This window comes from Nycticebus coucang, chromosome X, assembly GCF_027406575.1.
Source record: "Nycticebus coucang isolate mNycCou1 chromosome X, mNycCou1.pri, whole genome shotgun sequence".
Taxonomy (NCBI): domain Eukaryota; kingdom Metazoa; phylum Chordata; class Mammalia; order Primates; family Lorisidae; genus Nycticebus; species Nycticebus coucang.
This window is the reverse complement of record NC_069804.1, coordinates 88976779-89553494: the sequence shown is the minus strand read 5'-3', so window position 1 is coordinate 89553494 and position 576716 is coordinate 88976779. Positions and strand designations below refer to the sequence as shown.

The 576716-nt window shown below is 39.5% G+C and overlaps 6 protein-coding genes, 1 non-coding gene and 6 pseudogenes across 19 annotated transcripts in view; 8 read left to right on the top strand and 5 right to left on the bottom strand.

Annotated features, from left to right (window-relative positions):
* Nucleotides 1-164361: 164361 nt before the first annotated feature.
* On the bottom strand, nucleotides 164362-383769 carry ATP7A (ATPase copper transporting alpha). Of its 2 annotated transcripts, XM_053579634.1 has the most exons (24): nucleotides 383605-383769; nucleotides 358194-358331; nucleotides 267132-267272; nucleotides 221559-222048; nucleotides 220323-221048; nucleotides 212037-212243; nucleotides 208380-208543; nucleotides 206823-206984; nucleotides 205382-205458; nucleotides 204686-204911; nucleotides 202355-202588; nucleotides 200250-200341; nucleotides 199051-199178; nucleotides 197872-198026; nucleotides 197526-197660; nucleotides 196911-197105; nucleotides 195352-195534; nucleotides 186998-187214; nucleotides 181974-182120; nucleotides 179995-180137; nucleotides 172700-172903; nucleotides 172064-172181; nucleotides 168033-168135; nucleotides 164362-167630 (listed from the first exon to the last, which is right to left on the bottom strand). In XM_053579634.1, exons 2-24 carry the CDS (start codon nucleotides 358200-358202, stop codon nucleotides 167354-167356), a joined length of 4533 nt encoding a protein of 1510 aa, XP_053435609.1. In that variant the 5' UTR covers nucleotides 358203-358331; nucleotides 383605-383769; the 3' UTR covers nucleotides 164362-167353. The 2 variants fall into 2 exon arrangements, with proteins under 2 accessions (XP_053435609.1, XP_053435610.1); XM_053579635.1 differs by lacking the exon at nucleotides 358194-358331.
* LOC128578858 (small nucleolar RNA SNORA17) lies at nucleotides 187363-187474 on the bottom strand. Its single transcript, XR_008377959.1, has one exon. It is a non-coding gene; the product is annotated as a small nucleolar RNA SNORA17 (small nucleolar RNA).
* LOC128577938 (cytochrome c oxidase subunit 7A-related protein, mitochondrial-like) lies at nucleotides 273192-273574 on the top strand (annotated as a pseudogene).
* LOC128577935 (cytoskeleton-associated protein 2-like) lies at nucleotides 288321-290342 on the top strand (annotated as a pseudogene).
* On the bottom strand, nucleotides 296205-297393 carry LOC128577404 (proline-rich protein 13-like). The gene has a single exon (XM_053579636.1). It carries the CDS (start codon nucleotides 297237-297239, stop codon nucleotides 296811-296813), a length of 429 nt encoding a protein of 142 aa, XP_053435611.1. The 5' UTR covers nucleotides 297240-297393; the 3' UTR covers nucleotides 296205-296810.
* LOC128577405 (DNA repair and recombination protein RAD54B-like) lies at nucleotides 379259-379615 on the bottom strand (annotated as a pseudogene).
* Nucleotides 383770-389115: 5346 nt separating the features above from the next.
* Nucleotides 389116-396656, bottom strand: LOC128577406 (cytochrome c oxidase subunit 7B, mitochondrial). Its single transcript, XM_053579637.1, has 3 exons — nucleotides 396509-396656; nucleotides 392199-392323; nucleotides 389116-389314 (listed from the first exon to the last, which is right to left on the bottom strand). Exons 1-3 carry the CDS (start codon nucleotides 396546-396548, stop codon nucleotides 389237-389239), a joined length of 243 nt encoding a protein of 80 aa, XP_053435612.1. The 5' UTR covers nucleotides 396549-396656; the 3' UTR covers nucleotides 389116-389236.
* Nucleotides 396657-402223: 5567 nt separating this feature from the next.
* MAGT1 (magnesium transporter 1) lies at nucleotides 402224-515967 on the top strand. Its single transcript, XM_053579476.1, has 10 exons — nucleotides 402224-402508; nucleotides 435149-435318; nucleotides 441765-441882; nucleotides 466980-467120; nucleotides 468300-468440; nucleotides 471288-471377; nucleotides 494833-494896; nucleotides 507551-507625; nucleotides 511849-511941; nucleotides 514157-515967. The coding sequence occupies exons 1-10, from the start codon at nucleotides 402311-402313 to the stop codon at nucleotides 514162-514164; spliced, it is 1098 nt and encodes a 365-aa protein (XP_053435451.1). The 5' UTR covers nucleotides 402224-402310; the 3' UTR covers nucleotides 514165-515967.
* LOC128577302 (CCHC-type zinc finger nucleic acid binding protein-like) lies at nucleotides 421852-423399 on the top strand (annotated as a pseudogene). Its single transcript, XR_008377547.1, has 2 exons — nucleotides 421852-422051; nucleotides 422135-423399. The product of XR_008377547.1 is annotated as a CCHC-type zinc finger nucleic acid binding protein-like (transcript).
* Nucleotides 486677-487711, top strand: LOC128577301 (eukaryotic translation initiation factor 4E type 2-like; annotated as a pseudogene). Its single transcript, XR_008377546.1, has one exon. The product of XR_008377546.1 is annotated as a eukaryotic translation initiation factor 4E type 2-like (transcript).
* LOC128577299 (RNA-binding protein FXR1-like) lies at nucleotides 500983-505127 on the top strand (annotated as a pseudogene).
* A 4844-nt stretch (nucleotides 515968-520811) lies between the features above and the next one.
* LOC128577869 (39S ribosomal protein L48, mitochondrial-like) lies at nucleotides 520812-521454 on the top strand. Of its 2 annotated transcripts, XM_053580240.1 has the most exons (2): nucleotides 520812-521103; nucleotides 521356-521454. In XM_053580240.1, exons 1-2 carry the CDS (start codon nucleotides 520882-520884, stop codon nucleotides 521452-521454), a joined length of 321 nt encoding a protein of 106 aa, XP_053436215.1. In that variant the 5' UTR covers nucleotides 520812-520881. The 2 variants fall into 2 exon arrangements, with proteins under 2 accessions (XP_053436215.1, XP_053436214.1); XM_053580239.1 differs by having other exon boundaries at nucleotides 520812-521454.
* Nucleotides 521455-576066: 54612 nt separating this feature from the next.
* ATRX (ATRX chromatin remodeler) overlaps nucleotides 576067-576716 on the top strand; it is a 357519-nt gene continuing 356869 nt past the window's right edge. For 7 of the 9 annotated variants that reach the window (XM_053579356.1, XM_053579354.1, XM_053579355.1 and 4 more), the window contains exon 1: nucleotides 576080-576311. In XM_053579356.1, the coding sequence (XP_053435331.1) occupies nucleotides 576292-576311 (20 nt within the window). In that variant the 5' untranslated portion in view covers nucleotides 576080-576291. Of the gene's footprint in view, nucleotides 576312-576716 lie in introns of all 9 variants that reach the window. The other 2 variants (XM_053579351.1, XM_053579357.1) reach the window with 2 other exon arrangements.

Below are 576716 nucleotides of genomic sequence, written 5' to 3'. Positions count from 1 at the left end.
CTCCTTGGAGTTAATTCCAAATGAGTCTAAATTTGAGGCCTGGGTGTGCCACCTGGCCTTCCCATAATCAGGTCTGGGCACATTTAGCACTTATTTCATTCCAGCTAGATTATTGTGGGAGTAGGAAGCAATTATTTTTGGATAAGATATAATCATGAGAAAGAACATCAGCTGGGAAACAAAACAAGCTCACAATCTGACAGTCTGGATTTAACAATACTTTCCAATTATTGAACACTTAACTATTTGCCAGATACTGCTGAGGGCTGAACATACATGACTCATTCACTCCTCGCAATATCTTAGTGAAGTAGGTACGATTGTTAGCTCTTTTTGCAAATGAGGACATTGAAGTTCTTAAAGACCAGAAAGCTTTATCCACTACAGATCTGAATCAACTGCAAAAATGCCAAGATCAATGCCAATTGATTACATTAATGTACACAGCTATGATTTGATTAAAAAAAAATGCCAAGATCCTAAGGAGGGAAGATTGCTGGCACAACACAAAAAGTCCAGTGTTGCTAGAAAATAGATGTGGCAGAAGAGAGGTCTAAATTTTGTTGATGAGGCAGGATAACCAAGGACCAGATCTTTGGGACCTTACAACCATCTTAATTTTGTGATTTTTATCCTAAAAGCAATGGGAAGCCATCTATTGCAGTCACTCTTGCCTACCCAGTAACCACCACCTTCCTTGCTAATGGAAACCTGATTTGATTGAGTATTGAGCCAGTGACAAGTGCTTATCTCCCAGCTCCAAAGGATGAATCATTATTGGCATAAACATGGTAATCCCATTCTGCTTTGTCAAGGATTAGTCTGGGAATAGGCATTGGCATTGACCCAATTTGGGCCACTGAAATATAAGTGGAAGTCTGCTAACACATTCTAGGAAAGACTGTCCTCTGATAAAAGAGAAAGTAATTAGAGAAGCAATGCCTTTTTGTTCTTTTGCATCTCCCACCCATCTTCTTGCTTGGGATGCTGTCCTGTAGGAACATTATATTTAGAGGTTTTGGTAGTTTTAAATTATGTCTACAAATAACTTAATACAAAAGAGGGAGCTCAATTCTCCTCTTCCCCTTGAATGTGGTCTGTACTTAGTGACTTGCTTCTGTTGAATACAATGTGATGAAAGTTAATATGGATGACTTCCAAGACCAGACATTGAAACTTCCTCCTTATTCTCTCTCTTGGATTTGTCACTCTTGGGAAGCCCGCTGTCATATCATGGTGATACTCAAAGAGCCTTACAGAGAAGGCCACTTAGTGAGGAACTGAGGTCTCCTGTCAGTAGCCATCAAAGAACTGAGGCCTTCTGTGAGCAGCTATGTGAATGAGCTGTTTTTAAAGTAAATCTTCCAGTCCCAGTCAAGCTTTCAGACATCTGTAGCCCTGACTAACATATTAACTACAATTTCATGAGGGATCTTGAGCCAGAACCATGTAATAACAGCTGTTCCTAAATTCCTGACCTACCTACAGAAACTGTGAAATAATAAATGTTTGTTGTTTTAAGGTGCTAAATTTTGAGGTATTTTGTTACTCAGAAATAGATGATACAGGTGGTCCTCCATATCCACAGATTCTGCTTTCATGGATTTTACCAATCATGGATCAAAAATATTTGAAGAAAAGGAATAAAAAATATCAATACAACAATAAAAAAATGCAAATAAAATACAGCATAATAATTACATAGTGATTGCATTGTATTAAGTGGTTGAAGTAACTTAGAGATGATTGAGCGTATACAGGAGGATGTGTGTAGGTTATATGCAAATACTACACCATTTTGTATAAGGAAATTGAGTATCCATGGATTTTGATATCCAAAGAGGTCCTAGAACTAATCCCACCCAGATATGAGGAATGACTGTGTAGAGTTCCAGTAATGATTTTGCCACCATAAGGGTAAATACTCATCCAAATATTCAAGATGGCAGAGTGGAACTATAGAACAAACCTGAGCCCTGAGGACATCAGTGCCCTACTGAATTAAACCAATTTCTTGCCACGTGAGATTAACAAACCTGTAATTTACACCATATTTCATCAAGTTCACTGTTCTTTACAGCTGAAAATATCTTGCTACACTACTAAAGGGATTTAAGTGTGAGTGATATGATCAAGTTTACATTTCTTAGAAAATTTATTTTTGGAAGAATTCCACCTTTACTAATAAGAATTCCACCTTTACTAATAAGTCTTAAAATAGGTCACTGGGACTAATCTTCCTATTGAGAAATAGTAGAAAAGCTGGACAAATTTTAAAAAGCATCTGTTTTGAGTATTGGAGGGCTACCAAGGGCAATGAAGCATTAAGAAGCCAAGATTCAAGAGGAAAAGGAAACATAAAGAAGTAAGTCTATATTGGGGATTATTTTTCATGCCAACATATCTGCCAATTCCAGAAGCAACAGCCGAGAGGCTAAGAAAATCATCATAGCTTCAGTTAGATTCATGGGGTGAGAGAGTAAAAGGTGGATTTCAGGGACCACTAGGGAGAATGGGCTTTGATAAACATCACAAGCTTTCAGTTGCAAATAAGAAATTGATCACCCCTAGGACTGAAGCTCAGCCTCTTCTCAATCCATGATTGAATGTAGTGATGTAGAATTTCAAACATCCCTAACTTACTAACAAGGGTGGTCAGTTACCCAGAACGTGAGACTTAGCAATATTTCTGAAAGCCTGAAGTGAGGCCTAGTGAAGCAGAGGACTCAGAGGAGCCTCACTAAAGTTTTGGTCAAATGAAAATCTCTGTCAAGTTATCTACAGTTCTGTGTAGGCTCTACTGGGACTGGAGTATCCTCTTCCACAATGGTGCTAACAAGGCTCTTAGCTGAAAGTCTCAGTTTCTCACCACATAGGCCTCACTGTAAGACTGTTTGAGTATCCTCATGAGGTAGCAACTGGCTTTGCCCAGAATGAATGATCTGAAAGAGAGAACAAGGAGAAACAATGATACATTTTATGGCCTACTATCGCAAGTCATACACCATCATTTCAGCAATATTCTATTCATTAGTGGTTATTCACTAAGTCCAGCCCACACAAGGGAGGAGGGTAATAGGGTTACACCTCTGAAATGGAAAAGTATAAAGAAATTGGTGGACACATATTAAAACCACTCCACAGAGGCGGACCATGATGGCGGACTGGAAGGACATTTAGCTCAGCTTTCCTGGAACAACTAGCCCTCTCCTGGGCTAGATCATTCCTGGCATGGAATATTAGTGTAGAGTGGCAGTTCAAGGTGTGCAGTGAGGTGGCGGATTGCTGGACGTGGAGTATAATCTGGAGCTGTGGAGACTGCCAGAAAAAGGTTCTGCCCCATGGCTGCAGTGGCGGAGGGCAGCAGCAGTGGCAACCAACCCCACCATGGAGGATTGCAGTTCCCAGTTCGTGGGGAATCTAGGTAGTGTGTGGAAAGACTGGTGAAGTGTGGACTCCTGAGCAGAATTAGACGGCCAGAGTGGGGTGCCGTCTAGTGTGGCACCACCGCTGTTAGGTTGCAGGAGAGACACTCAGATGGGAAAGATACCGATAGCAAGAGGCCATTGTTTTGGAATTTGGGAGATAGTGGTTGCCGCAGGCACCTTTCCCAGCTGGCCAGGCGCAGCGATTTGAGTTTCACCTGCAGACAGTAGTCCTACACTCAGAACTGGCCCAGGACATCTCACACTTCACAGGAACTGTTGCAGGGAGAATTTGGGAAACCTGCCTGTGAAGATTTTTTGAGATGGGTGGAATCAGCAGTTCGGCAGGATCTAGGTGCCAAGCGGATAATCAGGCAAACACCAAGAACATTTAAGTCGGGAGATAGGTATACGCCTGGGAACAACTCAGAGTGTCACTGGTGTTCAGAAAGTATATTGCAACATAAAAATATTCCTACTAAAGTCAATCCCTATGGCATATATAGTCATATATATATAATTTTTTTACCTTTTTTTCTCTCCTCATTCTTTTTACTTTTTTTCCCTTTTTCTTTCTTGTAGGAGTTATTGTTAATTTTTTTAAATATTAGTATTTTTGTTTGATTTTCTCTGCTTCCTTTTCTTTTTTTTTTTTTTTGACAAAGTCTCAGTATGTCACCCTCGGTGGAGTGCTGTGGTGTCACAGCTCACAGCAACCTCTAACTTTCTTGAGCTGAGAGGTTCTCTTGCCTCAGCCTCCCAGGTGACTGAGGCTGCAGGTGCCTGCCACAGTACCCAGCTGTTTGGGGGGTTCTGGTTGTCATTGTTGATTGGCGGGCCCTGGGCTGGGTTTGAGCCCACCAGCTCTGGTGTGTGTGGCTGGTGCACTGGCTGCTGGGCTATGAGCACCAAACCATTCCCTTCCTCTTATGGTTGCTGAGAGTGCTTACATCAGGCTATTTGAGTTTTGTCTGTGTGTGTGTTTTTGTTTTTGAATGTTTGTGTGTCCGTTTCTGTTTGTGTGTCTGATTTTTTTTTTGTTTGTTTGTTCATTTTGTTTCAATGTGCCTTTTGTTCTACTAAAACCTCAGGTTGGCTATTTTCCCTAACTCCAATTTTTACATGCAACAAGAGCAAAGGGGAGTGGGAGATGATAGCCAACTGAGGCCAGCTTTCAACAGAAGCTCCTGTCCAGAGGGAGAGATAATGGCCAGAAAGGACCCAACAAAGCTGAAGGGTGGAAGCCGAGCTGAGAGAAGAGATTGATAATTGCACATTTATTCTGCTGAGGCAAGCTGCAACTCCAAGGAAACAAATTTCAATACATAACCCACCCCAAAGAGGACGCATGTCTGTCCCCTCCCCCAAGAGAGTTGCTTGCTTGCTTGCTGTGAGAGCTCTACTAGTGAGTGATGAACTGAGGTCCTCTTCTCTCACCCCATGGGAGCGAGTTGATGGAAGCTGGGACTCCTTCTCCAGAGAGTCCCTGCTGTCAGCCAGGGCATTCACTTGTATGGCATAAATATTGAACAAATATTATCCCAGCCACTTTAAACTCCAAGTCCACCCTTCCCCCTGGCCTGGAGGTCTAGAAGCCCAGCACCTGCAGAGATCAGAACATTCACAGTTCTTTGTTAAGAATGGGCATTGCATGGTCAGAGGTAGCACAGCTACACTGTAACTGTGAATCCAATAACAGTGCAGAAAGGCACAGGGAAGAAGGTGTCTGGCTTGGCTCTGAGAAAGAGCAACTCAGCAGTGGGCAGAGGCTTGGGTCTCCATACGATGGGGGGAGGCTCAGGAACTGCTGAGGCATGGAAACCTGAGTGGAGACACCTCCCACCCAGCAGTAGCATTAATAGAATGATCCCACCAGGTTCACATTTCAGAGAGACACCTCCCCAGTTCTGTGGACTGCATGAAAGCTAGATCTCGCATTTCATGGATACCAGAGAAGCAAAGCGGCAGGGGCAGAGGCATGGTCTGTGAGCATAAAAATCATTTGCTGCTTTGTTAACCTCTGGTTGGGAACAAGCTCAAGTGGAACTCTCCCCAGTTTCCATTGAGCAACTGAGGTAATCAGACTTCAACTCCCCCAGCCAGCTGGTGGCAGAGTGTGGTCGCTTGGCTAACAAGGCATTGCCTTCCCTCAGAATCTGGCAGGCACAAATCCCTAGTGCATTTGCTCATTGGAGGGGACTGGGCTACCAGTGCCTGGGTGTGACAGAGGTGCAAGATGGGGAAGGAGGCACAAGCCCCCCTCAACTATTTTGCTGGGTGGACCTTTCTGACTCCACAGAGCACTGGACTGAGTTGCACTTGAGCTGCCACTGGACCCCGACTGCCTAGATGCTAAAGACATTTTGAATTCTCCCACCAGATCGGTGTTTGTGTAGACCAGGACTATTGGTTTGGAACTCTTGACTTGGGTCAATCACCTTGGGACCCACCAAGGTTGTAACCTGGTTGTGTTGTTCTTGGAGTGAGGGATTCTCCTCTTCCAGTTGTCACCTGTAGGGGTGCAGGGTGTCTTAATTGCTTATACATCTCTACAGCTAAGATTTCAGCCCAAAGCCACTGATTCACTAGGATTGGACAGAGACTAGCCAAATATAGGTCAGAGCCATCTAGCACCACCACACCAAGCAGTTCCCCAGAGTTTCAGTCTGTAGTACTGAATGGGACTTTTGTAAAAGCCTCAATCACCAGTCCCAGTTCTGGTGAAGGACTGGTTAACTACAACTCCAGGAGCCCTAAATTCAATTTCACCTTACCAGCTTCTCTAACCAAACAGTGAAAAATAATCATGGGGCGGAATCAGCAGAAAAACTCTGCCAACATGAATAATCAGAGTAGATCAATTCCCCAAAGGAATGACAAAGGAGGCACAACAGAAGATCCCATTCATAATCAAATGGCTGAGATGTCAGAAATCTAATTCAGAATTTGGATTGCAAATAAGATTAACAGAATGGACGTGAAGATGGAATTAGAAATTCAAGGAACAATTCAAAACTTCTCTCAAGAATTCAATGACTTCAAAGACAAAATCACTAAAGATTTTGACACATTGAGGCAAGAACTTGCAGCCTGATGTAAGTCTCTCAAAGATCTGAGAAATACAGTAGAATCTCTCAGTAACAGAATGGAGCAGGCAGAAGAAAGGACATTGAAGACAAAGCTCTTCAACACTCCCAAACACTCAAAGATGCAGGAAAGTAGAGAGAAAAAAATGGATCATTCCCTGAGAAAGTTGTGGGACCACTCCAAAAGAGCAAACATTCACCTTATAGGAATTCCTGAAGGAGAAGAGAAATGTTCCTAAAGGCACAGATGCTCTTCTCCAAGATATAATAGAGAACTTCCAAAGAATGGCAAGATATACTGAAATTCAGATAGCAGACAGTTTCAGAACAACCCCAGCACAACTCAGTCCAAATAAAGCATCTCCTAGACACATTGCAATTAACTTTGCCAATGTTAACATGAAGGAGAAAACTCTGCAACCAGCCTGATGTAAGAAAATTATAACCTACAAGGGGAATGATATTACACTGACTACAGATGTCTCTTTCAAATCAGAAGATGATGGTAATTGATCATCAATATCCTAAAACAAAACAACTTTCAGCCCATGATCCTGTATCCAGCTAAATTGGCCTTCATTTATGAGAGAGAAATTAAACGCTTTAATGACATACACACGTTGAAGAAATTTGCCATAACCAAACCAGCTCTTCAGAATATTCTCAGACCCATCCTCCATAATCCAGCACAATGCTCTACCACCAAAGTAAACTCACATAGAAATTCTTGACCAAAACCCAATTTCCACAGTGGTGAAAAGATGTACAATGTCCACTAGCCTTTCAAAAAACTTGACACCCAAAATATTACCAGGCTTATTACTACTCTCAATTAATGTGAATGGCTTAAATTGTCCTCTTAAGAGGCACAGATGAGTTCACTGGATACAAACACTCAGGCCAGATATCTGCTGCATAGAAGAGTCTCATCTTACCTTAAAGGATAAATATAGACTCAGGGTGAAGGGATGGACATCATAATCCAGGCAAATGGAAACCAGAAAAAAAGCAGGTGTTGTGATTTTATTTGCATATACATTAGGCTTTAAACCAAAAAAAGTAAGGAAAGACAAGGATTGTCACTTCATATTTGTTAAGGGAAACACACAACATGATGAGAATATCAATTATTAAAATTTATGCACCCTCCTAGAATGCTCCTCAATTTATAAGGGAGACCCTAAAAAAGACATGAGCAATTTAATATCTTCCAGCACCATAATACTCGGAGATTTTAACATGCCTTTACCAGTGTTGGATAGATTCTCCAGTAAGAAACTAAGCAAAGAAATTTTGGACTTAAACTTCACGATACAACAATTGAATTTAATACACATCTAAAGAACATTTCATCATAACAAAACTGAATACACATTCTTCTCATCAACCTATGGAACATCCTCCAAAATTGATCACATCTTAGGTCACAAGGCTAACCTCAGCAAATTTAAAGTATAGAAATTATTCCTTGTATTTTCTCAAATCATCACACAATAAAAGTTGAACTCACAAATAACAGGTATCTGCATACTCAACAAAGTCATAGAAACTGAATAATCTTATGGTGAATGATTGCTGGGTCATAGATGAGATTGAGAAGGAAATTGCCAAATTTTTGGAACAAAACAATAATGAAGACACGAATTATCAGAACCTGAGGGATACTGCAAAGGCAGTCCTAAGAGTGTAATTTATAGCATTTTAAGCCTTCCTCAGGAGAACAGAAAGAGAGGAAGTAAATAATTTAATGGAACATCTTAAGCAACTGGAAAAGGAACCCCAAACCCAGGAGAAGAAACGAAATAACAAAAATTAGAGCAGAATTAAATGAAATCAAAAACAAAAGAATTATTCAAAAGATCAATGAATCAAAAAGTTTTTTTTGAAAAATTCATCAAAATTGATAAACCACTGGCCACCCTAACCAAAAATATAAAATTAAAGTCCCTAAAATCATCATTTAGAAATGACAAAGGTAAAATAACAACACACACCTCAGAAATTCAAAGAATCCTTAATGAATATGCAAAAAACTCTATTCTCAGAAATATGAAAATATGAAAGAAATTGAACAATACTTGGAAGCACGCCAACTTCCTAGATTTAATCAAAAAGAATTGAAAATGCTGAACAGATCTATATCAAGTACTGAAATAGAATCTACTATACAAAATCTCCCAAAAGTAAGAGTCCAGGACCAGATGGCTTCCCATCAGAATTCTACCAAACTTTTTTTTAATTATTCTTTTTTATTGGTGGGAATTCATTGAGGGTACAAGAAACCAGGTTACACTGATTGCATTTGTTAGGTAAAGTCCCTCTTACAATCCTGTCTGGCCCCCAAAAGGTGTGGCACACACAAAGGTCCCACCCTCCTCCCTTCTTCCCTCTCTCTGTTCTTCCTTTCCCCACTCCTCCCTCCTTCTTTCTCTATCTGCTCTCTGTCTCCTACTCCCACCATGTCCTTAATTGTTCTTATATCAGAATTGAGTACATAGGATTCGTGCTTCTCCATTCTTGTGATGCTTTACTAGGAATAATGTGTTCCACTTCCATCCAGGTTAGTACAAAGGATGCAAAGTCTCCATTTTTTTAATGGCTGGATAGTATTCCATGGTGTACACATACCACAGTTTGTTAATCCATTCCTGGGTTGGTGGGCATTTAGGCTGTTTCCACATTTTGGTGATCGTAAATTGAGCTGCAATAAACATTCTAGTGCAATTGTCCTTATGGTACAAGGATTTTTTTCCTTCTAGGTAGATGCCCAGTAATGGGATTGCAGGATCAAATGGGAGTTCTAGCTAGAGTTCTTTGAGGTTTTTCCATACTTCCTTCCAAAAAGGTTGTATTAGTTTGCAGTCCAACCAGCAGTGAAAAAGTGTTCCCTTCTCTCCACATTTTGGAGAATGTTCCATGGGGTGATGACGAGAATGTATATTCTTTATCTTTGGGATAGAGGGTTCTATATGTATCTATCAAGAACAGTTGTTCTAGGGTCTTATTTAGGTCCCTTATATCTTTGCTTAATTTCTGTTTAGAGGATATGGCCAGCTCCATAGAGGAGTGTTAAAGTTCCCTGTTATTATGGTACTATATGATATCATATTGCTCAGACTGAGTAAGGTCTGTTTCAAGAATCTGGGAGCATTTAAGTTGGGTGCATAAATATTTAGAACTGAAACATCTTCTTGTTGTATTTTTCCCTTGACTAATATGAAGTGACCATCTTTGTCTTTTTTGACTTTAGTTGCTTAAATACACGTGTATCTGAAAATAAGATTGCAACTCCTCTTTTCTTTTGCATTCCATTTGCCTGAAAAATTGTCTTCCAACCCTTCACTTGGAGTTTTAATTTGTCTTTTGAATCTAGGTGTGTTTCCTGCAGACAGCAAATGGATGGCTTGGGTTTTTTAATCCAGTCAGCCAATCTATGTCCCTTCAGTGGGGAATTCAAGCCATTAACATTTATTGAGATAATTGATAAGTATAGTAGTGTTCTATTTGTCTTATTTTGTGAGAGTCAATTGCTTACTTTTATCTTTTGCATCAGTGTGGAAGTTAGGTTCTGTACCTTAATTGCTGAGTTCTTACTTTGCTGTTGATCCATTATGATGGTCAGTGTCTAGAACAGATAAAACTATTTCCTCAGTGTTTGTATATCGGTAAATGATTTAATTTCTCCATCATTTTTAAAGCTTAGCTTAGTAGGATATAGAATTCTGGACTGAAAATTATTCTGTTTAAGTAGATTAAAGATAGATGACCATTGTCTTCTTGCTTGGAATGTTTTATTAGACAAGTCTGCAGTCACCCTAATGGATTTGCCCCTGTACATCAACTGGTGCTTACTCCTGGCAGCTTGAAGTATCTTTTCTTTTGTCTTGACTTTGGACAGGTTCATCACAATGTGTCTTAGAGAAGCTCTGTTAGGGTTGAGGTGACCTGGGGTCTGATATCATTCTGAAAGGAGTGTGTCATATTCTTTGGTGATATTTGGGAAATTTTCATTTATAATGTTCTCTAGTATGGCTTCCATTCCTCTGGGGCATTCTTCTTCCCCTTCTGGGATACCTATAACTCGTATGTTTGAACACTTCATAAAGTATCATAATTCTGTCAGTGAATGTTTTGTTTTCTCTCTCTTCTTTTCTACCTCTTTAACTATCTGAATTATCTCAAGAACTTTGCCCTCTACCTCTGATATTCTTTCTTCTGCATGATCTAATCTGCTGTTGATACTTCCTATTGCATCTTTAAGTTCTCTAATTGCTTTAGTTCCTTCAGCTCTGCTATATCCTTTCTATATTCTTCATATCATTCATCTCTTATTTGATTCTGTTTTGGATTTCCTTTTGGTTATTTTCACTTTATCAGCTGTTTCCTTCATTATTTCCATCATTTCCTTCATTATTTTTATCATCTTTATTCTAAATTCCCTTTCTGACATTTCTAACATTTCTTTATAGGTGGAATTCTCTGCAGTAGTTACCTCACAGTCACTTGGGGGGGGGGGGTTGCTCTGAACTGGTTTTCCATGTTGCCAGGATTTTTCTGCTGATTCTTTCTCATGAGTGATTTCTTTCATCTGTTTCCTTGCCCTAATTTTCCTTTCACTTTCTGTGCTCTTTAAGTTGCCGTGCCTCTGGACTAGGATTTCGATGAGTCCTTTTGGTAGAGGACCAGAAGAATGAGAAGGTTGAACAGCAAGAATGGAAGAAAGAAAGAAAGAAGAGAAAGGAAAGGGGGTGGGTAAAAGGGAATATTGACAAAAACAAGAGGATCACAGAAAGAGGGAGACAGAGAATATAGGTGTGCAGTAGGATACTTTGACCCAACCTTAAAACCCCCCAACCTCTCTGGATGCCTGGTTGAGTGGTTCCCTTGAGGTCAGCAGCTCTTTGCTAGCCTGTTTGGGCACAGTACCTTACCTCCATCAAGTAGAGAAGAAAGACAAAAATGCTATAAATCAAACCAAAACAAGCAAACAGAAAACTTTACAGGATAAAATTGGGGGGGGGACCAAATAATAGGAATAGAAACACTAGCAACAATGAACTTCTAATTGTTGAAAAGGGCAACAATGGGAAATTATATTTAAACTAGAAAAAATGAAGAAAAGAAAAAAAGAAAAGAAAAATCTATAGGGAAAATGTTGAAATTAAAAAATAAAAACAACAACAACCCTCCCCCGAAAAAAAAAACAAAAATCAAAAAAACAAAGCAGTATATATATCTTGCTGAATATTGTCTGGGCAACAGGTGATCTTCTGGGGAATGAGATGTTAATCACAATGCTGATATGCCTGTATGAGATGGAGAGTGGAGGCCTCTGCTGATTTCTCAAACCCCGCATGGTGGAGAACCTAAATCTCTCCTCAGCCTTCTTAAAAGGCACTTTAAACTGCTAAACTTGGCTAAGCAGAAGCTTTCCCAGGAAAGTACTTGTTGCTTGGATCACTCCTGAAGTGGCTATCCACTTAACCAGTGTGCCAAAACTGGTCTCACTTATGCTCCTGAGGGCTAACACTGCAAGACATCTCAGTCCTCACCTTTACGCTGCTCAGTCACTAGATTATTCGCTCCCACCTGATCCTTGCTCTGAAACCCTGAGGGCAGAACTTGCCGGGGCACTTCTCCCACAATGCCTCCGTGGCCCACAGCTGAACACTATTAACTCCGTCTGCCTCAGCACCTCAGTCTGGGGCCCTAGACAATGCTTAAAGTCCTCTGCACTCTTGCCCAAGTTCTCCCAAGGTAGTTCAACTGTGTGCCAAGTCCAAAAATAACAACGCAGCTCACAGGTAAGGCCTTTCCAGTTTGCAATCTCACTGCTGCTGTATTTACAGCTGCCAGCAGGATTAGACTGAATGAACACACACAACCACTTGCCAGTTTTCCACTGCTTTTGTCCTCCTCCTCAGGTCCAGAAGTCTCTAGCTGACTCCCTGTGTCTTCAAAGGGATGTTTATGGGCAGATCCCACCAGACAGAGATGCTTGGAGTCTTATCTCCCCAGACTCACCGTGCCCAGTTGCAAGGAAGCTGTTACTCAGCCACCATCTTGCTGAGTCTTTCTTCTACCAAACTTTTAAAGAGGAACTAGTACTTATATTACTTAACCTTTTCCAAAACATTGAAAAAGAAGTAATACTTCCCAACACATTGTATGAAACAAATATCACCCTGATCCCGAAACCAGGAAAAGACCCAAGCAGAAAAGAAAATTATAGACAAATATCTTTAATGAACTTGGATACAAAAATATTCAATAAGATCCTAGCAAACAGAATCCAGCAACACATCAAATGAATTAAACAACATGAAAAAGTGGGTTTAATCCCAGGGTATCAAGGTTGGTTCAATATATATAAATCTATACATATAATACATCACATAAAAAAAACTAAAAAACAGAAACCATGTGATTCTCTTAATCGATGCAGAAAAAGCTTCTGAAAATATCCAGCATCCTTTCATGCTCAGAACATTTAAGAAAATAGGTAAAGAAGGGACTTCTCTTTAACTGATAGAGGCCATCTATAGCAAACCCACAGCCAATATCATATTGAATAGAGTAAAATTGAAATCATTTCCACACTCAGATCAGGTACCAGGCAAGGTTGCCCATTGTCTTCACTGCTATTTAACATTGTAATGGAAGTCTTAGCCATTTCAATCAGGCAAGAGAAGGCAAACAAGGGTATACAAATAGGGTCAGAGGAGATCAAATTTTCACTCTTCGCAGATGATATGATTTTATACCTTTAAACTTCAAGGACTCAACTACAAAACTCTTAGAATTGATCAAGGAATACAGCAGTGTCTCAGGATACAAAATCAATACTCACAAATCAGTAGCTTTTATATATACCAATAATAGTAAAGCCAAAAAAACAGTTAAGAACTCTATTCTCTTTACAGTTGTGCCAAAGAAGATGAAATATTTGGGAATTTACCTAACAAAGGATGTGAAAGGTCTCTATAAAGATAATTATGAAGACAAGAAATAGCTGAAGACATTAACAAATGGAAAAGCGTATCATGCTCATGGCTGGGAAGAATCAACATTGTTAAAATGTCCGTATTACCCAAAGCAGTTTACAAATTTAATGCAATCCCTATCAAAGCACCACCATCATACTTTAAAGATCTGTGGAAAATAGTACTTCTCTTCCTATGAAACTAGAAAAACCCTTGAATAGCCAAAACATTACTCAGAAATAAAAACAAATCAGGAGGAATCATGCTACTTGACTTCAAACTATACTATAAATCTATAGTAATGAAAACAACATGGTATTGTAACAAAAATAGAGGGGTAGATGTATGGAACAGAATTGAGAACCAAGAGATGAACCCAGACACTTATCGTCATTATCTTTGATAAGCCCATCAAAAATATAAATTGGGGGAAACAAATGGTGCTGGGAGAATTGGCTGGCAACTTGTAGAAGACTGAAACTGGACTCCCACCTTTCACCATTAACAAAAATTGACTCTCACTGGATAAAAGATTTAAACTTAAGACATGAAACTGTAAAGATTCTTGGAGACAGTGTAGGAGAAACACTTGAAGAAATTGGCCTGGGAGAATACTTTATGAGGAGGACTCCCTGGACAATTGAAGCAACACCAAAAACACATTACTGGTATCTGATCAAACTAAAAAGCTTCTGCACAGCCAAGAACACAGTAAGTAAAGCAAGAAGACAGTCCTCAGAATGAGGGAGGATATTTTCAGGCTATGCTTCTGACAAAGGTTTAATAACCAGAATCCACAGAGAACTCAAATGTATTAACAATAATAATAATAAAAAAGTAATTCCATTTTATTGTGGGCAAGGGACTTGAACAGAAGCTTCTCTAAAGAAGATAGGCACATGGCCTACAGACACATGAAAAAATGCTCATCATCTTTAATCATCAGAGAAATGCAAATCAAAACCACTTTGAGATATCATCTAACTCCAGTAAGAGTGGGTCACATAACAAAATCCCAAAACTACATATGTTGGCATGGATGTGGAGAAAAGGGAACACTTCTGCACTGCTGGTGGGAGTGCAAGCTAATATGTCCCTTTTGGAAAGAAGCCTGGAGAATACTCAGGGATCTAAAAGTAGACCTGCCATTTGATCCTGCAATTCCTCTACTAGGTGTATATCCAAAAGACAAAAAATCACTTTATAACAAAGATATTTGCACCAGATTGCTCGTTGAAGCTCAGTTCACAATAGCCAAGTCATAGAAGATGCCCAAGTGCCCATCGATTAAAGAATGGATTAATAAATTGTGGTATATGTATACTATGGAATATTATGCAACCTTAAAAAGGATGAAGACTTTAACTCTTTTACATTTACATGGATGGAGCTGGAACATATCCTACTAAGTAAAGTAGCTGAAGAATAAAAGAAAAATATCCAGTGTACTCAGTACTATTATGAAACCAATTTACAATCACTCACACTTTCATATGAAGAGTAGATCACAAATATGGCCTAAGATGAAGGAGGGAGGAGGGGAATATGGGACAGGAGGAGGAAGGTCAGATCAAGGGAGGGCGAATGGAGGGAGCACACCTATGGTGCATAATGCAAGGGTACATGATGGGTCTATTAAGAATAGAGTATACATGTCTTAAAACAATAATTAAGTAAATGAGATGAGGTATATATTAACCAATGTGATGTAAACACGCCTAATTCTATATGAAATCAGCACATTGTACCCCACAAATGCATTAATGTATAAAAATAAATAAATAATGAAACCACCCCACTTAGCTTTTCTTGGTTCTTCCTTTGCTGAAGGCTAAACTTAATGATGTCCTACAGCACATATTCCTTAGTGCATGAAGACATGAATAAAACAACACTGAAAAGTATTAAAGACAACAGATTTCACAATTTTGGCCATTGCATACTCTGGTTTCTCTTCAAGTCATATAAATCTTTTACCTTTTACAATTGTGGCCATTGTCCAGACTTCTACCTGTGCCTCACCTATGTTAATATTTTCATGGAATTATAAAAAATTCCTAGTTGGTATCAATCTTAAATATTCCACAGGTCCTACCTTCTATACTATGGAAATGCCTTTGAAAGAATCTAGCTTCTATCTGAATGTTCAATAATGGATCACTTACTACCTTAAAGGGCATTTAATCAAATTATAAGATAGGCATAATTATTAGGAAGTCTTTATATTAAACTATGATCTAGGGTGCAATCAGGAAAATACCATATATCTACAGGATATATAATTTGGTTCTTTCAAAAAATACATTGCAAGAAAAGATAGGGGATGAAAGAACCTATAGATTTAAAGATATGAGACATATCAAACAAGTACAATGAATGGTCCTTATTAGGATCCTAGTTCAGAAAAACCAGCTATAAACACAGCCACACACATATTTATGAAATAATCTAGAAAAAAATAACATTTACTGTGTATTTGATAGTCTTAAAGTATTTGGAAAAATTCTAGGTATGGTAATGGTACATAGTAATGGTTTTTGGAAGAATCTTTACCTTAGATATATACTCTTAAATGTTTTTAACTTTCTGTTGGAAATATGTTCAAATTTTCAGAAGTTGCAAAAAAATAGTATGAAGAACTTCCATATACCAGTTGTATATTTTGATGCATTGTTTTATTATAATATATTCTCTTTCTCTCAGTATGTGTGTGTGTGTGTGTGTGTGTACCATACTCCTTTACCCATAAATACTTCAGTAAATATTTCCGAAGAACTAAGACAGTCACATAACCACAATACAATTATCAAAATCAGGAAATTTAACCTCAGTATAACATAGTCTCCCAAAAGCCACCACTAAAGTTGTACATAGGGAAAATAGGAAATCATACCTAACCTACCTTTATTTACAAAATATTCATTACAAAATTTTACAAAGGGGCAGCCAACATGTAGAGAATACTTTGTAAATGTTGTGTACTCAATGCAATTGTGTTAGGAGATATATGGTATTGATTGTAATCATGAATCATTCATTTGGTTAAGGTCACATCTAACAAGTTTAACTACCATAAGATTACTTCTTTTTTTAGAGATTGGGTCTCACTATGTTGCCAATGCTGGTCTCAAACTTCTTGGCTCAAGTGATCCTTCTGCCCCAGCCTCCCAAACAGTTGGGATTATAGGAGTGAGTCATCATGAGTAACTATAAGGTTACTCTTTTTCCATTACTATAATCAGTAAGAAATTTGTGTGGACACATTGTGAGTCTGTGTAAATACAGTGTCCTACTAGTTTCTGTATTTTAATTGTGTTTCAGGAAGACGAGGCCCAATGGAGAGAAAGAGCACCCAAACGCGATCATTAAAAGAGGAAAGGCTTTTGGCTTGGCGCCCATAGCTCAAGGGTTAGGGTGCCAGCCACATACACTGAGGCAGGTGGGTTCGAACCCAGCCTGGGCCTGCTAAACAACAATAACAACTGCAACAAAAAATCAAGGTGTTGTGACGGATGCCTGTAGTCCCACCTACTTGTGAAGGTGAGGCAAGAGAATTGCTTAAAGCCCAAGAGTTAGACGTTACTGTGAGAAGTGATGCCATGGCACTCTACTGAGAGCGACATAGTGAGACTCTGTCTTAAAAAAAAAAAAAAAGGAAAGGCTTTATTTCAGCTGTCAGAGCAATGGCACAGAAGAATTCAAACTGGTCACAGTCCCCGACTGGCTCAGTCTTCTCCTTTTCATCCCCAGTCAAAAAGTTCTGGCCCATGGTTACATCTCTCTTCAGTCAGTTTGAATCAAGCTGGAGAAGAAGGCTCCGGCTTTTACAGAACCATGGGCTTTCACAGGAGAAGCAAGCTTCCACCACCAGGTCCCAGTAAGTTAAGTTTACAAATTTGAAAGAGCTGTGTCACCAGGAGGAGGACCTCACAGGTATATGCTTGGAGTCTCCTTGAGAAGACCTCGGTGCTCTTAGATCATACTTTTTCCAGGTATCCTCTCTCATTAAGGGTTGCATGAATCTATACATTGTGTGTTAAAATTCACAAAACTATCTACCAACTGTCAATGAAAGGGAAGCCAAAATCTGTAAAATAATTTAAAGAGGTTTATTCTGAGCTAAATTTGAGGACCATGCCATGGAGCCACACCCAAGAAGTCTTGAGCAAGTTGACTTGCAGTGGTTAGGTTAGTTTTGATTTATACAATTCAGGAAGACTGGAGTTACCCATAAAGTCACAAATCAATACATAGAAGGTGTATATTAGTTTGACCCAAAAAGGTGGAAGATCAAACCAGGAGCTTACAGGACATAGGTGGATTTAAATATTCTTTGATTTGTAATTGGGTAAAGAAATTAAGCATTGTCTAAAGACTTGGAATTTGGGTTGTTTTGAGGTTTCCGAGCTGGGGGCATTGAACGTATTGGTGGCTACTGTGTCTTCGTCCCCTGCCCCCACAAGCTTTAGAAACGTAGGACTGGCAGAGAGGTCTCGCAGCAGCTCCGCCTGGAAGGTGGACCAGTGACCTCTAAGCTGAGAGTCTCGTACAGAAGGAGAGTTAAAGGACAGAACTGTAGCAAGTAACCTGACAGATTAGAGCTGCACCAAGAGAGAAGGTTGAAGAACACACATCAACCGTGCTGAGGCAAGCTGTGACCCCAAGGATACAAACAAAGGGTACAAAATCCATCACCAAGCAGATGGGAGTCCCCTCCCCCATGAGAATGGCTCGGAGTACCCCATAAACAAACAAGCAGAATTCAAAAGTCCTCCCATTAAACTTCACAGGAGAGATCCTCTAAAAACTGAACCTACTGCCCCTACTAGGGTGCCATAGTGCTCTCCTGCCAGGCATAAAACTGTGTAAAACTATATATTCTCTACCTGCAATTCTGAGCTCCCAGCACTCCCCTCCACTCTCACTCTGAGGTCTGGAGGCCTGTACCCCAGGAGTCCAGATTCTTGGGCTTTTTCTTGAGAGGTGTGGACAGGGCCTGGACTGCTGCTGGTCAGTGTTGATTCTGTGGGAGGGGAGTGAGGAGAGGATGGTTGGCTGACAGGGAACCACACAGGAGCGGCGGTGCCCTGAGGCACAGAGCAGCAGCTCTTTTTGGCAATAATAGGGCTCACCCCTGCATATTCCGGAGTCACATCCCCTGTCTCTCTGGGCAAACAAAGGAGCCGGGCATCACCTCGGCTGGCAGCCACTGGCAGAAAAGATCTGAGACGGAAATGCAGGACCCATGAGTAAAGGGTTTGCCTTGCCTGAGGCGGTACCGGCCTTAGTGGAGTGAGGGGCACTAGAAAATGCACGAGCAGTGCCAGCAGAATCCCAGGGTGTGTTTGACCCAGAGGACCGCTTTACTGAGCCTAAGACGCACCTGGCCCCAGGGGATCCTCAGCCTAGACAAAGAAAGGCAGGAAGCTAGAACTGACAGCTAACCTTGCTGCGAATACAAACTTGCAACAGCAAAGACAGGGCCTAAGGCACAGGTTCTGTGAACTCAAAACAGCTTCTCTTCTGCAAGGGAATTTAGCTGGGACAGAAATAAATTCCACAAAATTGTTCTCTTAGTAACATCAATCATGGGTGGGGCTGGAACTGAGTGAACAGCCCCAGCCTGCAATAAGCGTCCAAGGTTGTCAGGCCTCACCTTCCCCTGCCAGATAGTGGCAGAGAGCAGTGGACTGGCTGAGAAGACATAGATCTCCTTGTGATTGATGCAGGTGCAAACCCGTGGAGTATCTGCTCATTGGAGGCAACTGGGTCACAGCCCTGCAAGGTTATCAGTGACTGTGTGTGAGAGAGGTGCAAGGTGGGGAAGGAGGCATCGACCTTCCCAGAATAATCTATTTGCTGGGTGGGTCCTTCTAAACTCACGGAGCAGCAAAGCAAGTCATATTTGAGTTGTCAGCAGACCCCTGAGATCTAGTTCCCAGAGGCCTTTTAAACTCTTCCACCTGAGACAGGTGATGACTGAGACAATTGATTTGGACATTTTGAACTGAGCCAAACACCGGAGGACTATATAAGTGGTGCCTTGGGTGTGTGGTTGTAGGAAGGTTTGATTTTCCTTTTCCAATTGTTGCCTGTGGGGGGCAGGATGACTTAATTGCTGGTATTTCTACACAGCTGAGACTTCAACCCAAAGTAACTGTTTCACTAGTGTCAGAGAGAGACCAGCTGAAAACAAGACAGAGCCACTTAGCCCCAGCACACCAAGAAGTTCCCAAGTTTCTCAGGATGTAGCACCGTACGAGTCCTCCACAAAGCTCCAGGGGAAAAGGTAGAGACACCAGTCCCAGCTTTTGGGCAAAGGGCTGTTTAATAACTACTCCTGGATAACTGAACCCAACTTTTCATTATCCACTCATCCAGCCAAACAGTGTAAAATAATCATGGGGTGGAATCAGTGGGAAAACTCTGGTAACATAAATAATCAGAGTAGATCAATCCCCCCAAGGAAAGATATGGCAGATGTAACTGAAGATCCCATTCATAAGCAGATGGACAAGATGTCAGAAATCAAATTCAAAATTTGGATCGCAAACAAGATTAATAGAAGGGAGGAAAGGTTGGAATTAGAAATTCGAGGAGCAATTAAAACGTTGGAATTAGAAATTCGAGGAACAATTCAAAAGTGGTCTCAAGAATTCAACGAATTTAAAGACAAACCACCAAAGATTTTGACACATTGAAGCAAGAATTTCCAGCACTCAAAGATCAGAAAAACACAGTACAATCCTTCAGTAACACAGTGGAGCAAGCAGAAGAAAGGATTTCTGACATTGAAGACAAAGCTTTTGAACACTCCCAACCTCTCAAAGAGTAAGAGAAAAGGAGAGCAAAAACGGATCATTCCCTCAGGGAGCACTGGGATAATTCAAAGAAGGCTAATATCCCCCTCATTGGAATCCCTGAAAGAGATGAAGTGGCTTCGCAAGGAACAGAAGCTCTTCTCCATGAAATTATGAAAAGAATTTTCCAGACATGCCAAGAGATTCTGAAATTCAGATAACAGAAAGTTTCAGAACCCCAGCATGACTCAACCCAAGTAAGACATCCCCCAGGCACATCATAATTAACTTCACTAAAGTTAATATGACAAGAAAATTCTGAAAGCAGCCAGACATAAGAAAACCATAACCTACAAAGGGAAAAATATTAGAATGACTGCAGATCTCTCTGCTGAAACCTTTCAAGGCAAAGAGGGTGGTCATCAACTTTTAATCTCCTAAAACAAAATAACTTTCAACCCCGGATCCTGTATCCAACTAAACTGAGTTTCATTTATGATGGAGAAATTAAATATTTTAATGGCATTCACATGTTGAAGTAATATGCCATAACCAAACCAGCTCTATAGGATATTCTCAGAACTATCCTCCATAATGAACAGCACAATTCTCTACCACAAAAGTAAACTCTCTCAGAAACTTTAGATCAAACTTCAAATTCCACAGGGCCAAAAGTATTAAAATTGTCCACTGCACTTTCAGAAAACTCAATACCCAAAATTTTACCAGACTTATCAATATTCTCCATTAATGTGAATGGCTTAAACTGTCCTCTAAAGGGGCACAGGTGGGCTGACTGGATAAAAAAACTCAGGCCAGATATTTGTTGCATACAAAAATCTCATCTTACCTTAAAATATAAATATAGATTCAGGGTGAAAGGATGGTCGTCCATATTTCAGGCAAATGGAAATCAGAAAAAAGCAGGTGTTGCAATTCTATTTGCAGATACAATAGGCTTTAAACCAACAAAAGTAAGGAAAGAAAAGAATGGTCACTTCATATTTGTTAAGGGTAATACACAATATGATGAGATTTCAATTATTAATATTTATGCCCCCAACCAGAATGTGCCTCAATTTATAAGAGAAACTCTAACAGACATGGAGCAATTAAATTTCCTACAGATCCATAGTAGTCAGAGATTTTAACACTACTTTGGCAATGTTGGATAGATCCTCCAATAAGAAGCTGAACAAAGAAATTTTAGATTTAAACCTAACCATACAACATTTGGATTTAACAGACATCTACAGAGCATTTCATCTCAACAAAACTGAATACACATACTTCGCATAAGCCCATGGAACATACTCCAAAATCAATCACATCTTAGGTCACAAGTCTAACGTCAGTAAATTTAAAGGAATAGAAATTATTCCTTGCATCTTCTTGGACCACCATGGAATAAAAGTTGAACTCAGTAACAACAGGAATCTGCATACTCATACAAAAACGTGGAAGTTAAACAACCTTATGATGAATGATAGCTGAGTAATAGATGAGATTAAGAAGGAAATTGTCAAATTTTTGGAGCAAAATGACAATAAAGACATGCATTATCAGAACCTCTGGTATATAGCAAAGAGAATCAGAAAACAGAAATTTATTGCCCTGCAAACCTTCCTCAAGAAAACGGAAAGAGAGGAAATTAACAACTTAATGGGACATCTCAAGCAACAGGAAAAGGAAGAACATTCCAACCCCAAACCCACTAGAAATAACCAAAATTAGAGCAGAATTAAATGAAATTGAAAACAAGAATTATACAACAGATCAATAAATCAAAATTTTGGTTTTTTGAAAAGGTCAATGAAATAGAAAATCCTTTGACTAACCAAACCAGGAAAAAAAGAATAAATCTCTAATTTTATCAATCAGAAATGACAAAGACGAAATAACAACAGACTCCTCAGATATTAAAAAAATCCTTAATGAATATTACTAGAAAATTTATTCTGAGAAATATGAAAATCTGAAGGAAATTCACCAATACTTGAAATCACGTCACCTTCCAAGACTTAGCCAGAATCAAGTGGAAATGTTGAACAGGCCTATATCAAGTTCTGAAGTAGCATCAACCATACAAAATCTCCCTAAAAAGAAGAGCCCGGGACCAGATGGCTTCACGTGAGAATTCTACCAAACCTTTAAAGAGAAACTAGTACCTATATTACTCAACATGTTCCAAAATATAGTAAAAGAAGGAACACTACCCAACACATTCTATGAAGCAAACATCACCCTAATCCCCAAACCAGGAAAAGACACAAGAAAAGAAAATTATAGACCAATATCACTAATGAATATAGATGCGAAAGTATTCAACAAGATCCTAACAAACAGAACCAAGAAACACATCAAACAAATTATACATCATGATCAAGTCAGTTTTATCCCAGGGTCTCAAGCTGGTTCAATATATGTAAATCTACAAATATGATTCAGCATATAAACAAATGAAAAACAAAGACCATATGATTCTCTCAATTGATGCAGAAAAAGCTTTTGATAATACCAGCATACCTTCATCATCAGAAAACTTAAGAAAATTGGCATAGAACTATTTCTTAAACTGATAGAGGCCATCTACAGCAAACCCACAGCCAATATCGTATTGAATGGAATTAAACTGAACTAATTTCCACTCAGATCAGGAACCAGAAAAGGGTGCCCATGACTCCACTGCTCTTTAATATTGTAATGGAAGTTTTAGCCATTGCAATTAGGGAAGAAAAGGCGATCAAGGGAATCAATATAGGGTCAGAAGAGATCAAACTTTTGCTCTTCACAGATGATATGATCGTATATCTGGAAAACACCAGGTATTCTACTACAAAACTCTTAGAAGTGATCAAGGAATACAGCAGCATCTCAGGTTACAAAATCGATGTTCATAAATCGGTAGTATACATACCAACAATAGTCAAGCTGAAAAAACAGTTAAGGACTCTATTCCATTCACAGTAGTGCCAAAGAAGATGAAACATTTGGGAGTTTATCTAAGAACTGATGTGAAAGGTATCTATAAAGAGCACTATAAAACTCTAAGAAAACAAATAGTTTAAAATGTTAACAAATGGAAAAACATACCATGCTCACGGCTAAGAAGAATCAACATCGTTAAAATGTCCATGCTACACAAAGTAATATATAATTTTAGTGCTATCTCTATGAAAGCTCCACTGTCATACTTTAAAGATCTTGAAAAAATAATACTTCGTTTTACATGGAATCAGAAAAAAACCTCAAATAGCCACGACATTACTCAAAAATAAAAACAAAGCAGGAGGAATCACGCTACCAGACCTCAGACTATACAATAAATTGATAGTGATCAAAACAGCATGGTACTGGCAGAAAAACAGAGAGGTGGATGTATGGAACAGAATAGAGAACCAAGAGATGAACCCAGCTACTTACCGTTATTTGAACATTGACAAGCCAATTAAAAACATTCAGTGGGGAAAAGATTCCCTATTTAACAAATGGTGCTGGGTGAACTGGCTGGCAACCTGTAGAAGACTGAAACTGGACCCACACCTTTCACCATTAACTAAGATAGACTCTCACTGGATTAAAGATTTAAACTTAAGACATGAAACTATAAAAATACTAGAAGAAAGTGCAGTGAAAACTCTTGAAGAAAATGGTCTGGGCAAATATTTTATGAGGAGGACCCCACCAGCCAATTGAAGCAGCTTCAAAAATACACTACTGGGATCTGATCAAACTAAAAAGCTTCTGCACAGCCATGAACACAGTAAGTAAAGCAAGCAGACGGACCTCAAAAAGGGAGAAGATATTTGCAGACTATGTCTCCAACAACATTTTAATAACCAGAATCCACAGAGAGTTCAAACATATAAGTAAGAAAAGAACAAGTGATCCCATCGTAGGTTGGGCAAGGGACTTGAAGAGAAACTTCTCCGAAGAAGACAGCGCATGGCCTACAGACATATGAAAAAATGCTCATCATCCTTAATCATCAGAGCAATTCAAATCCAAACTACTTTGAGATATCATCTACTCCAGTAAGATTAGCAAATATCACAAAATCCCAAGACCAGAGATGTTGGCGTGGATATGGAAAAAATGAAAACTTCTACACTGCTGGTGGGGATGCAAATTAATACATTTCTTTTGGAAAGATGTTTGGAGAACACTTAGAGATCTAAACATAGACCTGCCATTCACTCCTATAATTCCTCTACTAGGTATATACCCAGAAGAGTATAAATCACATTATAACAAAGATATTTGTACCACAATGTTTATTGTAGCCCAATTCATAATTGCTAAGTCATGGAAAGAGCCCAAGTGCCCATCGATCCACGAATGGATTAATAAACTGTGGTTATGTACAGCATGGGATATTATACAGCCTTAAAAAAGATAGAGACTTTACCTCTTTCATGTTTACATGGAGCTGGAACATATTCTTCTTAGTAAAGTATCTGAAGAATGGAAGAAAAAGTATCCAATATACTCAGCCCTACTATGAAACTAATTTGTGGCTTTCATATGAAAGCTATAACCCAGTTATAACCTAAAAATATGGGGAAGGGGGTAGGGAGGGGGTAAGGATGGGCAGAGGGAGGGTGATTGGTGGGATAACACCTACGGTGCATCTTACAAGGGTACAAGTGAAACTTAGCAAATGTAGAATATAGACGTGTTAACACAATAACTAAGAAAATGCCAGGAAGGCTATGTTAACCAGTGTGATGAAAATATGTCTAATGGTATATAAAACCAGTGTATGGTGCCCTATGATTGCATTAATTGTACACAACTATGATTTAATAAAAAGAAAATAATAAAATAAAAACAAATAAAGATTTGGAATTCTCTTAAATTAAGGAAATCTGTTAATCAGAGAGAAGCTACCAGTCATATACAAAAGGTGCAAAAAATGTATTTGCATTTTATGAAAGGAAAAAAACTGTATTAAATTTGTAATACTCAAGTCACTTGTTGGTTGAATAAAGCTTAGTAGGATCTGGAGAGGAGAGCAAGATGGCTGCCAAGTAACAGCTTCCTTGCATCTGGGCACCATGAATCTGGGCAGATAGGACTCCAGGCATCTCTGGCTGGTGGGAACTGCTTATCATCATCCCTGTGAGGATACAGGGAGTCAGCGAGAGACTTCTGGACCCCAAGAGGAGGACTAAAACAGTGGAAAACCAGCAAGTGGTTGCGTGTGTTCAATTGGTCTAATCCCACCTGCAACTGTAACTTCAGCAGCAGCGAGACTGCAAACCAGAAAGGCCTTATCTGTGAACTGTTTTGCTGCCTTTGGACTTGGCACTCAGTTGAACTGCCTTGGGGAGAGCCTGAGTGGGAGTGCAGAGAACTTTGGCCATTGTCTAGGGACCCAGTCTGAACTGCTGAGCAAGACGGAGTTAATAGTGTTTGGCTGTGGGCCACAGGGAGCCACTGTGGAGTGATCTGCACCGGCAAGCTCCACCCTCAGGGTCACAGAGCTAGAATCAGGTGAGAGCTGGTAACTCAGCGACTGAGTAGCCTAAGGGTGGGGTCTGAGCCGCCTTGCAGCCCTAACCCACAGGGGCAGAGTGAGACCGGTTTTGGCACACTGGGTAAGTGGATAGCCACTTCAGCAGTGATTCCAGCGACAAGCACTTCCCTGGGAAAGCTTCTGCTCAGCAAGTTTACAAGTTCAAAGTGCCTTTTAAGTGGGCTGAAGAGAGATTTAAGGTGTCTACCTGCTGGGGTTTGAGAAATCAGCAGCCTCCAGTCGTATCAGAACTGCGATGAACATCTCATACCCCAGAAGATCACGTGTTGCCCAGACAATATTCAACAACATATACATACTGCTTTGTTCTTGGTTGTGTTTTTGTTTTTGTTTTTGTTTTGTCTTTTTTTTGGTTTGGCTGGGGGGGGTTTGTTTATTTTGATGTTGTTGATGTTGTTTTGTTTTTTAATTTCAAACTTCCCCGTACAGATCTTTTTTCTTTCCCAATTTTTTTAGTTTAATTATAATTTCCCATTGCTGCCTTTTTCAATAACTAGAACTTCATTTTTGCTAGTGTTTCTACTGCTATTATTTGGTTTTTCACCCAATTTTATCCCACAAAGTTTTCTGTTTGCTTGTTTTGGTTTGATTTATAGCATTTTTGTCTTTCCTCTCTACTTGGTGGAGGTGGGGTACTGTGTCTGATCAGGTTACCAAAGAGCTGTTGACCTCAAGGGAACCACTCAACTGGGCACCCCAAGAAGGTGGGGTTTTTTTAAGGTTGTGTCAAAGTACCCCACTGTGCACCTATATTGCTCTGTCTACCTCTTTCTGTGCCTCTCTCCTTTTTGTCAATATTCCTTTTACCCCCCTTCTCTATATATTTTTTTCTTTTCACTCTGTCCTCCTTTCTTTCATCCCTTTCTTGCTCTTCAACCTTCTCACCCTTCTGGTCCTGTACCCAAATGACTCATCGAACCCTTATTCCACGGGAATGAGAACTTAAAGAGCAAGAGGAAGTGAAAGTAAAATTAGGGCAAGGAAACATAAAAGAAATCACTCATGACGAAGAATCAGCAGAAAACTCCAGGCAACATGAAGAACCAGTCCAGAACAAACCCACCAAGGGACCAGGAGGTAGTTACTGCAGAGGATTCTTCCTATAAAGAAATGTTAGGAATGACAGAAAGGGAATTTAGAATACACATGATGAAAATAATGAAAGAAACGATGGAAACAATGAAGGAAACTGCTAATAAAGTGGACTATAACCAAAAGGAAATCAAAAAACAGAATCAAATAAGAGATGAACGATATGAAGAATATAGAAAGGATATAGCAGGGCTGAAGGAACTGAAACAGTCTATTAGGGAACTTAAAGATACAATGGAAAGTATCAGCAACAGGTTAGACCATGCAGAAGAAAGAATTTCAGAGGTAGAAGACAAAGTTCTTGAGATAACTCAGATAGTAAAAGAGGCAGAAAAGAAGAGAAAGAAAGCAGAACGTTCACTGTCAGAATTATGGGACTTTATGAAGCGTTCCAACATATGAGTTATAGGAATACCAGAAGGGGAAGAAGAATGCCCCAGAGGAATGGAAGCCATACTAGAGAATATTATGAAACAAAATTTCCCAAATATCACCAAAGATTCTGACACACTGCTTTCAGAGGGATATCGGACCCCACGTAGCCTCAACTCTAACCGAGCTTCTCCAAGACACATTGTGATGAACCTGTCCAAAGTCAAGACAAAAGAAAAGATTCTGCAAGCTGCCAGGAGTAAGCGCCAGTTGATCTACAGGGGCAAATCCATCAGAGTGACAGCAGACTTCTCTAATGAAACTTTCCAAGCAAGAAGACAATGGTCCTCTACCTTTAATCTACTTAAACAGAACAACTTCCAGCCCAGAATACTGTACCCTGCTAAGGTAAGCTTAAAAATTGACAGAGAAATCAAATCATTTACAGATATACAAACATTGAGGAACTTCGCCACAACAAGACCAGCTCTACAGGAAATACTTCAACATATTCTACACACTGACCACCACAATGGATCAGCAGCAAAGTAAGAAATCAGAAAATAAAGGACAGAACCTAACCTCCACACTGATGCAAAAGATAAAACTAAGCAATGGACTCTCACAAAATAAGATGAATAGAATACTACCACACATCGATTATCTCAATAAATGTTAATGGCTTGAATTCCCCAGTGAAGAGACATAGATTGGCTGACTGGATTAAAAAACACAAGCCATCCATTTGCTCCGAGTCAAGGTTTGGAAGACAAATTTTCAGGCAAATGGCATTCAGAAGAAAAGAGGAGTTGCAATCTTATTTTCAGATTCATATGGATTGAAAGCAACTAAAGTCAAAAAAGACAAAGATGGTCACTTTATATTGGTCAAGGAAAAAATAAAACAAGAAGATGTTCCAATTCTAAATATTTATGCACCCAATTTAAATGCTCCCATTTTCTTGAAACAGACCTTACTCAGTCTGAGCAATATGATATCTGATAATACCATAATAACAGGGGACTTTAACACTCCTCTTACACAGCTGACAGATCCTCTAAACAGAAATTAAACAAAGATATAAGAGATTTAAATGAGACCCTAGAACAACTGTGCTTGATAGATGCATAAAGAACACTCCACCCCAAAGATAAAGAATATACATTCTTCTCATCACCCCATGGAACATTCTCCAAAATTGATCATATCCTGGGACACAAAACAAATATCAACAGAATCAAAAGAATTGAAATTTTACCTTATATCTTCTCAGACCATAAGGCACTAAAGGTGGAACTCAACTCCAACAAAAACGCTCGAACCCACACAAAGGCATGGAAATTAAACAATCTTTTGTTGAGTAAAAGATGAGTGCAGGAAGAAATAAAACAGGAAATCATTAACTTCCTTGAGCATAACAACAATGCAGACACAAGCTACCAAAACCTGTGGGATACTGCAAAAGCAGTTTTGAGAGGAAAATTCATCGCTTTAGATGCCTACATTAGAAAAACAGAAAGAGAGCGCATCAACAATCTCACAAGCCATCTTATGGAATTGGAAAAAGGAGAACAATCGAAGCCTAAACTCAGTAGAAGAAAAGAAATATCCAAAATCAAATCAGAGATCAATGAAATTGAAAACAAAGAACCATTCAGAAAATTAATGAAAGAAGGAGTTGCTTTTTTGAAAAAATAAATAAAATAGATAAACCACTGGCCAGACTAACGAGAAATAGAAAAGTAAAATCTCTAGTAACCTAAGAAATGATAAAGGAGAAATAACAACTGATCCCACAGAGATACAAGAGATCATCTCTGAATACTACCAGAAACTCTATGCCCAGAAATTTGACAATGTAAAGGAAATGGATCAATATTTGGAATCACACCCTCTCCCTAGACTCAGCCAGGAAGAAATAGAGCTCCTGAACAGACCAATTTCAAGCACCGAGATCAAAGAAACAATAAAAAATCTTCCAACCAAAAAATGCCCTGGTCCAGATGGCTTCACTGCAGAATTCTATCAAACCTTCAAGGAAGAGCTTATTCCTGTACTGCAGAAATTATTCCAAAAAATTGAGGAAGAAGGAATCTTCCCCAACACATTCTATGAAGCAAATATCACCCTGATACCAAAACCAGGAAAAGACCCAAACAAAAAGGAGAATTTCAGACCAATCTCACTCATGAATACAGATGCAAAAATTCTCAACAAAATCCTAGCCAATAGATTACAGCTTATCATCAAAAAAGTCATTCATCATGATCAAGTAGGCTTCATCCCAGGGATGCAAGGCTGGTTTAACATACACAAGTCCATAAACGTTATCCACCATATTAACAGAGGCAAAAATAAAGATCACATGATCCTCTCAATAGATGCAGAAAAAGCATTTGATAAAATCCAGCATCCTTTTCTAATTAGAACACTGAAGAGTATAGGCATAGGTGGCACATTTCTAAAACTGAATGAAGCTATCTATGACAAACCCACAGCCAATACTTTACTGAATGGAGTAAAACTGAAAGCTTTTCCTCTTAGAACTGGAACTAGACAAGATTGTCCTCAGTCACCTTTACTATTCAACATAGTGCTGGAAGTTCTAGCCAATACAATTAGGCAAGATAAGGAAATAAAGGGAATCCAAATGGGAGCAGAGCAGGTCAAGCTCTCCCTCTTTGCTGATGACATAATCTTATACTTAGAGAACCCCAAGGACTCAACCACATGACTCCTAGAAGTCATCAAAAAATACAGTAATGTTTCAGGATATAAAATCAATGTCCACAAGTCCGTAGCCTTTGTATACGCCAATAACAGTGAAGGTGAGAAGCTAATTAAGGACACAACTCCCTTCACCATAGTTTCAAAGAAAATGAAATACCTAGGAATATACCTAACGAAGGAGGTGAAGGACCTCTATAAAGAAAACCACGAAATCCTCAGAAAGGAAATAGCAGAGGATATTAACAAATGGAAGAACATACCATGCTCATGGATGGGAAGAATCAATATTGTTAAAATGTCTATACTTCCCAAAGCAATCTACCTATTCAACGCCATTCCTATCAAAATACCAACATCGTACTTTCAAGATTTGGAAAAAATGATTCTGCGTTTTGTATGGAAATAGAAAATACCCGTATAGCTAAGGCAGTTCTTAGTAATAAAAATAAAGCTGTGGGCATCAGCATACCAGATTTTAGTCTGTACTACAAAGCAACAGTGGTCAAGACAGCATCGTACTGGCACAAAAACAGAGACATAGACAGTTGGAATCGAATTGAAAACCAAGAAATGAAACTAACATCTTACAACCACCTAATCTTTGATAAACCAAACAAGAATATACCCCGGGGGAAAGACTCCCTATTCAATAAATGGTGTTGAGAGAACTGGATGTCTACATGTAAAAGACTGAAACTGGACCCACACCTTTCCCCACTCACAAAAATTGATTCAAGATAGATAAAGGACTGAAATTTAAGCCATGAAAGAATAAAAATCCTCAAGGAAAGCATAGGAAAAACACTGGAAGATATTGGCCTGGGGAAAGACTTCATGAAGAAGACTGCCATGGCAATTACAACAACAAAAATAAACAAATGGGATTTCATTAAACTGAAAAGCTTTTGTCCACTTAAGGAAACAACAACCAAAGCAAAGAGACAACCTACACAATGGGAAAGGATATTTGCATATTTTCTTTTTTTTTTCTTTTTTTTTTTTTATTGTTGGGGATTCATTGAGGGTACAATAAGTCAGTTACACTGATTGCAATTGTTAGGTAAAGTCCCTCTTGCAATCATGTCTTGCCCCCATAAAGTGTGACACACACTAAGGCCCCACCCTCCTCCCTCCATCAATCTTTCTGCTTCCCCCCCCATAAACTTAATTGTCATTAATTGTCCTCATATCAAGATTGAGTACATAGGATTCATGCTTCTCCATTCTTGTGATGCTTTACTAAGAATAATGTCTTCCACTTCCATCCAAGTTAATACGAAGGATGTAAAGTCTCCATTTTTTTTAATAGCTGAATAGTATTCCATGGTATACATATACCACAGCTTGTTAATCCATTCCTGGGTTGGTGGGCATTTAGGCTGTTTCCACATTTTGGCAATGGTAAATTGAGCTGCCATAAACAGTCTAGTACAAGTGTCCTTATGATAAAAGGATTTTTTTCCTTCTGGGTAGATGCCCAGTAATGGGATTGCAGGATCGAATGGGAGGTCTAGGTTGAGTGCTTTGAGGTTTCTCCATACTTCCTTCCAGAAAGGTTGTACTAGTTTGCAGTCCCACCAGCAGTGTAAAAGTGTTCCCTTCTCTCCACATCCACGCCAGCATCTGCAGTTTTGAGATTTTGTGATGTGGGCCATTCTCACTGGGGTTAGATGATATCTCAGGGTTGTTTTGATTTGCATTTCTCTAATATATAGAGATGATGAACATTTTTTCATATGTTTGTTAGCCATTCGTCTGTCATCTTTAGAGAAAGTTCTATTCATGTCTCTTGCCCATTGATATAAGGGATTGTTGGCTTTTTTCATGTGGATTAATTTGAGTTCTCTATAGATCCTGGTTATCAAGCTTTTGTCTGATTGAAAATATGCAAATATCCTTTCCCATTGTGTAGGTTGTCTCTTTGCTTTGGTTATTGTGTCCTTAGCTGTACAGAAGCTTTTCAGTTTAATGAAGTCCCATTTGTTTATTTTTGATGTTGTTGCCATTGCCATGGCAGTCTTCTTCATGAAGTCTTCCCCCAGGCCAATATCTTCCAGTGTTTTTCCTATGCTTTCTTTGAGGATTTTTATTGTTTCATGCCTTAAATTTAAGTCCTTTATCCATCTTGAATCAATTTTTGTGAGTGGGGAAAGGTGTGGGTCCAGTTTCAGTCTTTTACATGTAGACATCCAGTTCTCCCAACACCATTTATTGAATAGGGAGTCTTTCCCCCAAGGTAAGTTCTTGTTTGGTTTATCAAAGATTAGGTGGTTGTAAGAGGTTAGTTTCATTTCTTGGTGTTCAATTCGATTCCAAGTGTCTATGTCTCTGTTTTTGTGCCAGTACCATGCTGTCTTGAGCACTATGGCTTTGTAGTACAGACTAAAATCTGGTATGCTGACGCCCCCAACTTTATTTTTGTTACTAAGAACTGCCTTAGCTATACGGGGTTTTTTCTGGTTCCATACAAAACGCAGAATCATTTTTTCCAAATCTTGAAAGTACGATGTAGGTACTTTGATAGGAATGGCATTGAATAGGTAGATAGCTTTGGGAAGTATAGACATTTTAACAATGTTGATTCTTCCCATCCATGAGCATGGTATGTTCTTCCATTTGTTAATATCCTCTGCTATTTCCTTTCTGAGGATTTCATAGTTTTCTTTATAGAGGTCCTTCACCTCCTTCGTTAGGTATATTCCTAGGTATTTCATTTTCTTTGAAACTATGGTGAAGGGAGTTGTGTCCTTAATTAGCTTCTCATCTTGACTGTTATTGGTGTATACAAAGGCTACTGACTTGTGGACATTGATTTTATATCCTGAAACATTACTGTATTTTTTGATGACTTCTAGGAGTCTTGTGGTTGAGTCTTTGGGGTTCTCTAAGTATAAGATCATGTCGTCAGCAAAGAGGGAGAGTTTTACCTCCTCTGCTCCCATTTGGATTCCCTTTATTTCCTTGTCTTGCCTAATTGTATTGGCTAGAACTTCCAGCACTACGTTGAATAGTAAAGGTGACAGAGGACAACCTTGTCTGGTTCCAGTTCTAAGAGGAAAAGCTTTCAGTTTTACTCCATTCAGTAAAATATTGGCTGTGGGTTTGTCATAGATAGCTTCAATCAGTTTTAGAAATGTGCCACCTATGGCACATCTAATTAGAACTCTTCAGAGTTCTAATTAGAAAAGGATGCTGGATTTTATCAAATGCTTTTTCTGCATCTATTAAGAGGATCATGTGATCTTTATTTTTGCCTCTGTTAATATGGTGGATAACGTTTATAGACTTGCGTATGTTAAACCAGCCTTGCATCCCTGGGATGAAGCCTACTTGATCATGATGAATGACTTTTTTGATGATAAGCTGTAATCTATTGGCTAGGATTTTGTTGAGAATTTTTGCGTCTATGTTCATGAGTGAGATTGGTCTGAAATTCTCCTTTTTGTTTGGGTCTTTTCCTGGTTTTGGTATCAGGGTGATGTTTGCTTCATAGAATGTGTTGGGGAAGATTCCTTCTTCCTCAGTTTTTTGGAATAATTTCTGCAGTGCAGGAATAAGCTCTTCCTTGAAGGTTTGATAGAATTCTGGAGTGAAGCCATCTGGACCAGGGCATTTTTTAGTTGGAAGCTTTTTTATTGTTTCTTTGATCTCAGTGCTTGAAATTGGTCTGTTCAGGAGGTCTATTTCTTCCTGGCTAAGTCTAGGGAGAGGGTGTGATTCCAAATATTGATCCATTTCCTTCACATTGTTAAATTTCTGGGCATAGAGTTTCTGGTAGTATTCAGAGATGATCTCTTGTATCTCTGTGGGATCAGTTGTTATTTCCCCTTTATCGTTTCTGATTGAGGTTATTAGAGATTTTACTTTTCTATTTCTAGTTAGTCTGGCCAATGGTTTATCTATTTTATTTATTTTTTCAAAAAACCAACTCCTTGTTTCATTAATTTTCTGAATGATTCTTTTGTTTTCAATTTCATTGATCTCTGATTTGATTTTGGATATTTCTTTTCTTCTACTGAGTTTAGGCTTAGATTGTTCTTCTTTTTCCAATTCCATAAGATCTCTTGTGAGATTGTTGATGTGCTCTCTTTCTGTTTTTCGAATGTAGGCATCTAAAGCGATGAATTTTCCTCTCAAAACTGCTTTTGCAGTATCCCACAGGTTTTGGTAGCTTGTGTCTTCATTGTTGTTATGCTCAAGGAAGTTAATGATTTCCTGTTTTATTTCTTCCTTCACCCATCTGTTATTCAACAGAAGATTGTTTAATTTCCATGCCTTTGGGTGGGCTTGAGCATTTTTGTTAGAGTTGAGTTCCACCTTTAGTGCCTTATGGTCTGAAAAGATACAAGGTAAAATTTCAATTCTTTTGATTCTGTTGATATTTGTTTTGTGTCCCAGGATATGATCAATTTTGGAGAATGTTCCATGGGGTGATGAGAAGAATGTATATTCTTTATCTTTGGGGTGGAGTGTTCTATATGCATCTATCAAGCATAGTTGTTCTAGGGTCTCATTTAAATCTCTTACATCTTTGTTTAATTTCTGTTTAGAGGATCTGTCCAGCTCTGTAAGAGGTGTGTTAAAGTCCCCTGTTATGATGGTATTATCAGATATCATATTGCTCAGACTGAGTAAGGTCTGCTTCAGGAATCTGGGAGCATTTAAATTGGGTGCATAAATATTTAGAATTGAAATGTCTTCTTGTTGTAGTTTTCCCTTGACCAATATAAAGTGACCATCTTTGTCTTTTTTGACTTTAGTTGCTTTAAATCCACATGTATCTGAAAATAAGATTGCAACTCCTCTTTTCTTCTGAATTCCGGTTGCCTGAAAAATTGTCTTCCAACCCTTGACTCGGAGCTTTAATTTGTCTTTTGAGGCCAGGTGTGTTTCTTGCAGACAGCAAATGGATGGCTTGTGTTTTTTAATCCAGTCAGCCAATCTATGTCTCTTCAGTGGGGAATTCAAGCCATTAACATTTATTGAGATAATTGATAAGTGTGGTAGTATTCTATTCGTCTTATTTTGTGAGAGTCCATTGCTTAGTTTTATCTTTTGCATCAGTGTGGAGGTTAGGTTTTGTCCTTTGATTTCTGAGTTCTTACTTTGCTGCTGATCCATTGTGGTGGTCGGTGTGCAGAACAGGTTGAAGTATTTCCTGTAGAGCTGGTCTTGTTGTGGCAAATTTCCTCAATGTTTGTATATCCGTAAATGATTTGATTTCTCCGTCAATTCTGAAGCTTAGCTTAGCAGGGTACAGAATTCTGGGCTGAAAATTGTTCTGTTTAAGTAGATTAAAGGTAGATGACCATTGTCTTCTTGCTTGGAAAGTTTCATTACAGAAGTCTGCGGTAACTCTGATGGATTTGCCCCTGTAGGTCAACTGGCGCTTACTCCTGGCAGCTTGCAGAATCTTTTCTTTTGTCTTGACTTTGGACAGGTTCATCACAATGTGTCTTGGAGAAGCTCGGTTAGAGTTGAGGCGACCTGGGGTCCGATATCCCTCTGAAAGCAGTGTGTCAGACTCTTTGGTGATGTTTGGGAAATTTTCTTTTATAATATTCTCTAGTATGGCTTCCATTCCTCTGGGGCATTCTTCTTCCCCTTCTGGAATTCCTATAACTCGTATGTTGGAACGCTTCATAAAGTCCCATAATTCTGACAGTGAACGTTCTGCTTTCTCTCTCTTCTTTTCTGCCTCTTTTACTGTCTGAGTTATCTCAAGAACTTTGTCTTCTACCTCTGAAATTCTTTCTTCTGCATGGTCTAACCTGTTGCTGATACTTTCCATTGTATCTTTAAGTTCCCTAATTGACTGTTTCAGTTCCTTCAGGTCTGCTATATCCTTTTTATATTCTTCATATCGTTCATCTCTTATTTGATTCTGTTTTTGGATTTCCTTTCGGTTATTTTCCACTTTATTAGCAATTTCCTTCATTGTTTCCATCATTTCTTTCATTGTTTTCAACATGTGTATTCTAAATTCCCTTTCTGTCATTCCTAACATTTCTATACTGGTGGAATCATCTGCAGTAGCTACCTCATGGTCCCTTGGTGGGGTTGTTCTAGACTGGTTCTTCATGTTGCCTGGAGTTTTCTGCTGATTCTTCCTCATGAGTGATTTCTTTTATCTGTTTCCTTGCCCTAATTTTCCTTTCACTTCCTCTTGCTCTTTAAGTTCTTATGCCTGTGGACTAAGGGTTATAGGACCAGAAGGGTGAGAAGGTTGAAGAGCAAAAAAAAGGGGATGAAAGAAAGGAGGACCCAGTGATAAGAAAAAAAGAAAGATAGAGAAAGGAGAGGGGGTGGGTATAAGGAATATTGACAAAAAGAAGAGAAGCACAGAAAGAGGGAGACAGGGCAATATAGGTGTACAGTAGGGTACTTTGACACAACCTTAAAAATCCCCACCTTCTGGGGGTGCCCAGTTGCGTGGTTCCCTTGAGGTCAGCAGCTCTTTGCTAACCTGATCAGACACAGTACCCCACCTCCACCAAGTAGAGAGGAAAGACTAAAATGCTATAAATCAAACCAAAAGAAGCAAACAGAAAACTTTACGGGGATAAAATTGGGTGAAAAACCAAATTATATCGGTAGAGACACTAGCAAAAATGAAGTTGAAGTTATTAAAAAAGGCAGCAATGGGAAGTTATAATTAAACTAGGAAAATTGAGAAAGAAAAAGGGATCTGTGTGGAAAAGATTGAAATTAAAAAAACAAAAGAACATCAGCAACGTCAAAATAAACAAACAAAAAAAACAACCAAACCAAAAAAAAAAAAGAAGAAAAAAATACACAACCAAAAACAAAGCAGTTTGTATATGTTATTGAATATTGTCTGGGCAACACGTGGTCTTCTGGGGTATGAGATGTTAGTCACAGTTCTGATACGACTGGAGGCTGCTGATTTCTCAAACCCCAGCAGGTAGACACCCTAAATCTCTCTTCAGCCTACTTAAAAGGCACTTTGAACTTGTAAACTTGCTGAGCAGAAGCTTTCCCAGCTTTCTCGCTGGAATCGCTGCTGAAGTGGCTATGCACTTACTCAGTGTGCCAAAACCGATCTCACTCTGCCCCTGAGGGTTAGGGCTGCAAGGCGGCTCAGACCCCACCCTTAGGCTACTTGGTTGCTGGGTTACCAGCTCCCACCCGTTTCTAGCTCTGCGACCCTGAGGGCAGAGCTTGCCGGGGCAGATCACTGACAATGGATCCGTGTGACCCACCGCCAAACACTATCAGCTCCGTCTGGCTCAGTGGCTCAGACTGGGGCCCTAGACAACGGCCAAAGTTCTCCGCACTCCCGCTCAGGCCTTCCCCAAGGCAGTTCAACTCAGTGCCAAGTCCAAGGACATCAAAACAGTTCACAGGTAAGGCCTTTCTGGTTTGCAGTCTCGCTGCTACTGAACTTAAAGTTGTGGGCGGGTTTAGACGGTTTGAACACACGCGACCACTTGCCGGCTTTCCACTGTTTTAGTCCTCCTCTTGGGGTCCAGAAGTCTCTCGCTGACTCCCTGTATTTTCATAGGAGTGATGATAGGCAGTTCCCACCAGCCAGAGATGCCTGGAGTCCTATCTCCCCAGACTCACGGTGCCCAGATGCAAGGAAGCTGTTACTCGGCTGCCATCTTGCTCCGCCTTGATATTTGCATATTTTCAATCAGACAAAAGCTTGGTAACTAGAATCTATAGAGAACTCAAATTAATCCACATGAAAAAAGCCAACAATCCCTTATATCAATGGGCAAGAGACATGAATAGAACCTTCTCTAAAGATGACAGACAAATGGCTAACAAACATATGAAAAAATGTTCATCATCTCTATATATTAGAGAAACACAAATCAAAACAACCCTGAGATATCATCTAACCCCAGTGAGAATGGCCCACATCACAAAATCTCAAAACTGCAGATGCTGGCGTGGATGTGGAGAGAAGGGAACACTTTTACACTGCTGGTGGGACTGCAAACTAGTACAACCTTTCTGGATGGAAGTATGGAGAAACCTCAAAGCACTCAAGCTAGACCTCCCATTTGATCCTGCAATCCCGTTACTGAGCATCTACCCAGAAGGAAAAAAATCCTTTTATCATAAGGACACTTGTACTAGACTGTTTCTTGCAGCTCAATTTACAATCGCCAAAATGTGGAAACAACCTAAATGCCCATCAACCCAGGAATGGATTAACAAGCTGTGGTATATGTATACCATGGAATACTATTCAGCTATTAAAAAAAATGGAGACTTTACATCCTTCGTATTAACCTGGATGGAAGTGGAAGACATTATTTTTATAAAGCATCACAGGAATGGATTAACATGAATCCTATGTACTCAATTTTGATATGAGGACAATTAATGACAATTAAGGTTATGGGGGGGAGGAAAAGCAGAAAGACAGGTGGAGGGGGTTTCGGCCTTGGTGTGTATCACACTTTCTGAGGGCAAGACATGATTGCAAGAGGGAATTTACCTAACAATTGCAATCAGTGTAACCTGGCTTATTGTACCCTCAATGACTCCCCAACAATAAAAAAAAAAAAAAAGCTTAGTAGGATCTCCATGCTGGGTGAGAAAAGACTTTCTCTATACAAAGATTAGGATAAAATGAAATTTATTTACTTTTTTCTGTACAAAAAGGCCAAGAAAATGTTGGCAGGAAAGGGGTGTGTGGGCCTAGAATGCAAGTATTCAGACTTGTCAGACTTTTATTTTGTGAATGAAAGAAAAACGGGATGAAACATGATTGATGGCTGTAGTTAAATTAACGAGGTGTGGTGAATTGTCATGTCCACTCCTTCTGTTCTTCTTGGCAGTAGGCAGATAACAGAATCACTAAGCTGTGTGAAACTGTTGTATTTGTTTCTTCTCTTCAGCAGAGAATACTGTTAGAGATTTCCTTTAATCTTGCTCTAAATATATATACAATATATATATATATATTTTTTTTTTTTTTTTTGCAAGAGTAAGGCTTTAACTCTATCTCCCTGTTGTACATCAGGGAGTGTTTCAGGAATCACTTAAGGCTGTCTGAACAAATTATAAAAGGCATATTTAGTACATAGGTCCAGCAATTTTGTAAAGAAAATTTACATTTCTTTTTGTTCTACTGTGTTCATTAATGGCTTGTGAAAAGAGAGATCCACAGGGTGCCCAGCAAGAGAATATATTTATTTATTTATTTATTTATTTATTTATTTATTTTATTATTTTTTTATTAAATCATAGCTGTGTACATTGATATGATCATGGGGCATCATACACTAGCTTCATAAACCGTTTGACACATTTTCATCACAATGGTTAACATAGACTTCCTGGTATTATCTCAGTTACTGTGCCAAGACATTTACATTCCACATTTACAAAGTTCGCATATACCCCTGTAAGATGCACTGCTGATGTAATCCCACCAATACCCCTCCCTCTACCCACCACCCCCCTCCCTCCCCTCCCTTTCCCCCTTTCCCCTATTCTTTGGTTGTGACTGGATTATAGCTTTCATGTGAAAGCCCCAAATTAGTTTCATAGTAGGGCTGAGTACATTGGGTACTTTTTCTTCCATTCTTGAGATACTTTACTAAGAAGAATATGTTCCAGCTCCATCCATGTAAACATGAAAGAGGTAAAGTCTCCATCTTTCTTTAAGGCTGCATAATATTCCATGGTGTACATATACCACAATTTATTAATCCATTCGTGGATCAATGGTCACTTGGGCTTTTTCCATGACTTAGCAATTATGAATAGGGCTGCAATAAACATTCTGGTACAAATATCTTTGTTATGATGTGATTTTTGGTCTTCTGGGTATATGCCCAGCAGAGGGATTACAGGATTGAATGGCGGATCTATTTTTAGATCTCTAAGTGTTCTCCATATATCTTTCCAAAAGGAATGAATTAATTTGCATTCCCACCAGTAGTGCAGAAGTGTTCCCTTTTCTCCACATCCACGCCAACATCTCTGGTCTTGAGATTGTGTGACATAGGCTAGTCTCACTGGAGTTAGATGATATCTCAAATTAGACGCAATCCCTATTAAAGCTCCACTGTCATACTTTAAAGATCTTGAAAAAACAATACTTCGTTTTATATGGAATCAGAAAAAACCTCGAATAGCCAAGACATTACTCAGAAATAAAAACAAAACAGGAGGAATCACGCTTCCAGACCTCAGACTTTACTACAAATCGATAGTGATCAAAACAGCATGGTATTGGCACAAAAACAGAGAATTAGATGTCTGGAACAGAATAGAGAACCAAGAGATAAATCCAGCTACTTACCATTATTTGATCTTTGACAAGCCAATTAAAAACATTCAGTGGGGAAAAGATTCCCTATTTAACAAATGGTGCTGGGTGAACTGGCTGGCAACCTGCAGAAGACTGAAATTGGACCCACACCTTTCACCATTAACTAAAATAGACTCTCATTGGATTAAAGATTTAAACTTAAGACATAAAACTATAAAAATACTAGAGGAGAGTGCAGGGAAAACCCTTGAAGAAATCAGTCTGGGCGAGTATTTTATGAGGAAGACCCCCAGGGCTATTGAAGCAGCTTCAAAAATACACTACTGGGACTTGATCAAACTAAAAAGTTTCTGCATAGCCAAGAACACAGTAAGTAAAGCAAGCAAACAGCCCTCAGAATGGGAGAAGATATTTGCAGGTTATGTCTCCGACAAAGGTTTAATAACCAGAATCCACAGAGAACTCAAACTCATTAGCAAGAAAAAAACAAGGGATCCCATCGCAGGGTGGGCAAGGGATTTGAAGAGAAACTTCTCTGAAGAAGACAAGTGCACTGCCGTCAGACATATGAAAAAATGCCAGCAAGAGAATTTATAAGATTAATATTTAATTTTTACTAGAAAATTGCAGAAGTAGGTATTTTCCTGTTATTTTTCTAATTTTTGCAAGGCCACCCCTTTCATTCCCTCCTGTGATTAAAATTAAATTTATGCTAATATTTAAAATGAGCTCATAAAACTGAGGATTATGGATAGACATCTCTTCTGAAACTGATTCCTGCAGATTATTGGCAGAGCATATCCCTGCCTGAAAAACTCACTTGGGTCATTAAATGGAAGAGGTAGGAGATGGATTTTGCTGGAGAGAAATAGCTAGGGCCTGAATTAGGTTTTGTAGGAATGTTATTAGGTAGTGAATAATCAGGATCTAAAAATGAAAACCAAAATTAGAAATACAAGTGAAATCACATGTACGGAGAGTAAGATAGAGTCAGGCAGGCTAGGGCAGACATGACATAGCTGGTCTGGTAGGTTTAGGTCCTGCCTGACCTTCACACCATCTCCCATTCTTAGTGTTTTATAAATTTAGTTCCTACCCTAAAAATGCCTATCTTGAGTAGTTTAGGTAGATTCATTTAGGAGATTAACTCTTGAATTGGAATGTTGTAATAGGTCACTGAGTTATAATGAGTATTGCTTAAAATAAGGGTTAATGTGGTCTTTGCTTTGAACTTTCGTATATAAAACTGTAATTTGGGAAATGGTGGAACAGAACAGTCTTGGAGAGGCTACTCTTACTGTTCTCCAGAATCCTGGCCTTCTGACAAATAAAGTTTTGTGGACCTATCCCCATCTCTGTATGTTGGCTGACAATAACAGGCAGCTGGACCCTCTTTGTCCAGCAATATGAGGCCCTATCAGAGGGGCTAACCAAGAGAACCAGGATGGCACATGGATTTTTTCTTGATACACAGTCTCACTCTGTTACCCAAGCTAGAATTCTATGGTGTCAACCTAGCTCACAGCAATCTCAGACTCTTGGATCCTCCTGCCTTAGCCTCCTAAGTAGCTGGGACTACGGGTTTCCACCACGATGTACAGCTATTTTTCTATTTTTAGTAGAGACAGGGTCTCACTCTTGCTCAGGCTGGTCTGAAATTCCTGAGCTCAAGGATCCTCCCACCTCAGCCTCCCAAAGTGCTAGGATTACACATGAACCACCATGCCTGGCCACACACATGGGTTTTAACTCCCACCAGTCAAATTCACTTTAAGTTCTCTGTTCATGAAGTGTATTAGACATCCTTAGGATGTATTTAATGTTAGTTTGTATTTTCTCTGGCTGACTGACAAATAAATAACAATTGTTTCCAAGCATGAGCAAAAGGGGGAATCAAATTGATGCAAGAGTTAGGTAGAAGTATAAGAAAGAGGACAAGAATAATACAATGTCTTTTATACCACAGCATATGAAAAAGCTCACAGTTTTTAAAGCTTCTGTCAAGTGAATCAGTCTGGTGTCCATAATGGGCTGGCAGGTATAAGCCAATGGACTCTCAGAGAGTTCTCTGTGGATGGGAGCAGGCTCTGGAAGATCTATAGGTTTGAGCTGAGAGATGTGAATACAAGAGGGAATTCCCAGAAGCTTAGCTACAGTGGGGGTATCAAGAATGACTTCAAATGGACTTTCCACAAGGGTAAGAGGCCTGTTTGTCCTGGAGAAATTAAGCAAAACCCAGACACCAAGCTGCAAAGGTTGCAGTTCCTTTAAATTGAAAGGTTGAGGCTGAGGTAGGTTGTATTTCCATACTCTAAGAAGTTGTCAATTAACTTTGCAGCTAGGAAATATGTAGCCCGAGGGTTGGGGGCATTAAGGTGAATGGTGACTGGAGTACTGAGTTCCCATACTTGAGTTCAAAGGGAATTAGAAACAAAGGTGCTCGAAGAAAAATAGAGTTAAAAGATAGAATAAGAGAAAAGATTTAGCCAACTCTGGTGTAACTGTAAGGAAAGTTTTGTAATCTGTTTTTTTAGAGTTGAATGAGCTTTTTGTCTTCCAAGTGGATTGGGATTGGCTGATTGGTGATAGGCTGAGTGTAATTTATAAGAGATATTCAGGGCTTCTGAGAACTGCGGAGTAATTTGAGATGTAAAAGGAGGGCTATTATCATTTTGAAGAGAAGTGGACAGCTTAAAGCAGGGAGTTATTTCCCAGAGAACTTCAGAGGTTCATTCTGTGTAGGTAGGGAAAGTTTCTAACCAATGTAACTGGGGTGACAGAACTGGGAGTCAAACACTAATATAGGTTAAAGTTATCCTTTATTACCAAGATTCAGAATCCCAGGAAGACAGGGAGATTGTTCTCAAGGCCTTCTTTTTTATAAGAAAACTTTACAGAGTTCTTAAACCCTTCTCCAAAGTTACTATATGTTAGCTACACATTATAATAACCCCTTTGTACCACATTGCAGGACACTAATTATACATCATTAAGTCCTTTGGGGTCAAGCATAGGGGACTAGGTATGCATCATTAGCCCTCTTATCTCAATAGCAAACAGAAAAGTAGAGTGCCTAACAACCGTTGCCACATTCCTAAGCCATATGGTGTTACCTTCAGCCCAGGGCCATGATGACTTTCACAGTGCTGGAGCCAGGGGAGGATGGAGCAAAATGATAACTGTCCCACATCTAGTTAGGTCATTGAGTAACTTTTATAGCTAATGGCAGGGAGGTCCAAACCGTTTTTCCCTCTCACACCAAACTGAAAATGCATCAGTGAGAGTTGAAATATATTTATACCCCTTGTGAGGAAGAATATGTTTAAAGTCTAACTGCCAAACTTTTCTGGGGAGATGATCTTGGAGTTAATGAGTAGGAAGGGAAGGAGGGGGTTTAAGGTGGGCCCTGAGGATTGAATTTTCTTTTTTTTTAATATGAGTTAATTTTTATTTCCAAGCACAAGGATAATGAAATATATTTTCCATAGAAAATATTATATGCATTAAATAACATACAGTGGTAACAATGCAGTGTAGGTTTCCTGGGAAGCAGACTCTGTGATAGAAATGTACATGCAGGAAGTATATTTATTAGGCAGTGCTATCTAGATGAGGACCAGTGAGAGTGGAAGAATGAAGCAGGATAAAGAGAGCAATAAGTTGAACTCTATCAAAGTCCCAACAAATGTCTCAGTGGACCCCTTGAGGAACCTCTGATATCGGGAAAACCCCTCAAAGATATCTTGAATTGAGGCAATGACCAATCTTTGGATATCTGCCACCCCACAAACATGAACCTTGAATGAGACTAGTCTCTTTAGCCAGGGGCAATTTCCATAGAAGAACTCAGCAGAGAGCAGCCAACTACCAATAGTAGCTGAGGGAAGGAGTCCTTCAGTCTCTAAAGGCTTGGGGGATTTGTGATAATCTGGGAAGCACATCATAGCATCGACTATGGATGATCAAAATGAACAATGCGTATTTCATAATTTACAGCCAAGTTCTGCCTCAGTCCCAGATACAAGTAAACTTGAGATGAAAAGGTAAAATTCTAGCAAGAAAACAAAGAAACCACATGAAATGCCAGCTACTGGAATTATGTAAACTTTTGATGATAAGAGAGAAAAAAAAAAAGAAAGAAAAGAAAAGGCCTCTAAACAGGGAGGAGACTTATTTCCAGGAATACTCATTTTTTTTTCAGAGTCTCAAATAACAGACAACTAATATTTATAAATAAAAGTAAAAAGTAATTTCAAAAAACAGATCTTGCCAAATCTTATAGACAATAGAAAAAGAAGAAATCCTTCAAATTCATTCTAATACTTCTGGATATACCTGATATCAAAATTGGAAAAATATATTATTATAAACGAAAACTACAGATATATTTCACTTATAAATGTAGATGCAATATCCTAAACAATATACTAAAAAGTTGATTTAAAAGTTATTGTTCAAATAATGTACTTTGGTCAAAATTATATCCAACTTATGTGAGAATTAGTCACTATTTTCTTTTTTTTCCTTTCCCCCGCCCCTCTCCCTCCCACTCTCTCTTTCTCTGCTCTCCTCTTCCCCCACCAGTCACCATGTTATTAATTGTCATTAATTGTCCTCATATCAAAATTGAATACATAGGATTCATGCTTCCCCATTCCTTTGATGCTTCACTACAAATAATGTGCTCCACCTCCATCCAGGTTAATGCAAATGCTGCAAAGTCTCCATATTTTTAATGGCTGAATAGTATTCCATGGTATACATATACCACAGTTTGCCAATCCATTCCCGGATTAGGGGGCATTTAGGCTGTTTCCACATTTTGGTGATTGTAAATTGAGCTGTGATAAATAGTCTAGTGCAAGTGTCCTTATAATAAAAGCTTTCTTTTTCCTTCTAGATAGATGCCCAGTAATGGGATTGCAGGATCAATCAGGAGGTCTATCTTGAGTTCTTTGAGGTTTCTCCATACTTACTTCCAAAAAGGTTGTATTGGTTTGCAGTCCAACCAGCAGTGTAAAAGTATTCCTTTCTCTCCACATCCATGCCAGCAGCTGCAGTTTTGAGATTTTGTGATGTGGCCCATTCTCGCTGGGGTTAGATGATATCTCAGGGTGGTTTTGATTTGCATTTCTCAAATAATTAGGGATGATGAGCATTTTTTCATATGTTTGTTAGCCATTCGTCTATCTTCTTGAGAGAAGGTTCTGTTCATCTCTCTTCCCCACTGATGTATGGGATTGTTGGCTTTTTTCATGTGGATTAATTTAAGTTCTCTATAGATCTTAGTTATTAAGCTTTTGTCTGATTCAAAATATGCAAATATCCTTTCCCATTGTGTACGTTGTTGATTTGTTTTGGTTGTTGTCTCCTTAGCTGTACAGAAGCTTTTCAGTTTAATTAAGTCCCATTTGTTTATTTTGGTTGTTATTGCAATTGCCATGGCAGTCTTCTTCATGAAGTCTTTCCCCAGGCCAATATCTTCCAGTGTTTTTCCTATGCTTTCTTTGAGGATTTTTATCATTTTATGCCTTAAATTTAAGTCCTTTATCTATCTTGAATCAATTTTTGTGAGTGGGGAGAGGTATGGGTCCAGTTTCAGTTTTTTGCATGTGGATATCCAGTTTTCCCAGCACCATTTTTTAAATAGGGAGCCTTTACCCCCACTGGAGTTCTTGTTTGGTTAAACAAAGATTAGGTAGTTGTAAGTTTCTGGTTTCATTTCCTGGTTTTCTATTCAATTCCAAATGTCTATGTTTCTATTTTTGTGCCAGTACCATGCTGTCTTGACCACTATGGCCTTGTAGTACAGCCTAAAATCTGGTATGGTGATGCCCCCAGCTTTGCTTTTATTACTAAGAACTGCCTTAGCTATACTTTTTTTTTTTTTCTGGTTTCATACAAAATGAAGAATCATCTTTTCCAAGCCTTGAAAGTATTATGTTGGTATTTTAATAGGGATGGCATTGAATTGGTAGATTTTAACAATGTTGATTCTTCCCAGCCATGAGCATGGTATGTTCTTCAATTTGTTAATATCCTCTGCTATTTCCTTTCTTAGGGTTTCATAGTTTTCTTTATAGAGGTCCTTCACCTCTTTTGTTAGGTATATTCCTAGGTATTTCATTATCTTTGGAGCTATGGTGAAGGGAGTTGTGTCCTTAATTAGCCTGTTATCTTGGCTGTTATTGGCGTATACAGTAACAAAGCTACTGATTTGTAGACATTGATTTTATATCCTGAGATATTGCTGTATTTTTGATGACTTCCAGGAATCTTATGATTGAGTCTTTTGGGTTCTCTAAGTATAAGATTATATCGTCAGCAAAGAGGGAGAGTTTGACCTCCTCTGCACCCATTTGGATTCCCTTTATTTCCTTGTCTTGCCTAATTCTATTGGCTAGAACTTCCAGCACTATGTTGAATAGTAATGGTGACAGAGGACAACCTTGTCTGGTTCCAGTTCTAAGTGGAAAAGCTTTCAGTTTAACCCCATTCAGTAAGATATTAGCTGTGGGTTTTGTCATAGATAGCTTCAATCAGTTTAAGAAATGTGCCACTTGTACTTAAATTTTTCAGTGCTCTAATTAGAAAAGGATCCTGGATTGTATCAAATGATTTTTCTGCATCTATTGAGAGGATCATATGGTCTTTGTTTTTGCTTATGTTGATATGGTAAATAACATTTATGGACTTGCGTATATTAAACCAGCCTTGCATCCCTGGAATGAAACCTACTTGATCATGATGTATGACATTTTTGATGATAAGCTGTAATCTATTGGCTAGGATTTTATTGAAAATTTTTGCATCTATCTTCATTAGTGAAATTGGTCTGAAGTTCTCCTTTTTAGTTGGGTCTTTTCCTGGTTTTGGTATCATGGTGATGTTTGCTTTGTAAAATGTGTTGGGGAAGATTCTTTCCTCCTCAATTTTTTGGATTAATTTCTGCATTATGGGAATAAGCTCTTCTTTGAAGGTTTGATAGGATTCTGGTGTGAAGCCATCTGGACTAAGGCAATTTTTTTGTTGTTGTTGTGAGTTTTTTTATTATTTCTTCGATCTCAGTGCTTGAAATCAATCTGTTCAGGAGATGTATTTTTTCCAGACTAAATATAAGGAGAGCATGTGATTCCAAATATTGATCCATTTCCTTCACATTGTCAAATTTCTGGTCATAGTGTTTCATGTAGTATTCAGAGATAATTTCTTTTATCTCTGTGGCATCTGTTATTTCCCCTTTATCATTTCTTGTCGAGATTACTAGAGATTTTACTTTTCTATTTCTAGTTAGTCTGGCCAAAGGTTTACCTATTTTACTTATTTTTTCAAAAAACCAATTCCTTGTTTTGTTTATTTTCTGAAAGATTTTATTGTTTTCTATTTCATTAATCTCTGATTTAATTTTGGATATTTATTTTCTTCTGCTGGGTTTAGACTTAGATTATTCTTCTTTTTCCAATTCTATAAGATGGCTTGTGAGTTTGTTGATGCAGTCTCTTTCTGTTTTTTTAATGTAGTCTTCTAAAGTGATAAACTTTCCTCCCAGGCCTGCTTTTGTTGTATCCCACAGGTTTTGGTAGTTTGTGTCTTCATTGTTGTTATGCTCAAGGAAATAAATTATTTCCTTTTTTATTTCTTCCTGCACCCAACTCTCATTCAGCATAAGGTTGTTTAATTTACATGCCTTAGTGTGAGGTTGAATGGTTTTGTTGCAGTTGAGTTCCACTTTTAATGCCTTGTGGTCTGAGAAAATGAAAGGTGAAATTTCAGTTCTTTTGATTCTGTTGAGGTTTGTTTTGTATCCTAGGATATGATAATTTTGGAGGATGTTCCATGGGGCTATGAGAAGAATGTATATTCTTTATCTTTGGGATGGAGTGTTCTATCTACGTCTATAAAGCACAGTTGTTCTAGGGTCTCATTTAAGTCTCTTATATCTTTGTTTAATTTTGTTTAGAGGAGTTGTCCAGCTCGGTAAGAGGAGTGTTAAAGTTCCCTGTTATCATGGTGTTATAGAATATCATATTGCTCAGACTAAGTAAGGTCTGTTTCAAGAATCTGGGAGCATTTAAATTGGGTGCATAAATATTTAGAATGAAATATCTTGCTGTATTTTTCCCTTGACCAATATGAAGTGAACATCTTTGTCTTTTTTGACTTTAGTTGCTTTAAATCCACATGTATCTGAAAATAAGATTGCACCCCTCTTTTCTTCTGAATTCACTTTGCCTAAAAAATTGACTTCCAACCCTTAATTCTGAGTTTTAATTTGCCTTTTAAGGCTAGGTGTGTTTCCTGCAAACAGCAAATGATGGCTTGTGTTTTTTAATCCAATCAACCAATCTATTCCTCTTCAGTGGGGAATTCAAGCCATTAGCCCTTAACATGATTGACAAGTTTGGTAGCATTCTATTCTTCTTATTTTGTGAAAGTCCATTGCTTAGTTTTGTCTTTTGCATCATTAAGGAATTAGGTTCTGTCCTTTAATTTCTGGATGTTTACTTACCTGATGGTCCATTGTGATGGTCAGTGTGTAGAACAGGTTGAAGTATTTCCAGTAGAACTGGTCTTGTTGTGGCAAATTTCCTCAAAGCTTTCATATCAGTAAATCATTTTATTTCTTCATCAATTTTAAAGCTCAGCTTAGCAGGATATAGCATTCTGGGCTGGAAATTGTTCTGTTTAAGTAGATTAAAGGTAGATGACCATTGTCTTCTGGTTTGAACAGTTTCATTAGAGAAGTCAGCAGTCACCCTGATAGATTTGTTCCTATAGGTCAATTGGTGCTTACTCCTGGAAGCTTGCAGAATATTTTCTTTTGTCTTAACTTTGGACAGGTTCATCACAATGTGTCTTGGAGAAGCTCTATTAGAGTTGAGGTGACCTGAGGTCCGATATCCCTCTGAAAGAAGTGTGTCAGAATCTTTGGTAATATTTGGGAAATTTTCATTTATAATATTCTCTAGTATGGCTTACATTCCTCTGAGGCATTGCTCTTCCCCTTCTGGGGGGATGCTGGCAAGATGGCAGCTAGTAACAGCTTCTGTGAAACCAGGCACAGTGAGATTGGGGTAAAGGACTCCAGGCATCTCTGGCTGGTGGGTTCTGCCAAGAAACACCCCTTTGAGGACACAGGGAGACAGCAAGAGACTTCTGGACCCCACGGGAGGGCAAAAGCAGTGGAGAACTGGCAAGTAGTAGGTGCATTTGTTTGGTGGGAGGCTGCCCACAGCTGTAACTATAGCAACAGTGAGACTGCAAACAGGAAATGCCTTTCCTGGGGGCTGTTTTGTTTTTTTGGACTTGGGCAGTCAATTGAACTGCCTTAGGAGATTTTGGGCAAGACTGCAAATGACTTTGGGCATTGTCTAGAGCCCCAGACTGAGCCACTAAGATGGAAAGGAGCTAATATTGTTCATCTGTGGGCCGCCCACAAAGCCACTGTGGGAGAGCTGCCCCTACGGCCTCTGCCCTCAGGGTCACAGCAAGGAGATCAGCCAGGAGACCTGGGGCTAGTAATCTAGTGACTGAGCAGCCTAAAGGCTGGGACTGAGATGCTGGGGTAGAGCAGAGATCTCAGTGTTTGACAGATTGTAGCCTTGGCCCTCAGGAGCATAGAGTGAGACCGGTTTTGGTGGACTGGATAAGTGGGCAGCCAAATCAGGAGAGATCCTAGCAATAAATGCTTTCCTGGGAAAGCTTCTTAACCAAGGTTCACAGTTTAAAGTGTCTTTTAAGCGGGCTGAGGAAACATTTAGTATCTCAAGCCTGCGGGGTCTGAGAAATCAGCAGAGGCCTCCAGTCTCCATCTCATACAGCTGTATCAGCATCGTGATTAAGGTCTCATACCTCAGAAGATTACCTGTTGCCCAGACAATATTCAGCAAGATATATATACTGTTTTCTTTTTTCATTTTGGTTTTTTTTTCTTAATTTCAACATTTTTCGTCTAGATTTTTCTTTTTTCTTTTTACTTTTTTTCCTTTTCTTTCTTCATTTTTCTAGTTTGAATACAATTTTCCATTGTAGCCTTCCATAACAATTAGAACTTCATTTTTGCTAGTGTTTCTGCTCCTATTATTTGTTTTTTCCCCCAATTTTATCCTGTAAGGGTTTGGGGGGATTTTTTTTGTTGTTGTTTGGTTTGATTTACAGTATGTCTTTCCTCTCTATTTGGTGGATGTGGGGTACTGTGTTTGAACAGGCTGGCAAAGAGCTGCTGACCTCCAGGGAACCACCCAACCCAGCACCCCAAGAGGTTGGAGGAGTTTAAGGTTGGGTCAAAGTACCCTACTATACACCTATATTACTCCTGTCTTCCTCTTTCTGTGCCTCTCTTCTTTTTGTCAATATTCTCTTTTATTCACCCCTCTCCTTTCTCTTTTGTATTTCTCTTTTAAATCTTTATTCCCTTCTTGCTCTTCAATATTCTCACCCTTCTGGTCCTGTACCAAATGGATTCATTGAAACCTTAGGCCAGAGGCACAATAACTTTAACAGCAAGAGGAAGTGAAAGGAAAATTATGGCAAGGATACAGATAAAATAAAACACTCATGAGGAAGTATCATCAGAAAAATCTTGGCAACATGAAATACCAGTCAAGAGCAACCCTTTCAAGGGACCATGAGGTAGCTACTGTAGAGGATTCCACCTATAAAGAAATGTTAGAAATGACAGAAGGGTAAATTAAAATACAGATGATGAAAACAATGAAGGAAATGAAAGAAACAATGAAGGATATTGGTGATAAAATGGAAAATAACCAAAAGGAAATCCAAAAGCAGAATCAAATAAGAGATGAATGATATGAAGGATATAGCAGAGCTGAAGGAACTGAAGCAGTCAATTAGGAAACTTAAAGATGCAATAGAAAGAATCAACAACAGGGAAGTGCCTGTGGCTCAGTGAATAGGGTTTCAGCCCCATATACCGAGAGTGGCAGGTTCAAACCTGGCCACAACCAAACTGCAACAACAACAACAAAAATAGCCAGACATTGTGGTGGGTGCCTGTGGTCCCAGCTACTTGGGAGACTGAGGCAAGAGAATCCCCTAAGCCCAAGATCTGGAGGCTTCTGTGAGCTGTGGTGCCATGGCACTCTACCCAGGGCAACAAAGTGAGACTCTGTCTCTATAAAAAAAATAAAATAAAAAGAAAGTATCAACAACAGATTAGACCATGCAGAAGAAGGAATCTCAGAGGTAGAGGACAAAGCTGTTGAGATAACTCAAATAGTTAAAGAGGCAGAAAAGAAAAGAGAAAAAACAGAACAGTCACTGACAGACTTATGGGACTTTATGAAGCTTTTAAACATATGAGTTAGAGGATTGAATTTTCAACAAATAGAATGGTCCTTAGTAATTTGTTTTAATTTTCCTTCTAAGTTCTGACAATGAAGAGGTGAGGACAGGAGGTTTTTGTTTTTAATTTCAGATTAATATGAAGGTACAAATGATTAGGTTACATTGTTTGTTAGGTAACATTTCCATTGTAGTTATCACCCTCACTCTGGAGGTGTGCCATGTATCATTATGTTCTGCTTATTAGGTGAGAGCATACCAATCACCCTCCCTCTCTAGTCTATCCCCTTTTTCATACCCCTTCCACCACCTTCAATTTAATTGAGTTTTTCTTTTAGGTAGACAAGTATTTGTTTCTCTACAGGCTTCATGTTAGTATTGAGCACATCATATACTTGCTTTTCCATTCCTATGTTACTTTACTAAGGAGAATTTTCTTCAACTACAGGAGGGTTTTTAAAGGCGACTCCATATGTGAACTGAGTTGTGAAGGTGATGTAAGATAGCCTTCTTGCTGGGTAGGTAAAACAAATTTGCCTATATAGGAAAGTCAGAGGCCATTCCAAACAGCACCTGCTTGTATACATTGGCTAGTTTTTTCCATGGAATAGTTCAGGGACAGCATTTGAAGGGAAGGGGCTTTACTACCTGGAGAAGGAAGCATAGCTACCTGTATAGTTTCCCTGTCTGCCTTGCTGTTTTTTAGGCCCTCAAGGGACTGAGAGGATTGACACACCTTGCAGTGAATAATAGCTATTTGCTTAGGTAATTGAGCTGCCTGTATGACTTGTATGATGACTTTGGCATGTTTGACAGAAGTGGATTGGGCAGTGAGATGTCCTTGTTATTTCCAGATAGCTGCATGTGAATGTATAATATGACAGGCATACTTAGAGTTGATGTAAATGTTAAGTATTTAATCTTTACCTAATTATAAAGCCCTAAACAGGGGAATTAGCTCTGTCTTTTGAGCTGATGTGTATCAGATGGTAAAGGAGCTGCTCTCTATAGTATGAGTGGTGGTAATGAGAGAGGATACTCAGAAAAAGTAAAGTCTAAGAGAACAAAGGTCTTCTCAAGGAGACTCCAAGGATATACCTGTGAGATCCTCCCTGTGGTGACTCAGCTCTTAGAAATTTGTAGAAACTTAACTTTTGGGGACCTGGAAACTAACACTTGCTTCCATTTCTGTAAAAGCCCATGGTTCTGTAAAAGCCAGAACCAGCTTCTCAGCTTGATTCAAACTGACCAATGAAAAAGGTACCCATGAGCCAGAACTTTTTGACTGGGCATAAAAAGAAGAAGACTGAGCCAGTCAGGGATTATGGCCATTTTGAATTCTTCTGTGCCACTAAACAGGCTGAAATAAAGTCCTTCATCTTTTAACATAGTATTTGGGTGTTTGTTCTCTCCATTGGGCCTCGTCTTCCTGCAGCAGTGATAATAGCACATCCTGTTTTGCAGTGGCCGTCTCAAATGTAGCTACTCCCATCATTATACCAAATATTATCTGGAGAAGGAAGTGGGAAGTCACAGAGATCTGGTCTAACTGAAGTGGATTCTTCCAGAATCTCTAGCAAAGAGTGCTCTAGGGGCTCAAGAAAATTGGAAGTGTGCTATCAGGGTTTAAGGCTGAACATGGGAGAAGGATGACAGAAGGGTTATTTATATAAGATTTGATACTGAGGAGGCGGAGCAAGATGGCAGCTGAGTAACAGCTTCCTTGCATCTGGGCACCGTAAGTCTGGGGATATAGGACTCCAGGCATCTCTGGCTGGTGGGAACTGCCTATCATCACTCCTATGAGGATACAGGGAGTCAGCGAGAGACTTCTGGACCCCAAGAGGAGGACTAAAACCGTGGAAAACCGGCAAGTGGTCGCGTGTGTTCAATCCGTCTAAACCCGCATACAACTGTAAGTTCAGTAGCAGCGAGACTGCAAACCAGAAAGGCCTTGCCTGTGAAATGTTTTGATGTCCTTAGACTTGGCACTGAGTTGAACTGCCTTGGGGAAGGCCTGAGTGGGAGTGCGGAGAACTTTGGCCGTTGCCTAGGGCCCCAGTCTGAGCTGCTGAGCCAGACGGAGCTGATAGTGTTTGGCGGTGGGTCACACGGATCCATTGTCAGTGATCTGCCCCGGCAAGCTCCGCCTTCAGGGTCGCAGAGCTAGAAACGGGTGGGAGCTGGTAACCCAGCAACCAAGTAGCCTAAGGGTGGGGTCTGAGCCGCCTTGCAGCCCTAACCCTCAGGGGCAGAGTGAGACCGGTTTTGGCACACTGAGTAAGTGCATAGCCACTTCAGCAGCGATTCCAGCGAGAAAGCTGGGAAAGCTTCAGCTCAGCAAGTTTACAAGTTCAAAGTGCCTTTTAAGTAGGCTGAAGAGAGATTTAGGGTGTCTACCTGCTGGGGTTTGAGAAATCAGCAGCCTCCAGTCGTATCAGAACTGTGACTAACATCTCATACCCCAGAAGACCACGTGTTGCCCAGACAATATTCAATAACATATACAAACTGCTTTGTTTTTGGTTGTGTATTTTTTTCTTTCCTTTTTTGTTTGGTTGTTTTTTTTGTTTGTTTATTTTGAAGTTGCTGATGTTCTTTTGTTTTTTTAATTTCAATCTTTTCCACACAGATCCCTTTTTCTTTCTCAATTTTCCTAGTTTAATTATAACTTCCCATTGCTGCCTTTTTTAATAACTTCAACTTCATTTTTGCTAGTGTTTCTACGGATATAATTTGGTTTTTCACCCAATTTTATCCCTGTAAAGTTTTCTGTTTGCTTGTTTTGGTTTGATTTATAGCATTTTTGTCTTTCCTCTCTACTTGGTGGAGGTGGGGTACTGTGTCTGATCAGGTTAGCAAAGAGCTGCTGACCTCAAGGGAACCACGCAACTGGGCACCCCCAGAAGGTGGGGTTTTTTAAGGTTGTGTCAAAGTACCCTACTGTACATCTATATTGCCCCGTCTCCCTCTTTCTGTGCCTCTCTTCTTTTTGTCAATATTCCTTATACCCACCCCCTCTCCTTTCTCTATCTTTCTTTTTTTCTTATCACTCAGTCCTCCTTTCTTTCATCCCCTTTTTTTTTGCTCTTCAACCTTCTCACCCTTCTGGTCCTGTAACCCTTAGTCCACAGGCACAAGAACTTAAAGAGCAAGAGGAAGTGAAAGGAAAATTAGGGCAAGGAAACAGGTAAAAGAAATCACTCATGAGGAAGAATCAGCAGAAAACACCAGGCAACATGAAGAACCAGTCTAGAACAACCCCACCAAGGGACCATGAGGTAGCTACTGCAGATGATTCCACCAGTATAGAAATGTTAGGAATGACAGAAAGGGAATTTAGAATACACATGTTGAAAACAATGAAAGAAATGATGGAAACAATGAAGGAAATTGCTAATAAAGTGGAAAATAACCGAAAGGAAATCCAAAAACAAAATCAAATAAGAGATGAACGATATGAAGAATATAAAAAGGATATAGCAGACCTGAAGGAACTGAAACAGTCAATGAGGGAACTTAAAGATGCAATGGAAAGTATCAGCAACAGGTTAGACCATGCAGAAGAAAGAATTTCAGAGGTAGAAGACAAAGTTCTTGAGATAACTCAGACAGTAAAAGAGGCAGAAAAGAAGAGAGAGAAAGCAGAACGTTCACTGTCAAAATTATGGGACTTTATGAAGCGTTCCAACATATGAGTTATAGGAATTCCAGAAGGGGAAGAAGAATGCCCCAGAGGAATGGAAGCCATACTAGAGAATATTATAAAAGAAAATTTCCCAAACATCACCAAAGATTCTGACACACTGCTTTCAGAGGGATATCGGACCCCGGGTCGCCTCAACTCTAACCGAGCTTCTCCAAGACACATTGTGATGAACCTGTCCAAAGTCAAGACAAAAGAAAAGATTCTGCAAGCTGCCAGGAGTAAGCGCCAGTTGACCTACAGGGGCAAATCCATCAGAGTGACCGCAGACTTCTCTAATGAAACTTTCCAAGCAAGAAGACAATGGTCATCTACCTTTACTCTACTTAAACAGAACAATTTTCAGCCCAGAATTCTGTACACTGCTAAGCTAAGATTCAAAATTGACGGAGAAATCAAATCATTTACGGATATACAAACATTGAGGAAATTCGCCACAACAAGACCAGCTCTACAGGAAATACTTCAACCTGTTCTGCACACTGACCACCACAATGGATCAGCAGCAAAGTAAGAACTCAGAAATCAAAGGACAAAACCTAACCTCCACACTGATGCAAAAGATAAAACTAAGCAATGGACTCTCACCAAATAAGATGAATAGAATACTACCACAATTATCAATTATCTCAATAAATGTTAATGGCTTGATTTCCCCACTGAAGAGACATAGATTGGCTGACTGGATTAAAAAACACAAGCCATCTATTTGCTGTCTGCAAGAAACACACCTGGCTTCAAAAGACAAATTAAAGCTCCGAGTCAAGGGATGGAAGACAATTTTTCAGGCAAATGGAATTCAGAAGAAAAGAGGAGTTGCAATCTTATTTTCAGATACATGTGGATTTAAAGCAACTAAATTCAAAAAAGACAAAGATGGTCACTTTTTATTGGTCAAGGGAAAACTACAACAAGAAGACATTTCAATTCTAAATATTTATGCACCCAATTTAAATGCTCCCAGATTCTTGAAGCAGACCTTACTCAGTCTGAGCAATATGATATCTGATAATACCATCATAACAGGGGACTTTAACACACCTCTTACAGAGCTGGACAGATCCTCTAAACAGAAATTAAACAAAGATGTAAGAGATTTAAATGAGAACCTAGAACAACTATGCTTGATAGACGTATATAGAACACTCCACCCCAAAGATAAAGAATATACATTCTTCTCATCACCCCATGGAACATTCTCCAAAATTGATCATATCCTGGGACACAAAACAAATATCAACAGAATCAAAAGAATTGAAATTTTACCTTGTATCTTCTCAGACCATAAGGCACTGAAGATGGAAATCAACTCTAACAAAAATGCTCAACCCCACCCAAAGGCATGGAAATTAAACAATCTTCTGTTGAATAACAGATGGGTGAAGGAAGAAATAAAACAGGAAATCATTAACTTCCTTGAGCATAACAACAATGAAGACACAAGCTACCAAAACCTGTGGGATACTGCAAAAGCAGTTTTGAGAGGAAAATTCATCGCTTTAGATGCCTACATTCGAAAAACAGAAAGAGAGCACATCAACAATCTCACAAGAGATCTTATGGAATTGGAAAAAGAAGAACAATCTAAGCCTAAACCCAGTAGAAGAAAAGAAATCTCCAAAATCAAATCACAGATCAATGAAATTGAAAACAAAAGAATCATTCAGAAAATTAATGAAACAAGGAGTTGGTTTTTTGAAAAAATAAATAAAATAGATAAACCATTGGCCAGACTAACTAGAAATAGAAAAGTAAAATCTCTAATAACCTCAATCAGAAACGATAAAGGGGAAATAACAACTGATCCCACAGAGATACAAGAGATCATCTCTGAATACTACCAGAAACTCTATGCCCAGAAATTTGACAATGTGAAGGAAATGGATCAATATTTGGAATCACACCCTCTCCCTAGACTTAGCCAGGAAGAAATAGACCTCCTGAACAGACCAATTTCAAGCACTGAGATCAAAGAAACAATAAAAAAGCTTCCAACCAAAAAATGCCCTGGTCCAGATGGCTTCACTCCAGAATTCTATCAAACCTTCAAGGAAGAGCTTATTCCTGTACTGCAGAAATTATTCCAAAAAATTGAGGAAGAAGGAATCTTCCCCAACACATTCTATGAAGCAAACATCACCCTGATACCAAAACCAGGAAAAGACCCAAGCAAAAAGGAGAATTTCAGACCAATCTCACTCATGAATATAGATGGAAAAATTCTCAACAAAATCCTAGCCAATAGATTACAGCTTATCATCAAAAAAGTCATTCATCATGATCAAGTAGGCTTCATCCCAGGGATGCAAGGCTGGTTTAACATACGCAAGTCCATAAACGTTATCCACCATATTAACAGAGGCAAAAATAAAGATCACATGATCCTCTCAATAGATGCAGAAAAAGCATTTGATAAAATCCAGCATCCTTTTCTAATTAGAACACTGAAGAGTATAGGCATAGGTGGCACATTTCTAAAACTGATTGAAGCTCTCTATGACAAACCTACAGCCAATATTTTACTGAATGGAGTAAAACTGAAAGCTTTTCCTCTTAGAACTGGAACCAGACAAGGTTGTCCTCTGTCACCTTTACTATTCAACATAGTGCTGGAAGTTCTAGCCAATACAATTAGGCAAGACAAGGAAATAAAGGGAATCCAAATGGGAGCAGAGGAGGTCAAACTCTCCCTCTTTGCTGACGACATGATCTTATACTTAGAGAACCCCAAAGACTCAACCACAAGACTCCTAGAAGTCATCAAAAAATACAGTAATGTTTCAGGATATAAAATCAATGTCGAGGGGGAGACAAGATGGCGGACTGAAGCCAGCTTTCAACAAAGGCTCCCGTCCAGAAGGAGAGTTAAGGGACAGGAATTTAGTAAGTATCCTGGTGGACTTGAGCCTCACCAAGAGAGAAGGCTGAAGAACTGCACATCAACACCGCTGAGGCAAGCTGTGATCACAAGTTCGCAAACAAAAGGTACAAAATCCACCACCGAGCGGACGGGAGTCCCCCTCCCCCATGAGACCGGCTCAAGAGCCCCAAAATTGAACAAGCGGGCAGAAATTAAAGGCCCTCCCACTACACTCCACGGGAGAGACCTTCTAAAAACTGGACCTACCTCCCCTACTGGGGTGCCGTGGCGTTCTCCTGCCGGACATAGTGCTAAATAAAACTTTGGGAATCCTTTGCCGGCAACCCTGAATCCCCGGCGCTCCCCTCCCGCCCACTGAGGTCTGGAGCCCTGTCCCCTAGGACTTCGGATCCTTGGGTGATTTCTCAAGGGGAGTGGACAGTCCCCGAGTTGCGACTGGTCAGCATTGACTCTGAGGAGCGCGAGTGAGGAGAGGGCACCGGGCTGAGGGGGAGTCACGCCTCGCGGCACTTCCCTGCGGTGCAGTGCACCAACCCTCCCCGGGCACAAGACTGAATAAGACTCTAGCCTCCCCGCTGAGAGCTGAGAGCCCCTACTCTCACTCGGGGTCTGAGGGACTATCCCCCAGGAGTTCGGCTCCTTGGGTGATTTCTCGAGGGGAGAGCACAGTGCCTGAGCTGCGTCAGGTCAGCGCTGACTCTGGGATACGTGAGCGAGGAGAGGGCACTCTGCTGAGGGGAAATCAAGCCTTGGTGGCACTTCCCTGCGGTGCAGTGCAGGAGCCCTCCCCGGACCGTAGTATTGCGTAAAACTGAAAGAAACTCTAGCTTCCCCCCGCCCCACTCCCAATCGGGGTCTGGGGGCCCATCCCCCAAGAGTTCTGATTCTTGGGGGATCTCTTAAGGGGTGTGAACCCAGCACAAACTGCGGCCGCTCAGTGCTGACTCTGGGGCGCGGGACAGAGGAGAAAAGGGTCGCCTGAGTGCCCACACCAGAGCAGCAGTTCCCTGGAGGTAGATCAACAGCCGTTTTTTCTTTAACGGCAGAACGCTCACTTCTGGATATTCTGAGGCCACACCCCCTGTCTCCCTGGGCAACCAGAGGAGGCCACCGGTGACACGGCTTACAAAACCAGGAAGCTTCCAGGCCGGGGCCAACCCAGAGAGGTGTTCGGATGCAATTCTCCAGCAGCAAAGACGTTTGAACTCAAAACAGCCCGTCTTCTGTAGGCGACGACAGGAACAGAGACAGAACCTCACAAAGTTGTCTGTTCTGTTCTGTTCTGTTAGCAGCATCCATCAGGGACGGGGCTAAGCCTGAGTGAACACCTCCTTCCCATCACCTGCATCAAACACTCAAAGATGTCAGGCCCCATCTCCTCCTGCTAGATAGCGGCAGTCTGCGGGGGCCTGGCAGACTTCCTTGCGATTCAGGCAGGTGCAAATCCCTGGAGTGTCTGTTCACTGCAGGCAACTGGGTTAGCCATCTGCAGAGATACCAGTGACTGGGTCCGACGGAGGGGCAAAGTGGGGAAGGAGACGTCAACCTTCCTAGACTGCTCTGTTTGCTGGGTGGCTCCACCTGACTCCACGCTGCACTGGGGCGAACTGTGTCAGAGGAGTCACCAGGCCCCTGTCATCCAGTTCCTAGAGACCTCTTGAACCCTTCCACCCGAGACAAGTGCCGATTGAGACAGTTGATTCGGACCTTTTGAACTGGGCTAATAGACTGAGGACTTTTCAGGCGGTGCCCTGGGTGTGCGATTGTAGGAAGGTTTGATTCTCCTTTTCCAACTGGGGCCAGAGGTGGGCAGGCGGGGTGACTTAATTGCTGATTTTTCCACACAGCTGAGACTTCAAGCCAGAGTAGAAGTTGCAATAGGATCGAACAGAAACCAGCTGAAAACAAGACAGAACCACTTTGCTCCACCACACCAGACAGGGCCCCAGTTTCTCAGGCCACAACACTGTACGGGCCCTCGATAAAACCCCAGGGGAAAAACCAAAGGGAGTAAACCATGGGGCGGAATCAGCGGAAAAACTCTGGTAACATGAATAACCAGAATAGATCAACCCCCCCAAGAAAAGATACGGCAGATGTGATTGAAGATCCCATTCATAAACAACTGGCTGAGATGTCAGAAGTCGAATTCAGAATTTGGTTTGCAGACAAGATCAATAAAATGGAATTAGGAATTCGAGGAGAAATTCAAAAATTGTCTCAAGAATTTAACGAATTTAAAGACAAAACCACCAAAGACTTAGACACACTGAAACAAGAACTTACAGCCCTCAAAGATATGAAAAATACAGTAGAATCCCTCAGTAACAGAATGGAGCAAGCAGAAGAAAGGATTTCTGACATTGAAGATAAAGTCTTCGAACGCTCCCAATCTCTCAAAGAGGAAGAGAAATGGAGAGCAAAAACTTATCACTCACTCAGAGAACTCTCAGATAATTTGAAAAAAAACAACGTAAGGGTTATAGGAATTCCGGAGAATGATGAAGTGGCTGCCAAGGGCACAGAGGCCCTTCTACATGAAATTATGAAAGAAAATTTTCCAGACATGCCCAGAGAATCTGAAATTCAGATAGCAGACAGCTTCAGAACCCCAGCACGATTCAACCCCAATAAGCCATCTCCCAGACATATAATTAGCTTCACTAAAGTTAACATGAAAGAGAAGATTCTCAAAGCAACCCGGCGAAAGAAAACTATAACGTACAAAGGTAAGAATATTAGAATAACTGCAGATCTCTCTCCTGAAACTTTTCAAGCAAGAAGAGGCTGGTCATCAACTTTTAATCTCCTAAAGCAAAAAAACTTTCACCACAGGATCTTGTATCCAGCTAAATTGAGTTTCATCTATGATGGAGAAATTAAATACTTCAATGACATTCATATGTTGAAAAAATTTGCCATAAGTAAACCAGCTCTTCAGGATGTTCTCAGACCTATCCTCCACAATGGCCAACCCAATCCTATACCACAAAAGTAAACTCACTCAGAAACTTCGGATCAAACTCCAACTTCCACACTGGCGAAAGGATTAAAAATGTCCACTGGACCTTTGAAAAACTCGACACCCAAAATTCCACCAGACTTATCAATACTCTCCATCAATGTGAATGGCTTAAACTGTCCTCTAAAGAGGCATAGGTTAGCTGACTGGATACAAAAACTCAAGCCAGATATTTGTTGCATACAAGAGTCACATCTCAACTTAAAAGACAAATACAGACTCAGGGTGAAAGGATGGTCATCCATATTTCAGGCAAATGGTAATCAGAAAAAAGCAGGTGTTGCAATTTTATTTGCAGATACAGTAGGCTTCAAACCATCAAAAGTAAGGAAGGACAAGAATGGTCACTTCATATTTGTTAAGGGTAATACTCAATATGACGAGATCTCAATTATTAATATCTATGCACCCAACCAGAATGCACCTCAATTTATAAGAGAAACTCTAACAGACATGAGTAACTTGATTTCCTCCAGCTCCATAATCATTGGAGATTTCAACACTCCCTTGGCAGTGTTGGATCGATCCTCCAAAAAGAAGCTGAGCAGAGAAATCTTAGATTTAAACCTAACCATCCAATATTTAGATTTAGCAGACATCTACAGAACATTTCATCCCAACAAAACTGAATACACATACTTCTCATCAGCCCACGGAACTTACTCCAAAATTGATCACATTTTAGGTCACAAGTCTAACCTCAGTAAATTTAAAGGAATAGAAATTATTCCATGCATCTTCTCAGACCATCATGGAATAAAACTTGAATTGAGTAACAACAGGAATCTGCATACCCATACAAAAACATGGAAGTTAAATAACCTTATGCTGAATGATAGCTGGGTCAGAGATGAGATTAAGAAAGAAATTGCCAATTTTTTGGAACAAAATGACAATGAAGACACAAACTATCAGAACCTCTGGGACACCGCTAAGGCAGTTCTAAGAGGGAAATTTATAGCACTGCAAGCCTTCCTCAAGAGAACGGAAAGAGAGGAAGTTAACAACTTAATGGGACATCTCACGCAACTGGAAAAGGAAGAACATTCCAACCCCAAACCCAGTAGAAGAAAAGAAATAACCAAAATTAGAGCAGAATTAAATGAAATTGAAAACAAAAGAATAATACAACAGATCAATAAATCAAAAAGCTGGTTTTTTGAAAAGGTCAATAAAATAGATAAACCTCTGGCCAACCTAATCAGGAAAAAAAGAGTAAAATCTCTAATATCATCAATCAGAAACAACAAAGACGAAATAACCACAGACTCATCAGAAATCAAAAAAATCCTTAATGAATATTACAAGAAACTTTATTCTCAGAAATATGAAAATCTGAAGGAAATAGACCGATACTTGGAAGCACGCCACCTTCCAAGACTTAACCAGAATCAAGTGGAAATGTTGAACAGACCCATATCAAGTTCAGAAATAGCATCAACTATACAAAACCTCCCTAAAAAGAAAAGCCCGGGACCAGATGGTTTCACGTCAGAATTCTACCAAACCTTTAAAGAGGCATTAGTACCTATATTACTCAACCTGTTCCAAAATGTAGAAAAAGAAGGAAGACTACCCAACACGTTCTATGAAGCAAACATCACCCTGATCCCCAAACCAGGAAAAGACCCAACAAGAAAAGAAAATTATAGACCAATATCACTAATGAATATAGATGCAAAAATATTCAACAAGATCCTAACAAACAGAATCCAGCAACACATCAAACAAATTATACATCATGACCAAGTTGGTTTTATCCCAGGGTCTCAAGGCTGGTTCAATATACGTAAATCTATAAATGTAATTCAGCACATAAACAAATTAAAAAACAAAGACCATATGATTCTCTCAATTGATGCAGAAAAAGCTTTTGATAATATCCAGCATCCCTTCATGATCAGAACACTCAAGAAAATTGGTCTAGAAGGGACTTTTCTTAAACTGATAGAGGCTATCTACAGCAAACCCACAGCCAATATCATATTGAATGGAGTTAAATTGGAATCATTTCCACTCAGATCAGGAACCAGACAAGGCTGCCCATTGTCTCCATTGCTTTTCAACATTGTAATGGAAGTTTTAGCCACCGCAATTAGGGAAGAAAAGGCGATCAAGGGTATCCATATAGGGTCAGAAGAGATCAAACTCTCGCTCTTCGCAGATGATATGATTGTGTATCTGGAAAACACTAGGGACTCTACTACAAAACTCCTAGAAGTGATCAAGGAATACAGCAGCGTCTCAGGTTACAAAATCAACATTCATAAATCGGTAGCCTTTATATACACCAACAACAGTCAAATTGAAAAAGCAGTTAAGGACTCTATCCCATTCACAGTAGCGCCAAAGAAGATGAAATATTTGGGAATTTATCTAACAAAAGACGTGAAAGATCTCTATAAAGAGAACTATGAAACTCTAAGAAAAGAAATAGCTGAAAATGTTAACAAATGGAAAAACATACCATGCTCATGGCTAGGAAGAATCAACATTATCAAAATGTCCATACTACCCAAAGCAATATATAATTTCAACGCACTCCCTATTAAAGCTCCACTGTCATATTTTAAAGATCTTGAAAAAACATTACTTCGTTTTATATGGAATCAGAAAAAACCTCGAATAGCCAAGACATTACTCAGAAATAAAAACAAAACAGGAGGAATCACACTACCAGACCTCAGACTTTACTACAAATCGATAGTGATCAAAACAGCCTGGTATTGGCACAAAAACAGAGAAGTAGATATCTGGAACAGAATAGAGAACCAACAGATGAATCCAGCTACTTACCGCTATTTGATTTTTGACAAGCCAATTAAAAACATTCAGTGGGGAAAAGATTCCCTATTTAACAAATGGTGCTGGGTGAACTGGCTGGCAACCTGCAGAAGACTGAAATTGGACCCACACCTTTCACCATTAACGAAGATAGACTCTCATTGGATTAAAGATTTAAACTTAAGACATGAAACTATAAAAATACTAGAGGAGAATGCAGGGAAAACCCTTGAAGAAATTGGTCTGGGTGAGTATTTCATGAGGAGAACCCCCCGGGCAATTGAAGCAGCTTCAAAAATACACTACTGGGACTTGATCAAACTAAAAAGCTTCTGCACAGCTAAGAACACAGTAAGCAGAGCAAGCAGACAGCCCTCAGAATGGGAGAAGATATTTGCAGGGTATATCTCTGACAAAGGTTTAATAACCAGAATCCACAGAGAACTCAAACGCATCAGCAAGAAAAAAACAAGGGATCCCATCGCAGGCTGGGCAAGGGATTTGAAGAGAAACTTCTCTGAAGAAGACAGGCGCACGGCCTTCAGACATATGAAAAAATGCTCATCATCTTTAATCATCAGAGAAATGCAAATCAAAACTACTTTGAGATATCATCTAACTCCAATGAGACTAGCCTATATCACAAAATCTCAAGACCAGAGATGTTGGCGTGGATGCGGAGAAAAGGGAACACTTCTGCGCTGCTGGTGGGAATGCAAATTAATTCATTCCTTTTGGAAAGATATATGGAGAACACTCAGAGATCTAAAAATAGATCTGCCATTCAATCCTGTAATTCCTCTGCTGGGCATATACCCAGAAGACCAAAAATCACAACATAACAAAGATATTTGTACCAGAATGTTTATTGCAGCCCAATTCATAATAGCTAAGTCATGGAAAAAGCCCAAGTGCCCATCGATCCACGAATGGATTAATAAATTGTGGTATATGTATACCATGGAATACTATGCAGCCTTAAAGAAAGATGGAGACTTTACCTCTTTCATGTTTACATGGATGGAGCTGGAACATATTCTTCTTAGTAAAGTATCCCAAGAATGGAAGAAAAAATACCCATGTACACAGCCCTACTATGAAACTAATTTGGGACTCTCACATGAAAGCTATAACCCAGCTACAACTTAACAATAGGGGGAAGTGGGAAAGGGGGGGGTGGGTAGAGGGAGGGGAATCGGTGGGATCACACCTGTGGTGCATATTACAGGGGTATTTGCGAAACTTGGTAAATGTAGAATGTAAATGTTTTGGCACAGTAACTGAGATAACGCCGGAAAGGCTATGTTAACCACTGTGATAAAAATGTGTCAAATGGTTTATGAAGTGAGTGTATGATGCCCCATAATCATATCATTGTATACAGTTATGATTTAATAAAAAATAAATAAATAAATAAATAAATAAAATCAATGTCCACAAGTCAGTAGCCTTTGTATACACCAATAACAGTCAAGATGAGAACCTAATTAAGGACACAACTCCCTTCACCATAGTTTCAAAGAAAATGAAATACCTAGGAATATACCTAACGAAGGAGGTGAAGGACCTCTATAAAGAAAACTATGAAATCCTCAGAAAGGAAATAGCAGAGGATATTAACAAATGGAAGAACATACCATGCTCATGGATGGGAAGAATTAACATTGTTAAAATGTCTATACTTCCCAAAGCAATCTACCTATTCAATGCCATTCCTATCAAAGTACCTACATCGTACTTTCAAGATTTGGAAAAAATGATTCTGTGTTTTGTATGGAACCGGAAAAAACCCCGTATAGCTAAGGCAGTTCTTAGTAACAAAAATAAAGCTGGGGGCATCAGCATACCAGATTTTAGTCTGTACTACAAAGCCATAGTGGTCAAGACAGCATGGTACTGGCACAAAAACAGAGACATAGACACTTGGAATCGAATTGAACACCAAGAAATGAAACTAACATCTTACAACCACCTAATCTTTGATAAACCAAACAAGAACTTACCTTGGGGGAAAGACTCCCTATTCAATAAATGGTGTTGGGAGAACTGGATGTCTACATGTAAAAGACTGAAACTGGACCCACACCTTTCCCCACTCACAAAAATTGATTCAAGATGGATAAAGGACTTAAATTTAAGGCATGAAACAATAAAAATCCTCAAAGAAAGCATAGGAAAAACACTGGAAGATATTGGCCTGGGGGAAGACTTCATGAAGAAGACTGCCATGACAATGGCAACAACAACAAAAATAAACAAATGGGACTTCATTAAACTGAAAAGCTTCTGTACAGCTAAGGACACAATAACCAAAGCAAAGAGACAACCTACACAATGGGAAAGGATATTTGCATATTTTCAATCAGACAAAAGCTTGATAACCAGGATCTATAGAGAACTCAAATTAATCCACATGAAAAAAGCCAACAATCCCTTATATCAATGGGCAAGAGACATGAATAGAACTTTCTCTAAAGATGACAGACGAATGGCTAACAAACATATGAAAAAATGTTCATCATCTCTATATATTAGAGAAATGCAAATCAAAACAACCCTGAGATATCATCTAACCCCAGTGAGAATGGCCCACATCACAAAATCTCAAAACTGCAGATGCTGGCGTGGATGTGGAGAGAAGGGAACACTTTTACACTGCTGGTGGGACTGCAAACTAGTACAACCTTTCTGGAAGGAAGTATGGAGAAACCTCAAAGCACTCAACCTAGACCTCCCATTCGATCCTGCAATCCCATTACTGGGCATCTACCCAGAAGGAAAAAAATCCTTTTATCATAAGGACACTTGTACTAGACTGTTTATTGCAGCTCAATTTACCGTTGCCAAAATGTGGAAACAGCCTAAATGCCCACCAACCCAGGAATGGATTAACAAGCTGTGGTATATGTATACCATGGAATGCTATTCAGCCATTAAAAAAAATGGAGACTTTACATCCTTCGTATTAACCTGGATGGACGTGGAAGACATTATTCTTAGTAAAGCATCACAAAAATGGAGAAGCATGAATCCTATGTACTCAATCTTGATATGAGGACAATTAATGACAATTAAGGTTATGGGGGGGGAAGCAGAAAGAGGGATGTAGGGAGGAGGGTGGGGCCTTAGTGTGTGTCACATTTTATGGGGGCAAGACATGATTGCAAGAGGGACTTTACCTAACAATTGCAATCAGTGTAACTGGCTTATTGTACCCTCAATGAATCCCCAACAATAAAAAAATAATAATAATAAAAAAAAGACATAGATATGCCAAGTATAGGCTCTAACAAACATGTTAATTTTAACAAATTAATATTAAACAATGAATATAAAGCATCAGAAGGACAGGGGTACAAAAATCTGTTTGGCCGAACATCTTTTACTAAAACTTATGGGATTATCTCAGTTACTGTGCCAAAACATTTACTTTCTACATTTACCAAGTTTCGCAAATACCCCTGTAAGATGCACCACTTATGATGAAAATGTGTCAAATGGTCTATGAAGCGAGTGTATGATGCCCCATGATCATATCAATGTATACAGTTATGATTTAATAAAAAAATAAAAAAAAAAAGATTTGATACTGAGTGATATTGTTGGAGGTTAGGAAGTGATGAGCTGCGTTGTTTAAGATGTCAAGAACCTGATGAGGAGTATAAACCTGAGTTGGCTGTCCATAAGTCAGTTTGTTAGCTTCTTGGACAAGGAGGGCTGTGGGTCCCAGAGCTTTCAGACAGCATCCCTGGGCAGTGTTATCCAAATTCTTAGAAAAATAAACAGAAGCCTTGAAATCAGATCCTGACTTTTGTCCTAATACTCCAAGAGCAACTTCCTCCCTGTTTGTGTACATACAAATAGACGTGTTTGTTAAGGTTAGGAAGGGCTAGAGTGGGAGCCTCCACCAATGCAGCTTTTAGGCTCTTAAAGTCTTGCAGAAGAGGGAACTTCCACTCTAAATGTTTATTTTCTGGACCCAAGAGGGCCTCATAAAAGGGCTTAGCTATGAGCCCATATTGAGGTATCCAAATATTAAAGTAACCCATTAACCCCAGAAAAGCTCTAAGATCCCTTTGTTTGTTGGGGTATCCGTAGAATAAATAAGTTATTTGTACTGGGTTGTAATGATACAGGACTCCCTTGTTCAGGGCTGGACAGGGACCTTTGTTCTCTAGGCTTGGAAAAACAGACTATTTTTTTTTCTCCAAACTGCACTCTCTGAATACAGGCAAGACAGGAGAAAAGTCGTTTTTCCAGTATTTCATGTAAGCCACGTCTCTTCTGGAGTGAACACCCTGCCACTTTTGCCTGGAGCTGGAAGCACACATTCATTCGTTAATATACTCATTCATTCTCTAAACAACATTGGAAAGATGTCTTTCTGTTTTTCAAGTCCTGGACAAATGTAATTCTCAAGACCTCCCTATTTATAAAACAGTAAATAACCCCTTAGGGAAAAGGCCCACATGGGACTTCTCACTTGGGTCTCCCCCTTCTGCCAGAGACTCTGGTGCCTTTCATTCCTTCCTCATTCCTTTCTATCTAATAAATCCTATCTTATCACTGATCTGTGTGGTCTGTGGGCTAATTCCCTGAATCCCCAAGACCAAAGACCTAACGCAGAGAACATTTTCATCAACATATTTTTGCAAACTCATCCAGGATTGAAGATCTGTGGTAAGCAATGGGACCACTTAAATCTGTACTATTTATCTATAATCATAATAATGGAGACTAATAATTTGGATGCCCATCAGCCCCTAAAAGTAAACAGTGCAGCTGCTGACTTCCAAATCATGGGCTAAATGCTGTTGGAGAGCAAACTTTCTGATTCCTCTTAGCTCCAAAAGAAAGGAGCCAAAGGGAATGTTAAAAAGCTTTTGAACCCATTCTGTATCCACTATTTTTTTCTGGTTGAGAACTGAAGATCAAACAGAAATGGCACTCAGAGGTTCTAGGTCCCCAAAAATGTTTGTGACCCCATGGCACTGAAAGCCTTCTTAAAATGTGCTCCTCCAGCTCTTTTACTATCCACTTTTGTATCCTGGGTCCTAAACCTCTTCTACTTACCTCTACAGACCTCTACTCTCTCCTTGTAGTTGGTACACGTTTGTCTGGTAATAACTACATGTCAGTAATATCTTTGTGTATTGAAGTTTATGCTGTGTGTTTAAAATGCTAGGGTTTTTAAAGGTCCTTTTTATTGCCTTTTCCTCCAAAATTAAATTTAATTGTGTTTCCACATGTTTGTGAAAGAGGCTGAAGTATATTAACAGTTAGAGACCAAGAAATCATCTCCAAAGACAAAAAGGCAAAATGACTCCCCTACACACCTTCTCTGGGCAACCAGGAGCCTGCCTGAGGTAGTCTGGGACAACTCCCTGAGGCAATAATGGCCCTAATCTCTAGACTACAGTTCAGTCTCTCTCTCTCTCTCTCTTTTTATTGTTAAATCATAGCTGTGTACATTAGTGCAATCAAGGGGTACAATGTGCTGGTTTCATATACAATCTGAAATATTCTCATCAAACTGTTCAACGTAGCCTTCATGGCATTTTCTTATTTATTGTATGTAGACATTTGTATTCTGCATTCAGTAAGTTTTGCCTGTACCCATTCTAAGATGCAACATAGGTGTGGCCCCACCCATTACCCTTCCTTTACCCTAACCTCTTTAAAAAAAAAACAAAACAGAAAATTGAAAAAATAAAACCCTTTAAAAATAAGGACAAAGAAAATGACCCTGAGTATTCTGATTTCTTTTGTCTATCAATATAAATAGAATATTTCAAAAGCATGCCAAGCTTTTCTAAGACTTCAGCTAGTTGTAACTAATTCTAATGTAAAAATTGTAAAATGTCTCTCAAACCCATTTTTCTCAACCCTGATTTTTTTACTGTTTGACTATTGCTACCTTGATAATATTTGGGGAAGAAAGGATAACAGAAAATATAGCCTTTAAGATCTACTCATGACCAAAAAAGTCTATTTTCCTTTGTAACTTGGAATTTGGAAAAAAATCCTGTAAAAATTGTCAATTAAGGGTGGCTCCTGTGGCTCAAGGAGTAGGGCGCCAGTCCCATATGCCAGAGGTGGCGGGTTCAAACTCAGCCCCGGCCAAAAATAAATAAATAAATAAATAATAAAAACAAACAAACATGTCATCCAGCATTTAAAAAAAAAATTGTCAATTAAAACTTAAATATTAGGGGGTGGAGCAGGATGGTGGACTAGAAACATCTACCTGCTAGCCACTCTTGGCAGAGCAGGGGAAAGAAAACTCCAAGCATCTATGGCTGGAGAACTTACCTGGGAACATCAATCTGGAGGCCCAGTGAAGTAGAGGTGGACTACAGGAGTTACCACGGAGGTCTGGAGCTCAGGAAAACCAGCACAGAAGGTGGGTGCATGGGAATGGACAGGGACCAGCCAGCCAACCTGCCCAGAGGACTGGTGACAGATGAGAGAAGTCCTGTGGTATGATTTTTGGCTAAACTGTTCATTAGAGTTTCCTGGGAAGGCTTGGGCAGGTGGGTCAACTCGAGCAACGTCCAGCTATCAGGTCTGAGTGCTGGGTGGGATGGATCTCCCATCTGCTTGGCTGTTGGTTAGGCCACCATTGTAGGAAGGCCTTGTGGGAGAAATAGTCCATAGGATCCCAATGCATGGCCAGCTCTGGCACACCTGATGAGTTTGGGCATCCACTCCTGGGGTGAGCTGAGTGGCTTCTGCACCCCTGGGAATTGTCAGAGGGCACTGTGAGATATGCCTCCTAAGGAATCTTACAAAAGCTTTAAGACCTCAACCCTGCCAGGACTGAATGCTGATGAAATACCTAGGCCCTGACTGAGGGCAACTAAGTCAGAAAAACAAGACCCAATCTCCACAGCAAATCCTGGATGAGCCCCCAAAATACGTTACCAGAATTTGTTTCTTCTATATGTCCTTGTTCTCAGGAATTTGAAGAATGAACCCACAGATCACAGATCAGTGGTAAGATAGGATTTATTAGACAGAAATGAATACAGAAGGAGTAAAAAGCACCAGAGCTTCTGGCAAAGGGAAAGACCCAAATTGGATATCTCTGCCTTAGTCTTTTGTGTAAGGGCTTATATAGTCTTAAGAATTACCTTTGACCAGGACTCAGTAGGTGGAAAAACACCTTTTCAAAGTTAACTTTCATATTAACAAATGAATGAATGCAGTCCCTCCAGCTTGGGGTAAAAGGTCAGGGTAATTCCTTTATGAAATTGTCCAGGCCTAGGAAAATGGGGTCCCTTATCTGGCTTTGAATAGGGGAACCCTGTATCAATTCTCCCTCTCTAAGTAGAAACTCTAACTGCTGTTAGGGTAAAGGACAAAGAATTGATCTAATGACTTCCTACTGAGTTGGGCGATTATACACGATGGCAGTTAGGGTTTCTCCAGAGAGATGGCAATCCAGGGATATTCAATAGAATCAGGTCTTGGACTGGAACCATTATTATTGTTTGTGGCCTGAGGACATCATCTCTGTAAAACATAAATCTGATTAGTTCATTAAAAGGCAAGGGTGGAAGAGTGAAAGGAGTGTTAATTAGAGTGTCTGTGCTGTCAGGTGGGAAATAACAAAGTCAGTGACTTCAAAAGAAAACTACATTATCACTTTCCTTGGTGGCTTCTAAATAATGGCTTCAAATTTTATTTAACCTTACAAGTGTAGGTGAACTGTGGTTGATTCTTTTCATGGTCCACTTCTGTAGGAGGTAGCGGGTCCCAGGATTTTACTTGTGAATGATGTACATATACAGGAATCCATTCCCATAACTTTAACAGCTGTAGGAGAAGACAAGATAACAGGAAAGGGACCCTCCCAAGTTGGGGTCAGGAGCTTTGATCATAACTAGATCAACAGGAAAGAAAACTCTTTTAGTGTTAAATGTGAAAATGTAGTTGGGAGGCTTTTAAGGATTTGTTGAATTTAGCTAAAGAAGTAAAATGTGTCAGTAACTTTGTAGTTTCTTGATCTAATAACAAATTGTTAGTTTAAAAGGGCCTTCCATATAGTAACTCAAATGGGCTACAATCGAGTTTATGAGGGAAATTTCTTATTCTTAGGAGAACAATGTAAAGTAATTTACTTCAAGGGAGATGAGTCTCTTGAGTTAGCTATTGTAACTGTCCTTTGATTTTATCATTTATTTTTTCCACCTTTCCAGAGGATTGGGGCCTCCAAGAACAGTGTGGATGACATTTTATGCCCAGGGCTTTACATGTCCCCTTTGTAATAGCTGCTTTGAAGGCAGGCCCATTATTACTTTGCAAACTCCCAGGGAGTCCAAACCTGGGTATAATCTCATGTACTAAAACCTTTATAATTTCCTGGGCCTTTTCTGTCCTGCAAAGGAAGACTGCAACCCAATGAGTAAAAGTATCCACAAATACCAGAAAATGTTGTGTACCATGTACCTTAGGGAAATGAGTAAAAGCTATTTGCCAATCTTCACCTGGATATTAGAAGGTGATTTGAAGGATTGTTTCTCTGACATACATCGAAAGTCCTTATTATCTGTTTTGTGGTTTTAAGTAAGTTTTTTTTTCCATTAAAGAGAGCTTTAGCTATTTGATAGGTATTTTATAAACAACTCAAGTCTTGGGCTAAGGCTTGTTCAAAAAAGTAAGGCTTACCCAAAATTCCTGAGGTAACATAGTCCATGTAAGCTGGATGTTGGAGTCAAAGGGGTCTTCAAAAGCAAAAAGGTTTGGGAATTCTTATGAAGAGGAATGCAGAAAGAGGCATCTTTGAAGTCTAGGAATGTGAAAAAGGAGGCTTTTTCTCTTTTTTTTAATTTTCTCTATACATGTACATGTGTTTATTTGGTTTCCACTTTTTGCCTTTACAAAATTAAAGAGGCTTAAAATTTAATAACAATAACAATGTTTAAGATAAGGAGTAGAAACAAAACCCTTGTAAAGAACGAACAAAGATAAATACAATTGGAAAAAAAATCAGATGATTGCTGCAATAAAATATTGAGCAATAATAATAATAATAATAATGCAAAAAAGTAACTTTCACATTGTCAAATAAAAGTATGTCTATCATAGAATCCTTTGACTCTGAGGTTCAGTATAGAGTCATCCCTTAACTTCTTTTTTCGTTTTGTTTTGTTTTTTCCCAAAGTCTCAAAAATAGAGAATATTTATTTTTATAAGCAAAAATAAAAGATAATTTCAAAAAACAGATCATGCCAAATCTTGTAGACAATAGAAAAAGAAGAAATACTTCAAAATCATTCTACTTCACCTGGATATACCTGATATTAAAATTGGAAAAATATATTATTATAATGGGAAATTACAAACATATTTCACTTATAAATGAGGATTCAATATCCTAAACAACATATTAACAAGTTGAATCAAAAATTATTGTTCAAATAATGTACTTTGGTCAAAATTATATCCAATTAATGTGAGGATTAGTCACTATTTTTTTTCTTTTTTTTCTTTCCCTCACCCCCACCCTCCTTCTCTCTCTGTCTGCTCTCCCCTTACCCTACCACCCACTGTGTCATTAATTGTCATTAATTGTCCTCATATCAAAGTTAAATACATAGGATTCATGCTTCTCCATTCCTCTGATGCTTCACTAAGAATAATGTTTCCAGAGGTGGAGCATAATGGCGGACAGGACGGACATGTAGCCCACCTCTCCCAAGCCATCAGGTGAGAGGAAAGGGGGTCTTGACCTTCCCCATATGTGGATTATTGGTGTGGACGGACAGCTGGAGACACTCAGCGAATTGGCGGATTGCTATATATGAGGGGTAATTTAAAACCACAGACTCTGTTGTAGAGATTCTTCCCTGCTTGGCCGTGCTGGCCAGCAGGCCCCTCCCTTACAGAGGACAGCAGCTTGCAAATGCTGACAAAACCCAATTGACAAATATTTATTCCTGAACTGAGGGAGGCATCTGAAAGGAGAGCCACTCAAAACCACGGGAAGATGGGCAACTTGATGGAAAATTGAAGGGAAGGGATACCGCCCAGGAAACAGACATTGTGAACTACCCAAAAGGGCAGGCACCTTCCCCCAGACCAGAAGTGATTGAATAGACTGGAGCATTCCTGGTGGAGAATGTTGGAGGGGGTTGGCAGTTCAGGCTGCACGGTGAACTGGTGGGTTCCAATCCAAAAGGGAAACTCTGAACCATAAAACTCAGAATAAGGTCCTGGAGCGCTCCAGCTGCGGGAATCGTCTATAGCCGTGGGACTCTTCAGTCGCGGGACCTTTCAGCAACCGCACGAAACCAGCAGCACCCTCCCCCACAGCTGATTGCAGTTGCTAGTATGCAGGAGAACCTGGGAGTAGAGTGGAAAGATTTGAGAAGCATGGACTCCTGCACTGAGTGGGAAGGTCGGTCGCGAGTGCTGTCTGGAGCAGAACAGCTGAGGTTACACAATACTTAGGTGACAAACTTTTACAGAAACTCCAAAATGGCAGTCGGCCATGGAAGATGGTTACCATGGTAACAGTATAAACTGTGAATCAGGTATAAGCCTGGAAACCACTCACAGCGACACCGGGTGTCCAGAAAGTATATTGCAGTATGAATATATTCCTATGAAAGTTGATCCCAACATCATACATATAGATGTATATTTCTACATATAAGAATAATATTTTTGTGGTTTGTGCCTCTTTTTCTTTTTACTTTTTTTGTTCTGTTTTTTCCTCACCATTTTCTTGGAGGAGCTTTTGTTAATTTTTGATTATTACTTTTTATATAGATATATATTTTATTTCTATATTTTCTATTTTTAATTTCTCCTTTCTTCTATTTTAACTTTTCTACGAACACCACTTTTTACTTTTTTCTTTTTTCATTATTTTACGATTACCACTATTTTGATTGCAGTTGTTTTTATGTTGCTGTTGTTGTGGGTGTTGTCTGTATGTCTATGTGTCTCCGTCTGTTTCTGTATCTATGGGCTCGTGTGTCTGGTAGCCTTTGTATCTGTTTATTTGCTCATTTGCTCTCAATGAACTTGGTGTTACGACCTGCAACTCTGAGCTGCCAGCACTCCCCTCCACTCTCACTCTGAGGTCTGGAGGCCTGCCCCCCAGGAGTCCAGATTCTTGGGTGATTTCTTGAGAGGAGTAGACAGGACCTGGACTACAGCTGGACAGTGCTGATTCTGCAGCACAGGAGTGAGGATATGATGGTCAGCTAAGAGGGAATCATGCCAGAGTGGCGGTGAGCCAAGGTGCAGAGCAGCAGCCGTCTTTAGCAATAACAAGGCCCACCCCCAGATATGCCATAGCCACTCCCCCTGTCTCCCTGGGCAACCAGATGAGGCCAGGCATCTTCTCAGATGGCAACCACCATGGAACAGACCTGGGAATGAAACACAGGCCCCGTGAGTAAAGGGTTTGCCTGAGGGGGTACTGGCCTGGGTGGAATGCGGGGACTAGAAAACACATGCGCAGAGCCGGGAAACTCCCAGGGTGAGGCTGATCCAGAGGACCGCTTTACTGAGCCTAAGATGCACCTGGCCTTCAGGGGATCATCAGCCTATAGACAAAGGAGGCCAAGAGGCTACAGCTGACAACTAATCATGCTGCAAATGCAAACCTGCAAGTGTAAAGACAGGGCCTGAGGCACAGGTTCTGGGAACTTAAATCAGGCTCCCCTCTGCAGAGGAATTTAGCAGGGTCAGAAACAAACTCCCACAGGGTTGTTCTGTTCAGCCAGTAACATAAACTAAGGGTGGGGCTGGAACTGAGTGAACACCCTCAGCCTCCATCAACTGCCTGAGGTTGACAGGCCTCACCACCCCCTGCTGGATAGAGGCAGAGAACAGCAGCCTGGACAAGCTAATACAGACTTCCCTGTGATTTAGGCAGGTGAAAAACTCTGGAGTATCTGCTCACTGCAGACAACTGAATGGGTCACAGCCCTGAAGGGCTAGCAGCGACTGGGTGTGACAGAGCTGCAAGGTGGGAAAGGAGGCATCAACCTTCCCAAACTGATCTATTTGCTGGGTGGCTCCTCCTGACTTCACGCAGCCATATCAGAGAATTCACCAGACCCCTGTGATCCAGTTCCCAGAGACCTCTTAAACTCTCCCAACAGAGACAGGGGCTTGACTGAGACAACTGATGAGCCAATCATCTGAGGACTATTCAGCTGCTACCCTGGATGTGTGGTTGTAGGAAGGATTGATTTTCCTTTTCCAATTGTTGCCTGTGGGGGGTGGGGTGATTTAATTGCTGGTATTTCTCCACAGCTGAGACTTCAACCCACAGTAACTGTTTCACTAGGATCAAACAGAAGCCAGCTGAAAACAAGACAGAACCACTTAGCCCCACCACACCAAACAGGGCCCCAGTTTCTCAGGCCACAGCACTGTACGGGTCCTCAACAAAGCTCCAGGGGGAAAATCAAAGAAAGTAAAACAATCATGGGGCAGAATAAGCAAAAAAACTCTGGTAACATGAAAAAATAGAATAGATCACTCCCTCCCAGGAAAAGATATGGCAGATGTAATTGAAAATCCCATTCACAAACAACTGGCTGAGATGTCAGAAATCGAATTCAGAATTTGGATTGCAAACAAGATTAATAAAATGGAACTAGGATTCAAGGAGAAATTCAAAAGTTGGCCCAAGAATTTAACGAATTTAAAGACAAAACCACCAGAGACTTTGACACACGGAAGTAAGAATTTGCAGCCCACAAAAATCTGAAACATATGGTAGAATCCCTCAGTAACAGAGTGCAGTAAGCAGAAGAAAGGATTTCTGACATTAAAGACAAAGCCTTTCAATGTTCCCAAACTCTCAAAGAGGAAGAGAAATGAAGAGCAAAAACAGATCATTCTCTCAGAGAGCTCTGGGATAATTCGAAGAAGGCTAATATCAGACTCATTGGAATCCCTCAAACCAATGAAGTGGCCTCACTAGGCACAGAGGCCCTTCTGCATGAAATTATGAAGGAGAATTCTCCAGACATGCCTAGAGATTCTGAAATTCAGATAGGAGAAAGCTTCAGAAACGCAGCACGACTCAACCCCACTAAGACATCCCCCAGGCATATCATAATTAACGTCACTAAAGTTAATATGAAGGAGAAGATTCTCAAAGCAGCAAGAATAAGAAAGCCATTACCTACAAAGGAAGAACATTAGAATGACTGCAGATCTCTCTGCTGAAACTTTTCAAGCCAAAAGAGGGTAGTCATCGAATTTTAATCTCCTAAAGCAAAACACCTTTCTATCCTGGATCCTGGATCCAGCTAAACTGACTTTCATTTATGATGGAGAAATTAAATACTTTAATGACATTCATATGTTGAAGAAATATGCCATAACCAAACCACCTCTTCAGGATATCCTCAGACCTATCCTCCATAATGACCAACCCAATCCTCTACCACAAAGGTAAACTCACTCAGAAACTTTTGATCAAACTACAGCTTCCACACTGGTGAAAGGATTAAAAATGTCCACTGGACTTCTGAAAAACTCGATACCCAAAATTTTACCAGACTTATCAATATTCTCCATTAATGTGAATGGCTTAAACTGTCCTCTAAAGAGGCATAGGTTAGCTGACTGGATACAAAAACTCAGCCCAGATATTTGTTGCATACAAGAATCACATCTTAACTTAAAAGACAAATATAGACTCAGGGTGAAAGGATGGTCATCCATATTTCAGGCAAATGGTAATCAGAAAAAAGCAGGTGTTGCAATTTTAGTTGCAGATACAATAGGCTTTAAACCAACAAAAGTAAGGAAAGATAAGAATGGTCACTTCATATTTGTTAAGGGTAATACTCAATATAATGAAATCTCAATTATTGATATCTATGCACCCAACCAGAATGCACCTGAATTTATAAGAGAAACTCTAACAGACATGAGCCACTTGATGTCCTCCAGCTCCATAATAGTCGGAGATTTCAACACTTCTTTGGCAGTGTTGGATCCATCCTCCAATAAGAAGCAGAACAAAGAAATTTTAGATTTAAACCTAACCATCCAACATTTGGATTTAGCAGACATCTGCAGAACATTTCATCCCAACAAAACTGAATACACATACTACTCATCAGCCCACGGAATGTACTCCAAAATTGATCACATCTTAGGTCACAAGTCTAACCTCAATAAATTTAAAGGAATAGAAATTGTTCCTTGCATCTTCTTGGACCACCATGGAATAAAAGTTCAGCTCAGTAACAATAGGAATCTGCATACTCATACAAAAACATGGAAGTTAAATAACCTTATGCTGAATGACAGCTGGGTCAGAGATGAGATCAAGAAGGAAATTGCCAAATTTTTGGAAGAAAATGACAATTAAGACACGAATTAACAGAACCTCTGCAATACCGCAAAGGCAGTCCCAAGAGGGAAATTTATGGCACTGGAAACCTTCCTCAATAGAACAGAAAGAGAAGAAGTTAATAACTTAATGGGGCATCTCAAGCAACTGGAAAAGGAAGAACATTCCTACCCCAAACCCAGTAGAAGAAAAGAAATAACCAAAATTAGAGCAGAATTAGATGAAATTGAAAACAAAAGAATTATACAACAGATCAATAAATCAAAAAGTTGGCTTTTTGAAAAGGTCAATAAAATAGATAAAGCTTTGGCCAACCTAATCAGGAAAACAAGAGTAAAATCTCTAATCACATCAATCAGAAACGACAAAGACAAAATAAGAACAGACTCATCAGAAATTCAAAAAATCCTTCATGAATATTACAAGAAACATTATTCTCAGAAATATGAAAATATGAAGGAAATTGACCCATACTTGGAAGCATGTCACCTTCCAAGACTTAGCCAGAATCAAGTGGAAATGCTGAACAGGCCCATATTAAGTTCTGAAATAGCATCAACCATACAAAACCTCCCTAAAAAGAAAAGCCCGGTACCAGATGGTTTCACGTCAGAATTCTACCAAACCTTTAAAGAGGAATTCGTACCTATATTACTCAACCTGGTCCAAAAGGTAGAAAAAGAAGGAAGACTGGAGGCAGAGCAAGATGGCGGCTGAGTAACAGCTTCCTTGCATCTGGGCACCATGAGTCTGGGGAGATAGGACTCCAGGCATCTCTGGCTGGTGGGATCTGCTTATCATCACCCCGTGAGGATACAGGAAGTTATCGAGAGACTTCTGGACCCCAAGAGGAGGACTAAAACAGTGGAAAAATGGCAAGTAGTCTCATGTGTTCAATCCGTCTAAACCCGCCCACAACTGTGAACTACAAAACAGAAAGGCCTTACCTGTGAACTGTTTTTGTGTCTTTGGACTAGGCACTCAGATGAACTGCCTTGGGGAGAGCCTGAGCAGGAGTGCAGAGACCTTTGGCTGTTGTCTAGGGCCCCTGTCTGAGATGCTGAGCCAGACGGAGCTAATAGTGTTTGGCTGTGGGTCACAGGGACCCATTGTGAGCAATCTGCCCCTGCAAGCTCCGACCTAAGGGTTGCAGAGCTAGAATCCGGTGGGAGCTGGTAACACAGTGACCAAGGAGCCTAAGGGTGGAGTCTGAGCCGCCTTGCAGCCCTAACCCTCAGGGGCACAGTGAGACCAGTTTTGGCACACTGGATAAGTGGATAGCCACTTCAGCAGTGATTCCAGCAACAAGCACTTTCCTGGGAAAGCTTCTGCTCAGCAAGTTTACAAGTTAAAAGTGTCTTTCAAGTGGGCTGAAGAGAGATTTAGGGTGTCTACCTGCTGGGGTTAGAGAAATCAGCAGCCTCCAGTCGTATCAGAACTGTGATTAACATCTCATACTCCAGAAGACCACGTGTTGATCAGAAAATATTCAATACCATATACATACTGCTTTGTTTTTCGTTTTTTTTTTTATTTTGATGTTGTTGATGTTGTTTTCTTTTTTAATTTCAACCTTTTCCATACAGACCCTTTTTCTTTCTCAATTTTTCTAGTTTAATTATACCTTCCCATTGCTGCATTTTTCAATAACTAGAACTTCAATTTTGCTAGTGTTTCTACTGCTATTATTTGGTTTTTCACCCAATTTTATCCCACAAAGTTTTCTGTTTGCTTGTTTTGGTTTGATTTATAGCATTTTGGTCTTTCCTCTCTACTTGGTGGAGGTGGGGTACTGTGTCTGATCCAGTTAGAAAAGAGCTGCTGACCTCAAGGGAACCACACAACTGGGAACCCCCAGAAGGTGGGGGTTTTTTAAGGTTGTGTCAAAGTCCCCTACTGTACACCTATATTGCTCTGTCTCCCTCTTTCTGTACCTCTCTTCTTTTTGTCAATATTCCTTTTACCCACCCCCTCTCCTTTCTCTATTTTTCTTTTTTTTCTTATCACTCGGTCCTCCTTTCTTTCATCCCTTTTTTGCTCTTCAACCTTCTCACCCTTCTGGTCCTGTAACCCTCAGTCCACAGGCACGAGAATTTAAACAGCAAGCGGAAGTGAAAGGAAAATTAGGGAAAGGAAACAGATAAAAGAAATCACTCATGAGGAAGAATCAGCAGAAAACTCCTGGCAACATGAAGAACCAGTCCAGAACAAGCCCGCCAAGGGACCGTGAGGTAGCTACTGCAAAGGATTCCACCTATAAACAAATGTTAGGAATGACAGAAAGGGAATTTAGAATACACATGTTGAAAACAATGAAATAAATGATGGAAACAATGAAGGAAACTGCTAATAAAGTGGAAAATAACGAAAAGGAAATCCAAAAACAGAATCAAATAAGAGATGAACGCTATGAAGAATATAAAAAGGATATAGCAGAGCTCAAGAAACTGAAACAGTCAATTAGGGAACTTAAAGATGCAATGGAAAGTATCAGCAACACGTTAGACCATGCAGAAGAAAGAATTTCAGAGGTAGAAGACAAAGTTCTTGAGATAACTCAGATAGTAAAGGAGGCAGAAAAGAAGAGAGAGAAAGCAGCACATTCACTGTCAGAATTATGGGACTTAATGAAGCGTTCCAACATACGAGTTATAGGAAGCCCAGAAGGGGAAGAAGAATGCCCCAGAGGAATGGAAGCCATACTAGAGAATATTATAAAAGAAAACTTCCCAAATATCACCAAAGATTCTGACACACTGCTTCCAGAGGGATATTGGACCCCAGGTCACCTCAACTCTAACCGAGCTTCTCCAAGACACATTGTGATGAAACTGTCCAAAGTCAAGACAAAAGAAAAGATTCTGCAAGCTGCCAGGAGTAAGCACCAGTTGATCTACAGGGGCAAATCCATCAGAGTGACCGCAGACTTCTCTAATGAAACTTTCCAAGCAAGAAGACAATGGTCATCTACCTTTAATCTATTTAAAAGAACAATTTCCAGTCCAGAATACTGTACCCTGCTAAGCTAAGCTTAAAAATTGATGGAGAAATCAAATCATTTATGGATATACAAACATTGAGGAAATTCGCCACAACAAGACCAGCTCTACAGGAAATACTTCAACCTGTTCTGCACACTGACCACCACAATGGATCAGCAGCAAAGTAAGAACTCAGAAATTAAAGGACAGAACGTAACCTCCACACTGATGCAAAAGATAAAACTAACCAATGGAGGCTCACAAAATAAGACGAATAGAATACTACCACACTTATCAATTATCTCAATAAATGTTAATGGCTTGAATTCCCCACTGAAGAGACATAGATTGGCTGTCTGGATTAAAAAGCACAAGCCATCCATTTGCTGTCTGCAAGAAACACACCTGGCTTCAAAAGACAAATTCCAGCTCCAAGTCAAGGGTTGGAAGACAAATTTTCAGGCAAATGGCATTCAGAAGAAAAGAGGAGTTGCAATCTTATTATCAGATACATGTGGATTTAAAGCAACTAAATCAAAAAAGACAAAGATGGTCACTTTATATTGGTCAGGGGAAAAATACAACAAGAAGACATTTCAATTCTAAATATATATGCACCCAATTTAAATGCTCCCAGATTCTTGAAACAGACCTTACTCAGTCTGAGCAATATGATATCTGATAATACCATAATAACAGGGGACTTTAACACACCTCTTACAGAGCTGGAAAGATCCTCTAAACGGAAATTAAACAAAGATATAAGAGATTTAAATGAGACCTTAGAACAACTGTGCTTGATAGACGCATATAGAACACTCCACCCCAAAGATAAAGAATATACATTCTTCTCATCACCCCATGGAACATTCTCCAAAATTTATCATATCCTGGGACACAAAACAAATATCAACAGAATCAAAAGAATTGAAATTTTACCTTGTATCTTCTCAGACCATAAGGCACTAAACGTGGAACTCAACTCTAACAAAAACGCTCGACCCCACACAACGGCATGGAAATTAAACAATCTTCTGTTGAATAACAGATGGCTGCAGGAAGAAATAAAACAGGAAATCATTAACTTCCTTGAGCATAACAACCATGAAGACACAAGCTAACAAAACCTGTGGGATACTGCAAAAGCAGTTTTGAGAGGAAAATTCATTGCGTTAGATGCCTACGTTCGAAAAACAGAAAGAGAGCACATCAACAATCTCACAAGGAATCTTATGGAATTGGAAAAATAAGAACAATCTAAAACTAAACTCAGTAGATGAAAAGAAATGTCCAAAATCAAATCAGAGCTCAATGAAATTGAAAACAAAAGAATAATTCAGAAAATTAATGAAACAAGGAGCTGGTTATTTGAAAAAAAAAAATAGATAAACCATTGGCCAGACTAACGAGGAATAGAAAAGTAAAATCTCTAGTAACCTCAATCATAAATGATAAAAGGGAAATAACAACTGATCCCACAGAGATACAAGAGATCATCTCTGAATACTACCAGAAACTCTATGCCCAGAAATTTGACAATGTAAAGGAAATGGATCAATATTTGGAATCACACCCTCTCCCTAGACTCAGCCAGGAAGAAATAGAGCTCCTGAACAGACCAATTTCAAGCACTGAGATCAAAGGAACAATGAAAAATCTTCCAACCAAAAAATGCCCTGGTCCAGATGGCTTCACTCCAGAATTCTATCAAACCATCAAGAGCTTATTCCTCTACTGCAGAAATTATTCCAAAAAATTGAGGAAGAAGGAATCTTCCCCAACACATTCTATGAAGCAAACATCAACCTGATACCCAAACCAGGAAAAGACCCAAACAAAAAGGAGAATTTCAGACCAATCTCACTCATGAATATAGATGGAAAAATTCTCAACAAAATACTAGCCAATAGATTACAGCTTATCATCAAAAAAGTCATTCATCATGATCAAGTAGGCTTCATCCCAGGGATGCAAGGCTGGTTTAACATACACAAGTCCATAAACGTTATACACCATATTAACAGAGGCAAAAATAAAGATCATATGATCCTCTCAATAGATGCAGAAAAAGCATTTGATAAAATCCAGCATCCTTTTGTAATTAGAACACTGAAGAGTATAGGCATAGGTGGCACATTTCTAAAACTGATTGAAGCTATCTATGACAAACCCACAGCCAATACTTTACTGAATGGAGTAAAACTGAAAGCTTTTCCTCTTAGAACTGGAACCAGACAAGGTTGTCCTCTGTCACCTTTACTATTCAACATAGTGCTGGAAGTTCTAGCCAATACAATTAGGCAAGATAAGAAATAAAGGGAATCCAAATGGGAGCAGAGGAGGTCAAACTCTCCCTCGTTGCTGACGACATGATCTTATACTTAGAGAACCCCAAAGACTCAACCACAAGACTCCTAGAAGTCATCAAAAAATACAGTAATGTTTCAGGATATAAAATCAATGTCCACAAGTCATTAGCCTTTGTATACACCAATAACAGTCAAGATGAGAACCTAATTAAGGACACAACTCCCTTCAACATAGTTTCAAAGAAAATTAAATAACTAGGACTATACCTAACGAAGGAGGTGAAGGACCTCTATAAAGAAAACTATGAAATCCTCAGAAAGGAAATAGCAGAGGATATTAACAAATGGAAGAACATACCATGCTCATGGATGGGAAGAATCAACATTGTTAAAATGTCTATACTTCCCAAAGCAATCTACCTATTCAATGCCATTCCTATCAAAATACCAACATGGTACTTTCAAGATTTGGAAAAAATGATTCTGCATTTTGTATGGAACCGGAAAAAACCCCGTATAGCTAAGGCAGTTCTCTGTAACAAAAATAAAGCTGGGGGCATCAGCATACCAGATTTTAGTCTGTACTACAAAGCCATAGTGCTCAAGACAGCATGGTACTGGCACAAAAACAGAGACATAGACACTTGGAATCAAATTGAAAACCAAGAAATGAAACTAACATCTTACAACCACCTAATCTTCAATAAACCGAACAAGAACATACCTTGGGGGAAAGACTCCCTATTCAATAAATGGTGTTGGGATAACTGGATGTCTACATGTAAAAGACTGAAACTGGACCCACACCTTTCCCCACTCACAAAAATTGATTCAAGATGGATAAAGGACTTAAATTTAAGGCATGAAACAATACAAATCCTCCAAGAAACATAGGAAAAACACTGGAAGATATTCGCCTGGGGAAAGACTTCATGAAGAAGACTGCCATGGCAATTGCAACAACAACAAAAGTAAACAAATGGGACTTCATTAAACTGAAAAGCTTCTGTACAGCTAAGGAGACAATAACCAAAGCAAAGAGACAACCTACAAAATGGGAAAGGATATTTGCATATTTTCAATCAGACAAAAGCTTGATAACTAGGATCTATAGAGAACTCAAATTAATCCACACGAAAAAAGCCAACAATACCATCTACAATGGACAAGAGACATGAATAGAACCTTCTCTAAAGATGACAGATGAATGGCTAACAAACACATGAAAAAATGCTCATCATCTCTATATATTAGAGAAATGCAAATCAAAACAACCCTGAGATATCATCTAACCCCAGTGAGAATGGCCCACATCACAAAATCTCAAAACTGCAGATGCTGGCGTGGATGTGGCCAGAAGGGAACACTTTTACACTGCTGGTGGGACTACAAACTAGTACAACCTTTCTGGAAGGATGTATGGAGAAACCTCAAAGCACTCAACCTAGACCTCCCATTTGATCCTGCAATCCCATTACTGGGCATCTACCCAGAAGGAAAAAAATCCTTTTATCATAAGGACACTTGTACTAGACTGTTTATTGCAGCTCAATTTACAATCACCAAAACGTGGAAACAGCCTAAATGCCCACCAACCCAGGAATGGATTAACAAGCTGTGGTATATGTATACCATGGAATACTATTCAGCTATTAAACAAAATGGAGACTTTACATCCTTCGTATTAACCTGGATGGACGTGGAAGACATTATTCTTAGTAAAGCATCACAAGTATGGAGAAGCATGAATCCTATGTACTCAATTTTGATATGAGGACAATTAATGACAATTAAGGTTGGGGTGGGAAAGCAGAAAGAGGGACGGAGGGGGGGGGGTGGGGCCTTGGTGTGTGTCACACTTTATTGGGGCAAGACATGATTGCAAGAGGGACTTTGCCTAACAATTGCAATCAGTGTAACCTGGCTTATTTTACCCTCAATAAATCCCCAACAATAAAAAAAAAGAAGGAAGACTACCCAACACGTTCTATGAAGCAAACATCACCCTGATCCCCAAATTAGAAAAAGACCCAACAAGAAAAGAAAATTATGCCAATATCACTAATGAATATAATTGCAAAAATATGCAACAGGATCCTAACAAACAGAATCCAGCAACACATCAAAAAAATTATACATCATGACCAAGTCGGTTTTATCCCAGGGTCTCAAGGCTGGTTCAATATACGTTAATCTATAAGTATAATTAAGCACATAAACAAATTAAAAAACAAAGACCATATTATTCTCTCAATAAATACAGAAAAAGCTTTTGATAATATCCAGCATCCCTTCATGATCAGAACACTTAAGAAAATTGGTATAGAAGGGACATTTCTTAAACTGATAGAGGCCATCTACAGGAAAACCACAGCCAATATCATATTGAGTGGAGTTAAATTGGAATCATTTCCACTCAGATCAGGAACCAGACAAGGCTGCCCATTGTCTCCGTTGCTCTTTGACATTGTAGTGGAAGTTTTTGCCACTGCAATTAGGGAAGAAAAGCCAATCAAGGGTATCTACATAGGGTCAGAAGAGATCAAACTTTCGCTCTTTGCAGATGATATGAATGTATATCTGGAAAACACTAGGGATTCTACTACAAAACTCTTAGAAGTGATCCAGGAATACAGCAACATCTCAGGTTACAAAATACACACCCATAAATCTGTAGCTTTTATATACACCAACAATAACCAAGCCACAAAAACAGTCAAGGACTCTATTCCTTTCACAGTAGTGCCAAAGAAGATGAAATATTTGGGAGCATACCTAACAAAAAATGGAGACTTTACATCCTTCATATTTCCCTGGATGGAAGTGGAAGACATTATTCTTAGTAAAGCATCACAAGAATGGAGAAGCATGAATCCTATGTACTCAATTTTGATATGAGGACAATTAATGACAATTAAGGTTATGGGGGGAAGCAGAAAGAGGGCTGGAGGGAGGGGAGTGGGGCCTTGGTGTGTGTCACACTTTATGGGGGCAAGACATGATTGCAAGAGGGACTTTGCCTAACAATTGCAATCAGTGTAACCTGGCTTATTGTACCCTCAATGAATCCCCAACAATAAAAAATGAAAAAAAAGAGTTTCTCTTATAAATTGAGGTGTGTTCTGGTTGGGTGCATAAATATTAATAATTGAAATCTCATCATGTTGAGTATTACCTTTAACAAATACGAAGTGTCCATCCTTATCCTTCCTTACTTCAGTTGGTTAAAAGCCTATTGCGTCTGCAAATAGGATTGCAATGCCTGATTTTTTCTGCTTTCCATTTGCCTGGAGTGTAGATTACAATCCCTTCACCTTGAGTTAAATGTCGATGACCATCCTCTTCTAGCTTGAAAGGTTTCAGCAGAGAGACCTGCAGTTATTCTAATATTTTTGCCCTTGTAGGTGATGGTTTTCTTTTGTCTGGCTGCTTTCAGAATTTTTTCCTTCACATTAACTTTAGTGAAATTGATTATGATGTGTCTGGGGGATGTCTTATTTGGGTTGAGTCATGCTGGAGTTCTGAAACTGTCTGCTATCTGAATTTCAGAATCTCTTGGCATGTCTGGAAAGTTCTCCTTCATAATCTCATGGATAAGAGACTCTGTGCCTTGTGAAGCCACTTTGTCACTTTCAGGGATCCCTATAAGACGAATATTGGTTTTCTGCGTATTATCCCAGAGCTCTCTGGAGAGTGATCTGTTTTTTCCCCTCCATTTCTCTTCCTCTTTGAGAGTTTGGGAGTGTTCGAAAGCTTTGTCTTCAATGTCAGAAATCCTTTCTTCTTCTTGCTCCATTTTGTTACTGAGGGATTCTACTGTGTTTCTCAGATCTTTGAGGGCTGCAACTTCTTGTCTCAATGTGTCAAAATCTTTGGTCATTTGGTCTTTGAATTTGTTGAATTCTTGAGATTACTTTTGGGTTACTGCTTGGAATTCTAATTCAATCTTATTTGCTATCCAGATTCTGAATTCGATTTCTGACATCTCAGCTATTTGTTTGTGCATGGGATCTTGTGCTATGTCTACCCCATTTATCCTTGGGGGTGTTGATCTACTCTGATTATTCATGTTGCCAGAGTTTTTCTGTTGATTTCACCTCATGATTGTTTTTCACCATTGCCTCTGGCCATCCTCAGAGTTAGGGAGGTGTCTCTCCAAGTTTAGACCCCAGCAGGATCACTCTATTGTTGCTGGATCTTTTTAGTGAGGGCTCTGTATAGTTCCTCTGGGGCTGCCCCAGCCAGGGAGTTCTGGTTGTGGAAGCAGCTCCGGAGTGTGACAACCCAGATCCAGCCACAGGCCTGGAGGTGGTGCGCATGGTTCTGGGAGTGCCTTGCACCCAGTGACTTTTGCACAGAGAGCCCAAGGCTCCAGCATTCTCTGGCCAGGGGGAGGGCTCTGTGTAGAGGCAGGGAGGGCTCCAGAGGGCACTTGGCGACTAGAGTCCCTGGCCAGATGAGCAGGCCGGTGTGGAGGCTGGGAGGGTGCAGGAGGGAGAACACGGGTTTGCATATCTCCCACAGTTCCTGGTCAGGGCATGCAGAGGCCCGGTGTGCGCAGGTCACAGGTCGGGGTTCGCAGCCCAGTTCTTATGGAGGTCTGGGTGGCACCAAGCCCAGGAGTTTGAGGTTTGTTATTATCTGTGATGCCACAGCACTCTATCCAGGGCAACAGCCCAAGGATCCAGTGTGCCATAACCAGTCTCACTCTGCCCCTGAGGGTTAAGGCTATAAAGCAGCTCAGTCCCCGCCTTTAGGCTGCTCAGTCACTAGGTTACTAGCTCTCACCCGATCCTTGCTCTGCGACCTTGAGGGCAAAGTTGCCAGGGCAGTTCTCTCACAATGGCTCCCTGTGGCCCACAGCCAAACACTATTAGCTCTATCCATCTCAGCAGCTCAGTCTGGGGCGCTAGACAATGCCCAAAGTTCTCTGCACTCCTGTTCATGCTCTCCTCAAGGCAGTTCAACTGAGTGCCTAGTCCAAAAACACCAAAACAGTTCACCAGTAAGGCCTTTCCAGTTTGCAGTCTCACTGCTATTTGTCCTTATGGTTGCTGGCGGGATTAGGTTGATCGAACACATGCAACCACTTGCCAGTTTTCCACTGTTTTTGTCCTCCTCTTGGGGTCCAGAAGTCCCTTGCTGACTCCTTGTATCCTCAAAGGGATGATTATAGGCAGATCCCACCAGCCAGAGATACCTGGAGTCTTATCTCCCCAGACTCACCATGCCCAGTTGCAGGGAAGCTGTTACTCAGCCGCCATCTTTCTCCACCCGCAGCCAAGTCAATTCTTAGTAATAAATACAGAGCCAGGGGTATCACCCTACCAGACTTTTGGCTATACTTTAATGCCATAGTGATCATAACAGCATGGTATTGGCACAAAAATAGAGACATTGACATTTGGATCCAAATAGAAAACCATGAGATGAAACTAACATCATACAGCCACTGAATCTTTGATAAATCAAAGAAGAACATACACTGGGGAAAGGAATCCCTATTCAATAAATGGTGTTGGGACAACTAAATAACCACAAGTAAAAGACTCAAACTGGACCTGCACCTCTCACCACTTACAAAAATTGATTCGAGATGTATAAAAGATGGAAATCTAAGGCATTAAACAATAAAAATCCTCAAAGAAAGTCTGAGGAAAACACTTGAAGATATCAGCCTGGGGAAAGATTTTAGAAAGAAGACTTCCATGGCAATTGCAACAACAACAAAAATAAACAAATGGACATAATTAAATTGAAATACTTCTCTACAGCTGAGGAAACAACCAAAGCAAACAAACAATCTTCAGAATGGGAAAATATATTTGCATGTTATTAATCAGATGTGATAACTAGGATCCATAGAGAACTCAAATTAATCACAAAAATGACCCAACAAGAGAGATGAATAGAACCTTCTCTAAAGAAGACAGACAAATGGCTAACAAATATATGAAAAAATGCTCATCATCCCTAATGATCAGAGAAATTAAAATCAAAACTATCTTGAGATATCACCTAACCCCAGTGAGAATGGCCCACATGACAAGACTCAAAGCTGTAGATGCTGGCATGGATGAGAAAAGAGAACACTTTTACACTGCTTGTGGGACTGCCAATTAATACAACCTCTTTGGAAAGAAATATGGAGAATCCTTAAGGAACTCAAATTTGACCTCCCATTTTATCCTGCGATCCAATTACTAGGCATCTACCCAGAAGAAAAAAATCATTTTATGATAAGAACATTTGCAATAGACTGTTTATCGCAGCTCAGTTTACAATCGCCAAAATGTGGACATGGCCTAAATGCCCACCAACCCAGGAATGGGTTAACAAACTGTGGTATATGTATACAATGGAAACTATTCAGCCATTTTTAAAAAGGAGATTTTGCAGCATTTGTATTAACCTGGATGGAGGTGGAACACATTATTCTTAGTGAAGCATCACAAGAATGGAGGAGCAAGAATCCAATGTACTCTATTCTAATGTGAAGGCAGTAGATTAGCTAATACAAGGGTGGAGGGGAATGAGCAAGTTGGGAAAGGTGAGGATGGAGGGGGATGGGAGTTCACACAGTATGGCATATCTCTTAGGGGAAGAATACAATTATAAGAGAGACTTTAACAAATGCAATAAGTGTAGCCTAACTCTTTGTACCTTCAATGAATCCCAAACAATTTTTAAAAAAGAAAAATAAAGAAATTAATTAATTAAAAATAATTTTTAAAATCCCACTATCTATCTCCCCCAAGTATACAAAGACAAGGTGAAGATCCAGGTAAAGACTGGCAAATGGCTTTCACTCATCTCCCTAACGAACATACTATACAATATTTGCTTGTATTTGTGGATACTTTTACTAATTGGGTGGAAACATTCCCTTGCATGACAGAAAAGACTCAGGAAGTCATAAAGGCTTTAGTACTTATAATTATCCCCAGGTATGGACTCTATTGGAGTTTAAAAAGTGATAATGGGCCTGCTTTCAAAGCAGCTGTTGCACTGGTAATATCTAGAGCCTTAGGCATAAAATATCATATACACTGTTCTTGGAGGCTCTAATCTTCTGGGAAGGTAGAAAAATAAGTGATAAAATCGAAGGACATTTATGAAAGTTAACTCAGTAGACTCATCTCCCTTTGATTTCTTTTTCTTTTTTTTTATTAAATCATTACTGTATATATTGATATGATCATGGGGCATCATACATTCGCTTCATAGACCATTTGACACTTTTGTTGTCCTTAGAATAAGAAACTTAGACACTTCATTGTAGCCCATTTAAATTATTATAGGGAAGGCCCTTCTTAACTAACGATTTATTATTAGATCAAGAAACTACAGAATTACTAAAACATACCACTTTTTTGGCTAAATTTCAACAAATCCTTAACCACCACCCCCACCTACATTTTCTCTGATGGTGGGATTTTTCTCTCCTGGAGATCGTTATGATCAAAGTTCTTCCCTCCAATTCACCTTCCTTAATTCCAAGTTGGGAGGGTCTTTTTTCTGTAATTTTGTCTTCCCCTACAGCTGTTAAAGTTGTGAAAATAGATTCCTGAATACATCATTCACAAGTAAAATCCTGGAACTCACCACTTCCTACCAAAGTATACCATTAAGATCAGCAACCACAGTCTATCTACACTTGTAAGTCTAAGAAATTTTTAAGTTATTATTTAGAATCCAGCAAAGAAAGCATTAATGTGGTTGTCTTTCAAAATCTCTGACCTTTTTATTTCCAAACCTACAACAATGACACTGTAATCAACCCCTCCTCTCACTCACTCTCCTACTCTTGCCTTTTAATGTGCTAATCAGATTTGTGTCTTTCAGAGATGATATCATCAGGCCCCAAATAGCAAAAATGGTTCGAGTCCAAGACCCAATTTTATTGAGAACTGCTAGATCACCCTCTTCTGAAGAACACCTAAATGCCCCCCATTTATTGTCACCTGATCCAGCAGGAAGCAGTTAAAATTGAATCAGCACACTTTTCCCTAACAGCAGTTAGACTTTTTACTTGGAAAGGGAGAATTAATACAGGGTTCCCCCATTGAGGGCTGGACAGGGACCTCTGTGTTCTAGGCCTGGGCAAACAGACTCTTTTTTCTCCAAACTGCACTCCCTGAATACAGGCAAGACAGGATAAAAGCAATTTTTCCAGTATTTCATGTAAGCCACGTCTCTTTTGGAGTGAACTCCCTGCCACTTTTGCCTGGAGCTGGAAGGAGACATTCGTTTGTTAATACACTCATTTATTCACTAATCAGCATTGGAAAGGTGTCTTCCTATCTGACAAGTTCTTGCCAAATGTAATTCTCAAGACCTTCCTATTTACAAAACAGTAAGTAACCCCTTAGACAAAAGACCTGCAATAGGGGCAAGATGGCAGACTAGAGACAGCTTCCATGGAAAATGCCACGAAAGCTATGTTAACTAGTGTGATGAAAATGTGTCAAATGGTCTATGAACCAAGTGTATGGTGCCCCACGATCATACTAATGTACACAGCTATGATTTAATAACTAAATAAATAAATAAATAAATAAAAAGAAATTGTGGATAAAAGACTCTAGGCACCTCCCAATTATGGGCTTTGTCCAGGAACTTCCTTTGGAAGGACAAGGAAGCAGCAGGAGATTTCAGGACCCTAAGAGGACAAAAGCAGTGGAAAAGTGGCAGAAGGGCAAGTACTTGCATACTGGAAGAGGCTGACCAGTGTGTTGGCAGTGGCCAGTAGCAACAGTTTACAGGAAGAGAATGCCTGCCCTGTGGGGGGGTTTGTTTATTTGTTTGTTTGTTTTGCTTGTTTGATTGTTTGTTTTGGACCTGGGCACTTGGTTGAGTTACCTTGGGAGAGATTGGGTGAGCAAGCAAGTGATTCTGAACAATTCCCAGGGACTGAGACTGAGCCACTAGCAGAGAGGAGTTTTCATTATTTGGCTGCCATCTGGGCACAGCCATTGTGGGAAACTTGCCTTGCAGGATCAGCCCTCAGAGTCCTAATGCAAGGCTGGTACTGGAGCATCTGATAAACTGGAAAGCCACTTGTGGAAAGATTTGAGCAACACACACTTTTCTGGGAAAGCTACATGGAGACAAGGGGCACAGTTTGGAAAGAACAAGGCATGTCTACTTAGGAGGTAGAGGAGAGGTTTAGGCTCCCAACCCCATGGGGACTGAAGACAAAGAAATCAATAAGATGGGACCAGGTCTCCTCGGCAAGACAGAGGCTTCAAGTCTCCATCTTATACAGCTGTATTAGCATTGTGATTATCATCTCATACCCCAGAAGATAACCTATTGCCAAGGCAATATACAGGAAGAGATAGATAGATAAATAGATAGATGCAAAATATATATATGCATATAACGCAAAATATATGTATTTTTTCATTTTTTTAAAAAAGTTCAACTTTTTCCCCCTAGATTTTTCTTTGCTTTCTTTTCTTCTTTTTTCTCTTATAATTATAATTTTTCACTGTTTCCTTCTTTAATAATAAGGGCTCCATTTTTGCTATATTTTCTACTCCTGTTATTCATTTTCCCCCCAATTTTATCCCTTAAGGTTTGTTGTTTGTTTTGTTTTGAGTTACGCTATTTTTGTTTTTTCTTCTCTATTTGGTGGAGGGGGATCATGTATCTGCTCAGGCTATCAAAGAACTCCTGACATTGAGGGACCAATGAAACCCAGCCCTTCCGGAGGTTAGGATTTGTGGGTGTGGGTCAAAGTACCCTGCTGTACACCACCATTATGCCTGTTTCTCTCTTTCTGTTCCTCTCTTCTTTTTGTCAAACTTCTCTTTTACTCCCTCCTTTCCTTTTCTTTGTCTCTCTTTTTTTTTATCTTTTATCACTTCTTGTTCTGCATTCTTCTGTTCTTTTGGGGTCTATACTAAAATGACACATCAACATTTTATATCAGAAGCATGGTATCTTAAGGAGGAGGAGGAAGTGAAAGGAAAAAGTATGGCAAGGAAACAAACAAAAAGAAAACACTCATGAAGAAGAAACAGTAAAAAAAAAAATCCTGGCAACATGAAAAACTAGAATAGAACAACCCCCCACCAAGGCATCATGAGGTAACTACTGCAGAAGATTCCACCTATAAAGAAATGTTAGAAATGACATGAAGGGCATTTAAAATATGCATGGAAAAAACAATGAAGGTAATTGCTGAGAAAGTGGAAAATCATCAAAAGGAAATCCAAAAATAGAATCAAATAAGATGAACAATATGAAGAATATACAAAGGATATAGCGTAGCTTAAGGAATTGAAGCAGTCATCAGGGAACTTAACAATGCAGTAGAAAGTATAAATAACAGATTAGACCACACAGAAGAAAGAATATCAGAGTTAGAGGATAAAGCTCTTGAGCTAACACAGCCAGTTAAAGAGACAGAAAGCAGGATGCTCACTGAGATAATTATGGAACTTTATGAAATGTTAAACATTTGAATTATAGGTATCCCAGAAAGGGAAGAAGAATGCCCCAGAGTAATGGAAGCTGTACTATAGGACATCATAAATATAAATTTACCAAGTATCATCAATGATTCTGACACACTTCTTTCAGAGAGATATTGAAATCCAGGTCATCTCAACTCAAATATAGCTTTTCCAAGACACATTGTCATAAACCTGTCCAAAGTGAAGATGAAATAGCACCCAGGACTAAAAACTAATTGACCTACAGGGGAAAATTCATCAGGGTGACCACAGACTTCTAAATGAAACTTTTGAAGTCAGAAAAGAATGGTCATCTACATTTAACCTACTTAAACAAAACAATTTTGAGCCAAGAATTCTATACCCTGCTAAACTAAACTTTAAAATTGATGGAGAAATCAAACCATTTAATGATAGGCAAACATTAAGGAAGTTTGCCAGAAGACTAGCTCTGCAGGAAATACTTAGACCTATTCTCCACACTGAACATCACAATGGAACACGACAAACTAAACACCCACAAACTAAAGGACAAAACCTAGCTTCCACAATAATGCAAAAGATAAAACAAAGCAATGGACTTTCACAAAATAAGATGAATAGAACTCTACCACACTTATCAATTCTCTCAATAAATATTAATGGCTTAAATTCTCCACTAAAGGGGCATAGGCTGGTAGATTGGATAAAAAAGCACAAGCCATCCATGTGCTGCCCGCAAGAAACACACCTAGCCTTGAAGGACAAAGTAAGACTCAGGGTGAAGGGATAGAAAACAGTATTTCAGGCAAATAGAAATCAAAAAAAGGAGAGAGATTGCAATCTCATTTTCAGATACAAGTGGATTTAAAGAAACTTAAAGTCAAAAAAGACAAAAGTGGTCACTTCATATTGGTCAAGGGTGAAATACAACAAGAAGACATTTGAATTCTAAATATTTGTACACCCAACTTAAATGCTCCAGGATTTATGAAATAGACCTTAATTTGTCTGAGCAATATGATATCCTATAACACCATTGTAGTAGAGGACCTTAACACTCCTCTTACCAAAGTGGACAAACTCTCTAAAGAAAAACTAAACAAAGATACAAGGGACTTAAATGTTACCCTCGAACAACTGTGCTTAATAGACATACACAGAACAACCCATCCCAAAGCTAAGGAATATACGTTCTTCTCATCAGCTGATGGAACATTCTCCAAAATAGAGCATATCCTAGGACACAAATCAAACCTCAACAAAATCAAAAGGATTGAAATTATACTTTGTATCTTCTCAGACCACAAGGTAATAAAGGTATAATTGTACTCAAAAATATTCATCCCCACAGAAAGGCATGGAAACTAAACAACATTATGATAAATGATAGATGGGTCAAAGTGAGACAAAAGAGGTAATAATTAAATTCTTTGACAATAACAACAATGGAGGCAAGGCACAGTGGCTCATGCCTGTAATCCTAGCACTCTCAGAAGCCAAGGTGGGTGGATTGCCTGAGCTCACAACTTCAAGACCAACCTGAGCCAGAGCAAGACCTCATCTTTAAAAACACCTGGGTGTTCTGGTCAGTGGCTATAGTCCCAGCTATTTGGAAGGCTGATACAAAAGAATGATGTGAGCCTAAGAGTTTGAGGTTTCTGTGACCTGTGACGCCATGGCGCTTTACAAAGGGCAACAAAGTGAGACTCTCTCTAAAAAATAAAAATAAAAAAGAAGACAGAAGAAAATAACCACAGTAAAGATACAAGCTACCAAATCCTGTGGGACACTGCAAAAGCAGTCCTAAAAGGGAATTTTATTACATTAGAATCCTACCTCAAACTAACAAAAAGAGAGTACATTAATGGTCTAATGAATCATCTTAAAGAAATTAAAAAAGAAGAGCAATCCAATCCTAAACCTAGCAGAAGAAAAGAAATAACCAAAATTAAATCAGAAATAAATAAAATCAAAAATAAAAGAATCATTCAGAAAATTAATCAAACACAAAGTTGGTTCTTCAAAAAGATAAATAAAATTGATAAACCATTGGCCAGATAAAGCAGAAATGGAAAAGTATAATTGTTAATTACCTCAATCAGAAACAAAAAGGGGGAAATAACAACTGATACCACAGAGATACAAGAAATTATTTCTGACCACCCAAAAAAACTCTATGCCCAGAATTTTGACAATGTGGAGAACTGGACCAATACTTGGAATCACACCATCTCCCTGGAATTAACCAGAAAGAAATGGATCTCTTGAATAGACAAATATCAAGCACTGAGATTGTGAAAAAAATGAAAAAGCTCCCCCCCCAAATAAACTCCCAGGACCACATGGCTTCACATCAGAATTGTGTTACACCTTCAAAGATGAGTTTGTACCTATACTGCAGAGTCTATTCCAAGTCTATTCCAAATAGAGAAGGAAGGAACCTTCCCCAACACATTCTATGAAGCAATCATCACCTTGATTCTAAAACCAGGAAAGGACCCAAATGAAAAAGAGAACCACAGAACAATTTAACTAATGAATACCAATGCAAAAATGTTCAACAAAATCTTAGCTAATAGATTGCAGTTACATGTTAAAAAAATTACACATCACAGGGTGGTGCCTGTGGCTCAAGGAGTAGGGCGCCGGTCCCATATGCCAGAGGTGGCAGGTTCAAACCCAGCCCCGGCCAAAAAAAAAAAAAAACAATTACACATCAAATCAAGTAGGCTTTATTCATGGGATGCAAGGCTGGTTTTACATGTGCAAATCCATAAATGTAATACACTATTTCAATAGAAGCAAAACAAAGACCATATGATCCTCTCAATAGATGCAGAAAAAGCATTTGACAAAATTAAGCATCCTTTTTTAATGTGAACACTTAAGAATATAGGCATAGGTGGCATTTTTTAAAGCTGATTGAAACCATCTAGGACAAACCTACAGCTATCATCATACTGAATGGGATAAAAATGGAATCTTTTCTACTTAGAACTGGAACCAGACAAGAATGTCCACTATCACCACTGTTATTCAACACTGTGCAGGAAATTCTAGCCAAAGCAATCAGGCACGAGAAGGATGTAAAAGGAAGCCATATGAGTGCAGAGAAGATCAAATTATCACCTTTTGCTGATGATATGATCTTAGAGAACCCCAGAGACTTAACTACAAAATTCCTGGAAGTGACCAGGAAATACAGTAATGTCTCAGGGTATAAAATCAATGTCCATAAATCAGTAGCCTTTGTTTATGCCAATAACAGCTAATTTGAGAAACTAACCAGAGACACAATTCCATTTATAGCAGCTTCAAAGAAAATGAAATGCCTAAGACTATACCTAACAAAAGGAGTGAATGACCTGTACAAAATGAATTAGGAAATTCTGAGAAAAGAAATAGCAGAAGACATTAACAAATTTTAGAGCACAACATGCTCCTGGAAAAAAAAAAAAAAACCCTCATGGTACTTCCCTCTTAGGTCTCCTCCCTCTTCCAGATGATCTCATGCCTTTCATTCCTCCTATATTCCTTTCTATCTAATTAATCCTATGTTATTACTGATCTGTGTGGTCCATGGGTTCATTCTTCAAATCTCCCAGACCAGGGGCCTACTTCAGAAAGAAATTCCATCAACAGTAATAGCTCACTTTCCTGGACATAACTGTAACCCCAAATAAGTGAATGTTGTTGATTAATCTGAGCCTTTCCTGATGAAAACCAGTATCCTTTATATGCTGTATGGATGAGGAGAGAGATTGTTATGAAGTGAAGTAGAATGGTCAGGACTTCAAAGAAGGAGATAATTAACATACTAGAGAAGTGAGCTTCCAGGAATAGGAAGTGCAGGCAGGTCCTGGGCTAAAATCTATCTTAAGAGGTGTGGGCTATCTCAGAACCCCTGGGACAGAAAAGTCCAGGTGAGCTGTTGAGAAGAATTCATATCAGGGTCAGTCCAAGTGAAACCAAAAAGGTCTTGGGAGTCAAGAGAAAGAAGTAGAGTGAAAAAGGCATCTTTGAGAAGTTGATGTCCGCTAGCCCAATCAACAACACAGAGGTATCACTACAGATGGAATGATTTATTTATTAAGGGAAGACTGGAGGCTTGCTCAGGCTGACAGAAATTGCCTAGTTTTATTCACAGTATTATATATCCAAACTCATCAGATAAGAATAACCAATAATAAAGAACAAAAGCACTAGTTGAGACTGTCATAAAAATTTCTCCTCAGCATAAATGTTACAAAGCATGTACATGTCATTTCTAAGTCTGGAGCATTTAACTTAAAGATAAACTACAAGGACACCAGGCTGTCTGTTCTGTTCACCCACCTCCCAAAAAGTTTAAATGAAACTTTTGTGTAATTTGAAGTTAGGGAATGAAGAACAACAATTCAGCCTCAGACAGGTGCTAAATCTCCAGCTACAACTTGTCAGGGAACTCAGGGAATTATTTTTCAAGGCCTTTTCAGCAAGCAAGGAGGAATTAACTCCTGAGTCTCACTTACGGCCAAGAATGGAATTTTCCCTTCTTAGGGCCTCCCATACCTCAAGGAGCACATATGATTCAAAGCCACTGTTCTGGGGTACTGAAAACTATGCCCCTTCATCGAGATCAAGAACAGTGAAAACATCAGGTGGTATAGTACTTAGCAGAATGTAAGGATGTGGAAAACTGGATGAAGGGAGCTAGCAGCTTTATTAATAATGTGCAGGTCCTGGTCTAGGCAATAGGAGCTGTCATATTTCTTCACCAGAAGGATGGGGGTGTTATAGGAAGAGTAGGTAAGGTTAAGGAGGCCAGACTGGAGAAATTTAGTGATGAGAGACTTCAGTCCCCTCAGGTCATCTAGCTTAAGAGGGTATTGAGTCCTGCAGGAGAAGTTTGTTGGGTTTTTGAGGAAGATAGAAATGAGGTGTATGTGTTGGGCTTTTCCTGGGGTGCTATGTCCCACACCTCAGGTGGCACTACTTAAGATACCTCAACAGGGACAGAAATGGGGAGACCCTGGTGAGGGTCTGATAATGCTTTGCCTAAAAATCCAAGGAAAGAGAACAAATAAGTCAAAAGGATTTGGGTACCTAATTTGACCGTAAGATCTCTTCACAACAGTGGTGTGGGACAATTGAGAAGAACCAGAAATGAGTGCAATAAAACCTTGATCTCCTAGGACACAAAGGAGGTGTGAACTATGGAGTAGATTTGTATTTAACCTTCTTCTCCAATGATGAAGATAGGATAGGGAAATAGGGATCCCAAAAACTCATGAAGAGCAGAATGAATGGCCCCTGTGTCCAGTAAAAATTCAATTGGCTTACCTGCTCCAGAGCAGGTTACCTTTGACTTGGCCATTTTGATATGGCGAAGTAGGGATAAACCCAAAGACAGAGCCTGTCAGTCAGATAGAAGCAGTCCCAGAGGGGGACAACACAGGGGTCGTTCAGTGGATTCAGAAGGCAAAATCCATCTCCTGTCTTAAGAAGAGGGCAATCACTCTTTCAGTGCCTTTCCTTTTTACACTTGGGGCACTCCTTACTCCAGTGCTTTCAGCTGCAGGTGAAACAGGTTGTAGTTCTCTGAGCAGGGTTATTCAGATACCTTCTTGTCTGAGCCTCCAGGGTGTTCCTGTCTCTGAAAAAAAAAAAAAACAAAACAAAACAGTGGTTGTCACCATTTGAAAAGCTTCTTTCTGCTTTAGGGCCCATTGTTGTTTCCTCCATTTCTTTTGCTCCCTCTTCTCTCCGTCTTCTCTTCCAGAACTTAAAAGCCAGTCCTAAGAGCTTTGGTGCTCCTTTTCAAGACTTAGGAGTTTGTGCCGAATATCTGGAGCTGACTTGAAGATTAAGTGCATGGCTAAGATAGCTTTTCCCTCACTGTCCCTCCCTGGTATCAGGATCTTGTTTAGTAAAGAGGTAGAATGCCTCAGATAATCATGAAAGAAAAAAAAAAAAGAAAAACCTGGGTTTTCTTTCTGGTTTTGAATAGTATCTTTAACCTTATCATAATTAACATGTTTAGCAGTTTCCATTTTAATCTCCTTTATGAGGCAGGAGAGCATATGATCTCACTTTGCTCTATAAAAAAACCCGTTGGTAATCTCACATGGGTACTGATCTAGGACACTGTGAAGGCAACCTAATAGGCATTGGGATTCCTTCAATTAAGGTCGTCTGTCTACTCCATAGCCTTAGATCAAATACTAGCCTTCTCCTCCAAGTCCTGTCCATAGTAGTAGTAGCAGCAGTAGTAAAAGTAGAGAAAATTACATGAATATATTTCCAGAACAGGTCATAGAAAAGAGTGAGATATTCAAATTCTTTAGAGAACTTTGAGGGATTAACAGCTGCCCAGTTTGGTTTCTATTTGAGAAAAAGAAAAAAAAAAAGAATAAAGGGGGAGTGAGAGCAAGATGGCGGCTGAGTAACAGCTTCCCTGCAACTGGGCACTGTGAGTCTGGGGAGATAAGACTCCAGACATCTCAGGCTGGTGGAATCTGCCTTTAATCACCCCTTTGAGGACACAGGGAGTCAGTGAGAGGCTTCTATACCCAAAGAGGAGGACAAAAACAGTGGAAAACTGGCAAGTGGTTGCATGTGTTTGATCAATCTAATCCCACCAGCAGCTGTAAGTACAGCAGCAGTGAGACTGCAAACTGGAAAGGACTTACCTGTGAACCGTTTTGGTGTTTTTGGACTTGGCACTCCGTTGAACTGCCTTGGGGAGAGCTTGGGAAGGAGTGCTGAGAACTTTGGGCGCTGTCTAGGGCCCCAGACTGAGCCGCTGTGCTGGACGGAGCTAATAGTGTTCGGCTGTGAGCCACAGGGAGCCATTGTGAGAGAATTGCCCAGCAAGCTCCGCCCTCTGGGTCACAGAACAAGGATCAGGTGGGAGCTAGTAATCTAGTGACTGAGCAGCCTAAAGGCGGGGACTGAGCCTTTAGGGGCAGAGTGAGACTGGTTTTGGCACACTGAGTAAGTGGATACCCACTTCAGCAGTGACTCCAGCAACAAGCACTTTCCTGGGAAAGCTTCTGCTTAGCCAAGTTTAGAAGTTTATAGTGCCTTTAAAGCGGGCTGAAGAGAGATATAGGGTCTTCACCCTGTGAGGTTTGAGAAATCAGTGTAGGCCTCCAGTTGTATCAGCATTGTGATTAACATCTCATACCCCAGAAGACCACCTGTTGCCCAGACAATATTCAACAAGATATATATACTCCTTTGTTTTTGGTTTTGTTAGTTTTTTCTTTGTTTTGTTTTGTTTTTTTGGGGGGGTTGTTGTTGTTGTTTTGTTTTTTAATTTTAACATTTTTCCCTACAGATTTTTTCTTTTTTCTTTCTTTTCTTTCACCATTTTTCTAGTTTGAACACAATTTCCCATTGCTGCCTTTTTCAATAATTAGAACTTCATTTTTACTAGGGTTTCTACCCCTATTATTTGTTTTTTCACCCAATCATCCCATAAAGTTTTCTGTTTGCTTCTTTTGCTTTGATTTATAGCATTTTTGTCTTTCCTCTCTACTCGGTGGAGGTGGGGTACTGTGTCAAATCAGGTTAACGAAGAGCTGATGACCTCAAGGGAACCACCCAACCGGGCATCCCCAGAGGTTGGGGTCTTTTTAAGGTTGTGTCAAAGTACCCTAATGTACACCTATATTGCTCTGTCTCTCTTCTTTGTCTCTCTTCTTTTTGTCAATATTCCCTTTTATCCACCCCCTCTCCTTTCTCTATTTTCTTTTCTTTCTTTCTTTCTTTTTCTTTCTTTTATCCCTTCTTGCTCTTCAACCTTCTCATCCTTCTGGTCCTGTACCAAAAGGACTCATTGAAAACCTAATCCACAGGCACAGAAACATAAAGAGCAACAGGAAGCGAAAGGAATATTAGGGCAAGGAAACAGATAAAGAAATCACTCATGAAGAAGAATCATCAGAAAATTCCTGGCAACATGAAGAACCAGTCCAGAGCAACCCCTCCCAGCTACCATGAGGTAGCTACTACAGAGGATTCCACCTATAAATAAACTTTAGGAATGACAGAAAGAGAATTTAGAATACACATGATAAAAACAATGAGTGAAATGATGGAAACAAACGAAACTGCTAATAAAGTGGAAAATAACCAAAAGGAAATACAAAAACACAATCAAATAAGAGATGAATGACATGAGAATATAGAAAAAATATTAGCAGAGCTGAAGTACCTGAAGCAGTCAATTAGGGAACTTAAAGATGCAATAGAAATTATCAGCAAAAGGTTAGACCAGGCAGAAGAAAGAATTTCGGAGGTAGAGCACAAAGTTCTTGAGATAACTCAGATAGTTAAAGAGGCAGAAAAGAAGAGAAAGAAAGCAGAATGTTCACTGACAGAATTATGGAACTTTATGAAGCATTCCAGCATACGAGTTATAGGAATCCCATAAAGGAAGAAGAATGCCCCAGAGGAATGGAAGCCATACTAGAGAATATCATAAATGAAAATTTCCCAAACATCACCAAAGATTCTGACACACTCAGAGAGATATTGGACCCCAGGTCACCTCAACTCTAACCAAGCTTCTCCAAGACACATTGTGATGAACCTGTCCAAAGTCAAGACAAAAGAAAAGATTCTGCAAGCTGCCAGGAGTAAGCACCAGTTGACTTACGGGGCAAATCCATCAGAGTGACTGCAGACTTCTCTAATGAAACATTCCAAGCAAGAAGACAATGGTCATCTACCTTTAATCTACTTAAACAGAACAATTTCCAGCCCAAAATTCTATATCCTGCTAAGCTAAGCTTTAAAATTGATGGAGAAATCAAATCATTTATGGATACACCAAAATTGAGGAAATTCGCACGACAAGACCAGCTCTACAGGAAATACTTCAACCTGTTCTACACGCTGAGCATCACAATGGATCAGCAGCAAAGAACTCATAAATTAATGGACGGAACCTAACTTCTACACTGACGCAAAAGATAAAACTAAGCAATGGACTCTCACAAAACAAGATGAATAGAATACTACTAAACTTATAAATTATCTCAATAAATGTTAATGGCTTGAATTCCCCACTGAAGAGACATAGATTGGTTGACTGGATTAAAAAACACAAGACATCCATTTGCTGTTGGCAGGAAAGACACCTGTCTTCAAAAGAAAAATTAAAACGTCGAGTCAAGGGTTGGAAGACAATTTTTCAGGCAAATGGAATTCAGAAAAAAAGAGGAGTTGCAATCTTATTTTCAGATACATGTGGATTTAAAGCAACTAAAGTCTAAAAAGACAAAGATGGTCACTTTATATTGGTCAAGGTAAAAATGCAACAAGAAGACGTTTCAATTCTAACTACTTATGCATCCAATTTAAATGCTCCCAGATTCTTGAAACAGACCTTACTCAGTCTGAGCAATATGATATCCAATAGTACCATAATAACAGGGGACTTTAACACTCCTCTTACACAGCTGGACAGATCCTCTAAACAGAAATTAAACAAAGATGTAAGAGATTTAAATGCGATCCCAGAACAACTGTGCTTGATAGATGCATATAGAACATTCCATCCCAAAGATAAAGAATATACATTCTTCTCATCACCCCATGGAACATTCTCCAAAATTGATTATATCCTGGGACACAAAACAATTATCAACAGAATAAAAAGAATTGAAATTTCACCCAATATCTTCTCAGACCATAAGGCACTAAAGGTGGAACTCAACTCTAACAAAAAAGTTTGACCCCACACAAAGGCATGAAAATAAAACAACCTTCTGTTGAATGACAGATGGGTGTAGGAAGAAATAAAACATGAAATTATTAACTTACTTGAGCATAACAACAATGATGACACAAGCTACCAAAACCTGTGGGATACTGCAAAAGCAGTTTTGAGAGGAAAATTTATCACTTTAGATTCCTACATTCAAAAAACAGAAAGAGAGCGCACCAACCAACTGACAAGGCATCTTATGGAATTGGAAAAAGAAGAACAATCTAAGCCTAAACTCAGTACAAGAAAAGAAATATCCAAAATCATATCAGAGATCAATGAAATTGAAAACAAAAGAATCATTCCAAAAATTAATGAAACAAGGATTGTTTTTTTGGAAAAAATAAATAAAATAGATAAACCATTGGTCAGACTAACTAGAAATAGAAAAGTAAAATCTCTAGTAACCTCAATCAGAAATGATAAAGGGGAAATAACAACTGATCTCACAGAGATAAAAGAGATCATCTCTGAATACTACCAAAAACTCTATGCCCAGAAATTTGACAATCTGAAGGAAATGGATCAATATTTAGAATCACACCCTCTCCCTAGACTTAGCCAGGAAGAAATAGAGCTCCTGAACAGACCAATTTCAAGCACCGAGATCAAAGAAACAATAAAAAATCTTCCAACCAAAAAATGCCCTGGTCCAGATGGCTTCACACCAGAATTCTATCAAACCTTCAAGGAAAAGCTTATTCCTGTACTGCAAAAATTATTCCAAAAAATTGAGGAGGAAGGAATCTTCCCCAACACATTCTATGAAGCAAACATCACTCTGATACCAAAACCAGGAAAAGACCCTACTACAAAGGAGAATTTCAGACCAATTTCACTCATGAACATAGATGAAAAAATTGTCAATAAAATCCTAGCCAATAGATTACAGCTTATCATCAAAATAGTCATACATTATGATCAAGTAGGTTTCATCCCCAGGGATGCAAGGCTGGTTTAACATACGCAAGCCATAAACGTCATCCACCGTACCAACAGAGGCAAAGATAAAGATCATATGATCCTCTCAATAGATGCAGAAACAGCATTTGATAAAATCCAGCATCCTTTTCTAATTAGAACACCGAAGAGTGTAGGCATAGGTGGCACTTTTCTAAAACTGATTGAAGCTATCTATGACAAACCCACAGCCAATACTTCACTGAATGGAGTAAAACTGAAAGCTTTTCCTCTTAGAACTGGAACCAGACAAGGTTGTCCTCTGTCACCTTTGCTATTCAGCACAGTGCTGGAAGTTCTAGCCAATACAAGTAGGCAAGACAAAGAAATGCAGGGCATCCAAATGGGAGCAGAGGAAGTCAAACTCTCCCTCTTTGCTGACAACATGATCTTATACTTAGAGAATCCCAAAACCTCAACCGCAAGACTCCTGGAAGTCATCCAAAAATACAGTAATGTCTCAGGATATAAAATCAATGTCCACAAGTCAGTAGCCTTTGTATAAGCCAATAACAGTCAAGATGAGAAGCTAATTAAGGCTACAACTCCCTTAACCATAGTTTCAAGTAAAATGAAATACCTAGGAATATACCTAACGAAGGAGTTGAAGGACTGCATTGATGGAGCTGGAACATGTTCTTCTTGGTAAGGTATCTCAAGAATGGAGGAAGGAGTATCCATTCGGCCCTACTATGAAACTAATCTATGGCTTACACATGAAAGCTATAGCCAGTTATAACCCAAGAATGGGGGAAGAGGGAAAGGTAGGGGCGGTAGGTGGGAGGTGGGTGGAGGGAGAGTGATTGTTGGGATTACACCTTACAGGGTACATGTGAAACTTAGTAAATGTAGAATGTAAATGTTTTAACACAATAACTAAGAAAATGCCAGGAAGGCTATGTTAACCAGTGTAATGAAAATGTGTCAAACGGTCTATAAAACCATTGTATGGTGCCCCATGATCGCATTAATGTACACAGCTATGATTTAATTTAAAAAATGAAAAAAATAAAACAAAATGTCTTTTAAAAAAAGAAAAAAATAAAATTATGAAATCCTCAGAAATGAAATAGCAGAGGATATTAACAAATGGAAGAACATACCATGCTCATGGATGGGAAGAATCAACATTGTTCAAATGTCTATACTTCCCAAAGCAATCTACTCATTCAATGCCATTCCTATTAAAATACCAACATCATACTTTCAAGATTTGGAAAAAATGATTCTGCGTTTTGTATGGAACCAGAAAAAAAACATAAAGCTAAGGCAGTTCTTAGTAATAAAAATAAAGCTGGGGGCATTACCATACTAGATTTTAGGCTTATTTTAGACAGCATGGTACGGGCACAAAAATAGAGACATAGACACTTGGAATGGAATAGAAAACCAGGAAATGAAACTAACATCTTACAACCACCTAATCTTTGATAAACCAAACAAGAACATAACTTGGGGGAAAGACTCCCTATTCAATAAATGGTGTTGGGAGAACTGGATATCCACATGTAAAAGACTGAAACTAGACCCACACTTTCCCCACTCACAAAAAATGATTCAAGATGGATAAAGGACTTAAATTTAAAGCATGAAACAATAAAAATCCTCAAAGAAAGCATAGGAAAAACACTGGAAGATAATGGCCTAGGGAAAGACTTCATGAAGAAGACTGCCATGGCAATTGCAACAACAACAAAAATAAACAAATGAGACTTCATTAAACTGAAAAGCTTCCGTACAGCTAAGGAGATAACAACCAAAGCAAAGAGACAACCTACACAATGGGAAAGGATATTTGCATATTTTCAATCAGACAAAAGCTTGATAACTAGGATCTCTAGAGAACTCAAATTAATCCACATGAAAAAAGCCAACAGTCACATATTTCAATGGGCAAGAGACATGAATAGAACCTTCTCTAAAGAAGACAGATGAATGGCTAACAAACATATGAAAAATGTTCATCATCCCTATCTATTCGAGAAATGCAAATCAAAACCACCCTGAGATACCATCTAACCCCAGCGAGAATGGCCCACATCACAACATCTCAAAACTGCAGATTCTGGCATGGATGTGGAAAGAAGGGAACACTTTTACACTGCTGGTGGGACTGCAAAATAGTACAACCTTTTTGGAAGAAAGTACGGAGAAACCTCAAAGCACTCAAGCTAGATGTCCCATTTGATTCTGCAATCCATTACTGAGCATCTACCCAGAAGGAAAAAAAATAATTTTTTCATAAGGACACTTGTACTAGACTGTTTATTGCAGCTCAATTTACAATTGCCAAAATGAAGAAACAGCCTAAATGCCCACCAACCCAGGAATGGATTAAAAAGCTGTGGTATATGTACACCATGGAATACTATTCAGCCATTAAAATAAATGGAGACTTTACATCCTTTGTATTAACCTGGATGGAAGTGGAAGACATTATTCTTAGTAAAACATCACAAGAATGGAGAAACATGAATGCTATGTACTCAATTTTGATATGAGGTGAATTAATGACAATTAAGGTCACAGTGGGGGTGGGGGAAGGGGAGAGCAGAGAGAGAAAGAAGGAGGGAGGGTAAAGGAAGAGCAGAGAGAGGGAAGGAGGGAGGGTGGTGGGGCCTTGGTGTTTGCCACACCTTTATTCCTAACAAAACTGAATACACATTCTTCTCATCCTCCAAAATTCATCACATCTTAGATCACAAGACTAAACTCAGCAAATTTAAAAGTATAAAAATTATTCCTTTTATTTTCTTGGATCATCACACAATAAAGGTTGAAATCACCAATAACAGGTATCTGCATACTTATACAAAGACATAGAAATTAAATAACCTTATGCTGAATGATATCTGGGTCATAGACAAGATAAGAAGGAAATTGCCAAAATTTTGGAACAAAACAATAATGAACACGTGAATTATAGGAACCTGTGGGATACTGTAAAGGCAGTTCTAAGAGGGAAATTTTTAACATTACAGGCCTTCCTCAAGAGAATGAAAAGAGAGGAAGTCAATACCTTAATGGGACATCTTAAGCAACTAAAAAAGGAAGAACAATCTAGCCCCAAACCTGGCAGAAGAAAATAAATAACCAAAATTAGAGCAGAATTAAATGAAATTGAAAAAAAAAAGAATTATCCAAAAGATCAATGAATCAAAAAGTTAGTTTTTTGACAAATTCAACAAAATTGATAAACCTTTGGCAAACCTAACCAAAAATAGAAAATTACAGTCACTAATATCATCAATCAGAAATGACAAAGGTGAAATAGCAATAGACACCTCAGAAATTTATAGAATCCTTAATGAATACTACAAAAACTTTTATTCTCAGAAATATGAAAATCTGAAAGAAATTGACCAATACTTGGAAGTACAACAATTTCCTAGTCTTAATCAGAAACAATTGGAAATGCTGAAGAGACCTATATCAAGTACTGAAATAGAATCAAATATATGAAATCTCCCAAAAAAAGAAGAGTCAGGACCAGATGGCTTCACATCAGAATTCTACCAAACCTTTAAAGAGGAGATAGTACCTATATTACTTAAACTTTCCAAAACATTGAAAAAGAAGGAATACTTCCCAACACACTCTACAAAGCAAATATCACCCTGATCCCCAAACCAGGAAAAGACCCAATAAGAAAAGAAAATTATAGGCCAATATTTTTAATGAACATAGATATAAAAATATTCAATAAATATTAGCAAACAGAATCTAGCAACATATCAAATGAAATATACACTATGACCAAGTGGGTTTTATCCCAGGGTCTCAAGGTTGGTTCAATATACGTAAATCTATAAATATAATAAATCACATAAACAAACTAAAAAACAAAGACCATATGATTCTCTCAAATAGATGCAGAAAAAGCTTTTGACAATATCCAGCATTCTTTCATGATCAGAACACTTAAGAAAATAGGTGTAGAAGGGACTTTTCTTTTTTTTATTATTAAATCATAGCTGTGTACATTAATGTATGATGGGGCACCATACACTGGTTTTATAGACCATTTGACATATTTTTGTCACACTGGTTAACATAGCCTTCCTGGCATTTTCTTAGTTATTGTGTTAAGACATTTATATTCTACATTTACTAAGTTTCGCATGTACCCTTGTGAGTGGACACAATGGGCAACCTTGGCTGGTTCCTGATATAAGTGGAAATGTTTTCAATTTTACTCCATTCAATATGATATTGGCTGCATCTTTTTTTTTTTTTTTTTTTTTTGTAGAGACAGAGTCTCACTTTATGGCCCTCGGTAGAGTGCCGTGGCATCACACAGTTCACAGCAACCTCCAACTCCTGGGCTTAAGTGATTCTCTTGCCTCAGCCTCCCGAGTAGCTGGGACTACAGGTGCCCGCCACAACGCCCGGCTATTTTTTGGTTGCGGTTTGGCCGGGGCCGGGTTTGAACCCGCCACCCTCGGTATATGGGGCTGGCACCTTACTGACTGAGCCACAGGCGCCACCCTTGGCTGCATCTTATAAAAGACTTTTCTTTTTTTTTATTTATTTATTTTTTTTTTTTTGTAGAGACAGAGTCTCACTTTATGGCCCTCAGTAGAGTGCCGTGGCCTCACACAGCTTGCAGCAACCTCCAACTCCTGGGCTTAAGCAATTCTCTTGCCTCAGCCTCCCGAGTAGCTGGGACTACAGCCGCCCACCACAACACCCGGCTAAGGGACTTTTCTTAAACTGATAGAGGCCATCTACAGCAAATCTGCAGCCAATGAAAACATTTCCACTCAGATCAGGAACCAGGCGAGGTTGCCCCTTGTGTCCACTGCTTTTTAACATTGTAATGGAGTTCTTAGCCATTGCAATCAGACAAGAGAAGGCAATAAAGGGCATAACAACAGGGTCAGAGGAGAACAAACTTTCACTCTCCGCAGATGATATGATTATATACCTCAACTACATGGGAATCAACTACAAAACTCTTAAAGATGGTCAAGGAATACAGTAATGTCCCAGGATATAAAATCAATACTTACAAATCAGTAGCTTTCATATATATATATGAATAATAGTCAAGCCAAAAAAAAAAAACTGAAGGACTCTATTCACTTTACAGTTGTGCCAAAGAAGATGAAATATTTTTGAATTTATCTAACAAAGGATGTGAAAGAGTACTATAAAGAGAACTATGAAATTCTTAAAAATAATAGCTGTAGATATTAACAAATGGAAAAACATACTATGCTCATGGCTGGTAAGAATCAACATTGTTAAAATGTGCATATTATCCAAAGCAATTTACAAATTTAATCAATCCCTATCAAAGCACCACTGTCACACTTTAAAGATCTGGAAAAAATAGAACTTAATTTTATATGGAACCATAAAAAACATTCATTAGGCAAGACATTACTCAGAAATAAAAACAAACGAGGAGGAATCATGCCACCAGACTTCAAACTATAGTATGAATCTATAGTATCAAAACAGGATGGTACTGGCACAAAAATAGAGAGGTAAATGTATGGAACAGAATTGAGAACCAAAAAATGAACCCAGACACTTAATCATCATTTGATCTTTGATAAGCCCATCGAAAATATAAATTGGGGGAAAGATTTCCTATTTAACAAATGGTGCCTGTAGAACTGGCTGGCCACTTTTAGAAGACTGAAACTGGACCCACACATTTCACTATTAACAAAAATTGACTCTCACGGGATAAAAGATTTAAAATTAAGACATGAAACTATAAAGATTCTTGGAGAGAGTGTAGGAGAAACACTTGAAGAAATTGGCCTAGGAGAATACTTTATGAGGAGGACACCCCCCCACCGGCAATTGAAGCAACACCAAAAATACATTACAGGGATCTGATCAAACTAAAAAGCTTCTGCACAGCCAAGAACACAGTAAGTAAAGCAAGCAGACAGCCCTCAGAATGGGAGAGGATATTTACAGGTTATGCTTCTGGCAAAGGTTTGACAACCAGAATCCACAGAGAACTCAAACTTATTAATAAGAAAAAAAACAAGTAATCCTACTTCATTGTGGGCAAGGGACTTGAACAGAAGCTTCTCTGAAGAAGATAGGGACATGGCCTACAGACACATGAAAAAAATAATCATCATCTTTAATCATCAGAGAAATGCAAATCAAAGCCTCTTTGATATCATCTAACTCCAGCATGAGTGACTCACATAACATAATCCCAAAACTACAGATGTTGGCATGGATGTGGAGAAAAGGGAACACTTCTGCACTGCTGGTGGGAGTGCAAGCTAATATGTGTCCCTTTTGGAAAGAAGTATGGAAAATACTCAGGGATCTAAAAGTAGACCTACCATTTGACCCTGTAATTCCTCTACTAGGTGTATATCCAAAAGACCAAAAATCACTTTATAACAAAGAGATTTGTACCAGATTGTTCATTGCAGCTCAATTCATAATAGCCCAAGTGTCAATCAATCCTTGATTGGATTAATAAATTGTGGTATATATACCATGGAATGTTATGCAGCCTTAAAAAGGATGGAGAATTTACCTCTTTTACATTTACGTGGATGGATCTGGAACATATCCTACTTAGTAAAGTATCTCAAGAATAGAAGAAAAATATCCAATGCACTCAGTACTATTATGAAACAAATTTACAATCATTCACATTTTCATATGAAGAATAGATCACAACTATGGCCCAGGATGAAGTAGGGAAGAGGGGAAGATGGGAGGGGAGGGGGAGGTCAGATTGAGGGAGGATGAATGATGGGATCATACCTATGGTGCATATTGCAAGCATACATGTCGGATCTATTAAGTATAGAGTATAAATGTCTTAACACAATAATTAAATGAGATGAAGTATATATTAACCAGTGCGATGTAAGAGTTCCTAATTCTATATGAAATCAGCATGTTGTACCCCATAAATGCATTAATGTATACATGATCTATGTGTTTATGATTTGATAAAAATAAAAAATAAATACCTGGAGTTCAAATTTCGTGATTATCCAGGGGGAATTCTGATTTTCTGGGGATCATCAGTATTCCTCAGCTAGGCTTAAAAGGTTGGGAAATTTTTGCTAGGTACTGGGAGTGACTCTGAGTCAGATATTCAGAATGACCTGGGAAGACAGACTTCCAGTGAGGACCTCCGCAGGCTGGACATGATTTAGGGGAAAGGTCTGGATTTTGGTACTGCTTTGCCCAAAGGCCTTGTTTCCTGCGCTTAAAATATGGGATCGGGAAAGATTTTGTTCTTTCGGCATGTTCCTCAGAGCTTCAAAAATTATCCAGGTTATATCTAATGGCAGAATCCAAAAACTGGAGTGCTGAGAGGTCACGAGACCTCGCTGGGGGGTCTGAGGGCCCTGGGGGGGATTTTTGGAGGGTTTTTTTGTTTTTTCAGATAAAGTCTCTGACTTATGTGGGACAGGTCTGATAGAGAAATAGGATAGGGACACGAAACCTGACAATGACTTTTGGGGGTTTTTTTTGTTTGTTTATTTATTGATTTTATTAAATCATAGCTGTGTACATTAGTATGATCATGGGGCACCATACACTTGGTTCATAGACCGTTTGACACATGTTCATCACACTAGTTAACATAGCTTTCGTGGCATTTTCTTAGTTATTTTGCTAAGACCTTCACATTCCACATTTACTAGGATTCACATATATCCTTGTAAGACGCACCGCAGGTGTAATCCCATTAATCCCCCTCCCTCCAACTACCTCCCCCCTCCCTTCCCTCCCTTTCCCCCTTCTCCCTATTCTTAGGTTGTAACTGGGTTATAGCTTTCATGTGAAGGTCCTACATTAGTTTCATAATAAGGGTGAGTACATTGGGTACTTTTTCTTCCATTCTTGAGACACTTTACTAAGAAGAATATGTTGCAGCTCCATCCATGTAAACATGAAAGAGGTAAAGTCTCCATCTTTTTTTAAGGCTACGTAATATTCCATGGTGTACATATACCACAATTTATTAATCCATTCGTGGATTGATGGGCACTTGGGCTTTTCCATGACTTAGCAATTATGAATAGGGCTACAATAAATATTCTGATACAAATATCTTTGTTATAATGTGATTTTTGGTCTTCTGGGTATATGCCCAGTAGAGGGATTATAGGATTGAATTGCAGATCTATTTTTAGATCTCTAAGTGTTCATATCTCTTTCCAAAAGGAATGTATTAATTTGCATTCCCAACAGCAGTGCAAAAGGGTTCCCTTTTCTCCACATCCGCGCCAACATCTCTGGTCTTGGGATTTTGTGATATAGGCTAGCCTCACTGGAGTTAGATGACATCTCAAAGTAGTTTTGATTTGCATTTCTCTGATGATTAAAGATGATGAGCATTTTTCATATGTCTGAAGGCCGTGCGCCTGTCTTCTTCAGAGAAGTTTCTCTTCAAGTCCCTTGCCCAGCCTGCGATGGGATCCCTTGTTCTTTTCTTGCTAATGCGTTTGAGTTCTCTGTGGATTCTGGTTATTAAACCTTTGTCGGAGACATAACCTGCAAATATCTTCTCCCATTCTGTGGGCTGTTTGCTTGCTTTACTTACTGTGTTCTTGGCTGTGCAGAAGCTTTTTAGTTTGATCAAGTCCCAATAGTGTATTTTTGAAGCAGCTTCAATTGCCCGGGGGGTCCTTCTCATAAAAAAGCTCATGCAACCCAATTTCTTCAAGGGTTTTCCCTGCACTCTCTTCTAGTATTTTTATAGTTTCATGTCTTAGGTTTAAATCCCTAATCCAATGAGAGTATATCTTGGTTAATGGTGAGAGGTGTGGGTCCAGTTTCAGTCTTCTACAGGTTGCCAGCCAGTTCACCCAGCACCATTTGTTAAATAGGGAATCTTTTCCCCACTGAATGTTTTTAATTGGCTTGTCAAAGATTAAATAATAATTAGCTGGATTCATCTCTTGGTTCTTTGTTCTGTTCCAGACATCTACTTCTCTGTTTTTGTGCCAGTACCATGCTGTTTTGATCACTATCGATTTGTAGTATAGTCTGAGGTCTGGTATCGAAATTCCTCCTGCTTTGTTTTTATTTTTGAGTAATGTCTTGGCTATTCGAGGTTTTTTCTGATTCCATATAAAACCGAGTATTGTTTTTTCAAGATCTTTAAAGTATGACAGTGGAGCTTTAATGGGGATTGCATTGAAATTATATATTGCTTTGGGTAGTATGGATATTTTAACAATGCTGATTCTTTCCAACCCATGAGCTTGGTATATTTTTCCATTTGCTAACATTCTCAGCTATCTCTTTTCTTAGAGTTTCATAGTTCTCTTTATATAGATCTTTCACGTCCTTTGTTAGATAAACTCCCAAATATTTCATCTTCTTTGGCGCTACTGTGAATGGGATAGAGCCTTTAAATGTTTTTTCAACTGGACTATTGCTGGTGTATATAAAGGCTACGGACTTATGAATGTTGATTTTGTAACCTGAGACACTGCTGTATTCCTTGATCACTTCTAAGAGTTTTGTAGTAGAGTCCCTAGTATTTTCCAGATATACAATCATATCATCTGCGAAGAGCAAAAGTTTGATCTTTTCTGACCCTATGTAGATACCCTTGATCGCCTTCTCTTCCCTAATTGCGGTGGCTAAAACTTCCATTACAATGTTAAAGAGCAATGGAGACAATGGGCAGCCTTGTCTGGTTCCTGATCTGAGTGGAAATGATTCCAATTTAAATCCATTTAATATGATATTGGCTGTGGGCTTGCTGTAGATGGCCTCTATCAGTTTAAGAAATGTCCCTTCTATACCAATTTTCTTAAGTGTTCTGATCATGAAGGGATATTGGATGTTATCAAAAGCTTTTTCTGCATCGATTGAGAGAATCATATGGTCTTTGTTTTTTAATTTGTTTATGTGCTGAATTACATGTATAGATTTACATATATTGAACCAGCCTTGAGACCCTGGGATAAAACTGACTTGGTCATGATGTATGATTTGTTTGATATGTTGCTGGATTCTGTTTGTTAGAATCTTGTTGAATATTTTTTCATCTATATTCATTAGTGATATTGGTCTATAATTTTCTTTTCTTGTTGGGTCTTTTCCTGGTTTGGGGATCAGGATTATGTTTGCTTCATAGAACGTGTTGGATAGTCTTCCTTCTTTTTCTACCTTTTGGAACAGGTTGAGTAATATAGCTACTAATTCCTCTTTAAAGGTTTGGTAGAATTCTGATGTAAAACCATCTGGTCCCGGGCTTTTCTTTTTGGGGAGATTTTGTATGGTTGATGTTATTTCCGAACTTGGTGTGGGCCTGTTCAACATTTCCACTTGATTTTGGTTAAGTCTTGGAAGGTGACGTGCTTCCAAGTAACGGTTAATTTCCTTCAGATTTTCGTATTTCTGAGAGTAAAGTTTCTTGTAATATTCATTAAGGATTTTTTGGATTTCTGAGGAGTCTGTTGTTATTTCGTCTTTGTTATTTCTGATTAATGAGATTAGAGATTTTACTCTTTTTTTTCCTGATTAGGTTGGCCAAAGGTTTATCTATTTTGTTGACGGTTTCAAAAAACGAGCTTTTTGATTTATTGATCTGTTGTATTATTCTTTTGTTTTCAATTTCATTTAGTTTTGCTCTGATTTTGGTTATTTCTTTTCTTCTGCTGGATTTAGGGTTGGAGTGTTCTTCCATTTCCAGTATCTTGAGATGTCCCATTAAGTTGCTTACTTCCTCTCTTTCCATTCTCCTGAGGAAGGCTTGCAGTGCTATAAATTTCCCTCTTAGAACTGCCTTTGTGGTGTCCCAGAGGTTCTGATAGTTCATGTCTTCATTGTCGTTTTGTTCCAAAAATTTGGCAATTTCCTTCTTGATCTCATCTCTGACCCAGCTATCATTCAACGTAAGGTTATTTAACTTCCATGTTTTTGTATGAGTATGCAGATTCCTGTTGTAACTCATCTCAAGTTTTATTCCATGATGGTCCGAGAAGATGGATGGAATAATTTCTATTCCTTTAAATTTACTGAGGTTAGACTTGTGACCTAAGATGTGATCGATTTTGGAGTAAGTTCCGTGGGCTGATGAGAAGTATGTGTATTCAGTTTTGTTGGGATGAAATGTTCTGTAGATGTCTGCTAAATCTAAATGCTAGATGGTTAGATTTAAATCTAGAATTTCTTTACTCAGCCTTTTGTTGGAGGATCAATCCATCACTGCCAAAAAAGTATTAAAATCTCTGACTATTATAGAGTTGGAGGAAATCAAGTTGCTGATGTCTGTTAGAGTTTCTCTTATAAATTGAGGTGCATTCTGGTTGGGTGCATAGATATTAATAATTGAAATCTCATCATATTGAGTCTTACCCTTAACAAATATGAAGTGACCATTTTTGTCCTTCCTTACTTTTGTTGGTTTAAAGCCTATTGTACCCGCAAATAAAATTGCAACACCTGCTTTTTTCTGGTTACCATTTGCCTGAAATATGGATGACCATCCTTTCACCCTCAGTTTGTATTTGTCTTCTAAGTTAAGATGTGACTCTTGTAAAAAAGAAAATAAAAAAAAAAAGATGTGACTCTCGTATGCAACAAATGTCTGGCCTGAGCTTTTGTATTCAGTCAGCTAACCTATGTCTCTTAAGAGGGCAGTTCAAGCCATTTACATTAATGGAGAGTATTGATAAGTTTGGTGTGGAAGGCTGATACCACAGCGTCTATTTTGTAGGCCAAGTGCCATTTCCCATACTAACAGACTTATGTTTCTATTTCCCTGCAAATGCTAGGCTTCTTCTCATAAATCATGTGAGCAAAACTTGGAAACTTGATGGTGGAAATTTTCTGCTGTGGCCAGGTTGCTTGGATACCCGGTGACACAAACCTCCTCCTTCACCCACCCTTACATACCCTGAGATAACATTGTAATAAATGAGACTTGATCAGACTCCTGTCTTGTCTCCATTCTTCGTGCCCCTTGCCCCTTCCCATTCTCACCCCCTCGTCCAGTTATCCCTGTCGACTGACCCGTGGGCCGGGTCACATGGTACCCGACCAGGGACCTGGATACGAGGGAAAATGGTGAAGAAGCTACTGGAGGCAGCTGGCCGGCTCAGAGAAACATCGGGACCTGGCCACGCAGTAGCCTGCTGCGCTGGTACGAGGATCTCGGTGAGTAGTAGCAATCATGGGGCAAGAAGTCAGTCAGCATGAGTTATTTGTGGAACAGTTAAGAGATGCACTCAAGATGCGAGGAGTAAAGGTCAAAATTAAACAGCTATTTCAATTTTTTGACTTCTTAAAAGAAGTCTTTCCTTGGTTTCCTCAAGAAGGAACCATTAACGAGAAAAGATGGAAAAGAGTAGGTGATGCTTTAAATGATTTTTATCAGATATTTGGACCTGAAAAAATACCAGTCACTGCTTTCTTGTACTGGAATCTCATTAATGATATTATTAGCTGTCGCAGTGTTTGTCCCGCAGTTGCGGATGTCATAAAAAAGGGAGAAGAACTGTTACATCACCACAAAGAAAAGGATATTAAATCCCAAGATCCGTCCCAGGATTTTGGGCTGCTGGAGGCACTCCTCCTAGCTGTCAGCTAAATGAGCAAGAAGATCTTATCTCACTAGAGAGTGATGAGGAATCAAACAGAGAGGAACAAAAGGCTCCTGCTGTCCGGCCAAAAGTCAAGCCAAAGAACAAACAGAAAGTAAAACAGCCTAAGGTCAAGGTACCGGAGCCAAAAACGAAAGCTCTACCCAGACTTGAAAGTTTTCAAAATAGACTCTGATTATAAGCTTTCAGATGAGGAATGGAATGAGTTAGAGGAGGAGGCGGCCAAGTATCATAATCCAGATCAACCCCTACTTGGAAAACGGCCTCCCCCGTATAGCACAGCGCCCTCCGCGCCATCCATGGCAATGGCCGCTATAGACCCAAAAAGGGATCTAGAGAACAAAATTGCACATTTACAAGAACAAATAAAACTTGAGAGGGAACATCAGGAGCTAATCAGTGAATTAGAGAAGCTTAAAACAGGCAAATTGGACCACAAGGAGCAGAGGCCTCGAGAACAAGAATCCGCTGGCCCCATATCCCAATCTCCCATTAGGAGTGTAGTTATGAGGAGGCCCCCTGTTAACCAGGAGAGAACAGAGGCATTCCCAGTCACAGAAACCACAGACAATCAGGGTCATGTATGGAGACATCACAGTGGATTTGATTTCCAGGTGGTTAAGGAATTAAAAACGGCAGTGGCCCAATATGGAGCCACCGCTCCCTATATACTAGCTATACTGGAATCAGAAGCAGAAAAATGGCTCACCCCTGGTGACTGGTATACCCTAGCCAGGGCTGCCTTATCCGGGGGAGATTACTTATTATGGAAATCTGAATATGCTGAATTTTGCAAAGATACTGCCAAAAGAAATGCTCAGGCGGGAAATGGCTGGACTTATGATATGCTTCTTGGTGAGGGGCATTTTGCTAGTATAGACGCTCAAATGCAATATGATCCAGGTCTGTATGTGCAAATCCAAGCCACGGGAACCAGGGCTTGGAGAAAACTCCCAGTGAAAGGGGATTTTAGCTCTTCCCTCACCGCAGTGAAGCAGAGCCCTGATGAGCCGTTTTCAGAGTTTGTCCACAGACTTTTGACAGCTGCAGGCAGGATTTTTGGTAGCGCAGAAGCTGGAATGGACTTCGTTTAACAATTGGCTTATGAAAATGCCAATGCGGCATGCCAGGCAGCTATTCGACCATACAAAAAGAAGACAGATTTGTCTGGATATATTTGCCTTTGCTCTGACATTGGCACCGCATATCAGCAAGGTCTAGCAATGGCTGCCACCTTACAGGGCTATACTATCAAAGATTTTTTAGCTCAGAAAACTAAGGGCCAATGTTTTAATTGTGGGGAACCCGGGCACTTTGCCAAAGACTGCAAAAAGGAAAAATCTTCAACTCCTAAAAAACCACTCCCTGGCTTATGCCCTAAATGCCGCAAGGGCCTCAGCATATCTCACCCCATTAGTCACTGGGCTAATGAGTGCAGATCTAAAACAGACAATCAAGGAAATCCCCTACCCTCTCAGCAGGGAAACGGGGAGAGAGGCCAGCCCAGGCCCTGAAACCCAAACAAGTTTATGGGGCAGTCAGCTTTGTTCCAGCCAACAGCAATCCATTTCAGACCTCTGCAGAGCCACACCAGGAAGCGCAGGATTGGACCTCTGTTCCACCTCCCACACAGTATTAACCCCTGAAATGGGAGTGAAAATTTTACCCACAGGTGTGTTTGGTCCTCTACCCCCCAAACACCTTTGGGCTAATTATTGGACGAAACAGTAGTGCCGTCCAAGGACTCCAAATTTTCCCAGGTGTAATTGACAATGACTATGAGGAGGAAATTAAATTAATGGCTGCTTTCCCCCGAAATATCTCCACCATACCCCATGGCCAAAGAATAGCTCAGTTATTGCTATTACCCTTTTTGTCAACTAATAATAAGATTAAAATAAAGCACCAAGGTGCGGGAGGCTTTGGATCCTCCAATGTTTACTGGGCTCAGCATATCTCACCCCAGAAACCAATGCTTACTCTAAGCCTAGATGGCAAGGAATTTCATGGCCTTATGGACACTGGAGATGATATCACTATAATTAACAAAGAACTATGGCCCAGCCAGTGGCCCCTTTCCCCAACCTTAACTCATTTAATAGGAATTGGTCAAAGCCAAAACCCTGAGAAAAGCACCAAGATACTTACTTGGAAAGATAAAGATGGCAATCAGGGAACCATACAGCTTTTTGTCATACCTGGCTTCCCTGTCAACCTTTGGGGACGAGATCTCTTGTCCCAAATGGGACTCATAATGTGTAGCCCTGATGATGTAGTGACAGCACAAATGCTTGCCCAGGATTTTCGACCAGGAAAAGGATTAGGAAAAGAGGAATCAGGCATTCCCAGCCCTTTACAAATTACCAAATTACCAGACAAAAAAAGGCTAGGAAATTTATCTTAAGGGCTATTGACATTCCTGCACGCTATGCAGATAGGATCACTTGGAAAAGTGACGAGCCTGTATGGGTTGATCAATGGCCCCTCTCAAAAGAAAAATTAGGGCGGCGCCTGTGGCTCAAGGAGTAGGGCGTCAGTCCCATATGCCAGAGGTGGTGGGTTCAAACCCAGCCCCGGCCAAAAACCAAAAAAAAAAAGAAAAATTAGAAACCACTCAGCAGTTAGTGCAGGAACAATTAAAAGCTGGGCATATAGAGGAAAGCAACTCCACATGGAACACTCCAATCTTTGTCCTAAAGAAGATATCGGGGCGATGGAGACTATTACAAGATTTGAGAGCTGTAAACTCCACTATGGCCCTCATGGGGGCGTTGCAACCAGGATTGCCCACTCTGGCCATCCCTCTTGGTTACTACAAAATTATCATTGATCTTAAAGACTGTTTTTTCACTATACCACTCCATCCATTAGATCAAAAAAGATTTGCATTCAGTCTCCCCTCTATCAACTTCAAGGAACCTATGAAAAGATTCCAATGGAAAGTTTTACCACAGGGCATGGCCAACAGCCCCACCTTATGCCAAAAATTTGTTGCCGCAGCTATTCAGGAAACTAGGCTTCACTGGAACTCCATGTACATCATTCATTATATGGATGATATTCTTATTGCTGGACAGAATGCTCAGCAGGTTTTACTATGTTACAGTGATTTATCATCCTCCCTCACAAACCAGGGACTTCAAACAGCCCCGGAAAAAGTTCAGCAAAAAGATCCCTACCTTTACGTTGGTTTCCACCTAACTGGACCCAGAATTATTAATACTCAAGCTGCCCTCAGATTGGACAAATTAAAAACACTAAATGATTTTCAAAAGCTCTTAGGGGATATAAACTGGCTTAGACCTTACTTAAAACTAACCACAGGGGATTTAAAACCTTTATTTGCTATTTTACAAGGCGATAGCAACCCCAATTCTCCTAGAACATTAACAGAAGAAGGTCGTCAGGCTTTAGTATTAGTACAAGTTATTCATTCACAATTTGTTAACAACCATAGATAACACTCAGCCCCTGAGCTACATCATTTGTAAAACTTCTCTTACACCCACAGCAGTATTTTGGCAAACTGCTCCCATAATGTGGATCCACTTACCTGCTTCTCCCACGAAAGTTATTTACCCCTATTATCAGGCTGTAGTGGATATCATCATTATAGGAAGGGAAAATAGTAAAAAATACTTTGGTAAAGAACCAGATACCCTTATACAGCCTTATTCTCAGGCACAAATTAATTGGTTATTTCAAACTACAGAACATTGGCCTATAGCTTGTGCTTCTTATTTAGGTAAACTTGACAATCATTATCCACCCAATAAATTATTACAATTTATTAATACACATGACTTTGTATATCCCACAAGAACCTCCAATTCCCCATTGCCCAATGCCTTATTAGTTTTCACAGATGGCTCCTCTTCTGGTCATGCAGCTTACGCCTTTAATACAGAGATTGTACAATTTCAGGTAAAATCAAATTCTGCACAAATTGTAGAACTTCAAGCAGTTATCACAGTTTTCTCCACATTTCCCAATCGAGCTTTGAATATTTATACTGATAGTGCTTATTTAGCTCATTCAGTTCCCTTATTAGAGACAGCTGTGCAAATCAAGCATGTATCAGAAACTGCTACCTTTTTCTTGCAACTCCAAAATCTTATACACCAAAGGACCCTCCCCTTTTTCATTGGACACCTTAGAGCTCATTCCAATTTACCTGGCCCCCTAACTGATGGTAACCGCAGAGCGGACGAAGCCACTCACTTAGTCTGTACTGCCCAAACCACCACAGAGCCTGATCAGATCGCATTAGCCTCTGCTGCTCACCAATTACATCATCTAAACGCTCACACCCTTAGACTCATGTTTCAAATTACCCGGGAACAAGCCCACCACATCATAAAGCAATGCCCTTCTTGTGTAATTCTACTCCCTACTCCCCATCTAGGAGTAAATCCTCAAGGTCTCATACCCAATGCCATCTTGCAAATGGATGTTACTCACCTACCTGAATTTGGAAAACTCAAGTATGTTCATGTAACCATAGATACCTTCAGTGGATTTATTTATGCTACTGGCCAGTCAGGGGTGGCCGGCAAACATGTCATTGCCCATGTACTAGCCACCATGGCTGTACTAGGCACCCCTAGACAAATTAAAACTGATAATGGTCCAGGATACACAGGACATGCATTTAACACCTTCTGTAAACACCTCCATATCAAACACATCACTGGAATACCATTTAACCCACAAGGGCAAGGCACAGTAGAATGTGCCTACCTATCCCTTAAAAACACTCTAGAAAAAATAAAGAAGGGGGAATGGTACCCTGTTAAGGGGTCCCCAAGAAATTTCTTATCCCATTCATTACTCATTTTAAATTTTTTCACACTGGACCAAGACGGCCGGTCTGCAGCAGACCGCTTCTGGCACCCAGATACTAAATGGGATTTTGCCACTGCCCTATGGAAAGATCCATTAGATAATAAATGCCACGGCCCCTATCCGGTTTTAATTTGGGGTAGAGGTTCCGTATGCATATATTCACAGAAGATGGAAGCAGCACGATGGTTACCTGAACTACTGGTCAAACAAGTAGATAACATCATCACCTCTAAATCCAGGGAGCAAGAGACCCCCTGAGAAGGCTTTCTTTCCTTTTCTTTGCAGGTAACTATGAGCACCTGGATGTGGCTACTGCTGGGGATCTCTCTCCTGATACAAAAAAAATGAAGGTGGTTTCGGTAATCCACATGAGGCTCGGGCACTCTTACAAAAATTAACTGGCACTCCTTGCGAGTGCCGTGGTGGCACCTGGAATGGTGAGATAACCCCTCTCCTAAATGTAGATTGTGGTGATAAAACAGCATACTTAGTAATGAAACAAGGTGCTCGTGGAGCACAGGCATGGGTCTGTAGCAAAAAGGCTAAAATTATCCCCACCTCTAATAACAAGCCTGGACCATGCCCTTGTATAGAATTCCATCCATCTGTACATAATACCTGTTATGAGCAGGTTCAACTATGCACTGGTACAGATAATAATACCTATTTTACAGCAATCTTGACCAGACATTTTTTGGGGACATTTGGAGGTGAGTGGGACACAGTCCCTCAGGTCTGGGGGACCTCAAATAAATATGCCCAATCTGGCTGTCCCGATACAGTAGGAAAAACAGTTTGCTGGAATAAGACTCCACCTATGCACATCTCTGATGGAGGTGGACCCCAAGATCAGGTAAGACAGAGTATAGTCCAAAAGCAACTGGAAAACATTGTAAACCACATGTCTCTTAAATTTAATTACCATCCAATAGCTTTACCCAAAAATAGGGATGCGAATCTAGACCCCCAAACCCTTAAAATGCTAGACATCACACATAGGTTACTTAATCAATCCAACCCTTCTTTGGCTCAAAATTGCTGGTTATGCCTTCATTTAGGACAATCTATGCCTATTGCTATCAATGTTAATTCCATTGAATTATCATCTAATAACTGCATGCCCATTATGCCTTTACCAGTACAACCTGTCTTTTCTGAAGCACCCTGTATTGTCTCCCCTTATAGAGATGACAGTTATGCTATTGATGTTGGCATACTCTCTTTGACCAATTGCACTGACATCATCAATATTACTTATTCCCCGTGTGCTCCCAATGATATGGTATTTGTTTGTGGCAATAACTTGGCATATACCATTCTGCCCACTAATTGGACAGGATTATGTACTATGGCCCTTTTGCTACCCGATATAGATATAGTCAGTGGAGATGAATCTTTACCTATACCATCCTTCGATTATATATCTGGCCGTTCTAGAAGGGCTGTCCAACTTCTCCCTCTATTGGCCACTCTGGGAATCACTGCTGGCATGGCCACTGGTACTGCCGGTATGGGCATTGCTGTACATAAATATACTGAACTATCTCAACTTATGGCAGAAGATACACAAGCCCTATCAGGCACAGTTAAAGATCTTCAAGATCAATTATATTCCTTAGCTGAAGTAGTGCTACAGAATAGAAGAGGTTTAGATCTTCTAATGGCTAACCAAGGAGGCATCTGCTTAGCATTACAGGAAAAATGCTGCTTTTATGCAAATAAGTCAGGAATTGTTCAAGACAAAATAAAAAAATTACAAGACAATCTAGAGAAAAGAAAGAAAAATTATGGACAACACGTTTTGGAGCGGGCTAAACGGCTTTCTACCTTATCTCCTTCCATTGTTAGGGCCCCTCCTTGGCTTACTAATATTACTGTTGCTAGGACCTTTTCTTTTTAACAAAGTCATGGTCTTTATAAAACAACAAATTGATGCTATTAAAATGCAGCCCCTCCAGGTTCATTATCACAGACTTGCTATGGAAAATGAACACATAACCATAACTACTTAGGGGACTGGCTATTCAAGGACGGGTAACGAGGACCATCATCTCAGACTTTGCTTATCCTACCAACCTAAGACAGGAGCCCGGTCAGATAGCTACCATGTATCCCATGACGGGTAAGGAAGATCAGCTGAGATGGTAAGGCGGTCCCAACCTAAGACAGACACAGTCACCCCGCCCTCTCAGTTGAGAGCTGGCAAAACTTTAAAAGTAAAATGTACATTTAAAAATATTATTAAAAAGGGGGACCTGTGGAAGGCTGACACCACAGCATCTATTTTGTAGGCCAAGTGCCATTTCCCATACTAACAGACTTATGTTTCTATTTCCCTGCAAATGCTAGGCTTCTTCTCATAAATCATGTGAGCAAAACTTGGAAACTTGACGGTGGGAATTTTCTGCTGCGGCCTGGTTGCTTGGATACCTGGTGATGCAAACCTCCTCCTTCACCCACCCTTACATACCCTGAGATAACATTGTAATAAATGAGAATTGATCAGACTCCTGTCTTGTCTCCATTCTTCGTGCCCCTTGCCTCTTCCCATTCTCAACCCCTCCTCCAGGTATCCCTGTTGACTGACCCACGGGCTGGGTCAGTTTGGTGAAATTTTGGGTATTGAGTTTTTTGAAAGTCCAGTGGGCATTTTTAATCCTTTTGCCATTGTGGAAGTTGGAGTTTGATCAGAAGTTTCTGAGTGAGTTTACTTTTGTAGTAGAGGATTGTTTTGGTTATTATGGAGGATAGGTCTGAGAATATGCTGAAGAGCTGGTTTGGTTATGGCAAATTTCTTTAGCATATGAATGTCATTAAAGTATTTAATTTCTCCATCATAAATGAAACTCAGTTTAGCTGGGTACAAGATCTGGGGTTGAAAGTTATTTTGCTTTAGGAGATTAAACGTTGATGACCACCCTCTTCTGGCTTGAAAAGTTTCAGCAGAGAGATCTGCAGTCATTCTAATGTTCTTCCCTTTGAAGGTAATAGTTTTCTTTTGCCTGGCCACTTTGAGAATTTTCTCCTTCATATTAACTTTAGTGAAGTTAATTATGATATGCCTGGGGGATGTCTTATTGGGGTTGAGTCGTGCTGGACTTTTGAAGCTATCTGCTATCTGAATTTCAGGTTCTCTAGTCATGTCTGGAAAATTCTCTTTCATAATTTCATGCAAAAGGGCCTCTGCGCCCAGTGAGGCCACTTCATCTGTTTCAGGAATTCCTATGAGTCGGATATTTGCCTTCTTCGAGTAATCCCAGAGCTCTCTGAGAGAGTGATCCATTTTTGCTCTCCATTTCTCTTCCTCTTTGAGAGTTTGGGAGTGTTCAAAGGCTTTATCTTCAATGTCGGAGATCCTTTCTTCTGCTTGGTCCATTCTGTTGCTAAGGGATTCTACTGTATTTTTCATATCTTTGAGGGCTGCAAATTCTTGCTTCAGTGTGTCTAAGTCTTTGGTGGTTTTATCTTTAAATTCGTTAAATTCTTGAGACAGCTTTTGAATTTCTCCACGAATTCCTAGCTCCATTTTGTTAATCTTGTTTGCCATCCAAATTCTGAATTCGATTTCTGACCTCTCAGCCAGCTGTTTGTGAATGGGATCTTCAATTACATCTGCCGTATCTTTTCTGGGGGGGGGGTTGATCTATTCTGGTTATTCATGCTACCAGAGTTTTTCCGCTGATTCCGCCCCATGATTGTTTTACTCCCTTTGATTTCTCCCCTGATGTTTTGTCGAGGACCTGTACAGTGCTGTGGCCTGAGAAACTGGGGCCCTGTTTGGTGTAGAGGGGCTAAGTGGTTCTGTCTTGTTTTCAGCTGGTTTCTATTTGACCCTAGTGAAACAGTTACTCTGGGTTGAAGTCTCAGCTGTGGAGAAATACCAGCAATTAAGTCATCCCACCCACCACAGGCAACAAATGCAAAGGAAAATCAAACCTTCCTACAACCACACACCCAGGACACCACCTGGATAGTCCCCAGGTGAATGGCTCAGTTCAAAAGGTCCAAATCTATTGTCCCAGTCAGCAGCTGCCTTGGGTGGGAGAGTTCAAGAGGTCCCTGGGAACTGGATCTCAAGGGTCTGGTGACTGCTCTAATATGGCTTGCTCCAGTGCTGCGTGGAGTCAGGAAGAGCCACCCAGTAAATAGATCAGTCTGGGAATATTGATGCCTCCTTCCCCACCTTGCGGCTCTGTCACACCCAGTCGCTGCTGGCCCCACAGGGCTGTGACCCAGTCAGTTGTCTGCAGTAAGCAGATACTCCAGGGATTTGCACCTGCCTAAGTCACAGGGTAGTTTGTGTCTGCTCGTCTAGGCTGCTACTCTGTCTTTATCCAGCAGGGGGTGGTGTGGCCTGTCAACCTCGGGCACTTGGAGGCTGGAGGTGTTCACTCAGTTCCAGCCTCACCCTTAGTTTATGTTACTGGGTGAAGGGAACAACCCTGTGGGAGTTTGTTTCTGACCCTGCTAGATTCTTCTGCAGAGGAGAGGCTGATTTGAGTTCCCAGAACCTGTGCCTCAGGTCCTGTCTTTAGTCCTGTGGGTTTGTATTTGCAGCACGATCAGTTGTCGGCTGCAGCCTCTTGGCCTCCTTTGTCTTTAGGCTGGTGATCCCCTGAGGGCCAGGTGCACCTTAGGCTCAGTAAAGCGGTCCTCTGGGTCAGCCCCACCCTGGGAGTTTCCTGGCTCTGAGGATGTGTTTTCTAGTCCCCGTGTTCCACCCACGTCAGTGCCGCCTCAGGCAAACCCTTTACTCACGGGGCCTGTGTTTCGGTCCCAGGTCTGTTCCATGGTGGTTGCCATCTGAGAAGATGCTCGGCCTCATCTGGTTGCCCAGGAAGACAGGAGGAGAGGCTATGGGATATCTGGGGGTGGGCCTTGTTATTGCTGAAGATGGCTGTTGCTCTGCACCTCGGGGCACCACCACTCCAGTGTAATTCCCTCTCAGCCGACCATCGTCTTCTCGCTCCTTTGCTACAGAGTCAGCAGTGGCCAGCTGCAGTCCAGGTCCTATCTGCACCTCTCGAGAGTTCACCCAAGAATCTGGACTCCTGGGGGGGCAGGACTCCAGATCACGGAGTAAGAGTGAAGGGGAGTGTTAGGAGCTCAGAGTTGCAGGTCGTAACACCAAGCTCATTGAGACCAAATGAACAAATAAACAGATACAAAGGTTACCAGGCACACGGGCCCATAGATACAGAGACAGATGGAAACACATAGACATACAGGTAGCAGCCACGACAACAGCAATATAAGAACAACTGCAATAAAAATAGTGATAATTGTAAAATAATTGAAAGAAAGGAAAAAAGAAAAAAGTGGTGTTAGTAGGGATGTTAAATGATAAGAAAGAAGAAATTAAAATTAGAAGACAGAAATAAAAATATATATCTATATAAAAAGTAATAATAAAAAATTATCGAAATCTCCTCTAAGAAAATAGTGAGGAAAAAGCAGACAAAAACAAAACAAACAAAAAACACCCACGAAAACCAAAAAAAAAAAAAAGGCACCAACTACAAAAATATTCTTGCGTGTAGAAATATACCTATATTTATCTATATGTCTGCTGTAGGGAACAACTTTTGTAGGAATATATTCATACTGCAATATACTTTCTGGACACCAGGTGGCGCTGTGAGTGGTTCCGAGACTTATACCTGATTTACAGTTTATACTGTTACCATGGTAACCACCTTCTATGGCCGATACCATTTTGGAATTTCTGTAGAAGTTTGTCGCCTAAGAATTGTGTAACCTCGGCTGTTCTTTTCCTCACAGCACTTGCGACTGACCTTCCCACTCAGTGAAGGTGTCCACACTTCTTAAGTCTTTCCACTCTGTTACCAGGTTCTCCTGCAAACTGGCGACTGCAATCAGCTGTAGGGGGAGTGGTGCTGAGTTCGCGCGGTCGTTGGCGGGCTTGCGGTTTTATCTGCTGTAGCTGGCTCCCAGGGCTGAAGCCAAGTTTGTGGCCTCAGCAGCTAAAGCCGGGTCCACGGCTTCAGTAGCTTCCCGGCTTTAGCAGCTAAAGCTGGGTCCGTGGCTTCAAGCCGGTTCCCGTAGTTGGAGCATTCGGGGGACTTATTCTGAGTTTTATGTTTCAGAGTTTCCCTTTTGGATCGGCGCCCACCAGTTCGCCACACAGCCTGAACCACCAGCCCCCTCCAACACCTGGGGGAAAGGTGCCCGCCCTTCTGGGTAGTTCAAAATGTCTGTTTCCCGGGAAGGATCCCTTCCCTTCAATTGTCCAACAGTTTGCCCAGCTCCCCGTGGTTTTGAGTGGCTCTCCTTTCGGATGCCTCCCTCAGTTCAGGAATAATTATTTGTCAATTGGGTTTTGTCAGCATTTACAAGCTGCTGACCTCCACAGGGGAGGGGCCTGCTGGCCAGCACGGCCGAGCAGGGAAGAATCTCTACAACAGAGTCTGTAATTTTAAATTATCCCTCATATATAGCAATCCGCCAGTTCGCTGGGCGTCTCTAGCTGTCTGTCCACTCCAATAATCCACACACAGGGAAGGTCCAGACCACCTTTCCTCTCACCTGATGGCTTGGGAGAGGTGGACTACACGTCCATCCTGTCCGCCATCATGCTCCGCCCTCCTGACAATGACTTTTGTTCCCACAACTTCTCGAAGTAGATATATAGGTTGGAGTGGTCTAGAAATGGAAGGCCCAAAGCTGGACCTAGTACGGAGTGGGGAAATTGGGTCCACTATGTTTCTTTTCTCTCCTAGTTCTGCCATCTTTTCTCTCTCTACCACATGCAGTGGAAGGTGGGTGGGGATAGTGCAGGAGAAAGAGATGGAGAGGAATTCTGCAGGTAAGAATGAGGTTGGGGGGCTGTGGAGGGACAGAATGGGAGGATTGTCTTCCAACTCAAAAGAAGACAATGGAGATTCAGATGGGTGGGGAGAGCCGGTTTGATTTGTGCAAGGAAAATCTGAGAGGGTTCACAAGATAAACACAGAGAAGGAATGTTTTGGAGGATGAGAAAGGCCTGAATGTAGGGAACCTCTGCTCATTTGCCTAATCTCTGGCAGTAATTATTGAGATCAGTGAGGGCTGAGAGGTCAAATGTGCCATTCTCAGGCCATCAGGAGACATTGCCTAGTTTGTATGTAGGCCAAACAGTGTTACAGAAAAAGATGAGACATTTAGGTTTAAGGTCAGTGTAGATCCTTAGAGGCTTGAGGTGAGTTAAAAGGCAGCTTAAAGGTGAAGAAGGGGGAATCGTGACTGAGTGGTCCTCATATAAGAAACTGGAGGTAAAAAGTAAATGAGGTTAAAGTGAAAATGTAAAGAGAGCTTGCATGGAGAAGGAGGAAGAAGGTGGCCGAGGCTGGGTCAGGAAGTTTACCAGGCCTTTTGCATGTGAAACCAACTGGAGAAAAGCAGCCCAGGCCCACAGAAAGGCGTCACCACAGATGAGGCACTGGATGGGTGTGTCTGACTCACCAGCTGGCCAGGTCTGGGGTCAGGGAGGTACCAGACCTCTGAGTGTGAAACCAGATTGATAAAAGCAAGACTGGGGTTAAGCAAGACTGGGAAGAACGGCCCAGGCCCACAAAGCCATCTCCAAACATGAGGCACTGGAAAGGCAAATCTGACTTGCTGGGGTTAGGCCTGGACCACCAGAATTTTTTGGCCCAAAGTGGAGAAAGGGAAGAAAAATTTAAAAAGCTTAGAGAGGGGCTATATATGACTGTTTAACATCCCCAGAGATGGAAGGAGAGGGAAAGAGGAGTTGGAGTGGGGAAAAGGAAAGAAATGTTTTAAAAGTTCAGGAAGGGGTTCTAGACAAATTCCCATCTCACCATTAAAGGGATGATTGGGGGTGGGGGGTGGAGGGGTCCCCCATTTCCCTTCGTATCCCCAGAACAATAATCCATCTAGTTTGGTCTGATGGGTGTATCTTGGCCTCCTGAGGGTGCTTCTCCCTGTACCAGGTTCTCAGCACCAAAATGAGACATCAAAGACCTAAAATGAAGGGCAGGGGGATGATGGCCAACTAGAGGCAACTTTTGCCAGAGGGTCCTGATCAGGTCTCTGAAACTGAAGGAGGGGAGCTGAGATGGGAAATAAGACAGACAAATACACATCATCTCAGCTGTGGCAAACTATGACTCCAAGAAAGAGGGTCCTAGTGAACAAATTCCAGATACAAAGTTCATCACTATGATGATGAGAGACACCTCCCCCAAGCGGGAGTCTTGTTGCAGGCTGTCTGCAAGTGAGCAGGGGATAAAACACCTCTCATTTTACCCCACGGGTGAGAGCCACTGAACACTGGGCCTCCACCTCTACAGAGGTCCCACCTGTGAGCCTAGGAATCATCCTGCCCAGCATAAAACTGAACAAATACTCTCCTTGCAATTCTGAGCTCTCAGTCCACCCTTCCTCTCTTGCCTGGCAGTCTGAAGGTCTACCCCCTGCAGAGCCCAGAGTGTGTGGCCATTCCCTAGGAGGTCTAGGAATTGTATGGACAACGACATGGAAATAGTGATGAGTGGAAGCAGGGGGGTGAAGGAAGAGAGGGATGTTTGGGAGAGAGAAACACTCACAACCTTGTACTATGGGTGGTGGCACTGACCCCCATTCAGACTTTCAAGGGCAAAGTCACTGACACCCAGTTCAGACTTTTGCAGGAGGAGGCACTGACCCCCATTAGAGCATTCAAGGCAAAGACACTGATGCCCAGTTTGGACTTTCACCGGCAGGGGCGTTGAGGCCTGGAATGGACTTTCAAGCGCAGAGTTGCTAATGCCCAGTAAGGACTTACAAAGATGGAGCCACTGGCACCTGGTTTGGACTTTCAAGGTCTGGGCGTTGGCACCAGTTTTGGACTTTCAAGGGTGGGGGAACTGATGCCCAGTTTGGACTTATAAGTCCAATGCCTTTGGACTGATGCCTTTGTCCTGACTGGGGCCAGCTTCTTTCCTCAATTGGTGTTTCACCAGAGGGGACCCAGCTCTATCCCCTTGCACATGCTGGTTGGAACTTTCTGTGGATTTCTACTATCAGGTACTTGCAGACCCTTTGAACTCTCCCTATTGAGCAGTGATCATATTGGCCAGGTCAATCTGATTAGAACTCTAGACTTGGGCTGTCCACTCAGGGTCACTCTGAGGTTGAGTTGCAGTTGTTTTGAAGTGGGAAAGGACTGAATCTCCTTCACCAGCTGTTGCTAGTGGGGATCAGGGCACAGCAGTTGCTTGTATCTCTCCCCAGAAGAGATCCCAACTTAATGACTCCTTAGGATTGGCTAGAGGTGGCTGAATTCAGGACAGAGCCAGCTTGTGCTCTCTTACTAAGCAGGTCTTCAGAGTCTCCGCTACAGCTCTGGAAGGGACCTTAGTAAGACTACAGGAGAAAATCCACAGTCATAACCCCCCAGCTCATTCGTTAAGGGTGATAAACTCTACTTCCTGAAGCTCCCAATCCAATCTTACCCTACCACTTTTAATAGCCAAACTACACAAAATACTCATGGGGAAGAACCAGCAGAAGAACTCTGGCAACATGAATAATCAGAGAAGATAAACTCTCTCAAGAAATGACAAAGGAGATACAATATAAGATGATATTCATAGAAAAATGGCTGAAATGTCAGAAATAGAATTCAGAATATGGGTGGCAAATAAGATGAACAGAATGGGTGAAAAGATGAAAATAGAAATACAAAAAATAGTTCGAAAGATGTCTCAAGAAATCAAAGACAAAGATTGCAGTTGTTTTGAAGTGGGAAAGGACTGAATCTCCTTCACCAGCTGTTGCTAGTGGGGATCAGGGCACAGCAGTTGCTTGTATCTCTCCCCAGATGAGACCCAACTTCAGGGTCACTCTGAGGTTGAGTTGCAGTTGTTTTAAAGGATATGAACATAATGAGAAAAGACATAACAGAACTCAAAGAACAGAAAAAGTTATTGTAATACTGTAGAATCCCTCCATAATAGAGTAGAGCAGGCAGAAGAAAAGATCTCTGAAGTTGAAGAAAAAGCTTTTGAATGCTCCCAAATGCTCAAAGAGGCAGAGAAGTGGAGAGCAAAAACAAATCATTCCCTGAGAGAGGTGTGGGACCACTCCTGAAAAGCAAACATTTGTCTTACAGGAATCTCTGAAGGAAAGGAGAATAGTCCTAAAGGCACAGATGCTCTACTCCAAGATATTATAGAGGAGAATTTCTCAAGCATGGCAATAGATATGGAAATTCAGATAGTAGACAGCTTCAGAACCCCATCAAGACTCAATCCAAATAAAGCATCTCTTAGACACATTATAGTTAACTTTGCCAAAGATAATATGAAGGAGAAAATTCTGCAAGCAGCCACACGTAAGAAAAGCATTACCTACAAAAGGAGAAATATTAGAATGACTGCAGATCTCTCAGCTGAAACTTTTTTTTTTTGCAGTTTTTTGGCTGGGGGCAGGTTTGAACTTACCACCTCTGGTATATGGAGCCGGTGCCCTACTCCTTGAGCCACAGGCACTGCCCTCAGCTGAAATTTTTCACACCAGAAGAGGATGGTCATTGACCTTCAATCTCCTAAAACAAAACAACCTTCAGCCCAGGATCCTGTATCCAGCTAAATTGAGTTTCATTTGTGATGGAGAAATCAAATATTTTACTGAACATACACATGTTGAGGAAATTTGCCACAACTAAACCAGCTCTCCAGGATATTCTCAGACCTATTTTCCATACTAACCAGTAAAATCGTCTACCACCAAAGTAAGCTCACCCAGAAATCATTGAACAAAACCGAACTCCCACAATGGTGAAAGGATTCATAATATCCACTGGACCTTTGAAAAATATGACACCTAAAACATTACCATGCATATCAATTCTCTCAATTAATGTGAATGGCTTAAACTGTCCTCTAAATATGCACAGGTTGGCTGACTGATTACAAAAACTCAGGCCATATATCTGTTGCATACAATAGTCTCATCTTACTTTAAAGGATAAAAAAAGGCTCAGGGTGAAGGGATGGACATATATAACACAGGCCAATGAAAATCAGGAAAAAGCAGGGTTTGCAATTCTATTTGCAAATACAATTAATTTTAAACAAACAAAGATAAGGAAAGATAAAGAGAGACACTACATATTTGTCAAAGGAAACACTCAACATGATGAGATTTAGATATTTAACATCTATGCAACCTACCAGAATGCTCCTCAATTTTTAAAGCAAACTCTAACAGATATGAGCAATTTGATATCTTCCTGCACTATAATAGTTGGAGATTTGGCAGTTCTGCATAAAGCCTCAAAGAAGAAAGTAAACAAAGAATTAATAAACTTAAAATTGACCCTAAAACAAATGGACTTCACAGGCATCTACAGAACATTTCATCCTAACAAAACTGACTATACATTCTTCTCATCAGCCCACAGATCATCCTCCAAAATAGATCATATCTTAAGAGACAAGTCTGACCTCAACAAATTTAAAATAATAGAAATTTTTCCTTGTATCTTCTCAGACCATCACAGAATAAAAGGTGAACTCAACAGCAACAGAAATCTTTATACTCAAAGTAAGCCATGGCAACTAAATAACATTATGCTGAATGATAGCTGGGTCAAAGACAAGATTAAGCAGGAAATCACAAAAATTTTAAAACAAAATGACAGTGAAGACACAAATTATCAAAACCTATGGGATACTGCAAAAGCAGTTCTAAGAAGAAAATTTATAGCATTGAAAGCCTTCATCAAGAAAACAGAGAGAAAGTCAACAAATTAATGGGTCATCTCAAGAAACTGGGAAAAAAAGAACATTCCAACTCCAAACCCAGCAGAAGAAAAGAAATAACCAAAACTCGAGAAGAATTAAATGAAACTGAAAACAATGGAATCATTCAGAAGATCAACAAAACAAACAGTTGGGTTTTTTTTTGTTTTGTTTTGTTTTGTTTTGTTTTGTTTTTTAAAAAGATTAACAAAATTGACAAACCTTTGGCTAACCTAACCAGAAACAGATGGGTAAAACTCTAATACTGTCAATCAGAAATGATAAAGGAGAAATAACAGACACCTCAGAAATTCAAAAAATCCTTGATGATTACTACAAAAAACTCTATTCTCAGAAATATGAAAATCTGGAGGAAATACACCAATACCTAGAAGCACTCCACCTTCCTAGACTCAGCCAGAAAGAATTAGAAATTTTGAATGGACCTATATCAAGCACTGAAATAGCATCAAGTACACAAAATCTCCCAAAAAAGAAAAGTTCTGGACCAGATGGCTTCACATCAGAATTCTACCAAACCTTTGATGAGGAAATAGTACCTATATTACATAACCTTTTCCAAAACATAGAAAAAGAGGGAATACTTCCCAACACATTCTATGAAGCAAATATCACCCTGATCCTCAAACCAGGAAAGGAATCAACAAAGAAAGAAAACTATAAACCAATATCATTAATGAATATAAATGCAAAAATATTCAATAAGATCCTAGCAAACAGAATTCAACAACACATCAAAAAAATTATACACCATGATCAAATTGGTTTTATTCCAGGGTTACAACGTTGGTTCAGCAAATGTAAATCCATAAATATAATACATTACATAAATAAAATAAAAATTAAAAGACCATATGATTCTGTCAATTGATGCAGAAAAAGATTTTGATAATATCCAGCATTCTTTCATGATCACACTTAAGAAAATAGGCTTAGATGAGCCATTTCTTAAACTGATTGAGGCCATCTATAGCCAACCCACAGCCAATATCATATTGAATGGAATAAAACTGAAAACATTTCCATTCATATCATGAACTAGACAAGGATGCCTATTGTGTCCACTGCTATTCAACATAGTAATGGAAGTCTTAGCCATCACATTCAGGCAAGAGAAGGTGATCAAATGTATCCAAATGGGGTCAGAGGAGATCAAACTGTCACTCTTCGAGGATGATATGATGATCTGTAAAACCACAGGGACCGAACTACAAAACTGTTAGAAGCAAACAAGGCATACAGCAACATCTCAGGATACAAAATCAGTACTTGCAAATCAGTTTTATATATAGATATATAGATATATATATATACCAATATCTTTGGTTTAAACCTATATATATATATATATATATATATATAAACCTATATATATATTATACTATTTATAGTATACTATAAATCTATATGATATATATATATCATATATATATATATCATATATATATATATATATATATCAACAACAGTCAAGCTGAAAATATAGTTAAGGACTCTATTCCTTTTACAGTAGTGCCAAAGAAGAGGAAATATCTGGGAATTTACCTAACAAAGGACGTGAAAGATCTCTATAAAGAGAATTATGAAATGCTGAGAAAAGAAATAGCTGAAGATGTTAACAAATGGAAAAACATACCATACTCATGGCTGGGCAGAATCAACATTGTTAAAATGTCCACACTACCCCAAAAATCCACAAATCTAATGCAATCCCTATTAAAGCACCATTGTCATACTTTAAAGAGCTTGAAAAAATAGTACTTCGTTTTACATGGAATCAGAAAAAACTTTGATTAGCCAAGACATTACTCAGAAATAAAAACAAATCGGGCAGTATCATGTTACCAAACTTCAGGCTATACTATAAATCTATAGTGACCAAAATAGCATAGTACTGGCACAAAAATAGAGAGATAGGTATTTTGAACAGAATAGAGAACCAAGAGGTGAACCCGGCCAGTTATCATCATTTGATCTTTGATAAGCCTATCAAAAACATTTATTGGGGGAAAGATTCCTTGTTTAACAAATGGTGCTGGATAAACTGGCTAAAGTCCTGTAGAACACTGAAACTGACCCTCACCTTTCACCGCTAACAAAAATTGATTCTCACTGAATAAAAGATTTAAACTTAAGACATGAAACTATGAAAATACTAGGAGAGTGCAGGGAAAACACTTGAAGAAATTGGCCTGGGAGAATTTTTTTATGAGGAGGACACCCTGGCAATTGAAGCAACACCAAAAATATATTACCAGGATCTGATCAAACTAAAAAGCTTTTGTACAACCAATAGAACATTAAGTAAAGCAAGCAGACAGCATTCAGAATGGAAGAAGATATTTGCAGGTTATGTTTTCAACTAAGTTCTGATAACTAGAATCCACAGAAAACTCAAACTAATCAATAACAAAATAACAAATAACCCCATTTGTTTGTGAGCAAGAGACTTGAACAGAAACATCTCTGAAGATGACAAGCACGTGGCCTATGAACACATGAAAAATGCTCATCATCTTTAATCATCAGAGAAATACAAATCAAAACCACTTTGAGATATCGTCTAACTTCGGTAAGAGTAGCCCACATCATAAAATCCGAAAACTACAGATATTGGCCTGGATGTGGAAAGAAGGGGATACTTCTACACTGTTAGAGGGAATGCAAGCTAATGTGTCCTTTTTTGGAAAGAAGATTGAAGAATACTCAAGGAACTAAAAGTAGACCTTGGCTTGGTGCCTGTAACTCAGTGGTTAGGGTGCCAGCCACATACACCAGGGCTGGCAAGTTTGAACCTAGCCCAGGCCTGCCAAACAACAATGACAACTACAACTAAAATATAGCCTGGAATTGTGGTGGGTGTCTGTAGCCCCAGCTACTTGGGAGGCTGAGGCAAGAGAATCATCTAAGCCCAAGAGTTGGAAGTTGCTGTGAGCTGTGACAGCATGACACTCTACCGAGGGAAACATAGAGATACTATGCCTCAAAAAAAACAAATAAATAAAATAAATGTAGACCTGCTTTTTGATATTGCAATTCCTCAACTAGGTATATACCAAGATGAACAAAAATCATTTTACAACAAAGACATTTGCACCAGAATGTTTATTGCAGCCCAATTTATAATTCTCAAGTCAAGGAAGCAGCCCAGGTGCCCATTGACCTGTGAATGGATCAACAAATTATGGTATATGTAAACCATGGAATACTATGTATCCATAAAAAAGATTGAAACTTTACATCTTTTATGTTTACCTGGATAGAGCTGGAATATATTCTTCTTAGTAAAGTACCTCAAGAAAAAAGTATTCAATGTACTCAGTACTACTATGAAACAAATATCTAATCACCTACACATTCATATGAATGATGAAACTTAACTATAGTCCATAAAGAAGGAGGGAAGAGGAGGGAGAGTGCAGGGGAGGGGGGAAACCAGCAGGAGGGAGGGCATTTCATGGGACCTCACCTAATGTGTACAATGTAATGGTACATTTTAAAACTATTAAAAGTAGAGTATAAATGTCTTACCACAACAAATAAGTAAGTGAGGTGATGGCTATGTTAACAAGTTTGATGTAAGCTTTCCACATTGTATATCAAATCAATACATTGTACCCCATAAATGCATTAATGTACACAGTTATGATTTAATAAGAAAAGACCAAAAATAAAAGATTATTCCAAACCGTGAAATGAAAGGAAACAGAGTCTAGGTTCTGCGTGGGCAACACCGGCCTTTATTTCCACCCAGGTGCCGGCTAGCTGTGCTCAAGAAGAAGTCAGCCATGGGTTAAGGTGGATGGGGATTTTAAAAGGTTGGAAGGGTAGGAGTTGGCACATTCCATTTTTCTTGACAGGGACATTCTATTTGGGTGGGTCCACTCTATTTAGGCAGGTTTGTTCTATGGCAAGTTACTCCATTTGACTCTATCAGGGAGTTTGGGGGTGGGGACACATTGATTTGTGCTGCAAATTCATGGGATCTTCATGGTAGTGATTTTCCTAGCCCAGAAGTTAGAAGCTACTTTCGGCCTCACAGCATTCCAGACAGAAGTTCTTCAGGACCTGTGGGAAGCCCTACCTCATGGATCCAACCTGTGTGACCACACTAACAGGACCACTATGCTATTGGAGGGCCTAACTTGGCCCTGGACAAAACCTCTCCTTCCTCTCCCTCCTCCCCTCCTGGAAGAAAGACCACTAAGGGCCTAGCTAGCACCACCCCAAAAACTCTTGCCACAAGAACACTAGCCCACCAGAATCCTAAGGCCAAGTAGTGGAAATTTTCCACCCACTATGGCTCAATAGAAAAGCTGTCTCACACTGCACTTGATGCAGATTCCATCTTTGGCTCTGTCCAGGCAGGTTTCTTTCTCTTTCATTAAACCTGGCCTGAACATCTCCATTCTCCAGTCTCTTCTCTGGGTATGTGCCACTGACATGTATTCTCCACCACCTTCCTGCAACCTTCCTAGGTAGGACAGTGTGGCCACTTCTCCCCAGAACAGTATCCTCCACAAAGCCACCACCTCAATTACTCTCTTTATAGATCTGCCTGAGAATCACCCAGGCTCCCAGAAAGCTGCACTTTGTGTTCCAGGACTGTGACATGGAGCAGTCACCAGTCTCCTCCACTAGGCCAGCTCAATGCACCCTATAAGTTGGTGAAGGGAGGCCCCTTCTCAGCTAGTTCTTGTCTACTGTTAGTATCTGCTTGGGCACCAGACCTCCCCATCAGGGGCCACTGGGATGGGCCCCAGGTGCCTGACCACACCACAATTCCCACATGGATTTATTACCAGTATCTTCTGTGACAGCCTCTTTGGTCTTGGAGATTCAGGAATGAGATCCCAGAACATGTGAATAGGGACAGGACAAAGTTTATTTTACAGAAAGTACATAGAAAGAAGGGCAAAAAGGCCTCTGGCAGTGAAGGAGTGGGGGAAATTCCAAAATGGGAAGACCCACGTGAGTCTTTGGTTTGGGAATTTATATCCTTTGTGCAAGTGAGGAGATTTTAAGAGTAAGAATTACATTTGGTGAGACGTTGACAGACAAAACTTTCTTATTGATTAGGGACTGAATGTATTAGCAAATGAATGAGGGTATTAACAAATGAATGTTGTCTTCTAGCTCCATAGAGAAGCTGCAAGAAACTCAGCTTATGGGAAAAACTGCTTTTCTCCTGTCAGAGAGTGCAGTTAGGAGAAAAGTCTGTTTGCTTAGCCCACGGAAAAGTCTGTTTGCTTAGTCCAGCATAAATGGAGAAACACTGTATCAGATTCTCTAGCTCCATGTGTCTTGCTTCCCCCTTACCCAATATCTCCACTGACTTCCCTTTCCCACCTCTTCTCTCTGCCCTTGGGGTTCTGCACAGTCCCTCTTCATTCTCACAGTGCTGCCCAATGGGGCAATATGAATGGTGGTGTTGCAGGAAGACGAGGCCCAATGGAGAGAAAGAGCACCCAAACACCACGTTTATAAGAGTGAGGGCTTTGTTCACCAGCTGGGAGCTTACGGCATAGAAAAATCCCAAATGGCCACTCTCCCGACTGGCTTGGTCTTTCCCTTTTGATCGACAGGCAAAAAGTTCCACCCCACAGGTACCCTTCTCATTGGCCAGTTTGAATCAAGCAGGAGATGCTATGCCAGCCCCTATAGAACTACAGGATTTCACAGAACTTGGAAATTTCTAAGATACAGGAAGTTAAGTTTACAAAGTCCCAAGAGGGAGAGGACCCTGTGGGAGTATCCTTGTGGTCTCCTTGAGAAGACCTGTTCTCCTAGACCTTACTTTTCTCGAGTATCCTCTCTTATTCCCCACTTTTGAGACTCCAATATATTTTAATTTGGGATCTCAATATCAGCTTGTTTCTGCAGGTACCAATATCAATTACATTTTAGCACTGAGGTTTTAGGGTCTGTGACTCTTCTTGAGTTCTCTACTCAGGCCTTGGCTTTAATAGTACCGTTGTGGTGGGCTAATATACATACGAGTTTTAACTTTCTCCTGTGACATTTTCCCCCCTTTTCCCAAAGTCCAAAGTCCAGTTAAGTCAAGTCCCTCAAGGAGTTTCCTCGGGCTTCAGCCATGTGTTGAACAGCCAGCTCTCAGTATGTGGCAGGAGCAGAGCATGTTGACTATCTTAAAAGTTACCTTTACTTTCCAAGGGGCAGTGAAGCCCTATTCAGCCAGCTGTGGTGATGACTCCAGGTGAAGATTCCTTTCACCTTCGCTGCTGTGCATGTGGTCAGTATGATGGTGTAAAACCCTTTCTACCTTGATTTCAGGGGGACCAGGCTCTGATTCTGGACCTAGACTTGGTCCCCTTGATCCTCCAGAGAGAAAGCATGTACAGACACAAAAGACTAAACAGAACAAATTTAATTACCCCAGTGGAGATTTTCCTTCCTACCTTTTCTAGGTTTTTTTGTCTATTCAGTTCCATCTTCCCCAGTTCTTTTAGGAATTCCTGCTAAATTGCAGAGAATTGACAGAGTACTCTTTGAACAATACCAGTGGCAAGGCCTGTATCCAATTAAACTTTGCTTCCTGGCAGAGTTTATCAGTTTCTGTTCTTATGATCCTGTTCAAGCACTTTATCCTGTCTAAGCTTTGAGGCCTATAAGTTATTCAAAGCTTTAGCTTATTATTTGCACTACTTTTGTTATGAAGGCTATCCCATTGTTAAATTTAAATCAGAGTGGCAATCTAAACCATGGGACGATTTCTCTGGGCAATGTTTTTACTATTTTAGGAGTCCTATTTTCCCAGTGGAGAAGGCTTTTACCTATTCCAAGTCTGATAGACCATCACCAGCAAGTACTTGTTCCTTCTAAACCTAGGCATTTTAGTAGTCTACCTGGAAGTTCCTGAAGGGCTTTGCTCCATACAACTGGATTCCTAGTGGTACGGTTGGTCTTTGGCATGCATTGAATTGGCTGCAGGTGACACACTGTAGACTGACAGTTTTGGCCAGGGCTGTCAGGTGGGAGATGTAGAGGTACTGGCCCAGCAACTTTATCAAATACTCCTGTCACCACAGTGGCTCCTAGAACCTGGGGGACTGCTACTCATACAACTGACATCTTTATCCATTCTCTCTCCATTTCCTGGCTCCTCTCTGCTGCCAACTCTTCCTTCTCTTCCTAGGAGTAGATAGGTGAGAGCTCCAGAACCCACAGGATGAGGGGAGACACTTGCAACACCTGGTATGGGTTGGATGCAGCTCTTTTTGCCTCAGTACCAACTCAAGTGTTCCCTTTAGTGATGGTGGAAGCATCTCCTTCATGTCCATGACAGTACATTACTGCCACCTTCCGGGATTTCCATACTGCCTCTAGCAACTGAAGTATCTCCTGCTGATACTTAATGTCCTTTTCCCCAGAATTTAAGTGTCTCTTCTCCTTGTACAATGCCCTTCTATGTAGAGAGTCAGAAAAGCATTCACATTTTTCCCTAGACTTAGTTCTAAGGTTCAAGTCAAGGCAATTAACTCAGCCTTCTGAGCCAATGTTCCTTGGGTTATGGGCTTAGCGTCTACAGTCTCTGTTAAGGTAACCACTGCATATCCAGCCTGCTGCTCACCTTGTGCCATCATGTAACTGCTTCAGTTTACATACAAGTCCCAGTTTTCAAGTGTCCAATGCTGATCACGCAAGTCAGGTCCGCTAGAATACACATTACCTATAACTTCTGTACAGTCATGCTCAGTCTCTCTTCCACTGACTGGAAGGAGTGTGACTGGGTTCAGGGTGCTCTTGCATTAGAGAGTCAAAAATGTTCCTCTGTGTTCATTAAAGTAACCACAGAGTGGTGTACTTTCACTCTGAGATCCTGCCCTAGAATCAGCTTATCACCTTCTTGCACAAGGAGAGCAGTAGTGGCTAGAGCCCACAAGAATGGTGGCCATCCTTTTGCCACTCTTTCCAGCTGCTTAGAGAGGTAAGCTACAGGCCTTGTCCAGGACTCAGCTAGCTGGGTTAACATACCTACAGACACCTTTCCTGTCTCTGAGATATACAGAGTGAAGGGCTTGGCCAAGTCTGGTAGTCCCAATGCAGGTGCATTTATCAGCCTCATCTTTAGCTTGGAGAAGGCATATTCCTCTTCTCCTCCCCATTCTAAGGGCTCTCCTTCCTCTCCTTTAATTGCCTCATACAAGGGCTTAGCCAAGATGGCAAAGTTGGGGATCCAAAGATGACAAAAGCCAACTGTGCCTAAGAATTCCTGAACCTGCTTTCGGCTCATGGGGGTGGGGAGGCGATTAATGACCTGCCTCCATTTCATACCTAGATACCTCTACCCCTGCTGTATAGTAAATCTTAGATAACATACTTGCCATTGGCAAATCTGGGCCTTTTGTTTGGACACTTTATAGTCACATACCTCTAGACGTCATAAAAGGTAGTCCATGCCTCAGCGCAGCCTTCCTGGGTAGGGTGCCCTAAAAAGAGGTCACTGACATATTGGAGCAGCACACATTCTAATTCCTCAGCTGGGAATTTCTGGAGGTCATGAGCCAGCGCTTCTCCAAAAACGTGGGTGTTTTGAACCCCTGTGGCAACCTGGTCCATGTGTAATGGATCCAAGTTTCCATGTCTGGTCTCTCCTACTGGAAAGCAAACAGCCTCTGGCTTCCCAGAGCCAGCCTTATACTGAAAAAGGCATCTTTTAAGTCCAGGCAAGTGGGCCACTTGGCTTCTGCTGGCAGCAGACTCAGCAGAGTATACGGATTAGGCACGGTAGTATGCAGTATTACAGTTACATCATTTACTGGGAAATTCTCATTTTAGGTTTTAATTTTTCCTGAGGTATCTATATAGACATTTAATACTGCCCAGATTTTTCCAGTGTAACCAACAGATGACCTTTGTTGAGTCTTAAGGACTCAAGAATATAATTCTATATTCTTTGGCCAGTCTCTTAGTCCCATTTAACAGATCAATTTAGTAAAACAGCTATATTTCATTTTATGAGTTGACAGTACAGACAAGGCTGGGATTTAATACAGGTGGACCACAGCCTCTTTTCTCTCGGAATCATTTTTCTATCTCCAGTTTCTCTCTTTCCTAAAGACAAAATATAGCAGAACTAACTTAGTTGCCAAAATAAACTGTACCTTCAGTATACTGGGTCTGATTATTTGCATAAAGTGCAGTAAGAATAATTAATTATTAGCCATATAGACTCTTCTTTCCTTAAAAATTGGCTTTGCTAGAACCTTTTATAAGAAATCTCAGGATGGACTTTATTGAAAACCTTTCACGAGCCCAGGATTCATCTGTGCCATTAGATAACTGTATGAATTGGGTAAATTCCTCTTCTCCTGAGGTCCCCAAGCACATTTCGATAGCCAGACCCATCAGCAAGCAACCTTTGTTACTTACCACAGATCAGGAAATGTTACTGATGAGCATCTGGCAAGTTTTCCAAACGGCTTTTTTTATTGGCCTTAGAAAGTCAACCTGAATTTTTTAACACAGTCTGGACACCTCTGAAAATGCGATTCCAGCCAAAGCCTTGGTAAAATAGCCAGTACCTTCATCATGTCCTAAAGAACAAAGCAGATTCTTTTTTTTTTAATTAAATCATAGCTGTGTACATTGATATATTCATGGGGCATCATTCACAGACCGTTTACCAAGTTTCACATATACCTTGTAAGATGCACCGCTGGTGTAATCCCACCAATCCCCTTCCCTCTACCCACCTCTCCCCGCCCTCCCCTCCCTTTCCCCCTTCCCCCTATACTTAGGTTGTAACTGGGTTATAGCTTTCATGTGAAAAGCCTAAATTAGTTTCATAGTAGGGCTGAGTACCTTGGGTACTTTTTCTTCCATTCTTGAGATACTTTACTAAGAAGAATATGTTCCAGCTCCATCCATGTAAACATGAAAGAGGTAAAGTCTCCATCTTTCTTTAAGGCTGCATAATATTCCATGGTGTACATATACCACAATTTATTAATCCATTCATGGATAGATGGGCACTCGGGCTTCTTCCACGATTTAGCAATTATGAATTGGGCTGCAATAAACATTCTGGTACAAATATCTTTGTTATGATGTGATTTTTGGTCTCCTGGGTATATGCCCAGTAGAGGGATTACAGGATTGAATGGCAGATCTATTTTTAGATCTCTAAGTGTTCTCCTTATCTCTTTCCAAAAGGAATGTATTAATTTGCATTCACACCAGCAGTGCAAAAGTGTTCCCTTTTCTCCACATCCATGCCAACATCTCTGGTCTTGGGATTGTGTGATATAGGCTAGTCTCACTGGAGTAAGATGATATCTCAAAGTAGTTTTGATTTGCATTTCTCTGATGATTAAAGATGATGAGCATTTTTTCATATGTCTGAAGGCCACGCGCCTGTCTTCTTCAGAGAAGTTTCTCTTCAAATCCCTTGCCCAGCGTGCGATAGGATCCCTTGTTCTATTCTTGCTAATGCGTTTGAGTTCTCTGTGGATTCTGGTTATTAAACCTTTGTCGGAGACATAACCTGCAAATATCTTCTCCCATTCTGAGGGCTGTTTGCTTGCTTTACTTACTGTGTTCTTGGCTGAACAGAAGCTTTTTAGTTTGATCAAGTCCCAGTAGTGTATTTTTGAAGCTGCTTCAATTGCCCGGAGGGTCCTCCTCATAAAATACTCACCCAGACCGATTTCTTCAAGGGTTTTCCCTGCACTCTCCTCTAGTATCTTTATAGTTTCATGTCTTAAGTTTAAATCTTTGATCCAGTGAGAGTCTATCTTAGTTAATGGTGAAAGGTATGGGTCCAGTTTCACTCTTCTACAGGTTACCAGCCAGTTCACCTAGCACCGTTTGTTAAATAGGGAATCTTTACCCCACTGAATGCTTTTAATTGGCTTGTCAAAGATTTAATAACAGTAAGTAGCTGGATTCATCTCTTGGTTCTCTATTCTGTTCCAGACATCTACTTCTCTGTTTTTGTGTCAATACCATGCTGTTTTGATCACTATCGATTTGTAGTATAGTCTGAGGTCTGTTAGCGTAATTCCTCCTGCTTTGTTTTTATTTCTGAGTAATGTCTTGGCTATTCGAGGTTTTTTCTGATTCCATATAAAACGAAGTATTGTTTTTTCAAGATCTTTGAAGTATGACAGTGGAGCTTTAATGGGGATTGCATTGAAGTTATATATTGCTTTGGGTAGTATGGACATTTTAACAATGTTGATTCTTCCCAGCCATGAGCATGGTATGTTTTTCCATTTGTTAATATTTTCAGCTATTTCTTTTCTTAGAGTTGCATAGTTCTTTTTATAGAGATCTTTCACGTCCTTTGTTAGATAAATTCCCAAATATTTCATCTTCTTTGGCACTACTGTGAATGGGATAGAGTCCTTAACTGTTTTTTCAACTGGACTATTGTTGGTGTATATAAAGGCTACGGACTTATGAATGTTGATTTTGTAACCTGAGACGCTGCTGTATTCCTTGATCACTTCTAAGAGTTTTGTAGTAGAGTCCCTAGTGTTTTCCAGATATACAATCATATCATCTGCGAAGAGCAAAAGTTTGATCTCTTCTGACCCTATATGGATACCCTTGATCGCCTTTTCTTCCCTAATTGCGGTGGCTAAAACTTCCATTACAATGTTAAAAAGCAATGGAGACAATGGGCATCCTTGTCTGGTTCCTGATCTGAGTGGAAATGATTCCAATTTAACTCCATTCAATATGATATTGGCCGTGGGTTTGCTGTAGATGGTCTCTATCAGTTTAAGAAATGTCCCTTCTATACTGATTTTCTGAAGTGTTCTGATCATGAAGGGATGCTGGATATTATCAAAAGCTTTTTCTGCATCGATCGAGAGAATCATATGGTCTTTGTTTTTTAATTTGTTTATGTGCTGTATTACATTTATAGATTTACGTATATTGAACCAGCCTTGAGACCCTGGGATAAAAGCAACTTGGTCATGATGTATAATTTGTTTGATTTGTTGCTGGATTCTGTTTGTTAGGATCTTGTTGAATATTTTTGCATCTATATTCATTAGTGATATTGGTCTATAATTTTCTTTTCTTGTTGGGTCTTTTCTTGGTTTGGGGATCAGGGTGATGTTTGCTTCATAGAACGTGTTAGGTAGTCTTCCTTCTTTTTCTACCTTTTGGAACAGGTTGAGTAATATAGGTACTAATTCCTCTTTAAAAGTTTGGTAGAATTCTGACGTGAAACCATCTGGTTCTGGGCTTTTAACAAAGCAGATTCTTATTGAACTTATGCAAATAACTGTATTGTCATAAATTAAGAATACTTACAACTAGCTTTAAATTCTGGAGAAATAAAGGAGAGAGAAAAAATATAATATATGTTTTATATATCGAAAATACATGTTTCAAATTCTGCTCATAAGTACATACATTGCTTGAAAAGCTACAAATAGCTCAAAAGACAGATAACGGTTTCCTTGACTTCTGGAAAACAGAGCACAGACAGGATCAACAACATTTTGAACAAAAAGTCATACCAAACTAGCCCAGTTCCATGTAACTGATTTCTGTTCTGTTTGAAGTTTGGTTAGCAATACTCATAGACATGTTAACTTTCCAATGAAAGTTCTAAAAATCTGCTTTTAGTCCAAAGGTACTCAATTTCCAAAGACATCAGGAATTTGAATTCAAGAAAATTCATCAGCCTCTCTTCATATTTCTTTTTCTTTTGAGGATAAACTTTGGACTCATCCAGTTACATCAAAACCACTTCCTTTTTTTAGATGAATTAAAATTATTACTAACAATATATGTTAGGACAGACCAATGTCTTATACATTAGGACAGACCAATGCTTTTTATAATATTGGAACATATATATAATCATAACCCATACAAAATTAATCACCATTTCATATTTGACAATGTTTCCTATGCATTTTTAATAAATCAAATAAGTTTAATTTGTTTTCCTATGACTTTCAGTGGTCTTAATATTTCAAGAAGGCCACACTTAGAGTTGTGTTTTCTTTTTTCTTTTTTCTTTTTTTTTTTTTTTTTTGGCCCAGGCCGAGTTTGAACCCGCCAGCCTTGGTGCATGTGACCAGCACTGCAACCACTGTGCTACAGGAGCCAAACCCCAAATTTAGAGTTTTGATTTGGAAGGTTTGTCAAATATCAAGGCTTAAAACATTTGTTTAAACAAAATTACAAGCCAAAAGATCTTAAAGGAAATACATAGTCAATTGGATCACATGTATATTCTTTCACAAATTCTCTTTTATGAACTTCATTTAACCTGCACAATCCACAAAACACTCTAAAGTTTCTTTAACTTTTGCCCTGCCTTTCACTTTCTTACACAACCATTCTGTTTCAGGACAAAATTTATCACACAAGATTCTTTACACAATGCCATTCTCCTTTCTGTTTAATTTCTCCTACTCTCAAAAACTCACTTCCCACAAAACAGAACCTCAGTTTACTATGAAGTCACCCATTCACTCGGCCAAACTGATGATTAGGTTTAAAAAAAAGAAGAATCTTATCCTTTGACAAAGCCTCAGTTTCCCCAATAATTTAAACAACCAAATTATTACATTTTACAAATGAGAGACATTTTATGAAATATAACATTGATACAGGATTTTCCCACTCAGGGCTAGACGGGGAACTCCCATTTTTCAGGTGCAGGTGAGCTCAGACATCAGACTTCTATCTCTAGGCACAAACATGTTGCGGGCCATGCCCACTGAGCCCTAACAAGGTCATGAACAAAGAAGCCCGAAACCTTTTGAATGGCTCCACCCTGACTAAGGAGCACACACCCCAATTTCCCCCCAGACAAAAACCACTGGGAAGACCTAATAACCTTGTCTAAGGTGAGGGGCTACATTCATTTATTTGCTAGAACACCTATTTAGTTTGTAAAGGTATTTTTCCATCTACGAAGTCCAGGTCAAAATATATCTCAGGGTCAATTACTTACCCCTAGACAAAGGACTCATGCAGGAAACCTTCCACTTGAGCCTCCTCCCCCTTTCCATAGGCTGTTCACCTTGGAGACCTGTTGCTGATATGGATACAGCCCTGTTCAGCACGAGATTTACACTCTGTTCCCCAGATTATCAAGGGCCATCCAGAGCTCACCAGAATGCCTGAACTGCAACACTTTCCAAGGCACGGACCCTCTGCCAATAGCTCTGGCACACTGCACACCCTCTGCATGCCCCTCAGTCCAACAAAATCCCATTTTATCATTGATTTGTGGTCCATGGGCTCAATTCTCAAATTCCTGAGACCAAAGACTCACTGAAGGAATTTCAGTAACAAAACTACAACAACATCCTTTCTCATGTCTTTTCATTTTCCCTCAAGACCCACATGTCCATGTGGCCACCACCAAATACAGAAAGCAGAAAACCTGGAACTTCCGATTTCTCTCAGAATAGCCAGGGGGCAAAGTTGGAGCAGCGAAAAAGGGCACACTCACACATTCATTTCACCTCCTGAATGGGGGTGGGGGTGGGTGAAACCCCACCTATTGTTACCCATTTCAGTCATTCCTCAAACACTCACATGCACACAATTCCAACCCATTTCTCAACCTGGGCAGTCTCAATTTCCCACTCAAGCTGCCACTTAGCCATAGCAGTCAAACCAACACTCCCCTAGGACCTGTGAATGCAGGTCCAAATCCACCCTCATAGTTCTCTCAGTCACACCTCTCAACAGACCTGCCAGCTATCTAATGCCCAAGGAGTTGATCAGGCTCCTTCTTCCACAAAAAATGTAGTGGGACCCCCAGATTGATCATACCTTGCCTTAGACATCTCCCTGTGTAGGTACCTGCTACTGCATGCCAGTTCCTACTGGTGTTTGACTCCTCAAAGACCCACTGAGGGGCTTCTTTCTCTGCCCAGCTGAGGCATCCACACAGGGAGGCCAAATTGCCTCCCTGGCACACTCAGTGGTTCACGTCGCCCGGGCTGTTCAGGGGCCCGCACATGGGTGTCCAGAGGATTGGTGGCAACTACCAGGTGTGTGTTTTCCCAAGGATGATCTTGCTTCCTGGTCAGGAAACCAAAAATGTTGCAGGAAGACAAGGCCCAACAGAGAGAAAGAGCACCCAAACACCATGTTTATAAGAGGAAGGGCTTTATTCACCAGCCAGGAGCTTACAACATAGAAGAATTCCAAATGTCCATGCTCCCCAGCTGGCTTAGTCTTTCTCTTTTTATCAAAAGTCAAAAAGTTCCACCCCACAGGTACCCTTCTCATTGGCCAGTTTGAATCAAGTGGCTGCTATTCCAGCCCCTACAGAACCACAGGATTTTACAGAACTTGGAAATTTCGAAGTTCTAGGAAGTTAAGTTTACAAAGTTCCAAGAGGGAGAGGACCCTGCAGGAGTATCCTTGTAGTCTCCTTGAGAAGACCTCTTCTCTTAGACCTCACCTTTCTCAGGTATCCTCTATCAGTGGCACCAGGAAGAATTTTTCAGGAGAAGCTGCAAGGAAGCTTCCACTATGCTGCCATCTTAGGCACCTCATTCCTCATTTCTTATCTTTGCCAGAGATGGACGTAAGAGATTTTGTTGATGATCTTCCCCTAAATACATAATTTTTTTTCTAGGTCTGTCCAACTATTGTCTGCCTGGGAGCTTTTCAGAAATCATTTAGTGAAAGTGTGATGGAGCTTTAAACGGTGGGTTCTTGAGGGGTCAGACAAAGAATTGAAAGAAACACCACTAAGAAACACAGAGCCACAAAAACAGACGAGGTCAGGCGACTGTTCCTTGTGAAAAGAAAGCCAGAAAAAAGAAACACTGTTTGCCACCTTCATAGGCAATCAGTCCATGTTCCTTCCAGGGAGGCATTTCCAGCCACATCAGGATGTACCATAGTCAGAGGCTTTCAGTTGACACACCCCTTCTGAGTGGACAGGACAATCAGGATTAAATAAGGAGTACAGACCACATTACAGTATTCAGAGTTCATAGATAGACATAAAAAAAAAAAACTCTACAAAAGTTAAGGCATGGCTTAACAGTAGAGGAGTGGCAGAAATGGTTCACCACTTTTTACTCAAATTTCTACATATTTTTTCTTTTTTTTTTTGGGGTTTTTGGCCAGGGCTAGGTTTGAACCTGCCACCTCCGGCATATGGGACTGGCGCCCTACTCCTTGAGCCACAGGCGCCGCCCTTCTACTTCTTATATACCCAAATCTACCCTTTCTCCAATGTGGCATTCTTTCTTAATTTGCATAGTTCAAGCAAAGATCACATTAACCTTTAGTGTAACTCAGTGACTTATTACAACATTCCAATTCAAAAGTTAATTTCCCAAATCAATTCACTTAAACTACTCAAGATAGAAATCTTTAGGGTGGGAGCTAAACAGTAAGAATGGGAGACAGTGAAGTTCAGGCAGGACATACACCAACCAGACAAGATGTGTCAAATGGGATTAGGAGGTGAAGGTCAGGCAGACCTACACCAACCAGACCAACTCCATCAAGTCCACTTTAGCCTGCCTAACTCCATCTTATTCTCACTACATGTGCTTTCACAGACACCCCTGTGCCCTGTTGTTCTGTCCTTTGAATAAGTCATTCCTAATTAATCTTCTCTGGTTCTATGATTTATTTTCTCAATTTTAACTATTTCCCTCAGGGTTACTCTCTGCTTTACAGAGTTCCTTCTGAATAATAGACAGAGGCTGCTTTTTTGATTTTTTCTAATTAAATCATAGCTGCTTACATTAATGCAATCATGGGGTACTGGTATTGGTTTTATATACAATTTGAAATATTTTCATCAAACTGGTTAACATAGCCCTCACGGCATTTTCATACTTATTAGGTTAAGACATTTATATTCTACACTTAGTAAATTTCACATGTAACCTTGTAAGATGCACCATAGGTGTGGTCCCACCAATAACCCTCCCTCTGCACATCCTCCCCTCTCTCTTCCCCTCCATCTCCCCTTTCCCCTTTTTCATGGGCTATAATTGGGTTATAGCTTTCATATGAAAGCTATAAATTGGTTTCATAGTAGGGCTGAGTACATTGGATAATTTTTCTTCCATTCTTGAAATTCTTTGCTAAGAAGAATATGTTCCAGTTCCATCCATGTAAATGTGTCCACAAGGAACAGTCATCTGACCTAGAAAGATTCCATTTTTCTTTAAGGCTGCATAATATTCCATGGTGTACATATACCACAATTTATTAATCGATTCATGGGTTGATGGGCATTTGGGCTTCTTCCATGACTTACCAATTATGAATTGAGCTGCCATAAACATTCTGGTACAAATATCTTTGTTATAATGTGATTTTTGGTCTTCTGGATATATACCTAGTAGAGAAATTGAAGGATCGAATAGCAGGTCTATTTTTAGATCCCTAAGTGTTCTACAAACATCTTTCCAAAAGGAACATATTAGTTTGCATTCCCACCAACACTGTAGAAGTATTCCCTTTTCTCCACATTCACGCCAACATCTCTGGTTTGGGGATTTTGTGATGTGGGCTAATCTTACTGGAGTTAGATCATATCTCAAAGTAGTTTTGATTTGCATTTCTCTGATGATTAAGGATGATGAGCATTTTTTAATATGTCTTTAGGCCATGCGCCTGTCTTCTTCAGAGAAGTTTCTCTTCAAGTCCTATGCCCACCCTGAGATGGGATCACTTGTTCTTTTCCTGCTACTACATTTGAGTTCTCTGTGGATTCTGGTTATTAAACCTTTGTTGGAGATATAACCTGCATGTATCTTCTCCCATCTGAGGGCTGTTGGCTTGCTTTACATACTGTGTTCTTGGCTGTGCAGAAGTTTTTAGTTTGATCAGGTCCCAGTAATGTGTTTTTGGTGTTGCTTCAATTGCCCAGGGGGTCCTCCTCATAAAATATTTGCCCAGGCCAATTTCGTCGAGTGTTTACCCTGCACTTTCTTCTAGTATTTTTAGTTTCATATCTTAAGTTTAAATCTTTAATCCAGTGAGAGTCTATCTTAGTTAATGGTGAAAGGTGTGGGTCCAGTTTCAGTCTTCTACAGGTTGCCAGCCAGTTCACCCAGCACCATTTGTTAAATAGGGAATATTTTCCCCACTGAATGTTTTTAAATGGCTTGTCAAAAATCAAATGATGGTAAGTTGCTAGGTTCATCTCTTGGTTCTCTATTCTGTTCCATATATCTACCTCTCTGTTTTTGTGCCAGTACCATGCTGTTTTGGTCAGTATCAATTGATAGTATAGCCTGAGGTCTGTACGGTGATTCCTCGGGCTTTGTTTTTATTTCTGAGTAATGTCTTAGTTATTCAAGGTTCTTACTGATTCCATATAAAATGAATTATTTATTTTCTGAGATATTTAAAGTATGACAGTGGATTTTTAATAAGGATTGCATTAAAATTACATATTGATTTGGGTAATATGGACATTTTTAAAATGTTGATTCTTCCAGGCCACGAGCATTGTATGTTTTTCCATTTGTGAACATCTTCAGTTATTTATTTTCTTAGAATTTCACACTTCCCTTTATAGAGATCTTTCATGTCCTTTATTAGGTAAACTCCTAAATATTTCATCTTCATTGGCACTACTGTGAATGTAATAGAGTCATTGACTGTCTTTTCAGCTTGACTATTGTTGATATATATAAAGGCTACAGATTTATGAGTGTTGATTTTGTAATCTGAGATGCGGCAGTATTACTTGATCACTTCTAAGAGTGTTGCAGTTGAGTCCTTGGGGTTTTCCAGATATACAATCCTATCATCTGCGAAGAGTGAAAGTTTGATCTCCTCTGATCCCCTTTAGATACTCTTGATCTCCTTTTCTTGCCTGATTGCGATGGCTAAGACTTCCACTACAAAAATCAGTGGAGACGGAGGGGAGACAAGATGGCTGACTGAAGCCAGATTTCCACAGAGGCTCCCACCAAGTAGAACAGTTAAAGGACAAAAATTCAGCAAGTAACCTGGTGGATTTGAGCTGCACTAAGAGAGAAGGTTGAAGAACGCACGACAACTACGCTGAGGCGAGCTGCGACTAAAAGGATACAAACAAAAGGTGCAAAATCCATCACCAAGTGGATGGGAGTCCCCTCCCCATGAGAATGGCTCAGAGTGCCCCACAAACAACCGGGCAGAGTTCAAAGGTCCTCCCACTACACTCCACGGGAGAGACCCTCTAAAAACTGGACCTACCTCCCCTACTAGGGTGCCACCGTGTCCTCCTGCCAGGCATAAAACTATATAAAATGTATATAGTCTCTACCTGGAATTCTGAGCTCCCAGTGCTCCCCTTCACTCACACTGAGGTCTGGAGGCCAGTCCTGGTCGGTGAAGAGGGGACCGCACCGGAGTGGCAGTTCCCTGAGGCACAGTGCAACAGCTGTCTTTTGGTGACAATACGGCCAGACGTAAAGCTGTGTGTGTTCTCTGCCCGCAATCCCAGGCTCCCAGCACTCCTCGTGCTCCCCTCTGCTCTCGCTCCAAGGACTGCAGGCCTGTCCCCCAGGGTCCAGAACTCTTGGGCAATTGCTCGAGGGGTGTAGATAGTGCTGGGCTGCAGCCGGTCGGTGCAGACTCTGGGGTACGGGAGCAGAGAGAGGACAGTTGGCCAGAAGGGAGCCACACCGGAGAAGCGGTTGCCTGAGCCATAAAACAGCAGCCCTCTTTTGCTAGCAATATGATTCACTACCGAATATTCTGAAGCCACACCCCCTGTCTCCCTGGGCAACCAGAGACTCTGAGTATAGGATTTGCCTGAGGCAACTCCAACTTGCAAACCAGGGAAACTCCCAGAGCAGGGCTGACCCAGAGGTCCACTTTACTAACCCTAAGACGCACCTGGCCCTCAGGGGATCGTCAGGCTATAGACAATACAAGAGCAAAGACAAGCTGATTTGGAACTCAATTCAGCTTCTCTTCTGCAGGGGAACCGCAGAATTGTTCTGTTCTGTTCTGTCAGTAACATTAATCAGGGGCAAGACTGGACCTGAGTGAAAACCCCCCAACCTTCATCAAGCGCCCAAGGTTGTCAGGCCTCATCTCCTCCTGCTAGAGAGAGGCAGAGTGCAGCGGCCTGGCAGACTTCCTTGTGATTCAGGCAGGTAAAAACTCCTGGAGTACCGATTCGCTACAGGCAACTGGGTCAGCCAACTGCAGGGCTATCAGTGACTGGGTGTGACAGTGGTACAAGGTGGGGAAGGAGGCAGCAAACCTTCCCAGACTGATCTATTGGATGGGTGGCTCCTCCTGACTCCATGCAACACTGGAGCAAGCCACACCAGAGTAGTCACCAGATCCCTGTGATCCAGTTCCCAGAGACCTCTTAAACTCTCTCACCCGAGACAGGTGCAGACTGACACAATTGATTTGGACTTTTTGAACTGAACCAATCGCCTGAGGACAAATCAGGTGGTTCCCTGGGTGCACGGTGGTGGGAAGGTTTGATTTTTCTTTTCCAATTGTTTGCCGGTGAGGAGTGGGGTGACTTAATTGCTGATATTTCTCCACACCTGAGACTTCAATCCAGAGTATCTGTTTCACTAGGGTGGAACAGAAACCAGCTGAAAACAAGACAGAACCACTTAGCCCTACCACACCAGACAGGGCCCCAGTTTCTCAAGCCACAACACTGTACAGGCCCTCCACAAAGTCCCAGGGGAAAAAATCAAAGGGAGTAAAACAACCATGGGGCAGCATCAGCGGAAAAACTCTGGTAACATGAATAACCAGAATAGATCAACCCCCCCAAGGAAAGATATGGCAGATGCAATTGAAGATCCCATTCATAAGCAACTGGCTGAGATGTCAGAAATCGAATTCAGAATTTGGATTGCAGACAAGATTAACAAAGTGGAATTAGGAATTCGAGGAGAAATTCAAAAGTTGTCTCAAGAATTTAAGGAATTTAAAGACAAAACCACCAAAGACTTAGACACACTGAAGCAAGAATTTGCAGCCCTTAAAGATATGAAAAATACAGTAGAATCCCTCAGCAACAGAATGGAGCAAGCAGAAGAAAGGATTTCTGACATGGAAGATAAAACCTTTGAACGCTCCCAAACTCGCAAAGAGGAACAGAAATGGAGAGCAAAAACAGATCATTCTCTCTGAGAGCACTGGGATAATTCCAAGAAGGCGAATATCTGAATCACTGGAGTTCCAGAAACAGATGAAGTGGCCTCGCTGGGCACAAAGGCCCTTCTGCATGAAATTATGAAAGAGAATTTTCCACACATGCCTAGATATTCTGAAATTCAGATAGTGGACAGCTTCAGAACGCCAGCACACTCAACTCCAGTAAGACATCCCCCAGGCATATCATAATTAACTTCACCAAAGTTAATATGAAGGAGATAATCCTCAAAGCTGCCAGGAGAAAGAAAACCACTACCTTCAAAGGGAAAAATATCAGAATGACTGCAGATCTCTCTGCTGAAACTTTTCAAGCCAGAAGAGGGTGGTCACTGACTCTTAATCAACTAAAGCAAAATAACTTTCAACCCCGGATCTTGTATCCAGATAAACTGAGTTTCATTTATGATGGAGAAATTAAATACATTAATGACATTCATATGTTGAAGAAATTTGCCATAACCAAACAACCTCTTCAGGATATTCTCAGACCTATCCACCATAATGACCAACCCAATCCGATACCACAAAAGTAAACTCACTCAGAAACTTCAGATCAAACTCCAATTTCCATGCTGGCGAAAGGATGAAAAATGCCCACTGGACTTTTGAAAAACTCGATACCCAAAACTTCACCAGACTTATCAATATTCTCCATTAATGTGAACGGCTTAAATTGTCCCTAAAAAGGCATAGGTTAGCTGACTGGATACAAAAACTCAGGCCAGATATTTGTTACATACAAGAGTCACACCTTAACTTAAAAGAAATACAGACTCAGGGTAAAAGGATGGTCATCCATATTTCAGGCAAATGGTAATCAGAAAAAAGCAGGTGTTGCAATTTTATTTGCAGATACAATAGGCTTTAAACCAACAAAACTAAGGAAGGACAAGAATGTTCACTTCATAATTGTTAAGGGTAATACTCAATATGATGAGATCTCAATTATTAATATCTATGCACCCAACCAGAATGCACCTCAATTTATAAGAGAAACTCTAACAGACATGAGCAACTTGATTTCCTCCAGCTCCATAATTGTCGGAGATTTAAACACTCCCCTGGCAGTGTAGGATCGATCCTCCAACAAGAAGCCAAGCAAAGAAATTTTAGATTTAAACCTAACCATCCAACATTTGGATTTAGCAGACATCTACAGAACATTTCATCCCAACAAAACTGAATACACATACTTTCATCAGCCCATGGAACTTACTCCAAAATCGATCACATCTTAGGTCACAAGTCTAACCTCAGTAAATTTAAAGGAATAGAAATTATTCCAGGCATCTTCTCGGACCACCATGGAATAAAACTTGAGCTGAGTAACAACAGGAATCTGCATACTCATACAAAAACATGGAAGTTAAATAACCTTATGCTGAATGATAGCTGGGTCAGAGATGAGATTAAGAAAGAAATTGCCAATTTTTTGGAACAAAACAACAATGAAGACACGAACTATCAGAACCTCTGGGACACTGCAAAAGCAGATCAAAGAGGGAAATTTATAGCACTGCAAGCCTTCCTCAAGAGAATGGAAAAAGAGGAAGTTAACAATTTAATGGGACATCTCAAGCAACTGGAAAAGGAAGAACATTCCAACCCCAAACCCAGTAGAAGAAAAGAAATAACCAAAATTTGAGCAGAATTAAATGAAATTGAAAACAAAAGAATAATACAACAGATCAATAAATCAAAAAGCTGGTTTTCAAAAAGGTCAATAAAATAGATAAACCCTTGGCCAACCTAATCAGGAAAAAAAGACTAAAATCTCTAATCTCATCAATCAGAAACAACAAAGACAAAATAACAACAGACTCCTCAGAAATCAAAAAAATCCTTAATGAATATTACAAAAAACTGGATTCTCAAAAATATGAAAATCTGAAGGAAATTGACCAATACTTGGAAGCACATCACCTTCTAAGACTTAGCCACAATCAAGTGGAAATGTTGAACAGGCCCATATCAACTTCGGAAATAGCATCAACCATACAAACCCTCCCTAAAAAGAAAAGGCCGGGATCAGATGGTTTCACATCAGAATTCTACCAAACTTTTCAAGAGGAATTAGTAACTATATTACTCAACCTGTTCCAAAAGGTAGAAAAAGAAGGAAGACTACCTAACACGTTCTATGAAGCAAACATCACCTTGATCCCGAAACCAGGAAAAGACCCAACAACAAAAGAAAATTATAGACTGATATCACTAATGAATATAGATGCAAAAATATTCAACAAGATCCTAACAAACAGAATCCAGCAACATATCAAACAAATTATACATCATGACCAAGTCGCTTTTATCCCAGGGTCTCAAGGCTGGTTCAATATACATAAATCTATAAATGTAATACAGCACATAAACAAACTAAAAAACAAAGACCATATGATTCTCTCGATCGATGCAGAAAAAGCTTTTGATAATATCCAGCATCCCTTCATGATCAGAACACTTAAGAAAATTGGTATAGAAGGGACATTTCTTAAACTGATAGAGACCATCTACAGAAAACCCACAGCCAATATCATATTGAATGGAGTTAAATTGGAATCATTTCCACTCAGATCAGGAACCAGACAAGGCTGCCAATTGTCTCCATTGCTTTTTAACATTGTAATGGAAGTTTTAGCCACCACAATTAGGGAAGAAAAGGCGATCAAGGGTATCCATATAGGGTCAGAAGAGATCAAACTTTCGCTCATCGCAGATGATATGATTGTATATCTGGAAAACACCAGATATTCTACTACAAAACTCTTAGAAATGATCAAGGAATACAGCAGCGTCTCAGGTTACAAAATCAACATTCATAAATCGGTAGCCTTTATACATAACAACAATAGTCAAGTTGAAAAAACAGTTAAGGACTCTAACCCATTCACGGTAGTGCCAAAGAAGATGAAATATTTGGGAATTTAAATAACGAAGGACGTGAAAGATCTCTATAAAGAGAACTATGAAACTCTAAGAAAAGAAATAGCTGAAAATATTAACAAATGAAAAAACATACCATGCTCATGGCTGGGAAAAATCAACATTGTTAAAATGTCCATACTACACAAAGCAATATATAATTTCAATGCAATCCCTATTAAAGCTCCACTGTCATACTTTAAAGAGTTGAAAAAACAATACTTCGTTTTATATGGAATCAGAAAAAACCTCGAATAGCCAAGACATTACTCAGAAATAAAAACAAAGCAGGAGGAATTACGCTAGCAGAGTTCAGATTATACTACAAATCGATAGTGATCAAAACAGCATGGTATTGACACAAAAACAGAGAAGAAGATGTCTGGAACAGAACAGAGAACCAAGAGATGAATCCAGCTACTTACCATTATTTAATCTTTGACAAGCCAATTAAAAACATTCAGTGGGGAAAAGATTCCCTATTTAACAAATGGTACTGGGTGAACTGGCTGGCAACCTGTAGAAGACTGAAAGTGGACCCATACCTTTCACCATTAACTAAGATAGACTCTCACTGGATCAAAGATTTAAACTTAAGACATGAAACTATAAAAATACTAGAAGAGAGTGCAGGGAAAACCCTTGAAGAAATCGGTCTGGGCCAGTATTTTATGAGGAGGAACCCTCAGGCAACTGAAGCAGCTTCAAAAATACACTACTGGGACTTGATCAAACTAAAAAGCTTCTGCACAGCCAAGAACACAGTAAGTAAAGCAAGCAAACAGCCCTCAGAATGGGAGAAGATATTTGCAGGTTATGTCTCCAACAAAGGTTTAATAACCAGAATCCACAGAGAACACAAACGCATTAGCAAGAATAGAACAAGGGATCACATCGCAGGCTGGGCAAGGGATTTGAATAGAAGCTTCTCTGAAGAGGACAGGCGCGCGGCCTTCAGACATGAAAAAATGCTCATCATTACTTTAATCATCAGAGAAATGCAAATCGAAACTACTTTGAGATACCATCTAACTCCAGTGAGACTAGCCTATATCACACAATCCCAAGACCAGAGATGTTGGCATGGATATGGAGAAAAGGGAACACTTCTGCACTGCTGGTGTGAATGCAAATTAATACATTCCTTTTGGAAAGAGATAAGGAGAACACTTAGAGATCTAAAAATAGATCTGCCATTCAATCCTGTAATCCCTCTACTGGGCATATACCCAGAAGACCAAAAATCACATCATAACAAAGATATTTGTACCAGAATGTTTATTGCAGCCCAATTCATAATTGCTAAATCGTGGAAGAAGCCCGAGTGCCCATCGATCCACGAATGGATTAATAAATTGTGGTATATGTACACCATGGAATATTATGCAGCCTTAAAGAAAGATAGAGACTTTACCTCTTTCACGTTTACATGGATAGAGCTGGAACATATTCTTTTTAGTAAAGTATCTCAAGAGTGGAAGAAAAAGTATCCAATGTACTCAGGCCTACTATGAAACTAATTTATGGCTTTCATATGAAAGCTATAACCCAATGGTAACCTAAGAATATGGGGAAGGGAGAGAGTGAGGGGAGGGAGTGGGGAGGATGGGTGGAGATAGGGTAATTGGTGGGATTACACCTATGGTGCTTCTTACAAGGGTACATGTGAAATTTAGTAAATGTAGAATATAAATGTCTTAACACATTAACTAAGAAAATACCCAGAAGGCTATGTTAACCAGTGTGATTAAAATATGTCAAATGGTATATAAAACCAGTGTATGGTGCCACATGATTGCATTAATGTACACAGCTATGATTTAATAAAAAATAAATAATAAATAAATAAATAAAAATAATGATGGTGATGATTGGAATTAAAAAAATCAGAGATTAATGGAATTCAAACCAAAAAAAAATTATTCAGAAAATTAATGAAACAAAACGTTGGTTTCTTAGAAAAAAAATCAATAAAATAGATAAACCTTTGGCCAGACTAACTAGAAACAGAAAAATAAAATCTCTACTAACCTTAATCAGAAAAGATAAACAGGAAATAACAACAGATGCCTCAGAGATTCAAGAGATCATCTCTGAATACTACAAGAAACTCTGTGCCCAGAAATTTGACAATGTGGAGGAAATCTATCAATACTTAGAATCATACCTTCTCCCTAGATGGAACCAAGAAGAAATAGATCTCCTGATGAGACCAATTTCAAGCACTGAGCTCAAGGGAACAATAAAAGCTCTCCCAATAAACAAAAGTCCTGGTCCAGATGGCTTCACACCAGAATTCTTTCAAACCTTCAAAGAAGAGCCTATATCCATATTGTAGAAACTATTACACAACATTGAGAAGGGAGGAATCTTCCCCAGCATGTTCTACAAAGCAAACATCACCTTGATACCAAAACCAGGAAAAGACCCAACTGAAAAGGAGAACTTTGGACCAATTTCACTAATGAATATAGATGCAATAGTTCACAATAAAATTCTAGCCAACATATTATGCCTACACATTAAAAAAGTCATATATCACGATCAAGTAGGTTTCATCCTAGGGATGTAAGTCTGGTTTAACATACACGAGTCCATAAACATAATTAACCATATCAACAGAAGCAAAAACAAAGACCATAGGCTCCTCTCAATAGATGCAGAAAAAGCATTCAATACAATTCAGCATCCTTTTCTAACTGGAACTCTGATAAAATTAGGCATAAGTGACATATTCCTTAAACTGATTGAAGCCATCTATGACAAACCAAAAGCTAATGCAGTGAATGGAGTAAAACTTAAAATTTTTCCTCTTAGAACTGGAACAAGACAATGTTGTCCTCTATCACCACTACTATTCAACATAATGCTGGAAATTCTAGCCAATACAATCAGGCAAGAGAAGGAAATAAAGGGCATCCAAATGGGGGCAGAGGAGATCAACCTCTCATTCTTTGCTGATGATAAGATCTTATACTTAGAAGACTCCCAACAACTCAACCCCAAGACCCTTAGAAGTGATCAAAAATACAGTAACATCTCAGGATATAAAATCAATGTCCACAAAGCAGTAGCCTTTGTGTATGCCAACAACAGACATGTTGAGAAGCTAATCAAGGACATAATTCCCTTCCCAATAGCTTCGAAAAAAGGAAATACCTAGGAATATCCCTAACAAAAGATATGAAAGTACCTCTGCAAAGAGAATAACAAAACCCTAGGAAAAGAAATAGCAGAAGATATTAACAAATGGAAGAAGATACTATGGTCCTCACTGTAAAGAATCAACATTGTTAAAATGTCTATACTTCCCAAAGCAATATACAGATTCAATGCAATCCCCATTAAAACATCTTCCCTGCACTCACTCCCTGTCCTCTTTTGTCTTTCTCAAGCTTTCTCCCCATTTTCTTCCCTCTCATATAAAATAAACTTACACTTTTATATTCTCAAAAATATACCAACATCATACTTCCACGATTTGGAAAAAATAATTCTTCATTTTGTATGAAATCAGAAAAAAACCATATAGCCAAGGCAATTCTTAGTAATAGAAACAAAGCCATGGGTATCACCCTACCAGACTTTAGGCTATATTACAAGGCCATAGTGATCAAAACATCATGGTATTGACACAAAAATAGACATAGACATTTGGAACTGAACACAAAACCCTGAGATGAAACTAACATCTCATAGCCACCTAATCTTTGATAAACCAAACAAGAACATTCACTGGGAAAAATAATCCCTATTCAATAAATGGTGCTGGGAGAACTGGATAACCACACATAAAAGACTGAAAGTGGACCCATACCTTTCACCACTCACTAAAATTGATTCAGAAAGGATAAAAGATTTAAACCCATGGCATGAAACAATAAAATCCTCAAAGAAAGTGTGGGGGAAAATACTTGAAGTTATTGGCCTGGGGAAAGATTTTATGAAGAAGACTTCCATGGCAATTGCAACAACAAAAAATAAATAAATGGGACTTAATTAAACTGACAAGCTTAATTAAACAATGCAGCTAAGGAGACAACAATCAAAGCAAACAACCTTCAGAATGGGAAAAGGTATTTGCCTATTATGAACTGGGCAAAAGCTTAATAACTAGGATATACAAAGAACTCAAATTCATCAACAAAAGAAGAGCCAACAATTCCATAAATCACTGGGCAAGAGACATGAATAGAACCTCCTCTTAGGAAGACAAACGTATGGCTAAGAAACACATGAAAACTGCTCATTGTCCCTAATCATTAGACAAATCCAAATCAAAGCCACCCTGAGATATCAACCCTAGTGAGATTAGCCCACATCACAAAGTCTCAAATCCACAGATGCTGATGCAGTTGTGGAGAGAAGAGAACACTCACACTCTTGGTGGGACTGAAAACTCACACAGCCTCTTTGGAGAATCCTCAAAGAACTCAAGTTAGATCTCCCATTTGACCCCACAATCCCACTACTAGGCATCTATCCAGAAGAACAAAAAAATCATTTTACCATAAGGACACTTGCACTAAATTGTTTATTGCAGCTCAATTTACAATTCCCAGGATGTGGAAACAACCTAAAGGCCCATAAACTCAGGAATGGATTAAAAAAATGTGGTACATGCACACCATAGAATACTATTCAGCCATAAAAAGATGGCGACTTCACATCTTTTGTAATATCCTGGATGGAGTTGAAACACATTCTTCTTATTAAAGTATCGCAAGAATGGAAAAGCAATTACCCAATGTATTCAATACTAAGATGAAGCCAGTAGATGATCCAATACATGCCCCAATAGGAGAAAAACTCATTTCAATTCAAGATAGGGGAGGGATAATGAGGGAGAAGGCAGGATTTGTGGTGCTCCCACTGAATTGGCATGGAGTGGAGAGGGCTGGCATGCCTTTTGTGTATGGGACACAAGATTAACTGTACATATCTAAATCAAATATTTTGATCTGGTTGCTTGCGCCCCCAAATTAACCTGAAATAAATTTACTTTAAAAATAAAAAAAAAATAATAAGAAAAGATTTCTGAGCCTATTTCAAACTTTTTGAGAGAGAGGACTGACCGGAAGTTTTCAAATTTCTTAAACTGCATGATGCTCCCTTTATACTAGCAACTTGAGTTAAGTCTTGTCCTCAAGAACCTTGCCTTTCATCTCTCACTTCATTTCTGCAACTAATGATCACACCTGTGAAGATGAAGCGGTTTAACAAGTAGGACTGGGTAGTCCTAGCCAAAGAGGCAGCTCTATTTCTCTCATCTCTATTTGAATTCCAGCAGTCTTCAATGACTTAACCTAGCAAGACTTCCCCAACAGGAAGATTTTTGTTTTGTTTGTTGATTTTTTATCACTCCACAACCTTCTATGAGGTCAACAACAATAGTAGAGGCTGGCCAGCTGAGTAGATGCCTCTGAGATTTTACTCTTATGCTCTCATTTCCAATCCTATGATATCCTATCACTTTGAGTGATCTTGAGGATTGGGGAAGGGAGTCAACATTACCTTTTCCTCACAAATAAGTTTCAAACTTGTTCCTAAACTCAAAAGGAGTGTTTAACATAAAAATGTATCTTTGGTGGTATCTTCAAACATACTATATAGAAATTTTTTTTTCTGTTTAGCTCATTTGAGGTAGATACTCCACCAAGAATGTATTAGAGACTAAACGGAAAGGAGGAAAATTGTATTTCCTTTGTTTCTCATCCTCACTAAATGATATGCCAAGTGGAGTGGAGTCTGAAGGAAAATAGATTTCTTCTTCCCACTCTTATCAAATGTGTAGTTCTGTCTCCAATCCTCCCACATCAAAGATTAACAGCTGAAAAAAAAATGAAAAATACAACAAAGGTAGTTTAAAACTGCTGGTAGAGGAGGTTGAATAATTAACAAAAAGAGACATTGACAAACATTTTTTTTATAACACTATATTTATAAAGTTGAAGGCACATCCTTGGCAGAAATATGATCAATTACATGCCTATGGAAAAACAAACTACTGAATATCTTGACTATAGTATATGGATATTGCACAACATCATCCACTACTGTTTTTGGGTACCAAACAATCTTTAACAATGTTTATTATACATTTATTTAACTAAAAATGCAAGGTTGAGACACATTGTTTTGGCTACAAAAGGCATTTATTATCAGTGCTATTAAAGAAGCTCTTTTAATTGAAGAACAAGAATCCATGCTTTCTGCTCTCTCTGGTTACTTATACTAGATCGAGGAACTGCAGAAAGTTAATGTAAAAATATTAATAATTTGGCATGAATTTATATTTTTTTAGATTTGGTAAAATAACACTTTAAAATATAGAACAGATAAAAAAATTAAAAACCCAAAAGGAGTGATTCTAGGAATGTCTTTATTCTTTTTAAAATAACCAATAACCAGATGCCTCACCCAAATAAAATAAAAGAGTAAAATAAATATTAAGAAAATCACTTTAAAGCAAGATCCACAAGTAATGGAAAATATTCTCTAACATACATTTTTTTTTATTTTAAGCTGTATACAGAAAAAATATGCACATTTAAAATTTTGGAAACATCTTGTCTACAGTGATAAGCATTCTGTATGTCTAAATCAAGAATGATTTTTTAAAAAATTTAAATCACAATATAAAATTATTCAAAAGGCTTCAAATTTAACATTTTAAAATATGATACTAAACTAGGAAAAAATAACATTCCTATTTCCACAACTGACAACAATACTTGTTTAGGCTATACCAATAAATATAGTCTAATTGTGTTTTAATCTTTGAAATTCAAAAGCCATCTTTGGATATTTAAGTTAAAGATGCCCCATAGGTGAGTCTGAACCAGTACTGGATATCAAAATGTCCTTGTTATCTTTAGACTAAGAGCATGGTTGCTGAGTGAATACAGAAAAGTGATAAAGGAAACACAAACTTCAAATATTCAAAGATCAAATTCAAATATAAATCCATTTCCTATCTCTATAGTAATATGTGTAAATGTGTATATACATACATGTGTATATGCACATTATGTGAAGAAACATATCATAAACACACATTTATAAAAATTTGTTCTCACTAGTAATAGTCACTTAAAGCTAATTATGAAATGAAAGCAAGTTTGTGATCCCCTCCATAAATCATCTCTCTGTCCCTCTGAAGCTAATAGAAATTCAAGATTGCAAGAGACTTGTGGTGAATTCAAATGCGGGTACATATTCTTAGAGCAGGACTCTTTCTAAACAGCATGTTTTCTGTTCTTGTAACAGCTGAAATTATGTCCTTGATTACTCCCAGACTATAAGTTGCTACTCCCACTGGCCTCCTGAATGTGGGGCCAAGAGCATGACTCAAACACACTCATAATAATAAAAGTAGTAACTGGTATGAGTAGTAACTCAAACACACTCATAATATAAAAGTAGTAACTGAGAGAGAAAGAGGTGGAGGGGAGAGAAGGAAGAAAAGTGTTTCTTTAATTCAATTTGGCTCTAGAGTCAGAAAAATCTATTAAATATGTCATACCATCTGTTTCAGAAGAAATAAGTTATGTAATGACGGGCTAATAGAATTAAAATAAGAAATAAGTATTAAAACTCAAACTGGAAGCATCGAAGATAGCATAGGGCATAGGCATTGATCTAAAAAGGGGTCCAGATACACAAATCATATTTCATTAAAATGGGTTTGCCTAGCTATATTAATAGCACCTTCATCAAAGATTCAATTCTCCCTTTATTATATTAGAGACATAAATTACATCTTTTCCAAATCTGGAAAGACAGCATGGAATAATGCTGTAAACTGTGTGTGTGTGTGTGTGTTTATGTGTGTATAAATATATGAAACGATAAAAGAGAAAGGTGGTAGTAGAGGAGGAACTCCATTCTCCATCTCCACCTGATTTTAGACTCTCTTTTATGAAAATTATTTTTATATTTATTACTGACTTCAAAGAACATTTACTAAGTATAAAAGAACTAACAATTACTGAGTACAAATCCTTTGTGCCAGCTATCGCCCTAGCAGCTTTGCTTTTGCAATGATAACAAAATGTCAGTAATTTATTTATGAGTCCTCTTCATTTATATATTCTTGCATGAAATCGATGTTACAATTAACAAGGAAATTAACTCATACCAGTACCCGATCTCTGATCAGTTTATTACCTCCCAGGCACTCAAAGGAAATTTTTAAACCTATATGGGAATAGGAACAAGTTCCTGAATTTTCTAATCACACTAACTAGGCAAATGCAAACGTTTTAAATTAGAGAAAAGTACATATTTGGTTAAAAAGCATAATAACCTAGAGAAATTCTAATTTCAGTATTACAATTTACTATATTTTTTGGTATAAGCGTATTTGTGTAATAGCATTATTTTAAAGTCATTTTGAGACTTTAAAATTAAAAGATAATTAAAATCTATTGAATTACATATACTAGCAAAGTGATTATATTCAATCAAAAATTCAGTTAATCCAGGTAATTCTATAAAACCCATATATGCTAGAGATAATAGTGTTAATCTTTAAAAATGTTTGAGCAGAAGAAGCTCAAAATTTTAAGTTTCTTGACAGAGACTAATAAACAACACTGCGAAAAACTTAGAGTTGAACTCATCAGGAGCGAACTGAAAGCTAGCACAGAGCTGGGGAAGTTGAAGGAATAATTTTATACATTTTTTACAGCAATGAAAACATGACAGGCAGGGCACACTACAGGGTCTTAAGGTCTTCTGAGCTACAAAATTTAAAAAGGAGCAAGATATGGAAAAGGTTATCAATTATTTTTATCAATGAAATACCAACTAAACTTAGCTCACTCACAAGAAAATAACAGAAGAAAACATACTGGAACATCTAAGAAAGAAATGCAAGGACAAAGATACAGGTAAAGTAAGTGGGGTGGGGGAGCCTACAATAAATAAGGCACATCTATTTTTAAACAGTATTAACTGTTTACCTTCTAACACTAGATTCTGTATACACAGTGATTTGAAAGTCATTAACCCAATGGGGGAGGGATGCAGGCTCAAAAATATCTTCAAGGTCATGCTCTCAAATCTTCAATTTTTTAAATTATCTTTTTCTTGGGCTTTTATGGGGTCTCCTTATTTGTTGCTACTGAAAACAAAAAATACTGGAAATTTGGTTTAAATAAAGCTAAGTTCAATACCCTAAAAAATATATTTTTGCCACCAGACAAATGCAACTCAAATAGAACCCCTAATATGTAGTATAAGAGCATGAGACCAAAATAAAATCTTTCCACAATATTTTGAAAAGCAAACGTGACATCATGAATGCTGTGTCAATGCATGACAAATTAAAGTTGTAGCATTCTCTGTAGCCTTTTACAAGGCAGTGTCATCATCTTCCCTGAAGTCTCCCACCAGAAGTGAGTGCTTGTCAGGTTCACTGGTAACAACGCTGCTTAGGGAACGTTTATCAGATAGTAGTGAGTTTATGGAGGCTCTGCTGTAATTAACAATCCGATCCAGCACACCCAATTTAGGAGAATTTCTTGAAGTGCCATCTATTCCAACATGAATGCTGATTTCTGAAGGACTCTTCTGTCCTATATGGCTCCAGGCATGCAGTTTATAATTCTCATATGTTGGTTTCCTATAACTGAACATATGTAAAAGTATACAAGTCTAAAATAACCAAATGTGAACTAGATGCTTGTTACATATGCAAATGAAAGAAGATTTGCCCAGCATTAAAGGTACAAAGGTGGTCACTGCTAAATAAGTAGTTGGAAATAAAATGTGTGGGGTCACATGATAAGAAATCCTAGTTTTCAGAGCAGCATACTAGGTTTTACCCCCACTCACTGCTTGTGGTTGCTATGCATAAACTTCATGAAGTAACAGTTACACAGCTAATTATTGTTGTTATCTAATAATAATTCTTATTATTAAGAATGATTTAGGCTTACCATTGACAAATATAATACTAAAACCTACCAAGACTTACTATGTATGATGAAAGGAATATGAAATATAAATATGAGCAAGCCACCATACTTACAGTTTAAGGAAGAGAGAAGAAAGTACTACAGAAACAGATGAAGCAGCCATTGCTGCAGATCCCATCCAGGGCTGCAAAACCAAACCAATGGGCATAAAAACTCCTAGGAAACAAGTTGGATTACTTAGACAGTACTAAACAGATTACCAATGTGTTTCACAAACACACAGACATAAAATTCATGTGCAATTTAAAACAGAATTGCACATGAACTTTATGTCCACCCTGTATATTATATGTGTGTGTGTGTGTGTATGTGTATTTATTTATTTATTTAGCTTATCCTCTTGGTGGGTGGAGATTTATGTTACCGATATTTCATTATCAGAGTGTTGCTGTGAACAATTTTGTACATGTCTCTCCACATGGGTATTTGAAATAAAAATTTTTTTTTGAGACAGTCTCACTATGTCACCCTTGGTAGAGTGCTGTGGTGTCACAGCTCACAGCAACCTCAAACTCTCAGACTTACGCGATTCTCTTGCCTCAGCCTCCCAAGTAACTGGGACTACAGGTGCCCACCACAATACCCAGCTATTTTTTTGTTGCAGTTGTCATTGTTGTTTAGCTGGCCTGGGCTGGGTTCGAACCTGCCACCCTCGGTGTATGTGGCTGGTACTGTAACCACTGTGTTATGGGTGCCGGGCCAAAAATTGCTCTATAGTATATACTTAGGGGTGAAATTTCCTGGTCATAACATGGGCACATCTTCAACTTTAGGGGGATGGTCCTGAGTTATTCTCCAAAGTGGCTATACAGTTAACAATCCCACCAATAGTATATAGGAGTTCTACAAAGTCAACCACATTTGGTTTGGACAGACATCTTAATATTCACTTATATGATGGGATGATACAGAATTATTATACTTTTAACTTTTATGTGTCTGTCTTACTTTCCTACTTGTTCTACAATAATCATGCATAATTCTTTAAAAATCACTTGCTCCATGAATTAAGCTTACTAAACTTAGATAGTTCTTTTGCTCTTTGTCCTCTTTTGTGTGTCCTTGTTGATCAACAGCCTTGTAATAAGTGTTCTCATGTCATTTGTTGGTTTTTTGTTTGTTGTTGTTGTTGTTTGTTTTTAGAGACAGAGTCTCATTTTGTCGCCCTCGGTAGAGTACTGTGGCATCACAGCTCACAGCAACCTCCAGCTCTTGGGCTTAGGCGATTCTCTTGCCTCAGCCTCCTGAGTAGCTGGGACTACAGGTGCCCGCCACAACGCCCGGCTATTTTTTATTGCAGTTTGGCTGGAGCTGGATTTGAACCCACCACTCTCGGTATATGGGGCTGGCGCCCTACTCACGGAGCCACAGGCACCACCCCATGTCATTTGATGTTTTTTGTTTTTCTAAAATGAGAGCAAACAAGAAGAAAGTAACAACTATTTCTCTTATATCAATACTCCTACTAAGTACCTGAGTTTAGGAGATTCTCATATGCTTATTAAACAATTCTAAATTGTTTTTACTTGGTCACATTCATTCATTCTCTCTTGTCGTCTGATCTCTCAATGAAAAAAAAATACCTGTTGAACCATCATAGAATATTAAGAGCAGAAAATTCTCTGTCCATTAAAATCACAAATATGTAACAAGACAAAAATTAATGTAGAGTAAAAAAGACTGGAAGGAAATAGAGTAGAACTTCTCTAAGTTGACCATCCATGGAAATGTAACAAACTGGTCAACATATAGAGGTGGCCAACATAAGAACTAGGCCTACTGTACTGATAGGTACATGTACTTTACTTTCTTATATAGCTTTTCATATGAATAGCATATAAAACCATAATCAAAACATAGTAAAATTATATATACAGTATCACATAAAATCAATACATTTATTGTTTTCTCATGGTTTAAAATTTTTTTTCTGAAAAAAGAGTCAACCTTGTTCTGTTTTTTATTCTTATTATGCATGTAAGTGGGAAAAGCACTCTATACACTGACTACACCACTCAGTATACCTGAGCATTTTTCCACAGCAAATGACTTCACTGCATTATCAGATGCCTGACATCCTCTTCTTTTGGAGTCCCATCCTCACTCACTTCTCGTGCTTCATAGCTGCTTCATGCACTTTTATGCTAGTCTGTACTTTGGTCAATATTATATGGGAAATTGCTTTTTGGTCAGTTCATTACAGGTTGCCATTTAATCATCCATTACAAGGAAGCCTTCAAAATTGACTCCTTAGAATTCTGCCACGGAAGATGAATTATCTGATGGGGCCAAAACACCATGCTCTTGGAGCGTGACACATCCAACTTTCTTGAAACACTTCTGTATCATTTCTGGCTGAACTTTATTCCAAAGCAGAACTGATCCAGAGGACAGCATCCAGAGTGTTAATATCCAGATGTAATAGATGAAGTTGCTCCTACAATCGGATGACAGGTGTTTTAGTAATCACCCCGCTACACAAACTGGGTTTGGTAGCACATTTTTAAATGTTTTGATGATGACTTGATCAAGAGGTTGGATTTCTGAGGTTGTGTTTGGAGGCAGAAATTTCAGTGTCACATTTGTGAGATGATTGACTTGTAGGTGGCCAGGACAGTTGTCTATTGTCAGTAAAACGGACCATTTCTTCTTCATTTCTCAGTCAATATACCTAATCCTCTTCTCAAATAGGGTACCAGTCATCCATATGCATTTGTTTGATCTCCAAGTGATGGGGAGGTCTTCAGGCGTCAGGTTCTTGAATGTGCATTGCTTTTTGAACTTACCAATCACCAAGGGTTTTAGTTTCTCTCCAGTTGAGCAGGCACAAAAAAGAACTATAAAATGTTCTTTGGAAATGTTTCTGCTCTTACATTTGTCACCTTAATGATGGGGCTTCTGTCAGGCATCACCTTGAAAAAGAGTCCACACTCATCAGTGTTAATCAGTGTTAAAATTGTTGTCATGTTTGAAGCCTCTGGAAAAGTCTGGGAACTTTTTGATGAACTCTTCTGCAACTTCTATTGGAACCTCATTGAATTCACCACAGAAGACTTTCTGGAAGATCTCATATTGCAGTTTAATTTTCTTGAGCCAACCACTTGATGACTGGAAATCTGTCACCTCAAATTCCTATGAGAATGTTTTAGCAACTTCTTGGATAATCAACCTGGAGATTAGGGCATTAACTACCCTCATTTATTTGAACTAGTTTAATGTGGCTTCATTGGCTTCATCAAGGGAAGTTTTCCTCCCTTTCCACTGTAGGTCTCTGCTTTCCTTACCATCCATCTTCAAATACTCACGTGTATGTTTTTGGATGTTGCTAACTGTGGTCCTGCTAACACCAAAATGTTCCACTGTTTTTTCTTTGGCTGCTGCTTTCTAGAAAATGTAAAAGATCAACCTTTTCCTTCCATGTCAGCTCTTTGAGTTCTTTTCTCTGGACCCTGGTGTCTCAATTAACTGTATTTTTTTTCAGTAATTGTAGTACATACCTACATTTTAGACCAGGAAGATCTTGAAAATATCTTCCACAACACATGATAAGAAACAGGATGTTCATCACACAACAATAATAAAACACGAAACAAGAATTTACACTAAAGAAAAAACAATACAACTAAGGAGGAAAGCCCACACCTTCTACCTATAGGTGTAGAATGGACTCAACTTATTAAATTGATATTGTGTGTCACAGTCTAAATGGTCAAGATACAACTTACAGAGTTGGTCAATATATAGAGGTCAGTCTTCCATTGAGTATATGTGGTACATGTCTGGTCTATGAAAATTAGGTCAACACAAGGAGGTGGTCAATGTAGAGAAGTGGTCAACTATAAAGGTCTATTTTATAAAGTTGGAGAGAAAAAGAAAAGAAACCTGTCAGAATGCTTACACATTCTAAGGCTGTAGTGAACACTGCTGAAAATTAAAATGATTGATTTTACTATTGGCTCTTACCACACTTGCAGGCTACAAACAAAAACTAAGCTCAAAACTAATAATAAGATGACAAATTTCCATTATGATAGGTCTGGAATGACTTCAGTAGAAAAAGAAATACTAGTTAAGAATCACATACCAGCAGCTATGGGAATTCCAATCAGATTATAAATTAGAGCAAAGACAAAATTTATCCGAATCCTCTTGACTGTTTTCCTCGATAAGTCAATACTTGCTACTACATCCAGAAGATCATTCTGAGAACATAAGTATTTGTGGTATTAGTCAGATATGCTAATTTAACTAGTTACTTTTGCATTTCATATAATATATATTGAAGTTTATATTACCTTTGAGTAATATGTGAATTAACTACAAATTTTAGATATTGGTAAAACTTTGAGTTGGACTTGAAAGATATTTTTCAGAAATTTTTCTCATGGTCTTAAAAATATTTTTAGGGGTATATGCTAGTACGGAGATCAAATCTCATTAAAATAACTAGAACAAATATTTGTTGAAGACCATTTTATTCTAAATACATCCTTATATATTGTTCTTTATTTTAAAAAACTATAATTCTCATTTCTTTAGGATTAATAAAGTTAAGAAATAATTAGTAAGACTTCCCACACTCCCACCCCAAATTTTTAGTCTTAATGGCTAGGAACATGAGAATTAGGGCAGTATCACTGTGCCTAATACACTTTAAGACACTCTCATTGACCATGTGGGGTACTCTCACACTCCTTAAAGGTCAGGCCACAGGACTTACCCTTATCAAAACTACATCAGCTGCTTCAATGGCTACATCTGTGCCTGTGCCAATGGCAATCCCAACATTAGCCATTGCCAGGGCTGGGGAGTCATTGATTCCATCTCCCACCATTGCTACCCGTTTTCCCTCATCTTGAAGCTGCTTCACCTTGGCAACCTTGTGGGAAGGTAGAACTTCAGCAAATACTTTAGCAATGCCAACCTATGTAAGGAAAATAAACTAAAATCATTTCAAGAAATAATACTGAGCACCTGAAATGTAACTCTGCAGTAAATAGCCATCAGTTTTCACCCACCAGATGTGCACATCTGGATATAGAGAAATGAACTCTCCTATACCCTATTGGTTGGTGTGTAAATTGGTACGTTTGAGAGGGCATTTCACAGCCTATCAAAATGTGAATTCTACTTCTAGCTATATTTTGGACAGACTTGTATATGTACAAAAAAAGTATGTCCAAGGATGCTCATTATTGCCCATTTTGCAACTATAACATTTTCAAAACCACCTAAATGGTTTTCATTACAGAAATGCTTAATAAATTAGGGTACATCTATACCATGGAATTTCATATACCAGTGTAGAAAGAATGAAATAACTTCACGTGTTCAGAAACGGAAAAATATATGAAGTATACTGTTTTGTTAAAAAAAAAAAAAAGAGCAAACTCTCCCCACTCCCAGAACCCTCTGTAGTACCCAGAAAACCTGGGGCCATTGGGAAAGCAGGGAGCAGCCTATTAACTCCAGGGTCCAGCTCTACCACCTGAGAGTTTTCTCATAGTTTCTTCAGAATCACCAACACCAACTTCATTATCACCCTTCTCAGCACAGGTCTGAGAGGATTTCAATGCCCAACTTGCCGGCTTGCAGACTCATCAAAACCCTAGGCCAGAGGCATGTTAACTTAAAGAGCAAGAGGAAGTGAAAGGAAAATTAGGGCAAGGAAACAGATAAAAGAAAACATTCATGAGGAAGAATCAGCAGAAAAATCCTAGCAACATGAAAAACCAGTCAAGAGCAACCCACCCAAGGGACCGTGAGGTAGCTACTGCAGAGGATTCCACCTATAAAGAAATGTTAGAAATGACAGAAAGGGAATTTAGAATACAGATGATAAAAACAATGAAAGGAAATGATGGAAACAATGAAGGAAACAGCTGATAAAGTGAAAATAACCAAAAGGAAACAGAATCAAATAAAAGATGAATCAACATGAAGAATATAGAAAGGATATAGCAGAGTGGAAGAAATTAAAGCAGTCAATTAGGGAACTTAATGATGCAATAGAAAGTATCAACGACAGATTAGACCATGCAGAAGAAAGAATCTCACAGGTAGAGGACAAAGCTCTTGAGATTACTTAGATAGTTAAAGGCAGAAAAGAACTAAGAGAAAGCAGAACGTTCACTGACAGAATTATGGGACTTTATGAAGCTTTCAAACATACGAGTTACAGGTATCCCAGAAGGGGAAAAAGAATGCCCCGGGGAATGGAAACCACACTACAGAATATTATAAATGAAAATTTCCCAAATATCACCAAACATTCTGACACACTCCTTTCAGAGGGATATTGAACTCCAGGTCGCCTCAACTCTAACAGAGCTTCTCCAAGACACATTGTGATGAACCTGTCCAAAGTCAAGACAAAAGAAAAGATTCTGCAAGCTGCCAGGAGTAAGCGCCAGTTGACCTACAGGGGCAAATCCATCAGAGTGACCGCAGACTTCTCTAATGAAACTTTTCAAGCAAGAAGACAATGGTCATCTACCTTTAATCTACTTAAACAGAACAATTTCCAGCCCAGAATTCTATACCCTGCTAAGCTAAGCTTAAAAATTGACAGAGAAATCAAACAATTTACTGATATGCAAACATTGAGGAAATTCACCACAACAAGACCAGCTCTACAGGAATTGCTTCCACCTGTTCTAGACACTGACCATCACAATGTATCAAGAGCAAAGTAAGAACTCAGAAATTAAAGGACAGAATCTAACTTCCACAATGATGAAAGAGATAAAACTAAGCAATGGACTCTCACAAAATAAGATGAATAGAACACTACCTCACTTACCAATTATCTCAATAAAGGTTAATAGTTTGAATTCTCCACTGAAGAGGCATAGATTGGCTGATTGGACTAAAAAACACAAGCCATCCATTTCCTGTCTGCAGGAAACACACCTAGCTTCAAAAGGCAAATTAAAACTCCAATTGAGGGATTAGAAGACAATTTTTCAGGCAAACGGAATTCAGAAGAAAAGAGGGGTTGCAATCCTATTTTCACATACATGTGGATTTAAAGCAACTAAAGTCAAAAAAGACAAAGAAGGTCACTTCATAGTGGTCAAGGGAAAAATACAAGATGTTTCAATTCTAAATATTTATGCATCCAAGGGAAAAACACAAGATGTTTCAATTCTAAATATTTATGCACCCAACTTAAACGCTCCCAGATTCTTGAAACAGACCTTACTCAGTCTGAGCAATATAATATCCTATAACACCATAATAACAGGGGACTTTAACACTCCTCTTACTGAGCTGGACAGATCCTCTAAATGGAAATTAAACAAAGGTATAAGGGACGTAAATGAGACCGTTGCACAACTGTGCTTGATAGACGCATATAGAACACTTCATCCCAAAGATAATGAATATACATTCTTCTCATCGCCCAATGGAACCTCCTCCAAAATTGATCATACCCTAGGACACAAAACAAACCTCAAAAGAATCAAAAGAATTGAAATTTTACCTTGTATCTTCTCAGACCATAAGGCACTAAAGGTGGAACTCAACTCCAACAAAAATGTTCAACCCCACACAAAGGCATGGAAATTAAACAACATTCTGTTGAATGACAGTTGGGTATAGGAAGAAATAAAAGAGGAAATCATTAACTTCCTTGAGCATAACAACAATGAAGACACAAGCTACCAAAACCTGTGGGATACTGCAAAAGCAGTTCCGAAAGGAAAATTTATCACTTTAGATGCCTACATTTGAAAAATAGAAAGAGAGCGCATTAACAAACTCTCAAGCCATCTTGTAGAATTGGAAATAGAAGAACAATCTAAGCCTAAACCCAGTAGAAAAAAAGAAATACCCAAACTTAAACCAGAGATAAGTGAAATTGAAAACAAAAGAATCATTCAGAAAATTAATGAAACAAGGAGTTGTTTTTTTTTGAAAAAATAAAAAAAAAATACATAAACCTTTGGCCAGATGAACTAGAATTAGAAAAGTAAAATCTCTAGTAACCTCAATCAGAAAAGATAAAGGGGAAATAACAAATGATGCCACAGAGATACAAGAGATCATCTCCGAATACTACCAGAAACTCTATGCCCAGAAATTTGACAATGTGAAGAAAATGGATCAATATTTGGAATGACACCCTTTCCCTAGACTAAGCCAGGAAGAAATAGAGCTTCTGAACAGACCAATTTCAAGCACTGAGATCAAAGAAACAATAAAAAAATCTTCTGACAAAAAAATGCCCTAGTCCAGATGGTTTCACACCAGAATTCTATCAAACCTTCAAATAAGAGTTTATTCCTGTACTGCAGAAATTATTCCAAAAAACTGAGGAGGAAGGAATCTTCCCAAACACGTTCTATGAAGCAAACATCACCCTGATACCAACATCAGGAAAAGACTCAACTAAAAAGGAGAATTTCAGACCAATTTCACTAATGAATATAGATGCAAACGTTCTCAACAAAATCCTAGGCAATAGATTACAGCTTATCATCAAAAAAGTCACACATCATAATCAAGTAGGTTTCATCCCAGGGATGCAAGGCTGGTTTAAAATACACAAGTCCATAAACATCATTCACTGTATTAACAGAAGCAACAACAAAGACCATATGATCTTCTCAATAGATGCAGAAAAAGCATTCGATAAAATCCAGAATCCTTTTCTAATTAGCACACTGAAGAGAAAAGGCATAGGTGGCACATTTCTTAAACTGATCAAAACTATCTATGACAAATCCACAGCTAATATTTTACTGAATGGAGTAAAACTGAAAGCTTTTCCTCTTAGAACTGGAACCAGACAAGGTTGTCCTCTGTCACCATTACTATTAAAATAGTGCTGGAAGTTCTAGCCAATACAACTAAGCAAGACAAGGAAATAAAGGACATCCAAATGGAAGCAGAGGAGGTCAAACTCTCCCTCTTTGCTGACAACATGATCTTACAATTAGAGAATCCCAAAAACTCAACCACAAGACTCCTGGGAGTCATCAAAAAAATACAGTAATGTCTCAGGATATAAAATGAATGTCCACAAGTCAGTAGTCTTTGTATATGCCAATAACAGCAAAGATGACAGGCTAATTAAGGACATAACTCCCTTCATCATAGCTCCAAAGATAATGAAATACCTAGGAATATACCTAACAAAAGAGGTGAAGGACCTCTATAAAGAAAATTATGAGGTGGTGCCTAATGGCTCAGTGAGTAGGGTGCCGGCCCCATATACCAAGGGTGGTGGGTTCAAACCCAGCCCTGGCCAAACTGCAACAAAAAAATTCCCGGGGGTTGTGGCAGGTGCCTGCAGTCCCAGCTACTTGGGAGGCTGAGGCAAGAGAATGGCCTAAGCCCAGGAACTAGAGGTTGCTGTGAGTTGTGTGATGCCCACGTACTCTACCCAGGGCAAATTGGAAGGGGAGGTGAGGGGAGAGGAGGAGAGGGGAAAAGAAAGAAAGAAAGAGAGAGAGGGAGGGAGGGAGGGAAGGAAGTTAAGAAAGAAAGGAAAGAAATAAAGAAAAGAAAAGAAAGAAAATTAAGAAACCCTAAGAAAGGAAATAGCAGAGGATATTAATAAAGGGGAGAACATACCATGCTCATGGCTGGGAAGAATCAACATTGTTAAAACGTCTATACTTCCCAAAGCAATCTACTGATTCAATGCCATCCCTATTAAAATACCAACATCGTACTTTCAAGACTTGGAAAAAAGGATTCTGCATTTTGTATAAAACCAGAAAAAACCCCGTATAGCTAAGGCAGTTCTTAGTAATAAAACAAAGCTGGGGCATCAGCATACCAGATTTTAGGCTGTACTACAAAGCCATAGTGGTCAAGACAGCATGGTACTGGCACAAAAATAGATACATAGACACTTAGAATCTAATAGAAAACCAGGAAATGAAACTAACATCTTACAATCACCTAATCTTCGATAAACCAAACAAGAACATAGACTGGGGTAAAGACTCCCTATTCAATAAATGGTGCTGGGAGAACTGGATATCCACATGTAAAACACTGAAACTGTGTTTTATACACCTTTCTCCACTCACAAAAATTGATTAACTGGAATATCCACATGTAAAACACTGCAACTGTTTTACACACCTTTCTCCACTCACAAATATTGATTCAAGATGGATAAAGGACTTAAATTTAAGACATGAAACAATAAAAATCCTCAAAGAAAGCAAAGGAAAAACACTGGAAGATATCAGCCTGGGGAAAGACTTCATGAAGAAGACTGCCGTGGCAATTACAATATCAACAAAAATAAACAAATGGGACTTAATTAAACTGAAAAGCTTCTGTACAGCTAAGGAGATAACAACCAAAGCAAAGAGACAACCTACACACTGGGAAAGGATATTTGCATATTCTGAATCAGACAAAAGCTTAATAACTAGGATCTATAGAGAACTCAAATTAATCCACGTGAAAAAAGCCAACAATCCTGTATATCAATGGGTAAGAGACATGAATAGAAACTTCTCTATAGAAGACAGACGAATGGCCAACAAACATGAAAAAATGCTCATCATCTCTAATTATTAGAGAAATGCAAATCAAAACCACCCTGAGATACCGTCTAACCCCAGCGAGAATGGCCCACATCACAAAATCTCAAAACTGCAGATGCTGGTGTGGATGTGGAGAGAAGGGAACACTTTTACACTGCTGGTGGGACTGCAAACTAATCCAACCTTTTTGGAAGGAAATATGGAGAACCCTCAAAGAACTCAAGCTAGACCTCCCATTTGATCCTGCAATCCCATTACTGGGCATCTACACAGAAGGAAAAAAATCCTTCTATCATAAGGACACTTGCACTAGACTGTTTATTGCAGCTCAATTTACAATCGCCAAAATGTGGAAACAGCCTAAATGCCCACCAACCCAGGAATGTATTAACAAGCTGTGATATATGTACACCATGGAATACTATTCAGCCATTTAAAAAATGGAGACTTTACAGCCTTTGTATTAATCTGGATGAAGTGGAACACATTATTCTTAGTAAAGCATCACACGAATGGAGAAGCATGAATCCTATGTACTCAATTTTGATATGAGGACAATTAATGTCATGGTGGGGGTGGGGGATGGGGAGAGCAGAGAGAGAAAGAAGGAGGGAGGGGTGGGGGAAAGGAAGAGTAGAGAGAGGGAAGGATGGTTGGGGTGGGGTCTTAGTGTCTGATACACCTTTTGTGGGCAAGACACATTTGTAAGAGGGACTTTACCTAACAAATGCAATCAGTGTAACCTGGTTTCTTGTACCATCAATGAATCCCCAACAATAAAAAAAAAGAAGATTAAACTACTGAATAATCTATAAAAAATGATCTAATAGATGTTAAAAATACCAGAAATATATATTTGTATACAAACATATGAAAGACTTATGGTGGGAGGGGAGTAGGAGTAGATAGGGAGCATGAGGAAAGGGGTGACTTAAACTTTTTACTTTATACCCTTCTGTATTTTGTATATAAGAATATATTCATATATTATTTGTGTTATTTAAAGAAAAAGGAGAAGCATTACAAAGTAGAAAATACTGAAGAATTTTAGACAAATATGAAGGTCAGAAGCATAAAACTGGTATATCAAAGTGATTCATTAGCGAAGTATTTCCATAGGAGGCACTGAGCATGGGCTAGAGAGAGACCTGCATGGAGCTACTGCCCTATTTCAGGAATGAGAAGAACCTGGCTTAGGTTGGCAGCATTGGTGAAAAACATAAGCAACATTTCAACGGAAGCATCAACAGAAACTTGTATATAGTGTCACTCAAGCATCCCATGCGGTAAGCAAATACCTTTTTACTTACAACAGTAACATACAAAGTCCACAGTTCTTCCAGCATAGTATGCTAATTCTTCTTTAAAGAACCAGATATGACTACTCAGTGATATGAAAATAATAGCAATATAAATTTCTTAGTATCTAAAGAAATAAAGTACATAAAGAATCTGAAGTTACCACATACTCCCCACCCCAGTAACTAAAGAAACCAGTTACCTGAGAAGCAATAGATCTAGCTGTTTTACTGTTGTCTCCAGTCATGAGAACTACTTCTAAGCCCATAGATTTCAGAATATGGACAGCCAGTTCTGCTTCAGGCTTCACTGTGTCAGCAATGGCTATCAGGCCACACAGCTCATCTGATACAGAAGCAAAACATAACAGAGTTTGGAATATGCTGGAAGCAGAATAATGTTTGACTTTAAAATTCAAAAAGAAGCGAATTTTAAAGTAAAGTTGTTCAGGGCTTGCCTTAACTCAAAATATCTCTGAGCTCACACAGACTTTATACCACAAGTATATTTGGTTATGAAAATTTCACAGATTGAGGCAGGGGTTACTAATAAGGTAATAATAAGCTAATAAAAAGATCCTTACTGGATAATAAAAAACCCTTTTTCTTTTGGTAGGTTATTTGCCAATAGCCCCACACACTTTAAGTAAAGGCAAATGAAACTAAAACTTTTTTTTTTTCTATTTAAGGTTAAGCAGGGGTGAGTAGAGAACTAGCATTTTAGATTGGGAAAAATATTACTGCAAATTTTATTGTTTTATTCAATTGAAAAAAAGGAAAATGGTATACTCTGCTTCTTCCCAGACCTGAAAAGGCTTTAGTAAGATACTACCTCCATATTTGGCAAAGATTATAAATGGTGAATTAATCTCACAACTAGAAATTTACCCTAAGAAGTAATTTGACAAAAGAAAGCACCTAAAACCTCAAAGATATAGAGGGAGGGGAGGGAGGGGGGAGGTTGGGCAGAGGGAGGGTGATTGGTGGGATTACACCTGCGGTGCATCTTACAAGGGTACATGTGAAACTTAGTGAATGCAGAATATGATTGTCTTAACACAATAACTAAGAAAATGCCAGGAATGCTATGTTAACCAGTGTGATGAAAATGTGTTGAACTGTTTATAAAACCAGTGCATGTTGCCCCATGATTGCATTAATGTACACAGCTATGATCTAATACTAATAAAAAAATATTTATTGTAGTGTTACTTACAAAAGTAAAATATTAGGAATAGCCTAAATTTCCAACAACAAGGAAATGATTAATTATAGTATTTAAGTTTGATAAATTATGCAGTTTTTAAAATTATGCAGTATTAAAATTATACAGCAACATTGAAAAATATTTATTATTGGCCAGGCACAGTGGCTCACGCCTGTAATCCTAGCACTCTGGGAAGCCAAGGTGGGTGTATTGTTTGAGCTCAGGAATTCAAGACCAGCCTGAGCAAGAGCAAGACCCCACCTCTACTAAAAATAGAAAAACTAGCTGGGCATTGTGGTGAGCGCCTATAGTCCCAGCTACTTGAGAGGCTGAGGCAAGAGGATTGCTCAAGACCAAGAGTTTGAGGTTGCTGTGAGCTATGATGCTACAGCACTCTACCCAAGGCGACAGAGTGAGACTCTGTCTCAAAAAAATATATATATATAATTATTATTAACTAAAATAAAGTATAATAAAATAGTATATATAAGAGATTTTAAATATTATTCAACTTTATTGAGGTAAAACTTATATACAATAAAATATACCCACTAAAAATATCATATATACTGCTACTATAATTCTGTAAATATACATATATGTATATATATATTATATATATATTTCAACAAAACTAGAAATGGAATATATGAAATTAAAACTGACATTGTGTAACAATGATGGGATTATGAAAATTATTTTATTTTGCTGTTATTTTACTTACTGATATGTTTAGGTTTAAAAAAATCCTTAATTAGCTTTTATTTAAAACATAGGCCAGGGAAGAAAATACAAAGTCAGGCAAATGCAAGAGAATTTTAAACTAATATGTAACAACCATGTGTTGCTAACATTTTCACTTTTCATTCTAACTGCTTTTGAATAACCCTCATAGTTCAGAAGTCTCTCAAAAATACACAAAACAATAACTGGGATCATAATTTTAAATCATAGTATACTTATGGAAAACCTTACCATCAACTGCCACCAATACAGCAGTCCAACCTTTTCTCTCATGTTCAGTCATGGAATCATCTACATCATTATTAACGATGAGACCATTTCTAATCATCCACTCCCGGTTACCAATGAGGACTTTGTACTGCTGAACATTAACAGCATCTGAAAATAAGTACAGAAATAACATTCAGTGAGCTCATTTAATCTTTATAATCCCATGAAGCAAGTTCTTCCTGTAAAACCCTACACAGTCACTACATTGTATTTTTGGTAGGACACAGCCTACAATAGTGATTTTAAAAACTTATAAGAATATGTTCTGCTCTCCCATGCCTCTGGGACTTTGCATATACTGCTGCCTTCACCAGAAATGCCCTTTCCTCTCCAAATAGCAAACTCCATCATATTTTTCAAGAGCAGTTCAAATGATACTTTGTTTTTTTAATTTTTTTGCTTTCATTAAGTCATATACACGTAGAACATGAATACATTTATGCATTTGTGGGGTACAATGTGTTGATTTTTTATATAATTTGGAGTGCTTATATCAAACTAATCAACATAGCCTTCACTTCATTTACTTATTGTGTTAAGACATTTATGTTCTATTCTTGATAGATTTGACTTTTACCCTTGCAATATGCTCCATACATGTGGTCCCCCCATTAACCCTCCCTCTAATGGAATACTATGCAGCCTTAAAAAAGATGGAGACTTTACCTCTTTTATGATTACATAGATGGAGCTGGAACATATTCTTCTTAGTAAAGTATCTCAAATGATACCTTCTTGGTGAGGTTTTCCCTTTGACCTTCCACGACAATTCAATTAAATTCAAATATTTACTGTAGTTGAATGTGGTTGAACGCAAACATATAACCATGATGTTGTCTCATTTTAAACTTGTGACCAACAGCTTTAACTAGGCCCTTAGTGTTGTCTGGCAATTCAACTATATTTCCCTAATCCATTCATTCTCTATTTGTTTTCTGTTTGTTTGTTTTGTTTTTGAGACAGAGTCTCACTATGTTGCCCTTGGTAGAGTGCCATGCTCACAGCAACCTCAAAGCTCAAGTGATTCTCTGGTCTCAGCCTACCAAATAGCTGAGGCTACAGGTGCCCACCACAACACCCAGCTATTTTTAAAGATGGGGTCTCACTCTTGCTCAGGATGATCTAGAACTCCTGAGCTCAAGCAATCTGTCCATTTCAGCCTCCCAAAGTGCTAGGATTACAGGCATGAGCCACCACACTTGGTCTCATTCACCATTTCTTCTAGACAGCTATTTCACATCTTATCTTCTCCCTTCAAATCTCCAATTTCTTCTCTCCCATTATCATACTACATGCTGAATCTGCTTCCTACTTCAGAAGGAAAATAGAAGCAATCAGAAGATAACTTCCACAAGCTCTCATTATGGAATGACACTGTTCCTATTTAAGGCTAAACTGACACTGTTCCTATTTAAGGCTAACCTCTCTATTTGACTAGTAGATCCCCCCAACTTTGCCTAAATCTAAAACACATTTCCAGAAATTATCTTCTCTCCCTCCTGTATAATCAACTTTTCTATCTCTAGTGTACATTGTCCTAACTTAAAAGAAGCAAAAAACAAACAAAAAAACACCTCTCTTGATCTCACCTAATTCTCTAGCTACCACACTTCTCTGCTTTTGTACATAGCAAAATTTCTCAAAAGCATTGTCTCTATTGGCTGTCTCCAATTCAAATATTTCTATTTTCCATTAAAGCTTTTGTCTCTACTATTCTAATGTATTATCCGTACAGTATACCAATGACCTTTACTTTAATAAACCTAATGGTTAATTCTCAGTCCTCATCTTACTTCTCCTAATACCAGCATTTAACACAGTTGTTCACTCCCTCATTTTAGAAATACTTTCTTCACTTGGCTTGTAGGATACCACTTTGGTATGAGTTATATGAGTTATCTCCTGGATCCCAACTCCTTCTAGGCTTTCTTTGTTGATCCATCCTTATCTCCCTCCTGACCTCTTAATTTGTAGCTCTGCAGGGTTCAGTTCTTAACCCTTTCTTTCTCTTTATCTATTCTGACATCTTGCTGATATTCTCCAGTCTCATAGCTTTAAATACCATCTATATTAATGCTGTCCAACAGAACTTTGTGAGATGATGGAAATGGTCTATACCTGCTAAGTTTAATACAATAGCTACTAACACACATGTGGCTATTGAGCACTGAAATGGGACTAGTACAATTAAAGATATGCATTTTAAGTTTAATGTGAATTGGTCAATTATTTTCAATTTACATAGTCACATGTAACTAGTGGCTACTATACTGGACACCATGGATCTATAAGCAGATGACTCTCAAATATGTATCTCTGAACCAGTCTGTTTCCTGGAACTCCAGACTCATGTAGCCAACTGCTTATTTAATATTTCCATTTATGTCATCTTCACTTAGACATCTAATAAATACTCAAATTTAACAATGTATAAAATTGAACTCCTGATCTTCTCCCCAATATTGTCCTTCATGGGGTATTCCTCATATTACTCAAATGGTCACACCATCCTTATAACTGCTTAGGCCACAAACCTTGATTGGCATGATTCTTGATCTCTGTTTCTCTCATATTCCCGTATTCAATCTGTGAGAAAATCTGTTAGCTCTCCCTTCAAGACCTATCTAGAATTTGCACCACTTCTTACTACTTCTACTATACTGGACCAAGATACCATTACCTTTAACCAGGATTATACCAATATCCCACCAACTCGTCTCCTTGCTTCTGCCCTTGCCCCACCCATACCACCACAGCGTACTTTTACCAAAGCAGCCAGGATAATACTTTTAAAACATTAAATTAAATTTTGTCCTTCCTCTGCTCAAAACCTTCAAATAGCTTCTCATCTCAAGGTAAAAAGCAAAGTTTTTTTTTACAACCATTCTGACTTGTCTTTTAGCCCATGCCCACTCATTTACTCTGTTCTTGCCAAACTTTTCTTGCTGTTCCTCACATAAGTCAAGCATATTCCAGAGTTAAGGTTTTTGCACTTACTACTCCCCCTGCCTAGAATATTCTTGTCACAGATATTCACCATAGCTTTCTCCCTCACCCCCTCAGGTGTTTGCTCAAACAACACCCTCTCAGTGAAGCCTACCCTGATTACCTTATATGAAATAGGACTCAGTATTCCCAGCACTCGCTATACTCTTGACCCCACTTCATTTTCTTCCATAGCACTATCTCCATTGTATATCACTATATTTTCTTATTTATTTGTTCACTGTCTTTGTTCTCCCACAAAGGATGTAAGCTACAGGATACAGTAACTTTGTTTATCTTATTCACTGGTGATACTTTTGTGCCTTGAACAGTGCATGACACACATTAGGTACTCAATAAAAACTGTTGAAAGAATTCCAATGTATAAGTGTGCCTTATACTAGAAGTTCACAGACAAATAATAAAGAAGTCACAGACTAGCAGATACATACAGGTAAAGAAATAGTTATCATGCATTGTACCTAGTATAATAGTACAATAACAGAGACTAAGTACAGTTATGATTCAAGAAGAGCAAATACCTCTGCCAATGCATGTCAGTCAGTGAAGGAAACACTGAAGAGAGATGTGAGTTGAGTCTTAAAAGATAAGCATATGTTCATGAGGTAGATGTTATTTTCAGACAAGGACATTACATAGAGAAAATAGTAAATGGAATGATCTAATAAGCAGGAAATGATACACTGCAAGGAGGAATTGTAAGTAGTTAGATATGAATAGAAAATAGACCACATGTGGGGAAGCTGAAAAAGATAAGATGGGGAACAGATCTTGAATGAAGTCCACAGAGACTGGACTTTGTCCCACAGGAGAATGAAAACTATTAAAGCTGAAATACTTTAATACTTTAACTATTTAAGCTGGAATACTAGCAGAGATCCATGAATGGGTGTCAGGATATATGTGAACCCCTTGAGAAACAAAAATTTCTGAGAGGTAGGTCCATAGCTTTCATCATATGAAAGGTCCATGATTCACAAATAGGCTATAAACCACCATAATAAAATGTATTTGTCAGAAAGTGACATGATCAGAGTTGAATGTTAGCAGCATCACTCAGGTATAAATAGGTAGGGAGGTGCTGAAACACTTAGGTAGGTTTGGGAGGGCAGATGGATAGATTGACATGAAGCCCAGGAAACAGGTCTTGGCTAGAAATACAGATTTTAGAATGATAGTGGGAGCCTACATGGGGAAGAATAAGAAATGAGCATGAATGAGATTGTACAGAGAGAGTATGTAAAGAGCACAGAAGCCTGACTGCAGTGAACTGAGGCATGTTTGTGCAGTAAGTGAATTCAGCAAGCCTAGACTATCCTTTCTAGAGGCTTAGATATAAAAGAATAGAAAGACAGAATCTTGATGGGAAAACAGATGGAAAGAGATCAACTCTAGATGATAATATTAATAGAAAAGGACAAAATCCACATGAAAATATAATTATTTAGATAGATTTAGATTTAGAAGGAAGAAATTTAGAAGAAGCTAATACAGAAAGAGAGATGGAAAAATAAAGGAAGGGGACCTAACAGAGAGAAAGAAGTTCCCGAGGAATCAAGAGAAGGTAGAATCTAGAAAAAAGATTAAGGGACTAATTAAGCAAGATAAGGGATGCCTCTTCTTTTTGAAAAAGGAATAAGTAAGCAAGGTACTTTGCAGAGGGGACAAGAGTGGGGGAGTCACAGGATCTTATGAAAGGTACAAAAGGTTTGGAGTAGTTATAATGAGAAATAAAAGAAGGATCATGGCAGATTTACTAAGGCTAGCCCTCCTCACCCTATGGTGGTGTTAATGAGCATGGTTAGAAAATGTTCTTAAGCAACTTAGGTGAAGTGATCAGAAGGCATATGGTAAAACTAATTTGAGGGAATGAAATTATGATGCCAATTTTTGTTTCATATATAACAGTTCAGGACTATAACATCAGTCACCTATTTATAACTGTCCCATAATTGGTATTACAAAGAAAATTAGCTTACTTGAGAGCTGGGCATCAATAATCATGGAAGACGAAGTTGATGACTGTTCATTACTTGCATCTATTTGAAGCAGGGATGCATTTTTAATATTATTCTCCTCTATCTTGCAGTTATTCTTATGTAGCAAGCCTTCAATATTGGTGACTTTACAGCTAATACCACAGCCTGGAACAACCTGGAAATCTATGCAGGTACCCAAGGTTTCAGTGTTCAGCTCCTAATAAATAGAAACAAAAGGATTTCCTCTGCTGTTCTGATAATCCAAGATCCTCTACCAGCAAGATCAAAAATTATTTCTGGTTAATTATAAATGTTTAGATATGTGGTACATGCCTGGTTAATTCTATTTTTTTTCCTTCTGTCCAAGTGTCAGACTAATAATCATTCAAATGTTCATGAGTCAGAACACTGAGCATAGACATAGCCTCTCTTCTCTCTGCCACATAATGACACAAATGCAACACCTCTAGGAGCAGTGCCTGGTTAATTCTAAATGCTTAGAATGAAACTATCACTTATCATTGCCTACTTGATGGTGGATTTTAATAAGGACAAAGGAACAGAGCATTGAGTGTAAAATTTAAAATTTACAGACAGTGTGAAAGGCTTATCAATATTCTCTCCCCTTTCCAGTAGAGAATTCCAAATTAAGTTTTTAATTATATAGTCAAGTCATGTTTTCTATTTAGTACAGGGAAAAGGGTACAAATAATGGGGCCCTTTAGTTACCAGAGTGGTCTCCAGTCTAGTTCTGCATCCTTAGTAAGCCAAATAATTCTGAGGGTCATAATTGTTTACTAGCTCTTTATAACTTCATCCTTTCTGTTGTCTGATTTGAATATAAAGAAGCCAGGTCAGTAATAGTTAATAAGTAAAAGAGGAAAGAATAAATAAAGTAATTGCAACACCAATGGTAGATACTGCCACATTTTAAGTATAAAATTCATGTGAGATAATTCATGAAGAACTTATATGATTCAATGAGGAAAAGACAAACAACCTTATGGAAAAATAGGCAATGTATACAAGTATACAAGTTAAGAGAAAGTGAAAGTAAAACCGCCAGTAAACATACAAAAAAGATTGTCAATATTTGAAATTAAGGAAGTGCAAAGCGAATAATCAACAAGTACTTTTCACTTATTAAATTGGAAAAAATAAATTGTGAGTGAGAATGCAGAGAAATGAGCACTCATAATTTTTGGTGCAGATATAAACTAATAATAGCCTCTGATATGGGTATTGGTAATATTCATCAAAATCTAATTGCATATATCCTTAGATTTTAGGAATTGATTAATAGGCACTTAATGTAGAGATAGATTTACAAAAGCTATCTCTTTTCAGTGTACATTTCAAGAGCCAAAAAACCAATCATACTACAGGATACAATACATCCATTAAAAACAATGAGACATATCTATATTTCCTATTATGGAAAATTCATTTAACAAACTAAAAAAGCAAGGGAGCAAAGACTGATTGCTGTATAATCTTTCTGTGTAAATTTTAAAATGATAAATACACCTATGTTGGTATATGCATTAAAAATGTCAATAGATGCACACCTTTGTGAACATACTCAAAATTACTGAAAGGGTGAGATTTATAGTATGTTAATTATACCTCAATAAAGCTGGCATTTAAAAAAGACTGCCAATGGGTTAATAGTTGTTCAACTTTGGAGAGAGAATTATGGAAGGGTCCAGAACATGAGGTTTTCATTTTTTTTTTTTTTTTATTATTGGGGATTCATTGAGGGTACAAAGAACCAAGTTAGGGCGGCGCCTGTGGCTCAGTCGGTAAGGCGCCGGCCCCATATACCGAGGGTGGCGGGTTCAAACCCGGCCCCGGCCAAACTGCAACCAAAAAATAGCTGGGCGTTGTGGCGGGCACCTGTAGTCCCAGCTACTCGGGAGGCTGAGGCAGGAGAATCGCTTAAGCCCAGGAGTTGGAGGTTGCTGTGAGCTGTGTGAGGTCACGGCACTCTACCGAGGGCCATAAAGTGAGACTCTGTCTCTACAAAAAAAAAAATAAATAAAAAAATTATTTACACAATTTGGCTTTAAAAAAAAAAAAAAAAAAAGAACCAAGTTACACTGATTGCATTTGTCAGGTAAAGTCCCTCTTATAATTGTGTCCCACCCCAAAGAGGTGTGTCACCCCATGTAACCCCACCCTCCGCCCTCCTTCCCTCTCTCCGTTCTCCAATTCCCCCACCCCTACCATGTACTAGGGTCCTCAATTGTCCTCCTATCAGAATTGAGTACATTGGATTCTTGCTTCTCCATTCTCAGGAAGTTTTACTAAGAGGTGCTCCACCTCCATCTTTTAACACAAAAGATGTAAAGTCTCCATATTTTTCAGTGGCTGAATAATATTACATGGTATACATATACCACAGCTTAGCAATCCATTCCTGTATTGGTGGGCATTTAGGTTGTTTTCACAATTTGGCAATTGTAAATTTACCTGCAGTAAACAGTCTAGTGCAAATGTCCTTATGATAAAATTATTTTTTTTCTTCCAGGTAGATGCCTAGTGTTGGGATTCCAGGATCAAATGGGAGGTCTAGTTTGAGTTCTTTGAGGATTCTCCATACTTCCTTCCAAAAAAGGTTAGATTAGTTTGCAGTCCCACCAGCAGTGGAAAAGTGTTTCCTTTTTTCGACATCCATTCCAGCATCTGCAGTTTTGAGATTTTGTGATGTAAGCCATTATCACTGGGGTCATAGATGATATCTCAGGTGGTTTTGATTTGCATTTCTCTAATAATTAGGGACAATGAACATTTTTTCATGTTTGTTAGCCATTCATCTGTCTTCTTTAGAGAAGGTTCTATTCATCTCTCTTACCAGTGATATTAGGGATTATTGACTCTTTTATGTTGATTAACTTGAGTTCTTTGTAGATCCTAGTGATCAAGCTTTTGTCCAATTCAAACTATGAAAATATCCTTTCCCATTGTATAGGTTGTCTATTTGCTTTGGTTGTTGTCTCCTTAGCTATACAGAAGCTATTCAGTTTAATTAAGTCCCATTTGTTTATTTTTGTGGTTGTTGCAATTGCCACAGAAGTCTTCTTCATAAAGTCTTTCCCTAAGCTGATACTTCCAAGTATTTTCCCAATATTTTCTTCAAGAATTTTTATTGTTTCATGCCTTAGATTTAGATCTTTTATCCACCTTGAATCAATTTTAATGAATGGAGAAAGGGGCAGATCCAGTTTTAGTCTTTTACATGTAGTTATCCAGTTATCCTAGCACCATTTATTGAATAGGAATTCCTTCCACCAGTGTATGTTCTTGTTTGGTTTATCAAAGATTAGGTGGCTGTAAGATGTTAGTTTCATTTCATGGTTTTCTATTCAGTTCCAGATGTCTATGTCTTTATTTTTGTGCCAATACCATGCTGTTTTGATCACTGTGGCCTTGTAGTACAGCCTGAAGTCTAGTAGGCTGATGCCCCTGGCTTTTTTTTTTTTTTTCATTACTAAGAATTGTCTTAGCTATACAGAGATCTTTCTGGTTCCATACAAAATGAAAATTATTTTTTCCAAATCTTGAAAGCATGATGTTGGTATTTTAATGGGGATTGCTTTGAATCTGTAGATTGCTTTTGGAAGTATAGACATCTGAACAATGTTGATTCTTCCTAGCCGGGAGCATGTGATATTCTTCCATTTGTTAATATCTTCTGCTATTTTTTTCTTAGAGTTCCATAATTTTCTTTATAGAGGTCCTTAACCTCCTTTGTTAGGTATATTCCTAGGTATTTCATTTTCTTTGAGGCTACTGTGAAGGGAATTGTGTCAATGATTAGACTCTCATCCTGCCTGTTATTGGCATATACAAAAGCTACTGATTTATGGACATTGATTTCATATTCTGAGATGTTACTGTATTTTTGGTCACTTTAGGGAGTCTTGGGGTTGAGTCTCTAGTGCTGTCTAAGTATAAGATCATATCGTCCACAAAGTGAGAGAGTTTGACCTCTTCTGCCCCCATTTGGATGCCCTTTATTTCCTTCTCTTGCCTAATTGTACTGGCTAGAACTTCCAGCACCATGTTGAATAGTAGTGGTGATAGAGGACAACCTTGTCTTGTTCACTTCTACTTGGAAAAGCTTTCAGTTTTACTCCATTCACCATATTTGCTGTGGGTTTGTTGAAGATAGCTTTGACCAGTTTAAGAAATGTGCCACCTGCCTTGGCACCTGTAGCTCAGTGAGTAGGGTGCCAGCCACATACGAGGCTGGCAGGTTCTAGCCCGGCCAGGACCTGCTAAACAACAATAACAACTGCAACCAAAAAAAAAAATATATATAGCCAGGCATTGTGGCAGGCGCCTGTGGTCCTAGCTACTCGAGAGGCTGAGGCAAGAGAATAGCTTAAGCCCAAGAGTTTGAGGTTGCTGTGAGCTGTGACGCCATAGCACTCTACCGAAGGGAGGGGAAGGGAGAGGAGAGGAGAGAAAGAAATGTCCCATCTATGCCTATTTTCTTCAGTGTTCTAATTAGAAAAGGATGCTGAATTTTATTGAATGCTTTTTCTGCATCTATTGAGTGGAGCCTATGGTCTTTGTTTTTGTTTCTGTTGATATGGTGAATTACGTTTATGGACTTGTGCATGTTAAACCAGCCTTGCATCCCTGGGATGAAAGCTACTTGATCACGATGTATGACATTTTTAATGAGAAGTTGTAATCTATTGGCTAGGATTTTGTTGAGAATTTTTGCATCTATATTCATTAGTAAAATGGGTCTGAAGTTCTCCTTTTCAGTTGGGTCTTTTCCTGGTTTTGGTATCAGGGTGATGTTTGCTTCATAGAACATGTTGGGGAAGATTCCACCGTTCTCAATGTTTTATGATAGTTTCCGCAGTATGGGTATAAGCTCTTCTTTGAGGGTTTGAAAGAATTCTGGTGTGAAGCCATCTGGACCAGGGCATTTTTTTATTGGGAGAGTTTTTATTGTTTCTTTGATCTCAGTTCTTAAAATTGATCTGTTCAGGATATCTAGTTTTTCTTGATTAAGTCTAAGGAGAGTGTAGGATTCCAAATATTGACCCATTTCCTCCACATTGTCAAATTTCTGGGTATAGAGTTTCTTACAGTATTCAGAGATAATCTCTTGAATTTCTTTTTCTTTTTTTCTTTTCTTTTTTATTTCTTTCTTTTTTTTTTGAGACAGAACCTCAAGCTGTCACCCTGGGTAGAGTGCCATGGCATCACAGCTCACAGCAACCTCCACCTCTTGGGCTCAAGTGATTCTCCTGCCTCAGCCTCCCAAGTAACTGGGACTACAGGCGCCCACCACAACGTCCAGCTATTTTTTGGTTGTAGCTGTCACTGCTGTTTGGCAGGCCCAGGCTGGATTTGAACCCACCAGCTCTGGTGTATGTGGCTGGCACCTTAGTAGCTTGAGGTACAGGTGCCAAGCCAATCTCTTGTATTTCTGCGGCATCTGTTGTTATTTCCCCTTTATTATTTCTGATTGAGGTTACTAGAGATTTTACTTTTCTGTTTCTAGTTAGTCTGGCCAAAGGTTTATCTATTTTATTTATTTTTTTAAAAAATCAACTTTTTGTTTCATTAATTTTCTGAATGACTTTTTTGTTTTAAATTCCATTAATCTCTGATTTAATTTTGGTTATTTCTTTCCTTCTGCTGGATTTAAGATTGGAATGTTCTTTTTCCAATTCCATAAAATTATTTGTGAGTATGCTGATGCACTCTCTTTCTGTTTTTCAAATGTAGTCATCTAGTGTGATAAATTTTCTTCTTAAGACTAGTTTTGGTGTATCCCCCAGTTTTGGTAACTTGTGGCTTCATTATTGTTATGTTTGAGAAATTTAACAATTTCTTCCTTTATCTCTTCTGTTCCCAACTATCATTCACCATAAAGTTGTTTAATTTCCATATCTTTGTATGGAGATGAACATTTTTGTGGGAGCTGAGTTCCACCTTTAAAGCTTTGTGGTCTCAGAAGAGACAGGTATTATTTCTATTCCTTTAATTTTGCTGAGGTTTTATTTGTATACTAGGATGTGATCTATTTTGGATTAGGTGCCATGGGCTGATAAGAAAAAAAGATATATTATTTTGCATTGGGATGGTATGTTCTGTGTATGTCTATTAATCCCATTTGTTCTAGGGTCACATTTAAGTCTTTTATATCCTTGTTTAGGTTCTGTTTAGAGTATCTCTCCAGTTCTGTCAGAGGAGGTTGAGTCCCCAGTATTATGTTGTTATGGGATATCATAGTGCCCAGACTGCCCAAGGTCTGTTTCATAAATCTGGGAGCATTTAAATTAGGTGCATAAATATTTAAACTTGAGATGTCTTCTTGGTGTATTGTTCAGTTGACCGATACAAAGTGTCCACCTATGGCCTTCTTTTAACTTTAGTTGCTTTGAATCTGTGAATAAGATTGCAAACCTTCCTTTCTTCTGATTTCCATTTGCTTGAACTACTGTTTTCCATCCCTTAACCCTGAGTTTTGGTTTTTCCTTCAAGGCTAGGTGTATCCCCTGGAGATAGCATATGGATGGCTTGGTTTTTTTTGTTTTTTTTATCCAATTTGCCAGACTGTGCCTCTTCAGTGGGGAATTCAATCCATTGACACTGGCTGGGTGCGGTATCTCATGACTATAAACCTAGCAATAGAGAGGCCAACGTGGGTGGATTGCCTGAGCTTATGGGTTCAAGACCAGCCTGAGACAGAGCAAGACCTCATCTCGAAAAAATAGTTGAGCATTGTGGCAGGTGCCTGTAGTCACAACTACTCGGGAGGCTGAGGTAGGAGGATCACTTGAGCACAAGAATTTGAGGTTGCTGTGAGCTATGACAACATGGCACTCTACCAAGAGTGACAAAGTGAGACTCTGTCTCTAAAAAAAAAAAAAAAAATCCATTGACATTTATTGAGAGTATTGATAAGTGTGGTAGACTTTTATTCATCTTATCATGAGAAAGTCTGTTGTGTAGTTTTATCCTTTGTGCTACTGTGGAAGCTAAGTTTTGTCCTGTAGCTTCTAGGTGCTGACTTGGGTGGTCCATTGTGGTGTTCAATGTTGAGAATAGATCTACCTATTTCCTGTAGAGCTGGTCTTATGGTGGTGAATTGCCTCAGTGCTTTTATATCCAGAAAAGATTTGATTTCTCCATCAATTTTTGAAGCTTAGTTTAGCAGGATACAGAATTATAGGCTGAAAATTATTGTGTTTAAGAATGTTAAGGGTGGGGCAGTGCCTGTGCCTCAGTGCGTTGGGCACTGGCCCCATATACCAAGGGTGGCGGGTTCAAACCCAGCCCCAGCCAAACTGCGACAAAAACATAGCTGGGCATTGTGGTGGGTGCCTGTAGTCCCAGCTACTCGGGAGGCTGAGGCAAGAGAATCACCTAAGCCCAGGAGTTGGAGGTTGCTGTGAGTTGTATGACACCATGGCACTCATACTGAGGGTGACAAAGTGAGACTCTGTCTCTACAAAAAAAAAAAAAAAGAATGTTAAAGGTAGATCACCATGCTCTCTGGCTTGCAAAGTTTCAGTTGAAAAGTCTCTTATCATCTTAACGTCTCTGCTCCTCGGTTGGTGCTTACTCTCAGCTGCTTGCAGAATTTTATCCTTTGTCTTGACTTTAGACAGGTTCATGACAATGTATCTTGGAGAAGCTGTTACAGTTGAGATGACCCAGGGTGGTTTTCAATTTTATTATGTAATTTTCTGAACTATCTGAATTTTTCTACCATAAATATGTAATACTTTTCATTTTTTATTTTAAAAGGAGTTATCTGTGTGATAAGATTACATTTAATTTCTGTATTCATCTTTATAAAGTAGAACCTCTGTAAATTTACCTCTCAAGAGACTGTAACATACTGGTGAACATATAGAGGCAGTCAACATAAGGAGCTAGGCCTCCTGTACTGATATGTACATGTGGTGCATGTCCTGTCTATGAAAATTAGCTTAACTAGGGAGGTGGTCAATATAGGGAGATGGTCAACTATGCACACTCTATTGTATTTGTCTATATGAAGAAACTAAAGCATATAAAATTAAATGAGAAAATACAGAAAGTCCCTGGGTTACAAACAAGATAGGTTTTGTAGATTTGTTCTTAAGTTGAATTTGTAAGTTAGAAGAGGTACATTTACCTATTATTTGTAATAGCCTCCATTTGTAACTGTGAGTCATACATCAATTATATATTTCTAACTGAGAGACAACCTGTACAAGTCTCTTTAGCCTCATATCAATTATACATGTAAATCACAGTCAAACGTCAATCTAGGTTTGACTTGGGTAATTCTTATAGGAGATGACTCCATTAATAAACAAGGGGAAAACATGTACCTGTCTGCAGTATTTGGTTATAGCTGCTCCTAGAGGGTGTTCACTGTTACTTTCAGCAGTTCCCACAATCGCCAGGATCTTATTACGTGATATTCTGTTACTTTCCACCAGAATCTTTACTTCATTCACTACCGGGGTGCCATGAGTAATGGTTCCAGTCTTATCAAATACCACTACCTTTACCTATAAAAAAATGAAAATACTGTGTACACATATGACTTGATAATCTTTAACATCACCTTTCCAGAAATGAGAAAAATGTTTACTTTGACAGATTACTCTTTTGTCTCTTAATAAATCTAACTTTCACTTAAGTTGATTTCAAAAACTGACATAATACTCCTTTAGTTATACTTATTAGCCATTCCCTGCAAATGTTCCACTGTTTAATCATGGAAAATGACTGTGAATATGTTAAAAAAACTAGAGCTAATTGTTAAGGGTTGACTGTTAATAGATAATTAAGAGATGCCTCTAGTGCCTCCAGGGAAAACAGAAAGACTTTCAATATTAATGAATTATAGATCCATTGGGTAAATCTGGGCAGTAGACAGATAATTCTAAGAGAAAAAGGTAAGTGAGTAAATTGAAAGGAGCATCAAATAAGGCCTGCTAGGTTGCTTTGACTTTATTAAGTCTAGAATAGAAGCTTGGATTGAGAAGAGACAGCTCAGGAAACTAATGCAGGAAACTCAGCCCACATAGAAAAAAAGAAGAGTTCGGAATTAGAGAACACAGTCATCTCATAGTACACTTGAAATAAGGAGCTTAAAAAACTAATAGCTCAAGGAATCAAAATGAAAGAGAAATGACAATTAAATAGAAAGTATGATTATGGACAAGAAAAAAACTAGCAATAAAGAAAATTATTGAGTTCTTGTACTAATCTCACAACTTTTAAGTTTGAAGTTATATCAAAATAAAAAGTTTCTATCACTAGCCTGTACTGACTGACTAGATGAGGTTGCAGATTGGTTCTATGCTATGTTTTATTTACTACATGCATCTCTATATAGTTTGTTTCCTCATAATAAGAACATACTAATAGGAACATGGTTTTAGTCAAAGTCAGGTAGCCTTAATTAAGATTACATGGAAATCCTACTATGAGAGAAGTCAGAGATAGGATTATATTTTTGAAGTCATAGCTGCAATCTCTAAGCTTCTGGCAGCAACGGCAAAGAAACTGCACTATAATTGCAGGAATTAGCTCACACTGAAGAACAAAAATATAGAATTACACAAATAAGTCAGAAGCCTGTGACAAATTTTCCTGGGCATATATCTAGTCTGTCTTCCTTCCAAAAGGCTGGTCTAGACTGAAATAGGACAGGACTCCAAGAGAGTAGTAGGCTTGGAGTAGTTTTAAAGATCTTAGGTAACTAAGGCCAATCTGGAGCAGAACCAAAATATTAACTTTCCTACCTTAATTCTCCAGATAGTCCCAGGAGAAACCCAACTATGGACCATGTGGAAATAATTTAGAACTCTTTGTTTCCCAATAGGGGTACTATTGCCAGTTTAGATGAGATAATTCTTAGTTCTAGGGAATGTCTTACCTTATGAGCCATCTCCAATGGCTCTCCACCTTTGATTAGTATGCCATTTTGAGCACCTACTCCTGTACCCACCATCACAGCAGTTGGAGTGGCCAGGCCCAGTGAACAGGGGCATGCAATACACAGAACTGTGATAGAAGCTTGGAAAGCAAAGCGTATTACTGTTTCTGTTCGGGAGATACTTCTATTGTAGCCCTTTAGAAGAAAAATATAAGTTATGGTTATTGATTTAGAATTGTACAAAACGAAAGGAACAAAGTTTAACCCTACCTAGCTACCAACATACATGTTTTAATTATAAGAAAATACTTTTTTTCTTTTATGAATGTAAGAAATTATAACATAACTGGTAAACAAGTGACAGTACTAAAATCAAGATTTCATTTTTGATGATTCCAGAGTTACCAACTATGGAAAATCATAAGTCATAACAACAAATTTTTTTTTCAAAAGTAAATCTTTTATATTTACAGAAATGCAATGTTATTATTATTACTCTCCCACTCCAGTCCCTTAAAGATACTGATAATTATTAAAGTTATTTCCACTTAATTATTTATGTAAAGATTCACAAACTGTTTTGTATATAGTAAAGAGTTGTTACAAGTCACTTACAGGAAAGTAGGTTTCCACAATTTCAAAATTCAGAAATCCAATTATAATCCATACCAAGAGGGTAGCAATGGAAACAAAAACAATAAAAGGCACAAAGTAGCTGCTAAGTTTGTCTGCAAATTGTTGGATAGGAGCCTAGGATTAAAAATAACAACAATAATAAGTATATGGGAGTTTCCTTTTCTGATATTGAATATATATTCCATAGTTAGCACAAACAGGAATATTTTAATAAACTCTATTAATGTAACTAGAATTTATCAATGGAATATATAGTAACTAGATCAAGATTTATACTGAGAAAGCTTTAAAAATACTTTATGTTTCTCCTAAGGAGTGAAGTTACCTTTGATGTTTGTGCCTCTTCCACAAGTTTGACAATTTGAGAAAGGGTTGTGTCTGCTCCAACATGGGTTGCTCGGATAAGAAGTGACCCATTCTGGTTAATGGAACCAGAAATCACTGTGCTGCCAGGTTTTTTAGCTACAGGCATCGCCTCCCCTATATGAAGAGTGAAGACAGATTTTAGGAGCATAAAATATCACTATCTTGAAACATGCTGTTATTTGTTAACTGTCAAAGAAAAATGTAGAAAGGAGATTTTTACTTCATAAAATAGAATCTGGACAAATGCCTAGGTGAAAGTTGCCCTCCATTTTTTCCTTATGTCAGTTCTGGGCCAAACCTAGAGATAAACACCTTAAATTAGGAAAAATCTATTAGGTTAGCTCTTGTGAGCAGATGCTTTTGGAGATTCACCCACGTCCTAGATCACTGGTTCTCAACCTGTTGTCAAGGAGCATTTAGAAATGTGGAAGGAAGCTTTTGTTAGTATGAATAACTTGGGGCAGGGTACATGAGGTGCTGCTACTACAATTTAGTGGGCCAGGGTCAGGGACACTAAATTGTATTACAGTGTGTAAGACAGTCCCCAGAACTAAGAATTGTCCCAAACTGGCAATGGCACCCTTACTGAGAAAAATAGAGTCTTAAAATATTTCTATCTGATCAATAAGCTGAGCTTCTCCTGAGACAATCCAGGGAGTTGAGGTAGTAAAGCTATTATTTTGGGCTCTGTTCCAAATTGGCCTTAGTTACCTAAGATTTCTAAAACTACTCCAGGCCTATTTTCTTGGAGCAGATCTTGATATGGAAAAGCTAGAGTCCTATCCTATCTCTGACTAGACCAGTCTTTAGGTCAGGAAGATAAAATAAGTATTTGCTCAGGAAAATTTGCCCAAGTCTATCAGGCTGTACAGAAAACCAAGATAATTTCTATTGGTTATGCAGTCAAGTAATTAATGATCTTCAGTGAAAAGAGTTTTCAATAGCATAACTAAAACCACAAAATAAATCTGAGGAAAGAGAATTAATGTGATCTAAAGAAGAACTCATATTTTTTGCTCATAATTTCTAATTCGTTTCTCATCATTTCTACAAAAAGATCTATTCTTTTCATGCCTATTTTTCATTAACATTTTGGATTCATTTCACTTTCATGTCATGATCCCCTAAAAGAATGTACCTGTGATGAGGGATTCATCTACCATAGAATGTCCTTCAATAACACGACCATCCACTGGAAATTTGCCTCCTGGAACCACCTTAATGATGTCTCCACGTTGTACAAGTTCCACATCCACTTGTTCTTCACTGGATATGAGTTAACATAAAAAGTATCATGATCACGTTTCTTACCCCGACCTCCCTGTGTAAGATTTTTAGTTCATGTCAAGCTTGTGACTCCATAATTACTACCACTGAAAGTCAGAACCAACATTTAAATAGGAAGCACTATGCTGGTCTTGCTCACTGTTGGTGAACAGCGCATGACATGGCACAAAGTAGGCACCCTAAAAATTTGTTTAATAGACATTGAATAAGTGAAAACCCTAAAAATAATATCACAGGTTTCATTTAACTAAACTATTTGTGTAAATTTGCCTAAACAATTTTATGAGCAAAATAATATCTAATCATGTCTTTAGCACTAATTGCTAATTTACGGGTAACACAGGAGTTATAGAACAAATTAAATGACACCACAAGGAGACAAAAAGACAAATTCTGATTATGGAATTTTATACGAAACAACTGATGGATGTTTCTTCAACAGGCCAATTGTTCTGGGGGCGTGGAGGAGGAGGTTTATTTAACAAGTCAATTGTATTATAGGGGAGGAGGAAAGATGGGCGGAAAAGAAGAAAAAAGAAGACAGAAAGGAGCTGTTTTAGATTAGAAGAAACATTAAAACTCCTAACAGTCAAATGCAATGATACACTTATATAGACCTTGTTTTAATTTTATTTCAAACAAAGACCTAAAAACATTTTGGAGACAACAGGAGGAATGTGAATACGGATTGGTCAGTAGGTGTTCATTATAAAATGAACAATAATTGATATAATTAATATAATACCATATTGTACCTTATTCAGTACAAAATGGTACTATAGTTATGTAAGAATATGTGATATTTTAGCATACTACAGAAATATTTACTAGTAAAATGATATGACTAAGATTCGCTTTAAAATAATACTTCGACAACAGAAAGAGAAAATGTATAATAGGTTAAGTAAAGTGTGGCAAAATGTGGATAATTCTTAAATCTGAGAGACAGTATATAGGTTTACAATACTCTTTTCTATTTCTGTGTATATTTTGCATTTTTCAGAAGAAGTTAAAAAAAAAGAGAGAAGGGAGAAGAGTGAAAATAAATACCTCAGGAGGATATTATCAGAATCAAGAGTTACAATAGTTGCTTCTGTAGCTTGTAGTGAAATTAGCTTTGCAAGAGCCTCTGATGTTTTGCCCTACAATTTAAAACAAACAAATTGACAATGCTAAGAAAGAAAAAGTTCAGGTCTTAACCAAAATAAATGTAATATTTAACATTTATCCAAAAGTCAGCTTTAGGAATATTCATTTGTTCAAAACAGAGTATTTTTCACTTCAAATATATGAAGTACACAAAATAAAAAGATGTATTAGGTATAATTTATAAAGAAATAAATTAATAAGAAAAACATCAGGGGCAGCGCCTGTGGCTCAGTCGGTAGGGCGCTGGCCCCATATACCGAGGGTGGCGGGTTCAAACCCGGCCCCGGCCAAACTGCAACCAAAAAATAGCCGGGCGTTGTGGCGGGCGCCTGTAGTCCCAGCTACTCAGGAGGCTGAGGCAAGAGAATCTCTTAAGCCCAGAAGTTGGAGGTTGCTGTGAGCTGTGTAAAGCCACGGCACTCTATTGAGGGCCATAAAGTGAGACTCTGTCTCTACAAAAAAAGAAAAACATCAGGAACACAGGCAAAAGACTTGAATAGGTAAATCATTCAAGAAGAAATACAAAAACCTAATATGTGGAAAAATGTTTATTCTTGTCATTAATGAAAGAAATGCATACTAAAGCAATCTTGTAATACTGATTAGTGCCTACTAACTTATCAAGCATTTAGATAAGATTCAATGAGGACAAAGTTACAGTAAAACCACTTCAGTGACACATACTTGCTTGCAAAAAGTGTTACAACTTGTAGCATGAACCATACAAAGATTTATGCTCTTTACCCCAGTACTTACATCCTTTGTAATGTCTTCTAAGATACTAATTCAATGGAAATGGCTATTAGACATAAACATGTTCAATGCAGGATTATCTAAAATAAAAACTTGGAAACAATCTAATTGAAAACAAAACCAGAATGGTATAGTAAATTTAAGCATGTTGACATGACTATGATTCAGAAATATCAAATAATTTATCTAGACTACAAAAACAAGGAAAGAACTTTATCGTGTTAAGGTTACAATGTGGTATGTATAATATGTTGCAACTCTATTAAGAAGTATACAGGTATATGGAACAGGATTAGAAAGTAATGTACATTATAACATGGGACTATGGGTGAATTTTTCCATCATGATTTTTATTTCTTCATTTATTTCTTATTTTTTGAAATGGAGTCTCACTGTCGCCCTGGGTAGAGTGCAGTGGCAGCATCATAGCTCACAGAAAGCTCAAACACTTGGGCTCAAGTGATCCTCTTGCCTTAACCTCTCAAAAAGCTGGGACTACAGGTATGTACCACCATACCCGGCTAGTTTTTCTATTTTTAGAAGAGTCAGAGTCTCACTTTTGCTCAGGCTGGTCTTGAACACTTGAGTTCAAGAAATCCATCTACCTCAGCCGCCCTGAGTGTTAGGATTATAGGCATGAGCCATAGCACCCAGCCCCATCATTATTTATAAACTATGTAGTCATGTCAACTTTTCAATTAACAATGTGATATAAATAAAAAAAAAAGTACTGCTCAAATGTCTTTCTCTCTTCAAAAAAAAAAAAATTCAATGTATTACAGGGGTACAAATGTTTTTGGTTACATGGATTGCTTTTGTAATGTTTGAGTCAGGATTATAATAAGTGTGTCTGTCACCCAGATAATGTTCACTATATCCCTAAGGTAAGTTTTCACCCATCACTTATTCCCCCTGCTTGATTTCCATTGAGTTTTACTTCCCTCTACGCACATGTGTACTCATCTCTCTCTTAAAATAAACATGGACATAATGTATTACCTAAGTATTGATTCCATAAATTTGATAAATCTTCTAAAATCTAAATTAATATTTAACTTAAAATATTGCTAAAACGAAATAATACTTTCTTCATTAAGTAGTGAACTATATAAATCAACATATACTTCCAACAATTGGTCTATAAAACGTTCTGGTCATTTATCCACCCAACATTCTTTTTTTTTTTTTTTTCTCTTTTTTTTTTTATTGTTGGGTATCCACCCAACATTCTAATAAACGTCACTCTTACTTACCTTTGCTATATGTTCCAGCCATCGCCCTAGTGCAATAAACACAAATAGCATAGGAGGTGTATCAAAGAAAGTAATAGGGTTCACTTTGGCTCTCTCATATACTGCAACCAGGAGAATAACCAAGGAGTAGGCAAATGCAATGGTGGTTGCCAGCACAATCAGTACATCCATATTTGCTGTTTTATGCTTCAGTGCTTTGTAAGCCTGAATGTAGAAGTACCATCCTCCAAAAAACTGCAACATAGGAATAATATCATTGAACTTGTTAAAATGCTGAAATTCACATATATATGAAAAACCATAAGAAGTGAATATTAATATGCTAAGTTAATAATGTAACATATTAATAAATTAATATTTACATATTAATATTAACATATTAGTATTCACTTCCTTTGGATTTTAGCTAATCCATAAACAATAAGGGGAAATTTTAAGCTGAAACAATATTGTTTGTATTTTAGCAGATGTGTATGTAGAGAGAGTGATTCAAATTGCTATGCAAGTTCTTGGGTACTATCCTTTATGATGCAATAGATATTCCATAATACAAAGAAAGTCAGACAGTTCTTGGATATTTCTTTTTGAGGCTTGCAAAAACAAGAACTAAGGAAAGTACTACATTGTTTTGTCAAGAATTTTCCATGTAAAACTCACTCCCCTTTCTAAAACTCAAGCTAAGTAATATTTCACAATCAGAACTGTTCACTATTTTTGTTTATAAACATAACTGGAAAGCTTATTTTATTAGTGTACAGAAATGATCTAAGATGTTTTTTAATCATTATTGCTTTTTATAAGGATCAGATGAAAGAACAGATTTATTTGATGGAAGTGTTCTATTACACAGTAAAAGTTTATCTCAAAAGAAGATTTTAAAACATACAGAAAGTAATGAACTAAAATGCCAGAGAAATAACAAATACAAAGTCATATACAGTAGCAAATATGGATACCAAATCCATAAAACTTGAATTCATTCCCTTCTATGTCATGAAACAATATTCATAGGAGTATAAGAAATCTATTTCTGGGCGTCACCTGTGGCTCAGTGAGTAGGGCGCCGGCCCCATATACCGAGGGTGGTGGGTTCAAACCCAGCCCCGGCCAAACTGCAACAAAAAAAATAGCCGGGCATTGTGGCAGGCGCCTGTAGTCCCAGCTGCTCAGGAGGCTGAGGCAGGAGAATCACATAAGCCCAAGAGCTGGAGGTTGCTGTGAGCCGTGTGACGCCACGGCACTCTACCGAGGGCAGTACAGTGAGACTCTTGTCTCTACAAAAAAAAAAAAAAAAAGAAATCTATTTCTTACTTTAACTACCATATTTTGCCATGTGTAATGTACATCTTTGCCCAAATTTCTGAGGGAAAAATAAGGTGCACAGTATACACGGGTAGTGCTAATTCCTTATCTGTGTAAATGTTTTTAATTCTTTCATTTATACTTATGGTTAACAATGTAACTCTAGAAGACAATAATGATATCTGTATGCAAAATAATACCCTGAAATATGATATCAAAGTTAACTGTCTGTGATACCTGAAGGGCTAACCAGCGAACTGTAACCTCTTGATGTGTCAGTAAGCAAGCTCATTAAGGCCCTAACAAAGAAAGAGTGGACACTGTGGATGTAGTCAGCTGGAAATTATTTAACACCTATAGACAGAATAAAAAAAGCATCCATCCAGGTTTTTGATTAGATGGATGGATCATAGAACAGTGTCAAGAAGGAAGTGGTTGTGAAATTGTTCAAAAAATGTATCATCAGTAATGCTATGGATGAACCTGAGGATGATGAAATTTACCACGATGAAGAAAGTGACTCTTCATAAGACACCGACAATGTAAAAATTGAAGATGATGATATTAAATATTGCTGACATTGACAGTGATGAAGAGCTCTTGGCCTTCTATAATGCATAAATATCATAAATTTGTTATCTGTACATAAAATTTCTTGTACCTTGTATTTGATTTTGTGTTTGTAATTATTTCTTACATAAAATTTTTTGTACCATAATGTTAAAAAATAAGTGCTAAAATTAGTTTATAATACAAAAAAATAAGTACCAAAATATAAACAAATAAAAATTTGAATTAAAAATTAAAACAAAAGACTTTTTTCCTGAAAGTTTGGGACAAATATGTGGGTACACATTATATGGGAAAAATCTGGTAACTTCTCAGTTTAAGATTACTTTTTTAAAGCATCTAGCATAAAATGATCAGACTTCTGGTTAATATCTATTTTGCAATTGAAAATAAACTTGCATGCCATGTTTTGGTTATTTAACATCATTAAGAAAGATAATTTGCTAACATTTCACTTGCCTGTACAGGTACACACAATAAAAAGGACAGCAAATTCATAATGGACAATCCTGGCAGGATCTGGCGCTCCAGAAACATGGAAGAATGAATGCTGATCATTTCTTCTTTACTCATGTTCTGATTATGGTGAAGAGTTGTAAGGTGATGGTCCATAATCATCATATATATCATCAACCCCATAACAGGAATACAGAAAAAAAGGCTTACAAGAAAGGACCGTCTCCATCTTGTATAGAAAAAAAATAAGAAAAAAATCATTTTGTAAGTAGCTAAAAGATAAAGATTCTTTTTATTTTTATTTGAGACAGATTCTCTATGCCCTGGGTATAGTACTGTGGTGTCATGGCTCACAGCAACCTCTAGCTCTTGGGCTCAGGGGATCCCTTCTCTCAGCCTCCTGAGTAGCTAGGACTATAGGCGCCTGCCACAACATCTGGCTAGTAGAGACAGGTTGCTTTTGCTCAGCCTGGTCTCGAATTCCTGTGCTCAGGCAATCTACCCACCTTAGCCTCCCAGAGTCCTAGGATTACAGGTGTGAGCCACCATGCACAGCCATAGCTAAAGATTCTATGTACTAGCTGTAACCACTTTGCCCAGTATAAGGATAATACCATAAAAACTAATATGCTAAAAAGATGTTAGATTTGTAATGAGGAGTAAGAATCTGTTTTTTACTGATACTCCAAAAGTACTTACTGTCTTATTTCTCGTTTATGGTCTAGGTGACTTGCTGACCGATCCTTCTTGACTAAAGAAGCTTCAAAACCTAGGCTCTAAGGAAATTCATACGAAAAAATTATTTCACTGAGTGTACAAATATTATATAAAGAAATTCTAACTCTAGGTATGGTAAGAACAACTTAGTTCAATTACTGACTGCAGATCATTCTGGGGAATACAAAGATGGAACACTCGCTTTGTGTTCTTGATTACCTTTGTTCCCACGCTTTCATCAAAGAAATTAATACTTCATTCTACTTAATGTCTATCCTACTGTTCTCAACTAACAGTTTAACTCAAGTTCAATTATCCTCAGTAGAGGTTCTCATTAATAGACCAGAAAAAAACAGGACCATACTAAATATATTATTCAAGGCCTTGCAAATGCAATCTTTACTCCCATTCTATCAGAAAAAGAACATGACTAAAAATCATTTTCCCTAATAAAACAAAGTATAAAAAGGAACCTAGTTAAGATTCATCTGAGCATAGACAGCAAAATACTTTACATTTTCAATTGCTAGAAAAAATGCCACTGTCTTACATTTGTTGGCAGTACAGCAACAGCAAGCATGAGCTTTTGAGTCAGAGTGATTAGGCTCAAATCCCAGTAACTAAAGTTACTAAAGTTGTCAACAAGTAACATAACTTCTCTTAACCTGGGTTTCTTCATTTTCAAAATGAAGAGATGATGACACTGATGTAGAAATTAAGAGTTGAAGTTTTGCTATTTTGGTAACTGGCATGTCATGTACTCAATAAGGCTCATTTCACAAAAACGTTAATAGTATTGTCATCTATACTAATAAGATCTCATCTGAACTATTAAATCTTTTAGATCATTAGAATACCAATTTTATAGCACATTAAAATGTCTAATTCACATTCACATGTTACCACTTAAGATTTATTGAAGAACATAGGATGAATCTGTCAGAAAGAAAGGGTATGTATGGTCTCTTATATATTTTACTTTAACTTAAATATAGTTCTTTCACTTTGACCTAAGAAATAATAAAGCATCTAGCAGGATGTTTCATTTTCTTAGTGAGTAGCATTAATCTTATTCATAACAAATTATACTTAATTTCCATTTCTAAATATTTTCAAGTGATTTGTGGTTCTAATTTAAGTTTGCCCCTGATTAACAGTGCAAATGTACTATGCTCGCTTCGGCAGCACATATACTAAAATCGGAATGAAACAGTGCAAGTGTACCTTTGAATGAGACTAACTTCTCCTGACAAAGACCAACAATAAAAGGCAGAAACATTTACTTTAAATTTTGAAATAGATCTTGTCTACAGTAGTCAAAGGGGCCAATTTTTTTTCAGTGTCTCTGATGCAAACCAGAGTGATTCAAGGGAGTGATGATTGAACAGGTAAGAAAACACAAATGCACATTCTTGGCACTTACTTCAATTGTATGGATAATATTTCTGGGACCAATAATTTCTGGATCATATTTAATATGTGCTTTGTTGGTTGCCAGAGCCACAGAGCAATAAAAGATACCTCGGTGTTTTGTAAGAGTAGACTCTATTTTATGTACACAAGAGGCACAAGTCATTCCTCTCACCTGTTAAAGACAAAGCCTTTGTTATTCAGAAATTTACTTTTTCTTCCATTAAACACGAGTTATTATTTATAACTTAAAAGGACTCTTTCAACATGGAATTATCATACAAGATGAATTATCTTGTATGATAATACAAAAGAAATTATCCTTTTAACATGGGATTATCATACAAGATGTCTTATTTATACTATTAATATGCTTTAGATACGATCATTAGAATCCCATTTTTATAACACATTGAACAAAGATATAGTGCCATCTTCAACCGGGTTAGATAGAAGAGAGCATCATTGAAGGTCTCCCTCTTTCTGTCACTACTACTCACCTTGTTTTGTTTAACTAATTAATATGTCCTACAGATCTTTACCTGTTAGTTAACATCTATTTTACTTTCTTTTAACCAGCTGTATTATATGCTGTAACATGTCTATATTCAATTTATCCAACCATTTCCTATTTAAAAGACATTTAATATAGGTTGGTTTCACTTACTTTTCTTTAGACAGAGTATCACTCTGTCCAAAGGTATCCAGAGGTCTCATCATAGCTCACTGCAGCCTCAAACTCCTGGGCTCAAACAATCCTCCTGCCTCAGCCTCCTGAGTAGCTGGGACTATAAGCACAAACCAACACACCTGGCTCCTTTTTCTACTTTTTGTAGATATAGGGGTCTTCTCTTGCTCAGGTTGTCTCAAGCACTTGGCTTTAAGAAATCCTCCTCCATCAGCCTCCTAGAGTGCTAGGATTATGAACCACCATGCTTGGCCAGGTTTTTTGTTTGTTTGTTCTTTTTTTTTTTTTTTTTTTTTGAGAGATAGGTCTTCACTGTTTCTCAGATTGGCCTAGAACTCCTAGGCTCAAGTAATCTCCTGTCTTAGCCTCCCAAAGTGCTGGGATTATAGGCATGAGCCACTGAGCCCAGACTGGTTCTAAATTTTTGCTCTTAAAATTTTATAATACATGTAACCTTATGTATACTCATATTTCCATAGAAAAGAAAAAGCTGTTGATTTTCTGAGTTGTAGAAAATGGCTATTTTAAAGCAATATGACTTACACCTGGTTTTAGGACTTCATTTATAAAATTAAAGTCTTTAATGTATATAGAATTTATTCTTTTACACACTACTAGATAGAAGTCAAACTATATTTTAAAAGTTGATTTTCAGTTAGTCATTCAAACTTTTTTTGGTTCTTAATAGTTATAACAATTATCTTTTACGTTCCATGCTAGAAGACCACCATTACGTCATATCTTATCCTTCCATTTTCCCATTTCCATATTTTCATCATATGTCTTATTTTTCCAACCTTTAACTACCTTTAGAACTCCTCTATGAAGCCTCACCATGTTTTTCCTAGAAATTTTAGTGATCACACAAAAATTCTTACTTACAACAAGTTCTAAAACACCATCCTCTTCATCAGCATTTTCTATCACAACAGCTCCAAATCCAAGCTCTCGGATGAACTCTGCTATTATCGGGGGTTGTATAACAGTAGGATTATACCTTACTTCTGCCTTGCCAGCCATCAGTGCCACAAGTATGGAATATATTCCTAGGAGTATTGATAAAAAAAACAATATAGATAACATTTCTTATGAAAACAGTAATGTTTTACTTATTTTTTAGTATTTTTCATTCAATGGTGGAAGGACTAAAATCAATCTGGAGAAATTTATTACTTAACTTTTATATCAATCTTTTTTTTTTTTAGGAGAGCTGCTTAGATCTGATATACCAGTCTTGAACCTAAACCAAATAAAGTAATTTCAAAAGGTAACCTATTTTGTTAGACTTTTTATTATGGAAATTTTCAAACACACATATACATATACGTATATAATAATAACAACATAATAAGCTTGATGTACCCATCACCCAGCTTCAATAATAGTTGACTAATCTTATTTCATGTATATTCTTACACATTCCACTCCCTGCTCTCTACCCAGATTATGTTGAATTAAGTTCCAGATATAATATCATTACATGTGTACATATTTAAATATGAGGCAGGCATGGTGGCTCACACTTGTAATCCTAGCATTTTGGGAGGCTCGGGTGGGAGGATTGGTTGAGGCCAGGAGTTTGAGACCAGCCTGTGCAAAACAACACCTCATATCTATGAAAAATTTAAAAAATAAATTAGCTAGGTGTGGTAGCATATGCCTATAGTCCTAGCTATTTAAGAGACTCAGGAAGGAGGATCCCTTGAGCCCAGGAGGTCAAGGTTGCAGTGAGCTGTGACTGTGCCACTATATTCAACCTGGGTGACAGAGTGAGACCCTGTCCCTAAGAAAAGAATTTAAGTATGTATCTCTAAAAGATAAAGACTCTAAAAATGACCATTGCATCATTTTAACACCTAAAATAATTCTTCACTATCATCAAATATCCAGGAAGTATTCACATTTCTACAACTGACTTATAACTGTTTATTGATTTAACAATTTTCGTTTGAACTGAGTTCCTAATAAGGCCTATGAATTGCAATTGATTGAGAATGTATCTTGCAAACATAAAGCATTTTTAGAAGTTAATAACACAGAGCTCCTAGACAAAGGAACTCATACACTTAACAAAATTATTATAGTTGTAGCAAAGACTACAAGAATGTACCAACATATACATTATAATGTTATCAAATAATAGTTGCCTCTTAAAATTCCCAAGCTTTACTATCTGGCACACACTAATCTATAAAGCTCTTATTCTTGGGAGAAAAAAGTGCCATACAACTTGTCAACAAAACAAAGAAGCTCATTTCATGGCAGCTATGCTATTCACTGGTACAAACCTTTTGTTAACTACCATTCCACTTCTTTAAGCTAACTATTACTGTCATTGCCAGGAGGAAAATTACTTCTATATAACAGAAATAACAGCCTATTCTAGGAATCTGTGGAATTTAGTGGTTATCTGACAGAGAATGGAGATCAACAAACAGTCCATAGGACAACCCTGAGGTTTAGAAAAAAAGAGAAAAAATGACCAAATATTAATTTAATAATAGTTTTTAATGAAAAAAGAGTACCTAATATAATCTAATTTTTTACATGAAGAGCTTACACTTTGGGTTTTGTGGGTACCAAACAATTTAGATGATCAGTTTATGGAAAAGTGTCAATAGCAAAAGAAAGTTATAGAAAAAGTAGGAAAAACTCCTTTTGCTTAAGTTGAATATAATCTATAGCCACTAAAATAGAAGTGAAAATCTATTTTTTCAAATTTCAGAAATACAAATTTATACCATGCAAATTCTAGATTTAAAAATTCTTCAAATTATAATTAGAACTCTTTCAAGATTCATTTTCATAAATATAATATAGACTAAATTGAAGAAAGACCTGTGCTACTTAATTAAAAAAAAATAAAGTGAATATAGTGACTCCAACTAGGCTAATGGTATTCCTAATTCGGTCAGAGCATAAAAGGGATGGTATGTAGTAAAGGGGCTAGTAAGAGTAATTGTAAGAATCAGTTTAATGGATTTTTTTTTATTTTTATTTATTTATTTATTTTTAAGACAGAGTCTCACTTTGTCACCCTTAGTAGAGTGCCATGGCGTCATAGCTCACAGCAACCTCAAACTCTTGGGCTCAAGCAATCCTATTGCCTCAGCCTCCTGAGTAGCTGGGACTACAAGCACCCACCATGACACCTGGCTACTTTTTCCTACTTTTAGTAGAGACAGGATCTTTCTCTTGCTTGGGCTGGTCTTGAACTCATGAGTTCAAGCAATCCACCCACCTTGGCTTCCCAGAGTGCTAGAATTATAGGCATGAGCTACTGCACCCAGCCAGTTTAACTGATTTTTTAAAGAAAATATTTCTTATTGGCACATTGTTTGTCTCATGAAAAACGCTATTTCTTGATTGTCCCAAAATAGTTTTTAAATTAAAGAGGAACCTTGTGAGCTTCTTTTTGTTTTCATTTTCCCAGCAACATCCCATCTTTTCTGTTTTAATTAACCAAAAGGTAATAAAATCTTTAGCCTTGACTGTATGCCATTTAGAAATAATAGAAGTTGAAATGAAGGATGAAAAATATGACAGAATGCAGACAACTTTGAACAGAAGATGGTTCAGGGTACCATGCATTTTGTTATAATGGTGTTCTGCCCTTAATATATAAGGTGATGTGATTACTACATATACTTTGAGTTATTGCTTCAATAGTGGACATAAGTTTACAGTAATCCCTACTTCTTTATTCAGCCCTGTTACTAATAGCATGTATCATTACGACACCTAGGGCTAGGGCAGGCTAAGTACAAAATCTATGCCTTTGATGTCATTAAACACAATCATGTATCTGTATGGTTAACAAATCTGCTATGCTATACTGGCAAACATCTTTTCTTTTTAAATGATGGGGGTCTTGCTATGTTGCCCAAGGTGGTCTCAAACTCTAGTAAGCAATCCTCCTGCCCCTGGCTCCCAACGCACTGGTATTATAGGCATGAACCACAATACCCAGCCTATAAACTAAATCATCTGAATGAGAGTGAATAAAAAACTGTGTTGTAGGTTTTCTAAGACTTTGTATCCTAAAATTTAAACTTACACGAAATATTAAAGAAGTTCTGAACATTTTTACCACAAGCAAGGGAGAACAATATAATTCTAAACACACTTGTTTTTGGCCTGGTGCTTGGTCTGAATATGGTAATACTGAAACTCTTATGGATTCTAGTTGTAGGTTTTAAGCACAGCTTTAAAAGAAGTTTTATGTTTCTTAAATCCAACATAGGCAAGGTCCATAAAGAATAGTAATCTTGTATATATCCTCTGTTATCTTTCTACAAATTTCATGGACATAAAAATAGGGTCACAAGTTAAACAAGACAAAAACTTTATCTAAGGGAACAAAACACTAACAAAAACTGGGTATCAGGAAATCAGGGTTTTCCCACACATCGCTGATAGTCTTTATGAGGCATTAGCAAGAATCATAAATATGGTTACAAAACATATCAAAGAACCAAAAGGACAAAGTCCCCAAACTGGCACATAAAATAACAAGCAGCAAACTTTAGAGTGTCTCACCTTCTTCTCGTCTTAGATTCCGTTCAATGTTTGCTACACAGGAAGCGCAAGTCATGCCAGTGACCTGTATGTAACACTTGGACGAAGTCTTCTCTTTGTCCTTGTCATGAACTGGTGTTATCATTTTAGGATGACATTCATTAGTTGAAGTCAAAAGTGGCATTTCCAGTGAGGGCTGAGCTGTTACCACCAATGGCTCATTTGTGTCTAGTAGAAAGGGAAAGATTCATTTCATTTTCTAGCCACGCCCTCATCAGGCATCACAATACATATCTCTAGGTACTGTCAATCCCTTCTTTTAAAACCAACAAGGTTCTAGTAGCCCTCAGCTAGAAGTTATCCTTATACTTTCCCAGGCAGTGATTTTCAATTTCAATACTGCTCATTGCAGTTCCCAGGAGAATCTGAGCTAAATGAGTGAACAAAATTATAGTTCTATAATTTATATAGAACTATAATGTCTGGACTATAAATTAATGTCTGGACTATACTTTTATAGTCCAGACATTAAATCTACCCCCACCCCAGGTATAGAGTAGTTTGTTAATGGATAATTCTTACTGTTATAATGAATGCTTACCATCATGTTGATGACTTACACACTAGCATTAAGGCGATTCACAATATCTTAAGTGGAACAAAAATCAACTTGCAAAACAGCACTGCAGTGTGATGTTATTTGAATTTTTTAGTGTATGCATATGTGAGAACGTGCATAAGAAAGCGTGGGAGGCTATATATCAAACTATTAACAGTGGCTACTTTTGGGGAATGGGGTTAAAACAGGAATAGAATGACAGAAAGATGAATATATTTCTCTATCTAAGCTTCCATATTGTTTGAATTTTTAATACAAATATGTAGTATTTTTAAAATTTAAAATGTTTTTGTGGACAGTGGAAGAAGAGACAAGGAGTAAGCCAGCAATAATCTTCATTTTGTGCAATGGAGTATTCAGAGAATCTCTACATAGATTATCTATAAACTGTAGAAGCTCCTATCATCCCAGAAGCTCCTCTGCAGTATCACAAAATCTACTCTTCTATTTCAGTTTATCTAGTGCAGTATTAGTCACCTCCCAGGAAGGGAGAAATTATTCTAACACATACCTGGACCTGTAAATAAGCCAAAGATTTTCTCCTCTCCTGCAGAGATGAGGAGGAAAAGAGGTGATGGATAAATTGCCATTAACCTAGGTAATTTATTCTTGCTTTCTAAGAAAAAACATCAGTTCAGGTCTATCTGGTTAGCACTACTCCTGCATGGCAGTTGGTTTTCAGGATGTTGAAAAGCATTTTGAAAGAAACTTTAACAAAAGCCTGACCTGGATGGGTGGAGGGAGGGTAATTGGTGGGACCACACCTATGGTGCATTTTAGAAGGGTACATGTTAAATCTACTAAGTGTAGCTGTCTTAACACAATAACTGAGAAAATGCAGTGAAGGCTATGTTAACCAGTTTCATGAAAATATTTCAAATTGTATATAAAACCAGCACATTGTACCCCATAATTGCATTAATGTACACAGCTATGATTTAATAAAAAAAGAAGAAATGATGAAAACACTACAAAAAAAAGCCTAACCTGAAGAATAATGATGTAGACTTGTCATACGACTATAATAATGCCTCTTAAATTTTAATGCACACACAATCACCCAGGGGACCTTGTTAAAATGCAGATTCTGATTCAGTACATTTAGGGCAGAGCCTGAGATTCTGCATTTCCACCAAATTCCCAGGTGGTGGCAGTGCTGCCTGTTTGAGTTCAGTAGTAAAGGATACTTTGAAGATGTTCTCCTTTTAAGTGAATCACTTTAGAAAGCTATTAATTCACCGCAGGTGTCTTACAAGGGTATACGTGAAACTTAGTAAATGTGGAATGTAAATGTCTTAGCAAAATAACTAAGAAAATGCCAGGAAGGCTATGTTAACTAGTGTGATGAAAATGTGTCAAACAGTCTATGAACCAAGTGTATGGTGCCCCATGATCATATTAAAGTACACAGCTATGATTTAATAAAAAAAAATTAAGAATATCACTTAAAATAAATTAGCTTAAGAATAAAAAAGCTATTAATTCAAATAGTGAGAGCATTATTTAGAACACATATGTCAAAATCTACCAAATAGTAAAAACGTTATGTTAAAAAATTTAAAAAGTGGGCTCATTTGCCAAAAGGACATAGCTTCAGCCGTGAATAAAAACCATTATTTTAATCTAGATAGAAGCTTCCTTCATTCTCTCATAATTACTGTTGAAATATATTTATGAACTTGGACAAGGAAAAATAAAGTTTATATAGCCAACTGCTTTATGTCTTGCTCCAGAGAAAGGTAATTATTTCTGGTACCAAACGTAACCTGGAATACCATCTATAATTTCAAACTTGAGAAGTACAATGTTAAAATAAATCATAGAGGTAGTCCCTTTTGGCTACGTTAGCATGACCACTAAACAAAGATCCATAAAATTGGGCTGAGCATGGTGGCTCACACCTGTAATCCCAACACTCTGTGAAGCCTATGCGGGTGGATAGCCTGAGCTCACAGGTCAAGACCAGCCTGAGCCAGAGTGAGACCTCATCTCTAAAAATAGCTGGGCGTTGTGGCCGGCACCTTTAGTCCCAGCTACTCAGGAGGCTGAGGCAAGAGAATCACTTGAGCCCAAGAGTTGGAGGTTGCTGTGAGCTATCATGCTATGGTAGTGTCTACTGAGGGCAACAAAGTGAGACTCTGTCTCAAAAAAAAAAAAAATGAATCCATAAAATTGTGACCTTTACCCTGTGAGTGTGGCAAGCAAAAAAGCATCTTCCACAGAGACAGTGTTAAAAAGTCACAATGGATAAAATGGCTAGTTTTTTTTTAGTTAGCTTGTTTACAGGCTATAACAATACTACTTACGCTTAAATGAATCCAAAGGAAAACTGACTTTCCTGAACTTGAGACAAAAATTAGAAATGATTCCACAAACTTCAAGGAAAGATTTGCAATCTGATAGGAAAATTGATTGGAGGTTCTGTGTCTGGTGTAATGTGAAGAACAAATGTATAATCTGAAAATGTCTTAAAAACAATTATAAACATTATGTCTGCAACTTACTCTCAAATAGTTCAAAAAAATATATAGTTCAGAAAAAATATATGTGTAAGTGTATGTCTATCCATCTACCAAGAAAGAATGATAAAAAATGTGATAAAATATCAACAACTGGGGAATCTGTGTGAAATTGATAAACATAAATATTTGTACTATTCTTATAGCTTTTTCTAAGTTTGAAAATAGTTAAAGATAAAAAGTTACAGAAAGGGGAAGGAATTCAATCAAGTACTTTTCTTTAATTGGCTAATGATTACTAAACTTCACATACAGGGTCGCCAAATAGTTCTATTTAAATTGTATACAAACTTTATGGCCACCCTGTATGACATTTTACTTTAAGAGAATGATGAGCTTGATGTTCATGATAAAAGGCACCTCCTATTTTTCTCACTACTTGGCCTACCCATGACTATTATGACATAGAGGCAAAATTTGCCAGTCCCTCTAAGAACAGGTCACAGTGCTAGATGGTGATATATGGATCAGCACTGATAGTGGCACTCATAAAATTGGTAGCCTCAATTCTGATGGCATCTTAAACTCTGCTCTCTTACAGACTCACAGAATGCAGTCATCTGATAACAAGCTTTCATCCCAATAATACGTATCACCATAGTCACAGTTCTTTTAGAAATATTCACTATGCCAAGGTTTTTTACTTATCCATCATGGCCATTAATGTGTTTGTTAAGAGCCCTAACAGATGCAGGGTACATAATAGGCTCCTGATAATTTGTTGAATAATTGATTTCGAGGGTTAGCCAGGAGCAGTGGCTCACCTCTGTAATCCTAGCACTCTGTGAGGCCAAGATGGGAGGATCCTTTGAGCTCAAGTTTTTGACATCAGCCTGAGAAAGATTAAGACCCCATCTTCACTAAAAATAGAAAAATTAGTCAGGCATTGTGGCAGAAGCCTGTAGTCTCAGCTACTCGGGAGGCTGAGGCAGGAGGATTGCTTAAACCTTTGAGGTTGCTATGAGGTAGGCTGACACCATGGCACTCTAGCTAGGACAACAGAGTGAGAATCTATCTCAAAAAACAAAACAAACAAAAAACAACCTGATTCTAAGGGTCCTTAACAATAGTAGTCTAAAGTAAAAGACACCGTTAAATTACTGAATATGCTGCATTCCTAGTTCCTGAGGACTGCGTAGATGCTATCTAATCAGTGCCAGAGACTTGAATTCCACTTCACAGTCTGATCAAAATTTATTCTATTGTTCAAGTTAATCTTTGAAGCCACCTAAGATAATTTGAAAGCTGCTTTTGCTCTGTTCACACTTGCTATATAAACCACATCAGATGTTAGTTATTTTTAATTATATTATTTAATATGATGCAGTCATTTGTCACATAAATAATGGGAAGAAGTTCTGAGAAATGTATTGCTAGGCAATTTCAGTTTGAACATCATAGAGTATACTCAAACAAACCTAGATGGTATATTTATTTTTATATGAATTTTTTCATATGGAAAATCAAATATACCAATACCATTATACATATCAGTCATTTCCCATTCTTGATCTACAATGTCAATAATAAGTGACATATAGCAAGCTTAAAATTATATATGCTCCATTATTAAACTTGTGGGATCACCATCATTGTATATGTGGTCCATCATTGACCAAAACGTCATTATATGGTGCATGACTGATTTTATTATCACATTAAATCAAGCTTCTGGACTTGTCTGTATAAACAAAGTTAATATAGATTTAATTCATAGATTTTATTCATAGAGGTCAATGCAGAAAATTATTTAGACCACTCACTGTTCTCACATTTTAATTGGCATATGAATTACCTGGAGAGCTCATTAAAATTAAAATGTAGATAATTATTTAATGGGTCTGCAATGAGCCACAGAATCTGTACTTCTAACAAACTCCCAGGAGCTGCTGGTGCTGCTGGCCTGGGAACCATACTTTACGAGGTAAAAATACAGACCCAAGTGAATAGAAAAAATTCCATTTTCAGTCCAGTCTGAAAGTTTATGCTTAGTGTGATGACAAGTACTAGATTTGAACATGAAAACTATCTGCTTTATATCATATGTTATATAAGTTGATTATATTTGGGTTCCTATATATAAAAGGCATAGGAATAAGTCAGTGGTTCCTTCACCAGAAAAAGAACCCAGGTCATGGTGGTGAGAGCACTGAATCCTAACCACTGGACCACCAGGGAACCACTGACAAATGGTGCTTCATGTGAGGAAAACACAGAGGAGGAATCTGTGAAGACGATTCCGCAGGTCACTGGACCAATTTCCCTGAGCCCCGTTAGCTCAGCCAGTAGAGCATAGGACTTTTAATCCCAGAGTCGTGGGTTTGAGTACCACATTGGGTGCCACCAACAGGAATATTATAATGTAACTTGTTTTAGTGATACTGATGTCCATCATTGACAACATAATGCATTATAAATGCCAAAATGTTTTAACATATATAATAGAAACTCTGAAGGACTATCCAATATTATGAAGTAGTAAAATGTAGAACTGATATAATTTCAAACACCATGATTTTAAAAATGTCTAAAGATTCTCAATGGTGGTAGATAAAACTAAATTTTTCTGAAACTAATTTTACTCATTTTTATGGTTGCCTGATATAGTTGCACTTCTAATGTTTCCTATTTAAGTTTTTCTCTGGTTTCATAATTATTTCCCTTTGCAATTATGGTTTTTCCTATTTTTTGTTAAGACTTTTGGTACTAGAGACTCTTTAACAATTTAGTACTCTGTATGCATTGTCTAACAGAGAACAGTGTATCTGTTTTAGAGCACAAAATCTCTTTTGAGATTTTCTATATTAAAGTGAGAATTTGAGGTGGGAATGTATAATGGTGCAGCTACTTTGGAAAATAATGTGACCATTGCTCAAAAAGATAAACACAGAGTTACCATATGACCTAGCAATTCTACTCCCAGGTATATACAGGAAAAATAAAAACATGATCATGTAAAAACTTCAACACAAATGTTCATATCATCATTTTTTTTTTTTTTTTTTTTTTTTTTTGGTAGAGACAGAGTCTCACTGTACCGCCCTCGGGTAGAGTGCCGTGGAGTCACACGGCTCACAGCAACCTCTAACTCTTGGGCTTATGCGATTCTCTTGCCTCAGCCTTCCGAGCAGCTGGGAATACAGGTGCCCGCCACAATGCCCGGCTATTTTTTTGTTGCAGTTTGGCCGGGGCTGGGTTTGAACCCGCCACCCTTGGCATATGGGGCCGGCGCCCTACTCACTGAGCCACAAGCGCTGCCCCCCATATCATCATTTTTTTAAATTAGCCAAAGAGTAGAGACAATTCAAATTTCCATCAGCTGATGAAGAAACAATAATGTGATATATCCATATAATGGAATATTATTCAATGATAAAAAGAATTAAGTTCTGATACATGCTATAACATGTATGAACACGGGAAACATTACACTAAATAAAAGAATACAGACACTAAATAACAAATATTATATGATTCTACTCATATGAGATAACTAGAATAAAATGCACAAAGAAAAAAATAGAATAGTGGTTACAGTGGCTGGTGGAGGGGAAGGAGAAATAGGCAGTGACTGCTAATAGGTATGAGGTTTCTATTGTGAGTGATAAAAATATTCTAAAATTATATAGTGGTGATGGCTGCAAAACTCTGGATATATAATTCTAATAACCACATATGCATGATCATATGTTTTTATTTCTTCTGGGTATATATACAGGAGTAGAATTGCTAGGTCATGTGGTAACTTTATGTTTACCTTTTTCAGCAACGGTCACACTGTTTTCTAAAGTAGCTGCACCATTCTACATGCCCACCTAAAATTCTCACTTTAATATAGAAAATCTCAAAAGAGATTTTGTGCTCTAAAAAAGAGATAAATTGTTCTCTGTTATTATTAAGTAAGTGTACTTTAAAGAACAAATTTTATGGTATGCAAACTATATGTCAATTTTAATACATGAAAATCCTGTAATTTCTACCATTTGTCATCAATATGAATGACATTAAGAATGTTTGTATGTGTCTGGGTACAGTATCACTAACACTTATCTACCATAATAATTTGGGTATGTATTTAGTAAAAATTTTGATTCAGTTTTAGAGAGCTTAAAAAGGGAATATTACTATTTGATATCCTTCATTCTAAAAAGAATAGCAAAGATTAATGACATTGTCTGGAAATTAGTTGTATAACTTTTCCATTGTTAAAGGAAGAAATTTCATTAGGGTATTTTTCAGTTTAATTCAAGGCCAGGTTCAATTCTTTTTCAAAACAAAAATTTCACATAGATAATTTATTGAATGTACATTTTTTGTTTTAGTTCAAACTTTAAAGCTGTCAGGAAATATGAAGACTTTAGGATAGCTCTAGAGTCAGTTTAATTTGATTGCTTAAAATTAAAAGTCTTATTTGTATTTCTACCTCTTTTCTTTGCCTTTTTTTTTTTTAAATAGAGATGGGGTCTTGCTAGTGCCCAAGCTGGTCTGGAACTTCTGTTTCAAGTGATCCTCCAACCTCGGCCTCCCCAAATGCTAGGATTACGGGCATGAATCACTAAGCCTGGCCTCTTCCCTATTTAGAATAGCATTTGCTTCCCCCATTATATAAATGCATAAATATATATGTACAAACATACATTCATAATTATAAGAAAAACTTATAATACACAAGAAAGCACAATGGAAACAAAAACCACCTTTAAACTAATATCCAAAGATAACTATTGTTAAAAATATTGGTTCATGTCCTACTAGGAATCTTATTCATTCATATACATAAATAATATATACATGGTATAAATTTGTATACATTTGTTTATAACATTTTGATCACGGTGTTTTTTAGCTTTTCAGCTTTTTTTTATTTAACAAAATATCTCATACACTCTTCCTGACATTAAGTATCTTTAATTCCATAACTTTTATGGCTTCATAGAATTTCATATATGCTCATAGCATGATTTATTGTTTCTAGGTGTTAAATATTATAGACAATTATACGAACATCCTTATGTATCTTTGTATGCATCACCAACAACTTTTATAGGACTTATTTGCAAAGAGTGGAATGGTAGTGCCTATGAAGCATTTCTCATTGATAAAAGCCAAAATAACAGCAAAATGTAAATAAAAGGACATTAGTGGAATCAAATAAAAAGTAAGGATTACCTGACAAGGTAGCATCAAATCCCATGTCTTCTATTGCTTCTCTCAAGGTTTCTGGAGAGGTGAGTAGAGGATCATACTCAACAGTCCCACTGCTATTTGCAAGGGAGACTCGTATGGATTTTACACCTGCCTTTTTTGATATGACACCCTCAATAGACTGCACACAAGAACTACAAGTCATGCCATCAATGTTTATCATGGTTTCTTGTGTCAAAGGCTGGATAACTATGTCCAGAGGAATCTTTTGAAGAGATGAACTACAGGGAGAGCTCAAGGTACTCCCAACTTCACTTGCAATACTAACTCTATATTGCCCTGGTGATATGGTCTCTATTGCTTTTCTCAGGGTTTCTGGAGTGACTAAGTTTGCATTGTATTTTACAATGGCAGACCTATTCTCTAAAGAAACTACTATGTTGCTTACATACTGGAGGGTAGATAAAGCAATTTCAATACGCGACACACATGATTTACAATGCATGCCATCTATGATGAAAGTGGCTGTTGAATCATTAATATATGATACACTCCTTTGCTGTGATCCTTCTGAGAATTTGACTGGTGTGTTCTTCAGACGCTCTATGTCGATAGCTCCCAATTTGAGGTACTTGGGCTGTTTTTTGATGAATGCTGGAAAGCCCACAGCTTCAATCTGCTTTTTTATTTCCTCTATGGTGATAAGATGAGGTTGATAAACAATAGTAGCTTCTTGGTTGTCTAGGGAGACTAGTTAAAAAGAAAAAATTATTTAATTCAATTATTCCTCAGCCACTTCAGGAAACGTGAATAATTATTTTTATTTCACTCTTGTCATCATCTTTTTAAAAATAATTTTGTTCTTTTCAGAAAATGATATTGACATAGACTAGAAACAAGTAAAATATAAGACTACTGTAGCTATGTTCTCCAAGTTTCAGCATACCTGAGGAGAAATATACTAGCAGCAAAGAGTACCCCAGGAATGTTATATCAAGAACTTTGAATTCCATGCATTGCCACCCCAGCTGCCTTTTCTGTTAAACTTCAATTCAAGGTTCATGTAAACTTTAATTATAATTATTAACTTTATTGACATTAATCCTGGAATTATGCTGTACCTAAAACTTCAGTGAAGCAGTAAACACTCTTGTCCCATAGATTCAAAATCCATGCTTAACAAGAAAGCCAAAAGTTAAAAAAAGATCAAAACAGAAAACTAAGCCTTACAAAATAATCAAACAATCCCAGATATATTACCTTTAATTCGCTGAACACCTTGCAGTTTCCCAATTTTTCCTTCAATGGTGCTAGTGCATGAATGGCAGGTCATCCCTTCCACTTTCATCTTCAGCATGACTTCACCTGCTTGAGCCATACTATGATCTTCACAACTTCCTGACTTTTTCTCTAGTGTTCCAATATCTAAACTGAGATCTGGAACCAGCTCTATTATCTGACTGGCATTCACTACAGAAGGGATTATTGTCACTACTGCAGTTCTTTGCTGAGGAGAAATTTTAATGTCTGTCACACCCCTGGTCTTGAGCAATATGCTTTGGATATGCTCCCATGGCGGAGCCAGTGAAGCAGTAACAGTCAGAAACAAGGTGTCAGTTAAGACAGGGAGGGGGTTAGGATTATGGAGAATAGCATCAAAGCCCATGTCATCAATAGCTTCCTGCAGGGTCTTTGGGGTCTGTAGTTTAGGGTCATAAATAATAGTTGCATTTTTTTCTTCCAGTGAAACCTTTCAGAAGGAAATTTCAGAAGTCAGTTTAATTAAATAATGACACAGGATTTAAAAAATGTTAATCATCATACCACATTTAAGAAGAATGAAACAAAAAAGACTGAAACAAATTACTTAACCTAATAAAGTTTGTCTATTAGTTTTCATCTTTACTATACTTATGAGAAAGAAACATAAAATATACTGTTTACCGGGGCGGCGCCTGTGGCTCAGTCGGTAAGGCGCCGGCCCCATATACCGAGGGTGGCGGGTTCAAACCCAGCCCCGGCCAAAACTGCAACCAAAAAATAGCCAGGCGTTGTGGTGGGCGCCTGTAGTCCCAGCTACTCGGGAGGCTGAGGCAAGAGAATCGCTTAAGCCCAGGAGTTGGAGATTGCTGTGAGCTGTGTGAGGCCACGGCACTCTACCGAGGGCCATAAAGTGAGACTCTGTCTCTACAAAAAAAAAAAAAAAAAATATACTGTTTACCTACAAGAATGGAAAGTTATAGGTAGGCACAAATGACTATGGTACTTAATAGGCATTTGAAACATGTGCATGGACAAACATACACTAGCACTTCACAACAGAATACAAACTACTCTTTCTTACAACTTCCTTTTACAAATTACTCCAATGCTTCATACTCTACCAATTCTAAAGGTTATATAGGAAACAGAATGAGCTACAGAAAAATAAAAATATGAAGTTTAATCTTTAAAAACTTTCAATTCCCTAAAATATGTACAAGTATAAAATAGTAAAAAATAAAGCAGATTATATATCCTAAGTATGCACAAATAAATAAACATTAAAAAGATGTTCAATTGGGCGGCACCTGTGGCTCAAGGAGTAGGGCGCCGGCCCCATATGCCAGAGGTGGTGGGTTCAAACCCAGGCCCTGGCCAAAAGGGGCCAGTTTTTTGCAAAAACTGCAAAAAAAAAAAAAGATGTTCAATTAAGATAACTCCATTGGCAAGAAAAGGTATAAACATACCAGTTTATGTGTGAAGGTAGTATTCATAGAATTTTTTGCATATACTCGTATATCTCCCCAAGTCACTAGAGCACAGTATTAATTTTGTCAAAATAAAAACATCTTTATTGTTTTGCCTGATTTGATCACAGAACAATGACTATACTCTTAAAATCTCAGCTACTATAAATATTTAAGTACTGTCATGACTGCACTTCTTTGGTTGACATCATACAAAGATTTATAATGAAGTCATGCATGAATATCCAGACAAATATTGGGTTGGGAGTCATAAGATTTTAGTTCCACTGTCAATTATCCACTTATTAGGCAACAGCAATCATTAATTCTACCATTTGAAAAATTAAATATGCCATTTTATTTCCTAAAGCTGTTAAAAGCATCATGTAAGTAAATAGATAGAAAATTTGCATATAACCACTGAGTTATATAAAAGTAAACACTGAACAAATACTATTTATCGGGCACTTATAATATGTGTCAAGAATTGAGGTTCTCAGGATATAAGGCTGACATGGCACAGTCACAGGAAGCAGTATTAGGACAGAGAATACAGAAAAGGGATACTCATTCATCCCTGGGAACATGTGTCTAAAAAGGCTTTTTAGGGGAGATAACACTAAACATTAAAGGATAAATAGGCTCAACAAGGATACATGAGACAGGGAATTCTAGAAAAATGGAAGCACAAAAGTACAGAAAGATGAGAAGCTACAGAATTAAGCAATCTGCTCTATTGGAAGGGCTTATATAAGGTCTGACAATTAAATTCACAAACTCGCCTAGAAAAAGTACTACATACCTCGTTGCTGAACATCACTGTGGTCACCTTTGAAGTACTCCCCTTGGGAAGCCATGCACCAACACCAGCACCTAGTCTACCCTTCAAAGCAATTTTGGAACTCTTTTTCTGGAATGACCATCAGAGCTGTCATTATACGGCATCCAAAATCATGAAACAACAATAATGATCACTACTCAGCAAAACACCACACATGTTAACATGAACACAGCTGTGAGACATTGATATACCAAGGTTATGAAACCTTACCAAGCTGTCTGTACAGTACTACCAAGATAAGCATGTGATAGTAAGTTCATGAGCTTAATTGTCAGATCTCATATGATGACAGTTTGATATATCAGTGTCTCACAGCTGTGTTCATGTCAACACGTGCATGAACTAAGTGGTAACTGAGTGGTGATCATCATTTTTGTTTCATGATTTTGTGTGCTGTATGATGACAGCTCTGATGGTCATTCCAGAAAAAGTGTTCCAAAATTGCTTTGAAGGGTGAAATAGGTGCTGGCGTCATGCATAGCTTATCAAGGGGAGTACCTAGAAGGTGACTGTAGTGATATTTAACAATGAGGTATATAGTACTTTTTCTAGGACTAGTGAACTTGATTGTCAGAACTCGTATGACAATAATGCTTTTTAATTTATCCTATAGGTAATGAGGAAACTTGGAAAAGTAAAGCATATAAATGACATGATCAAATTTTCATTTTACAGAAGAATCATTTTGGAGGCATAGTAGAAGATGATATTAAGGCAGGATGGAATGATACAGGAAGAAGGGATATCAGCTAGGACAGTGGTGCCCAACCTTTTTGGCACCAGAGACCGGTTTCATGGAAGACAAATTTTCCTCAGACCTGGGAAGAAGGGGAGGATGGTTTTGATATGAGTCTGCAAACAACTGATTTATTATGATCTCTGTACAGTCAAACCTCTTTGCTAATGATAATCTGTATTTGCAGATACTCCCCAGTGCTAGAATCACCACCTCAGCTCCATCTCATATCATCAGGCATTAGATTCTCATAACGAACACACAACCTAGATCCCAGGCATGTGCAGTTTACAGTAGGGTACTATGAGAATCTAATGTCAAAGCTGATCTGACAGGAGGCAGAGCTCAGGTGGGAATACAAGTGACAGGGAGCAGGGGTAAATACAGACATAGCTGCACTCACTTATCCACACTCTCCTGCTGTGCAGCCCAGCTCTAACAGGTCCATGATTTGGGGACAATAGAGCTAGGAGGCTACTGCAATTTCCATAGTGATGCAATAAAGAATCTGTATTAAGGTGTGAACACTGGGGGAAAAGAGGCAGTTCCAAAGTACATTTAGGAAAGCAGGGCCTACTAATAAGATATTATAAAGGGTAAGGGAGCTAATTAGGATGAGTTAAAGGTTTCCAGCTTGGACCAAAGACTATATGGCGATGTCATTAACTGGTATCAGAAAGAGAAGAGGGAAGTTCAGAGGTTGGAGTGGAGGGAAAGGAGAGATGATGAATTTAGCTATGGACCTGATGATTTTGAGATAGTAGTAGAATGTTAATATTCAAAAGTTTGAAATATGGGTATTATCATTATTATTACTATTATTATTAATTCCTAGTAAAAAGCTTTGTTCCATAAAATAACAACTCAAAAATATGATTAAAAGTAATTCAGAGAATAGTTCATATCACAAAGTCCCAAAGATGCAGATGCTGGTGAGAATGCAGAGAAAAGGAAATACTTTTATACTGCTGGTGTGATTCCAAACTAATACAGCCTCTATGGAACGAAGTATGGAGAATTCTCAAAGAACTAAAAGTAGATTTTTCATTTGATCCTGTAACCCCATTACTAGTTATCTACTCTGAAAAAAAAAGTCATTTTTACCATAAAGACATATGCACTAGAATGTTATAGCAGCTCAATTCACAATCGCCAAGATATGGAATCAACTCAGGTGCCCCTCAACTCTCGACTGGATTAATAAACTGTGGAATACTAGTAAACTATAAAAAACAATGGAGACTTTACATCTTTTGTATTAACCTGGATGGAGCTAAAGAATATTCTACTTAGTAAAATATCACAAAAATGAAAAAGCAAATATCTGATGTACTCAATACTAATATGAAACCAGTACACAAACACCCAGGCAAGAGAAAATCACAAACTCAAGTTGGAAGCAGGGGGAGGGAAGAGAGGAGAGAAAGGAAGGGACTGGTGTGTTTTCACCTAAAAGGCACAATGTAAGGGTATATGGCACACCTCCTGGGTGAGAGGCACAACTACAACTTGGAATTTACCTAATAAACACAAACAATGTAACCTAATCTTCCATACCCTCATACTAAATTGAAAAAAAAAATTCCAAGAACATTCAAGACAAACTGGTCTAGTGCAATTAAAAAAAAGTAATTCGGAATAGAAAACCTCACCTTAAATTATCTATAATACTCATATAGTTGCATCTTTTACACATTTTAATGAACTTCATATATTTACCTCTTCCTTTAGCTTGATAATTGATGACTTTCTGAAATGTGTCCATGGTATAGAAAGTTTCTAAGACTCTGATAAATTCTAGTTGATTAGCTTGTTCTTAGAGATGAAAGATGTTATTATCATGAATGATCCAAAACAAAAGAATTGGGGAAATAATGTATATTTGGTTTTTGATTACACAATTTAACATTTTCCATGAATAAGCCACAGACTAGCCAAATCACAAACAGTTGAGACATAAAACTTTTGAAAGAGATGCAGTATAACTGCAACCACTATCAAATGAAGGCTTTTGTGTCTTTTTGTGTTTAAACAGATCCTGTTTTAAACATTAATCTCACTCCCTCAATGGCAATGATTTCTGATTTAAAAAATATATATATCTTTAAGTAATTAAACATCCCAACCAAAGGGGAAGATGAAAAACAGAACAGTGGTTTCCAAAGGCAAGAGTTGGGGGACAGAGTAACATGAGGGAATTTTCAGGGATAAGAGGACTGTGCTATGTACTGGTTAAGGTGTTAGTTAAATGCATCTATGCATGCGTTAACATTCACAAAATTAAAATAATTTCTTCTAAGAACTGCATACTAAAAAAAGTAAATTTTACTAGATTATAATTTTTCAAAACAAAAATACATTAAATAAGGTTAAAAATTCAATTCCTGGCCAGGTATAGTGGTTCACACTTACAATCCTAGCACTTTGGAGGGCTTAGATAGGAGGATCACCTGAAGCCAAGAGTTTGAGATCAGCCTGAGCAACATAATGAGAATCCATATCTATAAATTTTTTTTAATTAGCCAAGCACAGTGCCAGGCACCTGTAGTCCCAGCTACCTTGGCACCTACAGTCCCAGGACAAGACAGGAGGATCATTTGCACCCAGGAGTTTGAGACTGTAGTGAACTATGATGATGCTAATACAGGGCAGGTGCATCCAGACTTGGTCAACGCCAGGCACCTGGGAGGACCGGCTGAGCCTTCTCCATCTCTGCCCTTGGGATGTTAGTGCAGTGGCCGAGGGAAGGCAGAGCTGGAAAACCAAGTGACGCAGAGAGAGCTAGGGTGGTGGAAGCCCACGGGTCCCTAGTTATTTGAGGGAGACCATGGAACAGCCGGCGCTGCTGCAGGTGCCAACCCAAGAACCAACCTTGAACCTAGAAAGCTCTCCTCTGGCTGTACTACTCCCCTGCAACCATTTCACAGTCCTAAGGGTGATACAGAGTTCCCCCACTCAGTGATGAACAGGGATCCCCTCATTTCCTAGGCCTGGACAATTTCATAAATGGACTGTATTCGTTCATTAATGCATTCATTCACCTTGCCCCTGGTGGAAGGGACTGTATCCCTTCACAGATACAGTCCCTTCTGCTTTGGTAAGAAGAATGAGTGTATCTATTCATTTATGCACTCATTCATCTTGGCCCAGGCAAATGGACTATATCCACTCATTTGTTACCAAGTCCTGGCCAAATGTAACTCCAAAGGACCTATGCAACTATATATACCCCTAGACAAAGAACCCAGGCAGACAAAACATTTTCTTTCTTTCTTTTTTTTTTTTTTTTTGGAGACCGAGTCTCACTTTGTCGCCTTCGTAGAGTGCCATGGCATCACAACTCACAGCAATCTCCAGCTCTTGGGCTTAGGTGATTCTCTTGCCTCAGCCTCCCGAGTAGCTGGGACTACAGGCACCTGCCACAACACTGGGCTATTTTTTGTTGCAGTTTGGCCGGGCCGGGTTCGAACCTGCCACCCTTGGTATATGGGGCCAGCGCCCTACTCACTGAACCACAGCCACCACCCCAGACAGGGCATTTTCTGACTTAAGTCTTTCCCTCTGCCAGGAGCTCTGATGCTTTCTCTGTATTCTTTTCTGTAAAATGTATCCTGTCTTACCACTGATCTGTGGTCTGTGGATTCATTCTTCCAATCCCCGAGACCAAGGAACTACTGAGGAAGAAATTCTGGTAACAATGCCACTACACTGTAGTGTGGACAACAGGGTGAGATCCCGTCTCAAAAACAAAATTCAGTTCCTGACTTATACTAGCCACATTTCCAGTGTTCAGTGACCAGTGTTGCTTGTGGCTGTCATACCAGACAGGGCAGATATAGAACATTTCATTCATTGCAGAATGTTCTTGGATAGTACTATTTTAGGCACTATTGTATTTTTTCTGATAAAGTACCAACTGAAAGGATCCTTTTTTCCTTTGGGTTAAAATATATTGTATCTGGTATTGTTTAAAAACGACCTAATTTTGGGCAGCGCCTGTGGCTCAAAAGATTAGGGCGCTGGCCCCATATGCCGAAGGTGGCGGGTTCAAACCCAGCCCCAGCCAAAAACTGCAAAAAAGACCTAATTTTGAAATAATTTTCTCCCCTCAAAATGTCAATTTATCCATATGTTCAGTGAGATTATTCTATTGTTAAAAGCAAAAACCACTTTGTCACTGAAAGGTTTGCTAAACTTTCTACTGCTTTTTTTAGCCTATATTTTATTTGTAAAAGACATAATTAAACTATGAATAAAATATTATACAAAGAAAAAAGTGATATTACCCTATGTAATTTGTGTGCTATAGATAGGAAAAGACTTCCTTATTTAGTAAATTCTATTTGTGTATTTAAAAGTTGACCAACCACACTCAGCACAAACAAAAATGTTCCTCCTTCAGGTACTAGCACTCAGGTTTTCTTATAAATGTTAAATATCAAAGAGATTTTAAAACTAATATCTCAAAGGAATCAAAATTAAACAGTACTTTAATTTTATCTTAAGAGAAAATTCACATACTAAATTATCACAATACAATTCTGGATGCTAAATCCTAGGGCAGAAAGTCAAATAGCATTTATTTATACAATAAATATTTACTTAGTGGCTGGCATTCTGCCAGCTGCTAGGGCTACCATGGTGAGCAAAATGAGGCAGACTCCAGAGAGCTGGAAATTGCTGGTAGCAGTTCAATTCTGAGTCAGAACTATTCTTCTTTTACATGTTCCCCCTTCCAAAATAATCTTCCCCTCAGCCCCCACATTATTTTTTTTTTTTTTGAGACAGAGCCTCAAGCTGTCGTCCTGGGTAAAGTGCCATGGCATCACAGCTCACAGCAACCTCCAACTCCTGGGCTCAAGTGAGTCTCCTGCCTCCGCCTCCCAAGTAGGTGGGACTACAGGTGCCCGCCACAATGCCCAGCCATGTTTTGCTTGCAGCCATCATTGTCGTTTGGCGGGCCCAGGCTGGATTTGAACCCTCCAGCTCAGGTGTATGCGGCTGGCGCCTTAGCCATTTGAGCCACAGGCACTGCCCACCCCCCACATTATTATAAAGTTTCAACAGCTTTTATTTTTCTCAGAATATTATTAGGAATCAATGGTATTTTTATTTTCAGAGGAACAATTTTTTCAGTATATAAATAGTTCCCCTGAAAATAAACATCACAGCCTACAAATTATTACTACAGATCACAGAAAAGACTCAAGGCAGAGAACTACTCACTATATTTAGATAAAGGCAGTGGTGGGAGAGAAGGAAGGAAAATAAAACTCAGTGTATTTTGTGGCCACAATAACATTAATAGTGAGGATACTAACTGTCGCAGGAATTATAAAGATTTATTATTTTAATGCTTATGGTGTTCTGTGTCTCTTAAAATGTCAAACATGAAATTCTGGTACATTATACTTTATTTGCATATGATCTGTATAGTTTTCATAAACATACAAAGGCTGGATCTTATATTCTCAGGCAATATGAAAGCTAGGATCTTGAACAAATCACCCTACCTCTGAGGGCTTTAGTTTCCTTACAGACTATACAAGATAATCTTTGTAGCTCTTTCTATAAAAAATAAAATCTGTATCATGAACACTTAAGGGCTGTCATTAGTACAGGGTGTCTCAAAAGTCATCTCTAAAGTTACCACACAAAGGAAAGTGGGAAATTGTAGCTAAATGTACCTTAATTTACAAAATATTCACTCCAAAATTCTACAAAATATTCTCTATCTATTGGCTACCTCTTTGTAAAATTCTGTAATGAATATTTTGTAAATAAAGGTCATTTAGCTACAATTTCCCATTTTCCTATGCATGAGGACTTTTGGGGCACCCTGTGCATTTTTTTCTCTTACATTCGTTCTTATTTGATAATGAAAGGTGCTATAGTCTGAATATATCTCTGCAAAATTCATATGTTGAAATACTAACTCCCAAGGTGAGACAGTATTAGGAGGTGAGGACTTTGGGAGGTGACTAGGTAATGAGGGCAGGGCTCCTAAGACAGGGATTGGTGTCTTTATAAAAGTGGACACAAGCCAGGTATGGTGGCTCATGCCTGTAATACCAGCACTTAGGAGGCTGGGGTGAGAGGACTGCTTGAGGCCAGGAGTTGAGACTAACTGGTGGTGTACACCTGTAGACCCAGCTACTCAGGAGTCTGAGGTGGAAGGATCAGCTTAGCCTAGGAGTTCCAGATTACAATGAGCTATGATTAAGCAGTGCACTACAGCCTGGCAAACAGAGCAAAATCCAAATATGATCATATTGATGTACACAGCTATGATTTAATAAAGAAGTAAAAAAATAAATAAATAAAATAAAAAATTTATGCAAAAAAAATCCAAATCTCTAAAAATAAATAAAGTAAGTAAGTAAATAAAAAATAAAAGAGACACCAGAGGCCTGCTTTGGCCCTTCTACCATGTGAGGACACAACAATAAGATACCATCAAAGAACTAGGAAGTCAGCCTTCACCAGACACCAAAATTGCCTACACCCTGATTTTGGACTTTCCAGCCTCTGGAACTATAAAAAATATGTTTCTTGTTTATAAGCCACTCAGTTTATGATATTTGTTATAGCATCCTAAACAGACCATGACAAAGGTAATCCAGTTTGCTACATAAAGGCTGGGAAATTGAATAAATTGCCCAAGAAACCCAATGAGAAAATGAAAGAGGTAAGATTCAAATGCAGATGTATATAACTCCAAAGTTCACACTCTTTCCACCTTTAAATGATAAAGCTAGATCTTTAATTTCCTGGAAACACTATTATGTGCCTGTGATTTCAGCAATCTGTGGCTTATAAATAAAAACACGTGAAAAGCATAAAATATTTCTAGTGTTTAAACCAAATTTTAATTATATATTTATTTTCCCCCCACTACATTTCACATCTTCTCCCATGCTTGTTTAAATTTAAAATGATTTTAAAACATATTTCTTTGAGTTTTTAGCAGAACTGACAACTAGGACATTCTAATATCTCCCCACATTTATAGTCATTATGGGGAAAGTTCTTTGGCTAAAGTTTTGGCATACTAAAATTATTTTTTATCCCTCAGGAATTAATTTATATGTCATCACAATAAATTCAAGATAGCATTCTGCTCAGTCAGTGTGTGAGTCTTCAGATGGTTTAAATTGAAGGGCTATCTAACCTTTTTTTTTTGTCCTCTATTGCACATTGGAAGAATAAGAGTTGTCTTGGGCCACACAACAAATACACAAACACTAATGAAAGCTGATTAGCAAAAAGAAGGTCTATGCACTTTTTGTGATATCTGACACCACAGATAAGCAAAAAAAGTCTTCACAAAATCAGCAAGCAGGCCACAGGTTGGGCACCCCCCTGGTTTACAGCTCACTTTCTCAAGTGTCTTATATATATATATATATATATATATATATATAAACAGCTGAAGAATTTTTAAAAATTTAAAAAGCTTACTTTCTTACATTTTAATATAATAATTCAACATAAAGGCAATCAGAGATTTTTGAGAGCTTGAAAGGATACTATCAGTTTACAGATGAAACTGATGTGGAGATTAAAGTCAGAAAAGTGAAATGATTCATCAATTACCCTAAATTTCTAACATATTTGACCCACCACTCATACTTTTGAATCAACCAAAAAAAATTTATAATACATAATAGGAGCCCTGCTTACAATACATAGCCTCAATAAAAATTCAATTATTGTTTATTGAAAAAATGTGTATATTAGGAGAGTGACACTACTTTGATGCTTCAGTAAAGGATACTAGAAGTTAAAATGTCATAAAAGAAAGCCATTATGCTCTGTTAACATTTATCCCATTTACCAACCTAAATAAAGGTTGCCACTTAAATCATTTTATAAACTATAAAAAGAAAATTGTTAGAAAATACTTAAATATTTGAATGCAAAAAAGATGCAGAGATTTTATTAGCTTTTCTTAAGTCATAGCATTGCTTTTCATGAACTAAACCATCCATAAACTAAGTGTGCTGTCAGAATTTTCATTTCCAATATATTTTCATTTTGCTTCAACAATTATACAACAAATTCATGATTATTCTTTATAAAAATTTAAATACAAAAGTATACAAAGGAAATTGTTAAAGTACTACTTTATACCCTTACAATACCCCTAGATTTGTATCTTCGATTTAAACTTTCTTTGTTCCTTAGAATAGAGTTCCACTAAATCAGAAACCTAAGCCTCTTTGAAAAGGTCATTCTACATCTTTATGGATACATGATTATTATTACAAATTTGTAATAATCAAATTATCTATCTTTCTCTAATACCATATTGAGAGAGCATAAGTTTTAAAACCACAATGTTTAATGTACTGTTATTTGCCATAGCAAAGGTTAGGAAACCAATAAAAATCCAAAATAGAAATGAAAATATTGGGGCAGAGGCATGATGGCCAACTGGAGCCAGCTTTCCACAGAAGCTCCCATCCAGAAGGAGACTTAAAGGACAGAAGTTAAGCAAGTAAGCGGATGGTTTGAAGCTGAGCCAAGAGAAAAGGCTGAAGAACACACATCAACCCTGCTGAAGTGAGCTTGCGACCTCAAGGAAAAAACAATAGGTACAAAAATCAACGCCAAGCAAACGGGAGTCCCCCCACCATGAGAATGGCTCATAGTATACTCTATACAAACAAGCGAGCAGAGTTCAGATACACTCCTATTTTATCTCACGGGAGAGACCCTCTAAAAACTGGAACTCCTTCCCTAGGGAGGACTTATAAATGTGCCATGGTACTCTCCTGTCAGGCATAAAACTGTATAAAACTGTATATATTCTCTACCTGCGATTCTGAACTCCCAGCACTCCCTTCCACTCTCACACCAAGTTCTGGAAGCCTGTCCCACATGGAGTCCAAATTCTTGGGCATTCTCTCCAGAGGTGGACAAGGCTTGGGCTCTTGCTGGTCTGTGCTGATTCTATAGCTTGAGAGTAAGGAGAAGACAGTGAACTAAGGCTGAGGGAACCCTACACAAGAGGGAAAGGTGGTGCCCCGGCACAGAGCAGCAGCGGTGGTAGCAGGAAAAATAGGGCTCACACCCCAGGGGATATTTTGAAGAGACACTCCCTGACTCTCTGGGCAACCAGAGGAAACAGAGCATCTTCTCTGGTGGTAGCCACTGGTAGAACAGATCTGGGACTGTAACTCAGGCCCCATGAGTAAAGGGTATGCATGAGGCGGTACCTGCCTGGGTGGGGTGCAGTGGGGACAGAGAATAGAAGATGCCTGTACACAGACATCATATTCCCAGGGAGGTGCTGAGCTAAAAAATTGCTTTAGTGAGCCTAAGATGCACCCGGCCCTCAGGGAAACATAGCTGAGACAAAGACAGGCAGAAACCGAAAGCTGAGTGTGAGCTCTATCCGCACCACTCCAACACAGACTGTAGCCAAGACAGACATACCAGTTCTGGGTAGCCACACAGACCGGGGCAGAGTCGCAGTTTCTGTGAACTCAAACAGCATCTGATCCACAGGGGAATATAGCTAGGACAGAAATAAATTTTGCAAAATTGTTCTGTTCTGTCAGCAGTATCAATCAGGGGCAGGGCTGGAACTGAGTGAATGGCCCCAGCTTCAATTAACCACCCGATGTTGTCAGGCCTCAGCTCCTCCCAGCCACAGATGATGGCAGAATGTGGAGGACTAGCGGAGAAGACATAAATCTCCCTGTGACTCAGGCAGGTGCAAACCCCTGGAGCATCTGCTCATTAGAGGGAACTGGGTTACAGCCCTGCAGGGGTACCAGTGACTGGGTGTGACAGAGGTGCAAGGTAGAGAAGGAGGCATCAATCTTCCCAGACTAATTCATTTCCTGGGTGGGTCCTTCTGACCTCCCGGAATACTGAAGGGAGTCATACTTGAGCTGCCAGCAGACCCCTGCTATCTCATTGCCGGAGATCATTTGAACCCTCCCACCTAAGACTGGTGCTGACTACGACAATTGCCAATCACCCAAGGACTATCCAAAGTAGTATCAGGAGTGTGTGGTTGTGGGAAAGTTTGATTTTCCTTTTCCAGTTGTTGCCCATGAGGGGCAGGGTGACTTAATTGCTGATATTTATCCACAGCTGAGACTTCAAACCAGAGTAACTGATTCAGTAGGGTAGGACAGAGACCAGCTAAAAACAAGACAGCCACTTAGCCCCACCACACCAAGCAGATCCCCAATTTCTCATGCCATAGCACTGTATGGGTCCTTTGCAAAGCTCTAGGGGAAAAGGTACAGACACCAGTCCCACCTTCTGGGCAATGGGATGCTTAATAACTACTCCTGGAGCACTCAACCCAACTTCTCTTTATCTGCTCATCTAGTCAAACAGTACAAAATAATCATGGGGTGGACTCAGTGGAAATCATCCAGTAACAAGAATAAGCAGAGTAGATCAACCCCCCAAAAGAAAGATATGGAAGACACAAATGAAGATCCCATTCATAAACAGATGGCTGAGATGTCAGAAATAGAATTCAGAATTTGGATTGCAAACAAGATTAACAGACTAGAGGAAAAGTTGGAAGTAGAAATTCAAGGTGCATTTCAAAAGTTGTCTCCATAATTCAATGAATTCAAAGACAAAATCACCAAAGATTTTGACACATTGAGACAAGAATTTGCCGCTCTCAAAGATCTGAGAAATATAGTAGAATCCCTGAGTAACAGAATGGAGCAAGCAGAAGAAAGGATTTCTAACATTGAAGACAAAGCTTTTGAACGCTTCCAAACTCTCAAAGAGGACAAAAAATGGAGAGCAAAACAGATCATACTCTCAGAGAGCTCTGGGATAATTCCAAGAAAACTAATATTCACCTCTAGGAATGCCTGAAGGCGATGAAGTGGCTTTGCAAAGCACAGAGGCTCTTCTTCATGAGATTATGAAAGAGAACTTTCCGCACATGCCAAGAGATCCCAAAATTCAGATAGCAGACAGTTTCAGCACCCCAGCACAACTCAACCCAACTAAGACATCCCCCACGCACCTCATATTAACTTCACTAAATTTAATATGAAGGAGAAAATTCTGAAATCAACCAGACATAAGAAAACCATAACCTACAAGGAAAAGAATATTAGAATGACTACAGATCTCTCTGCTGAAACCTTTCAAGCTAGAAGAGGGTGCTCATAGACTTTTAATCTCCTAATACCAAATAACTTTCAACCCAGGATCCTGTACCCAGCTAAACAGAGTTTCATTTACGATGGAGAAATTAAATACTTTAATGATATTCACATGTGGAAGAAATTTGCCATTACTAATCAATCTTTCCAGGATATCCTTGGACCTACCCTGCATGATGACCAGTGCAATCCTCCAGCACAAAAGTAAACTCACTCAGAAAATTTTGATCAAATTTCAATTTGCACAGTGGCAAAAGGATTAAAAATGTCCATTGGACTTTTGAAAATGCGATACCCAAAATTCTACCAGGCTTACCAATATTCTCAATTAATGTGAATGGCTTAAATAGTCCTCTAAAGAGGCACGCGTTGGCTGACTGCATACAAAAAACTCAGGCCAGATATCTGGTGCATATAAGAATCTCATCTTACCTTAAAAGATAAATATAGACTCAGGGTGAAGAGATGGTCATCAATATGTGAGGCAAATGGAAAGCAGAAAAAAGCAGGTGTTGAAATTTTATTTGCAGATACAATAGGCTTTAAATGAACAAAAGTAAGGAAAGATAAGGATGGTCACTTCATATTTGTTCAGGGTAACACTCAACATGATGAGATTTCACTTATTAACAATTATGCCCCCAACCAGAATGTGCCTCGATTTATAAAACAGACTCGAACAGAAATGAGTAACATGATTTCTTCCAGCACCATAATAGTCGGAGATTTTAACACTCTTTTGACAGTGTCAGATAGACCTCCAAAAAGAAGCTAAGCAAAGAAATTTTAGACTTAAAATTAGCCATTCAACAGTTGGATTTAACAAACATCTACAGAACACTTCATCCTAACAAAAATGAATACACACTCTTCTCACCAGCCCATGGAACATTCTTCAAAACTGATCACATCTTAGGTCACAACTCTAACCTCAGCAAATTTAAAACAATAGAAATTATTCCTTGCATCTTCTCAGACCGTCATGGAATAAAAATTGAACTCCACAACAACAGGAATCTGCATACTCATACAAAAACATGGAAACTAAATAACCTTATGCTGAATAATAGTTGGGTCAGAGACAAGATTCAGAAGGAAACTACCAAATTGTTGGAACAAAACAATAACAAAGACATAAATTATCTGAACCTATGGGATACTGCAAATGCAGTCCTAAGAGAGAAATTTATAGCACTGCAAGCCTTCCTCAAAAGAAAGGAAAGAGAAGTTAACAACTTAATGGGACATCTCAAGCAACTGGAAAAGGAAGAACATTCCAATCACCAACCCAGCAAACAAAAACAAATAATCAAAATTAGAGCAGAATTAAATGAAATTGAAAACAAAAGGATTGTACAAAAGATCAATATACAACACATCAACCAATCTAAAAGTTAGTTTTTTGAAAATGTCAATAAAATAGATAAAATTTGGGCTAACCTAACCTGGAAAAAAAGAGCAAAACCTCTAATTTCTTTTTTTTAATTTATTTATTTTTATTGTCAAACCATAGCTGTGTACATTAGTGCAATCAAGGGGTACAATGTGCGGGTTTCATATACAAACTGAAATATTCTCGTCAAACTGTTCAACGTAGCCTACATGGCATTTTCTTAGTTACTGTATGTAGGCATTTGTATTCTGCATTTAGTAAGTTTCGCCTGTACCCATTCTAAGATTCACTGTAGATGTGGCCCCACCCATTACCCTCCCTCCACCAAAACATCCCTCCTCCCTTCCCCTTCTTTGGCCCTTTCCCCATAGTCTTGTGCTATAGTTGGGTTATAGCCTTCATGTGAAAGCTATAATTTAGCTTCATAGCAGGGCTGAGTACCTTGGATACTTTTTCTTCCATTCCTGAGATACTTTGCTAAGAAGAATATGTTCCAGCTCCATCCATGTAAACATGAAAGAGGTAAAGTCTCCATATTTCTTTAAGGATGCGTACTATTCCATGGTACACATGTACCACAGTTTGCTAGTCCATTCGTGGGTCGATGGACACTTGGGCTTCTTCCATGACTTAGCAATTACGAATAGGGCTGCAATAAACATTCTGGAACAGATATCTTTGTTATATTGTGACTTTTGGTCTTCTGGGTATAAACCTAGTAAAAGAATTACAAAATCAAATGGCAGGTCTATTTTTAGGTCTCTAAGTATTCTCCAAACATCCTTCCAGAAGGAACGTATTAGTGTGCATTCCCACCAGCAGTGTAGAAGTATGCCCTTTTCTCCACATCCACGCCAACATCTCTGGTTTTGGGATTTTGTTATGTGGGCTACTCTTACAGGAGTTAGGTGATATCTCAAAGTAGTTTTGATTTAAATTTCTCTGGTGATTAAGGATGAAGAGCTTTTTTTCATGTGTTTGTAAATTGTGCGTCTGTCTTCTTTAGAGAAGTTTCTCTTCAAGTCCCTTGCCCACCCTGAAATGGGGTCACGTGTTCTTTTCTTGCTAATACATTTGAGTTCTCTGTGGATTCTGGTTATTAGACCTTTGCCGGAGGTACAACCTACAAATATTTTCTCCCATTCTGAGGGCTGTCTGCTTGCTTTACTTACAATGTTCTTGGCTGTGCAGAAGCTTTTCAGTTTGATCAGGTCCCAGTAGTGTATTTTTGAAGCTGCTTTAATTGCCTGGGAAGTCCTCCTCATAAAATATTCACCCAGGCCGATTCCTTCAAGGGTTTGTCCCTGCACTCTCCTCTAGTATTTTTACAGTTTCATGTCTTAAGTTTAAATCTTTTATACAGTGAGAGTCTATCTTAGTTAATGGTGAAAGGTGTGGGTCCAGTTTCAATCTTCCACAGGTCACCAGCCAGTTTACCCAGCACCATTTGTTAAATAGGGAATCTTTTCCCCACTGAATGTTTTTAATTGGCTTGTCAAAGATCAAATAATGATAAGTAGCTGGATTCATCTCTTGGTTCTCTATTCTGTTCCAGATATCTACTTGTCTGCTTTTGTGCCACTACCATGCTGTTTTGATCACTATCGATTTATAGTACAGTCTCAGGTCTGGTAGCGTGATTCCTCCTGCTTTGTTTGTATTGCTGAGTAATGTTTTGGCTATTCAAGGTTTTTTCTGATTCCACATAAAAAGAAGTATTATTTTTTTCAAGATCTTTAAAATATGACAATGGAGCGTTAATAGGAATTACATTAAAATTATATATTGCTTTTGGTAGTATGGACTTTTTTTTTTTTTTGTAGAGACAGAGTCTCACTGTACCGCCCTCGGGTAGAGTGCCATGGAATCACACGGCTCACAACAACCTCTAACTCCTGGGTTTACGCGACTCTCTTGCCTCAGCCTCCCGAGTAGCAGGGACTACAGGCGCCCGCCACAACGCCTGGCTATTTTTTGTTGTTGTTGTTGCAGTTTGGCCGGGGCTGGGTTTGAACCTGCCACCCTCGGCATATGGGGCCGGCACCCTACTCACAGAGCCACAGGCGCCGCCCAGTAGTATGGACATTTTAACAATATTGATTCTTCCCAGCCATGAGCATGGTATGTTTTTCCATCTGTTAACATCTTCAGCTATTTCTTTTCTTCAAGTTTCATAGTTCTCTTTGTAGAGATCTTTCACATCCTTTGTTAGGTATTCTCCCAAATATTTCATCCTCTTTGGCACTACTGTGAAAGGAATAGAGTCCTTGCCTATTTTTTCAGCTTAGTTCTTCTTGGCATATATAAAGGCTACAGATTTATGGGTGTTGATTTTGTAGCCTGAGACATTGCTGTATTCCTTGATCACTTCTAAAATTTTTGTAGTAGAATCCCTAGTGTTTTCCAGAATATACGATCATATCATCTGCGAAGATTGAAAGATTGATCTCTTCGAACCCTATGTGGATACCCTTGATCGCCTTTTCTTCCCTAATTGCTATGGCTAAAACTTCCATTACAGTATTAAAGAGCAATGGAGGCAATGGGCTACCTTGCCTGGTTCCTGATCTAAGTGGAAATGATTTCAGTTTAACTCCACTGAATACGATACTGGCTGTCGGTTTGCTGTAGATGGCCTCTATTAGTTTAAAAAATGTCCATTCTATACCAATTTTCTTAAGTGTTCTGATCATGAAGGAATGCTGGGTATTATCAAAAGCTTTTTCTGCATAAATTGAAAGAATCATATGGTCTTTATTTTTTAGTTTGTTTATGTGATGGATTACATTTATAGATTTATGTATATTGAACCAGCCTTGAGACCCTGGGATAAATCCCACGTGGTCATGGTGTATAATTTTGTTGATGTGTTGTTGGATTCTGTTTGTTAGGATCTTATTAAGTGTTTTAGCATCAATATTCTTTAGTGATATTGGTCTATAATTTTCTTTTCTTGTTGGGTCTTTTCCTGGTTTGGGGATCAAGGTGATATTTGCTTCATAGAATGTGTTGGGTAATATTCCTTCCTTTTCTATATTTTGGAAGAGGCTTAGTAGAATAGGTACTAGTTCTTCTTTAAAGCTTTGGTAGAATTCTGACGTAAAGCCATCTGGTCATGGGATTTTCTTTTTACAGAGATTTTGTATACTTGATGCTATTTCAGAACTTGATATAGGCCTGTTCAACATTTCCAGTTCATTCTGGCTAAGTCTTGGTAGGTGTCGTACTTCCAAGTATTGGATGATTTCTTTCAGATTTTCATATTTCTGAGAGTAGAGTTTCTCGTAGTATTTGTTAAGGATTTTTTGAATTCCTGAGGGGTCTGTGGTTATTTCATCCTTACCATTTCTGATTGATGAAATTAGAGATTTTACTCTTTTTTTCCTGGTTAGGTTGGCCAAAGTTTTTTTTATTGATCTTTCCAAAAAACCAACTTTTGGATTTATTGATCTGTTATATAATTCTTTTGTTTTCAATTTCATTTAGTTCGGCTCTGATTTTGGTTATTTCTTTTCTTCTGCTGTGTTTGGGGTTGGAGTGTTCTTCCTTCACCAGTTGCTTGAGATGTCCCATTAAGTTATTAACTTCCTCTCTTTCCGTTTCCTTGAGGAAGGCTTGCAGTGCTATAAATTTCCCTGTTAGGACTGCCTTTGCAGTATCCCAGAGGTTCTGGTAATTCGTGTCTTCATTGTTGTTTTGTTCCAAAAATTTGGTGATTTCCTTCTTAATCTCATCTATAACCCATATATCCTTCAGGATAAGGTTGTTTAGCTTCCATGTTTTTGTATGGGTATGCAGGTTCCTGTTGTTATTGAGTTCAACTTTTATTCCATGATGGTCTGAGAGAATGCAAGGAATAATTTCTACTTTTTTAAATTTGCTGAGGTTAGATTTGTGGCATGGGCTGATGAAAAAAATGTGTATTCAGTTCTGTTGGGATGAAATGTTCTGTAGATGTCTGTTAAGTCCAGATGTTGAATGGTTCAGTTTAAATCTAAGATTTCTTTGCTTAGCTTCTTTTTGGAGGATCTATCCAGCACTGCTAAAGGGGTGTTAAAATCTCCAACTACTATGTAACTGGAGGAAATCCAGTTGCTCATGTCTGTTAGAGTTTCTCTTATAAACTGAGGTGCATTGTGGTTGGGTGCATAAATATTAATAATAGAGATCTCATCATATTGAGTATTACCTTTAACAAATATGAAGTGTCCATCCTTATCCTTAATTATTTTGGTTGGTTTAAAGCCTATTGCGTCTGCGAACAGGATTGCAATGCCTGTTTTTTTCTGTTTTCCATTTGCCTGCAAAATAGATGACCATCCCTTCACCTTGAGTCTATATTTGTCTTTTAATGTAAGATGCGATTCTTGTATGCAGCAGATATCTGGCTTGAGTTTTTGTATCCAGTCAGCCAATCTGTGCCTCTTTAGAGGACAGTTTAAACCATTCACATTAATTGAGAAAACTGATAAGCCTTTTGAGAGTCCGGTGGACATTTTTAATCTTTTTGTGACTGTGGAAGTTGGAATTTAATCAAAATTTTCTGGGTGAGTTTACTTTTGTGGTGGAGGATTGCACTGGTCTTTATGGATGATAGGTCTGAGAATATCCTGGAGAGCTGGTTTAGTTATGGCAAATTTCTTCAACATGTGATTGTCATTGAAGTATTTAATTTCTCCGTCATAAATGAAACTCAGTTTAGCTGGGTATAGGATCCTTGGTTGAAAGTTATTTTGTTTTAGGAGATTAAAAGTCGATGACCATCCTCTTCTAGCTTGAAAGGTTTCAGCAGAGAGATCTGCAGTTATTCTAATATTCTTCTCCTTGTAGATAATGGTTTTCTTTCATCTGGCTGCTTTCAGAATTTTCTCCTTCATATTAACTTTAGTGAAATTGATTATGATGTGTCTGGGGGATGTCTTATTCGGGTTGAGTCCTGCTGGAGTTCTGAAACTGTCTGCTATCTAAATTTCAGAATCTCTTGGCATATCTGGAAAGTTCTCCTTCATAAAATCATGGAGAAGAGACTCTGTGCCTTGTGAAGCCACTTCGTCGCTTTTGGGGATCCCTGTAAGATGAATATTGGTTTTCTTCGAATTACCCCAGAGCTCTCTGAGAGAGTGATCTATTTTTGGCCTCCATTTCTCATTCTCTTTGAGAGTTTGGGAGTGTTCGAAAACTTTGTCTTCAAAATGTCAGAAATTCTTTATTCTGCTTGCTCCATTCTGTTACTGAGGGATTCTACTGTGTTTCTCAAATTTTTGAGGGATGCATTTTCTTGTCTCAATGTGTCAAAATCTTTGGTCATTTGGTCTTTGAATTTGTTGAATTCTTGAGATATCTTTTGGGTTGCTGCTTGGAGTTCTAATTAAATCTTATTTGATATCCAGATTCTGAATTTGATTTCTGACATCTCAGCTATTTGTTTGTCCATGGGATCTTGTGCTATGTCTGCCCCATTGATCCTTGGGGGAGTTGATCTACTCTGAGTGTTCATACTGCCAGAGTTTTTCTGTTCATTTCACCTCATGATTGTTTTTCACCATTGCCTCTGGCCGCCCTAGAGTTGGGGAGGTGTCTCTCCAAGATGAGACCCCAGCAGGATCATTCTATTGTTGCTGGATCTTTGTAGGGAGTGACCCTGTGTAGTTCCTCTGGGGCTGCTCCAGCTAGGGAGGTCTGGTTGTGGAAGCAGCTCCGGCGTGTGACTCACCTGGATCCAGCAACACGGTGGGTGGTGTTGCGCACGGTTCTGGGAGTGCCTGGCACCCAGTGTCTTTGGCACAGAGAGCCCAAGGCTCCAGCATTCTCTGGCCAGAAGAAGGGCTCTGCGCAGAGGAAGGGAAGGTTACAGGGGGCACGTGGCTACCAGTATCCCTGGCCAGACGAGCGGGCCAGTGTGGAGGCTGGGAGGACACAGGAGGGAGGACGCAGGGTTGCACGGCTCCCACAGTTCCTGGTCAGGGCCTGCAGAGGCCCACTTGGTGCGGGGTCGCGGCACAGATCTTATGGAGGTCTGGGCAGCACCAAGCCCAGGAATTTGAGGTTGCTATAAGCTGTGACACAACAACACTCTACCCAGGGCAACAGCCCGAGCCTCCAGTGTGCCAAAACCGTCTCACTCTGCCCCTAAGGGTTAAGGCTGTAAGGCAGCTCAGTCCCCACCTTTAGGCTGCTCAGTCACTAGGTTACTAGGTCTCGCCCTATCCTTGCTCTGGGACCCTGAGGGAGGAGCTTGCCAAGGCCGTTCTCTCACACAATGGCTCCCTGAAGCCCAGCTCAGTGGCTCTGTCTGGGGCCTCAAAACTTCTCTGCACTCCTGCTCAAGCTCTCCCCAAGGCAGTTCAACTGAGTGCCAAGTCCAAAAACACCGAAACAGTTCACAGGTAAGCCCTTTCCAGTTTGCAGTCTCACTGCTGCTTGTACTTACAGTTGCCGGCGTGATTAGGTCAATCGAACACACGCAACCATTTACCAGTTTCCCACTGTTTTTGTTGTCCTCTTGGGGTCCAGAAGTCCCTTGCTGACTCCCTGTATCCTCAACGGGATGATTATAGGCAAAGCCCACCAGCCAGAGATGTCTGGAGTCTTATCTCCCCAGATTCACCGTGCCCAGTTGCAGGGAAGCTGTTACTCAGCTGCCATCTTTAATCTCCTATTTGCAAAATCTCTAATTTCATCAATCAGAAATGGTAAAGATGAAATAACAACAGACTCCTCAGAAACTCAAAAAATTCTTAATGAATATTACAAGAAACTCTATTATCAGAAATACGAAAATCTGAAGGAAATTGACCAATACTTGGAAGAACAACACCTTCCTAGACTTAGCCACAAGGAAGTGGAAATGTTGAACAGGCCTATATCAAGTTCTGAAATAGCATCAACTACACAAAATCTCCCTAAAAAGAAAAGCCCGGGATCACATGGCTTCACATCAGAATTCTACCAAACCTTTAAAGAGGAACTAGTACCTATATTACTCAACCTTTTCCAAAATATAGAAAAAAGAAGGCATACTACACAACACACTCTATGAAGCAAACATTGCCTTTATCCCCAAACCGGGAAAAGACCCAATAAGAAAAGAAAATTATAGACCAATGTCACTAATGAATATTAATGCAAAAATATTTAACAAGATCCTAAGAAACAGAATCCAGCAACACATCAAACAAATAATACACCATGGCCAAGTGGGTTTTATCCCAGGGTCTCAAGGCTGGTTCAATATATGTAAATCTATAAATATAATTCATCACCTAAATAAATTAAAAAACAAAGACCACATGATTCTCTCAACTGATGCAGAAAAAGCTTTTGATAATATCCAGCATCTTTTCATGATCAGAACACTTAAGAAAATGGGGTACAAAAGGGACATTTCTTAAACCGATAGAGGCCACCCAAACCCACAGTTCACATTGTATTGAATGAAGTTAAATTGCAATCATTTCCACTCAGATCAGGAACCAGGCAAGGTTGCCCATTGTCGCCACTGTTTTTTGACATTCTAATGGAAATCTTAGCCATCACAATTAGGCAAGAAAAGGCAATCAAGGGTATCCATATAGGGTCAAAAGAGATCAAACATTCAGCCTTCGCAGATAATATGATTGTATGAAAACACCAGGGATTCTTCTACAAAACTCTTAGAAGTGATCAAGGAATACGGTAGCATCTCCAGTTAAAAAATCAACACTCATAAATCTGTAGCCTTTATATGTACCAACAATAGTCATGCTGAAAAAACAGAAAGGACTCTATTCCATTCACAGTAGTGCCAAAGAAGATGAAATATTTGGGAGTTTACCTAAGGACATGAAAGATCTCTATAAATAGAACTATGAAACTCTAAGAAAAAAAATAGCTGAGGATGTTAACAAATGGAAAAACATACCATTCTCATGGCTGGAAAGAATCAACATCGTTAAAATGTCCATATTACCCAAAGCAATATACAATTTTAATGCAATTCTGATTAAACCTACACTGTCATACCTTAAAGATCTCGAAAAAATAATACTTCGTTTTATATGGAATCAGAAAAAAAACTTTGATAGCCAAGATATTACTCAAAAATAAAAACAAAGCAGGAGGAATCCCACTACCAGACATCAGACTACACTAAAAATCGATAGTGATCAAAACAGCATGGTACTGGCACAAAAACAGAGAGGTAGATGTATGGAACAGAATAGAGAACCAAGAGATGAACCCAGCTACTTACCATTATTTATCTTTGACAAGCCAATTAAAAACATGCAGTGGGGAAAAGATTCCCTATTTAACAAATGGTGGTGGGTGAACTGCCTGGTGACCTGTAGAAAACTGAAACTGGAACCACACCTTTCACCATTAACTAAAATAGACTCTCACTGGATTAAAGATTTAAACTTAAGACATGAAACTATAAAAATACTAGAAGAACGTGCAGAGAAAACACTTGAAGAAATCGGCCTGGGAGCCGTATTGCTACCAAAAGAGGGCTGCTGTTTTATGCCTCAGGGAACCCTATTTAACAAATGGTGCTGGGTGAACTGGCTGGCAACCTGCAGAAGACTGAAACTGGACCCACACCTTTCACCATTAACTAAGATAGACTCTCACTGGATTAAAGATTTAAACTTAAAACATGAAACCATAAAAATACTAGAGGAGAGTACAGGGAAAACCCTTGAAGAAATCGGTCTGGGCAAGTATTTTATGAGGAGGATCCCCCGGGCAATTTAAGCAGCTTCAAAAATACACTACTGGGACTTGATCAAACTAAAAAGCTTCTGCACAGCCAAGAACACAGTAAGTAAAGCAAGCCAACAGCCCTGAGAATGGGAGAAGATATTTGCAGGTTATGTCTCTGACAAAGGTTTAATAACCAAAATCCACAGAGAACTCAAACACATTAGCAAGTAAAGTTATCTCAAGAATGGAAGAAAAAGTACCCAATGTACTCAGCCCTACTATGAAACTAATTTAGGGTTTTTCACATGAAAGCTATAACCCAGTTACAACCTAAGAATAGGGGGAAGGGAGAAAGGGAGGGGAGGGAGGTAAGAGGAGGGTAGAGGAAAGGGGATTGGTGGGATTACACCAGCGATGCATCTTACAAGGGTATATGTGAAACTTGGTAAATGTGGAATGTAAGTGTCTTGGCACAGTAACTGAGAGAATGCCAGGAAGGCTAAGTTAACCAGTGTGATGAAAGTGTGTCAAACGGTCTGTGAAGCTAGTGAATGATGCCCCATGATCATATCAATGTACACAGCTATGATTTAATAAAAAAAGAAAAAAAGAAATCGGCCTGGGAGAATATTTTATGAGGAGAACCCCCCAGGCAATTGAAGCAACACTAAAAATACATTACTGGGACCTGATCAAACTAAAAAGCTTCTGCACAGCCAAGAACACAGTAAGTAAAGCAAGAAGACAGCCCTAAGAATGGGAGAAGATATTTGCAGGTTGTCTAAATTCTGGTTACTAAGCCTTGTCTCTGACAAAGGTTTAGTAACCAGAATCCACAGAGAACTCAAACATATAAGTAAGAAAAGAACAACTGATCCCATCTCAGGGTAGGCAAGGGACTTGAAGAGAAACTTATCTGAAGAAGACAGGCACATGACCTTACAGACATATGAAAAAATGCTCATCATTCTTAATCATCAGAGAAATGCAAACAAAACTACTTTGATACATCATCTAACTCCAGTAAGATTTGCCCACATCACAAAATCTCAAGACCAGAGATATTGGCATGGATGTGGAGAAAAGGGAACACTTCTATACTGTTGGTGGGAATGCAAACTAATATGTTCCTTTTGGAAAGATGTTTGGAGAACACTTAGGAATCTATAAATAGACCTGCCATTCGATGCCACAATTTCTCTACTAGGTATATATCCAGAAGACCAAAAATCACATTATAACAAAGATATTTGTATCAAAATGTTTATTGCAGCCCAATTCATAATTGCTAAGTCATGGAAGAAGCCCAAGTACCCATCGACCCACAAATGAATTAATAAATTGTGGTATATGTACACCATGGAATATTATGTAGCCTTGAAAGACGGAGACTTTACCTCTTTCATGTTTACATGGATGGAGTTGGAACATATTCTTCTTAGCAAAGTAACTCAAGAATGGAAGAAAAAGTATCCAATGTACTCGGCCCTACTATGAAAACAGCCCTCATATGAAAGCTATAGTTCAATTATAGGCCAAGAATATGGGGAAAGGGGATAGGGAGGGAAGGGGAGGCGAGAGGATGGGTGGAGGAGGGTAATGGTGGGACCACACCTACTGTGCATCTTACAAGGGTACATGTGAAATTTACTAAATGTAGAATATAAATGTCTTAACACAATAACTAAGAAAATGCTAAGAAGGCTATGTTAACCATTTTGATGAAAATATTTCAAATTGTACATAAAACCAGCACATTATACCCCACCAACTGCATTAATGTACATAGCTATAATTTAATAAAAAAAATGAAATGAAAATATTAGATAGGTCTCTTATACATTGATATGGAACAACAACTATGATATATTTGCTAAGTGAAAAAAGCAAGATGCAGGCTTGGCACCAGTAGCACAGTGGTTACGGCGCCAGCCAGATACACCCAGGGCGGAGGATTCGAACCTGGCCTGGGCCAGCTAAACAACTGCAACAAAAAAAAATGGTCAGGCATTGTGGGGGTTGCCTGTGGTCCCAGCTACTTGGGAGGCTGAGGCAGGTAAATCGCTTAAGCCCAAGAGTTTGAGGTTGCTGTGAGCTGTGACATCACAGCACTCTACCAAGGGTTACACAGTGAAACTCTGTCTCAAAAACAACAAAAAATAAGAATCCTTTGGCTCTGCCCCTGTAGCACAGTGGTTACAACGCCAGCCACACACACCAAACCTGGAGTGTTTGAACCTGGCCTAGGGCAGCTAAACCACAATGTCAACTGCAACAACAACAGAAAAAATTGCCAGATGTTGTGGTGGGTGCCTGTAGTCCCAGCTACTTGGGAGGCTGAGGCAAGAGAATCGCTTAACCCCAAGAGTTTGAGGTTACTATCAGCTGTGATGCCATGGCATTCTACCGAGGATGACAAAGTGAGACTCTGTCTCAAAAAGAAAAAAAAAGCAAGATGCAAAATAATGTGTATAATATGCTTCCATTTTTATCAAAAGGGGATATACACATCAAGTAGATACATGTGTACACGTAAACAGTTTTAGTTTCATAGTCATTCTCAATGGGTACATATACATAGGATAACTGGTCTCCTTTGAGAGATGAATTTTATTCTGTGCATGTGTTACTTTTTCAATAATAAATTTTAAAAGGAGTAAGGAATATGTTTATTTATTTATTTATTTATTTATTCTTTCTTCTGGAGACAGACTCACTCTGTCACCCTAGGTAGAGGACCATGGTGTCATCATAGCTCACAGTAACCTCAAACTCTTGGGCGTAAGTGATCCTCTTACCTTAGTTTTTCTACAATGTGCTGGTTTCATATACAATCTGAAATATTGTCATCAAACTGTTTAACCATGGAATATCATGCATTTTCTTAGTTATTGTATGAAGACATTTGTATTCTACATTTGTAAGTTTTGCCTGTACCCATTCTAAGATGCACTGTAGGTGTGGCCCCACCAATTACCCTCTCTCCACCCTCCCCTCCCTTGGCCCTTTCCCCCTATTCTTGTCCTATAGTTGGGTTATAGACTTCATATGAAAGCTATAAATTAGCTTCATAGTAGGGCTGAATACATTGGATACTTTTTCTTCCATTCTTGAGATACTTTGCTAAGAAGAATATGTTCCAGCTCCATCTATATAAACATGAAAGAGGTAAAGTCTCCATCTTTCTTTAAGGCTGCATAATATTCCATGGTACACATGTACCACAATTTGCTAATCCATTCGTGGGTCGATGGGCACTTGGGCTTCTTCCATGACTTAGCAATTATGAATTGGGCTGCAATAAACATTCTGGTACAGATGTCTTTGTTATATTGTGATTTTTGGTCTTCTGGGTGTATACCTAGTAAAGGAATTATAAGATCGAATGCAAGGTCTATTTTTAGATCTCTGAGTATTCTCCAAACATCCTTCCAAAAGGAACATATTAGTGTGCATTCCTACCAGAAGTGTAGAAGTGTTCCCTTTTCTCCACATCCAAGCCAACATCTCTGGTTTGGGGATTTTGTTATGTGGGCAAATCTTACTTGAGTTAGGTGATATCTCAAAGTAGTTTTGATTTGCATTTCTCTGATGATTAAGGATGATGAGCACTTTTTCATGTGTCTGAAGGCCGTGCACCTGTCTTCTTTAGAGAAGTTTCTCTTCAAGTCCTTTGCCAACCCTGAGATGGGATCGTTTGTTCTTTTCTGGCTAATACTTTTGAGTTCTCTGTGGATTCTGGTTATTAAACCTTTGTCGGAGGTATAGCCTGCAAATATTTTCTCCCATTCTGAGGGCTGTCTGCTTGCTAGTTTTTCTATTTTTTAATAGAGATAACTGTCTCTCTCTTGCTCAGGCTGGTTTTGAACTCCTGAGCTCAAGCAATCTGCCTGACTTGGCCTCCCAGAGTGCTAGGTTTACAGGGGTGAGCCACCATGCCTGTCCAGGAATGCATTTATTGATCTACAGGAGGAATTTAATGATTGCTACCATCTAGGCGGTCATTTGTGGTTTTTTAGGAGACACGGTCTCACTCTGTTACCTAGCCTGGAGCACAGTGTTGTAATCATAGCTCATTGCAGCCTTGAACTCCTAGGCTGAAGTGACCCTTCCACCTTAGCCTCCCATAGAGCCAAAAGCCACCACATTAAGATAATTTTTTTTATTTTTTTTGGAGTGGGAGTGAGGTCTTGCTTTATTGTCCAAGCTGGTCTCAAACTCAGGGCCTCAAGCGGTCCTCCCACCTCAGCTTCCCAAAGTGCTGGGATTACAGTTATGAGCCATCATGACCTGGTAAGTAGTCTTTTTTTTTTTTGGAGACAGAGTCTCACTATGTCTCCCTTGGCAGAGTGCTGTGGCATCACAGCTCACAGCAACCTCAAACTCTTGGGCTTAAGTGATTCTCTTGCCTCAGCCTCCCAAGTAGCTGGGAACACAGGCGCCTACCACAATGCCTGGCTATTTTTTTGTTGTAGTTGTCACTGTTGTTCGGCAGGTTCAGGCTGGATTCGCACCTGCCGGCTACAGTGAATGTGACTGGCACCCTAGCTTCTGAGCTACAGGTGCTGAGCCTAAGTAGTCATTTTTTAAAAGGAGAGTCTATATAAAGACAATAGACTACAACCTTTGTTTGAGTAAAAGGGAAAAACACTCATAAAGTTACCCTTGTAAGTTTCAGGGACAATGTAATTTGTTAACAAGGCATTAACCTTTGGAGTGATTCAGTACTTATACCTAATTCAATTTGTCTTTACATTTTCACTTTCAAAAAGGCCTAACAATCCTAGAGAAAACCTTCATATCATCTCATTTTATTTTTCCTTTGAACAGACCCCTGGGTGATTAGATTAAACTTCAGGCTAATCCCTTTAAAGTCTACAGTCATAACACTGGCAGAACAAACAAGAATATTACACTCACTTACTATACAATTTAAGACACAATTCCAAAAATATATTTAAATGCTCAATCTGCAAAAGGAAATAATTATATTCCTTCTATTTATTCAAAATTTAGAGACACCTCGACCAGTCATTCTCCTTGAATTCTGTCAATTAACTTGACTTAGTTAAAAAACTGTTTTTCCCAAATTTAGTTTCTAAAATGACTGCCTAGTAGTCTTAATTATAATCTCAGAAATTATGATCCAGAAATTTTATGATTTTTTAAATGTGTAAATTTTTATTGTATAAAAATTATACCTCTGGCTGGGCATTGTGGCTCATGCTTTAATCCTAGCACTCTGGGAGACTGAGAGGGGATGGGTTGTTTGAGCTAAGGAGTTTGAGACCAGCCTGAGCAAGAGCAGGTCACCCCATCTCTACAGGAAAAAAAAAAAAAAAAAAAACTAGCCAAGCATGGTGGCGAGCAATTATAGTCCCAGCTACTTAGGAAGCTAAGGCAAAAGGATCACTTAAGCCCAGGAGTTTGAGGTTGCTGTGAGATATGACAGACTCCATTTCAAAAATATATATAAATTATGCCCAGTAACATTGATTAAAAAGAGCTCTCTAGTGTTAGAATCAACTATTAAAATTAATGTTAACAAAAACAAATCCAAACTCCACAAGGAAAAGACCTGGCTTAACAGAACACACACAAAAAGCCCCAAGTATAACCTTTTCAAAAGGCATTCAACAATATCTATCAATATCTCATTTTATCTTATTTTTAACTTCAGAATATTATGGTGGCACAAATGTTTTGGATACATGAATTGCTTTTGTGCAGTTGGAGTTAAAGTTGTAAGTGTGTCCATCACCCAGGTAGCATCCATTGTACCCATTAGGTGTGAATTTACCCATTCTCTCCTCTCTACCTGCTTGGTTTCTGTTGAGTTTTGCTACCATAACTACACAAGGGTGTTGACTGATTAGTTCCAATTTAATAGTAACTACATGTAATGTTTGTTTTTTCCATTCTTGCAATACTTAGAAGAATGGTCTCCAGTTCCATTCTGTTACAAGTTGTTACAAAAGATATTAGTTCATCATTTTTTTATCTAGAAATTTTAAACCTTAACATTCTTTAAAAAGTCATCAACAGCCAGGAGCCATGGCTCATTTCTATAATTTTGGCATTTTGTAAGACTGAGGACGATCACTTGAGCCCAGGAGTTTGAGACCAACCTGGGAAACACAGGAAGAGCCTGTCTCTATCAAAAATACAAAAATCAGCCAGATGTAGTGGCACGTGCTTGTAGTCTCAGATACTCAGGAGTCTGAGGAAGAAGGAAAGGTTTAGCCCAGGAGTTTGAGGTGGCAGTGAGCTATAATGAAGCTACCGTACTGTAGACCATGCCTCAAAAAAAGTGATTAACTTTTATGTATTATCATATTGAGCTATATTCTGACTGTAAATTAAGTTTGGACAAGAATAGTTTTCTATATGGTGTCTAGAAAGAGGCAAATCCAAATTTTATGGCTTCTGAAACTGAAATAATTTGGAGGGTCTTCTTTAAGAAAAAATAAAACTATAAATAACAAAATTCTATACAAAAGAAAATATTCTGAATAACAAAATCACAAGCTATAAATTTTTTAAAGCAAACAAATATCACAAAAATAACATTTTTATTAATACTGCCTAATATACTTCTTTAATACTTTCTTTTCCTACGTTTTTGGGTGTATATTCTTTGATTAGGTGTTTCATTTGACAATGACTTTGCAAACCCCTTTCTATATAAAGAAAAGAAAAATAATTCAGTCTTTTCTCTGGATTAAAATGTTTTTTTATTAATGATAGTTTGGAAAATTCCCTTTCAACATCACAACTGGACACTGGTAAATTTTTAGAGCTATTGTCAAATTTGGGCAAAATCTAGTTTCTTTCATCTATAAACAGTAAAATTTCAGAGTGTTTCAAGTTTACTTGCATGGTGAATAGTCCCACATACTCTTTGAATTGATAACACACATTTACCAATTTTAAACTAGACTCTATACCTTCATGTCACAAAGCTGAGGTGGGTGGCAGGGATATTATGGGAAGCAAATACTATCCAAGAATTCCTAGCAAAAACTCCACTGTACACAGAAGTGACTAAAAACCACACATAGTCAAGCAGTCTACCAATCCTGAACTAACATACCTACCCTTAGTCAGATCCCCAAAATGTTCACGGCCACTTAAATACCACCCAACATAAAGAAGAGGTCTAACAGAAGGAGTGTCAAAGTGGAAAGTAACTGTGGTCTTAAACAGTTGTGGTTAAATTATTTTCCTTTTGCAAACTGTACATAAACACACGACCATGTAAACACATTACTAAGACTTCTAACAAAGTCTGAAAGAGAAGTTAATGCAAATGAATGGCTCTGAAGCTTAAGCTTCATTTACACTACAGGAAAACTATCTGTGGGCCTAGAAGACTTAACACTAAGTAATTTTTAATTTTAAAGGAAGTAAGAAAAAGAAGAAAGTTCACTAATATACCCTATTATCACACGGACTTTTGACTGAAAGAAGCAGAGCTTTAAAAGGCAGGAAAAAAGTGTTCCCTTTTACTTTTGGCAATCCAATTATGAAATGCTCTGGAAAGTATAGCCTTGACTATCTGTAACTGGCATTCACATATATCACTGTTAATAACACAAAGTGCTTTTGTATCATATTGCTATTTTTCATTTACAGTGTAATCAAAATTCAATTACATTTGTCTGACCTTAAACAGACCTTATTAAGCAGTGATGAATTCTGGGAAGATGCAATAGAAATAGAAGTCTTACATATGAGTGGGTGTAAACAGTTTGGGGAAGTTAGGAGTGTATTTGCAAATATCAAATCAGAGTCTAGTCCTATAGTTATACATGGATATATTGGAATAAAACAAATACCTACCTACAATAGTTTGCTAGACAGAGTTGAGGGTTTTGTAAAGTACATTAATAGACAGTAGACTAAGTCATTTGGCAAAATATTATTTGAACTAGTCTCTAGACAGCTAAAATAAGCATTGCTGCAATTAGCTCAGACGCTACTATATAATTAGTAAGATTCAGCTTCTCTTCTGGCCCTCAGCATCAGCCCCACCTTAGATCAAGTGGAGGAGGTTTAACTGGTTTTGTGTGAGGCTAAATCAAGTACTGGTACCATACTTACTACTCACTGAAATTAATTTGTTGTTGTTGTTAGGCGGCGCCTGTGGCTCAGTGAGTAGGGCACTGGCCCCCTATACCAAGGATGGCCGGTTCAAACCTGGCCTGGGCCAAACTGCAACAAAAAATAGCCGAGCATTGTGGCGGGTGCCTATAGTCCCAACTACTTGGGAGGCTGAGGCAAGAGAATTGCCTAAGCCCAAAAGCTGGAGGTTGCTGTGAGCTGTGACGCCACAGCACTCTATCCAGGGTGAAAAAGTGAGACTCTGTCTCTTAAAAAAAAAATTATTTTTTGAGACACAGTCTCATTTTGTCGCCCATGATAAAGTTATGTGGCGTCACAGTTCACAGCAACCTCAAACTCTTGGGCTTAAGTGATTCTCTTGCCTCAGACTCCCCAGTAGCTGGGACTATAGGCACCTGATACAACACTGGCCTACTTTTAGAGACAGAGTCTCACTCTGGCTCAGACTGGTCTCAAACCTGTGAGCTCAGGCTATCTACCTGCCTCAGCCTCCCAGAGTGCTAGGATTACAAGCATGAGCCACCTCACCCAGCCTTACTCACTGAAATTAAACAACTCATTTTCAAAGCTTTAGGACTGTAGGTTGCAGAGCTACTTTTGCTATTCTCTTTCCTAATCAATAATACCTTCTAATTTGGGGATAGTTATGATTAGTAAAAAAATTACAATATGTTTTTATAAATTTGAATATTTTGAAGATAAACTCATTTGAGAAAGCCTACAGTATAGTAAATAAATGAAATAATTACTTGTTGTCTCTCAGCTTTTCCAAAGTGGCTCTTTCCCCTGAGCAAATTAAAGACAACATATTCCTGTTGGGGGATGTGGTAGGGAAGAAGCAGTGCAGAAGCCTCTAAGGTAGGAGTTACACCAAGGTAAGTGGTGAAAACAAAAGAAAACCCTACTTTGGAGCAAGTGAAATTGAAATTTCCTATCTAAGTATTCACATGGATGCCTACAGGACAGAGACCTTAAGAGAAGGAATCTTATACTATATAAATAAAGCTTTTCTAGCCATAACTATCAATACAGTCTTAGCTAATCAGAATGTATAGTCAACAAATAAGAAACATTGCTTTACCCTAGACATACACTAAAATGGATATAAAATTTACTTTGTCCTCTCTGGCCAAAATGAGTGCAAAACACAGCATTAAAAAAAGAATTGCCTACATACTAGCACCAAAATTCATATGACTCTTGAATTAATGAAATGTATCAGACTTCATAGAGAATCATGATTTGCTGATAGCCAATTCTTATAATAAAAACAAGACGAATTTAAGTCAATCTGCTCTAGATACTATGAAAACTCAGAATTATAGACAGGAATACTATAGAGATAAGAAATTATAAATCCTGGGTGGTTCCTGTGGCTCAACAGAGTAGGGCGCCAGCCCCATATGCCAGAGGTGGCAGGTTCAAACCCAGCCCCAGCCAAAAACTGCAAAAAAATAAAAATAAAAATTATATATATATATATATATATCCTATACTTAATCGAAAAGCCAAAAGTATTTTAAAATCTCTGAAGAATAAATGGATAAAAAACAATGTCCAGATTAAGAATAATTAAAAAATAATGCTCCCAACTCGGTGCCCATAGCTCAGTGGATGGGGTGCCAGCCACATATAGTGAGGCAAGCAGGTTCAACTTGGCCCAGGCCTGCTAAACAACAGTGACAACTGCAACAAAAAAATAGCCGGGCATTGTGGTGGGGCCTGTAGTCCCAGCTATTTGAGAGGATGAGGCAAGAAAATCAACTAAGTCCAAGAGTTTGAGGTTGCTGTGAGCTGTGACACCTCAGCACTCAGGCCAGACGTGATGGCTCATGACTGTAATCCCAGTACACTGGGAGGCCAAGGGGGCCGATCGCCTCAGCCCATGAGTTCAAGATCAGCCTGAGCCAGAGCAAGACCCCATCTCTAAAACTAGCCAGACCTTGTATAGGTGCCTGTGGTCCCAGCTACTCAGGAGGATGAGGCAAGATAATCACTGGAGCCCAAGAATCTGAGGTTGCTGTGAGCTATGAAGCTATAGCACTCTACCTGGGGAGACAAAGTGAGACTCTGCCTCAAAAATAAATAAATAAATAAATAAAAATAAAAGGTAATGTTCCCATAAGTATCTGATCTGGTGACACACAAAATATTGTAATCCCAATGTAATGATTTATGCACCTAAAAATATAATACCCTTCTGATAACTACAAAGAATCCATCTGATACCTAATTTTACATCTTGTGCTAAATGTGATGTCCAGTTGGATAAAGTTCCCTTTAGAATATTAACATCTATTCAAAAAAAAAAAAAGAATATTAACATCTGCTCTGGGTAGTATGTCCAGAAATATATTTTGTTGCATGTGGATCTCATCTAGTTATAGGCAAACCATTCTGGGACTGATGCAAGTTGATCAAATTCCTAAGTGGCATTAACTTTCCATTCTCACTGTAATGAACATTGCACAAAAGCAAAATTACAGAAAACCTCTAGTAAACAGAACTACCACCAATATAAAGTAATTTTAATGATAGTGAAAACTTTAATATATTAAAATGACAAGTATATTACAAAAATGAGAACATAGCTAAAATGACACATCTGATGATTGACTCATTAAACCCTGGCAGTAAAAATAAACACGCCCAAGAATAATCAACTCAGTCTGCGAGCAGTGGCTCACACCTGTAATTCTAGCACTCTAGGAGGTTGAGGTGGGTGGACTGCTTGAGCTCAGGAGTTGAAGACCAGCATGAGCAAGAATGAGACCCCAGTCTCCACTAAAAATGAAAAAACTGAGGCAAAAGGATCACTTGAGCCCAAGAGTTTGAGGTTGCTGTGAGCTATAATACCACAGCACGCTACCAAGGGCAACAAGTGAGACTCTGTCGCCATAAAAAAAAAAGGTAATCAATAACAAAAAATGTCCATATATTATTATCATTACAGTAAAATCCCAAGGAATCTACAGGAAAAGCTAATAGATTTCATAAGTCAGTTTAGCAAGGTTCTAGGATACAAGGTCAACATATGAAAACCATTATATTTCTATATTGTTGTAATGGGTCATTGAAATTAAATTTAAATTAAAAAAGCAACATTTACAATAGCATTCAAAAAATAAAATATAAATCTAACAAAATATGTACAGAAACAGAAGGTTGAAAACTACACATCCCTTATTAAAAAAATCAAATAAAACAGAAGCGGAGCAAGATGGCAGCCGAGTAACAGCTTCCTTGCATCTGGGCACCGAGAGCCTGGGGAGATAGGACTCCAGGCATCTCTGGCTGGTGGGAACTGCCTATCATCACTCCTATGAAGATACAGGGAGTCAGCGAGAGACTTCTGGACCCCAAGAGGAGGACTAAAACAGTGGAAAACCGGCAAGTGGTCGCGTGTGTTCAATCCGCTAAAACCCGCCCACAACTGTAAGTTCAGTAGCAGCGAGACTGCAAACCAGAAAGGCCTTACCTGTGAACTGTTTTGACGTCCTTGGACTTGGCACTGAGTTGAACTGCCTTGGGGAAGGCCTGAGCGGGAGTGCGGAGAACTTTGGCCGTTGTCTAGGGCCCCAGTCTGAGCCGCTGAGCCAGACGGAGCTAATAGTGTTTGGCGGTGGGTCACATGGATCCATTGTCAGTGATCTGCCCCGGCAAGCTCCGCCCTCAGGGTCGCAGAGCTAGAAACGGGTGGGAGCTGGTAACCCAGCAACCAAGTAGCCTAAGGGTGGGGTTTGAGCCGCCTTGCAGCCCTAACCCTCAGGGGCAGAGTGAGACTGGTTTTGGCACACTGAGTAAGTGGATAACCACTTCAGCAGCGATTCCAGCGAGAAAGCTGGGAAAGCTTCTGCTCAGCAAGTTTACAAGTTCAAAGTGCCTTTTAAGTAGGCTGAAGAGAGATTTAGGGTGTCTACCTGCTGGGGTTTGAGAAATCAGCAGCCTCCAGTCGTATCAGAACTGTGACTAACATCTCATACCCCAGAAGACCACGTGTTGCCCAGACAATATTCAATAACATATACAAACTGCTTTGTTTTTGGCTGTGTATTTTTTTCTTCTTTTTTTTTTGGTTTGGTTGTTTTTTTTGTTTGTTTATTTTGACGTTGCTGATGTTCTTTTGTTTTTTTAATTTCAATCATTTCCACACAGATCCCTTTTTGTTTCTCAATTTTCCTAGTTTAATTATAATTTCCCATTGCTGCCTTTTTTAATAACTTCAACTTCATTTTTGCTAGTGTTTCTACCGATATAATTTGATTTTTCACCCAATTTTATCCCCGTAAAGTTTTCTGTTTGCTTCTTTTGGTTTGATTTATAGCATTTTTGTCTTTCCTCTCTACTTGGTGGAGGTGGGGTACTGTGTCTGATCAGGTTAGCAAAGAGCTGCTGACCTCAAGGGAACCACGCAACTGGGCACCCCCAGAAGGTGGGGATTTTTAAGGTTGTGTCAAAGTACCCTACTGTACACCTATATTGCCCTGTCTCCCTCTTTCTGTGCTTCTCTTCTTTTTGTCAATATTCCTTATACCCACCCCCTCTCCTTTCTCTATCTTTCTTTTTTTCTTATCACTCGGTCCTCCTTTCTTTCATCCCCTTTTTTTGCTCTTCAACCTTCTCACCCTTCTGGTCCTGTAACCCTTAGTCCACAGGCACAAGAACTTAAAGAGCAAGAGGAAGTGAAAGGAAAATTAGGGCAAGGAAACAGATAAAAGAAATCACTCATGAGGAAGAATCAGCAGAAAACTCCAGGCAACATGAAGAACCAGTCTAGAACAACCCCACCAAGGGACCATGAGGTAGCTACTGCAGATGATTCCACCAGTATAGAAATGTTAGGAATGACAGAAAGGGAATTTAGAATACACATGTTGAAAACAATGAAAGAAATGATGGAAACAATGAAGGAAATTGCTAATAAAGTGGAAAATAACCAAAAGGAAATCCAAAAACAGAATCAAATAAGAGATGAACGATATGAAGAATATAAAAAGGATATAGCAGACCTGAAGGAACTGAAACAGTCAATTAGGGAACTTAAAGATACAATGGAAAGTATCAGCAACAGGTTAGACCATGCAGAAGAAAGAATTTCAGAGGTAGAAGACAAAGTTCTTGAGATAACTCAGACAGTAAAAGAGGCAGAAAAGAAGAGAGAGAAAGCAGAACGTTCACTGTCAGAATTATGGGACTTTATGAAGCGTTCCAACATACGAGTTATAGGAATTCCAGAAGGGGAAGAAGAATGCCCCAGAGGAATGGAAGCCATACAAGAGAATATTATAAAAGAAAATTTCCCAAACATCACCAAAGAGTCTGACACACTGCTTTCAGAGGGATATCGGACCCCAGGTCGCCTCAACTCTAACCGAGCTTCTCCAAGACACATTGTGATGAACCTGTCCAAAGTCAAGACAAAAGAAAAGATTCTGCAAGCTGCCAGGAGTAAGCGCCAGTTGACCTACAGGGGCAAATCCATCAGAGTGACCGCAGACTTCTCTAATGAAACTTTCCAAGCAAGAAGACAATGGTCATCTACCTTTAATCTACTTAAACAGAACAATTTTCAGCCCAGAATTCTGTACCCTGCTAAGCTAAGCTTCAGAATTGACGGAGAAATCAAATCATTTACGGATATACAAACATTGAGGAAATTTGCCACAACAAGACCAGCTCTACAGGAAATACTTCAACCTGTTCTGCACACTGACCACCACAATGGATCAGCAGCAAAGTAAGAACTCAGAAATCAAAGGACAAAACCTAACCTCCACACTGATGCAAAAGATAAAACTAAGCAATGGACTCTCACCAAATAAGACGAATAGAATACTACCACACTTATCAATTATCTCAATAAATGTTAATGGCTTGAATTCCCCACTGAAGAGACATAGATTGGCTGACTGGATTAAAAAACACAAGCCATCCATTTGCTGTCTGCAAGAAACACACCTGGCCTCAAAAGACAAATTAAAGCTCCGAGTCAAGGGTTGGAAGACAATTTTTCAGGCAAACGGAATTCAGAAGAAAAGAGGAGTTGCAATCTTATTTTCAGATACATGTGGATTTAAAGCAACTAAAGTCAAAAAAGACAAAGATGGTCACTTTATATTGGTCAAGGGAAAACTACAACAAGAAGACATTTCAATTCTAAATATTTATGCACCCAATTTAAATGCTCCCAGATTCTTGAAGCAGACCTTACTCAGTCTGAGCAATATGATATCTGATAATACCATCATAACAGGGGACTTTAACACACCTCTTACAGAGCTGGACAGATCCTCTAAACAGAAATTAAACAAAGATGTAAGAGATTTAAATGAGACCCTAAAACAACTATGCTTGATAGACGCATATAGAACACTCCACCCCAAAGATAAAGAATATACATTCTTCTCATCACCCCATGGAACATTCTCCAAAATTGATCATATCCTGGGACACAAAACAAATATCAACAGAATCAAAAGAATTGAAATTTTACCTTGTATCTTTTCAGACCATAAGGCACTAAAGGTGGAACTCAACTCTAACAAAAATGCTCAAGCCCACCCAAAGGCATGGAAATTAAACAATCTTCTGTTGAATAACAGATGGGTGAAGGAAGAAATAAAACAGGAAATCATTAACTTCCTTGAGCATAACAACAATGAAGACACAAGCTACCAAAACCTGTGGGATACTGCAAAAGCAGTTTTGAGAGGAAAATTCATCGCTTTAGATGCCTACATTCGAAAAACAGAAAGAGAGCACATCAACAATCTCACAAGAGATCTTATGGAATTGGAAAAAGAAGAACAATCTAAGCCTAAACTCAGTAGAAGAAAAGAAATATCCAAAATCAAATCAGAGATCAATGAAATTGAAAACAAAAGAATCATTCAGAAAATTAATGAAACAAGGAGTTGGTTTTTTGAAAAAATAAATAAAATAGATAAACCATTAGCCAGACTAACTAGAAATAGAAAAGTAAAATCTCTAATAACCTCAATCAGAAACGATAAAGGGGAAATAACAACTGATCCCACAGAGATACAAGAGATCATCTCTGAATACTACCAGAAACTCTATGCCCAGAAATTTGACAATGTGAAGGAAATGGATCAATATTTGGAATCACACCCTCTCCCTAGACTTAGCCAGGATGAAATAGACCTCCTGAACAGACCAATTTCAAGCACTGAGATCAAAGAAACAATAAAAAAGCTTCCAACTAAAAAATGCCCTGGTCCAGATGGCTTCACTCCAGAATTCTATCAAACCTTCAAGGAAGAGCTTATTCCTGTACTGCAGAAATTATTCCAAAAAACTGAGGAAGAAGGAATCTTCCCCAACACATTCTATGAAGCAAACATCACCCTGATACCAAAACCAGGAAAAGACCCAAACAAAAAGGAGAATTTCAGACCAATCTCACTCATGAACATAGACGCAAAAATTCTCAACAAAATCCTAGCCAATAGATTACAGCTTATCATCAAAAAAGTCATTCATCATGATCAAGTAGGCTTCATCCCAGGGATGCAAGGCTGGTTTAACATACGCAAGTCTATAAATGTTATCCACCATATTAACAGAGGCAAAAATAAAGATCACATGATCCTCTCAATAGATGCAGAAAAAGCATTTGATAAAATCCAGCATCCTTTTCTAATTAGAACTCTGAAGAGTATAGGCATAGGTGGCACATTTCTAAAACTGATTGAAGCTATCTATGACAAACCCACAGCCAATATTTTACTGAATGGAGTAAAACTGAAAGCTTTTCCTCTTAGAACTGGAACCAGACAAGGTTGTCCTCTGTCACCTTTACTATTCAACGTAGTGCTGGAAGTTCTAGCCAATACAATTAGGCAAGACAAGGAAATAAAGGGAATCCAAATGGGAGCAGAGGAGGTCAAACTCTCCCTCTTTGCTGACGACATGATCTTATACTTAGAGAACCCCAAAGACTCAACCACAAGACTCCTAGAAGTCATCAAAAAATACAGTAATGTTTCAGGATATAAAATCAATGTCCACAAGTCAGTAGCCTTTGTATACACCAATAACAGTCAAGATGAGAACCTAATTAAGGACACAACTTCCTTCACCATAGTTTCAAAGAAAATGAAATACCTAGGAGTATACCTAACGAAGGAGGTGAAGGACCTCTATAAAGAAAACTATGAAATCCTCAGAAAGGAAATAGCAGAGGATATTAACAAATGGAAGAACATACCATGCTCATGGATGGGAATAATCAACATTGTTAAAATGTCTATACTTCCCAAAGCTATCTACCTATTCAATGCCATTCCTATCAAAGTACCTACATCGTACTTTCAAGATTTGGAAAAAATGATTCTGCGTTTTGTATGGAACCGGAAAAAACCCCGTATAGCTAAGGCAGTTCTCTGTAACAAAAATAAAGCTGGGGGCATCAGCATACCAGATTTTAGTCTGTACTACAAAGCCATAGTGCTCAAGACAGCATGGTACTGGCACAAAAACAGAGACATAGACACTTGGAATCGAATTGAACACCAAGAAATGAAACTAACATCTTACAACCACCTGATCTTTGATAAACCAAACAAGAACTTACCTTGGGGGAAAGACTCCCTATTCAATAAATGGTGTTGGGAGAACTGGATGTCTACATGTAAAAGACTGAAACTGGACCCACACCTTTCCCCACTCACGAAAATTGATTCAAGATGGATAAAGGACTTAAATTTAAGGCATGAAACAATAAAAATCCTCAAAGAAAGCATAGGAAAAACACTGGAAGATATTGGCCTGGAGGAAGACTTCATGAAGAAGACTGCCATGGCAATTGCAACAACAACAAAAATAAACAAATGGGACTTCATTAAACTGAAAAGCTTCTGTACAGCTAAGGACACAATAACCAAAGCAAAGAGACAACCTACACAATGGGAAAGGATATTTGCATATTTTCAATCAGACAAAAGCTTGATAACCAGGATCTATAGAGAACTCAAATTAATCCACATGAAAAAAGCCAACAATCCCTTATATCAATGGGCAAGAGACATGAATAGAACTTTCTCTAAAGATGACAGACGAATGGCTAACAAACATATGAAAAAATGTTCATCATCTCTATATATTAGAGAAATGCAAATCAAAACAACCCTGAGATATCATCTAACCCCAGTGAGAATGGCCCACATCACAAAATCTCAAAACTGCAGATGCTGGCGTGGATGTGGAGAGAAGGGAACACTTTTACACTGCTGGTGGGACTGCAAACTAGTACAACCTTTCTGGAAGGAAGTATGGAGAAACCTCAAAGCACTCAACCTAGACCTCCCATTCGATCCTGCAATCCCATTACTGGGCATCTACCCAGAAGGAAAAAAATCCTTTTATCATAAGGACACTTGTACTAGACTGTTTATGGCAGCTCAATTTACCATTGCCAAAATGTGGAAACAGCCTAAATGCCCACCAACCCAGGAATGGATTAACAAGCTGTGGTATATGTATACCATGGAATACTATTCAGCTATTAAAAAAAATGGAGACTTTACATCCTTCATATTAACCTGGATGGAAGTGGAAGACATTATTCTTAGTAAAGCATCAGAAAAATGGAGAAGCATGAATCCTATGTACTCAATCTTGATATGAGGACAATTAATGACAATTAAGTTTATGGGGGGGGAAGCAGAAAGAGGGATGGAGGGAGGAGGGTGGGGCCTTAGTGTGTGTCACACTTTATGGGGACAAGACATGATTGCAAGAGGGACTTTACCTAACAATTGCAATCAGGGTAACTGGCTTATTGTACCCTCAATGAATCCCCAACAATAAAAAAAAAAAAAATCAAATAATATTTAAATAAATGGAAAGATACAACAAGTTCATGGATTGGAAAACTCAATATTGTTAAGATATTAACTCTATCCAAATGGATCTAGAGAATCAATAAAATCACAAACAAAATCCCAGCAAATATTTTTGTAGAAATTTTAAACTGATTCTAATATGTATGTGGAAAGAAGGCTGAATGTAGTGGCTCATGCCTATAATCTCAGCACTCTGGGAGGCTAAGGCAGGAGGACTGCTTAAGCTCAGAAGTTTGAGACCAGCCTGAGCAAGAGAGAGACACCATCTCTACTAAAAATAGAAAAATTAGCCAGGCATCGTGGCAACCGCCTACTCAGGAGGCTGAGACAGAAGGTTCACTTAAGCCCAGGAATTTGAGGTTACAGTGAGCTATGATGACACCACTGCATTCTACCCAGTGCAACAGAGTGAGACTCTATCTCCAAATAATAAAATAAAGTAAAATAAAACAAAATCAAATTTATATGGAAAGAAAGAGAAACTAGAATACCCAAAACAATTTTGAAAAAGAAGAAAAAGTTAAGGAATCGCACTACTTGATTTCAGCACTTATATTAAAGCTACAGTAATCGAAATTGTGTGCTATTAGCTAAAGGGCAGATGCACAATCAATGGATCAGAATACAGTGTACATAAATAAACTGATAAATATGAGGTCAAATGATTTTCAACAAAGATACAAAGGCAATTCAGCAGAAAAACAACAGACTTAGTAACAAATGGTGCTGGGAAAACTAGATCTGTATGCAAAAAAGGAAATTAAACTCAACCCATACAAAATAATGTATACAAGCTAATTCAAAATGGATCACAGACCTATATGAGAAATCTTTTAGAGGAAGACACGGGAGAAAAATCTTTGTGACCTTTGATTAGGCAAATATTTCTTGGATATAACTCCAAGAGTATGAGTTCTATAAGAAAAAAAGTATAGAAACTGGAATTCATCAAAAGAAAAAACTTCTGCTCTCTGAAAGAGACTTTTAAGAGACTGAAAAGCTAAGCTACAGACTGGAAAATATTTAGAAAATACATATCTGAGAGAAGACTTATATTCAGAATATAAGAAAACAAAAAACACAACTAAAAATTTAACAAAAGACTTAACAGACATTTCACCAAAGAAGGAATACAAATGCCTAATAGGCATGTGACATAATGCTCAGCATCATTAGCCATTAAGGAAACAAGAATGACTAACGCAATTCTACACATCCACTAGGATGTATATAATTGCATTTTCTTGAGACAGGGCTTCATTCTATCAGCTAGGATAGAGTGCAGTGCAACAATCATAGATCACCGTAACCCTGGAATCCTGGGCTCAAGCCATCCTCCCACCTCAGTCTCTGATTAACTGGAACTAGAGGCATGCATCATTATGCCTGGTGAATTTTTAAAAATTTTTTGTGTAGAGATAGAGTATTGAAAGTAATGAATATTACATCACAATATTTCTGTGAAAGATGTAGAACAATCAACATAATTTTGTAGATAAGGAACAGTCCTAATAGAAAGTGGTGAAACTTACTTTGGTTGTAGCACCATTTTCATTTTTTATTTTTGTGAAGAAATGCTGCTGCAATGAGATGCTTTATTTTAAATTTTCATTTTTTTCCCTCATTTCCTTAGTGCTGGGAAGATTGTGATGAATGCTTAGTCTGGTAATGTCGACATATATTGTGTGTTCTTCTGAACTGTTCATGTCATTATATAATAAACAATCTTGGCCCGTCTAATTCAATAATAAAATAATCTAAACTCCACCATGCCCTAAAAGTACTGCATCCAAACTCCTTTTTTCTCTCTTTTATTCTTTTTTTGACATAACATGCATGTATTCATAATAAAAAATAAAATGCTGTGGTATAGCAAGTAATACAATTGGCACTCAATGCACTGTCAATTTATAATAGTATAACTATGCTTTGTAGACTGGCAAGCAACAGTGCGAAGCAATGAGGGCACCACAATTTGGCTCTGTCACAGAGTTAATTTGGCTCAATTAACTCTGTTGTTGTAGTGGGAAAGCATTCATAAACAATACATAAATGAATGTGCATGTACTCTAATAAAACTTTACTTATAGACACAGAAATTTGAATTTCATATGACTTTCATGTTTCTAAATATTATTCTTCTTTTGATTTTTTTCAACCATGTAAAAATATAAAAAACATTCTTAGATTATAGCCATATGAAAGCAGGTGGCAATCTGGATTTGGCCTACAGACAGTCCACCAATTTCCAACTCCTGACACACACACATGAAGATTCTTAGAATAACTACAGGTACATCATGCAGTCTTCAGAAGGCTTTTTTATAATCTGAATGGCATCTTCAACCACAATATACTTAGAATGTCGTTGATGCTCATAATAATGTAGTCTTATTTGGGCATACCAAAAAAGGTGTACTACTAATTATCTAGATATTTCACTTTAATTTTTAATTGCAAAATAATTGTCATAATATAAAAGAGAAGGAAAACCCACTAACCCATTTTCTGAGAACATACATTTTAGTTAAGATTCAGAGTAACAAAATGTATATATAAATGAGTATCAAAATTTATATACATATAAAACATAAATCTATAAACACACAACCACCACAATGTCAAGATTCCACATTCATATTTTTAAAACTGAAATATGTATAGTTTTTCTTTTTTAAAGAGGAATTAATAGGTCCAAGAAAACTTATCTAGCTTCAAGATAAGAAGTATGAAAGTGTTTATTGTCAAGTATGTCAATGTGTTTGCTTCTATCTCAGTTTTAGAAGTAATTTAAATTATTTTTTCTGAGACAGTCTCAAGCTGTCACCCTGGGTAGAGTGCCATGGCATCACAGCTCACATCAACCTCCAACTCTTAGGCTCAAGCCAAGCAATCCTCTTGCTTCAGTTTTTCTATTTTTAGTAGAGACGGGGTGTCACTTTTTGCTCAGGCTGATCTTGAACTCAAGAGCTCAAGCAATGTGTCCACCTCAGCCTCCCAGAGTGTCAAATTATTTTTTTTAATTGAGACAGAGTCTCATTTTGTCACTGTTGGTAAAGTGCTGTGGAGTCATAGCTCACCACAACCTCAAACCCTTGGGCTCAATGATCCTCTTGCCTCAGCCTCCCAATAGGCGCCACAATGCCTCGCTAGTTGTTTTAGAGATCAGGAAATCCACCCTCCTCAGCCTCCCAGAGTGCTAGGATTACAGGTATGAGCCACCATACCTGGCCTAGAAGTAATTTAAATTTCCTAGAAGAATTCTAGTCAATGACATTTGACTTCAATTTTCAAAGAGTAACTTACTTTAATGTGATGTACACCATTCACTTTTCCAATTTGTTGCTCAATTGTCCAAACACAGGAATTGCAAGTCATCCCATCCACAGTGATGGTAACAGAATTCACACCCATACTTGGATCCATATTGATTTCTTCTTTACATTCCTGTTAGAAACAATAAGCTCATTAAAATTCAGCTATGGAAATAATCTTTCCTTGAATTTTCTCCCACCTCACCAGTTAAAAATGTGCTAGTAATAAAATATGATCAGTATCATTTTCTGCTTTCCTAGGAAAAAGTTTTTGTCACCTTTGATATGGTAATGGAAAGTTGTTTCTATGGCGGTGCTGACAAAAATCTGGGGCTGGGCGCAATGGCTCACGACTATAATCCTAGCACTCTGGAAGGCTGAGGTGGGTGGATTGGCTGAGCTCAGGAATATGAGAGCAGACTAAACAAGAGTAAGACTCCATCTCTACTAAAAATATAAAAATTAGCCAGGTGCTATGGTAGGCCACTATAGTCCCAGCTACTCAAGAGGCTGAGGCAAAAAGATCGCTGGAGCCCAAGAGTTACTATGAGCTATGACACCATGGTACTCCACCACAGGTGACAAAGTAAGACTCTGTCTCTAAATAAATAAATAAATACAAAAATCTGCAATACTTGAATAATAAAAGTAATTACCCTTCATAGAGGGCATTCCTGATTACTAAAATTCTCCCCTACACAATCCCATTGAATATTTGAAAGTAGATGTAATTAAGAACTAAGCAAAAACAACAAACATCCTTACAACAGACAACAAGATCCAGCCTGCCCCCCATCAAGTTTACCTATCTGACCCCCCCCTTTACCATTCACAACCCCCTCTCTATGACAATTGTACTGGCCTCCTGGCTATTCCTCTTGCCACCTTAGGGCCTTGGCTTTAGCTATTCCCTTGGTTTGGAATTTTCTTCCTCCAGATATCTGCTAGGCTAACTTACTTGACTCCTTCAAGTCTTTGTTCAAATTTAACCTTCTTGATGAGGCCTGTGTTGACCACCATATTTAAAATTGCAATCATATACGTATATACACACATACTCTGATTCCCCTTACCTCTTTCTTTTTAATTTTTTTAATAGAATTTACCACCTCCTATTATACTCCATAATTTGGTTATTTTGTTTACTGCTTATTTTTTGTCTTCCCATGGTAATTTAAAAATACATTCACAAATTCTTTGTTACTCCTGGCTTTAAGAGGTAGATTTAACTCCTTTCCTCTTGAGTGTGGCCTGAACTTGGTGACTTGTTTCTAACAAATAGACTATGGTAGAAGTGACAAGGTATGACTTCTAAGACTAGGTCATAAAAGGCATTGCAAAGGTGTTAAAAAGGCTTTGTGACCTCCTCTTTGACCTCCTTCCTGAATCACCCAATGGGGAAGGGGTGTGCTACCGGCCATTTATGAAGCCATCCTTACGAAGAGGTTCATGTGGTAATGAACTGAAGCCTCATGTCAACAAATAGCAAAGACTTGAGGCTTCTCACCAATAGCCAAGTGAGTGAACAGTGTTAGAAATTGTTCCTTCTGAACCAAGTGAAACCTTTAGACAACTGTAGCCCAAACCAATATATTGACTACAACTTCATGAGAGAACTTGAGCTAGAAAAACCCAAGTAGACCACTCACAAATTACTGACCCACATAAATTTTGAGATAATAAATGTTTGTTGTTCTAAGCCACTAAATTTGTGGGGAATTTGTTATACTGCAATAACATGTGATATTAATCATATGAAATTACCATTGTTGCATGTACCAATTGTCAAATATTGGCAATTACATACAGACCAAACTAATATAGCCCATGGAAACAATGGTTTCCTCTGGAGAGGGGTAAGGAATATTAGGGGATAAGAATGAGAAAAAGAATTTTTAGTGTATAACCTTTTGTACCTTTCATTCCAAATGGTATAAAAATGATTATTGTATCATTTTAGTTTTGCTAAGCTTAGAGGAACCTTTAATAGAAAATGCTGCTGAACCATGCCCTCTGCTACTAACAAAGCAAGATGGTTAATATTCTCTTATAACTTCTCCAATGTGTTTCTGTGAAGCTTTGAATAACTGGACAACCTGGTCTATAATATTCATATTATAGCAGTTTCATCTAAGACACAAATATTCTTTTTTAAAAATTGATATATAATTCATATGCTATAAAATTCACCCCTTTAGAGTATACTGTTCAAAGATTTTTAGTACATTTACAAGGATGTGCAATCATAATAACTATGTAGTTGCAGAATATTTTCACTATCCCAAAAAGAATCCTCATACCCATTGGCAATCATTCCTCATTCCCCTCCACTCACAGCCCATCCTAACCACTAATTTACTTTCTATCTAAGGATTTGCCTATACTGGTCATTTCATATAAATTGATTCATTCAATATGTGGCATTTTGTGTCTGAATTATTTCACTTAGCATAAGGTTTTCAAGGTACATCAATGTGTAGACTGTATGAGAACTTCATTCTTTTCATTTCTTAATGAATCACAAAAGCTTTTAATGCTTAAAAATCCAATTTATCTATTTTTTTCTATTGTTGCTTGTGTGTTTGGTGTGATATCTAAGAAACAATTACCATATCCAAGGTTATGAAGATTTACTCTCATGTTTTATACTAACAGTTTTTGTAGTTTTGGTTCTTACATTTAGTATGTTAATCCATTTTGAGTTTATTGTTGTATATGGTGTATGGTAAGGATCCAATGTACATTCTTTTATGTGTGGATATCCAGTTTTCCCAGCACCATTTTTTAAACAGTATTATTGAGATATAGTTCACATATCTTATAATTCACACATTTAAATGTAGAATTCAACAGAGTTAATATATTCACAGACATGTGCAACCATCACCACGGTCGATTTTAGAACATTTTCATCACCTCAGAAAAACAAACAAGCCCCAAACCCTTTAGCTATCACTTACCACCTCATAAGCCACCCAACCTTCAGTACTAGGCAACCACTGATCTACTTTCTATCTATATAGATTTTCCTCTTATGGGTATCTCATATAAATGGAATCATATGTGATCTTTTGAAATTTACTTCATCCATGTATCATGTATTCAATGTTCTTCCATGTTATAGCACTTACCAGTATATTATTCCTTTTTAATACCAAATAATCTGCCATTGCATGGATATACCATGTTTTGTTTATCCAATTGTCAGTTGAACACTTAACGTTGTTTTAACCTTCTGACTAAGAATAATGCATGCTATAAGCATGTTTTTGTTTTCATTTCTCATAGGTAATACCTAAGAGTTGACTTGCCAAGACATATAATAACTCTATGTTTAATTGTTTGAGGAACTGCCAGACTGTTTTTCAAAGTAGCTGTACCATTTTACATTCCTACTAGCAGTGTATGAGGGTTCCAATTTCTCTGCCTCCTCACCAGTACTTATTATTATCTGACTTATTGATTCCAATCATCCCAGTGGATATAAAGTGGTATATCATTGTACCTTTTATTCACATTTCCCTGACTACTAGTAATGTCAAGCATCTTTTCATATGTTTGTTGGCTATATGTATATCTTTGAAGAAATGTCGATTCAAGTAATTTACTCATTTTTAATAGGGTTTTTGTTGAATTACAGGAATTCTGAATATTATTCCCTTATGATACATGATTTTCGAATATTTTCTCCTATTAATTAGGATGTCTTGCCACTCTCTTGATAATGTCCTTTGATGTAAAAAAGTTTTTAATTCTGAAGAAGTTCAATTTATCCTTTTTTTTCCTTTGTTGTTAATGTTCATTTTTAAAATATAAAAATCCTAGAAAAGCTACAGGAGGTTAGGTTGACCTCTCTTGGTCTTAACTTTTGACTTGCACTAATTCTGGAACAATTGTAATTTATAACTTGATTTGAAACTGACTATGTCTATTTGTGTTATTTACTTTTAAATTTGTAGTTAAAGCTATTTCAAATACAATAGTTAACACTAGTGTCAGTCTTCACTGTCTTTACGGAAACACATTATCTATTCAACATTTAAAAAAAAAAACCTTTTGTCAACTTTTTGTTTCTAATGACTTAAAACAGCCTTTATTCAAGGTAAAAGAAAATAACAACTTCTAATAAAACATACTGGCAAAGATTCTCACATTTTGGTAATTTATGACTTATAAATAATCTACTTATAAAAATAAACTGTCGTTGCTCTGAGAAATTCCATCTGCCTTACTCTAGCCAGAGCAACTGCTGCCATTAGGACAAAATCTGAATCTCTGAATGAATCATAAGTGAAAAAAGGGAAGAAGTAGAAATGAATTAGTTTAGGAGGTAGAAATACTCTAGCTCAACATTTTTTTCTACATTGTCTGAATTTTCTACTGCACAAAATTTCATGCTATAGAGATTATTTATGTTAATGTGTATCTTTCTCTGTTTCAAATTTTTATTATGAAAAATTTCAGCCATATATAAAAGCTAAAATAGTACAATGGACATCTGGTATATCCTCTAATTAATTCAATAACTGTTAAACATTCTGCTATATTTGCTCTATTCTTCCTAAATTATGTGGATATAAATTTTATAAATGATAATACTTCAGCATGAATTTACAAAGAATAAGAACTCCTACATAACTACAGAATCATTATCACAACTAAGAAAACCAATAGTTGTGCACAACATACATCTATTCTCTATTTAAATCTTTCCAAATGTCCTAAGAACAGATTTATAGCTTTTATTTTTTCGAATTCAGGATCCAGACAATGTTCATATGTTGCATTTGGTTATGTTTCTTTATCTCATTTAATCTAGAATAGCTCACTCCAATTATATTTCTCCTATGAAGAGTTTTAAAGAATCTAGGTCACCTGTCTTGACATCCACTATTTATTTATTTATTTATTTATTAATTTTTGGAGACAGAGTCTAAACTGTCACCCTGCGTAGAGTCCTGTGGAGTCATATCTCACAGAAACCTCCATCTCAGGTTCAAGTGATCCTCTTGCTCCAGTTTTTTTCTATTGTTTTAGTACAGACAGGGTCTCTCTTTTGCTCAGGCTGGTATTGAACTCGTGAACTCAAGCAATCCACCCGCCTCAGCCTGTCAAGAGTGCTGGGATTACAGGCATGAGACACTGTGCCCATCCTTTTTTATAAATTTTCTTTTGAGACAGAGTCTCATTTTGTCACCCTTGATAGAGTGCTGTGTCATCATAGCTCACAGCAACCTCAAATTCTTGGGTACAAGTGATCCTCTTGTCTCAGCCTCCCATGTAGCTGAGAGTACAGGCACCTGCCACAACACCTGGCTATTTTTGGAAATGGAGTATCGCTCTTGCTCAGGCTGGTCTTGAACTCCTGAGCTCAGGTGATCCACCAACTTCAGCCTCCCAAAGTGCTAGGATTACAGTAGAGAGCCACCATGCCCACCTCACCATATGTTCTTTTTAAAATAACAAACTATTCTTTGATAGTTAGGGGGCTGACAGTTGGAATTATACCTCCCAATACCTATATAAAGTCAATTAATATTAGGGAACAAAAGCCCTGATAGGACTTGAAAGGCAAGTAATTAGGGGAAACGAACATTTGGAATGAAGGGAATAGGATAAGCTCATGTGGAGGGCACAAGGTGGAGTACATGAAGGCATTAAGGCCTTAGGAGAGGTTCAGTGGGAAGCAGTACAAGGATATAATAGAAGTAAAATAATATCTACAACAAACAGATCCTATCAAATTTTTCCTTGGAATGATCTTCTACTTAAAAAAGGAGACTCTTCCTTACTCCTCTTGTAGCACATAGCTGTCTTCTTCCAGTACACAGCACTCAGATTTAGTACTATAACCCCCATATCTTATGAGTCAAATGGGCCTTTTGAGGGCTGATCTAGGACCATTATCAAAGTTGACTAAATTGTTATATGGGAAAATATCAAGTTGAACAAACAGAATTGGAAATAAACTTTAGAAATGCAATACATTCAGCAGATAAAGACTAGTTCAACTGGTTAGCTAGGAATATAAATAGTCTTTTCTGGGGTAGTCATGCAGGAACTGGATGTGTGGAGCTGGGCTCCAGGTGTCATATACTTCAAGTTTAGAGGCTTCACACAGAAGTTGATGCGAGAATGAGCTTTGGATTCCTATAGTCCACAGAGATTAAAGCCTGTTGTTTCCACAGAGGCACCACCAAATAATGTCTGACCAATTAAACTGACCTCCGATTCCACTGCATATGATTATTCTGGGAAAAAAATAAGCTTCCAGAGCTACATAAGTTTTTCCAGAAATCCGACGGTGTGCCTAATCACCTGAAACAACGCCAGCCTAACCAAATGCTTGACAGGACCACCATGGCGCTGACTCTGGGAGAGACCACCTAATGCCTGATCACCCTCTAAATGGCTTCACAACCCAAAAACAAATGAGTTAGGTGACAGAGGACTGGTTTCCTTTTTGGCATAAACCCTTTGAATTTTCATTGTTCATTGTTTCTGTTAATTTTTTTTCTCGAATGGCTTACTTAACTTTTTTGCAAGAAAAACAAAGATATGAAGACAATATTTTCATTTGTGCATATGGCATGTCAGAGCTCTTTTGACATTTAAAACTATTGTTTAAAGAGGGAGGCGGAGCAATATGGCGGCCGAGTAACAGCTTCCTTGCATCTGGGCACCGTGAGTCTGGGGAGATAGGACTCCAGGCATCTCTGGCTGGTGGGATCTGCCTATCATCACCCCTGTGAGGATACAGGGAGTCAGCGAGAGACTTCTGGACCCCAAGAGGAGGACTAAAACAGTGAAAAAACTGCAAGTGGTCATGTGTGTTCAATCCATACAAACCCCCCGCAACTGTAAGTTCAGTAGCACCGAAACTGCAAACCAGAAAGGCCTTACCTGTGAACTGTCTTGGTGTCATTGGACTCGGCACTCAGTTGAATTGCATTGGGGAGAGCCTGAGCGGGAGTGCGGAGAACTCTGCCGTTGTCTAGGGCCCCAGTCTGAGCCGCTGAGCCAGACGGAGCTAATAGTGTTTGGCTTTAGGTCACAGAGAGCCATTGTGAGCGATCTGCCCCGGCAAGCTCCGCCCTCAGGGTCACAGAGCTAGAATCGGGTGGGAGCTGGTAACTCAATGACCAAGTAGCCTAAGGATGGGGTCTGAGCTGCCTTGCAGCCCTAACCCTCAGGGGCACAGTGAGACCGGTTTTGGCACACTGGGTAAGTGGATAGCCACTTAAGCAGTGATTCCAGCGACAAGCACTTTCCTGGGAAAGCTTCTGCTCAGCAAGTTTACAAGTTCAAAGTGCCTTTTAAGTGGGCTAAAGAGAGATTTAGGGTGTCTAACTGCTGGGGTTTGAGAAATCAGCAGCCTCCAGTGGTATCAGAACTGTGACTAACATCTCATACCCCAGAAGACCACGTGATGCCCAGACAATATTCAATAACATATACATACTGCTTTGTTTTTGGTTGTGTTTTTTTTTTTTTTGGAGGGGGGGGTTTGGTTGTTTTTTTGTTTATTTTGATGTTGTTGATGTTGTTTTGTTTTTTTAATTTCAACCTTTTCCATACAGATGCTTTTTCTTTCTCAATTTTTCTAGTTTAATTAAAATTTCCCATTGCTGCCTTTTTCAATAACTAAAACTTCATTTTTGCCAGTGTTCCTTTTTTTTTTTTTTTTTTTTAATTTGGCCGGGGCTGGGTTTCAACCTGCCACCTCCGGCATATGGGACCGGCGCCCTACCCGCTGAGCCACAGGCGCCACCCCTTTGCCAGTGTTCCTACAGCTATTATTTGGTTTTTCACCCAATTTTATCACGTAAAGTGTTCTGTTTGCTTCTTTTGGTTTCATTTATAGCATTTTTGTCTTTCCTCTCTACTTGGTGGAGATGGGGTACTGTGTCTGATCAGGTTAGCAAAGAGCTGCTGACCTCAAGGGAACCACCCAACTGGGCACCCCCAGAAGGAGGGGTTTTTTTAAGGTTGTGTCAAAGTACCCTAGTGTAAACCTATATTGCTCTGTCTCCCTCTTTCTGTGCCTCTCTTCTTTTTGTCAATATTCCTTTTACCCACCCCCTCTCCTTTCTCTATTTTTCTTTGTTTTTCTTATCACTCAGTCCTCCTTTCCTTCATCCCTTTTATGCTCTTCAACCTTCTCACCCTTCTGGTCCTGTAACCCTTAGTCCACAGGCACAAGAACTTAAAGAGCAAGAGGAAGTGAAAGGAAAATTAGGGCAAGGAAACAAATAAAAGAAATCACTCATGAGGAAGAATCAGCACAAAACTCCAGGCAACATGAAGAACCAGTCTAGAACAACACCACCAAGGGACCATGAGGTAGCTACTGCAGATGATTCCACCTATAAAGAAATGTTAGGAATGACAGAAAGGGAATTAAGAATACACATGTTGAAAACAATGAAGGAAATGATGGACACACTGAAGAAAACTGCTAATAAAGTGGAAAATAACCAAAAGGAAATCCAAAAACAGAATCATATAAGAGATGAACGATATGAAGAATATAAAAAGGATATAACAGAGCTGAAGGAACTGAAACGGTCAATTAGGGAACTAAAAGATGTAATGGAAAGTATCAGAAACAGGCTAGACCATGCAGAAGAAAGAATTTCAGAGGTAGAAGACAAAGTTCTTGAGATAACTCAGATAGTAAAAGAGGCGGAAAAGAAGAGAGAGAGAGCAGAACGTTCACTGTCAGAATTATGGGACTTTATGAAGCGTTCAACATACGAGTTATAGGAATTCCAGAAGGGGAAGAAGAATGCCCCAGAGGAATGGAAGCCATACTAGAGAATATTATAAAAGAAAATTTCCCAAATATAACCAAAGATTCTGACACACTGCTTTCAGAGGGATATTGGACCCCAGGTCGCCTCAACTCTAACCGAGCTTCTCCAAGACACATTGTGATGAACCTGTCCAAAGTCAAGACAAAAGAAAAGATTCTGCAAGCTGCCAGGAGTAAGCGCCAGTTGACCTACAGGGGCAAATCCATCAGAGTGACTGCAGACTTCTCTAATGAAACTTTCCAAGCAAGAAGACAATGGTCATCTACCTTTAATCTACTTAAACAGAACAATTTCCAGCCCAGAATTCTGTACTCTGCTAAGCTAAGCTTAAAAATTGACAGAGAAATCAAATTATTTACAGATATACAAACATTGAGGAAATTCGCCACAACAAGACCAGCTCTACAGGAAATACTTCAACCTGTTCTGCACACTGACCATCACAATGGATCAGCAGCAAAGTAAGAACTCAGAAATTAAAGGACAGAACCTAACCTCCACAGTGATGCAAAAGATAAAACTAAGCAATGGACTCTCATCAAATAAGACAAATAGAATACTACCACACTTATCAATTATCTCAATAAATGTTAATGGCTTGAATTCCCCACTGAAGAGACATAGATTGGCTGACTGGATTAAAAAACACAAGCCATCCATTTGCTGACTGCAAGAAACACACCTGCCTTCAAAAGACAAAGCTCTGAGTCAAGGGTTGGAAGACAAATTTTCAGGCAAATGGCATTCAGAAGAAAAGAGGAGTTGCAAACTTATTTTCAGATACATGTGGATTTAAAGCAACTAAAGTCAAAACAGACAAAGATGGTCACTTTATATTGTTCAAGGGAAAAATACAACAAGAAGACATTTCAATTCTAAATATTTATGCACCCAATTTAAATGCTCCCAGATTCTTGAAACAGACCTTATTCAGTCTGAGCAATATGATATCCGATAATACCATCATAACAGGGGACTTTAACACTCCTCTTACAGAGCTGGACAGATCCTCTAAACCGAAATTAAACAAAGATATAAGAGATTTAAATGAGACCCTAGAACAACTGTGCTTGATAAACGCATATAGAACACTCCACCTCAAAGATAAAGAATATACATTCTTCTCATCACCCCATAGAACATTCTCCAAAATTGATCGTATCCTGGGACACAAAACAAATATCAACAGAATCAAAAGAATTGAAATTTTACCTTGTATCTTCTCAGACCATAAGGCACTAAAGGTGGAACTTAACTATAACAAAAATGCTCGACCCCACCCAAAGGCATGAAAATTAAACAATCTTCTGTTGAATAACAGATGGGTCCAGGAAGAAATAAAACAAGAAATCATTAACTTCCTTGAGCATAACAACAATGAAGACACAAGCTACCAAAACCTGTGGGATACTGCAAAAGCAGTTTTGAGAGGAAAATTCATCGCTTTAGATGCCTACATTTGAAAAACAGAAAGAGAGCGAATCAACAATCTCGCAAGAGATCTTATGGAATTGGAAAAAGAAGAACAATCTAAGCCTAAACTCAGTAGAAGAAAAGAAATATGCAAAATCAAATCAGAGATCAATGAAATGGAAAAGAAAAGAATCATTCAGAAAATTAATGAAACAAGGAGTTGGTTTTTTGAAAAAAATAAATAAAATAGATAAACCACTGACCAGACTAACGAGGAATAGAAAAGTAAAATCTCTAGTAACCTCAATCAGAAATGATAAAGGGGAAATAACAACTGATCCCACAGAGATACAAGAGATCATCTCTGAATACTACCAGAAACTCTATGCCCAGAAATTTGACAATGTGAAGGAAATGGATCAATATCTGGAATCACACCCTCTCCCTAGACTCAGCCAGGAAGAAATAGAGCTCCTGAACAGACCAATTTCAAGCACTGAGATCAAAGAAACAATAAAAAATCTTCCAACCAATCAGTAGTTTTGGCTCGGCGCCTGTAGCTCAGTAGCTAGGGTGCCAGCCACATACACCAGAGCTGGCAGGTTTGAATCCAGCCTGGGCCTGCCAAACAATGACAACAACCAAAAAATAGCCAGGCGTTGTGGTGAGTACCTGTAGTCCCAGCTACCTGGGAGGCTGAGGCAAGAGAATTGCTTAAGCCCAAGTATTTGAGGTTGCTGTGAGCTGTGACGCCACAGCACTCGACTGAGGTTGACATAGTGAAACTCTGTCTCAAAAAAAAAAAAAATCAGTGGTTTTTCTACATATCTATAATGAGCTAGCTGAAAAAGAAATCAAAAAATAATCCCCATTTACAATAGCTACAATAAATGAAATAAAATACCATATTTTGCCACATATAAGGTGCACATTTTGGCCCAAATTTTTGAGGTAAAAATAAGGATGCCCATTATACATGGGGTAGTATTAATTATGTATCTATATAAATGTGTTTAATTCTTTTATTTCTGCTTATGCATTAAAAGTGTATCTCGGGGGAGAAAAGATGGCGGACTGAACCCAGCTTTCAATAGAGGCTCCCGTCCAGAAGGAGAGTTAAGGGACAGGAATTTAGTAAGTATCCTGGTGGACTTGAGCCTCACCAAGAGAGAAGGTTGAAGAACGCACATCAACACCGCTGAGGCAAGCTGTGATCACAGGGATGCAAACAAAAGGTACAAAATCCACCACCAAGCGGACGGGAGTTCTCCTCCCCCATGGGACCGGCTCAAGAGCCCCACAATTAAACAAGCGGGCAGAAATTAAAGGCCTTCCCACTACACTCCACGGAGGGACCTTCTAAAAACTGGACCTACCTCCCCTACTGGGGTGCCGTGGTGTTCTCCTGCCGGGCATAAAACTGAATAAAACTTTAAAAATCCTTTGCCGGCAACCCTGAATCCCCAACACTCCCCTCCCGCCCACTGAGGTCTGGAGGCCAGTCCCCCAGGAGTTCGGATCCTTGGGTGATTTCTCGAGGGGAGCGCACACTGCCCGAGCCGCGACTGGTCAGCGCTCACTCTGAGACACGTGGGTGAGGAGAAAGCACTCTACTGAGGGGGAGTCACGCCTCGGCGGCACTTCCCTGCGGATTAGGTGCAGCAGCCCTCCCCGGGCAACATTAAGGGGCCGGGCACAAAACTGAATAAAACTCTAGCTTTCCCGCTGAGAGCTGAGAGCCCCTACTCTCACTCGAGATCTGGAGGCTAGGCCTATCCCCCAGGAGTTCAGATCCTTGGGTGATTTCTCGAGGGGAGTGCACAGTGCCCAAGCTGCGTCAGGTCAGCACTGACTCTGAGACACGTAAGCAAGGACAGGGCACTCTGCTGAGGGGAAATCAAGCCTTGGTGGCACTTCCCCGTGGTGCGGTGCAACAGCCCTCCCCGGGCGGGCGTAAAACTGAATGAAACTCTAGCTTCCCACTCACTCCCAATCGGGGTCTGGGGGCCTATCCCCAAGAGTTCGGATTCTTGGGGGATTTCTTGAGGGGTGTGGACCCAGCATAAACTGCGGCCGCTCAGTGCTGACTCTGGGGCACGAGACAGAGGAGAAAAGGGTCGGCTGAGTGCCCACACCAGAGCAGCAGTTCCCTGGAGGTAGATCAACAGCCGTTTTTTCTTTAACGGAAGAACGCTCACTTCTGGATATTCTGAGGCCACACCCCCTGTCTCCCTGGGCAACCAGAGGAGGCCACCGGTAAGCGGGGGGATTTCCTGACGCTGCACACAAACCTGGGAAGCTTCCAGGGCTGGGTCAGAGATGAGATTAAGAAAGAAATCACCAATTTTTTGGAACAAAATGACAATGAAGACACAAACTATCAGAACCTCTGGGACACTGCAAAGGCAGTTCTAAGAGGGAAATTTATAGCACTGCAAGCCTTCCTCAAGAGAACGGAAAGAGAGGAAGTTAACAACTTAATGGGACATCTCACGCAACTGGAAAAGGAAGAACATTCCAACCCCAAACCCAGTAGAAGAAAAGAAATAACCAAAATTAGAGCAGAATTAAATGAAATTGAAAACAAAAGAATAATACAACAGATCAATAAATCAAAAAGCTGGTTTTTTGAAAAGGTCAATAAAATAGATAAACCTCTGGCCAACCTAATCAGGAAAAAAAGAGTAAAATCTCTAATATCATCAATCAGAAACAACAAAGACGAAATAACCACAGACTCATCAGAAATCCAAAAAATCCTTAATGAATATTACAAGAAACTTTATTCTCAGAAATATGAAAATCTGAAGGAAATAGACCGATACTTGGAAGCACGCCACCTTCCAAGACTTAACCAGAATCAAGTGGAAATGTTGAACAGACCCATATCAAGTTCAGAAATAGCATCAACTATACAAAACCTCCCTAAAAAGAAAAGCCCGGGACCAGATGGTTTCACGTCAGAATTCTACCAAACCTTTAAAGAGGAATTAGTACCTATATTACTCAACCTGTTCCAAAATGTAGAAAAAGAAGGAAGACTACCCAACACGTTCTATGAAGCAAACATCACCCTGATCCCCAAACCAGGAAAAGACCCAACAAGAAAAGAAAATTATAGACCAATATCACTAATGAATATAGATGCAAAAATATTCAACAAGATCCTAACAAACAGAATCCAGCAACACATCAAACAAATTATACATCATGACCAAGTTGGTTTTATCCCAGGGTGTGAAGGCTGGTTCAATATACGTAAATCTATAAATGTAATTCGGCACATAAACAAATTAAAAAACAAAGACCATATGATTCTCTCAATTGAAGCAGAAAAAGCTTTTGATAATATCCAGCATCCCTTCATGATCAGAACACTCAAGAAAATTGCTCTAGAAGGGACTTTCCTTAAACTGATAGAGGCCATCTACAGCAAACCCACAGCCAATATCATATTGAATGGAGTTAAATTGGAACCATTTCCACTCAGATCAGGAACCAGACAAGGCTGCCCATTGTCTCCATTGCTTTTCAACATTGTAATGGAAGTTTTAGCCGCCGCAATTAGGGAAGAAAAGGCAATCAAGGGTATCCATATAGGGTCAGAAGAGATCAAACTTTCGCTCTTCGCAGATGATATGATTGTGTATCTGGAAAAGACTAGGGACTCTACTACAAAACTCTTAGAAGTGATCAAGGAATACAGCAGCGTCTCAGGTTACAAAATCAACATGAATAAATCGGTAGCCTTTATATACACCAACAACAGTCAAGTTGAAAAAGCAGTTAAGGACTCTATCCCATTCACAGTAGTGCCAAAGAAGATGAAATATTTGGGAATTTACCTAACAAAAGACGTGAAAGATCTCTATAAAGAGAACTATGAAACTCTAAGAAAAGAAACAGCTGAAAATGTTAACAAATGGAAAAACATACCATGCTCATGGCTAGGAAGAATCAACATTATCAAAATGTCCATACTACCCAAAGCAATATATAATTTCAACGCACTCCCTATTAAAGCTCCACTGTCATATTTTAAAGATCTTGAAAAAACATTACTTCGTTTTATATGGAATCAGAAAAAACCTCGAATAGCCAAGACATTACTCAGAAATAAAAACAAAACAGGAGGAATCACACTACCAGACCTCAGACTTTACTACAAATCGATAGCGATCAAAACAGCATGGTATTGGCACAAAAACAGAGAAGTAGATATCTGGAACAGAATAGAGAACCAACAGATGAATCCAGCTACTTACCGCTATTTGATTTTTGACAAGCCAATTAAAAACATTCAGTGGGGAAAAGATTCCCTATTTAACAAATGGTGCTGGGTGAACTGGCTGGCAACCTGCAGAAGACTGAAATTGGACCCACACCTTTCACCATTAACTAAGATAGACTCTCTTTGGATTAAAGATTTAAACTTAAAACATGAAACTATAAAAATACTAGAGGAGAATGCAGGGAAAACCCTTGAAGAAATTGGTCTGGGTGAGTATTTCATGAGGAGAACCCCCCGGGCAATTGAAGCAGCTTCAAAAATACACTACTGGGACTTGATCAAACTAAAAAGCTTCTGCACAGCTAAGAACACAGTAAGCAAAGCAAGCAGACAGCCCTCAGAATGGGAGAAGATATTTGCAGGGTATATCTCTGACAAAGGTTTAATAACCAGAATCCACAGAGAACTCAAACGCATCAGCAAGAAAAAAACAAGGGATCCCATCGCAGGCTGGGCAAGGGATTTGAAGAGAAACTTCTCTGAAGAAGACAGGCGCACGGCCTTCAGACATATGAAAAAATGCTCATCATCTTTAATCATCAGAGTAATGCAAATCAAAACTACTTTGAGATACCATCTAACTCCAATGAGACTAGCCTATATCACAAAATCTCAAGACCAGAGATGTTGGCGTGGATGCGGAGAAAAGGGAACACTTCTGCACTGCTGGTGGGAATGCAAATTAATACATTCCTTTTGGAAAGATATATGGAGAACACTCAGAGATCTAAAAATAGATCTGCCATTCAATCCTGTAATTCCTCTGCTGGGCATATACCCAGAAGACCAAAAATCACAACATAACAAAGATATTTGTACCAGAATGTTTATTGCAGCCCAATTCATAATAGCTAAGTCATGGAAAAAGCCCAAGTGCCCATCGATCCACGAATGGATTAATAAATTGTGGTATATGTATACCATGGAATACTATGCAGCCTTAAAGAAAGATGGAGACTTTACCTCTTTCATGTTTACATGGATGGAGCTGGAACATATTCTTCTTAGTAAAGTATCTCAAGAATGGAAGAAAAAGTACCCAATGTACTCAGCCCTACTATGAAACTAATTTAGGGCTCTCACATGAAAGCTATAACCCAGTTACAACTTAACAATAGGGGAAGTGGGAAAGGGGGGGGTGGGTAGAGGGAGGGGGATCGGTGGGATCACACCTGTGGTGCATCTTACAGGGGTATTTGCGAAACTTTGTAAATGTAGAATGTAAAGGTTTTGGCACAGTAACTGAGATAATGCCGGAAAGGCTATGTTAACCACTGTGATAAAAATGTGTCAAATGGTCTATGAAGCGAGTGTATGATGCCCCATAATCATATCATTGTATACAGTTATGATTTAATAAAAAAATTAAAAAAAAATAAAAAATAAAAATAAAAGTGTATCTCTAGAAAACAATAACAATATCTATATGTAAAATAATACCCTGGAATATGGTACTCTCACCCGTTCTGTGCTACCCCTTCCCCAACTGTTCCCTACTACAACTGCAGGATCCTCCCACTAGCCAATTGCACTGGACACCGATACCAACCCCATCTTGGAAGTTGGCACAATGCCAATGGTGATACAACCGGTTAGCATTAGAACCTTGGCAAAAAGAAAGCAGAAGTGGCCATGTAATTAGTGCCTCCTCTCACAAGAGGCATGAGTCATGGAGCCGCACACTGTGTAGAAGCTGGGAGCAAGCCCTGGCAGACATAGAGAGTGGGCTGGACAAAATGAATGCCTGACCTCCCCAACAGTCCTCTCCTGGCACACCCCTTCTCTACATTCTCTTATTTCCTATTCCTACTCATGTGTGTCAGTGGGAATGTGTCCATGGCCTCTCTGCTGAGAACCCGGGATTATTTCCCAGGAAGCTGGTGTGAGTAGCCAGAGCCAGCCCTCCTTGCCCCAGGCAAGTGACTGTCAATCCCTGCTCTTTCTGGGCTGCCTCATCTCTTGTACAACTGGTGCCCTTCTGAGGTCCCCCAGAACACTGTGCTGAGGAGGAAGACTTTCCTGATGTTATCACAGTGAAGTACTCTGCATTTACATTTCTGTTGGGTGACTAGACGGTGACCTCCTTGAGGCATCCGGACCTTGGGCACTCAGTAACATCAGAAGGAACACCAGCCTTTCCCTAACTTCAAAATCCTACAAATCACTGACAGGACTGGTTAATATGAAACTCCTGAACCACATCCAAATATATCAAACTCTCCAGGAAAAAGATCTGGGTAGCCATTTTGTTAACAAACATCCTTTATGGTTCTTCCTGCTAGCAAGAATTTGGGAAATTATACCAACTCAACACCTTGGTATAAGGTGACTCAAGTCATAGGCTCAAAATCACAATCTACGGGCTCAGGTAACCTTGAGCTTCTATGCTTTGCCTCCAGTTACCCTTGCAGACAGAAACTGCATGAGGACTGCGGTTCAAGGTCACAACAGTGGGCTACTAGTAGAACCAGGTCTCAGAACCCAAGCCTCAGTGCAATGTCCCAGGGGTTTCAGTATGGGGCCAGGTGCAAAAAAAAAATCAATTCAAAATAGACTAAATGTAAAACCTCAAACTATGAAACTACTAGAAGAAAATATAGGGGAAATACTTTATGACAATGGGCAATTTTTTTTAAGTTCCCTAAAGCACAGATAAGACAAATGGGATTACATCACACTGAAAAGCTTCTGAACAGCAAAGAAAACAGTTAATAAAGAGAAGAGACAACCTACAGAATGGGAGAAAATATTTGCAAACTATATATCTGACAAGAGATTAATATCCAGAATATATAAGTACTATAACAACAATAACAAAACACAAATAAACAATTAAAAATTGGCAAAAAACCTTAATAGACATTTCTCAGCAGAAGACACACATATACATACACATACATACACACACACATATACACATGTGTATTCATATATATATATATAGTGTGTATATGTATGTATACACACACATATATATATATACACACAATGGAATACTATTCAGCCTTAAAAAGGAATGAAATTTTGACATATGATACTACATAGATGTACCTTGATGACATTATGCTAAATGGAATAAACCAGCCATAAAGGAAGAAATACTATATGGGTCTACTTATATCGAGTACCTAGAGTAGTTAAAATTACAGAGATAGGAAGTAGAACAGTGGATACCAGGAGGAGGGGGTATGGAGACTTTTTGTTTAATGTGTGCAGAGTTTTAGTTTGGGATGATGAAAAAGTTCTGGAGATGGGTGGTGATGATGGTTGTACAATAGTATGAATGTACTTAATGCCACTAAACTGTACACTTCAAATAGTTGAAATGGTAAATTGTTACATATATTTTACAATAACTTAAAAAATCTTTATAATAGTATCTGCCTTTCTCAGAAAATAATCATTTTGCTATAGGCCATAAATAGTTTTAGAGAAAGAACAAATATCATATAAAACTGTGTGTGAGGAAAATTATCTCTAACTTCCACTGAGTATTCTAAAGGGTAATAATAACTTAAGGAATAGCAGCAAGATATGTTGGATATATCTAGTTTCATTTTATTTTTTTTATTAAATCATAGCTATGTACATTAATGCAATTATGGGGTACAATGTGCTGGTTTTATATACAATTTTAAATACTTTCATGAAAGATGAAAGTGGTTAATTTGCTTTCACCACATTTTCTTAGTTATTGTGTTAAGACATTCTACACTTAGTAGATTTAACACGTACCATTGTAAAATGTGCCATAGGTGTAGTCCCACCAATTATCCTCCCTCTACCCATTCTTCTTCCTCCCCTCCCTTCCCCCTCCTCTTTCCCCTTCATCTTGGGCTGTTTTACACACACACACACACATATTCCCCCACACATTGTTTATCCATTCATCTGCTGATAGATGTCTGGGCTGCTTCCACCTTTAGTCTATCACAAATAATGCTATAATGAATACTGGTATATATAAATATGTGTTCAATGGAACTGCTGGAACTTTTAGGAACCACCATACTGTTTTCCACCATGACTAGACCATTTTACACTTCACCAGCAATGCACAGTCCACATCCTTGTCAACACTTGATATTTTCTGGGTTCTTAGTAAAAACCATCCTAATGGGTTATTTTTTATGTCTCAGAAATTTCAACGAAGAATTGGAGAATCAGATCAATGCTGTGGCTCATGCCTATAATCCTAGCATTCTTAGAGGTTGAGGGGGGAAGATGGTTTGAGCTTAGGAGCCTAAGACCAGCCTGATCAAAGAATGAGACCCTGTTTCTACAAAAACTAGAAAAATTAACTGGGTGTCATGGAGGGTGCCTGTAATCTCAGCCACTCGGGAGGCTGAGGCAGGAGGATCTCTTGAACCCAGGAATTTGAGGTTCCTGTGAGCTAGGCTGCCACCAGGGGACTCTTGCTTGGGCTAAAGAGTGAGACTCTGTCTCCAAAAACAAAGAAATGGGAGAATCAAAACTAAAATATGAAATAAATGGAAAGATATAACCCTTCATTATCAGTCAATTACTTGTCATTTTATTTCATTTATAATGTATTCTTTTTTTTTTTTTATTAAACCATAGCTGTGTACATTAGTATGATCGTGGAGCACCATACACTTGGTTCATAGATCGTTTGACACATTTTCATCACATTAGTTAACATAGCTTTTGTAGCATTTTCTTAGTTATTTTGCTAAGACCTTTACATTCCACATTTACTAGGATTCACACATACCCTTGTAAGATGCACGGCAGGTGTAGTCCCATTAATCCCCCTCCTTCCCCCTCCCTCCTCCTCCCCTCCCTTTCCCCTTTCTCCCTATTCTTAGGTTATAACTGGGATATAGCTTTAATGTGAAGGTCCTACATTAGTTGCAGGCTGGGCAAGGGACTTGAAGAGAAACTTCTCTGAAGAAGACAGGCACATGGCCTTCAGACATATGAAAAAATGCTCATCATCTTTAATCATCAGAGAAATGCAAATCAAAACTACTTTGAGATATCATCTAACTCCAGTGAGAATGTATTCTTATAATTTTTCTTGACAATCTCCCCTTTATTCTGACTTTCTGGCAAGTTCTGACTATACTTTAAATGTGAAATACTATCTTTTTGAATTCTATTTCATGAATAATTAGTTTAATAAGTTAGTACAATAACTTGGAATGAGTTCAAAGAGACAAGCATAAAAAGATGTAACAACTGGTCATTAATGGGTGCTCCTGGCTCATCATGTATTTATTTTTAGAGTGAATATAAAAATGAATTGCAAATTTCCTTTATACCAGTTTTTCAAAAACTTAGCATTCAGTTCTAAACATATTTCTCTAAACATTCTCCTAAAAATAGTAAGAATACACTAAAGAGGTAGATATAATACTGTCCTTTCAGTAGTATAAATTAATAGCCAAGTAATAATTAAGCAAGACTGTTAACGACTAGTTAAGATTATGTGGGCAATATTTACAATCTAAGAACATCTTATTCTATCATCCTGAACAACTTGTTATATCTGTTTTAGAAAATAATATCAGGCGGTGCCTATAGCTCAGTTGGTAGGGCACTGGCCACATACGAGGCTGACGGGTTCAAACCCAGCTCGCCCCAGGCCAGCTAAAACAACAATGACAACTGAAACAACAACAACAACAAAACAGCCAGGCATTGTGGCGGGCACCTGTAGTCCCATCTACTTGGGAGGCTGAGGCAAGAGAATCGCTTAAGTCCAAGAGTTTGAGGTTACTGTAAGCCCTGACGCCAGGGCACTCACTTTACCCAGGGCGACAGCTTGAGACTTTGGCTCAAAAAAAAGAAAAGAAAGAAAGAAAATAATATCAGAATGACTGAATTATCATTAAAAGATACTTATTCAAATATGTGCTCTCAACCCAACCAAGCAGTTATAATAAATGCTTCTTATACAATAATTAAATAATTTATAATACATTTCAGACCAATGAAACTACATGGTATCTTAGGAAAATATAAGTAGGAAAACACTCCTACTATATGTTAACTAAGTAAACATATATAAATAGCACCTACACTAGTTATTGATAAACAGGTGATACTTATAATTACATAGTAAGTATTATTACTATACAGTAAAAAGACAGAGATTAATGGCATGGGCCCAAGTTATATATACCTGGCCAAACATGGACCCCAAAATATCCACTTTTTTCCTTCTCCATAGTGATTCCCAACAAATGTCAGATAACAAGGAAGGCTGTAGTATAAAAATGTGCCTCTACTTTTTATGCTCTTACCAAGATGAAAATCTTCTATTCCAAACCTTCCAAATCTGAATTAAAGGAGATAACCAGTTTGGGAGGTAGGAGGGAAGGAAGAAGGAGGGAGAGAGAGAATGAGGGAGAGGGAGAGACAGAGGGACAGGGAAGAACTGATGGAAGTGGGGGAAGAGAAAGAGAGATAAGGAAAGAGAGCATGTGCATGTGTCAACATAGTTTTTCAATAAATATATTTTCTGTTGGGTAGATGGTCAATTGAAAGGATGAATAAATAATCTCTGAATTCTCCTGTGAGATGAAAAAGCTGAAAGGGGAAAGTTATTTCTCAGTCAGAAGACCAGACACGGTGAGAAACTACTAATATTCTGAGACATTTGCCAGATACTATTTACTTTTTTCTTAACTGCAAGATGAAAATTGTTGCAAGGGTCCTGCAGAGTAGGCGTGTGGGGTTCCGTCTGCTCGGTTCTCCCAGGGAGTTGGAGATGAAGCTGAGATGCGCACCGTGCCTAAGTACTTACAGCTGCCCAAGAGTCAGAGGGCCCATCAGTGTACAAAGTACTAGAGGCAGCCAAAGAGTAGTAACTTCTGAAGATCAAGGCCAAGAAGGGACAGAAATTCTGAATCCTAAAGCAAAAATGGCTAACTAAGAAAATGTCAATCGACTTCCAGGGAGCAAAAATAATACAATTGTGGGAAAAAAGTATATTCCTTTAAAAGCTTCTAATGATTAACCAATTCAACTGTAATAATTGACACACATAAATGTGAGGATAATGATAAAATTTTGCGGTTGTTACCAAATGATGATAATCTCCAAAGTCAACGTATGACATTAAGCCAGGCATTTCACCTTAAAAACAATAGTAAAAAGAAACAGATAACAGAAAAACCAAAGCAAGATGCTAATATGCCCAAGAACTTGTGCTTGGATCTTATTGTGGCCAAATTGTTCAGTCTAAGGTGAATTCATTTAGAAAACCTCTACAAGTCAAAGATGAGAGTTCTGTAGCAACAAAGAAACTTTCAAGTATTCCTAAAGCCACAAAGCTTCAGCCTATAAACAGCAGTGTTAACAGTGAAAAGTGATAGAGGCTCAAATACTACTGCTACTACTTAAGTCTGTGAGCACTACATCTCAGAACACACAACTTGTGCGACCCCCTATTAGGAGTCACCATGATAATACCCAGGACACCAGGAGACAAGCCATCAGTAGAACCTCTGGCAACATTACAACCCGGAAAGGACCTTGCAAAAAAGAATTATTACAGTCAAAAACAGTTTTGTTTAATATCAAAAACAGTTCTTCTCAGGACACTAAAAAAAAATGGGGCACTGTCAAGAAACACAACGTCTGAAACTATAGACAGGCCTGCTTTCTCTTCTAATTCCAAACTGATAGAAAAGCCAAAATCCACTCACCAGCGAAGATATACTACAGCAAACGCAACTGTTGCTAACAGATCACTTCGACCCAAAGAAACATCAGAAGAGAGAAAAGCTTGTCTGAGTGAGTGGAAAGCTGGCAAAGGAAGAGTGCTGAAAAGGCCCCCTAACTCAATGGTTACTCACCGTGAGCCTAAAGGACAAAATGAAAAACGAGTTGGATCTTTCTGGACCACCATGGTAGAAGAAGATGAACAAAGATTATTTACTGATAAAGTAAACAACACATTTTCTGAATGCCTCAACCTGATTGATAAGGGATGTCCAAAAGAAGAAATACTGGTCACACTGAATGACCTGATTAAAAAAAATTCCAGATGCCACAAAACTTGTTAAATATTGGATATGTCTTGCACACATTGAACCAATCACAAGTCCTATTGAAAATATTATTGCAATCTATGAGAAGGCAATTCTGGCAGGGGCTCAGCCTATTGAAGAGCTGCAACCCATAATTGTAGATATTCTAACAATGAAGAGTCAAGAAAAAGTTAAACTCAGGGAAAATATTGAGGCTTGTGCAACCAAGCAACAAATCCAAGAAATCAACTGTGAAGATAAAGAGTCAGGAAAACCAGAGACAGAGAGGGAACATCACAGAAATGTGATATTTCAAGATTGTGAAGAGCAAGATGACAATACAAAAGAGCCAGCTGATAATGTTAAAACCCCCAGTGCAGAAGCCAGGGCAAGTTGCTTAAATATATTGTATCTTCTACATGGAACTTACAAAGTGGAAAAAAGATGCAATATGACAAAACAGATTTAACATTTAAAGAGCCGAAATTTTTAACACCAATGAGACGTTCTCAACATCTTCAAGAAAAAGCTTCTAAACTGCCGGATATGTTAAAAGACTGTTATCCTTGTATATCTTCATTGGAACAGTTAACAGTGTTGGAAAGTGAAACTGATGCCTTCATACCACTAACATAGCACTGTGTGGGATGTACTCTGAGACTGAAACAACAGAAGAAAAATAAAGGTCTGATAAGGAATAGGGGTTTATTATTCTTGGGGTGTTTTGTTTTGTGTAGCTTTGTATATCCATAACATCAGGAGTTGACCAAGTACCTATGTATCCTAAGTATTCTGACAGTGAGCTCCCTTACTGACAGTCACATTATAGGAGTTTTGTACAACCCAGACTGCTGTGCCTATTGTATCATGAATGATATGAGTCTGTGTCTGTGGTCTCTTGGCCTCTTTAGATTGAGGCCACTAAGAAGGATGGTTTATTATGGATCCCATTTCTAAGAGAAGCTACTTTGTGTAAGAAAGAAAACTTAGCTACTTTGTGCTAAGTTTAGTGGATATTCAAAATATTAATCCAAGTTGCTTTTTTGTAATTTGACTAGATAAAACGCTAAAATTTTAACTTCAGAGAAAACATCACTGTTAAATTGTGTCCCCTAAAACATGATAGTTATATAATAACACTTTTCTTCTCCCCATTCACAAATACCACCAAGTAATATTGTTTTTTTTTTTTTTTTTGTAGAGACAGAGTCTCACTTTATGGCCCTCGGTAGAGTGTCGAGGCCTCACACAGCTCACAGCAACCTCCAACTCCTGGGCTTAAGCGATTCTCTTGCCTCAGCCTCCTGAGCAGCTGGGACTACAGGCGCCCGCCACAACGCCCGGCTATTTTTTGGTTGCAGTTTGGCTGGGGCCGGGTTTGAACCCGTCACCCTCGGTATATGGGGCCGGCGCCCTACTGACTGAGCCACAGGCGCCGCCCAATATTGCTTTTGCACATTTCTTCTATCAACTCTACAATTTCAAATAAGTGAATTTTTAATCTTAAAATATTATTTTAGAAACTATGTATATAATATGCATATGATTAACCATCCTTCTTAGTGGCCTCAGATACAATCTAAAGAGGCCAAGAGACCACAGACACATATTTGGTATTATTAATGTTTATTCCATGTGCATAATATCTCTGCATTATTGTCTTATGTTCTAGACAGTAGGATTTTTATTCTTATTAACTGTGTGCCTAACATGCATACAATAAAAAATCTGATTTTTATAAATGATTTCCCAAAGATGTGATATTTACTTCAATAAATATTTTATGAAATGCAGTTGAACCATAGTGAATGAATTTGAGCTTTGCTTTTGAAACACATTGTAGTGAGATTTGACATGGAGGTTTTGACATGTGAATTAAGTATGTGCAACTTAACTTTTTTTCACTTTAACAGAAACAACAACTATGTTCTTTAGTTTGTTTTTCATACTTTGTATGATGAATGACCCAAAATATGTTGTTTTAAAATAAAGTTCAAAATGTCATGCAAAAAGAAAAGATGAAAATTGTTGCTGTAAATGGTCCCGGCTGAAGTCACAGAGATAAGACCAGCAGTCAGAATTGTGGAGAAGCAGAGGTCTGCAGCTTGCTCAGGCATGCAGCCCTTAATTTTATTTCTTGTAACCTTATATACTCTAAGTTCTGCACATACACACATGTACACATTCTATTAATAAAACTAGTTGGCAGCAAATGGTCTATGCGGTAAGAGTACAAAGACACTATACAGAGCAACCACAAAAACTTATTCAGGCATTTGTCTATGAAAACAGGTGCAACATGTAACTGAGATGCACATTAACTTATTTTGTTTTCCACTTCCAAGATCCCTTCCAGGACATTCCAGAGGTAGCCAGACTCTACCTTCAGGGCCTGCCTCCTGCATGATCACTTTGGAGGGTCTTAAAGGAACATCCCTTCATATGGACTCTGAGAAAGCTTTTTCAAACATAAGTCAATAGCACTTAAAGTCACACTGAGGTTACAGAAAATAAAAGAGGCAAAATCTCCCTTAACTCAGTGATCCATATTAGTATCATTAACGATGGGACAACCACTATACTATTTGGTCTATTTCCTTAGTAGGCATTATGTACTTCCTACATACCGCCTTTGAACTATTCATACCAAAAATCTTTAACTTGTATATAATTAAGCCTTTTGAGTTAACTTTCAATTTACAGGAAAAACAATGAATAAAAGATGAGAAACACCGCTCCTGTATGGTTCGCTCTCACCAGACCATATTCTCCTCACTCCTGTAATGCAGAATCAGCGCTGACTAGCAGTAGTCTATGCCCTTTCCACACCTCTCGAGAAAATACCCAAGAATCTTGACTCCTGGGTGACAGGCTTCCAGACCTCAGAGTGAGAGTGGAAGGGAGTGCTGGGAGCTCAGAATTGCAGGTAGAGAATATATACAGTTTTACACCTGGCAGGAGAGTGCCATGGCATCCTAGTAGGGGAAGTAGGTCCAGTTTTTAGAGGGTCTCTCCTGTGGGATATAATGGGAGGCCTTTTGAACTCTGCCTGCTTGTTTGTATGGAGTACTCTGAGCCATTCTCATGGGGGAGGGGACTCCTGTTTGCTTGTACCTTTTGTTTGTATCCTTGGAGTTGCAGCTCGCCTCAGTAGGGTTGATGTGCGTTCTTCAACCTTCTCTCTTGATGCAGCTCTAATCCACCAGGTTACTTGCTAAATTTCTGTCCTTTAACTCTCCTGGATGGAAGCCTCTGTGGAAAGCTGGCTTCAGTCAGCCATATTGCCTCCGCCCCTTATAGGCTGTATTCTTAACTACTGGGAAGGTTATTGGAGGAGGATTGCTTGGGCCCAGGAGTTTCGGGCTATGGTGAGCTATGTTCAGACGATTGCTCATTAGCCAGTGTGACCATGTAAGACCCTGTCATGCCCTGTCGTTATCAGAGATTTCTCTTCAAGACAGAGCTGACATCAACAAGGAATATTGGGAGTTTCCTGTGGTACTTGGCCAAGGATGCTGACTTTTATTGAATTATTTTTCTCCATCTATTGAGAGGATTGTATGGTCTTTGTTTTTGCTTGTATTTATGTGGTGAATTACGTTTATGGATTTGTGTATTACAAAGCTTTCTTAACCTGTATTTTAGACTGATTTACTCACTACTATTTAATATCACTGTGCCAAGACAACTATTTATTTTGTGTTTATAGGCCAGAGTCACTTGTAAGCATATGTACTATATTGATCAGAATCACACAATAAAATTGCAGAGCTAAGTAGTAACAGAAGTGTGTTTTGCCAAATTATCTTAGTAGATAAACACTGAAATGATAAATTGTGAGTTACTAAGATACATTGTCTTTATGGAAAATATCAAATTTGGATGTATTAAAAAAGACAAATGGTCAAGAAACACATGAAAAAATACTTATCATCCCTAATCATGAAAGAAATGCAAATCGAAATCTCCTTGATATATTACCTAACCCCAGTGAGAAGAGCCACATCACAAATGTCCCAAAAATGGAGATGTTGGCATCGGTGTGGAAAGAAGTGAATACTTATACACTGTTGGTAGGATTGCAAAATAATACAGCTTTTTGGGGGAAGAAGTATGGAGAATCCTCAAAGAGCTAAGCTTCCATTTGATGCCACAATCCCATTGTAGGTATCTACCCCCCCCAAAAGATTATTTTATGACAAGGAAATTTGCACTTAAATGTATATAGCAGCTCAATTCACAGTTTCTAAGATCAATGCAAGTACTTATCAAGTCATGTATAGAGTAATAAACCATGGTATGTGTATACCATGGAATACTGTTCAACCATAAAAAATAATGGGGACTTTACAACTTTTGCATTTACCTTGATGGAGTTAAAGAACATTTGCTTTAAAAAGTGTCTCAGGAATGGAAAATCAAGCAACCTACGCATTCAATACTAATTTGAAACTAGGAGATGAACCACTCGGGGGTTCATCTAGGCCCACCCGGGGGATGGGAGAGAACACAATTAAATTCAAGAAGAAGGGATGTGGGAAAGGGAGAGGAGGTTTGCTAAGCTTCCACTTAAAGGGTACAATGTAGGGGTATGTGTCACACCTCTTGGGTGAGGCAACTAGAACTTGGGCTTTACCTTATAAATGCAAACAATATAACCTTATCATATTTACCCTCATCTTAATCCAAAAAAAAATCAAAAATTGGAGAAAATACTAAGTAGATTCTTTTCAGTGGTTTTAGTATAATATTGCCTGCAAATATGAGATTTTGTTTGCTGAGTTTTATTAATACCTATATTGAGATCCTATATTGTTATAAATATGTCACAGGTTTTTTCAAAAGTACATCTATGGGATTGTTTATTTATTTTTTTAAACAGAGTCTCACTCTGTCACCCTGGGTAGTGTGCTGTGTCATCATTGCGCATAGCAGGAACAAAATTTTGGACTCAAAAGATCCTCTTGCCTTAGCCTTCCCAAGTAGCTGGGTTTATAAGCACCTGCCACAATGCCTAGCCTGGCCTGTTTTTCTATCTTTTAGTAGAAAGGGGTCTCATTCTTACTCAGACTAGTCTGAAACTTCTGAGCTCCAGGGATCCACCCTCCTCAGCCTTCCAGAGTGCTACGATTACAGACGTGAGCCACTGTGCCAGGCCCCCAAATATGTTTAATTCCGGATTTTATTGTTCTTTGAAAAATGTGACTGAAAATAAATTTATAGGTAGGGTAAGATGTACTGGAGTCATAGACTTTTAACTTCTGATCTGTGATAAGTTGTTCCATTCCCTGGGATCTTCCCATATCTCTGCATGTGGTATAGATTTTTTCCATCACATTTTGCATTTGAACCATAGATATTTTGTCAGGAAGATGAGCTAATCAAACCTATACTTGCATGTTGTGAAAAAAATACTTTTGATTTATAAATTACTTTCAGACATGGGCCGTTTTTCCCAACATTCTCTAGTTTAGTAATTACATAGAGTTAGAATTTAATAAATGCTGAGTGAATCAGCCTTATTATGAAAACATAAATATTAGATATTGAAATTTGTCAGTATCTGTCAAGAGTCTTCAAAATACTCAATTTTCAGTTAGAATATCACCCCCCTACAGATAGAGAAAAACAATCCAAGGATTTGAGAAGGCAATTCACAAGAAAAAAAATTTGTTATGAGACATAAGAAAAGATGGTCAATCTCATTAATAATTTAAGAACTGTGCCAAGTGTGGTGGCTCACATCTGTAATTCCAGCATTTGGGCCAAGGCGGGTAGATTGCCTGAGGTCATAGTTTTGAGACCAGCCTGAGCCAGAGTGAGAACTCATCTTTAAAAATAGCTGGGCATTGTGGCGGGCACCTATATTCTCAGGTACTGGGAGGCTGAGGCAAGAGAATCACATAAGCCCAGGAGTTTGAGGTTGCTGTGAGCTATGACACCATACACTCTACCAAGGGTGACAAAGTGAGACTCTGTCTCAAAAACAAAAAATAAGAACAACATAAAGAATGAAATATTTTTAATTTGCACATTGTTAAAGATTAGAAATAATACTTGGGTATCAGTGTGAGCCAACTATGTTTCATAAAACAGAGAAAGAAGAAAAAAAGAATACTTGTGTATACAAGTATCCGAGTTCCTGCTTTCAATGCCTTTAGGTATAGAGGTAGAAATGGACTTCCTGGATCATGCAGTAATTCTGTGTTTAGCATTACCACTAACTTTGCAGAGAGATTCTGGTTTATATATATCCTTGCCAACATTTGTTATTTTTCCATTATATAAAAACCTTAAAGTTATTCTCACAAATGTCTCCTGAAAATAAATAGCTAGTAATGTTGAGCATCTTTTTATATACTTATTGGCCATTTGTGTATCTTCTTTGGAGAAATATCTATTCAAACCTTTTGAATATTTTTGAATTGTTTTTATTGTTGTTGTTTATATTCTGGATATTAACCCCTTATAAGTTAAATGCTTCACAGATATTTTCACTCATTCCTCATTCGGTGGATTGTGTTTCTACTCTCTTTTATTTTTTTTCCAGGAGAAATAGCTTTATTTGCACTGAGAGTTGGATAATGAAAGTAGGACATGAAATCTTATATAGAGCTAAGGAGTAGAGACTAGGTTCCAATATGACAGAGCTCATCAACCACATGGATCTACCTCCCAAGAACACTGCAGTTAGTATAACCAATAAAAGTTCTGCTGGGAAGTATACTTCCCACTAATTGCCCAAGTGTGCCAAACATTACAAAAAAGGTAGTTTTTTCTTCACAGTTAAATTTCCACAACACCTCCCAACCACAAGTATTACAAAAGGAAGTAAAAAAAAAAATTGCATTTTATAGATCTTAAACTTGTCTTCAGCATTTAGCTCAAAGGTCTCACCATCTTCAAGAAATAGTTCCCCTGCTAAAATCATCAGCTATAAGATCTATTCAAGCAGCAAGAAGAGACAGCCTTTGCTAGCCCATAACAATCTTTTTCCCATTTTCCCTAGCCAGTCAGGGCTGAACAGCAGAGTGAGGCTCAGATGGGGGTAGGAGGTGCAAGGGGTAATTTCCACCAGTACAACGTGATATCTGAAGCTTGGTGGGAGAGCAGAACTGGTGAGACTTGAGGGAAGGGTCCAGGCCCTGTATTCAGTCAGAGTCACTGCTGGAAGAGGAGGAAGAGGAAGAGGAATGCTTGCCATGCTTGTGGTGTTTGTGCATCTTTTTATGAGCTTTCTTCATTTTCTTCCTCATCTTCTTGTCATTCATCATTCCTGGTCCTGACATGCCAGGAGCCAAGGGATTCACAGGAGGCATGCCAGGAGCAGGTGGTGGGTATGGAGGAGGGTAGGGACTTGGGGGTTGGCATCCTGGATACCCTAGCTGTGGCACAGGATGAGGAGGCCCAGCTGGAGGGAAAGCTGGATTTCCCTGGGGAACTCCTGGGGGAGCAGGAATGGGGCCAGGAGGAAAGGCTGGATTGACAGGTGGTGGATGGGCAGGATTGCAACCTCCAGGGTACCTGATGTTAGGGGGATATGGATTTGGCCCTGGTTGCCCAGCATTGGGATTCCACATGTTCAGGTGTTTCCCCCAGCCTCTTCCTCCAAAAGACAAGCAAACGGAGATGCTACCTCTCAGCTGTGAAGGGACCTCAGCCCAGTAACCAGCAAAGAAGGAAACTGGCGAGTCCTGATGCTCTGTCACCTTTCCACTACTGACTGGACTTGATTCCTCCTTCTTCCCAATCTTCTTCTACTCTCTTTTTGTTCTTTTTTTTGAGACAGAGTCTCACTATGTCACCCCTGGTAAAGTGCTGTGGCATCACAGCTCACAGCAACCTCAAATTCTTGGGCTTACAATTAAAAACATTCAGTGGGGAAAAGATTCCCTATTTAACAAATGGTGCTGGGTGAACTGGCTGGCAACCTGTAGAAGACTGAAACTGGACCCACACCTTTCACCATTAACTAAGATAGACTCTCACTGGATTAAAGATTTAAACTTAAGATACGAAACTATAAAAATACTAGAAGAAAGTGCAGGGATAACTCTTGAAGAAATCGGTCTGGGTGAGTATATTATGAGGAGGACCCCCCGGGCAATTGAAGCAGCCTCAAAAATACACTACTGGGACCTGATAGAACTAAAAAGCTTCTGCACAGCCAAGAACACAGTAAGTAAAGCAAGCAGACAGCCCTCAGAATTGGGAGAAGATATTTGCAGGTTATGTCTCGGACAACGGTTTAATAACCAGAATCCACAGAGAACTCAAACGTATAAGTAAGAAAAGAACAACTGATCCCATTGCAGGCTGGGCAAGGGACTTGAAGAGAAACTTCTCTGAAGAAGACAGGCGCATGGCCTACAGACATATGAAAAAATGCTCCTTATCCTTAATCATCAGAGAAATTCAAATCAAAACTACTTTGAGATACCATCTAACTGCAGTAAGATCAGCCCATATCACAAAATCCCAAGACCAGAGATGTTGGCGTGGATGTGGAGAAAAGGGAACACTTCTGCACTACTGGTTGGAATGCAAATTAATACATTCCTTTTGAAAGATGTTTGGAGAACACTTAAGAGATCTAAAAATAGACCTGCCATTCAATCCTATAATTCCTCTACTAGGTATATAACCAGAAGACTAAAAATCACATTATAACAAAGATATTTGTACCAGAATGTTTATTGCAGACTAATTCATAATTGCTAAGTCATGGGAAGAGCCCAAATGCCCATCAATCCACAAATGGATTAATAAATTGTGGTATATTTACACCATGGAATATTATGCAGCCTTAAAGAAAGATAGAGACTTTACCTCTTTCATGTTTACATGGATGAAGCTGGAACATATTCTTCTTAGTAAAGTATCTCAAGAATGGAAGAAGAAGTATCCATTGTACTCAACCCTACTATGAAACTAATTTATAGCTTTCATATGAAAGCTATAACCCAATTATAACCTAAGAATATAGGGAAGGGGGAAAAGGAGGGGAGGGGGAGGATGGGTGGAGGGAGGGTGATTGGTGGGACCACACCTATTGTGCATCTTACAAGGGTACATGTGAAACTTAGTAAATGTGGAATGTAAATGTCTCAACATAATAACTCAGAAAATGCCAGGAAGGCTATGTTAACCAGTGTGATGAAAATATGTCAAATGGTACATAAAACCAGTATATGGTGCCCCATGATTGCATTAATATACACAGCTATGATTTAATAATAAATAAATAAATAAAAAGACTACAGCCTGTGAATTATACTTCTTTAAAGAGATATTCAGTAAATACAAGTTTGGAATATCTCTGACCAGAGGCAGGTTTCAACAGAGGCCCCAGTCCAGGAGAGATAATGGACAGTATGGATTCCAAGAAGCTGAAGGTGTGGAGATGAGCTAAGAAAGAAGGTAGATAAGTGCACATCATCTCTGCTGAGGCAAGCTGCAACTCCAGGAAAACAAATTACAGGTATAAAGCCCATCACCAAGAGGATGAGAGATCCCCCCTCCCAAGAAAGAAGCTCACTGTGTGCTCTCTGCAAGTGAACAGGGAATAAAAGTCCTCTTATTTTACCCCACAGGAGAGAGTCATTATACACCAAGCCACCTTCTCCAGGGAGGTCCCCTTTGTGAGCCTAGGCATCATTTTGCCCAGCATAATATAACAAATATTTTCGCCTCAATTCTGAACTCCCAATCCACCCTTCCCCCCTCATCTGGTGGTCTGAAGATCTGCCCCCTGCAGAGCCCGGTGTTTGGCAATTCCTTGAGAGGCATGGGCATTGTGTGGGCTGCTGGACAGGTGCATGGAAACAGTGACCCAAGTGGAAGCTGTGGGGCATGGAGACAGAGGGACATGCTGAAAACGGAGATGCCCTGGAACAATGGTGCACAGTGGGCAGAGACACACATGCACCAGATCAGACTTTGGAGGTGCACTTCCCAGATCCCACTGATAACCAGAAGAGTGCCAGGCTCCAGCCCCTCAAGATTGCCAGTGGCAGGGTGAGGTGAGGACAGAGGTGCTGGAACCTCCCTGACTCTACTCCTCACCAGAGGGAACCAGTCTCCAGCCCCTCAGGCTTTCAGAATGGAAATGCCTGTGGATCCCTACTATTGAGTCAATGAACATCCTTTGAACTCTGCCTGTTGAGCAGTGTGAGTCTACTACCCGGGACAACTGGATGAGAACTCTTTTTTATTTATTTATTTTTTTTTTTTTTTGAGACAGAGTGTCACTATGTCACCCTCAGTAGAGTGCCGTGGCATCACAGCTCATAGCAATCTGAAACTCTTGGGCTTAAGTGATTCTTTTCCCTCAGCCTCCCAGTAGCTGGGACTACAGGTGCCTACTACAACACCCGGCTATTTTCCTGTTGCAGTTGTCACTGTTGTTTAGCTGGCCCGGGCCAGGATTGAACCCGCCAGCCTTGGAGCATGAGGCCAGCACTATAACTACGTGCTACAGGCATCAAGCCTGGATTAGAACTCTTGACCTGGGTTTTCTATCCGGGGACCCTCGAGTTAATTGGTGGTTGTTTTTTAGCGGGAGTAACTGATTCTCCTCCTTCAGCTGTCACTGGTAGGTGGAAGGACACTGCAGTTGCTTGCATCTTTCCCCAGCTGGGATTTAGCCTAATACATCAACTCATTAGAATTGTATGAAGGCTGGCTGTCTACAAGACAGAGTGAGCTTTTGCTATCACACCAAGCAGGTCCTCAGAATCTCTGGCTATAGACCTGAAAGGGACCTTGGTAAATCTATAGGGGAAAAACCACAATCACCAGCCTCAGCTGATTGTTAAAGAGCTGGCTAGTAACTCTACTTCCTGGGGCCCTGAATCCAACTGCATCCTACTGCTTTTACTAACCAAACTGCAGAAAATAATCATGTGGTGGAACCAGCAGAAGAACTCTGGCAACATGAATAATCAGAGAAGATAAACTCCCCCAAGGACTAACAAAAGAGATACAACAGAAGATCCCATTCATAGACAAATGGCTGAAATGTCAGAAATAGAATTGAGAATATGGATGGCAATAAGATGAATAGAATGGAGGAAAATATGGAAATACAAAATCCAAAGAGTTATTCAAAAGTTGTATCAAGAAATTAATGAAGTGGGGCGGCGCCTGTGGCTCAGTCGGTAAGGCGCCGGCCCCATATACCGAGGGTGGCAGGTTCAAACCCGGCCCTGGCTGAACTGCAACCAAAAGATAGCTGGGCGTTGTGGTGGGCGCCTGTAGTCCCAGCTACTCGGGAGGCTGAGGCAGGAGAATCACTTAAGCCCAGGAGTTGGAGGTTGCTGTGAGCTGTGTGATGCCACGGCACTCTACCGAGGGCCATAAAGTGACACTCTGTCTCTACAAAAAAAAAAAAAAAAAAGAAAAGAAAAGAAATTAGTGAAGTGAAAGATAAAATCACCAAGGATATGGACATAATGAGAAAAGAGACAGCAGAGCTTAAGGAAATGAAAAAGTTATTCAAGGAGCTTCAAGATACAGGAGAATCCCTCAGTAACAGAATTGAGCAGATAGAAGAAAAGATCTCTGAAATTGAAGGCAAGGCTTTTTATCTATCCCAAGGATTCAAAGAGTTAGAAAAATGGAAAGCAAAGACAGATCATTCCCTCAGAGAGTTGTGGGATCAGTTCAAAAGATCAAACATTCGACTTATAGGAATTCGTGAAAGAGAAAAGGATGGTCCTAAAGGCACAGATGCCCTACTTCAAGATATTATGGAGAATTTCCCAAGTATGGCAAAAGATACAGAAATTCAGATAGTAGACACTTTCAGAACCCCAGCAAGACTCAATCAAAGAAAGCATCACCTAGACACACTGTAATTAATTTTGCCAAAGTTAATATGAAGGAGAAAATTCTGCAAGCAGCCAAACATAAGAAAAGCATTACCTACAAAGGTAGAAATATTAGAATGACTACAGATCTTTCAGATGAAACTTTTCAAGCCAGAAGATGGTTATCAATCTTCAAAAACAAAACAACTTTCAGCTCAGGATCCTGTACCTAGCTAAACAGAGTTTCCATCTGTGATGGAGAAAACAAATACTTTACTGACATACAAATGTTAAGGAAATTTGCCATAACTAGATGAGCTCTCCAGGAAATACTCAGACCCATTTTCTATAATGGCCAGCACAACTGTCTACCACCAAAGTAAACTTACCCAGAATTTATCAAACAAAACCTAACTTTCACAATGGTGAAAGGATTAAAAATAAGCAATAGGGCCTTTGAAAAACTAGACAGCCATAATAACACTACCATACCTATCAATTATCTCAATTAATGTGAATGGCTTAAATTCTCCTCTAAAGAGGCACAGGTTGGTGGACTGGATACCAAAACTCAGGCCAGGTGTCTGTTCTCTATAAGAGATTCATCTATCTCAAAGGATAAAAGAAGTGTCAGGGTGATGGGATGGACATCTATAATACAGGCAAATGGAAATAAAAAAAAGAGGGGTTGTAATTTTATTTGCAGATACAATGGGTTTTAAACCAACAAAGATAAGGAAAGACAAGAATGGTTACTACACAGGAAACACTCAACATGAAAAGATTTCAATAATTAACCTTTATGGACCCTACCTAAACACTCCTTTATTTATAAAGAAAACCCAAACAGATATGAATAATTTGATATCTTCCTACACTATAATACTTGGAGATTTTAAACCCCTTTGGCAGTTCTCAAAAGATCCTCCAAGAAGAAACTAAACAAAGAAATAATACACTTAAACTTCACCGTAGCACAAATGGACTTAACAGACATCTACAGAACATTTCATCCTAATAAAACTGAATGCACACTCTTCTCAACAGCCCACGGATCATCCTCAAAAATCAATCATTTCTTAGGACACAAGTCTAACTCAACAAATTTAAAACAATAGAAATTATTCATTGTATCTTCTTGGACCATCATAGAATAAAAGTTATACTCAACAGCAACAGAAACATTCATACTCAAACAAAGTCATGGAAACTAAATAACCTTAGGCTGAATGATAGCTGGGTCAAAGACAAAATTAAGAAGGAAATCATCAAATTGTTGCAACAAAATGATAATGAAAACACGAATTATGAAAACCTATGAGATACAGCAAAGGCAGCCCTAAAAGGGAAATTTATATCATTAGAAGCCTTCATCAAGAAAACAGAAACAAAGTCAGCAACCTAATAGGCCATCTTAACCACCTAGAAAAGGAAGATCAATCCAACCCAAAACCAAAACAAGAAAATAAATAACCAAAATTATAGCAGAATTAAATAAAATTGAAAATAAAAGAATCATTCAGAAGATCAACAAAACAAAAAGTTGGTTCTTTGAAAAGAATAATAAAATTGATAAACCTTTGGCTAGCCTAAACAGAAACAGAAAATAAAATCTCTAGTAACATCAATCAGAAATGATAAAGAAGAAATAACAACAGATACCTCAAAACTCTATATTCTCAGAAATATGAAAATCTGGAGGAAATATACCAATACTTGAAAGCTTGCCACCCTCCTAGACTCAATGAGAAAGAATTGGAAATTTGGAATAGACCTATATCAAACAATGAAATAGCATCAACTATACAAAAATCTCCCAAAAAAGAAAAGTCCGGGACTAGATGGCTTCATATCAGAATTCTACCAAACCTTTGAAGAAGAACTACTACCTATACTACCTAACCTTTTCCAAAACACAGAAAAAGAAGGAATCCTCCCCAACATGTTCTATGAAGCAAATATCACCTTAATCCCCAAACCAGGAAAGGATGCAACAAAGAAAGAAAACTATACACCAATATCATTAATAAATATCAATGCAAAAATATTAAATAAGATCCTAGCACTACTTGGGAAGCTAAGGCAAGAGAATTGCTTAAGCCCAAGAGTTTGAGATTGCTGTGAGCTGTGACACCATGACACTCTACCAAGGACAACATAGTGAAACTGTCTCAAAAAAAGAAAGAAAGAAAGAAATGAAGAAATAAAGAAGTAAGGGAGCGAGGAAGGGACAGAAGAAAGGAGGGAGAGAGGGAGGGAAAGAAGGGAAAAAGAAGAAAAGAAGAAAAATAGAAAAAAAATAAAGATCCTAGCAAACAGAATTCTAGGATACATCAAAAAAAATATACACCACGACCAAGCTGGTTTTATCCCAGGATTAAAGCTTTGTTCAACATACATATATCTATAAATATAATATATCACACAAATAAAATAAAAAACAAAGACCGTATGATTCTATCAATTGATGCAGAAAAATCTTTTGATAATATCCAGCATTGATTCATGACTAAAACACTTAAGAAAATAGGCTTAGATGGGACATTTCTTAAACTGACAGAGGCCACCTACAGCAAACCCACAGCCAATATCATATTGAATGGAGTAAAATTGAAAACATTTCCACTCAGATCAGGAACTAGACAAGGATGCCCATTGTCACCAGTGCTACCCTGTTTCCCAAAAAATAAGACAGTGTCTTATTTTAAGGTGTGCTCCCAAAGATATGCTAGGTCTTATTTTCAGGGGACGTCTTATCTTTCCTGTAAGCAGGTCTTATTTTCGGAGGATGTCTTATTTTCGGGAAAACAGGGTATTCAACACAGTAATGGAAGTCCTAGCCATCAAGATCAGGCAAGAGAAGGGGATAAAGGGTATTGAAATGGGGTCAGAGGAAATCAAACTCTCACTCTTCAAGGATAACATGACCTTACACCTAGAAACACCAGGGACTCAACCACAAGTGATCAAGGAATATAGCAGTGTGTCCGGATACAAAATCAATACTTACAAATTGGTAGCTTTTATACACCAACAACAGTCAACCTGAAAATACAGTTAAGGACTCTATTCCTTTTACAGTAGTGTCAAAAAAGATGAAATACCTAGGAATTTATCTGACAAAGGAAGTAAAAGATCCCTATAATAACAACTATGAAATCCTGACAAAAGAAGTAGCTGAAGATGCTAACAAATGGAAAAACATAACATGCTCATGGCTGGAAAGAATCAACATGTTAAAATGTCCATATTACCCAAAACAATCTATAGATTTAATGCAATCCCTATCAAAGCACCCACGTCATACTTTAAAGAACTTGAAAAAAATAGTAGTTTGTTTTATATGGGATCAGAAAAAAATCTCAAATAGAAAATACATTACTTAGGGCGGCGCCTTTGGCTCAGTGAGTAGGGCGCCGGCCCCATATGCCGAGGGAGGCGGGTTCAAACCCAGCCTTGGCCAAACTGCAACAACAACAAAAAAAAAAGTAGCTGGGCATTGTGGCGGGCGCTTGTAGTCCCAGCTGCTCGGGAGGCTGAGGCAAGAGAATCGCGTAAGCCCAGGAGTTAGAGGTTGCTGTGAGCCGTGTGACGCCAGGGCACTCTACCTGAGGGCGGTACAGTGAGACTCTGTCTCTACGAAAAAAAAAAAAGAAAATACATTACTTAGAAATAAAAAACCAGGAGGCATCATGTTACCAGACTTCAGATTATATTATAAATCTACAGTGATCAAATCAGCACGGTACTGGCACAAAAATAGAGATGTAGATATATGGAACAGAATAGAGAACCTAGAGATGAACCCAAGCACATACCATCATTTGATCTTCCATAGGCCTAACAAAAACATACACTGGGGAAAAGATTCCCTAGTTAACAAATGGTGCTAGGAGAACGGGCTAGTGACCTATAGAAGACTGAAACTGGACCCTCTCAACTTTCACCACTAACAAAAATTGATTCTCACTGGATAAAATATTTAAACTTAAGACATGAAACTATAAAAATACTAGAAGAGAGTTCAGGGAAAACAATTCAAATGCCTGAAGATATTGGTGTGGGAAAATAGTTTATGAGGAGGACCCCTTTGGCAATTGAAGCAACATCAAAACTATATTACTGGGATCTGATCAAGCTAAACGTTTCTGCACAGCTAAGGGCGCTATAAATAAAACAAACAGACAGCCCTCAGAATGGAAGAAGATCTTTGAAGGTTATGATTCCAATGAAGGTCTGATAACTAGACTCCACAGATAACTCAAACTAATCAATAAGAAAAGAACAAAAAACTCCATTTCTTTCCGGGCAAGAGACTGAACAGAAACTTCTCTGAAGATGAAAGGCACATGGCCTACAAACATATGAAAAAATGCTCATCATCTTTAATCATCAGAGAAATGCAGGTCAAAACCACTTTGAGAGATCACCTAACTCCAGTAAGATTATCCCACATCATAAAATCCCAAAACTGCAGATGTTGGCATGGATGTGGAGAGAAAGGAACACTTCCACACTGCTGGTGGAAATGAATAGTGATACAGTGTTTTTGGAAACAAGTATAGATAATTCTCAATGAATTAAAAGTTGATCTACCATTTGATCCTGCAATATCATTACCAAGTATCTACCCCAATGAACAAAAATCATTTTACAACAAAGACATTTGCACCAGAATGTTTATTGCAGTCCAGTTCACAATAGCCAAGTCATGGAAGCAGCCTAAATGCCCATCTTCCCATGACTGGATAAACAAATTGTGGTATATATACCATGGAATACTATGCAGCCATAAAAAGATGAAAACTTTACATCTTTTATGTTTACCTGGATGGAGCTGGAACATATTCTTAGGAAATTAGCTCAAGAATGGAAAAAAGTTATCAAATGTACTCTATATTATTATAAAACCAATATATAAACACTTACACATTCATACGAATGATAAAACACAAAGATAGTCCAGAAAGAAAGAGAAGAGAGGGGAGAGAGGGAAAGGGAGGGGGGAGGGCGAGTAGAGGGAGGGTATTTGCCTGGATCTCGCCTAATGTACGCAATGCAAGGGTACATTTCAAAACAATTAAGAGTATATTATAAATGTCTTACCACAAAAATAAGTGAGGTGCTGGTTATGTTAATTAGTTTGATTTAAGCATTTCACATTGTATTTCAAATTATCATACTGTACCCCATAAATATATAGTTATATTTAATAAAAATAAGTAAAAAATGGGTGGCGCCTGTGGCTCAGTGAGTAGGGCGCTGGCCCCATATACCAAGGGTGGTGGGTTCAAACCCGGCCCCGGCCAAACTGCAACAAAAAATAGCCAGGCACTGTGGCAGGCACCTATAGTCCCAGCTACTCGGGAGGCTGAGGAGAAAGAATCGCCTAAGCCCAAGAGCTGGAGGTTGCTGTGAGCTGTTACCCCATGGCACTCTACCAAGGGCAACAAAGTGAGACTCTGTCTCTAAAAATAATAATAATAATAAGTAAAAAAATCAGCATCCTTTTCTGATAAGAAAACTTAAGAAAATAGGCACATATAGGATGTTTCTTAAACAGATAGAAGGCATCTATGACAACCCTACAGCCAATACCATACTAAATGGAGTAAAACTGAAAACATATCCACTTAGAACTGAAACCAAACAAGGATGTTCACTATTGCTACTACTATTCAGCATAGTGCTAGAAGTCCTAGTCAATGCAATCAGGCAAGATAAAGATATCGAGATAAAGATTCCAAATGGGAACAGGAGAGGTCAAACTTTCATTCTTTGCTGATGGTATGGACTTAGACATAGAAAACCCCAGGGACTCAACCATGAGACTCCTGGAAGTCATGAAGAAATACAGTAAGGCCAGGCACAGTAGCTCACACCTGTAATCCTAGCTCTCTGTGAGGTCACAGCGGGAGGATCCCTTGAGCTTCGGAATATGAGACCAACAACCAAGACCCCATATCTACTAAAAATAGAAAAACTAGCTTGATGTAGTAGAGGGAAGCTGTAATCCCAGCTACTTGGAAGGCTGAGGCAGGAGGATCTCTTGAGCCCAGAAGTTTGAGGTTGCCATGAGCTATGACTCCAGAACACTCTACCCAGGACTACAGAGTGGGACTGTCTCTAAAAGAAAGAAATACAGTAACACCTCAAGATATAAAATCCTCATAAAATTGTCCTCAAATCAGTAGCCTTCATATATGCCAATTAAAATCAAGCTGAGAATCAAATCAAATAAACAATATCCTTCACAGTAGCTTCAAAGAAAATGAAATATCTGGGAATATACCTAACAAATGATGTGAGGGATCTCTACAGAAATAACTATGAAACCCTGAGAAAAGAAATAGCAGAAAAACATGTCATGCCCAAGGCTGGGAAGAATCAATATTGTTACAATGTCTACACTACCCAAATTAATCTACAGATTTAATGGAGTGGTCACTAAAACACCAACATCATACTTTGAGGAACTTAAAAAAAAAATAGTTCTTCATTTTGTATGGAACCAGAAAAGATCTCAAATAGCCAACGCAATTCTAAGAAATAACAAATCAGGAGGCATCATGTTACCTGGCTTCAAGTTATACTACAAGTCTATAGTGATTAAAAACAACATGACAACATGGTTTTGGCATAAAAACACAGGTTTATTGAATAGAATAGAAAACCTAGAGATGAAATATGCCTCATATAGCCATCTGATCTTAGATAAAGCAAATAAAAGCATACACTGGGAAAAAGAATCTCTATTTAATAAATGGTGCTGGGAGAACTGGTTAGCCACATGTAAAAGGCTGAAACTAGATCCACACCTCTAACCACCTACAGAATTTACTCACTCTGAATAAAAGATTTAAATTTAAGACACAAAACTATAAAAACTCCAGAAGAAAGTGTGGCAAAAACACTTAATGATATTGTGATGGGGAAAGATTTTATTGAAGAAGACCCCATTGACAATAGCATCAACAAGAAAAATAAATAATTGGGACCGGATCAAGCATGAAAGCCTCTGCACAGCTAAGGACATAAGAAACAAAGCAAATAGGTACAATAGAAGATGTCACCAACCTAACAAAGGGCTAATAACCAGAATCTACAAACAACTCAAGAACATTAACAAGAAAAGAGCAAACAATCCAATTAATCAAGAGACATGAACAAAAATTTCTATGAAGAAGACAGATGAACTCTGGGAGGCCAAGGCAGGCGGATTGGCTGAGCTCACAGGTTCGATACCAGCCGGAGCCAGAGTGAGACTTCTACTCTAAAAAAATAGCTGGGCGTTGTGGCCGGCACCTGTAGACCCAGCTACTCCAGAGGCTGAGGCAAGGGCATTGCTTGAGCCCAAGAGTTTGAGGTTGCTGTGAGCAGTGACACTACAGCACTCTACCAAGGGCCATAAAGTGAGACTCTGTCTCCAAAAAAAGAAAAAAGAAGACAGATGAATCACCAAACAAGCACATGAAAAAATCCTCATTGTCCCTAATCATCAGAGAAATGCAAATCAAAACCACCTTGAGATAAAACCTAAACCCCAGTGAGAATAGCCCACATCACAAAAGTCCCAAACTGCAGATGCTGGCATGGGTGCAGACAGAGGGAACACATATATACTGTTGGTAGGATTAAAAACTCATCCAGCATTTTTGGAAAGAACTGTGGACAATTCTCAAAGAGATAAAAGTCAATCTTCCATTTGATCCCACAATCCCATTACTAGATATCTACCCAGAAGAAAAAAAATCATTTTATGACAAAGACATTTGCAATTGAATGTTTATAGTAGCTCAATTCACAATTGCCAAAATGTGGAAACAACCCAAGTGACCACCAAGCCATGTATATGAGGTGCCTAAAAGGCCAGACTGACTCCATTTTGGTAACTATTTTATGACAGGTCTATGCAGGTCCCCAACTTGCGCCACACTCCCCCCTCCCACATCCCACTTGGCTGGTGCACTGCATCCTGTGCTGCAGAACACCTGCAAAACGGCCAAAATCCCAGAAATAGCAGAAGTCCCTTCCCCTGCAAGCCTTCCAGTTAACCGCACAAAATTTTGCTTCTGTAAAATTCTTCACTCCCCCTGAACTCTCCTCAGCTAACAAGAGACTATAAAACCCCAAGAAAACCTAACCTCAGGGTTGGTTGAGAGTTCTTTGGGCTTCAGCCTGCTCTAGACTGCCAGCAATAAAGGACTCAAACCCAATTCTATCTCAGCATGCTGGCACTCTGACTGCAATCCCGCTCGCGTCTGGGCATTAACATATAGATTACTAAACTGTAATATATGTATACCATGGAATACTGTTCAAACATAAAAAATGATGGTGACTTTACGCCTTTTGTATTCACCTGGATGGAGTTAAAGAACATTCTTCTTACAATGTGTCTCAAGAATGGAAAAGCATGTAACCTACATACTCAATATTAATTTGAAACTAGGAGATGAACCACTTTAGGCCCCAAAAGGGAAAAAACACAATTAAATTCAAGTAGGGGAGGCCGGGCAAAGTGACTCACTCCTATAATCCCAGCACTCTCAGAGGCCGAGGCAGATGGATTGCTTGAGGTCATAAGTTCAAGACAATCCTGAGCAAGAGCAAGATCTCATCCCTAAAAAATAGCCAAGCATTGGGGCAGGTGACTGTAGTCCCAGCTACTTGGGAGGCTGAGGCAAGAGGATTCCTTGAGCCAAAGAGTTTGAGCTTTCTGTGAGCTATGAGGCGACGGCACTCTACCAGAGGCATGAAAGTGAGACTCTGTCTTAAAAAAATAAAATAAATTCAAATAGGGAGAGAGGGGAATAGGGGAGGGAGGAAGGGGGCTAGGCCAGCTCCCACCTAAAGGGTACAATGTAAGGGTATATGGCACACCTCCTGAGTGAAAGACTCAACTACAACTGAGACACTACATAATAAATACAAGCAATGTAACCCAATCAAATGTATTTTCATGTTAATTGGAAATTTTAAAGAGGAAAAAGCTTTATAAAGTTGAAAATGATGAGCATACTATCAGAAATGACATAATAGTCCACAAAATGAAGTCATTCTTATTGGCAAAAATGAGCCTATAAAGAGTAACAGAATAGCCTGGAAAAGAGTGACTTGGCCTATCACCCAAATATATTCCAAAGTCTACCAGTTAAGACTCCTTTCTTCTAATGTATATATTTTTTCTTGCTGATAGTGTATGATTTAATTTATAAATCTTAATTTGACATATAATTTAGTTGTAAATGTAAATATGTTCAACTAAACTACAGAAGAACTGCCATACAACTGCCTTAAGTTGACCTAATTTTCATAGACCAGACATGCACCACATGTACTCAATGAAAGACTGACCTCTATATATGTAATGACCACATCTGTAAATTGTATCTTGACCACTTAGGACAGTGAAACGCAATATTAATTTACCCCCTATGACTTGAACAGTTGTGTCCATTCTACAACAACAGGTAGAAGGTGTAGGCTTTGACCCTCAGTTGTAGCATAAGTTCTTGTTTCATGTTTTATTATTATCACATGTTAGGTTAGGCCTAATCCTATTCTTTAGCATATGTTACAGAAATTTTTTTCAACGTTAAGAACTGGTCTGAATTATAGGTAAATGCTACAATTACTGAAAAAAATTACAGTTAATTGAGACATCATGGCCCAAAGGAAAGAACTAAAAGAGCTGACAAGGAAGGAAAGGTTGATCTTCTACATTTTCTGGAAAGCAGCAGCAGCTAAAGAAAGACAGTGGAACATTTCAGTATTAGAAAGACCATGGTTAGCAAAATCCAAAAATATAAACATGAGTACCTGGAGACAGATGTTAAGAAAAGCAGAGACTTACAGTGGAAAAGGAGGAAAATTTCCATCGACGAAGTCAAGCCACATTAAACTAGTTCAAGCAAATGAGGCCAATTAATGCCTGAATCTCCAGGTTGATGATCCAAGAATTTGCTAAAACATCCACACAGAAATTCGGGGTAGCATATTTCCACGCATGAAGTGGTTGGATCAAAAAATTTAAACTGCGGGCGGCGCCTGTGGCTCAGTCAGTAGGGCGCCGGCCCCATATACCGAGGGTGGTGGGTTCAAACCCAGCCCCGGCCAAACTGCAACCAAAAAATAGCCGGGCGTTGTGGCGGGCGCCTGTAGTCCCAGCTGCTCGGGAGGCTGAGGCAAGAGAATCGCTTAAGCCCAGGAGTTGGGGGTTGCTGTGAGCTGTGTGAGGCCATGGCACTCTACCGAGGGCCATAAAGTGAGACTCTGTCTCTACAAAAAAAAAAAAAAAAAAATTTAAACTGCAACAGAAGGTCTCCCAGAAAGTCTTGCGCAGTGAATCCAATGACGTTCCAGAAGAAGTTCCAGAAGAGTTCATCAAAAAGTTCCCAGACTTTTCCAGAGGCTTCAAAGATGATGACAACTTTAATTATGACAAGTGCAAACTCTTTTTCAAGGCAATGACTGACAGGAGCCTTATCATTAAGGGTGACATATGTAAGAGCAAACATCTTTCCGAAGAACATTTCACAGTTCTACTTTGTGCTAGCTCAACTGAAGAGAAACTAAAGCCTTTAGAGACTGGTAAAGCAGCAAAGCCATGCACAGTCAAGAATATGAAGCCTGAAGACCTCCCTGTCACATAAAGGTCAAACAACTGTACACAGACGACTGGTTCCCTATTTTAGGAGTGTAAGGGATATCAACTGAGAAATGAAGAAGAAATGGCCTATTCTACTGAAAGTTGACAACTGTCCTGGTCACCTGCCAAGTGAATCATCTCACACTAACATGACACTGAAATTTCTGCTTCCAAATATGACCTCAGAAATACAATCTCTTAACCAAGACATCATAAAAACATTTAAAATGTACTATCAAACCCAGCTCCTGTAGTGGGTTGTTACTAAAACACAAACCCATGGTCCGCCTGTGGAAGCAACTTCATCCACTGCATTAGTTAACATTCTGAATCAGCTCTGCTTGAAATAAAGTTCAGCCATAAATGATTACAGAAGTGTTTCAAGAGAGGTGGATTTGTCGCAACCCAAGAGTATGATGTTTGGTTCCATGACAGAATTCAAAGGAGTAGACTTAAAATGTTTTGTTCCAATGGATGAGTAGGTAGACACCTGTAATGAATTGACCCAGAAGTAACTTTCCAAGCAACAATGACTGAACTACAGACCAGCATAAAAGTGTGTAAAGCAGCTGAAGAAGAGTAAGAAATGAGTGAAGATGACACAGAACTTGTAATGACTCCAAAAGAAGAGGATGTCAGGCATCCAGTAATGTTGTTGCAGTCATTTGCTATGGAAAAATGCTCAGATATGCTGAGTGGTGTAGCCAGTGTTGGGAGTTCTTTCTCCACTTACATTTGTAATAATAAAAAACAGAGCAAGAACAAGAAGAAAGAATCTTTTTTCAGAAATAATGATTAAGCCATGAAAAAAGAAATGTACTGATTTTGTATGATACTGTATTTATGATTTTATGGTCTTGATTATATATGATTTCATGTGATATTCTCTAACAAAAGTTGTATGTATTAATACAGTAAGCCTAGTTCTTTAAGATGGCCTCTGTATGTTGACCAGTGTGTCAACCTACAGAGGTTCTAGTGTAGTTAAAAAATTCAAATTTGAGGGAAAAATGAAATAAAAACTAAAACTATGACATGTTTTTTGCTTATGTTGGCAAAAACTCATAAGCCTAATGTATCTGTACATTATGGATGGTCAAAAATAAAGAAACATATTTTATCTTACAGTTAATGAAGTATAAACAAGTATGGCCTTTATTGAAGGGTAATTGTGCAATATGATGTGTTTATAACTTGACACAGTAACTTTACTTAATATAACCTAGAAAAATTGGCTGGGTATGGTAGCTCACGCCTGTAATTCTAGCCCTTTAGAAAGCCAAGATGGAAAGAATGCTTGAGGCCGGAAGTTTGAGACCAGACTAGGCATCATAGCAAGACCCTATCTCTACAAAATATTTTTTAAAAACAGCCAGGCATGGTGTGTACCTATAGTTCTAGCTACTTCATAGGCTGAGGCAGGTAGATGGCTTAAACACAGGAGTTTGAGGTTGCAGTGAGCTGTGCTAGTTAAAACTTGGAGACTGTCTACATGTCTGTAAGGAAGGAAATAGATAAATTGTGATGGATTCATACCTTACAGTACTGCACAGCAGTTAAGGGCAATAAGCTAAATCTAAATATTCTGACATGGGAGCATATCTGCAAATATAAAAGGTTCTATAAAATACAAACTACTAATAGTTATTACCCCTTTTAAGGAGGTGAGTTTCTGTTTTTTACTTTATATACCTTTGTTATTACTACAGTTTCACTAAAATAGGTGTGCACTATTTATTTGTATTTTTTGGATATATTACTTTATTATTCAAAAAACATAATGAAGAAAAAGTTGAAATGGCCAAATATTTCCTTTGACTGATTGGATGCATTTTTTTTTTTCTTCTAGAGCAGCAGTTTTCAACCTGTGATTCGCGACCCATAGGAACTTATTAAAGGGCCATGGAATTAGGAAGGTTGAGAGCCACTGTTCTAGAGCCTTAGACATCTGAAGATAGCTTTTCTTCCAAACACAAGAGGAAGCAGTCACATACAATTGCTATTTAAAAACAGGAACAAGCAAAAGTTAAGAGTGACAAAGAATGAAAAGATTACAGAAAACAAAGGAAGTTAAGCAATGAAGAGTGAAAGAGGGCTAATTGAAAATATACCAGAAAAGGAATTCTTCTGGGGCTCAGCACTAAAATAATGAACAGAACGTGATTCTGTCCTTATACTTGGCAAGATTCTTTAAATTTATAAGGAAATAAACAGAAATACAGTTTTCTTCAATCACAGAAGTCAAATTTATTTTTATTTTTATTTATTTATTTTTTTGAAATAGAGTCTCACTCTGTCACCCTGGGTAGAGTGCCATTACATCATAGCTCACAGCAACCTCAAACTCCTAGGTTCCAGCAATCCTCTTGCCTCAGCCTCCTGAGTAGCTAAGACAACAGGTACCTGTCATGACACCTGGCTAATTTTTTCTATTTTTAGTAAAGATGAGTTCTCTCTCTTGCTCAGGCTGGTCTTGAACTCCTGAGCTCAAGTAATCCATCCACTTTGGCCTCCCAGAGTGCTAGGATTACAACAGGTATGAGCCACCATGTCCAGCCACAGAATGTGAATTTAAAACAAGCAACAGCCACAACAAATATCACTGTAATCAGTCTTAAAAGCCCAGGAAAACTCAACTATGACCAGAAAATAATATTCTCAGAAAAAAAAGGAATAAATAAGTTCCAAAACTGACTGGTTGAGAATCTTCAGGATAATAAGGAAACAGACAACAAGCTATAATCTGACTTTGGGGATGAATTTGAGACAAAGAAATTTTTAACATTTCTACAACCAAATTGATTAAGTCTTCTTCTCAAAAATTAGTAATATATAGTCTTTCAAATTGAGAACAAAAAACAGACAAATTGGCTCAGCGTCTGCAACTCAATGAGTAGTGCGCCAGCCACATATACCAAGGCTGGCAGGTTCAAGCCCAGCGGGGGCCTGCTAAACAGCAATGACAACTACAACCAAAAAATGGCCAGGCTTTGTGGCAGGTGCCTGTAGTCCCAGCTACTTGGGAGGCTGAGGCAAGAGAATACTTAAGCACAAGAGTTGGAGGTTGCTGTGAGCTGTGACACTGCGGCACTCTACCGAGGGCAACAAAAAAAAAAGAAAGAAAGAAAAGAAACAGACAAATTACATTAAATCTCTATGAATGAGCAATTATAAAGGTTTGTATGTTAAATAGAGATTTTTAGCTGGGTATGGTGGCTCATTTCTATAATACTACCACTTTGGGAGGCAAAAGTGGGAGGATGGATCACTTGAGTCAAGGAGTTTGAGACCAGCCTAAGCAACAGAGCCAGACCCTATCTCTACAAAACACAGAAAACTTAGCTGGGCAAGGTGGTTCATGCCCTTAGGCCTAGTTACTTGAGAAGCTGAGGCAGGAGAATCAATTGAGCCCAGGAGTTTGAGGTTGCAGTAAGCTATGATGATGCCACTGCATCCTAGCCAAGTAACAGAGACACTGTCTCAAAAAAAAAAAAAAAAAGATTTTAACATTAGAACACAATGGAGCTTGGAGATGAAAGAGTATTCTCATTTAGAATCAATTCAACAACAAATACCAATAAATACACCTTGGGCAGGCTCAGCACCTGTAGTTCAGCAGATAGAGCTCCAGCCACATACACCAGAGTTGGCAGGTTCGAACCCAGCCCAGGCCTGCCAAACGACAATGACAACTACAAGCAAAAAATAGTTGGGTGTTGTGGTGGGCACCTGTAGTCCCAGCTACTTGTGAGGCTGCGGCAAGAGAATTGCTTAAGCACAAGATTTGGAGGTTGCGGTGAGCTGTGATGCTATAGCACTCTACTGAGGGCAACACAGTGAGACTCTGTCTCAAAAAAAAAAAAAAAAAAATATATATATATATATGTATGTATGTATGTATGTATGTATATACCGTGGGCAAAATAACAGAAGAATATTAGAGGTCATACTGCCTTGATAACTGAAGTACTACAGTCATTGAAAACTGCCTAAGAATGCCAAAACTGAGACATCACCTTTCTCTCATTTAAGTACTAATCGGGCCCAAACCTGCTTAGCTTCTGAGATCAGATGAGATCAGGCATGTCCAAGGTGCAATGGCCAAAGGCTATGTGGGGTAAAAGAAATGTCCCACATAAGGCACACAAAGCAAGCCTGTAATGGGTTTAAAAATGGCTTTTGCTAACACAAAAGCAAAAGAGATCTGGGCTCCCCAGGCTCCCCTGAGGTATACACAGAGGTTGTTTGTTTGAAGGTAAAAGTCCAGGAACAGTTTCTCTGAAGTCATGCTCCTGTTAAGCCCAGGCGGTTAGGGGATAACACCCCACCCCTGAAGATACGGGCCAGAGGTTGACGTATGTTAAATACACACGTCATGTCTTCTGGGCCTAAGGTCTCTGCTCTGTGGAGAAACAGAGTCCTTACTCCATTGTGGGTAAACTAAGTGTGCGCATGAGGGATTTTTGTTTCCACTCTCCCCCTGTAGCTCTTTGTGATCTTTATTTAAATATCTTGCTCAAGAGTTGACACATGTCTAAGAAGAATGTAAAAAGCAGAAGCAATTGTGCTGATCTGTAAACTTGATGTCTCCCCACAAGTTAATTTTAGATAGAAAGAGTTAAGTAATGGTAAAAGTTATAGATCATAGATTAAGTGTGTACGTGACCACCAGTGTATATAAGGTGGCCAGAAATAAAGAAGTTTTGCTATACGCCATCCCATGCTGTGTAGTCTGTTTCTTGTTTCCCTGTAATAATTACAGGAGCAAGCTTGCACCTGCAGCAAAGCTGCTGTTCTCTCACATCTCCGGTCACGCAACAGAGTATCTTTCTGACTATTCTGTCTATTAAAAAATATGAAAGACCTACTCTTTCAAAAAATTTCCATCTGAGGCCTATGAGTGAACATTGTTCCCAGAGACAAATTCTATTAGTGCAATACATATAGTTAACTAAGCAAAGAAATACAGTAATTTTATTCTCATATTTTTATAACCATTAAAGTATCTAATATAAAGATATTATATATTTAAATTATATACATGCGGTGTTAGTTCTTAGATCCACGAGTTTTAAGACAAGTGGGAGAAAAAGTAAAAATAATTTGTTCCTGAATAATATAATAAAAATATAAATGAAGACTTGGTACTTTATTCTTGGTACTTTTTCAAGCCTCTGTAATGCCGATGTCCCCTCTTTTTTTTTTCTCCTTACACACAAGTAATTCTACTATATGTACTATATTGCACTTTGCATTTTTGCTTTAACAACTTTTGTACATCTTGCATCAAGACATACAGACCTCCAGAATCAGGGAAAAAAGAAAACGAAACAAAATTGAACTAACTCCAAAAGAACATATAAAACAGTTGTATGATATTCCACTGTGCATATGGTATATTTTGTTTAATTCATTCCTTCTTGATTAACATGAAGGTTGTTTTGCTGGGCACGGTGGCTCATGCCTGTAATCCCAGAACTTTGAGAGGCTGAGGCAGGTGGATTGCCTGAGCTCAGGCTGAGCAAAAGCAAGACCCCCCCCCCAATCTCTATAAAATAGCCAGGCATGTGGCGGGTACCTGTAGTCCTAGCTACTTGGGAGGCTGAAGCAAGAGGATCACTTGAGCCCAAGAATTTGAGGTTGCTGTAGGCTATGATGCTATAACACTCTACCCAAGACCCACAAAGTGAGATTCTGCCTCAAAAAAAAATTTTAGGTTGTTTTGAGAGAGAGCAAGATGGCGGCCGAGTAACAGCTTCCTTGCATCTGGGCACCGTAAGTCTCAGGAGATAAGACTACAGGCATCTCTGGCTGGTGGGATCTGCCTATAATCATCCCTTTGAGGATAGAGGAAGTCAGCAAGGGACTTCTGGAAACCAAAAGGGGGACAAAAACAGTGGAAAACTGGCAAGTGGTCACGTGTGTTCAATCAGCCTAATCCCCCCAACAGCTGTAAGTACAGTAGCAGCGAGACTGTAAAATGAAAAGGCCTCACCTGTGAACTGTTTTGGTGTTTTTGGAGTTGGCACTCAGTTGAACTGCCTTGGGGAGAGCTTGAGCAAGAATGCGGAGAACTTTGGACATGGTTTAGGGCCCCAGACTGAGCCGCTGAACCGAACGGAGCTAATAGTGTTTGGCTGTGGGCCATAGGGAGCCATTGGGAGAGAAGTACCCCAGCAAGATCCGCCCTCAGGGTTGCAAAGCAAGGATCGGGCAAGAGCTAATAACCTAGTGACTGAACCACCTTACAGCCCTAACCCTCAGGGGCAGAATGAGACGGGTTTTGGCACACTGGGTAAGTGGATACCCACTATAGCAATGATTCCAGCGACAAGCACTTTCCTGGGAAAGATTCTGCTTAGCAAGTTTAGAAGTTTGAAGTACCTTTTAAGAGGGCTGAAGAGAGATTTAGGGTGTCTACCCTGTGGAATTAAAGAAATCAGCGGAGGCCTCCAGTCATATCAGCATTGTGATTAATATCTCATACCCAAGACGATGACCTGTTGCCCAGACAATATTCAACAAGATATATATACTGCTTTGTTTTTGGTTGGCTTTTTCTTTCTGCTTGTTTGTTTTTTGTTTATTTTGATGTTGTTGTTTTGTTTTTTAATTTCAACCTTTTCCATACAGATTTTTTACTTTCTAAATTTTTCTAGTATAAATGCAATTTCCCATTGCTGCCTTTTTCAATAACTAGAATTTCATTTTAGCCAGTGTTTCTACCCCTATTATTTGGTTTTTCACCCAATTTTCTCCTGTAAAGTTTTGTTTGCTTCTTTTGTTTTGATTTATACCATTTTTGTCTATCCTGACTACTTGGTGCAGGTGGGGTACTGTGTCTGATCACGTTAACAATGAGCAGCTGACCTCAAGGGAACCACCCAACCAGGCACCAAAAGAGGTAGGGGTATTTTTAAGGTTGTGTCAAAGTATCCTACTGTACACCTATATTGCTCTGTCTCCCTCTTTCTGCGCCTCACTTCTTATTGTCACTATTCCTTTTACCCACCCCCTCTCCTTTCTCTACTTTCCTTTTGTTCTTTCCTTCTTTCTTTCATCCCTTCTTGCTCTTAAATTTTCTCATCCTTCTGGTCCTGTACCAAAAGAACTCATAAAAACCTTAGTCCACAAGCATGGGAACTTAAAGAGCAAGAGGAAGTGAAAGGAAAATTAGGGCAAGAAAACAGATAAAAGAAATCACTCATGAGGAAGAATCAGCAGAAAACTCCAGGCAACATGAAGAACCACTCCAGAACAACCCCTTGAAGGGACCATGAGGTAGCTACTGCAGAGTATTCCACCAATAAAGAAATGTTAGGAATGACAGAAAGGGAATTTAGAATATAGATGATGAAAACAATGAAGGAAATGATGGAAACAATGAAGAAAACTGCTAATAAAGTGGAAAATGACCAAAAGGAAATCAAAAAACAGAATCAAATAAGAGATGAATGATATGAAGAATATAGAAAAGATATAACAGAGCTGAAGGAACTGAAGCAGTCAATCAGGGAACTTAAAGATGCAATGGAAAGTTTCAGCAACAGGTTAGACCATGCAGAAGAAAGAATTTCAGAGGTAGAAGACGAAGTTCTTGAGATAACTCAGATAGTAAAAGAGGCAGAAAAGAAGAGAGAGAAAGCAGAAAGTTCACTTACAGAATTGTGGGACTTTATGAAGCATTCCAACATAAGAGTTATAGGAATCCCAGAAGGGGAAGAAGAATACCACACAGGAATGGAAGCCATACTAGAGAATATTATAAAAGAAAATTTCCCAAATATTACCAAAGATTCCGACACACTGCTTTCAGAGGGATATCGGACCCCAGGTCGCCTCAACTCTAACCGAGCTTCTCCAAGACACATTGTGATGAACCTGTCCAAAGTCAAGACAAAAGAAAAGCTTCTGCAAGCTGCCAGGAGTAAGCGCCAGTTGACCTACAGGGGCAAATCCATCAGAGTGACTGCAGACTTCGCTAATGAAACTTTCCAAGCAAGAAGACAACGGTTATCTACTTTAAATCTACTTAAACAGAACAATTTCCAGCCCAGAATTCTGCACCCTGCTAAGCTAAGCTTTAAAATTGACAGAGAAATCAAATCATTTACGGATATACAAACATTGAGGAAATTCGCCACAAGACCAGCTCTACAGGAAATACTTCAACGTGTTCTACGCACTGACCACCACAATAGATCGGCAGCAAAGTAAGAACTCAGAAATTAAAGGACAGAACCTAACCTCCACACTGATGCAAAAGATAAAACTAAGCAATGGACTCTCACAAAATAAGATGAATAGAATACTACCACACTTATCAATTATCTCAGTAAAAGTTAATGGCTTGAATTCCCCACTGAAGAGACATAGATTGGCTGACTGCATTAAAAAACACAAGCCATCCATTTGCTGTCTGCAAGAAACAGACCTGGATTCAAAAGACAAATTAAAGCTCTGAGTCAAGGGTTGGAAAATAGTTTTTCTGGCAAATGGAATTCAGAAGAAAAGAGAATGTTGTGACCTTATTTTCAGATACATGTGGATTTAAAGCAACTAAAGTCAAAAAAGACAAAGATGGTCACTTTAAATTGGTCAAGGGAAAAATACAACAAGAAGACATTTCAATTCTAAATATTTATGCACCCAATTTAAATGCTCCCAGATTCTTGAAACAGACCTTATTCAGTCTGAGCAATATGATATCTGATAATACCACAATAACAGGGCACTTTAACACTCCTCTTACACAGCTGGACAGATCCTCTAAACAGAAATTAAACAAAGATATGAGATTTAAACGAGACCCAAGAACAACTGTGTTTGATAGACGCATATAGAAAACTCCATCCCAAAGATAAAGAATATACATTCTTCTCATCACCCCATGGAACATTCTCCAAAATTGATCATATCCTGGGACACAAAACAATTACCAACAGAATAGAAAGAATTGAAATTTTACCTTGTATCTTCTCAGACCATAAGGCACTAAAGGTGGAACTCAACTCTAACACAAACGTTCAACCCCACACAAAGGCAGGGAAATTAAAAAACCTTCTGTTGAATAACAGATGGGTGCAGGAAGAAATATAACAGGAAATCATTAACTTCCTTGAGCATAACAACAATGCAGACACAAGCTACCAAAACCTGTGGGATACTGCAAAAGCAGTTTTGAGAGGAAAATTCATCGCTTTAGATGCCTACATTCGAAAAACAGAAAGAAAGCACATCAACAAACTCACAAGCCAACTTATGGACTTGGAAAAAGAAGAACAATCTAAGCCTAAACTCAGAAGAAGAAAAGAAATCTCCAAAATCAAATCAGAGATCAATGAAATTGAAAACAAAAGAATCATTCAGAAAATTAATGAAACAAGGAGTTGGTTTTTTGAAAAAATAAATAAAATAGATAAACCATTGGCCAGACTAACGAGGAATAGAAAAGTAAAATCTCTAGTAACCTCAATCAGAAATGATAAAGGGGAAATAACAACTGATCCCACAGAGATACAAGAGATCATCCCTGAATTCTACCAGAAACTCTATGCCCAGAAATCTGACAATGTGAAGGAAATGGATAAATATTTGGAATCACCCCTCTCCCTAGACTCAGCCAGGAAGAAATAGAGCTCGTGAACAGACCAATTTCAAGCACTGAGATCAAAGAAACAATAAAAAATCTTCCAACCAAAAAATACCCTGGTCCAGATGGCTTCACTCCAGAATTCTATCAAACCTTCAAGGAACAGCTTATTCCTGTACTGCAGAAATTATTCCAAAAAATTGAGGAAGAAGGAATCTTCCCCAACACATTCTATGAAGCAAACATCACCCGGATACCAAAACCAAGAAAAGACCCAAACAAAAAGGAGAATTTCAGACCAATCTCACTCATGAATATAGATGCAAAAATTCTCAACAAAATCCTAGCCAATAGATTACAGCTTATCATCAAAAAAGTCATTCATCATGATCAAGTAGGCTTCATCCCAGGGATGCAAGGCTGGTTTAACATACGCAAGTCCATAAACGTTATCCACCATATTAACAGAGGCAAAAATAAAGATCACATGATCCTCTCAATAGATGCAGAAAAAGCATTTGATAAAATCCAGCATCCTTTTCTAATTAGAACACTGAAGAGTATAGGCATAGGTGGCACATTTTAAAAACTGATTGAAGCTATCTATGACAAACCCACAGCCAATATTTTACTAAATGGAGTAAAACTGAAAGCTTTTCCTCTTAGAACTGGAACCAGACAGGGTTGTCCTCTGTCACCTTTACTATTCAACATAGTGCTGGAAGTTCTAGCCAATACAATTAGGCAAGACAAGGAAATAAAGGGAATCCAAATGGGAGCAGAGGAGGTCAAACTCTCCCTCTTTGCTGACGACATGATCTTATACTTAGAGAACCCCAAAGACTCAACCACAAGACTCCTAGAAGTCATCAAAAAATACAGTAATGTTTCAGGATATAAAATCAATGTCCACAAGTCAGTAGCCTTTGTATACACCAATAACAGTCAAGATGAGAACCTAATTAACGACACAACTCCCTTCACCATAGTTTCAAAGAAAATGAAATACCTAGGAATATACCTAACAAAGGAGGTGAAGGACCTCTATAAAGAAAACTATGAAATCCTCAGAAAGGAAATAGCAGAGGATATTAACAAATGGAAGAACATACCATGCTCATGGATGGGAAGAATCAACATTGTTAAAATGTCTATACTTCCCAAAGCAATCTACCTATTCAATGCCATTCCTATCAAAGTACTTACATCGTACTTTCAAGATTTGGAAAAAATGATTCTGCGTTTTGTATGGAAACGGAAAAAACCCCGTATAGCTAAGGCAGTTTTTAGTAACAAAAATAAAGCTGGGGGCACCAGCATACCAGATTTTAGTCTGTACTACAAAGCCATAGTGCTCAAGACAGCATGGTACTGGCACAAAAACAGAGACATAGACACTTGGAATCGAATTGAACACCAAGAAATGAAACCAACATCTTACAACCACCTAATCTTCGATAAACCAAACAAGAACTTACCTTGGGGGAAAGACTCCCTATTCAATAAATGGTGCTGGGAGAACTGGATGTCTACATGTAAAAGACTGAAACTGGACCCACACCTTTCCCCACTCACAAAAATTGATTCAAGATGAATAAAGGACTTAAATTTAAGGCATGAAACAATAAAAATCCTCAAAGAAAGCATAGGAAAAACACTGGAAGATATTGGCCTGGGGGAAGACTTCATGAAGAAGACTGCCATGGCAATTGCAACAACAACAAAAATAAACAAATGGGACTTCATTAAACTGAAAAGCTTCTGTACAGCTAAGGAGACAACAACCAAAGCAAAGAGACAACCCACACAATGGGAAAGGATATTTGCATATTTTCAATCAGACAAAAGCTTGATAACCAGGATCTATAGAGAACTCAAATTAATCCACATGAAAAAAGCCAACAATCCCTTATATCAATGGGCAAGAGACATGAATAGAACTTTCTCTAAAGACGACAGACGAATGGCTAACAAACACATGAAAAAATGTTCATCATCTCTATATATTAGAGAAATGCAAATCAAAACATCCCTGAGATATCATCTAACCCCAGTGAGAATGGCCCACATCACAAAATCTCAAAACTGCAGATGCTGGCGTGGATGTGGACAGAAGGGAACACTTTTGCACTGCTGGTGGGACTGCAAACTAGTACAACCTTTCTGGAAGGAAGTATGGAGAAACCTCAAAGCACTGAAGCTAGACCTCCCATTTGATCCTGCAATCCCATTACTGGGCATCTACCCAGAAGGAAAGAAATCCTTTTATCATAAGGACACTTGTACTAGACTGTTTACTGCAGCTCAATTTACAATCGCCAAAATGTGGAAACAGCCTAAATGCCCACCAACCCAGGAATGGATTAACAAGCTGTGATATATGTATACCAGGGAATACTATTCAGCCATTAAAAAAAATGGAGACTTTACATCCTTCGTATTAACCTGGATGGAAGTGGAAGACATTATTCTTAGTAAAGCATCACAAGAATGGAGAAGCATGAATCCTATGTACTCAATCTTGATATGAGGACAATTAATGACAATTAAGGTCATGGGGGGGAAGCAGAAAGAGGGATGGAGGGAGGGGGGTGGGGCCTTAGTGTGTGTCACACTTTATGGGGGCAAGACATGATTCCAAGAGGGACTTTACCTAACAATTGTAATCAGTGTAACTGGCTTATTGTACCCTCAATGAATCCCCAACAATAAAAAATAAATAAATAAATAAATATATAAAAAAAAAATGGAGACTTTACATCCTTCGTATTAACCTGGATGGAAGTGGAAGACATTATTCTTAGTAAAGCCTCACAAGAATGGAGAAGCATGAATCCTATGTACTCAATCTTGATATGAGGACAATTAATGACAATTAAGGTTATGGGGGGGAAACAGAAAGAGGGATGGAGGGAGGGGGGTGGGGCCTTAGTGTGTGTCACACTTTATGGGGGCAAGATATGATTGCAAGAGGGACTTTACCTAACAATTGCAATCAGTGTAACTGGCTTATTGTACCCTCAATGAATCCCCAACAATAAAAAAAAAGAAAAAGAAAAAAAAAAAACCTCTGGGTACCACAAAGGCAGTCCTAAAAGTGAAATTTATAGCACTACAAGCCTTCCTCAAGAGAACGGAAACAGAGGAAGTTAACAACTTAATGGTATATCTCAAGCAACTGGAAAAGGAAGAACATTCCAACCTCAAACCAAGCAGAAGAAAAGAAATAACCAAAATTAGAGCAGAATTAAATGAAATTGAAAACAAAAGAATTATACAACAGATCAATAAATCAAAAAGTTGGTTTTTTGAAAAGGTCAGTAAAATAGATAAACCTATGGCTAACCTAACCAGGAAAAAAAAAAGAATAAAATCCCTAGTCTCATCAATCAGAAACAACACAGACGAAATAACAACAGACTCCTCAGAAATTCAAAAAATCCTTAATTAATATTAAAAGAAACTTTATTCTCAGAAATATGAAAATCTGAAGGAAACTGACAAATACTTGGAAGCACGTAACCTTCCAAGACTTAGCTAGAATCAAGTAAAAATGTTGAACAGGCCCATACCAAGTTCTTAAATAGCATCAAATATACAAAATCTCCCTAAAAAGAAAAGCCCGGGACCATATGGCTTCATGTCAGAATTCTACCACACCTTTAAAGAGGAATTAGTACCTATATAACTCAAACTGTTCCAAAATGTAGAAAAAGAAGAAAGACTACCCAACACGTTCTATGACCAAACATCATCCTGATCCCCAACCAGGAAAAAACCCAATAAGAAAAGAAAATTATAGACCAATATCACTAATGAATATAGATGCAAAAATATTCAACAAGATCCTAACAAACAGAATCCAGCAACACATCAAACAAATTATACATCATGACCAAGTCGGGTTTATCCCAGGGTCTCAAGACTGGTTCAATATACGTACATCTATAAATGTAACCCAGCACATAAACAAATTAAAAAACAAAGACTATATGATTCTCTCAATTGATGCAGAAAAAGCTTTTGATAATATCCAGCATCCCTTCATGATCAGAACACTTAAGAAAATCGGTATAGAAGGGACATTTCTTAAACTGATAGAGACCATCTACAGCAAACCCACAGCCAATATCATATTGAATGGAGTTAAATTGGAATCATTTCCACTCAGATCAGGAACCAGACAAGGCTGCCCAATGTCTCCATTGCTCTTTAACATTGTAATGGAAGTTTTAGCCACTACAATTAGGGAAGAAAAGGCGATCAAGGGTATCCACATAGGGTCAGAAGAGATCAAACTTTCGCTCTTCGCAGATGATATGATTGTATATCTGGAAAACACTAGGGATTCTACTGCAAAACTCTTAGAAGTGATCAAGGAATACAGCAGCGTCTCAGGTTACAAAATCAACATTCATAAATCAGTAGCCTTTATACATACCAACAATAGTCAAGTTGAAAAAATAGATAAGGACTCTATCCCATTCACAGTACTGCCAAAGAAGATAAAATACTTGGGAATTTATCTAAAAAAGGACATGAAAGATCTCTATAAAGAGAACTATGAAAATCTAAGAAAAGAAATAGCTGAAAATATTAACAAATGGAAAAACATACCATGCTCATGGCTGGGAAGAATCAACATTGTTAAAATGTCCATACTACCCAAAGCAATATATAATTTCAACGCAATCCCTACTAAAGCTCCACTGTTATACTTTAAAGATCTTGAAAAAAACAATACTTCGTTTTATATGGAATCAGAAAAAACCTCGAATAGCCAAGACATTACTCAGAAATAAAAACAAAGCAGGAGGAATTACGCTACCAGACCTCAGACTATACTACAAATCGATAGTGATCAAAACAGCATGGTATTGGCACAAAAACAGAGAAGTAGATGTCTGGAACAGAATAGAGAACCAAGAGATGAACTCAGCCACTTACCGTTATTTAATCTTTGACAAGCCAGTGAAAAACATTCAGTGGGGAAAAGATTCCCTATTTAACAAATGGTGCTGGGTGAACTGGCTGGCAACCTGTAGAAGACTGAAACTGGACCCACACCTTTCACCATTAACTAAGATAGACTCTCACTGGATCAAAGATTTAAACTTAAGACATGAAACTATAAAGATACAGAGGAGAGTGCAGGGAAAACCCTTGAAGAAATCAGTCTGGGCGAGTATTTTATGAGGAGGACCCCCCAGGCAATTGAAGCAGCTTCAAAAATACACTTCTGGGACTTGATCAAACTAAAAAGCTTCTGCACAGCCAAGAACACAGTAAGTAAAGCAAGCAAACAGCCCTCAGAATGGGAGAAGATATTTGCAGGTTATGTCTCCGACAAAGGTTTAATAACCAGAATCCACAGAGAACTCAAACGCATTAGCAAGAATAGAACAAGGGATCCCATCGCAGGCTGGGCAAGGGACTTGAAGAGAAACTTCTCTGAAGAAGACAGGCACGTGGCCTTCAGACATATGAAAAAATGCTCATCATCTTTAATCATCAGAGAAATGCAAATCAAAACTACTTTGAGATATCATCTAACTCCAGTGAGACTAGCCTATATCACAAAATCCCAAGACCAGAGATGTTGGCGCGGATGTGGAGAAAAGGGAACACTTTTGCACTGCTGGTGGGAATGCAAATTAATACATTCCTTTTGGAAAGAGATACGGAGAACACTTAGAGATCTAAAAATAGATCTGCCATTCAATCTTGTAATCCCTCTACTGGGCATATACCCAGAAGACCAAAAATCACATCATAACAAAGATTTGTACCAGAATGTTTATTGAAGCCCAATTCATAATTGCTAAGTCATGGAAGAAGCCCAAGTGCCCATCGATCCACGAATGGATTAATAAATTGTGGTATATGTACACCATGGAATATTATGCAGCCTTAAAGAAAGTTGGAGACTTTACCTCTTTCATGTTTACATGGATAGAGCTGGAACATATTCTTCTTAGTAAAGTATCTCAAGAATGGAAGAAAAAGTACCCAATGTACTCAGCCCTACTATGAAACTAATTTAGGGTTTTCACATGAAAGCTATAACCCAGTTACAACCTAAGAATAGGGGGAAGGGGGACAGGGAGGGGAGGGAGGGGGGAGGTGGGTATAGGGAAGGGGATTGGTGGGATTACACCAGCGGTGCATCTTACAAGGGTATATGTGAAACTTGGTAAACGGTCTGTGAAGCTAGTGAATGATGCCCCATGAATATATCAATGTACACAGCTATGATTTAATAAAAAAGAAAAGAAAAGAAAAGAAAATGTGTCAAATGGTCTATAAAACCAGTGTATGGTGCCCCACGATCGCATTAATGTACACAGCTATGATTTAATAATAAAAAAAAGAACATTCATTGGCCCATACCTGTAATCCTAGCATTCTGGGAGGCCAAGGCAGGTGGATTGCTGGAGAACAGGAATTTGAGACCAGGCTGACCAAGAGTGAGACCTATCTCTACCAAAAATAGAACAATTAATCAGGTATCATGGTGGTGCCTATAGTCCCAGCTACTCAGGAAGCTGAGGAAGGAGGATGGCTTGAACCCAGGAGTTTGAGGTTGCTCTGAGCTATGATGATGCCATGGCACTCTACACAGGGCAGCAAAGTGAAACTCTGTCTCAAAAAAAAAGAGCCTGTCCCAAGTGCCCCACAGCCACTTAAAAGGCAGCAGGAGTGGCAGTATTTGAGTTTAAAAGTAAGAATGAAAAGAAAAGAATATACATCAGAACAAAAAAAAAAAAAGTGGATATAAGTTTAAATAATAAAATGGGGATTGTTATAATAAATGATGTTCCACGTATTCAATGGGATACTATATGGCTATTAATTTCAAACTTTCAGACGTACAAAGATATTCAATAATATATTAAATAATAAAATGAATCCTCTTTTTTTTTTTTTTTTTTTTTGGAGACAGAGTCTCATTATGTCGCCCTGGGCAGAATGCCATGGTGTCACAGCTCAAAGTAACCTAAAACTTCGGCTCAAGTGATTCTCTTGCCTCAGCCTCCTGAGTAGCTGGGACTACAGGAACCCGCCAAAACGCCCAGCTATTTTTTGTTTTAGCAGGTCTAGGCCAGGTTGGAACCCAGCAGCCCCAGTGCACATGGCTGGTGCCTTAACCACTGAGCTACAGGTGCTGAGCCCTCTTTTGTTTTTAAAAGGAGACACAGACAGACACAGGTATGCATACCTGCAGAGGAACATTTGGAAGACTTGGGAATAGTAGTTCTTGTAAGTACTCTTATAATCTTTTGCTGTATTTTGTCAAATTTTCTATAATGAACATACATTGTTTACTGAAATAAATAAAGAGGAGACAACCCATGTGGGGTTTAACCCATAAATCCTAGGAATTAGGAGTCAGCTCACTACCCATTTATATTCCTCAAACAAGTTCAAACCCCACTTTGGTTAACCCACTGCTATAGGAATCCTAGGACATGTCTAGTTCTAGCAAGCTGCTTCACAAGGGTGGTACAACACCTGATGTTTATGAAGAAATTTAAATTTACAAAAAAAAAAAAGAAAGAAATTTAAATTTACAAGAGAAAAGGCATTACACTTGAGTGAAATTTATGTTATATCTTGTTCTTTATAACATTTAAAATTCCAAGATACTTAACAAAAGTATTTACCTTCTATCCCAGGCTGCCTGTACTGAAAGATAAATGTTTTTCTGTAACAGACTCCAAGGAGCTTAAGTAGATATTACTGACCTCCTCCCTACTCTGACCATCTCCTTAAGTTGACCTAATTTTAATAGTCTAGACATGCCCTAGTACCTTATGGGCCTACTGTACTGATACGTAACTGGGTTAATAAAGCCCCATTTATTTTCTTTAATTGTACTGTACTTTACAAGCTACCAAGTTAATAATATAGATTTTGAGGGGATAATTATCATAGTAGCCTTTATTTCTACCTGTGAGAGCTGGTACACTAGGCCAAATATTGACACTGACCATATATCTATCAATTTGTTAAGAGCTGGTGAGCTAGAGAGAATACCATTCCATCACCTCCAAAATTCTCTCATGTTAACCCTTTTACTTTATAACTAACACTTTTTTTTTTTTTTTTTTTTAATTTGGCCGGGGCTGGGTTTGAACCTGCCACCTCAGGCATATGGGACCGGCGCCCTACCCGCTGAGCCACAGGCGTCGCCCCTTATAACTAACACTTCACTACACTTTCAAACTCTGGCATCCACTGTCTTCCTCCCTATAGTTTTGCTTTTTCAGACTGTCATATAAATGAAATTATGTACTAGGTAGGTTGTTCTCATTTTGTTTTGTTTTGATTTGTTTTGTTTTGTTTTCTGAGACAGAGTCTCACTCTGTTGCCCAGGCTAGAATGCCATGGCATCAGCCTAGCTCAGAGAAACCTCAAACTCCTGGACTCAAGAGATCCTCCTGTCTCGGCCTCCTGAGTAGCTGGGACTATGGGGGCCTCGCCCGCCACAATGCCTAGTCAGTTTTTTTTTTTTTTTGTGGGATATCTTATTTTATTTTATTTTTTTTTATATTTTTATTTTTATTTTTTTTATTAAATCATAACTGTATACAATGATATGATTATGGGGCATCATACACTCACTTCATAAACCATTTGACACATTTTTATCACAGTGGTTAACATAGCCTTTCCGGCGTTATCTCAGTTACTGTGCCAAAACATTTACATTCTACATTTACCAAGTTTCGCAAATACCCCTGTAATATGCACCACAGGTGTGATCCCACCGATTCCCCTCCCTCTACCCACCCCCACCTTTCCCACTTCTCCCTATTGTTAAGTTGTAGCTGGGTTATAGCTTTCATGTGAGAGTCCCAAATTAGTTTCATAGTAGGGCTGTGTACATTGGGTATTTTTTCTTCCATTCTTGGGATACTTTACTAAGAAGAATATGTTCCAGCTCCATCCATGTAAACATGAAAGAGGTAAAGTCTCCATTTTTCTTTAAGGCTGCATAGTATTCCATGGTATACATATACTACAATTTATTAATCCATTCGTGGATCGATGGGCACTTGGGCTCTATCCCATTCACAGTAGCGCCAAAGAAGATGAAATATTTGGGAATTTACCTAACAAAAGACGTGAAAGATCTCTATAAAGAGAACTATGAAACTCTAAGAAAAGAAATAGCTGAAAATGTTAACAAATGGAAAAACATACCATGCTCATGGCTAGGAAGAATCAACATTATCAAAATGTCCATACTACCCAAAGCAATATATAATTTCAACGCACTCCCTATTAAAGCTCCACTGTCATATTTTAAAGATCTTGAAAAAACATTACTTCGTTTTATATGGAATCAGAAAAAACCTCGAATAGCCAAGACATTACTCAGAAATAAAAACAAAACAGGAGGAATCACACTACCAGACCTCAGACTTTACTACAAATCGATAGTGATCAAAACAGCATGGTATTGGCACAAAAACAGAGAAGTAGATATCTGGAACAGAATAGAGAACCAAGAGATGAATCCAGCTACTTACCGCTATTTGATTTTTGACAAGCCAATTAAAAACATTCAGTGGGGAAAAGATTCCCTATTTAACAAATGGTGCTGGGTGAACTGGCTGGCAACCTGCAGAAGACTGAAATTGGACCCACACCTTTCACCATTAACGAAGATAGACTCTCATTGGATTAAAGATTTAAACTTAAGACATGAAACTATAAAAATACTAGAGGAGAATGCAGGGAAAACCCTTGAAGAAATTGGTCTGGGTGAGTATTTCATGAGGAGAACACCCCGGGCAATTGAAGCAGCTTCAAAAATACACTATTGGGACTTGATCAAACTAAAAAGCTTCTGCACAGCTAAGAACACAGTAAGCAGAGCAAGCAGACAGCCCTCAGAATGGGAGAAGATATTTGCAGGGTATATCTCTGACAAAGGTTTAATAACCAGAATCCACAGAGAACTCAAACGCATCAGCAAGAAAAAAACAAGGGATCCCATCGCAGGCTGGGCAAGGGATTTGAAGAGAAACTTCTCTGAAGAAGACAGGCGCACGGCCTTCAGACATATGAAAAAATGCTCATCATCTTTAATCATCAGAGAAATGCAAATCAAAACTACTTTGAGATATCATCTAACTCCAATGAGTCTAGCCTATATCACAAAATCTCAAGAGCAGAGATGTTGGCGTGGATGCGGAGAAAAGGGAACACTTCTGCACTGCTGGTGGGAATGCAAATTAATTCATTCCTTTTGGAAAGATATATGGAGAACACTCAGAGATCTAAAAATAGATCTGCCATTCAATCCTGTAATTCCTCTGCTGGGCATATACCCAGAAGACCAAAAATCACAACATAACAAAGATATTTGTACCAGAATGTTTATTGCAGCCCAATTCATAATAGCTAAGTCCTAGTCAGTTTTTTATATTTTTAGTAGAGATGGTGTCTCACTCTTGCTCAGGCTCATCTCAAACTCCTAAGATCATGGGATTCTCCTGCCTCAGCCTCACAGAATGCTAGGATTACAGGTGTGAGACACTATGCCAGACCCAATGTAACTTCTTGCATCACATGTATTTCACATAACAAAATTAATTTTAAGAATCACGTATGTTATTGCATGAATCAAAAGGTAGTTCCCTTTTTATCAAGGAGTCATATTCCATGGTATGCATATACAAAAATATGTTTATATATTTCACCACCTGAAAAAACTAGGTTGTTTCCAATCTGGGGTGACAAAAGTTGAGTAATGCTATTAGGAAACATTCATGTACAGGTTTTTATATAAACATAAGCTTTCATTTCTCTTGGATAGATACCTAGAAGTAGGATTGCTGAGTCATATGACAGAGTTAGGTTTAATTTAACAGGATTGTCAGCACTTGGTATTGCCAGGGTTTTTTTTTTTTTAGACATTCTAATATACGTGTATAGTGGTATTTCAGAAAGGCTTTTTTTTTTATTAAATCATAGCTGTGTACATCAATATGATCATGGGGCACCATACACTTGTTTCATAGAATATTTGACACATTTTCATCTCATCAGTTGACATAGCCCTCCTGGCATTTTCCTAGTTACTTTGCCAAGACATTTACATTCCACATTTGCCAAGGCTCACATGTACCCCTGTAAGATGCACCACAGGTGTGATCCTTTCAATCCCCCTCCTCTACCCACCTCCCCCGTCCCTCCCCACGCTTTCCCCCTTCCCCCTATTCTTAGGTTGTAACTTGGTTATAGCTTTCATGTGAAGGTCCTAAGTTAGTTTCATAGTAGGGGTGAATACATTGGATATTTTTTCTTCCATTCTTGAGACACTTTACTGAGAAGAATATGTTCCAGCTCCATCCATGTAAACATGAAAGAGGTAAAGTCTCCATCTTTCTTCAAGGCTGCATAGTATTCCATGGTGCAAAGACTCACTCTATTGCCTAGGCTAAAATGCTGTGGTGTCAACCTAGTTCACAGCGACCTAGGTTCAAACGATCCTCCCAAGTAGCTGGTACTACAGGCACTGGCTAAAATGCCTGGCTAACTTTTCTATTTTTAATAGAAATGGGGTCTCATAAGCCTAGTTTGCAGCAACTTCAAATTCCTGGGTTCAAGAAATCCTCCTGAATAGCTAGGATTACAGGCACCAGACACAAAGCCTGGCTAATTTTTCTATATTTTGTAAAGACGGGGTCTAGTCCTTCTTAGGCTGGTTTCAAACTTCTGAGCTCAAGCCATCCTCCTGCCTTGGCCTCCCAGCATGCTAGGATTACAGGTATGAGCCACCAAGCCCACCTAGCTCACTATGGCTTTATAAAACCTTTGTTTTTAGCGCATTTTGAGGAACAAAGTAAAATAGAGTAAAAAGTACAGAGATTTCTCATATACTCCTGACCCCATACACACACAACCTCCCCCACCTGCAACATCCTGTACTAGAGTAGTAGCTGGGACTATAGGCACCCGCCACAATGCCCATCTATTTTTTTGTTGCACTTCAGGGGGGGACAGGTTCGAACCCGCCACCCTCAGTATATGGGGCTGGCGCCCTACTCACTGAGCCACAGGCGCCACCCCTGTAGTTTTAATTTTCATCTGCCTACTCTACATTCTTTTATTTGTGTTTTTATATCTCCTAAGTGAAATATCAATTCAGATCTTTTGCCCATTTTATTTGGTTTCTTTCTCACTGTTAAATTTTAGAGTTTTAAAAAGTTACTATGGGGTGGCGCCTGTGGCTCAGTCGGTAAGGTGCCGGTCCCATACACCGAGGGTGGCGGGTTCAAACCTGGCCCCGGCTGAACTGCAACCAAAAAATAGCTGGGCGTTGTGGCAGGCGCCGGTAGTCCCAGCTACTTTGGAGGATGAGGCAAGAGAATCGCTTAAGCCCAGGAGTTGGAGGTTGCTGTGAGCTGTGTGATGCCATGGCACTCTACTGAGGGCCATAAAGTGAGACTCTGTCTCTACAAAAAAATAAATAAATAAATAAATAAAGTTACTATGAACTCAAGTCTCTATCAGAAATGCAATTTATAGCCAAGCACAGTAGCACATGCCTGTAGTCTCAACTACCAAGGAGGGTAATGTGGGAAAATCATGTCAGCCTAAGAGTGATGAGTCTAGTCTAGGCAACACAGCAAGACCCTGCCTCTTAAAAAAAATGTGATTTGCAAATATTTTCTCTTTGTGGATTATCTTTTCATTTTCGTTCAGAGCAAAATTTTCCATTTCAATGAAATCCAAAGTATCAACTTTTTTTTATTTACAGATTGTGCTTTTGAGATAATATACATTACTAATCACATTTCTTTTTTAACATCTTTGTACAGTCTAATATTTCTCCTGAGAAGAAATAAGCATAAATTGCCACCAATGTTATTTAAAGGGTATAGAGTTTCCATTTGGGAAGATGAAAGGTTTTGATGATGGGTAGTAAAGATGGGTGCACAACAATATGTACTTAATGGCATAGAACTGGTACATTTGAACATTTTGGTTATAATAGTAAATTTTATGTTATGTATTTTACCATAATAAAAAAATCCTGCTACTAAACAACAAAAATGTGTCAGGGAAGTCTATGTTCTAAAGGTCATACATACTATTTGTCAGAAGACCATTTCAGATAGTGATGAAACCAAGGCAGTGAAGCCAAAGTTTCACTCTGGATCCATGGATGATGAATGAGAGGTCCAATTCTAATATAAGAGATGGCTAGTCAAAAGAGATCATGCCCAGCACTTTGTAAACAGGTTGTCTCATTTTTTCATTTAGTCGTCATGCTCACCCTGTCATGCTTTTTTCATAATTAAGGAAACCAAGGCTTGGAGGGCAAAGTTGTCTAGTCAAAGTAATGCTTGAATCAGTAAATGCTTGAATCAGTAAAAATTTGAAGAAGCCTCCAGAGAATCTAACCTCAGAAGTTTCACTCAGGACCACTCTTCTGTACTGTCTCCAAATCCATAAAGAAAAATTCTCTTCACTCAGCTTTTATTTCTAGAAATGTAAAAGTTTTAGAAAACTACAAATTATTTAACAAACACTTCTTGGAAATTGTTAAAATGTAATTTCTTTTTTTTTCTTTTTTTTTTCTTTTGGCCGGGGCTAGGTTTGAACCCGCCACCTCCAGCATATGGTACCAGGGCCCTACCCCTTGAGCCACAGGAGCCACCCTAAAATGTAATTTCACCAGACTGGTTTCCCACAGAATATTTATTGAACAAAGATAAGCTACATGGGCCAGGTATGGTGGCTCACGACTAAAATCCGTAGCACTCTGGGAAGCTAAGCCAAGGTGGTGGACTGCTTGAACTCACGAGTTCAAAACCAGCCTAAGCAAAAGCAAGACCCCGTCTCTACTAAAAAAAAAAAACTGAAAGAAAAGCAAGAAAATCGCTTAAGCCCAAATTGGAGGTTGCTGTGAGCTATGATGCCATAGGACTCTACCCAGGGCAACAGCTTGAGACTCTGTCTCAAAATAAATAAATAAATGAAAAGAAAACAAAAAAGATAAGCTACACATTATTCACTTTGCAGTGGAGTGGGTAATAGCTCTCCATCTGAAATCGAAAGTCTTGGTGTCAAATCCTGGCTCTGGCTTTGTGCTGAGAAATCTTACGCATCTTAGTTCATGTGAATACAGTTCCTAACTTTGGGTGATAAAATTCATATAGCACTAGAAGTTTATTTATTCAAAATGTAGTACTTATATACTATCTTGAAGCCTCAGAAATATAAGTGATCTTTACTGATGTTGTCAAGACATAGCAATACTCAGAATATTGTAAATCTCGATAAGTTAGCTTTTTTTTTTTTGCATTCACCCTGAGTTGATACCAATTATTATTTATAAAAACACTATCAATTGGGCATGAGCCTATAATCTCAACACTTTGGGAAGCTGCAGCAGAAAGACAGCTTAATCCCAGGAGTTGAAGACCAGCCTAGGCAATACAGCAAGATTCTGTTTCTACAGAAAATTAAAAAATAGCCAGGCATAGTAACACAAAGATAACTTGAGTCCGGGAATTCAAGATCAGCCTGGGCAACATAGCAAGACCTGTCTCTACAAGAAAAATAAAATAAAATAAAATAAAAATTACACAGGAAGGCCAGGCACAGTGGCTCATACCTGTAAATCCTAGCACTCAGGGAGGCCAAGGCAGGTGGATCGCCTGAGCTCAGGAATTTGAGACCAGCCTGAGGAAGAGGGAGACTCCTGTCTCTACTAAAAAATAGGAAAACTAGCCAGACTTTGGGGTGGGCACCTATAGTCCCAGCTACTTGAGAGGCTGAGGCAAGAAGATGGCTTGAGCCCAAAAGTTTGAGGTTTCTGTGAGCTATGATGCCATAGCACTCAACTTTAGGAAGACTGAGACTCTGTCTCAAAAATAAATAAATATCTCAACGTGGTTTTGATTGGCATTTCTCTGATGATTAAGGATGATGAGGATTTTTTCATGTGTCTGTAGGCCGTGCGCCTGTCTTCTTCAGAGAAATTTCTCTTCAAGTCCCTTGCCCACCCTAACTCCAGTAAGATTAGCCCACATCAAAAAATCCCAAAACCAGAGACATTGGCATGGATGTGGAGAAAATGGAACACTAAGTGTAGAATATAAATGTCTTAACACAGTAACTAAGAAAATGTGGTGAAGGTTATGTTAACCAGTTTGATGAAAATATTTCAAATGGTATATAAAACCAGCACATTGTATCCCATGATTTCATTAATGTACACAGCTATGATTTAATAAAAAATAATTAAATAAATAAAATGAAATGAAATAAAATAAAATAAATAAAAATTAGCCAAGCATAATGACACACATCTATAATCCCAGCAACTTGGGAAGCTAAGCCATGAGGATCACTTGAGCCCAGGAATATAAGGTTGTAGTCAGCTGTGATGATACTGCACTACTGTATAGTCCAAGCAATAGAGTGAGACTCTGTCTCAAAAAAAAAGTTACTTCTAATACTTGCTGAATTTTAAACCTCTTTGCCTGTCACTTGGTCTCTATAAACTTCAGATTTCCATGGCTAAAAAATAAGAATAGTTATAATACTGCTGTGAACATAAAATGAGATAATCTATGCAAATGGCTTAGTATAGTATAGAAAGCCATCAGTACACATGATTCATTCCTGTTTTTTATTAGCAATATTAAAATGTGTGATTTATAGAAAGAGCATTTTATAAATCTGCAGAGACAGCAATACCCTAAGTAATTATTCTCAGAGAACTATAACTTATCTCACTTAGTGCTCATAAACGCTGACCATCCAGCTAAAGCTACCCGCTGCCCATCACTCCATATCACAATCCCTTGTTTTATATTTTATCACACAGGTAGCAGATCTGTAATCCAAAAATTCTAAATCCAAAATGTTCCAAAATCTAAACGTCCTGAGTGAGCACCAACATGAAGCAAATGAAAAATTCTATACCTGACCATATGTGATGGGTATCAGTCAAAATGCAGGCATGCAATGCACAGTTTATTCAGTATCCTCAAGGGGGAAAGACCTTCTTGACCCTCTCCAGCTACAATATTTCTGCGTGCATTCATAACAGAATAAGAAATCATGTTTATTTATAAAATCAAAGAGAGACTTCTATGATAAAAACCATTGTTAATGAGGCAGATAACTCTGGAGGAAACATTTTAAGAAGCCAACCGGCAAAATACCTCCTCATCCCTAGAGGACCCACTTTCTGGTCCCTCAACTGCTTTCTTGTCCCTCAACTGCTTTTAGGTTATAAGATGTCTCTCATAACCTAAAAAAATAAAATACAGTGTACAGTAGCCTTTTAATCAAACAGGACATTATAGGCAGAGACTGAAAACCAGCTGTTCTTTGTTGCTATTTCTTAACAGCTAACACAGGTATTCTGGTGATGCTACTATGCTGATTAGTTATCCTGAATACATTTTTTTACTGTATTAATGGCATATCATATGTTTAATTGTTAAGTAGTATTAACAGTTACATGAATAAGTGTAAAAAATTATTACTTATTGGTAACATAGAAATTCAGAGGCAGGTGGGCGGCGCCTGTGGCTCAGTCGGTAGGGCACCGGCCCCATATACGGAGGATGGTGGGTTCAAACCCGGCCCCGGCCAAACTGCAACCAAAAAATAGCCAGGCGTTATGGCGGGCACCTGTAGTCCCAGCTACTCGGGAGGCTGAGGCAAAAGAATCGCTTAAGCCCAGGAGTTGGAGGTTGCTGTGAGCTGTGTGAGGCCATGGCACTCTACCAAGGGCCATAAAGTGAGACTCTGTCTCTACATTAAAAAAAATAAAAAAAAAAGAAATTCAGAGGCAAGAATGATGGTGATGCAAAACAACCATAGAATGTCCAGATGGGTGGCTGAGATAGTGACACCTTTACTTTCCGATGGTTCAATGTACACAAACTTTGTTTCATGCACAGAATTATTTAAAATAAAAAAATAAAAAATAAAAAATGTCATCATGAACTTGGCTTAAAAAATAAAACATATTCCTCTTCATAAAGTATCTCAAGAATGGAAAAAAAAAGTATCCAATGTATTCAATACTACTGTGAAATCACCTACACATTCATAGGAATGGTAAAACATAACTATAATCCAGAAATAAGAAGGGAAGATGAAAGAGAGAGGAGGGGAGAGGAGAAGGCCGGGAGGAGAGAGGGTTTTTGGGGGATCCAAACTAATGTGCATAATGCAATGATACATTTCTTTTTTTTTTTTTTTTTTTTTTTTTTTCCTTTTTTTTTTTTTTATTGTTGGGGATTCATTGAGGGTACAATAAGCCAGTTACACTGATTGCAATTGTTAGGTAAAGTCCCTCTTGCAATCATGTCTTGCCCCCATAAAGTGTGACACACACTAAGGCCCCACCCCCCTCCCTCCATCCCTCTTTCTGCACCCCCCCATGCAATGATACATTTCTATACTACTAAGAATAGAGTATGATTTTGACTAAAGTACATTACTTAAACATTAATTTTTACTTCAACTTGTTAAAAAGTTGTTTAGGATACAGGATACTGCATCCTCATTTATAAGCAAATTATGTTTGTAATTTCCTCTTTATAATAATATATTTTTTCCAATTTTAATATCAGGTGTATCCAGATAAACTAGACTGATTTTGAAGTATTTCTTCTTTTTCTATTGTCTATGATTTGGCATGATCTCTTTTTTTAAATTATCTTTTATTTTTATTTATAAATATTAGTTGTCTATTTTTTGAGACTTTGGAAAAAAAATAAGAAGTTAATTGATGACTCCATACTGACCCTCAGAGTCAAAGCGTTCTATGATAGACATACTCTTATTTGACAATGTGAATGTTACTTTCTTTGCATTACTATTATTATTGCTTAATACTTCGTTGCAGCAATCGTTTGATTTCTTTTCTAAAATGTATTTATCTCCGTTTGTTCTTTACAAGGTTTTGTTTCTAATCCTTATCTTAAACATTGTTATTGTTGTTAAATTTTAAGTCTTTTTAATGTTGTGAAGGCAAAAAGTAGAAACCTAATAAACACGTGTATATGTAAAAAAAAAAATTCATGAATCTAGCAGTGTGCTACTCTATATCCCTTTATTTGCTGGTGCAATTAAAGAGTGTTATAATGTTGGAGAGGGAAATTAAATCTGTATGCTAGATACAGTACTCAATAGAAAGCAGGCACCTAATAAACGTTCAGTGAACAAATTAATAGTAAGAGTTCAATGCTTCAATTGGAGCCAGTCTTGACAACTCAAAAATGTTCCCAATAGTGAAGAACCAGAGAGAGGAACCTGAAAAAGGTGCCTTTTTGGCGTCAAAATCTGTTCATACATTATACTGAAAGGTCAAATGGACCCCAATATGCACTCTCTTTCCTCCTCCCCTCAGCACATAGGCCTTGCAAAAATGGGTTGTTAAATAAACATATCCTGCAGAGACAGGGGATTAGCCCAGAGTTACATCATTCCTACCCTGGTTCCCCTACTAACTGACCAACCCCTAACCCTGTAGATCTAACTTTGCAAAGCCTCTCTCTTCTCCCCACCCCAACTGAAACAAAGGTACAAAAATTCCCTTCTTTTGTCATGCAGGGGCCAAGAAATTTGAGGTGTGAACCCTTCTCAGTTGGCTAGCCAATAAAGGACCCCATACCTAATTTGAACTCAGTGCACTGGCGTTTTCTCCATAATTTCACGCAGGTTGAGTACAACAATATACCACCCTAAATAGAAAAGGCTGCTGGTCACCATGGGGCATGATCTTTTTTTTTTTTTTTTTTTTTTGAGACAGACTCTCACTCTGTTACCCCAGGCTAGAATGCTATGGTGTCAGACTAGCTCACAGCAAGCTCAGATTCCTGGGATCAAGCACTACTCCTGCCTCAATATTAATATCCTGAGTAGTTGAGACTACAGGTGTGTGCCATGATAACCAGTTAATTTTTCTACTTTTAGTAAAGGCACGGTCTTGATCTTGCTCAGGCTGGTCTTGAACTCCTGAGCTCAAATGATCCTCCCTGTTTGGCCTCCCAGAGTGCTAGAATTACAGCTATGAGCTACCCCATTTGCCATGATCTAAATCAAGGGTCCTTAAACTTTTTAAACAGGGGGCCAGTTCACTGTCCCTCAGACCATTGGAGGGCCAGACTATAGTTAAAAAAAAAAAAAAAAAAAAACTATGAACAAATTCCTATGCACACTACACATATCTTATTTTGAAGTAAAAAAACAAAACAGAAACAAATACAATCACACCGCCTCATGTGGCCTGCAGGCAGTAGTTTAAGACCGCCTGACTAAATTCTAGAGCGGTCAGAATTTAACTTCTTGGCAGCTAGTTAAGTTCCTAGGTGCCGCCCCCTTCCTCAACTACCTGATAGATTACTATCAGGGGTGCTTTGTACTATTAACTCATTTAACCCTTAACAACCTTGAAGCACAAACAGTTTAAGCAGATTGCCCCAGGTAATAAAGCTAGTAAAGTAGCCAAGCCTGAATTCAAACTCAGGAAGTCTAATTCTACAGCCCATGATTTTAACCACTATGCATTTCAGAATAGAGTAAATAGCAGGTAGCTTTTTTTTTTTTCATTGTGTATCCCTGCCATGTTACTGCCTTTCTCCAGAGTCATTCATTTTCTAAGAGAAGTTTCCGATCTCCTGACTGCGGGAGCAAGCTATATTTGCTGCTATATTTGGAAACAAGGTGTGGGGAAAAGGCTGACCATTCTATGCAGACTTCCATTGAATCTCCCTGTTCTTAACCCAGAGCTTTGGTGCCCTCTACTCTTCCCCATTGTCCAAGAGCTCACTACCTTTCAGATTCACTTACAGTGGTTCTCAATCTGTGGGTCGACCCCTTTTAACTGTATTTTTTTTTTTTTTTTTTTGAGACGGAATCTCACTTTTTCGCCCGAAATACAGTGCTGTGGCGTCACAGCTCTCACAGCAACCTCCAACTCCGGGGCTTAGGCGATTCTCTTGCCTCAGCCTCCCGAGTAGCTGGGTCTACAGGTGCCCGCCACAACAACCAGCTATTTTTTGTTGCAGTTTGGCCGGGGCCAGGTTCAAACCCACCACCCTGGGTATATGGGGCCGGCGCCCTACCCACACCATCCCCTTTTAACTGTATTAAAGGGTGGTATTAGGAAGGTTGACAACCACTGCAGGGCGTGCTCCTGGTATCCTTCCCCTAGGGCAAGATTGGAGAGGGGTAGCTTCACTGCAGCTGGAAAGCAAAGAGACCTGACAAGTCCAACCCCTTTTCGTTCAGTTTTTAAAATATTTCCCTTACCTTCAGCCCTGGGTCTCCTCTTTTGTCTTTCAGGAAAAATCACTTACTTAGGGTGGCGCCCATAGCTTAGTGAGTAGTGCGCTGGCCACATACACCGAGGTTGGTAGGTGGGAACCAGACCTAGGACAGCTAAAACAACAATGACAATTGCAAAAAAAAAAAAAAAATAGCTGGGCATTGTGGTGGGCGCATGTAGTCCCAGCTACTTGGGAACCTGAGGCAAGAAAATCGCTTAAGCCCAAGAGTTGGACGTTGCTGTGAAGCCACGGCACTCTGCCAAGGGCAACACAGTGAGACTGTCTCAAAAAAAAAATCACTTTCTTTCAAGTTCTGAGCCCCTCATGGGTAATGTGAGATTAAATACCTCGTTTTTAATTAATATACCCCTCTACAGTAAAGTTCCCCCTCTTCATCTGCTTCCTATTTTTCAATAATGTCTTAAAATCACTCCTCTGCCAATATTCCTCTCCTGTTTTCTTTGTACTTGCAGACATAAGCCTTTCATGTATACCATGGAATATTATGCAGCCATAAAAAGATGGAGACTTTACCTCTTTTATGTTTACGTGGATGGAGCTGAAACATATTCTTCTTAGTAAAGTATCTCAAGAATGGAAGAAAAAGTATCCAATGTACCCAGCCCTACTATGAAACTAATTTATGGCTTTCACATGAAAGCTATAACCCAGTTATAACCTAAAAATATGGGGAAGGGGGAGAAGGAGGGGAGGGAGGGGGTAGGACGGGCAGAGGGAGGATGATTGGTGGGATTACACCTGCGGTGCATCTTACAAAGGTACATGTGAAACTTAGTAAATGTAGAATATAAATGTCTTAACACAATAACTAAGAAAATGCCAGGAAGGCTATGTTAACCAATGTGATGAAAATACGTCTAACGGTCTATAAAACCAGTTTATGGTGCCCCATGATCGCATTAATGTACACAGCTATGATTTAATAATAAAAAAAAGAATGGAAGAAAAAGTGTTCAACGTATTCAGTACTATTATGAAACCAATATATAATCACCCACACTTCCATACAAATGATAAAACACAACTATAGCTCAGAATGAAGGAGGGAAAAGAAGGGGGAGGGGAGGGGGGCGGCCAGGTGGAGGGAAGGTAATCAGTAGGACCTCACCTATGGTGCATATTGCAATGGTACATGTCAAATCTATTCAGAGTAGAGTATAAATGTCTTAATACAATTAAGTAAGTGAGGTGAAGGCTGTAGTAACCAGTTTGATGTAAGCATTCCAAATTGTATATAAAATCAGCACATTGTACCCCATAAATGCCTTAATGTACACAGTTATAATTTAATAAAAAAATTTACTGTCACATTAGATTTAGGGATTTTTGAGGATAAGAGCTAGACATGTATTATCTGGTGGTCATATTTAACCCCATATACTACTTTTATAATGTTATTTTTTCAGTTGCAGATTGAAAAAACAGAAGATGATTCTGGTAGTGGGTAGAAATATAGGGTGGAGAGAAGGAGAATATAAAGAATCGAGATTTATTGTTTTCCTTACATATACCAGGTATTCTTTTTTTTTTTTTTTTTTTTTTTTTTTTGTGGTTTTTTGGCCGGGGCTGGGTTTGAACCCGCCACCTCCGGCATATGGGACCAGCGCCCTACTCCTTGAGCCACAGGTGCCGCCCACCAGGTATTCTTAAATACTTTAATCCTAATAACCACCTAAAACTGTCCTACTAGAGAAGGTGCAATTCAAGTGCAGAGAGGTAATGGGAGCTTATTTGCCTAATGCCAAGAAGCTAAAGAATGGTAGTCTCTCTCCAATTTTAATACCAGGTGTATCCAAATCAAGTAGAATGATTTTGAAGTATTTCTTCTTTTTCTGTTGTCTGTAAGATTTGGCATAATCTTTTTGTTGAAATTATCTTTTACTTTTGTTTATAAATATTAGTTGTCTATTTCTTGAGACTTTAAAAAAAATAATAAGAAGTTAACTGATGACTCCATACTGAATCTCAGAGTCAAAGCATTCTATAATAGACATACTCTTATTTGACAATGTGAATGTTACTTTCTTTGCATTTTTATTATTGCTTAATATTTTGATGCAGCAATTCTCTGATTTCTTTTCTGAATGTATTTATGTTTATTCATTCTTTACGAGTTTTTTTCTAGTCTTTATCTTAAACACTGTTATTGTTATTAAATTTTAAGCCTCTTTAATTTTGTGAAGGCAAAAACTGGAAACATAATAAACACATATATATGTAAAAAAATACTTCTTTAAAAAAAAAGAAAGAATGGTAGACTCTAACTCTAATATCTCTGAGATTCCAAAAAGCATACTACTTTATGCTGTCTGGAAAGTACAGTTCAGGCAAAAGATAACAGCCTAAACTAAAAAGTAGTATCATTAGAGTTGGAATAAAGAAGGAAGTGTGTTCAAGAGACTCTTTGGGTATATGGTAGCAGCAATGTGGTGCTATCCTAAAGCATAAACAGAACACTGACAGGTCAGCTTTGCAGGTATATGCAAAGACTAATATTCCTGCACATGGCACTTTGGTGGCACACATTCAAACTGAACGTACATCTTCATTCATCCTAGGAAGACATACAAACAGTACTCTCTTTCCCCCCTTAACCTAAAACAAACACATTAAACTTTCCAACTCTCCCACTTCCTTATCATTTCCTCCACGTTTTTCTCTTCTACCTCTTCTGGTCAGCTATTCCTTCAATCCAGGACACCAAAGTTCTGCAGAAACTCCTTCTACTCACCAACCTAGCATAAACAGATACACTCCAATAGTGTTTTCTCTCTGAGTTATAATTGCAACTGGTTGTCCTTCCCTAACTAAAACAATGAATGGGGCTAACGGTACCTTAACACTTCATTATCAAGAAAAGAACTATCCATTAAGTTCCAAGCACATTTCTCTGCACACATAAAATAAGCCCCCAATAAATAATCATTAAATGAATGCCTTCAATTTAAATATGATTTCCCTGAGTTGTTTCTCAATTTTGCAAGTGAAAGATGTTTTCTCACAGAAAAAAATGTTATACATGGCAGCTATGTTCACAGGTCAGTCTTCAGAAGTTTATTTTGTTTATTTTTATATAGATAGGGTCTCGCTATGTTGCTCAGGATGATCTCAAAATGCTGGTCTCAAACTTCTGGCCTCAAACAAAGAAGTTTATTCAGACAATAATGAAGCTAGACTATATATTAAAAATACCAGGGCAGCGCCTGTGGCTCAAGGGGTGGGGCGCCAGCCCCATATGCCAGTGACGGTGGGTTCAAGCCCAGCCCAGCCAAAACTGCAAAATAAAAAAAAAATACTGTAATATTGTTTCTTATAGGAAAATACATAGTGAATTCCAATTAGGAAATCAAGATGCCAAGGAACATATATCTCCTGCTGACATTCCCAGCTATAGAAAATACTTCTCTGCCCTATTGAGGCAGTGGTAATGGGTTAAGAACACTACTCTAAACTCAAGGACAGGCAGTAATAACAGGCAGAGCATGTGTCAGGTATTTCATATACAATAGTTATAATTAAATCAGGTACTAGTATTCTGCTTCAGAAAGCAATGCATCTCTGAAAAATATTTACTGTACTTTATAAAATATTTTATACAAAGTTATTAATATCAAAATAGTTTTGAGTGAATGAACTCTGATACATAATAGATAAGAGCATAAACAAAAACAACCCTACAGGGTTTCTAAAAGACAATCTGGAAATATTCATCAAAAGCATCAAAATATACATATCCTTAACCTGGAAACTCCACTTCTAAGAATATATCCAAGGGGAAGAAAGTAAAGACAACTGTACTAAGATATATGCTAAAAATACCTATCACAACATTGTTTTTATGACTGAAATATCAATATGGAATTGGTCAAATAAACTGTCATATCTCCATTAAAAATGACATTAAAAGATATCTGCAATGATTTATGTGAAAAGGCTACAAAGCCAAACAGATGATAGTTACATTTTTATAAAACTATCATACACATTGATACACACACATAAGAATGTATATATAAGAGAAAATACTTTTGGAAGAATTTATACAAGAATCTTTTTTTTTTTTTTTTTTTTAGTTTTTGGCCAGGGCTGGGTTTGAACCCACCACCTCTGGCATATGAGGCCGGCGCCCTACTCCGTTGAGCCACAGGCACCACCCTATACAAGAATCTTAACAGTGAGTAATCCTTGGATGATGAAATCAAAGGTGATTTTTATGTTCTTCATTCATTTACTCAGCAAATATTTAATGAAGTCCTACTATGTTTCAGATACTATTTTAAGTACTGGTGATACAGCAGTGAAGAGGATAAACACAGTCCCTTCTCTCATGGAGCTTACACTCTCATGAGGGAGATGGATAATAAACAAATATATAAAATGAAGTAGTAATAACTGCTATAAGAAAAAGATATAAATCCTGGAAAAGAGATCCAAATAGTTACTGGATTTTTTTTCAAGTTGACCATTTATCAATGTTCTAGTCAAACAAAAAAAGTATCTTAATTGTGAAAAAAGTAAATACACTTTAAGAAAGCTTTTGGTTCTGGGCACAATGTCTCATGCCTATAATCCCAGCAATTTGGGAGGCCAAGTCTGGAAGATGGACTGAGCCCAGGAGTTTACAGCAAGACCCAAGCTCTACAAAAAAATTCAAAATTAACCACATGTGGTAGCATGTGCCCTGTACTCCTAACTACTCATTCAGGAAGAAAAGGCAAGAGGATCTCTTAAGCCCAGCAGTTTAAGATTACAGTAAGCTACAGTTACTGCATTCCAGGCTGGGTAACAGAGCGGAACACTGTCCCTATATAAAATAAAACAAATGCTTTTGGAGGATTCCTATATCAGATCCCCTCTAAGATCTCTGAATGACAAAAATTTAAAGGGAAATTCACTTCTGAAAAATACATTCCTTAATGCACAATAAGAGATACAAAAGACCATGAGCCACACTGGAAGCTCAATTTCATGGGATTCTCAGAGGCTCACCTAAAATTTCTCTACTCAATAAGTAAGTGCCTGTTTAACTCCAAAAACATTGTTTAGTTTCAATTCTGAAACTGTGATTTGTCACTCTTAAGACATTTGTTAAGATCACTTTATGGAGATGAAAAAAAAAAGCCTTACTTTCTGCAAATACATACAGTGAGACAAGCCTTTCCTTAGTTCTCTGAGACCATAAAGTTTCAAAACTAAGAGTCTGGAGATAAAAGCAAAAAAAGGACCTTGGGTTGAAACCACAGAGGCATTTTTTTTTTTTTTTTTGAGACAGACTCTCACTTTGTCATCCTCGGTAGAATGCTGTGATATCATAGTTCACAGCAACCTCAAACTCTTAGACTAAAGGGATTCTCTTGCCTCAGCCTCCCAAGTAACTGAGACTACAGGTTCCTGCTACAACGTCCTGCTATTTTTAGAGATGGGGGTCTCACTCTTCTTGCTCAAGCTGGTCTCAAACCTGTGAGCTCAAGCAATCCACCGGCCTTGGCCTCCCAGAGTGCTAGGATTATAGGCATGAGCCACCACACCTGGCCCACAGAGGCACTTTAAGAGCATCATATTCCATAAGTCCAAAGGAATAAATTTCTAAGTGCAGCCTCCACTAATAAGTGATACAGTGAAAATGTATATGTATGTTTGAAAAACATTAGGAGGACAAGGGCATAGGTACTGATAATAGCTTTTCGCTAAGCTATTTTTACTCTGGACTAGTCTCCCTCTCAACTAACTAACCAAATTCAGAAAATTGTGGAGCAGAGTTAGAGATAGAACTGATGACTCCAAAGGACAAATATCTTCCACAGAGATTAAATTTATAACCTTCGTTTCCTCAGAACTAAGTAATCAGCCAAACTAAAAAGGGAAACAGGCAAATTTATACCAACGCTATACACACTAGCATTTGACTCAGGTTGGCAAACATTGTATTACTCTTCTCCTCGATGTTCTGAGGTTTAAAGAAAAATAAAATGAAATGAAAAGAATTGTGTTACTCAATATATATGGTATACCTTGGTGACCCATCTTGCTGCTTGAATAAAAGTAACTCTCTTCTTCGTAAAGAATATACTCTATCTTGCCAATACTGCTTTTTGTAAAAAGTAGCTAACATATTGGGAGAAAATCTATTTTTTCATAATTTTTACAGGTGAAATATTTATGCATTATGATTACAAGATAACTTAGTACACTCATCTATGTCTCAAAAATAATAAAATAACAAAAAGAAAGTGGTGTGGATATCAATGTAGGAAATTAAACTTGGACAAATCAGCTTAGATAAAGGTAAACATATCTAATTAGGTTGAGTATATATGTTTCTTTTTAATCCCAGGGTCCAAAGAACAATTTTCAGCATTAAGGAAGCAAACACTTTATAAATATAGCCCAGATCTACATCCCAACCCACACCCAACCCCTCAAGTCCTTCAATGTTCTGTTTTAAAGACGGGCTAATAAAGATGATATCTGATAACATTCTTTCCCACTCAAAGCTGAATCACTATCAGAACCAGATAAGGATAAAAAATTATGCAATGGGGTGGCACCCGTAGCTCAGTGGGTAGGGAGCCGGCCATACACCCAGGCTAGTGGGTTCAAACCCGGCCCTGGCCAGCTAAACAATGACAACTACAACAACAACAACAAAAAAAAAAAAATAGCCAGGCATTGTGGCAGGCGCCTGTAGTCCCAGCTACTTGGGAGGCTGAGGCAATAGAATCACTTAAGCCCAAGAGTTTGAGGTTTCTGTGAGCTGTGATGCCACAGCACTCTACCAAGAGCAACATAGTGAGACTCTGTATCAAAAAAATATATATATATACTGGAAACGTGTGGGAGAGCTTTCAGGAAAAGAGTTTTTAAGAAAGGAAATAGCAATTCAAAATCGTGAAGGACAATTTCTTATTCAGATAGTTTATGCAGATGAATAAGAAATAACTTAAAGCAGGACTACTTCATCATTTCATACCTTTTAGAGTTCTCAACTGGCAAGCTTCAAGTGATTTGTTATCATAAGCAAGCAGAATCCCACATGAAGATGGCTATCTCAAATGTCCTAAGACCTTAAATTTTAAAGAAATAATTATATCTTTTTTCTTTAAATCTACTTTATTGCCATGAATAAAAGAAATTATGTGATGATTCAAATGCACTCTTCTTTAAAATAAATCAAGACAAACAGCCATCAACAGCAATATTTACTATTTTTGGAATTTAAAGTGTAAATTCATCATGCTTTGAAGAAAATTTTCTTTTCCAGAATCCATTCCTCAGGTCTGTGGTTCTATGCTTCTTAGTAAGAAAGCACTAAGATGAACCTTGTCATCTCACAAAACTAAGGCTATACAAGTAGGCTTAGTTAGATAGCACTAAGATGAACTTTGTCCTGGTTAAAACTAAGACTATAAAAATAGGCTGAAATCTTTAGAAACCTGGTTCTGGTAAAAATAAAGGTGTGCTTTACCTCAAAGGAAGCTACTCCCTTCTTTTTTGACATGTAATTTTCACAGAGTTGATATTTCCCTTCAGTTAGTTTCCTTTAAAGAGGTTCATCTTTTTAATTCTGAAAAATCTCCGGAGAGTCAAGCTATAATCAAGTTCTAAATTTTGTTTCAATATATTCTGCTGGATCTTTGAAGTAAATTATTAACAGACTTCTTGACTAATTTTTTCTACTCTTGATGAAGGCTGTGCATGCAAGTATACAAACACACAAATACATGAGACATAGGCTGAACTTACTAACATCTTCCAGCTAAAAACTAACTCTAGCTAATGTTTCATCATTGGCAATACCTCCTTTTGAAAGTGGTGAGGATATAAATATAGGAAATTAAAATTTGGATAAATCAGCGCAGAAAAAGGTAAACAGATCAAACTAGGGAAAGTTTAAGTATCTGTGTTCAAAGATGATAATGCCAGGCTTGGGGCCTGTACCTCAGTGGCTACGACACCAGCTAGATACACCAGAGCTGGCAGGTGGGAACCTAGCCTGGGCCTGCTAAACAAAAATGACAACTACAACAACAAAAAAAAAAATAGCTGGGCGTTGTGGCAGGCACCTGTAGTCCCACATACTTGGGAGGCTGAGGCAAAAGAATTGCTTAAGCCTGAGCACTCTACCTGGAGCGACATAGTGAAACTCTGTCTAAATAATAATAATAATGCCATATTTTGGTGTGAAACAAATTATATCTGGCCAAATACTTTCAAATCATCTCTTCAGAATACACACACAACAGTGAGTTTGATGGAAATGGCTAGATTAATCAGAAAAGCTTTATACCATAATTATAAGCTGAGCTACTAAAGAGGGGATGGAGCATGGGCAACATAAAAAGACAAATGGAAAACCAAAATACCAGTTTAATAGAAAAAATTGGGCATGGGAGCAGGAAAGCTGGTTTGCCTAGTCACAATTAAGAGTGTAGATGGGAATACAGCAGGAAAGAAATAACAATACCATATCCTTACATTCATATAGCACATCTCTGTTTTCAAGGGAGTCTTTCATAAATTATTCATCTAAAACAATATATATATTCATTAGGTAATTCATTCATTCAATACACATTAAAGAAAATACATTTGGCATCAGACAGACTTGGATTTGAACCCAAATTCTGCCACTTAATACCTGTGTGACATTTAGCAAATTGTTTGATCTCTCTGATACCCAGTTTAAATACATATACCTCTTATTTGTGAAACCATTCAGCAGTGTATATGAGATAACATGTGTAAAGTACTTGTACGTAATTCCATCTCTTCTTCAACTCATTAATATTGCTAAGTCCCTACTATTTGTTAGTCTCTGCAGGAGGCCAACCTGGGGATACAAAGGTGAATGAATGTAACAAAGGCTTGAAGGAGCTCTGGGAATCTGATATATTGGTAGCCTAAAGATGAAGGGAGTGTAGGGAAGGAAGCTTTCACAGAAGAGAACATTTAATTATATCTTTTTGTTTGTTTAAAAATAAGGAATAAGGCTCAGCACCTGTAGCTCAAGCGGCTAGGGTGCCAGCCACATACACTGGAGGTGGCAGATTCAAGCCCAGCACGGGCCGGCCAAACAGAAATGACAACTACAGCCAAAAAATAGCTAGGCGTTGTGCCGGGTGCCTGTAGTCCCAGCTACTTGGGAGGCTGAGGCAGAAGAATCACTTAAGCCCAGGAGTTTGAGGTTGCTGTGACACCACAGCACTCTACAGTGGGCAACATAGTGAGACTGTCTCAAAAAAAAAATAAATAACAATAAAAGAAATAAAAAATAAAAATAAGAAATAAACATCAACCAGAGTGGGGGGGGGGGAGATCAAATGTAAAAAAAAAATCTGTAATCCCTTCACTTTGGGAGGTCAAAGTAAGAGGATTACTTGAGGCTAAGAGTTCAAGATCAGCCTGGGCAACATAGCAAGACCCCATGCCTAAAAAAATAAATAAATAAAAAATTCACCAAGTGCCTGCAGTCCCACTTACTTCGGAGGCTGAGGCAAGAGAATCACTTAAGCCCAAGAGTTGGAGGTTGCTGTGAGCTGTGATAACACAGCACTCTCCTGAGTGCAACACAGTTAGACTCTGTCTTAAATAAATAAATAAAATTCACCAAGTATGGTGGCACATGCCTATAGACACAGTTACTCAGAAGGCAGAGACAGGAGGATCACTTGAGCCCAGGAGTTTGAGGTTACAGTGAGCTATGATTCCACCACTGCACTTCAGCCCAAGCAACAGAGCAAGACTCTGTCTCTAAAAAAAATAAAAGTAAGAATAAACAAAAAAAGTGGTCCACCACCTAAATATAACTAATGCCAACATGTTAAGGGGTGTATGTGTGTGTGTTTATAAATCCAGGAGGCTATTATACATGGGTCAACACGAAAGATTGAGGTACACAAAAAATAAAGAAACATAAGATCTGCAAGGACCAAAACAAATGATGCCCCCCCCCCCCCAGCAACACCTGTAAGCTGAGCAAGTTGAAATTGCATGGGTAAATCAGAAAGGATGCTGCCCACTGTGTTTCTTGGAAATGAAAGAATGGACCATAACATAGTCTGTCTCAAAACTTTTGTAGTTTTATATCTTCCCACCCCATGAGGAAAAAAGAAGAGGGGGGAATTAAGGGGGAATACAGCATACCCCCTGGGTGAAGGGCTCAACTACAACTTGAACTTTATCTTAGAAATGCAAGCAACATAGCCTAATCATTTGTACCCTCATATTAATCTGAAAGAAAAAAACTTTCACAGTGACCTCTGTATGTGGGTACATGCATAAAAACACACCTTTTTTTAAACCCAGGTATAGAGCGATAGAGAAAATATATAATTTTTAATATAGGGAGGCTGAGGCAAGAGAATCGCTTGAGCCCAAGAGTTTGAGGTTGCTGTGAGCTATGATGCCACAGCACTCTACCAAGGGTGACAAAGTGAGACTCTGTCTCAATAAAATAATAATAATAATTTTAATAAAAATTATATACTATATACTATTCCATTTTATAGCACACTCTTTCCAATACTACATAATGGACAATTTCCTATGTCAGTAATTTTTTTTTTTTTGAAACAGTCTCACTCTGCCATGCTGGGTAGTGTCATGGTGTCATAGCTCACAGCAACCTCAAACTCTTGGGCTCAAGTAATCCTCTTGCCCCAGCCTCACGAGTAGCTGGGACGACAGGAACCCACCACAACAGCCAACTAATTTTTTCTATTTTTAGTACAGATGGGGGTCTTTTGCTCAGGCTGGTCTTGAACTCCTGAGCTCAGATGAATCACTGGTCTCAGGCTCCCAGAGGGCTAGGATTATAGGAGTGAGCCACCACCTCTCACCTATGTCAGTAAATATTAATATATTAACATAGCTAATACTTCTAACTTACTGAATCATCGCAACTGGATTAGATAGATACTACTATTGTCTCCAGTTTACAGATGATGAAATTGAGACACAGAGAGGGCAAAAGAATGTTCCCAAGGTCACACAGCTACTAAGTAATAGAACTGAAATTTGTACACCTGGTCCAGAGTCTGTATTTTTGACTTCTAATATATATGACATAATTTCAAAAGGCTGACTAGATTTCTGTTATATGAATACATCATAATTTAATCCATTTACTATTATTAGGTGAACTGGGTCTTGAAGATTGGAATTCTCTATAAGAATGGAAAGAGCCTATAGTCCCAGCTACTTGGGAGGCTAAGAGAAGAGGATTGCTCAAACCCAAGAGTTTGAGGTTGCTATAAGATATGACCCCACAACACTCCACCCAGGGCAACAGAATAAGATTCTGTCTCATAAAAAAAAAAAAAGGAAAGAAATTTTGAGAATAAAGTTGCAGATTTGACAAACAGTATGGCACATTTGAAGGATTGATGCTGGCATGGCTGGGGCACAGTGTGAGTGGGAAAGACAAGGAGGTTAGAAAGTTAAAGTCAGATCATGACGAATAAATTTGAAAAGAATAAGACCAGAGTTAGGAAGACCAGTTAAAATATTAATAGGCTGGGCATGGTGGCTCATACCTATAATCCTAGCACTCTGGAAGGCCAAGGCAGGCAGATTGCTTGAGCTCAGGAGTTTGATACCAGTCTGAGCAAGAGCGAGACCCCATCTCTACTGAAAATAGCAAAACTAGCCAGATGCAGTGGTGCATGCCTATAGTCCCAGCTACTCATGAGGCTGAGGCAATATACTTATTCAATCCCAAAAGTTTGAGGTTGCTGTGAGCTATGACACCATGGCACTCTACCCAGGGTGACAGAGTGAGACTTTGTCTCAAAAACAACAAAAAAAGTTATTAACAAACAATGGAATATTATTCAGCCATAAAAAGGAATGAAATTCTCACACATACTAAAACATCAAGACATTATGCTAATTAAAATAAGCCAAACACAGCTGGGTGTTGTGGCAGGCGCCTGTAGTCCCAGCTACATCGGGAGGCTGAGGCAAGAGAATCCCCTAAGCTCAAGAGCTGGAGGTTGCTTTGAGCTATGACACCATGGCACTCTACCAAGGGTGATAAAGTGAGACTCTGTCTTTAAAAAAAAAAAAACAAGAAAGAAAGCCAAACACAAAAGGACCTGGGAATATAACAAGACCCCATCTATAAAACAAAAATAATTTAGCCAAGCATGGTGGTACATGCCTATAGCCCCAGCTACTCAGGAGGCTGAGGCAAAAGAATCACTTGAGCACAGGAGTTTGAGGTTGCAGTGAGCTATAATGATACCACTATACTCTAGAGAACAAGGCTTTGTCACCAAAAAAAAAAAAAAAAAAAAAAAGCTGGGCACAGCTCAACTCTGAAATCTTAGCACTCTGGGAGGCCAATACTGGTGGATGGCTTGAGCTGAGGAGTTCTAGACCAGCCTGAGCAAAAGCAAGACCCTGTCTCTACTAAAAATAGAAAAATTGGGCAGCACCTGTGGCTCAGTGAGTAGAGCGTCAGCCCTATATACCAAGGGTGGTGGGTTCAAACCCGGCCCTGGCCAAACTGCAACAAAAAATAGCCAGGCGTGTGGCAGGCGCCTGTAGTCCCAGCTACTCGCGAGGCTGAGGAAAAGAGAATCGCCTTAAGCCCGGGAGTCAGAGGTTGCTGTGAGCTGTGTGATGCCACGGCACTCTACTGAGGGCAATAAAGAGAGACTCTGTCTCTCCAAAAAAAAAAAAAAAAAATAGCTGGTCATTGTGGCAGACACCTGTAGTCCCAGCTACTCGGGCAAGAGAATTGCCTAAGCCTGGGAGTTGGAGGTTGCTGTGAGCTGTGTGATGCAACGGCACTCTACTGAGGGCAATAAAGGGAGACTCTAAAAAAAAATTTAAATAAATAAATAAAAATAGAAAAATTAGCCAGGTGTTGTAGTGGGCGCCTATAGTCCCAGCTACTTGGGAGGATAAGGCAAGGGGATCTCTTGAACCCAAGAGTTTGAGGTTTCTGTGAGCTATGATGATGCCAGGGCACTCAATCCAGATCAACAGAGTGAGACATTGCTCAAAAAAAAAAAAAAATGGTCTAGGCAGGTTTCAGGGCTGCCATATTACATAACTCCATGTCATAATTTTTACAAACTGTGACTGCTTCCCCCTGGATTTGTGCAACACAACAGCGCTGGTTGAAATAAAGTAGGATACTCAAACCTGAATATCAGGATATACTAGTAGATCTAGAATCCCTACCTCCATGGAACTCAATGCTGGTTCCCAGTAATGTCTTCTCTCTGCCATAACCCCTTTCTGCCACATGTCCCAGCTGAGATTCCCAGTGTGAAGGGGAGAACAGCATAGCCGGCAACAACTTCTCAGGGACTACATCATCAGAATCTGTACTGATTGCAAGACTTCAAAAATAAAAAAGGATTCTCCTTGTAACAAGGTTAGAGTTCACCATAACAAAGGATCGGAAGGAGACAAAGGTGGTCTTGTGTGATCATTTCTACTTCTCTGGTAGGAAAAAATTTCTTAAAAAAATGCCTGGATAATACTCTCATATCTTCTTAGAGCATGATTTATATACTATTTACATTAAATCCAAAGGTAACAAGAGAAAATTCAGGTCAAAACGGGCATTCATTTGGCAATCCACACATGCCTCCAGTCAAAATAAGAGAATACCAATATAGGTAACAAATAATACTTACCACATAAGCTTCTGACCAAGTTGTGTTTAAGTGCAACAGAAAAATGGGACTGTGCAGTACAACTGGTCTAGCTAGATGCTTCAAATATAGAAGATAATCTAAAATTGACCAGATGCTTCAAATGAAGAACATAATCTAAAACAATCACTGGTAATTCTCAAATGGCTGAGTCAAATAACTGCATTTAAGTTACTCATCCTCATATTTGGACAAGGAAAACACATCACTATTATAGAAACAGAACTAGAAACAAAAGCTAGACAACTATATTCTGTTTTGCTAAAGACATTTCTAATGGCATTCTACCAACCATCAGAGAATGAATGTATTTCATATTTCTTTTTCTTTATTTGCCTAACCTCCTTCTATTTCTCCTGACCTCTTCTTGGACTTCTCACTGGTACTTCATGTGTACACTGCTTAACCCCTCAAGTATTACTTGGTGCTACTAGTGTTACTGACCCCTGTAGCCTCAATGTAACTTCAAGTACCATTAACTTATGTTTAAAGCTTTCTCAGAGTCCATATGAAGGAATGTTCCTTTAAGACCCTCTGAGCTGATTAGCAAACTAGTCAAACGGGAGGCAGACTCTGCAAACAGAGTCTGGCTGTCTGTGGAATGTCCTGGAAGGGACCTTGGAAGTGGAAAACAAGATAAGTTGGTCAGCATTTCAGTTACATGATGCACCTGTTTTCTCAGACAAACAGCTGAGTAAGTTTTTGTGGTCGCTCTGCATGGCTTCTTTGTACTCTTATCATATAAACCATTGGCTGCCAATTAGTATTATTATTAGAATGTGTATGTGCAGAACTTAGTGTTGTTAAGAGTATATATGCTGGGCGGCGCCTGTGGCTCAGTTGGTAGGGCGCCGGCCCCATATACCGAGGGTGGCGGGTTCAAACCCAGCCCCGGCCAAACTGCAACCAAAAAATAGCCGGGCGTTGTGGCGGGCGCCTGTGGTCCCAGCTATTCGGGAGGCTGAGGCAAGAGAATCGCTTAAGCCCAGGAGTTGGAGGTTGCTGTGAGCTGTGTGAGGCCACGGCACTCTACCGAGGGCCATAGAGTGAGACTCTGTCTCTACAAAAAAAAAAAAAAAAAGAGTATATATGCTTATAAAAAATAAACTGTGGTTGCTATATGCCAGAGCAAGCAACAGCCTCCCCCCTTTCAGACATTTCAGTGCAGATTTCTTCCTCTGTGGATCCAATTCACACAACAGACCCCAGACATTCAGTGTAAATATCACTTTATTCCTTATAGAGCTGTGTCACTGAGAAGACTTACTACAAAATTCTACACTTAAGAAATAAATTAGAGTGGAAATGAGATCAAACCGAGGTAGTATAATTCCAAGGCCCATGCTTCTAAACCTCTCCAGAACAGTATATCCAAAGGACTTTACCACAGACTTAAACAATTCTTCAAAGCATTCAAAAGATGGTCCAGGCTAGGCACAATGGCTCAAGCCTGTAATCCTAGCACTCTGGGAGGCCTAATACTCTGGAGGATCCCTTAAAAATATGAGTTCAGGGCAGCGCCTGTGGCTCAGTCGGTAAGGCGCCGGCCCCATATACCGAGGGTGGCGGGTTCAATCCCGGCCCCGGCCAAACTGCAACCAAAAAATAGCCAGGCGTTGTGGCGGGCGCCTGTAGTCCCAGCTACTCGGGAGGCTGAGGCAAGAGAATCGCTTAAGCCCAGGAGTTGGAGGTTGCTGTGAGCTGTGTGAGGCCACGGCACTCTACCGAGGGCCATAAAGTGAGACTCTGTCTCTACAAAAAAAAAATATATATATATGTGAGTTCAAGGCCAGCCTGAGAAAAGTGACAACCTATCTCTACTAAAAATAGAAAAATTAGCCAGGTATTGTGGCAGGTGCCTATAGTCCCAGCTACTCAGGAGGCTGAGGCAGGAGAATTTCTTGAGCCCAAGAGTTTGAGGTTGCTGTGAGCTAGGCTGAGGCCATGACACCCCTAGCCCAGGTGACAGAGCAAGACTCTATCTCAAAATAGATGGCCCACATCTATCACTTCAGTGCTCCTCCCTAACATAAAATATCCACTACAATCAGGCAAATCCCCTCACTGATTGTGGGACAATCTATGCTCTTACCATTTCTATGACTTAGTTTAAACTAGGCCCTTCACCTAGAATGCTCTCTTTCATATATTTAAATCCTATCACCTCACTAGTCTCTAAAGTCCACAAAAGTAGGAACTGTATCTGCTGTGTTCACTAGCCTATCCTCAGTGAACATAGTACTCAGTAAATCACTGCTGAGTAAATAAATGAATTGAAGTCCCATCTCCTCCATGAAAATACATGTCAAATTGTCCTAGCCTCTTTCTTTAATTCAGAATATTATGGGATCCGTTTCAGAGTTAAATACTACCTAATTTCTCTGTAATAGTTTGGTATTACGCTTCTTTCTCTGGGTAGACATTGGAGCATATGCCTTATGCTTCTTTGAATATCTTATATAAGCTCACCATAAACATTTACTGATTGAAGGAGCTGATGTGATTTATAAAAATTCAATTTACAGGGCGGCGTCTGTGGCTCAACGGAGTAGGGTACTGGCCCCATATGCCGGAGATGGCGGGTTCAAACTCAGCCCTGGCCAAAAACTGCAAAAAAAAAAAAAATTCAATTTACAAACAACTTTGTAAGAATACAACTATTCTGCACAGTAAGTTAGACATACATAAGACTTTTCCACTCAGTACATTTTCTATTTCAGAACTCCTTCAGTAGAATATGGTTCAGCATTTAGCAATTAGGGAAATAATCTGGAAAATCTCCACAGCCCTGAGTCTGTGGCTAACTAATTACACAGCAGATTGTTATGAGTTTTCTTGGTGGGGAAGCAAAAGGAGTACATCATGGAGATTTGATTTGCTAGCTGTTATAATGAGTTTTGAAATGCCAAGTTAGCATATATAGGTGTACTGTAGACTACTGAGTCCTCCCAATCTGAATTTTCCATTTTCTATGGTATAATTTAGAAATTAAATATTGCTTACAAGTATGGGTTGCTTAGTATATTGCTCCTGCAATATAATAAATTTATAGTACAGTAAAACTATAATTTTCAATTTTGTTACATAGGTTGCTAAAATTAATTTCACAGTAAATAATATATTAAAATTATAATAGTAATGAATCTTTCATATAGGTTTACTACCTGCCAGGCACTGTTGTTAGAGCTTTATATGTATTAACTCATTAACAATACTGTGAGGTAAGAACTGTTATTGTCTCTAAGTATTCTCCAAACATCCTTCCAGAAGGAAAGTATTAGTGTGCATTCCCACCAGCAGTGTAGAAGTGTGCCCTTTTCTCCACATCCACGCCAACTTAGAGACCTAAAAATAGACCTGCCATTCAATCCTGTAATTCCTTTACTAGGTTTATACCCAGAAGACCAAAAATCACAATATAACAAAGACATCTGTACCAGAATGTTTATTGCAGCCCAATTCATAATTGCTAAGTCATGGAAGAAGCCCAAGTGCCCATCGACCCACGAATGGACTAGCAAACTGTGGTACATGTATACCATGGAATATTATGCAGCCTTAAAGAAAGATGGAGACTTTACCTCTTTCATGTTTACATGGATGGAGCTGGAACATATTCTTAGCAAAGTATCTCAAGAATGGAAGAAAAAGTATCCAATGTACTCAGCTCTACTATGAAGCTAAATTATACCTTTCACATGAAGGCTATAACCCAACTATAGCACAAGACTATGGGGCAAGGGCCAAAGAAGGGGAAGGGAGGGGGGAGGTTATGGTGGAGGGAAGGTAATGGGTGGTGCCACACCTACGGTGCATCTTAGAATGGGTACAGGCAAAACTTACTAAATGCAGAATACAAATGCCTACATACAGTAACTAAGAAAATGCCATGAAGGCTACGTTGAACAGTTTGATGAGAATATTTCAGATTGTATATGAAACCAGCACATTGTACCCCTTGATTGCACTAATTTACACAGCTATGATTTAACAATAAAAATAAAAAAAAGATCTGTTATTGTCCCTATTATACAAATTTGAAGAAACTCAGACACAGAGGGGGAAGAAATCTGCCCAGAGTCACAAAAGTAGTAAGCAGAAAACCTGAGATTACAACCCAGGCAGTCTGGCAAACAGAGTCCCCACTCTTATTTATTTATTTATTTTGAGACAACATCTCAAGCTGTCACCCTCGGTAAGGTGCTGAGCTAGGTTCAAACCCACCAGCCCCAGTGTATGTGCCCACAGCAGTGTCTCAGGATACAAAATCAATACTCACAATCAGTAGCTTTTATATATACCAATAATAGTCAAGCTGAGGGCAGCACCTGTGGCTCAGTGAGTAGGGCATCAGCCCCATATACCAAGGGTGGCAGGTTCGAACCCAGCCCCGGCCAAACTGTAACAAAAAATAGCCAGGTGTTGTGGCAGGCGCCTATAGTCCCAGCTAGTCAGGAGGCTTAGGCAAGATAATCGCCTAAGTCCAAGAGCTGGTGATTGCTGTGAGCTGTGATGCCATTGCACTCTACAGAGGACAATAAAGTGAGACTCTGTTTCTAAAAAAAGAAAAAAAAAATAGTCAAACTGAAAAAACTGCCAAGGACTCCATTCCTTTTAGAGCAGTCCCAAAGAAGATGAAATATTTTGGAATTTACCTAACAAAAGATGTGAAAGGTTAGCCGGGCGTTGTGGCGGGCGCCTGTAGTCCCAGCTACTCGGGAGGCTGAGGCAAGAGAATCGCTTAAGCCCAGGAGTTGGAGGTTGCTGTGAGCTGTGTGAGGCCACGGCACTCTACCGAGGGCCATAAAATGAGACTCTGTCTCTACAAAAAAAAAAAAAAAAAAAAAAAAAAAAGATGTGAAAGGTCTATATAAAGGGAACTATGAAACTCTGAGAAAAGAAATAGCTGAAGATGTTAACATATGGAAAAACACACCATGCTCGTGGCAAAGAATCAGTATTGTTAAAATGTCCACATTACACAAAGCAATATATATATTTAATGCAATCCTTATTAAAGTACCACTGTCATGCTTTAAAAATCTGGAAAAAAATAGCATTTCATTTTCTATGGAATCAGAATAAACCTCAAATAACCAAGACATTACTCAGAAATAAAACCAAATCAGGAGGAATCATGCTACCAGTCTTCACACTATACTGTAAGTCTATAGTCATCAAAACAGCATGACACTGGCACACAAATAGAGAGGTAGATGTATGGAACAGAATAGAGAACCAAGAGATGAACCCAGCACTTATCGTCATTTGATCTTTGATAAGCCTATCAAAAACATTCATTGGGGTTAAGACCTCCTATTTAACAAATGGTGCTGGGTGAACTGGCTGGCAACCTATAGAAGACTGAAACTGGACCATCACCTTTCACCATTAACAAAAATTGATTCTCACCAGATTAAAGATTTAAACTTAAGATATGAAACTATAAAGATACTAGAGGAGAGTCCAGGGAAAACATTTGAAGAAATTGACCTGGGAGATGATTTTATGAGGAAGAGCCCTTGGGCAACTGAAGAAACACCAGAAATACATTACTGGGACCTAATCAAACTAAAAAGCTTCTGCACATCCAAGAACGCAGTACATAAAACAAGAAGACAGCCCTCAGATCGGGAGAAAATATTTGCAGGTTATGTTTCTGACAAAAGTTTGATAACCAGTACCCACACGAAACTCAAACTTCTTTTTTTTTTGTTTTGTTTTTTTGTAGAGACAGAGTCTCACTGTACCACCCTTGGGTAGAGACACGGCTCACAGCAACCTCTAACTCTTGGGCTTACGCGATTCTCTTGCCTCAGCCTCCCAAGCAGCTGGGACTACAGGCGCCCACCACAACGCCCGGCTATTTTTTTGTTGTTGCAGTTTGGCCGGGGCTGGGTTTGAACCCACCACCCTCGGCATATGGGGCCGGCACCCTACTCACTGAGCCACAGGCGCCACCCAGAACTCAAACTTCTTAATGAGAAAAGAACAAGTGATCCCATTTCATTGTGGGCAAGAAACTTGAACAGAAGATTCTCTGCAGAAGACAGGCACATCATCAGAGAAATGCAAATCAAAACCACTTTGAGATACCATCTAACTCTATTAAGAGTAGCCCACATAGGGCGGCGCCTGTGGCTCAGTCAGTAAGGCACCGGCCCCATATACCGAGGGTGGCGGGTTCAAACCCGGCCCCGGCCAAACTGCAACCAAAAAATAGCCAGGCGTTGTGGCGGGCGCCTGTAGTCCCAGCTACTCAGGAGGATGAGGCAAGAGAATCGCTTAAGCCCGGGAGTTGGAGGTTGCTGTGAGCTGTGTGAGGCCACGGCACTCTACCAAGGGCCATAGGGTGAGACTCTGTCTCTACAAAAAAATAAAAATAAAAATAAAAAATAAAATAAATAAAATAAAAAAAAATAGCCAGGCGTTGTGGCGGGCGCCTGTAGTCCCAGCTACTTGGGAGGCTGAGGCAGGAGAATCGCCTAAGCCCAGGAGTTGGAGGTTGCTGTGAGCTGTGTGACGCCACGGCACTCTACCGAGGGCGATAAAGTGAAACTCTGTCTCTACAAAAAAAAAAAAGAGTAGCCCACATAACAAAATCCCAAAACTACAGATGTTGGCATGGATGTGAGAGAAGGGAACACTTCTACACTGTTGCTGGGAATGCAAGCTAATACGTACTTTCTGGAAAGAATGTTGAAGAACACTTGGGGAACTAAAAGTAGACCTGCGATTTGATCCTGCAATTGCTCTACTAGATATATATCCAGAAGACCAAAAATCACTTTACAACAAGGCATTTGCACCAGAATGTTTATTGTGCCCTATTCATAATTGCCAAGTCATGGCAACAGCCCAAGTGCCCACCGACCCATGAATGGATTAACAAATGTAGTATATGTATACCATGGAATATTGTGCAGCCATAAAAAAGATGGAGACTTTACTACCTCTTTTATGTTTACATAGATGGAAATGGATCATATTCTTCTTAGTAAAGTATCTCAGGAATGGAAAAAAATATCCAATGTACTCAATACTATTATGAAACCAATATGTAATCATCCACACTTTCATACGAAAGACAAAACATAATTATATCCCAGAAAGAAAGAGAGAAGAGGGTGAAGGGAGGGAAAAGAGGTGGAAAGAGTGGATGGGAGGAGGGAAGGTAATCAGTGGGATCTCACCTACTGTGCATATTGCAAGGGTACATGTCAAATACACTAAGAGTAGGGTATAAATGTCCAAATACAACAATTAAATAAGTGAGATGAATGCTACATTAACCAGTTTGATGTAAACATTCCAAATTGTATATAAAATCATCACATTGTACCCCATAAATGCAGTAATACACACAGTTATGATCTAATTAAAAAACTGAAAAAAAGAGGACAGAGGCAAGATGACTGACTAGAGCCAGCTTTCCACAGAGGCTCCCATCCAGGTGAGAGTTAGGGGACAGAAGTTTGGCTAGTAAGCCGATGGACTGGAGCTGAGCCAAGAGAGAAGGTTGAAGAACAGACATCAATCCTGCTGAGGCGAGCTGCGACCCCAAGGATCCAAAAAAAAGTACAGAATCCATCGCCTAATGGACAAGAGTCCCCTCCCCCATGATAACGGCTCGCAGTACTCCATACAAACAAGCGAGCAGAGTTCAAAAGTCCTCCCATTTTATACCATGGGAGAGACCCTCTAAAAACCGGACCTCCTTCCCAGCTAGAGTGCCATGACATTCTCCTGTCAGGCATAAAACTGTATAAAAATGTATATATTCTCTACCAGCAATTCTGAACTCCCAGCACTCCCCTCCACTCTCACCCCAAGGTCTGAAAGCCTGTCCACCATGGAGTCCAGATTCTTGGGTATCTTCTTGGGAGCTGTGAACAGGGCATGGACTGCTGCTGGTCAGTGCTCATTCTGTAGCACGGGAGTGAGGAGAGGACGGTCAGCTGAGAGGGAACCATACAGGAGCGGCGGTGCCCCAAGGCAAAGAACAGCAGTTGCAGCAGCAACAGTAGGGCTCACACTCTTGGATGTTCCAGAGTCACACCCCCTATCTCTCTGGGCAACCAGAGGAGGCTGGGCATCGTCTCCAGTGGGACCCACTGACGGAGCAGATCTGGGATGGAAATGCAGGCCCTGTGAATGAAGGGTATGCCTGAGGAGGTACCAGCCTGAGCAGAGCACAGGGACTACAATACGCACATGCAGAGAGGGCAACTCCCAGGGCGGGGCTGTCCAAGAGGACAGCTTTACTGAGCCTAAGATGCACCCGGCCCTCAGGGAATCATAGCTAAGACAAAGGCAGGCAGGTAGAGGCTAGACCTGACAGCTAACCATGCCGCCCCAATACAACCTGCAGCCGAAACCAGGCAGTGGCACAGACCAGGACTGAGTGGCAATTTCTGTGAACTCAAACAGTGTCTCATCCACAGGGGAATATAGCTGGGACAGAAACAAATTCTGCAAAGTTGTTCTATTCTGTCAGCAACATCAATCAGAGATGGCACTGGAACTGAGTGAACAACCCCTGCCTCCATTAAGCACCCGAGGTTGTCAGGCCTCCCCTCCCCCTGCCAGATAGTGGAAAATAGCAGTGGCCTAGCTGATGAGACATAGATCACCCTGTGACTAAGGCAGGCGCAAACCCCTGGAGCATCTGCTCATTGGAGGGAACTGGGTCACAAACCTGCAGGGTTACCAGTGACTGAGTGTGACAAAGAAGCAAGGTTGGGAAAGTGGCATCAACCTCCCCAGACTAATTTACTTGCTGGGTGAGTCCTCCTGACCTCATGGAACACCGGAGCAAGTCATACTTGAGCTGCCAAGAGACCTCTGCTATCTACCCGCCAGAGACCTTTAGAACTCTCCCACCTGAGACTGGCGGTGACTGAGACAATTGATTTGGACCTCTTGAACTAGGCCAATCACCTGTGGACTATCCAGGTGATAGTGTTGATTGTGAGAAGGTTTGATTTTCCTTTTCCAAATGTTGCCTGTGGGGGCCGGGGTGACTGGTATTTCTCCACAGCTGAGACTTCAAACCAGAGTAACTGATTCAGTAGGGTAGGACACAGACCAGCGGAAAATAAGACAGAGCCACTTAGCCCCACCACACCAAGCAGGTCCCCAATTTCTCGGGCCATAATAATGTACGGGTACTTAGCAAAGTTCTAGGGGAAAAGGTACAGACACCAGTCCCAGTTTTCGGGCAAAGGGATGGTTAATCACTACTCCTGGAGCCACCAACCCAACTTCTCTTTATCTGCTCATCTAGTCAAATGGTGTAAAATAATCATGAGGTGGAATCAGTGGAAAAAATCGGGTAACATGAATACCCAGAGTAGCTCAACTCCCCCAAGGAAAGATATGGTGGACACAATTGAAGATCCCATTCATAAACAGATGGCTGAGATGTCAGAAATAGAATTCAGAATATGGAGTGCAAATAAGATTAATAGAATAGAGGCAAAGTTGGAATTAGAAATTCAAGGAGCATTTCAAAAGTTGTCTCAAGAATTAACAAATTCAAAGACAAAATCACCAAAGATTTTGACACATTGAGATAAGAATTTGCAGCCCTCAAAGATCTGAGAAATACAGTAGAATCCCTCAATAACAGAGTGCAGCAAGCAGAAGAAAGGATTTCTGACATTGAATACAAAGCTACTGAACACTCCCAAACTCTCAAAGAGGAAGAGAAATGGAGAACAAAAATGGATCATTCTCTCAGATAGCTCCGGGATAATTCAAAGAAAACTAATATTCGCCTCACAGGAATCCCTGAAGGCGACAAAGTGGCTTCACAAGGCACAGAGGCTCTTCTGCATGAAATTAGTAAAGAGAACTTTCCAGACGTGGAAGAGATTCTGAATTTCAGATATCAGGCAGTTTCAGAACCCCAGCATGACTCAACCCAAATAAGACATCCTCCAGGCACATCATAATTAATGTCACTAAAGTTAATACAAAGGTGAAAATTCTGAAAGCAGTCAGATGTAAGAAAACCATAACCTACCAGAGGAAGAATATTACAATGACTGCAGATCTCTCTGCTGAAAACGTTCAAGCTAAAAGAGGGTGGTCATCGACTTTTAATCACCAAAAACAAAGTAACTTTCAATCCAGGATCCTGTGTCCAGCTAAACTGAGTTTTATTTATGATGGAGAAATTAAATACTTTAATGACATTCACATGTTGAAGAAATTTGCCATAACTAAACCAGCTCTTCAGGATATTCTCAGACCAATCCTCCATAATGACCAGCACAGTCCTCCACCACAAAAGTAAACTCACTTAGAACCTTTTGATCAAATTCCAATTTCCACAGTGGTGAAAGGATTAAAAATGTCCACTGGACTGTCGAAAAACTTGATACCCAAAATTCTACCAGGTTTATCAATATTCTCAGTTAATGTGAATGGCTTAAATTGTCCTCTAAAGAAGCACACGTTGGCTGACTGGATACAAAAACTCTGGCCAGATACCTGCTGCATACAAGAATCTCACCTTACCTTAAAAGACTCAGGGTGAAAGGACAGTCATCTATATTCCAGGCAAATGGAAATCAGAAAAAAGCAGGTATTGCAATTCTATTCACAGATACAATAGGCTTTAAACCAATACAAGTAAATAAGGATAAGGATGATCATTTCATATTTGTAAAGAGTAATACTCAATATGATGAGATTTCAATTATTAATATTTATGCACCCAACCAGAATGTGCCTCAATTTATAAGAGAAACTCTAACAGACATGAGCAACTCGATTTCCTCCAGCTCCATAACAGTCAGAGATTTTAACACTCCTTTGGCAGTGTTGGATAGATCCTCCAATAAGAAGCTAAGCAAAGAAATTTTAGATTTAAACTTAACCATTCAACATTTGGATTTAACAGACATCTACAGAACATTTCATCCCAACAAAACTGAATACACATACTTCTCATCAGCTGACAGAACATACTCCAAAATTGATCATATCTTCAGTCACAAGTCTAACCTCAAGAAATTTAAAAGAATAGAAAGTATTCCTTGCATCTTCTGGGACCACCATGGAATAAAAGTTGAACTCAGCAACAACGGGAATCTGCATACTCATACAAAAACATGGAAGATAAATAACCTTATGCTGAATTATAGCTGGGTCACAGATGAGATTAAGAAGAAAATTACCAAATTTTTGGAACAAAATAATAATGAAGACATTAATTATCAGAACCGTTGGGATACCCAAAGGCAGTCCTAAGAGGGAAATTTATAGCACTGCAAGCCTTCCTCAAGAGAATGGAAAGAGAGGAAGTTAACAACTTCATGGGACCCAATCCCAAACCCAGCAAAAGAAAAGAAATAACCAAAATTAGAGCAGAATTAAATGAAATTTAAAATAAAAGGATTATACAACAGATCAACAAATTAAAAAGTTGGTTTTTTGAACAGGTCAATAAAATAGATAAACCTTTGGCTAACCTAATCAGGAAAAAAAAAGACTAAAATCTCTAACTTCATCAATCAGAAATAACAAAGACGAAATAACAACAGATTCCTCAAAAATTCAAATACTCAAATTTAATGAATATTACAAGAAACTTTATTCTCAGAAATATGAAAATCTGAAGGAAATTGACCAATACTTGGAAGCATACCACCTTCCAAGACTTATCCAGAATAAAGTAGAAATGTTGAACAGGCCTATATCAAGTTCTGAAATAGTATCAATTATACAAAATCTCCCTAAAAAGAAAAGCCCAGGACCAGATGGCTTCACCAAAATTTGGTCAGAATTCTACCAAACCTTTAAAGAGGAACTAGTACTGGGCAGTGCCTGTGGCTCAGTCGGTAAGGCGCCGGCCCCATATACCGAGGGTGGTGGCTTCAAACCCAGCCCCGGCTGAACTGCAACCAAAAAATAGCTGGGCGTTGTGGCAGGCGCCTGTAGTCCCAGCTACTCGGGAGGCTGAGGCAAGAGAATCGCTTAAGCCCAGGAGTTGGAGGTTGCTGTGAGCTGTGTGAGGTCACGGCACTCTACTGAGGGCCATAAAGTGAGACTCTGTCTCTACAAAAAAAAAAAAAAAAAAAAGAGGAACTAGTACCTATATTACTCAACCTTTTCCAAAATATAGAAAAAAGAAGGAATACTACCCAAAACATTCTATAAAGCAAACATCACCTTGATCCCCAATCCAGGAAAAGACACAAAAAGAAAAGAAAATTATAGACCAATATATATCACTAATGAATATGGATGCAAAAATATTCAACAAGATCCTAACAAACAGAATCCAGCAACACATCAAACAAATTATACACCATGACCAAGTGGGTTTTATCCCAGGGTCTCAAGGCTGGTTCAATATATGTAAATCTATAAATATAATTCAGCACATAAACAAATTAAAAAACAAAGACCATATAATTCTTTCAATTGATGCAGAAAAAGCTTTTGATAATATCCAGCATCCCTTCATGATCAGAACACTTAAGAAAATTGGTATAGGTTGGGCCTCGTCTTCCGGCAATACTAGGACACTGTGCAATCTGAGAGACGGGTGATGTGTCCTCAGCCACTCTCTAGACTTTTTATGGTCCTGATTTGCAGACCTGCCTGGGGACGGATGTACCAAGGTGACTGTGGCAGCCATGTCTCTTGGAATATCCAGCAAAAGCAACAACAATCAAAGAAGCCCTAGCCAGATGGGAACAACTTCCTGCTGTCAAATTTTGTGATGCATCTGAGGAGTCAGAACTGAACGTGATGCTGCTCTGCTCCAGGCATGGACCTCCATGGCTCAGAAGCAATGACCACCTCTTCCTCATTCTTTCCTCAGAGACCTGGGAAATGACCAGGTATTGAACAGAGTCTTTGTCCCCTTCGGTAGAGTACCATGTCATCATTGCTCACAGCAACTTCAAACTCTTGGGCTTAAGTGATCCTCTTGCCTCAGCCTCCCAAATAGCTGGGACTACAGACACGCACCACAACACCTGGCTATTTTTTAGAGACAATGTCTTGCTCTTACTCAGGCTGGTCTTGAACTCCTCCGCTCAAGAAATCCACCTGTGGGCGGCACCTGTGGCTCAGTCGGTAAGGCGCCGGCCCCAAATACCGAGGGTGGCGGGGTTCAAACCCGGCCCTGGCCAAATCGCAACCAAAAAAAAAAATAGCTGGTTGTTGTGGCGGGCGCCTGTAGTCCCAGCTACTCGGGAGGCTAAGGCAAGAGAATCACTTAAGCCCAGGAGTTGGAGGTTGCTGTGAGCTGTGTGAGGCCACGGCACTATACCGAGGGCCATAAAGTGAGACTGTCTCTACAAAAAAAAAAAAAAAGAAAGAAAGAAAGAAATCCACCTGTTTCGGCCTCCCAGAGTGCTAGGCACAATTAGAAATTTTAAAACAGGAACTTAGTACAGTGGAAAAGTCAGTTGATCATCAACTTTATTTTTACAGTTTGTGGTGAATACTTAGGAAGCTAGAAAGAGAAATGGAGCACTGATACATAAACACATGGATGAGCCTGGAAACATTTCACTCAGTGAAGGAAGCCAGTTAAAAAAGCCCACCTGGTTTATAATCCTATTTCTGTGAAATATCCAGATAGGCAGATTCTAGAGGCAGAACGCTGATTGGGTGTCCCCATGGGATAGGGAAAGCCTCTATGTGAACCAACCATTTAATAGGTACAGTTGAGATGTCTCTTTCTCAGGCAAGGGAAATGTTCTGAATTAGATAGGGGTGATGGTTGCACAGCTTTGTGAATTCACTGAAAAAAACACTGAATTGACACTGTTCAAAGGGCAAATTTTTATGGTATGTAAATCATAGGTCAAAGAGAGAGAAAATCAGAGACAGACATAAAGAGGTTGTTAACGTGAGGCCACAGGCACTTCTGTGGAGATAACTGTGGGTCACCCAATGAGAACAAGCAGTATTTATAAAGAGCTTCCAATGTGTTGCAAGAGAGTTGCCTCTACCACTACCATCACCAGCAACACCACTTGCCTCTGGCAGATCCTTAAAGCTGGGAATAGAAGGTGACATGTGTGGGGGAGGAAAAGGGAGGAGGGTCCTGATGGGAGGGTGCTGTATGCTTGTGGAAGCTGAAGATGGGTTGACTAGGAAGGGGCATCCTGCCCGATGGGCAAGAGGGTGTGTGTTTAGTTGTCCCTGGTCCATTAATGCTAAGGTGGAAGCAGCCACAGATGAGGGAGGCTGTCACTGCCGTCCTGACCATTTGGGACTGATGACTTCAGGGGTGTGGGGACTGAGGCTCTCCAGGCTGTTGGGTGAAAATGGTTGCTGGATGAAAGCCTTGCCAGGCTGGTCATGGATTTAGAAAAGCTCACCCTTGGGAAATTCTCCTCAGTCATCTTCAGTCAAACCAATAATTTTTTTCTAGTAGAGAACCTTTGTTGACTTTATAACAATTACAACAATAGCTGGTGATTGTACTTAGGCAATTATGTATTCATGTTTATATACTTATAATTATGAAAAATTTATAAATAACATACACTAAATTTGTAATAAAAAAAGAAAATTGGTATAGAAGGGACATTTCTTAAACTGATAGAGGCCATCTACAGGAAACCCACAGCCAATATCGTATTGGAGTTAAATTAAAATCATTTCCACTCAGATCAGGAATCAGGCAAGGTTGCCCATTCTCTCCACTGCTCCTCAACATTGTAATAGAAGTTTTACCAATGCAATTAGGGAAGAAAAGGCAATCAAGGGTATCCATATACAAGTATATGGATATAGGGTCAGAAGAAATCAAACTTTCACTCTTCGCAGATGACATGATTGTATATCTGGAAATCACCAGGGATTCCACTACAAAACTCTTAGATGTGATCAGCAGCATCTCAAGTTACAAAATCAACACTCATAACTCAGTAGCCTTTATATATACCAACAATAGTCAAGCTGAAAAAACAGTCAAGGACTCTATTCCGTTCACAGAAGTGCCAAAGAAGATGAAATATTTGGGAGTTTATCTAACAAAGGACGTGGAAGATCTCTATATACAGAACTATGAAACTCTAAGAAAAGAAATAGCTGAAGATGTTAAAAATGGAAAAACATACCATGCTCATGGCTGGGAAGAATCAACATTGTTAAAATGTCCACATTACCCAAAGCAATATACAATTTTAATGCAATCCCTATGAAAGCTCCACTGTTATACTTTAAAGATCTCGAAAAAATAATACTTCATTTTATATGGAATCAGAACAAACCTCGAATAGCCAAGACATTACTCAGAAATAAAAACAAATCAGAGAGAATCACGCTACCAGACCTCAACTATACTATAATCAATAGTGATCAAAACAGCATGGTACTGGCACAAAAACAGACATGTAGATGTATTGGAACGGAATAGAGAACCAAGAGATGAACCCAGCTACTTACCATTACTTGATCTTTGACAAGCCAATTATAAACATTCAGTGGGGAAAAGATTCCCTATTTAACAAATGGTGCTGGGTGAACTGGCTGGCAACCTGTAGAAGACTGAAACTGGACCCACACCTTTCACCAGTAACTAAGATAGACTCTCACTGGATTAAAGATTTAAACTTAAGACACGAAACTATAAAAATACTAGAAGAAAGTGCAGGGAAAACTTTTGAAGAAATCGGCCTGGGAGAATATTTTATAGGAGCCCCCCCGGGCAATTGAAGCAGCATCAAAAATACAATACTGGGACCTGATAAAACTAGCCCTCAGAATGGGAGAAGATATTTGCAGGTTATGTTTCGGAAAAAAGTTTAATCACCAGAATCCACAGAGAACTCAAACATATTAGCAAAAAAAGAACAAGAGATCCCATCGCAGGCTGGGCAAGGGATTTGAAGAGAACTTCTCTGAAGAAGACAGGTGCACAGCCTAAAGACATATGAAAAAATGCTCATCATCCTTAATCATCAGAGAAATGCAAATCAAAACTACTTTGTGATATCATCTAACTACAGTAAGATAAGCCCATATCACAAAATCCCAAGACCAGAGATGTGGGCATGGATGTGAAGAAAAGGGAATACTTCTACACTGCTGGTGGGAATGCAAACTAATACATTCCTTTTGGCAAGATGTTTGGAGAATGCTTAGAGATCTAAAAATAGACCTGCTATTCGATCCTATAATTCCTCTACTAGGTATATACCCAGAAGACCAAAAATCACATTATAACAAAGATATTTGTACCAGAATGTTTATTGAAGCCCAATTCATAATTGTTAAAGCATGGAAGAAGCCCAAGTGCCCATCTACCCATGAATGGATTAATAAATTGTGGTATATTTACACCATGGGATATTATGCAGCCTTAAAGAAAGATGAAGACTTTACCTCTTTCATGTTTACATGGTGGAGCTGGAACATATTCTTTTTAGCAAAGTATCTCAAGAATGGAAGAAAAAGTATCCAATGTACTCAGCCCTACTATGAAATTAATTTATAGCTTTCATACGAAAGCTATAACCCACTTATAGCCTAAGAATATGGGGAAAGTGGAAATGGAGGGGAGGGGAAAGGGGAGGATGGGTGAAAGGAGGGTAATTGGTGGGACCACACCTACGGTGCATCTTACAAGGGTACATGTGAAAGTTACTAAATGTAGAATATAAATGTTTTAACACAATAACTAAGAAAAAGCCAGAAAGGCTATGTTAACCAGTGTGATGAAAATATTTCAAATTGTGGGCGGCACCTGTGGCTCAGTCGATAAGGCGCCGGCCCCATATACCGAGGGTGGCAGGTTCAAACCCGGCCCCAGCTTAACTGCAACCAAAAAATAGCCGGGCGTTGTGGCGGGCGCTTGTAGTCCCAGCTGCTCGGGAGGCTGAGGCAAGAGAATCGCTGAAGCCCAGGAGTTGGAGGTTGCTGTGAGCTGTGTGATGCCACGGCACAATACCGAGGGCTATAAAGTGAGACTCTGTCTCCTTAAAAAAAAAAAAAAAGAAAGAAAACATTTCAAATTGTATATAAAAGCAGCGCATGGTACCCCACGATTGCATTAATGTACGCAGCTGTGATTTAATAATAAATAAATAAATAGGGCGGCGCCTGTGGCTCAGTGAGTAGGGCGCCACCCCCATATGCCGAGGGTGGCGGGTTCAAACCCAGCCCCGGCCAAACTGCAACAAAAAAATAGCTGGGCGTTGTGGCGGACGCCTGTAGTCCCAGCTGCTTGGGAGGCTGAGGCAAGAGAATCGCGTAAGCCCAAGAGTTAAAGGTTGCTGTGAGCTGTGTGATGCCATGGCACTCTACCCGAGGGCGGTACGGTGAGACTCTGTCTCTACAAAAATAAATAAATAAATAAATAAATAAATAAAAATAAAAACTGGAAAAAAAAAACTATGGATCCTTACTTTTCATATTACTTTGATAATTACCCTGGACACTGTGACTCACACCTGTAATCCTAGCATTCTGGGAGGCCGAGGCAGGTGGACTGTTTGAGATTAGGAGTTCAGGATGAGCCTGAGCAAGAGTGAGACCTAGTCTTTAAAAAAAAAAAAAAAAAAAAAACAGCCAACCCTTATGGCGAGCACCTGTAGTCCCACCCACCTGGGAGGCTGAGAGAAGAGGATCACTTGATCCCAAGAGTTTGAGGTTGCTCTGAGCTATGTACGCACCATGGCACTCTAACCAGGGCAGCAAAGTAAGACTCTGTCTCATGAAAAAAAAATAAAAACGGTTGACATCTGCAGCACAGTGATTATGGCACCAGCCACATACACAGAGGCTGCTGGGTTCAAACCTGGCCTGGGCCAACTAAAGCAACAATGACAACCACAACAAAAAAAATAGCCTGGCATTGTGGTGGGCACCTGTAGTCCCAGCTACTTGGGAGGCTGAGGCAAGAGATTCGCTTAAGCCCAAGAGTTTGAGGTTGCTGTGAGTTGTGATGCCACAGCACCCTACCGAGGGCAACATAGTAAGACTCAGTCTCAAAAAAAAAGAAAAGAAATAAAGAAAGAAAAGAAAAGAAAAAAGAAATCGCCATGGAAATTGTGAGCTACCAACATCTTAGTTTGTTTAATTATCAATTTGCTCATTCATACATTAAAAAAAAGCTAAGTGAATGTTTCTCCTTTTAGGACTAACAAGGAACTTAATTCCAACAGAACAACTTTATTCAAATGTCTATGTACTTTAAAAACTACAATTCCTTTATGTTAGGTAAAAACATAGGTTCTGAGGCCAAGAGATCCCAGGCTTTAGATCCCAATTTAGCCACTTAACATATCTGGGGATAAAATTTGGCCCAATGAAAGTATATGTCTGGGGCGCCAGCCACAAACACTGTAGCTGGCAGGTTCAAATTCAGCCTGGGCCTGCCAAACAATAATTACAAATACAACAACAAAACAGCCGGTGGTCCCAGCTACTTGAGAGGATGAAGCAACAGAATCGCTTAAGCCCAAGAGTCTGAGGTTGCTGTGAGCTGTGACCTCACAGCACTCTACCCAGGGTGATAGCTTGAGACTCTTGACTCAAAAAAAAAAAAAAAAGAAAAGAAAGTATATGTCTACTCTTACCAAAATGCAAACAATAGACAAGGTACCAGAGTTATTTTTCACACCAGACAGAGGAATAGTTCTGGTCACCTTCACTTATATACATTAGAAAAAGATAATAAAAGCTTCAGGATCCCATGACTTACCACTTGCCTTAAAGTTAAGAAACAGGAGTTTGGGGAGGAGGAGCAGGGGTTGTAATAAGCACAGTAGACAAACTCAGACAATTCTAATCATACCTTGGCACTCAACATCAAATAATAAATACTGTACTAAATAAATAATTCTTTCATCATTTTGATAAAGAATTTCACTCTGTCACCCAGGTTAGAGTGCCATGTTGTCAGCCTAGCTCACAGCAACCTCAAACTCCTGGGTTCAGGCAACCCTCCAGCCTCAGCCTCCTGAGTAGCTATTCCCATGCCACCACACCCAGCTATGATTTATATTCTTTTTAGTAGATACAGGAGTCTCCTTTTACTCAGGCTGGTCTTGAAATCTTGACCTCAAACAATCCTCCTGCCTTTGCCTCCCAGAGTGCTAGGATTACAGGCCTGACACACTGTGTTCAGCTAAATAAATTATTCTTTTCCCCATCATCACTCAAGAAATTTAAAATTTTAAAAATACCTGAAGATTGTCTTGACGTCTATAGCTCAGTGGCTAGGGCGCCAGCCACATACACCAGAGATGGCGGGTTTGAACCCGGCCTGGGCCTGCCAAACAACAACAACTACAACCAAAAAATAGCTGGGTATTGTGGCGGGCACCCATAGTCCCAGCTACTCGGGAGGCTGAGGCAAGAGAATCACTTAAGCCCAAGAGTTTGAGGTTGCTGTGAGCTGTAACTCCACAGCACTCTACTGGGGATGACAAAGTGAGACTCTGTCTCAAAAAAAAAAAAAAAAAATAGAATTAACAGTAAAACAGGAAAAAGCATTTATTGGTCAAAATGAAATTCCTGTATGAAATAATTTAATATCATTGCTTTATAATTAATGTATTTATTACTACTATATACTCGATATTAATTTAATAATTTATATTAACATTTTCATCATCATCAAAAAGTTAGATATCTCCTTTTACCACAAAAAAAAAAGGCAATTATACTTGGACCTCTTTAACAACTAAGCTCTTTGTAAGCTTTTGTTAGCTCAAGAATAACTCTTAAGTATCCTCATGACACTAGAGGTCAGATACAAATTTATTCCAAGTAGTCATGAGAATTTTCTTTAGAGGGCTCTCTATTTTAGAGGTCTTTCTCTCTGTTCGTGTTATCTCTGTTGACAGATTTTCAAGTCTTAACAGAAGTTCTCTTAGTGCTTTCCTCTCTAAGTGGCAGGTAGCACAGTTCAGGAGAACACTGAAAGAGAGCAGAAAGCATTTTCTTCATAGTTCCAAGAGGTATACAGTGCTCTACAAACTCTCAGGTGAGAATTGGGAAGGGAAGTAATTCATGTATTTTTCCCTTCCTGCCTTGGTTGGGACATCAAATGCACATGCAGGATCAGTAGCAATTACAATAGGAAACGTAAAACTTCATGTATTACTATTTTACAAACAAAATCAACTAAGGTAAGTGGCCAAACTAAAACAACATCCCTAAAACATGAAATAACCCATTTATTTTAATTAGTAAATTGTTAAAATGCACTCCTGATTAAAGGTCTGAAAAACGTGACTTCTACACTGGAGATTTATAATAAAGATAAGTAAAACAATTTTTTTTTAACCCTTGAGACACAGTTGTATAATTCTAAATATGGAAAGAAAACAAGTGCACATAATTGGCTCAAAATGAGGATATCTGTGAAAACTAATGTGATCTACAAATATCCCATATATTTGAGCTCATGAGGATGAGGAATTCACTTCAATTGCAAACAGTGCTGGAAAAACCGGGAAATTTTTATGAAGCCAGAAATATTGTACACTTATACTTTAACAACACATTCTTTTTTTTTTTTTTTTTTTTTTTTTTGCAGTTTTTGGCCAGGGCTGGGTTTGAACCCACCACCTCCGGCATATGGGGCCAGTGCCCTACCTTTGAGCCACAGGCGCTGCCCAACAACACATTCTTAATACTTGTCCAGACATATACTATCTCAGCAAGTAAGCAAGTTATATCACATTAAATCAACCTGAACACTGAGATTCAGAAGTGAAAAAAATTACTTCTGAAATGGTAGATTGAACTGAAATACTCTGTCTAACCTTTGCCTATTATCTATCTGCCTGCTATACCCACCTCATTTTGACCTATGTTCTAAGAAATACCACTATTTTTTTTTTGAAACAGAGTCTCACTCTGTCACCCTGAGTAGAGTGCCGTCATAGCTCACAGCAACCTCAAATTCCGGGTTTCAAGCGATCCTCCTGCCTCAGCCTCCTGAGTAGCTCGGACTACAGGCATCTGCCACAACTCTAGGCAAGTATTTTACTATTTTTAGTAGAGATGGGTCTAGCTCTTACTCAGGCTGATTTAGAACTCCTAAGCTCAAGCAATCATCCCAGAGTGCTAGGATAACAGGCATGAGCCACCACACCCAACTGAAGTACTTACTTAAAAACAAAACACTGTAAAACATGAACACCCCTTTAAGAAAAATGAATAGAGAGAATATCATTCTCATCTACACTAGTACCTATATCAGTTCATATAAATCTTCTTTCCTCATAATTTAATTTTCCAACTGGCAAATGAAGATGTCAAAAGTCTTGATTAATAAAGTTTGCAAAGCACTTTTAAATACAGACAAAAGAAATAATAATTAGAACTATTTTTCAGGCTGGGAGCAGTGGCTTACAGATTGCCTGAGCTGAGCTCAGGAATTGACCACCAGTCTGAGCAACAGCAACATCCCATCTCCAAAAATATCCAGGTTTGTAGCAGGTTCCTGTAGTCCCAGAAACTCGGGAGGCTGAGGCAAGAGGATCACTTGAGCCTAAGACTTTGAAGTTGCTGTGAGCTATGATGTCATCGCACTCTACCATGGGTGAGAAAGTGAGACATTGTCTTAAAATAAATACATAAATATATATATATATATATATAAAAGAACTATTTTTCAAAAAAAAAGAATGTATTCTCTTAAGAGCCTTCACAGAAGTAAAGGTTGCAGTATGTTAGCTGGGGTTATTTTTTGTGCATGCCTTCTCATTACTTTTTAAATCAATTTTACTGCTTCTTCATACATTTTTCTTATTTGTGTGTGTTTTAAGTCAAGGTTTTATTTATTTCCACAAATATTAAAATAATATTTACAAAAACCAAAGACTACAGTTTATATCATAAATTACAAACATGATTTCTTTGCTATTTTTAAGCTAAGTAAAACCTTAATTTTTCGGGCGGTGCCTGTGGCTCAGTCGGTAAGGCGCTGGCCCCATATACCGAGGGTGGCGGGTTCAAGCCCGGCCCCGGCCAAACTGCAACCAAAAAATAGCCGGGCGTTGTGGCAGGCGCCTGTAGTCCCAGCTACTCGGGAGGCTGAGGTAAGAGAATCGCTTCAGCCCAGGAGTTGGAGGTTGCTGTGAGCTGTGTGATGCCATGGCACTCTACCGAGGGCGAAAAAGTGAGACTCTGACTCTACAAAAAAAAAAAAAAAAACCTTAATTTTTCTCATTCTGATTTTTACTATGAAAGAAATCTTTTTCAAAAGAAGACATTTATAATGAATCAAGATATAGGTTTAAATCGGACAGCCAAAATATATAATAGCTTCAATAGAACACCTTATTTTGCCAGACAAAAAAAGAGAGGTGGGATAAGAGTAAGTAATACAATTCCCCTGACCTTAATTACCTAACAATCTTTAAAAGCAGTTTTAATGAAATAAATGTTTTTCTAGAGAATATTTGAGTGTATTTTCACTTCTACAAATTAGTGGGGGGGGGAATTACACAAAGAAAAATTGAGTACTAATCCTTGCTTGCCACAAATAGCTTTGTTACCTTAAGTCATTGAGTTCTCCCTGACCTCAGTTTAACTACCTCTAAATTGAAGAGATAGAAAATACGTATTCTCCAAATACCTTCTATCTCTAAAATCCCAGGAATTATTCCTTCAAAAGATGAAAGCATAAAAACGAATGTCATACAGACAAGCTTCCTATTATTAGGTTAGCACAGCTTCTAAATTAAACTGACTTAACGATCTTAACTACAGCTTTTAGGTCTAATTAAAAATGTTAAAGACTCAGAAATTTGAAAGAATACATATACATATGTTTGTATACCTATTTGTATACAGTTTAATGATCAAATAAAACAACTTTTGTAAGTCCAACAATTAAATTTCTTAGAAGAAAAATGAGAAAAAACAATGAAAACTATAACCATGGCAACTAATCAGTAAATGTTAATATCTCAAAAGCAAAAATAATTAGAAAATCATGTCAATAAAGTTTTTCCATTATAGAGATTAATAATATTTTTCAAGGATAAATATTTTGCTTCAGATATTCCCAAATTAAAGAAATTTGACCAAAATTAAAATTATCAAATTGAAAAACTGAAAAAAATCTTATAGACTGTTATATTCAGGTAGATCATGCCATAATCAAATTGCTTTCAGCTTCTCTACTTCTATTTTTGCTCTTAGTAGTTCTTCCTCTAGCTGCTGCCTTCTTTTCAATATGTCCCTCTTCTCCTGCACATATAATCCAAAGTGTTTTTAGTTTTATAAAATTATCTGATGCTCCTCTTTCAACATTTGTAGGATCTGAGGATCATACCCTAACAGTGACCTAAAATATTCTCCACTTTCATGCCAAAAAATAACATCTCTCCTTGGAATAGAAGATGGAAAAGATGTCATTCTCATATCAACGGAAGAAAGTGAAGGTGATAAGGATGTTTCTATAACATGTACTAAGTCATGTTCTCTTTGCTCTAAAGTATCACTCTGTTGAGAATTTAAAACCAGTGGAGGAGGTGGTTTAATGTCTTCTTGGTTCACCTCCACTATAATAGCAACAGGATGGTGATCCAATGTTACCTGTAGTAAACTAGTACCAGCCTGTATCTCTGCATCCAAGTTTGCACTGTATGAGGTGGATCTAATGTTGCCACAGCAGATGCTTCTAAACTACATTTTCCACTATAATTATCCCTGTGATGAATTTCTCTAGTATATTCTTCAGTAAGCAGAAGATTTAAACTGCATATTCCAGGATCATTTTGTGACTGGAGAAAGCTGTTTTTATTTGCAGCACCTTCAAATAATTTTCTATCAAAATTCTGGCTTATAATCTCTTCATTCAGACTTGAATTACTTCTTCCTGGTGGTATTAAATTTAGTTTCTTGAAGGAGTTACCCTGAAACTGACTTGGTGCCACAGATCATCTCATATTCAGCAGTAGTGATCTTTAAAATACTCCATTAAGGAAGCTATGCACTAATACCAGTACCAAGTGCAGCCTCCAAAGCAATTTTGTAACCCTTTTGCTGGACTGACCATCAGAGCAGCAAAAATGTGACAGAAATCGCTGGTCCAGGCTCAGCGCCTATAGCTCAGTGGCTAGAGTGCCAGCCACATACACCAGAGCTGGTGGGTTCAAATCCAGTCTGGGCCTGCCAAACAACAATAACAACTACAACCAATAAACAGCTAGGCATTGTGGCGGGCACCTGTAGTCCCAGCTACTTGGGAGGCTGAGGCAAGAGAATTGCTTAAGCCCAAGAGCATGAGGTTGCTGTGAACTGTGATGCCACTGCACTCTATCCAGGGCCACAAAGTGAGACTCTGTCTCAAAAAAAAAGAAAGAAAGAAAAGAAATCGCTGGTCCAGAGAAGAACCGTGAGTAGACAGAGAACCCCTCACTGCCTCAGAAGCTTAAGACCTCTTCATGCATTTTTCAAAGAAAACAACTTTTTTTTTTGAAACAGAGTCTCACTATGTCACCCTCACAGCAACCTCCTACTCTTTTTTTTTTTTTTGTAGAGACAGAGTCTTACTTTATGGCCCTCAGTAGAGTGCCGTGGCCTCACACAGCTCACAGCAACCTCCAACTCCTGGGCTTAGGCGATTCTCTTGCCTCAGCCTCCCGAGTAGCTGGGACTACAAGCAACCTCCTACTCTTGGGCTTAAGCAATTCTCTTGCCTCAGCCTCCCAAGTACCTGGGACTACAGGTGCCCGCCACAACACCTATTTATTTGTTGCTGTTGTTGTTGTCATTGTTTTTTTGGCAGGTCCAGGACAGGTTCAAACTCGCCAACCCTGGTGTATGTGGCCAGCCACCCTAGCCGCTGAGCTACAAGAGCCAAGCTAGAAAATAACCTTTTGCATTAGAGAACAGAGATGTTAACCTATCCTCGGGAAGGGTTAGTATTTAGCCCTATCTAGAAGACAGGAATCAAGATCTTCCTAAGGGTATGATTGGACATGAATAGTTTCTATCAGGTTAAGAAGATAGCAGAGAGAGATCAATTTTCAAGAGAAAATAAAAAGCAGAGATTCCTTGAGGAAAACCTGGAACAGCTTCTGGTTTTAGACAATGTTATTCATTCCAAACAATTTAAAAAATATTCCAAATTATATTTAAGACACAAACTCAGTCAGTATTAAAGAATAGCAAATCTCAGGCCAGGCACAGTGGCTCAAGGCTGTAATCCCAGCACTCTGGGAGGCTTGAGCTCACCAGTTCAAGACCAGGCTAAGCAAAAGCAAGACCCCCATCTCTACTAAAAATAGAAAAACTGAGGCAAGAGGATCACTCGAGCTTAAGAGTTGGAGGTTTCTGTGAGCTATAATGCCATGACACTCTACCCAGGGCAATGGCTTGAGACTGTCTCAAAAAAATAAAAAAAAAAGAATAAAAGAATAGCAAATCTAACTTTTCTCTTTCAGATTTGAGTTTGCACCTGAATTAAACTTCGTGTATTAACACTGTCATTTCCATGTACTTTTTTCTATACCAGGCAGTCTCCAGGTTACAAATTAGATAGGTTCTATAGGTTTGTTAAATAGAATTTGTATGTAAATTGGTGCAGTTACATTTACTTATTACCTGCAATAGCCTCTGTTTGTGAGTGCGAGTTGTATTTAAGTTGGATGTTTGTAACCTCAGGGACTGCTGTATGTAGGCTTTCTTATTGGCCAAAATATAGTTAGATATGGCTGTAAGATGACCAATTCTTTATTCTACAGTTTTTTCTCTTTTTTTCTTCTTTTTTGAGACAGAGTCTCACTATGTCGCCCTTGGTAGAGTGCAGTGGCATCACAGCTCACAGCAACCTCAAGCTCTTGGGCTTAGGCAATTCTCTTGCCTCAGCCTCCCAAGTAGCTGGGACTACAGGCGCCTGCCACAATGCCCAGCTCTACATTTTTTTCTCTTAATCAGTGACATCTTGGAAGATGTGGCTGTGTTAGAAATAGGGATGTTGAAATACATGTGCTATTAGATATCCTGCATCTTTCAAGCCCTCCAAACCTTCACTCAACTTATTTCTCCCATCTGGATAATCCTCCCCCTTACCCTAATTTTGCAAAGCTAAATACCATCCATTTTTCAAGGCCCAGTTCACATACTCCCTTCTCTGCACTCTCATAACACTTCCTGTTTCTAATATATAATGTTACTGAGATTGAAAAATGTTTTATGTAGCCAGGCACAGTGGGTCACACTCGTAATGCTAGCACTCTGGGAGGCCAAGAGAGGTAATAGTTTGAGCTCAGAAGTTTGAGACCAGTCTGGGGAAAAGCAAGACCCCATGTCTACTAAAAATGGAAAAATTAGCTGGGCTTCATAGTAGGCGCCTAATAGCACATGTATCTCAACATCCCTATTTCTAATACAGTCTGAGAGGCTGAGATAGGAGAAATACCTAAACCCAGGAGTTTGAAGTTGCTTTGAGCTATGGTGCCAGGGCACTCTAGCCTGGAGCAACAGAGTAAGACTCTGTCTCAAAAAAAAAAAAATCTTTAGGTGATTGTGTATCTATGTTTCTACTACTTTAAGTGAGACTCTCAGTACAAAAAATCCTGGCAGCACCCATTGCTCCGTGGGTAGGGCGTCAGCCACATACACCGAGGCTGGTGGGTTCAAACCTGGTACCAGCCAGCTAAAACAAATGCAACCAAAAAATAGCCAGGAACACCATGGCACTCTACCCAGGGTGACAGTTTGAGACTCTGTCAAAAAAAAAAAATCCTCTCATGTCATGGATGTAGACACAAGAAAATTTGAAATATGAAAAAGAAAATATCAGTTCAAAATAACCTTTTAAAGGATGCAATAAGAAACGTATTTATTCATCAATGGGGCAGCTAGACACCATTGCCTTCATAGCTAATCTTAACTGACCAGATTTCAAACTTCTCTGAGGCCAAGGAATGTTTTATTTCTTATGAATCCTCCTCTCCCCAATGCCGCACCTCAATACATATATCACCCATTCAATCTTCTGCACACATGAAGTCTCAATACAAAGCCCTACTACTTACTGTAGTTCAAGAGGCTGTGATTAAAACAAAGATCAGGACCAAGCATGATGACTCACCCCTATAATCCTAGCAATATGGGAGTCAGAGGCAGGAGGATCCCTTAAGCTCAGGAGTTCCAGACCAGCCTGACCAAAGTGAGACCCTGTCTCTAATAAAAAGAGAAAAATTAGCCAGGCATTATGGCAAGCGCCTCTAGTCCCAGGTGCTCAGGAGGCTGAGGCAGGGAGACCACTTTGATGTTGAGCTAGGCTGATGCCATGGCACTCTAGCCTGGGCAACACAGTGAGGCTCTGTCACACACACACACAAAGAATGAACAAAGATCAAATCCTGGAAAAATATTGAATTGTGAAACTATAAAAGAGTGTTGTCTGTGCTTAAGGTAATCTCAACATCTACAACAAAACAAGGGTCGAAGGTAAGATGCCACAGGGTAAGACAAGAATGGAGGGTACCTTTACAGGCAAGGGGGCACAGTGAACAAAATGAAGTGGAAACAAGAATGCTCTCTTGATGAAATTATTATTTTATCAATCATGGTGATCTTAGTAACCTTAGTTTCCAAAACATAAGGAGGTGTCATTAAGGAAAGATCTCAGTCTATATGACTTCCAACACCTGGCACCAACTTTCTTGTACCCTCAATTCTTTGGGTAATGTAGGCCATGGATGATCAGGACACCGTTCCCAGAATACAGGAAAGTGACATGGGTCAGGACCTACTCTCCCCTCCTCTATCCACTGTTAGAAGAAGTAAAACATAAACATGGAAAATCCATGAGTTATGAATTGAGAGTTTAGAGATTGTCCCAGGTTAACACGACCTTCTCACCGATACCATGGAACACCCACTGCAGTTAAAAGGGACGACGGGAAGCCGATGTAGGACTTACCTGTTTTTTCTGTCCTATGATTAAATCTCTGGAGCTACACTGACCGTGGCAGCAATAAATCCACGCACGCAGGCTCCAAGCTCAGATACTGAAAGAAGTTACATTAGCAGCGGCGGGAGAAGTGGAGACAGCAGCAGCAACTCCTCCCTCTGCTTCTCTTTTTCCACCCCCTGCCGCTGCGGCCAGCAGCCTTTGCCCCTCCCTCCCTACCTCAACTACCCTCACTTCCGGGTGATTGCCCGCCGGAAGCAGAGCCGCCTAGGGAAGAGAGCCACGTGTCACGTGAAAGAAAATGCAGTGTCTAGAGTCAAGCTTCTCTCGCCCCCTGCTGCTCCCAGACGGACACGCAGCCTCGGGCGGATCTTCATTAGGGTGCGAATCCCTGCTTCCTGCAGTCCCCCAAACCCAAAAAATCTCTACCAGAGCAATGCCTTTGTCATCTGTAGTTCCCTAACCACAGGCCAAGACGAAATTCATCTTCACATATACCGTCTTTGCCCAGCATGAAATTAGCATGCATCTTTTGAACTGTGTTAACTCGCTCCAGGTAGACTGTGTAGCCTAATTAAAGATGTAAATACCAGAATTGTGAACTTGCCCTCATCCCTCCATTTCAAAATGACATCAAGGGGAAAATATGTATAAATTCATAATCTTTATGTGTGTTGGGGCACAGAAATGTCACCTCATTACCTTCATATCGCCAGTCCAAGCTCTAAACCACTTCTCCATTCATTTATTCACTTTAAACAACTAGGAGTTGAGGGAAGGAAAAAATCTTAAAATTATCACCATGACTTCATATAGAAATGAGATGTATGGGTGAAATGTAATAATACAACACAATACAGTGTTATAAAAAACATTTGAGAAAAGTGTATTCTTTTGTTTTCCAATTTGACATTAAAAATCAGAAAAATTCTAGGATCTTTAAAACTATGTCTGACTGGGCAAGGTGGCTCACTCCTGTAATCCTAGCACTGTGCAAGGCCGAGGCCAATGCATTGCTTGAGATCAGAAGTTTAGGATCAGCCTGACCAAGGGCAAGACCCCTTTTCTAAAATTAGCTGGGCGTTGTGGTGGGCATACCGGAAACTCAGGAGCCTGAGGCAAGAGGACTGCTTGAGCCAAAGAGTTTGAGGTTGCTGTGAGCTATAACGCCACTGCACTCAACTCCAGGCCGACTGAATGAGACTCTAACTCAGAAAAATAAAATAAAATAAAAGCGTAAGCATTAACAGTAAAAGAGAGATTCCATCTCACTTATTTCAGACCAAGCTGTGACCTTTTCATATTTCATTACATGAAGTATTTGCAAGAAGATGTAGGAGAAAACTAATCACAGGACTCTTTGTATTTCAACTGGAGCCATTTGAACCCAGTTCCCATAGAAAAGTAAAAGTCTAAAATAATGTTGCAGAACTCAAAACAGTACACAAAGTACAAGTAGCAAATATTTGTAAAAGACTTAGAACAGAGTATGATACACAGTAGGCACATAAAGTGTTAAATAATTTTCATCCTCCCACTTCAACTCCTATTAAGTCTTGACAGTCAACATTTAAAATTGCCCAGAGATCTAAATTTTAGGCCTAAAATTATTTCAGAAAGAATTACTCTCTCCCTCCATCTATCCATCCATGTAAATATAAAATTAGCCTCAGGACTCTCTGTCTTCTCAGACATTAAATTCTAACTGTCATTAAATTCTGTGTGCATACTATTAAGATACAAATCCAGGCCCAAATTTAAAATATTAAAGACCACATCATAAGGCCAGCACGGTGGCTCATGCCTGTAATCCCAGCACTTGGGAGGCCATCGCGGGTGGATTGCCTCAGCTCAGATTCAAGACCAGCCTGAGTCAGAGCAAAACCCTGTCTCTAAAAAATAGCCAGCATTATGGCAGGCACCTGTAGTCCCAGCTACTTGGGAGGCTGAGGCAAGAGGATCACTTGAGCCCAAGAGTTGAGGTTGCTTTGAGCAAAGATGCCACAGCACTCTACCAAGGGTGACCAGGTGAGATTCTGTCTAAAAAAAACAAAATAGGAAATTAAGACAGTTTTTAAGTGGGTTTCCAAATATTAGCAAGTTGGTTTGTAACTACATTAAAATTCTGTTGCTTCTAAAGAAATTCACTACAAGGCAGAAACCATAAATACAGCTTTATTGGAACTATAAAATACACTTTTTCTTTTTTTTGGAGATAGGGTCACACTGTCACCAAGTCTATAGTGCATTGGCATCATCATAGATCACTGTAACCTCAAACTCTTGCACTCAAGTGATCATCCTGCCTCAGCCTGTTAAGCATCTGGGACTACAGGTGCAGGCCACCACATATCTGTCTTATTTTTCTGTTTTTGTTTTTTTTTTTTTTTGTAGAGACAGAGTCTCACTTTATAGCCCTCAGTAGAGTGCCATGGTGTCACACAGCTCACAGCAACCTCCAACTCCTGCGCTTAAGCGATTCTCCTGCCTCAGCCTCCCGAGTAGCTGGGACTACAGGTGCCTGCCACAACGCCCGGCTATTTTTCTGTTTTTTTATAGAGATGGGTCTTGCTGTTGCTCAGTCTGGTCTCAAGCTCCTGCCTTCAAATGATCTTCTCACCTCAGCCTCCAAAAGTGCTGGGATTATAGGTTTGAGCCCCTGTGCCTAGCCTGTTCTCAAATGTTCTATATAGATATTAACGTTTTTCACTGTGTGTTGCAACGTCCTCTACCAACCATGCACATTCTTAGTCACTCAGACTTTCCCTCAAACTGTTCCTAATTAGACAGACATGGTGGCTCACACCTGTAATCCTAGCACTCTGGGAGGCCAAGGCAGGTGGACTGCTTGAGCTGAGGTGTTCAAGACCAGCCTAAGCACGAGTAAGACCCCATCTCTACTAAAAATACAAAAATTAGCCTGGGGTTATGGCAGGTACCTGTAGTCTCACTGCTTGTGAGGCTGAGACAAGGAATCACTTGAGCCCAAGAGTTTGAAGTTGCTGTGAGCCTCAACACTACAGCACCCAATCCAAGGTAACTGACTCTGTCTCAAAATAAAGAAAAACACAAAAAAACTGTACTTGAATCATTACCTCCTATCAATGCACAAGCATAAAGGGGAATGTCTACAATAAGTAATTACGTTTGCTGGGGACTATGCAAGCAATTGCCCCAAAAATGCTTATAAGGTGGTAAGTGCAGTGACCATAGTGATACTCAGCAATAAAAGATGTAGTACTTTTTCTAGGATAAGTTGGAAAATTTGTCTGACCTCCTCCAATGACATTAACAGTCACAAGGGTGAGAACATCTGTGCCTCTACAACTACCACAATACTTACTTCTAGCTACATAAGTTAAATGAGTTTTTAAAAACACAGATGCTAAAATAATTCAATTTTAGAGTGAAATTAAGAATGTGATTTACATCCCTGGTTGTCTAGTAGTTAGGAAGAAAAAAAAAAAAAGAATGGGATTTATGAAATTCATCCCAATTAAAAAGAATTTTAGGCTCAGCGCCTGTAGTACAATGGTTATAGCACCAGCCACAAGCACCAAACATGGCGGGTTCGAGCCCAGTCCGGACCAGGTAAACAACAAATGCAACAAGAAAATAGCTGGGCGTTGTCATGGGTGCCTGTAGTCACAGCTACTTAGGAGGCTGAGGCAAGAGAATTGCTTAAGCCCAAGAGCTTGAGGTTGCTGTAGCTGTAATGCCAAAGCACTCTACAAGGGCGACATACTGACTCTTTCTCAAAGTAACAAGTAAAAAATTTCATAGCCATGCAAAAAGGAGTTTAAACAATCAGCAATGCTTCTAAAGTAAGTTGCTTACCAAAAGTCTTCAGACATACAGATATTTGAGGATAGGGAGACTAATTTAATGACCTTCCAACTTCAGGTGTTATTAAAAATCTCTTAAGTGCAGCATTGTAGTTGAGTTCATTTGCGTTAAAGGATAAAACTTAGGGTTTTTTTTTTTTCTTCTTCTTTTTGAGACAAGAGTCTCATTCAGTCTCCCTGGGTAGAGTGCCATGGTGTCATAGGTCACAGCAACCTCAAACTCTTGGGCTCAAGTGATCCTCCTGTTTCAGCCTCCCGAGTAGATGGGATTACAGGTGCCCACTACACGGCCAGACTAGTTTTCCTGTTTTTAGTACAGATGGGGTCTGCCTTCACTCAGGGTGGTCTCAAACTCCTCTGAGCTCAAGCAAACTACATGTTTTGACCTCCCAGAGTGCTAGGATTACAGGTGTGAGCACCTTGCACAAGGCCCTGCCAGGACAAAACTTTAATGACTGAGTGCACTAGGAAAGATGAACTACTACTAAAGCATTCCCCTTTATGCTTGTGCATTGATAAGGAGCTAATGATTCTAAACTATGGTTTTAGAATTACTCATCAGGACAAGAATAATTACAAAATTCATTTCTAGAAGCTTGTTCAAAGATGCTGACTACTGCCACCAGGTTTTGTCACACATAGCAGTATCTTTGCTGGCAAATGGACACATGAACAAAATTCTAAAATGTCATACATATAGATAACTGTCACTTACCTGACAGAAATAGTACATATCATACTAAAATTCACCTCATCATTAAGAAATGCTTAGTGCTGGCTGGCTCAGTGGCTCACATCTGTAACCCTAGCATTCTGGGAGGCAGAGACAAGTGGATTGCTTAAGCTGAGGAGCAAGTGGGTAGAGTGCTGTGCCATCATAGGTCACTGCAACCTTAAACTCCTTAGCTCAAAGGACTGAGCTAACCAGCCTGAGGAACAGCAAGACCCCATCTCTACTAAAAATAGAACCAGGGCTCGGCTTGGCGCTGGTAGGTTTGAGCCTGGCCCAGCCTGACAAACAATGACAACTACAACGAAAAAATACCCAGGTGTTGAGGCAGGCAACTGTAGACCCAGCTACTTGGGAGGCTGAGGCAAGAGACTCACTTAAGCCCAAGAGTTTGAGGTTGCTGTGAGCTGTGATGCTACAGCACTCCACCAAGGGCAACATAGTGAGACTGTCTCAAAAAAAATAAATAAAATAAAATAAACATAGAACTAGCCAGGCATTATGGTGGGCACCTGGAGTCCCAGCTACTCAGGAAGCTAAGGCAAGTGGATCACTTTGAGCTAAGGAGTTTAAGATTGCTGTGAGCTATGATGCCAGAGTACTCTACTGAGGGTGACTGAGACTCTGTCTAAAAAGGAGGTAATAATGCCAATTCCAAGTATAAACATAAAGTAGAAGTAGTAGACATACCCAAGATCCGGATGAAATTTTTGGCTCAAAGATAATCTAAAGTAGCTCTGTGATTATGATTAAGGTTTTAATAAACTAGAATTTCAGCTTAAAGTCAACTTCCATATGATAGCCAAATTTTCCTTTCCCATCACCTAATAGAGAGAAGCCATATAATATATTGTATAGCATTTTGACTGTAGTTATAACACAAGGGTTAAATAAAAAGTAAGGAAGCTTGTTTTCATTTTCAAAGGAAACAAACAAAACCCATAATGAAGGTTTCAAATGTACTTTATTTCAATAATGCCATATTTTAATGGGTACACAGTGCTTTTACTTGGCATCAATTATGAGTTGGTTCTGACACAATTCAGTATTCCACCAGCTGGGATGATTACTGATCTCTCCATTCCTTTGGGGTGACTCTGCCAACAGGGGACAGGTTCCATTCTATTCCAATTTGTGTCACTGCCTGTAAAAGTTAAAATGCTATCATTTATACATATTGAAACCACAGTCCACTCTGTGTTGCAGCCTATTTTTTAAAAATGACAAAAATATTCAGTCCCATAGGCTAAATATACAAACTCACGTATAATATAGTGCCTTCCATGTAGGCCAAACCCAACTGCTGGCCTAATTCTCTAGAGCTGCAGTCCCCACCCCTTGGGCCACAAACTGGTACTGGTCCATGGCCTGTTAGGAACTGGGCCTCCTCCCCTCCCATCCGGGTACATGGAAAAATCATCTTCCATGAAACCAGTTCCTGGTACCAAAAAGGTTGCTCTAGATCAGTGCTATTCAATAGAACTTCCCAAGATAAAGGAAATGTTCTACATCCACGTTGTCTAAAACAGGAGACAGTAGCCACATGTAGCTACTGAGCACTTGGAATTTGGCTAGCATGACTGAGGAATGAACTTTTTGTATTTTATTTCATTCAAATTCATACTTCATATTTCTATACTAAATACTCAAAACATTGTTTCCCTCAACCACAACTACCTAAACAACTGCAAAGAGTGATTTGCAACACCTTATCATTAAGGAGTATTTCAACTCCAATATTTCCTCTGATCAAACATTACTGCACATTTGCTCATCCTTCTAATAAAGTACACACTTTAATAGTATACTCCATTTTAGGAAGATCAAAACAAAAATGTTAAAGGACTATCATTTAAATAAAATTTATTTATTAAGGCAAGGACTGACTCAACTTAGATAATATTTATTAAAACTTCAGGACTTTTGGCTCGGCACCTGTAGCTTAAGCGGCTAAGGCATGAGCCATATACACCAGAGCAGGTGGGTTCGAATCCAGCCTGGGCCTGCTAAACAAGAATAACAACTACAACCAAAAAATAACCGGGCACTGTGGCAGGTGCCTGCAGTCCCAGCTACTTGGGAGGCTGAGGCAAGAGAATCGCTTAAGCCCAGGAGTTGGAGGTTGCTGTAGGCTGTGATGCCACAGCACTCTACACAGGGCGACAGCTTGAGGCTCTGTCTAAAATAAATAAATAAGTAAATAAAAAAAACTTCAGGACTTCAGGTTTGGCGCAGTGGCTCACACCTGTAATCCTAGCACTCTGGGAAGCTGAGGCAGGTTGATTGCTTGAGCTCAGGAGTTCAAAACCAGCCTAAGCAAGAGCAAAACCCCATCTCATTAGCTGAGCATGATAGCAGGTGTCCATAATCGCAGCTACTTGGGAGGCTGAGGCAGGAGAATCGCCTGAACCCAGGAGTTTAAGCTTGTTGTGAGCTATTATGCCATGACACTCTAGCCTGGAGCAATAGAGTGAGAGTTTGTCTCAAAAAGAAAAGAGGCTCAGCATCTATAGCTCAGTGGCTAGGGCACCAGCCACATATACTGGAGCTGGCAGGTTCAAATCCAGCCCAGGCCTGCCAAATAACAATGACAGCTACAATCAAAAGAAATAGCCAACCACTGTGGCAAGTACCTGTAGTCCCAGCTACTTGGGAGGCTGAGGCAAGAGAATCACTTAAGCCCAAGAGTTTGAGGTTGCTGTGAGCTGTGACACCAAAGCACTCTACCCAGGGTGACAACTTGAGACTCTGTCTCTAAATAAATAAATAAATAAAATTCAGTATTCCTTACTTTTTTTTTTTTTTTGAGACCGAGTCTCACTCAGTTGCCCTGGGTAGTCTCATGGCATCATAGCTCACAGCAACCTCAAACTCGTAGGCTCAAGCAATCCTCTTGCTTTAGCCTCCGGAGTAGCTGGGACTACAGGTGCCCACCATAACGCCCAGCTTGTTTTTCTATTTTTAGTAGAGACTGGGGTCTCATTTTTGCTCAGGCTGTTCTTAAACTCCTGATCTAAAACACTCCACCCTCCTTGGCCTCCCAGAGGTCTAGCATTATAGGCATGAGCCACCACACCTGGCCAAAACTCCTACCTTTATCTGGTAAGTTCAGTAACTAGAAAATAGATTCTCAGGCAGCACCTATGGCTCAGTGGGTAGGGCACCAGCCCCATATACTGAGAGTGGCAGGTTCAAACCTGGCCCCAGCCAGCTAAAACAACAGTGGCAACTGCAACAAAAAAACAGCCAGGCCTCATGGCGTGCACCTGTAGTCCCAGCTACTCAGGAGGCTAAGGCAAGAGAATCGCTTAAACCCGAGAGTTGGAGGCTGCTGTGAGCTGTGATGCCATGGCATTCTACCAAGGGTGAAAGAGTGAAACTCTGTCTCAAAAAAATTAATAAATATAATTTTAAAAAATATATAAAAAATAGAAAATAGATTATCAAATGTAAGATTTAAGAAAACTAAAATATGAAAAGCAAGTTACTTTATGTCTCATCCATTAATAATATTGTGTTCAGCCATAAGTGCAAAATTTCAGAAGAAAAACTGTTACGTATCCAGAAGGGTGACCCAAGACAGGGAAAATACTGGAAAACATGTAACAAAAAAATGACCAACAGGGCTAATGATGTTTATTTTGAAAAAGAAGATTTGGGAGACATGATAGCAATTTTCTAATATCTGATGGCTGTTATATGGAAGTGAGTTCACAATTTCTGTGTTGCAGTGGAATGATGGTACAATATGAAGGGAGGCAGATTTTAATTCAACATAAGATCCTTTTAACAGCTATGTAATACGGAAAGGGCTACCTTGTGATACAATAAGCAATCTGAAATGTCAAGAACATAAGATGGACGAATGCTGAATTTCAAGGAAGAAATTCTTGCACTGGTTGGGTGATCAGATATCTCTAAAGTCCCTCCTAACTAGATATGTGTCCTACTGTGTTAAACATTTTGAATGCACAGAGTACATGAGAATGAAAAGCATCAAAAACAAATTATCAATCAACAGTACTTACATATGTCCATACAGCAATACAGAAAGTGGCTCCACTAGCTAATACAGCATTACCATATTTATCATGAAAATCAGGTGTTCGTTTCTGGTGGCTCGCCCTTGCCATTGTTTGCTGAATGTATCGAACTTATGGGGAAAAAAAATACAGAACATATCTATCAATTACCAGGAAAAGAGAATACATCTAATTGATATTGCCAAATCAGTAAGCCAAGGAAGTTAACTTCACAGTATTATGCAATTTAATAAAATGTCAAATCATATTGTAGTTACAAGCAAAGTAGCATACTTTGAAAATGCATCAAAAATAAATCGACAGGGCGGTGCCTGTGGCTCAACGGAGTAGGGTGCTGGCCCCATATGCTGCAGGTGGTGGGTTCAAACCCAGCCCTGGCCAAAAACTGCAAAAATAAATCGACAGATGGACAGATACGTGATAAAACAAATATAGCAAAATTTTAACAACTATCTATGTAGTGAGTATGTGGATGTTCATACAATTCTTCCAACTTCTCTGCATGCCTGAGAGTTCTCACAATAAAATATTGGGGTGGGGGTGAAGAATGGGTGCTATCAGTTACATTCACTACAAAGTGACATTTATGCAGCTTCTGGAACGTGGCTCCTATTCATTAATTTGAATACGTTTAACTTTTCACTAAAGTTTACTCTATAGTGCTCCCCAACTTACAGCATACAAGGGCGAATAAACTCAAAATGAACTTCAAATAAAAGTACACTAAATGCTTAAAATTACTACAACAAATAACCTCTGAAAAATTGGGTAATCTTTTTTTTGAGACCGTCTCACTTTGTCCCTGTGAGTGGAGTGCTATGACATCATCATAGCTGACAACAACCTCAACTCCTGGACTCAAGCAATCCTTTCACCTCAGCCTCTGAGTAGCTGAAACTACAGGTGACTGCCACAATGCCCAGCTAGTTTTTCTATTTTTAATAGAGATGGGGAGTCACTCTTGCTCAGGCTGGTCTCAAACTCCTGAGCTCAAGCAATCCACCTGTCTTGACCTCCCAGAGTTCTAGGATTACAGATGTGAGCCACTTCACTCGGCCTTGATTTTTTTTTTTTTTTTTGTAGAGACACAGTCTCACTTTGTCGCCCTTGGTAGAGTGCTGTGGCATCACACAGCTCACAGCAACCTTCAATTCTTGGGCTTAGGTGATTCTCTTGCCTCAGCCTCCCGAGTAGCTGGGACTACAGGCAACCGCCACAACACCCAGCTATTTTTTTGTTGCAGTTTGGCTGAGGCTGGGTTTGAACCCGCCACCCTCGGTATATGAGGCCGGTGCCCCACCCACTGAGCCACAGGCGCCGCCCTTTGATTTTTTTTTAATTAATGAATACGACACCAAAGAACTGGGATATATAAAAATGTTTAAGACACAGATCCTGTCTTCAGTTAACTTCCAGTCTAGAAGAAAATACTACACATATAGACATAAATTACTGTACTGCAAGGAAGTAGAATTAGCTAAGCACTTTGAATGGCAGATAGAGTTTGGTTATAAAGATGTGGGAAAGGTGAATCTGAAAACAAACAGAAAAGCCCAGCGTAGTGAAAAACCAATTAAGTTTAGTTGAAAGGAAAGTTGTGTAGGCAAGTAATGGGGGATAAAATTAGAAGGATCAGGCTTGTCGCCCATAGCACAGTGATTATGGTGCCAGCCACATACACCGAGGCTGGCAGGTTCAAACCCAGCCCGGGCCAGCTAAGCAACAATGACAATTACAATAGAAAAATAGAAAGGCATTGTGGCAGGCACCTGTAGTCTCAGGTACTCAGGGAGCTGAGGCAAGAGAATCGCTTAAGCCCAAGAGTTGGAGGTTGCTGTGAGCTGTGACGCCACAGCACTCTACCCAAGGTGACATAGTGAGACTCTGTCTCAATAAAAAAAAAAAAAAAAGAAAATTAGAAGGACCACAGAAGGCCACTTGTTTTTTTTGTTGTTGTTGTTGTTTCTGTTGTTTTTGAGACAAAGTCTCACTTTGTGGCCCTCGATAGAATAGAATATCCGGGCATCATAGCTCACAGCAACCTCAAACTCTTGGGCTCAAGTGAGCCTCTTGCCTCAGCTCCCCCTCCCCCAGTAGCTGGGACTACAGGTGCAGGCCACCACATCTGGCTATTTTTAGAGATGTAGTCTAGAACTCCTGACCTCAAGTAATCCGCTGGCCTCCACCTCCCAGAGTGCTAGGATTACATGCACTAGCCACCGCGTCTACCCAGACAACTTTTTCTGTAGGCAGGGGAAGCTGGTACAAGTTTTTGAGCATAATGACAACATTAAAACTTTTCACTCTTATTCTAGCAGAAATAGTAAAATGATTATGTTTTCAAACTACCCATGGAGGGACTTGGCGCCCATAGCTCAGTGGTTACAGTGCCAGCCACATACGCTGGGCCTGCTAAACGACAAAAACAGCCAGGCGTTGTGGCGGGTGCCAGTAGTCCCAGCTACCTGGGAGGCTGAGGCAAGAGACTATCTTAAGCCCAAGAGTTGGAGGTTGCTGTGAGCTGTGACGTTACAATAACTCTACAGAGGGCGATATAGGGGGACTGTGTTTCAAAAAAAAAAAAAAAAACCTACCCGTGGAGGAACTAGGGAGGACTTGGGAAAGAGCCAATTTAAGCAGTAGGTCCTTACTATTTTAAAGTGCCTCAAAGGTACTTACATATAATAAAAAAGTGAGTGTGGTGATTCATGCCTGTAATCCTAGCACTCCAGGAGGCCTAGCACTCTGGAGGATCCCTTGACGTCAGGAGTCCGAGACCAGCCTGGGTAAAGTGACAACCCATGTCTACTAAAAACAGAAAAATTAGCCAGGCATCATAGCAGGTGCCTGTAGTCCCAGGTATTTGGGAGACTGAGGCAGGAAAATCGCTTCAGCCCAACAATTTCAGCTATATGATGACGCCACAACACCACCCAGGATGCCAAAGTGAGACTGTCTCAAAAATATATATATATATATATATAAAATGGCGTCTATGTGGTACAATGAGTTATTTCACGATAATTATTTGACCATTATTGGATCTTCTCCTAACTGCCTTACATAGCCTTCCTCTCCACCTTTAAATAGTTACACCTGGATGAGCAAATTTACAAACATTTTACAATATAATCTTCTCCAGAAAAGTTTAAAAATTTGCATATGAATTCCATATTGGAAAAAAAAAAAACTTTCCTGAGGTACAAGAAGGCCCAACTTGCTCAAAGGGCAAAGAAATTAAGATCAGCAAACAATTTTGCAAAACCTAAAGACTTTCACACTCACGCTACCCAAGTTGATTTCTTTAGACCTCTCCTCTGTAACAGGAAATGGTTTAGTTACCACACATTGGTAATCTCATATAATCTTTAACAACCTTCTGAGGTAGGTATTATTTGTAACCCCTTATTTTATAAAGGAGGAAAGCATGGTTCAGAGAGGTTAATTCATTTGCCCAAAGTGAAAGAGCTAATAAATGCAGCTTCTGTAATATGAAAAACCAGTCGGGCTGCTATTTTGTGGTTATTTTCAAAGTTTCTTGAGTGTTTAGAACACAATCTAGTAATAGTCCCAATGACGATGTTAAGTGTAAATAAAAAGATACCCAGCAGAGAAGCTAAATGGTAATTCAGGTTACCTTCAATGTAAAACAACTGATCACATTACTCAAGGTCACCTTCAGTGCAAATCAAGTATGGAAATACATTTTTTCTCCTCTCCAATCTAGTCAATTCTCAATACACAATGCTGGTCTCAAAATTTCCCTATATTTGCTCAATTTTTAGATGAGCAAAAAAAGAATGCAGTTGCTTTCAAGGCAGCTAATATTCAGTTAACAACCCACAAATAACTTCAAAGCTGCATGGCTACCATTTGTCTTACTGCAATGAAAATAGGTGAAGAAGATTTACAGTTTCCTTCCGCTAAGGCTACTAGGAACTGGACAGCAGGTTCTTCTACATGATGTTACTAGTAAATGGACCCTAAAAGCTAGATTTCAAGACATCACTTAAGGAACAAGACGTATTCACCGAGAGTGTCCTTCCCTGAAATCAGAGGTTAAGAATTAAAAAGCAGGGCTAGGATTTGACTCCAATAACAGAAAGAAAGGTGAGAACCGAAACAGAAACACTGAGCGATAAAGCCAATGCTAAGGACAACTTCCCAATGACTTGGGACGAGATGGGAGACAGCATTTAGAATTAGAAGACCAGGATGTTGGTATAGGGAAAGGACATGAGGACAAATGTGAATATGTGACTGTTCTAAGTAATTTATTCATAATTTTTGCTCACCTTGGAGACGAGTTAGTGCGTTCTTGGCCAAGAAAAACATCGTGAAATTGAAAATGGAACTGCAGCAATTCCAGGTGATAGTTCGGTGCAAATTGACTTCAGATCCCCTCGCAAAAACCACCGAAGAACAAAATGGCTTTCTGCAGAGATCCTTAATGAGATTTGACGAAATCTCGCGAGGATCTGTAAACCTTTACCACAAGGAAAAATAGGGGCCTGTGGGAAATGTAGTTTCAGTCTTTACAAATTACATATGCTTGTCTTTAAAGAAGAATCAGGTTTAAGAATTGTAGGCATCAGCTTCAAAATAGTGTTCAAGTTTCAGAGGGTTGGTTTTGCTGTCTCACTCTTTCTGTCCTCACACACACACACTTACTTTACTACTTTTTTTTTTTTTTTGTAGAGACAGTCTCACTGTACCGCTCTCGGGTAGAGTGCCGTGGCGTCACACGGCTCACAGCAACCTCTTAACTCTTGGGCTTACGCGATTCTCCTGCCTCAGCCTCCCGAGCAGCTGGGACTACAGGCGCCCGCCACAACGCCCGGCTATTTTTTGGTTGCAGTTTGGCCGGGGCTGGGTTTGAACCCGCCACCCTCGGCATATGGGGCTGGCGTCCTACTCACTGAGCCACAGGCGCCGCCCTACTTCTTTTTTTTTTTTTTTTTGTCTTCTGTTACTATATACTAATTGGCTTAACTTTTAATTTTGAAATCATTTCAAATTCAGAGAAAAGTTGCAAGCATAGTTAAAAAGAATCCCTGAAATATATGATATAGCAAATTTATTAAGTTGTTTATTTTAGAACCTTGGTGGTGGTGTTCACGGTATAATCCTTTCAATATTTCTGTACTTTGGACATTTTCATAATAAAAGATGGGAGGAGGCCCAAGTATGGTGGCTCACACCTGTTATGAATACTTTGGGAGGCTGAAGTGAGAGGATTTCTTGAGTCCAGGAGTTGGGGACCAGTCTTTGCAACAGAGACCCTGTATCAAAAAAAAAAAAAAAATGGAGTTAGAACTCCTGTATAATCATTACCTAGGTACACCAATTAATATTTTGCTACGTGTGTTTTCTCTGTCTCTCTCTCTCCTTACATGTATATATATATTTGGGTGGGTTTTTTCTGAATCATTTGAGAATAACTTACATACATCATGCGCCTTTACCTGTTAATAGTTCATGGTTCATTTCTCTTACATGACCACTGTACAATTATCAAATTCAGAAAACTTAATATTGAGGCTCAGAGCCCATTGCTCAGTGGTTAGGGTGTGGGCTACATACACCAGGGCTGATGGATTCAAACCGGCCCAAGCCTGTTAAACAACAATGACAAAACAAACAACAACAAGAAAAAAAAATACCCAGACATTGTAGTCCCAGATACTTGGGAGGCTGCGGCAAGAGAATTTCTTAAGCCCAAGAGTTCAAGGTTGCTGTGAGCTGTGACATTACAGCACTCTATAGAGGGCAACATACTGAGACTGTAGAAAGAAAAAAAGAAAGGAAAGAAGGGGAAGGGGAAGGGGAAGGGAAGGGAAGGGAGGAAGGAAGGAAGGAAGGAAAGGAAAAGAAAACTTATTATTGATACAACACAGTTCATACTCCAATTGTTCCAAGGTCTCTCTGTCCAAATCCAGTCCAGGTGCCTGCATTTAATTTAGTTGTCATGTGTCTTTAGTTTTTTTGTTTGGTTGGTTGTGTTTTTTCGTTTGTTTTTTGAGACAGAATCTAGATCTATTCTGGGTTAGAGCGCAGGAGTGCAGTGACATCGTAATACCTCACTGCAAACTCAAACTGCTGGCCTCAAGCCATCTTCCTGCCTTAGAAATTGAATAGTTCCTCAGCTTTTCTTTGTCTTTCAGGGCATTTTTTTTCTCATTACAGGTAAGTTTTATTCTCTCAATTTTACATATGAAGGAAGTGAGGCACAGTATCCTTAAAGTGATCAAGATTGAGCTTTGATCAAGTTAAAGATCTCATACTTCTAAGTGTCAGAACTGGTAATGGACTCCATAGGTCCCTGCTCTGTAATTTTTTGAAGAGTACCAGCCAGTTATTTGGTGAAAATTATCTCAGTCTGTGTTTCTTTGATATCACCTTGTACATTCAGTTTATGCAGTTCTGTCAGGAAGATTACATAACTGATGTGTCTCAGGGCATCTTATCAAAAGTCATATGATCTTGGGGCGGCGCCTGTGGCTCAGTCGGTAGGGCGCCAGCCCCATATACCGAGGGTGGCGGGTTCAAACCCGGCCCCTGCCAAACTGCAACCAAAAAATAGCCGGGCGTTGTGGAGGACGCCTGTAGTCCCAGCTACTCGGGAGGCTGAGGCAAAAGAACCGCTTAAGCCCAGGAGTTGGAGGTTGCTGTGAGCTGTGTGAGGCCACGGCACTCTACTGAAGGCCATAAAGTGGGACTCTGTCTCTACAAAAAAAAAAAAAAAAGTCATACGATCTTATCTTGTCCCATTTATTGGTAATGCCAACTTTAATCATTTGGACATAATACCCTCTAGGTTTCTACACTACAAAGTTGCTATTTTTCCTTTTTTTGGCCGGGTTTGAACCCACCACCTCCAGTATATGGGGCCGGCACCCTACTCCTTTGAGCTACAGGTGCCGCCCTACTATTTTTCCTTTTATATTTAATGTGCAACTTGTAAAGAATACATGAAGACTATATGAATGTTTCATTCTTCATGAAACATTTACCCACTACATTTGATTTTTGCCAGAATCAATTATTGGTAAGAAAAGAATGGTTTTCAAATTCCATCATTCCTTCTATATTTAATAACGGGTATTCTATTGTAAGAATTTTATCTTCTCCTCTATTATCAGTATGGACTCATGGATTCAATAAGTTATAAACCGCTGCTGTCATGATTTATTTTAATGGATCAGTAGTCCCCGGTGTGGTCAATAGTATTCTCTTCAATCTGGCTTCTATGTCTTTGTTGACATATCTCCATCATTTTTTTAGGCTCTTTATTTTCTGACACAAGATTTTCAAGACTCATACTTCCCCTGCCTCACCACTGGAATAAGCCATTTCTCTACAGAGCTCCAATTTATTCTAGTAGGAATGGCAATTAGCAACTTAGATTCAGACACTCAAACAAATGGGGTGTGATTGCTTTTAGTCCTTTTCAGTAAATAGAATTAGGAATATAAATTATGAATGGTAAGTTTATACCTCCAGCTCCTGTCCAACCCCCAAAAGGTCTTTACTCTTCCTCATTTCACATTTGTATCTCTCTTCTTCACAGTGATAACCCTGGCTCTCAGCAACATCAGTAGTTTTACATTTTACATGATACACAATATATATTTTCATAATTTTTATGCCCATATCATTATGAATGCAAACCTGCAAAGTAGAGTTCAGGATTTGCTTGAAGTTATTTTTCTTTGGAATAACAGTATATAATCAAAGTGGTGTGTTCATAATGTAATTACATTAGGGCTTTTTTGTTCTGTGTAATTACATGTTTCATTTGAAATAGAATTGGGTTCCCTTTATTGTTTGTACTCAATTTTCATTTTTCTCTCATTCTTACAGATTTTAATCTTTAAATTTATTTTATTTTATTATTGATTATTTTTTTTTTAGAGACAGAGTCTCACTATGTTGCCCTTGGTTGAGTGCTGGGGCATCACAACTCACAGTAACCTCCAGCTTTTGGGCTTAGGTGATTCTCTTGCCTCAGCCACCCGAGTAGGTGGGACTACAGGCGCCCGCCACAACGCCCGGCTAGTTTTTGTTGCAGTTTGGCCGGGGCCGGGTTTGAACCTGCTACCCTCTGTATATGGTGTCGGTTCTCTACCCACTGAGCCACAGGCACCGCCTATTTTTTGTTGCAGTTGCCACTGCTGTTTTAGCTGGCCAGGGCTGGGTTCGAACCCGCCACTCTCGGTATATGGGGCTGGCGCCCTACTCACTGAGCCACAGGTGCCGCCCTTTAAATTTATTTTATAATTGTGGTTAAATATACATAACATTTACCTTTTTAAAGGGTACAGTTCAGTAGCATTAAGTACATTCACATTATTGTGCAAACATCACAACCGTCCATCTCCAGGACTGTTTTCATCTTGTAAAACTAGATAACTTGCGGCGGTGTCTGTGGCTCAGTCGGTAAGGGGCCGGCCCCATATACGGAGGGTGGCGGGTTCAAACCCGGCCCCGGCCAAACTGCAACCAAAAAATAGCCAGGCGTTGTGGCGGGCGCCTGTAGTCCCAGGTACTTGGGAGGCTGAGGCAACGGAATCGCTTAAGCCCAGGAGTTGGAGGTTGCTGTGAGCTATGTGAGGCCACGGCATTCTACCGAGGGCCATAGAGTGAGACTCTGTCTCTACAAAAAAAAAAAAAAAAACAATAACTAGATAACTTGATTTTACATTTTTTTTTCTTTTTGCAGTTTTTGGCCGGGGATGGGTTTGAACCCGCCACCTCCAGCATATGGGGCCAGCGCCCTACCCCTTTGAGCCACAGGGGCCGCCCTTTACATTTTGATTATTTAAAATGTTTACATTATTCCAAAAGTAAAAACTATACAAAATGGTGTACTTAGAAAAGTGGCATTCCCTCCCCCTAACTATTCCACTCCATTTCCTCTAAAAGAAGGCATTTGCTGCTATAACCTGCAATATAAGTTCTTGGTGCTTTTTTTTTTTGTAGAGACAGAGTCTCACTTTATGGCCCTCGGTAGAGTGCCGTGGCATCACACAGCTCACAGCAACCTCCAACTCCTGGGCTTAAGCGATTCTCTTGCCTCAGCCTCCCGAGTAGCTGGGACTACAGGCGCCCGCCACAACGCCCGGCTATTTTTTGGTTGCAGTTTGGCCGGGGCTGGGTCTGAACCCGCCACCCTCGGTATATGGGGCCTGCGCCTTACCGACTGAGCCACAGGCGCCGCCCAAGTTCTTGGTGCTTTAAAGTCAAAGAATTTAACTTAAAAAATGCAAAACAAAAACTTGAAAATATAATTTGATGTCATTTCCCCTCAAGTGCTCCTGACACAGTTTTTAGGACACAAAAGGCACTAAACAATCTCTTGTCCATGTTTACTTTAAAAAATCTCCTTCGGGCGGCACCTGGGGCTCAGTCGGTGGGGCGCCGGCCCCATGTACCGTGGGTGGCGGGTTCGAGCCCAGCCCTGGCCAAACTGCAACCAAAAAATAGCCGGGCGTTGTGGCGGGCGCCTGTAGTCCCAGCTACTCGGGAGGCTGAGGCAGGAGAATCGCTTAGGCCCAGGAGTTGGAGGTTGCTGTGAGCTGTGTGACGCCATGGCACTCTACCGAGGGCCATAGAGCGAGACTCTTGTCTCTACAAAAAAAAAAAAAAAAACTCCTTCAGTGATATTAGATGTATTTTTGTTTTTCTATTTTTACTTTTTTTTATTTTGATTTGAAGTACTTTAGAGGTAGGACGAGGGATGAATACAGCCCTTCTCACTCAACTGGTCCCATTTTTCTAGACTATTACAAGAAAGAGGTGGATTTCAAGGAGTTCTGAGTCTTCGGGAAGAAGACCCAGTTCTACCACTTCAAGCCATTTTGGACTCCGAAAAATCCGCACCATTTTATAACTGCACATGCGTGTTCGATAACCGCGAGCTCTTTGTGTCTAAAGGGGCGTCGCGTCACTAGTGGGCCAATGAAAAACCTCCAGATTATCCCTTTTTTATTGGCTAACGGGGACCAATTAGAAATGACCTGTCTTTTAGCGGGCGTCTAGCTGCAGGGTACGGTGATGTAAAATGACGGGTTGCCCAGGAGGACTAAGCTGGACCAATGAGGAAAGGGAAGGGGCTGGTTTGCCTGTTCTCACGCCCAGCCCTCATATCCAGGCGGAGGAAAGTTTTGCCTGTAGGAGGGCGAGGAGTGAACATGGCAGCGCGTTGGTGGTTTTGGTGTGTCTCCGCGACTATGGCGGCGGTCCTGCTGCTCGTTTACGAGGTTCCCTCGGCCTCTGCCCAAAGAAAAAAGGAGGTGAGGATGCGGTTTCCAGCAACACGGGCTGTTCCCAATGAGTGGAACTTGAGAGGATCTGTTTGCTCGTTCTCGCCTTTTTCCCCCCTTCTAGTTCTGTGCATTTGCTGGCTTCAATTCCACCTTTTCGGCGTTGTGGTATTCGTGAGAAAGGGAACTGCAACTCCTTGACTTCTGGGGATATACAGTCTGAGATGGAATGGGTTAGGTAACAACCTGACTTCTTTAGACCTGTGGAGGGACACAGCTATGAGTTTTGACACTTTTTTGAGAATGGGCCCCTTCCGGTGATAGGGATGGGGAGGTCGACTTTTCAGGTTCAGAGGGTCGAATAAATATCCGAGATTCTTTTTACTATCGGCAGATGTAACTCCCTGAATAATGTGTAAGAGCTATCTATTTTGTAACATTTTAACTTCTGGAGTATGAGAATTAGATCAAAGAGTGAAATTATGGCTGGTTTATTACACTGTCTAAATAATTGTTTCAAAGCAACTTACCAAAATGAAAGCTCCTAACCATTTTCAGTCATCAAATAAATATCAAGCGTGCTAGGCGAACGGACAAAACTAAGCTCTCTGTGTGGAATTTATAGGCTTTAGGAAGTGAAGGAGACATGGTATTCTTACTCGCCATTAAACAAACCAGGAAGGGGAATTTTAACATTGCCTTTTGAAACATATAGAGACTCGGGTTTTCACTCCGTCCCTCAGGCTAAACTGCAGTGGCTCCATCATAGCTTACTGCAACCTCAAACTCCTGGGTAGAGCCATATACCCTTAGAGTTTTAAAAGATTATTAGCAAGTATCTGTACCTTTCAATTTTATAGATGCGAAAAATGGAGTCCTAAATTTACACAGTTAACTGTTGGAAAGCAGGGACTGAAGCCCTTGGTCAATCATTCTAATGCTATTTCCTGTACATGCTGTGCTTCGTCTAGCACACAAAACCTATACACACACTTCTAAAATACCAGTTAAACATTTCGGATGCTTGTCAACTTGAGCTGAGTTAAGCTATCTTTATGTTTCTGAATATTTGAACTATTCCATAAGAAAAAGAAATAAGCTACAAATTAAAGCAGTGAGTTATTTGTTAGATTGGCAAGAAGTAAGATAAGGAAAAAATATATAATTATCAAACGTATGGTAAAGTGAACGAGTGCATATATTGGAACTAAATAGAGATGTACTTTCTGGGGAGAGTCCGAAGCCATTGTTATAAGGGAAAAAAGACGCATAATTTTACATCCTAGAAGCCTTTTATGTTAAAAACAACAAACCCTATATGTAAGTATGTGTATACGTATAGAGAAATCTTTGTAAAGATGCATGAAAATCCGTAATAGTGGCTACCTAGGCATTTGGGATTGTTGATGAGGGTAGCACTTTTACTTTTTACCTTATGCACTACTAGTATTGTCTGAGTTGGCACAATGACCACTTCTTTTTTTTTTTTTGAGACCAAGTCTTTTGAGAGTGCTGTAGCCTAGCCTAGCTCACAGCAGCCTCAAACTCCTGGGGTCAAGCAGTCCTTCTGCCTCAGCCTCCAAAGTAGCTGAGACCATGGGTATTTGCCACCACACCTGGCTAATTTTTCTATTTTTAATAGAAATGGGGGGGGCTCGATTTGCTCAGGCTAGTCTCATACTCTTGACCTCAGGTGATTCTCCCGTCTCTGCCTCCCAGAATGTTAGGGTGACAGGGATGAGCCACTGCACCCAGCTTAACCACTTTTTTTTTTTTAGAGACAGAGTCTCATTTTGTCACCCTTGGTAGAGTGCTATGACATCACAGCTCACAGCAACCTCCGGCTCTTGGGCTTAGGTGATTTTCTTGCTTCAGCCTCCCAAGTAGCTGGGACTATAGGCACTCGCCACAACACTTGGCTATTTTTTGGTTGTAGTGGTCATTGTCGTTTGGCAGGCCTGGGCTGGATTCGAACCTGCTAGTTCTGGTGTATGTAGCTGGCACCCTAGCCACTCGAGCTACAGGCACCGAGGCAGATTTGTCTTTTTTAATTTTTTATTTATTTGTTTTAAACAGAGTCCCACTCTGTCACCCTGGGTAGAGTTCTGTGGTATTATAGTGTCATAGCTCAAAGCAACCTCAAACTCCTGGCCTTAACCAGTCCTCTTGCCTGAGCCTCCTCAGCACGCCACAATGCCTGGGTATTTTTTGTTTTGTTTTTTTTTTTTTTTGTAGAGACAGAGTCTCACTTTATGGCCCTTGGTAGAGTGCCGTGGCATCACACAGCTCACAGCAACCTCCAGCACCTGGGCTTAAGCGATTCTCTTGCCTCAGCCTCCCGAGTAGCTGGGACTACAGGTGCCCGCCACAGCACCCGGCTATTTTTTTTTTGTTGCAGTTTGGCCGGGGCTGGGTTTGAACCCGCCACCCTCGGCATATGGGGCCGGCGCCCTACTCACTGAGCCACAGGCGCCGCCCATGCCTGGGTATTTTTAAAGACAGGGTCTCGCTGTTACTCAGTCTGGTTTCGAAATCCTGAGCTCAGGCAATCTACACACCTTGGTCTCCTATAGTGCTAGGATTATAGTCATAAGCCACTATATCTAACCAGTCTCACTCTTAATTTAAGAATAGAATTGGAAACCGGGCATTGTGGCAGGCACCTGTGGTCCCAGCTACTTGGGAAGCTGAGGCAAGAGAATCATTTAAGCCCAAGAGTTTGAGGTTGCTGTGAGCTCTGATGCCAGAGTACTCTATCGGGGGTGACATAATGAGACTCTGTCTCAAAAAAAAATGGAATTGTAAATGTATGGTTTGACTAGGAATTTAATTTTATTTTGCTAACATCTGAGGACTGCTAGATGATTAGGAAAGCTAAAACTATGAAGAATTTTGAATAAACCCTGATGGTTAGAACAAAGATACAATCAATAAAGTTTGGGGCAAAGGGAGGTACATTTAGAGGAATTCAGACTGATTATGCTTCACTTTCTTACCTCTGAAATTCAAAAGAAATCTGAGTGGCAGGGTCACATTTTAGATTTAAGTGTTAATTAATGGATTCTCATACTCTATTTTTGATGAGTGATATTCAATGACAGTAGGAGAATTTGTGGGGGGTTTTATTTGAGACAGAATATCACTTTGTCTCCCTCAGTAGAGTGCTGTGGCATCATAGCTCACAGTAACCTCAAACTCTTGGGCTCAAGCAATTCTCTTGCATCAGCCACCCAAGTAGCTGGTACTACAGGCGCCTGCCACAACACCTGGCTATTTTTAGAGATGAAGTCTCACTCTGGCTCAGGCTAGTCACAAATCTGTGAGTTCAAGCAATCCACCCACCTTGACCCCTCAGAGTGCTAGGATTACAGGCGTGAACCACTGCGCCTGGCAACAGTATGAGAATTTGTGATTAAAGCTTAAGCTAATATAAACCTCATCTTGATCAGCACATTGTACCCCATACATGCATTAATGTATACATGATCTATGCATTTAGGATTTAATAAAAAAATTAAAATACAAATAGAAAAACTAGCAGGAAAAAAAGCTTAAGCTATTTTGTTATATAGCAGATCAGGATAATTTTTTTTTTTTTTGTAGAGACAGAGTCTCACTGTACCGCCCTTGGTAGAGTGCCGTGGCGTCACACGGCTCACAGCAACCTCTGACTCTTGGGCTTACGCGATTCTCTTGCCTCAGCCTCCCAAGCAGCTGGGACTACAGGCGCCCGCCACAACGCCCGGCTATTTTTTTTGTTGCAGTTGATCAGGATAAATTTTATACAAGCAGGTAGACTGAAATTAAACTGCTATCTCACTGCCCTTTCTTGGTCTTCTTATTTCTTTCTAGTCCTTGATTTACCTAACACTTGATTCTTACTAACAGGATTAGAGATATTAATTGACTTTGTAGTAATGGGGTTGATTTTGTAGTCATGCTGATTAAAATGTTTAAAGAGAAGAGAAAGACTTTATACATACTTTACTTTGTTCGTTAGTATTATATTTTAATTGTGAAAATTATCGCTTTTTTTTTAATAGTAGAAAAATAGTCTAATGTATACCACAGAGAGAGAGGGAAATCAGTTGATTGTGAATGTCTTTGCTTATCAATTATATGTGTTTTTCCATAATGAAACTGTAATTTGTTTCAAACAAATATATCCAATGCAAGTTCAAAACTTTGGATAAATATATTTTCTTTTCTTTTTCAATATTTTGTGTATATTTAGCAAGCAAGCAAAGTGGTAATATTGCTTTCAATTTTTTTAATTTTATTTCAAATGAATATGAGGGTACAAATTTTTAGGTTATATTATTCTCATTTCCAAGGTAAAGTTCCAGTTATAAAAGAGCCCCTCACCTAGGGGTCATATTATACACTGCCCCGGCCCGCGGGGAATTCAACGGGGACCTGGGAAACAAAGGGGTCAGTCGAATGAGGGGACAAGAGATATGAAAGAATGAGAGCAAGTTAAGAGTCTGATCAAGCTCCGAAGAGTTTATTTTTCAGCTGGGCTTATAAGCACACAAAGGAGGAAGTAACTAAGGGCTGTTCCTAGCAGGGCGGGGAGGGGGCTAGTTTCTGGAAAATTACTAGGAGAAGGACCCTAAGGCGGGGGTGCATTTTTGAGGAGATATGCAAGGGGAAAGTACTGTTGCTGTTTACGGTTGAATTCCTGAGAATAGTTTGCCTGTAAAATCAAGATAGCAAGGGGCATTTTTGTGATATGTTTTGGCTCCCGGCAATACACCCTCACTATGTGCATATTAGGTGAGATTCGTCTCATGCTCTTTTTTTCTGCCAGTTATCCTCCCCTACACCTATATTAAACTGTATTTGTGTTTTATGGTTCATATGAGTATGTAATTGTTTTTACATTGGTTTCATATTAGTATGGAGTACATTGGATATTTATTTTTCCATTCTTGTGATACTTTACTAAGAAGGAGGTATTTTACCTCCATCCAGGTAAATATAAAAGTTGTAAAGTGTCCATCTTTTTAAATGGCTAAATAGTATTCCATGGTATACATATACCAGTTTGTTGATCCATTCATGGGTTGATGGACACTTAGGTTTCTTCCACAACTTGGCAATTATGAATTGAACCATAATAAACATTCTGGTGCAAATGTCTTTGTGATAAAATGATTTTTGTTCTTATGAGTAAATACCTAGTAATGGGATTGCAGGATCAAATGAAAAGTCTATTTTTACATCTTTGAGGATTCTCCACACTTTTCTCCAAAAAGGCTATCTATAAAAAGAATTATGAAACTTTGAGAAAGGAAATTGCAGAAGATGTTAACAAATGGAACAACATACCATGCTCATGGCTGGAAAGAATCAACATTGTTAAAATATCCATACTGCCCGAAGCAATCTATACATTTAATGCAATCCCCAACAAAGCACCAATGTCATACTTTAAAGAACTTGAACAAATAGTCCTCTAATTCTTTTTTTTTTTTTTTTTTTGTAGAGACAGAGTCTCACTTTATCGCCCTTGGTGGAGTGCTGTGGCATCACACAGCTCACAGCAACCTCCAACTCCTGGGCTTAAGCGATTCTCTTGCCTCAGCCTCCCGAGTAGCTGGGACTGCAGGCGCCCGCCACAACGCCGGCTATTTTTTGGTTGCAGTTTTGGCCGGGGCCGGGCCAAAACTGCAACCAAAAAGTATCACAAGAATGGTGGCGGTTTGAACCCGCCACCCTCAGTATATGGGGCTGGTGCCTTACCGACTGAGCCACAGGCGCCGCCCAAAGAGAGATCTTTTTTTCTTGTTTTTTTTTGGCCGGGGCTAGGTTTGAACCCGCCACCTCCGGCATATGGGACCGGCACCCTACTCCTTGAGCCACAGGTGCCACCCGTCCTCTAATTCATTTTAAACCAGAAAAAAAAAAAATATGAATAGCTAGCAAATACAGTTCTTGGAGATAAAAACAAATCTGGAGTCATCATGTTGCCAGATTTCAGGTTATACTACAAGTCTATAGAGATCAAAACAACATGGCACTGGCACAAAAATAGAGACATAGATCTATGGACTAGGATAGAGAATCTAGTGATGAACCCAGCCACACATATCATCACTTGAATTTCGATAAGCCTAACAGAAGCATACACTGGGGAAAAGAAGAATCTTTATTTAATAAATTGTGCTGGCAGAACTGGTTATCCACATGCAGAAGACTAAAACTGGAGCCACACATCTCACCACTGATAAAAATTGATTTTGGCTGGATAAAAGATTTAAACTTAAGACACAAAACAATAAAAATTCTAGAAGAGAGTGTGGGGAAAACACTTGAAGATACTTGCCTGGGAAAAAAACTTGATGAGGAAGACCCCCTTGCCAATTGCAGAAACACCAAACATAAATAATTGGGACTTGATTAAGCTAAAAAGCTTTTGCACAACTACGGGTACCACAAACAAAGCAGACAGTCTTTGGAATGGGAGAAGGTTTTTGCATGTTATGAATCTAAAAAAAGCCTGATAACTAGAATCTACAGAGAACTGAATATAAATAGTAAGAGCAAAAAATAAAATCCCTCTATAAGTGGGCAAGAGACTTGAACAGAAACTTCTCCTAGGATGACAGGTGAATGGACAACAAACACATGAGAAAATGCTCTTCATCTTTAGTCATCAGAGAAATGCAAATCAAAAACATTTATGATATCACCCAACCCTAGGAAGATTAGCCCACATCACAAAGTGCCAAAACACCAGAGGCTGGTGTGGATGTGGAGAGGAGGGAACACTTCCACACTGCTGGTGGGATTGCAAATCAATATGTTTTCTTAAATGTTTAAAACTTAGTGGACAAAAGTATTTGCAGTAGTTGCTTCCAAATCAGTTGCCTTTTGGAGAGGTTGCTGAGTAGTGCACTTGATAAACCTCTTACTTTAAGTACTATAGTCCTTAGAAAATGTATTTCTTTCTAATAAATAGTAAATAGATCTGAAGGACACATACCAAATTTTTTATCTTTTCCATTTGAGAGTTAGGACTTTGGAAGATAAAGGAATATCTATCTGGAAAGTGAGTAGTGTGACTGAGTGTGGAGGTGATACAGGAACAGAAGTTTTAATGAGCTCTGGAAGGCTGAGGCTGGTGGATTGCTTGAGCTCAGGAGTTCAAGATCAGCCTGCTCAAGAGTGAGACCCCATTTCTACTAAAAGTAGGAAAACTATCTGGGTGTTGTGGCAGGCGCCTGTAGTCCCAGCTTCTTGGGACGCTTGAGCCCAAAAGTTTGAGGTTGCTGTGACCTATGATACCATGGCACTCTAGCTGAGGGCAACAGAGTAAGACTGCCTCAAAAAAAAAAAAAAAAGTTCTAGTAGGTTTTTGCCAAAGCATGAGAGACACCCCAATGAATAAGGGGTGATATTTACCCTGGTCAGGAAAACTTTCAACTAAAGTTTGAAGAGAAATTCCTTTATAAAACCATATATCAGAGATCACAAAAGAAGACAACTAAAGAAATATCTAAGAACTATTAAGTTATTATTGTAGTGGTTTTTTCCTGTTTATCATTTGAATCACTTAATGTTATTTAATTCCCCTGTGTTATATGTAGAAATTCATATAACAGAGTCCCTGCTCATAAAAATTAAAATGTAGAGCTGTAGTTGTAGCTTCAGTGTATATAAAGAATTACTTAGGTACATGTAAAAATTCCACCTCCTGGAACCTATCCTAGATCTACTGAATCAAATTTGTTGGAGGATGAAATCTATATGCAATTTTTTTTGAGACAGAGTCGTATTTTGTCACCCTCGGTAGAGTGCTATGGCCTCATAGCTCACAGCAACCTAACTCTTGGGCTTAAGCAGTCCTCTTGCCTTAGCCTCCTGAGTATCTGGGAATACTGGCGCCTGCCACTATGCCTGGCTAATTTTTTAGACATGGGGCCTCTCTCTTGCTCAGGCTGGTCTGGAACTCCTGAGCTCAAGCAATCCACCCACCTTGGCCTCCCAGAGTGCTAGAGTTACAGGCATGAACCATCACGCCTAGCTTAGATGCATTTTTTTAAGACATGGGAATCTAGCTTGTTGTCCAAGTTGGAAAGCAGTGGCTGTTCACAGGCATGATCATATCGACAACCTTCAACTGTTAGGCATGTACAATCCTCCTGCCTCAACCTCTACAATAGCTGAGAAGTACAGGCCCATGCTATTTGGCCAAGCTATTATAGAAGTTTGTGGGTTTTTTAACATGATGTATACAGGGTGGCGCCTGTGGCTCAAAGGAGTAGGGCGCCGGCCCCAAATGCCAGAGGTGGTGGGTTCAAACCCAGCCCTGGCCAAAAAACTGAAAAAAAAAAAAAAAGTAACATGATATATACAGATAACCAAATATCATATACCATAAACATACACAATTATTATTATTTTTTTTTTTTTGTAGAGACAGAGTCTCACTGTACCGCCCTCAGGTAGAGTGCCATGGCGTCAGACGGCTCACAGCAACCTCTAACTCTTGGGCTTACGCGATTCTCTTGCCTCAGCCTCCCGAGCAGCTGGGACTACAGGCGCCTGCCACAACGCCCAGCTATTTTTTTTTGTTGCAGTTTGGCCGGGGCTGGGTTTGAACCCGCCACCCTCGGCATATGGGGCCGGCGCCCTACTCACTGAGCCACAGGCGCCGCCCAACATACACAATTATTTATCAATTAAAATTTTAAAAATTAGGCCAGGTATGTTGGCTCATGCCTATAATCATAGCACTTTAGGGGGTCCGAGGCTAGTGGATTGCTTGAGCTCAGGAGTTTGAGACCATCCTGGGCAAGAGTGAAACCCTGTCTCTTCTAAAAAGAAAACTAGGCAGGCGTTGAGGTGGGCACCTGTAGTCCCAGCTACTTGAGAGAATATTGCTTGAGCCCAAGAGTTTGAGGTGGCTATAAGCTATGCCATAGCACTCTACCAACACTCTGTCTCATTAATAAATACATGTAAAAAGTTAGAAATCGGCTCGGCACCTGTGGCTGAAGCGTCTAAGGCGCCAGCCACATACACCTGAACTGGAGGGTTCGAATCCAGTCCAGGCCTGCCAAACAGCAATGACGGCTACAATCAAAAAATAGCCGGGCGTTGTGGCAAGTGCATGTAGTCCCAGCTACTTGGGAGGCAGAGGTAGGAGACTTGCTTGAGCCCTGGAGTTGGAGGTTGCTGTGAGCTGTGATGCCACAGCACTGTACCCAGGGTGACAGCTTGAGGCTCTGTTTCAAAAAAAAAAGTTAGAAATCAAATAAAATTTTTTTTTTTTTTTTTTTTTTTGGCCGGGGCTGGGTTTGAACCCACCACCTCCGGCATATGGGACAAGCGCCCTACTCCTTGAGCCACAGGCGCCACCAAATAAAATTTTTTTTAAACGGCAGCAGCATGCCTGATGTCTGTGTACGTAGACATGACTACTCCTTAACCAGAGTTAAAGAAACAAAAATGGTTCTGAAAATAAACTCACCACATTTATTTTTCACTAATGTGAAACTTAAGGGCATAAAATACCTCCCTTGGGAAATAATGAACTGTTTCACCTTCTTAGGGTACATACGCAAAGATGCTATTTCAATTTCACAGGAACTGCCTCCCAGCAACAGGGTTCTTTGACCAAAGCCATTAAGGAAGGAACTGAAACCACATTCATGTCATCAGAGAATACAGCAAGGTGGCCCCTTTAAAGGCTATTATTAGTTCATATGGACATAAAATTCTCATCTGCTGTGGTTGCTTCTTCAATATGACAGTGTGTAGCCCCTTGTAGAACAGCCATCCACAGGATGTGCTTATGAGGTTTTCACATTGAAGATTAAATGTTTTCATTATTTTGTGAAATCCTCCTGCCTTCAATATATGCTATTCAAATTTTTAGAATACATTAGAATGTGTTGACTCTCCTTGGGAACTGACTTCAGGGAACAAGTTCCAGGATAGGATCTGGGCAATGCCACCAATATATCTAGGATGAGTGACTACAATCAGGGAGAAATTATGCTGGCCAGTTTGCTTAACTGTGTCTGTAGGTTACCTTAAGATATCTTCGCTTTACTGGCAGTGTTTGTACATAAGTAGACTTCTTAGTTGAAGAGGTTCTGAATTCATGACTTACGTAGATGTATACTACTTGATTCACTGGGCGTATTATTTTTTTTTTTTGAGACAGCCTCAAGCTATCACCCTGGGTTGAGTGCTCTGGCATCACAGCTCACAGCAATCTCAAACTCCTGGGCTCAAGTAATCCTCTTGCCTCAGCCTCCCAAGTAGCTGGGACTACAGGCACCTACCACAACACCCAGCTGTTTTTTGGTTATAGTTGTCATTGTTTGGCAGGCCAGGGCCAGATTCAAACCCACCAGCTTTGGTGTGTGGCTGGCACCTTAGCTGCTTGAGCTACAGGCAGCACCTCACTGGACATACTGTGTTAAAAATACTCCATTGTTCTAGAGCAGGAGTTGCCATACTTTATATATAAGGTCAGAGAATTTAGCCTGTGCCACATGGTATCTGCAGCATCCACTCTGCTTAGCCCTAGGGCTGGAAGGGGCTGCAGTAAGAGGCTGCAAAGAGGGAGAAGCCAGTGGGGCCACTGCCAGCAGCTGCCACCTTCCCCCAGTTCTGGGCACCCAGCCCAGGGCTTGTTAGTTCCTCTGCTGCAGGCACTTGGCCACCTGAAGAAGGTGTCAGCAAGCAGGGAGAAGTGGTGTGAGGGGTGGGATTCCAGTAGCTTCTCCTTCATCTAGCAGTGGCTGCTTTCCCCTGGGCCAGGTTCCTATCCTGTAGCCTGAACTGGGAGCCTTTGATGTGCTGTCTGGGGTGGTCATGCCTCTACTGGAGGCCTCTGCAGGGTCTCACAAAGTTGCAGTCAAGTCACAGGCTGGGTCCTATGTGGCCTCAGCTGGGGAACAAGCTTCCTCCAAGCTCACTCATGTGGCTGGAGGCAAAACTCGTAGGCTTCACTGCTGTTGCCTGGCAATCTCAGTTCTTTGTCATGTGGCCTTTCCATAGGGCTTTTCCCAATCACTTCTTGCCCTTTTGGCTCAGATCAAGTGTCCATAGGGCCCTTCCCAACATGACATCTTGCTATGATAGGGGGAGTAAGAGGAAAGAATGGAGGGATGAAAAAAGAGAAACAGATGGGGAGGGAAAGGGGAAAAAGAAGAGGAAGGGAGAAAGAGATAGAGGAAAAGATGGGATAGGGGAAGGGAGAAAGCTGCTCAGAAGTCTGCATTTTTGACAAGCTCCTTTATGGACTGGGAGCAGTGACTAATGCATGTAATCCTAGCACTCTGGAAGGCCAAGGCGTGTGGATTGCCTAAACTCATGGTTTTGAGACCAGCCTGAGCAAGAGTGAGACCCCGTCTCTAAAAATTGTTGGATGCTATGGCAGGCACCTGTAGTCCCAGCTACCCAGGAGGCTGAGGCAAGAGAATCACTTGAGCCCAAGAGTTTGAGGTTGCTGTGAGTTACTACCCACAACACTCTACCGAGGACACAAAGTCAGACTCTGTCTCAAAAAAAAAGCTCTTTTATACCAGCCATTGCAGGCAGAATGAGGAAAGAAGATCCCATTCTTGGCAAGGGAACCCCCCCCCAAAAAAAAGGGAAAAAAGTAAGCTGAGTGAGACAGAACAAAGAAAAGTCAACTAGTTTACCTTTACATCAGCTGCTGCTAAATTTTTTGTCTGAGCAAGTTTCCTGCTTTTCCTAGAGCTCTGGCCTGTTGGGGATATAGCTTACTAATTAATACCTTTGCTGGGTCTGTGAACACTCTGAAGAAATAATGGCCACAGAAGATGCTGTGACAAGGTCTGGAAAGATACATTAAGCCATTCCCTGCCCAGTGAACAGTCAAAGCAAATACCCATTGTGGAGATTTATATTTGGCTGGGGCAGAGATCAAGGGAATAGCTTGAACCCCGAAATATGGATGGGGGCTTATGTCTCTCATTGCAGAGGAAGTCCCTCTGTGGTGGTGATGAGAGGAAAATTCCTCTCTCTCACCTATTCTTGAGAGGAGATGGGCACCAGTGGCATTTTAATCCACAGTAAACTAGCAGAGATTAACACCTCCCTAAGAATCTGTGTGTGACCACAGACGGGAGGCTGCCCCCATACAAGGCTCAGGTTCCTGATTTCTCAAGGCTGCTCAGACCCTTAAAGTCAATGATTATAGAAACAATAAGAGCTGATATGCTCACTCAGAGAAACTGCTGGCTTCTTTGTTTTCCTTTCTTAGCTTACCTTTTGGGCTGAAGAGCAAATAGCCTTCAATAAAACCTGAGTAGAACTGATACTTGTGACCACCATCAGAACTGCTCAGGCCGGCAGTGCTCCCCTCAGTTCCCACCTTTGAAAATTCTATTCTGTATGTCTTGTCTCTTTCTTTCTTGTCGTTTCTTTCTGACTTTATGTTTCTTCATTCGGTCACTGCCAGATCCACAGGTCTTAACAGACCCTGGCCCTAGGGTCAGACCCCAGCAAGCCGCACCTTGAGAAACATGGGTCTGGGAAGTTTATTATCCGTTATACAAAGGGCTTCTTCTAGGAAGTTTTGGTTTACTTCCTTTATCACCAAATGTTTCTTTTGTGTTGTATTCTGAACAGTAGTGATTTGAGACTGGTTGTTCTCCACATTGGAGGGAGGATGAATTTTGCTCCCCAGGAGCTATTTGGCAATGTCTAGAGATATTTTTGGTTGTTGCAGCAGTGGGTAGGGGTGCTATTAGCATCTGGTGGGTTGAAATCAGGGATGTTACTCAACATCCTGCAGTACACAAACCACAACAATTACTTGGGCCAAGACATCAGTAGTGCTGCTGTTGAGAAACTGTTTAGAAAGATCACAGCCAGGTGGGGTGGCTCACACCTGAATACCTGTAATCCCAGCACTTTGGGAGGTCAAGCTGGGGAGGATCACTTGAAACTGGGAGTTTGAAACTAGCCTGGACAACAAACATATGAGACCCTATCTCTACAAAAAATAAAACTTAGATGTCATAGCATGCATCTGTAGTCCTAGTTGCTCGGGAGGCTGGGTGGGAGGATTACTCCTTTAGCCCAGGAGTTTGAGTTTTGCAGTGAGGCTATGATGGTGTGTGACTGCACTCCAGCTTGGGTGACAAAAGTGCGATTATGTCTCAAAAAAAAAGTAAATAAACTAAAAAAAAAAACAAGGGAGGTGGCCCATTGCCTATAATCCCAGCACTCTGGAAGGCTGAGGCAGGAAGATCACTTGAGCTCAGTAGTTCGAGACCATCCTGACCAAGAGTGAGCTCTCATCTCTACTAAAAAAAAAAAAAAAAATAGAAAAATTAGCCAGACCTCATGGAAAGTACCAGCAACTTGGGAGGCTGAGGCAGGAGGATTGCTTGAACCAAGGTGTTTGAGATTGCCATGAACTAGGCTGAAGCCATGGCACTCTATCCTGGGCAACAGGGTGACACTCTTGTTTCTTTTTTTTTTTTTTTCTTTTCTTTTAAAGGATTTTTTTTTTTTAAAGAGTTCACTGCTATTTATTTATTTATTTGTGCAGTTTTTTTTTTTGGCCGGGGCTGGGTATGAACCTGCCACCTCCAGCATATGGGACTGGCGCTCCACCCCTTTGAGCTACAGGCGCCACCCTTTGTGACTCTTGGTAGAGTGCTATTACGTCGTAACTCACAGCAACCTCAAACTCTTGGGCTTAAGTGAGTCTCTTTCTTCAGCCTCCCAAGTAGCTACAGGTGCCTGCCACAACTCCCAGCTATTTTTAGTAACGAGGTCTCGCTGTTGCTCAGACTGCTCTTGAATTCGTGACTCAGGCAATCCACCTGCCTCAGCCTCCCAGAGTGCTAGGATTACAGGCGTGAGCCACCATGCCCAGCCTGACACTCTGTCTCAAAAAAAAAAAAAAAAAAAAAATTGACTCATCATGGGCTGTTTGAATCCTAGATCTGTCTTATTGTGTGGCACCTTAGACAAGTTACTTCACCTCTCCAATTCTGTTTACTCAGCAGTTAAGTGAGTTTGAAAATTGAGTACCTACTTCATAATGTCATTTTGAGAATTGAACTAAATTTATGCTTTATAAAATGTGAAGTAGCTACCTGACACATGGTAAGCATTCTGAATATAGCTGCTCTTTTCTCCATGAGACCAATTCAAGATAGGTTTGCTTGGGCGGCACCTGTGGCTCAAAGGGGTAGGGTGCTGGCCCCATATGCCAGAGGTGGCAGGTTCAAACCCAGCCCCGGCCAAAAAAAAAAAAAAAAGAAAAGGATAGGTTTGCTTTAAGATATAATAAAATATTAGGTCATTGTGAATAGCTGTGTTTATTAAATTTTATTGTAGAAGTTTAAACCTAGTTCATTTGTTGTGACCTGTCTTTAGTTCATTGTATTTTGTTTATTAAAGTTTTTATTTATTTTACTTTAAAATTTTTTGAGACAGAGTCTCACTTTGTCACCCAGGGTAGAGTGCCGTGGCATCGTTATAGTTTACAGCAACCTCAAACTCTTGGACTTAAGAGATCCTCTTGCCTCGGCCTCCTGAGTAGCTCAGCCCACAGGCACATGTCACCATGCCTGGCTGTTTTTTTGTATTTTTAGTAGAGATGGGATCTCCATCTTGCTCAGGCTGGTCTTAAATTCCTGAGCTCATAGCCGGGCGTTGTGGCGGGCGCCTGTAGTCCCAGCTGCTTGGGAGGCTGAGGCAAGAGAATCGCTTCAGCCCAGGAGTTGGAGGTTGCTGTGAGCTGTCTGAGGCCACGGCACTCTATCGAGGGCCATAAAGTGAGACCCTGTCTCTACAAAAAAAAAAAAAAAAAATTCCTGAGCTCAGGCAATCTGCCTGCCTTGGCCTCCCAGAGTGCTAGGATTACAGGCCTGAGCCTCAAGGCCCAGGCTTTTTCAGTTTATTCTAAAGAAAATAAACTTGGTGAGTATCCTCATTAGCAGTCTTTTGAAATGATTATTACATTTATAAAAGCCTGAAAAAATATGTAATTCCTTTGAACGAATTTTATCTACTTGATCAATCATTTAGCAAAAGAATAACCAGAAATCTAGTCTTTCCAGTCTGTTAATAAACAGAGGAATATTGTAAAATTTTTACATAGATTGTATTAAAAAAGTTAATTCATGTCTGGCTCACTCCTGTAATCACAGCACTCTGGGAGGCCAAGGCAGGCAGATTTCTTGAGCTCAGGAGGTTGAGACCAGTCTGAACAAAGTGAGACCTTGTCTCTACTAAAAATAGGGGGAAAAAAATTAGGCAGGTGTGGTGGCAGGTGCTTGTAGTCTCAGCTACTTAGGAGGCAAAGGTAGAAGATCACTTGAACCCAGGAGTTTGAGGTCACTGAGCTAGGCTGACATGACAACACTCTAGCCTTGGCAACGCAGTGAGACTCTGTCTCAAAAAAAAAAAAAGTTAATTCAAGAATCTTTTGGGCCAGGTACAGTGGCTGATGCCTATAATTAATCCCAGCACTCTGGGAGGCCGAGGCAAGTGGATTGCTAGAGCTCACCAGTTCAAGACAAGCCTGAGCAAGAGCGAGACCCTATCTCTTAAAAAATAGCTGGGCTTGGTGGTGAGTGTCTATAGTCCCAGCTACTTTGGAGACTGAGGCAAGAGAATCACTTGAGCCCAAGAGTTTGAGGTTGCTGTCAGCTATGATGGCACAGCACTCTACCAAGGGCAAGAAAGTGAGACTCTGTCTCAAAAAAATAATAATTTTTGTAAGGCCAGATGTAGTGGCTCATGCCTATAGTAATCCCAGTACTTTGGCAGGCCAAAGTGGGAGAATCACTTAAGTCCAGGAGTTCCAGACTAGGCTGGGTAATATAGTGAGACTCTGTTTCATAAATGTATAATAAACAAGCCAGCCAGCCAGCTGTCTTGTCGTGGTTCTATAGCAGGGGTCCTTAAACTGCAGCCCGCGGGCCACATGAGGCGGTGTGATTGTGTTTGTTTCCATTTTGTTTTTTTACTTCAAAATAAGATATGTGCAGTGTGCATAGGAATTTGTTCATAGTTTGTTTGTTTTTTAAACTAGTCCAGCCCTTCAACGGTCTGAGGGACAGTGAATTGGCCCCCTGTTTAAAAAGTTTGAGGACACCTGTTCCATAGTCTCTGCTTCTCAGGAGGCTGAGATAGGAGGAGTTTGAGGCCGCTGTAACCTTTGACGGCACCACTGTAGTCCAGCCTTTGTGACAAATTAAGTCCTGTCTCAATAGAACAAATGTTGTGTAAGAAACTCCCCATATTTATAACTAATTCAAAGCACATGTATTTATTTTGTTGGCAAGATGTATGTCTATATGATTGAATAAATGTAGGAATACATAAAACAATGTAAATAAATACCTGTTGCTGCTTTACACTTTTTATTTTCTCAATAGCCCCAAATAGAATTTGTAGTCATGGTGAATAAAACAGTCAAATCATATTTGAATACCATGGAATACTACTCAGACATGAAGAAGAGTGCCCTAATGCCTTTTACAACAATTTGGATGGATGGAGACCATTATCCTAAGAGAAGTATCTAACTAAAAAATGGAATAACACTACATGGACTCACTATGAAATTGGAACTAACCAATGAACACACATGCATATACAGGGATGTAAAAATTAATGGACGTTAACAAGGGAGGGGAAGGGGATGGGCAAAACCTAACAAGTACAATGAACACTATCTGAGTGACAGGCACACTTAAAACCATGACTCAAGCATTATAGAAGTGATCCATGTAGCCAAAAATATTTGTATCTCATAAAACTTTTGAATTTAAGGCTGGGTGCAGTGGCTCATGACTATAAACCCAGCACTCTGGGAGGCCAAGGCAGATGGATTGCTTGAGCTCAGGAGTTCAAGACCAGTATGAGCAAGAATAAGACTCCGTCTTATTAAAATAGAAAAGCTAGCCAAATGTAATGGTGCACACCTGTAGTCTGAGCTACTCGGGAAGCTGTAGCAAACCTGAGCCAGGAGTTTTAAGTTGCTGTGAGCTATGATACAATGGCACTTTAACCAGGGCAGCAGAGTGAGACTCTGTCTCAGAAAAAAGAAAACCCTTTGAAATTTTAAAAAGATTTTGAGGTCCGGCGCGGTGACTCATGCCTATAATCTCAGCACATGGGAGGCAGAGGTGGATGGATTGCTTGAGCACATGAATTCAAGACCAGCCTGAGCAAGAGCAAGACCGGTCTCTAAAAAATAGCCAGGCATTGTGGCGGTTGCCTATAGTCCCATCTACTTGGGAGGCTGAGGCAAGAGGATCGCTTGAACCCAAGAGTTTAAGGTTGCTGTGAGCTTAGACGCCATGACACTCTACTGAGGGTGAGTGACCAATTGAGACTCTGTCTCAAAAAAAATTTTTTTTTTTTTTAATTTACTGGTAACTGTCAAATTTAATTTGAAAGTATAGCAAAACTAGTGACTGCTTTAAAATATAGAATGCAGGGGTGGCACCTGTGGCTCAAAGGAGTAGGGTGCTAGCCCCATATGCCAGAGGTGGCAGGTTCAAACCCAGCCCTGGCCAAAAACTGCAAAAAAAAAAAATAATAATAATAATAAATATATAGAATGCATATTTTAAAAAACGTGAACCAGTGTTGTGGTGTGAACTGTGAGGATCATTAAAACAGTATCAAGTAGTAACAATTCATTTTATTGGAAAATGGAATAAATTTGATCTATTCTATACAGCCTTAATTTAAATCAAATATAAACCCACTCTTGACAATTATTGTTAACTAATTCTACTGTTGGATTGATGAACTAGAAGTCTCCTAAGGCTGTCTTGATTACTGCTTGCCCCTTATTCTATCCATTCCCTGGTTCACTCTCTCCTGTACCCTTTTCTAATTACCTGTTTCTTGTTCCACAGTCTCATTAATAATTTGTTATGCCCATCTTTCAAGAGAGTATAGGTTTAGAGTTTGTTTCTCTGTGTGTGGCATATTCATTTTATTTATTTATTTATTTTTTGCAGTTTTTAGCCCAGGCTGGGTTTGAACCTGCCACCTCTGGCATATGGGGCTAGCGCCCTATTCCTTTGAGCCACAGGCGCCACCCTCGTTATTTTTATTTTTTAATTTATTTAATTGAGAGACAGAGTCTCACTTTGTCACCCTCTGTAGAGTACTGTCGTGTCACAGTTCACAGTAACCTCAAACTCTTGGGCTCAAGCGATTCTCTTGCTTCAGCCTCTCAGGTAGCTGGGAGTACAGGTGCACACCACTATGCTTAGCTGATTTTTTTTCGTAGAGATGGAGTCTCACTCTTTTGTTCAGGCTAGTCTCAAACTCCTGACCTAAAGCAGTCCTCAAGCCTCTGCCTCCCAAAGTTCTAGGATTATAGGTGTGATCAACCATGTTCAGCCTTTTGGCTCTTAACAAAAATTACTATGTATCTGTTATAGAACTAATTTTTATGCATTTTTCTTGATTCTTAGATGTATACTTGGAAACAGTATTACCTGTTTTCAGATATGCTTTAAAGACACATTATGGGCCGGTGCAGTGGCTCACACCTGTAATCTTGGCACTCTGAGAGGCTGAGGCAGACAGAACGGCTGACTCACCAGTTCAAGACCAGCCTGAGCTAGAGTAAGACCCCATCTCTAAAAATAGCCAGGCCGGGCCGTGCCTATGGCTCAGTGAGTAGGGCGCCGGCCCCATATACCGAGGGTGGTGGGTTCAAACCCAGCCCTGGCCAAACTGCAACAAAAAAATAGCCGGGCGTTGTGGTGGGCACCTGTAGTCCCAGCTGCTTGGGAGGCTGAAGCAAGAGAATTGAGTAAGCCCAAGAGCTGGAGGTTTCTGTGAGCCATGTGATCACGCTACGGAGGGCGGTAAAGTGAGACTCTGTCTCTAAAAAAAAAAAAAAAAAATAGCCTTGCATTTTGGTGGGTGCCTGTAGTCCTGGCTACTTGGGAGGCTGAGGCAAGAGAATCACTTGATCCCAAGAGTGTAAAGTTACTGTGAGCTATGATGCCATGGCACTCTGCCAGGAGTGATAAAGTGAAACTCTGTCTTAAAAATGCGCCTGTGGCTCAGTGAGTAGGGCGCCGGCCCCATATACCAAGGGTGGCAGGTTCAAACCCAGCCCCGGCTGAACTGCAACCAAAAAATAGCCGGGCGTTGTGGCAGGCGCCTGTAATCCCAGCTGCTCCGGAGGCTGAGGCAGGAGAATCGCGGAAGCCCAAGAGCTAGAGGTTGTTGTGAGTCCTGTGACATCCTGGCACTCTACTGAAGGCGGTAAAGTGACACTCTGTCTCTACAAAAAAAAAAAAAGACACATGCATTTTTAGAATTCATGTTACTGGAAAATAAACACCCGCTGCCTTGCGAGCCGCTTCCTCGGGCCTGCGTCTGAGTCTCCGCTGTTGCGGGCCCACTCAGATGCCAAAGATCTAACTGCAGTCATGAGCAGCAATGAGTGCTTCAAGTGTGGATGATCTGGCCATTGGACCCGGGAATGCACTACTGGTGGAGGCCGTGGCCGTGGAATGAGAAGCCGTGACAGAGGTGGTTTTACCTCAGATAGAGGTTTCCAGTTTGTTTCCTCATCTTAGCCACAACGCCCGGCTATTTTTTTGTTGTTGCAGTTTGGCTGGGGCTGGGTTTGAACCCACCACCCTACTCACTGAGCCACAGGCGCCGCCCTCTTCCAGACATTTGTTATCGCTGTGGTGAGTCTGGTCATCTTGCCAAGGATTGTGATCTCCAGGAGGATGAAGCCTGCTATAATTGCAGTAGAGGTGGTCACATTGCCAAGGACTGCAAGGAGCCTAAGAGAGAGCTAGAGCAATGCTGCTACAACTGCGCAAGCCAGGCCATCGGGCTTGTGACTGCGACCACGCAGATGAGCAGAAGTGCTATTCTTGTGGAGAATTTGGACATATTCAAAAAGACTACACCAAAGTGAAATGCTATAGGTGTGATGAAAAGGGTCATGTAGCCATCTACTGCAGCAAGACAAGTGAAGTCAACTGTTACCGCTGTGGGAGTCAGGACACCTTGCATGGGAATGCACAATTGAGGCTACGGCCTAATTATTTTCCTTTGTCGCCCCTCCTTTTTCTGATGGTTGTATTATTTTCTCTGAATCCTCTTCACTAGCCAAAGGTTGGCAGATAGAGGCAAATCCCAGGCCAGTGAGCTTTACTTGCTATGTAAAAGGAGGAAAGGGGTGGAAAAAACTGACTTTCTGCATTTAACTACCAAAAAAAGTTTATGTTTAGTTTGGTAGAGGTGCTATGTATAATGCTTTGTTAAAGAACCTCCTTTCCACGCCACTGGTGAATAGGGATGGATGAAATGGAAAGAGTTAAGTCAGACCAGTAAGCCTGTCCTGGGTTTCTTTAACATGTTCCCATGTAGGAGGTAAAACCAATTCTGGAAGTGTCTATGAACTTCCATAAATAACTTTAATTTTAGCGTAATGGTGGCCTTGGATTGTCTGACCTCAGTAGCTGTTAAATAACACCAAGTAACATCTGTATCAGGCCCTATATCGAACATACAGTTGAGTGGGAGTAAACAAAATAAAAAGACAAACATATGTGTTAATGGCTATACGAGAGAAATCGAGGTAATAGCCTACACTTCATCGCAGCGTTGATGCTGTACGTATAGATGGTGTTGACAAAGGTTTAGAACACATTTTTTCAAAGACTAAATCTAAAACCCAGAGTAAACATCAATGCTCAGAGTTAGCATAATTTGGAGCTATTCAGGAATTGCAGAGAAATGCATTTTCACAGAAATCAAGATGTTATTTTTGTATACTGTATCACTTAGACAACTGTGTTTCATTTGCTGTAATCAGTTTTTAAAAGTCAGATGGAAAAAGCAACTGAAGTCCTAGAAAATAGAAATGTAATTTTAAACTATTCCAATAAGGCTGGAGGAGGAAGGGGGAAAAAAAAAAGAATTCATGTTACTATTACCTTTCTGAAATGAAAAAACAAAGTTCTATTTCTATATGTGTTTATGTGTACAATTCTCATTTACCACATAAAAGTCCATTCACAGTGGGGTTCCATTAAATAGAAATTTATTATATACTTTTTGAGTGCCCACTGTATTTTAAAGTACTCTTGTGTGTCTGCTTTCCAGTAGTTAATAGTCTAGAGAAGGATCAAATTTGTCATAGTGTCTTAAAATGGTAAGTGCTACCACTCTATAATGCCCCAGCTCTTTATGGACATATCTCTATAAAGAAGAACAAAATCATGAATTAGCATTAACTGCATATTTAAATTCTTGTCTAATGTACTTCTTTTTTTTTTTAAACTTTTTATTATTTATTTATTTATTTTTTGGCCGGGGCTAGGTTTGAACCTGCCACCTGCGGCATATGGGACCAGCGCCCTACTCCTTGAGCCACAGGCGCCACCTAATGTAGTTCTTTGTTATCCTTTTCTGTCTTGTTACTACTCTTAAAAAGTTTAAATATTGAGGGTGGAGATAAGGGGAAATATAAATATGATGGCATTTAATTTCAAAGTAGGATTCTGTTGACTAACTGTGCTTCTCTTCCACTGCTTCATGATAATTAGCTACGAAAAAGGAACAAACAAAATATTGCTCTTTTTGTGTATAGACATAAGTTTTCATTTCTCTAGCATAAATGCCCAGGATGTACAATTGCTAGATTATAAAGTTAGTTGCTTAATTTTTTTTTTTTTGAGACAGAGTCTCACTTTATCACCCTCGGTAGAGTGCTGTGGCATCACAGCTCACAGCAACCTCCAACTCCTGGGTTTTAGGCGATTCTCTTGCCTCAGCCTCCCGAGTAGCTGGGACTACAGGCGCCTACCACAACGCCCGGCTATTTTTTTGTTGCAGTTTGGCTGGGGCTAGGTTTGAACCCACTACCCTCGGTATATGGGGCCGGCCCCCTATTCACTGAGCCATAGGCGCCGCCCCTAAGTTGCTTAATTTTTTAAGAAACGACTAAATTGCTTTCCAGAGTGGCCATACCATAGTACAGGGGTGTCCAACCTTTTGCTTTTCTGGGCCACAATGGTAAAAGAGTTAGTTGTCTTGGTCTACACATTAAATACACAAACACGGGCCAGGTGTGGTGGTTCACACCTGTAATCCTAGCACTCTGGGAGGCCAAGTCAAGTGGATTGCCTGAGCTTGCAAGTTTAAGACCAGCCTGAGCAAGAGTAAGACCCTGTCTCTAAAAATAGTCGGGTGTTGTGGGCCCTTGTAGTCCCAGCTACTCAGGAGGCTGAGGAAAGAGGATTGCTGGAGCCCAAGGGTTTGAGGTTGCTGTGAGCTATGATGCCAGGGCACTCTATCAAGAGACACTCTGTCTCAAAAATAAATAAACAAACAAACCAAAAAAGGCCCATGCATAATTTTCATGATACCACCACCACAGAAAAGCAAAAGAGTCCTTGTATTAATAAACCTAAGTATGGGCCGGGCGTGGTGGCTCACGCCTGTAGTCCCAGCACTGTGGGAGGCCGAGGCGGGTGGATTGCCTGAGCTCAGAGGTTCGAGACCTCTATGTAACAGCATGTGAGCCAGAGTAAGACCCCGTCTCTACTAACATCAAAACTGGCCAGACGTTGTGCTGGGCGTCTGTAATCCCCCCACTGGGGAGGCAAGGGGACAGAGCATCGCCAGAGAAAGAACATCTAAAAAAAAAAAAAAGAAGAAAGAAAATGAAAAAAATAAAATAAAATAATCCTAAGTATGCAGTGGCCTGTTCAGAGAGGTTTTTTTTTTTTTAATTTAGAAGTTTTATTTATTTATTATTAAATCATAGCTGTGTACATTAATGCAATCATGGGGCACCATACACTGGTTTTATATACCATTTGACATATTTTCATCATACTAGTTAACATAGCCTTCCTGGCATTTTCTTAGTTACTGTGTTGAGACATTTACACTCTATATCCAGTAAGTTTCACATGTACCCTTGTAAGATGCACCGTAGGTGTGATCCCACCAATCACCCTCCCTCTGCCCATTCTCCCCCTCCCCTCCCCTCATATTCTTAGGTTATAATTGGATTATAGCTTTCATATGAAAGCCATAAATTAGTTTCATAGTAGGGCTGAGTATATTGGATACTTTTTCTTCCATTCTTGAGATTTACTAAGAAGAATATGTTCCAGCTCCATCCATGTAAACATGAAAGAGGTAAAGTCTCCATCTTTCTTTAAGGCTGCATAATATTCCATGGTGTACATATACCACAATTTATTAATCCTTTCATGGATCGATGGGCACTTGGACTTTTTCCATGACTTAGAAATTATGAATTGGGCTGCAATGAACTTTCTGGTACAAATATCTTTGTTATAATGTGATTTTTGGTCTTCTGGGTATATGCCTAGTGGAAGAAATGTAGGATCCAATGGCAGATCTATTTTTAGATCTCTTAAGTGTTCTCCAAACATCTTTCCAAAAGGAACATATTAGTTTGCATTCCCATCAGCAGTGTAGAAGTGTTCCCTTTTCTGTACATCCACGCCAACATCTCTGGTCTTGGGATTTTGTGATATGGGCTAATCTTACTGGAGTTAGATAATATCTCAAAGTAGTTTTGATTTGCATTTCTCTAATGATTAAAGATGATGAACATTTTTTCATAATATCTGTAGGCCGTGCCTCCAGAGAGTTTTTTAAAATCATCAAGCAGGTCCCAAGTTTGTGTTCACTTATATAGAAAATGTACATAATTAAGTAATAAAAATCTTTGGATTTTTTTGATATTAGAAGTAAAAGAAAATTGGACAAAATAAAACTAGTTGGATATTTGACATTGTATTTGCGAAACTTAATGCATCAATGTGTAGTTTGATGGAAGTGTAGTTGAAAGTCTCAGTGAGTTCTGAAGTTGCTAATCACATATTTGGGTTCTAGTTTTACTCTTAATGTGCTTTATTCTTGAAAATAGTTGCTCAGAAATGTACGTGCTGCCAAAAAAGCAATGACATGAATAAGGCATGATGATAATGGGGTGAGGGATATTTGTGTCTGGGAAAATAGGACCTGTAAAAGTTCAGTAAACAGACATGATAAAATTTTTCTTTAACTTGAACATCAGATTGTAGTTCTATGCATTCCATTTGAAAATTGGCAGGTAGTATATTTATGTCAACTGACAGTGGAGTCGCAAATGCACCAAAATACTGATTATTGTCCTGGAAATCTTAAAATCTGTTTTCAAATTCTTGTATCAAATCAAAAAGCAAGGCTACATATTTTTCATTATTCATAGGACTGTGTTTAACCAACATGTTGAAATGCATAAAATTGTTTGCCTTAATTTGAGCTTGCCATAATTTCAGTTTCATTCGGAATGTTGTTATACTTCGAAACATTGTATTGGTAAATTGGTTTACACCTTGAAGATGCATGTTTAACTCATTTAAATTAGTGGTTAAATTCACTAAAAAATGCTAAATCTTCTGTTAGCCAGTTTTCATTGTCATGTTCTAGCACAAATTTGGTTTTTGATACCATAAAAGACTTGATAACATGTCACAAATAATAAGATCTTTTCAACATTTAGCCTCAACTTAGCCATCTTACTTCCAAAGAGTAACTAATGTTGCCATAGTTAGTTAGCATCAATACTTTTAAGGAATTCCTGGAATTGGCAAAGATTCAATCTCTTGCCCTTATGAAATTTATAGTCTTGGTGATGATTTGCATGGCACTATCTGCTTTTAAGGTTTTTTTTTTTTTTTTTCTTTTTAGACAAAGTCTCATTCTGTTATCCTGGGTGGAATGTCATGGCATCATAGCTCACAGCAACCTCAAACTTCTGGGCTCAAGTGATCCTCTTGCCTTATCCTCTCCAGTAGCTGGGACTATCAGCACCCACCACACGCCCAGCTATTTTTTTTTTTTTTAAGCAAAAAAAGGATCTTGTTCTTGCCCAGGCTGGTCTTGAACTCCTGAGTTCGGGCAATCCACTAGCCTCAACCTCGGCCTCAGAGTGCTGGGGTTATAGGCGTGAGCCACCATGCCCGGCTTACTTATAAAGCTTTTGTGCATAAATTTATTTATTTATTTTGTAGAGACAGAGTTTCACTTTATGGCCCTCGGTAGAGTGCCATGGCATCACACAGCTCACAGCAACCTCTAACTCCTGGGCTTAAGCGATTCTCTTGCCTCAGCCTCCCAGGTAGCTGGGACTACAGGCGCCCGCCACAACACCCGGCTATTTTTTTGTTGCAGTTCGGCCGGAGCCGGGTTTGAACCTGTCACCCTCTGTATATGGGGCCGGTGCCTTACCGACTGAGCCACAGGTGCCACCCATGCATAAATTTTTTTTGATGTACTATGCAATGATTCTTCATCAACTGTGAATTTCAGGCAGCAATTGCCTCATCTTCTATTAATTTTACAAGTCTATCTCTTTTACCTACCATTTCTGGGGCACCACCAGTATGTTGACAATGGACAAAAAAATAATTGCTTTAATAGGCCAGGTGCAGTAGCTCACACCCATAATCCTAGCACTATGAGAGGCCAAGGCAGGTAGATTGCTTGAGCTTAGGAATTGGAGACCAGCCTAAGCAACAAGACCTCATCTCTAAAAAAAAAAAGCTGTTGTCTGAGCTACTTGGGAGGCTGAGGCAGGAGGATCACTTAAGTCCAAGAATTTGAGATTGCTGTGAACTATGACACCCCAGCACTGTACCAGGGGTAACAAACTGAGACTCTGTCACAATAAAAACAAAGAAAGTGCTTTAACATTTTTTATTGCTTTGGATAAATTTCTTCATTTAGTTGTGTCTTTTAATGGCACTAAAGAAGTCCTTTCTACAATGACATTATACAGGGTGGACATAAAGTTCGTGGCAATTTAAAATAGTTTAACATAGTAAATTCCACATGAACTTTGTGGGCACCCTGTATTTGTCATCAATATCTCTAATAAAAACAGCAAGTTGAGCCATATTTGTAGTGTCAGTGGTGTCATCCATTGCCAAAGCACAAACTTTAAAATTAGCAAGTTTACTCTCCAAACTTCCTTTGATAGATTTTCCAGTTTCTTCAATTAACCTAGCTATAGTCTGGTGAGAGAGACTGATTTTAGAAATATCTTTCTTTTTCTCTAGGCAAATTATATCTACCATACTTTCCATAATATTGTTTCACGAACTCAACATCAGTAAATGGTTTTGACTTTCTTTTGCTATTAAATATGCTAATACATAACTAGCTTTTATGATGGAATCTGAGTTGTTACTTTTTTAAAAAAAATTTTGTTGAGAAGAGTAGACTTTTTTTTAGTTCTGCTATTTTGTCCTTAAGATACAATACCTCATATGCATCGAATTTGGCAACATGTTTTTTGCATATAATGCCTTTTCAAATTAAATTCTTTGAAAATTTACACAAATTACCTACAAATTAAGCAAGTTGCCTATTTGCCTCAACAAAAAAGTTGTCATCTAAGGCCAGGTGTGATGGCTCACTCCTATAATCCTAGCACTCTGGGAGCCAAGGCAGGTGGATTGATTGCCTGAGCTCAGGAGTTTGGAGAACAGCCTGAACAAAAGTGAGACCCCTGTCTCTATAAATAGCCAGTCGTTGTGGGCACCTGTAGTACCAACTACTCTAGAGGCTGAGACAAGAGGATCACTTGAGCCCAAGAGTTTGAAGTTGCTGTGAGCTATGATGTTATAGCACTCTACCAAAGGCAACCAAGTGAGACTCTGTCTCAAAAAAAAAAAAAAAGGAGTCATCTATCCACTTATAATTGAACAATCTTCCTTCATGTATAATTTTTCTTTTTTGGGGGGGTTCTGTTTTCTTTTGAGATATTGCTGGGATTAAAAATAATAGTAATAGTTAGAGGACTATATTTACTTTTATTATGAAAATTAATTGACAGTAAAATAGAAAGTAAGGTTTGAGCCCTTCTACATCATGGCTGCTGATGCCTATTGTAAAGTATGGCAGGTGATCTGTGAGGTGCCGCTGAGGTGTGGAAGCACCCTTAATAATCAAATAAGAATGCTTACCTGACTTCTAAATACCATTAGAACAGTTGCAATGGTAGGTTGAATTTTTTTTTAAGAGAAAGTCTCAAGCTGTCACCCTATGTAGAGTGTCATGGCACAGCAATCTCCAACTCTTGGGCTCAAGTGATCATCTTGCCTCAGTTTTTCTCTTTTTAGTAGAGACAAGATCTTGCTTTTGCTCAGGCTGGTCTTGAACTGGTGAGCTCAAGCAATCCACCCGCCTCAGCCTCCCTGAGTGCTAGGATTACAGGCATGAGCCATCGCACACAGCCATTGAAATATTGAATACATTGAAATAATTGCTGCTTCATTAAGTCACCGCAAGCACATCTGATGGTGTCGATTTGACTGCACTTGGAAGATAATATGCTGGAAGCCTTTACACAAGCCATAAAACTGAAGCCATATATGCATACAGATAGCAAGAGCGTATATATATTTATTTTATATGATATTACCACACAGTGTTGTCATCTACACAGTTCACACTTGAGAACAACACAATTGAATTCCACTAAAAAAAATCTCCCCAAAATCTCAATGTTTTAAGTAAATTTCCAGTTTTGTGTTGGGCTGTATGCATCCTGTAGGCCACAGGTTGGACTCCCCTGCCATTGTACATTTCCACCAGGAATGTATAAGAAATCCAGTTTTTCCACCTTTTTATACCTAGTATTTGGTATTGTCACTGTATTTTATTTTAGTAACACATGTGTAGTAGTATCCCATAGCACTCTTAATTTGCATTTTCATAATGGCTAATGATGTCAAACATGTTTTTGTGTATTAATTTGCCATCTGTAGTTCTTCAGTGAAATGTTTCTTCATGGCTTTTGACCTTGTTCAAATAGCTGGGACTATAGGTGCCTGCCACAGCGACTGGCTACTTTTTCTGTTTTTAGTAGAGATGGAGTCTCACTCTTGCTCAAGCTGGTCTCCAACTCTTGAGTTCAGACAGTCCATCTGCTTTAGCCTCCCGGAGTGCTAGGATTACAGGCATGAGCCACCACCCCCTGCCTTTACTGTCGAGTTCTGATAGTTTTATAAAATATATTCTAATGTCAGCCATAGTGGCTTATGTCTGTAATCCCAGCACTTTGGGAGGCTGAATCAGGAGGATCACTTGAGGCCAGGCATCTGAAGTTATAGTGAGCTATAATCACTTACTGCACCAAAGCCTGGGTGACATACAGAGCCAGACTGTATCTCCAACATATAGTATGTATATATGTTTATATATGCACACATATACACTCTTTCTTTTATTTTTTTGAGACAGAGTCTCATTACGTTACCCCTGATAAGAGTGTCATGGCGTCACAGCTCACAGCAACATCAAACTCTTGGGTTTAAGCAATTCTCTTGCTGCAGCCTCTCAAGTAGCTGGGACTACAGGTGTCTGCCACAATGCCTGGCTATATTTATTTATTTATTATTAAATCATAGCTGTGTACATTAATGCAATCATGGGGTACCATACACTGGTTTTATATACCATTTGACATATTTTCATCACACTGGTTAACATAGTCTTCTGGCATTTCCTTTTTTGTGTGTGTTTTTTTTTTTTTTTTTTGGCCGGGGCTGGGTTTGAACCCGCCACCTCCGGCATATGGGACCGGCACCCTACTCCTTGAGCCACAGGCGCCGCTGAGACATTTACATTCTATATTTAGTAAGTTTCACATGTACCCTTGTAAGATGCACCATAGGTGTGATCCCACCAATCACCCTCCCTCCGCCCATCCTCCCTCTCACCTCCCCTCCTTCTCCCCCTTGCTCATATTCTTAGGTTATAATTGGGTTATAGCTTTCTTTTTTATTATTATTATTAAATCATAGCTGTGTACATTAATGCGATCATGGGGCACCATACACTAGTTTTTATAGACCGTTTGACACATTTTCATTACACTGGTTAACATAGCCTTCCTGGCATTTTCTTAGTTATTGTGTTAAGACATTTATATTCTACATTTACTAAGTTTCACATGTACCCTTGTAAGATGCACTGCAGGTATAATCCCACCAATCACCCTCCCTCTGCCCATCCTCCCCCCCTCTCCCTTCCCCCTATTCTTAGGTTATAACTCGGTTATAGCTTTCATGTGAAAGCCATAAATTAGTTTCATAGTAGGGCTGAGTACATTGGATACTTTTTCTCCCATTCTTGAGATACTTTACTAAGAAGAATATGTTCCAGCTCCATCTATGTAAACATGAAAGAGGTAAAGTCTAGCTGGGCGTTGTGGCGGGCGCCTGTAGTCCCAGCTACTCGGGAGGCTGAAGCAAGAGAATCATGTAAGCCCAAGAGCTGGAGGTTGCTATGAGCCGTGTGACACCATGGCACTCTACTGAGGGCGGTAAAGTAAGACTCTGTCTCTACAAAAAAAAAAAAAAAAAAGAGGTAAAGTCTCCATCTTTCTTTAAGGCTGCATAATATTCCATGGTGCTGGCTATTTTTTTGTTGCAGTTGTCATTGTTGTTTAGCAGGCCCAGGCTAGATTCGAACCTGCCAGCCTCCATGTATGTGTCTGGCACCCTAACCACTGAGCTAAATCAACACATACTTTCTTGCTGCCAATCCGGGTGCTGAATCAACACACACTTTCTTGCTACCAATCCTTCGTCAGATATGTGGTTTGAAAATATTTTCACCTACTCTGTAGTTGGTCTTTTTCTTTTTTTTTTTTTTTTTGGTTGAGACAGAGTCTCACTTTATTGCCCTCGGTAGAGTGTCGTGGTGTCACACAGCTCACAGCAACCTCCAACTCCTGGGCTTAGGCAATTCCCTTGCCTCAGCCTCCTGAGTAGCTGGGACTACAGGCGCCTGCCACAACGCCCAGCTATTTTTTTGTTGCAGTTTGGCCGGGGCCGGGTTTGAACCTGCCACCCTCGGTATATGGGGCCAGTGCCCTACCCACTGAGCCACAGGTGCTGCCCGTCTTTTCATCTTTTTAATAGGGTCTTTCACAGAGTAAAAGTTTTTAATTTTGATTTGGTCCGATTTCTCCTTTTTTTTTTTTTTTCTTCTTATAGATGTTGCTTTTGGTGTCAGGTCTGAAAACTGCCTACCCCTCGTGTCTCAATATTTTATCCTCTTTTTCTTCCCTTAAAGTTTTGTAATTAACTCCATTTTGAATTAATTCTTATATAAAGTGTGGAGTTTAGTTAAAGCTTCATATTTTTGGCTATGCATGATCAATTGCATCTGCACCAATTGTTGAAAAGGCTTCTCTTTGGGCGGCGCCTGTGGCTCAACGGGTAGGGCGCCGGTCCCATATGCCGGAGGTGGTGGGTTCAAGCCCAGCCCCGGCCAAAAATAAAAAAAAAAAAATAAAAATAAAAAAAAAAAAAAGGCTTCTCTTCCTCCAATGAGTTAGTTGCTTTTGCACCTTTGGGCAAAATAATTTAGCTATACTTCTGTGGGTCTATTATTTCTGGGTTGTTTATCTATTTATGCATCTATCCCTTCATCAGTACCACACTGTCTTGGTTACTATAGTTATGTAGTAATTGGGTAGAGTGATTCCTCCCTCTTTACTTTTCACTTTCAAGATTTTCTTTGTGCTTTTTGTAAGACAGGTAAAAATTGTTATAAAATTTTCCAGTTCGTGTAATTCAATATTCTTTGGAATCTTTGGCAAATGAAATATTTTGTGATTTTCTCTTACTTTATTTTTAGTAAATAAGTAATTCACATCAAAAGTATAATGTCTGATTAAGTATTATGAATTAATGTATTTTAAGAATAATTATCATCCAGCCCAACTACCAGATTGGTTTTTTTGTTTGTTTGTTTGTTTGTTGAGATAGAACCTCAAGTAGTCGCCCTGGGTAGAGTGCTATGGCATCACAGCTGACAGCAACCTCCAACTCCTGGGTTTAAGCGATTCTCTTGCCTCAGCCTCCCAAGTAGCTGGGACCACAGATACCCACCACAACGCCTCACCATTTTTTGGTTGTAGTTATCATTGTTGTTTGGCAGTCCCAGGCTGGATTCGAACCTGCCAGCTCTGGTGTATGTGGCTGGTGCCTTAGCTGCTTGAGCTATAGGCGCTGTGCCTACCAGATTATGTTTTTAGGTCTCTCACTCCATTTTATGTGTATCTGTGCTTGCCTGTCTTGGTTTTAAGAAAGTTACTTAATTAAATAAACATAATTTTTTAATAATCTTTTAATAATGATAAAGACAGTATCTTGCTGTGTTGCCCAGACTAGTCTGGAACTCCTGGCCTCCAGCAGAGCTCCCAGAGGGCTTGGATTACAGGGATGAGCCACCACACCTACCTAGAACTTTATTTTTTTTTTTTTAGAGACAGTCTCATTTTATCGCCCTTGGCAGAGCGCCGTGCTGTCACAGCTCACAGAAACCTCCAACTCCTGGGCTTAAGCAATAATCTTGCCTCAGCCTCACGAGTAGCTGGGACTACAGGTGCCCTTGGTATATAGGGCTGGCACCTTACTCACTGAGCCATAGGTGCTGCCCAACTTTTTTTTTTTTGAGACAGAGTCTCACTTTCCACTCTCAATAGAGTGCTGTGGTGTCATAGATCACAGCAACCTCAAACTCTTGGGCTTAAGCAATTCTCTTACCTCAGCCTCCCAAGCAGCTGGGTCTACAGGCACCCACCACAATGCCCAACTATTTTTTTTTTTTTTTTTAGAGACAGAGTCTCACCTTGTTGCCCTCAGTAGAGTACTGTGGCATCACAGCTCACAGCAACCTCCAACTCTTGGGCATAGGTGATTCTCTTGCCTCAGCCTCCTGAGTAGCTGGGACTACAAGTACCCACCACAATGCCCGGCTATTTTTTTGTTGCAGTTTGGCTGGGGCTGGGTTGAACCTGCTACCCTCAGTATATGAGGATGGCTTCCTACTCACTGAGCCACAGGCGCTGCCGAAGCCCAACTATTTTTTGGTTGCAGTTGTCGTTGTTTAGCAGGCCTGGGGCCACGCTCGAACGGGCCAGCTTCAGTGTATGTGGCCAGTGCCCTACTCACTGAACTCTAGGCGCCAAGCCTGGAACTTCAATTTTTTAATTAAAAATATTTTTAGACACCTATTGTCCTAGCTACTCTGGAGGTGGATGCTAAGGCAGGAAGACTGCTTGAGTCCAGGAGTTTGAGGTTTCTGTGAGCTAGGCTGGTGCTGTGGCACTGTAGCCTAGAGCAATAGAGAGACTCTGTCTCAAAAACAATTTTTTTTGGATGGCCTTGTGGCTCACGCCTATAATCCTGGCACTCTGGGAGGCCAAGGCGGTGGATTGCCTGAGCTCACAGGTTAGAGATCAGCCTGAGCCAGAGCAATACCTGTCTCTAGAAATAGCTGGGCATTGTGGTGGCCACCTGTAATCCCAGCTACATGGGAGACTGAGGCAAGAGAACCACTTAAGCCCAACAGTTTGAGGTTGCTGTGAGCTGTGACACCATGGCACTCTACTGAGGGCAACAAAGTGAGATTCTGTGTCAAAATAAAAGTTCTTTTTCTAATTTTTTACAGAACTTTGCTGATCTCAAATTCCTGGGCTCACATGATTCTCCCACCTCAGTCTCCTGAATAGCTGAGACTACAGGCATGTGCCACTGTGCCCAGCTTAAAAGAACTTTAAATGCCAAGTTGAGTATTTTAACAGTATGCTCACTTTGTCTTTTTTAGATGGTGTTATCTGAAAAGGTTAGTCAACTGATGGAATGGACCAGTAAAAGGCCTGTAATAAGAATGAATGGAGACAAGTTCCGTCGCCTTGTTAAGGCCCCACCAAGAAATTACTCTGTGATTGTCATGTTCACTGCTCTACAACTTCATAGACAGTGTGTCGTTTGCAAGTATGAACTTTCAACTATACTTTAAAATTAAGTAACTCATAAGATTTTAGCCATTTATTAAATCCAGAAGAACCAAACGACTTCAGTGGATACATAAATAATTAATGTGTTTACCTTACTTAAGAAGTCTGTAGTAACATATAATACTATTGTTCTTTTTTTATAGTCAATTCTTAGTTGTCTGTATTATCGAGGTAGGAGAGAACATGGATAAATTACTGTAGTAGCCATCAATGTTTGCTGATAACATTGATGTTGTGTTTCATTATTTATTAGTGTTTTCAACTTTATACTCTTGTTTTATCACAATAATCTCAGAAGGTAAAGGTAACAAATATTCTCCTATTTTGGGAAGAAACAGGCTATAAAATTTTAACTGGTCTACCCAAAGCTTAAGATATTTATTAATGCAATAATGGTGGCTTCATCTAAGTTTGGAATATGAGAGAACAGAACATTAAAAAAAAAAAAAAAAACAAAGGTGCATGTCATCTGATGTGAAGTCTAAATAAGTCAAACTCATAGAAGCAGAGAATGGAATGGTTATCAGAGGCTTGTGGGAAAGAATGGGGAAAGGAGAGATGCTGATTAAAAGGCACAAAGTTTCAGTTAGATGGGAGGAATAAGTGATGGTCATATATTGCACAGCATGGTGACCACAGTTAACAATAATAATGTATTATAAAATTTGAAATTACTAAAGATAGATTTTAGGCTCAGCACCTGTACCTACCTCAGTGATTAGGGTGCCAGCCACATACACTGGGGTTATCAGGTTCGAACCCAGCCCAGGCCTGCTAAACAACGACAACTACAACAACAGCAACAAAAAAATAGCTGGGCATTGTGATGGGCACCTGTAGTCCCAGCTACTTGGGAGGCTGAGGCAAGAGAATCGCTTAAGCCCAAGAATCTGAGGTTGCTGTGAGCTGTGATGCCACAGCACTCTACCAAGGGTAACATAGTGAGACTCTGTCTCCAAAAAAATAAATAAATAAAATAGATTTTAAATGTTATCAACAAAAAAAATAAGTAGATGATATGATAACTATCTTAATTCTTGATTTAATCATTCCATAGTGTATACATATGTCAAAACATCATTGTGTTCCACAAATATATACAATTATATCTCTGTTAAAAATAAATTGATTTTATTTTTGAGACAGAGTCTCACTTTGTCACCCTTGGTAGAGTGCTATGGTGGTCATAGCTCACAGCACCCTCAAACTCTTTGGCTCAAGTGATTCTCTTGCTTCAGCCTCCCAAGTAGGTGGGACTATAGGCACCCACCTCAATGCTTGACTATTTTTAAAGACAGAGTCTTGCTCTTGCTCAGGCTGGTCTCAAACTCCTGACCTTAGGCAATCCACCTGCCTCAGCCTCCCAAAGTGGTGGATTACAGGCATGAACCACCACACCCATAAACTCTTAGCCTCAAATGATTCTCTTGCCTTAGCCTCCTAAGTACCTGGGACTACAGGTGCTCGCCATTATGCCTGGCTATTTTTAGACATGAGGTCTTGCTCTTGCTCTTGCTCTTGCTCAGGCTGGTCTTGAACTCCTGATCTCAAACAATTCACCAGCCTTGGCCTCCCAGAGTGCTAGGATTACAGGTGTGAGCCATCTCGCTCAAGGCCAAAAATAAATTATTATTATTTTTTTTTGAGACAGAGTCTCACTTTGTCACCCTCGGTAGAGTGCATGGTGTCAAGCTCACAGCAACCTCAAACTCTTAGGCTTAGCAATTTTCTTGCCTCAGCCTCCCAAGTAGCTGGGACTATAAGCACCTGCCACAATGCCCGGCTATTTTTAGAGACAAGGTCTCGCTCTGGCTCAGGCTGGTCTCAAACTGGTGAGCTCAGGCAGTCTACCCACCTTGGTCTCCCAGAATGCTAAGATTACAGGCATGAGCCACCATGTCTGGGTTGATAACTTTTCTTTCAGGATTTTCTTCCTAGAGGTAAGGGATAGTCAAGTTATTGGGTTCCATAGTGCTTATTTTAAGGGGTATATGCTAAATATAAATTAAAATTAAATAAAAGAAGGAAACAGAATAGTAAGTTTTAATTACAAATAAACTTAAAATCTAGAATTTTAAGCCAGGTGTGGTGGCTCATGCCTGTAATCCCAGCACTTTGGGAGGCCAAGGTGGGCGGATCTTCTGAGCTCACGAGTTCCAGACCAGCCTGACCTAGAGCAAGACCCCATCTCTAAAGAAATAGCCGGGTGTTATGGTGGGCACCTGTAGTCACAGCTACTAAGGCGGATGAGGCAAGAGAATTGCTTGAGCCCAAGAGTTAGAGGTTTCTGTGAGCTATGATGCCAGAGCACTCTACCAGGGGGCAACAAAGTAAGAGTATGTCTCAAAAGAAAAAAAAAAGAGAGTATACAAAAATGGCATAGAACATACACTCTTTCATAATTCAGTTAGATGCAAATTAGTGGAATTCTTACCTAAGTTTTTACTGGTATCTTACTTTCTGTGAGACCAAATTTAAAATTGACTCACATTTTTTAAATATTCAACAAATAAAAATTAAGCAATAGCAATGTGAATAATACTATATTTTGGTGCTGTTGAATTGAGAAGTGTAAAAAAGGTACCCTACACTTAAAATCTGGTTAGGGAAATAAATTACACACATGGAAATATAGCTGGTAATATAAATAAATTTGAGAATAAATAAGAGATGAATTGTATACATAATAAATACTATAGCATTTCACGAAGGACAGATAATAGGTGAGGTTAGAGTTGGACAGATAATAGGTGAGGTTAGAGTTGGCCTAATGGAGGAGACAGGATTTTACTAGGGCTACACAGTTAGCAAATTTAGATTGAAGTAAGATATCCAGTTAGAAGCAATTATTTGCCAAAGGGTGTAGAGAGAGGAGTAAATCATATGCTGGGATTAAGGATCCTATTTGATATTGATTAGTAATAAGGCTAGATAAAACTAGATGCATTATATGGAATTAGGTGATAAAGAACCTTGAATAACCAGTAAAGCCAGTGCAGTGGTACATACCTGTAGTCCCAGCAACTCAAGAGGATGAAGAAGGAGGATCCTTTGAGGCCGGGAGGTCAAGGCTACAGTGTGCTGTGATTGAGTCTGTCAATAGCCAGTGCCCTTGAGCCTATGCAAATAGCAAGACCATATCTCTACAAAAAAATGAATAACCATTGAAAGGGCTTAGATAATATATTCTGAAGGTAATAGAAAAGCAATAATTATTTCTGAGAAGAGGAGGGATTTTAGGAAAGTAGTAATTTAGGAAGACTGATGTTTATTGCAGTATAAGAAGGATTGGAGGAGGAGAAACTAGTCAGTATTTTAATATCCTACTGGTAGATATCTTACCTTAGGGCGGCACCTGTGGCTCAAAGGAGTCAGGCTTTGGCCCCATATGCTGGAGATGGCGGGTTCAAACCCAACCCCGGCCAAAAACTGCAAAAAAAAAAAGAATCTTACCTTAGATCAGTGATTTTCAACTGGTGTGCAGTGGCACACTGCTGTACCATGAGAAAATCTTAGGTGTGCCGCAAAAATTTTTAAAGATCTTTAATGAAATTATTTTCAAAAGAAGTTCAAAGCACAAGGCCAGGCCAGGTGGGTTATGCTTGTTATCCTAGCATTCTGGGAGGCAGAAGCAGGAAGATTGAGTTCACGAGTTTAAGACCAGCCTGAGCAAGAGTGAGACCCTGGCTCTACTAAAAATAGAAAAATTAGCTGGGGGCTGTGGCAGGAGCCTATAGACCCAACTACTGGGGAAGGTGAGGCAAGAGGATCACTTGAGCCTAGGAGTTTCAGGTTGCTGTGAGCTATAATGATGCCATGGCACTCTACCCATGATGACAGAGTCACACGCTATCTTAAAAAAAAAGTTCAAAGCACAGTAAGTATGTTCTTCTTCTTCTTTTTTTTTAATCAATATAATTTAGGTGTGCCACAGAAGTTTTACTGTAGGTTCAAGTTTGCCATGAAATAAAAGGTTGAAAAATACTGCCTTAGATTATAGCAATGAAAATAAACAGGAGAAACCCAGGCATGGAGGCTCATGCCTGTAATCCTAGCACTCTTAGGGGCTGAGGCGGGTAGACTGTTTGAACTCAGGAGTTCAAGACCTGCCTGATCAAGAGCAAGAACCCCTCTCTAAAAAAATAGCCAAGCATTGTAGTGGGTACCTGTATTCACACTACTCGGGAGGCTGAGGGAAGAGAATCACTGGAGCCCAAGAGTTTGAGGTTGCTGTGAGCTGTGACACTACAGCACTCTACCAAGGGTGACTAAGTGAGACTCTCTGTCTCCACAATAAATAAATAAATAGTAGAGATGGAGTTAAAAGTTGATAACAAGCCAGGTGTTGTGGTGGGAGCCTGTAGTCCTAGCTACTTGGGAGGCCAAAACAAGAAGGTTGCTGGAGTGCAAGAGTTTGAGGTTGCTGTGAGCTATGACACCACAGTACTCTACCGAGGGCACAGAATGAGACTCTGTCTTAAATAAAAATGTTAATAACAAATCAAAATTGGCAGATCTTGGTAAGTGAAATCATATGGGAGATACAGGAAAAGTCACAGATGACTTGAGGTTTCAATTAATTTCAGTTCCCTGAACCCTTCTTACCTTTCTAATATGTCATCTGATTTTTATTTCCCAAGTAGCATTTGTGCTTTAGTTTATTTTATTATTATTATTTTTGAGACAAAGTTTCACTATATCACCCACGGTAGCGTGCCATGCTGTCACAGATGACAGCAACCTCAAACTTCTGGGCTCAAGTGATTCTCTTGCCTCAGCCTCCCAAGTAGCTGGGACTATAGGCACCTGCCACAACACCAGGCTATTTGTTGTTATTGTTGTTGTTTAGCAGGCCCTGGCTGGGTTCAAACCGACCAGCCCCCATGCATGTGGCCAGTGCCCTAACCACTGAGCAATAGGTGCTGAACCCTTTTTCTTTTTTATTAAATCATAGCTGTGTACATTAATGCATTTTTTTTTTTTTAGAGACAGAGTCTCGCTTTATTGTCCTTGGTAAAGTGCTATGGTATCACAGCTCACAGCAACCTCCAACTCCTGGGCTTAGGTGATTCCCTTGCCTCAGCCTCCCAAGTGGCCGGGACTACAGGTGCCTGCCACAACATGCAGCTATTTTTTTGTTGCAGTTTTGCCGGGGCTGGGTTCGAACCGGCAATCCTCAGTATATGGGGCTGGAGCCCTGCCCACTGAGCCACAGGTGCCACCCTATTGAGCCATTTTTTAAAATGAATTAATATTGTACATCTGCTTCCTCTAGGCAAACTATTTCTACCTTATCTTTGAACTGTTAGAAGTAATTTAGGGAATTAGAAATTGCAGAGACTGGTGGTGCCCATAGTTCAGTGGGTAGGGTGCTGGCCACATACACTAAGGCTGGTGGATTCGAACCTGCCCGGGCCAACTAAAACAACAAAGACAACTGCAACAACAACAAAAATAGCCAGGCATTGTGGCAGCACCTGTAGTTGCAGCTACTTGGAAGGCTGAGGGAAGAGAATCGCTTAAGCCCAAGAGTTTGAGGTTGCTGTGAAGCTGTGACGCCACAGCACTCTACCCAGGGCAACAGCTTGAGACTCTGTCTCAAAGAAAAGAAAAGAAATTGCAAAGACTATTAGCTGTATTTGTCCAATGACCACAGAAAGAGCTTTGGGATAAGAAACAGGCATGAAATATAAAGTGGAGCCAGGTGATTATTATTTTCTGGTGACAGCCTCAACACTTAGGACATTGTTTTTTAACCTTTTTTTTTTGTAGAGACAGAGTCTCACTGTACCGACCTCGGGTAGAGTGTCGTGGCGTCACACGGCTCACAGCAACCTCTAACTCTTGGGCTTACGTGATTCTCTTGCCTCAGCCTCCTGAGCAACTGGGACTATAGGCGCTCGCCACAACGCCCGGCTATTTTTTTGTTGCAGTTTGGCTGGGGCTGGGTTTGAACCCGCCACCCTCGGCATATGGGGCCAGCGCCCTACTCACTGAGCCACAGGCGCCACCCTGTTTTTTAACCTTTTTAATCTTGTGACACACTTGAACTGTAAACTTCCATGGCACACTTATATTATGTTGATCAAAAAAAAAAAAGAGTAAAAAGAATATATTTACTTTGCTTTGAAATCCTTTTGAAAATAATTTAATTAATGATCTTTTAAAAAATATCATGGTACACCTAAGACCCTCTCATGACACACCAGTTGAAAATCACTGAGTTAGGATAAGGCTTCTTTTATGCCAAAACAAGGTTTGCCCTAACCCTATCAGCAAAGCCTGACTTACTCAATGTTTTCTACTATTGCCCCCATTGGAAAAACTACTATTGCTTGGTTGGATCTCTTTTACTGCTGATAAACTAGATTGATTTTTAATTTTGTTTTCTATTATTATCTTCACAAATCTTATTGCATCCAGGCAAGCTGATGAAGAATTCCAGATCCTGGCAAACTCATGGCGATACTCCAGTGCATTTACCAACAGGATTTTTTTTGCCATGGTGGATTTTGATGAAGGCTCTGATGTATTTCAGATGGTAAGATCTTTGCTTTATTCGCCTGTGTAGGATTAGATAAAATATGGATATAGTGGAATACATTTTTTATCAGGGGCTACAAGAAGTTAAATAGGATAGCTGTTATGTGGAATCTAGAGCAGTGATTTTCAACTGGTGTGGTACAACACACAGGTGTGGCCTGTGCCATAAACATTTTTAAAGATCGTTAAATTATTTTTTGAAAGAAGTTCAAAACACGGTAAGTATATTCTTTTTTTGTTTTTTGATCAACATAATTTAAGTGTGCCACAGAAGTTTATAGGTTCAAGTGTGCCATGAGATAGAAAAAGAAATTGAAAAACACTGATCTGGAGTAATGAGCAAAAAGCTAAACTCGAGCTAACCATAAAATGTAGTGATGATTGCTAACCTATTGAAATGTGGAAATTGGGTAGTAATCAAGTAACATATATTTTTGTTGTATTAAAATAGAGAAAATATAAAATTTACCATTTTAACCATTTTCGAGTGTATAGTTTAGCAAGTAATTTTTAAAATCATAGTATGAATCCCACCATTATGTAATACTAAAGTCCTTAGTAAACCAGGCTGTCTTTCCCCCTTGCCTTTTGTCTTAGTGGGAAAGAGCCTGTTTTTGTTCACAGCTGAACCCTTTTCTATCACACCTGCTCTGTCAGTTACCACCTCTTACATTTGTGGGGATTTTGTTCGTTTCTTCTTTTTTTTTTTTTTTTGCAGTTTTTGGCTGGGGTTGTGCTTGAACCTGCCACCTCCGGCATATGGGGCCGGCGCCCTACTCTTTTGAGCCACAGGCACCACCCTTTGTTCGTTTCTTTTTTAAGAGACAGGATCTCACTCTGTTGTCCAGGCTGGAGTATAGTGGTGCCATCAAAGCTCACTGCAGCCTTAAACTCCTGGGCTCAAGTGATTCTCCCTCTTCAGTCTTCTGAGTAACTAGGTCTATAAGCACACCACCAAGCCCGGCTAATTTTTAAAAATTTTTTTAGAGATGGGGGAGTCTCATTGTGTTGCCAAGGCTGGTCTTGAACTCCCGAGCTCAGGCAATGCTCCTGCCTCAGCCTCTCAACATTCTTGGATTACAGGCATGAGCCACCACAGCTGACCTCGTGTGTACTTTTAAATTCGGCCTCTCTTCTAGTTCTTTCCCCTTGCATATAAACACTCAAGGACACAGATTTAATTTTATCTTTCTTTATAAATGTTCCTAATTCATATATTTGAACACTTTTTTACTCTATAATAATTGTTTAAAACATAAACAGAAAAATCTGCATATGACACCTTACTATACATCTTTACATAAATGACTTCACAATCCAAAATTTCATTGTATTCCAAATTAAACTCCTGTTTCTCCTCCATTTCTATCCAAACAAGGTCTTCATGTGTTCCATAGCATTAATGACAATTGTTTGTCATCTTCATCTTCTTGTACATGTGTCATAGCCATTCCCATGTTACATTCCAAAGCCCTCATCATCTCTCATTTGAGCTAATGCAGTAGCCTTTTAACTGGTCCACTTAACTTCCATATAGTTCTTTCTCCATGTTGCCTGCACTAATATTTCCCAGAGTTTTTTTTCTGTAGGGTATTAATAAGAATACTTTGAAAAAATTAAATTTGTGAAACCCTACTTTAAACAAAATTAAACTGATTTTTTTACTTTAGGGTTCAAGAGCTCTGAAGGATCTGAGTTCTTAGCCTGCTTGCAAAGTAACAAGTTAGCCTGCTACATTTTCTTGGTTGCTGGAAGAAGATATGACACTCCTTGGAGAGAGTCAAAGGACTTTAATACTAATAAGTAACCAAAGTTATTAGCGTTTTCTTGTTCCCCAAGTCCCACTCCCATAGGGCAATGCAGAGAGAGCCAATTGGTTGCATTATGGGAGAGGAATGCTAAGCTGTAGGAACCAAAATCATCTACAATGGATGGTAAGCATGTTTGCTCTTTGTTTTGGAGGGAAACTTCTCTCTAGCTTCCAAAGATACACAAATGCCCTTGATAAGATCATCTAGAAGGGGCTGTTTGTGATGGTTCATGCCTGTAGTCCTAGCATTCTGGGGGGCTGAGGCAGGAGGATTGCTTGAGCTTAGGAGTTTGAAACCAGTCTCAGCAAGAGCTAGACACTGTCTCTACTAAAAATAGAAAATTTATCCTAGTGTCGTGATGGGTGACCATAGGCCTAGCTACTTGGGAGGCTGAGGCAGGAGGATTGCTTGAGCCTAGGAGTTTGAGGTTGCTGTGAGCTAGGATGCCATGACACTCTAGCCTGGGCAACAGAGTAAGACTCTGTTTCTCAAAAAAAAAAAAAAGAAAGAAAGAAAGAAAAGGAAAAAAAGATCATCCAGAACAAAAGAAGTTAGTGCCTTTGCCCACAATTCATGTAGAAATAAGAGAAACTCATGGAGAATTGTCTCCAAACACTGAACTTTTCAGGAACTTTCACATGCTGATATATATGTTATCCTTTCCTTTCCAGTAAGGGACTCTAATACAGTTTCCCAAATTATTGGACCACTTGATGGAATGTTTTTGGCTAGATTTCCTAAAACACACTTTTGAAAATAGTGGCATTTGACTGAAGCCAGAATTCCTTAGTACTTTTCACCTCATGTACTCTACTCTGATTACACAAGAACACAAGACCACATTTCTCATAATCATATTCTTCTATACACTGTCTTATTTCAGCACTATTGATTGTTCATTTCCAAAAAACATGAAGTATGGCCCTGCGCAGTGGCTCACTCCTGTAATCCTAGCACTCTGGGAGGCTGAGGCAAAAGGATTATTGCAGCTCAGAAGTTTAAGGCCAGCCTGAGCAAGAAAGAAAGAGCAAGACATAGTTTCCACTGAAAATAGCAAAATTAGCTAGGCATTGTGGTATGTACCTATAGTCCCAGCTACTCAGGAGGCTGAGGCAGGAGGATCACTTGAGCCCAGGAGTTTGAGGCTGCAGTGAGCTTTGATGACACATGGCACTCTAGCCAGAGCAACAGAGCAAGATTCTGTCTCAAAAAAAGTAAAATAAAATAAAACAAACAACATGAAGTATATTTACTTTCCTGCCCCTTTCTTTCCACTATCAAATTAAGGCTTACCCTTTAAGCCTTATATCAGGTGCTTCCTTTAAGCCTTTTTAAATCTAGATGAAAAGTCACTCACAGCTTGGCGCCCATAGCTCAGTGATAACAGTGCCAGCCACATATACCAGGGCTGGCGGGTTCAATCCCGGCTGGGCATTCTAAACAGCAATGACAACTACAATTAAAAAAGAAATAGCTGGGTGGAGCCTGTGGCTCACTGGGTAGGGTGCTGGCCCCATATACTGGGGGTGGTGGGTTCGAACCTGGCCCCAGCCAAACTGCAACAAAAAAATAGCCGGGCGTCGTGGCAGGTGCCTGTAGTCCCAGCTACTTGGGAGGCTGAGGCAAGAGGATCACCTAAGCCCAGGAGTTGGAGGTTGCTGTGAACTGTGATGCCATGGCACTCTACTGAGGGCAATAAAGTGAGACTCTGTCTAAAAAAAAAAAAAAAAATAGAAATAGCTGGGCATTTTGTCAGGTGCCTATAGTCCCAGGTGCTTGGGAGGCTGAGGCAAGAGAATTGCTTAAACCCAAGAGTTTGAGGTTGCTGTGAGCTGTGATGCCACAGAACTCTACCAAGGACAACATAGTGAGACTCTGTCTCAAAAAAAAAAAGGAAAGTCTGTTACACTACATTCCTTATATTTCAATTATATACTTATCCACATTCTGTCTTATACTAGAATTAACTCTATTGTTGTCTGGATAGTATCTCTTACAATATAGTTAGTAAGAGCCTTTTAATCTATACAACATAGTTAATATAGACTTACTTAATGACAGAGCCAGTATACTGTAGATAGCTATCAGTGCTTAGTACATAACAGATGTTTAATAAATGTTTAAAAATGGCTTAATATTCCCATTTTACAGTATATCATTGTGCAACTCACATTCTAGTCTCACACAGACATCTCCATAAATCAAAATTAGTACCTTTATTTAAGATAATATAACCTATGAATGTTAGTGTATTCTGCAATTATTAGACCAAAGGATACGATTTCTAGAGTTTAAGAAATTGCTTTCGCATTCTAAGCTGTTCAGGCTGGGATTGTTTGGAAATTAAAAAATTTAATTTCATTCATTTTGACAAGATTATCTATCTATCTGTCTATACATACCTGGGGCCACAGGAGCCTGCCACAACGCCTAGCTAGTTTTTCTAGTTTAGTAGGAACAGGGTCTCACTCTTCTTCAAGCTGGCCTCAAAGTCCTGAGCTCAGGCGATCCACCGGCCTCGGCCTCCCAGCGTGTTAAGATTACAGTGGTTGGGCGGCGCCTGTGGCTCAGTCAGTAAGGCACCGGCCCCATATACGGAGGGTGACGGGTTCAAACCCGGCCCCAGCCAAACTGCAACCAAAAAATAGCCGGGCGTTGTGGCGGGCGCCTGTAGTCCTGGCTACTCGGGAGGCTGAGGCAAGAGAATCGCTTAGGCCCAGGAGTTGGAGGTTGCTGTGAGCTGTGTGAGGCCACGGCACTCTACCGAGGGCCATAAAGTGAGACCCTGTCTCTACAAAAAAAAAAAAAAAAAAAAAAAAAGATTACAGTGGTTATACTAATTTACATTCCCACCAGTGGTTCATAAGAGTTCCCTTTTCTCTGCATTTTCTCCAGCATATGTTATTTTTTTTATCTTTTTAATAATAGCCATTCTAACTGGGGTAAGATGATACATCAGTGTGGTTTTGAATTGCATGTCCCTGATTATTAGTGATGTTGAACATTTTTTCATACACTCGTTGTCTATTGTATGTCTTCTTGTGATAAATGTCTTATTTATATTCTTTGCCCACTTTTCAATGGAATTAAGTTTATTTTACTGTTGAATTGTTAAGTTCCTTATATATTCTAGATATTAGTTCCTTGTTGGATAAATAGTTGGCAAATATTTTCTCCCATTTAATAGGTTGTCTTTTTTCTCTATTGATTATTTTCTTTCCTGTGCAAAAGCCTTTTAGTTTAATATAGGTTCATTTGTCTGTTTTTGTTGCCTGTGCTTTTGTACCTGAAATAATTTTTAATATTAATGTCCATTAGTCCATTTTAGAGTGACATTTTAGAGTTAGAGATAAAATGGTGATATTGTGTCCACCTGTGGCAAAAATTCAAATCATTCTCCACATAACAGTGTCATATGCTACAATATATGAGTACAAAAGCTAAACATGGATGAAAAGTGGTACCTAACAAAAATAGTGTATCTTAGGTTGGTTATTAACCTCTAAGGATTTCTAAAGCCTGTAAGGTTATTTTGTTAATTTTTAATAGTGGTAAAATATATATATATATAAGTTCTCATCTTAACCATTTTTTAATGTACTGGTCAGTGGTATTAGGTATATTCACACTGTCATATAGCCGGTCTCTAGTACTATTTTCATCTTGCAAAACTAAAACTGTACCCATCAACTTCAGTTGCCCCCTCTTCCAGCCTCTGGTATCTCCCATTCTATTTCTGTCTCTATGAACTCTACTACTCTAGATACCTCATATAAATGAAATCAGACAGTATTTGTCTTTCTGTACTAGCTTTTTCACTTAACATCGTATCTTCAAAGTTCATCCATGTTGTAGCATGTGTTAGCAGTTCCTTCCATTTAAGGCTGAATAATGTTACCTTGTATTATATGTATCTACCATATGTTGTTTACCCATTCATCTGGATGGATACTTCTACCTTTTGGATATTATGAAACATGGTGCTATGAACATGGGAGCACAAATATCTCTTTGAGACCTTCCTTTCAATTATTTTGGATATATACCCAAAAGTGGAATTGCTGAATAATATAATTCAATTTTTAAGTTTTTGAAGAACCTCCCTGCTGTTTTCTATAGTCGCTGCACCCTTTTACATTCCTACCAATAATATACAAGGGTTCTAATTTCTCCACATCTTTGCAGATACTTCTTATTTAGGTTTTTTATTTTTTTTGTTGTTGTTGATAATAGCCATCTTAATGGTTATGAGGTAGTATCTTATTGTGGTGTTGGTTTTTGTATCCACAATGATTAATAATATTCAATGTCTTTTCATGTGTTTTTTTGCCATTTATATATCTTTTTTTTTTTTTTTTTGGCGGTTTTTGGCTGGGGCTGGGTTTGAACCCACCACGTCCGGCATATGGGGCCAGCGCCCTACCCCTTTGAGCCACAGATGCCGCCATATCTTTTTTTTTTTTTTTGAGACTGAGTCTTACTTTGTTGCCCTTGGTAGAGTACTGTGGCATCATAGCTCACAGAAGCAACCTCAAACTCTTGGGCTCAAGTGATTCTCTTGCCTCTGTCTCCCCAACAGCTAGGACTACAGACACCTGCCAGACACCCAGCTATTATTTATTTTTTGTTTTTAGAGATGGGGTTTCACTCTGGCTCAGGCTGCTCTCAAACCCCTGAGCTAAAGCAATACACCTATCTCAGCTTCCCAGAGTACTAGGATTACAGGTATGAGTTACCATGCCCTGCCATTTGTTTATCTTCTTTGGAAAAATAATTATTGCAGTCCTTTGCCCATTTTTTTAATCAATTTTTTGTTGTTATGACTATTTGTAGGAGTTCTTTATATATTCTGGATATTAACTACTTATCAAATAAATGGTTCACAGATAATTTCTCTTATTCCACAGGTGTCTTTTTTACTCTATTGATTGTGTCCTTAGGCTACAAGATATTTTTTTTTGTTTTATAAAAAAATTTATTTTTAATTTTGTTTATTAAATCATAGCTGTGTACATTAATGCAATTATGGGGTGCAATGTGCTGGTTTTATATACAATTTGAATTACTTTCATAAAACTGGTTAACATAGCCTTCACCACATTTTCTTATTTTTTTTGTTAAGACGTTTATATTTTACACTTAGTAGATTTAACATGTACCCTTGTAAAATGCACCATAGGTGTGGTCCCACCAATTACCTTACCTCCACACATCCTCCGCCCTCCCTTCCCCTCCCTTTCTTCTTTCCCCTTCATCTTGGGCTGCAGTTGGGTTATACCATTCATATGGAACTGTGGGTGTTTACAAATTGGTGTAATAGTAGGGCTGAGTACATTGGATACTTTTTTCTTCCACTCTTGAGATACTTTGCTAAGAAGAATATGTTCCAGCTCCATCCATGTAAACATAAAGGAGGTAAAGTCTCCCATCTTTTTTAAGGCTGCATAGTATTCCTTGGTGTACATATACCATAATTTATTAATCCATTCATGGGTCGATAGGCACTTGGGCTTCTTCTGTGACTTAGCAATTATGAATTTGGCTTCAATAAACATTCTGGTGCAGATATCTTTTTTATAAAATGATTTTTGGTCTTCTGGATATATACCTAGTAGAGGAATTGAAGAATTGAATGGCAGGTCTATTTTTAGATCCCTAAGTGATCTATGAACATCATTCTTTTTTTTTTTTATGGTCAAACAAAAGACAATTTTTTCATAATAAAAATGTTTTATTTTATTTTATTTGTTAATTTTTTTAATTTATTTATTTTTATTGTTAAATCATAACTGTGTACATTAGTGCAATCAAGGGGTAAAATATGCTAGTTTCGTATGCAATCTGAAATATTCTCATCAAACTGTTAAACGTAGCCTTCATGGCATTTTCTTAGTTGCTGTATGTAGGCATTTGTATTCTACGTTTAGTAAGTTTCGCCTGTACCCATTCTAAGATGCACCGTAGGTGTGGTCCCATTCATTACCCTCCCTCCACTCTAACCTCCCCCCTCCCTTCCCCTTCCTTGGCCCTTTCCCCATAGTCTTGTACTATAGTTGGGTTACAGCCTTCGTGTGAAAGCTATACTTTAGCTTCATAGTAGAGCTGAGTGCATTAGATACTTTTTCTTCCATTCCTGAGATACTTTGCTAAGAAGAATATGTTCCAGTTCCATCCATGTAAACATGAAAGTCTCCATCTTTCTTTAAGGCTGCATAATATTCCATGGTATACATGTACCACTATTTGCTAGTCCATTCGTGGGTCGATGGGCACTTGGGCTTCTTCCATGACTTAGCAATTATGAATTGGGCTGCAATACACATTCTGGTACAGATGTCTTGGTTATATTGTGATTTTTGGTCTTCTGGGTACAAACCTAGTAAAGGAATTACAGGATCGAATGACAGGTCTATTTTTAGGTCACTAAGTATCCTCCAAACTTCCTTCCAGAAGGAATGTATTAGTGTGCATTCCCACCAGCAGTGTAGAAGTGTGCCCTTTTCTCCACATCCACGCCAACATCTCTGGTTTTGGAATTTTGTTATGTGGGCTACTCTTACTGGGGTTAGGTGATATCTCAAAGTAGTTTTGATTTGCATTTCTCTGATGATTAAGGATGATGAGCTTTTTTTCATGTGTTTGTAGATCGTGCATCTGTCTTCTTTATTTTTTTTTTTAGAATTTTTTTAATTTTTTTTTTTTTATTTTCAGCTTGCTTGGTCATCATTCTTCTTCGTTTGAAGTACTCTTTTTTTTTTGTTCATTTTCTTTTTTTCTTTTTTTTTTCAATGATTCCTCTGGCGATGCTCTGTCCCGTTGTCTCCCCAGTAGCTGGGATTACAGACGCCCACCGCAACGTCTGGCTAGTTTTGATGTTAGTAGAGACGGGATCTTACTCTGGCTCACTGCTGTTACATACAGGTCTCGAACCTGTGAGCTCAGGCAATCCACCCGCCTCGGCCTCCCACAGCGCTGGGACTACAGGCGTGAGCCACCACGCCCGGCCGCATCTGTCTTCTTTAGAGAAGTTTCTCTTCAAGTCCCTTGCCCACCCTGAGATGGGGTCACGTGTTCTTTTCTTGCTAATACGTTTGAGTTCTCTGTGGATTCTGGTTATTGGACCTTTATCTGAGGTATAACCTGCAAATGTTTTCTCCCATTTTGAGGGCTGTCTGATTGCTTTACTTAATATGTTCTTGGCTGTGCAGAAGCTTTTTAGTTTGACCAGGTTCCAGTAGTGTATTTTTGATACTGCTTCAATTGTCTGGGGATCCTTCTCGTAAAATATTCACCCAGACCGATTCCTTCAAGACTTTTCCCTGCACTTTCTTCAAGCATTTTTACAGTTTCATGTCTTAAGTTTAAATCTTTTATCCAGTGAGAGTCTATCTTAGTTATGGTGAAAGGTGTGGGTCTAGTTTCAATCTTCTACAGGTTGCCAGCCGGTTTACCCAAAACCATTTGTTAAGTAGGGAATCTTTTCCCCACCGAATGTTTTTAATTGGCTTGTCAAAGATCAAATAACGGTAAGTAGCTGGATTCATCTCTTGGTTCTCTATTCTGTTCCAGACATCAACTTCTCTGTTTTTGTACCAGTACCATGATGTTTTGATCACTATCAATTTATAGTACAGTCTCAGGTCTGGTAGCATGATTCCTCCAGCTTTGTTTTTATTGCTGAGTAATGTTTTGGCTATTTGAGGTTTTTTCTGATTCCATATAAAACAAAGTATTATTTTTTCAAGATCTTTAAAATATGACAGTGGAGCTTTAATAGGAATTGCATTAAAATAATATATTGCTTTGGGTAGTATAGATATTTTAACAGTGTTGATTGTTCCCTGCCATGAGCATGGTATGTTTTTCCATTTGTTAACATCTTCAGCTATTTCTTTTCTTCAAATTTCATAGTTCTCTTTATAGAGCTCTTTCACGTCCTTTGTTAGGTATACTCCCAAATATTTCATCTTCTTTGGCACGACTGTAAAAGGAATAGAGTCCTTGACTGTTTTTTTCAGCTTGGTTATTTTTGATATATGTAAAGGCTACAGATTTATGGGTGTTGATTTTGTAGCATGAGACATTGCTGTATTCCTTGATCACTTCTAAAGTTTTGTAGTAGAATCCCTAGTGTTTTCCAGATATACGATCATATCATCTGCGAAGAGTGAAAGTTTGATCTTCTTCTGACCCTATGTGTATATCCTTGATCACCTTTTCTTCCCTAATTGCAATGGCTAAAAGGTCCATTACAATGTTAAAGAGCAATGGAGACAATGGGCAACCTTTCCTGGTTCCTGATCTAAGTGGAAGTGATTTCAATTTAACTCCATTCAATACAATATTGGCCTTGGGTTTGCTGTAGATGGCCTCTATTAACTTAAGAAATGTCTGTTCTATGGGAATTTTTTAAGTGTTCTGATCATGAAGGGATGCTGGATATTATCAAAAGCTTTTTCTGCATCAATTGTAAAAATCATATGGTCCTAATTTTTTAGTTTGTTTATGTGTTATATTACATTTATAGATTTACGTATATTGAACCAGCCTTGAGACCCTGGGATAAATCCCACTGGATCATGGTGTATAATTCTTTTGATGTGTTGTTGGATTCTGTTTGTTAGGATCTTGTTGAGTATTTTAGCATCAATATTCATTAGTGATATTGGTCTATAATTTTCTTTTCTTGTTGGGTCTTTCCCTGGTTTGGGGGTCAAGGTGATGTTTGCTTTGTAGAATGTGTTGGGTAATATTCCTTCTTTTTCTATATTTTGGAAGAGGTTTAGTAGTATAGGTACTAGTTCTTCTTTAAAGGTTTGGTAGAATTCTGACGTAAAGCCATCTGGTCCTGGACTTTTCTTTTAAGGAGATTTTTGTATAGTTGATGCTATTTCAGAACTTGACATAGGCTTGGTCAACTTTTCCACTTCATTCTGGCTAAGTCTTGGTAGGTGGCGTACTTCCATGTATTGGTCGATTTCTTTCAGATTTTCATATTTCTGAGAGTAGAGTTTCTTGCCGTATTCGTTAAGGATTTTTTGAATTTCTGAAGGGTCTTGTTATTTCATCTTTACCATTTCTGATTGATGAAATTAGAGATTTTACTCTTTTTTTCCTGATTAGGTTCGCCAAAGGTTTATCTATTTTATCGATCTTTTCAAAAAACCAACTTTTGGATTGATCTGTTGTATAATTCTTTTGTTTTCAATTTTGTTTAGTTCTGCTCTGATTTTGGTTATTTCTTCTCTTCTGTTGGGTTTGGGGTTGGAGTGTTCTTCCTTCTCCAGTTGCTTGAGATGTCCCATTAAGTTATTAACTTCCTCTCTTTCCGTTTTCTTGAGGATGGCTTGTAAGTGCTATAAATTTCCCACTTAGGACTGCCTTTGCAGTATCCCAGAGGTTCTGGTAATTTTTTTAATTTGCTGAGGTTAGATTTGTGGCCTAGGATGTGGTCGATTTTGGAGTATGTTCCGTGGGCTGATGAGAAGAATGTGTATTCAGTTTTGTTGGGATGAAATGTTCTGTAGATGTCTGTTAAGTCCAGATGTTGAATGGTTGAGTTTAAATCTAAAATTTCTTTGCTTAGCCTCTTTTTGGAGGATCTAGCCAGCATTGCTAAAGGGGTGTTAAAATCTCTAACTACTGTGGAACTGGAGGAAATCAAGTTGCTCACATCTGTTAGAGTTTCTCTTATAAATTGAGGGGCGTTCTGGCTGGGAGGATAAATATTAATAATTGAGATCTCATCATATTGAGTATTACCTTTAACAAATATGAAGTGTCCATCCTTATCCGTCCTTATTTTGGTTGGTTTAAAGCCTATTGCGTCTGTGAACAGGATTGCAACACCTGCTTTTTTCTGCTTTCTATTTGCCTGGAATATAGATGACCATCCCTTCACCTTGAGTCTGTATTTGTCTTTTAATGTAAGATGCGATTCTTGTATGCAGCAGATATCTGGCTTGAGTTTTTGAATCCAGTCAGCCAATCTGTGCCTCTTTAGAGGACAGTTTAAACCATTCACATTAATTGAGAATATTTATAAGCCTTTCTAGAGTCCTGTGGACATTTTTAATCCTTTCGTGACTGTGGAAGTTGGAATTTGATCAAAATTTTCTGGGCGGGTTTACTTTTGTGGTGGAAGATTACGCTGGTCTTTATGGAGGATAGGTCTGAGAATATCTTGGAGAGCTGGTTTTGTTATGGCAAATTTCTTCAACATGTGAATGTCATTGAAGTATTTAATTTCTCCATCATAAATGAAGTTCAGTTTAGCTGGGTACAGGATCCTGGTTTGAAAGTTATTTTGTTTTAGGAGATTAAAAGTCGATGACCATCCTCTTCTAGCTGGAACGGTTTCAGCAGAGATATCTGCAGTTATTCTAATATTCTTCCCCTTGTAGGTAATGGTTTTCTTTCATCTGGCAGCTTTCAGAATTTTCTCCTTCATATTAACTTTAGTGAAATTGATTATGATGTGTCTGGGGGATGTCTTATTCGGGTTGAGTCGTGCTGGAGTTCTGAAACTGTCTGCTATCTGAATTTCTTGGCATGTCTGGAATGTTCTCCTTCATAATCTCATGGAGAAGAGATTCTGTGCCTTGTGAAACCACTTTGTTGCTTTCAGGGATCCCTATAAGACGAATATTGGTTTTCTTCTAATTATCTCAGAGCTCTCTGAGCAAGTGATCTGTTTTTGCCCTCCATTTCTCTTCCTCTTTGAGAGTTTGGGAGCGTTCGAAAGCTTTGTCTTCAATGTCAGAAATCCTTTCTTCTGCTTCCTCCATTCTGTTACTGAGGGATTCTACTGTGTTTCTCAGATCTTTGAGGGCTGCAACTTCTTGTCTCAATGTGTCAAAATCTTTGGTCATTTGGTCTTTGAATTCATTGAATTCTTGAGATATCCTTTGGTTTACTGCTTGGAATTCTAATTAGATCTTATTTGCTATCCAGATTCTGAATTTGATTTCTGACATCTCAGCTATTTGTTTGTGCATGGGATCTTGTGCAGTGTCTGCCCCATTGATCCTTGGGGGAGTTGATCTACTCTGATTATTCATATTGCCAGAGTTTTTCTGTTGATTTTTCCTCATAATTGTTTTTTACCGTTGCCTCTGGCTGTCCTCAGAGTTGGGGAGGTGTCTCTCCAAGATTAGACCACAGCAGGATCACTCTATTTTTGCTGGATCTTTGTAGGGAGTGACCCTGTGTATTTCCTCCAGGGCTGACTCAGCTAGGGAGTTCTGGTTGTGGAAGCAGCTCCGGCGTGTGACACACACGTATCCAGAACAGGGCGGGAGGTAGTGCGCATGGTTCTAGGAGTGCCTGGCGCTCAGTGACTTTGGCACTGCCCCTAAGTTTAAGACTGTAAGGTAGCTCAGTCCCCAGCTTTAGGCTGCTCAGTCACTAGGTTACTAGCTCCCGCCCAATCCTTGCTCTGGGACCCTGAGGGCAGAGCTTGCTGGGGCAGTTCTTTCACAATGGTTCCCTGCGGCCCAGCTCAGCGGCTCAGTCTGGGGCCCTAGACAGTGCCCAAAGTTCTCCGCACTCTTGCTCAAGCTCTCCCCAAGGCAGTTCAACTGAGTGCCAATTCGAAATACACTGAAACAGTTCACAGGTAAGACTTTTCCTGTTTGCAGTCTCACTGCTGCTTGTACTTACGGTTGCCGGCAGGATTAGGTCAATCGAACACATGCAACCACTTGCCAGTTTTCCACTGTTTTTGTCCTCCTCTTGGGGTCCAGAAGTCCCTTGCTGACTCCCTGTATCCACGAATGGATGATTATAGGCAGATTCCACCAGTCAGAGATGCCTGGCGTCTTATCTCCCCAGACTCACTGTTCCCAGTTGCGGGGAAGCTGTTACTCGGACACCATCTTGCTCCAATCCAAACCTCTGAACATCTTTCCAAAAGGAATGTATTAGTTTCCATTCCCACCAGCAGTGTAGAAGTGTTCCCTTTTATCCACATCCACCCCAACATCTATGGTTTTGCGATATTGTGATGTGGGCTAGTCTTACTAGAATTAGAAGATATCTCAAAGTGGTTTTGATTTGCATTTCTCTGATGATTAAGGATGATGAGCATTTTTTCATGTGTCAGTTGGCTGTGCACCTGTATTCTTCAGAAAAGTTTCTCTTCAAGTCTATTGCCCACCCTGAGATAGGATCATTTGTTCTTTTCTTGCAAATACGTTTGAGTTCTCTGTGGATTCTGGTTATTAAACCTTTGTCACAGACATAACCTGCAAATATCTTCCCCCATTCTTTTTTTTTTTTTTTCCAGAGACAGTCTCACTTTACCACCCTCATTAGAGTGCCGTGGCATCACAGCTCATAGCAACCTCCAGGTCTTGGGCTTAGGCGATTCTCTTGCCTCAGCCTCCCAAATAGTTTGGACTGTGGGCGCCCACCACAATGCCTGGCTATTTTTTGTTGCAGTTGGCTGGGGCCAGGTTTGAACATGCCACCCTCAGTATATGGGGCTAGCGCCTTACTCACTGAGCCACAGGTGCCACCCTAACTTCCCCCATTCTAAGGGCTGTCTGTGTGTTTTACATACTGTGTTCGTGGCTGTGCAGAAGCTTTTTATTTTGATCAGATCCTAGTAATGTATTTTTGATGTTGCTTCAATTGCTCAGGGGCTCCTCCTCATAAAGTATTCTCCCAGCCCGATTTCTTGAAGTGTTTTCCCTACACTTTCTTCTAGTATTTTTATAGTTTCATGTCTTAAGTTTAAATCTTTTACTCAGTGAGAGTCTATCTTAGTTAATTGTGAAAGGTGTGGGTCCAGTTTCAGTCTTTTTTTTTTTTTTTTTTTGTGGAGACAGAGTCTCACTGTACCGCCCTCAGGTAGAGTGCCATGACTTCACACGGCTCACAGCAACCTCTAACTCTTGGGCTTATGCTATTCTCTTGCCTCAGCCACCCAAGCAGCTGGGACTACAGGTGTCTGCCACAACAACCGGCTTTTTTTTTTTTTCTTGCAGTTTGGCCGGGGCTGGGTTTGAACCCGCCACCCTCGGCATATGGGGCCGGCGCCCTACTACTCACTGAGCCACAGGCACCGCCCCCCAGTTTCAGTCTTCTACAGGTCGCCAGCCAGTTCACCCGGCACCATTTGTTAAATAGGGATGTTTTTGATTGGCTTATCAAAGATCAAATAGCGGTAAGTTGCTGAGTTCATCTCTTGGTTCTCTATTCTGTTCCATACCTCTGCCTCTGTTTTTATGCCTGTACCATGCTGTTTTGATCACTATTAATTTGTATTATAGCCTGAGGTATGGTAGCGTGATTCCTTCTGATTTTTTTTTTTTTTTCTGAGTAATGTCTTGGCTATTCAAGGTTTTTTTCTGATTCCATATAAAACGAAGTATTATTTTTTCCAGGTCTTTAAAGTATGACAGTTGTGCTTTAATAGGGATCACATTAAAATTAAATAGCCGGGTGTTGTGGCAAGCACCTGTATTTCCAGTTACTCCAGAGGCTGAGGCAGGAGAATCGCCTAAGCCCAAGAGTTGGAAGTTGCTGTGAGCTGTGACACCATGACACTCTACTGAGGGCAATAAAATGAGACTGTTTCTACCAAACAAAAAAAATTATGTTTCTTTGGGTAGTATGGACATTTTAACAATGTTGATTCTTCCCAGCCATGAGCATGGTATGTTTTTCTATTTGTTAACATCTTCCACTATTTCTTTTCATAGAGTTTCATAGTTCTCTTTAAAGAGATCTTTCATGTCCTTTGTTAGGTAAACTCCAAAATATTTCATCTTCTTTGGCACTACTGTAGAAGGAATAGAGTCTTTGACTGTTTTTTCAGCTTAACTATTGTTGGTATATATAAAGGCTACAGATCTGTTGAGTATTGATTCTGTAACCTGAGACGCTGCTGTATTCCTTGATTACTTCTAAGAGTTTTGTAGTTAAGTCCCTGGGGTTTTCTAGATATACAATCATATCATCTACGAAGAGTGTAAGTTTCTCCTCTGACCCTATATGGATATACTTAATCACCTTTTCTTGCCTGATTGTGATGGCTAAGACTTCCATTACAGTGCTAAAAAGTAGTGGAGACAATGGGCAACCTTGCCTGGTTCATGTTCTGAGTGGAAATGATTTCAATTTAACTCCATTCAATATGATACTGGCTGTGGATTTGCTGTAGATGACCTCTATCATTTTAAGGAATGTCCCTTCTATACCTATTTCCTTAAGTGTTCTGATTGTGAAAGGATGCTGGATATTATCAAAAGCTTTTTCTGCATCAATTGAGAGAATCATATGGTCTTTGTTTTTTATTTTGTTTATGTAATGAATTATATTTATAGATTTATGTATATTGAACCAGCCTTGAGACCCTGGGATAATACCCACTTGGTGATGGTATATAATTTGTTTGATGTGTTGTTGGATTCTGTTTTCTGGGATCTTATTGAATATTTTTGCATCAATATTCGTTAGAGATATTGGTCTATCTTGTTGGGTCATTTCCTGGTTTGGGGATCAAGGCGATGTTTGCTTCATAGAATGTGTTGGGTAGTATTCCTTTTTTTTCTATATTTTCTTTTTTTTTTTTTTTTTTTTTTTTTGTAGAGACAGAGTCTCACTTTATGGCCCTTGGTAGAGTGCCGTGGCCTCACACAGCTCACAGCAACCTCCAACTCCTGGGCTCAAGCGATTCTCTTGCCTCAGCCTCCCGAGTAGCTGGGACTACAGGCGCCCACCACAACGCCCGGCTATTTTTTGGTTGCAGTTTTGGCCGGGGCTGGGTTTGAACCCACCACCCTCGGTATATGGGGCTGGCGCCCACTGACTGAGCCATAGGCGCCGCCCTTTTTTCTATATTTTCAAAAAGGTTAAGTAATATAGGTATTAGTTCCTCTTTGAAGGTTTGCTAGAATTCTGATGTTAAGCCATCTGGTCCTGGACTTTTCTTTTTGGGGAGATTTTGTATACTTGATGCTATTTCTGTACTTGATATAGGCCTGTTCAACATTTCCACTTCATACTGGCTAAGTCTAGGAAAATGGCGTGCTTCCAAATTGGTCTATTTTCTTCAGATTTTCATATTTGTGAGAATAGACATTCTTGTAATATTCATTGAGGATTTTTTGAATTTGTGTGGAGTCTGTTATTTTGTTGTTGTCATTTCTGATTGAGGAAATTAGAGATTTTATTCTTTTATTCTTGTTTAGTTTAGCCAAAGGTTTATCCATTTTATTGACCTTTTCAAAAAACTAACTTTTTTATTTTATTGATCAGTTGTATAATTCTTTTGTTTTCAAGTTCATTTAATTCTGCTCTAATTTGGTTATTTCTTTTCTTCTGCTGGGTTTGGGGTTGGAATGTCCTTCCTTATCCAGTTGCTTGAGATGTCCCATTAAGTTGTTAACATCTTCTCTTTCCATTCTCTTGAGGAAGGCTTGCAGTGTTATAACTTTCCCTCTTAGGACTGCCTTTGCGATATCCCAGAGGTTCTGTTAATTCGTGTCTTCATTATCATTTTGTTCCAAAAACTCGGTAATTTCCTTCTTAATCTCATCTATGACTCAGCTATCATTCAGCATAAGGTTATTTAGTTTCCATATGTTTGTATGAGTATGCAGATTCCTGTTGTTACTTAGTTCAACTTTTATTCCACGATGGTCTGAGAAGATGCAAAGAATAATTTCTATTCTTTTAAATTTGTTGAGGTTAGACTTGTGACCTAAGATGTGATCAATTTTGGAGGATATTCCATGGGCTGATGAGAAGAATGTGTGTTCAGGTTTGCTAGGATTAAATGTTCTATAGATGTCTATTAAATGCAATTGTTGCATGGTTAAGTTTAAGTCTAAAATTTCTTTCCTTAGTTTCTTATTGGAGGATCTATCCAACACTGCCAAGAGAGTGTTAAAATCTCTGACTATTATGGAGCTGGAGGAAATCATGTTGCTCATGTCTGTTAGATCCTCTCTTATAAATTGAGGCACATTCTGATTGGATGTATCAATGTGGTGGAGCATTATGCTGGTCATTGTGGATAATGGGTCTGAGAATTTCTTGGAGAGCTGGTGTAGTTATGGCAAATATCTTCAACATGTGAATGTCATTAATGTATTTAATTTCTTGATCATAAATGAAACTAATGTTACTTTGTTTTAGGAGATTAAATATCGATGACCATCCTCTTCTCATTTGAAATGTTTCAGCAGAGAGAGTGGTGCCTGTGGCTCAAAGGAGTAGGCCACTGGCCCCATATGCCAGAGGTGGTGGGTTCAAACCCACCCCCCGGCAAAAACTGCAAAAAAAAAAAAAAAAGTTTCAGCAGAGGAAACTGCAGTCATTCTAATATTCTTCCCCTTGTAAGAATATTTTTCCCCTTATGGTTTTCTTACATCTGGCTTCTTGCAGAATTTTCTCCTTCATATTAACTTTGGCGAAGTTAATTATAATGTGTCTGGGAGATGCTTTATTTGGATTGAGTCATGCTAGGGTTCTGAAATTGAAACTGTCTTCTATCTGAATTTCAGGATCTCTTGCCATGTTTGGGGAGTTCTCAATTATCTCTTGGAGTAGAGCATCTGGGCCTTTTGAAGCAACCTTGTGGCCTTCAGGAATTCCTATAAGGCTAATATTAGTTTTGGGATTTTTTTTTGGATAAACATGTTTATTCATAAATTTAGTCAACGTACATAATTGACCTAAAAACTTTAATAGAAGGATAAAATTTTAAAACCATTTGGAAGACCATCTCTGCTAAGTGATTTTCCCAGGACAGTAACCAGATGTAACCTAACCCAACACCATCTTAACCAGCAGAGGTTGAATGAGCTGGAGCTGGTTGCTCCTCCCCCACAGCAAATTTACACTAAGGGTTATAATACAAACTCCACAAGGAAAATAACTTAGGAATCATCTCCTCATGCAGATGAACAAAACTCAACCTAGTTATGAGACCAACCACAACACAATGAAATGATGCACTAACTAGTTCTTCAGACTATTAACAGATGATGCTGGTGTGAATAACTTGTATTTTATTCTAGAGCCCTTATAAATAAAATCCCCCAATTAGTGTTTGCATCATTAGCTAGAGGATTAGTTAATACGTGGTAGAATGAGGACTTATGCAAGGTATAATGCACCTAGCACTTTACTATTATTAAAACAAGTGCAGTCTAGTTAGGAGAAAATGAACTGGACTCTAAATTACACACACCTTTAATGACAGACTTCCCACCACTTTTGAATGTAAAACATTTAATTTAGAAACGTTGACACTACAATATGTAAAATAGCTATTATAAATGCACATAGTGTATCCTGTAGCTGCCAGGTTTACTTTTTTTTTTTTTTTACAGAAACTGTAAGTTTACACTGTGGTTAAGATTTGTATCTTCACCCTTGAAAAAGCCCACATTCCATCACAGTGATGTATGGTCAAACTTAACAGCCCCAGTTGTTAAACACTTGGATCAAGTCATAACCAGTTTTATTGCAAAAGGACCCTGTACACATTTATCAATTCTAGTACCTTAATAGCTATCCAACAAGTCATTAACATACAGAAACATGCATCATGAGAAGCAAGAAATATCACCAATCCCTTCTGCATATTAGCAACTTGTCACTCCTGAGCAACAATGCTCACATCACTGAGGTCTGTGAACAGTCACTTTTCGCATTCATCCTGAGTGAAAGATCAAATGACTTACAAATGCAACATATTATAAACAATTTCTTACAAAAAAAATCAAAAATGAAACCAAAGTATTTTATAGAATTTACTACAAAACACCATAAAAACTGCCTTCACTTAAGCTCTCTCTCCCAGTATCCAGCGAGCCAACTGGATGTCTTTGGGCATGATGGTGACTCCCTTAGCGTGGATGGCACACAGATTCGTATCTTCAAACAAACCCACAAGGTACGCTTCACTGGCCTCCTGAAGCGCACCAATGGCCACACTCTGAAACCTCAAGTTGGTTTTGAAATCCTGGGTGATCTCCCTCACCAACCTCTGGAAAGGTAGCTTCTGAATGAGCACCTCAGTCGATTTCTGATAATGATGAATCTCTCTGAGCGCCATAGTGCTGGGCCTGTAGCGATGAGGTTTCTTCATGTCGTTGGTAGAGGGAGTGCTTTTCTTGGCAGCTTTGGTGGCCAGCTGTTAGTGGGGGGCTTTCCCATCAGTGGATTTATGAGTGGTCTGCTTGGTTCGAGCCATTTTCTTTTACCCAATGCCTCTGCTTCTGGTGCCCAATGAAGAGCCGCAGTTGCCCAGCAAAGAAATGATGCTTTCCCAATGACCGACTAAACTGCTCTGCGCTGGCTAATATTAGTTTTTTTGGAATTATTCCACAGCTCTCTGAGAGAATGATCTGTTTTTGCTCTCCACTTCTCTTCTTCTTTGAGTGTTTGGGAGCGTTCAAAAGCTTTGTCTTCAATGTCAGAAATCCTTTCTTCTGCTTGCTCCATTCTGTTACTGCAGGATTCTACTGTATTTCTCATATCTTTGAGGGCTGCAAGTTCTTTTCTCAATGTGTCAAAATCTTTGGTGATTTTTTCTTTGGATTCATTGAATTCTTGAGACAACTTTGGAATTATTCCTAGAATTTCTAATTCAAACTTTACTTCCATTCTATTAATCTTATTTGCTATCCAAATTCTGAACTCAATTTCTGACATCTCAGCCATTTGTTTATGTATGGGATCTTCTGGTGTTTCCTCCTTGTCGTTCCTTTTGGGAGTTGATCTACTCTGATTAATCATGTTGCTAGAGGTTTTCCGCTGATTCTGCCCTATGATTTTTTTTCACCATTTGTTTAGGTGAGCAGGTAAGGTGAAATTGGACTGGGGGCTCCTGGAGTAGTGATTAACCATCCTTTGCCCAAGAGCTGGGACTGGTGACCAGCTTTTCCCCTACAGGATTGCAAAGGACCCGTACAGTACTATAGCCTGAGACACTGGGGACCTGCTTGGTGTGGTGGGGCTAGGTGGCTCCATGTTGTATTCACCTGGTCTCTGTCCAATCATAGTGAATCATTAACTCTGGCTTGAAGTCTCAGCTGTAGAGAAATACAAGCTGCTAAGACACCCTGCCTTCCATAGGCAACAACTGGAAAAGGAAAATCAAACCTTCCCACAACACAACCAGGGTACCATTTTGGATGGTCTTCAGGTGATTGGACCAGGTCAAGAGTTCCAAATCAGTTGTCCCAGTCAGCACCAAGTGGGAGAGTTTAAAAGGTCTCCAGCAACTAGATCTCAGGGGTCTGCTGGCAGCTCGAGTGTGGCTCACTCTGGTGCTCCGTGGAGTCAGAAGGGCCCACCCAGCAAATGAGTTAGCCCAGGGAGGTTGATACCTCTTTCCCCACCTTCCACCTCTGTCACACCCAGTCACTTGTAGCTCCACAGGGCTGTGGCCCAGTTACCTCCAATGAGCAGATGAGCCAAGATTTTACACCTGCCTGAGTCAGAGGGAGATCTATGTCTCCTTGGCCAGGCTGCCACACTCTGCCATCAGCTGGCAGTGGGAGCTGAAGCCTAATTACCTCGGGTGCTTAATGGAAACTGGGGAGCATCACTGAGTTCCAGCCCTGCCCCAGATTGATGTTGCTACCATTTATATTCTCACAGAATTTGCGTTTCTGTCCTGGCTATATTCCACTGTGGGCCAGGCACAGTTTGAGTTCACAGAAACTGTGACTCAGCACTGCCCTGTGCTGCTGCTGCTGCTGCTGTGCCAATTCTCACAGAGCTGGCATCTCTGTCTCTGCTGCACTCTGTGTTGGGGCAGGTGTGGTTGGAGCTCACAAAAGGCTCTCAGTTTCTACCCCTCCTGGAGCTGATGCCCCTTCCATACCTGCTTTTGTCCCAGCTATGCTCTGCTGGGGGCCAGGTGCAACTTGGGCTCAAAAAAGCAGCAATTTGGCAGGTCGTACGTCCCTCACCCGGGAAGGACGCATTCAGGTTGGCATACCCATCAAGGACAGTGACTACCATGGCTTCCAGTGCTTTGGCCAAACCTCAGATGCATGGCCTCTTGACCAGGCGCCTGCAGATTCACGTTGTTGGAGCATTTGTTGTATCCCTGGGGGTTGCAGCTTTCTATAAGTATGCTGTGGCTGAACCAAGAAAGAAGGCATATGCAGATTTCTACAGAAATTATGATTCTGTGAAATATTTTGAGGAGATGAGGAAGGCTGGTGTCTTTCAGAGCATAAAGTAATTTTGGAATATAAAGAATTTCTTTGGGCTGATTACCATAGGCGTTTGTCACTGACCTGTGTTCCTGAGCTATGAATATGAGTGATAAATAAACTATTCATAAATTTAAAAAAAGCAGCAATTATGACTCAGCACCCCCCTGGGAGTATGCTGCCTCTGTGTGTGTGTATTCTAGTCTCCGTACCTGCAGTGCCCCACCCGGGCAGGTAGCACCTCAAGCATACCCTTTGTTTACAGGGCTTGCATTTCCGTGGCTGCCACTGGAGTAGTGGCCCAGCTCCCTCTGGTTGCTAAGAGAGATGGGAAGTGTTTCTCCAAAATATCACCAGGGGTGTGAACTCTATTGTTCCTGCCGTCCCAGCCACTGCTGCTGCACTGTGCCATGAGGCACCGTTTCTCTGTCTCCCGCTTGGCTCCCTCACTCCATAGTCCCTGCTTTACATCCGTGCTGCTGATTCATCACAGACTTCTAACAGCCCACACCTTGTCCATAGGTTTCGAGAAAATACCCAAGAGTGTGGACTCTGCAGGAAACAGGCTTCCAGACCTCAGGGTGAGAGTGGAGGGGAGTGCTGGGAGTTCAGAATTACAGGTAGCATATATGACCATTTTTATGCCTAGCAGAAGAGTGCCGTGGCACACTAGTGGGTCCTGTCTGGGGAAGGTGATCTGGTTTTTAGCGGCTCTTTCCCATTGAATAGAAAAAGAAGAGATCTGAACTCTGCTCGCTTGTTTGTAGAAAGTACACTGCAAGCTGTTCTCATGGGGGAGTGGACTCCCGTCTGCTTAGCAGTGGGTTTTGTACCTATTGTTTGTTTCCTTGGGGTCGTAGCTCACCTCATCAGTGGTGATATGCGCTCTTCAGTCTTCTCTCTTGGCTCAGCTCCAAACCATCAGCTTAATTGATAAACTTCTGTCCTTTAACATTATTTCTGGACGGGAGCCTCTGTGGAAAGCTGGCTCCAGTCAGCCATCTTGCCGCCTCCCATCAAGATATTCTTAAGTTAAATGATTTGTTATAATGATGTTTTGCTAGTGATCAGGGACATACTAATTACAATAATGAAACTATATAATTTTCACCCATTAGATCAATTTTTGGCAAGGATGTAGGGAAATAGATACATTCGTACATCAATGGGTAGAACAAAAATTTGGTACAATCACTCTGGAAGGCAATTTAGCTATATCCATTTTAATTTAAAAGTGTCTCTGTCTAATGACTTACAAAACAATTTCATTTTAAGGAAACACTTTTACATGGGTATGAGAAGAAGGAGGAAGTTCCTTGCAATATTATTTTTAATTGGAAAAATGTGGAAAAAACCTAACAAGTCCCAACAATAACATAATTATTAAATAACTATAAGAGTGAAGTTGAGATATATATTTCATGGATAGATTTCTCAAACTTGGTTAAATTAAATAAAACAAATTGCAGAATGATGCAGTTAATATAACATTTATGTTAAAACAAAGCAATATTATATTTTCTGGTGGTATATGAATAAATTCAAAAAGATTTGGAAATGGTAGCTGTGGCTGCCAGAGTATGCTGGAATTCATCCTTATATCCATGCAGTGCTTTAAAAAATACTTTATTTATTTTTTTAATTCATTTTATTTTATTGTATTTATTTATTTATTTTGTAGAGACAGAGTCTCACTCTTATCGCCCTTGGTAGAGTGCCATGGCATCACACAGCTCACAGCAACCTCCAACTGCTGGGCTTAGGCGATTCTCTTGCCTTGGCCTCCCCAGTAGCTTGGATTACAGGCGCCAGGATTACCTGGCTATTTGTTTTTGTTGCAGTTGGCCAGGGCCAGATGTGAACCTACCACCCTTGGTATATGGGGCCGGCGCCCTACCCACTGAGCCACAGGCACTGTCCTAAAAAATACTTTTTACAAGGGAAATGTATTCATATGTTGCTAAGTTTTCATTCTCCAGGCACTTTTTTTTTTAATTCAAAGGTAGTATAATTAAACAAATATCAAACATGTTTGGTCTAAAATTTGGGCAGCAGTTGATGGAGTGAACACTGTCCAGTGTCCGGTTCTTAGCTTTGCAAACACAGAAATTGAATTTTAGTAGTGTAACCAGAATTTATTTACTCCTGGAGATTTTGTGCACCCTGACCAAACCGTAAAAATTCATACACTTTGGTACAAAGGGCTAACCTATTAATTCCCTGTATTATGCAGCCAAATATACTAAACTAATCATATCCAGTGGTACGTACACCCTCTCATCTTATGGGAAGACCTAAAACATTACTGTTATAAGGGGGGTTTGTGAGTATAAAATCAAAGCAAGGGAGTTGGAGTATTTTATTGGCTGATGTTTTTAAGTTGTAATTGTTTTGTATAAGCCAATCTCCATTATAGGTTTACCTACTGTGAGGACCTGAACACTTGTGTCTTTTGGTCAGGATCTTTCTCAGATCTGACTTGTCAGAATTTCTCCTTTCCACAAGTATAGTTATACCATGTCAAGAAAGATAAAATGCAGATGAGAGGGTCATGGTTTATTTACCTTAGTATTTCCAGCACTGTCTTTTTGGGTATGTAATGGTCTTGTGATGTAGAATAGAGAAATGCTATGCTCATCGGTAAATATTTATAAACCCATTTAAAATGGACTATTTCTGCATTTGGCTACCTTTTGGTATTGGTTTCTCACTGCCATTTTAAAGCATTACTTGTTTCCTTCAAATTGAGAATGTGCTCTATTTGGAACATGCCCTCAACTACATAAGATTATTTTAGTGCTCATGTATTCTTTTTGCCCAATCTATGAAAAGGTTAAAATGTCTACTGTATGGCAAATTTTCCATTCTAGTGAAGTTAAAATACAGGTTTCTTAGCTAGGGATTTCAGTTTGGTCAGTAAAGTATAATATTAAAGTCAGAGACAGCCTTTTTTTAACCCTGGCTATACCACTTACCACTTTTCTTAGGTAAATTACATAACCTAATATGGGCTTCCTCATCTTTGTAAAATGCTTAAAGTGTTTGCCATTAAGGTTATTTTCTTGATAACGTATTTTTGTGTGCTACTTTTTATTCAGCTAAACATGAATTCAGCTCCAACTTTCATCAACTTTCCTGCAAAAGGGAAACCCAAACGGGGTGATACGTATGAGTTGCAAGTGCGGGGTTTTTCAGCAGAGCAGATTGCCCGATGGATTGCAGACAGAACTGATGTCAATGTAAGTCTCTCTACTTTGTAGAAAGTTATCTTGCCATTATCGTCTTTAAATCTTACTAAGAGTCCCTAACTGGTCTTCTCCCCTGTTGGTGAGGTGGTAATAGTTTGGCAATCCCTTCTTAAGAAGAATTTAACAGAATCATTGTGAAGAATGATGAAATTAATAAAACACCCTGTATTACGTTATTGAATTCAACAGAAACCACTCTTTAGACTTTCTTAATCCATGGGCTATCTACCCTGTTTCCCCAAAAATAAGACAGTGTCTTATTTTAAGGTGTGCTTATTTTAAGACAGTGTCTTATTTTAAGGTGTGCTCCCAAAGATGTGCTAGGTCTTATTTTCGGAGGATGTCTTATTTTCGGGGAAACGGGTTAGCTGTAGTTGACAAATCCTCCTTTCTGTTTTTTTCTGGAGACAGAACCTCAAGCTGTCACCCTGGGTAGAGTGCTGTGGTATCACAGCTTACAGCAACCTCCACTCCTGGGCTTGAGCGATTCTCTTGCCTCAGCCTCCCAAGTAGCTGGGACCACAGGTGCCCACCACAACACCGGCTGGGTTTTTTTTGTTTTTTTTTTGGTTGTAGTTGTTATCGTTGTTTGGCAAGCCCAGGCTGGATTTGAACCCGCCAGTTCTGGTGTATGTGGCTGGTGCCTTAGCTGCTTGAGCTGCAGGTGCTGAGCCTTTTTTTTTTTTTTTTTTTTTTGAGGCAGGGTCTCACTCTGTCACCCCGGATAGAGTGCTATAGCATCACAGCTCACAGCAACCTCAAACTCTTGGGCTTTAGCCATTCTCTTGCCTCAGCCTCCTAAGTAGCTGGCACTGCAGGCGCCCGCCACAACACCTGTCTATTTTTTGGTTCTAGTTCTCATTGTTGTTTGGCAGACCTAGGCTGGATTTGAACCCGCCAGCTCTGGTATATGTGGCTGGTGCCCTAGCTGCTGAGCTACAGGGAAATCTATACAGAGAAATCTTTCTTAATCGAAAAGATACTATGGTCAAACCTATTCTATCCCTTTTTAGGATACAGTATAAACTATTTTGATTGGGATGAGATTTAAAAAAGTATCATTTTTTCTGAGAGTAACCAATTAATTTTGAATACTTTCATTTCAAATTATTTTGATGCATATAAGAAGTAAATAATTTTTATATTTTAAAATATTTTTCTTTCCATTAGATTAGAGTAATTAGACCTCCAAATTATGCTGGTCCCCTTATGTTGGGATTGCTTTTGGCTGTTATTGGTGGACTTGTGTATCTTCGAAGAAGTAATATGGAATTTCTCTTTAATAAAACTGGATGGGCTTTTGCAGCTTTGGTAAGTGAATTTTAGAAGAAAAAATATTTGAAAACTCCTAATAATGTAGTTTTAGGTAATCGTTCATTTATATGAAAAGTAGCATTTTGGGGTGGCGCCTATGGCTCTAGGAGTGGGGCACTGGTCCCATATGCTGGGGGTGGTGTGTTCAAACCCAGCCCTGGCCAAAAACCACAATAAAAAAAAAAAAAGAAAAGTAGCATTTTGTTTCTTACATAAGGGAAATTTTATATATATATATATTTTTTTTTAATTATATACATATATATATATAATTTTTTTATTTTGAGACAGATTCTCGCTTTGTCACCCTTAGTAGAGTGCTATGGTATCATAGCTCACAGCAACCTCAAACTCCTGGGCTTAAGCCATTCTCTTGCCTCGGCCTCTCAAGTAGCTGGGACTATAGTGCCTGCTACAATGCCCAGCTATTTTTACAGCTGAGGTCTTGGCTCTGGCTCAGGCTGGTCTCAAACCTTTGAATTAAGGCAATCCACCCGCCTTGGCCTCCCAAGTGCTGGAATTACAGGTATGAGCCACTGTACTGGGCCCAGAATTTTATAGTTTTAATTTTCTTCTTTTTTTTTTAATTTTCTTCTTTAAAATCAGTTTATTTCCTCATTATCTCATTAGGATGGCCAGAGCTTCAAGGTTCTAAATATACTTGCTTTTATTCAGTCTAAATGATAAGACTGTTATCTCTATGTAAATCTATAGTTCTTTTTTTTTTTTTTTTTTTTTGAGACAGAGTCTTATTGTCACCCTCGCTAGAGTGATATGGTGTTACAGCTCATAGCAATCTCAAACTCATGGGCTTAAAGGAGTCTCTTGCTTCAGCATCCCAAGTAGCTGGGACTACAGGCGCTCACCACAATACCCGCCTATTTTTTTGTTGAGGTGGTTATTGTTGTTTAGCTGGCCTGAGCTGGGTTTGAACCCACCACCCTCACTCTCCTGGAGACAGGGGATCACACTCTTCTTCCAGACACTGTGAAATCTCTGAACCAGAATTTACCATCAGGAGCTCTCAGTCTGATGGATATGCTCTAGCTTCAGTACAGGTCTACTTCCTGATTCTGGGTGGCTGATTGTTGGGAAGCATCCTAACCACTGTGCCACAGGTGCCGAGCCTGTATTTCTTATGAAAATCTTCTTCTAGGCCAGGTACAGTGGCTCATGCTTATAATCCTAGCTCTTTGGAAGGCTGAGGCAGGAGGATTACTGAAAGCTAGGAGTTCAAGACCAACCTGAGCAACATAGCATGACTCCATCTGTACAAAAGATTAAAAAAAAAAAATAGGGCGGCGCCTGTGGCTCAGTCAGTAAGGCGCCGGCCCCATATACCGAGGGTGGTGGGTTCAAATCCGGCCCCAGCCAAACTGCAACCAAAAAATAGCCGGGCGTTGTGGCCAGCGCCTGTAGTCCCAGCTACTCTGGGAGGCTGAGGCAAGAGAATCGCTTAAGCCCAGGAGTTAGAGGTTGCTGTGAGCTGTGTGAGGCCGTGGCACTCTACCGAGGGCCATAAAGTGAGACTCTGTCTCTATAAGAGAAAAAAAAAAAAAGATTAAAAAAAAATAAGGAGCTGGGTATGTTACCACATACCTGTATTCCCAGCCTACTTGGAAGACTAAGATAGAAGATTCACTTGAGCCCAGGACTTGGAAGTTGTAGTAAACTATGATAATGCCACTACAGTCTAGCCTTGGCTATAGAGTGAGACCCTGTCTCAAAAACAAACAAACAACAAAGAGAGAGAGACAGATGAAAGAAGAAAGAAACTGTTCTTCTAAAAATCTTTTTTAATATTCAATTTTGAAACTTTTATCTGTTTAGTTCCAATTTTTCAACTGTGTTTTCCTTTGTTTTTTTTTTTTTTTTTTTTTGTAGAGACAGAGTCTCACTGAACCGCCCTCGGGTAGAGTGTTGTTGCATCACACGGCTCACAGCAACCTCTAACTCTTGGGCTTACGCGATTCTCTTGCCTCAGCCTCCCGAGCAGCTGGGACTACAGGCGCCCACCACAACGCTCAGCTATTTTTTGGTTGCAGTTTGGCTGGGGCCAGGTTTGAACCCGCCACCCTCGGTATATGGGGCCGGCGCCCTCCTCACTGAGCCACAGGCGCTGCCCGTGTTTTCCTTTTAAATTATTATTTTTTTTTTGAGACAGCGTTTCACTTTGTCACCCTCCGTAGTGTGCTGTGGCATCACAGCTCACAGCAATATCCAACTCCTGGGCTTAGGCAATTCTCTTGCCTCAGCCTCCTGAGTAGCTGGGACTGCAGGTGCCTGCCACAATGCCCAGCTATTTTTTTGTTACAGTTACCACTGCTATTTTTAGCTGGCCAGGGCTGCGTTCGAACCCGCCACCCTTGGTATATGGGACCAGTGCCCCACCCACTGAGTCACAGGCACTGCCTTTTTTTTTTTTTTTTTAAGAGACAGAGTCTCACTTTGCCACCCGTGGTAGAGTGCTGTGATGTCACAGCTCACAGCAACCTCTGGCTCTTGGGCTTAGGCGATTCTCTTACCTCAGCCTCCCCTGAGACTACAGGCACCCACCACAACACCCGTCTATTTTTTTGTTGCAGTTTGGCCGGGGTCAGGTTTGAACCCGTCACCCTCCATATGTGGGGCTGGTGCCCTACTCACTGAGCCACAAGCCCCACCCTTCCTTTTAAAGTATTAATGAATTATAGTCCTTGTGGTAAAATATAAAGTCTTAATAAATCATTTATCTGAAAAAGATTCTATTTATTACCTAAACAGATGCATATGTTCATATGCTGTAATACAATCAAGATGAGAACAGCTGGACCAGGAATATTTTATTATGCTTTTGTTTCCTAGTGTTTTGTGCTTGCTATGACATCTGGCCAGATGTGGAACCATATAAGAGGACCACCATATGCTCATAAGAATCCCCACACAGGACATGTGGTAAGGGAAACCATGGATTTATTTCCATTGTAGACCAAAGTTAATGCAATGATCATTTACCTTATGAGACCAGTGCCAACATATGAAGGAACTAGGCTTAGTCTTTGACTTTTCAATCTGTCTATGTGTTAACAAGATTTAGTTGTTGATAAGATCACACACTACTCTTTTCTTTTTTATTGTTGGAGATTCATTGAGGGTACAAGAAACCAGGTTTGAGTACATTGCAAATACAAATTGGATCTATCGTGTAGAACACAAATGTCCTAATGCTATAATTGGGTAAATGAGGTGAAAGCTATGTTGTAATTAGTATGATGTAAGCACTCCAATTTGTACAAATAATTCACACATTGAAAATGGCATAAATGGGTAGTGCGTAGGACGCAGGAGCCGAGGCGCTCGGAGCCATCGCAGCGAGGACCATGTTGCTTCCGAACATCCTGCTCATGGGTCAGGGCGCGCGGCCGAGTGGGGCTTGACGGCGGGTCAGGTACACCTGGGGTTGGAAAAACCACACAAGGCAAAGAACTTGCATCAAGATCAGGACTGAAATACATTAATGTGGGTGATTTAGCTAAAGAAGAGGCAGAGTCTCACTTTGTCACCCTCGGTAGAGTGCCATGGCATCACACAGCTCACAGCAACCTCCAACTCCTGGGCTTAAGCGATTCTCTTGCCTCAGCCTCCCAAGTAGCTGCGACTACAGGGCAGTTGTATGATGGCTATGATGAAGAATATGAATGTCCCATGTTAGATGAAGATAGAGTGGTTGATGAGTTAGATAACCAAATGACAGAAGGTGGAGTTATTGTTGATTACCATGGTTGTGATTTCTTCCCTGAACGCTGGTTTCATGTAGTTTTTGTCCTGCGAACAAATACCAGTGAATTGTACAAAAGGCTTGAAACAAGACAATGACATTTGCAGACTCATACTAGAAAAAGTGCTGCATGCCTTATTGCTGAATATCACTGTGGTCACCTTTGATGTACTTCCCTTGGGAAGCTATGCACCAGTGCCAATGCCTAGCAGGGGTTATAATGAGAAGAAATTAAAAGACAATATTGAGTGTGAGATTTTTCAAGTTCTTTATGAAGAAGCCACAGCATCCTACAAGGAAGAAACCGTGCATCAGCTGCCCAGCAACAACCCAGGAGAGCTAGAAAGTAATATAGATTACATCTTAAAATGGATTGAGCAGTGGGTCAAAGTTCATAATTCTTGACTGATCAGAGTAGCCACTTTAGAATCACTCTGAGTGTTGATATCTTTTTGCCAACATCATAGAAATTGTCCAAATGTCAGTATCGCTATTAAAATTGTGTTGCAGGACTAGCAGGTGGATAGTTTAAAGGTTTATGCCTGGGTTTCTTTTTCTCCGTGAGAAAGCTCAACGTCTGAAATGTAACAAATATATTATTATCAAGGAGTGAGAGTAAAAATTGTCACCGTTTAATGCTTCAATTGCTAAATAAATAAATCTGATGAAATTGGTAAAAAAAAAAAAGAAAATGGCATAAATGTATTTATGATCTATGTATAAAAGACTTAATTAAAAAATTAAAAAAACAGGTTACACTGATTGCATTTGTTAGGTATAGTCCCTCTTACAATTGTGCCTTGCCCCCAAAAGGTGCATCACACACTGAGACCCCACTCCCCTCCCTCTTTCCCTCTCTCTGTTCTTCCTTTCCCCCAACACACTTCTCCTTCCCTCTCTCTCTGCTCTCCCCTTCCTCCACCTCCACCATGTCATTAATTGTCATTAATTGTCCTCATATGAAAATTGAATACATAGAATTCATGCTTCTCCATTCTTGTGATGCTTTACTAAGAATAATATGTCCCAATTCCATCAAGGTTAATGCAAAGGTTATAAAGTCTGCACTTTTTTAATGGCTGAATAGTATTCCATGATAATACATATACCACAGCTGGTTAATCCATTCCTGGGTTGGAGGCATTTAGGCTGTTTCCACATTTTGGCGATTGTAAATTGAGCTGCGATAAACAGCCTAGTGCAAGTGTTCTTATGATAAAAGGATTTTTTTCCTGCTGGGCAGATGCCCAGTAATGGGATTGCAGGATCAAATAGGAGGTGTAGCTTGAGTTCTTTGAGGTTTCTCCATACTTCCTTCCAAAAAGGTTATATTTGTTTGCAGTCCCACCAGCAGTGTAAAAGTTTTCCTTTCTTTCCACATCCACACCAGCATCTGCAATCCTGAGATTTTGTGATGTGGAGCATTCTCACTGGGTTAGATGATATGTCAGGGTGGTTTTGATTTGCATTTCTCTAATAATTAGAGATGATGAGCAGTTTTTTCATATGTTTGCTAGCCATTCATCTGTCTTCTTTAGAGAGGGTACTTTTCATGTCTCTTGCCCATTGATAGATATATTGGATTGTTGGCTTTTTTCACGTTCATTAATTTCAGTTCTCTATAGATCCTAGTTATTAAACTTGTGTCTGATTCAAAATATGCAAATATCCTTTCCCATTGTGTAGGTTGATTGTTGTCTCCTTAGCTGTACAAGAGCTTTTTAGTTTAATTTAAGTCCCATTTGTTTATTTTTGTTGTTGATGCAATTGCCACGGCAGTCTTCTTCATAAAGTCTTTCCCCAGGCTGATAACTTCCAGTGTTTTTCCTATGCTTTCTTTGAGGATTTTTATTGTTTCATGCCTTAAATTTAAGTCCTTTATCCATCTTGAATCAATTTTTATGAGTGGAGAAAGGTGTGGGTCCAGTTTCAGTCTTTTACATTTGGACATCCAGTTCTCCCAGCACCATTTATTGAATAGGGAGTCTTTCCCCCAGTGTATGTTCTTGTTTCATATATTGAAGATTAGATGGTTGTAAGATGTTAGTTTCATTTCCTGGTTTTTTATTCAATTCCAAATGTCTATGTCTCTATTTTTGTGCCAGTACCATGCTGTCTTGACCACTATGGCCTTGTAGTACAGCCTAAAATCTGGTGTGCTGATGCCTCTAGCTTTATTTTTATTACTAAGAACTGCCTTAGCTATACAGGGTTTTTTCGGTTCCATACAAAACACAGAATCATTTTTTCCAAGTCTTGAAAGTACGATGTTGGCATTTTAATAGGGATGGCATTGAATTGGTAGATTGCTTTAGGAAGTATAGACATTTTAATAATGTTGATTTTTCCCAGCCATGAGTATGGAATGTTCTTCCATTTGTTAAAGTCCTCTGCTATTTCCTTTCTTAGGGTTCCATAATTTTCTTTATAGAAGTCCTTCACTTCTGTTGTTAGGTACATTCCTAGGTATTTCATTTTCTTTGAAGCTATGGTGAAAGGAGTTGTGTCCTTAATTAGCCTGTCATCTTTCCTGTTATTGGCGTATACAGAGGTTACTTTGTGGACATTGATTTTGTATCTTGAGGCATTACTGTATTTTTTGATGACTTGCAGGAGTCTTGTGGTTGAGTCTTTGCGGTTCTCTAAGTATAAGATCCTATCGTCAGCAAAAAGGGAGAGTTTGAACTCCTCTGCTCCCATTTGGATGCCCTTTATTTCTTTGTCTTGCATAATTGTATTGGCTAGGAATTCCAGCACTATGTTGAATAGTAATGGCAACAAAGGAAAACCTTGTCTGGTTCCAGTTCTAAGTGGAAAAGCTTTCAGTTTTCCTCCATTCAGTAAAATACTAGTTATGGGTTTCTCATAGATAGCTTCAGTCAGTTTAAGAAATGTGCCACTTATGCCTATACTTTGCAATGTTCTAATTAAAAAAGGATGCTGGATTTTATCAAATGCTTTTTCTGCATCTATTGAGAGGATTATATGGTCTTTGTTTTTGCTTCTGTTACATGGTGAATAACATTTATGTACTTGCGTATGTTAAACCAGCCTTGCATCCCTAAGATGAAACCTACTTGATCATGATGTATGACTATTTTGATGATAAGCTGTAATCTGTTGGCTAGGATTCTGTTGAGAATTGTTGCATCTATATTCATTAGTAAAATTCATCTGAAATTCTCCTTTTTAGTTGGGTCTTTTCCTTGTTTTGGTATCACGGTGGTGTTTGCTTCATAGAATATGTTGGAGAAGATTCCTTCCTCCTCAATTTTTTAAAAATTTATTATTAAATCATAGCTGTGTACATTAATGCAATCATGGGGCACCATACACTGGTTTTATATGCCATGTGACATATTTTCATCACACTGGTTAACATAGCCTTCCTGGCATTTTCCTAGGTACTGTGTTAACACATTTATATTCTACGTTTTAAGTTTCACATGTACTCTTGTTAAGATGCACCGTAGGTGTGATCCCACCAATCATCCACCCTCTGCCAATCCTCCTACCTTCCCTCCCCTCCCTCTGCCTCTTCCCCATATTCTTAGATTATAACTGGGTTATGGCTTTCATATGAAAGCCATAAATTAGTTTCATAGTAGGGCTGAGTACATTGGATACTTTTTCCTCCATTCTTGAGATACTTTACTAAGAAGAATGTGTTCTAGCTTCATCCATGTAAACATGAAAGAGGTAAAGTCTCCATCTTTCTTTAAGGCTGCATAATATTCCATGGTGTACATATACCACAATTTATTAATCCATTTGTGGATCGATGGGTACTTCGACTTTTTCCATGACTTAGCAATTATGAATTGGGCTGCATTAAACATTCTGGTACAAATATCTTTGTTATAATGTGATTTGTGGTCTTCTATGTATATACCTCGTAGAGGAATTATAGGATTAATGGCAGATCTATTTTTAGATTTCTAAGTGTTCTCCAAACATCTTTCCAAAAGGAATGTATTAATTTGCATTCCCACCAGCAGTGTAGAAGTGTTCCCTTTTCTGCACATCGACGCCAACATCTCTGGTCTTGGGATTTTGTGATATGGGCTAGTCTTACTGGAGTTAGATGATATATCAAAGTAGTTTTGATTTGCATTTCTCTGATGATTAAGGATGACGAGCATTTTTTCATATGTCTGTAGGCCATGCGCCTGTCTTCCTCAGAGAAGTTTCTCTTCAAGTCCCTTACCCAGCCTGCGATGGGATCACTTATTATTTTCTTGCTTATACGTTTGAGTTCTCTGTGGATTCTGGTTATTAAACCTTTGTCAGAGACATAACCTGCAAATATCTTCTCCCATTCTGAGGACTGTCTGCTTGATTTTCTTACTGTGTTCTTGGCTGTGGAGAAGCTTTTTAGTTTGATCAGGTCCCAGTAGTGTATGTTTGAAGCTGCTTCAATTGCCCGGGGGGTCTTCCTCATAAAATATTCGTCCAGACCGATTTCTTCAAGAATTTTCCCTGCACTTTCTTCTAGTATTTTTATAGTTTCATGTCTTAAGTTTAAATCTTTAATCCAGTGAGAGTCTATCTTAGTTAATGGTGAAAGGTGTCGGTCCAGTTTCAGTCTTCTACAGGTTGCCAGCCAGTTCACCCAGAACCATTTGTTAAATAGGGAATCTTTTCCCCACTGAATGTTTTTCGTTGGCTTGTCAAAGATCAAATAACGGTAAGTAGCTGGGTTCATCTCTTGGTTCTCTATTCTGTTCCATGCATCTACCTCTTAGTTTTTTTGCCAGTACCATGCTGTTTTGATAACTATCGATTTATAGTACAGTCTCAGGTCTGGTAGCGTGATTTCTCCTGCTTTGTTTTTATTTCTGAGTAATGTCATGGCTATTTGAGTTTTTTTCTGATTCCATATAAAACAAAATATTTTTTCAAGATCTTTAAAGTGTTGACAGTGGAGTTTTAATAGGGATTGCATTAAAATTGTATATTGCTTTGGGTAGAATGGCCATTTTAACAGTGTTGATTCTTCCCAGCCATGAGCATGGTAAGTTTTTCCATTTGTTAACATTTTTAGCTATTTCTTTTCTTAGAGTTTCATAGTTCTCTTTATAGAGATCTTTCACGTCCTTTGTTAGATAAACTCCCAAATATTTCATCTTCTTTGGCACTACTGTGAATGGAATAGAGTTCTTAACTGTTTTTTCAGCTTGACTATTGTTGGTATATATAAAGGCTACCGATTTATGAATGTTCATTTTGTAACCTGAGATGCTTCTGTATTCCTTGATCACTTCTACGAGTTTTGTAGTAGAATCCCTGGTGTTTTCCAGATATAGAATCATATCATCTGAGAAGAGCAAAAGTATAATCTCTTCTGACCATATATGGATACCCTTGATCGCCTTTTCTTCCCTAATTGCAATGGCTAAAACTTTCATTACAGTGTTAAAGACCAGTGGAGACAATGGGGGGCAACCTTGCCTAGTTCCTGATCTGAGTGGAAATGATTTCAATTTAACTCCATTTAATACAATATTGGCTGTGGGTTTGCTGTAGATGGCCTCTATCAGTTTAAGAAATGTCCCTTCTGTACCAATTTTCTTAAGTGTTCTGATCATGAAGGGATGCTGGATATTATCAAAAGCTTTTTCTGCATCAATTGAGAGAATCATATGGTCTTTGTTTTTTAATTTGTTTATGTGCTAAATTATATTTGTAGATTTACATATATTAAACCAGCCTTGAGACCCTGGGATAAAACTGACTTGGTCATGATGTATAATTTGTTTGATGTGTTAGTGGATTTTGTTTGTTAGGACCTTGTTGAATATTTTTGCATCTATATTCATTAGTGATATTGATCTATAATTTTCTTTTCTTGTTGGGTCTTTTCCTGGTTTGGGGATCAGGGTGATGTTTGCTTCATACAACATGTTGGGTAGTATTCCTTCTTTTTCTATACTTTGGAACAGGTTGAGTAATATAGATACTAGTTCCTATTTAAAGATTTGGTAGAATTATGATGTGAAGCCATCTAGTACCAGGCTTTTTTTTTTAGGGAGTTTTTGTATGCTTGATGCTATTTCAGAACGTAATATAGGCCTGTTCAACATTTCCACTTGATTCTGGCTAAGTCTTGGAAGGTGACGTGCATCCAAGTATTGGTCAATTTCCTTCAGATTTTCATATTTCTGAGAATAAAGTTCCTTATTCAATAAGGAATTTTTGAATTTCTGAGGAGTCTGTTGTTATTTCGTTTTTGTCATTTCTGATTCATGAAATTAGAGATTTTACTCCTTTTCTCCTGGTTAGGTTAGCCAAAAGTTTATCTGTTTTATTGACCTTTTCAAAAAACCAACTTTTTGATTTATTGATCTGTTATATAATTCTTTGTTTTCAATTTCATTTAATTCTGCTGTAATTTTGACTATTTCTTTTCTTCTGCTGGGTTTGGGGTTGGAATGTTCTTCCTTTTCCAGTTGCTTGAGATGTCCCATTAAGTTGTTAACTTCCTCTCTTTCCGTTCTCTTGAGGAAGGCTTGCAGTGCTTTAAATTTCCCTCTTAGGACTGCCTTTGGGGTATCCCAGTGGTTCTGATAATTTGTGTCTTCATTGCCGTTTTGTTCCAAAAAATTTGGCAATTTCCTTCTTAATCTCATCTCTGACCCAGCTATCATTCAGCAGAAGGCTGTTTAACTTCCATGTTTTTGTATGAGTATGCAGACTTCTGTTGTTACTGAGATCAACTTTTGTTCCATGGTGGTCTGAGAAGATGCAAGGAATAATTTATATTCCTTTAAATTTACTGAGATTAGACTTGTGACCTAAAATGTGATCAAATTTGGAGTATGTTCTATGGACTGATGAGAAATACGTGTATTCAGTTTTGTTGGGATGAAATGTTCTGTAGATCTGTGTTATTTCCAAATGTTGGATGGTTAGGTTTAACTCTAAAATTTCTTTCCTCAGCTTCTTATTGAAGGATCTATCCAACACTGCCAAAGGAGTGTTAAATTCTCCGATTATTATGGAGCTGTAGGAAATCATGTTTCTCTTATACATTGAGGAGCATTTTGGTTGGGTGCATAAATATTAATAATTGAAATCTCATGATATTGAGTATTACCCTTAACTAATATGAAGTGACCATTCTTATCCTTCCTTACTTTTGTTGGTTTAAAGCCTATTGTATCTGCAAATAGAATTGCAACACCTGCTTTTCTCTGATTTCCATTTTCCTAAAATATGGACGACCATCATTTCACCCTGTGTCTATATTTATCTGTTTTTTTTTTGAATGATATTATTTTTATTTATTTTTTAAAAATTATTGTTAAATCATAGATGTGTACATTAGTGCAATCAAGGGGTACAGTGTGCTGGTTTCATATAAAATCTGAAATATTGGGCAGCGCTTGTGCTTCAGTGAGTAGGGTGCTGGCCCCATATGCCGAGGGTGGCGGGTTCGGACCCAGCCCTGGCCAAACTGCAACAGAAAAATAGCCAGGCGTTGTGGGGCACACCTGTAGTCCCAGCTGCTCGGGAGGCTGAGGCAAGAGAATCGCATAAGCCCAAGAGTTACAGGTTGCTATGAGCCGTGTGACGCCACGGCACCCTACCCGAGGGTGGTACAGTGAGACTCTGTCTCTACAAAAAAAAAAAATCTGAAATATTCTCATGAAACTGTTCAACATAGCCTTCATGGCATTTTTTTTTTATTGTATATAGACATTTGTATTTTGCATTTAGTAAGTTTCGCCTGTACCCAGTCTAAGATGCACTGTAGGTGTGGCTATATGTATCTTTTAAGGTAAGATGAGATTCTTGTATGCAGCAGATATCTGTCCTGAGTTTTTGTATCCATTTAGCCAACCTGTGCCTCTTTAGAGGACAGTTTAAGCCATTCACATTAATGGAGAATATTGGTAAGCCTGGTGAAATTTTGGATATCGAGTTTTTTGAATGTCCAGTGAACATTTTGAATCCTTTCACCACTGTGGAAGTTGGAGTTTGCTCAAAATTTTCTGAGTGAGCTTACTTTTCTGGTAGAGGATTGTGCTGGTCATTATGGATGATAGGTCTGAGAATATCCTGAGGAGCTGGTTTGGTTATGCCAAATTTCTTCAACATGTGAGTGTCATTAAAGTATTTAATTTCTCCATCATAAATGAAACTCAGTTTAGCTGGATACAGGATCCAGGGTTGAAAGTTACCTTGTTTTAGGAGATTAAAAGTCGATGACCACCCTCTTCTGGCTTGAAAGGTTTCAGCAGAGATCTGCAGTCATTCTTATATTCTTCACTTTGTAGGTTATGGTTTTCTTACGTCTGGCTGCTTTCAGAATTTTCTCCTTCACATTAACTTTCGTGAAGTTAATTATGATGTGCTTGGGGGTTGTCTTATTCTGGTTGAGTCATGCTGGTGTTCTGAAACTGTCTGCTTTCTGAATTTCAGAATCTCTTGGCGTGTCTGGAAAATTCTCTTTCATAATTTCATGGAGAAGAGCCTCTATGCCTTACAAAGCCACTTCATTGCTTTCAGGGATTCCTATGAGGCGGATATTAGCCTTCTTCGAATTATCCCAGAGCTCTCTGTGAGAATGATCCATTTTTGCTCTCCCATTTCTCTTCCTCTGAGAGTTTGAGAGCATTCAAAAGCTTTGTCTTCAATGTCAGAAGTCCTTTCTTCTGCTTATTCCACTCTGTTACTAAGGGATTCTACTGTATTTTTCAGATCTTTGAGGGTGTAAATTCTTGCTTCAATGTGTCAAAATCTTTGGTGGTTTTGTGATTAAATTCTTCAAATTCTTGAGACACCTTTTGAATTGCTCCTCAAATTTTTAATCCCCACTTTTCCTCCATTCTGTTTATCTTGTTTGCAATCCATATTCTGAATTCAATTTCTGACATCTCGGCCAACTCTTTATGAATGGGATCTTCAGTTACATCTGCCATATCTTTCCTTGGGGAGGTTGATCTGCTCTGGTTGTTCATGTTACCAGAGTTTTTCCGCTGATTCTGCCCCATGATTATTTTACACCGTTTGACTAGATGAGTGGATAAAGAAAAGTTGGATTCAGTTCACCAGGAGTAATGATAACCAGCCCTTTGCCCAAAAGCTGAGAATGGTATCTGTACCTTTTTCCCTGGAGCTTTGCCGAGGACCCATACAGTGCTACGGCCTTAGAAACTGGGGACCTATTTGGTGTGGTGGGGCTAAGTGTCTCTGTCTTGTTTTCAGCTGGTCTCTGTCCGACCCTAGTGAAAAGTTACTCTGGGTTGAAGTCTCGGCTGTGGAGAAATAGCAGCAATTAAGTCACCCCACCCCCCACAGGCAACAATTGGAAAAGGAAAATCAAGCCTTACTACAACCACACACCCAGGTACCACTTGGATAGTCTTCAGGTGATTAGCTCAGTTCAAGAGGTCCAAATCAATTGTCTCAGTCTGCACCTGTCTCAGGTGGGAGAGTTTAAAAGGGCTCTGGAAATTAGGTTGGAGGGTTCTGCTGACAACTCAAATATGACTTCCTCCGGTGCTCCGTGAGGTCCAGAGGAAACACCTAGCAAATAGATTTGTCTGGGAAGGTCGATGCCTCCTTCCCTGCCTTGCACCTCTGTCACACCCAGTCACTGATAACCCCGCAGGTCTGTGACCCAGTTGCCTCCAATGAGTAGATACTCCAGGGGCTTGCACCTCTGAATCACAGGGAGATTTATGTCCCGTCAGCCAGGCTGCTGCTCTCTGCCACTATCTAGCAGAGGGAGGTGAGGCCTGACAACCTCGCGTGCTTCATGGAGGCTGGGCCTGTTCACTCAGTTCCAGCCCTGCCCCTGATTGATGTTACTGACAGAACAGAACAACTTTATGGAATTTTCTTTCTGTCCAGCTAAATTCCTCTGCAGAAGAGAAGCTGTTTTGAGTTCACAGAACCTGTGCCTCAGGTTCTGTCTGTGCTGCTGCCTGGTCTCAGCTGTAGTTTGTATTTGCAGCACGGTTACCTGTCAGTTCCAGCCTCTGCCTGCCTTTCTTTGTCTGGGATAATGGTCTCCTGAGGGCTGGGTACGTCCCAGGCTCAGTAAAGTGGTCCTCTGGGTCAGCCTCAACCTGGGATTCTTCTGGCTCTGCACGTGCGTTTTCTAGTCCCCACCCACGCTCCACCCAGACCGATACCACCTCATGCAAACCCTTTACTCATGGGGCCTGCGTTTCCGTTCCAGATCTGTTCCACCAGTGGCTGCCACCAGAGAAGATGCCTGGCCTCCTCTGGTTTCCCAGAGAGACAGGGGGTGTGACTCTGGGATATCCAGAGGTGAGCCCTATTGTTGCCATAAACGGCTGCTGCTATGTGCCTCGGGGCACTGCTGCTCCTGTGTGGTTCCCTCTCAGCCGACTGTCCTCTCCTCACTCCCATGCCTCAGAATTGGCACTGACCAGCGGCAGTGCATGCCCTGTCCACACCTCTCAAGAAAATAGCCAAGAATCTGGACTCCTGGGGGACAGGCCTCCAGACCTCAGAGTGAGAGTGGAGGGGAGTGCTGGGAGTTCAGAATTGCAGGTAGAGAATATATACAGTTTTACGCCTAGCAGGAGAGCGCCATGGCTCCCTAGTAGGGGAAGTAAGTCCAGTTTTTAGAGGGTGTATCTCGTGGAGTATAATGGGAGGACTTTTGAACTCTGTTCATTTGTTTATGGAGTACTGTGAGCCATTCTCCTGGGGGAGGGGACTCCTCTTGGCGATGGATTTTGTATCTTTTCTTTGTATCCTTGAGGTTGCAGCTCGCCTCAGCAGGGTTGATGTGCATTCTTCAACCTTCTCTCTTGGCGCAGCTCTAATCTGCCAGATTACTTGCTAAATTTCTGTCCTTTAACTCTCCTTCTGGATGGGAGTCTCTATGAAAAGCTGGCTTGAGTCAGCCATCTTGTCTCTACCCCCCACCTCCTCAATTTTTTGGAATAATTTCTGCAGTGTGGGAACAAGCTGTTCTTTGAAGGTTTGATAGAATTCTGGTGTGAAGCCATCCGGACCAGGGCATTTTTTTCTTTTCTTTCTTTTTTTTTGTTGTAGAGGCAGAGTCTCACTTTATCTCCCTCGGTAGAGTGCCGTGGCATCACACAGCTCACAGCAACCTCCAACTCCTGGGCTTAGGCGATTCTCTTGCCTCAGCCTCCCGCATAGCTGGGACTACAGGTGTCTGCCACAACACCTGGCTATTTTTTTGTTGCATTTTGGCCGGGGCTGGGCTTGAACCCACCACCCTCGGTATTTGGGGCTGGCACCCTACCCACTGAGCTACAGGCGCTGCCCAGACCAGGCTATTTTTTTCGTGGGAGATTTTTTATTGTTTCTTTGATCTAAGGGCTTGAAATTGGTCTATTCAGGAGATTTATTTCTTCCTGGGTAAGTCTAGGGAGAGGATGTGATTCCAACTATTGATCCATTTCCTTCACATTGTCAAATTTCTGGGCATAGAGTTTCTGGTAATATTCAAAGATAATCTCTTATATCTCTGTGGCATCAGTTGTTATTTCGCCTTTATCATATCTGTTTGAAGCTACTGAGATTTTACTTTTGTATTTCTAGTTAGTCTGGCCAAAGGTTTATCTACTTTATTTATTTTTTATTTTTTTATTTATTTTTGTTCCTTGTTTTATTAATTTTCTGAATGATTCTTCTGTTTTCAGTTTCATTAATCTCTGATTTAATTTTGGATATTCCCTTTCTTCTGCTGGTTTTAGGTTTAGGTTGTTCTTTTTCCAATTCTATAGGATGGCTCGTGAGTTTGTTGATGTGCTCTCTTTCTGTTTTTCGAATACAGACATCTAAAGCAATAAATTTTCTTCTCAGGACTGCTTTTGCTGTATCCCACAGGGTTTGGTAGCTTGTATCTTCACTTTTGTTATTCTCAAGGAAGTTAATGATTTCCTTTTTTATTTTTCCTTCACCCAACTGTCATTTAGCATAAGGTTGTTTAATTTCCATGTCTTTGTGTGGGGTTGAATGAATTCTTTTGATTCTGTTGAAGTTTGTTTTGTGTCCTAGGATATATGATCAATTTTGGAGAATGTTCCATTGGGCAATGAGAAGAATGTATATTCTTTATCTTGGAATAGATTGTTCTGTATATGTCTACCAGGCACAGTTGTTCTTGGGTCTCATTTACGTCTCTTATATCTTTGTTTAATTTCTGTTTAGAGGATCTGTCCAGCTCTGTGAGAAGAGTGTTAAAGTCTCCTGTTATCATGGTGTTATAGGATATCACATTACTCAGACTAAGAAGGTCTGTTTTAAGAATCTGGGAGCATTTAAGTTTGGTGTATAAATATTTAGAATTGAAATGTCTTCTTGTTGTATTTTTTTCTTGACCAATGTGAAGTGACCATCTTTGTCTTTTTTGACTTTAGTTGCTTTGAATCCACATGTATCTGAAAAGAAGATTGCAATCCCTCTTTTCTTCTGCCTGAAATATTGCCTTTCAACCCTTAACCTTGAGTTTCAATTTGTCTTTTTAGGCTAGGTGTGTTTCCTGCAAACAGCAAAGGAATGGCTTGTGTTTTTTAATCCAATCATCCAATCTGTGCCTCTTCAGTGGGGAATTCAAGCCATTAACATTTATTGAGGTAATTGGTAAGTGTGGTAGCATTCTGTTCATCTTATTTTGTGGCAGTCCATTGCTTAGTTTTGTCTTTTGCATCACTGTGGAAGCTAGGTTCTGTCCTTTAATTTCTAGGTGCTTACTTTGCTGGTGGTCCATTCTGGTGGTCAGTGTGTAGAACAGGCTGAAGTATTTGCTGTAGAGTAGTCTTGTGGCAAATTTCCTCAATGTTTGCATATCACTTAATGATTTGATTTCTCCATCAATTTTAAAACTTAGCTTAGCAGGATATAGAATTCTGGGCTGGAAATTGTTCTGTTTAAGTAGATTAAAGGTAGATGACCATTGTCTTCTGGCTTGTAAAGTTTCATTAGAGAAGTGTGTGGTCACCCTGATGGATTTGCCCCTGTAGGTCAATTGGCGTTTACTCCTGGAAGCTTGAGAAATCTTTTCTTTTGTCTTGACTTTGGACACATTCATCACAATGTGTCTTGGAGAAGCCTTATTTGAGTTGAGGTGACCTGGGATCTGATAGCCCCCTGAAAGGAGTGTGTCAGAATCTTTGGTGATATTTGGGAAATTTTCATTTCTAATATTCTCTAGTATGGCTTCCATTCCTCTGGGGCATTCTTCTTCCCCCTCTGTGATACCTGTAACTCGTATGTTTGAATGCTTCATAAAGTCCCATAATTCTGTCAGTGAACATTCTGCCTTCTCTCTCTTCTTTTCTGCCTCTAACTATCTGAGATATCAAGAGCTTTATCCTCTACCTCTGAGATTATTTCTTCTACATTGTGTAATCTGTTGTTGATACTTTCCATCACATCTTTAAGTTCCCTAATTGAGTGCTTCAATTCCTTCAGCTCTGCTATATTCTTTCTTTATTCATCGTATTGTTCATCTCTTATTTGATTCTGTTTTTGGATTTCCTTTTGGTTATTTTCCACTTTATCAGCTATTTCCTTCATTGTTTCCTTCATTTCCTTCATTGTTTTCATCATCAGCGTTTTAAATTCCCCTTCTTTCATTTCTAACATTTCTTTTTTCTTTTTTTTCTTTTTTTTTTTTTTGTAGAGACAGAGTCTCACTTTATGGCCCTTGGTAGAGTGCCATGGCATCACACAGCTCACAGCAACCTCCAACTCCTGGGCTTAAGCGATTCTCTTGCCTCAGCCTCCCAAGTAGCTGGGACTACAGGCGCCCGCCACAACGCCCAGCTATTTTTTGGTTGTAGTTCAGCCAAGGCCGGGTTTGAACCCGCCACCCTCGGTATATGGGGCTGGTGCCTTACCGACTGAGCCACAGGCGTCACCCTCTAACATTTCTTTATAGGGGGAATCCTCTGCGGTAACTACCTCATGGTCTCTTGGAGGGGTTGCTCTGGGCTGGTATTTCATGTTGCCAGGATTTTTCCTCCATGAGTGTTTTTATTTACCTGTTTCCTCACCCTAATTTTCCTTTCACTTCCTCTTGCTCTTTAAGTTACTGTGCCTCTGGCCTAAGGTTTTGATGAGTCCTTTTGGTACAGTACCAGAAGGATGAGAAGATTGAAGAGCAAGAGGGAAAAAACATTAAAGAAAGAAAGAAAGAAAAAAGAGAAAGGAGAGGGGGTGAGTCAAAAGGAATATTGACCAAAAAAGAGAGGCACAGAAAGAAGGAGACAGGAGTAATAAAGGTGTGCAGTAGATACTTTGACCCGTCTTTAAAAACCCTCAACCTCTGGGAGCACTGGGTTGGGTGGTTCCCTTGAGGTCAGCAGCTCTTTTCCAGCCTGTTCTGACACAGTACCCCACCTCCACCAAGTAGAGAGGAAAAATAATAAACTATAAATCAAACCAAAACAAACAAAAAAATCTTACGGGATAAAATTGGGGGGAAAACCAAGCAATTGGGGCAGAAACACTAGCAAAAATGAAGTTCTAATTGTTAAAGAAGGCAATGGAAAATTGTAATTAAACTAGAAAAGTGGACTCAGTGTGGCAGTGACGACAGCGGCAGCGAGAGGATGAACAAGTTCAACGCCTTGAAAGATGATAACAGTGGGGACCATGATCAGAATGAAGAAAACAGCACACAGAGATGGTGAGAAGGAAAAAACGGAACGAGACAAGAATCAGAACAGCAGCAAAAGGAAGGCTATTGTCCCTGGACCAGGAGAGCACCCGCTGCAGTACAACTACACATATTGGTATTCCAGGATAACCCCCGGCCGTCCTACCAGCTTACAAAGCTAAGAACAGAATATCAAACATATTGGCACCTTTGCCTCTGTGGAGCAGTTCTGGAGTTTTTATAGCCACATGGTACGTCCTGGGGACCTGACAGGCCACAGTGACTTCCATCACTTCAAAGAAGGAATTAAACTCATGTGGGAGGATGATGCAAATAAAAATGGTGGCAAGTGGATTATTCAGTTGCGAAAGGGCTTGGCCTCCCATTGCTGGGGGAATCTCATCCTGGCCATGTTGGGGGAACAGTTCATGGTGGGAAAGGAGATCTGTGGGGCTGTGGTCTCTGTCCACTTTCAGGAGGACATTATTTCAATATGGAATAAGACTGCCAGTGACCCAGCAACCACAGCCCGAATCCGGCATACGCTTCGGCGAGTGCTTACCCTATCTCCCAACACCATTATGGAATACAAAACTCACACTGACAGCATCAAAATGCCAGGCAGGCTGGACCCCCAAAGGCTCCTTTTTCAAAACCTCTGGAAGCCGTGGTTGAATGTGCCATGACCCTCTCTCTCTGGATGGCACCATCTTTGAAGCTGATGTCATCGGAGTCTCTTGTTCTGTTGGCGTGCTACCTGGAAGATCCTTCTGTCCTGGACAAGAGGAATTGGAAGAGCATTTTATGTTTTAATAACAGGCTGACACACAGCAGCTACAACATCAGCTGAGATCACTTAATAAATGGTGCTAAACTAAAAAAAAAAAAACAAAAAAACTAGAAAAATGAATTAAGAAAAAAAGAAAAATCAAAAGTGAAAATGTTGAAATAAAAAACAAAATAAGACGGGCGGCGCCTGTGGCTCAAGGAGTAGGGTGCCGGTCCCATATGCCGGAGGTGGCGGGTTCAAACACAGCCCCGGCCAAAAATCACAAAAAAAAAAAAAACAAGACAAAAAACAAAACCCAAGACATAGCAGTATATATATGTTGCAGAATGTTGTCTGGGCAGCAGGTGATCTTCTGGGGTTTGAGATGTTAATCACGATGCTGATATAGCTGTACAGGATGGCCACTGGAGGCTTCTGCTGATTTCTCAAACCCTGCAGGGTTGAGAACCTTAATCTCTCCTCAGCCCGCTTAAAAGACACTTTAAACTGTTAACCTTGGCTAATCAGAAGCTTTCCCAGGAAAGCACTTGTCGCTGGACTCTCTCCTAAAGTGGCTGCACGCTTATCCAGTGCACCAAAACCAGTCTCACTCAATGCCCCTGAGGTCCAAGGCTGTAAGGCAGCCCAGTTACTGCCAAACACTGAAATCTCTGCTTGGCTCCAGGATCTCGGTCCCCACCTTTGGCCTGTTCAGTCACTAGATTACTCTCCCAAGGTCTCCTGGCCAATCCTCATTCTAGGACCCTGAGGGCAGAGCCTGCAGTGGCAGTTCTCCCATAGTGGCTGCGCTGGCGGCCCACAGCCAAACAATATTAGCTCCGTTCTGGCTCAGCAGCTCAATCTGGGGCCTTAGACAATGCTTAACGTCATCTGCACTCTTGCCCAAGTTCTCCCAGGGTAGTTCAACTGAGTGCCCAATTCCAAAAAAACGTAACAGCCCACAAGTAAGGTCTTTCCTATTTGCAGGCTCATTGCTGCTGTAGTTATAGTGGCAGGCGGTGTCCAACCAACCGAACATACACCACCACTTGCCAGTTCTCCACCACTTTTGTCCTCCTCATGGGGTCTAGAAGTCTCTTGCTGTCTTCTTGTGCCCCTAAAGGGATGTTTCTGGGCAGAGCCCACCAGCCAGAGATACCTAGAGTCTTCTCTCCCTGACCTCACCATGCCCGTTGCAAGGAAGCTGTTAATTGGCCACCATCTTGTTCCTCCCCATCACACAGTACTCTTTTTTTTTTTTTTAGAGACAGTGTCTCACTTTGTCACCCTCGGTAGAATACCATGGTGTCACAGCTCACAGCAACCTCCAGCTCTTGAGGTTAGGTGATTCTCTTGCCTCAGTGTCCTGAGTAGCTGGGACTACAGGCGCCTGCCACATACCCAGCTATTTTTTTGTTGCAATTTGGCCAGGACTGGGTTTGAACCTACCACCCTCTGTATATGGGGCCATCCCCCTACTCACTGAGCCACAGGCGCCACCCCACCCAGTACTCTTAAAAATGTGTAGTTCGAGCCATAGTGCTCAAGACAGCTTGGTACTGGCACAAAAACAGAGACATAGACACTTGGAATCGAATTGAACACCAAGAAATGAAACTAACATCTTACAACCACCTAATCTTCGATAAACCAAACAAGAACTTACCTTGGGGGAAAGACTCCCTATTCAATAAATGGTGTTGGGAGAATTGGATGTCTGCGTGTAAAAGACTGAAACTGGACCCACACCTTTCCCCACTCACAAAAATTGATTCAAGATGGATAAAGGACTTAAATTTAAGGCACGAAACAATAAAAATCCTCAAAGAAAGCATAGGAAAAACACTGGAAGATATTGGCCTGGGGAAAGACTTCATGAAGAAGACTGCCATGGCAATTGCAACAACAACAAAAATAAACAAATGGGACTTCATTAAACTGAAAAGCTTCTGTACAGCTAAGGTGACGATAACCAAAGCAAAGAGACAACCCACACAATGGGAAAGGATATTTGCATATTTTCAATCAGACAAAAGCTTGATAACCAGGATCTATAGAGAACTCAAATTAATCCACATGAAAAAAGCCAACAATCCCTTATATCAATGGGCAAGAGACATGAATAGAACTTTCTCTAAAGACGACAGACGAATGGCTAACAAACACATGAAAAAATGTTCATCATCTCTATATATTAGAGAAATGCAAATCAAAACATCCCTGAGATATCATCTAACCCCAGAGAGAATGGCCCACATCACAAAATCTCAAAACTGCAGATGCTGGCGTGGATGTGGAGAGAAGGGAACACTTTTACACTGCTGGTGGGACTGCAAACTAGTACAACCTTTCTGGAAGGAAGTATGGAGAAACCTCAAAGCACTCAAGCTAGACCTCCCATTCGATCCTGCAATCCCATTACTGGGCATCTACCCAGAAGGAAAAAAATCCTTTTATCATAAGGACACTTGTACTAGACTGTTTATTGCAGCTCAATTTACAATCGCCAAAATGTGGAAACAGCCTAAATGCCCACCAACCCAGGAATGGATTAACAAGCTGTGGTATATGTATACCATGGAATACTATTCAGCCATTAAAAAAAATGGAGACTTTACATCCTTCGTATTAACCTGGATGGACGTGGAAGACATTATTCTTAGTAAAGCATCACAAGAATGGAGAAGCATGAATCCTATGTACTCAATCTTGATATGAGGACAATTAATGACAATTAAGGTTATGGGGGGGGAAGCAGAAAGAGAGAGGGAGGGAGGGGGGTGGGGCCTTAGTGTGTGTCACACTTTATGGGGGCAGGACATGATTGCAAGAGGGACTTTACCTAACAATTGTAATCAGTGTAACTGGCTTATTGTACCCTCAATGAATCCCCAACAATAAAAAAAAAAAAGAAAAAAAAAAAATGTGTAGTTCGTATAAACAAAATTAAAAACAAAAACCATATGATTCTCTCAATTGATGTAGAAAAAGCTTTCAATAATTTGCAGCATCATTTCTTGGTAGGAACACTTAAGAAAATAGGTTTAGACAGGTCATTTCTTAAACTGATTGAGGCCATCTACAGCAAACCCACAGCCAATATCATATTGAATAGAATAAAATTGAAAACATTTCCACTCAGATGTAGAACTAGACAAGGATGGCCATTGTCTCCACTGCTATTCAACATAGTAATGGAAGTCTTAGCCATCACAATCAGGCAAGAGAAGGCAATCAAGGGTATCCAAATGGGTTCAGAAGACATCAAACTCTAACTCTTCACAGATAATATGATCTTATACCTGGAAAACCCCAGGGGCTCAACTACAAAACTCTTAGAAGTGATCAAGGAATACAGCAGCGTCTCAGGATACAAAGTCAATACTTACAAATCAGTAGCTTTTATATATACCAAACATAGTCAAGCTGAAAAATTATTGAAGGACTCTATTTCTGTTACAGTAGTACCAAAGAAGATGAAATACTTGAGAATTTACCTGACAAGGGACGTGAAAGATCTTTATAAAAAGAACTATGAAACTCTGAGAAAGGAAATAGCTGAAAATGTTAACAAATGAAAAAACATACCATGGGGGCGGCGCCTGTGGCTCAAGGAGTAGGGCGCCAGTCCCAAATGCCAGAGGTGGCAGGTTCAAACCCAGCCCCGGCCAAAAAAAAAGAAAAAACATACCATGCTCGTGGCTGGGAAGAATCAACATTGTTAACATGTCCATGGCAGTGCCTGTGGCTCAGTGGGTAGGGCGCCGGCCCCTGCCAAACTGCAACAAAAAGTAGCTGGGCGCAGTGGCAGGCACCTGTAGTCCCAGCTACTAGGGAGGCTGAGGCAAGAGAATCGCCTAAGCTCAGGAGTTGGAAATTGCTGTGAGCTGTGATACCATGGTACTCTACCGAGGGTGATAAAATAATACTCTGTCTCTAAGAAAATAAAATAAAATGTCCATACTTCCCAAAGCAATCTACAGATTTAATGCAATCCCTATTAAAGCAACACTGTCGTACTTCAAAGATCAGAAAAAATAGTACTTCGTTTTATATGGAATCAGAAAAACCTTCAAATAGCCAAGGCATTACTCAGAAACAGGAGGAATCATGCTACCAGACTTCAGACTGTACTATAAATCTGTCATGATCAAAACAGCATGAATTGGCACAGAAACAGAGGTAGATGTATGGAACGGAATAGAGAACCAAGAGATAAACCCAGCTACTTATCATCATTTGATCCTATAAGCCTATCAAAAACATAAATTGGGAGATAGATTCCCTATTTAACAACTGGTGCTGGGTGAATTGGCTGGCGATGTGTAGAAGACTGCAACTGGACCCTCACCTTTCACCATTAACAAAAATTGATTCTTACTGGATAAAAGATTTAAACTTAAGACATGAACCTATAAAGATACTAGAAGAGAGTGCAGGGAAATCATTTGACAAAATTGGCCTGGGAGATTATTTTATGAGGAGGACCCCCTTGGGCAATTGAAGTAACACCAAAAATATATTATTGGTATCTGATCAATCTAAAAAGCTTCTGCACAGCCAAGAACACAGTAAGTAAAGTACACAGACAGCTCTCAGAATAGAAGATATTTGCAGGTTATGTTTCTGACAAAGGTCTGATAACTAGAATCCACAGAGAACTCAAACTAATTAATAAGAAACAAACAAGTGATCCCATTACATTGTGGTAAAGAGACTTGCACAGAAGCTTCTCTCAAGTAGACAGGCACATGGCCTACAAACACATGAAAATATGCTCATCATCTTTTTTTTTTTTTTTTTTTTTTTGAGACAGAGTCTCACTATGTTGCCCTCAGTATAGTGTCATGGAATCACAGCTCACAGCAACCTCAAACTCTTGGGCTTAAGCAATTCTCTTGCCTCAGCCTCCCAAGTAGCCGGGACTACAGGAACCTGCCACAATGCCTGGCTATTTTTTTGTTGCAGTTATCATTGTCATTTAGCAGGCCCAGGCCAGGCTCAAACCCACCAGCTTTGGCGTATGTGCCCGGTGAGCTACAGGCATCAAGCTAATGCTCATCATCTTTAATCATCAGAGAAATGCAAATCAAAACCACTTTGAGATATCATCTAACTCCAGTAAGATTAGCTCACATAACAAAATCCCAAAACTACAGATCTTGGCATGGATGTGGCAAGAAGGGAACACTTCTGCAATGCTGGTGGGAATGCAAACTAATATTAATCTCTTCTGGAAAGAAGGTTGGAGAACACTTGAGGAAATAAAAGTAGACCTGCCATTCGATCCTGCAATTCCTCTACTAAGTATATATCCAGATGACCAAAAATCATTTTACAACAAAGACATTTGCACCAGAATGTTTATTGCAGCCCAGTTCATAATCCCCAAGTCATGGAAGCAGCCTAAGTGCCCATCGACCCATGAATGGATTAACAAATTGTGGTATGTGTATACCATGGAATATTATGATATTATGCAGCCATAAAAATGATGGAGACTACCTCTTTTATGTTTATGTGGATGGAACTGGATCAAATTCTTCTTAGTAAAGTATCTCAAGAATGAAAGAAAATGTATCCAATGTACTCAGAACTATTATGAAAACAATATGTAATCACCCACACTTTCTTTTCTTTTCTTTTTGTTTTTGAGACAGAGTCTCACTATGTCATCCTTGGGAGAGTGCTGTGGCATCATAGCTCACAGCAACCTCAAACTCTTGGGCTCAAGTGATTCTCTTGTCTCAGCCTCCCGAGTAGCTGGGACTACAGGCACCCACCACACCACCTGGCTATTTTTGGTTGCAGTTGTCCTTGTTGTTTAGCTGGCCCAGGCTGGGTTCGAACCCGCCACCCCTGGTGTATGTGGCTGATACCATAACCACTGTTCTATGGTTGCCGAGCCATCACCCACACTTTCATATGAATGATAAAACACAATTATAGCCCAGAAAGGAGAGAAGAGGGTGAGGAGAGGAGAAGGGGTTGGTCGGATGGAGGAAGGGTAATCGGTGGGACCTCACCTATTGTGCAAGGGTACATGTCAGATATATTAAGAGTAGAGTATCAATGTCTTAACAACAATTAAATAACTGAGATGAAAGCTATGTTAACCAGTTTTATGTAAGCATTCCAAATTGTATATAAAATCAGTACTTTGTACCCCATAAAAGCAGTAATGTACACAGTTATGATCTAATAATAAAAAATGGGAAGTTCCTTATCCCATTTGGTGAGTGCTTTTGACTAAGCTGGCTAAGAATGAAAGTCAGCCTGTAAGTGAATAGAATAATTAATCAAGTGTTTGGGTATCTACTTTTTCTAAACACCATACTGGGTTATTATTAGATATAGTAATAAACAGGAAAAACTGATCCTTGTCTTAATAGGGTCTACATTATTGTACCTCATGCCTTATGCACTAGTTTTCTCAGCTGTTTGCAGAGGCATATGAATCTGAGGCAGGAGGATTTCTTGAGCCCAGGAGTTCCAGAACAGCTTGGACAACATAGCAAGACCGTATTTCAACATATATATGAGTAAATTGGATCTTTTGGAAAAAAAAAATAGAAATTCTCACCCAGGCATGGTGGCTCACGCTTGTAAGCCTAGCACTCTGGGAAGCAGGTGGATCGTCAGAGCTCAACAGTTCAAGACCAGCCTGAGCAAGAGCGAGACCCCATTTCTACTAAAAATAGAAAGATTAGCCAGACATTGTGACAAACGCCTGTGATCCCAGCTACTCAGGAAGCTAAGGCAAGAGGATCTCTTGAGCCTAAGAGTTTGAGGTTTCTGTGAGCTATGATGCCATGGCACTCTACCCAAGGTGACAGAGCGAGACTCTGTCTCAAAAAAAAAAAAGAGGAATTCTAGTTTTTGTATTTTTTTAATGTATTCTGTTGTTGAAAATATAGTACAAGTATCAAAAGACAAATTGAAAATAAATAATATAGAAATAACTTTTTTTGTTTTCAGTTTTTGGCCAGGGCTGGGTTTGAACCCGTCACCTCCAGTATAGGGGGCTGGTGCCCTATTCCTTTGAGCCACAGGTGCCGCCCAGAAATATCTTTTATAGTAATCAAAGTTATTTGCTGATGAATGCCATTGACTCAAAGTATATTACATGCTTACGTACATCAGGTGAAATAGGAATTTCACAGAGTTTAAATATCCCATTTTAGGTTTAGGATACCAAAATTTAATATATATTTAAAGATTCCACTTTTTCTTTTTCCCCACCTAGAATTATATCCATGGAAGCAGCCAGGCCCAGTTTGTAGCTGAAACACACATTGTACTTCTGTTTAGTATCCTTTTTACAATAAGTCTCTGTTGCTGTATTTTAATTTGCTGATTTTCTTACAGTCTGTTATTCTCTATACGTTTGGTTGGGGCTGCTCTCTTAATACAGGTCATAATATTCTTTGGAAATCATTAATATGTCATCTATCGTGGCCTAATCAACTAAAGACCACCAGGAACAAACCTGCAGTTCAACAAAGCCAGGTTTATTGTCTTGTCGAGACAAGGAAGACTCTATATCAGAAGAACCATGAGACATCTTACCAAAGAAAATGGAGTGTTATAGGATTTGAGAAATGGTAGAATTTAGGTGAAATGTAAATGAAACATTGTTTTTATAGGCTAAAAGCAAATCAAAGGAATCAACATCAGGTCTGAAAAGTTAAGTGGACCCAGGGTTCTGTTTTCTTGGAAACTATAAAGATTAATATCAGATTTTTGTCTACAAAAATTCCTTTGAAGCTCTGTATCTGGTTGTAAATTGAGGCTATTTAGAAATTGTACTACTTAATTACATGACTTTAATCCCCAAGCAAGAATGGAATGTTTCATTCTTACTGGTATAGTTTCAAACATTCTCTCATTTTAGAGAACATTATTCATCAGTGAGTTAAGGAAACAATGGTTACTCAAAGACAGGGAGTATTTTGATATTTTACAGCTAATGTCCTAAGGAGAAACATTATTTCCTGTGGACTTTGCAGTTGCTTTCTATGTGTGTTGTTCCATCCTCTTGAGTGACAGGGCAGGTTTTTACTTTCTGAGCCTGAGCTAATTTTTACTTTCTATCATCTAAAACTGGATGTCTCTGTAAACTGCAGGAAAAGGTAAGAGTGACATGAGATAAACAGGACTCCAAATTTCACAGTATTACTAAAAACATTTTATTCTCCTTAATATGTAAGCGGTGACATTGTGGGACAAATCAACAAAGTGAACAAGTGTAATGTTTCTAGAGTTGTGTTTCTTAGCTGTGGTGTCCTAACATTGATATACTAGAATCAGTTTTATCCCATGCTATTGGAAAGCCTACCCATATGCCTTGCCTTCTTATCTCAGCACTAGGCAACTTAAAATTCATCTGATTCAACCTCTATTCTATTGATGATGGATTGTAATAGGAAAAACTAAGAATTTTGAAAGTTGTTATAATCAATGTAAGTGATTGGCTTGGTGTGGTGATGCATGCCTGTAGTCCTGTCTACTCCAGAGGCTGAGGTGGGAGGATTCCTTGAGCTCAGGAGGTTGTTTTGGCTTTTTTGAGACAGAATCTGACTTTGTTGCCCTCAGTTGAGTATTGTAGCGTGATACCTCACAGCAACCACAAACTCTTAGGCTCAAGTGATTCTCTTGCCTCAGCCTCCCAAGTAGCTGGGACTACAAGGTCCCACCACAATGCCCAATGCCCAATGCCACAATGCCCCATTTTTTAGAGATGGGGTTGAGGTCTTCCTCTTGTTCAAGCTGAGCTCAGGCATTGCACCCACCTTGGCCTCCCAGAGTGCTAGTATTATAGGCATAAGCCACCACACCTGGCCTGAGCCCAGGAGTTTGAGGCTGCAGTGAACTATCATTGTGCCTCTGTACTACAGCTTGTGCAACAAAGCAAGACCCTATTTCAATATATATATGAGTAATTGGATCTGTTAAGAAAAAGAACTTAATTATTTTTCTGACTATAAAAGTAGTAACTAAAGAAAATACAGAAATGGGCAGCGCCTGTGGATCAAAGGAGAAGGGTGCCGGCCCCATATCTCGGAGGTGGCAGGTTCAAACCCATCCCTGGCCAAAAACTACAAAAAAAAAAAAGAAAAAATGCAGAAATTACAAGTAAGTATAAGAAAAAATTCAAAACCACTGGAACTGTCATCTTTAGTAAATGTTTGTATCTTTCCCAGTTTTATTTTACTATGTCAATGATAAGAGATATTTTACAAGAAACATTCTGAAAAAAAATTAAGCCTTTAGTTTTATTTGAAGGACATTTGGGAAAATGATGTTTTTCAAAGCAATGTTCATATCTAATACAGAAAATATATTTACTCCTTAAAGTCAAGCCCTAAGCCAGGAGACTTAATCTATTCAGCCACAAAATGGTGGGTTAAAAGATATAATAATCACTTCATCTCTATGAGAAGAAAGAAGATTTCAAGAAAAATATTGCCGGGGTGGCACCTGTGGCTCAGTTAGTAGGGCTCTGGCCCCATATACTGAAGGTGGTAGGTTTGAACCCAGCCCCGGCCAAACTGCAACAAAAAAAGAAAGAAAAGAAAAATATTGCTTAACTTCATGGTTTATATCATTTATTTTTTTGAGACAGAATCTTACTCTGTTGCCCCTTGTAGAGTTCTGTGGCATCACAGCTCACAGCAACCTCCAACTCTTGGGCTTAAGCAATTCTCTTGCCTCAGCCTCCCAAGTAGCTGGGACTACAGAAGTCTGCCACAACACCCGCTACCGGCTATTTTTTGTTACAGTTGCAACTGCTGTTTTAGCTGGCCGGGTTCCAACCCACCACTCTCTGTAAATGGGGCTGGCGCCCTATCCACTAAGCCTCAGGGCACTGCCCCCATGGTTTATATTTTTAAATCCTAAAATGTAAGTTGAAAATGTTCATTTGTGGTTTGTTGGATGAACAAATTGTTACGCCTTGGAAAATTTTCGGTGTCTAGAAATAGTCTTAGTTAATAGTATATTGAAATTGAACAATGAAGTAAAAGAGCAGTTAAAATTATAAAATATTAATTGATTTGGGCTTGATGGTCTTTTAGCTTTATACTAATTTTTAAAATGGTGTTACATAATTAGTTTAAGAAATTACGGCTCAGTGCCTGTAGCTCAGCAGCTAGAGCTCCAGCCACATGCACCAGAAACCTGAGGTGGCAGGTTCGAACCCGGCCTGGGCCTGCAAAACAACAATGACAACTACAACAACAAAATAGCCAGGCATTGTAGCGAGTACCTGTAGTTCCAGCTACTTGGGAGGCTGAGGCAAGAGAATCGCTTAAGCCCAAGAGTTGGAAGTTGCTGTGAGCTGTGACATCATGACACTTTTCCAAGGGCAACATAGTGAGACTCTGTCTCAAAACAAAAAAAAAAAGAAATTAGAATTTTTTTTTTTTACTTCTGCCTAAAGATTAAACATTAGCCTAAGTTTTCATATACATTTGTAACAGATTGCCAACCTGTTAGGACATAGAATTTTCTGTAAATTTGGTTATTAAGATACAGAATAAATAGTACAATACTGCCTTAAGTGCTGTGTACTACATGTAATGGTGAGACAATGAAATTTTTTTTTTTGAGACAGAGTCTCAGTTGCCTCAGGCTAGAATGCCTTGTCCTTAGCCTAGCTCAGAGCAACCTCAAGCTCCTGGACTAAAGCTATCCTCTTGCCTCAGCCTCCCATGTAGCCGGGACTATAGGCGCCTACCATGACCCCCAACTCATTTTTCTATTTTTAGTAAAAACAGGGTCTCATTCTTTCTCAGACTGATCTACATGTCCTGAGTTCAAGCAATTCTCTGGCCTCAGCCTCTCAGAGTGCTAGGATTATAGGTGGGAACCACTTCACCTTCTAGACAGTGGATAATTTTATCAGAGATGAGGAATATTAGGGAAGGCTTAACCCCTCCTCCTCCCTTTTTTTAAGTAGATATGCTGCCTAAAGACCAAAAACTTAGTTAGCAGTTTCCATTTTCATGAGAATTAATAGAATGAGAGTACCACTGACTATTAGTTATGACTTTGGAAAATATCTACACATTTATCATTAGTTTAATATTATGTAATTTACTGTATGATTAATAAAGCAAACTATATAATGAGTTGTCTGATATACTAACTTTTAAATTACATTTGAAACTTTTTATTTTTTTTTTTTGACACAGACTATCACTTTGTTGACCTTGGTAGAGTACCGTGGTGTCATAACTCACAGTAAGCTCAAACTCTTGGGCTCAAGCGATTCTCTTGCCTCAGCCTCCTGAGTAGCTGGGACTACAGGTGCCCACCACAGCACCCATCTGTTTTGGAGATGAGGTCTCGCTCTGGCTCAGGCTGGTCTCAGACCTGTGAGTTCAGGCAATCCACCCGCCTCAGCCTCCCAGAGTGCTAGGATTACAGGTGTTGGCGTGAGCCAATGTGTCTACATTTTAAACTTTTTAATTTGAAGTATTGCATTCATGCAGGAAAGTTTGCAAATTCTAACTGTATAGTTTGAATTTTCACAAAATGAACACACCTGTGTAACCAGCACCCAGATCAAGAAATAAAACATTAGCCACATCCCAGAGCATCCTCCCCTCACCACCCTTCCTGATTGCTACCTTTCTTCCCAAAGATAAGTAATATCTTGACTTCTTATGCCATGGATTGGTTTTACCTATTTCTTTACTTTATACAAACGAAATCCTACAATAAATATAGTTGAATTTTTAAAATACGGTAGCAGTATTTAAAAGTTTTACCCATTAATCTAAACCCTTAATATTAAAAACTATGTTTATTATTATATATTCTCTTGCATTTCCTTGCCTATGTATATGGTTTTGTTTGGGTTTTTGGAGATAGGGTCTTGCTCTATTGCCAGGGCTAGACTGTGGTTGTGTATCATAGCTCACTCCAACCTCAAACTCTTGGGCTCAAGTGACGCTCCTCCATCAGCCTCCCAAGAAGTTGGGACACTACCACACCTGGCCAATTTTTTATTGTTATTTATTATTTATTTATTTATTTATTTATTTTTGAGACAGAATCTCACATTACTGCCCTCAGTAGAGTGCTGTGACATCACAGCTCACAGCAACCTCCAACTCCTGGACTTAGGCGATTCTCTTGCCTCAGCCTCCCGAGAAGCTGGGACTACAGGCGCCCGCCACAGTGCCCAGCTATTTTTCTGTTGCATTTTGGCTGGGGCCGGGTTCGAACCCACCACCCTTGGTATATGGGGGCAGCGCCCTACTTATTGAGCCACAGGCACCACCCCAATTTTTTATTTTTTTATAGAGATATAGGGTCTTGCTATGTTGCTCAGGCTAGTCTCAAACTCCTGACCTTGGCCTCCCAAAGTGCTAAGAATAAAGGCATGAGACACCACATCTGACTTTTATGCATGTTTTATTGGGGGGTCCTTTTTTTGTAGTTTATAGACATCGTTTGCATGGAGTTTGGTATCTTCATATATTATCAACATTTTCTCTATTGTTGCCTGACTTTTATAGTTATAAAATACATGAGGATTGGGCAGTGCCTGTGGCTCGGTGGGTAGGGTGCCAACCCCATATACCGAGGATGGTGGGTTCAAACCCAGCCCCGGCTAAACTGCAACAAAAAAATAACCGGATGTTGTGGTGGGAGCCTGTAGTCCCAGCTACTCAGGAGGCGGAGGCAAGAATTGCCTAAGCCCAGGAGTTGGAGGTTGCTGTGAGCTGTGTGATGCCACAGCACTCTACTGTGGACAATAAAGTGAGAGTCTGTCTCCACAAAAAAAAAAAAAAAATACATGAGGATTAAGTATTGACAGTGAAATGTTTCACTGCAAAAAATTAAGGAAAAGAATATGAGAATTATGGAGAAATCCAAAAATACAGCCAAGAAAAAAAGTCATTATTCTTAGTGTGTATATAATGGATATGTTATAATTCAATTATTTTCCTATTATTGAATATTACAAAGAATGTTTTCTGGAAGATAAGAAATAATTTGGCATATCTCCAAATTCCTCAAAAGTTCATCACAGAGTGTACAAGTACAAGTATATCTGTTGCTCTTGATGTGATGTCTAAATTGTTTTTCAAAAAATTTTTTGCTGCCAAAAATGTATGTGTACACACTGGTATCTCTGGTAAGTCCTAACCATCATTATGTATTCTCTCTTTTTTTTTTTAATTGCTAATTCAACAAGCAAAGAGATCGTCTGTCATTATAGTTTTGTATTAGGCTTCATTTTTTTTTTTTTTTGTAGAGACTGAGTCTCACTTTATGGCCCTCGGTAGAGTGCCGTGGCCTCACACAGCTTACAGCAACCTCCAACTCCTGGGCTTAAGCGATTCTCTTGTCTCAGCCTCCCGAGTAGCTGGGACTACAGGCGCCCGCCACTTAGGCTTCATTTTATGCAAAAATGTCTTTGCCTTTATCATATATAATGTACTTTAATTCTACTAGCTTTTAGTATCCAGCCTAGTTCTTGTGTGTCATGAAATATTGCCTCTATTTCCTTTCCTTTCCTTTTTTCTTTCCTTTTTTAGAGACAGAGTCTTACTTTGGCGCCCTCAGTAGAGTGCTGTGGCATTACAGCTCACAGCAACCTCCAGCTCTTCGGTTTTGGCGATTCTCTTGTCTCAGCCTCCCAAGTAGCTGGGACTACATGTGCCCGGCTATTTTTTTGTTGTTGCAGTAGGGCACTGGCCCCATATACCAAGGGTGGTGGGCTCAAACCCGGGGCCAGGTTCGAGCCCACCACCCTCATTATATGGGGCCGACACCCTACTCACTGAGCCAAAGGCACAGGCGCGCCTGCCTCTATTTTCTATTCGGTTCTCCCGGAGTTACATTTAATCAAAATTATGTGATTGTTTATTCATTTCATTGTTTATATTTACACTAGAGGGTAAACTTGTCCATGGAAGGGTCTATATTTCGTTGAACTTTGTAACTTCAAAAATTAATAGTGCCTGCAATATAGTAGGCAGTGTTAGTAAAATTTAAGGAATCAGTAATGAAATGAAATATATATATGAAGTTCATTATAGCTATTGGCAGCTGAGAATGGTACACTTGGGGCTCTATAGCAAGATGGAATGCTCATTGAAAGCCAAAGCATAGCCCACAGCAAGTGATGTAAGGAGCGGAGGGAGCCCACCCTGAGAGTCGGGGCAACATGCTGAGATCCCAGGGGTGCAAGGCAGAGGAACCCAATCCCTGCCCTGTTTTCCCCACCCTTCCCCCGCCTCCTTTACCTCCTTCCCCCTCCTCCCCTCTGGTTGGAAAGTTTCTAGAATCTCTTCCCAGTGGCCTTTGCAGTTCCAACATGGCGGAGCTGACAGTGGAGGTTCGCAGCTCCAACTGGGCTTTCTTTAATTTATTTTATTTTATTTATTTATTTTTTTGTATCAACTGGGCTTTCTACAAGGGATTTATTAAAAATGTTCATAAAGACTCCCTCACAGTTGTTTGTGAAAATAATTGGCAGCCAGAATGTCAGGTTCCATTTAATGAAGTTAGATTACCACCATCACCTGATATGAAAAAAGAAATCAGTGAAGGAGATGAAGTCGAGGTATATTCAAGAGCAAATGACCAAGAACCATGTGGATAGTGGTTGGCTGGTGATGAAAGGAAATTTTTATGTCTTTGAATATGCTGCTTTTGATGCTACTTACAATGAAATAGTCACATTTGAACGACTTCGGCCTATCAATCAAAATAAAACTGTCAAAAAACAATACCTTCTTTAAGTGCACAGTGGATGTTCCAGAGGGTTTGAGAGAGGCGTGTGCTAATGAAAATGCTCATAAAGATTTTAAGAAAGCAGTAGGAACATACAGAATTTTTTACCATCCGGAAACTACACAGCTAATGATACCATCTGCCAGTGAAGCACCAGTGAAGAGAGTAAATATTTTAAGTGACATGTATTTGTGAAGTATTCGTACAAAGTTGATGCTAATGTCCAGAAATAAAGAGGCCACTAAGCATTTAGAATGCACAAAATAACTTGCAGCAGCTTTTCAGGAGGAATTTGTTGTGAGAAAAGATTTAATGGGTCTGGCAATAGGAATTCATGGTAGTAATATACAGCAAGCTAGGAAAGTTCCTGGAGTTACCACTATTGAGATAGATGAATATACTGGAACATTTAGAATTTATGGAGAGAGTGCTGATGCTGTAAAAAAAGGCTAGAGGATTTTTGGAATTTGTGGAGGATTTTATTCAGGTTCCTAGGAATCTTGTTGGAAAAGTTATTGGGGAAAATGGCAAAGTTATTCAAGAAATCGTGGACAAATCTGGTGTGGTTTGGGTGAGAATCGAAGGGGACAGTGAGACTAAACTACCTAGAGAAGATGGGATGGTTCCATTTGCATTCGTTGGCACTAAAGAAAGCATCGGAAATAAGCAAGTTCTTTTAGAATACCATATTGCTTATCTAAAGGAAGTAGAGCAGCTAAGAATAGAACTACAGATTGATGAACAGCTACAACAGATCGGTTCTAGGTCTTATAATGGAAGAGACAGAGGTCGTCGGAGCCCTAATTACACCTCCGGTTATGGTACAAATTCTGAGCTGTCTAACCCCTCTGAAACAGAATCCGAGTGTAAAGATTAGCTGAGTGGTCATTGGCAGGAGAAGATGATCCAGACAGCTGACATCAGTGTGACAGCAGGAGACACCCAGGAGGAAGAGGCAGAAATGTTTCAGGGGGTCGAGGTCATGGTAGACCACGTGATGGCAAATCCTCCATCAGTTCTGTGCTCAAAGATCCAGACAGCAATTCATACAGCTTACTTGATAATACAGAATCAGATCAGACCCCAAGATACTGTTGCCAGTGAATCTCATCACAGTACTAACCGTCGTAGGCAGTCTTGTACACGAAGGACTGATGAAGATGCTGTTCTGATGGAGTGACTGAATCTGATACTGCTTTAGTTAATGAAAATGGGCTGGGCAAAAGATGTGGTTGAAGAGCATGGTCCTTCAGAAAAGGCAATAAATGGCCAACTAGTGCTTCTGGCAATGAAATTGCTAAGCTACAGCATACTCCAGGAGAAGAAAAGATTAATACGTTAAAAGAAGAAAACACTCAAGAAGCAGCAGTCCTGAATGGTGTTTTATAAGCTGAAGAAGTTCCTAGTTTACAGTTCTTTTACATTACATTTACAATAGCGCTTGTACAAGCTTGCCAGATAGAATATGGATCACCAGTGTTTACATCGCACTTTCAGTTCCTCCATTTGGAATTCAAAAAGGGGAGGGATCCTAAACAAATCATATGTTAAACATACTTTGACACCTACTGTGTTCTAAAATATATCATCAGATGTGCCTTGAGATTAGTATATGTAACATTAAAAAAAAAGCCAAAGCATACAGACTATGATACAAAGGCAAACAGTCCCCAGAACAAGTCTTTTGTTTTTTTTTTGTTTGTTTGTTTGTTTTTGTTTTGTGAGACAGAGTCTCACTGTGTCACCCTTGGTAGAGTGCTGTGGTGTCACAGCTCACAGCAACTTCAAACTCTTGGGCTTAAGTGATTCTCTTGCCTCAGCTCCCCTAGTAGCTGGGACTACAGGTGACCGCCACAACACCCGGCTATTTTTTTGTTGCAGTTGTCATTGTTGTCTCAGCTGACCTGGGCTGGGTTCCAACCCCCCAGCCCAGTGTATGTGGCCGGCACCCTACCCATCAAGCTACAGGTACCACCCCCCAGAACAAGTCTTAAACATTATCAGAGAGTATCCAATAACTTAAACCTATAGAAATGATGACTCTGCATGAACCCAGTTACAAAGAACCTCAGGGCTGCGTGTCCGTAGCTCAGTGGTTAGGGTGCTGGCCACATGCTCTAGGGCTGGTGAGTTCAAGCCTCGCCCAGGCCTGCTAAACGAAAAAATGGCCGGGTGTTGTGGTTAGGCGCCGGTAGTCCTAGCTACTGGGGAGTCTGAGGCAAGAGAATCACTTAAGCCCAAGAGTTTGAGGTTGCTGTGAGCTATAACACCATGACACTCTACCGAGGGTGACAAAGTAAGACTCTGTCTCAATAAAAAAAAAAAAAAAAAAAAAAGAATCTCAGTAAGAAAAAAACTACAGAAGAAGGGAGTTGGCTGAGCAACTAAAAATATAAAGAATGGGCATCATCCCTAACAAGAGGCTGTTGAAAAGAGGGTGTAAGATGATGATGAAAGGATGATAGTGGCTCGGTGCCTGTAGCTCAAGTGGCTAAGGTGCCAACCACATACAGTAGAGCTGGCAGATTCAAATCCAGCCCAGGCCTGCCAAACAACAATGACAGCTGCAACCAAAAAATAGGCAGGCGTTGTGGTGGGTGCCTATAGTCCCAGCTACTTGTGAGGTAGAGGCAGGAGACTCGCTTGAGCCCAGGAGTTGGAGGTTGCTGTGAGCTGTGATGCCACGGCGCTCTACCCAGGGTGACAGCTTGAGGCTCTGTCTCAAAAAAAAAAAAGATTAATAGTCAAAATACAAAGCCAATTATAAATTCAGGACTAGGCGGTGCCTGTGGCTCAGTGAGTAGGGCGCCGGCCCCATATACCAAGGGTGGTAGGTTCAAACCCGGCCCCTGGCCATACTGCAACCAAAAAAATAGCTGGGCATTGTGGTGGGCGCTTGTAGTCCCAGCTACTCAGGAGGCTGAGGCAAGAGAATCACCTAAGCCCAGAAGTTGGGGGTTGCTGTAAGCTGTGATGCCACGCACTCTACCAAGGGTGACAAAGCGAGACTCTGTCTCTAAAAAATAAAATAAAATAAAACAAATTCAGGATTCATCTGAACACCTATTTTTTCCTTTCTGCTTAATTATAACCACATGTGTTAGCATACAATGTACCTATGTGTGTGCATAATTAGAGAATTTTTTTACGGCTATTAGTATTCACTAAGGTGCAGAGTGAATCTCTTTTCTATTAAAACATAATCAGTTTGCTTTAAAATTCAATTTGCTTATTTGGCCAGATGCAGTGGCTTACTCCTATCATCAATCCTAGCCCTCTTACAGGCCAAAGCAGAGGATCCCTTGAGTTCAGGAGTTGTAGACCAGCCTGAGTAAGAGCAAGACCTGGTCTCTACTAAAAATGGAAAAATTAGCTGAGTGTTGTGGTGGATGCATGTAGTCCCAGCTACTCAAGAGGCTGAGGCAGAAGGATCACTATAACCCAAGAGCTCGAGGTTGCTATAAGCTGGGCTTTGCATTTATGTAGCTACATGTGGCACATGTAGGATTTTTCTTTTTTATTAGAATAGGATAAAATTAGGCAGCTCAGTAGTACTTTGTGCTTTAAAGGTTACTTGTTGGCTTAGTACCTATGCCCAGCAGCTAGGGCACCAGCCACATAAACCGGGGCTGGTGGGTTTAAACCCGTTCAGGGCCTGCCAAACAACAATGACAACTACAACAACAACAACAACAACAAAATAGCCAGTCGCTGTGGCAGGCACCCGTAGCCCCAGCTACTTGGGAGGCTGAGGCAAAAGAATCGCTTAAGCCCAGGAGTTTGAGGTTGCTGTGAGCTGTGATTCTATGGCACTCTACTGAGGACAACATAGTGAAACTCTGTCTCAAGAAAAAAAAAAAGTTGATCACACTTTATTGGGGCAAGACATGATTGCAAGAGGGACTTTACCTAACAATTGCAATCAGTGTAACTGGCTTATTGTACCCTCAATGAATCCCCAACAATAAAAATAAATAAATAAAAAATAAAAAAATAAAAATAAAAGTTGAAATCTTGTTTTAAAAATATATTTTTTTTTTGTGACAGAGTCTCACTCTCTTGCCCCAGGCTAGAGTGCCATGGTGTCAGCCTAGCTCACAGCAACCTCAAACTCCTGGGTTCAAACTAACCTCCTGCGTAAGCCTCCTAGAGTGCTAGGATTACAGGCATGAGCCACCATGCCTGGTCCCTGCTAAAATTTTTGAGAAGTTATTTTCAAAAAAAAAAAAAAAAGTCATTATTAGTCTCTCTAAAATGGTGCATAGTTCAAGGGAGTGAAATATTATTCAGAATGGCTACTTGATATTTTAAATGTATATGGGGTCAGGGTAATTCCTGAATGTCCAGTACAATTTTTTTTAAACAGGATATCTATTGCCCATGCTAGAGTACAGTGGGGGTGATCCTGGCTCACTATAGCCTCCAACTTCTGAACTCATGTGATCTTCCACCTCATTCTCCAGAGTAGCTGGGACTACAAGCATTTGCCACCACACACAGCTAACTTTTTAATTAATGTTTATTTTTACAGACAGGGTCTTGCTGTGTTGCCCAAGCTGGTCTTAAGCTCCAGGCTTCAAGTGTTCCTCCTTCCAAAGGGCTGGGATTACAGGCATAAGCCACTGTTCCCTACCTCAAAGTACAATTTCAGGAAAACTCATATTTTGTCTGTAAGTTATAATGGGGCATTTGCTTAAAATATAAGTTTTTCTTTGTACAAATTAATCTTCTAACCTTAATTTTTAAATTATATCTTCATAGTAAGTAATTATGCTGTATAGGTACAAGATTTCTTATTTTAGTTACTATTTTATAATTGAGTTGAAGATTTTTGCTGTTGTTGAGATGAAGCCTCAAGCTGTCACCCTGGATAGAGTGCTGTGGCATCACAGCCCACAGCAACCTCCCACTCCTGGGCTTAAGTGATTCTTTTGCCTTAGCCTCCCAAGTAGCTGGGACTACAGGCACCCACCACAATGCCCAGCTGTTTTTTGGTTGTAGTTGTCATTGTTGTTTGGCAGGCCTGGGCTAGATTCGAACCTGCCAGCTCTGGTGTATACGGCTGGTGCCTTAGCCACTTGAGCTATAGGCGCCGAGCCTGAGTTGAAGATTTATATATTCATTTTTATTTTCTTCATGAGAAACTAGGAATAATAAGGTAGTATGTCTTTTGTGTCTGTGTGAATTTCTCCTTAACTAATTTTTCTAAGATGGCGGAGTTACCTTAGGGATGGTACTTTTATGTGAAGCGGCTACCTCTGACATGGATATTGGAAAACGAAAGAGTAAGTTATGTCATATTTCAAAATATTACAGTTCTGCCTTAAATATAGAAAAAATAATGATCCCTTAGTCATGTTTTCCCTTAGTTATAGGCTAAGTATGTTATTTTACCACTTTGCTATTATAAAAGCAACGTATGCTCATTATAGAAAATGTGGAAAAAATAGAAGTATGAAACATTTAGGGGAAGATTAACCCCTTATTCCACCACTAAAAAAACTAATAATTTTATATTTCCTTCCATTTGTAACAACATTTTTTAAACTAAAAAAAAATGTTTTTTTGAGACCTCCCTGACTATGTCACCCTTGGTAGAATGCCGTGGCATCACAGCTCACAGCAACCTCAAACTCTTGGGCTTAAGCGATTCTCTTGCCTCAGTGGCGCAAGTAACTGGGACTACAGGCCCCCACCACAATGCCCTGCTCTTTTTTGGTTGTAGTTGTCATTGTTGTTTGGCAGGCCCAGGCTGTATTTGAACCTACCAGCTCCAGTGTATATGGCTGACGTCCTAGCTACTGAGCTACAGGCTCCAAGCCTAAAACTAAAAGTTTTTAAAAATAAAGATGATTCAAGTGTGATAGGTAAATAATTTTTTTAAGTATATATGTAAGATTTTGAATGTTTATAATACCTTTTTAACTAGAGTTAAGTAATATTTTTCTATATTTTTTAAATGTATATCCTATATTCTAATCTAACCATTCTGATTTTGTTAAATGTTTAGGTTTATTCTTTCATTATAATAAACACTTCTTCACTGACTATCATGATACGTTAAGCTTCATCTTCTTTTTGTATTATTTCCTTAAGGTAGCTTCCTAGAAGTAGAATAACTGTATGGTCCTATGTCTGCATATTTTCAGTTCTCCCGACGTTTTAAATTAATCATTCCGGTGGTACCTGTGACTCAGTGAGTAGGGCGCCAGCCCCATGTATCGATGGTGGTGGGTTTGAACCCCGCCCTGGCCAAACTGCAACAAAAAATAGCCGGATGCTGTGGTAGGCGCCTGTAATCCCAGCTACTCGGGAGGCTGAGGCAAGAGAATTGCCTAAGCCCAAGAGCTGGAGGTTGCCGTGATGTGTATCACCATGGCACTCTACCGAGGGCGACAAAATAAGACTCTGTCTCAAAAAAAAAAAATTAATCAGATCAAGTAGAATGATTTTGAAGTATTTCTTCTTTTTCTATTGTCTGTAAGATTTGGCATGATCTGTTTTTTGAAATTATCTTTTATTTATAAATATTAGTTGTCTATTTTTTGAGACTTAAAAAATAATAAGAAGTTAACTGATGACTACACTAAATCTCAGAGTCAAAGCATTCTATAATAGACATACTCTTATTTGACAATGTGAATGTTACCTTCTTTGCATTATTATTATTATTGCTTAATATTTCAATGCAGCAATTGTCTGATTTCTTTTCTGAATGTATTTATGTTCGTTCATTCTTTACAAGGTTTTTGTTTCTAGTCCTTATCTTACACATTGTTATTGTTATTAAATTTTAAGCCTTTTTAATTTTGTGAAGGCACAAAATGGAAACCTAATAAACACATGTATATGTAAAAATTAAAAAAAAGTAATCATCCCAAATTCTTTCCACAAAATTTATGATAATTTAGATTCCTATTAGTAGTATTTAAGAATGCATTTTCCACTGTAACTTTATCAACATTAGATAATCTCAAATGTATATATGTACACACGTGTATATATACCTAATTGGATAAGGGAGAAATATCATGTTATTTTTTTTGTATTCTTTTATTATTATTATAAGGTTGGATATTTTTCTAAATGGGTTTTTAGTCACTTGTGTTTGTATTTTCCTTTCCATCTTTTTTTGTCTTTTGTTATTAACTTAGAGTCTGAATTCTTCTCTTATTGGTTAACACAGACTTTTTTTTCTTTTTGAGATAAAGCGTCAGTTTGTCACCCTCGGTAGAGTGCCGTGGTGTCATACCTCACAGCAACCTCAAACTCTTGGACTCAAGCAATTCTCTTACCTCAGCCTCCTGAGTAGCTGGGACTACAGGTGCCTGCCACAACACCTGGCTATTTTTAGAGACGGGGTCTCATTCTTGCTCAGGCTTGTCTCAAACCTGTGAGCTCAGGCAGTCCACCAGCCTCAGCCTCCCAGAGTGCTAGGATTACAGGCATAAACCTCTGTGCCCAGCGGGTTAGCACAGATGTTTTATAAGTTGAGGTTTTCCTTTTATAGTTAAAAATTTCAGTGTCATCAAAATTAACCCACCTAAATAAAGTGTAATATTTACTTTATCTTCTAGAAGAATGATGAAGATACTGGATTTCGAATTTGAAAAATACTTACTTTGCTGAATTAAAATGAACCTTTGCATAGTAGAAGAAAATAACTAGTATATACATTTATTTATCCAGCCAGTATACATCCTACCACTGCCTGGCTTTTTAAAAGTTGCCCATTTCTATATTCTTTATTGGGAAAAGGCCATCTAAGTACACTGCTGGCATGAATTGCAAAACATTTTTGTGACATATATTAAAATAGTCACAATTTTATCTATAGCAAAAGTGTCTAACCCAATGAAATGATAAAAAAAAGTGATGATAATAATAATAAACATTTCTTTAGCACATACCAGGAACTGCACTAAGCACTTTGAGATAATGTGGAAAAAGTAGTATCCAAAGATATGCAGGGTGATGCTATATATACATACATGTATATGTTTTCTTAGAGAAAAAAACCACTAACTTCTCTATACGTTTTTCTAACATTTACATTTTATATTTACGTTCTAGCCCCTAATCATATCACATGGAAATTAGAAAAGAAAAAAAAGAATTGTTCCCTAAGTATAACAAAACTAAAATTTGTTTTTAATATCGGTCACTAAGTATATTTCCTTAGACCTTCCACTGCTGTAGTACACATGCTTTCCATTATCCCCATCTCTGGTTTTTTATGTTACTTGTTTGGTTTTGAGCAGGGTCTTCTTCTGGATTTCAGTGTCATGATCACAGCTTACTGCAGTCTCACTGCAGCCTTAAACTCCTGGGCTCAAGCAGTCCTTCTGCTGAAGCCTCCCAGGTAGCTGGGACCAGAGGCACATGCCACCATGCCCACCCAACTTTTTTTATGAAACAGAATCTCCCTCTGTTGCCCTGGCTAGTATACAATAGCATGATTATAATTCACTATAGCCTCAAAGTGCTAAGCTCAAGTATCCTCCTGCCTCAGACTCCCGAGCAGATGGGACTATGTGCCTATGCCACCACACCCAGCTAAGGTTTTTCTATTTTGGAGAAGAGGTCTCACTCTTGCTCAGGGTGGTGTCAAACTCTGAGCTCAAGTAATCCTCCTGCCTGAGCCTCACAGAGTGCTCAGATTATAGGTGTGAGCTACCTGACCGAGCTCCAGCTAACTTTTCTTTTTGTTTTTTTTTTTTTTACTTTTTAGAGATTCAGTGGTCTCAATATGTTGCTGTGGCTGATCTGAAACTCCTTTCCTTAAGCCATCCTCCAGACTTGGCCTCCCAAAGTATTGTAGGCATGAGCCACCATGCCCAGCCCCTGTTTTGGTATTTCTTAGCCAGTATTAGTTCAGGGACACAAAGAGCTTCAAGTTATGGGAATCCATACTTGAACATTGTGTGGTCAGTATATTGTGATTGAGATCAGTAATTGCTATGCTAATCCAGAGCATGTGAAGTTAGTGGAGAGAGCTATGAACTTAGGGCTAGGAATCAGATTTTTTCCTCATTATTTGAATGAGGAAACCATGTTGAATGAGTTCTTCATACAAGGCTGTATAGTTACCTGTGCATGAAGTACTTTCAAGTGAGGCTATTACAGTAATGTTATTGGATGTCTAAGTCAGTGTTTATCAAAATAAGGCCACTATTAAGGGTCTAAAGATTTAATAAATGAGTGATTTTCTTGGAAGACATTGTTTCTAACACTAAATTTTTGAGTGTGATGACTTTAAAGGAATCATTATTTCATACAATTGAATTGCATAAATAGGTAAATGAAGTCAGTTATAGTAGAGCAAATTAAAGAGGAAGAAAAAATTCCTGAAGATTACAAAATGGGAATGAGAATTGTTGGAGAGTTGAGATTTCAGTAATTTGTAGCCCTTCCTTTTCACTCTAGACAGGGTAGACTAACATTTATGTCCTAGTTATTTTTTTTATATCCAGCATGCTCATTTTACTCTCCTTTTGTTTTTCTATAGTAATGTGTGTGGCTGGTATTGGATCTTGTCATTACTATTCTTCAGTTGGATGCTCTCTATTTTCAGATCTAAATATCATGGATACCCATACAGGTATGATTCTTAATTTTTTATTTATATAGCAGTTACCTAACTTATAATGATTAGAGTTGATGTTTTATAATATTTTCTTGTTCTTTGCTTTGATTCAAAATTATTCTAGCTTCTAAAGGAAAGAGATAGGATTAATTTAGATATAGTGTATATAAAATTAAGATAATTATGGTATAATGGGTCATATTAGTATGTGATTTTTCAGGAACATGTATCAGGTTTATTATGTCATCAGCTAATTTAATCTAGAAATCTATAAACATGATAGAATATTTTATACCATATCTATTTGTATAGTTTCCTTATCTGCATAATATCTCCTGAGGAAAAAAATAATTTTTTTTAATTTTCTTAAAAACTTCTCACCTCTGGCTCGGCGCCTATGGCTCAAGCAGCTAAGGCACCCGCCACATACACCTGAGCTGGTGGGTTTGAATCCAGCCCTGGCCCGCCAAACAACGACAGCTGCAACCAAAAAATAGCCAGGTATTATGGCGGGCGCCTGTAGTCCCAGCTACTTGTGAGGCAGGGGCAGGAGACTCGCTTGAGGCTCTGTCTCAAAAAAATTTTTAAAAATTAAAAAAAACTTCTCACCTCTACTTTTGAAGGCTGTTTAGATGGTATAAACAGCACATCTGATTACAATCCAGTTTGTAGACAGTGTAAGGAATGTTTAAGAAGGTTTCAGCTTAACAAGAATAAAAAACATTGAGTTATGAATTCTTTTTTTTTTTTTTTTTTTTAAAAAAAAGAAGGTCTCAGCTTGAAATGTTCATAAAGAACCCTAAGGCTTTCAGGCACAGTGGCTCATGCCTATAATCCTAGCACTCTAGGAAGCTAAGTTAGGTGGATTGCTTTAGCTCAGGAGTCAAAACCAGCCTGAACAAGAGTGAAACCCGTTTCTACTAAAAATGGAAAATTAGCCAACCTTTGTGGCAGGTGCCTGTAATCCCAGCTACACGGGAGGCTGAGGCAAGAGGATCGCTTGAGCCTGAGGTTGCAGTTGCTGTGAGCTGTGACACCATGGCACTCTACCCAGGGTGACAGAACCCTAAGGCTTAGTATATTTTTGGTAGAGAAGAGATCTTTCTCTTGCTCAGGCTGGTTTTGAACTCTTGAGCTCAAACAATTCTCTCACCTTAGCCTCCCAGAGTACTAGAATTACAGGTATAAGCCACCATTCTCAACCTAATTCCTATTTTTTTGTTTTTGAGACAAAGTCTCAGTCACCCTGGGTAGAGTACCATGGCATCAGCATGGCTCACATTAACCTCAAACTCTTGCGCTCAAGTGATCCTCCTGCCTCAGCCTCCAGCGTAGCTGGTACTATAGGCATATGCCATCACACCCAGCTAGTTTTTTTCTATTTTTAGTACAGATGGAGTCTCACTGTTGCTCAGGCTGGTCTGGAACTCCTGAGCTTAAGTGATCCACCCACCTCAGGCTCCCAGAGTACTAGGATTACAGGCATGAATCACCACATGCAGCTACTAATCCTATTTTTAATATAACATTGTCCTGTCATATAAAGGATTACAAACACTAAAGATAACGTGTATCAACTGATATTTTTGAGATGTAAATTCATCCTTCATGTTGATTTTAACACAAGTAGATAATTTTGAACAACTTCCTACTCCATTCATTAAATTGTGGCATTTCTAGAAGCTTTGGTTTTTTTAGAGACAGGATCTCACTCCATCACCCAGGCTGGAGTAGAGTGGCAGGATCACAGCTCACTGCAGACTAGAAGCAATGAACAACATAAATTAATCTTTTGCATTTTGTTTTTTTTCTTATGAACTTAATTTTAAGACAAAAACCTCATAGAACCTTGATTGTTGACTTGCAAGCTTCCAACTTTATAATGTACTTTTATTCTTCTATATATGTGTGTTTTATAATAATTTCTCCTCTATAGAATACTAACTTGTATGTGATGGTAATTTTGCTGGGACTTCTGTTAATGATTTCACTGCCAGGATTGATTCATTGATTAATTAGTGTCTCTATTTAGGAGATATTTTAACTTTGGGTTATATCTGTGTCATAAGACCATCTGATCTCTCAGTGTTTCTCACTTTTTATCATTGATACTCGAAGATTATCATACATACTCTTTGATCTGTTAAAATTAAGATACTATATATATATTAACAATAAAGCCTACTCTTCATTCAAAGACTAATAGATTGCTATATGTTTTTTGTTTCAGCTTTCTGATGAGTTAAAAAGGATCGCAGAAATATGTAGACACTGGAGTAATGGAAATTGAAAAATGAAAAATGTGTGTGTTTGAAAATAAGAATACAACTTGTGTATTTTGTATTACCTCTTTTTTTGAGTCATTTAAATAGTTAATAATTTAACCAAAGAAGATATCTAGTGCCTTAATAAGCAATTTCCTGTCAAAATTATGAAGTATTTGGAAATTATTCCCTTTTTAACTTTCCCTTCCCAGTGAACTTTATGGAACATTTAATTTAGTAGAAATAAGTACATTATTAAAATTTCAAAACTACTACTTTTTAAATTAGAACAAAGCTCAAAAGTGCTTTGGTTAACTTTTAGTCATCTGATTTTATATTATACTATCCAAAGATGGGGAAAGAAAATCCTGACCAGGTGTTGCCACGTGTCTATTATAGATAATTGCATCAGGATTAGCTTTTCTATCTTTCCATGGATGTATATACTTTACACATCTTTCATTTTGGGTAGACAAATTAAAACAACACCATTCTTCAGTGTATACATCTAGCCTTTAAAAACACCATCCTCCTCCCCTCCTCCTGCATTTTTCCTACTGAAATAGTGCTATTTGTGCTTATTTATAGCTGTAGATGTTAAAAAATATTCTAAATACAGGATTACTATTTCTGTATGAGTGTGGTAGTAACTACCTTGTATTTGAAATATTTCAGATTCATTTCACCTCCTCAGTTTTATTTAAGGTGGCCCATTTCTAATAAAGATATAGCTTAGTGCTAAAATCAGTGTAACTTATAAGTGGTCAAAAATGTTTCTGTAAATTAGAAATTGTCACTTATTTCATTTGTACCTAAGAGAAAAATAGGCTCAATTGTGTGTTAGGAAAATACTCCCTTAGAATGAAAAAAATAATCATGAAATATTGCTTTGTTGCCTACGTATAGAAATTAAGTGTTTCTTGAAAGGTGTTCTTTCTGTTTTTGCTGTTATTTTAGCCTTTATTATATTCCTTTAATTGGAGATACAAAGTAAAAATTTGAAGTTTTGTTTGAGTTTTGTCTTTTTCAATGGAAATAACCATATTTGCTAACCAAATTTCTCTGAAAATGTTTACATGGTATCATTACATCTAACTATAACCTTCCCTATAGCTATGGAGAATAACCTAAAATGCCACTATTATAGAATTATGAGAATTGTAATTCTGAAAAAGTAATTTTAAATGAATCTTAGAATTATTACATTAAATCCGGGTGTGGTGGCTCACGCCTGTAATCCCAGCACTTGGGAGGCTGAGGCGGGTGGATTGCCTGAGTTCACAGGTTTGAGACCAGCCTAAGCCAGAGTGAGACCCCCGTCTCTAAAAAATAGCTGGGTGTTGTGTTGGGTGCCTGTAGTCCCAACTACTTGGTAAGCTGAGGCAAGAGGATCACTTGAACCTAAGAGTTTGAGGTTGCCATGAGCTAAGACATCACAGCACTCTACCAAGGGTGACCAAGTGAGACCCTGACTCAAAAAAAAAACAGAAACTGCCTTCAGCTGATTGCCATCTAATAATCGTCCCATGTGGTTCGGAAATCTTAGTATAATAGAGGTTTACAAACAAAGATAATGAATATAATTGCCTCAGAAGAAATGTTTTATTTGGGTTTTTCATATTACATTTGGTGAGTGGGGGACTATAGTTCACCCTTTACTATTTAGTGGAGCCACTTTTTTGTAATTAAACCCTTGTACATCATGTGATTCTATATTCCTTATCTATTGTTCTGTACTTGTCTCAGGTCAAATAAATTTATGCTGTGATTCTTATGAGACTTGTATGAAGATGCCCTGATTTGTATGGATTGACCAGGGAAATAGTAATCTGTCTAGCTCTAGATAGTTTGTCATGAGCATTAATAAAATGACATTTTCTTGTATCTGTCTCTCTTTAAGAACATATTCTTCTTCTGTAAGGAGAAACATACTGTTCTGGCTAAATCTGTGGAAAGCAGATATACTACACTTAAATAGTGTTATTTCTGTGGAAATATTGAAATTAGCTTTTATCTGAAGTGCCTTAAGTAAGAGTCTTAATTTACTTTTCTAGTAATAGTTTAAATATTATTTCTATGCCTTTTAAAGGTACTATTCAAAATGACAGATTATAGTGGCAAAGATAACCAAATGTTTGGCTATTTGCGTTGTGACCATTATCAATAAACTTTTACAATCTAAATTATGAGGTTTTGATTACTGTCTAAAGAGAGGTGAATTTAAAACAATAAACTAGGCTCTACGCCTGTAGCTCAAGTGGCTAAGGTGCCAGCCACATACACCAGAGATGGCCGGTTCGAATCTAGCCTGGGCCTGCCAAACAATGACAACTACAACCAAAAAATAGCCAGGCATTGTGGTGGGTGCCTGTAGTCCCAGCTACTTGGGAGGCTGAAGCAAGAGAATCACTTAAACCCAGGAGTTGGAGGTTGCTATGAGCTGTAATGCCACGGCACTCTACCCAGGGCGATAGCTTGATGCCCTGTCTCAAAAAAAACAAAATAAATAAAATAAAAATAAAACAATAAACTAGGTGGGGCACAGTAGCTCACACCTATAATCCCAGCATTTTAGGAGGCTGAGGTGGGAAGATTGCTTGAGCCCAGGCATTTGAGACCCACCTGAACAACATAGCAAGATCCCACCTTTACTATTTTTTTTTTTTAATTAATCAGGTGTGGTGGCATGCATCTGTAGTCCCAGCTACTTCGGAGAATGGGAAGGGGAGAATTGCTTGAGCCCAGGGGTTTGAGGTTACAGTAAGCTATGATCACACCACTGCACTCCAGCCTGACAGAGCAAGACGCTGTCTCTTAAAAAACAAAACAAAACAGGGCAGTGCTCATAGTTCAGTAGGTAGGGCACCGGCCACATACACCCAGGCTGGTGGGTTCAAACCCGGCCCAGGCCAGCTAAACTACAATGAAAACTGCAACACAAAAATAGCCAGGTGTTGTGGTGAGCACTGTAATCCTAGCTACTTGGGAGGCTAAGGCAGGAGAATTGTTGAGCCAAAGAGTTTGAGGTTGCTGTGAGCTATGATACCACAGCACTCTATTGAGGGTGACAATACTATCCAAAGATGGGGAAAGAAATTTTAAAATTAAATTAATTAAAATTAAAATTAAAAAAATTTTTAGACTAGTGTCTAAAAAAAAAAACCACTAAACTAGGATATTTCATTTTGAAGTTAAACAATTAAATTAATTTAAATTTCTTATTGTCCTATTGGCAGTTCAATGGGACAGTTTATTTAAGTATTGCATATTTTTCCAGGAATCCATACATGGTCCTTTGTTAATGTTGTCATCCATTAGATTAATAAAAACAGCCAAAATGAAGCAATAATAAACAAATTGGATTTAATTAAACTGAAAAGTTTTTGTACAGCCAAGGAGACAACGAAAGCAAATAGACAACCTACCCAATAGGAAAGGATATTTGCATATTTTGAATCTGACAAACACTTAATAACCAGGATCTATACAGAACTTCAATTAATTCACAAGAAAAAAAACAACAATCCCATACATCAATGGGGAAGAGAGATGAATAGACTCTTCTCCAAAGATGACAGACGAATGGCCAGCAATCATATGAAAAAATGCTCAGCATCCCTAATTATTAGAGAAATGCAGATTAAAAATACCCTGAGATATCACCTAACCCCAGCAAGAATGGCCTATATCACAAAATCTCAAAACTTCAGATGCTGGCACAGATGTGGAGAGAAAGGAACACTTTTACACTGCTGGTGGGACTGCAAACTAATACAACCTTTTTGGAAGGAAGTATGGAGAAACCTCAAAGAACTCAACCTAGACCTCCCGTTTGATACTGCAGTCCCATTACTGGGCATCTATTCAGAAGGGAAAAAAAACTTATAAAGACACTTGTACTAGGCTGTTTATCGCAGCCCAATTTACAATTGCCAAAATGTGGAAACAACCTAAATGTCCTTCAACCCAGGAATGGATCAGTAAGCTGTGGTATATGTATACCATGGAATATTATTCAGCCATAAAAAAATGGAGATTTTGCAGCATTTGTACTAACCTGGATTGAGGTGGAACACGTTATTCTTAGTGAAGCATCACAAGAATGGAGAAGTATGAATCCTATACTCAATTTTGATTTGAAGTCAATTAGTGACACGGTTAGGCATGGGGGAAGGGGAGAGCAGACAGAGAAAGAGGGAAGGGGTGAGGGAAAGGAAAAGAGAAAAAAAAAAGAAAAAGAAAAGAAAATAGTGACTAATTTTCACATAAATTGGTTTTAATTTTGACCAAAATATATTACTTAAACATTAATTTTTAACTCAACTTGTTAATATGTTGTTTAGGATATTGTATCCTCATTTATAAGTGACATATGTTTGTAATTTCTCACTTATGATAATATATTTTCTCCAACTTTAATATCAGGTGTACCCAGATCAAGTAGAATGATTATTTCTTCTTTTTCTATTGTCTATAAGATTTAGCATGATCTGTTTTTTGAAATTATCTTTTACTTTTATTTATTAATATTAGTTGTCTATTTTTTGTTACCTAAAAAGAAAAATGAGAAGTTAACTGATGACTCTATACTGAATCTCAGAGTCAAATCATTCTATAATAGATATACTCTTATTTGACAATGTGAATGTTACTTTCTTTGCATTATTATTATTATCATTATCGCTTAATATTTCGATGTAGCAATTGTCTGATTCCTTTTCTGAATGTATTTATGTTCGTTCATTCTTTACGAGGTTTTTGTTTCTAAGAATCTTAAACATTGTTATTGTTATTTCAAGTCTTTTTAATTTTGTGAAGGCAAAAAAATTGAAACCTAATTAACACATGTAAATGTAAAAAAAAAACAGCCAAAACGAGATGAATGGCTGTGTTCAATGATTGACCTACTTTTATCCCAGACAGTGAATTTGCCTTGACTAGCTAATTTCCTTTTGGAAATAAAAAAAAAAAAAATTGAAACCATTACCCTAGCAGATTACCAAGTTATATGAGACTAGAAAGCAGCACATTTGCAAATATGGAGTTTACACACTGAATGGGAAATAAAGAGACCTGACTTTTAGTCCTTGGATCAGTTTTTGTAGTAAACAAAACATGCTATAGTAACATACAACCTCTTTGGACCTATTTCTTTATCCTGAAGAGAATGTTTCCAGCAAGGGGTTGGAAATCTACATCCTTAAGACCTTAAGTGCAGGTCCTTCAGTGCAGCCTTTTGACTGATCCAAATTTTACAGAACAAATTCTTTTTTATTTATTTATTTATCACTTTGTCGCCCTTGGTAGAGTTCCGTGGCCCAGCTATTTTTTTGTCGTAGTTTGGCTGGGGCCAAGTTCGAACCTGCCACCCTCAGTATATGGGGCCAGTGCCCTACTCAATGAGCTACAGGCACTGCCCAAAATTCTTTTATTTTTATTAATACATTTTTGTTCATCTTTACATATTTTTTTCTTTTTTTTTTTAGAGACAGAATCTCACTTTGTCACCCTCGGTAGAGTGCAGTCGCATCACAGCTCACAGCAACCTCCAGCTCTTGGGCTTAGGCAATTCTCTTGCCTCAGCCTCTGGAGTAGCTGGGACTACAGGCACCTGCCACAACGCTCAACTATTTTTTGTTGCAGTTTGGCCGGGGCCAGGTTCAAACCCACCACCCTTAGTGTTGAGGCCAGCGCTCTACTCACTGAGCCACAGATGCCGCCCTATTTTTATTTTTAATAAGAGAAATATTTATTTCCAGGATGGGCACAGTAGGTCACACCTGTGATCCTAGCACTCTGGGAAACCAAGATTGGTGGATTGCTTGAGCTCACAGGTTCCAGACCAGCCTGAGCAAGAGCAAGACCCCCATCTCTAAAAATAGTTGGGCATTGTGGCGGGTGCCTGTAGTCCCAGCTACTGAGAAGGTTGAGGCAAGACAATTGCTTGAGCCCAAGATTTTGAGGTTGCTGTGAGCTATGACGCCATTGCACTCTACTGACGGAAAAAAAAAAAAAAAGAAGAAAGAAAGAAAAATGTTTATTTCCAAATACCATATGCCCATATGCATGGGGAGAATCAGAAGAGTGATTATCCAGTATTTCAATGATGGTCAGATATATTTATATCTGCCTTTTAGAAAGGAGGGGGAGAGTCTGGAATATAGGTGCAACAAGTGGTTGCTAGGAAAGATAAATAAGTGGGGAAAACAGATTGACTTGTAAATTAACCTGAGAGACAGGTGTTGTGTTTTAAATGATTTGAGTCAGGTCTGCTAACATTTGAGGGGAGGAAAGAAGTCACTTGCCTCCTTTAATCAGGTCAGTCTGGTTTTATATAGGTAAAGTGAAAGCCCCTTCCAAATGCTTTCTGATTTTGAATGGCCTTCAATTCAAAGTAGTCTTTTTTGTGTGTGTGTGTGTGTTTTGTTTTTTTTTTGTCCGGGACTAGGTTTGAACCCGCCACCTCCGGCATATGGGACCGATGCCCTATTCCTTGAGCCACAGGCGCCGCCCCAAAGTAGTCTTTCAAGTAGTCATATATTGGGATTAAATTCCTTAGCTCTTTCATTCCCCCTGTTTGGAATGTCCCTAAAAGTTTCACACATTAGAGATCAAGGCCATTCCATCAGTGTTTTCAGACGCCCAGGGATTGCAGCTGGTGGGGCATAGTTAGAGGCTACGGTAGCAAAGGATGAGTGGAACCCTGGAAAAGGTGCTGTGCCTGAGGAACAATATCATTTTTAAGCAAGTCTTTTCCTCCCTAAGATTTAGAACTTCAGGAGAGAATTCCATCTATTCTTCAGGTGGCATTCTGCTGAGTACCTATTGGCACTACAAGACAAAGCCCACCCATGGCATTGGAAGATACAAGCACCTAATTAAAGCACAAGAGCCCAAGAAGAAGAGGACAAAAGTGGAAGTGAAATCCATTAATTTGGGGACAGATTATGAATGTGGTGTTTTAAGCATTCACCTGAGTGCATATGACATGACCCTGGCAGAGAGATATGCCCAATTTGTTCACAACCTCTGCAACCAACTCTCCATTAAAGTCGAGGAAAGCTATGTGTTGCCTACCAAAACCATGGAGGTGTTGTGGCTACCAGACCAAGGAAACAAAATGGTCCTTACTACCAGTCCTTACTACCATGAGCGAATGGTTCAGATCAGTGGTTCAAGCGCTACATTTGCAGAGATTTTCTTAGAAATAATCCAAAGCAATCTTCCTGAAGGAGTCAGATTGTTAGTGAAGGAGCACAGTTAAGAAGACTTCAAGGGATGGTTCAAAGCTTGGCCAGAACTAGAGGAAGTGTTGGCCAAGCTGAACTAGCTATTGTGGACCTGCAGTATGCCAGCAGTGGTCATATTGAGTGCCAAGGAGAGGAACTTCCTGGGTAGTCACAGTTAAGCAGGAGACCCAAGACCCTAACCCTTAGCTTTCATAAGTTCTCATTCCTACTGCCAGGAATGCCTTCTCTCTGTGGCACGGCTGTGCTTGCCAGTTGTTACAACTAACCCTAATTATCCGTTGTCTAATAAAAATTTGCTATTGCTGAAAAAAAAAGTTTCACACATTAAAAGCTGAGTTAGTAGCTGTGTAGAGAAGAGATTGGGTTAGTAGTATAGTAACAAGTGATTTGAAAAAAGAGAAGAACATAAACGAGAATGAGAATAAATAAGTAGAAAAGAACAGATCTGAGCACATTTTTCCATATCCCATTAAACCCGTCTCCCATTCATTAATCTGATGGAGAATATTTATCTTGACTTTTAAAAAATGTAGATCACGGGGGCACCTGTGGCTCAAAGGAGTAGGGTGCCAGCCCCATATACTGGAGGTGGTGGGTTCAAACCTGGCCCCAGCCAAAAACTGCAAAAAAAAACATGAGGCAAGTAGATCGCTTGAGCCCAAGAGTTGGAGGTTGCTGTGAGCTATGATGACGTGGCACTCTACCCAGGGTGACAGCTTGAGACTCTGTCTCAAAAAAAAAAAAAACAATGTATAACGCAGTCTTCATTCACCCTAACCAAGTATTTTCACCAGTAATCATACAAGCTCCTCTGCATTGGGCTGTCATGGCATCCAGGAGGCAGTAGTTTTGAAATACAACAGAGGCTGGGCTGCTGCTGACTTCTAACTGAAGTCCTCTCACTGCTTGCACAGCAATATTGAACTCTTGTTTTATTACCATAGAGAGTTTCAAACTGTCTTTTCAATCTGATGAGTTGGAAATGCCAGTCAAAACATGCTGAGCCCCAAAAGAACTTATAATTACAATGTACATGTCACATCTACTGTATTTGTTTGGCACCACTTTATGAACAAAAGTGTCCAAATTTGTAATTAGGCCGGTATTTAAAATGGAATACCTGGTAACAAAGGATGTCAGATAATTAAGTCCGTAACATTTTGATCATCTAGGTAGGAACCACTTGTATTTGCCACCCATAATAAAAAGACCAGTGTAATTTACAGATAGGTCAAGTTGGAACCTGTGACCTCCCAGTCTGGAGTTTGCTGTGCTGCCTCTTCTTCCTCATTGACACTTACACATCTCCAGTGTCTATGTGTATCTGTCAGTCTATGGAAACAAAACAGGTTACAAAATATTTAATTTTAAAGGCCTTTGGTCTGTTTCTGGAAGCTATAGGGCTTGGTTTAGTCAGTTAACCAAGTCAGTCCAGACTTTTACTCTGTCAGTATACAATCTTTAGTCTCTGTCAACTTAACAAGAGGAGCAAGTGAACTACTGCAAGTTGCACAGGCCTGGTTTGTGAGCCATCTATAACACTGAGTGATCTGACAATCGGTGCCATCATGATGGTTAGTGTCAGCACCATCTAAGGTATAAGAATGCCATCTGTGTGGGCGGCACCTGTGGCTCAAGGAGTAGGGCGCCGGTCCCATATGCCGGAGGTGGTGGGTTCAAACCCAGCCCCGGCCAAAAGAGAAAAAAAAAAAAAAAAAAAAAAAAAAAAAAAAAACATGAGGTAATAAAGAATCTATAAAAAAAAAAAAAAAAAAAAAAAAAAAAAAGAATGCCATCTGTGGAACCAAACCATAGGATTTAATCACAATATTGCTCTAGTATGTTACACAGAAAACGTCTAGCATCATCCCTGCTTTCAATGAAGAGGGGAAAATTCCTTTCTAATAATTTTATCTGAGCAAAAGCTAGGTTTTCTTTGAGTTTCCTCTGAGGTTTTTCTGTGTCCACTTAACTCACCAACAGAAGCAGCAGCATGATATATCTTCTCTGGTTGTGGAAGTCACATCTTGTCATACATCCACTGGTTTTGTCAAGTTTCACATTGGCAGAAACAAAAATGAGTTCACGTTCCTTTGCATGGTCTAGATGTTGGCATAGCCAGAAATTAGATTGATTAGTGTAGCCAGGGTTTGAAAGACTAGTATAAAGGGATGCTGGGAGCGTGTCTTATCTGCTGGAATAACAGGAAGGGTTAGTTAAAAGCAAGGCACAGGGGCGGTGCCTGTGGCTCAGTGAGTAGGGCACTGGCCCCATATACCGAGGGTGGCGGGTTCAAGCCCCTCCCCAGCCAAACTGCAACAAAAAAACAGCCGGGTGTTGTGGTGGGCACCTGTAGTCCCAGCTACTCGGGAGGCTGAGGCAGGAGAATCTCCTAAGCCCAGGAGTTGGAGGTTGCTGTGAGCTGTGTGACGCCACGGCACTCTACCAAGAGCAATAAAGTGAAACTCTGTCTCTACAAAAAAAAAAAAAAGAAAAAGCAAGGCACAGTTTGAAAAAGTCATAGGAGAAAATAAAAGAATTAGATAGGTCGAGCCAATCTCCACTCAGCTTCCAATGTGTAATTCTCAAAGGAGGAGACTTAAAATAAGAAGTGTCTAAAAGGACCATTGAGGGGGTTGCTAAAAGACAACAAGGAATTTATAGATGAAAGAATGTGGGGTTTTGTTTGTATTTGTTTTTTTGTTTTGTTTTGTTTTGACTATGTCACCCTCAGTAGAGTGCTGTGGCAATACAGCTCACAGCAACCTCTAACTCTTGGGCTTAAGGCATTCTCTTGCCTCAGCCTCCCAAGTAGCTGGGACTGCAGGCGCCCACCCACAAGACCAGGCTATTTCTTTTGTTGCAGTTGTCATTGTTGTTTAGCTGGCCTGGGCTGGGTTCAAACCCACCAGCCTCAGTGCATGTGGCCGGCCATAACCACAGTGCTACGGGAGCCAAGCCTGTTTGTTTTTGTTTTTATTTGAACACTCTCACTCTGTTGTCCAGGCTAGAGTACTGTGGCAGCACCAAGCTCACAGCAACTTCGAACTCCTGAGCTCAAGCAATCCTTCACCTTGGCCTCCCAGAGTTCTAGGACTATAGGGCACCAGCTCCGGCAACAATGGGTTTCTTGATCCACGATCTTGGGAAAAAGCTATCAACTTATGAAATTGTCTGCATCAGAGGCCTGGCAACTGGCCCCATAAATCCTTACTTTCAGGTCACCTGTAGGGATCATCCTTAAATTGTCTTAGTGTAGTTTGTCATGGATCATTGAGAATCCAGGAGGATTTTTCTTTTATTTTTATGGCAGCACAGGTGAACAGTACTTCATAAAGACCATTGCAGTGAGGTGACAGCACATGTCTTCTAAGAATTTTTATGTACACACGCCTCTCTTGAACAAACAGGATTACAAGGCCTGTCAGTTGGCAGAGGTCATGCTCCTTTTATCCACAAGCCTTAGTTGCAGTGAGAGAGTAAACAAGTCCGGCAGGTACTTCACTTGAATTCTTGATGTTCCTGAAGGTCTCTGGGAGCTTTATCTTAGAATATAAGCATGATAAAAATTAAATTTAATAAAGTTTAATTGAGCAAAGAGCAATTTATAAATTGGGCAGTTGAACTAGAAGAGGTTCAGAGAGACTCTAATGCCAAGATGATTCACAGACAGAAAGGAGAAAGTAACATACAGATAATAGAAATGGCTGGATTGGTTACAATCCACCATCTGCCTTACTTAAACACAGTTTGAACCGCCACCCTCGGTATATGGGGCCGGCGCCCTACCGACTGAGCCACAGGCGCCGCCCCTGGCTGCCTTTTATTGGCCAAAACTCCATGATTGGCAAAAAGAAAAGAGTACAAAGGAGTGAAGATGAATGAAGCACATCTTAGTGAGGACAAACAACTGACCTTCCTTCCTTCCTTCCTTCCTTCCTTCCTTCCTTCCTTCCTTCCTTCCTTCCTTCCTCCCTCCCTCCCTCCCTCCCTCTCTCCCTCCATTCCTCCCTTCCTTCCTTCCTTCCTTCCATTTTTGCAGTTATTTGGCTGGGGCTGGGTTTGAACCTGCCATCTCCGGCATATGGGGCCGGTGCCCTACTCATTTAAGCCACAGGCGCTGCCCTATTTATTTTTATTTTTTAATTTAATTTTTACTTTCATTTAAAGGCCAGTCAAGTAAAGCAGTAGGAGTGGAGAAGGAACAAAGGAATCTATAACTAGTTGTGATCAATTAGTTGTAAACACCACTGCACTTGTACCAGCCAACAGCTGACATTTTTACTTTTGAACTTTTATTTATTTATATTTATTTATATTTTTATTTTTTTATTGAGAGTCTGACTTTGTCACTCTTGGTAGAGTGCCATGGAGTCATAGTTCACAGCAACCTCAAACTCTTGGCTTAAATAATCCTCTTGCCTCAGCTTCCCAAGTAACTGGGACTACAAGTACCCACCACCACACCAGGCTATTTTTAGAGACAGGGGTCTAACTCTAGCTCAGGCTGGCCTCGAACTTCAGAGCTAAGGGAATCTACCCACCTCAGCCTCCCAGAGTGCTAAGATTACAGACATGAGCCACCACACCAGGCTACTTTTGAACTTTTAAACTAAAAAAACATTTTAAGTAATACCAATAAGCCTTAACCAAGGCCATAACTTAATCAAAGAAGCAATAATTATCTTTTAAGAGGTGGTGAACAGTTTTTACAAGATCCAGAAAAGTAAGAAAAGTGTCTACAAGAAAGTGAAATCTTGGCTGGGCACAGTGTCTCACACCTGTAATCCTAGCACTCTGGCAGGCCAAGGCGGGTAGACAGCTTGAGCTCAAAGGTTCCAGACCTGAGCAAAAAGCAAGTCCCCGTCTCCACTAAAAATAGAAAAACTGAGGCAAGAGGATTGCTTGAGCCTGAGGTGGAGGTTGCTATAATCTAAGACACCACGGCACTCTACCCAGGGCAACAGCTTGAGACTCTGTCTCAAAAACATAAAAAAAGAGGCGGCTCGGCACCTGTGGCTCAAGCAGCTAAGGTGACAGCCACATACACCTGAGCTGGCAGGCAGGTTTGAATCCAGTCCAGGCCTATCGAGCAACAATGATGGCTGCAACCAAAAAACAGCCAGGCATTGTGGAGGGCGCCTGTAGTCCCAGCTACTTGGGAGGCAGAAGCAGGAGAATCGCTTGAGCCTAGGAGTTTGAGGTTGCTTTGAGCTGTCATGCCACAACACTCTACCCAGGGTGACAGCTTGAGGCTCTGTCTCAAAACAAAAAAAAGGCTTGGTCGGGCGGCGCCTGTGGCTCAGTCGGTAAGGCGCCGGCCCCATATACCGAGGGTGGCGGGTTCAAACCCGGCCCCGGCTGAACTGCAACAAAAAAATAGCCGGGCGTTGTGGCGGGCGCCTGTAGTCCCAGCTACTTGGGAGGCTGAGGCAAGAGAATCGCTTAAGCCCAGGAATTGGAGGTTGCTGTGAGCTGTGTGACGCCACGGCACTATACCGAGGGCCATAAAGTGAGACTCTGTCTCTACAAAAAAAAAAAAAAAAAAGAGGCTCGGAGCCTGTAGCTCGGCAGATAGGGCACCAGCCACATACATGGAGCTGGCAGGGTTCAAATCCATCCCGGACCTGCCAAAAAACAACTACAACCAAAAAATAGCTGGGCATTGTGGTGGGTGCCTGTGGTCCCAGCTACTTGGGAGGCTAAGGCAAGAGAATAGCTTAAGCCCAAGAGTTTGAGGTTGCTGTGACACCACAGCTCTCTACCATGGGCAACATAGTGAGACTCTGTTGCAAAAAAAAAAAAAAAGGAAAGAAAGAAAGTGAAGTCTTGCTAGTCATAAATAAGATATAACCTCCTTTTTTTTTTTTTTTTTTTGAGAGAGTCTCACTTGGTCACCTTTGGTAGCATGTCCTGGCGTTATAGCTCACAGCATCCTCAACCTCTTGGGCTCAAATGATTCTCTTGCCTCAGCTGCCCAAGTAGCTGGGACTACTGGTACCCACCACAACACCCAGCTATATTTAGAGACGGGGTCTGGTTCTTGCTCAGCCTGGTCTCAAACTCCTGAGCTCAAACATAACCTACATTTTTGTCCAATCATATTTACTAGAGTCCTAGCTTTTCAGTTGACCGTTCATACATAAATATCTCCAAGCCCCATGTGTTTCTACAGAATACACAAAAGCAAAAGCTATGCACAGAAAAGAAAAGAACCAATGTATGGCAAAAGTTACAAATACCAAACCATAACAGGATTGTTCCCCATCAGAGAATTGAACCTAGGCTGCTGAGATAAAAATACAGAGCATTAACCATTAGACTATGAAACAAACTGGCCTCTGTCCTTATTTCCACAGGAGTAGTGTTCAAAAGATTTTTTTATCTTTGTTTTAAATCAGATATTTGGTCTTCGATTTTGTCAAGAGAATCTTTAAAGCTAGCCAAAACATTATGTGTCTGCTCAACCAGAGCCCATGGTGAGAAAAACCAGGAGTCCGACTGGTAAGTAAAATATCGTACCACATTGCCACTTTGTCAAAGTTCCAATTTTCCTCATTGTGGCTTTCAGGAGAGAAGAGTAGCTTTGAAATCCTGCCAACTATCAAACTGTAGGTGTGAGAGGAAACTTGCCCTTTTCCCTTGAGAGTTCACTGAAAAATCAAATCACAATTAAGGCAGATTAATAAGAGATATGTGCACGGGGAAAATGAAAAGAGTGATTACCTTCTTTCTTTTTATTTTTATTTTTTAAATGTATTTTAAAACACCAAAGAACAATATAAGTTTCAACTAAGTAATTCCCCCAGATTGACTGGAACAACTAGAACATTGTAAACCATGAGGGCTAAATTGATAGCTGCTGTGCTCACAATTTAGTTCTATCTTCTCCTACCTGAGTGGCACCACTACTGCACAAAGCTGGTAAGTGGGAGTTTATGGGGGCCAAGTATTCCAATCTGTTATCAGCTTTGGACTTTGTGCACTGTTTATGTTTAAAGTGCAATTTGTGAATAGTTGCACAGCTTGACAGTATTTTTTAATTCTGTATTCTTAACAGCACATCATGTCAAAGAAGACCAAGGGAACACTGAAGAAAGAAAACAAATTTTTAGTGAGGATTGGGAATTGCAATATTATATTGTTTTTGCTAAGGCTAAGATAATTTTCTTTTGGTTTTTTTTTTTTTTTTTTTTTTGTAGAGACAGAGTCTCACTTTATGGCCCTCGGTAGAGTGCCGTGGCCTCACACAGCTCACAGCAACCTCCAACTCCTGGGCTTCAGCGATTGTCTTGCCTCAGCCTCCCAAGTAGCTGGGACTACAGGCACCCGCCACAACGCCCGGCTATTTTTTTGGTTGCAGTTTGGCCGGGGCCGGGTTTGAACCCGTCACCCTTGGTATATGGGACCGGCGCCCTACCGACTGAGCCACAGGCGCCACCCAGGATAAGATAATTTTCTTGCTTTGTGATACTGCAATATGAACATTAAAGAAATTCAATGCTTACAAATGCAAACAATGTAACCTAATAGTATGTACCCTCATATTAATAAAAAAAAAAAAAGGAAAACTTTTTGAAAAAAATTTTTTTGCAGTTTTTGGCCAGGGCTGGGTTTGAACCCACCACCTCCAGCATATGGGGCCGGTGCCCTACCCCTTTGAGCCACAGGTGCCACCCCTTGAAATTTTAAAGAATATAAGAAAGAAAAAAAAAGGAAGGGTGGTAGATAGGAAGAAAGAGAGAGAGAGAGAGAGACGAAGGAAGGGAGGGAGAAAGGAAAGAAGAAAGGAAGAAATTCAATGCTCACCAGCATTATAGCACTTGTAAGGACCACAAATATTTTAAATTAAATGGAGAGGCTTGAAAAGTTGTATTGTGGAAATTAAAAGATGAAAATCAAAACAAAGACAATTATTTCAAGCAGCGGTAAGACTTGGAAATAATCACCCAAAGCAACTTATAGTATATACACTCTGAGGGAAAAGGAAGCCATTTAGTGATGTAGAAATTATAAAAGAATGCATCGTTGAAGTTGTAGGATGCTTTGACCCCAATAATACTTCAAATCACAAACAACTACATCTTTGAAGGAGAACTATAACTTATTAGCAGCATGAATTAGCCTTCAACTTAACAGAACAACTTTACACAATACTTCAAAAGGGAAATATATATTATTCAATCACTTTGCATGAATCAACTGATAAATTACTGACTCGGCACAGGTTTTATACTTCATTTGGGACATAACAGAAGATTGTCTTTGCTATCAAGAATTACTCACTTTGGAGAGAGATTAAAGATGGCGGTTGAGTAACAGCTTCTCTGCAACTGGGTACGGTGAGTCTGGAAAGATAAGACTCCAGACATCCCTGGCTGCTGGGATCTGCCTATAACCATCCCTTTGAGGATACAGGGAGTCAGCAAGGGACTTCTGGATCCCAAGAGGAGAACAAAAACAGTGGGAAACTGGCAAGTGGTTGCGTGTGTTCGATCGACCTAATCACGCCGGCAACCGTAATTACAAGCAAAAGTGAGACTGCAAACTGGAAAGGCTTTACCTGTGAACTGTTTCAGTGTTTTTGGACTTGGTACTCAGTCAAACTGCCTTGGAGAGAGCTTGAGCAGGAGTGCGGAGAACTTTGGGCATTGTCTGGGGGCCCCAGACAGAGCCACTGAGCTGGGCTGCAGGGAGCCATAGTGTGAGAGAACTGCCCTGGCAAGCTCCACCCTCAGGGTCCCAGAGCAAGGATTGGGTGGGACCTAGTAACCTAGTGACTGAGCAGCCTAAATGCGGGGACTGAGCTGCCTTACAGCCTTAACCCTTAGGGGCAGAGTGAGACAGTTTTGGCACAATGCATGCTCGGACTGTTGCCCTGGGTAGAGTGCCATGGTGTCACAGCTCATAGCAACCTCAAATTCCTGGACTTGGCACTACCTGGACCTCCGCAAGATCTGTGCCATGACCCCACACCAACCGGGCCTCTGCATGCCCTGACCAGGAACTGCGAGAGCTATGCAACACTCAGTCCTCCCTCCTGTGTCCTCCCAACCTCCACACTGGCCCACTCATCTGGCCAGGGATACTGGTAGCAGCGTGCCCTCTGGAGCCCTCCCTGCCTCTGTGCAGAGCCCTTCTCCTGGCCAGAGACTGCTGGAGCCTTGGGCTCTCTGTGCCAAACTCACTGGGAACCAGGCACTCCCAGAACTGTGCGCCCCGCCTCCCGCCCTGTTGTTGGATCCCGGTGTGTGACACGCCGGAGCTGCTTCCACAACCAGAACTCCCTAGCTGGAGCAGCCCCAGAGGAACTACACAGGGTCACTCCCTACAAAGATCAAGCAACAATAGAGTGATCCTGCTGGGATCTAATCTTGGAGAGACACCTCCCTAACTCTGAGGACAGCCAGAGGGAACAGTGAAAAACAATCATGAGGGGAAATCAAGAGAAAAACTCTGGAAATATGAATAATCAGAGTAGATCAACTCCCCCAAGGATCAATGGGGCAGACACAGCACAAGATCCCATGCACAAACAAATAGCTGAGATGTCAGAAATCAAATTCAGAATCTGGATAGCAAATAAGATTGAATTAGAACTCCAACCAGTAACCCAAAAGATATCCCAAGAATTCAATGAATTCAAAGACCAAATGACCAAAGATTTTGACACATTGAGACAAGAAGTTGCATCCCTCAAAGATCTGAGAAACACAGTAGAATCCCTCAGTAACAAAATGGAGCAAGAAGAAGAAAGGATTTCTGACATTGAAGAAAAAGCTTTCGAATGCTCCCAAACTCTCAAAGAGGATGAGAAATGGAGGGCAAAAACAGACCACCCTCTCAGAGAGCTCTGGGATAATTCGAAGAAAACCAACATTCATCTTATAGGGATCCCCGAAAGCAATGAAGTGCCTTCACAAGGCACAGAGTCTCTTCTCCATGAGATTATGAATGAGAACTTTCCAGACATGCCAAGAGATTCTGAAATTCAGATAGCAGACAGTCTCAGAACTCCAGCATGACTCAACCCAAAAAAGACATCCCCCAGACACATCATAATCAATATCACTAAAGTTAATATGAAGGAGAAAATTCTGAAAGCAGCCAGACGAAAGAAAACCATTACCTACCAGGGCAACAATATTAGAATAACTGCAGATCTCTCTGCTGAAACCGTTCCAGCTAGAAGAGGATGGTCATCGACTTTTAATCTCCTAAAACAAAATAATTTTCAACCCAGGATCCTATACCCAGCTAAACTGAGTTTCATTTATGATGGAGAAATTAAATACTTCAATGACATTCACATGTTGAAGAAATTTGCCATAACTAAACCAGCTCTCCAGGGTATTCTAAGACCTATCCTCCATAAAGACCAGCATAATCCTCCACCACAAAAGTAAACTCACCCAGAAAATTTTGATCAAATTCCAACTTCCACAGTTGCAAAAGGATTAAAAATGTCCACCAGACTCTCAAAAGGCTTATCAATATTCTCAATTAATGTGAATGGTCTAAACTGTCCTCTAAAGAGGTACAGGTTGGCTGACTGGATACAGAAACTCAAGCCAGATATCTACTGCATACAAGAATCGCATCTTACATTAAAAGACAAATATAGACTCAAGATGAAGGGATGGTCATCTATATTCCAGGCAAATGGAAAGCAGAAAAAAGCAGGCATTGCAATCCTGTTCACAGACACAATAGGCTTTAAACCAACCAAAATAATTAAGGATAAGGATGGACACTTCATATTTGTTAAAGGTAATACTCAATATGATGAGATCTTTATTATTAATATTTATGCACCCAACCAGAACGCACCTCAATTTATAAGAGAAACTCTAACAGACATGAGCAACTTGATTTCATCCACTTCCATAGTAGTTGGAGATTTTAACACCCCTTTAGCAGTGCTGGATAGATCCTCCAAAAAGAAGCTAAGCAAAGAAATCTTAGAATTAAATTCAACCATTCAACATCTGGACTTAACAGACATCTACAGAACATTTCATCCCAACAAAACTGAATACACATTCTTCTCATCAGCCCACGGAAAAAATCGACCACATCCTAGGCCACAAATATAACCTCAGGAAATTTTAAAAAATAGAAATTATTTCTTGCATCTTCTCAGACCATCATGGAATAAAAGTTGAACTCAATAACAACAGGAACCTGCATACCCATGCAAAAACATGGAAGCTAAACAACCTTATGCTGAAAGATAGATGGGTTATAGATGAGATTAAGAAGGACATCACCAAATTTTTTGGAACAAAACAACAATCAAGAAACGAATTACCGGAACCTCTGGGATACTGCAAAGACTGTCCTAAGAGGGAAATTTGTAGCACTGCAAGCCTTCCTCAAGAAAATGTAAAGAGAGGAAGTTAATAATTTAATGGGACATCTCAAGCAACTGGAGAAGAAAGAACACTCCAACCCCAAACCCAGCAGAAGAAAAGAAATAACCAAAATCAGAGCAGAACTAAATGAAATTGAAAACAAAAGAATCATAAAACAGATCAATAAATCCAAAAGTTGGTTTTTTGGAAAGATCAATAAAATAGATAAACCTTTGGCCAACCTAACCAGGAAAAAAAGAGTAAAATCTCTAATTTCATCAATCAGAAATGGTAAAGATGAAATAACAAGAGACCCCTCAGAAATTCAAAAAATCCTTAACAAATACTACAAGAAACTCTACTCTCAGAAATATGAAAATCTGAAAGAAATTGACCAATACCTGGAAGTATGCCACCTACCAAGACTTAGCTAGAACAAACTGGAAATGTTGAACAGGCCTATATCAAGTTCTGAAATAGCATCAACTATACAAAATCTTCCTAAAAAGAAAAGCTCAGGACCAGATGGCTTTACGTCAGAATTCTACCAAACCTTTAAAGAAGAACTACTACCTATACTACTAAACCTCTTCCAAAATATAGAAAAAGAAGGAATATTACCAAACACATTCTATGAAGCAAACATCACCCTGATCCCCAAACCAGGGAAAGACCCAACAACAAAAGAAAATTATAGATCAATATCAGTAATGAATATTGATGCTAAAATACTCAACAAGATCCTAACAAACAGAATCCAACAACACATCAAAAAAATTATACACCATGACCAAGTCGGATTTATCCCAGGGTCTCAAGGCTGGTTCAATATATGTAAATCTATAAATGTAATTCAACACATAAACAAACTAAAAAATAAGGACCATATGATTGTTTCAATTGATGCAGAAAAAGCTTTTGATAATATCCACCATCCCTTCATGATCAGAAAAAGAAACTTGGTATAGAGGGTACATTTCTTAAACTAATAGAGGCCATCTACAGCAAACCCACAGCCAATATCATATTGAATACAGTTAAATTGAAATCATTTCCACTTAGATCAGGAACCAGGCAAGGTTGCCCATTGTCTCCATTGCTCTTTAACAATGTAATGAAAGTTTTAGCCATTGCAATTAGGGAAGAAAAGGAGATCAAGGGTATTAATATAGGGTCAGAAGAGATCAAACTTTCACTCTTCGCAGATGATATGATCGTATATCTGGAAAACAGTGGGCATTCTACTACAAAACATTTAGAAGTGATCAAGGAATACAGCAATGTCTCAGGCTACAAAATCAACACCCATAAATCTGTAGCCTTTATATACACCAACAATAACCAAGCCGAAAAAACAGTCAAGGACTCTATTCCTTTCACAGTAGTGCCAAAGAAGATGAAATATTTGGGAGTATACCTAATAAAGGACATGAAAGATCTCTACAAAGAGAACTATGAAACTTTAAGAAAAGAAGTAGCTGAAGATGTTAACAGATGGAAAAACATACCATGCTCATGGCTGGGAAGAATCAACATTGTTAAAATGTCCATACTACCCAAAGCAATATATAATTTTAATGCAATTCCTATTAAAGCTCCATTGTCATATTTTAAAGATCTTGAAAAACTAATACTTTGTTTTATATGGAATCAGAAAAAACCTCGAATAGCCAAAACATTACTCAGCAATAAAAACACAGCAGGAGAAATCATGCTACCAGACCTGAGATTGTACTATAAATCGATAGTGATCAAAACAGCATGGTACTGGTAGAAAAGCAGAGAAGTAGATGTCTGAAACAGAGTAGAGAACCAAGAAATGAATCCAGCTACTTACAGTTATTTGATCTTTGACAAGCCAATTGAAAACATCCAGTGGGGAAAAGACTCCCTATTTAACAAATGGTGCTGGGTGAACTGGCTGGCAACCTGTAGAAAATTGAAACTGGACCCACACCTTTCACCATTAACTAAGATAGACTCTCACTGGATAAAAGATTTAAACTTGAGACATGAAACTATAAAAATACTTGAAGAAAGTACATGGAAAACACTTGAAAGAATCGGCCTGGGTGAATATTTTATGAGGAGCACTCCCCAGGCAATTGAAGCAGTATCAAAAATACACTACTGGGACCTGATCAAACTAAAAATCTTCTGCACAGCCAAGAACATTGTAAGTAAAACAAGCAGACAACCGTCAGAATGGGAGAAAATATTTGCAGGTTATACCTCAGATAAAGGTCTTATAACCAGAATCCATAGAGAACTCAAACGTATTAGCAGGAAAAGAACATGTGACCCCATCTCAGGGTGGGCAAGGGACTTGAAGAGAAACTTCTCTAAAGAAGACAGCGCACAATCTACAAACACATGAAAAAAAGTTCATCATCCTTAATCATCAGAGAAATGCAAATCTATACTACTTTGAGATATCACCTAACCCCAGTAAGAGTAGCCCACATAACAAAATCCCAAAACCAGAGATGTTGGCATGGATGTGGAGAAAAGGGCACACTTCTACACTGCTGGTGGGAATGCACACTAATACGTTCCTATCATTCCTTTACTAGGTTTATACCCAGAAGACCAAAAATCACAATATAACAAGGATATTTGTACCAGAATGTTTATTGCAGCCCAATTCATAACTGCTAAGTCATGGAAGAAGCCCAAGTGTCCATCGACCCACGAATGGACTAGCAAACTGTGGTACATGTATACCATGGAATATTATGCAGCCTTAAAGAAAGATGGAGACTTTACCTCTTTCATGTTTACATGGATGGAGCTGGAACATATTCTTCTTAGCAGAGTATCTCAGGAATGGAAGAAAAAGTATCCAGTGTACTCCGCCCTACTATGAAGCCAAATTATAGCTTTCACACGAAGGCTATTACCCAACTATAGCACAAGACTATGAGGAAAGGGCCAAGGAAGGGGAAGGGAGGGGGGAGGTTATGGTGGAGGGAGGATAGTGGGTGGGGCCACACCTACTGTGCATCTTAGAATGGGTACAGGCAAAACTTACTAAAGGCAGAATACAAATGTCTACATACAATAACTAAGAAAATGCCATGAAGGCTACTTTGAACAGTTTGATGAGAATATTTCAGATTGTATATGAAACCAGCATATCGTACCCCTTGATTGCACTAGTGTACACTGCTATGATTTAACAAAAAAAGAATCTAAAAAATAAATTAAAATAAATAAATAAGAATTAATGGATTTCACACAAAGGGAATTTAAAATACAGACAACAAAGACAATGAAAAGAATGGATGAGAAAATGGAAAGACAGAACCAAAAGATACAGGAGAGATATGCAGACTATAGAAAAGATATGCTGGAGGTTATGGAAATGAAGGAGACAGGGAATGTAAAGAAGCAGTAGAAAGTATAAAGATTAGATCATGGAGAATAATGAACCTCAGAGCTAGAGGATAAAATGTTCAAGTTAACCCAGGTACTTAAAGAGGCAAAAAAGAAGAGAGAGAAACTGAAACAGTCACTTACAGAACTACAAGACTGCATGAAGCATTTAAACAAACAAATAATAGTTATCCCTGAAGGGAAGAAGATTGTGCCAAAGGTATGGAAGCCCTACTGAAGACTATCATAATTGAAAGTTTCCTAAATTTTACTAAGGATACTGACACACTCCTTTTGGATGGATAATGAACCCTGGGTCATCTCAACTCTGACAGAGCTTCTCGAAGACACATTATAATGAACCTGTCCAAAGTGATGATGAAGGAGAAAATTCTGCAAGTATCCAGGAGTAAGTGCCAACTGACCTACAAGGCAGAACCATTAGAATGATTGCAGACTTTTTAACTGAAACATTGGAAGCCAGAAGAGCATGGTCATCCAACTTCAACATATTAAACAAAACCATTTTCATCCTAGAATTCTGTGTCCTCCTAAACTAAGCTTCAAAATGTATGGAGAAATACAATCTTGGGTGGCGCCTGTCACTCAAAGGGGTAGGATACCAGCCCCATATGCTGGAGGTGACAGGTTCAAACCCAGCCCTGGCCAAAAACTACAATATATATATATACAATCTTTTGTGGATATACAAACATTGAGTAAATTCAAATATCAACAGACCAGCTCTAAAGGAAATACTTAGATCCATTCTCAACACTGACCATCATGATGTACCACCACCAAAGTAAACATCAAGAAGTTAAAGGCCAAAACTTAGCTTCCACAATGGCACAAAGTATAAAACTACAAAGCAGACTTCCACAAAATAAGATGAATAGAACTCCACCACACTTACAATTCTTTCAATGAATGTCAGTGGACTGAATTCACCACTGAAGAGGCACAAGCCAATTGATTGGATAAAGAAGCACAAGTCACCCATAGGCTGTCTTCAGGAGACACACCTAGCCTTGAAGGACAAATCAAAACTCAGGGATAGGGGATGGAAACAGTATTTCAAGCAAATGGAAAGAAGAAGGCTCAGCACTCATAGCTCAGTGGTTAGGGTGTCAGCCACATACCCCAGGGCTGGTGGGTTCAAACCCAAACTGGGCCTGCTAAACAACAATGACAACTACAAAAACAACAAAAATAGCCGGGCATTGTGGCAGGCTTCTGTAGTCCCAGCTACTTGGGAGAAGAAATAGATCTCTTGAACAGACTGATTTCAAGAGGCAAGAGAATTGCTTAAGCCCAAGAATTTGAGGTTGCTGTGAGCTGTGATGCCACAACACTCTACCGAGGGCGACACAGTGAGACTCTGTCTCAAAGACAACAAAAAACAAACAAACAAAAATAAATGGAAAGAAGGAGAAAGAAGGGATTGAAATCTTATTTTCAGATACAAATGGATTCAAAGTAACTAAAGACAGGAAGGTGGAGGCAGGAGAATTGCTTGAGCCCAGGAGTTGGAGGTTGCTGTGAGCTGTGATACCATAGCACTCTACCCAAGGTGACAGCTTGAGACTCTGTCTCAAAAAAAAGAAAAGGAAATCAAAGCAACTAAAGTTAAGAAAGACAAAGACGGAAACTTTATACTAGTCAAAGGGACAATTCAACAAGAAGACATTTCAATTTTAAGTATTTATGCACCTAAAGTAAATGCTCCCAGATTTATGAAACAGACCTTGCAGAGTCTGAACAATATGATATCCCATAGCACCATAACAGCCAGGGACATTAACATGCCTCTGACAGATCCTCAAAAGTGAAACTAAATAAAGATTCAAAGGACTTAAATGTGACCCTAGAACAAATGGGATTAATAGGCATATACACAACCCACTATCCCAAAGCTAAAGAATATACATTTTTTTCTTGTCAGCCCATGCATGGTATGTACTCCAAAATAGACCACATTCTAAAACATAAATCAAACCTCAGCAAAATTTAAAAAGTAGAAATTATATCTTGTATCTTCTCATACCACAAGGCAATAAAGCTGGAACTCCAACAATATTGTTCACCCTAACACAAAGACTGGGAAATTAAACAAGTAGGAAATTCTTAAATTCTTCAAACATAACAACAATGAAGACACAAATGACCAAATCTGTGGGATACAGCAAAATAAGTATTTTTTTTTTTTTTTGAGACAGAGCCTCAAGCTGTCACCCTGGGTAGAGTGCTGTGGCATCACAGCTCAAAGCAACCTCCAACTCCTAAACCCTGGGTTCAAGCAATTCTCCCACCTCCATCTCCCAAGTAGCTGAGACTACAGGCACTCGCCAGGATGCCTGGCTATCCCTTGGTTGCAGCTATCATTGTTTGGGGGGCCTGGGCTGGACTCAAACTTGCCAGCTAAGGTTTATGTGGCTGGCGCCTTAGCTGCTTGAGCCACAGGAGCTGAGCCAGCAAAAGAAGGTTTTTTTGTTTTTGTTTTTTTTGCAGTTTTTGGCCAGGGCCTGGCTTGAACCCACCACCACCGGTATATGGGACCAGCGCCCTACTCCTTTGAGCCACAGGCACCACCCCAAAAGAAGTCTTTTTTTTTTTTTTTTTTTGGTAGAGGCACAGTCTCACTTTATTGCCCTCGGTAGAGTGCCGTGGCATCACACAGCTCACAGCAACCTCCAACTTCTGGGCTTAGGCGATTCTGTTGCCTCAGCCTCCCGAGTAGCTGGGACTACAGGCGCCTGCCATGACACCCAGCTATTTTTTTTTGTTGCAGTTTGGCCGGGGCTGGGCTTGAACCCACCACCCTCGGTATATGGGGCCGGTGCCCTACCCACTGAGCCACAGGCGCCAGCCCCCCAAAAGAAGTCTTAATGGGGACATTTATCACATTAGATTACTACATTCAAAAGACAGAAAGAGTGCCCATCAACAAATTCATCAACCATCTTTTGGAATTGGAGAAGAACGATCTAATCCCAAACCCAGCAGAAGAAAAGAACAAAAATTAAATCAGAAATAAATGAAATGGAAAACAAAAGTATCATTCAGAAAATTAGTGAAACAAAATTTTTTTTTAAAAATAAATAAATAAATAAATAAATAAAATCAATAAACCTTTGGCCATATTAACTAGAAACTGAAAAGTAAAATCTCTAATAACCTCAATCAGAAATAATAAAGGGGGGCGGTGCCTGTGGCTCAGTGAGTAGGGCGCAGGCCCCATATGCTGAGGGTGGCGGGTTCAAACCCAGCCCCAGCCACACTGCAACAAAAAAATAGCCGGGCATTGTTGCGGGCGCCTGTAGTCCCAGCTGTCCGGGAGGCTGAGGCAAGAGAATCGCGTAAGCCCAAGAGTTAGAGGTTGCTGTGAGCCGTGTGACACCATGGCACTCTACCGAGGGCAGTAAAGTGAGATTCTGTCTCTACAAAAAAAAAAAAAGAAGAAGAAATAATAAAGGGGAAATAACAACAGATGCCACAGAGATACAAAAGATCATCTATGAGTACTACAAGAAACTCTATGCCCAGAAATTTGACAATGTGGGTGGTGCCTGTAGCTCAGTAGGTAGGGCACTGGCCACATACATCAAGGCTGGCGGGTTCAATCCCTGCCCAGGCCAGCTAAAACACCAATGACAACTGCTAAAAAAAAATAGCCAGGTGTTGTGGAAGGTGCCTTCAGTTGCAGCTTCTGGGGGAGGAGGGGCTGAGGCAAGAGAATTATTTAAGCCCAAGAGTTTGAGGTTGCTGTGAGCTGTGATGCCACAGCACTCTACTGAGGGTGACATAGTGAGACTCTGTCTCAAAAAAAAAAAAAAAAAAGAAAAGAAAAAACAGAAAGAAAGAAATGTGGAGGAAATGGATCAATATCTGGAATCATACCCTCTGCCCAGATTCAACCAAGAAGAAATAGATCTCTTAAACAGACTGGTTTCAAGAACTGAGATCAAAGAAAAAATAAAAAATCTCCAAACAACAACAACAACAAAAGCCATGGTCTAGTTGGATTCACATCAGAATTCTTTTTTTTTTTTTTTTTTTGTAGAGACAGAGTCTCACTGTACCACCCTCGGGTAGAGTGCCATGGCGTCACACGGCTCACAGCAACCTCTAACTCTTGGGCTTACGCGATTCTCTTGCCTCAGCCTCCCGAGCAGCTGGGACTACAGGCGCCCGCCACAACGCCCAGCTATTTTTTTGTTGCAGTTTGGCCGGGGCTGGGTTTGAACCCACCACCCTCGGCATATGGGGCTGGCGCCCTACTCACTGAGCCACAGGCGCTGCCCCACATCAGAATTCTATCAAACCTTTAAAGAAGAGCTTATATCTATGCTGTAGAAATTATTCCAAAAAATTGAGAAGGAAGGAATTTTCCCTAACACAGTATAGAAAGCAAACATCACCCTGATACCAAAACCAGGAAAAGACCCAACTAAAAAGGAGATATTCAGACCTATTTCACTATTGAATATAGATGCAAAAATCCTCAATAAAATCCTAGCCAATAGATTACAACTTCACATTAAAAAAATTATTCATCTGGGTGGCACCTGTGGCTCAATGGGTAGGGTGCTGGCCTCATATACCAAGGGTGGCGGGTTCAAACTCAGCCCCAGCCAAATTGCAATAAAAAAATAGCCAGGTGTTGTGGCGGACGCCTGTAGCCCCAGCTACTCGGGAGGCTGAGGCAACAGAATTGCCTAAGCCCAGGAGTTGGAGGTTGCTGTGAGCTGTGTGATGCCATGGCACTCTTGAGGGTGATAAAGTGAGACTCTGTCTCTATGAAAATAAATAAATTAAAAATAAAATAATTATTCATCATGATTAAGTAGGTTTCATTCCAAGAATGTAAGGTTGATTTAACATATGCAAGTCCATAAATGTATTCACCATATCAACAGAAGCAAAAACAAAGACTATGTGATCCTCTCAATAGAAGCAGAAAAGGCAATCAACAAAATTTAGCATCCCTTTCTAATTAGAACACTTTAGAGTATAGGCATGAGTGGCACATTTCTTAAACTGATTGAAGCCATGTACAATAACCCCACAGCTAATATTGTATTGAATGGACAAAACTAAAAGCTTTTCCACTTAGAACTGGACCCAGACAAGATTGTCCTCTATCACCATTACTATTCAACATAGTGCTGGAAGTTCTAGCCAATACAGTCAGGCAAGAGAAGGAAATAAAGGGCATCCAAATGGGAGAAGAGGAGGTCAATTTCTTGTTATTTTCCAACAACATGATCTTATACATGGAGAACACCAAAGACTCAACCAAAGACTCCTGGAAGTCATAAAAAAATGCAATAATGTCTCAGGATATAAAATCAATGTTCACAAGTCAGTAGCCTTTGTATATGCCAATAACATCCAAGATGAGAAGCTAATCAAACACACAATTCCCTTCACAGTAGCTTCAAAGAAAATCAAATACCTAGGAATATACCTAATAGAAGAGGTGAAGGACATCTACAGTGGAAATTATGAAACCCTAAGAAAAGAAATAGCAGAAGATATTGAAAAATGGAAGAACATACTATGGTCCTGACTGGGAAGAATCAACATTGTCAAAATGTCTATTCTTCCCAAAGCAATGTACAGATTCTATGCAATCCCCATTAAAACACCAACATCACACTTTCAAGATTTGGAAGAAATAATTCTTCATTTTGTATGGAACCAGAAGAAACCTGTATAGCACAGGCAATTCATAGTAATTAAAACAAAGCCAGGGGTATCACTCTATGAGACATTCGACCATACTACCAAGGCTGACGTGATCAAAAGAGGCCATAGTGATCAAAAAAACATGATATTGGCACAAAAATAGAAACATTGACATTTGGAACCAAATAGAAAACCAGGAGATGAAACTAACATCTTACAGCAACCTGATCATTGATAAACCAAAGAAGAACATACTTGGTGTTGGTAGAACTGGATAACCATACGCAAAAGAATGAAAATGGACCTGCACCTCTCACCACTTACAAAAATTGATCAAGATGGATAAAGATTTAAATCTAAGGCAAGAAGCATAAACTCCTTGAAGAAAGTGTGGGGAATACACTAGAACATATCAGCCTGAGGAAAGATTTTATGAAGAAGATGTTCATGGCAATTGCAACAACAAAAGTAAACAGATGGGACTTAATTATACTGAAAAGCTTCTGCACAGCTAAGGAAACAACAACTAAAGTAAACAGCCCACCTTCAGGATGGAAAAAGATATTTGTATATTATGAATCAGACAAAAGCTTGATAACTAGGATCTATAGAGAACTCAAATAATCAACAAAAAAAGACCCATCATTCCCATATATCACTAGGCAAGAAACATAAACAGAACCTTCTTTAATGAAGACAGATGAATGGCTAACAAACATAAAAAAATGCTCATTGTCCCTAATCATTAGGGAAAGGCGAATTAACCCTCTCCCAGAGATACCGTCTAACTCCAGTGACAATAGTCCACATCACAAAGTCTCAAAGCTGCAGATGTTGGCATGGATGTGGAGAGAAAGGAACACTTTTACAATGCTGATGGGACTGCAAACTAATACAACCTTTCTGGAAAGAAGTATGGAGAATCTTCACAGAAGTCAAATTAGACCTCCCATTTGATCCTGCAATCCCATTAATACGCATTACACAGAAGAAAAACAATTCTTTTTATCCTAAGGACATCTGCACTAGACTGTTCATTGCAGCTCAATTTATAATAGCAAAATGTGTAAACAACCTAGACGCCCACCAACCCAGGAATGGATTAACAAGCTGTGGTATATATATATATATACCATGGAATACTATTCATCCATTAATAAAGATGAAAGCATTATGTATTTTTTAAAATTAATTAATTTATTTTTATTGTTAAATCGTAGCTGTATACATTATGCAATCAAGGGTACAATGTGCTGGTTTCATATACAATCTGAAATATTCTCATCCAACTGTTTAACGTAGCCTTCATGGCATTTTCTTAGTCACTGTAGGTAGGCATTTGTATTCTGCATTTAGTAAGTTTCACCTGTACCCATTCTAAGATGCACTGTAGGTGTGGCCCCACCTATTACCCTCCCTCAACCATAACCTCCCCGCTCCCTTCCCCTTCCTTGGCCCTTTCCTCATAGTCTTGTGATGTAGTTGGGTTATAGCCTTCATATGAAAGCTATAATTTAGCTTCATATTAGAGCTGAGTACATTGGATACTTTTTCTTCCATTCCTGAGATATTTTGCTAAGAAGAATATGTTCCAGCTCCATCCATGTAAACATGAAAGAGGTAAAGTCTCCATCTTTCTTTAAGGCTGCATAATATTCCATGGTATACATGTATCACAATTTGGCAGTCCATTCGTCGGTCGATGGACACTTGGGCTTCTTCCATGACTTAGCAATTATGAATAGGGCTGCAATAAACATTCTGGTACAGATGTCTTTGTTATATTGTGATTTTTGGTCTTCTGGGTACAAACCTAGTAAAGGAATTATAGGATCAAATGGCAGGTCTATTTTTAGGTCTCTAAGTATTCTCCAAACATCCTTCCAGAAGGAACGTATTAGTATGCATTCCCACCAGCAGTGTAGAAGTGTGCCCTTTTCTCCACATCCACGCCAACGTCTCTGGTTTTGGAATTGTTATGTGGGCTACTCTTACTGGGGTTAGGTGATATCTCAGAGTAGTTTTGGGGCAGCGCCTGTGGCTCAGTCGGTAGGGCACCGGCCCCATATACCGAGGGTGGTGGATTCAAACCCGGCCCCGGCCAAACTGCAACCAAAAAATAGCCGGGCGTTGAGGCGGGCGCCTGTAGTCCCAGCTTCTCAGGAGGCTGAGGGAAGAGAATCGCTTAAGCCCAGGAGTTGGAGGTTGCTGTGAGCTGTGTGAGGCCACAGCACTCTACTGAGGGCCATAAAGTGAGACTCTGTCTCTACAAAAAAAAAAAAAAGTAGTTTTGATTTGCATTTCTCTGATGATTAAGGATGATGAGTTTTTTTTTCATGTGTTTGGTAGATCGTGCGTCTTTCTTCTTTAAAGAAGTTTTGCTTCAAGTCCCTTGCTCATCCTGAGATGGGGACGTGTGTTCTTTTCTTGCTAATATTTTTGAGTTCTCTGTGGATTCTGGTTATTAGACTTTTATTGGAAGTATAACCTGCAAATATATTCTCCCATTCTGAGGGCTGTCTGCTTGCTTTACTTACTATGTTCTTGGCTGTACAGAAGCTTTTTAGGTTGATCAGGTCCCAGTAGTGTATTTTTGATACTGCTTCAATTGCCTGGGGAGTCCTCCTAATAAATATTCACCCAGGCCGATTCCTTCAAGAGTTTTCCCTGCACTTTCTTCAAGTATTTTTATAGTTTCATGTCTTAAGTTTAAATCTTTTATCCAGTGAGAGTCTATCTTAGTTAATGGTGAAAGATGTGGGTCCAGTTTCAGTCTTCTACAGGTTGCCAGCCAGTTCACCCAGCACCATTTGTTAAATAGGGAATCTTTTCCCCACTGGATGTTTTTAATTGGCTTGTCGAAGATCAAATAATGGTAAGTAGCTGGTTTAATATCTTGGTTCTCTATTCTGTTCCAGACACCTACTTCTCTTTTTTTGTGCCACTACCATGCTGTTTTGATCACTATCGATTTATAGTACAGTCTCAGGTCTGGTAGCGTGATTTCTCCTGCTGTGTTTTTATTGCTGAGTAATGTTTTGGCTATTCGAGGTTTTTTCTGATTCCATATAAAACACAGTATTAGTTTTTCAAGATCTTTAAAATATGACAATGGAGCTTTAATAGGAATTGCATTAAAATTATATATTGCTTTGGGTAGTATGGACATTTTAACAATGTTGATTCTTCCCAGCCATGAGCATGGTATGTTTTTCCATCCGTTAACATCTTCAGCTACTTCTTTTCTTAAAGTTTCATAGTTCTCTTTGTAGAGATCTTTCACGTCCTTTGTTAGGTATACTCCCAAATATTTCATCTTCTTTGGCACTACTGTGAAAGGAATAGAGTCCTTGACTGTTTTTTCGGCTTGGTTATTGTTGGTATATATAAAGGCTACAGATTTATGGGTGTTGATTTTGTAGCCTGAGACATTGCTGTATTCCTTGATCACTTCTAAAAGTTTTGTAGTAGAATCCCTAGTGTTTTCCAGATATACGATCATATCATCTGCGAAGAGTGAAAGTTTGATCTCTTCTGACACTATGTGGATACCCTTGATCGCCTTTTCTTCCCTAATTGCAATGACTAAAACTTCCATTACAGTGTTAAAGAGCAATGGAGACAATGGGCAACCTTGCCTGGTTCCTGATCTAAGTGGAAATGATTTCAATTTAACTCCATTCAGTATGATATTGGCTGTGTGTTTTCTGTAGATGACCTCTATTAGTTTAAGAAATGTCCGTTCTATACCAAATAAATAAATAAATAATTTCTAACATTAAAAAAAAGAAAAAAATCACCAGTGGTCTTAAAAAGCATATTTCAGCAAGCAAGTAAAGAAGTAGCAGGCATGCCAATTGATATTCAAGCCAATCTCAATTATCCATTTTGAAAAAAGGAAGAAAAAAGAATGAAGCACCGAAATGCAGTGGCTCATGTCTGTAAATCTAGCACTTTGGGAGGCTAAGGTTGGATGATCACTTCAGCTGTAGAGTACACAAACTGAGGAAGAGAAAGAGCCCATATCTACAAAATAGAAGAAGAGGAGGAGGGGATAAAGTGGGGAAGAGTAGGAGGAGGAGGAAGAAGAAGAAGAGGAGGAGGAGGAGGAGGAGGAGGAGAAGGAGAAGGAGAAGAAGAAGAAGAAGAAGAAGAAGAAGACAACAACAACATGAACAGACCCTAAGTGACCCATGGGACACCATTAAGCATACAGTTACATGTAATGAGAGTTTGAGAAGGAGAGGATAGAAAGAGGCAGAAAAAATATAAAATGACATAATAGCAACTCCCTAAAAAATGTGATAAAAGACATGAATCTACACATCTAAAAAGTTCACAAAAATCTCCATATAAAATATGCACAAAAACATCCATATGAGGCTTGATGCCTGTAGCTCAGCAGGTAAGGGCACCAGCCACATACACCAGAGCTGGCGGGTTCTAATCCAGCCTGGGCCTGGCAAACAACAATGAGAACTAGAACCAAAAAGTACCTGGGCGATGTGGCAGGCACCTGTATGGAGACTGAGGAAAGAGAATCGCTTAAGCCCAAGATTTCGAGGTTGCTGTGAGCTGTGACGGCACAGTACTCTACTGAGGGCAACACAGTGAGACTGTCTCAAAATAAAAAAAAAAAATCCATACAAAAACACATTATAATCAAACTATTGGAAGTCAGTGGGGGGAGTGAAGAGGTAAAGAAAATGAACTTAGAATATAGCAAGAGAAGTGATTTATTGCTTACATGAGATCTTCAATGAGATTAACAGCCAATTTCTCTATACTAACTATGGAAGCCAGAAAGCATTGGGATAACGTTTTTATTTCTTTTTTAATTTTTGTTTTTTTATTGTTATTTTTATTATTTATTTACTTACTTATTTTTGAGACAGTCTCAATCTATTGCCCTGGGTAGAGTGCCATGGCATCATAGCTCACAGCAACCTCCAACTCTTGGGCTCAAGCGATCCTCTTGCCTCAGTATTTTTTTTTTTTTCTGTTTTTAGTGGAGATGGAGTGTTGCTTTTTTGCTCAGCCTGGTCTTGAACTTCTGAGCTCAAGCTATCCACCTGCCTTGGCCTCCCAGAGTGCTAGGATTATAGGTGTCAGCCACCACACCTGGCCTGGAATAGCATGTTTAAAGTGCTGAAACATCTGGCCCAACAATCCTTCCAAAAGGAAGGAAAAATTAAGACATTTCTAGCGAGGCAAAAGTTGAATTTTATTTCTAGCAGTGTGGTCCTATAGGAAATGGTAAAATGAGTTCTCGAGACCAAAATGTAGGTACACTAGGCAATAAACTGAAACTACATGAAGAAATAAAGAACATGACTGAGGAACTACATAGATAAATATAAAAGCCAGTGTTATTGTGTTTTGGGTTCATTATTCCTCTTTTTTTTTCTTTATAATATAAAATACATGCATAAAGCAACACTTACAAGTCTATATTATCAGGCACACAATGCATAAAGACATAAGTTGTGATAATAACAATGCAAAAGGGAATGAAACGAGCTATATAGGATCAGAATTTGTATGTATGAAGTTATGTTGGTATCAATTCAAACTGAATTGTTATAAGTTTAAGGTTTTTATTATAATTGTTGGGATAACTATGAAGAAAACAACTAAAAATTACACAGAGAATGAAATAAAAATAGCACATGAAGAAAAGCAATTAAACAAAAACAGTGGGAAACAATAGAGGAATTGAAGGACAAAGTACATACAAGACATAGAGTAAGATGGCACTTGTGGCTCAGTGGATAGGGCGCTGGTCCCATATACTGAGGATGGTGTATTTGAACCTGGCCCAATCCAGCTAAAACAGCAGTGACAACTGCAAAAAAAAAAAAAAAATAGCCATGTATTATGGCGGGCACCTGTAGTCCCAGCTACTCGGGAGGCTGAGGAAAGAGAATTGCTTAAGCCCAATATTTGGAGGTTGCTGTGAGCTGTGATGCCACACCACTCTACCGAGGGGGACAAAGTGAGATTCTGTCTCAAAAACAAACAAACAAAAAAAGGGGGTGGGGCCTGTAGCTCAAGTGGCTAAGGCTCCAGCCACATACACCAGAGCTGGTGGGTTCAAATCCAGCCTGGCCCTGCCAAACAATGATAACCAAAAAATAGCTGGGCATTAAGGCGGGTGCCTGTAGCCCCAGCTACTCAGGAGACTGAGGCAAGAGAATCACTTAAGCCCAGGAGTTTGAGGTTGCTGTGAGCTGTGACACCATGGCACTCTACCCATGGCTATAGCTTGAGGCTCTGTCTCAAAAAAAAAAAAAAGACATACAGCAAACAAAAATCAAAATGGCAAAAGCAAGTTGTTCCTTATCAGTTATGACTTTTTTTTTTTTTTTTGTAGGCCCTCGGTAGAGTGCTGTGGCCTCACACAGCTCACAGCAACCTCCAACTCCTGGGCCTAAGCGATTCTCTTGCCTCAGCCTCCCGAGTAGCTGGGACTACAGGCGCCCGCCACAACGCCCAGCTATTTTTTGGTTGCAGTTTGGCCGGGGCCGGGTTTGAACCCGTCACCCTCGGTATATGGGGCCGGCGCCTTACCGACTGAGCCACAGGCACCACCCATCAGTTATGACTTTTAATGTGAATGGATTCAATCCTCCACTTAAAAAGGAGAGAATGACAAAATTAAAAGTGCAAACCTACCATTCAGTATATGATGCTATCAGGACACTCACTTTATTATTACCATTTTTTTTTGAGACAGGGCCTCACTTTGTTGCCCAGGCTAAAGAGGAGTAGTGTCATCATAGCTTATTGCAGCATTGAACTCCTGGGCTCTAGCAATCCCCTTGCCTGCTTCAGCCTCCTGAGTAGCTAGGACTATAGACATGTACCACAACACTAGGCTAATTTTTTAGAGTTGAGGTCTTACTATGTTGACTAGGTTGGTTTTCAATGCCTGGCCTCAAGTGATTCTCCTGCCTCAGCCTCCTAAAGTGCTAGGAGTACAGGTGTGAGCCACCACATACAGCTGAGGTTCATTTGGAGTGCAAAGATACAAATAAGTTGAAAATGGAAGAATGGAAAAAGATATTTCATGCAAGTAGCAACTACTAATATCAGACAAAAGAGACTTTAAGTCAAAAATTGTTTCTTATGCAGGGAAAACTATCCTCTACTGTATCTGTGAAGTAAATTTTTTTTTTGAGACAGTCTCACTATGTTGCCCGTGGTAGAGTGCCATGGCATTATAACTCACAGCAACCTCAAACTCTTGGGCTTAAGCAATTATCTTGGCTCAGCCTCCCAAGTAGCTGGGACTACAGGTGCCCGCCAGAACACACCGGCTATTTTTTTGTTGCAGCCGTCATTGTTTGTCTAGATGGCCCAGGTCATTTTTGAACGTGCCACCCTTGGTGTATGTGGTTGGCGCCATAACCACTATGCTACAGGTGCTGAGCCTTTTTAAATTTTTAAAAAGTTGTTATAAGAAACAAACAGGGAGGCTTGGCACCTGTGGCTCAAGCAGCCAAGGCGCCAGCCACATAAACCTGAGCTGGTGGGTTCGAATCCAGCCCGGGCCCACCAAACAACAATGATGGCTGCACCAAAAAAATAGCCAGGTGTTGTGGTGGGTGCCTGTAGTCCCAGCTACTTGGGAGGCTCAGGCAGGAGACTCGCTTGAGCCCAGGAGTTGGAGGTTGCTGTGAGCTGTGATGCCACAGCATTCTACCCAGAGTGACAGCTGAGGCTCTGTCTCAAAAAAAAAAAAAGAAAAAGAAAAGAAAAGAAACAAACAAACAGGCAGGGACATTATATTGATAAAAGATCCAATCCATCAAGAGAATATAAAATTATAAACATAGATACATCTATCAATATTGCTCCAAAATATGTTAAGCAAACATAAATAGAATTGAAGGGAGAAATATCAACAAAAATAGTTGGAGACTTTAATACTCCATTTTTAATAATGAATAGAACTACCAGAAATGTTAATAAGGAGATAGAGGGCTTCAACAACATTATGAGCCAAATATACTGACAAATACATATAGAAGACTCTATGCAACAGGAACAAAATTCACATTTTTATCATGTGTACAAGAAACATTCTCCAGATTAGACTATGTATTAGGCCATAAACAAAATTCAAAAAAAAAATGTTTAAGAATTGAAATTGAGGCAGGGAGTGGTGGCTCACACCTGTAATCCTAGCATTTTGGAAGGCTGAGGTGGGTGAATCACCTGAGCTTAGGGTGAATCACCTGTTTGTTTCTTAAGACCAGCCTCAGCAAGAGTGAGACTCCATCTCTAAAAATAGCTGGGCACGGGGCAGTGCCTGTGGCTCAAGGAGTAGGGTGCCGGCCTCATATCCTGGAGGTGGCAGGTTCAAACCTTAGCCCTGGCCAAAAAAGAAAGAAAGAAAGAAAAGAAAAAAAATAAAAAAAACTGAAAGAAAAAAAAATAGCCAGGCATTATAGTGGGCACCTGTAGTCCCAGCTGCTTGGGAGGCTGAGGTAAGAGGACTGCTTGAGCCCAATAGTTTTTTTTTTTTTTTTTTTTGAGACAGAGCCTCAAGCTGTCACCCTGGGTAGAGTGCCATGGTATCACAGCTCACAGCAACCTCCAACTACTGGGCTCAGGCAATTCTCCTGCCTCCGCCTCCCAAGTAGCTGGGATTATAGGTGCCTGCCACAACACCTGGCTATTTTTTGGTTACAGCTGTCATTATTGTTTGGCGAGCCCAAGCTGGATTCGAACCCGCTAGCTCAGGTGTATATGGCTGGTGCCTTAGCCTCTTGAGCCACAGGCGCTGAGCCTGAGCCCAATAGTTTGAGGTTGCTGTGCGCTATGATGCTACATCACTCTACCAAGGGCAATGAAATAAGACTCTGTCTCAAAAACAAATAAATTGGGTGGCGCCTGTGGCTCAAGGAGTAGGGCGCCGGTCCCATATGCCAGAGGTGGCGGGTTCAAACCCAGCCCCGGCCAAAAAAAAAAACCACCAAAAACAAATAAATTAATTAAATAAAAGGATTGAAATCATAGGAAGTATCTTCTATAACCACAATGGAAAGAAACTAAAAATCAATAACAAAAGAAAATGTGGGAAATTTGGCCTGGACATGGTGGCTCACACCTATAATTCCAGCACTCTGTGAGGCCGAGGTGGGTGGATTGCCTGATCTCAAAAGTTTGAGACCAGCCTGAGCTAAAGTGAGACCCTGCCTCTAAAAATATAGCCCAGGGTTGTGGTGGGTGCCTGTAATTTCAGCTACTCATGAGGCTGAGGCAAGAGAGTCACCTGAGCCCAGGAGTCTGAAGTCGCTGTGAGTTATGACATTACAGCACTCTACAGGGGGCAACAAAGTGAGACTCTGTCTCAAAAAATATGTGGAAACTACACAGCACACTTTTATTTTTTTAAATTTTAGATTAATATGAGAGCACAAATTTTTTTTTTTTTTTTTTTTTGTAGAGACAGAGTCTCACTTTATGGCCCTCGGTAGAGTGCCGTGGCCTCACACAGCTCACAGCAACCTCCAACTCCTGGGCTTAAGCGATTCTCTTGCCTCAGCCTCCCGAGTAGCTGGGACTACAGGCGCCCGCCACAACGCCCGGCTATTTTTTTTTTTTTTTTGGTTGCAGTTTGGCCGAGGCTGGGCTTGAACCCGCCACCCTCGGCATATGGGGCCGGCGCCTTACTGACTGAGCCACAGGTGCCGCCCGAGAGCACAAATTTTTAAGCTACATTGTTTTCATTTCTAAGATCAAGTTGTAGTTGAGCCCTTCACCCAGGGGGCTTGCTGAACAACCTCCCCTCTCCTTCCTCTGCCTTCCCCTTTGCTAGACTATGCTTGTGTTTTTCTTTCATGTGGGTATGTAGTTATTTATATATTGGTTTCATATTAGTATTGAGTACATTGGATACTTATTTTCCATTTTTGAGATACTTTACTAAGAAGAATGTGTTTCAATTCCATCCAGGTCTACATATACCACAGTTTGTTAATTCATTTATAGGTTGATGAGCACTCATGTTGCTTCCACATCTTGGTAATTGTGAATTCAGCTATGATAAACATTCTTTCTTTTTTTTGTGATAAACATTCTAGTGAAAATGTCATTGTGGTAAAATGATTTTTGTTCTTCTGGGTAGATACCTAGCAATGCGATTATAGGATCAAATAGATTAGTTTTTTGAGAATTCTCCATACTTCTTTCCATAGTGGCTGTATTAGTTTGCAATCCCATCATAGTGTAAAAGTGTTCCCTTCTCTCCACTTCCACACATCAGCTTCTACATCTTTGGAACTTTGTAATGTAGACTATTTTCACTATTGTTAGGTGATACCTCAGAGTGGTTTTGATTTGCATTTCTCTATTGATTAGGGACGATGAATTTTTGTATGTGTTAGTTGGCCATTCATCTGTCCTCTTCAGAGAAGTTTCTGTTCAAGTCTCTTGCCCACATAGAAATGGGTTCCTTTGTTCTATTCTTATTGCTTTGAGTTCTTATAGTTTGAGTTCTCTGTGGATTCTTGTTATCAGACCTTTGTCAGAAGCATAACCTGCCAAAACATTCTCCCATTCTAAAGGTTGTTTGTTTGCTTTACTTACTATGTTCTTGGCTGTGCAAAAGCTTTTTAGTTTAATCAGATCCCAGTAATGTATTTTTGGTGTTGCTTCAGAGGGATATTGAACCCCAGGTCATCTCAACTCAAACAGAGCTTCTCGAAGGCACATTGTCATGAACCTGTCCAATGTGAAGACAAAAGAGAAAATGCTGCAAGAAGCCAGGGGTAAGTGCCAATTGACCTACAAGGGCAAATCCATCAGGGTGACAGCAGACTTCTCAAATGAGAAATCTGTTTTTATTTGTTGTTGTTGCAGTTGTCACTGTTGTTTTAGCTGGCTGGGTTGGGTTCGAACCCACCACGAACCCTCCAGCCTCGGTGTATGTGGCCAGTGCCCTATGCACTGAGCTATGGGCACTGCCCAAACAAAACAATTTTCACCCCAGAATTTTATATCCTGCTAAGATAAGCTTTAAAATTGATTGAGAGACTAAGTCCCCATAGCACAGTGGTTATGGTGCCATCCACATACAACAAGGCTGGCGGGTTCAAACCCAGCCTAGGCCAGCTACACAACAATGACAACTGCAATAAAAAATAACCAGGTGTTGTGGTGGGCGCCAGCTAATTGGGAGGCTGGAGCAAGAGAATCACTTAAACCCAAGAGTTTGAGGTTACTGTGAGCTGTGACATCATAGCACTCTACCAAGGGTGTCATAGTGAGACTCTGTCTCAAAAAAATATAAATAAATAAAAGTAAAATTGGTTGAGAAGTAAAATCTTTTTTTTTTTTTTGAGACAGAGTTTCACTTTGTCACCCTCAGTAGAGTGCTATAACATCATAGCTCACAGCAACCTCTTGGGCTCAAGTGATTCTCTTGCCTCAGCCTCCCAAGGAGCTTGGACTACAGGCACCTGCCACAATGGCCAGCTGTATTTTTTTTTTTTAGAGATGGGGTCTGCTCTGACTCAGGCTGATCTCAAACCTGTGATCTCAAGCAGTCCACCCGCCTCAGCCTCCCATAGTGCTAAGATTGCAGGCATGAGCCACCATGCCCAGATGAGAAGTGAAATATTTTCCTGATATGCAAACATTTAGAAAGTTTGCCACAATAAGACCAACTCTACAGGAAATACTTAGACCTATTCTCCACCCTAACCATTACAATGGACCACCAGCAAACTAAAAACCCAGAAACTAAAGGACAAAACCTAATTGCACAATGATGCTAAAGATAAAACTAAGCATAGAACTTTCACAAAATAGGATAAATAGAACTCCACCACACTTGTCAATTCTCTCAATAAACGTTAATGGCTTGACTTCCCCACTGAAGAGGCATAGGCTTGTTAATTGGATAAAAAAGCACAGGCAATCCATACGTGGCTTCAGGAAAGACACCTAGCTTTTAAGGACAGAGTAAGACTCAGGGTGAAGAGATGGAAAACAATGTCTCTGGCAAATGAAAGTAAGAAGAAAGGATGGGGTCACAATCTTATTTCAGATACAAGTGGATTTGAAGCAACTAAAGTCAAAAAAGACAAAGATGGACACTTCATATTGGTCAAGGGAACAATACAACCAGAAGAAATTTCAAATCTAAATATTTATGCACCCAAATTAAATGCTCCCAGATTTATGAAATGGACCTTTGTTAGTCTGACAATATGATATCCCATAACATCATAATAGCAGGAGACTTTAACACTCCTCTTACAGAGTTGGACATGTCTTCCAAACAGGAACTAAACAAAGATACAATGTTACCCTGGAGTAACTACACTTAACATATATATATACAAAACACTATCCCAAAGGTAAGGAATATACATTCTTATCATGGGACCATGGAACATTCTCCAACATAGATCATATCCTAGGACACAAAACAAACCTCAAAGAAATCAAAAGAATTGAAATTATACTTTATATCTTATTCTTTTTTTTTTTTTTTTGAGACAGTCTCACTATGTTGCACTCCGTAGAATGCCGTGCTATTACAGCTCACAGCAACCTCATCTTGGGCTTACGTGATTCTCTTTCCTCAGCCTCCAGAGTAGCTGGGACTATAGCTGCCCACCACAATGCCTGGCTATTTTTTGGTTGCAGTTGTCATTGCTGTTTAGCAGGTCCAGGCCAGGCTCAACTCCCACAAAAATTTCGATCCCCACACAAAGGCATGAAAATTAAGCAAACTTATGCTGAATGGCATTTGGGTCAAGGAAGAGATAAAAAAGGAAAACATTAACTTCCTTGAGCATAACAACAATGAAAACAAACTCTCAAAACCTGTGAGACACTGCAAATGCAATTGTGAGAGGCGTATTTATTGCATTAAATGCCTACATCTGAAAAATAGAAAGAGAGCACATCGACAACCTATTGAATCATCTTAAAGAAATGGAAAGGGAAGAGCAATCCAATCCCAAACCTAGGCAGAAGAAAAGAAAAAAAACAAATTAAATCAGAAATAAATGAAAGTAAAAACAAAAGAATCATTCAGAAAATTAATGAAAAAGAAAGTTGGTTCTTCAAAAAGATAAATAAAATTGATAAACCATTGGCCAGATTAACCAAAAGTAGACTGATTAATCAGTCTACTCAGACTAAAATCTTTAATAATCTCAATCAAAAATGAAAAGGAATAAATAGGCTTGTTGCCTGTAGCTCAGAGGCTAGGGTGCCAGTCACATACACCAGAGCTGGTGGGTTTGAATCCAGCCTGGGCCTGCTAAACAACAATGACAGCTACAACCAAAAAATAGCCAGGCATTGTGGCGGGCACCAGTAGTCCCAGCTACTTGGGAGGCTGAGGCAAGAGAATCACTGAAGCCCAAGTGTTAGAGGTTGCTGTGAGCTGTGATGCCACAGCACTTTACCCAGGCTGACAGCTTGAGACTGTCTCAAAAAAAATAAAAAAGAAAGAAAAGAGATAAATAACAACTGATACCACAGAGATACAAGAGATTCTTTATGACTACTACCAAAAACTTTATGCCCAGAAATTTTACAATGTGGAGGAAATGGACCAATACCTGGAATCACCCCATCTCCCTAGACTTAACCAGGAAGAAATAGATACCTTGAACAGACCAATATCAAGCACTGAGATTGCAAAAACAATAGAAAAGCTAACAAGAACAACAACAACAACAAAATCCTGCCTTGGCGCCTGTAGCTCAAGGGGCTAAGGTGCCAACCACATATAGCAGAGCTGTGGGGTTTGAATCCAGCCTGTGCCTGCCAAACAATAATGACAACTACAACCAAAAACTAGCTGGGCATTGTGGTGGGTGCCTGTAGTCCCAGCTACTTGGGAGGCTGAGGCAAGCAAATCGTTTAAGCCCAGGAGTTGGAGGTTGCTGTGAGCCGTGACACCATAGCACTCTACCCAGGGCGAAAGTTTGAGGCTCTGTCTCAAAAACAAACAAACAAACGAAATCCCGGGACCAGATGGCTTCACATCAGAATTCTATCACACCTTCAAAGATAAGCTAGTACCTCTACTGCAGAACCTATTCCAAAATATTGAGAAGGAAGGAACTTTCCTCAACACGGTCTATAAAGCAAACATCACCTTGATTGCAAAACCAGGAAAGGACCCAACTACAAAGAACTATAGACCAGTTTCACTAATGAATGTTAATGCAAAAATGCTCACCAAAATCTTAGCTAATAGATTGCAATTATAAATTATAAAAATTATACATCACAGTCAAACAGGCTTCATCAAAGGGATGCAAGGCTGGTTTAACGTACACAAATCCATAAATGTAATACAACACATCAATAGAAGCAAAAACAAAGACCATGGGCCGCGCCTGTGGCTCAGTGAGTGGGGCGCCGGCCCCATATGCCAAGGGTGGCAGGTTCAAACCCAGCCCCGGCCAAACTGCAACAAAAAAATAGCCGGGCATTGTGGCGGGCGCCTGTAGTCCCAGCTACGCTGGAGGCTGAGGCAAGAGAATCGCATAAGCCCAAGAGTTAGAGGTTGCTGTGAGCCGTGTGACGCCACGGCACTCTACCGAGGGCGGTACAGTGAGGCTCTGTCTCTACAAAAAAACAAAACAAAACAAAGACCATATCATACTCTCAAAAGATTCAGAAAAGGCATTTTGCAACATTCAGCATTGTATTTTACAAGAACACTTAAGAAGATAAGCTTAGGTGGCACATTCCTTAAGCCAATTAAAGACATCTATGACAAATCCACAGATAACATCATACTGAATGGGGTAAAAGTGTAAGCTTTCCACGTAGAACTGGAACCAGGCAAGAATGTCCACTATCGTCAACATTGCACTGGAAATTCTAGCCAATGCAATCAGGCAGAGAAGAATATAAAGGACATCCAAATGAGGGAAGAGGAGGTAAAACTCATGCTCTTTGCTGATGATATGATCTTATACTTAAGAAACTCTAGAGACTGAACCACAAAAACTCCTGTAAGTGATCAGGAAATACAGTAATGTCTCAGGGTATAAAATCAGTGTCCACAAATCAGTAGCCTTTGTATACACCAATAGCAGCCAAATTGAGAAGCAAATCAAGGACACAATTCCCTTCACAGTAACTTCAAAGAAAATTAAATACTTAGAAGTATATCTTAGGGCAGCGCCTGTGGCTCAAGGAGTAGGGCGCCGGTCCCATATGCCGGAGGTGGCGGGTTCAAACCTAGCCCTGGCCAAAAAAAAAAAAAAAAAAAAGGAGTATATCTTACAAAGAAGGTGAGGGTTCTTTACAAAGACAATCATGAAATCCTAAGAAAAGAAATAGACAAAGACATTAACAAATGGAAGAACATACCACGCTCTTGCTGGGAAGAATGAACATCATCAAAATGTCTATTCTACCCAAAGCAATGTACAGATTCAATGCAATCTCCACTAAAATACCAATATCACATTTTAAAGAACTGGAAAAAATAGTACTTCATTTTTTTATGAAACGAGAAAAAACACTATATAGCCAAGGCTATTCTTAGTGATAAAACCAAAGCCGGAGGCACCACCATACCAGACTTCAGTCTATATTCCAAGGTCACAGTGATTAAAACAGCATAGTATTGGCACAAAAATAGAGACATAGTCTTGTGGAACAGAATAGAAAACGAGGTGATGAAAACAATCTCTACTTGCTATTTGATTTTTGATAAACCAAACAAAAACATACAGTGGGGAAAAAGAATTCCTATTCAATAAATGGTGCTGGGAGAACCGGATAACCACATGTAAAAGATTGAAACTGAACCCACACCTTTCATCATTTACAAAAATTGACTCAAGATGGCTAAAAGATTTAAATCTAAGACAAGAAATGATAAATATCTTAGAAGAGGCTTGGCACCTATAGCTTAGCGGCTGGGGCGCCAGCCACATACACAGGAGCTGGCATCTTCGAACCCAGCCTGGGCCTGCCAAACAACAATGAAAAACTACATCCAAAAAAAAAATAGCTGGGCATTGTGGTGGGTACCTGTAGTCCCAGCTACTCGGGAGGCTGAGGCAAGAGAATTGCCTAAGCCCAAGAGTTTGAGGTTGCTGTGAGCTGTGACGCCACACCACTCTACCGAGGGTGACACAATGAGACTCTGTCTCAAAAAAAAAAAAAATCTTAGAAGAAATATTTTGTGACAAAGACTTTAATGGCCATTGGAAGAACAATGAAAATTAACAAATGGAACTTAATTGGGCTGAAAAGCTTCTGCACAGCTAGGAACACAAGTCAAGCAAAAGGAGAACCTTCAGAATGGGAAAAGATATTTTCAAGACATGAATCTGACAAAGGGTTGATAACTAGAATCTAAGAGAGCTCAAATTACTCAACAACAAAAAAAAAAGAGCAAAAAACCCCATCTACCACGGGCAAGAGATATGAACAGAACCTTATTTTTCTTTTCTTTTCTTTCTTCTTCTTCTTTTTTTATTTTTATTTTATTTTATTTATTTTTATTTATTTATTTTTTTTTGTAGAGACAGAGTCTCACTGTACCGCCCTCGGTAGAGTGCCGTGGCGTCACACGGCTCACAGCAACCTCTAACTCTTGGGCTTACGCGATTCTCTTGCCTCAGCCTCCCGAGTAGCTGGGACTACAGGCGCCCTCCACAACGCCCCGCTAATTTTTTGTTGCAGTTTGGCCTGGGCTGGGTTTGAACCCGCCACTCTCGGCATATGGGGCCGGCGCCCTACTCATTGAGCCACAGGCGCTGCCCTTTTTTATTTTTTTTATAGAGACAGAGTCTCACTTTGTCACTCTCAGTAGAGTTCCATGCCATCACAGCTTACAGCAACCTCCAGCTCTTGGGCTTAGGTGATTCTCTTGCCTCAGCCTCCCGAGTAGTTGGGACTACAGGTACCCGCCACAATGCCCGGCTATTTTTTGTTGCAATTTGGCCAGGGCTGGGTTTGAACCCACCACCCTCGGTATATGGGGCTGGTGCCCTACTTACTGAGCCACAGGTGCCACCTGAACAGAACCTTCTTTGATGCAGACAGATGAATGGCTAACAAACATTTGAAAAAATGCTCATTGTCCCGGATTCTCAGATAAATGCAAATCAAAACCACACTGCAATATCATCTAACCCCAGGGAGAATAGCTCAATCACAAAGTCTCAAATCTGCAGATGCTGGCATGGATGTGGACATAGGGAACACTTTTACACTGCTGGTGGGACTGCAAACTAATCCAACCTTTTTGGAAGGAAGTATGGAGAAACTTCAAAGAACTCAAATTGTATTTCCCCTTTGATCCTGCAATCCCATTACTGGGCATCTACCCAGAACAAAAGAAATCATTTTGTAATAAGGACATTTGCACTTGAGTGTTCATCTCAGCTCAATTTACAATCACCAAAATGTGGAAACAACTTAAATGCCCACCAACCCAGGAATGGATTAACAAGCTGTGGTATATTTATACCATGGAATTTTTTTTTTTTTTTTTTTGAGACAGAGTCTCAAGCTGTCACCCTGGGTAGACAGGGTGCTCATCACAATGCCCAGCTATTTTGTTGTTCTTGTTGTTGTTATTGTTGTTTAGCAGGCCTGGGCCAGGTTTGATCCTGCCAGCCTCAGTGTATGTGGCCAGCGCCCTAACCACTGAGCTATGAGCTGTAGCCCAGTTTTGGGACTTGGTGATGTGGGCTAATCACTGGATTTAGGTGATATCTCAGAGTGCTTGTGTTTTTTTTTTTTTTTTTCTTTTTTTTTTTTGAGACAGAGTCTCACTCTGTTGCCTTTGGTAGAGTGCTGTGGCATCACAGTCCACAGCAAACTCAAACTCTTGGGCTTAAGTGATTCTCTTCCCTCAGCCTCCCGAGTAGCTGGGACTATAGGCGCCCACCACAACACCCAGCTATTTTTGTTGCAGTTGCCACTGCTGTTTTAGCTGGCTGGGGCTGGGTTCAAACCTGTGACCCTTGGTATATGGGGCCGGCACCTTACCCACTGAGCCATAGCCTGAGAGTGGTTTGATTTGCATTTCTTTGATGATTAAAGATGATGAGTATTTTTTCATGTGTTTGTTCACTATTACTCTGTCATCTTCAGAGAAGTTACTGTTCAAGTTTCTTGCCCACTTATAGAGAGGGTTTTTTTTCTCTTATTGTTTAATCAGTTCTCTGTAGATTCTAGTTATCAGGTTTTTGCCAGATTCATACTAATGCAAATATCTTCTCCCATTTTGAAGGCTGTCTATTTGCTTTGTTTGCGGTACCCTTCGCTTCGCAAAAGCTTTTTACTAGCCTGGCATTGTAGCTTGTAGTAAAATTGAGTACAATGAGCTTAATCAAATCTCAGTCTTTTATTTTTTATTTTATTTATTTATTTATTTATTTTGAGACAGAGTCTCACCTTGTTGCCCAGGGTAGAGTGCTGTGACATCCCAGCTCACAGAAACCTCAAACTCTTGGGCTTAAGTGACTCTCTTGCCTCAGCCTCCCAAGTAGCTGAGACTACAGGCACGCGCCACAATGCCTGGCTATTTTTTGTTGCAGTTGTCATTGTTGTTTAGCTGGCCCAGGCTGGGTTTGATCCCACCACCCTTGGTGTATGAGTGTATGTGGCTGATGCCTAACAACTGTGTTACAGGTGCCAAGCCCCAGTCATTTCTTTTTGATGTTGCTGTAGCTCCCATGCAGTCTGCCTCATAAAGTTTTTTTTTTCCCCCAGGCCTATGCCTTCAAGTGTTTTCCCCACACTGTCTTCTAGAATCTTAATTGTTTCATGTTTTATTGATTTATTTATTTATTTTCTGAGACAGAGACTCAGGCTGTAGCCCTGGGTAGAGTGCCATGGCATCACAGCTCACAGCAACCTCCAACTCCTGGGCTCAAGCGATTCTCCTACCTCCACCTCCCAAGAAGCTGGGATTACAGGCACCCGCCACAATGCCAGCTATTTTTTGGTTGCAGCTGTCATTGTTGTTTGGTGGCCTGGGCTGGATTCGAACCCTCCAGCTCAGGTGTATGTGGCTGGTGCCTTAGCCACTTGAGCCACAGGAGCTGAGCCTGTTTCATGTTTTAAATTTAAATCTTTTACCCAGCAAGAATCAATTATTTGTCAATGGTGAGAAGTGTGGGTCCAGTTTCAGACTTCTTTTTTTTTTTTTTTTCTTTTGAGACACAGCCTCAAGCTCTGGGGTAGAGTGCTGTGGTGTCACAGCTCACAGCAACCTCTAACTCCTGGGCTCAAGTGATTCTCTTGCCTCAGCCTCCTGAGTAGCTGGGACTACAGGTGCCCACCACAACACTTGGCTATTGTTTTGGTTGTAGTTATCATTGTTTGGCAGGCCCAGGCTGGATTTGAACCCACCAGCTCTGGTGTATGTGGCTGGCGTCTTAGTCACTTGAGGTACAGGTTCCACCCTGGTTTCAGACTTCTATATGTGGCTAACCAGTTCTCCCAGAACCATTTGTTAAATAATGGTTCTTTTCCCCAGTGCACCACAAAGTATCAAAACCTATGGGATACTGCAAAGCCAGGAAATTTATAGCATTATATGCCTTCATCAAGAAAGCAGAAAGAGAGTAAGTCAGCAGCGACCAAACCCAGCAGCAGAAAAGAAATAACCAAAATTAGAGCAGAATTAAATTAAATTGAAAATGAAAGAATTATTCAGATCAGTGAAACAAAAAGTTGTTTCTTTGAAATTATTAAAAAAAATTGAGGGTGGTGCCTGTGGCTCAAGAAATAGGGTGCCAGCCCTATGTACCGGTGGTGGCATGTTCAAACTGGCCCCGGCCAAAAACTGCAACCAAAAAAAAAAAAAAAAATTGAAAAATTCTTGGCTAGACTAACCAGAAAGAGAAAAATAAGTTCTCTAGTAACTTAAATCAATGATTAATACAAAAAACTTTATTCCCAGAAATATGAAAATGTAGATGATATGGACCAATGCCTGGAAGCATACAGCCTTCCAAAACTCTACCAGAAAGAATTAGAAATTTTGAATAGACCAGTATCAAGCAGTGAAATAGCATCAATTATGCAAAATCTTTCAAAACAGAAATGCCCTGGATCAGATGGTTTACACTAGAATTTATTTATTTATTTATTCGTTTATTTATTTTTATTTATTTATTTTTTGAGACAGAGTCTCACTTTGTCACTCTCAGTAGAGTGCTGTGATATCATAGCTCACAGCAACCTCAAACTCTTGGGCTCAAGTGATTCTTTTGCCTCAGCCTCTGGAGGAGCTGGGACTAAAGGCACCTGCCACAATACTAGGCTATTTTTAGAGACGTGGTTTGCTCTTGCTCAGGCTTGTCTTGAACATGTGAGCTCAAGCAATCCACCCACCTTGGCCTCCTAGAGTGTGAGGATTACAGGCGTGAGCCACTGCACCTGGCCCTCACACCAGAATTCTACCAAACTTTCAAAGAGGAACTAGTTCCTATATTGCATAATCTATTCCAAAATATAGAGAAGAAAGGAATCCTCCTCAATGCATTCTATGAAGCAAATATCACCCTAATCCCCAAACCAGGAATGGACCCAACAAGGAAAGAAAACTAGGGCAGCGCCTGTGGCTCAGTGAGTAGGGCGCTGGCCCCATATACCAAGGGTGGTGGGTTCAAACACGGCCCTGGTGAAACGGCAACAAAAAATAGCCGGGTGTTGTGGTGGGTGCCTGGGTCCCAGCTACTTGGGAGACTGAGGCAAGAGAATCGCCTAAGCCCAAGAGTTGGAGGTTTCTGTGAGCTGTGACACCATGGCACGCTACCAAGGATGACAAAGTGAGACTCTGTCTCTAAAAAAAAAAAAAGAAAGAAAAGAAAACTACAGGCCAATATCATTAATATTGATGCAAAAATATTCAATAAGATATTAGCAAGCAGAATACAATGGCACATAAAAAAGTTATACCATGATCAAGTGGGTTTTATTCAGAAATGCAAGGTTGGTTCAACATATGTAAATCCACGAACATAATTCACCCCATAAATAGAATAAAAAACAAAGACCATATTATTCTCCCAATAGAGGTAGAGAAAGCTTTTGATAATATCCAGCATCCCTTCATGATAAAAACACTCCAAGAAATAGGCTTAGGTGGGACATTTCTTAAACTGATAGAGGCCATCCATCTACAGCAAACCCACAGCCAATATCATATTGAATGGAGTAAAATTGAAAGCATTTCCGCTCAGATCTGGAAGTAGACAAGGATGCCCACTGTCACCACTGCTATTCACCATAGTGCCTGATATCCTAGCCATTGCAATAAGGCAAGAGAAGCAGATCAAAGGTATTCCAATTGAGAAAGAATCAGTCAAACTCTTGCTCTTTTTAGATGACATGATCTTATACCTGGAAACCCCAGGGACTTAACTACAAAACTCTTAGAAGTGATCAAGAAATACAGAAGTGGCTCGGCGCCTGTGGCTCAAGTGGCTAAGGTGCCAGCCCCATACACCTGAGCTGTTGGGTTCGAATCCAGCCCAGGCCCACTAAACAACAATGACAGCTGTAACCAAAAAATAGCTGGGCGTTGTGGCAGGCGGCTGTAATCCCAGCTACTTCTTGGGAGGCGGAGGCAGGAGAATCGCTAGAGCCCCGGAGTTGGAGGTTGATGTGAGCTGTGATGCCATGACACTCTACCAATGGTGACAGCTTGAGGCTCTGTCTCAAAAAAAAAGAAAAAAAGAAATATAGAAGTGTTGGGGCGGTGCCTGTGGCTCAGTGAGTAGGGCGCTGACCCCATATACTGAGGGTGGCGGGTTCAAACCCAGTCCCCAGCCAAACTGCAACAAAAAAATAGCCGTGCATTGTGGTGGGTGCCTTGGGAGGCTGAGGCAAGAGAATTGCCTAAGCCCAGGAGTTGGAGGTTGCTGCGAGCTGTGATGCCAAGGAACTCTACCCAGGGCGACAAAGTAAGATCCTGTCTCTTAAAAAAAAAAAAAAAAAGAAGAAGAAGAAATATAGCAGTGTCTTGGGATACAAAATCAATACTCACAATCAGTAGGCTTCATGTATGCCAATAACCGTCAAGCTGCAAATAAAATCAAAGACTCTATTCCTTTTATACTACTGCCAAAGAAGATGAAATACCTGGGAATATATCTATCAAAGGACAGGAAAGATCTGTATAAAGAGAACTGTGAAACCCTGAGAAAAGAAATAGCAGAAGATGTTAACAAATGGAAGAACATACCATGCTCGTGGCTGGGAAGAATCAACATTGTTAAAATATCCATACTTTCCAATGCAATCTCAACAAAGCACCAATGTCATACTTTAGAGAACTTGAACAAATAGTACTCTGATTCATATGGAACCAGAAAAAAACTCTGAATAGCAAATACAGTTCTTGGAAATAAAAACAAATCAGGAGACATCAGATTATAAGATTTCAGGTTATAATACATATCTATAGTGATCAAAACAGTATGGTATTGGCATAGAAATAGAGGTATAGATCTATGGAATAGTATAGAGAATCTAGAGACGAACCCAGCCACACACCATCATTTGATATTTGATAAGCCTAATAAATTTCATAGTTTATATTAAGGTTAATTATTTTTATTGTAAATCTTTTGGGTTTTGGCAAATGTAAAATAACATGTATTTACCATTATAGTATCAAACATAATGGTTTCACTATCCAAAAAACTTCTGTGTTCCACTGATTTATCACTTTCCTCTTCTTTGCCTCATCCCCTCTACCCTTGGAAACCACTAATCTTTTTACTGTTTCCATAGTTCTGGCTTTTCCAAAATGTTACACATGTACAGTTGAAATCAGACAGTATGTAGCGTTTTCAGATTTCCTTATTTTGGTAATATGCATTTAGCATTGCTCTGTTTCTTTTCATGACTTGATAGGTCGTTTGTTTCTATTGCCGAATAATATTCCATGTATGAAAAAAATATTCCATGTATGGATGCACCACGGCTTATTGATTCATTCATCTGTTGTATGATATCTTTGTTCCAAGTTTTGGCAATTATGGATAAAGGTACTATAAACATGTACTCAATTTTTTTTTTTGAGACAGAGTCTCACTATGTTGCCCTTGGTAGAGTGTTGTGGTGTCACAGCTCACAGCAACCTCAAACTCTTGGGCTTAAGCGATTCTCTTGCCTCAGCCTCCCAAGTAGCTGGGACTACAGGCACCTGCCACAATGCCTGGCTAGTTTTTGTTGTAGTTGTCATTGTTGTTTTGGCAGGTCTGGGCTGGGTTTGAACCCTCCAGCCTATGTGTATGTGGCTGGCACCGTAGCCACTGAGCTACGTAGCCACCATAGCCACTGAGCTGGCACCGTAGCCCCTGGCACCATAGCCACCATAGCCACAGAGCTACACTGAGGTGCCAAGCCTCAATCTCTCTCTTTTTTTTTTTCTCTCTGTAGGACTTTGGAAGAAGAAAAGTTTTTGGGCCACACATTAAATACACATACACTAAGGAAAACTGATTAGCAAATGAAAAAGTTCCCTAGCTTGGCGCCTGTGGCTCAAGCAGCTAAGGCACCAGCCATATACACCTGAGCTGGCAGGTGTGAATCCAGCCCAGGCCCGCCAAACAATGATGGCTGCAACCAAAAAATAGCTGGGCGTTGTGGTGGGCGCCTGTAGTCCCAGCTACTTGTGAAGCGGAGGCAGGAGAATCGCTTGAGCCCAGGAGTTGGAGGTTGCTGCGAGCTGTGATGTCATAGATGTCACTCTACCCAGGGTGACAGCTTGAGGCTCTGTCTCAAAAAAAAAAAAAAAAAAGTTCCCTGCATAGTTTTCCTGTTGTCTGACACCACAGGACAAAACAAATCCTCACAAAATCAGCATGGGGCCTTAGGGCCAGGCTGTATACCCCTGGCAAAGGGGACTTTTCAACTCATTCAACCAAGGAGCACAGTTGTGGGATAAATGATAAGAGTAGGTTTACAAGAGTTACCTCTCAGTCACTTTGCCTGACACAAGAACAGGTTTAACATTGTAGGAAACTTACAAATGTCTTCCAAATTGGCTGTACCATTTTGCATTTCTACCAGCAGTGAATGAAAATTTCTGTTGCTCCAAATCCTTAGCAGGATTTTGTCTTGTCACTGTTTTGGATTTTAGCCATTGTAACAGGTGATATCGCAATGTTGTTTTAATTTGCAATTCTCTAATGACATATAATATTGAATTTATTTGCCATCTATTTATCTTTGATGAGTTATCTGTTTAGGTTTTTAGTCCATTTTTAAATTGGATCTTGGTTTCCTTATTGTTGAGTGGTAAGATTTCCTTTTATATTTTGGAAACTAGTTTTTATCAGATATGTGTTGCACAAAGATTTTCTCCCAATCTGTAGTTAGCCTTTTTATTCTCTTAACAGTGTCTTTGGCAGAACAGAAGTTTCAAATTTTAATAAAGTCCAACTTATCAAGTTTTTATTTTATAATTCATATGTTTTGACGATGACTAAAGAAGTCATTGTCAAACCCAAAGTCATTTAGATTTTTCTCCTATGTTATTTTTTATGTATTTTATAGCTTTGTGTTTTAAATTTAGGTTTATGATCCATTTTGAGTTAATTGCTTTTTCCATTTTGAGTTAATTTTTGCAAAAGGTGTAAGGTCTGTGTCTAGATTCATTTTTTTTTTTTTTTTGTAGAGACAGAGTCTCACTTTATGGCCCTCGGTAGAGTGCCGTGGCCTCACACAGCTCACAGCAACCTCCAACTCCTGGGCTTAAGCCATTCTCTTGCCTCAGCCTCCCGAGTAGCTGGGACTACAGGCGGCCGCCACAACGCCCGGCTGTTTTTTGGTTGCAGTTTGGCCGGGGCCGGGTTTGAACCCGCCACCCTCGGTATATGGGGCCGGCGCCCTACCGACTGAGCCACAGGCGCCGCCCCTAGATTCATTTTTATGCGTGTGAATGTCCAGCTTTTATAGCACTGGGTTTTTTTTTTGTTTGTTTGTTTTTCAGTTTTTGGCCAGGACCGGGTTTGAACCCGCCATCTCCAGTATATGGGGCTGGGGCCCCACTCCTTGAGCCACAGGTGCTGCCCTATAGCACTGTTTATTGAAAGGACTGTCCTTTCTCTTGTGAATTGCCTTTTTTTTTGAGACAGAGTCTCATTTTGTCACCCTGGGTAGAGTGCTGTGGCGTCACAGCTCACAGCAACTTCCAGCTCTTGGGCTTAGGCAATTTCTCTTGCCTCAGCCTCCTGAGTAGCTGGGACTACAGGCGCCAGCCACAATGTCTGGCTATTTTTTTTGTTGTTGTTGCAGTTTGGCCAGGGCCAGGTTTAAACCAGCCACCCTTGGTATATGGGGCTGGCGCCCTACTCACTGGGCCACAGGCACTGCCCGTTTACTGTATTTGTGTGGGTCTATTTCTGGGCTCTCTATTCTATTCCACTCATCTATTTGTCTATTCCTTCCCCAAACCACTTGAATTTAAAAATTATATCCCGGGCGGCGCCTGTGGCTCAGTCGGTAGGGCGCCGGCCCCATATGCCGAGGGTCACGGGTTCAAACCCAGCCCCGGCCAAATTGCAACAAAAAAATAGCCGGGCGTTGTGGCGGGCCCCTGTAGTCCCAGCTGCTCGGGAGGCTGAGGCAAGAGAATCACTTAAGCCCAGGAGTTGGAGGTTGCTGTGAGCTGTGTGAGGCCACGGCACTCTACTGAGGGCCATAAAGTGAGACTCTGTCTCTACAAAAAAAAAAAAAAAATTATATCCTTGGCTCTGTGCCCATGCACAGTGGTTATGGCACCAGGCACATACACTGAGGCTGGCGGGTTCAAACCTGCCAGGTCATGAACCCGCCAGGGCTAGCTAAACAAGGACAACTGCAACGACAAAAAAAAAAAAAAAATAGCCGGGCATTGTGGCAGGCGTGTACTTGGGAGACTGAGGAAAGACAATCAGTTTGTTGCAGGAAGACGAGGCCCAACGGAGAGAAAGAGCACCCAAACACCATGCTTATAAGAGGAAGGGCTTTATTTTATTCACTAGCCAGGATAGAAGAATTCCAAATGGCCACACTCCCCGACTGGCTTCGTCTTTCCCTTTTTATCTCCAGTCAAAAAGTTTCAACCCATAGGTACTCTTCTCATTGGCCAGTTTGAATCAAGTGGGAGATGCTATTCCAGCCCCCATAGAACTACAGGATTTTACAGAAGTGGAAATTTCCAAGTTCCAGGAAGTTAAGTTTACAAATTCCCAAGAGCTGAGTCACCATGGAAGAGGACCCTGCAGGTGTATCCTTGTGGTCTATATGAGAATACCTGTTCTCCTAGACCTCACCCTTCTTGAGTATCCTTTCTCAGCTTAAGCCCAAGAGTTTGAGGTTGCTGTGAGCTGTGATGTCACTACACTCTAACCAGGGCTACAGCTTTAGACTATTTCTCAAAAAAAGAAACAAAGAGTTTTTATTCTTTTTTTGGCAGTTGTTGTGACTCACACCTATAATCCCAGTACTTTAGGAGGCTGAGGCAAGAGGATTGCTTAAAGCCAGGAGTTTGGGACCAGCCTGGGCAATGTAGTGAGACTCTGTATCTACAGAAAGATTTTTAAAATTAGCTGGGCATGATGGCACTCACCTGTAAATGAGCAAAGATGTGGAGAGATTGGAACCTGCATGCACTGTCAGTGGGAATGTAAAATGGCTCAGCCATTATGGAAAATAGCATGGAGATTCCTCAAAAAAGAATTATTGTATGCTTCATCAATCAAATTTTTTTGTCCATATCCCAAACTATTCAAATCAGTATATTGAATAGATAGCTGCATACCCATTTCATTGCAGCATTATTCACAATAGCCAAGAGGTAGAAGCAACCCGACTGTTTGTTCATCAACAAATGAATGGATAAACAAAATGTGGCATATACATACACTGGAATTTTATGCAGCCTTAAAAACAAGGAAATCGGCTTGGCGCCTGTGGTTCAAGCAGCTAAGGCTCCAGCCACATACACCTGAGCTGGAGGGTTCGCATCCCGCCCGGGGCCTGCCAAACAACAATGACGGCTTTGACAAAAAAAAAAAAAAAAAAAAAATAGCCGGGCATTGTGGCAGGCGCCTGTGGTCCCAGCTACTTGGGAGGCTGAGGCAGGAGAATCTCTTTTTTTTTTTTTTTTTTTTTATGGGTTTTGGCCGGGGCTGGGTTTAAACCTGCCACCTTCGGCATATGGGACTGGCACCCTACCACTTTGAGCCACAGGCGCCGCCCGCAGGAGAATCTCTTGAGCCCAAGAGTTGGAGGTTGCTATGAGCTGTGATGCTACAGCACTCTACCCAGGGGGACAGCTTGAGGCTCTGTCTCAAAAAATAAACAAAACAAGGAAATCGGGGAGGCGCCTATGGCTCAAGGAGTAGGGCGCAGGCCCCATATACCGGAAGTAGTTCAAACACGGGCCCTGGCCAAAAACTGCAAAAAAAAAAACAAGGAAATCCTTTCACATGACGGGGTCTCACTATGTTGCCCAAGCTGGTCTCAAACTCCTGGCCTCAAGTGAGCCTCCTGCCTTGACCTCTCAAAAGTGCTGGGATTATAGACATGAACCACCCAGCTGGGCTTGCATTTTTTTTTATGTTTAGTGATGTTTAGCATCTCTTCATATGCTTGTTGGACATTTTTTTTCATTCTGTGATAGTCACCGTCAGCAGGACTTGTTGGGAAGAGATGGGGTCTTGCTCTTGCTCAGGCTGGTCTTGAATTCTTGAGCTCAAGCAATCCACCTGCTTTGGCCTCCCAGAGTGCTAGGATTATAGGCATGAGCCACCACACCTGGCCTGTTGCTTGTACTTTTTGTGTCATATCCAAGAAATCATTACCAAATGCATTGTCCTAAAGCTTTTCTCCTATGTTTCCTTCTAGGAATTTTATATTTTTATATATGTTCAGTTTCTTAATCTGCTCCTTTTTTTTTTTTTTTTTTTTGAGACAGAGCTTCAAGCTGTTGCCCTGGGTAGAGTGCCGTGGCATCACAGCTCACCTCCAACTCCTGGATTAAGCAATTCTCTTGCCTCAGCCTCCCAAGTAGCTGGGAGTACAGGTGCCTGCCACAATGCCCGGCTATTTTTGGTTGTAGTTGTCATTGTTGTTTGGCAGACCCAGGCTGGATTCAAACCTGTCAGCTCTGGTGTATGTGGCTGGTACCTTAGCCACTTGAGCTACAGGTGCCAAGCCCCTTAATCTGTTCTGAGTTAATGTTCTGTATATGGTGTCAGGTAAAGGTCCAACTTCATTCTTACACTTGTGTATATTCCCAGCATCATTTGTTGAAGACTGTCTTTTTTCCATTGCGTAGTTTAGGTAGTCTAGCTGAATATCATTTAGCTATATATGCATGACTCTATTGGACTCTATTCTGTTTCATTGATTTATATTATCTGTTTTTATGCCAGTATCGCACATCTTGTTTGCTGTTGCTTTGCAGTATGTTTTGAAATCAGGAAATGTGTGACACTCCTCCTATTTTGCTCTTCTTTTTCAGGCTTGTTTAGATTTTCAGCATCCCTTGAGATTCCATGTGAATTTAAAGATGGCTTTTTCAAATTTTGCAAAGAACGCCATCAGAATTTTGATAGGGATTACATTGAATCAATAGATTGCTTTGGGTAGTATGGACATTTTTACATCAAAATTTTGTAAAATTTGGCCAGGTGCAGTGGCTCATGCCTGTAATCCTAGAACTCTGGGAGGCCTCGACAGGAGGATAGCTTGAACACAGGAGTTACAGCTAAGTCTGAATAAGAGCAAGGTGCCACTCTACTAAGAATAGAAAAATTAGCTGGACATTGTGGGGGGTACCTATGGTCCCAGCTACTCGGGAGTCTGAGGCAAGGGGATTGCTTGAGCCCAGAAGTATGAGGTTGCAGTGAGCTATGATAACACAACTACACTCTACCCAAGGCAACGAAGGGAGAATTCATGCCTCCCAATTTTTTTTTTTTCGAGACAGACAGAGCCTCAAGCTGTCGCCCTGGTTAGAGTGCCATGGCATCACAGCTCACAGCAACTTCAAACTCCTGGGCTCAAGCGAGTCTCCTGTCTCTGCCTCCCAAGTAGCTGGGACTACAGGCACCTGCCACAACGCCCGGCTATTTTTTTTTTGGTTGCAGCCATCATTGTTGTTTGGCGGGCACGGGCTGGATTTGAACCCGCCGGCTCAGGTGCATGTGGCTGGCGCCTTAACTGCTTGAGCCACAGGCACCGAGCCCCAATTTTTTTTTGGTAAAATTAAAATTTAATTAACCAGAATGGGATATCTTTCCATTTGTTTCTATCTTGATTTCTTTTAGGAATATTTTGTTTCTATCTTGATTTTCTTTTAGGATTTTGAAGTTTTCATTGTGTAAATCTTTCATCTCCTTGGTTAAGTTTATTCCTAAGTATTTTATCCTTTTTGATACTATAGTAAATAGAATTGGTTTCTTAATTTCCTTTTTGTATTGGTCATTGTTAGTGCACAGAAATATAAGTAATTTTTGAAAAAACTTTATATTAAGGAGCTATATAGCATTCTTTTTTTTTTTTTTTTTTTTTGTACAGACAGAGTCTCACTTTATGGCCCTGGGTAGAGTGCCATGGCATCACACAGCTCACAGCAACCTCCAACTCCTGGGCTTAGGTGATTCTCTTGCCTCAGCCTCCCAAGTAGCTGGGACTACAGGCGCCCGCCACAACGCCCGGCTATTTTTTGGTTGCAGTTTGGCCGGGGCCGGGTTTGAACCCGCCACCCTCCGTATATGGGGCCAGCGCCTTACTGACTGAGCCACAGGCGCCGCCCGGCATTCTTTTGTATGGACATTTCTTTCTTTCTTTCTTTTTTTTTTTTGTAGAGACAGAGTTTCACTTTATGGCCCTGGGTAGAGTGCCATGGCATCACACAGCTCACAGCAACCTCCAACTCCTGGGCTTAAGCAATTCTCTTGACTCAGCCTCCCGAGCAGCTGGGACTACAGGCGCCCGCCACAATGCCCGGCTATTTTTTTGTTGCAGTTCGGCCGGGGCTGGGTTTGAACCCGCCACCCTCGGTATATGGGACTGGCACCTTACCGACTGAGCCACAGGTGCTGCCCTGGACATTTCATTATTTCCTTTAACTGGTCTCCTATTTTGGACCATCTATCTACCTATCTATCTATTTATCTATCTATCTGAGACAGAGTTTCACTATGTCACCCTTGTTAGGGTGCCATGGCTTCACAGCTCACAGAAACCTCAAACTCTTGGGCGTAAGCGATTCTCTTGCCTCAGCCTCGCAAGTAGCTGGGACCACAGGCGCCCACCCCAGGGTTCAAACCTGCCCCCAGCCAAACTGTTTTCTTGTTGTAGTTGTCATTGTTGTTTAGCAGGCCCAGGCGGGGCTTGAACCCACCAGCCTGGGTGCATGTGGCTGACGCCACAACCACTGGGCTACAGGTGCCGAACCGGGAGCAGCTATACTGTTTACCATATTTTTTTGTTGTTGCCTAGGCTGGCTTCAAGCTCCTGGATTCAAGCTATCCTCCCACCTCAACATCCTGAGTAGCTGGGATTACAGGAGCACACCACCATGCTGGGCTATCCAATGTTTTAATGTTATAAACAATGCTGCAGTGAATAGTCTTGTGGACATCTCATTTTGCACATGCAAAGTGTATCTCTTGGATAAACTCTAAGAAATTAAATTGCTGAGTTAAGGAATATATGTAATTTCAAAATTTTATAGGTATTTCCAAAACATGATGATTTTGATATAAAATAAGTCAAGAGATTTTGAAGGTGCTTATTAAAAATTATGAGAGTACTGGCCCCATATACCGAGGGTGGCGGGTTCAAACCCGGCTCCGGCCAAACTGCAACAAAAAAATAGCCAGGCATTGTGGCAGGCAACTGTAGTCCCAGCTACTCGGGAGGCTGAGGCAAGAGAATCACCTAAGCCCAAGAGCTGGAGGTTGCTGTGAGCTGTGATGCCACGGCCCTCTACGGAGGGTGACATAGTGAGACTCTGTCTCTAAAAAAAAAAAAGGGCGGCGCCTGTGGCTCAGTGAGCAGGGCGCCGGCCCCATATACCGAGGGTGGCGGGTTCAAACCCAGCCCCAGCCAAACTGCAACAAAAAAATAGCCGGGCGTTGTGGCGGGCGCCTGTAGTCCCAGCTACTCAGGAGGCTGAGGCAGGAGAATCGCCTAAGCCCAGGAGTTGGAGGTTGTTGTGAGCTTTGTGACGCCACGGCACTCTACGGAGGGCAATAAAGTGAAACTCTGTCTCTACAAAAAAAAAAACAAACATTATGAGAGTAACTATGTTCTCATCTAATTTACTCTCTTACCCATAATTTACCTTGTCTCTTCCAAAACAAATAAGCAGATTTGCAAGTTATGCATTTATGGTCAAAAGTCATAGAAAGGGTACTATGTTGATTTCTTTTTTTTTTTTTTTTTTTGTAGAGACAGAGTCTCACTGTACCGCCCTCGGGTAGAGTGCTGTGGCGTCACACGGCTCACAGCAACCTCTAACTCTTGGGCTTACGCGATTCTCTTGCCTCAGCCTCCCGAGCAGCTGGGACTACAGGCGCTCGCCACAACGCCCGGCTATTTTTTGGTTGCAGTTTGGCCGGGGCTGGGTTTGAACCCGCCACCCTCGGCATATGGGGCTGGCGCCCTACTCACTGAGCCACAGGCGCCGCCCCTATGTTGATTTCTGTAGCAGTTTGAAGAGAAAATGTGAAAGAGATGTGTACCAGTGAATTTTTTTCTCATTCTCCTCTTCCTTCTTCCTCCTGTTTTTACTCCTCCTTATTCTCCTCACTTTTTTTTTTTGAGATAGGATCATACTCTGTGGCCAAGCTGGGATATAGTGATGTCATTATATCTCGTTGCAACCTCAAAATCCTAGGATCAAGTGACCCTTCCATCTCAGTCTCCCAAGGTAGCTTGGACTACAGGTGTGTGCTACCAAATTTTGCTAATTTTTTGTTTTAATTTTTGTAGATGAAAGGTCTTGTTATGCATGACCAAGCTTGTCTCCAACTGTTGCCTCAAGCAATCCTCCTTCCTCAGCCTCCCAAATTGCTAGGATTACAGGTGTGAGGTGAGCCATCATCCACTGTACTGGGCCCCAGTGAATGTTTTCTAAAATACTGTTGATGGGAATCCATTGAGAATCATCCCTAACTCATCTATATGTATATCTTTGTTAGTCATCTTTTAAGAGCAAAGAGATTCTTTCTTGTGATTTACAAATATAGTGAGTTATTGCACATTTAAATTTTTTTGATTACAGTTTTTTATGAAAATGTTTCTCTGTTTGTGGGATTTGTCATTCAAAGATGTTTAGTGGTGAGAAGTCTTGTTGCCAAGAGCCACTTTAAAAATAGTGGCTATAGTGGTGCCTGTGGCTCAGCGGGTAGGGCGCCGGTCCCATATGCCAGAGGTGGCGGGTTCAAACCCAGCCGCGGCCAAAAAAAAAAAAATAGTGGCTATAGAGATTAGAAAGAAGTGAATACCAACTATTTCCACTTTAAACATTTCAATTCATATAAAAATAATGGATTATTTATTATTTTTCTTTTTTTATTAAATCATAGCTGTGTACATTAAGACAATCATGGGGTACAATGTGCTGGTTTTATCTACCATTTGAAATATTTTCATCAAACTGATTATTTTTCTTATTTTAAAGCCTGTTTGATACCAACCATTATTTGTGTGCTGTCTTGTGATAGAGCAGGTCTCCTTTCGTAGTAACTGCATTTTTCAAGGAGGAAAAAATGACTCCTGTAAATTATATGTTTAGTGATATATAATGTATGAAAGACAAAAAGAAAATCGGGGGGCGGCGCCTGGGCTCAGTAGGTAAGGCGCCGGCACCATATACCAAGGGTGGCGGGTTCAAACCCGGCCCCAGCCAAACTGCGACCAAAAAATAGCCGGGCATTGTGGCGGGCGCCTGTAGTCCCAGCTGCTCGGGAGGCTGAGGCAAGAGAATCGCTTAAGCCCAGGAGTTGGAGGCTGCTGTGAGCTGTGTGAGGCCACGGCACTCTACCGAGGGCCATAAAGTGAGACTCTGTCTCTACAAAAAAAAAAAAAAAAAAGAAAATCAGTATAGCAGGTAGGGAAGGCTGGTTTTGTATTGCTGGGAATGGAATCCCAATATTTGAAAGAGGGTTTGAAATGTGTACAGCCTTCTGTTGATTAAAATGTTGCCTGAGTCTGTCAGGTTATCAAAGTGTTCCGTTTAAAAAAGGCTTATCTTTTGCTGTTCCAGTAGGAAGCAGGAGCCTTGTCACCTAACTACATCAGAAGGTTTTGCACATGTCAAGAAAAATAAATAGAATGAACTAAATCATACATGGAAGAATAAAATTAGAAATAAAATTTGAAGCTATTCTATTTTAGAGAATTGACTTGTGATTAGCAGAGATTACCAATATAGAATCAAATTATAGAACATAAAAGCTGGAAAGCTTTTTAGAGATCATCTAAGGAAGACTCTTCTGTAATGAGGAGGAAACAGATCTAGATTGGTGGGTTTGTGAGCTAGACATAACATAAGACTGGGGAAATGGCTGATGTGTGTCTGGGTACCAAGGGGCATTTTAGTTTATTCAATATCAAAGGAATTGTATGCAGATCTCAAGTTGGTGTTATGTCATATTCTTACATATGCATATATTAAGTACAGTATGTATAATACACATTTGTAAGCATGTTGGCGTAACATCTAGGAAAAAAAGAATTCGAGGAAAATCTAGAATACTACTAGGAAATATTTATATAGCACGGCCATATAGATTGTCTTAATCTCGGCTCCACTACTGTGGCACTTTTGTGTCTTGGTTTTTCATCACCTTGAAAATGCAGGGCTGTATATCTCCAAGGGTGTAAAGATTAAATGAGATAATCCAGATAAAGGATTAGTGTAGTGGGCATATAGTAAACTTTCAATAAATGTAAACCGCTGTTATTGATTCATCAATCTGTCAAAGAAAAGAGAACGAGCCAAAAGATCATTTTCAGAATAAAGTCAAAATACGTCACTAGCACTTTCAGGTCAATTGGGATTGAATCCGACACCCTGCGAAAAGGTGGAGGGGATCAAATGACGTCCACTGCCTTAGCAACAGGCCCCCAAAGAAGGTGAATTTCCGTAGCCAATAAGACTCTGCGCTACAGAGGAGGTAGCCAATGGATGACGGAAAAAGGAAGAGGGAGGACGCGCCAATTTTCCTGCCTGAGCCTCGGCCCAACAAAATGGCGGCGGCGGCAGTGTCGCTTTGTTTCCGCGGCTCCTGCGGCAGTGGCTGCGGTAGACGCCTTTGAGTTCTGGGGAGCATCCAGCACCAGCTACGGTGACGACTAAGATACCAGTGAATTTCTATCTTAAGCGGGCGCTGGGGAGTGCAGAGCGGCGCCCGACGGTCGCAGAAGCCAAAAAGGTGTTCAAGCGAAAACATGACCGCTGAGCCCATGAGGTAAAACGCAGTCAGCCCCCACGGTCTGGGCCTGTGTATCTTCTGAGCTGGGTGTTTCGGAAGGCTTTTGCTTGGTGGGTTAGGGCTATATGTTGCTTAGCAGAAAGAGGCATCATTTTAGGTGAGAGAGGTTTCGGGGTTTGGTTGGAACGCTTCTATAGGGAATGGGGGGGGCGGCGCGTCCTGGGGTATTGGGCGCTTCTACCAATCTCCCCTAACCAGGGAAGCTTGGTTGACGTCCTCTATTTATTCTTTGCTGCCTTGTGGGATTGATACTCCTAAGTCGGAGGCAGTCGTGGGTCATTCTTCCTAATCTTTAGGCCTACGAATTGCTTGGAGAAGAAGAGGGGGAAGGGTGAGAAGACGAGGAGGGGTGGGAGGGAGGATGTGAGATCCCGGGAGGAC

Excerpts from the sequence above, each read along its gene's own strand:
- LOC128577404 (XM_053579636.1), bottom strand. The coding sequence starts at position 297,239 with ATGTGGAATCCCAATGCTGGGCAACCAGGGCCAAATCCATATCCCCCT.
- ATP7A (XM_053579634.1), bottom strand. Across the intron at positions 197,661-197,871 it reads AAGAGGCACAAACATCAAAG|GCTCCTATCCAACAATTTGC; the intron begins GTAACTTCACTC and ends TTTTAATCCTAG. Across the intron at positions 167,631-168,032 it reads TCTTCTCTCTTCCTTAAACT|TTATAGGAAACCAACATATG; the intron begins GTAAGTATGGTG and ends ACATATGTTCAG.
- LOC128577406 (XM_053579637.1), bottom strand. The coding sequence starts at position 396,548 with ATGTTTTTCTTGGCCAAGAACGCACTAACTCGTCTCCAAG. Across the intron at positions 392,324-396,508 it reads CGCACTAACTCGTCTCCAAG|TTCGATACATTCAGCAAACA; the intron begins GTGAGCAAAAAT and ends TTTCCCCATAAG. Across the intron at positions 389,315-392,198 it reads GTATTGCTGTATGGACATAT|GCAGTGACACAAATTGGAAT; the intron begins GTAAGTACTGTT and ends TAACTTTTACAG.
- MAGT1 (XM_053579476.1), top strand. The coding sequence starts at position 402,311 with ATGAGGAAAGGGAAGGGGCTGGTTTGCCTGTTCTCACGCCCAGCCCTC. Across the intron at positions 402,509-435,148 it reads CTGCCCAAAGAAAAAAGGAG|ATGGTGTTATCTGAAAAGGT; the intron begins GTGAGGATGCGG and ends TGTCTTTTTTAG. Across the intron at positions 468,441-471,287 it reads GATGGGCTTTTGCAGCTTTG|TGTTTTGTGCTTGCTATGAC; the intron begins GTAAGTGAATTT and ends TTTGTTTCCTAG.
- LOC128577869 (XM_053580239.1), top strand. The coding sequence starts at position 520,882 with ATGAGTGGAACCCTGGAAAAGGTGCTGTGCCTGAGGAACAATATCATT.